Source organism: Moschus berezovskii, chromosome 3, assembly GCF_049115385.1.
Source record: "Moschus berezovskii isolate FMDL1 chromosome 3, NW_MosBer_1.0, whole genome shotgun sequence".
In the NCBI taxonomy this organism is placed as follows: Eukaryota; Metazoa; Chordata; class Mammalia; order Artiodactyla; family Moschidae; genus Moschus; species Moschus berezovskii.
This window is the reverse complement of record NC_142462.1, coordinates 21,704,948-22,225,641: the sequence shown is the minus strand read 5'-3', so window position 1 is coordinate 22,225,641 and position 520,694 is coordinate 21,704,948. Positions and strand designations below refer to the sequence as shown.

General features: G+C 39.6%; 3 protein-coding genes, 1 long non-coding RNA gene and 1 pseudogene across 7 annotated transcripts; 3 read left to right on the top strand and 2 right to left on the bottom strand.

The window, feature by feature from the left end:
- Positions 1-35,290: 35,290 nt before the first annotated feature.
- On the bottom strand, positions 35,291-146,998 carry GLCCI1 (glucocorticoid induced 1). 2 transcript variants are annotated; one of them, XM_055420476.2, is made up of 8 exons: positions 146,383-146,998; positions 116,461-116,612; positions 90,762-90,848; positions 66,776-66,892; positions 60,857-61,009; positions 54,540-54,750; positions 39,292-39,412; positions 35,291-38,147 (listed from the first exon to the last, which is right to left on the bottom strand). In XM_055420476.2, the coding sequence occupies exons 1-8, from the start codon at positions 146,849-146,851 to the stop codon at positions 37,802-37,804; spliced, it is 1,656 nt and encodes a 551-aa protein (XP_055276451.2). In that variant the 5' UTR covers positions 146,852-146,998; the 3' UTR covers positions 35,291-37,801. The 2 variants fall into 2 exon arrangements, with proteins under 2 accessions (XP_055276451.2, XP_055276452.2); XM_055420477.2 differs by having other exon boundaries at positions 66,776-66,889.
- On the top strand, positions 146,132-333,684 carry LOC129552253 (uncharacterized). Of its 3 annotated transcripts, none has more exons than XR_008685207.2 (4): positions 146,132-146,418; positions 259,128-259,306; positions 311,280-311,378; positions 333,554-333,684. It is a non-coding gene; the product is annotated as an uncharacterized LOC129552253 (long non-coding RNA). The 3 variants fall into 3 exon arrangements; XR_008685205.2 differs by lacking the exon at positions 333,554-333,684 and adding an exon at positions 325,969-326,694; XR_016036691.1 differs by lacking the exon at positions 333,554-333,684 and adding an exon at positions 312,643-312,745.
- UMAD1 (UBAP1-MVB12-associated (UMA) domain containing 1) lies at positions 255,115-514,746 on the bottom strand. The gene is made up of 4 exons (XM_055420478.2): positions 514,613-514,746; positions 476,795-476,894; positions 333,769-333,842; positions 255,115-258,165 (listed from the first exon to the last, which is right to left on the bottom strand). Exons 2-4 carry the CDS (start codon positions 476,874-476,876, stop codon positions 257,908-257,910), a joined length of 414 nt encoding a protein of 137 aa, XP_055276453.1. The 5' UTR covers positions 476,877-476,894; positions 514,613-514,746; the 3' UTR covers positions 255,115-257,907.
- Positions 483,089-486,068, top strand: LOC148778294 (high mobility group protein B2 pseudogene; annotated as a pseudogene).
- Positions 514,747-514,830: 84 nt separating the features above from the next.
- On the top strand, positions 514,831-518,156 carry RPA3 (replication protein A3). The gene is made up of 4 exons (XM_055420479.2): positions 514,831-515,088; positions 516,225-516,299; positions 517,083-517,191; positions 517,781-518,156. Exons 1-4 carry the CDS (start codon positions 514,990-514,992, stop codon positions 517,861-517,863), a joined length of 366 nt encoding a protein of 121 aa, XP_055276454.1. The 5' UTR covers positions 514,831-514,989; the 3' UTR covers positions 517,864-518,156.
- Positions 518,157-520,694: the final 2,538 nt, after the last annotated feature.

The following is a 520,694-nucleotide window of genomic DNA, read 5'->3' as shown; positions in this document are numbered from 1 at the left end:
ACCTCTTTGAAAACAGAATCTTTGCCCTTAATACAGAACATATGTTTATGTCTGTGTCCTGCTTTCTGATAATATTAATTGATAAGAGACTGACCTGAGGACTCTGCTGCTCTCAACAGGCCCAAATGCTGGCTCTTGATTTCTCAAGAGGAGCCACAGTTGTTGAGTGTGAAAAACATGATTGTTCTCAATGGAATTCTGGGACCCCCCCCCCCACCTCAGGCGCTCTCACGTCTCTTTCCCCTCTGATCCTATGGCCTGACCCTCTGGTGGCACGTCCCGTATATTCAAGGGCACTGAGATGCTCCTCCTTCCACTCCTCCTTCCCTGCCCACCCCCACCTTCCCACCCACTGGTGGGAACAATAATCTCAGTGTTATTAGGATATTAGGCATTAGGGTATCTTCCCTGGTAGCTCACTTGGTAAAGAATCTGCCTGCAATGCAGGAGACCTGGGTTGGGAAGGTCCCCTGAAGAAGGGAGCGGCTACCCACTCCAGTGTTCTGGCCTGGAGAATTCCATGGACAGAGGAGCCTGGCAGGCTACAGTCCATGGGGTTGCAAAGAGTCAGACACGACTGAGTGACTTTCACTCTTTACATTAGGGTGGTGATCACATGACTTGGCAGAGAACTAGCTGATCCGAAGTGCCCAGGAAAACCTCTAAAACCTGACAGAGGCCATCTCTGACAGCCAGGGATGCAGCAGTTGATTTTAGAAATGCCTCATGAGTGGAGGCTGGATTATATATCAGCTCTCTGGGGCTTCCTTCTCCAGCTGCTTTCCAGGGAGCTCTTCTATTGTTTTTGATCCAAGGTATCTCCTTACTATTTCTGGTCCTGCACTGTAGTGCCCAAGGGTCTGTCTCACATTTAGAGCACCCCCCACTGTGCCCCATCCCTGGTGCAGATGGAAGGATTCTCAAGATGAGGCTGGATAGATCAACACCATTGCTTCTACCCTTTTCCAGCAGCTTAATGCTATTTCCAACGGCTGGCTTCTAAATCCTTTCTGCTCTGCTATAGTGTCTGTTCTGGCCCAGGGAATTATGGCCCTCTTAGCATCAAGAGTTCTGTATATCCTCTGAGATTGTCTGTAATTTTGTGTGAAAATACACCTCTATGGATTTTTTTCCCCCCCGAGAAAATGGTCTAGAGCTCCCATAATTCCCTGAAGGGCTTGATGAACAATAAAAGAAACATTCATGCTCATCAAGGCTTTCACACTGTTGCAGAGGGCACCAAAGCGATCGGAACTTCCTGTGAGCCCCGAAATCCCGCCTCGTCCATGTGTCAGCAAGCAGGGAAGTCAGCGCCATTCTGCCCTGTTTCCTCTCTCCTGGCCTCTCATGGCTGAGTTGGCCAGCGTGGGCTCAGTAGTCAAACCGAGGGGTATTTTTATCCTGCCGGCAGGAGCTGCCCTCCTGGGTGAGCTGTGACTTTGGCTCCAGCGTGAAGGAAGAAACTAGCAGGAGAGAACAGATCCTGATGGCACACTCTCCTGAGCTCTTGCTCCCTGCAGTCTGCCACCCATCTGTTAGCCACCCCCAGAACCAGGCGGGGGTGGGGGGGGCACCCGAGCCTCACCATCTTGGGTTTCAGTGGTGAGCCCATGGTGAGAGCAACCCAGGGCCAAGCAGGCTTCTCCACCCTAGAAACCAGGCCTTTGGTCAAAGATGAAGCACCTGGAGAGGACAGAGGGGTGGGCTCACGCTGAAGCCGGAAGTGTCCTGGTCTCGCAGCTGGTTTTCCCGGGGCGAGGCCTGAGCAGGGAAGCCGAGGGGGTCTGCAGGAGGACGAGGCTGGGGGTGCTCCCCGGGCCTCCTGCCTGAGTAGACCCAGTGGGGCTAGCTGAGAGGCAGGAATACCAGGCGGTGGACTGCAGAGGAGAAGGGAGGACTCTGCGGTGAGTGTCCCTGCAGACAGCAGAGGCAGAGAGGTCAGGCCAATGTAACTGTGTTTATGGCTTTCCTCCCTTCACTCTTTCTGACCCTACATGGACTATGGAAAATAAAAACAGCTGTTTTCCGGAGGACTCTGTGCTGGACGCTGTGCCTTGTGCGCATAAGCCCAGTCATTTTCTTAACTGTCCTATGTGGTCGGATTTGTGTGTGTGTGTGCACATTGGACTTTAAAATTTTAGTTACAATTCACATACCACAAAATGCACCCTTTTAATGTGTATGATTCAGTGCTTTTTAGTATTTTCACAAGGTCATGCAACCGTCGCCATTATCTAATTCCGGAGCATTTTTTATTACCCCCCAAAGAAACTCTGTAGCCATTATCAGTGATTCCCTGTTCCATCCTACTAATGGCAACAGCTGGAAGGAAAGTTATGACCAACCTTGATAGTATATTAAAAAGCAGAGACATTACTTTGCCGACCAAGGTCCGTCTAGTCAAGGCAATGGTTTTTCCCGTGGTCATGTATGGATGTGAGAGTTGGACTGTGAAGAAAGCTGATCGCCGAAGAATCGATGCTTTTGAACTGTGGTGTTGGAGAAGACTCTTGAGAGTCCCTTATACTGCAAGGAGATCCAACCAGTCCATTCTAAAGGAGATCAATCCTGGATGTTCATTGGAGGGACTGATGCTAAAGCTGAAACTCCAATACTTTGGCCACCTCATGAGACGAGTTGACTCACTGGAAAAGACTCTGATGCTGGGAAAGGTTGGGGGCGGGAGGAGAAGGGGACGACGGAGAATGAGATGGCTGGATGGCATCACCGACTCTGTGGACATGAGTTTGAGTGTACTCCGGGAGTTGGTGATGGACAGGGAGGCCTGGCGTGCTGTGATTCATGGGGTCGCGGAGAGTCGGACACGACTGAGCGACTGAACTGAACTGAACTGAATCTGCTTTCTGTCTCCATGAAGTTGCCTACAGTGGACAGAATGGGATCTTATAATGCACGGTCTTTTGTAACTGACTTCTTTTGTTGTTCAGCCCAATGTGGGTCCACTCACCGGTGCAGCAAAGCCCATCTACTGACACTGGGTTGTCGTGAAAGAAAGTGCAGTGTTTATTGCAGGGCATCAGGCAAGGAGTACCAGAAGCTAACATCCAAAGGAAAAAGGCCTGAATTACCTGATGACTTCCAGGGAGGGGTTTTTAAAGACAGGGAGAGGCAGAGGGATCCGGGATCAGCTGGTGGACAGTCTCCTGTTTTTGGTTGGTGGTGAGGTAATCAGGAGTCAACATCAACCTTCTGGTTCTAATCAGTTTGGGGTCTACATGCTTGTGGTCAACGTTCAGTTAACTTCTTCCACCTGGGGGGATTTCAGTAGCTGCAAAACAGCTCAACGATATGGCTTAGAATATTATTAATATCTGTAGTCCTGGAGGAGGAGCTAAAGATCCTTGACTTTGCTTTATGGTTAAACTGCTATTATTTTGTCTTGCTTGACAGTTTTCCTTTGTTTCTGCAGTTCCTCGTGTCTTTGACTAAATTTGTTCTTTGAAACTTGGGGAAGGCCTGGGAGGCTAAAATTTTTCTATAGATGAGAGGTAGATGGAAAATATGGGGAATCTGTTCAGGTAGAGCCCCATAACGTTCTACTTGATTACAACCCCTTCTTTGATAGTCCTCAAACTTGACAGGGCACAGGTACAGGACAGGAAGAGGAATAGTTTTGGTTAGAGAAGTTAATTGTTAACTTGGCCGAGGAACTCACTTTTAGGAGGATTTGGTTTCAGCCTCCACTCTGTTTCAGCTTTCCCCAAATCTTAGCGGGAATGGGGCTCTGGATATTTCCTGCCGAAACGGGGTATAGACCTTCCTCAATCTGAGGAATGGATTCAGAACTGGTTATATGCCCAGTTTCAAGCCTAGCATCGATGTTTTGTATTATGAAAACATTACCTCTCTCTTCGATTGCTTTGTCACAGTACGTGTACAGAGCTTGGAAAATTAGCAGACATATCACAATGAAGATAATGATTAAAATTCACCTTCCTGTATTCCTCCAAATAGTCCTCCTGTTTTAGATGGCAAGCAGGAAAATATGTTTTGGAGTGGTTCTCTTTACAGACACCCAGTAAACGAGCAGTTTTTTAAATTGTTCTGTATCTGCATTTTAACTTCTCTAGGTTTTCTTTTTAATTGAAGTATAGTTGATTTACTGGTTAGTTTCAGTTTGTGTTAGTTTAGTTGTGTATAGCAGAGTGAGTCAGTTATCCATGTGTAATATATATGGGGTCGGTGTGCTGTGGTCAGCATTCAGTCAACTTCTTGCTCCTGGTAGGGGTTTCAGTAGCTGGATTAGTCTCTGGTGTGTAGCAAAGTGATTCAGTTATCCCTGTATAATATATATACATACATATATTCCTTGGAGGGGGGGCTTCCCTTGTGGGTCAGCTGGTAAAGAATCCACCTACAATGCAGGAGACCTGGGTTCGATCCCTGGGTTGGAAAGATTCCCTGAAGAAGGGAAAGGCTACCCACTCCAGTATTCTGGCCTGGAGAATTCCATGGGGTCACAAAGAGTCAGACATGACTGAGTGACTTTCTCTTTCACATATGGTTTTTCAAAATTCTTTTCCATTATAATTTATTACAAGGTATTGAATATAGTTCCCTGTACTACACAGTAGGACCTTGTTGTTTATTTGTTTAATGTATAGTAGTTTGTATTTGCTAATCCTGAACACCTAATTTGTCTCTGCCCCCTGTTTCCCCTTTGATGACCATAAGTTTGTTTTCTATGTCTTTGAGTCTGTTTCTGTTTTGTGAATACGTTGATTTGTATCTTTTTTTTTTTCGATTCCACATGTAAGTGATAGCGTATATTTGTCTTTGTTTGACTGAGTATGATAATTTCTGTGTCCATCCATGTTGCTTCAGATGACATTATTTCATTCTTCTTATGGCTGAGTAATATTCCATTGTATTTGTGTGTGTATACATATATGCAACATCTTTATCCATTCATCTCTTGATGGACACTTAGGTTGTCATCACGGTTCTTTGTCTAACTAACTAACTATAGTTAACTAATAGCTATCTATTATAAATTGTGCTGCTTTGAACATTGGGGTACACGTATCTTTTTGATTTAGAATTTTTGTCTTTTCTGAATGTATGTTCAGGAGTGGGATTGCTAGCTCTTATGGTAGCTCTATTTTTAGTTTTTTAAGCAGCTTCCATAGTGTTCTCCAGAGAGGTTGCACCAGTTTACAGTCCCACCAACAGTGCGCAAGGATTCTCTCTTCTCCACACCCTCTTTAGCATTTCTTGTTTGTAGACTTTTTGATGATGGCCATTCTGACTGGTGTGAGGTGATCCCTCATTATAGTTTTGATTTATATTTCTCTAATAATTAGCCACGTAGAGGATCTTTTCATGTGCCTGGTGGCCATCTGTATATATTCTAAGGTAAAATGTCTATTTAGATCTTCTGCTTATTTGTTGATTGGGTTGTTTTTTTGGTTTTCTTGTTATTGAAGCATATAAGTGTTTATATATTTTGGAAATTAAATCCTTGTTGATCACATCATTTGCAAATATTTTCTCCCATTCCATAAGTTGTCTTTTCATTTTGTTTTGTTTATTCTGCGCAAAGCTTCTAAGTTTAGGTTTCATTTGTTTATTTTTTACTTTATTTCTAATGCCTTGGGAGACTGACCTAAGAAAATATTGCTGTGTTATATGTTAGAGAATGTCTTGCTATGTTCTCTTACAAGAGTTTTATGGTGTCATGTCTTAGATTTAAGTCTTTTAGCCATTTTGAGTTTATTTTTGTGTATAGGGTGAGAGACCGTTTTTACTTCATTGATTGACATACAGCTCTCCAGGCCAGGGATACAAATTATACATAACAGTTGTTGGTCACTACAAGCATCTCCCTTTTTGCCAAAATATTATTTAAAGCAATTTTATTATCTAATAGTGTTCTGGTTAAAGAATCTAGTGCCTACCTGGGAGGCTGTGGCTTGAGCTACTTTGTTTGCCACTCCTATTCTTAAAGTAAGAGAAAGGTTTCCTAGCTCCAAGAGGAGACCTTGAGACCAGAAAGGTGCAGTTGGCAGCTAATCTTTTGAGAACATCTGGTTGTGTCCTTGAGTCAAATACTGTTTAGAAAACTCGAGTGCTCAGTACTATAGAACTGTGTCTGAAACCACAGCTACAGTGTCTACCTAGCTGTATTGTGGATGCCTGAACAACGAGGCCTGGTGTGCTGCAGTCCCTGGAGTCACAAAGAGACACGACTGAGCAACTGAACTGAACAACAGTTATTCTGTTTTTTTAAATGTATTTTTCAGTGGTTAAAACAGATGTACAGTGTATGTTTATAGGCCACAAATGGGCTGTTCTGGTTAGCCTAAAGTTCAATTTAAGTCATGTTATAAGCCAGAATGACTTTCCCAGACCTCAATATGTGAAAATTTCCAGCACATTTCCCACTTAGATAGAATGCATTAATAATCAAAGTAATTGTCCCTTGTTGTAGCTGCCTGCCCTGGGTCAGTGACATCCCTCAGTGCTAGGCCTACAGTTTGTGTGTATGCATGTGTGTGTGTAAGGATAATTTGCTGCTTATCCAAGTTGGGGGGAAATAATGAGAGAAAATAAATAAGCATAGAGGCATGCTGATGGGGAAACACTCTGGAGATTATACACATTATCAGTTACACTGAATTTTCATACAAACACCATACATGCACTTCAAGCCATAGACCTGGACCAAGGAGTGGTACGTGTCCTGAGTAATAATACCCTGTGACAATTTCATTAGTGAATTTCCTTTCCATCCTAAACACTGGTGGCAACAGTATGGTTAGAAATAAAACAATAACTTTCAATGTTGATAGGGAGACAAAGTTTTGGGAAGAAGTTCAGTTGAATTAGTGTGACAGAGCTTACTGACCTGGTCTGGATTCTTGGGTTAGCTGTCTGCCATGGCTGTCGTCCCTTTTTTGTCCTCTTTCAGATATCACTTGGGATCAACAGTCCTTTCTATAGACCAGTCCAATTCAGAGGTCTTTCTTAAGTGATAAATATGAGTTAAAGAATTAACTCCCTTCAGTTTCATTGTGCAGGAGATATTTAAGAACACCTGATAAGAGTTCTTTAAATGATGCCTTTTCCAATAAGTATAATCACCTGGTTGCAGGTCATGGGGCATTTTATCTTCATCCAAACTTAGAGTACTATGTTTGACTTCAGAAAAAAAGCTTAGAATGTCCTCTTAATGGCTCAGACTTTACAGTAATGTAACATAGGAACAAAGAGCTACTTGGGAAGTGAGTCTTAAGCAGTAAATACTTCAATCAAAAAAACTAGAATTTAATATCCATTGAAACATCTTTTTCTCCCTAAAATTGCCCTCATTTTTATCTTATTTTTTACCAAATATAGACAAATTAAAACTAATTTGTTGACAAAGTAAGTCTGATTATGGTTGATTGATCACATACACAGAAGAACTGTACAAAAAAGATCTTCACGACCAAGATAATCACGATGGCGTGATCACTCACCTAGAGCCAGACATCTTGGAATGTGAAGTCAAGTGGGATTTAGAAAGCATCACTATGAACAAAGCTAGTGGAGGTGATGGAATTCCAGTTGAGCCATTTCAAATCCTGAAAGATGATGCTGTGAAAGTGCTTCACTCAATATGCCAGCAAATTTGGAAAACTCAGCAGTGGCCACAGGACTGGAAAAGGTCAGTTTTCATTCCAGTCCCAAAGAAAGGCAATGCCAAGGAATGCTGAAACTACCACACAATTGCACTCATCTCACACGCTAGTAAAGTCATGTTCAAAATTCTCCAAGCCAGGTTTCAGCAATATGTGAACCGTGAACTTCCAGATGTTCAAGTAGGTTTTAGAAAAGGCAGAGGCACCAGAGATCAAATTGCCAACATCCGCTGGATCATGGAGAAAGCAAGAGAATTCCAGAAAAAACATCTATTTCTGCTTCATTGACTACACCAAAGCCTTTGACTATGTGGATCGCAATAAACTGTGGAACATTCTGAAAGTGATGGGAATACCAGATCACCTGACCTGCCTCTTGAGAAACCTGTATGCAGGTCAGGAAGCTACAGTTAGAACTGGACATGGAACAACAGACTGGTTCCAAATAGGAAAAGGAGTACGTCAAGGCTGTATATTGTCACCCTGCTTATTTAACTTATATGCAGAGTACATCATGAGGAACGCTGGGCTGGAAGAAGCACAAGCTGGAATCAAGGTTGCCGGGAGAAATATGAATAACCTCAGATTTGCAGATGACACCACCCTTATGGCAGAAAGTGAAGAGGAACTCAAAAGCCTCTTGATGAAAGTGAAAGAGGAGAGTGAAAATGTTGGCTTGAAGCTCAACATTCAGAAAATTAAGGTCATGGCATCTGGTCCCATCATTTCATGGTAAATAGATGGGGAAACAGTGGAAACAGTGTCAGACTTTGTTTTTTTGGCTCCAAAATCACTGCAGATGCTGATTACAGCCATGAGATTAAAAGACGCTTACTCCTTGGAAGGAAAGTTATGACCAACCTAGACAGCATATTAAAAAGCAGAGACATTACTTTGCCAACAAAGGTCCGTCTAGTCAAGGCTATGGTTTTTCCCGTGATCATGTGTGGATGTGAGAGTTGGACTTTAAAGAAAGCTGATCACTGAAGAATTGATGCTTTTGAACTGTGGTGCTAGAGAAGACTCTTGAGAGTCCCTTGGGCTGCAAGGAGATCCAACCAGTCCATTCTAAATGAAATCGATCCTGGGTGTTCACTGGAAGGACTGATGCTAAAGCTGAAACTCTAATATTTTGGCCACCTCATGAGATGAGTTGACTCACTGGAAAAGACTCTGATGCTGGGAAGGATTGGCGTGGGAGGAGAAGGGGACGACAGAGAATGAGATGGCTGGATGGCATCACCGACTCAATGGACATGAGTTTGAGTGAACTCCGGGAGTTGGTGATGGACAGGGAGGCCTGGCGTGCTGTGGTTCATAGGGTCGCAAAGAGTTGGACACGACTGAGCGACTGAACTGAACTGAAGCTCTTTTAAATTGGTTATGCTGGAACTCTTCATAAAGAACCTCATGAACTAAAGGTCAGGAAAGATATACCATTGACTTGTCATTAGATTGTTCCTGTAATCTATATATTTGGGTGATTTCTTCTCTTCTTGAAGTCCCCCAGATATCTTGATGTTCTTGTACCAGTCAGGAGGTGACCTTTCTTATTCATCTGATAAATCTACAGAAAACCTAAGAGTTTCCAGTTCCTGGAAGGATCAGGTAGAGGGAGAAGAGAAGTATTTGGATTTCACTTACAAAAGTGTAATTTCCCAAACTGTTATAATTAGGTAAAGGGGAAATATTTCCTTATATCTGGAAAACAGATTAAAAGTCAAGAACAGATTAGGAACAAGATGGCGGAGGAATAGGTTGACATAGAGTACATCTCTCTCCATGGATACATCACGGATACACCTTCAGACACAGAAGAGCATACAGAACACCAGCTGAGAGCAGAAAGGAGTACCTGACTAGTGCAAAAGAATATATAGAACCACACAAAACTCAGTAGGATGAAGGAACTAGTGGGATAAACAGGAGTGTTAGTAAGACTGGACCTGCCCTCAGTGGGTGGGGGAACTGAAGCAGGGGTCTGATCCCCACATCGGGGCAATTATCTGAATCAGAGGAGAAACATTTAAGGTTGAGAGTGAAACAGCTGATCTGTGGCAGCCTAAATGGAATGAGAAGCAGACAGTCCTTGCCACAGCCATACATACCCCGGACAGGGACGCAGGTCCCCTGGAAGGGGCAGCTGCTGGGAGCTGGAGTTTAGGGATTGTGGAGCAATCCCAGGTTGAGGGCTGCTGCTGACTGCGTAGAGACGGATTGAGGGAATGTGAGGGAGAAGATCATGGGGGGAAATGCCTGTGGAGGAAACCTGGGCAGACTTGGAAGCAAGGCGATAACTGCTGTCACGTGTAGGGGGTGGAATCATCATCATAGCCTCTGTCTCTCATTGGCAGCTGAACAATAGAGAGACTGACCCACCAAATGCCTGACTCACTGAACTACAGAGTAGGACCCCACCCCACCCTAGGTGCTCCCTTAAGTGGCTGTTGCACTGAACCCAGCCAGGGGGGCCCCTCTATGTGCCTGACGTGCCAAACAACAGAGAAGGACCCCAGGCAAGGGAGCCCTATAAGTGCCTGAACAGGCGAAGCTAGGGAGAAAGACTGCCAAAGAGGCCCTCTGATCGCCAGCTACAAGAGACTTGATAGAAGACTCTGATAGGACCATAAGTCCTGCAACGGAGGCAGTCCACGTCCCTGCAAACTTGGTGCTGCCAGGGACCCCGCAACACAAGCAGCTGCACCACCTTCATTCTCAACTCTCACTGGGGCAGAGCTGCCACAGGCAATAAAAATATCTTCCGTCTATGCGTACAGGGTCACTTCAGTCGTGTCCAACTCTTTGCAACCCTGTAGACTGTGGCCTGCCAGGCTTCTCTGTCAGGGGGGTTCTCCAGGCAAGAATACTGAAGTGTATTGGCCAATACTGGTTCCATGCCCTTCTAGAGCACTATATTTCCTGCTGCCCTAGCCGCCAACTCCCCTGAGTACCTGGTGCTGCCAGAACCCCTGTGACCCAAACAACTGTGCCACCTCCACACCTGGCCCTCACAGGGGCAAACCCAAGTCCTCCAGGGCAGCCTCAGGAGCAATCCCCAGTGGACAAACCATGTGCAGAGGTGGGAATATAGCCACAATTGAAACCTTGGGGAGTGTGGCTATGGAAGAAGACCCAAAACCTTCCCACCAAATATATAAGCTGGAGATTAAATACACACAATCAACTTGGCAGACTTTGTGTCCATGGAATATATAAAAGGGCACTGGTTCTGATAGCATGGACATTGGAGGCAAGAACACACAGGAGTAGGACCAGATAAGAATCTGAGCTGCCCCCACAGCAGGTCCAAAGATCACAGTGTTGGAGAGCATCCTAGGGAGGTGAGGTGGACTGTGACTCCCAAAGAGGGAAAGGACTCTGACAGCAGTGACTCAAGAACAACATTTATTATTCTATTTTTTTAATTTATTTATTTTAATTGGAGGCTAATTACTTTACAATATTTTAGTGGTTTTGCCATACATTGACATGAGTCCGCCCTGGGTGCACATGTGTTCCCCATCCTGAACCCCCCTCCCACCTCCCTCCCCATCCCATCCCTCTGGGTCATCCCAGTGCGCCAGCCCCGAGCACCCTGTCTCATGAATCAAACCTGGACTGGTGATCTGTTTCACATATGATAATATACATTCAATGCTATTCTCTCAAATCATCCCAACCTCCCCTTCTCCTACAGAATCCAAAAGATTGTTCTATACCTCTGTGTCTCTTTTGCTGTCTCACATATAGGGTCATCGTTACCATCTTTCTAAATCCCACATTAATGCGTTAGCATACTGTATTGGTGTTTTTCGTTCTTACTTCACTCTGTATAATAGGCTCCAGTTTCATCCACCTCATTAGAACTGATTCAAATGTATTCTTTTTAATGGCTGAGTAGAACTCCATTGTGTATATGTACCACAGCTTTCTTAACCATTCGTCTGCTGATGGACATCTAGGTTGCTTCCATGTCCTGGCTATTATAAACAGTGCTGTGATGAACATTGGGGTACATATGTCTCTTTCAGTTCTGGTTTCCTCAATGTGTATGCCCAGGAGTGGGATTGCTGGGTCATATGGCAGTTCTATTTCCAGTTTTTTAAGGAATCTCCACAATGTTCTCCATACTGGCTGTACTAGTTTGCATTCTCACCAACAGTGTAAGAGGGGTACCTTTTCTCCACACCCTCTCCAGCATTTATTGCCTGTAGACTTTTTGCTGGCAGCCACACTGACTGGCGTGAGATGGTACCTCATTGTGGTTTTGATTTACATTTCTCTGATAATGAGTGATGTTGAGCATCTTTTCATGTGTTTGTTAGCCATATGTATGTCTTCTTTGGAGAAATGTCTGTTTAGTTCTTTGGCCCATTTTTTGATTGGGTCGTTTATTTTTCTGGAATTGAACTGCAGGAGCTGCTTGTATATTTTTGAGATTAATTCTTTGTCAGTTGTTTCATTTGCTATTTTTTTCTCCCATTCTGAAGGCTGTATTTTCACCTTGCTTATAGTTTCCTTTGTTGTGCAAAAGCTTTTAATTAGGTCCCATTTGTTTATTTTTGCTTTTATTTCCATTACTGTGGGAGGTGGGTCATAGAGGATCCTGCTGTGATTTATGTCAGAGAGTGTTTTGCCTGTTTTCCTCTAGGAGTTTTATAGTTTCTGGTCTTATATTTAGATCTTTAATCCATTTTGAGTTTATTTTTGTGTATGGTGTTAGAAAGTGTTCTAGTTTCATTCTTTTACAAGTGGTTGGCCAGTTTTCCCAGCACCACTTGTTAAAGAGATTGTCTTTTATCCATTGTATATTCTTGCCTCCTTTGTCAAAGATAGGGTGTCCATAGGTGCGTGGATTTATCTCTGGGCTTTCATTTATTATGCTTATCTTTTGGCTTGTTCTGTAGATTCTTTTTTCTTTTTTTTTCTCCTTCCCCCCTGCCTCCCATTGTAGTTGTCAATTTTATTGGCACTATGAAATCTAATTAAGCTTTAGAGCTTTATTTTTTTTTCCTCAGTCACATTTTTTACTGTTGTTATAAACCTCTGCCTCTACATAGGGCTTTTCCAGTTCTCTGGAGTTTTCCTTTTCTTTTTCTTCTCTCTTTTTATAATTTTTAACTTTTTAAACCTATTATTATTTTTTCTACATTTATTCAATTTTTCCTATTGTTCTTTTCCCCTTACAGTTAACCTTTAATGTATATAAATCTTCTTCATCTACCTCTGTTTTACTGTGCATGTCTGTTTTTCTTTCTTTCCTTTCCTCTCAACGTATTTGTTTTATTTTCATTGCTTTATTCCCCAACTGGCATCTTGCTTTCGTTTGTTTTCCAGTTTGTTCTTTAGTTTGTTTTGTTTTTAACTGGTAGATATAATTTTGGTTTCCTTTATTTGCCAGTACTTTTATTGTACTTTGTATTTGCCAGGTACTTTTATTGTACTTTATTTTGTTGGACTGGTTTGACTTTGGTTATGGGTGTATATATGTATGTTCCATTATTTTAATTATTATTTGCCTGATTTTGTAACGGCCATTTGTCTGGGGTTCCTCTTTAGTTTCTCGGTTTTGGGCATTTGTTTTAATCTCACTTAATGCCATAACAAACCACTTGTGGAATCTTTGTTCCTGACCAGAGATCAAGCCCTGAGCATTTGGAGTGGAAGTACTGACTCTAAGACCCTAGACTACCAGAGAACTAACCCTGCTGCTGCTGCTGCTAAGTCGCTTCAGTTGTGTCTTGACTCTGTGCGACCCCATAGATGGAAGCCCACCAGGCTCCCCCGTCCCTGGGATTCTCCAGGCAAGAACACTGGAGTGGGTTGCCATTTCCTTCTCCAATGCGTGAAAGTGAAGTCACTCAGTCGTGTCCGACTCTTAGTGACCCCGTGGACTGCAGCCTACCAGGCTCCTCCATCCATGGGATTTTCCAGCCAAGAGTCCTGGAGTGAGGTGCCATTGCCTTCTCCGAACTAACCCTCACTTCAGTTCAGTTCAATCGCTCAGTCGTGTCCGACTCTTTGCGACCCCATGAATCACAGCACGCCAGGCCTCCCTGTCCATCACCAACTCCCGGAGTTCACTCAAATTCATGTCCATCAAGTCGGTGATGCCATCCAGCTATCTCATTCTCTGTCGTCCCCTTCTCCTCCCGCCCCCAATCCCTCCCAGCATCAGAGTCTTTTCCAGTGAGTCAACTCATCGCATGAGGTGGCCAAAGTATTGGAGTTTCAGCTTTAGCATCAGCCCTTCCAGTGAACACCCAGGATTGATCTCCTTTAGAATGGACTGGTTGGATCTCCTTGCAGCCCAAGGGACTCTCAAGAGTCTTCTCCAGCACCACAGTTCAAAAACATCAATTCTTCAGAGATCAGCTTTCTTCACAGTCCAACTCTCACATCTATACATGACCACAGGAAAAACCATAGCCTTGACTAGATGGACCTTGGTTGCAAAGTAATGTCTCTGCTTTTCAATATACTATCCAGGTTGGTCATAACTTTCCTTCCAAGGAGTAAGCGTCTTTTAATTTCATGGCTGCAATCAGCATCCATAGTGATTTTGGAGCCCAAAAAAACAAAGTCTGACACTGTTTCCCCATCTATTTCCCATGAAGTGATGGGACCAGATGCCATGATCTTTGTTTTCTGAATGTTGAGCTTCAAGCCAACCTTTTCACTCTCCTCTTTCAATCAAGAGGCTTTTTAGTTCCTCTTCACTTTCTGCCATAAGGGTGGTGTCATCTGCATGTCTGAGGTTATTCATATTTCTCCCGGCAATCTTGATTCCAGCTTGTGCTTCTTCCAGCCCAGCATTCCTCATGATGTCCTCTGCATATAAGTTAAATAAGCAGGGTGACAATATACAACCTTGACGTACTCCTTTTCCTATTTGGAACCAGTCTGTTGTTCCATGTCCAGTTCTGACTGTTGCTTCCTGACCTGCATACAGGTTTCTCAAGAGGCAGGTCAGGTGGTCTGGTATTCCCATCTCTTGAAGAATTTTTCACAGTTTATTGCGATCGACACAGTCAAAGGCTTTGGCATAGTCAATGAAGCAGAAATAGATGTTTTTCTGGAACTCTCTTGCTTGCAGAACTAACCCTAGGGGTTATCAAATAGTGAGAACTTGCACAAAGGAAACCACTTGTATACAAGACCTGGCATCACCCAACCACAGTGCCCTGTGCAGGACGCCTCATCTAAACAACAAGCAAAACAAAAATACAAACTCAGTCATCAGCAGACAGGATTACCACCTCACTCAGCCTTGCCCATCAGAGGAAAAACAAAGAAACAAACAACTCAGCACAAGTCCCAACCTATACAAAGCTTTCACAAACCACTGGACCAAATTTAGGAGGGCAGAAGCCAAAAGGAGAAAAGAATTCAACTCTGAAGCCTGGGAAAAAGAGACCTCAAACACAATAAGTTAAAAAAAAAAATGAAAAGGCAGAGAATACACAAATGAAGGGACAAACTAGAAACACAGAAGTCCAAATAAATGAAGAGGAAATAGGCAAATTACCTGAAAAAGAATTCAGAATAATGATAGTAAAGATGATCAAAAACCTTGAAAACAAAAATGGAGAAAATGCAAGAATCAATTAACAAAGACCTAGAAGAATTAAAGAATAAACATACAAACAACACAATTGCTGAAATTAAAAATATTCTGGAAGGAATCAATAGCAGAATATCTGAAGCAGAAGAGTGAATCAGTGAGCTGCAAGATAAAATAGTGGAAATAACTTATGAAGAGCAGAACAAAGTATAAATAATGAAAAGAACTGAGGATCATCTCAGAGACCTCTGGGGCAATATCAAATGCATGAATATTTGAATTATAGGGGTCCCAGAAGAAGAAGAGAGAAAGAGTATGAGAAAATTTTTGAAGAGATTATAGTTGAAAACTTCCCCAACATGAAAAAGGAAATAAATTAATCAAGTCCAAGAGGCACAAAGAGTCCCACACAGGATAAACCCAAAGAGAAACATGCCAAGACACATACTGATCAGACTAAGACTAAGCACAAAGAAAGAATATTAAAAGCAGCAAGGGAAAAGCAATAAGTAACATACAAGGGAAACCCCATATGCTTAACAGCTGATCTTTCAGCAGAAACTCTGCAGCCCCGAAGGGAATGGCAGGATATATTTAAAGTACTGAAAAGGAAAAATCTACAACCAAGATTAGTGTACTCAGCCAGGATCTCATTCTAAATTGATGGAGAAATGAAAAGCTTGCCTGAAAAAGACAAGCAAAAGTTAAGAGAGTTCATTACCACCAAACCAGTTTTACAACAAATGTTAAAGGGACTTAAATAGTCAAGAAATACAAGAGAAGAAAAAAGAGCTACAAAATAAACCTCAAACAATTAATAAAATGGCAATAGGAACACATATATCAATAATTACTTTAAATGTAAATTTAATTCAAAATGGGTTTATTAAATTGAGTTTATTCCAGGGATGCAAGGATTCTTCAATATACACAAATTAATCAATGTGATACACCATATTAACAAATTGAAAGATTAAAAACCATATGATAATCTCAGTAGATGTAGAAAAAGCTTTTGACAAAATTCGGCATCCATTTATGACTAAAACTCTTCAAAAAATATGCATAGAAGGAACCTACCTCAACATAGTAAAGGCCATATATGATAAGCCTATAGCAAACATTTTTCTCAGTGGAGAAAAAATGAAAGCATTCCCCCTAAGATCAGGAACATGACAAGGGTGTCCACTTTCACCACTGTTATTCAACATAGTTCTGGAAATTCTAGCTACAGCAATCAGAGAAGAAAAAGAAATAAAAGGAATCCAGATCAGAAAAGAAGAAAAGCTCTCACTGGTTGCAGATGACATGATACTGTACATAGAAAAGCCTAAAGATAGTATCAGAAAATTACTAAAGCTAATCAGTGAATTTAGCAAAGTTTCAGGATACAAAATCAATACACAGAAATCATTTGCATTTCTATATACTAACAATGAAAAATCAGTAGGAGAAATTAAGGAATCAATCTCATTCACCATTGAAACAAAAAGAATTAAATAGCAAGGAATAAACTTACCTAAGGAGACAAAAGAAGAGAGATATTCCATGTTACTGGATAGGGAAAATCAATATTGTGAAAATGACTGTATTACCAAATGCAATCTACAGATTCAGTGCAATCCCTATCAAATTACCAATGACATTTTTTCACAGAACTAGAACAGAAATTTCACAATTCATATGAAAACACAAAAGACCCCAAATAGTCAAAGCAGTCTTGAGAAAGAAGAATGGAGCTGGAGGAATCAACCTTCCTGACTTGAGATTATACTACAAAATTACAGTCATCAAGAAAATTTGGTATTGGCACAAAAACAGAAATACAGAACAACGGAAAGAGATAGAAAGCCCAGAAATAAACCCATGCACCTATGGGTACCATTTTTGACAAAGGAGGCAAGAATATACAATGGGGCAAAGACAGCCTCTTCAATAAATGGTGCTGGGAAAACTGGACAGCTACATGTAAAAGAATGAAATTAGAACACTTCCTAACACTATACACAGAAATAAACTCAAAATGGATAAAAGACCTAAATGTAAGATCAGAAACTATAAAACTCTTAGAGGAAAATATAGGCAGAACACTCGATGACATAAATCATAGTAAGATCCTTTATGACCCACCTCCTAGAGTAATGGAAATAAAACCAAAAGTAAATAAGTAGGACATGATTAAACTTAAAAGTCTTTGCATGGCAAAAGAAACTATAAGCCAGATGAAAAGACAACCCCCAGAATGGGGAAAAATAATAGCAAATGAAACAACTGACAAAGGATTAATTTCCAAAATATACAAGCTGCTCATACAACTCAATGCTAGAAAAACAAACAACCCAATCAGAAAGTGGGGAAAATACCTAAACAGACATTTCTCCAAAGAAGACATACAGATGGCTAACAAACACATGAAAAGATGCTCAACATCACTCATTATTAGAGAAATGCAAATCAAAACCACAATGAGCTATCACCTCACACCGGTCAGAATGGCCATCATCAAACAGTCTACAAACAATAAATGCTGGAGAGGGTATGGAGAAAAGGGAACACTCTTGCACTGTTGATGGAAATGTAAATTGATTCAGCCACTATGGAAGACGTAATGGAGATTCCTTAAAAAACTAGGAATAAAAGCACCATATGACCCAGCAATCCCACTCCTAGGCATGTACCCTGAGGAAACCAAAATTGAAAGACATGTATCCCATTGTTCATTGCAGCACTGTTTACCATAGCTAGAACATGGAAGCAACCTAGGTGTCCATCAAGAGATGAATGGATAAAGAAGTTGTGGTACGTATACACAATGGAATATTCAGTTCAGTTCAGTCGCTCAGTCATGTCCGACTCTCCGCGACCCCATGAATCACAGCACGCCAGGCCTCCCTGTCCATCACCAACTCCCGGAGTACACTCAAACTCATGTCCACAGAGTCGGTGATGCCATCCAGCCATCTCATTCTCCGTCGTCCCCTTCTCCTCCCGCCCCCAACCTTTCCCAGCATCAGAGTCTTTTCCAGTGAGTCAACTCGTCGCATGAGGTAGCCAAAGTATTGCAGTTTCAGCTTTAGCATCAGTCCCTCCAATGAACATCCAGGATTGATCTCCTTTAGAATGGACTGGTTGGATCTCCTTGCAGTATAAGGGACTCTCAAGAGTTTTCTCCAACACCACAGTTCAAAAGCATCGATTCTTCGGCGATCAGCTTTCTTCACAGTCCAACTCTCACATCCATACATGACCACGGGAAAAACCATTGCCTTGACTAGACGGACCTTAGTTGGCAAAGTAATGTCTCTGCTTTTTAATATACTATCTAGGTTGGTCATAACTTTCCTTCCAAGGAGCAAGCGTCTTTTAATTTCATGGCTACTCAGCCATTAAAAGGAATGCATTTGAGTCAGTTCTGTTGAGGTGGATGAACCTAGAGCCCATTATACAGAGTGAAGTGAGTCTGAAAGAGAAAGATAAATGTCATATTTAATGCATCTATACGGAATCAGAAAAATGGTTCTGAAGAATGTAATTACAGGGCAGCAGTGGAATTACAGGGCAGCAGTGAAGAAACAGACATAGAGGATAGACTTATGGACGTGGGGAGAGGGGAGGAGAGGGTGCGATGTATGGAAAGAGTGACATGGAAACTCACATTACCACATGTGAAATAGACAGCCAACGGGAATTAGCTGTATGGCTCACTCAGGGGCTCTGTGTCAACCTCGAGGGGTGGGGTGGGGAGGGAGATGGGAGGGAGGTTCAAAAGGGAGGGGATATATGTATACTTATGGCTGATTCATGTTGAGGTTTGACAGAAAACAACAAAATTCTATAAAGCAATTATCCTTCAGTAAAAAATAAATTTTTAAAAAATAACATTTCAGACAAAAATCATAAAATTTTGATCACATTTGTCAGGTCACTCAGTACTATATAACTAATCCTTTCTGTTAACAGTTTTATGAACCATCAAGGTTTCCATTAAAATTAATTTTTTACCCTGTTCAGCATTATGATCTTAGTTATCAGAAACCTATGCTTTTCAAAAAGTCCTTTCTATGAATCTTCTTGAGGATGAAGCATTTTTGCAAAAGCATCCAAGTGAACAACAACTTTCTATGAATGACAAAAGACTTCAGAAGTCATGGTTATGGCTCAGTGGTAAAGAATCAGTCTTCCAATACAGGACACACAGGTTCAATCCCTGGGTCGGGAAGGTCCCCTGGTGAAGGAAATGGCAACCCACTCCAGTATTCTGGCCCATGTGAAATCCCATGGGCAGAGGAGCCTGGCAGGCTACAGTCTGTGGGGTTGAGAAAGAGTGGAACATGACTTAGCGACTAAACAACAACAGCACCATTGATCATAAACACAACAAAATCAAGAACTGTTTGGAGTAACAAAAAGAAGAAAAGAATTCTGTCAGTTTGATTACATTCTGCTCTGCAGAAATTATAATCATTTTCATCATGTGGTTCTAAAACAAAATCCTCCCATGTTTATGGATATACAACGAAAGAGCATAATTTCCTCATGTTGTGGCTTGGTTGTGCTGGTATAGTCTTATGTCCAAGACTTTCTGCCATTTCACTGAAAAAGAACATTGACTGAATAATTGAAGGTATGCCAGCTCTTGAAACAGTTCTTGTTTTATTCTCTTTCATGGTGAGGCCAAGGAGTCTTTCTAAATGGAGATCAGGGAGCAGGAGCCAGACTCCCCAGGGAAGGACAGAGAAGCACCAAGTCTGTGTTCGCTGAGAACTTAGTAGGTGGGAAGCAGGGCAAAGAGCTGACACTCACAGACACAGGAGGCTGTAATGAGACTTGACATTTGCCCATTGCTTCTGGTCTTTGAAAGTATATACATACATCAGACATGCATGCAAAGCATATGCATACACTGTCTGTCTTGATCCCAACAGTAACCCCCAGAGGTAGGCAACGTATTCTTTCCATCTCAGAAATGAGAAAATGGAATAGGTTAGGGTTAGAGTCACAGGAATAACAAACAATGGAATCACAAGTAAATTAAGCAAAGAAAAAAATTGAAAACAAGGGATTTGGTAAGGAATTTGAAGTCAGAAGAGAGAGACCAGGTATGAGCAAAAGTTAGTCTCCATCCCTTGTTTGATGAAGAGGGAGGTAAACAGTGTGGCGGATGGAGAGGCTTTTGGCTGAGGAACATATAGGATTGGCCAACATATAGGATTGGGCAGAGAGGGAAGGATGAGACCAGGATGAGCATGGAGTTTGGACTTAATGTGACTCTGTAATTAAGTTACAGAATTATTTTTAAAACATACCCTCGGTACTGGCATAAAGACAGAAATATAGATCAATGGAACAAAATAGAAAGCCCAGAGATAAACCCACGCTCCTATGGACACCTTATCTTCGACAAAGGAGGCAAGAATATAAAATGGAGAAAAGACAGTCTCTTTAACAAGTGGTGCTGGGAAAACTGGTCAGCCACTTGTAAAAGAATGAAACTAGAACACTTCCTAACACCATACACCAAAATAAACTCAAAATGGATTAAAGATCTAAATGTAAGACCAGAAACTATAAAACTCCTAGAGGAGAACGTAGGCAAAACACTCTCCGACATAAATCACAGCAGGATCCTCCAAGACCCACCTCTCAGAATATTGGAAATAAAAGCAAAAATAAACAAATGGGACCTAATTAAAATCAAAAGCTTCTGCACAGCAAAGGAAACTCTAAGCAAGGTGAGAAGACAACCTTCAGAATGGGAGACAATAATAGCAAATGAAGCAACTGATAAAGGATTAATCTCCAAATTATACAAGCAGCTCCTGCAGCTTAATTCCAGAAAACTAAGTGACCCAATCAAAAAATGGGCCAAAGAACTAAACAGACATTTCTCCAAAGAAGACATAAAGATGGCTAATAAACACATGAAAAAATGCTCAACATCCCTCATCATCAGAGAAATGCAAATCAAAACCACAATGAGATACCATTTCACACCAGTCAGAATGGCTGCTATCCAAAAGTCTACATGCAATAAGTGCTGGAGAGGGTGTGGAGAGAAGGGAACCCTCTTACACTGTTGGTGGGAATGCAAACTAGTACAGCCACTATGGAGAACAGTGTGGAGATTCCTCAGAAAACTGGAAATAGAACTGCCATATGATCCAGCGATCGCACTCCTGGGCATACACACTGAGGAAACCAGAATTGAAAGAGACACATGTACTCCAATGTTCATTGCAGCACTGTTTATAATAGCCAGGACATGGAAGCAACCTAGATGTCCATCTGCAGATGAATGGATAAGAAAGCTTTGGTACATATACACAATGGAGTATTTCTCAGCCATCAAAAAGAATGCATTTGAATCAGTTTTAATGAGGTGGATGAAATTGGAGCCAATTATACAGAGTGAAGTAAGCCAGAAAGAAGAACATCAATACCGTATATTAACGCATATATATGGAATTTAGAAAAATGGTAACCTGAACCCTGTATAAGAGACTGCAAAAGAGACATAGGCATTTAGAACAGTCTTTGGGACTCTGTGGGAGAGGGTGAAGGTGGAATGATTGGAGAGAATGGAATTGTAGCATGTATATTATCATAAGTGACCAGTCCAGGTTCGACGCATAAATTTTCCTCTGTTCATTTCTTTGCATTTGTGCTTTTTTAATAAAATTCTTTTTTAGATATAAAAAAAATAAAAAAATAAAACATACCCTAAACTGCAGGCAAAATATAGTACAGACGGCATCTTTGTATTCTCTCCAATCTTCATGAAGCACTAGGAACTGTTCTTCCAACAACACTCGGTCCTGTTGTTACTATTCCCGTTTTACTGATGAGACAGGCACAGAGGGTCGGGAACCTGGCCGAGGCTGCTCAGAGAGGAAGGGCACGACTGGCATTTGAAGCAACGCAGGCTGCATTCAGCGCTCACAACTGCATGTTCCTCTGAGCACAAAGAAGGCTCTTCCAAAAATGTCGTCTGAAGGTTCTCCCGTGATTTCCATTGTATAGTACTGAAATAGCCAGTCTTATCAGCAAAAAGGGTTGAAACTGTGGATTATCCATCTTTACTTGACAATTTCGTGAAACCCAGAAAGAGCCAATATAAACAACGTTGTAAGCAGTAGAGGCAACATCAGAAATATTCAGGGGCTTCATAATATATGCATACAGTAAAACCTGTGAGAAAATTAAAAGGCATCTAAAAAAAGCGATGGTTAAAAATCTGACTGCAATGCAAAAGGACTTCAGGACTTAACCAAGTTGCTGTGACATACATTTTGAGGTAATAACTAGAATTATGACTAACAACACCATAGCAAAGCATGTTTAAATTTTTGGAATTCCATATAATTTCTAGAACACTTTTATTAATGACATCCATACAGTATAAGCTAAGAAGGTTTATCACTCCTTGATAGTGCCTCCCTTGCAATTCAACATACAAAACGATGCTAGTTAGTTTAATATTTCTCTCGCAGATGCTTTAGGGGCTCTCTGAAGTATTCCAAAGTTAGCTGGAGATCAAAAGAACTTTAATTAAAATTTGATATTTGGGGAGCTTGTCAAAAATATCAAAAACTTTTCAGAACATTTGGATGAATAAGATCATAGATCACTGTGAAATAATACTTTTCACTTTAACTAAAGTGACCAAAGATTTGAAGAGCAAATGCCCATCATTTAGCCTGTCCGAGGAAGTCCCCACAGGTTCCTGCTTGCTTATACTTTTACTTTGCATAACATTTTAAAAGTTCATCCATGTTGTATCATATACCAGTATCTCATTCCTTTTTATTGCTGAATTAGTAGTTGTATGGATGTGACACATTTTATTTACCTAGTCATCAACTGATGGATATTTGAATTGTTTTCACTTTATGTCTATTATGAATAATGCTGCTATGAACACTTCTGTGCAAGTTTTTGTGTAAACATGTATTTTTGGCTTGGGTGTATACCTAGCAGTGGAATTGCTGGGTCATATGGCAGCTCTATACTTAACCTTTTGAGGAACTGTTAGACTGTTTTCCAAAGTGGCTGCATCATTTTACGCTCCCACCCATAGTATATGAGAGTTCCAGTTTCTCCCCATCATCACCAACATTTGCAATTATTTGTCTTTGGGGGTATAGCCTTCCTAGCAGGTTTCAAATGGTATCTTATGGTTCTGATTTTCATTTTCCTAATGGCAGTAAGTGTTTGCTTGCTGTAAATTGTGTCTCCCCAAAGATTCATGTTTTAAAGTCCTAAAGCCCTAGTGTGACTATATTGCAGATATGACCTTGGAAAGTAATTAAGGTAAAATGGGATCATAAGGAAGGGTGGCGCTCTAACCTAATAGGATTAGCATCCTGAGAAGAGACACCTGTGCAGAGGAAAGGTTCGGTGAGGACAAAGTTCAGTTCAGTCGCTCAGTCGTGTCCAACTCTTTGCAACCCCATGAATCACAGCACGCCAGGCCTCCCTGTCCATCACCAACTCCCAGAGTTCACTCAAACTCACCTCCATAGAGTTGGTGATGCCATTCGGCCATCTCATTCTCTGTCGTCCCCTTCTCCTCCTGCCCCCAATCCCTCCCAGCATCAGAGTCTTTTCCAGTGAGTCAACTCTTCGCATGAGGTGGCCAAAGTATTGGAGTTTCAGCTTTAGCATCAGTCCTTCCAATGAACACCCAGGACTGATCTCCTCTAGAATGGACTGGTTGGATCTCCCTGCAGTCCAAGGGACTCTCAAGAGTCTTCTCCAGCACCACAGTTCAAAAGCATCAATTCTTCAGTGATCAGCTTTCTTCACAGTCCAACTCTCACATCCATACATGACCACTGGAAAAACCATAGCCTTGACTAGATGGACCTTTGTTGGCAAAGTAATGCCTCTGCTTTTTAATATGCTATTTAGGTTGGTCATAACTTTCCTTCCAAGGAGTAAGCGTCTTTTAATTTCATGGCTGCAATCAGCATCCGCAGTGATTTTGGAGCCAAAAAAAAACAAAGTCTGACACTGTTTCCATTGTTTCCCCATCTATTTCCCATGAAATGATGGGACCAGATGCTATGATCTTTGTTTTCTGAATGTTGAGTTTCAAGCCAACTTTTTCACTCTCCTCTTTCACTTTCATCAAGAGGCTTTTTAGTTCCTCTTCACTTTCTGCCATAAGGGTGGTGTCATCTGCATATCTGAGGTTATTGATGTTTCTCCTGGCAATCTTGATTCCAGCTTGTGCTTCTTCCAGCCCAGCGTTCCTCATGATGTACTCTGCATATAAGTTAAATAAGCAGGGTGACAATGTACAACCTTGACGGACTCCTTTTCCTATTTGGAACCAGTCTGTTGTTCCATGTCCAGTTCTAACTGTAGCTTCCTGACCTGCATACAGGTTTCTCAAGAGGCAGGTCAGGTGATCTGGTATTCCCATCTCTTTCAGAATGTTCCACAGTTTATTGTGATCCACACAGCCAAAGGCTTTGGCATAGTCAATGAAGCAGAAATAGATGTTTTTCTGGAACTCTCTTGCTTTCTCCATGATCCAGTGGATGTTGGCAATTTGATCTCTGGTTCCTCTACCTTTTCTAAATCCAGCTTGAACATCTGGAAGTTCACGGTTCACATATTGCCTGGCTTGGAGAATTTTGAGCATGACTTTACTAGCGTGTGAGATGAGTGCAATTGTGCGGTAGTTTGAGCATTCTTTGGCATTGCCTTTCTTTGGGATTGGAATGAAAACTGACCTTTTCCAGTCCTGTGGCCACTGCTGAGTTTTCCAAATTTGCTGGCATATTGAGTGAAGCACTTTCACAGCATCATCTTTCAAGATTTGAAATAGCTCAACTGGAATTCCGTCACCTCCACTAGCTTTGTTCATAGTTATGCTTTCTAAGGCCCACTTGACTTCACATTCCAAGATGTCTGGCTTTAGGTGAGTGATCACGTTATCGTGATTATCTTGGTCATGAAGATCTTTTTTGTACAGTTCTTCTGTGTGTATTCTTGCCACCTCTTCTTAATATCTTCTGCTTCTGTTAGGTCCATACCATTTCTGTCCTTTATCGAGCCCATCTTTGCTCGATGAAATGTTCCCTTGGTATCTCTAATTTTCTTGAAGAGATCTCTAGTCTTTCCCATTCTGTTGTTTTCCTCTAGTTCTTTGCATTGATCGCTGAGGAAGGCTTTCTTATCTCTCCTTGCTATTCTTTGGAACTCTGCATTCAGATGCTTATATCTTTCCTTTTCTCCTTTGCTTTTTGCTTCACTTCTTTTCACAGCTATTTGTAAGGCCTCCCCAGACAGCCATTTTGCTTTTTTGCATTTCTTTTCCATGGGGATGGTCTTGATCCCTGTCTCCTGTACAACATCACAAACCTCCGTCCATAGTTCATCAGGCACTCTAGAGGACAAAGTAGCAATCTGTAAGCCAGAAAGAGTCTTTACTAGAAACTGAGCCCTGCTGGACCTTGATCCAGGACTTCAGTGTCCTTGAACGTGAGAAATAAATGTCTGTTGTTCAATCCACCTATCCTGTGGTCTTTTGTTACAGCAGCCCAAGCATATTGAGAATTATTATCTCTGTTTTGCAAACCAAGACTCTCAGGGTCACAGGGTCATCACTCACTCTTGTCTGTTGCCAAACCTGGACCACATGCCCTTATGCCACTCTGCTTCTGGGTCCCAGAATGTGGGAGAGACATGATTTTCTACCATGTAGAGCCAGCCAGCTGACCAAAACCAGAAATGACGAAGTGTGAAGACTCAGTCTGGAGAATAAGGGGCAGAAACTGGCCAAAAAGTCGAAATAAGGAAACATCCCAAGTTACTGTCCACCCCATTGGCTTATGCCAGCTACAGATTCAAAGACTAACAGGAGGGACCAAGTCCTTCTACACTGGTGATTCTCAGGCCAAGGACTTCACTGCAACTTGTTTAGTGCTTTGATTCCCAATCTCCTCCAGTTCAAATCCTGGTTGGCATCCATCTCACATGTACCCACTTTGTGCAACCTCTATAAAGCTAGACTGAACAGTCCTCAATAAAGAGTGTACTAAGAAACAGGAATCATATTTGGGAACCATCTCTTGGCCACTTTCAGGTTTCTGTACTTTGCTTGGGGCAGGGAGTTCTTTTCAGTTTTTCTTGATGAGGTAGTTCAAGACATTTAAACAATGGAATGGACTGTGGAGCCCCTGGGTGCCCACATCACAAATCCATCTCAGCTGAGTGGACGGCAGTTAGTGTGTTACATACTCCAGGTGATGCTTTGTTCTCAGAACGTAAGATGCAGCCTCCTCCAAGTGAAATGCACCTCCAGTTCCAATCCAGGCTTAAATCATTTTTAAAATGTTTTGTTTTATATTGGAGTATAGTTGATTTACAGTGTTGTGTTTCAGGTATATAGGAAAGTGATTCAATTATCTATATACATATTATCTATTCTGATTCTTTTCCCATTTAGGTTATTGTGGAATACTGACTGTAGTTCCCTGTGCTATACAGTGGGTCCTTGTTGATTATCTACTTTGTATATGTGTGTATTTGTGTGTGCTTGCTAGGTTGCCTCAGGCATGTCCTAGGGACATGTCCTAACTCTTTGCGCCTAGGGACTGTGGTCTGTCAGGCTCCTCTGTCCATGGGATTCTCCAGGTGAGAATACTGGGGTGGGTTGCTGTGTCCTCCTCCAGGGGATCTTCCTGACCCAGGGATCCAACCCATGTCTCCTGCATTTTCAGGTGGGTTCTTTACCACCTGAGAAGTAGTGTGTAATGTCAATCCCAAGCTCCCAATTTATTCCCCCACCCCCACTTAAATAATTTAATCCTCTTTACCTGGTTATGAAGCTGTTGGGGGACATTTTTTTTTCCTCCCTAAGAGGAAAAGGCTTGAAACTCTGTCATATTTGGACTCTCCCACTGAGCCAAAATTTACTGAACCAAACCTTCTCTCAAGCCACCTTGATTTTAAGAGATCTGTGGCTCATTTCTGTTAAAACTGAATCTTTTCTACCATTTCCTTCCTCTACTCCATATTTTTTTCCCCTTCTCTTGATATTTAGAAATTAACACGCATTTTCTCCCAGGTTATAAGGTTAACAGTTGCTGCTAAAGAAAATATAGAAAAACAGAAACTCAGATGTTAAAGAGAGATTATCTACAACCCAGACACAACCACTGTTAATTTTTGTACCATCTTCATGTCTTTTTTAAAATTCACATATATATTTTTATAAAACTATGGGTCACACTGTTTTGTGTAAATCCTGCCATGCTCTTCTTCAGAAAGGTGGACCAATTTATTCTTCTAATGGTATATATGAAAATGACCATATCCCTGCTACCCCATTAAACACTGAATATTATTCTTCCTGTTTATCTTCCCAAGTTTAAAGGAAACAAATTGATTCCATTTGCATTGCTTTGATCATTAGTGAGGCTAAACTTTTATTTTCACATTGATCACTCCCTTGAACTCCACCGTCTTTATATCTGGAGTCACTTCATGGGAAATAGATGGGGAAACAGTGGAAGCAGTGTCAGACTTTATTTTTTTGGGCTCCAAAATCACTGCAGATGCTGATTGCAGCCACGAAATTAAAGACGCTTACTCCTTGGTAGGAAAGTTATGACCAACCTAAATAGCATATTAAAAAGCAGAGACATTACTTTGCCAACAAAGGTCCATCTAGTCAAGGCTATGGTTTTTCCCGTGGTCATGTATGGATGTGACAGTTGGACTGTGAAGAAAGCTGATCGCCAAAGAATTGATGCTTTTGAACTGTGGTGTTGGAGAAGACTCTTGAGAGTCCCTTGGACTGCAAGGAGATCCAACCAGTCCATTCTAGAGGAGATCAATCCTGGGTGTTCATTGGAAGGACTGATGCTAAAACTGAAACTCCAATACTTTGGCCACCTCATGCGACGAGTTGACTCACTGGAAAAGACTCTGATGCTGGGAGGGATTGGGGGTGGGAGGAGACGGGGACGACAGAGAATGAGATGGCTGGATGGCATCACTGACTTGATGGACATGAGTTTGAGTGAACTCTGGGAGTTGGTGATGGACAGGGAGGCCTGGCGTGCTGTGATTCATGGGATCGTAAAGAGTCGGACACGACTGAGCGACTGAACTGAACTGAACTGTGAAGCAGTTCAGTTCAGTCACACCCTGGTCAGCCCTGTGTGCTGCAGGTCTGATGAATGTATAATAAGAAGAGGGTTGCAGGCAGAAGGAAGAAGATTGCCAAAGATTCTGCAAAAATGAAGATCATGTTCCTTGTCCTCTTCTTTTAGAACACATTACTAAAGGAATACATGCTCATATTGTGAACGCTCAGCTCAGCCCTCTTCTTGCACCATCCGCAGATCCTGTTCCCCTGGTTTAACCATCTTTGGTCTCCTCCCCCCATCTCTTTGTTGTCTTCCTGCAGGACCTGAATTTAGCAGAGTGACCAGGAGAAAGGGTCAGGGATTTAAAACGAAATGGGTTCTTCATACAAAGCTCCCAGGGTGGTCAGTTGGGAAGGGAAGAAGGGCAGACCACCTCAGGGGTTTGTCTGAAATCAAATGGGCAGATGAATGGAGAGCAAGCTAAATTACCCTGCTTGCCTTGATTTCAGTCTGTATGAAAAATGGCAGGCTGTTGACTGTAACACATGAGCAGTGGCCTTTGTTAAGTTCTGTCCCTTGAGTGTAACCCCTTTCCTTTACAAAGCGGAATGGAAAACCTGAGAAATGGCTTGCCTTTTCCCTCATGAACCCTTTGCTTCATCTGGCAGGTCCTTATGAAGCCCTCCATCCACCTTTGATCCAGCATGCTTCCCCACAGTGGTTTGAAATAACATCCACTGCCTGCAGGCCCACACCCAGGTCTGGTTTAAGGGGTGTCATCAAAGTCGCACTTAAAATTTATGCCAAGATCTGAGTAGAATCTGCAGTGTGAAATGCGACCCATTTCTTATCATCGGAAAATCTTTTGGAGGGAAAATGATCTAATTATTCAAATTCTTAGTCATTTTTAAGACAATGACTCTTTTGAATGAGAGGGGTCATCACCCAACTGATCTGGAACCTCTGAAAACACTTTCCTCTCCTGAGCAATGCAGATGCCTCCAGAATGGAACAGGCCATTAGAATCAATGGATCACCAATCTCCTGTTCACTAAACGGAAAAAAGACACTTGAGATGGAAATATTTCCTGTTATTTTTAGAGATTCTGCTTTTCTTTTCCACTAATCATCTATCCTCCCCTTTTTTGCCTCCCTTCCCACAGGGAATCCTTTCCTGCAAGGATTTAATTTTTCCCTCCACTGGATTGTCTTAGGTATGATGGTTTAGTGTTAAGACAACTTTCCGTCACAATCTATTAATAGTAGACTTACTATCGTGTGAGTTGTTCAAATAACAAAATTATATATGAGAAAGCTTTGTCTTGAACTTAGTCCAAATGGCCTTCATTCAAGAAGTTTCCATTCTGAAAAGGCAAGCATCGTTTTCTGGACCCAGAGGATGGAATGATACAGTGAGACTCTAGGTGATATTGGCGGCAGTAATGGTGCTAGTAGTAGAATCTGCCTGCCGATACAGGAGACGCAGGTTCAATCCCTGGGTCAGGAAGATCCCCTGGAGGAGGGCATGGCAACCCACTCCAGTGTTCTTGCCTGGAGAATCCCATGAACTGAGGTGCCTGGGAGGTTACATTCCATGGGGCTGCAAGGGAGGCTGGAGGGCAGCTGCTCTATTGTATATTAGTTCTCTAACCCGATATGACAAATTACCTCCAAACTCAGTACCTTAAAACAACAAACATTCTCTCACACACTTTCTGAGGGTCAGGGGCTCTGGAGTGATTTAGCCGGCCTGGCTTGAGGTCTCTCATAGGAGTCAGCAGTTGAGCTGTGGCCTGGGGCTGCAAGCATCTCAAGCTTGACTGGGGCTGGAAGAGTTGTTTACAAGCTCACTCGCGTGGCTACGTGCAGGCCTCAGTTCCTCGCTAGCTGGCGGCCAGAGGACTCTGCTGCTCGCTGTGTGGGTCTCTCCAGACTCCCTCAGCATCCTCACAGTGCAGCTTTCCCCATAGCACGTGACCCAGGAGTGTGTGTGCAAGACAGCAGCCTGTCTTGCTATCTTGTTGTTCAGGCGCTAACTTGTGTCTGACTCTGTGACCCCATGGATTGCAGCATGTCCGGCTTCCCTGTCTTTCACCAACTCTCAGACTTTGCTCAAACTCATGTCCATTGACTCGGTGAAGCCATCCAACCATCTCATTTTCTGCTGCCCCCTTCTCCTTTTGCCCTCAATCTTTCCCAGCATCAGGGTCTTCTCTGATGAGTCGGCTGTTTGCATCAGGTGGTCAAAGTATTGGAGCTTCAGTCCTTCCACTGAATATTCAGGGCTGATTTCCTTTAGGATTGACTGGTTTGATCTCCCTGCTGTCCAAGGGACTCTCAAGAATCTTCTCCAGCACCATAGTTTAAAAGCATCAGTTCTTTGGTGCTCAATCTTCTTTATGGTCCAATTCTCGCATTCATTCTTGATTCTTGGAAAAACCACAGATTTGACTACACGGTTGTCTTTCTGTAACCTAAGCTTGAAAATGATAAACCTGTCACTTCTGCTGTTTTCTATTCTTAAGCAAGTGTCCAGCCCACACTTAAGGGGAGGAAAATTAAACTCTACTTCTGGAAGGGAGTAGTAGAAACAAATTTGATTTACACTGTTGTATAAATTTCTGGCATACAGCAAAGTGTGTGTATATATATATATCAAATTCTTTCCCATTATAGTTTATTAAAAGCTATTATAGTTCCCTGTACTATACAGTAAGACATTGCTTATCTGTTTTATACATAGTAGAGAAGGCACTGGCAACCCACTCCAGTACTCTCGCCTGGAGAATCCCATGGATGGAGGAGCCTGGTGGGCTGCAGTCCATGGGGTCGCTAAGAGTCGGACACGACTGAGCGACTTCACTTTCACTTTTCCTTTCATGCATTGGAGAAGGAAATGGCAACCCACTCCAAAGTTCTTGCCTGGAGAATCCCAGGGACTGGGGAGCCTGGTGGGCTGCCATCTATGGGGTCGCACAGAGTCGGACATGACTGAAGTGACTTAGCAGCAGCAGCAGCAACAGCAGTGTGTATCTATTAATCTCAAGGTCCTAATTTATCCCTTCTGCCTCTTTCCCATTTGGTAATCATAAGTTTGTTTTCTATGTCTGTGATTGTTTTGGTTTTTTTTTTAAGAAAATTATACCTTTTTTTTAGATTCCATATATAACATGAAATCATATTTTTTTGTTACTGACTTCATTTAGTATGATAATCTCTAGGTCCATTCTTGTTGCTGAACATTACATTATTTCATTCTTGATAATGGCTAATATTCCATTTGTGTGTGTGTGTGTGTGTGTGTATGTCACATCTTCTTTATCCATTCATCTGCTGATGGACACTTAGGTTGCTTCCATGTCTTGGCTGTTGTAATTAATGCTACTGTGAACATTAGGTGCATGTATCTTTTTGGATTAAGGGTTTTTGTCTTTACTGGATATGTGCCCCGGAGTGGGATTGCAGGCTCATGTGGTAGCTCTATTTTAGTTTCTTAAGCCACCTCTATACCATTCTCCACAGTGTTTGTACAAATTTACCTTCTCACCTACAGTGTAGGAGCATTCCCTTTTCTCCACACCCTCTCCAGCATTTATTATTTGTAGACTTTTTGATGATGGCCATTCTGATTGGTATGAGGTGATACCTCATTGTGGTTTTAAATTACATTTCTCTAATTATTAGCGTAGTTGAGCATCTTTTGTTATGCCCATTAGCCATCTGTTTGTCTTCTTTGGAGAAACATCTAGATCTTCTGCCCACTTTTTGATTGGGTTGTTTTGTTATTGAGCTGTTTTGAGTGTTTGTATATTTTGGAAATTAAGTCCTGTTGGTCTCATTGTTTGCAAATATTTTCTCCCATTCCATAGGTTGTCTTTTCTTTTTTTTCCTGTGCAAAAGCTTATATTCTGCACAAAATAAGTTTAAGTCCCATCTGTTTATTTTTGGTTTTATTTCTATTTCCTCAGGAGACTGATCCAAGAAAAGTTATGATTTATGTCAAGGGAATGTTTTGCCTACATTCTCTTGTAGGAGCTCATGGTGTCATGTCTTATATTTAAGTCTTTACACTATTGTATTTTTTGTGTATGATGTGAGGGAATATGCTGACTTCATTGATTTGCAAATGGCTGTCCAGCTTTACCAAAATTACTAGCTGAAGAGACTGTGGACATATTTTGAAACAACCACATTTATGACGCGAGTTACCTAATCTGGCTTATTCTGAGGTCTATAGCAGAGGTCAGTAAATGTTTTTTCTGTAAGGGCGGTTGTTGTTCAGTCGTGTCTGCCTCTTTGTGTCAGACCGCAGCACGCCAGGCTTCCCTGTCCTTCACCATCTCCTGGAGCTTGCCCAAACTCATGTCCACTGAGTCGGCGATGCCATCCAACCATCTCATCCTCTGTCTTCCCCTTCTCCTCCTGCCTTCAATCTTTCCCAGCATCAAGGTCTTTTCCATGAGTCAGTGCTTCACATCAGGTGGCCAAAGTATAGGAGCTTCAGCATCAGTCCCTCTGATGAATATTCAGGATTGACTGCCTTTAAGATTGACTGTTTGATCTCCTTGCAGTGGAAAGGACTTTCAAGAGTCTTCTCCAACACCATAGTTCAAAATCTATTCTTCGGTGCTCAGCCTTCTTTATGGTCCAACTCTCACATCCATACATGACTACTGGAAATATGATAGCTTTGACTATACAAACCTTTGTTGGCAAAGTGATGTCTCTGCTTTTTTATAAACTGTCTAGGTTTGTAATAGCCTTTCTTCCAAGGAACAAGCATCTTTTAATTTCATGACTGCAGTCACCATTTGCAGTGATTTTGGAGCCCAAGAAAATAAAGTCTGTCACTGTTTCCATTGTTTCCCCATCTATTTGCCATGAAGTGATGGGACCGGATACCATGATTTTCATTTTTTTGAATGCTGAGTTTTAAGCCAGCTTTTTCATTCTCCTCTTTCACCTTCATCAAAAGGCTCTTTAGTTCCGCTTTGCTTTCTGCCATAAGGGTGCTGTCATCTGCATATCTGAGGGACCAAATGGTAAATATTTTAGGCATTGTGAGCCACATTGTCTCTGTGGTAGCTACTTAATTCTGCCATTGTACAGCAAAGTAGCCAAAGGCAGTACATAAGGAACTAAGGGTGGCTTTGTTCCAGTATGTATGTATGTGTTAAGTCACTCAGTCAGGTCTGACTCTTTGCAACCCCATCGACTGTAGCTCACCAGGCTCTTCTATGGGGATTCTCCAGGCAAGAATACTGAAGTGGGTTGCCATTTCCTTCTCCAGGGGTTCTTCCCAACTTCCCATGATCAGACCTGGATCTCCTGCATTACAGGCAGATTCCTTACCATCTGAGCCACCAGACAGTATAAATGTAGACATTTGTAAAAATAGGCATTGGGGAAGATTTGGTCCATGGGCTATGGTTGGTTGACCCCTAGTCTACAGATGAAGAGATTTTTGGAAGTCCAGCAAACTTATTTTTCTTGTCATTTGAATCCTATTTCAAAAGAAAGTCATTCACATGGCATGGCTGTCTTATCTACCACCATCACAGCTCTAGCAGCTTGATATTTAGTGGTGAGATAGTAGGAAGACAGGCAATTCTGATTTAGGTGAAGAAAATGTCAGAAAATAGTATTCTAGTCCTTGTTTTCTGGGAGACAGAACGAACTTAAGTGTGAAGGAGAAGAGCTAACTTGGTGTGACAGGAACAAGAGTGTCTTCATTCTGTTTAATCACTTAAGTTGAAATGAGGCAAGAAGTCGGGAGATGCTTGTTAGACATCTGGAACTGTGGGGCTAGACTACGCATTCAGCTTTTGACTCAAGGCGTGAATTACGGAATCTACCTTCACAAAGTTCCTGTAGTTCTAAGGAACCCTAAGTTCACCAAAGTGCGTTTACCAGGGCAGACAGACTTGTGAGGTCCAAAGATGGGGTAGGAGACAGAAGCTGCTTATAGGGAGTAAGTCGGGGATAACCAGACTGCAGAGCTAGAACTCACCTCACACTGTGGGTGGTGGTAAACATTTATTTTGTGATATTCATAAATAACCTTTATTTCTAGTAACACAGGGTTAAACATAAAACAAAATTCTTAGAATTTCTTCTTCCTTGTTCCTTAGTTTTGATTTTGCAAATACTAACCCACTCCAGTGTTCTTGCTTGGAGAATCCCAGGGACGGGGGAGCCTGGTGGGCTTCCATCTATGGGGTCACACAGAGTCGGACATGACTGAAGTGACTTAGCAGCAGCAGCAGCTTGTCTCAGGGCCATTTAATATTAAGCTTGTATGATCAAGCAGAGATGGGGCTGAAATTCCACTTTTTCTTCACATTCATTTGCAGTGGAATTTTTAACTTGTATACAGTAATTTCCTGCCTAAATCATATATTGTCCTGAAGAAGACAGTTGATCAAACTCACTCTTGAAAAGTTATATTTATTTTTTTAAAGCCCCAAACATAGTCATTTTAGGTTCAACTAAAATCTGTTTAGTGAGAGGTGCTTTGGAAATTAAGACTATGCTGCTGGCAAGTTATTTTTCAAAGCAGTTAGTTTTTGCTTTCAAGACACCACGTGGCCCATGATAACTCTATTTAGGTAACTGGGGAAAACAACAACACTCTTTTGCTCTGTAAATAAAAAGAGTGACATTTTTAAAAATTTTGCTGCAACTTCCTTTGTGGCAATTTCATTAAACTTATTTTCGTAAATAATTCTTAGGCATAAAATGGTGACATCAGGAGTGTCTTCTCTTTTTAAGGTGCTCATAGCTGGGAACAGAACAAAGACTTGGAACTTCAGACATCACGTTTCTTAACTTGTGATGGAAAGTGTGTAAATTAAATGTCAAGAGGAAACCAGGCTGTGGAAATCTAATCCAGTAAGTGTACCTCCAACCCAAGAGCTAAATTCATCGTGTCAGGTAAGATGCTAAAAGCCCAGTCTTTCCAAAAACATAGTGAACTATTCCAGTTTTACTAATAACTTTATTTAAATAAGAAGACACAGGAACTTCTATACTGAAAAAATACAAAACGAAAGCCACACATTTCCTTGTGTAAAGCCATATTGTATGGTAACTCGAATACTGTTCAGCGCAGTGTAGAATTAAACAGTACAACTATATACAAAATTTAAACAATCTCTGACAAATTTCTACAGCTGGATGTAGGATACATTTGAGCTCAACAACTTCTGGGAAATTTACATGGCAAAGCATAAGCTTTAACACATTTGGTTCAAAACTTTAATATATGCTAAGAACAAATGTACAACACAATATTTAGTTTTCTTATGAGAAAATAAAAGCACGTCACTATAAATATCGTACATCAGATTTCATTACCAAAAAATGCATATTCAGTCCATCATTCAGAAATTGATATTGATACTATTGCATCTTATTTGGACAAAAGCAGAGTATAAGATCAACACATTATGTAATGCTAAACCAGATATCAGAAGTTAATGGAGCTCATATTTATCTTACAGAACTAATAATTTTCTCCCTTTAACCATAATCTACAAAATATAGTATTTTCATCAAGGCCTGAGATTATTAGGGTTAAAGGTGTCTTCTGCTGAATAGATTGTTTTAAAAGGTTCCCCTGTGAAAATGGTAAAAGTGAACTGAGTCCTTTCCCATGACAGTCTCCTACGATATAACACTGACTAAGTTAAAGGAGCCAGAATGCACCTTCAGGAGAGAATATTACTGCAAACTTTGGTGGAAAGAAGATAATTGGGCTCATGACAAAATAATACACTGAACACATACACAAACATATACACACACATATATATACTATTTCTTAAAAAAAAGAAAAATCAATGGTGTTGCTTTCTTCTTTATCACATCTTCCTTCTTCAACCTCCTTAGAAAATAAAGAAAAACCCAGGAATGACTGAAAGGAACTGAAACGTTCCTGTAACTGTAGGCACCTTGTTCCCCTACTTAAGAAAATTGTGCCATACACTTTAGGTGCAGATGAAACAACTGTTTTATTGAACTGAAAGAATAAAGACACAGAAACTTCTCTCCGCTTTTAAACATACTCTGTGCTGCAGAAAACAATGTCAGAAGTTGGTCTCTTTCGCTGACCAATCAGGAACATCTAGGGCTCTCTTCACACTTCAAGAAGTTAGGTCAAGTCTGCAGGTCAAGGCTCTTTACTTGGGTTTATAGTCTATGCTTCCAAAATATGAACAGAAGTATTCATGGTATTATTATGAGAGGCTTAAATGAAACAGCTCCACACTGCTTGCACTTGCAAGTCACCAAATAACCTGTTTTGAATTCTGAGACTCACATATGCTCTCTCTACATTAAAACAACTCATGCACCTGAACTGCTTGAGGAAAATAACCAAAGTGTGTCATTTCTTAACCTGCAGATTCAAGAATTTCCAAAAGAGAAATGAAACGTGACTATGCCTTTAGATAGATCAGTAGCATTTTATAACCCTGATGGCCAACATAAACAAAAAACCTCAGCCATCCTCTGGGAAAATGACACCTAGACATTCTTGTCTTTAACGTCCACACACACACTGGGGGAATGTTTTGTACAGCCGCGTACCTGATACTTTATTCGCAACATTGTATCAGTCATTAACTGAGCAACACCTGAACTTGTTAAAAAAAAAAAAAAAGCCACATTTACACATGTTGAAACAGTGAATGCAACAGTTGTTTTACTTGTAACCGTGTGACAAAAGTGATGTCAGACAGCAGGGATTTGCTGGTTCTCCTCGCGTTCACCCACGCCCGGGATTTCTGCTCTCCTAGGGTTGAATGCACTTCGTATTCTGAGAATGTGGAGTGTGATGAGGAGAGGGAAATGCATAAAAGAAGAAAAGGCAAAAGAGTGCTGTTCCCTCTTTAGCTTTTCAGCTGTGAGACAGTTAATATCCCAGTATGATATACATTCCAAGTTACCTGAGTTTAGACTTCAACTGAAGTACCTGAAGCTAGGCCATAGGGTGGGCCCTGTGCAACTGTTGTGGCCATTTATTTATTTTTTGCATTGTATGTATTACAGAAGTTAGAAACGAACACCTGGGTCAATTGTAAACATAACCCTGAAGTACAGTATTTTTCCATAGGACAAAACACAGCAAGACATTTTCTATTTAGACAGGCAACTTTCTGATATAGAGCTTATTTATACTGAAGATTTGGGGACAAAACACAGGACACAGTACTAATCTGTCAAACATACGATGAAATGCATAGTCTCCACTTAGAATGCTGAATGATACACACATTTTGCAAGCATTACTGCTTTCCACAAAAACTGCTGAATAGGAGTTCCGTCCCTGCCAAGATAAGTGTTGAGATACTTGATGATTCTGATTAAGTATTCTGTTGGTGGTGGTGGTGGTGCTGTCAGAAAGTTGGTCACTCCATGCAGATAGGTGTCTGAGATCTAGTTCCTAATGCGTGGAACACAGGGTGGAGGCCAGCTCCCCCTTCACTTTAGATGACCACGTAGTTGTGAGCGGAGATGTGGTCCTCACCCGGCAGTTCCTGCAGGAACTGCTGCTGCTGGGATGGCTGTTGGACAGAGGCCTCAGCGGAGCCTGCTATGCTGGTGTCGTCGGAAAGGGATGTAAAGGAAACCCGGGAGGAGAGCTGCTCGACGGTCAGGGTGGCCAGAGCTGAGCTCTGGCCTGAGTTAGGAGAGTTCTTGAGCATCAGGTCGGAGGCAGGGAGGAGAGGGCCTAGGAGTTTTACAGGACAGAAAGCTGATCCGGTTGGGATGAAATTAACCTTGTTTTTGTCAGGACATGAAAAGAGAGGGGCTGAGATAGGCTGACGAGACCTAAAACCATAAAACAAAATGAGGTTTTACAATCATTAAAAAGTCAAGCATTTTCCAAATTAACGGGAGTTCTCTAAAACGGCTAAAATGTGAATGGCAGGGAATGGATTCAGTGTACACAGAGGGATAAACATCTTCCATAGCACAAGTCAGCTGGCATACTACTGACGTACACAGCACCGAGGTGATATTGAAAACAAAGGATTTTCAAAAGGATTGGGCAGACAAAAATGTTTCTGAGATTAGGTTACTTTCATTTATTTAGAAACGTGGATTATGCAATGTCAAAATGACCCCTTCTGTTAAGTACATGGGAGAGGGATTACCCCATCGGATATATGGTTTTAAGTACTTCTTCCTTTTTCTCTATCTCTATACGTACTTCTGCTAATCCAGATCAGGAAAAATAAGAAAAAAGTTTCAGTAGTTTCTTGTAGAGCCAGTCGGCCCAACAAAGCAGCGTCCACAAGCCCTTCATCTCCCCCCATTCCGGGGAACTACGCCGGCACCTCCTCCAAGACCAGTGAGTGCAGCGGCCTCCATCGGGCAAGCCTGCACTGGGGCAGGGGGATGAGCAAATCCAAGAGCCGCACACTCTTTCATTTTGAGCTGTTCTGCCCAAGTATTTACAACATCAATCTCTTTTCCCTTGAATTTTTCTATTTTATACATACTGAACTTGCAAAAAGAATAAAAAAAACCTGTGGACAGGAAGTCTGAATTCAATGAATACACATGCTAGATATGTCTACAGGGAAGGAGACAGTCCCTCTGGCTGGTGGGGTCACTGTCGTGAAGGCTACGCACATGTGGGTATTTATTCACTGTGCTGCTACAGCTGTTTGTTTTCTTCAACCATCTACATCAACAGAGCTTATGAAAGGAAAATTCTTAAAGATTCAAAATTGATCTTGTAGGTAGTAGGGATGAATTTCCAAGTTTCTCTGTGTTAGTGTATTTCCAGCACACAGACTCTTAATTCTCCTTAAGTCAGATCTCTTTGGCCTATTGAATTCTCTTTTCATAATTTGCTTCTGAAACATTATCAGCTGGACGGAGTAGTTGATTCATCTGTAATCAACTGGTCTCAGTAAAAAGCTTTACAGCTTTGCAGATCCCAGCTGATAGAAAAGACATTACTTACGCCATTTCCTCAAAGACCTTCACTCGCTCACATCCCTCTGGGGGCTCCCGTTTGAACATGTAGCTGTTGTTTGGTTTGGGAGATGAAGCATACTTGGGTAGCGGTGAGCTACTCCCACTGTCTGTAAATTTAAAGCAGTTATATTAACTAGTGATTGAAAGTTCTTTTAAATTAAATGTGATTTCCAAACAAGCAGCCTTTTGCACAATTTATCCACTGTTGCCCCTTGGCTTCCACCACAGAGCTTCCTTTATTGCAAAGCTATTTCTAACATCCTTGTGTTGTACATTTCTTATAAATAAAAGCTTCAATGCAACAGAAGTCTGCCATACCACAAAACATAAAAAAAAGCTGATAGTTTGGTCCAGAAAACGGCATTTTGAGTAAAGCAGAGCTGTAATCCTGAAAATAAACACATCATTTCATTATGTATTTCAAAAAGGTAAACAGATGGGGTAATATGTATAAGCCATGCAGAAGAATTATAAGAGATTAGGATGCAGGGTTCTCTATATTTTCTAACTGTTCAACTGATTTAATTGAATATCTTAATTTGTGGTATAATCTTCATTACGAAAGTTGTTAGCAGAAATGTTACTAAGAACTATGACATGTATGCAGGGAAAAACAGGCTTATAACACAATATACTTTCCCTTGGCCCACAGTGAAAAAGGTAATGCTCAGAACTCTGCTTTTAAAATGTCTATATAAAAAACTTTTGGGGCACTATTTGTATTTTTGCTGCTGGAAGCATGAGAAATCTAAAAGCATCTTCGTATTTTTGACCAAAAAGAAACGGTCTATTCATGAAAAGCCATAAAACCTATATGCAATTTCTTCCTTTCCTACCTGGCAAAGGATTTTGGAAATTCAAGTCCACCAAAATGTGTCATTATCTTTTTAAGATGCCAAGTTGTAAAGTCAGTAACATACCTGTATAAATACAGTAGTCCTATTTAAACAAATTCTGACCTAAAGCAAAACCAGTCCTCAGTGCTAAAATACTAAGCACATGACCTACTGAGGATGTATTACTTTTCATACATATTTTGAAAGATGGCATTAGTACCATAATTACAGGTATCAAATTTTGATAAGTTGCTTCAATTTAAGATTCAGTGCACAATCCAACATTCATAATCTGAGTAAGAGGGTTTTTTTTTGAAATCATCATTTATGAAGTATAGTACATGCTTAGAAAGTAGACCCTTGAGGCACACTGATAGTGTATTTGGTGAATAATTCAAAGCGCATCTATGTAAGTCGTGGGAGTGCAGATGTGTGCTTCTAGTTGTATATGGCAGTGTCTCTGGCTGGGAAATCATTGCCTGCAAAATAGCAAGGCCACATTATTGGGAAACCAAGAGAACCACACAGTTTCTCCACCACTACTGTTGCACATGTCCATAAAGATTAGGTATAGTCTCTTGGAAGGAATGAAGTTTCGGAATTAAGCTGGATTTCTTCAGACTTGAGGATTTTCTTAGATTCAGCATTTTTTTTTTTTTCCTTTTAAACTGCTTGAACAAATGGGAAGGGAGGACAAGGAATATTTTTTCTCTTAGGGAGATGCAAAACATCACAAACCTGACTAGAATCTGGGCTTCCTGCTACTTGAGCTAGGCTAGACCAAACGACTGGTCTACCTCATGGTCTACCGTGAGACCTTGAATTCAGTGTGATACCAAAAATATAGGTTGACCTTGCTTTACTGTCCAAACCACCAGCCTTGCCAAGGACCTACATGAAAAAGTAGCTGTGGCATGTGATGCCCCTTGGAGAGGACTGGTGGCAGCATGCCCCACTGCCGCAGGACGGGCTCAAAACCATGGGCTCGATGCCGTTCACTAGCCTTTTCTGCCACCAGCAGAGGTGTGACCATGTCAGCAGTCAAGCATGTACCCTATTATCATGTAAGGAAAGTCATCCTGGCCACAGTCTTTTGTGTCCTATTTCTTCACACATCATCAGATCTACTATGTGATTTCTCTCATAACCTCATTGACGGTTTCAAGGGACCTTCCCAGAATGGAAAGCTAGCTGTTGAGCTGGAAGCTGGATAATCTGCAAAACTGTCTTCCTATTAACAATCTACAGTGAATTAGAGAGTAAATGGTTTTTCTTAAAATTTTTCTAGTATCAGAGGCTTATATATATTTCTACAGAGTTTTACCTACTTAAAAATTCTTTTTTGGGAGAGGGAGAGGGTGATTAATGTTTAAAGAAACACAGTATACTGCTGTCCCAGAAAGATGGTATTCAGTGCTATTATATTGCCTTGCCTTTTCAATAAAAACTATTTGTAGAAAATACAAATACACAAATGCAGACACACACACATATATGTGTGTGTGCTTGTGCATTACATCTAATGTCTGGTGCTGGAAAGACAAAGCTTTAAAGAAAAAATATTGGTGCCATAAACAGATTTCTTTAATCTGTTTTTTTTCTCCCTAAGGTAAATAGGCAATCTGATAGAGTATAAACAGGAAAAAGGAATAGAGATAACTTTCTGTGGTTGTAGCTCTGTGACTAGCTGCATAGTTCTATAACCTTCAACACAGCTGCCCCTCTAAGTTACTATATAACTACAGTAATTACCATTCCTAACTAAAATTCTGTGATTTGGGGGAGGGATAGTTAGGGAGTTTGGGACTGACATGTGCACACTGCTACATTTAAGAGGGATAACCAACAAAGAAGGGGGCTTCCCTGGTAGTTCAGACAGTAAATAATCCACCTGCAATGCAGGAGACCCAGGTTTGATCCCTGAGTGAGGAAGAACCCTTGGAGAAGGGAATGGCAACCCACTCCAGTAGTCTTGCCTGGAGAATTCCATGGACATAGAAATCTGGTGGGCTACAGTCCATAGAGGTCACAGAGTCGGACACGACTAAGCAACTAACACTTACAACCAACAAAGACCTACTGTATAGCACAGGGAACTATGCTCAGTATTCTGTAAGAATCTAAATGGGAAAGGAATTTGAAAAAGGACAGATACAGGTGTACACATAAGTGAATCACTCTGCTGTAAACCTGAACCTATCACAACGTTGTTAATCAACTATACTCCACTATAAAAATGTTCTTAAACACAGGTTCTAACATACAAAAGAGGGGCGGTGTACCAAAATATTTTTTTGCTTTATAAATGGCATGCTTTAAAAACAACTCCCATGAACAACTCATTATACCCATTCAGACCTGGTTGTCTAACTTCTGCATGTAGAAGCCTGTGTTGAGTTTGATAGCCACATTTCAGTAACTAAACGTGAGGTGAGCATGCCTGCTCAGGAGATTGAGGAGGAAGTTTCATGGAAATCTGCATTCAGTCCCTTTTGTTCACAAGCATGATACGTTTTCTCATTCTGTTATCCCATGTTAAGATAGTAACTAGACATGTTGTTGAGATTTAAGTTAAACGTTACCTTATGTTCTCATAACTTCGTAAGTCATATGAATTCTGAAATTAAGTGTGATGAATATGATTATTTCTATATCTGTCTGCATTCACAATAGTTTCATCTATATTTATAATAGAATCACCCAGATCTGGCAACATTTTATTGACTATTTTATTATAAAAGACTATACTTAAGCATGTACCATACTTACAATTAAAATATAAGTAGTATTTTTAAACACATGATAATGAACTAAAGCTTGGAAAGATTAAAGATATTATTGAAGTCTGAAATTCCATATGGAAACAAAACTCATTAAACTGTGTTTTTGTAGTTTTCTGAATTTCTGCTTATATACTGCCTCATTACTTCTGATGTGTTAAGTTGTATGGCCCACAATTTTAGTATTAAAGATTGTAGATATAAAGTTGCTTCATTTATGTAGGAAGGTATGTAAAATCTCTACTGTGGTTTTACTCTAGCCCTAAGTTTTTACATGTGTTTTATCTGTTACTATCAGATTACTTTATCAAATTAAGTAAAATTAATTCTAGTATAAACAGTATAATTAAAGGGCGGTGGTTCTCAACCCTGGTTTCACATTAGACTCATCAGAAGACGTTTTAAAAATACTAATAAATGCCAGTGTTGAAACCTCATCCCTATAGAGGTTCTGATTTAATTAGTCTGGGGCCCCTTTCCCAGGCATGTGCTGTCCCCACCCCCCATTTTTTCTGGTAAAGCTCCCAAATGCTTTTTTTTTTTTTTTCCCAAATGCTTTTGAAGTATAGCCAACTTCGAGGACCAGTTATGAAAAGGTTAAAACACTGGTTTGGAGTCAGGCCACCTGACTTCTATCTAGGCCTAACTGCATGGCCTAGGAACAGTGTCATCCTTTGTGCTTTGATATATAAAATAGGAATAACTACTGATATGATGGCTGTGAAAAAAAAACCTGTGTCCCTGAAACACAGCAAGCTCTCAACAAATACTGCTACAAGAGTAGAAAGAAGACATCGTTACCAGTTTACCAATTAAACAAAGGTGAACCATTCAGAAATTAAATGCCTATTCCACTCTGTTGGCAGAAGAGAGAAGCAGAAATGTCCTTTTAAATAGATCTGCACACTAACTTTATTATGATATATAGAAGATGGCATCTTTTAGCATACGGAGATTTATCATTCTGAAATTTAACAACTAAGGCCTAAAGTATACAGATTCTATAGATTCCTCTTCAAAGAAAATATTTATTATATGTGCAGCAAGAGCCAGTAGAATATAATTGTTATTTTAATTCTAGTATGAAAATGACTTCTTTTACAGAAGATGTGGTACATATATACAATGGAATATTACTCAGCCATAAAAATGAAATAATGCCATGTGCAGCAACATGGATGGACTTGACTTGGAGGACACCATGTTAAGTGAAATAAGTCAGAGAAAGATAAATTCTGTCGGACATCACTTATAAGTGGAATCTAAAAAATACAACAAACTAGGGACTATAACAACAAAGAAGCAGATTTATAGATATGGAGAACAACTAGTGGTTACCAGTGGAGAAAGGGAAACAGGGAGGGGTCACACAGGGGTAGGGAAATAAGAGGCACAAACTATTAGGTATAAAATAAGCTACAAGGATATACTGTACAGTGGGGATACAGTCAATATTTTACAATAACTGTAAACAGTTATAACCTGTAACAATTGTGAACATTATGTGCCTATAATATATAACAGTATACAGTAACTATGTTTCAATTTAAAAAATTACTTATTGTGCATTAGGAAATGAAATTATCAGTGGTAGTGTGATTTGATGGCCTGATGGAATCAATAGAAACAACTGTACAAGCATGTCTTGATGACAAACTTTTGGCACTATTTCGCATTACCTATTGTATTGAACACCTGTTTTCAGTGAACTCCAAGATCAAACTGTGAAAGAGCAAGGAGAACATTTGACCTTTACAAGTAGTTTCTAAGATTTCTCCATAATTTCAAAGTCAACCTTTTACATGAAGGTTTGTTGTTGTTTAGTTGCTAAGTTGTGTCCGACTCTGTTGCAACCCTATGGCTTCTCTGTCCACAGGATCTCCCAGGCAAGAATACTGGTGTGAGTTGCCACTTCCTTCTCCAGGGGATCTTCCCAACTCAGGGATTGAACCCACATCTCCTGCATTAGCAGGTGGATTCTTTACCACTGAGCCACCAGGGAAGCCCTTTTGAGAAGGTTACACAATTAAAAAAGAAAAAACAACACAACTATAGACAGCTAAGATCTTTCTTAGATCAGCATATAGCAAAAGGTAAGGAGGAAAAAATTAACATTTTAACCCTGGTCACTTGTATTTTTGAACTTTGTTTTCAAATAAGACTGTGTTTTGAATTAACTGGGACTTAACTTACATTCCAAATGTTAGGCCCATGTTTTACATTTTATTCTGCATTCATTGAACTAATAATTTACAAAGTAAGCAAACAAACTCTAGTTGCTCCTTTGTTCTTGGGTACTCACAATACACAAGAGCTTCTTTTGCAAACCTAATCCTGATAGGCAGCACAACACTGCTGAGTGTTGTCTTCAGATGTGACTTGGCGTCACCAACATACTAACTAGTCACTCAGACTTGTACACGAATGTGAACAAATCACTCTGAATCTGTCTGACATGGCAGTTAAAAATGAAAGCAAATCACCCTATTGAAGATAGTCTTCAAACCAATTTATAGACTAAAATCATGCCTCTTATTAATCACAATCGTAAAACTAAACTGAAAATAAATTTCAGATTACCCAGTATATTTGATATCTGGAAAAGTAATGTAATTAAGGATCTTAGGAGAATTATTCTGATAGAACCTTAGTTTTCAAATTCTTGTGGAAAATTCTGAAAGAGATGGGAATACCAGACCACCTGACCTGCCTCTTGAGAAACCTGTATGCAGGTCAGGAAGCAACAGTTAGAACTGGACATGGAACAACAGACTGGTTCCAAATAGGAAAAGGAGTACGTCAAGAATGTATATTGTCACCCTGCTTATTTAACTTCTATGCAGAGTACATCATGAGGAACGCTGGGCTGGAAGAAGCACAAGCTGGAATCAAGATCGCCGGGAGAAATCTCAATAACCTCAGATACGCAGATGACACCGCCCTTATGGCAGAAAGTGAAGAGGAACTCAAAAGCCTCTTGAGGAAAGTGAAAGAGGAGAGTGAAAAGCTTGGCTTGAAGCTCAACATTCAGAAAACAAAGATCATGGCATCTGGTCCCATCACTTCATGGGAAATAGATGGGGAAACAGTGTCAGACTTTATTTTTTTGGGCTCCAAAATCACTGCAGATGGTGATTGCAGCCATGAAATTAAAAGACGCTTACTCCTTGGAAGGAAAGTTATGACCAACCTAGATAGTATATTAAAAAGCAGACACATTACTTTGCCAACAAAGGTCCGTCTAGTCAAAGCTATGGTTTTTCCAGTGGTCATGTATGGATGTGAGAGTTGGACTGTGAAGAAAGCTGATCGCCGAAGAATTGATGCTTTTGAACTGTGGTGCTGGAGAAGACTCTTGAGAGTCCCTTGTACCGCAAGGAGATCCAACCAGTCCATTCTAAAGGAGATCGATCCTGGGTGTTCATTGGAAGGACTGATGCTAAAGCTGAAGCTCCAATACTTTGGCCACCTCATGCGACGAGTTGACTCACTGGAAAAGACTCTGATGCTGGGAAGGATTGGGGGCGGGAGGAGAAGGGGACGACAGAGAATGAGATGGCTGGATGGCATCACCAACTCGATGGACATGAGTTTGAGTGAACTCCGGGAGTTGGTGATGGACAGGGAGGCCTGACGTGCTGTGATTTATGGGGTCGCAAAGAGTCGGTCACGACTGAGCAACTGAACTGAACTGAGCTTTTTAGGTGAACAAATTTCTAGGGACATCAGTTTTCAAAAACCTGAAACACAGTGTTTCATATTAAAGTGCTTCTACAGTGTCCTACAGAGGGAAAAATGAAAACTTCTAATAAAAGTTTCAATATAATTTTAAATGTGCACTTATATATTTACAGAGTGAAACAGAAGGCAAAACAAAGTGCTGTGTATCAATATTAGGTAAAAATTCAGTATTTCTCCTCTCTCCTCATTGTTGCTACTGCTGCTGCTGCTGCTAAGTCGCTTCAGTCGTGTCCGACTCTGTGCGACCCCATAGACGGCAGCCCCCCAGGCTCCCCCGTCCCTGGGATTCTCCAGGCAAGAACACTGGAGTGGGTTGCCATTTCCTTCTCCAATGTGTGAAAGTGAAAAGTGAAAGTGAAGTCGATCAGTCGTGTCCGACTAGTAGTGACCCCATGGACTGCAGCCCACCAGGCTCCTCCGTCCATGGGATTTTCTAGGCAAGAGTACTGGAGTGGCTTGCCATTGCCTTCTCCGTCCTCATTGTTGCTTAAAAGGAAATGTTTAACATCTCTAAGCAGATAACCAAATGTAATGTTAAACTTATATAATAGTCACCTGAAAGTCTGTTCCTTCTCTGACATTCACTGCCTGATTCACAGTGGTAATTGTTTTCCCACGCTCCAAGCTAGAACTCTGTTAGAACTCTGTCTTTATCCTCATTTTTCTAACCCCTCACCTTGTACATCTAATCAGCCACCAAATGCTGCTGATTCTTCTTCAGTCAATTCCTTTGCCTGTGCTAACCCTCCTCATCTTTGCCCAACACTTGTGGTTTCCCAACTAGACTGCACTAAACAATCTGCTGACATGCAGGAAGAAAACTGGAGATCATTTATATGTATTTACTTTTTATCCCTAAAAATAAGAAAACTTCACCAATACATATCTTGTATATGGATTGAACTATGTACTTCGATAACTCGGAAATATATAAATTCACATTACAGGTACAGATTAAAACTGCTGAAAAAAGTGTGTAATAAGCCAAGTTGGGAGACTCAGGACTAGACTATTCAAATAGCATCTTCTCTCCTCCTCTTAAAGTCTCTCTCCACTTCTGTAGGTTTATCCTTAGAGGTCATGTCCTTTAGCTGACAAAAATTCTCCACTTAGTTGTTTGTTTATTTCAGCAAGGCTACAAGGCCCTTATGAAACAGTGGCCTTCGTACCTACGTCTCCACCCTCACTGCTTTCTCCTCCCTACCACTTATCCCTGTGCTCCAGCCATACGATTTTGTACTATTCTCCACACACCAGGCTCTTTCACAGCTGAATGACTGTGAAATGGCCATTCCTCTTGCAAAGGTGGCAACAAGTAGTGTGAAGTTCCTACAAAAGATCTCTGTTGGCCTCCAGACTCCATAGACTTTAGGAAAGTTAACTTCATTTCACTATGCCTTAGGCTCCCCATTCTTAAAATAATGACACTGCCCCTACTCACAGGATTGTGGTAATATTATAAGAGATAAAAAGGGTAAAGACACCGGAGCACATTTAATCATCATAACAATCCTATGAGGCAGTGCCATCATTTCCCTTAATTTACAGGTTAGAAAACCAAGAAACAGAGAACCTGAGTAACTTGCCAGAGATACACAACTATTAAGTGGAAGAGGAGAGATTCAATGGCTGCGGCAGAGTCAGAGTCCATGACCGTCATGCTATCTGCATCACTGTTTTGATCTATGTCAACTGTAGTGTCCTCATGAGACAAGATGATCAAGTTCTAATCTAACATTCTAGGCTTCTACTTCAGAGTCTTAGAGCTTAGGCAACAGCTTCACTGGGTCTGCCTTCTATTACAAAGGCACGGTGCAAAGAATGGCTTCAATGCTTCCTATTTCTTCTTAGAGGAACATAAAAGATAACAGAAAGAAAAAATTCAACAGATTCCCCTTTCCTCTAGTCTATTTGATACCCTATTTTTTCCCTAGTCATGATCAGAGTATAAGAAGTGATAGATTTTAGCAAAGTTACTTTCTTTTCTGTAATTTCAATAGGAAATCTGAACTTTATGGCTTCTTTCTCGCCAAAGACCTGTCATCACTGTTAGCATAACCTTAGAGTGGTTACTGTCTATTGTCTTTTTTTGGGTAGCAGGGAGGATTATCCTACTCTTCCCAAACATTCAAAAACCTAACATATATAATTAAATAACTTAAAGACAAGGATTCTATTGTTTTTAACAATATATTCTTTAAAAAATGGACATACCATGAAGAAAGAATACTCAAAAAATCTTACTAAGCATTACTCTATCCTAATAATAGGGAGCACTGTAGTTGTTGAGGATAAAGTGAAGGTGAAGTGAAGCCGCTCAGTCGTGTCCTCCTCTTAGCGACCCCACGGACTGCAGCCCGCCAGGCTCCTCCATCCCTGGGATTTTCCAGGCACGAGTAATGGAGTGGGGTGCCATTGCCTTAATGAGCAAATTAAAATTACCTGCTCTTGATGCAGCTTATATCATAGTAAATAGATAACTGGAGATTAAGTGAAATTATATATGCATCCATGCTCACTAGTGTCCGAGGCTTTTGCAACCCCATGGACTGTAGCCCGCCAGGCTCTTCTGTCCATGGGATTCTCCAGGCAAGAATACTGGAATGCATTGCTATTCCCTTCTCCAGGGGATCTTCCCAACCCAGGGATGGAAATTATATATATCAAAATTACATATGCAGGCATATAAATAAATTTCGGTTTGCTTTTGTTTTAGACTCTAGGTTGTAAATGCTAGAATTTAGTTGCATACTTACTAATAATTTTGAATTAAGAATAGTAACTCATCCACAGAAAGCACAGCACTTGTCATTAGTACAATTGTAAACATTCCAGAAAGAGTGGGGAAAGGCATTTACTGGATGCTATGCTTACACACATCAGATAATGTGAATATATATAATTTCAGATGCAATCTTGAAAAAGCAAAACAGGGAACATGCACTTAGGGACATAAGTCTCCAGAAGTTCAGTTTTTAACCTATGGAATAACTCCTTTGTGGGGGTAAGAGTTCTACACTCTCTGTAATTTTACGATGGAGGAGTTCTTCTAGGATAATAAGCACCTAGAATCATTGGGGATAACCTTTTGATCGGGAAACAGATCAAGGCTCAAATGAAGGGATTTTCAAGGTGTGGTGGCTAAAACAAGTCTATCTAACATATCTATTTTCACAATATAAGCCATAAAGAAAAACGCCACAAAATCTTGGCCGACGAAGCTGTCTAGAAGATGGAGGGTTAAAGTATGTTAAGGGCAAACGTCAAAGAGTGTTAAGAAACAGAGCCCTAAAGATGACTGCAAACAGAGTTTAAAACGTATATAGAAAGGAATAAGACATCAAAGAGAGGCTTTTTCAAAAGTCTGGCTAGGGTCAGCCCTAGACCCTGAAAAGATAAAACTGTTTCTTTCTTTCCTGCAACTATGGACTTCTCAGTCTTAATACCAACAGTTCAAAAATATTAATGAGTTGAATCATGGTACGAGTTAAACAGACGGATGTGCACTGGCCCTTGGAAACTCCATCCACATGATACACATTGTTGCTGCGGGAAACCCAGTTTAAGTTCCAAGCAGCCAATTTATGGAATCTTGGAATACAGCTCCTGGTGGTTGGCCTGAGTAGAATGGTTCAGTTGACTTCATGATTAGAATAATCAATGTTTCCACAATATTTTGCAAAACTGCAGAATTTTATAACAACTGCCTAAGTGAACTGTGCCAAAGATCAACTATAAGTGGCAGACTGAAGTCTAGATTTTGTGACTTGGTACCAATAAAGAAAGCTGGCAGAGCTGCTGAGAGAACTAATATTTGACACTGCCATTTACATTATATAAATGACTGTTTTTCTCCCTTGCATTTTGGGTGTGATAAGGTAGAATTTAGGCTAACTAATCACAGGGTAGGTATATTCTGCAGATGTGAAGATGAGAACTCTTATTCTGGATCCCTGAATTCTCCACACAAATCACTGTGTAGAACTGTGGTTGTTACTAGGCTAGTTAGCCAAGCAACTTCACACATGATAGCTGGCTGCCTTCAGCCTTTAAGTCACTGGAAAAATCTGTCCAAAAACCACCCAACTCAAAAAACTAAAACCTGAAAATAGTCTCCTAAAGGCTAGACTTTTCTTAATAGAGTGTTTTTGTCCTAGCATTGCAATTCAAAGAACCAAAGAAAGACCAACATGCTAATCGACTAAAATTATTTTATAGGTCTCAAAGTATACATGTGTCATGGAGAAAAACAGATGTGAGGAATAAGCAGAAATAAAGTCAGGAAAAGGATAGGTATATAGCAGATGAACACCAGAAAAATAATCACACCAGCCCATCTCTCATTAGAGCAATATATTCACACGCCTATCCCTCTCCCGTGTGTGCATGCCAGTTCTGGATGTCTAACCGAGCTATTCCACAACAGCAACTCAGAAGAGGTAGATACTCCAAATCAATCCAAACCTATTAGAAATCTATAGCTTCCCTTTTTTCTTTACAGGAAATAAATATAAAACAAAAGATCAATTTAAGCTTTACTGTGGAAAAGTGAAAATTATAAGCTAGAATTAGTATTGTAAAAAATTGGGCTGTTCATAGAGAAGCAATGAGTTAAGAGATTATTCTATAGTTTGAATGACTTAAATATGTAAGTTTCAGAAACTGCAAAACTGACAACTCCCTCTCCTTTGTACCTTTAGTATTATGAACATACTTGTGTAATAGTGCATTATTTTTTAACGTTACTATTAATCCTTATTAGAGTATAAAGCTCTTAAAAATAGGTATCACATCTTCCTCTTCTCTATTTTTCCACTGTCCAGTAGCGTGCTTGACATATAGTAGATGCCCAAGAAACGTATCTTGAATAAACCAGAAGCATAAACTCAGCTGAAATACATAAACCTCCACTTCTAATCCTAAAATACATGTATATGTATGATACAGATACATATACATACATATGTAAGAGAGACTTTCCTTCACAAAGAAGGTAGCTGATTTGAGACCTAGAAACTGAACATTGTAATAGGTCACACAGTTTTCCAGAAAACAGTAATAAAACTTGATCTTAATTACAAAGTAATGTCTCAAAGCTACATTGGTAAGTATATTAAGAAACTTATGTCATGAGGTCTTAATTTCCAAACTGAGACAGTTTTGTAGAAAATGGAAAAGTGTCTTAAGTGATTCTGCAATCTCCTTAGTTTCTAAAGAAATTAAAAAAAAAAAAATGACCATTAGTCACACCCAACACTGTTTATTCAATGTTTACTACATACCAGGAGTTGTGCTAAGCACTTTGTTCCAATATCTCATTTAACCCCAACAGCGGTATGAAATATGAAAACAAGTATTATCACCCTGTTTTACTAAGAAAACAATTTTTAAAAAAAACTGTTGGCCTTAGAGATGATCTGGACCAATGTTCTCATTTTACATTAAAAAAAAAAACACAAAAGGAACAGAACATTAACAGGCAGATATCTGGTAAAAAGAATAAAAGGGTATAGAAAAAGCGTATACAACCAAAGGCAAAGTCTTAGGAAAAAGTCTAACTTCCATAAAAAATCATCAGAATTCAGATTATTATACTATGTCAAAGAGATACATGTGTTCCTATGTTCACTGTGGTATTATTCACAATATCCAAAGCATGGAGATAACCTAAGTGTCCATGAATAGATAAATAAAGAGAATGTGGTTCTAAGTGGCTGTGAGACTGCCTCATCAAATATACTCCCATAGAGGCCGAGAAGGCAACCTCACAAACAGCTAACCAAAATGGAACTCATCTATCAATTTCCTAATACATCTCCCTTTTGGTTCAGCATCTCAATTATCCACAGTATTATACTTAGAAGAAAACAAACCTCCAGAATTTACTGCCTAGCCTTATATCAGTTATTTTTACTTTTTCTTTTAACCCAACTACAAGTGCTAATAAGTAGCAAAGGTGATTTGCACTTATCTTTTTTACTGGTATATCAAAAAATACAGGTTTTGGAATCAATCAGACAATATTTGCTTCACCATTTACCACCTATGCATTCTAAAACAAGTTATGATTATTAACCTTCAAAACAAACCCTCCTACTAGAAGCAAGGTGTCTTCTTGTTTGTTTTATTATGAAACATCCATATTAAAAATGTGAGGAACTGATTGAATTGTCTGCTGTGGTAGGACGCCTTAGTGTATTAGAAGTTCCCTAGTCTGACATTCTATGAAACAGGCATTCCACTTGAAGCAGAGAGATGCCTAACTAAGGTTCTGCTTTCAATACATTCTTAATGGAGGAGGAGAACTCCAAGGCTTCCAGTAAGGAAAGGGTGAAATGAAAAGGGAGAAGCAATATCCACCCACAGAAATAAAAGCAGACAATGAAGTCCAAGGTAGCTTCCCTCTAAAACCTCAGCAGAGAGTCAGGTATAATGATGACTGAAACAAGCCAGACCAAAAGAACGCAGACTGCATCATTTCATTTCTGCAAATTCCAGTAATGGGGAAAATTAGGCTACAGTGATGGAAGTGAGAAGAGTGGTTACTTCCAGGCAGAGAGGAGAAGGATTCTGTCTGGAAAGGGAGCTAGGGAGTCTTCTGGATGCAAAAAATGTTTTGTATCTTGATCCAAGAGGTGGTTGCATGAGTGCAAACATGTGTAAAACTTCAGGGGGCTTAGCACTTACTATTTGGGCACTTTAAATGTATTAATACCTCAAAACAAACTGAGGGGACTGAGGGTCAAGCCAAAATAAGGCCCATAAAATCCTATAAGATTTTGTAAACTTTATTTTTTTCATGTTTTAAAATTTTTGTTGCCTATGATCTGTTTCTCTGTGGTGAGAAGCAGTAAATGTGTTACAAAGGAAGCTCAGTATTCCTTTGTAAGTAGCTAGGAAGGTGGAAGCTGGGCAGTCTTTGGGACCTTCTGTGCCTGAGGGGCCAGAAACTGCAAGGAGAGAGTGAACACTGGTGGTCAAGTGCCTGACACAAGGACAGGGGGACACGGGCAGCGAGGGCCTGACAGGACAGGGGCAGGGAGGGCCTGACAGGACAGAACAGGGGCAGGGAGGGCCTGACACAGGACAGGACAGGGGCAGGGAGGGCGTGACACAGGACAGGACAGGGGCAGGGAGGGCCTGACAGGACAGGACAGGGGCAGCGAGGGCCTGACACAGGACAGGACAGGGGCAGGGAGGGCCTGACAGGACAGGACAGGGGCAGCGAGGGCCTGACAGGACAGGACAGGGGCAGCGAGGGCCTGACACAGGACAGGACAGGGGCAGGGAGGGCCTGACAGGACAGGGGAACATGGGCAGTGAGGGCCTGACAGGCAATAAGAAGACCCACAGGTTCTGCACTCTTATTGGTGTTAATAATTCATCTACATACCATAATATAATCCCTGCTGTGCTGCAGGTACCTGTTAAACTTTATCCTACTTGGTTAAAAATATACTCATTCTTCCAACAGAATTTTTAGAAATTATTTCCTTCCAAATTAATCTGATTATGAAATCTAACCTCAGGCAAGAGAAACCTAAAGTGTACCATAAAACATCCTTAACTCTGGACAACACCAAGGGAAAAACTGTGTGTTGTATTATGTGATGCTGTCCACACTCATTTTATAGCTTTCATTAACTGTTAGAACCACGCGCTGTGCTCCTCTGACACATTTATGGAAGATGTTTGCCAAAGTCACAAAGAAGGGGGTACGTGAAACCAATGAACAAACAAACCTAGATCAACCAATCCTTTACAGTCCCACCATTCAACAAAAGAAAAAAGGTGATGTAATGATCTAAGACAAAGGAAGTATAATGAGCAAGGCCCTGTAACATACCCGCTACCTAAGTGGATGATCCCATTCTCACCTTTATCACGGTCATAGAGTAAGTCTTCTGTTGAGCAAGGGCTGCCGTCCTGGGACTCCGGGGGGCAGCAGGGAGAGGCACAGGGTGAGTGGCTGCTGCAGCTGCTGCTGCGCTCCTGCACAGAGGGGGTCTGTGTGTCGATGCTCCGAGTGCTGCTGCTCCGGTAGTGAGCGGGGAGGGGGGCCCTCCGGCCATCAGGGATGTCCAAAGGCTGGAAGAGCAGAAACCATCACAGTCAGCGACAGTTCATACACTTCATCCATACAGAAAACACATGCTGTTTCTTTCAATTTCACTTTTCACTATTATTGCCAGCATAGCTGATTCTTCAGAGAATAAAGATACCAATCTTAGGTCATCATTTCTGCCAGTTACCTTTAGGTCAGTACTCTCAGGAATACTCCTCTAGGACAGGGGCTTCTTTTAACACTGGATCCTAATGCCTAGCACTATGCCTGGCAGACAGCAGACACTCAATAAACATTTGTCCAAAGAATTAGTCCAACTGCTCCAGAAATCACTTTGACTTGCTAATAAGAAAAGAGAAATCTCATATTCCCACGTATGGATTTCCATTTGTTCATTCTTTCTTTTTTTCCTTTTACAAGCCAGGAACAGGTTTTGCAGGTTACCCAAAGTGTCTAATAAACAGACTTATTCTAGTAGAACTTAATTAATTAACTATATTAATATAACTGAACAATTCTACTAATTTGGTATTGAGTAGGACTACTAATGAATTTTGCCTGGTTCTAATGCATTGTTCTGAGTGGCAAAAATAAACAGAAATGAAATTATAATTGTAGACTCATATATGAATCATATATTTGCAACCTAAGAAGACCCTAGACCTCATCAGTACCATGTTTTCGCCAATAAAGAATTTATACAGCTCCTGCTGATATGGTCATTTAAATGGCATCAGAGCTTCTGACTCTTTCTACTCTGCCTCTGCTGTAAAGATGTATCTTACTCATCAGCAAGCTAACAAAGTGAGGTCAACAAATACAATGTATATATTAACCATTTACAGTATGTTTGTTATTATACAGACAAGGATGAAACACTGGGAAAAAAGAACCAGTATATGCTTAGTTTATTTACAACTTATTTTCACTATTTACAGGCTATCACTCCTGAGGTTTGTCATTTCAGAGATTTTAGAAACACTGTCAGATGGAAAATGAATTACGGTAAAACATGAGACTCAAAGAGTACCAGTTTTTTCTGTAACAAGTAAAGGCCAAAACCTAAAATGAAAACTCCATTTATCTATGCAAAGTTGCTAAACCAAAACTATACCATCTTTACAACCTGACAGTGACCACGCTACTATGAAGAAAATAGTCACTTCAGTTCAGTCAGTCAGTTCAGTCGCTCAGTCGTGTCCGACTCTTCGCGACCCCATGAATCACAGCACGCCAGGCCTCCCTGTCCATCACCAACTCCCGGAGTTCACTCAAACTCATGTCCACAGAGTCGGTGATGCCATCCAGCCATCTCATTCTCTGTCGTCCCCTTCTCCTCCCGCCCCCAACCTTTCCCAGCATCAGAGTCTTTTCCAGTGAGTCAACTCGTCGCATGAGGTGGCCAAAGTATTGCAGTTTCAGCTTTAGCATCAGTCCCTCCAATGAACACCCAGGATTGATCTCCTCTAGAATGGACTGGTTGGATCTCCTTGCAGTCCAAGGGACTCTCAAGAGTCTTCTTCAGCACCACAGTTCAAAAGCATCAATTCTTCGGAGATCAGCCTTCTTCACAGTCCAACTCTCACATCCATACATGACCACGGGAAAAACCATAGCCTTGACTAGACGAACCTTGGTTGGCAAAGTAATGTCTCTGCTTTTCAATATACTATCCAGGTTGGTCATAACTTTCCTTCCAAGGAGTAAGCGTCTTTTAATTTCATGGCTGCAATCAGCATCTGCAGTGATTTTGGAGCCCAAAAAAACAAAGTCTGACACTGTTTCCACTGTTTTTCCATCTATTTCCCATGAAGTGATGGGACCAGATGCCATGATCTTCATTTTCTGAATGTTGAGCTTCAAGCCAACCTTTTCACTCTCCTCTTTCACTTTCATCAAGAGGCTTTTGAGTTCCTCTTCACTTTCTGCCATAAGGGTGGTGTGCATCTGCATATCTGAGGTTATTCATATTTCTCCCAGCAATCTTGATTTCAGCTTGTGCTTCTTCCAGCCCAGCGTTCCTCATGATCTACTCTGCATATAAGTTAAATAAGCAGGGTGACAATATACAGCCTTGACGCACTCCTTTTCCTATCTGGAACCAGTCTGTTGTTCCATGTACAGTTCTGACTGTTGCTTCCTGACCTGCATACAGGTTTCTCAAGAGGCAGGTCAGGTGGTCTCTTTCAGAATGTTCCACAGTTTATTGTGATCCACACAGTCAAAGGCTTTGGCATAGTCAATGAAGCAGAAATAGATGGTTTTCTGGAACTCTCTCGCTTTCTCCATGATCCAGTGGATGTTGGCAATTTGATCTCTGGTGCCTCTGCCTTTTCTAAAACCTGCTTGAACATCTGGGAGTTCACGGTTCACATATTGCTGAAGCCTGGCTTGGAGAATTTTGAGCATGACTTTACTAGCGTGTGAGATGAGTGCAACTGTGCGGTAGTTTGAGCATTCTTTAGCATTGCCTTTCTTTGGGATTGGAAAGAAGACTGGCCCTTTTCCAGTCCTGTGGCCACTGCTGAGTTTTCCAAATTTGCTGGCATATTGAGTGAAGCACTTTCACAGCATCATCTTTCAAGATTTGAAATAGCTCAACTGGAATTCCATCACCTCCACTAGCTTTGTTCATAGTGATGCTTTCTAAGACCCACTTGACTTCACATTCCAAGATGTCTGGCTCTAGGTCAGTGATCACGTTATCGTGACTATCTTGGTCATGAAGATCTTTTTTGTACAGTTCTTCTGTGTATTCTTGCCACCTCTTCTTAATATCTTCTGCTTCTGTTAGGTCCATACCATTTCTGTCCTTTATCGAGCCCATCTTTGCATGAAATGTTCCCTTGGAATCTCTAATTTTCTTGAAGAGGTCTCTTGTTTTTCCTATCCTGTTGTTTTCCTCTATTTCTTTGCATTGATCACTGAGGAGGGCTTTCTTATCTCTCCTTGCTATTCTTTGGAACTCTGCATTCAGATGCTTATATCTTTCCTTTTCTCCTTTGCTTTTCGCTTCTCTTCTTTTCACAGCTATTTGTAAGGCCTCCTCAGTCAGCCATTTTGCTTTTTTGCATTTCTTTTCCATGGGGATGGTCTTGGTCCCTGTCTCCTGTACAATGTCACGAACCTCCATCCAGAGTTCATCAGGCACTCTATCAGATCTAGTCCCTTAAATCTATTTCTCACTTCCACTGTATAATCATAAGGGATTTGATTTAGGTCATATCTGAATGGTCTAGTGGTTTTCCCTACTTTCTTCAATTTAAGTCTGAATTTGGCAATAAGGAGTTCATGATCTGAGCCACAGTCAGCTCTTGGTCTTGTTTTTGCTAACTGTATAGAGCTTCTCCATCTTTAGCTGCAAAGAATATAATCAATCTGATTTCGGTGTTGACCATCTGGTATAACAAAAGTAAAACTTTCCAACTCCGGAAAGAAATATTCCCAAAGATATATTAATTTACCTCGTCAAATGCTTACAAAATAATTATTTTATTACATTATTTTCTTGTACTTAACTAAATTTAGATTTTAATTGCAACTCTGCACTAAATTCTAAGAAATCATTAGTATAGGGTTTTTTTCTTTTTTGACAAAATTATATGATAGATGTGGGTGTTTTTCAGAACAACCCATCAAGAAAGATCATTTTGGAAAATACATAAGGCCTTTATGACAGAGGTTAAAACTTATGTATTCAAGTCGAGGAAAATCTTACTTTAATAAAATGTCAATATTGGTAATCAGTAAACTAATAATGTATCAATTTGTAATTTAAAAAGTTTAAGAACCTGAGTTATCTTTTACTCATGTCCTATTTGATAAACACAATTTTTCTGCAGTCCCACTTCTGAATCTATAACTGGATAATATATACCAATTTCCTTAACCAACTTCTGTTCTGTTGGGGAAAGGGTTCAGAGAATTAGAATAACAAGACAGATTTTAGAGGTTTACATATTTACACAAAATAATGATGGAATTATAAAGGCTTAGAACATTGATATACTTAGAAAGCTACTGGCAGGCTCACTTGCCAAAATGATAAGATTTTGATTTATTAAAACTTTGAGGCACACTTAATCATAAATGTAAAAATTCTTAAAATTAATATTCTAATTATAACTGTTTAGGTTACCCCAAAGTAATTCTGAAATGTCTACTGTGAAATTAGAATATGACTTATTTAAAACCAGAACTACATCAGTATTTCATTTTCTAATATAGTTTTGCTTAGCAGTTCTTGAAGAATTAGCAAATGTGACTGATTATCTCATCCTGAAAAAATTAGACCAATTTTACTTCCTTACATTACTGTTCTTAAATGTCACATATTGTATAAAGGAAACATTTTAATGCTATGCACAGCTAAGCTGAGAGCACAATTTCTAAAGGGTTCCTTTTTGGCCTAATGAATATAACATAAAAATTTAACTCTTAGGTAGAGTAAAATGGCACAACCTTTTGGGATGGTAATTTTAGCAATATTAATCAAAATTTAGAATGTGCAAATGCTCTGACCTAGCAATTTCACTGCCAGGAAGTTGTCTGCCAAGAGTACACCATGTTTTCTAAAGCACTGCTTATGACAATAAAAACTGACAACAGTCTAAATGTCCACCAGTAGGGGACTTTTAAATTATGGTACATTCATACAATGATTCAACATATATTAGCATACAGGCACATATTTGCAAGAATATACAATAAATTATGATTACTGCTCATATTGGCTAAAAAATATTGAAAGCTGGAAAAAGGGTTTTTTTTATCAATTTTATAAATATAAAATTATGTGAATTTTGAGATGAACTCTAAATCAGTTTTAAAACCTACACATTATTTGAAGGAATCAGATACACATTTGACATAAATCATATTTTAGTTCTAAAAAACCATCAGAGAGGTAATTAAGCCAAAAGCTACTTGATGTTTTCTTTTGTTGAATATCCTTTTAAAATGTGGTCAAATATAGGTTCATGTGTAGGAGTGTCCAGATTTCTATTCTGGGACAGAGATAGTTTATAAAGTATTTTTGATTAATTCAAATGAATCCAAGACTTAAATAGATGTGAAAACTAACACTATAAAACCCTAAGAGGAAAACACAAGACTAAATCATTGTGACCTTAGATTAAGCAGTATTTTCTTAGATCTGAACAGTGAAAAAGACAACCCACAGAATGGGAGGTATTTTCAAATCATCTAATAAGGACTTTTTATCTAGAAAGTAAGAACTTCAGACCTTTTACATTTCAAGAGGAAAAAGAGAACCTAATTTTGAAATGGGGCAAATAATCTAAATAGACAGTTTTCCAAAGAAGATATACAGCGGTCAACACCATAATGAGGTACCACTTCACACCCACCAGAATGGCTATAATAAAAAAGGTAATTACAAGTGTTGCTGAAGAGGGAGAAATTGGAACTTTCATACACTGCTAGTGGGGATGTAAAATGATACAGAGTGGCTACTTTGGAAAACAATCTGGCAGTTTCTCAAAAGGTTAATCAAAGAGTTCCATACTAGCAATTCCACTTCTAGGTATATACTCAAGAGAAATGAAATCACGTTCACCCAAAAACTTGTATATTAAGTTTTTTTCACAGCAGCATTATTTTTAACAGACAAAAAGTAGAAATAATATAAGTGTTCATCAATTAATGACTGGATAATAAAATCTGAGTGAATATTATTTGGCAATAAAAAGGAATAAAGTACAGATACATGCTACACTATAGCATGAACAGGCCAGTTTACAGACCTTAAAAACATTAGTCTGAGTGAAAAAGGCCTGATGCAAGGGCCATGTATTGCATGACTACATTTACATGAAATATCTAGAACGGGCCAGTTTACAGACCAAGTACATTAGTGATTGTCTCATTGGAGGAAAAGGAAGAGATGACTGCTGGAAAGTATGGCGTTTCTTTTGGGGGTGATGAAAAAGCTGTAAAGGTGACTGTGGTATTGACTGTGTAACTGTGAACATGCAAAAACCACTGTATACTTTTAATGGGTAAATTGTATGCTACGTGAATTATATCTAATAAAGCTGTAACAGAAAAGACTGAGACAGTTCACAGTATTAAAGAAAACAGGGATTCAAACACCCCATGGACCCTTACCTTGGACACGTCCTCCTTCCCGTTATTTTCTTTAATGAATACCTTCTCTAATTCAGGACTTATTCCTTCTACATTGCAGGGCACACGTGAAACAGATGATTTTGGCACAGATATATTTGACAGCGGCATAGGGACTGATCTTGATCCGGTAGCCTACAAAACACAAGGTAAGGTGGTATCGAATTATTTGTGGATGAAGAAATTGTGAAATAAAGAGCAAGGTAAATCTTAAAACAGAAACTCAGCTATTATTTTGACATTTCAAATACAATATAAATTCAGGTACACATACAGCAATTTACGTTCCAAAGTAAGAAATAAGGTAAAAATTACAGAGTCAAAATAATCATTTATGGAAGTGTAAAGCTATAATTGTAAACTGTATACATTTTTTTCAGCAGAATATCAGAATCCTCTGTACAGTTTTTTTATTCATTTTTCTGTTTTTACTGAAAAAGCACAGTTGAAATCATGTAAACTGAAGGTATCATGTGACTCTTCAGCTCTGCTCTATACTTACATGTGTGTGTGTTTAAATGATTTGTTCCCCACACTGTGACAAGCACCATCTAGTATTTTTCATTTCTACTTTATCCAAAATTTAAGAAAACCTTTTGGATTACTAAGTAGTATGGCAACAATATCATGGTAAGTTCTATAACACTCACTTAACAGCGTTAAGGCTATTTTCAAAAGTCCTTTGGAGGACTTGTCAAAAATTAATACACCTCATAGCTGTCCTGTGGGAGGTACCATAAAGTGGAAGTCAAGCCTGTTGATTCAAGGAACTTAAAGGACACAAAGGAAATTAAAAACATAAAGATGAACAAGGAAAAAAGAAGAATAATATGATCTGTACCTTAATCTGAACGGTTAAAGTTGATACATATGATTCACAATGAAGCAGACAGCTAGGCACTGATGAAATGACTATTTCCCACGCACATGCTATGCTCCTGCCATTTGTGAATTGTTGCCTGCGAATGTCCTTTGTCTCATATTAACGTATGAGCTTTTTTCATATTGAAGTTGTAACTCTTTGTCATCCACTTGCTGTTTACTTTAGCATGAAATATCATTCTTCCAGTACTTTTATGGTTTTTCATATTTAAATATTTAACCTATCATGATTTATTTTTCTGTATGTTATGAAGTAGTATTTTTTCCCACATGGTAATAAAACTGCCCCAACATTTCTCTTTGGATTCTATATTTGATTTCCTTAAAGTGTTATCTGACAATCTCTATTCAAAGATCCACTTTAACTGCTATAATTTTACAACAATTACATTTTACATTCTGGTATCCAGTAGGGAAAGCCTTTTCAAATTTTCTTTTTAACTGACATTACTTTTCCACATTACCATTGAAAATAACTTTTAAAGTAATAAAACAATTCCTTTTACATTTCCATTGGAACTCAATTCGTACATTAATTTTGGGCAAATGGCTATTTGAAAAATACTGAGTCTTCCCATGTGTGAATCACTTCCCATTTATCTCTATTTTATATTTCATATCCTCAATAAGGTCTTAAAGTTTGCATATTTCTTTTAAGTTTAATTCTAGGCATTTTATATTTTTCACCAGATATATACTAACATGCTATTGGTGCTGCTGCTGCTGCTAAGTCACTAGTTGTAACATAATAAGAAATATGTATTTGGTTTCCACCCCTGGTTCCTGACACAGAGTTCCTGAATTCTTATAAATTCCTGAGGGATGGGGGCATTGGGAGCATCTTTTGTTCAGATATTTGGTTTCTGACACCGATCCTGACAGATAGCTCCTGAACCCCTTGGAATTTCCTAGGTGATAGGACCAAGAGTCTTCCGTTCTAATGAGGTGACTCTTAGTGGGTTCCTGAATAGGTTCAGAATGGGGTGCTGGTCACTAAAAAGAACCCATGACTAGAAGCTTGGAACTTGCAGTCCCACCTCTGGTGAGAGGAGAGGGAGCATGCCTATGTGATGAAGCCTCCAAAAATCCCAGCACTGAGAGGTCAGAGAGTTTCCAGGTCGGTGAACATGTACCATGTACCACAAGGGCGGCGCACACCGCCTCCGTGCCAGCAGCAGCTCTTGCGTGTGAGTTACCTCCAGACTTTGCCCTGTGAACCTCCTCGTCCTGCTGTTCATTTTGTTGTTCAGTCACTCAGTCATATCTGACTCTTTGCAGCGCCATGGACTGCAGCACAGCAGGCTTCCCTGTCCTTCACCATCTCCTGGAGCTTGTTCAAACTCATGTCCATTGAGTCGGTGATGTCATCCAACAGTCCTGTCCTCTGTCCCCTTCTCCTCCTGCTTTCAATCTTTCCCAGCATCAGGGACTTTTCTAACGAGTCGGCTCTTCGCATTACAGGCCAAAGTATTGGAGCTTCAGCATCAATCCTTCCAATGAATATTGAGGATTGATTTCCTTTAGGATTGACTGGTTTGATCTCCTTGCAGTACAAGGGACTCTCAAGAGTCCTCTCCAACACCACTGTTCAAAAGCATCAATTCTTTGGTGCTCAGCCTTCTTTATGGTCCAACTCTCACATCCATACATGACTACTGGAAAAATCCTAGCTTTGACTAGATGGACCTTTGTTGGCAAAGTAATGCTTCTGCTCTTTAATACGCTGTCTAGGTATTTCATAGCTTTTCTTCCAAGGAGCAAGCATCTTTTAATTTCATGGCTGCAGTCCCCATCTGCAGTGATTTTGAAGCCCAAGAAAATAAACTTTGTTACTATTTCCATTTTTTCCCCTTCTATTTGCCATGAAGTGATGGGACCAGATGCCATGATCTTCCTTTTTTGAATGTAGATTTTTAAGCCAGCTTTTCCACTCTCCTCTTTCACTTTCATCAAGAGGTTCTTTAGTTCCTCTTCACTTTCTGCCATAAGGGTGGTGTTGTCTGCATATCTGAGGTTGTTGATATTTCCCCTTGCAATCTTGATTCCAGCTTGTGTTTCATCCAGCCTGGCATTTTGCATGATGTACTCTGCATATAAGTTAAATAAGCAGGTGACAATATACAGCCTTGTCATTCTCCTTTCCCAATGAAGAACCAGTCCATTGTTCCATGTCCAGTTCTAACTGCTGCTTCTTGACATGCATACAGGTTCTGCAGGAGGCAGGTCAGGTGACCACAGGCAGGTATCAGACCTGCCTCCTAAGGTCTGATATTCCCACTCTTGCAGAAGTTTCCACAGTTTGTTGTGATCCAGAGAGTCAAAGGCTTTAGCATAGTCAATGAAGCAGAAGTAGATGTTTTTCTGGAATTCTCTTGCTTTTTCTGTGATCCAATGCATGTTGGCAATTTGATCTCTGGTTCCTGCCTTTTCTAAATCCCACTTGAACATGTGGGAATTCTCGGTTCACATACTGTTGAAACCTAGTTTGGAGAATTTTGAGCATTACTTTGCTAGCATGCGAGATGAGTGCAAGCGTGTGGAAGTTTATTCTTTGGCATTGCCCTGTTCCAGTTCTGTGGCCACTGCTGAGTTTTCCAAATTTGTTCATCTGTATAGACCCATTATATCCTTTGTAACAAACAAGTAAATGTATTTCCCTGAGATTTTTGAGCCCTTACAGCAAGTTACTGAACCTGACAGGGTTGTCAGAATCCCTTCTTTATTACACTGGTAGGTCAAAAGTACAGATGATGACCTGGAACTTTCAACTGGCATCTGACGAGGGGCACTTTCGTGGGGTAGAGCTCTTAATCTGTGGAGTTGGTGCTAACTCCAGGTAGTCAGTGTTGTAACTGAATTGTAGGATGCCTGGTTGGTGTCTGGAGAGTCGGAGAATTCATTAGTTGGTGTAGAAAAAACCCCATGCGTTTGGTGTCAGGAATGTTCTAAGTAAAAGGAACAGTATTTTACCTTTACTAGTACAGGAGAAGAAAATAGATTTTTATGTGTTTATATCTTATCCATTTATTAAGTTCTCAATCTTTTTATTGTGAAAAATTATAATCATAATTAACAGAATAACTAACAGGTATACATAATCCAGCTCCAAAACTTATTAACATTTTCTAATCTTACTTCATCTAAACATCCACTTGCTTTTGTTCTTGGAGTATTAACACACATTCTAGACTTCATATTTCATCTATAAGTATTTCAGTACGTATAGCAAGATAATTATTTTTAGACATAACCACAATGCCAAAAAAATCAATGTAAATTGGGAACAAGTGTATAAATCTTTTCTTGTTAATCAGTAAGTCAATAGATATACAGGAAAGGTGCCTGAAATAAATAAATAGGAATGAATAGTATATTAATTCTACCAGATTAAGAAGAAAAAAAGGAAGGCATATGTGAATTTTCTCTTGAAATGTCTGCAATGTTGGTTTTACAGCTTTGATGAGGTATAACTGGCATACAATAAAATCCTCCTATTTTAAGTATGCAATTCTTTGAGCTTTGTAAATGTATACAGTCATCCAATTATCAGTATAATCACATTTTAGAAACGTCTATCATCCAAAAAAATGATTCTAGGGCTTTTCTACAGTCAGCTTTTCTAATCCTTTTTAAAAAGGCAACATTTTGCCTTTTTGAAGATGTAAGGTAATGTAGCCTTTTGCTTCTGACTTCTTTAACTGGTATGATGTTTTGAGATTCAGCCATGTTGTCATAAATACCATCAGTTCCTTCTTTTTACTGCTGAATAGTATTACACTGTATGGATGTATGAAGTGTTGTTTATCTAGTCACCAGCTCATGTATATTTGCTGCTTTCCATGTTTTGAGTTTTATAAACGCTGCTGCCATGAACATTGATATAGATGTCACTGAGTAGACATTATGTTTTATTTCTCATGAACAGATACCAAAGAGCAGAATTCCTGAACTGTATGGTCAGTGTATGTTAACTTCTTCAGAAAATGCCAAACTTCTTTCCAAAGTAGCTGTGACATTCTGTGTTCCCACCGGCAATGTGTAGTTGTTCTGATTGTTTCACGTCCTCATCAACACTTGGTATTGCCAGTATTTTCCATTCCAGCCATCCTATCATTAGTTTCAACAGTTTATCAAATTCACTTTAATTTTCTAAATATACAACAATATCACAAATAGTGATAACATTCCTTTTTCTTACTGCTCTGTCTAGAACCTCTGAATTACTAGTAAATAACATCAATAATTACAGACATCTATGACTTAACTTTTATTTTTAATAGAAATACTTTCAGCGTTTTACTGTTAGGATCTCACGACATTTGCAGGTAGTTACATTAGGAAGTATCCTATTTTAAAATAAGTTTTTATCACATATGGATACTGAATACAGTGTTATTCAGCATCTACTCTTTCTGATGCAATGAACTAACAATGCATTTCCTAATGCTGAATCATCCTTACATTTGTGAAAAACCCCTAATTAAAAATTTTTTTGATATGCAACTTGGGCTGCTTCTGCTATACTACTGTATTTGATTTACTAAAATTTACATTAATATTTGTAAGTAAATTTAGAATATCATTTCCTAAATTTTGTTCCATAGGATATATCAGTACAAGTTTGGCGGGGTGGGGGGACAAAAACACTAATTCTCAATTTCTTCATAAGTAAAGTGGGATAAAATATACAAAGTGACACAGAGATAGATGGGTTAAGGTACTATTAGAAGATTAAATAAGAAAATGCCCAGAGTTGCTTAGTCAGTGAATGAGCTAGGATTTCAGTCCAGGACAGTATCAATCATCCTTGAGATCATTGCACTCTGTTATGTCTGTTATTAAAAGATTATACATATGGCTAAAACAAAAACAAACTTTTTTTTTTATAAAAAACATGGTAATTTAATCAAGCTAGAGATGTACATTAATTTTTTTTTAATCCTAAAAAGATGGATTCTTCCCTACAATGAGCCCTGTGAAAGGCATTGTTCCAGGCTGGACAACGAGCTGCTAGCCCACCTGAGTGTGGCCGACGGCTACATGGTTGCCATGGAGAGGCGACTGGCGGTCTCTCTCCTTACTGTGCCGGCTGCTCTGCTTAGTGCGTTGCAGTTGCTGCCTCAGTTTGGCAATCTGCTTTGGGGAGAGGGAAAAAGAAGGAGGCGGAGAACAAAAGTGAATACCAAGCTATAAGCACTTATTTTTTTAAGTTTGGATATTGAAAAGTAAAAATTTTATCAAAGATTTCAAGAAGAGATATTTCATTACAATGATTTATTCTCCAATTTTTAATAGTTGAAACCATTGAAAATAAGAAATATGTGCTACAAAGGCTTCACTTATACAATTTAAATAGTGTTGTTGGTAAATACATAGACTAAATTTCCCCAGATTATTTCATATTTTACCTTTGTAACACCAGAGTTATCTTCCCTTCTAAGCACTTTTTCTGAGGTGTAAAACCAGTATTTCATATGCCTACTGATTAAAGTCAAACCCAATCTCTTAATATATAGGGATCACATTAGTTTTTAAGTTCCCATCTTATATAAACAAAATTGATCTGGTATACTAATTTATGAACATAAAAAAAAAAATCCCATGGTGTAAATCCTTATGGCATTTAGCATTAGTTACTTGTACTTAACATCTTACTATATATTACTTTTAGTCACAAAATTTTTATTTTCCAGCTTTATTGAGAGGTAAGTGACATATAACATTGTGTAAGTTAAGGTGTACAACATTTGATTTGATGCTGTTGTATATTGCAAAATGATTCTACTATAGCATAACAGCTCAACCCTATTGCATAATTTGAGATTTACTCTCTTACTTAGCAGCTTTGAAGTAATAACACTATTACTAGCTATAATCAAAATTCTATACTTTAGACCACCAGAACTCATCCATCTTGACACTGTGCACCCTGTGGCTACTCCCCATTTCCTTTGCCCTTCAGTCCCTAGCAACCACCACTCAACCCTCAGTTTCTTTGAGTTTGGCTTTCCTTCTCTGGTATCACAAAGAAGTGATACCATACAATATTTGTCTTTCTCTGACTGATTTACTTCACTTAGCATAATGTCCTCAAGGTTCATCTATATTGTTTACCAAAGGCAGGATTTTCTTCTTCCTCATTGCTGAATATATATGCCACATCTTCTTTATCCACTTATTCACTGACAGACACTTGGCTATAGTGACATACATTTAAAAGCAAATATAACTTAGAAGTATTTTCCTAAATGGAATAGTAATACTCCAAGGCTTAAAAGAAAAGTCATTTCTATAATATGGCTTGGAATTCATCAAACTATTAATGTATTTTAGGTGCTATATAATCATCTTAAACTGTGCCAGACCAGACGGAAAATATACCTGAGCATTTTCAAAGGGAATCATTAGCAATTTGGGGCAAGTTACTTAATATTTTCCTTGTAGATGATGACATGAATCAATTAGTAGGTACTCCTTGAACACCTACAATGAGCCCAATTTTATGTTACTTACAAGGCAAAGTGCCAATACAAAGTAAAGTCTGTAAAATAATATTGATTTTCTCAAGGAGATGTTAGCCAAATGCTTACCTTGAATAACCATGGCAATAAAAAGCAAAATAGACAGTTGCTATTAAAGACTTTAAATGTTCAAGGGGAAAAGCATATGGGTTGCTGGGAAAATTTATTTTTACCTGTGGCAAACAGAAGAGAAGCAGCATAGAAGAAAATAGAGAACCTAAACGAAAACCTATATTTTTCCTTTTAAGTAAGATCCTTAGTCTCCTCTAGTGTTTTGAAAGGACATCACAAACAATTTCCTTACAAAGATATACAAATGAGATTATCTATGTTAATATCTGTGTTCCTTGCTCTCTGTTGAAATGACATCACTTTCTTCTAGAGAATATTAATTTTCATGAGAAAAGGAATCAAAATTATTGGTAAATCAAGCCAGACAATGATAAAAGATAAATAGAATTTCAAATTGTACAAGTTATTTAATTAGGACAGGGGTATAAAATTGTTTTCTGGGTATTAATGATGTTTTAGTGGTGTTTCAAAACTGGCGTTTTAAAGAGCTTGTAGAGAAGAGCCCATAATGCTTATAGATTAATCAAAGCAGTGTGTATTTTTTCATTTTTAAAATAATCTTTAAAAAATAAATAAAAATAATCTGAAAACTGATCAATCCTAATCACTCTCTTTTTAAAGGGCTTTGAGATAGCATAATAAATCAGAAGTTTTTGTTCTTTAACATAATGATACACACCCTACTTTGCTTGGAATACCAACTTACACTATGCAGCCTTATAGTTTCCACATAATACTGTTTATCTCTGGATTATAATATAGTTATGCTTTTGTTTACAAATTAGAGATTAGAGTAAAAGGAAAGCCCATCTTACTAGATATATAATCAAAACATTACAACTCTTACTCAGGAACCATGTAGAATGAAAGCAGGGTATAATAAATCTTCCTTTGCTTCAGAATATAAGAGATTCCCATATTTACTTACACGACATTCAGAAGAGTGGCTTATCTATATAACAACCGCAAATATTCTTGCCTTCCATACTTTCACTTAGAATTCTCCTTCTCTTCTCCCTTGGATGCTCAAGAGCCCATGGTTATCCAAAGCCATCTCTTCTCCCTAACCTCAGTACTAGTAGACACAAAGGTATCTCTGGGAGGAAGGGGCTGATGTGTGTGTTAGTTACTCACTTGTGTCTGACTATTTGCGACCCTATAAACTGTAGCCCGCCAGGCTCTTCTGTTCATGGCCAGGCACAAATACTGTAGTGGGCTGCCATTCCCTTCTCCAGGGGATCATCCAACCCAGGGATCAAACCCAAGTCTCCTGCACTGCAGGCAGATTCTTTACCATCTGAGCTACCAGGGAAGCTCCAGGAAGGGGCTGAGGCAGTTGTAATTTTCAATCTAGTCATACACCCGCCTCCTGCCTAAGACACCCTCTCTAGTCAATCTCACGGTCCAATGTATCGCACAAAGCTCTTGGTTCTCACTTCAGTGAGTCTACTCACTCTGGTTACTACAGTGAAACTCTAATACAACCTTCCTTTATAAAGGGAACCTTGAGTTATACTAACTGGATTTCTTAAACTATAGGTGAAATTAAAAGACGCTTACTCCTTGGAAGGAAAGTTATGACCAACCTTTATAGTATATTAAAAAGAAGAGACATGACTTTGCCAACAAAGGTCCATCTAGTCAAGGCTATGGTTTTTCCCGTGGTCATGTATGGATGTGAGAGTTGGACTGTGAAGAAAGCTGATCGCCAAAGAATTGATGCTTTTGAACTGTGGTGCTGGAGAAGATTCTTGAGAGTCCCTTGGACTGCAAGGAGATCCAACCAGTCCATTCTAAAGGAGATCAATCCTGGGTGTTCATTGGAAGGACTGATGCTAAAGCTGAAACTGCAATACTTTGGCCACCTCATGCGATGAGTTGACTCACTGGAAAAGACTCTGATGCTAGGAAAGGTTGGGGGCGGGAGAAGGGGACGACCGAGAATGAGATGGCTGGATGGCATCGCCGACTCTGTGGACATGAGTTTGAGTGAACTCCGGGAGTTGGTGATGGACAGGGAGGCCTGGCGTGCTGTGGTTCATGGGGTCGTGGAGAGTCGGACACGACTGAGCGACTGAACTGAACTGAACTGAGATGAATCTTACTTGTGTTTCTAAATATTCATTAGCAATGCTTAAGAAAAAAATTAAAAATGGACCTTGAGGGATTATACTAAGTGAAATAAGTCAGACGAAGAAAGTTAAATACAGTGTGAGCTCACTCATATATGGAATCTGAAAATAAACAAACAAACAAACAAACAAAAACAACTCAAGAGAACAGCTTGCTGGTTGCCAGGGGCAGAAAATGGGTGAGAATGGTCGAAGTGTACAAGCATCCAGTTATAAGATGAGTAAATTTTGGGGTGTAATGGATAGCATAGTGACTATAGTTAATAACACTACTGTATATTTGACAGTTGCTACGAGAATAGATCTTAAAAGTTCCTATCCACACATACAAAAATTATAAAATTATGAGGTGATGGATGTGTTTACTAACCTTCTTGTGGTAATCACATTACAATATATACATATATCAAATTATTATGCTGCATATACCGTAAGCTTGTATGATGTTATATGTCAATTATACCTCAATAAAACTTAAACAAAAAAAATTAAGAGGGAAGGAGAGAGAAGCATTCTCTAAACATGAAAGGGATCTTAAGCACATGAGCTCTGACATTTTAAAAAGTTAGAGAATAAGTACCCTGAGGTTACAGAGAAGAAATAATAATTGCAGGGAGAGAATTATCATAAATATTCACTAAGAAATGACTAAAATATTTGTGGAATTAGATGAAAAATCAGAGACTGGTCCCACTTAAAATCTAAGAACTGGGAACACATTTTACTGTACATTTTTGGAAACCTGGTCATATCACCCTTGTTTATTTGTGATTTTTGTCCTGATAGTTTCTCCCATATTGTTAACACTTAAAAACAAAACGCTAAACTCTAAGCCTCAAAATACTAGTCGATTATTTTTGCCTCAGGTACTGAAAAGAAGGAAGGGACAGAGGGTAATATTTCTCCGAATGAATTCTATTCTATAGTAGGCAGGGAACTGAGAAAGCTTAACCAGAGTAAGTAGATGCAGTAGGAACGGAAGCAAGATCCTGGAGCTTTTGAAAAAGAAGAAAAAAATGAGATGAGAACTAGATTAACACCAGGAAAATGGCACTTTGCACTCAATATTATTATAAAATGAAATATTTTATATTTTGTTCTCATTCATTTCTCAATAAAAACATATGAGATAAATGTTACTATTATCCTCACTTTATAGGTGAGGAAACTGAGGGGCGGGAAGGTTAGTTTGTTGAAAGCCACACAGTTAAGTGGTGAAACAAGTATATGAACTTAAGGAAGTGGAATTTCAGAGTTTGCTCTCTTAATCACTATTCTATATTGCCTAAAGAATCAAATTAAAACTCACAAGGAGAGAAAGAATCTTACAAAAAGTAAGACAGACATATAAATAGGAAAACATACAAATGACAACAGCTGAGCTGTTAAAAGACCAAAAACAATTACTAAAGATATTGATCCAACAAATTTTCCTGAAAATATAGTTTGAGAAGTTATAAATTTCAAGCTGTTATTCCCTTTTAAATGAAAAAAGAAAATACGTGACAAACTTTAGTGCTTACAAAGATCAAAGTCTCAAAAGAAAGGCTCTGCAGTATAAAAACAAAGTTTACATACTGTATCCTTTGACAGTGTTCAAAGGAATTTAAAATGCAACAGTACCTACTGTAACACTAAAATAAAAATTAAAACTTTTTACTTAACATAAATATGAGCAAATCATGCTGTTTTCTTTTTTTCTTTCATTTTCCAAAAGACAAATGCTAATGAAATAACTGGGGCTTCCCTGGTGGCTCAGATGGTAAAGAATCTTTCTGCAGAAAGATACTCTGGAGGGAGAAAGGAATGGCAACCCACTCCAGTATTCCTGCCCAGAGAATTCCATGGACAGAGGAGCCTGGTGGACTATAGCTGGACAGGACTATTCATTCAGTCCTCTGATATCCAAATGCACACACACAGGCATATGTATGAACAAATTGCATATATAAAGAACACACAGATGTGTAAGCACACACATATGCATAGGGAGCTGTCATCTGCACACACATCACCGGTACACATGCATGCCCACGTGTAGACTCACAGAAACCCCCACCCCAGAACAAAGAAACAGATATTTCCATATACAGATTTATCTCCACAGATAAAGCTAGCTTTGGGACACTTTAGTTTTTGATACAGAAATTTATTTACCAATAAAGTATATTTGTCAATAGAGGAATGCTGGCAATAATACCAGACTAACATTGAAAAACATCTATTTCTGCTTCATTGACTATGCCAAAGCCTTTGACTGTGTGGATCACAATACACTGTGGAACATTCTTAAAGAGATGGGAATCCCAGACCACCTGACCTGCCTCTTGAGAAACCTGTATGCAGGTCAGGAAGCAACAGTCAGAATTGTACATGGAACAACAGACTGGTTCCAAATAGGAAAAGGAGTGCGTCAAGGCTGTATATTGTCACCTTGCTTATTTAACTTATATGCAGAGTACATCATGAGGAACGCTGGGCTGGAAGAAGCACAAGCTGGAATCAAATTGCTGGAAAAAATATCAATAATCTCAGATATGCAGATGACACTACCCTTATGGCAGAAAGTGAAGAGGAACTCAAAAGCCTCTTGTTGAAAGTGAAAGAGGAGAGTGAAAAGGTTGGCTTGAAGCTCAACATTCAGAAAACAAAGATCATGGCATCTGGTCCCATCACTTCATGGGAAATAGATGGCAAAACAGTGGAAACAGTGTCAGACTTTATTTTTTTGGGCTCCAAAATCACTGCAGATGCTGATTGCAGCCATGAAATTAAAAGACACTTACTCCTTGGAAGGAAAGTTATGACCAACCTTGATAATATATTGAAAAGCAGAGATATTACTTTGCCAACCAAGGTCCATCTAGTCAAGGCTATGGTTTTTCCCGTGGTCATGTATGGATGTGAGAGTTGGACTGTGAAGAAAGCTGATCTCCGAAGAACTGATGCTTTTGAACTGTGGTGTTGGAGAAGACTCTTGAGAGTCCCTTGTACCACCAGGAGATCCAACCAGTCCATTCTAAGGAAGATCAATGCTGGGTGTTCATTGGAAGGACTGATGCTAAAGCTGAAGCTGCAGTACTTTGGCCACCTCATGCGACGAGTTGACTCACTGGAAAAGACTATGATGCTGGGAAAGGTTGGGGGCGGGAGGAGAAGGGGACGACCGAGAGTGAGATGGCTGGATGGCATCACTGACTCTGTGGACATGAGTTTGAGTGAACTCCGGCATTTGGTGATAGACAGGGAGGCCTGGCGTGCTGTGATTCATGGGGTCGCGGAGAGTCGGACACGACTGAGCGACTGAACTGAACTGAACTGAACATTGAGAAAAAAGTTCATAAAACAACTAGATTGCACAGATATACTGTAACCGTTTTACAGATGAGGAAGCACTTTAAAAAGTAAAGTGTCTTTCCCAAGGTAACACAACTAATAAACGGCTGACCCAGTTCTTTAGCCTTCAGTTCATAACCTCTTTCTATTAGCTGCCAGTGCTGCTGAAAGTACTACATTAATGTTCACAAAGAACCACTAATACCTCACTATGTATTGGCTCATAATCTCAACCACTTCACAAAGTAACTTCCTTTCTTAATGTTGGAGATATTGCAGGATGTGAAATTGCAGTAAAGATGAACAAAAATTTGATGTAGCAATTAACTGACTGCATTCTAACTTACTGATATATTTCTTTTTCAATAAGCAGTTTGATGACCCTAAATACCACTCTTATTGGTCCGATTTTAAATAATGAAAATATGACATCTTTACAATTCAATGTGAACTCAGAATTTACTGGATGAGTATTTGTAGTTTTAAGGTTTTACCACATAATTAAATAAAAATTCTTCAGAATGTTGTCTTTTAGGTCCAGAGAAAATATTACTGCAATTATTTTCCTCTAGTATGGTATGATAAAACAGTTCTTTTTAAACAGCAAAAGTTAACAGAACATTAGGGTAGAAGTTATACTCTTAGTAATGATTATGAAGAAACTTTTATTTTTATTACTGAAAAAAGAAAGACCCCAACAATATCTGTTAATCACTATTTGATCAGAAGCAAGAAATGTCCCTAATCATTTCACTTAGAGAAAAACTATCCCAAGTAATAAGAGAGCTGATGAGATAAAGAAGCAACCTATGATTTTTTTCTTATATCCACTGAAGAACTTAAAAATACTCACTTTTTAAACTTATCTTTATCAAAATCAGAAACAATGTAAAAGAGTCAAAACAACAATATAGTAATATCATTTATATTCTGTCTGGGAACGTCGCCCTGTGGGATAAAGAGTAGGTTTACTTACTCCTTACTATTAATATAAAAACAGTGGATTCTCCAAGTTCTGTTTCTCTCCTGTATTGTGATCTATTATTTGTGCAGGCATCCACTTAGACCCTCTCCATCACCCCCACTGGGGTTTACAGGAACTAATGCAAACTCAATAGTCTTGTTACTTGCTCTGCTGTGAATAATAAAGTCCACTGTCTCTAAACCATGAGCCTCATGGCTTCTGCTAGCATCCATGAACTAGTAAAAGGCTAACTTATTAGGCTATCAATAGAAAAAATAAAATCCAAGATGTGAACCGGTGTATTTCCTCTTCTGCCTTAAATGAAGAGAAAGGAGTTTTAATGGAACATCTTGGAAAGAGTGATTGTTCCTCACAGATAAAAGGACAGGACAGACTGGAATCTGACTCCCACTCCTGATACCGATAATGCTGAGCTAGGATGAGGGAGATTGACTGTTGCATCAGAGTCAGCCTCAACTCCCAGATATTAACCAGATTTTTTAAATGTGCGAGTTTCTCAGTAACCATCTGGGAAATTTGAAAGTGAGAGTCCCAGTGGAGGACTGGCTTAGGTTCTACCTAGGAGGGAAAACAGAGCTCAACACCGGAGAAACTGAACATTATTTCTAGAATTCTAGAGTCTTCGGAGAAAGTAAGATAGAACCATAGGAAAGAGATATGCAGCAACAAGGGATGTCCAAAGAACCCAAGAAATTACAAAAGGCAGTTTCAAAAATCTGTCAAGACCAGGCAACAGTACCAGCAAGTAGGAACATTTCTATTCCCCTTATCTCCCTATAGGGCTTCCCTGGTGGTTCAGATGGTAAAGAATCTGCCTGCAGTGCAGGAGACATGGGTTTGATCCCTGGGTCAGGAAGAACCCCTGGAGGAGGGCATGGCTACCCACTCCAATATTCTTGCCTGGAAAATTCCCTGGACAGAGGAGGCTGGAGCCCTACAGCTCATGGTGTCACAGAGTCAGACGCGTCTGAGCAAATAACACAACACTACCTCTCCACCTCTCCCTTAAGCTCCAACTCCAGAGGCTCAGAGGCAGTAGCCATGGAGTTAGGACAATGGTAAGCAAAAAAGACAAAAGGAGCTTTCAGGTTCCCTTCCCCCAGGAAGCCATTCAGTGGTAGTATGCCTTAGCTAGAAGAGGAGCGACTACAACCATGAGATAAGGAGGAGGCTTTACGAGAGCGTGGAACGCATGCTCACTTGAAGGAATCACAGGAGTGAAAGAGCTTCTAGTTTTGCACTGAACTTCTCTCACCAAATAAAGGACAGTGAGAGTTAATATAAAGTACTTTTATTATCCCTTAAAGCCTTAGTTGCCTTTCCTAGTATGTAATTAAGCTCTTTTTTTGTAGATCTAACCTACTGTTTCTTTTGAAATTCTACATGTTTTTACACAATTTTGAGCATACAATCTTATTCATTTCATGCCAATCCATGAACAAATGCAGTGCCACTACAGGCTGATAATGTATGCTAAGAAATATCTTTAAAATTTACCTTTTTTCTCTTTTGCCTCTATTAAATGTATACAAATCAAGTACCATAAAAATAGAAATAGAGTCACAGATGTAGAAAACAAACACGATTACCAGGGGAGAGAGTGGGGTGAGGGGATAAACTGGAAGACTGGGATTGACATATACACACTACTGTGTAAAACAGATAACTAATAAGGACGTACCCAATAGCGCAGGGAACTCTTCTCAATATTCTGTAAAGAACGATATGGGAAAAGAATCTGGAAGTGAGTAGATATATGTATAACATTCACCTTGCTGTATGACAGAAACTAACACAACATTGTAAATCAACTATACAGGTTATGCGACACAACCCAGCACTACACTGTATACGGCTATCAATTACAGGTTCTGATAAATGAGCTGATAATCTGATTCCCAGTTTTTTCATAGGTAATCTGCTTTTCTCTAATTGCAAGAATGAGTATGTGTATGTGTGCTTGATCTACAACTCACTAGACCTAGAAGTGGAAATTTTTGTTGTTTATCCTCCAAGGAATTGGTGGGCTTTTTCGATCTAAACACCCGCGTCACTCTCCAAATCCAGCATATTGTCAAACTTTAAGAAATATCTCTTCCCTGATACCTACTATTCTTACCTTTGGAGACTCCTTACTCAGCCTGTCTTCCACGGTTCTTAACTTCTCTTTCATATTTTTAACGTCTATCTTTTTAAAATTATTTTTTATTGAAGTATGATTGATTTACAATGTTGTATTAGTTTCTGGTGTATGACAAGGTGTTAAGCTGTAGATCAATCTGCTCTTTTTCCTATGTTTTTCCATTATGGCCTACTACAGGATATTGAATGTAGCTACCTGTGCTACACAGCAGGTCCTTGCTGGTATCTATTTCATATATAATCACTTGTATCTGCTAATCCCAAACTCCTAATTTATCTCCGCCACCTCGTCTCTTTCTCCTCTGGTAACCATAAGTTTGTTTTCCATGTCTGTGAGTTTGTTTCCATTTTGTAAATAAGTTCATTTGTATCTTATTTTAGATTCCACATATGAGTGACATCATACGGTATTTCTGACTTACTTCACTTAGTATGATAATCTTTAGGTCCATCCATGTTGCTGTAAGTGGCATTAATTCATTCTTTTTTACGGCTCAGTAAATCTTTATCTAGTGCTGCTATGAACATCTGGGTGCATGTATCTTTTTAAATTAAGAGTTTTTGTTTTTTCTGGATATATGCCCAGGAGTGGGGTTGTTGAGTCATATGGTAGCTCTATTTTTAGTTTTTTAAGGAACCTCCATACTGTTTTCCACAGTGGCTGTACCAATTCACTTTCCCACCAATAGCACACACAGGAGCATTTCCTTCTCTCCATACCCTCTCCAGCATTTACTGTTCGTAGATTTTTTAATGACGGTCATTCAAACTTTCAATTTCTATCTTTTTATTTTATATTCCAGATGATTTGCTCATCCAGACTTTTTCATTTGAGACTTTTGATTCACTGATTCTCAATTCTGCTATGTCAACGTAATCCACTAAAGAGTTTACTTTCCGTTTCACCAACTTTTATTATATACAAGCCTTGGAAAGAACCCTTTATCATTCTGCCTATTCTTTCTTTCTTCTGTTCTCATTGCGAGTTACTGTTTCAGTTGAAATTCTTAAATATTCCAAGTTCTTTTTGGGGATTGTGTTCTTATTTTCCCAGACATACTCTATTTAATGTATCCACTGTCTCTTATAGCAGTATCTTTCCTTACATACCCTAAAACACTAACTTGCAAGTTCTCTGTATGTGGGAGTTTTATCCTTTGTAAACTCTTTACTGTCTGTCTCGCTTATAGTTCAACTGATAAAGAATCTGCTTTACTGCCATATTATTTCATGGCTGCTCAAGACTATGGTGTTTCAAAGGTGCGTAGCTTCAGAGCAAGACTTAAATCAGGAAGACTGGGGCTTTGCCCCCACATGAGTACAGCTCTATTCCAGACACCATATCCACACATAGCATATGGTTACTATTTCCATTTTTTTACAGATGCCTGTCTGGCCCACAAGAACACAGTGTCAGGTGAAGTTATTTCAGATCTAGTTTTACTGTTTAGACACATGGTCCCAGCTCCCTGCTTTAAGCATATAGCCCAGTTCCAATCTCCCACTGCAAGACATATTTTACCCTCTTAAAGAGTGTTGCTGTTGTTGCTGTTCAGTCACCCAGTTATGTCCGACTCTTTGTGACCACATGGACTGCAGCACGCCAGGCCTCCCTGTCCCTCGCAATCTCCTGAAGTTTGCCCAAATTCATGTTCATTGCATCGGTGATGCCATCCAGCCATTTCATCCTCTGATGCCCGCCCTCTTCTCCTTCTGCCATCGATCTTTTCCAGCATCAGGGACTTTTCCAATGAGTCAGCAGCTTGCATCAGATGACCCAAATACTAGAGTTTCAGCTTCAGCATCAGTCCTTCCACCGAGTACTCAGGGTTGATTTCCCTTAAGATTGACTGCTTTGATCTCCTTGCTGTCCAAGCAACGCTCAGGAGTCTTCTCCAGCACCATCATTTGAAGGCATCAATTCTTCGGTGCTCCTCTTTCTTTATGGTCCAGTTGTCACAACCGTATGTGACCACTGGGAAGACCACAGACCTTTGTCAGCAGAGTAATGTCTCTGCTTTTAAACACATTGTCTAGGTTTGTCATGCTTTCCTACCAGGAAGTAAATGTCTTCTGATTTCATGGCTACAGTCACCATCTGCAGTGATTTTTGAGCCCAAGAAGAGGAAGTCTGTCACTACTTCCACCTTTTCCCCCGCTATTTGCCATGAAGTAATAGGGTTGGAAGTCAGGATATTAGTTTTTTTAATATTTAGTTTCAAGCCAGCTCTTTCTTCCTTCACCCTTATCAAGAGGCTCTTTAGTTCTTCTTTTCTTGCTGCCATTAAAGTGGTGTCATCCATACATCTGAGGTTATTTATGTTTCTCCCACCTATCTTGATTGCAGCTTGTAAGTCATCCAGCTCGGCATTTTGTTCATGATGTGCTCAGCATGTAGATTAAATGAACAGGGTGACAGCAGACAGCCCTGTCGTACTCCTTTCTCAATCTTGAACCAATCAGTTGTTCCATACAGGGTTCTAACTGTTGCTTCCTGACCCGCATACAGGTTTCCCAGGAGACAGGTAAGATGGTCTGGTATTCCCATCTCCTTAAAAAGTGTAGTAATCTACAATTTCTTAAATTTGGTTCAACTCACAGAAACCTGGCCAACATGATCCAGATTTCTATGAGTCAGATAACATTAGCATCTACTCATCATTAAGGATTTCCCTTCTATTCATGGTCTGCAAAGAGTTCCCTTGTCTTAAATGTAGCTAACGTATATTTAGGTATTTCTTTGAACATTTTTCACATTGTAGTCCTATAAGCTTGGAGCAAAGCAGAAGTAGACTATACAGGTGCTTTCACTGACATTTAAGTCAGAAATCAGATGCAAATTATCTGAGGTGGGGAGCATATCTCTGACTCAGGAAGAATGAATGTGATACAGCTGAATTTGATGCTATAACAAGGAAGCAGGTCAAAGTTATTTTAAAAAAATTTAATAGCATATAATTTTTAAAATATTAATATTTCAATAACATTAATAGTTTTGGCTTTCATAATTTCCTCAGATTTCAATTTTGCCATCTTTTATAACTATTCTTAATATTTTATTTAGTCTTTACCCATATACTCATTTTCCAGGCTCAGTTATATAAAATCTACCATGAATATACCATGCAAAGCCTACTAGTCTTTCATGTCTATTCCTCTTTTTTTTTTTTCATCTTTACTGAAGTATAATTTACATTGCCTTAACTTCATCCATTGTAAGGGTAAAATTAAATAAGTTGTAATCACTTTGTAGAGTTGTACACAGTAATCACGAATCAATTTTTAGGACTTTTTCATCACCCCCATATTTGCTTTGAGTCTATTTATAGCCCATCACCACTGCCTCCACCCTAGTCCCAGCCACATGCAGCCACCAATGGGCTTTATTTCCTCTATAGATTTGCTCTTTCTGGCATTTCAATATAAATGAAACCATGTCATATGTAATCTTATTCATCTGGCTTCTTTCACTTAGCAGGGAGTGGCAAGCTACAGTCTGCAGGCCAAATCTAGTATGCCACATGTTTTTGTATATAAAATTTATTGGAACATAACCATACTGAACACAACCATACTCCATACTGTCTATGGCTGCTTTCACACTACAGCAGTGGAGCTGAGTAGCTGCAACAGAGGCTCTGTGACCCACACACCATAAAATATTTACTATCTGGCTTTTCATAGAAAAGCAGAATGTGCTGACTCTTGACTTAGTAAAATGTTTTTGAAGTTCATTCCCACTGTAGCATATATCAGGATTCATCACAGTGTTCCTTTTTATTGCTGAACAGTCTGGTATTGCATGAATATATGACATTTTCTTTATCCATTTACCAAACAGTGGCTATTTTTATTTTTATTTTGTTTTTAGTTTTTAGTTATAATAGTACAAGTAATTCTGCTATAACGTTTGTATAAATGTTTCAATATAGACAGGTATTTTCAGGACTCTTACAGAATCACAGAAATAGAATTGCTAGGCTATATGCTAAGTTTCTGATTAACTTTTTATTTATTCAGTTTTGGCTGCACTGATTCTTTGCTGCTGTGCAGGCTTTTCTCCAGTTGCAGCAAGTGGTGGCTACTGTTTGTTGCAGGACACAGGCTTCTCATTCGGAGGCATCTGTTGCTATTGAGCACAGTTCTAGGTGCATGAGCTTCTTTAGTAGCTGCAGCACACAGGCTCAGTAATTGTGGCTCATGGGCTCTAGAACACAGGCTCAACAGTGTGGCACACAGGCTTAGTTGCTGTGTATGAGATCTCTTTGGATCAGGGATTGAACCTGTGTCCCCTACACTGGCGGGCAGATTATTAACCACTGGACCACCAGGGAAATCTCTCTGATTATCTTTTAAGGAAACTGTCAAACTGTTTTCTAAAGTTGGCTGTAACATTTTATATTCCCAGCAATGTTTAGGGTCCCAGTTGCTCTTCATTCTTGCCAACACTTGGTGTTATCTGTCATTTAAATTACTGTCACTGTAGTAGTATGTAGTTGTATCCTGAGTTTTAAATCTACATTTGTCTAATGTCAGATGATGTTGAATACCTTTTCATGTGGTCATTTACCATCCATACATCTTTGATGAGAAATTTCTATCAAAGTATCTTACCCTTTTTTAATGGGCTGTCTTCTTATTGATTTTTAAGAGTTCTTTATATATTCTGGACATAAGTCCTGTATCAGATATTTCTGTCTGGTCTTGTCTTTTTATCCTTTTAGTCATGTAGTGTAAATGTTCATTTAAATGAAGTTCAATTTTTTTTCTTTTATGGCCTTACTACTGGTACTGTATCTAAGAATGTCTTACCTAATCGAAGGTCTTCTACAAGATCTAAAATTTTAGAGCTTATAGTCAGGACTATGATCCATTTTGAGTTCATTTTCCTCTATGGTGAGTGTCAAGGATCTAAGTTTCTTCTTTTTTAACTTTTAATTTTGTATTGTGTACAAACAATTTTGTGATAGTTTCAAGTGAACAGCAAAGGGACTCAGCAAATGGACTCATGGATCCATTCTCCCCCAGTCTCCCTTCCCATCCAGGCTGCCACATAACACTGAGCAGAGTTCCATGTGCTATACAGTAGGCCCGTGCTGGCTATCCATTTAAAATATAGCAGCGTGTACATGTCCATCCCAAACTCCCTAACTATCCCTTCCCTTATCCTTCACTCCTGCAGTCATAAGTTCATTCTTTAAGTCTGTGAATCTTTTTCTATTCTGCAAGTAAGTTCATCTGTATCATTTCTTTTTAGAGTCCATATATAGGCAATATCATAGAATATTTCTCTGAGTTTCTTCATTCAGTATGACAATCTCTAGGTCCATCCGTGTTGCTGCAAGTGGCACTATTTCATGCTTGTAATATTCCATTGTGTGTGTGTGAGTGTGTGTACACACGTACACCACATCTTTATCCATTCCTCTGTCAATGGACATTTAGGCTGATTCCATGTGGCTACTGCAAACAGTTCTGCAGTGAACGCTGGGGTACCTGTATCCTATCAGATCATGTTGTTCTCTGGAGATATGCCCAGAAGTGGGACTGCTATGGATATGTAATTATTCTAGTACCAGTTGTTAGAAACACTATCCTTTTCAACTGAGTTGTGTTGGCAGCTCTGCTAAAAACTGACCATAAAATATAAGGATTTATCCTGGAGAAGGCAATGGCAAGCCACTCCTGTACTCTTGCCTAGAAAATCCCATGGATGGAGGAGCCTGGTAGGCTGCAGTCCGTGGGGTCGCTAAGGGTCGGAGTGACTTCACTCTCACTTTTCACTTTCACACATTGGAGAAGGAAATGGCAACCCACTCCAGTGTTCTTGCCTGGAGAATCCCAGGGATGGGGGAGTCTGGTGGGCTTCCGTCTATGGGGTCACACAGAGTCGGACACGACTGAAGTGACTTAGCAGCAGCAGCATCCTTGGGTTCACCATTTTGAATCATATGTATTTTTTCTTTATGCTAGTATTTTGCCAAATTCATTAATATAGATTTATAAGAAGTACTGAAATTGTATCACGAAGTCCTCCAAAATTTTCCTTGTTTTCAAAATTACTTTTGCCATTCTAGGTAGGCCCTTTGCATTTCCACATACATTTTAGGATCATCTTGTCAATTTTTACCAAAAACAAAAACCCTAGGAAAAAACAGGGATTACACTGAATCAATTTGAGAATTACCATCTTAATAATACTGTTTTCCAATCCATGAACTGTCTTCCTAGTTATTTAAATTTTTAAAAACTTTGCCCAGCAGTTTTGTTTTCAGTGTACAAATTTTGAACTGCTTCTATTATATTTCTTCCTAAATATTTTAATATTTTTGATTCAACTATAGTAAATTATTTTCTGATTTGGGGATTGTTCACCTCTGATACCTAGACAAACACTTGATTTCTGTATGTTGATTTTTTTTTTCCTGCTGAACTTGTATTAGTTGTAGTAATTTATATATTTGTATGTTCCCTAGGAATTTCTATATATAGGATCATATATCCATGAATAAAGACAGTTTTGCCACTCCCAAATGTCTTTTATTCATTTCTTTTGCCTGACTAGAACTTCCTGTACCATACTGAAGAGAAGTGGTGACATGGTGACAGTGGACAACACTACCTTATCTTAGGAGGAAAGCATTCTGGCTTTCACCATTGAATATAATGTTATCTATAGGTTTTTCAGAAATGGTCTTTATCAGGCAGAGAAAATTCTCCTTTATTCCTGATTTAGAGATTGTTTTATCATGAATAGATACTGGAGCTTGGCAAATGCTTTCTCTGACTCTACTGAGATAATTATGTAGTCCTGTTCTTTAGTTTATTAATATAGTGTATTTACATTAATTGAATTTTGGATCTTAAAAGAACTTTGCATTTCTGGAACCAATCTCACTTGCTCTTTGTATATAATCCTTTTTATAAGTTGCTAGATTTGGTTTGTCAGTATTTTGTTAAGGATGTCTACATCTATGTTCAAGAGAGTAACTGATCTGAAACGCTATTTTCTTGAGGTATCTTTGCCTGCCAACATCAGATAACTCTAGACTGATAAAATACATTGCTAAGTGATCCCTTCTCTTTTATTTTCTGAAAGAGCTTTTGAAGGATTGTTTCTTTTTTGAATATTTGATAGAATTCACCATATCAAACCCTGGGGTTTTCTTTGCAGAATATTTTCATTCTTACTTAATTTCTTTATTGCTACAATTTCTACTCATATCTTTCTATTTGTTATTAAATCAGTTTTGGTAATTTCTTTCTAGTAATTCTTGTTTTGCTAGAATTTTATCCATTTCATCTTATGTTCTATTAATAAATTGATGACATACATTTGATTATAATATTCCTTTATAAAACCTTTAAGTTCTAAAAGGTTGGAAGTAATGGCACCCCTTTCACTATTCATTTTGGTAATTTGTGTCTTTTCTTTCTTGGTCAATCTAACTAATGGTTTGTCAACTTTGTTCATCTTTCCAAAAAACCAACTTTTAATTTCATTGACTCTTCTCTAGTATTTTTCTGTTTCATTAGTTTTTGCTATATTCTTTATCATTCCTTTTGCTTGCTTTCGGTATGATTTTCTCTTCTTTGTCTAGTTTCTTAAGATGGAAGCTTAGGTACTGATTTGAGAATTTTCTTTTTCTTATGTGCACTTACATGTAACTTTTCCTTGAAGTACTGCTTTATCTGTAAACATAAATTCTAAGCTGTCTTTTTTGCTTTCATTTGTTCAAATATTTAAAATTTCCTTTTTGGTATTAGGTAAATGTTCTTTGGGCTTCCCTGGTGGCTCAGAGGTTAAAGCGTCTGCCTCCAATGCGGGAGACCCGGGTTCGATCCCTGGGTTGGGAAGATCCCCTGGAGAAGGAAATGGTAACCCACTCCAGTATTCTTGCCTGGAGAATCCCATGGATGGAGAAGCCTGGTAGGCTACAGTCCACGGGGTCGCAAAGAGTCGGACACGACTGAGCGACTGAACGGAATGGAATGGAAATGTTCTTTAAATGACAAATATTTGGGTTTGTTACAAGATTTTGGGGAAAAGGCAATGGCAACCCACTCCAGTAGTCTTGCCTGGAAAATCCCATGGATGGAGGAGCCTGGTGGGCTGTCATCTATGGGGCTGCACAGAGTCGGACACGACTGAAGCGACTTAGCAGCAGCATCAACATTCTACTTTTGATATTTTCTATTCTTATATACAGTTATTTTGTCAGGAATTACTCTAGGGATTATAACATGAAATTTTAATTTTCAGGGAAGCCCACTTCAAAATAATATTTAATTCCAGTAAATGGGAAACTATATTCCAAAATATGTCTTTTCCCTTGTCCTCTTTTGTGCTACTACTGTTCAATTTAATGTATATGTTATACACCCAACATAACAGTATTATAATTATTGTTTCATATAAACTTGTGTTTTAAATAGGTAGAAAAATGTATCTACAGATTGTTTTATATTTACTCACATATTTGCATACCCAACACTCTTCAATTTTCCCTATTGATTTGAATTAAACTGGAGTCAGTACCTTCAGTATTTCTTGTAAGACAGCCTCAGTTCAGTTCAGTCGCTCAGTCGTGTCTGACTCTCCACGACCCCATGAATCACAGCACGCCAGGCCTCCCTGTCTATCACCGACTCCCCGAGTTCACTCAAACTCATGTCCACAGAGTCAGTGATGCCATCCAGCCATCTCATTCTCCATCATCCCCTTCTCCTCCCGCCCCCAACCTTTCCCAGCATCAGAGTCTTTTCCAGTGAGTCCACTTGTCGCTTGAGGGGGCCAAAGTATTGGAGTTTCAGCTTCAGCATCAGCCTACAGCCTAGTAGCAGGAAATTCTATCAATCTTTATCTTGGAATACTTTATTTCACCTTTATTTTAAAGGTTTCCTCACTACAGAATACTTGGTTGATATTTTTTCTTTTAGCACTTTGAATATGTCCTGCTTTATGGTTTCTAGTGTTCTGATAAAAAAAATCAACCATTATGGTATTATTGGTCCCCTACTGTAATGTGTCATTTTTTTCTTCCAGTTTCAAGATTTTCTCTTTTCCTTTGGCTTTCAGCAGTTTATGATGTGTCTAAGTGTAGTTTTTTGTTTTCATACTGGGGTTTGTTGAGCTTCTTGAATTCATAGATTGTTTTTCATCAAATCTGGAAAGTTTTCTGCCGTTATTTCTTCAAATTTATCTCCTCTCCTCAGTCTCCATTTTGTGTATACGCATGAACTTAATGTTTCCCTAGAGGCCTTTGAAGCTCTTCTGACTTTTCTTCCATCTTTTTCTCTGCTCTTTGAGAGTATTCTATTGACCTGTACTGAAATTCACTGATTCTTCTGCCATCTCAAATTTTCTACCAAGTTCATCTAGTGAATTTTTAATTTTAGTTACTATACATTTTAACTCTATAGAGTTTTGTATACTTTTTTCTAATAATTGCATCTTTGTGGATATTCTTTATTCATTGAGTCATAGATGTCCTACTTCCCTTTAATGCTTTAAACATGGTTTTCTTTAGTTCTTTGAACATACTTACAATAGCTGCTTTGATGTTTTAGTCTGCTAAATCAAACATATGGAGACACTTAGATACAGTTTCTACTCACTGTTTTTTATCCCTCAAGTATCAATTCAGTTCAGTCACTTAGTCATGTCTGACTCTTTGTGACTCCATGGACTTCAGCATGCCAGGCTTCCCTGTCTATGACCAACTCCCAGAGCTTGTGCAAACTCATGTCCATTGAGTAGGTGATGCCATCCAACCATATCACCCTCCATTGTCCCCTTTTCCTCCTGCCTTCAAACTCCCCCAGCATCAGGGGCTTTTCCAGTGAGGGGCTTTTCCACCTCTTCACATCAGGTGGCCAGAGTATTGGAGCTTCAGCTTCAGCATCAGTCCTTCCAATGAGTACTCAAAATTGATTTCCTTTAGGATTGACTGGTTTGATATCCTTGCAGTCCAAGGGACTCTCAAGAGTCTTCTCCAACACCACAGTTCAAATCATCAATTCTGTGGTGCTCAGCTTTCTCTATAGTCCAATTCTCACATCCATACATGACTCATGGAAAAATGATAGCTTTGACTATATGGACCTTTGATGGCAAAGTAATTTCTCTGTTTTTTAATATGATGTCTAGGTTTGTCATAGCTTTTCTTCCAAGGACCAAGCATCTTTTAATTTCATGGCTTCAGTCACCATCTTCCAGTGATTCTGTAACTCAAGAAAATAGTCTGCCACTGTTTCCATTGTTTCCCCATCTACTTGCCATGAAGTGATGGGACCAGATGCCATGATTGTCGTTTTTCGAACATTGAGTTTTAAGCCAGCTTTTTCCACTCTCCTCTTTCACTTTCATCAAGAGGCTCTTTAGTTCCTTTTTGCTTTCTGCCATGAGGGTGGTGTCATCTGCATATCTGAGGTTATTGGTATTTCTCCCTGCAGTCTTGATTCCAGCTTGTGTTTCACCCAGTCCAGCATTTTGCATGATATACTCTGCCATGTTAAACAGCAAGGTGACAATACACAGCCTTGATGTACTCCTTTCCCAATCTGGAGCCAGTCTATTGTTCCATGTCAGGTTCTAACTGTTGCTTCTTGACCTGCATACAGATTTCTCAGGAGGCAGGTCAGGTGATCTGGTATTCCCATCTCTTGAATAATTTTCCACAGTTTATTGTGATCCACACAGTCAAAGGCTTTAGCATAGTCAATGAAGCAGAAGTAGATGTTTTTCTGGAATTCTCTTGCTTTTTCAATGATCCAACAGATGTTGGCAATTTGATCTCTGGTTTCTCTGCCTTTTCTGAATACAGCTTGAAAATCTGGAAGTTCTTGGTTCATGTACTGTTGAAGCCCAGCATGGAGAATTTTGATCATTACTTTGCTAGTGTGTGAGATGAGTGCAATTGTGCAGTAGTTTGAGCATTCTTTGGCATTGCTTTTCTCTGGAATTGGAATGAAAACGGACCTTTTCCAGTTCTGTGGCCACTGCTGAGTTTTCCAAATTTGCTGGCATATTGAGTGCAGTACTTTCTCAGCATCATCTTTTAGGATTTGAAATAGCTCAGCTGGAATTCCATCACGTCCACTAGCTTTGTTTAGAGTGATGCTTCCTAAGGCCCACTTGACTTCACATTCCAGGATATCTGGCTCTAGGTGATTGATCACACCATTGTGGTTATCTGGGTTTAAGATTTTTTTTGTATAGTTCTTCTGCATATTCTTGCCACCTCTTCTTAATATCTTCTGCTTCTGTTAGGTCCATGCTGCTTCTGCCCTTGACTGTGTCCACCTTTCCCTTGGTATCTCTAATTTTCTTGGAGAGATCTCTAGTCTTTCCCATTCTATTGTTCTCCTCTATTGATCGCTGAGGAAGGCTTTCTTATCTCTCCTTGCTATTCTTTGGAACTCTGTATCTAGATGGATATATCTTACCTTTTCTCCTTTGCCTTTTGCTTCTCTTTTTTTCTCAGGTGTCTGTAAGGCCTTCTGAGACAAACATTTTGCCTTTTTGCATTTCTTCTTCACCACCTCCTGTATAATGTCACAAACCTCCGTCCATAGTTCTTCAGGCATAGTTCCTCAAGTATGGGTCATCTTTTTTTGTTTCTTTGCATATCTCTAAATTTTTTATTGAATGTTGGACATTTTAGATAATATATTGGAGCAACTAGATTCTGATTTTGTCTGAGAGCAGCTGACAGACTAAAAGTCTGTTTTCCCCACAATATGTGGCCACTGACATCTCTCCTCCATTTCCCCTGCCCCTTCATTTTTCTTTCTAAGACTGGCTTTTTCATACGTTTTTAACATGGTCTCCAGTGTCACCTTACTGTTTAGCAAAACACTCTTCAGACATTGTACTCAAACATCTCAGTCCAGTAAAGCTTCCACTCTCAGGATGTGTGTATATTTGAATGAGGTTTGTGTGTGGAATGAGGAGTGCATTCAAAACTTGGGCTTTTACAAGCTGGCCTCAGATTTTATTACCACTGGGCCTGTTTGGTCTCATTTCCGCTTATTCTTAGGCTGCACTACCCAGTAAGAAGTGGGTGACGGGCCCATTTGATATTCTGCTACACTATTTTACAGCCTCCAGTCAACCTGGGATATGGGGTGAACTTATCAAGCCTCCAAGCCTGTCTGACTTCCTAGAACTCTCTACAAAACCCTGCCGCTCCGTGAGTCTGGGCTCGCCACAAATCACCCCACAATCTCAGACCAGCAGAGCCAGAGGTCCTCCCTACTTCTCTGCAACTAAGAACGTTATTTTACTCTGGAACACTCCCTTATCAAGAGTCTCTCTCCAGCAGGGGCAGCAAAGCTTCTGGTTTTCAAGGTCTGCCCCGTCCTGGCTGAAATACCACACCTGCAAACTTGGAGACGAGGAACAGGGAAAGAAGTGCAGCACCAAGTAAGAACACCACACACTTGTGTTATTCTTACCCTGAGGAGCTCAATACTTCCCATGAATAAGGTTTCTCAATTTGATTGACTGCCAGAGTGCTGAATTTGTTTTGATTATTTTGTCCAGCTTTATGATTGTTTTGTGAGGACAGTGATTAAATCTCTCACTCTGTCATGTCAGCCATTCCTTTTTAATAGGGTATATCATATACTGCTGTAGTCCAAAGTTCAACTATACCAAATCCTGGCTATAACTCTAAGATTATATTTACCTGTGAGATAAAAGAGCAAATTTACTTTTTATTCACTATCACTCAATAGTCTTTGCATATATATGTGTATTCAATGCCTATCTTAAACTAGATATATTGGAGTCAGTTTCCTTTTTTTGTTGCTGTTGGGAAAACTTGATTTTATGCATGAATGTTTGCATGTAGCATGGATAGGAGCTGAGGATTTCTCTACATCAATAATGTAATGAAACAACAAAAAATGTAACACAATCATAGGCAATAACTATGCGAATAGACTACTATATCTGTTCAGTCCAGAACCACAGTACCTGAGAAATGCTGATACCTAAAGTATATGAAAATGATACTAAGAGGTATGGAAACTATCATATGAAATATACTTGAGAGAAATGTCAATGTTTATCCTGGAGGAAAATGACATACTGCAAGCCTTTCAAATATTTAAATTAGACTTTTTCAATATTGATACAGAGGGCAGAGTCAAAACTTAGGGGTATAATTTTAAGTTCAATATACAAAATAAACTAGTTAACAACTTAAGCTAAAACAACTGAACTGGTTTGGTTCCCTTGCAAAGTGATGAGCTTTTTCACTGAGAATGACTATAATAGACTAGATGAACATTTTCTAGGGAGTGCTTTGTTCTTTATATTTTTGATGGGAGGATAATTAATTTACAATGTTGTGTTGGTTTTTGGAGTACAACAGTGTAAATCAGACATAAGTATACAAAAGTATTTATATAGGAGATGGACTAGATGATCTTTCAACTTTTTCTCTAACTTTATCGTACCTTTGTAAAAAACTGTGATCTATGGTTCTAGTTGCTATAATTCAAAAACAAGAAAGCTGAAGTGGGAAAAAAAATAACTAAAATGAACAAGATAAAACTACATAAAATCAGATTTCATTCTGGAAAGGCCAAAAAAGCTCAGTGAGTACATAAGAAATATTCATAAAAATATGAAGGGCACAAATCATGTAAACTCAGAATTATTCACCAAAAGGTGGGAAGCAACCCTTAAAACTCTGAAAGAGGTAAAGTTTATCACAAATACAGGAAGTATCATTATGTTCAGCAAATAGTTAAGATAATTTGCTAGGACCAGAGCATGTTACAGGCTGGAAACAGAAGTAACTTACCTCTTTCAGTTGATCAGCGCTCCCCCATGATGCAGAACGCTGATGTGATCTCTTTTCTGCACCTTCTTCTGCCCAACAACTAGGTGTCTTTGAAAAAAGAAACAAAAGATGAGGAATTTTGTCTCTACTCCTTAATCTCATAGCAACTCAAACATATTAGCACATACCAATTACGGAGTTATACTAAATATTAAAAACCTTAAAAGCTAGGACTTTCATGACCCTGTGAATTTATTATTCTAACTTAGATACAGTCAATCTAAGATGTCTCTGAGTAATCTTACTCAAAACATTTGGTTTTTTATATCAACATTAATAACTTAAAGAGTTATCAGATTCAAAAAGAACCGTGAAATATGCATATTGGTATTTTTTTTAAGAGAAAAGGCAAGCTAATTATGAAATGGTATTTTTATTACATAAAATAGAAGTAAAATTAACAGAATGTGTTTAGAAGCAGTGGGCTTACAGATTACCTCTATGTCAAATATCTATTGATAGGTAGTACCGTTTTTTGAAAAACATCAAGTATGTTTATATAAACATCTGTTATTATAAAAATAGGAAAAGATTAGGCTAAACTGACTATAATATTTGTTGTTGTTTTTGCTAATAATAATTGCTTACAGAATTGTGTTATTTTCTGCCACATATCAACATGAATCAGCCATAGGTATACATATGTCCCCTCCCTACCTTCTCCCTCCCCATCCCACCCCTCTAGGTTGTTCCCAGCCCGTTTGAGTTCCCTGAGCCACACAGCAAATTCCCATTGGCTTATCTGTTTTACATATGGAAATGTAAGTTTCCATGTTGCTCTCTCCATACATTTCACCTTTTCCCTCCTCCCCACCCGCTGTGTCCACAAGTCTGTTCTCCATGTCTGCCTCTGTACTGCAGCCCTGTAAATAAATCCATTGGTACCATCTTTCTAGATTCCATATATATGCATTAGTATATGATATTTATCTTTCTCTTTCTGTCCGACTTCACTCTGTAAAATAGGCTCTAGGTTCATCCACCTCATTAGAACTGACTCAGATATGCTCCTTTTTATCACTGAGTAATATTCCATGTGTATATGTACCACAGCTCTTTATCCATTCATCTGCTGATGGACACCTAGGTTGCTTCCATGTTCCAGCTATTGTAAATAGTGCTGCAATGAACACTGGGGTATATGTGTCCTTTTCCATTTTGGTTTCCTCAGGGTATATGCCTAGGAGTGGGATTGCTGGGTCATATGGTGCTTTTATTCCTAGCTTTTTAAGCAATCTCCTAGTTTTTTAAGTCTTCCATAGTGGCTGTATCAATTTACATTCCCACCAACAGTGCAAGAGGGTTCCCTTTTCTCCACACCTTCTCCAACATTTATTGTTTGTAGACTTTTTGATGATAGCCATCCTGACTGGTGTGAGGTGATATCTCATTGTGGTTTTGATTTGCATTTCTCTAATAATGAGCGATGTTGAGCATCTTTTCATTTGTTTGTTAGCCACCTGTATGTCTTCTTTGGAAAAATGTCTGTTTAGGTCTTTTTCCCACTTTTTGATTGGGTTGTTTGTTTTTCTGGTATTGAGTTGTATGAGCTGCTTGTTTACTCTGGAAATTAATCCTTTGTAAACTGACTATAATTTAAAGCTGCTGCTGCATCTTAAAAAACAAAAAGAAACCGAGCTACATCTCAGCAAACAGAATTGCTTTTACCTAAAACATCATTTTGAGTGATTTAATCCATAATACACACTTCATTCAAATATACTATAAAACATTAATTGCCACACATTCAAATATACTATAAAACATTAATTGCCACACAGTAAGGTCATTTATTGGTTGTATTAAAAATGAAAAAATAGTAAAACTATCATCTTTAATATATGAAAAGATTTTTAGTGTAATGCAACTTAGGGAACATTAAAACCACTATTTTAAGACAGACAAAGGGCACTGATCATCACACATAAATATAAATATATATGGCTTTAAAATTATTTTTTATTATGTACCTAAAATCCATCATTTATATTGAGGCTACATCTGTGACTCTACATAATGCACAATTTCTTATGAGGGAGCCATCAGTTCTATACAATTCAAAATGCTTGTGGACAACTTTTTAAATAATTACCAGCTCTTAAAAGTAATGATACTCCAAAATAAAACCAGTAACAACTGAATGCTAGTTGAATAAAAATACATATACACTGCTTTAAGAGTTTAAATACTAAAGTGAAACTAGTCATAGTATTGAGTAAAATATTTTATTCAGTTGGCATGTGCAAAGAGGTATTATTAATATATTAAATAAAGTGAAGCCACTAAGTCATGTCCGACTCTTTATGACCCCATGGACTTCAGCCTACCAGGCTCCTCCATCCATGGGATTTTCCAGGCAAGAGTACTGGAGTGGGTTGCCATTTCCTTCTCCAATATATTAAAAAGCTGCTTGCAAATAACTGGTTATTAAAATTCCTAATCTCAGTGTTAGATGAGAAAAACTACTCTGAAATTAATCCCCAAGTAGTTATATCTTAGTCAAACTTTTCTTTTGAGAATCTATATGCCTTAATACTTTTGCCTTTCGACCAAGCATAGGCATTATTCTCACCCAAAATCAAATGATTAAGGATCATCTGATTTTGGATCAAATGACTAAAGATCAATGTTTAAAACTCAAAAGTATATTTGCAGAAAATGAGTCAAATTTCTGACATGTTCCATAATTATTTAACAATAACATTTATAACACTATTTTCATTTTGTAAGCTCTAATTTTTTTCAAAGGATATTTATATAAACTGTATCTCCAACTTAGAGATAAATCAATAACCAGAAAAATTCTGCAAATGCCTCAATTCTGGCAAGCACACCAATGGCAAATGAAACTAAATCTGAGGTCTCTCATCTGAGGGTATCTATCTTCTTTCTTCCTATTGTCATTCTTTTCTTAAAACTAAATGTGAGACCCTTTTGATCAAGGCTATGATTTTTCCAGTGGTCATGTATGGATGTGAGAGTTGGAATGTGAAGAAAGCTGACCACCGAAGAATTGATGCTTTTGAACTGTGGTGCTGGAGAAGACTCGACAGTCCCTTGGACTGCAAGGAGATCCAACCAGTCCATTCTAAAGGAGATCAGTCCTGGGTGTTCACTGGAAGGACTGATGCTGAAGCTGAAGCTCCAATACTTTGGCCACCTCATGTGAAGAGCTAACTCACTGGAAAAAGACTCTGATGCTGGAAGGGATTGGGGGCAGGAGGAGAAGGGGACGACAGAGAATGAGATGGCTGGATGGCATCACCGACTCGATGGACATGAGTGAGTGAACTCCGGGAGTTGGTGATGGACAGGGAGGCCTGGCGTGCTGTGATTCATGGGGTTACAAAGAGTCGGACACAACTGAGCGACTGAACTGAACTGATTATACAAAAGAAATACATAAAAACTAACTGTAAAAGAATATTTATGATCCTGAAATCTATCTAGTAAATTACATAGTTTTTTTTTTTTTTAAGTACAAAACCACTGGGAGAATTCTTTCAATCATGTGTCTGTAAAATGACATGAATATAAATTATTTAAGTATATTCATCAGTTTCAACTTTTCCAAAAAAGATTTGGATATTAAAAAGCAGAGACATTACTTTGCCAGCAAAGTTTCGACTAATCAAAGCTGTGGTTTTTCCAATAGTCAAGTATGGATATGAGTGTTGGACCATAAAGAAGTTGAGCACCAAAGAACTGATGTTTTTGAACTGTGGTTGGAGAAGATTCTTGAGAGTTCCTTGCACAACAAGCAGATCAAGCCAGTCAATACTATAGGAAATCCAGTCCTGAATATACATTGGAAGGACTGATGTTGAAGCTGAAACTCCAGTCCTTTGGTGAGGACTGACTCGTTGGAAAAGACCCTGAGGTTCAGAGAGATTGAAGGCCAAAGGACAAGGGGCTGACAGAGGATGAGATGGTTGGATGCATCACCCACTCGATGGACATGAGTGTGAGCAAGCTCTGGGAGTTGGTGAAGGACAGGGAAGCCTGTCATGCTGCAATCCATGCGCGTCCCAGAGAGTCGGACACGCCTGAGTGACTGAACTGAATGAAACATGTAGAAAGTAGTTATTTAATAAACACTAGGTACATTGGGTATTATTTTAAAAATTAAAATACTGGGGGCCACAAAGCCACTTTAAATTTTTGGTCACTTTATATTTCTTAGTTATATATTTCTAATTGTCAATAAAATACAGTTATATCTGTATTTTATAATCCATTTGTATTATATCAGCCTTGCAATGGTATCTGCCTTATATCAAGCCTGTATATCAGCCTTCTGATGATAGATGGGATATATTTTCAATATTAAAATGTTTGAATATCTGTGCATAATACAGTTCTAAAATGCAAAAAAAAAAAATGTACATATATACAAATATATTCTAAAGACTGCACTGTTCAAAACAGAAGCTACTAGCCACATGTAACAATTTAAATTAACAAAAATAAAACAAAAAATTCAGTTCCATGGCCTCACTAGCACATTTTACATGCTTAATAACCGCATTTAGCTACTGACTGCCACAAGAACAGCACAGATACAGCACATTTCTACCATTGCAGAAAGTTCTGTTGAGAGCAGTGTTTTAAAACTCATCAAATCAAACCAAAACCAAAGATGGCTACTTGGTCTTCAAATCTATTTATAATTATGCTGCTGAAGTCACAGAGGATGAGTTAATTTGTATCCAAATTGTAAATTCTGAGTTCATGAGAAGTATTTTACCATTTGAATTAGGAAAACAACACAAAGTAGCAAAAGTTATTTGCTTTCAAGCCAGCAAGAGATTCTTTTCCAACTGGCCTATTATTCCTTCCATTAATCTAGAGTAGAATTTTATCAATTGTCCTACTTATGTCCTGGATTTTAGTGAAAAAACGTATGATAGAAGAATCCTGTGGTCAAACAAATTTGGTAAATATTTTATACTATATCTGTCTATTCAGTGTAACAATGCAATTAGCATTTCAAAACTCAAATATACAAACACACATACACAAATAACTTTTTTTAAAACCTGCTTTATTCTCTCTTATGGGCTTCCCTTGTAGCTCAGCTGGTAAAGAATCTGCCTGAGATACAGGAGACCCCAGTTTGATTCCTGAGTCAGGAAGATCCACTGGAGAAGGGATAGGCTACCCACCGTAGTTGGGCTTCCCTGGTGGCTCAGCTGTAAAGATTCCGCCTACAATGTGGAAGACCTGGGTTCAATCCCTAGGTTGGGAAGATCCCTTGGAGAAGGCAATGGCTACCCACTCCAGTATTCTGGCCTGGAGAATTCCATGGACTGTATATCCGTGGGATTACAAAGGGTCAGACACAACTGAGTAACTCTCACTTTAACTTACTCTCTCTTAATTATATGATCCTAGAACACTTATTTACACTTACTAACATTTCCAGGCAACCTGGAAATAAATAAAAGAAATACAATCCTCAATGAGTGGTATTATATATAAAAGCTTGCTTTTCAGCCCGCATACTAGGGAAGAGAAAATGAACCTCTAGTACACTTGAGCAAGACTGTTGACAAAAAGGTGGCTGGCCAAAGGCCATTTTAAAATTTTGCCTCTCAGGATCACACAAAGTCCAGCCCATGAAGCTTTAAGGACCCCCTTAACCAGCCTACTATCTTGGTTTCCTGTGTGATGAATGCTGCTACTCTGAGTGAAATAAACAAAAAATAATCCTACTGCACAGGACTACACATTTGCATTTAAGACTATTTTTAAAGACCAGTTTTAGGCCAATAGACAGACTGAGAGACATTACAGAGATTTTCTATATACCCTTCACCTCTACAAATGCACAGCCATCCCTACAGAGTGGGACATTTGTTACAACTGATGAACCCACACTGACACATCATTATTATCCAGAGTCCGTAGTTTACATTTAGAGTTCACTCTTGGTGATGTGCATTCTATGGGTTTGAAAAAATGTACAATGACACATATCCATCATTATAGTACCATACTGCTGCTGCTGTTAAGTCGCATCAGTCATGTCCAACTCTGTGCGACCCCATAGACGGCAGCCCACCAGGCCCCTCTATCCTTGGGATTCTCAAGGCAAGAACACTGGAGTGGGTTGCCATTTCCTTCTCCAATGCATGAAAGTGAATAGGGAAAGTGAAGTCGCTCAGACTGTAGCCTACCAGGTTCTTCCATCCATGGGATTTTCCAGACAAGAGTACTGGAGTGGGTTGCCATTGCCTTCTCCATACATACAGAGTTATTTTCACTGCCCTAAAAATCCTCTGTGCTCTATTAATTCCTCCCCATTCCAAACCCCTGACAACCATTGATCCTTTTTACTCTTTTCACTGTTTTGCCTTTTCCAGAGGGTCAGGTAGTTAAAATCATACAGTAGGTTGCCTTTGCAGAGTTGCTCCTTTCACTTCGTAATATACATTAAAGGTTCCTCCATGTTTTTTCTTTTTTTAAAAAGTATTTATTTGGTTTTTTTTTTTTGGTAATTAATTTATTTTTTATTGGAGGCAAATTATTTTACAATATTATATTGGTTGGTTTTGCCCTACACTGACATGAATTTATGGCTGCGTCAGGTCTTAGTTCCAACACACAGGATCTTCAATCTTTGCTGCAGCATGTGGGGTATTTAATTGCGGCATGTGAACTCTTAGTTGTGGCATGTGGGATCTAGTCCGTTCATTCATTCACCTACAGAAGGATATTCTGGTTGCTTCCAAGTTCGACAATTATGAATAAAGCTGCTGTAAATATCTGTATGCAGGTTTTTGTAAGTTTTCAACTTCTTTGGGTAAATACCAAGGAACGTGAATGCTGGTCTGTAAGCTAAGAGTATACTTAGTTTTGTAAGATACTGCCAAACCGTCTTCCAGAGTGGCTGAGCCACTTCCTATTTCCACCAGCAGCATATGGCAGTTCCCGCGGCTCTGCATTCTGCTCGGCATCTGGTATCGTCGGTGTACTGGATTTTGACCATTCTCATAGGTGTGAAGAGTGTCTCATTTTAACTGGCGTTTCCCTAAATAACCTATAATGTGGAACACCTTTTCATATGCTTGTTCACAGTGCATACATCTTCCTTAGTGAGCTGTCTGTTAAGGTCTTTGGCCCATTTTTTAATCAGCTAGTTTGTTTTCTTCTTGCTGAGTTTTAAGAGGTGTTTGCATATTTTGGATAAGGGTCTTTTATTAGATATGAACAATGGGTACTTTTGCTATTCATATCTGTATTCACAGACTATCAAGGGTAGTCCTGCTTTATCAACTTCAAAATGGATCAAACTAACTCCTAGCAAAATATTCTTTTTCAATATGCAAGAGCCTAGAGTCAATTCCAAAAATCTCACCAAAAAAAAAAAAAAAGAAAAAGCTCATCACTTCAGAAAATTCTCTTAATCTTACTTAAAACTTACTTTAAGTCCTATGTAAAACTTTAAAATTTGTACTTTTTGTGTGGTTTAAATTTAGTATTAAAATTTTATTATAGTTTATAATGTATTACAGAATCATGATTACTGACTGCTAATTAATTTTACTTTACTTAAATAGATGATACTTAACATTATGGTACTAATAAACCTGAAAAGAAAAGAAATGGATTTGAAAAATCAATGATAATTAAATTAATAATTAAGATTATAATCTGATTTTACGGTACAGAAAAGTTTTTAAAATAGAAAATGACAAACCCCTCATTTTTCATAAATATGTCTTTGAGACATTTGGTTTTCTTTTGACTAACAAATATTTTTAACTTTTTAAAAACTTTGAAAAGATCATTTTGAAAAGACTATCCTGATGAAGCATTAAAAAATAGAGCACAAAAAGACTGTGACTATAATATTATGCTTTACTTTCCCGGTAACTGTATATAAGTTTATATAGTTTTATAACCAAATATAAACATAAATAGTCTCTTCACTAGTTAAGAATTGTACAAAAGGAAGAGTCTGGCTAAAAACAAGAGCTTTACGAATTCAGTGAGAGCAGTTACACACTCAAATTTTTTCATCATGTTCCAGCTATATACTAAGTTATGTGCTCATTCTCTTAGATTACAAAAATGTATAAAATCCATGTCTATTTAGGCTTAAAAGTGTTCCACACACAACTGAATAAAAGCCTGTGTAGTAATGGTTTGTGATTTTCTAGATTATTAGCCAGGGAACTTATTCAGAAGAGTTAAGAAGTTATATTTCTGTTTCCAGATCTTAAGGTGATAGAGGTGTTGGTGGTACATCTCTGGATTGCAATTTTTAAAAACAGGAAATACCACAGAAATCAACTATTACATCTATGTTATACATGATAAAAGTATTTGCCTGATCTGTAAGAAATGTTAATTTGAATAAAAGCAATCATAAATGTGCCCCAAATCTTAAGAATATTCATAGTAAATGTACTTCTAAAAATTAATCTGAAATGCACACCAAGAGAAGCAGTGGAAATAAATGTCTATCACAGAAAAAAGAAAAACTGTGGAACAGTCTCATAATACAAGAAAACACACTTTACAGACTGTAATCCCACTTTAGTAACCAAATACACACAAAGAGAAAAAGACTTTAAAGAGAAATTTCAAAATATAAATATGTAAGAATTCTAGATAATTATAAATTCTTTTTCTCTGCTGAGAAAAATCAAGATTTAAAAAAGAGACTTAATACTTAATGACATAAAATGTTATGATTTATTAAATAGGTTATAAAACACTACCTGCAATATCATCTGAACTCTTTATTTTTTTGAACTCCATTGTTTAAATGGTCTGTAATTTACATTTTTTAAATTTTGTAAATGTAAATAATCAAAATATAAGAGGGTACACATCTAAATGTTAGAAACAGCTATCTGAATGTTAGAATTATAAGTAGCTTATTTTGAGATTTCGGGTATTTTCCAAATCTTCTGCAGGGACTACTGTTTCAAAATTAGAAGTAGAATTTTAAAAAAATAAGAGAGCTGTGTTATAGAATTTGTAGGTGTGAATGTATATTCTGAGAAAGTCAAACACAGAATTTATAGAAGTTCTAACTTTAGATGCAAACCTCAAATCTATCTTGGAAGACACAGGACATGCTCAGTAAAGATGTTAGTGTACATCACCATAAAGTATTGTTCACTACACAGCAATCCCTCTGACTGACAGGTTGGGGTTCTCTCACACTACAGGTGTCAATCTGCAGTTTATCACTGGCTGTGGGAATGGAGTTGGAGACTTTGCTGCTAAGTCGTTTCAGTTGTGTCCAATTCTGTGCGACCCCACAGACAGCAGCCCACCAGGCTCCCCTGTCCCTGGGATTCTCCAGGCAAGAACCCTGGAGTGGGTTGCCATTTCCTCCTCCAGTGCATGAAATCGAAAAGTGAAAGTGAAGTCTCTCAGTCATGTCCAACTCTTAGTGACCCCATGGACTGCAGCCCTCCAGGCTCCTCTGTCCATGGGATTTTCCAGGCAAGAGTACTGACTGGAGTGGGGTGCTGTTGCCTTCTCCTGGAGACTTTAGAAAAGCCAAAATATTTAAGTGCTTAGAGTAAATGAAAACTGAAGATAACTGAAATGTCCAACACCCAGAAATATTAGTGGAAAATTATTGATGAGAATACTGACAGGAAATTATCATTCAGTTTGGATATGTCTTTCATGTTATACTTTAATTATATGGAGGAAAAAAAGATCTATAAAAATGTTTTCCTGAAAAAGTTAAACATAGAGCTTCCATATGCTCCAGCAATTCCTGGAGAAATGAAAACATATGTAAACACAAAATCTTGTATGCAAATGTTCAAAGCAGTTCACCAACTCAAGAATGTACAAATAAACTGCAGCATGTCCATTCTATGAATATTATCTGGCAATACAAAGGAATGAAGTACTGATACTGTACTACCGCATGGATGAAACTTAAAAATACTAGATGAAAAACGCCAGAAACCAAAGGCTACGGGTTGTATGAGGCTACTGACAGAGGCAACAGAGCATGCATGCATGCACTGATACGAAGCGTTCAGAATGTGCACATTCAGAGAAGGAGAAAGGAGACTCCTAGGTGCCAGGTGTGGCTAAGGGAAAGAAGACTGGGGCGAGACAGTGAATGACTGCTAATGGGCACAGTGGTTTTCTCACTGGATGGAAATGTTCTAAAATTGATCATGGCAATGTTTGCACAACTCTGAATATATTAAGAACCATGAACTGTACACTCTAAATAGATGAACTGTATGGTATATGTATTTCAATAAAATGGTTATTAAAAATAATTACGTAAAAGAGGAAATTATAAATCAATCTCATTTTTCAATTTTAAAAAAGCCCTGTATTGCTAAAGCTGAAAGTCCCAAGCATTGCTTGTATTTTCTCGAAAATAATTAGTATTTTCTATCATACTCTTCTTGCCAAGTTTCAAATCATACCTAGGCACTAGTAATGTCATAGAAAAGGGTAGGAGGAGTACATTAGTATTCTATCCAGTCAGGTTTCTCAAATCATTGCAAGAACATTTAACAAAGTAAATAATGTAACATAAAGTAAACTATATATCAGAAATGCTAATCTCTGACTTCTTACAGAAACAGTTACTAAATAGACTCTTGACAAACAACTGGTTTCTGCTTTAACCAAAAAGAGACAGTCATATGAGGAATTAAAATTATAAAGAATATTTTAACTTATTATTTGGTATTTATACTTAATAATACCCATTCTGACAAGTTTTGTTACTATTATTGTGGATAAATTTAAAGCCAAACTAGGAAGGTGGGAGGAGGGTTCAGGAAGGGGAACTCATGTACACCCGGGGGGGATTCATGTCAATGTATGGCAAAACCAACCAATATAATATTGTAAAATAATTAGCCTCCAATAAAAAAAAAATTAAAAAAATAAAGCCAAACTAATTTTCAGTTTTTAGAGAGTATTATTAAGACATTCATTCTTTAGTGTTGCAGTTTTTTCAGTTGCAATTTGCTTCAGTTGCTGAGTTTCAAAAAATTGATTCCACTTGTAAATAATGAGAGCAATTTTACTTTTTTAAAACTAGTATTTCCAAACACTTTAAAAAAATATATTTGGCAAACGTACTTGACTATAAGTGCCTCAGTATTTTCCAAGAGATAAATAACTTTTATTGCTTTTTAGTATCTTTTAATGTTTTTTAATCTCTTATACTTGACAAAAAATCAGCAACATAGGTGGTTGACAAGATATATCAGAAATACTAATACTGACTAGATACCTGCCAAAAATATTTCCATACCATTCTGAAGTCATAAAAACTAACAGTGCTCAACTGATGATGGCATGAATATCATCAATGGAATACATCAGTAATGAGAAAGGAAGCAGGAGTTTCTGTAGCAGTAAAAGCCTACTCTCCCCATACTTGGACCTATAAATCTGAAATACCATTTCTTACTTGTAAGACTGCACAGTGGAAAACAATAGCTACTTCTGACTGAATGACTCCTGAGCTACCAGGAACTGCTTACTGAGTTTGTGAGTCCGAGCAGGCCCTGGACTTAGTTGCATCATTTCTATGCCATTTCTTACCAATCCAGGCTTAATGTTCGTAACTGCACAATCAATTACTGACACTAGTAATACTGTCCACTCAATTCAGTATTATTATATTTAAAGAATAAAATACTATAGATTCCAGTACAAAGGCAGGCAACATGCATCAGCATCTACTATGTCCTGCTTCCTGTGCTCCATCATTGGGTACCAGTGTCACCCCCAGAAGCTTTCAGAATGTCAACAGCATAAACACTTTTCACTTGGTTTACACTAATATTTCCTACCAGTGTAGGAAACATGATGTATTTTATGCCAATCATTTACTCAAAAATTTATACCAAGTTTTTAACAACTTGAAAGGCATACTGCTTTCCCATACTACATATACCCTTAACCTTGACCCAGTTCTTAAATTCTTCACTCTTAATGTCTCTGATAAATGTCTTTCTAATATCAGACGACTTTTGATATGAAATTGATGGATTTTAGGATATAAAAAGTTGAGAAACAATGTACCAGATAACAAAGGACAAGAAGACAATCTAAGAAGGTTGTTTCAAATAAATACGACCTATTTCACAACTTTTCAAATAAATACGACCTATACTAGAGCTAGTTTAGGGGTAAAGGGAAAGGAAGAGATAAAGGGTAATAGGTTGATCTATTAACTGTTAAACATTTCTGGTAATGGGAAGAAACTGGTACATGGGCAAGAGGAGTATGGGGAAGGCTCTTTGCTATTTACCTTCTACTTTTGATTTAAATGGATACATTATTAAAAATTAATAAGGAGAACTTTGAGCTTATGTTAATTTTAGTGGTAGTATTTGAAATTGATGAGTAAAATAGTAAATACTGTTCAGTAAAATAGTAAATATTGTATTTTAGCTATGTATTTAAATTTTTTATCAGTACATCAGTACATTCCTTTGGCAACCGAAAATATTACTCCCTCAACTAGGAACATGACTCCTATCATGTGGACAGTTCAACTCTAGAATTAGAAAAATTGTCTTTTAATTACCTAATGGCTGAAAGAAAAAGTAATGGAGATCCTGAACAAGATAGAATCTTTCTAAACTTACTCAAGTGCCAGTTGGGGACCAGCTTCATAACTTAACAGTTTAGGTCCCTGGAATGCAATCTAAGAGGCCAAGATCTTTAGACTTGCTTCCATTTCAAGAAAAGCTTCCCCTGTCCAAAACTGCTCCAATAACTACCGCTTCTTAAACAAACTTCAACAGCAAGCTCTTCAACAAGGGCACAGGAAACCCAAAGAGCTGTACAAAGTATGACTTTTGGTCAGGAAATGAGCTTCTGATCAGAGTGGTAAAACTGAAAGTTCTCTTCTACATCTATTACTATTTGAGGTGTATCACCTACTCCTTTGATTAAAGTCCTCTCCACCCAAACTCCTTTCATGAAGGGAAGAAAAGGATAGAGTGTTTTAAATGTGTATTTTCAATAGCAAAGAATTAATATATTTTAGTTGAGTTGTTGACTTTATCGTATATTGGCTCAAGTCAACAGTAAGTACCTACTCCAGATCTGTTTCTTAAAAATAAGTACAAAAAAGATTTTTAGTGAAAGACACTGGCAAAGAGGTAAGACCATGAAACTCCATCCACTCAAACTTAATGAAATGAAGAAAAATAAAAGTTTATCTTATGTACCTTTTGGGCATGTTTAAATGTTTCACACTGTAGAATTTGAAAATTAATTAAAAACAATAAAATATCAAAGAAAAACATCAATCTGGAGAAAAGAAAGAAGTATGCAGAATTTCATTTAAAAATCTAACCATTCCATTTCTTACCCTTCAAAGAATACAAGAGATAAATGGGAAGTTCTGAAATCTTCCTCTGATACCAACTTTGCAGAGAAGATGAATAAGGGGGATAGAACAGCATTCAAAGAGAAAGGACTCAGAAGGAAAAGCTACTCTCACCTCAACTAGCCATCAGACATTTAAAAACCATTAGGCTAAAAAAAAAGTCAGGCTTACCATGTCATTTTTCCCTAACAAAGAGATAAATGGCAGATGACTCAAAAACTATATATAAATGGCTCAAAGCTAATTATTTCCAGCAAGAAGAAAGATTTATCAGAACAGAAAGACAAATGACAAATACACGGAAATCAAAACCATGGAAAACAGGTGGGAAGAAAGGAGGAAGAAATTGCTATTGGAAGTTCCCCTTTCCAGTTGTGAAATGAGTGCCATGGTCAATATCCAAACATCCACCTATTTTTTAGCCCTCTGCTAGTAAATGTAAGAAATGTGAAATGCAGGCTGGATGACTCACAAGCTGGGATCAAGACTGCTAGGAGAAATATCAACAACCTCAGATATGCAGATGATACCACTCTAATGGCAGAAAGCGAAGAGGAGAACTAAAGAGCCTTTTGTTGACGGTGAAAGAGGAGAGTGAAAGGTGGCTTAAAACTTAACATTCAAAAAACGAAAATCATGCTATCTGGTCCCATCACTTGATGGCAAATATGGTGAAAAGTAGAAACAGTGATAGAGTTTATTTTCTTGGGCTCCAAAATCAATGCAGACAATGACTGCAGCCACAAAATTAAAAGACACTTGCTTCTTGGAAGAAAAGCTATGACAAACCTAGACAGCATAGGAGAGACATCACTTTGCTGACAAGGGTGCATATAGTCAAAGCTATGGTTTTTCCAGTAGTCATGTATGGACATGAGAGTTGGACCATAAAGAAGGCTGAACACCAAAGAATTGATGCTTTCGAATTGTGGTGTTGGAGAAGACTCTTGAGAGTCCCCTGGACTGCAAGGAGATCAAACCAGTCAAATCCTAAAAAAATCAACCCCAAATACTCATGGAAAGGACTAAAGCTGAAGCTCCAATACTTTGGCACCTGACACCAAGAGCGGACTCACTGGAAAAGATCCTGATGCTGCGAAGGATTGAGGGCAAGAGGAGCAAAGGATAAGATGGTTGGATGGTATCACTGTCTCAGTGGACATGAGTCTGCGCGAACCCTGGGAGACAGTGAAGGACAGGGAAGCCTGATGTCCTGCAGTTCAGGGGGATGCAAAGAGTTGGATATGACTTAGCGACTGAACAATAACACTAGCTTATTGACACTTAATATACCAGTCATTATACTTAACATTTTAAATTCATTAACTCAAATTAACCCTTACAACAATCCTGTGAGGGAGAATACTCCATTAATAAACGAGGAAACAGGCAAAGTGGTGATCTGCCCAAAATCACACAGCTAAAATGCTAGAGCCAAGATTCAAAACCAAGCTATTTGGTCATAGTACTCTGTGACAACCTAGATGGGTGGGATGCGGTGGGGGGGAGGTTCAAGAGGGAGGAGACATATGTATACCTATGGCTGATTCATGTCTAACTCTTTATGACCCCATGAACTGCAGCATGCCAGGCCTCCCTCCTATCGCCATCTCCTGGAGATTGCCCAGGTTCACGTCCACTGAATCAGTGACGTCATCCAACCATCTCATCCTCTGTCACCCTCTTATCTTTCTTTTTTGTATTTTTTTAAATTTTATTATCAATTGTAAAGCAGTTATCCTCCAATTAAAAATAAAATTAAAAAATACACAAAAAAGACAATTCCAACCATCTGTTTTAACAACAACAACAATAACCCAAGCCATTTGGTTCCCAAACCACAGCTCCTGGCCAATGAAAATGAGTTTACAATGTTAATTTATATCATAAAAAGGTTATATTCAGGGAAAAATAATAATCAAGACATTGAATATTCAGTAACAATAAACAGTATCAACCATTAGAAAGACATAACAGATATACATCTTTAAAACATCTGTATTATCATCTAAATATAAGGCGATGACCACTGGAAACAGAAGTCAACAAAAATTTTAACGACATCCAACTCATGATAGAACAGACGGACATAAAGGGGGCTATATGGAAACTGAGTAATATCATTAATATGGTTGAATTAATGTGTAATGAGGGATTCCCAGGTGCCACTAGGTGCTAAAGAACTCTCCTGCCAATGCAGGAGGTGTAAGAGTCATGGGTCTAATCCCTGGGTCAGGAAGATCCCCTGGAGGAGGACATGGCAACCCACTTCAGTATTCTTGCCTGGACAATCCCATGGACAGAGGAGCCTAACAGGCTATGGTCCATAGGGCTGCAAAGAGTCAGACACAACTGAAGCAACTTAGTACACACGCCAATATGTCATGAATTCTTTATCTAAAAGTAAAGACTGTATCCTCATTTTCAAATACAGAGAAGTAAGAAAAAACAAATCATACATTAAGCTACAAGGAAAATCAATGAAGTTTCTAAAAACCTATTAGTCTATACTATAATGCAATAAAACTAGAAATTGAAATTTTATTAGGAAAAGAAACTTTAACCATTTGGAAGTTTAAAACAAAGCAAACAAAAACTCTCATATCTTAAATAGGATATCAAAACTGAAATAGTTTGCATAGTCTCTTGAAAATACAAATAATGGAAACATATATGAGCCAAAGTTGAGCTCAGAAGGTAAATCTTGGCATAAAATGCATGAAACACTTACATTACTAAACAGTAAGTATCATGAATAAAAATTAAGCATTAATCTCCAGAATCCAGAAAAAGAGCACTGCATATGCCAGGAAGGCAGAAGAAAGGCAAAAACAGAGCAAAGTCAGAGGGCAAGGAACTCAAAAAAAGAAAAACAGGAAAATAAATTCAGCACCTTAAAAAATTTAATATATAACCTAGTAAATTTAATTATTCAAACACAAATATACAATATTAAAAATGAAAACAGAAAAATAACTGCACATAAACCAAAAGTTGAAAATTACAGAAAAGTACTTTGTGAAACTCTATGAAAATCACTTGAAAATTTGGATGAACTAGATTATACTCTAGGAAAACAAATGAAAAAACTGAACAAAAGAGAAATCAAAAGAAACTAACAGCCATGGAATAAACTGAGATTTACTAAAGAGCTATAATCCAAACACATACTAGTCTGCTTCATAGGGAAATTTCTTTCAGATCCAAGTAACAGATAACAGAGATGAAATTTACACCACGCCAGAACAGAGAAAGGAAATCTCGCAAAATCTTTTTTATGAAGCAAATATAACGCAGAAATCTAAGGATTACACTATAGAAAGAAAAAATTTCAGACCTCATTTCTCAATATTGAAACAAATAGTTAAATATTAAACACTTCAGTTGCTACTGTATATTTTAAATGAAGAACTCCATAAATGAACAGTATTCATTTCAGAAGTATAACTATGATCAATTAAGTAATCTATTAAAAAACTCACCAAATTACAGGTTATAAGTTAAAACAAACTTCATTTCAAAGATGAAACGGCATTTCACACCTAATGAATCATTCTTGATTTAAAGAAAACAATTAGTAACTTATGCATGCATGTTTTGATGTTAGTCTTGTCAAAGTGAGTGCTCTAGCTTTTTTTTAAATTGAGGTATAACTGACATATGACATTATATTAGTTTTGGGTATACAACATAATTCAATATTTGTATATATTGCTGAATGATCACCGCAAGAGTCTAGTGAAATCTGCCACCATACACAGTTACAGAAAGCTTTTTCCGTGTGATGAGACCTTTTAAGATTTTCTTTCTTAGCAACTTTCAAATATACAATACAGTATTATCAAGTATACATACCATGCTGTGAATTATATCTCCATGACTCTAGTACTAGAAGTTTGTACTTTTTGACTCCCTTCACCCATTGTAACTACCCCTAACCCCCTCCACCCAGGCAACTACCAATCTGTTCTCTGTATCTAGGAGATGGGAGATTTTTGTTTTTGATTCCATGTATGAGTGATAAGGTATGGTATTTGTCTTTATCTGACTTATTTCACTTAGTATAATACCCTCAAGGTCCATCCATGGTGTCACAAATGGCAAAATTTCCTTCTTTTTTATGGCTGAATAATATAGTATTTTTTATCTATTCATTTTCTTGATCCATTCATCTATCAACGGACAGTTAGACTGCATCCCTATCTTGGTTAAGTAATTCCATAATGAACATGAGGGTGCCTATGCTTTTTTCAAGCTAATGTTTTCATTTCTTTTGGGTAAATGCCCAGAAATTGAACTGCTAAATCATATAGTAGTTCTTTTTTTAAATTTTTTGAGGAACCACTATGCTGTTTTCTGTAGTAACTGCACCAATTTACATTCCTACAAACAGGACAAGGATTCCCTTTTCTCCACATTCTCACCAACACTGTTATCTCTTGTGTTTTTGATAATAGATTTTATTCAAGTATGAGGTGTATTTGATTTGCATTTCCCTAATGATTAGTGATAATAAGTGTCTTTTCTTTGGTAGCCATCTGTATGTCTTTGAAAGAGTGTCTATTCAGGTCTTCTGCCTGTTTTTTTTAGATTGTTTTGCTACTGAGTTGTCTGAGTTCTTTATATATCTTGGATACAAACCCTTTATAGGATATATAATTTCCTAATATTTTTTTCCCCATTTAGTTGTTCAGTTGCTAAATTGTGTCCAGCTCCTTGTGACCAGGCTTCCCATTTAGTAGGTTGCCTTATATTTTGTCTATGGCCTCCTTTGATGTGCAGAAGCTTTTTAGTTTGATGTTGTTCTGCTTGTTTATTTTTTCTTTTATTGTCTTCATTTTAAGTTTTAAATCCAAAAAAATCATCACCAAGACTTATGTCAAGGAACTTACCCCCTACGTTTTCTTTTAGGATTTCAATGACTTCAGGTCTTATATTCAAGTCCTTAATCTTTTTAACTTTGTTGAATATCATCAATTATTGGGTCTTTTACTTTCTTGAACTAGTTGCTTGAATCTAATACACAGGGGAAAAAAACACCAAAAGATGCTTTTGAAAAGCAGGTCTCACATTTTTTTAATTGAAGTATAGTTTGATTTATAATATTGCATTAGCTTCACATGTGCAGCAAAGTGGTCCACACACACATGCATACACGTATGTTCTTTTTCCGATTCTTTTCTGTTATAGGTTACAGGACGTTGAATATAGTTCCCCGCGGTTTACAGTAAGACCGTGTTTGTCTATCTTGTCTATTTTATATAGCAGCTTGCATCTGTTAGTCCCAAGGTCCTAATTTATCTGTCTCCCCCTTTCCTCTCCTGTAATCACTAGTCTGTTTTCTATGTCTTTGAGTCAGTTTCTGTTTTGTAAGTTCATTCGTATCAGTTTTTTAGGTTCAACATAAGTGATATCATAATGTTTGTCTTTTATCAGACTCACTTTACGATGGTAATTTCTATGTATATCCATACTGCTACAAATGACAATATTTAATTCTTCTTTACGGCTAAGTAATATTCCATTATATAACATAAACCACATCTTCTTCATCTGTTGACGGCCACAGGTTGCTCCATGTTTTGGCTCTTGTAAATAGTGCTGCTATGAACACTGGGTGCATATATCTTTTTGGATTAAGAGTTTTTGTCTTTTCTGGATATATGCCCAGGATTAGGATTGCTGACTCATATGGTAGCTCTCTTTTTAGTTTTTTAAGGAAACTCCATACTGATTTTCATAGTGGCTGTACTAATTTACATTCCCATTAACAGTGTAAGAGGGTTTCCTTTTCTCCACACCCTCTCCAAGATTTATTATTTGTAGATTTTTTTGATGACAGCTTTTCTGACTGGTGTGAAGTGATAACTCATCATAATTTTCATTTTCAATTCTCTAATAATTAGCGATGATGAGCATCTTTTCATGTGCCTGTTGGCCATCTGTATGTCTTCTTTGGAGAAATGTCTCGTTAGCTGTCCTGCCCATTTTTTGACTGAGCTGGTTTTTGATATTAAGCTGTCAGAACTGTTTGTGTATTTTGGAAATTAAGCCCATCTGTGTCAATTGCATCATTTGCAAATATTTTATCCCATTCCGTAGGTTGTCTTTTCATTTTCTTTATATTTTCCTTTGCTGTGCAAAACTTGTAAGTTTGATTAGCTCCCATTTGTTTATTTCTTTTGCCTTGAGAGAGACTGACCTAAGAAAACATTGGTAGTATGATCTATGTCACAGAATACAGAACAATTTATGTCACAGAATGTTTGCCTATATTGTCTTCTGGGAGTTGTACTCTTTTTTTCTTTCTTCGGCCCTGCTGGGTCTTTGCTGTAGCACGTGGGCTTTCTCCAGTTGTGGTACACAGGCTGAGTTGCCCAGCGGTATGTGGGATCTTAGTTACCTCATTAGGGAGGGAGCCCCCCACATCCCCTGCATTGCAGGATGGATTCTTAGTCACTGGACCACCAGGGAAGTCCCTCTCCTAGGAGTTTTATGGCATCACATCTTTATTTAAGTCTTTAAGCCATTTTGAGTTCATTTTTGTGTATGTTGTGAAGGTGTGTTCCAACTTCATTGATTTATATGCAACTGGCCAGCTTTCCCACCACCACTTGCTGAAGAGACTGTCTTCTCTCCACTGCATATTCTTGCCTCTTGTGTCAAAGATTAACTGACTGTAGGTTTGTGGGTTTATTTCTGGGCTCTGTATTCTGTTCCATTGATACATATACCTATTTGGGGGCCAATACCGCACTTTTTTTTATTCCTACAGCATTGCAGTATTGCCTGAAATCTGGAAGGTTATGCATACAGCTTTATTCTTTTTCTTCAGGATTGCTTTGGCAATTCTAAAGTCCTTTGTGGTCTCATATAAATTTCACTATTATTCATTATACTTCTGTGAAAAATGTCATGGGTAATTTGACGTGGATCACATTAAATCTGTAGATTGCTTTGGGTAGTATGGCCATTTTAACAATATTAATTCTTCCAATCCAAGAACCTGGGATACCTAAACATCTTTTAGATTTCAGTATTTATATTCTATATTAAGTTGTATGTTAGAACGTACAAAGTGTATACTTGTATAAGTTCTAATAAATAAAATATATCCACCCTTGTAACCAAACCTCTGTCAAGATATACAACAATTCTACTATCCCGGAAAGTTCCCTCACTTTAGGCCTTGATTTGAACACAAGATCTGTCTCTAAAGTCCATAGTCTTTTTCACACTATGCAACTTCTTTTAAAAGGGCCCAATGTGTAAATATATTAAATAATGAGAATTCTATTTCTAACCATCAATTATTAAGGTAGCTGAAATATGGAAAAATGAAAGGTGGAAAATATCTGAGATTCCCTCCACTAAAGTCAGACAGCCTAGGTATTTAATAACTGTAGCAAACAGACTGTACCACTTTCTCTTTACTAATTTTCACGAAATAAATAAAACTCATCTTCTTCCTTCCCCAGGAGTTAAAGAATTAACCAAGGAAGGATGAATGTGACAATAATAACCATCTCCTATGTTCATCTCTTACATCTTCAACTAAACTAAAAATGCTTCAGGGCAAGACCATTTCTTACACATGTGAGGCAAGCACTATATACTTTAGTGATTACTATGGGAGGCAATGAGGAACTGGAGAAAACATAAAACCTTTGTAATCAGCCAAATCTGGATTCAAATATCTTCATATTTATTAGCTATATAATTGAGAGAAGTTCCTAAACTTCTCTAAGCCTCAGTACATCATATATAAAATGAGGCCTGTATTTTGCCTCCCTATCAATGTCTGGCTTCTCAAATAGACAATCTACATGAAGACCCAGGCAAGAGAAGGCCCTACATTGGACCTCAAGCTTTTGGGGAACTGCTGTGGCCCTCTTCCAGCCATGCCTCTTCCCAAAGGGTGAAGAGACCCTGGGGCCAGAAGGACATACACATCATGAGCCCACACCTCTGCCATCAACGTTGCTCTGGGTAACCTAGACTCATAAGTTCGTTGTTCAAACCGCACCAGATCTGATTTCCAGGGTCTACAAAGACCTACTCCTGGTCTCACTCCCTGAGAAAGTATACATGGAGTATGAAGGTGAAGACTAGGGGGTTGACACGTACGTATAAAACCATCCTTCAGAGTATAGAATGGTGTGAATGATAGGAAGAGTTATGGGTTCAGGCTCAGAGGGTAGAGTGGGCTCAGCATCATACAGACACATTCTGGCATTCAACTCTGAAGAATCCAGGACTTCATTCAAACCTGAACCTCAAGGTCTATAGGAAGGTTTATGTATCAAGAATGAATGGATAAAACAGATTTTATGTAACAGTTTGTTAATTTAACTTAGTATGTATATGGTATGTAGGTGGACATTTTGTATTTGCTCCAGACTGCAAGTGTTACAAATGGGCCTGTCTGTATCTACTGCTAATAACCGATGTATTGCCATATTCACTTTCAAGTAGTTAGTCACTCAGTCGTGTCTTACTCTTTGCGGGCCCGTGGACTGTAGCCTACCAGGCTCCTCTGTCCATGGAATGCTCCAGGCAAGAATACTGGAGTGGGTAGCCAGTCCCTTCTCTAGGGGATCCTCCTGACCCAGAAATCGAACCCAGGTCTCCTGCATTGCAGGAAGATTCTTTACCACTGAGCCACCAGGGAAGCCCATTCACTTTCAAATATTATCCTATTTAGTCATCCAGCATTATCACAAGTTCAGTTCAGTCGCTCAGTCGTGTCCGACTCTCCGCGACCCCATGAATCACAGCACGCCTGGCCTCCCTGTCCATCACCAACTCCCGGAGTTCACTCAAACTCATGTCCATCGAGTCGGTGATGCTATCCAGCCATCTCATTCTCTGTCGTCCCCTTCTCCTCCCGCCCCCAACCTTTCCCAGCATCAGACTCTTTTCCAGTGAGTCAACTCTTCACATGAGGTGGCCAAAGTATTGCAGTTTCAGCTTTAGCACAAGTTAGGTTTCATTAATCCCATGCACAGGTAAAGAAACAGATATGATGGTGTCGAGAGTGTGTCCTGATGGGTCTGAGGGACAGTAATGCACGTGGTGAGGTTGTCAGGAAGGTCTCACTGAAGTGATGATGCTGAAATAGACCTGGGTGACATGGAGGCAGTTAAGAGTTTAGAAGCACATGGGTCATTGTGAAGGCTTCCAAACAAGAGTGAGCTTTCGATACTCAGGGGACCCTCCTGCCTCTCAAAATGGAAGACTGGTGTTACTGGACATTGAGGAGAGCTTAGGAGATAGTGTCTGAGAGGCAGGCAGGAGCCAGATCACTTGGTGCCCTGCTGGCCGTGGTGGGGAGTAGGAATTTAATTCTCAGGGCAGTGGAAGCATTGGAGGGCTTTAAATCAACAAAGCTATTGAAGCAATTAGAGTAGGCTTTTGACAGAGGAGAACGGTGATTAGGTTTCATATGTGTTTTGAAAGCTGCAATGATAAGGTCTGCTAAAGGATTTGATGAGAGGGATATGGGAAGAAGTAGGAAAACTGTGGTCTAGATTTTTGTCTTCAGCAGCTTAGGTGGACAGTAGTGTCATTTAAAGCCACTCCAGTACTCTTGCCTAGAAAATCCCATGGACGGAGGAGCCTGGTGGGCTGCAGTCCACGGGGTCGCTACGGGTCTGACACGACTGAGCGACTTCACTTTCACTTTTCACTTTCATGCATTGGAGAAGGAAATGGCAACCCACTCCAGTGTTCCTGCCTGGAGAATCCCAGGGGCGGGGGAGCCTGGTGGGGTCGCACAGATTCGGACACGACTGAAGCGACTCAGCAGCAGCAGCATAATTTAAAGACACCTACCCAGCTCCTTTTTCTGTTATCTCCACGTCACTCTCTGCTTAACCCCCAAGTATCCGAGCTTCCTCCCCTCTGAGCATAGTATCAGTATTTCACTCTCCAAGACAGCACGTCCCAATCCCTACATTTAGTCTTTATGTTCTGTGACCAAGTGATAGTACCTAATACAGCTAATAATCTTTTCTTTTTTAAAACAACTTTCCCTTTGGTGTGTAAGGCTAGACTAGTTTTCTGTAAGCTTTGCTCTTTTTGTTTCCTCTTCTTTCTCAGAATTTTGGTGAAGAGTGAGTAAGATAATGTTTTTGGAGAATGTAAGCATAAAGCATATATATTCAATAAAAGATAGGGTTTCTTTTTAATATAAAAAGAACACCTACCATTTTTAAGTAAAGTGCCAATTACTCTACTAGGTGATACACACACACACACACACACACACACAATTCCATTTATTCTAAAACTCCTAGGAAACTGAAGTTTAGATTGGCTGACAAATTAACCTGTATTAGAAACCTGGCTCCAGCACTTTCTAGCTTTATGATACTGAGTAAGTCACTTAACTTCCCTGAATTTCTGCTTCTCCATTGTGTAATTTTATAATGTCCTTATAAATGAATTAAATGAGAATTAATGAAACACAGTTATAGAAACAAAAAGTACATGGTACATAGTCAGTCAATGTTAACTTTCTTCTCGTTGCTACCAGGTGAATACATTAATTTTTTATCCTTCCCTTGTGTGCATTTCTAAAAACTGAGTCTTTGATCTCTTGACCTTCTTTCTTTTTATAGTCTATACCTACACTCTATCACACTTCTGAGTCCAGCTCCTCCAGAAAAATAGTTTTGAATTATCCATAACCATGTCTCAGTGTCCAGGCCCACATCCCAGGGCCTACTATATCAAACTGCTCTTCTTCCTCATAAAGAGCAGAAAGCAAAAGACTTGGTATGGGAGACATAAAATATCACACAGACAAAACTGATAGGATGGATGATAAAAAAGCTAATTCCATGGTTTCAAGCTTGCCTGAGAAAATTACAAAACTGGAAAAGGTTTTCATAGATCATGTCCAAAATTTTCTCCCCTTTCCCTCATTCTTCAGACATGAAACTCTAATCCTTTTATTTCCTTCATCCACAAGGCCAAAAATGTCCCCAATCCTTTGAATTGCCTTACATTTAAGTGCTCCATTCATCTAATACCTAATTATACTCTGTCTTCTATTACCAATTTTCTTCCATTTACATCTTATCTTCCCAACTATGCTGTAAGTTCCAAAAGGCCAAGAGCCATCTCTCATATTCTTAGTAATTCTTCATAATGCTGATTGACTGATGCTATACAGATATGGTTAGGAATTCAGAAACCATATATTAGGATGTTTTCAGATATTTTCCTGCCACGGAAGGAAAACTTTTCAAATCAAATGCTTCGGAAATCTTCCACAAATAGGGAAAGTGTGACCAAAAATGGGCAAGTGTGACAAACAGAACATTTTCTAGTTCTTAAGGATTTCAGTTTTGGTTTTAAACAGGAAAAAAATCCTTTAACATAAACTTCCTTCAGTTCAGTCACTCAATCATGTCCGACTCTTTGCGACCCCATGAATCACAGCACGCCAGGCCTCCCTGTCCATCACCAGCTCCCGGAGTTCCTTAGTCATGTATTAATACTTTAATAGTTATTTCCAAGAACAGAACAAGGTTTTCTTCAAAAATTACTTAGACCAGCATACTTTGGAGATACTGCAGGTTGAGTTCCAGACCGCCACAATAAAGCAAGTCACACAAAATTTTTGGTTTTCAAGTGCATATAAAAATTACATTTATTCTATTACTATTATCTATTAAATGTTCAACAGGATTACATCTTAAAAAAACAATGTACATACTGTAATTAAAAACACTTCATTGCTAAAAAGTGCTAACCATCATCTGAACCTTCGGCAAGTTATAATCCTTTTACAACAGTATCAATAAAGATCATTGATGATGGATCACCATAACACATATAACAATAAAAAAAAGTTTGAAATATTGAAAGAATTGACAGAATCTGAGAGACATGAAGTGAGCAAATGCTGCTGGAAAGACTGATGCTGACAGACTTGCTCAATTGAAGATTGCTGAAAACACTGAATTTGTATAAAAAAAGGCAGTATCTGAGAAGCATAATAATATGAGATATGCCTTTATTTTCTAATACAGTTACTAGTCATTATATTAATTTCTGTAGTAAAATTAATTCTTAAAACTGCAAGCCTCAAAAATCACTAATACAGACTGATGTGCTACTTATTAAATACTAAATAACTAAAAAACCCAGGTGACAAAAGTTTTTAAAGTTTATTAAAGATATAGTTTTCTTTGACATATTTAATAATTGGGAAAATTTGATTAAATTACATTTTCTTTACTGTGATCAAAACAGAACTATAGGGTAATTAAACTGATTTGCTTATTTTACCTGAGTAGCTTTATCTTTCATGCATGAAGGGTAATGAACATGAGGATCCCGTGGCCACTGTCCTGTGAGATAAGGTCCTGTTATGGTATCCAGGGAAGAGGTTCGCCTTATTGTGCTAGAGGTTCGAACTTGCTGAGATTTGGGCCTGTCCACTATAAAAGTGAAGAAAAAAATACGTTAGTCATAAGAATAAAGTAAAACTTAAAATTATTTAAACTTCATAGTTTGTAAAATACCATCCTGCCAATTGTCCCTACAATGTATATTTACCCTAAAAGCCATCCTGTATGAACTGATGGAATTTATGGACCCTTTCCAAAATAAAATACATTCACGTATTAAATTTTGAATATACTATCACACCCTACGAAGCTCATTCATTTTAGAGACCTATTCTTAACCCTCTATATCATCTCCACTGCCATTATTTTAATTAAGACTTCATCATGTCTCAACTAAACTGCCAGTTTCCTAACTGCTGTCTCTGAATCCACACTAACTTTATCTTACAGGGCTACCTCCCTCCACTGCTAAAAAAAATTGCCATGGTTTATTCAGTCTTTCACTCAAAGTCCACTATTTTTCACAGTTCAGCTCCCATATACCTCAATACTTAATGTCTTGCTACCACCACTCCTTCATAAACCTGTGCTAACTACTAAGTACCATAACAACTACTAATAAACTCCAATATCCCAAATGTGAAGTACTCGCTTCTCTGCCTCTATGCTGCTGCTGCTGCTGCTAAGTCACTTCAGTCGCGTCCGACTCTGTGTGACCCCATTGACGGCAGCCCACCAGGCTCCCCCGTCCCTGGGATTCTCCAGGCAAGAACACTGGAGTGGGTTGCCATTTCCTTCTCCAATGTGTGAAAGTGAAAAGTGAAAGTGAAGTCGCTCAGTCCTGTCTGACTCGTAGTGACCCCATGGACTGCAGCCTACCAGGCTCCTCCGTCCATGGGATTTTCCAGGCAAGAGTACTGGAGTGGCTTGCCATTGCCTTCTCCGTCTCTGTCTCTATACTTTCTATCATCTCCTGAATCTAAAATATTCCCCTTCTCTGTACACTTGGCAAAAACTTATCTTCAAGACCAGCTCAGGTGTCACGCTGCCTCTGTGAAACCTTTCCCAATGCCCTTCTTTTCTTCTTCTCTGTCCTCCTTAAAGATATACACACTCTCCTCTGCTTGCATAAAGCCCTGAATTTGTCCTTCCTTCCTGACCAGAGGGTAAGTTTGGTCCCTACAGATTGAAAAAGAGTCGATACTCAATACTTACAAATGAATTTATTCACAGCTACACATACACAAAAAAACATGCATACAGAATCTTATTTTAATTCAGTTTCCTCCTTAATGGATGAAGAATTTGAAGCCCAGAGGGATAAAATTAAATTGTCCAATGAAACAGAACTGCTGATAAGTGACAGAGGTAAAAAGGAACCAAGATCTCCGGACATTCTACACAGTTCAATCAATCTACTATAATGATCTGTTTTACCTCTGCTGAAAACAAATGATCATACTGAACTCTATAGTTTCTTTACAACAAAAACATACATTTTTCATGTATGCATCTCAAATGTGCATACTATAATAAAATCCAGTGGATTAAAGTATCCAAGGCTTAGTCTTATTCAGTTATATTTCACATCAAAGAAAATGCCTTGCACATTACAGAGGGTCAAGAAACATTTGTTACTGAATATTGTCCTTTGTTCTTCTGAAAACAAAACACAAAACTGTTTTCCTTTTTTAAAAAATCAGAAGACAAAAGGAAATGCAGCATACTGTGAACTGTCACATTATTCACACAGTCATCCTCAGTTCTGTAGGGGACTGGCTCTTCATTCAGTCAGATCAGTCACTCAGGCATGTCCAACTCTTTGCTACGGCATGGACTGCAGCACGCTTCCCTATCCTTCACCTTCTCCTGGAGCTTACTCAAACTCACGTCCATTGAGTCTAGGACTCTCGTGAATATCAGAATCTGAGAAAGCTCAAGTCTTTTACAGTTGGCCTTCCACCTCCCTGGGGTCCACCTCGTTGGACACAGAGGACTGGAGAGCCAAAGTGTATCTTAAAACTGCAGTTCTGATTTCTTCTTTGACCCAAGAGTGTTAGAGAAGATCTGGAAGCTACCAGATTTCCTACCTATCTTTTTTACTTAGCTCTCATTTTATTTTATAATAAGCAAAGTCTAGCATAATCTATTTCTACTGTTTGGAATCACCTGAAATATTCGTGACCAAAAATCATAGTCAGTTTTTATAAATATTTCATCAGTCATGGAGAGCATATATTTTCTGTTTTCAGAATACAGTTCTTTTTCTTATATACTAACCTGAAGTAAAAATACAGAATATAGTAATAAAATAGAACCATGATCTGTCACATATTTAGAGAACTACTCCAAAATTTTTAAACTACTATTGAGATACGAAAATTCTCTTTATCTCTTATAATTTTTATCATTTAAATTTAGTTCTGGGGGCTTTCCTGGTGGTCCAATGGTTAGGACTCTTACACCTCCACTGTAGGGGACATGGGTTCAATCCTGGTGGTTGGGGAACTAAGATCCCACAAGCTGTGCTGAGTGGCCAGAAAAAAAAATATTTTATAGAAATTTAGTGCTGTATAATTTGGTTACATATTGATCCATGACATTATTATTAAGACTTATATGCTTTAGCATTGTAGTCTGTTCCATTTATTATTTTTTACTTTTAAACTCTATCAAATTTAATTTTATCACCCTTTATGCTTTCTTTCTATTATACTGTATCTGGTATGCCTATTCTTTCATTTTCCATTCTTTCAATTGTGCTATTTAGGTAATACTCTTGTATACTGTATATAATTAGGCTTTTGAAAAAACTTTATAGTAAGCCTTCTTCCTGAAAAATATATATTCATCCCACTTATATTTATTGTTATAACAAATCTGATTAAATCTGTAACTCTTTCATGGAATTTTTTCTTCCTCTTAGAATGCTTCCTTGCTATTTGTTTTCTATGACTTACTGTTTACTTCTTTTTCTCCTTATTATCTCGTCCCCTACCAAAAGCAATTCATAAGACATGCAGACTGTTTTTAGTTCTACTATCAGGAGCTATTTCTATTAATTCTTTCTTTAAATTTTGGTTATAAAAGCAATACGTACAAATTTTAGCAACCTTAGGAAGCAGAGAAAGTTAACATCTCTCATAATCTGATTTATAATAATTTATTTACAATGTTTTAAAGTTACGTTACATTCTCTCCACCAAGAAGAAACAAAGGACAAAACCAGATTATCCCTTGAAAAAGAACCATTTTTAGCGATAAAAAAGGCCTACATAAAGGTAGCTACAACCAGAAAATGGAAAGCCACCATAGATGAAAAACTTGTGTCCCAACTTTAAACCACATGCTAGCCTTCTATTCAACTGACTGTCCTGGTATCACAGTGTTTGTAAGTAACAACATTTAATAAAGACTCAAAGCACAAGAGTAGTGATGCTGGCAACCCACTGTGCCAAAGAGAAGCTGTAAAGCACTCCCTTGAAGTGAAAATGTGAAAGTTCTCAGATTAATAAAGGAAGGAAAAAAAAATTAAATGCTCAGGTTACTAAGATCTAATGAAGTGAAAGTTGCTCAGTCGTGTCCAACTCTTTGCCACCCCATGAACTATACAGCCCATGGAGTTCTCCAGGCCAGAATACTGGAGTGGGTAGCCTTTCCCTTCTCCAGGGGATCTTCCCAACCCAAGGATCAAACCCAGATCTCCCGCACTGTAAGCAGATTCTTTACCAGCTAAGCCATAAGAACAAATCTTTTATCTGTGAAATTGTGAAGAAGGAAAAAGAAATTTGGTTTCTTCTGCTGTTGCACCTCAAACTGCAAAAGAGCCACAGTGTGTGATAAATAGTTAAGATGGAAAAGGCATTATATTTGTATGTGGTATTTTGAGAGAGAGACCATGCTCACATAACTTTTATTACAATATATATTTAAAAAAATTTTTAATCTGGCTTCACTGGGTCTTAGCTGTGGCACGTGGGATGTTTGGGATTTGTTGCGGCATGGCAGGATATTTTTGGTTGCAGCATGTGGGATCTAGTTCCCTGACCAGGGATCGAACCCAGGCCCCTTGCATTGGCCCAATAGGGAAGTCCCTGTAACAGTATAATCTTACAACTTTTATTATTGTTGTTGTTAATCTCTTAACTGTGCCTAATTTATAAAATAAGCTTTCTCATAAGTGTGTTCATACAGGAAAAATACAGGATATATGGATATAATAGCATCTGCAGGTTCAGGCTCAACTGGAGGTCCTGATATGTGTCCCCTGTGGATAAGGGGGGGCTACTCCATTTATATAGGCAACATAATAAATTGTTTCTTATTTCATGATTACAGCTGTGACTAGAATATGTATTTACTTTTGAATTGGGTGATCACAACATTTCTCAACTAATTATTACAAAATTACCTGAACTCAAGTAAATCAAACAAGAGGACACTGTATCAAGTAGAAACATACATTAGTATACTTAATCTTTAAATTTACAAGCGCTTAAATAATAAAATTTGATTAAAATTAACAATTGCTAAAATAAATATTCTAAAGTATGAAGGAACATCAATTAAATACTTATTATCATTACTTAAGCTAAAATGCAGAGTAAGTAAATTCAGCAATAAAATATGATGGTTGGAAAAAAATCACATCTGTTTCCAGCACCATCATCATTATTAGGACCAGAAGATGACTACTCATGCAGCATTATGTAACAAGATGTCCTCATTATAATCCATCTACAGGTTCTATTAGGTTTCCCTGGTGACTCAGACAGTAAAGAATCTGCCTGCAGTGCGGGAGACCTGGGTTCAATCCTGGTTGGGAAGATCCCCTAGTGAAGGGAATGGCAACCCATTTCAGTACTCTTGCCTGGAGAATCCCATGGACAGAAGAGCCTGGTGGGTTGCAAAGAGTTGGACAGACTAAGACACACACACACAGTTGGACAGACTAAGTGACACACACACACACACGCACGCACACGCTGTACTATCCCCCTCCTCTGATCTTCCCTGAGGATGGAGCAGTGTAGTCCTGGGGTTCCTCTGGGATACCTGCTGAGGATTGTACAAAATAATTATTGCTTTCTACAGAGCCTGGTTGGCTGCCGTCTATGGGGTCGCACAGAGTCGGACACGACTGAAGCGACTTAGCAGCAGCAGCAGCAGCAACAGCCAACTGGAAATTTAACTTTAAGGTGATTTGATCGTAGTATAATAGGTTTAAAAGCAAGAAACTATATTAGAAACTCTGAATCCAAATAGCATATAAGGCATTGTTCTAAACAGGCAAAAGACACTTAAAGTCTAACTGCCAGAGGATTGTAAATGATGTTAGATTAATTAGTTAGTTCCCAACTGTGTTTTATTTAGAGGCAATAACTGAAGATTGACTGACTAGTGGGTTTGGAAATCTGGTGTATTAAGAAGCTAATCTGAAGTAGAAAATTAACAAAGTTAAGTGGAATTTCTACAAATTAAAAAAAATATATTGTTAGAAACTTTAAGAACTTTAGCTACAGAGTAACATGAAACAAGCCACCACACATTCTAAACCAACCTCACCAGGTGATAAAAAGGATGCAGTGTTTTTGAGTGCCATAATGTAGCCATACAGAATGTACACTAATACACATAATAAAAAATGCTCACATTCTTTTCTTAAAACTTTACCACACTCCAACGTTTTCACAGGTTCAGTCTGCATAAGTAAATAAAAAGTAAAAACTGTTGATTCTCTGTGTTTAGCTCTCAATAAAGATTATAAGCCAGGCTTTCTGTTAACACTGATGTTACAAGCAAAGCATATGTAAACTTAAAGAAAGCATTTCAGTGACCACTTATTTAAACCCTCTGAAAAAGAGCTATTGTTCCTTTAACTACTGTGTAAGGGCTGTAACTCCATGAAACTTAGCTATTGTAACACCACCCCCAAGGATGAACTTCTTCTTACTTTATTCAAAACCCAACATCGGTTACAACTGTAAGGAATCCTCAAGCCATACAATTCAGCAGAATGCTTGAGATAACTGAGTAACAAATACCAAGTTTTCCAGATCTTTCTACACAGAACTCATATTAAATAACAAGTTTTACACAAATATATCACATTAACAATGTTAGTCAATAGTATCAAAACACAAGTGTGTAAAACCATTTTATCCTTTAACAGTTATTTTCAAAAAGGAGCCATTAAATCCCATAGTGTGTGTGTGTGTGTGTGTGTGTCCAATTGTGTGTGTGTGTGTGCGTGCACATGCACCTTAAATCACCTAGTATTGAATAGAAAAATGTAAGGCAATCCTTTTAGTCATGCCCAATGCAACATCTGGGCATGTCTGAGAAGTAACAGCAAGAGCTTTCTAACATAGCATTTCACCTAGAAATTAGATCTTGGGCGATCCCTAGAACATAGAGGTACAAAGCCCTCAGGCACAGGTGAAACTAAGCAATAGATCTCAAAGATGGGAGCCTGAGGTGTGGCTTTCTGTCTCAACATCACCAGGCAGCTTGTTAAAAATGCAGGTCACTGGACCACAGTCCCAGACAGTCGGATGTAGTAATCAGGTAGACCAGGTATCAACATTTTTTAAACCAAACCAGATTGATTCAAAAGCATCATCAGGCTTGGGAACCACGGAGGTCCTGAAGCAGTGTTTCTCAAAGTGTTGGACACTTGTTAAATATGCTCATACCAGGCCCAATTTGTCGTCAACAATGTGAGTCTCTCTGCTAGCGAGACCAGAAAATTCTGAATTTTTAATAAGCATGTGAATCTAATGCTACTAAAAACTTAGGAACTTATGTCTAAAGGATTGGGACTAGATCCTTTAGAATTGCAGCCGCTCAAAAAAAAAATCATTTTGTTGACTATAAATCTACTCCATTTATAGGCACTGAAAGTCTGAATATAAATCCAAGAAAATATCCTGCTGCAATTCTCTGAAATCTGCACCTAGCAGCTCACCTTCTAGAATCTAGTAAATTTAAACTTCTAGTCATCTCCTTCAAAAGGTCACTTTCTAAACTGAATGCCAGTCATGAAAATAAGAACCTTTAAATCTAAACACACAGCACTCCAGGCAGAATGCTTAGGAACACTAGAAAGATGAGATAACTGATAAAAAGCAATACAGCTACTTTGGGAAGATTGCCTCCCACCCAAACAGGGCATTTTGCACGTAAAATAAAAGTTAACTACAATAAAATTCACTTCCTAAAACAATATAAGAACTTCTGAAAAAATAAACTAAGTAGGTTCCTTTATATAAAGTGAAAGTGCCAAAGAATAATTAAATAAAATATATAAGCCAAGTAAAATTTAGATTTTAATCATTAACCTGAATAAAGAATTTAAGCCTAACTCTCAAAATACTACAATATTTTATAGCTAGTTTATTTTAAACCTTTATCTTTTAACAGAAAAGCAGTTTTTATGATGTCTAAATTCGCTTCTTCATATTATAATTTCAGTCCTCATCACAGAAATCAAAATAACAAAATCACGAAGCAGAGCCTGAATATAAGACATTAAATTGCTTTTTCTTCAACTTCAAAATAATCTGAAATGATACAGTTCCTAGTGATCAAGAATAACCAAAAGTAGATGCAGGTAGGGAATATTCCTTCTATTGGTTCACTGAGCTTAAGCATGAACTGCTACAGGTCTATTCTGTTAACAGAGATTTGCTTCAGTATTTCTATAATGAGAGCACCTTCCTTGAAAGTGATAGTTTTAAATTTACTGACACTGTCAAAAGTGTCTCCTTGACCATACTTTAGTCCAGCTCCTCTGAACTCTTCCCAGTTAGGCCCTAATGCTTCTGTGTTCAGCTCTGAATTGTCCGATTTTAGCAAGAATCCTACCATGTCAGTTTAACCATAATCCCCTACCCTCAATATTGATCACCCTCAACACGTGATCAGTTCCTCATCTCCACCATCTCCCATGTAGTGTCTCACTGCCCTGGCCTGTCTTCTTCAATAATCCTTTTCAGGTCTGTTTAGCCAGGATCCCCCTTATTTGGATGTTTCTTTCCTTAGTAATTTTTCATCTATTCACCCCTATCCTTCTTCTTAGCTAGCCATACATCCTCACTTTTTCTACTTGTATTTTGAGTTTGAGCCCAATCTCTCTGTGTTTACTTCTGGCTATAGAGGAGATCAATCCTGGGTGTTCATTGGAAGGACTTATGCTAAAGCTGAAACTCCAATACTTTGGCCACCTCATGCGATGAGTTGACCCACTGGAAAAAACTCTGATGCTGGGAGGGATTGGGGGTAGGAGGAGACGGGGACGACAGAGAATGAGATGGCTGGATGGCATCACTGACTCGATGGACATGAGTTTGAGTGAACTCCGGGAGTTGGTGATGGACAGGGAGCCCTGGCGTGCTGTAATTCATGGGGTCGCGGAGAGTCGGACATGACTGAGCGACTGAACTGAACTGATTCTCTCTGCATTGCAGTGGTGCCTACACCTTTCCCAATAGTCTCCCTGAAAACAGTCTGCTTTACTATTCTTTAAAAAGTGTCATGAACAGTTTTTTCTTAAACATCACTACTAACATTGTGAGTAATTTTCTCCTTACCTCACAGTTATAGAGAGCAATTTCCAAAATAAATCCCATCCCCCCCCAAAAAAAGAGCAATTTAAAGAATTATATAAGAATAAAAAATGTAGAAAAGAGGAGATTGGTATACCTCTCTAGCCAATCTAATGCATATTAATACTGATCATCTAGGAGAAGGCAATGGCAAGCCACTCCAGTACTATTGCCTAGAAAATCCCATGGATGGAGGAGTCTGGTAGGCCGCAGTCCGTGGGGTCGCTAAGGGTCAGACATGACTGAGCGACTTCACTTTCACTTTTCACTTTCACACATTGGAGAAGGAAATGGCAACCCACTCCAGTGTTCTTGCCTGGAGAATCCTAGGGACGGGGGAGCCTGGTGGGCTTCCGTCTATGGGGTCACACAGAGTTGGACACGAATGAAATGACTTAGCAGCAGCAGCAGAATTATTGTTAGATTCAGCTTTCTAAAAACGGCACTGTCTAGGCACTTCACAAATGGCCTTCTCGGGTCTTTCTTGCTTAACATATAAGAAGATGGAAAGTAAGCCAAATACATGGGCCACATAAAATAAAATCATCAGAATCAAATGAACTTCCAATAACAGACAGGAAGGACACCAGATCTGAATGTGCTATCTGAACTAAAACTAAAGAGCAAAAACTAAAGCCCTCTCAGTGTGAGGAGTTTCTGAAACACTAATCAACCAGACCTGGAATCCTGCCACAGAAGCAATCTAGAAAATATGCTGAAATGACCATATGGCTGCCCTGCAGAAATCTGGAAAGGAACCAGTCAAGAAGCTGACAAGAGAAACAAACATGCATCTGACCCAATGAGGCCTGACACCTGTAACCTGAGGTCTGTCAAGAAAAACAAACAGGAAAATGGAGTCAAACAGCCATTTAGGAATGATTCTCCAGGTTACAGCTCACTCAAATTTGTGTCAAATGATGCATAAGTTGAGATAAGACATTTGGAGGAAGGCCTTCAGCCTATTTTCAAAGAAAATTCAAGAAAGTGTCTTTTTGTATCAAGGTTGTGAAGAAAAATTTCACCAAGATGGTCATGAAGGCGGGTGACAAGCACTGGAAGAAATACACAACAAATTACGATGGAGTTCTGACATTTAGAATACATCTACAAAGAATTATGGATATAGCAGCTGAGATGCTAAAGATTTTTAAGTTCATTTTTTTTCTGGTGGCAAAATGGTACTTCTTTAGGGAACCTCGGCAAAGTCATAATTAGCAGAAGAACATTCTATAAACTTTATGAACTTTCAATGAATTCAATTAATAGAGATTCCAAATATCCAAAATCTCATGTGACTAACGGGTTCAAATTTTAAAGAAATAATCACAAAGTATTAGCAACTATAAGACAATATAAGATGATCAAAGATGGAAATGAATATAGTGAGAGGACAGCAGATATTCCTTAACCAGAAGATGAAATGCTTCATAAAGTTTTGTTTCAAAGCACTTAACTTCCAGTTAAAGCAATGGTAGAGCTTAGAAAAATTTTAACCAAATAAGGCAGATCCATTATTATACCCCAATTTAAAGATAAAAAACAAACTAACAAAAAAACTACAGTACAATAAAGGCTACCAAACGGGCTGTATCTTTACCACAGTAAGACATCCAGTGTTAACTGATGAAACCCCCTTATTGAAAGGAGGGAAAACTGTGATCTCATAGTTCAAAACATGCTAAAAATCTTCTTTAAATGTGAGAAACAATGAAAAACCTCAAAATTAGAAACATTCAGAAATGATGTGTTTGCAGGCAAGAAAGATATGAAAAGAGGTGAACAAACTCAGGAAAGATTTAGAAATAAAAGAAAAACTTATTTTAGGAATGAAGACTTTAAGTTATAAGAAACAGAGTGGGTTAATGCATTGCCTAAGGTAGAAAATGGAACATAACACAAATTTTAGAATTTAAAAAAAATTTAAGAGACAACAGTTATTATTGTGTAACATAAGCAAGACTGTCCAACATGTTTAGGAGGAGTCCCTGAAGAAGACCAAGGCAACAAAACAAAACATGCTAGAAACTACAATTTAAGAAAACTCTCCTAGAATAAAAGATAACTTCAAACTATATACTGAAAGACCATACATGGATCTGAGAAAAATGATACAGCCAATACAGTCCATATCAAACACACTTTAATGATGCTAGTGACCTTCAAGTACAACAGGCCATAGATTAAAAAAAAAAAAAAAACTCTTTCAGGTTCTTGCTACATAATATATGTAGAACTCAAGGAATATTGTTCCCAAGAGTCTTTCATGAAGAATCTACCAGAGAATAAGCTTCATACAACCAACAGCTTGGAAAGGAATTAACATGAAGGCTGCTGGAATGTGTGAGCCATTCAATGCAGTAATTTTCAAAGGAGAAGACAGAAGAATGCTCAGTATCTCTAAGGCAAGTCTTCCATCAGTACATGAAAGAAATACCCAGAGAAGGATTGCAAATTCATACGGTTATTCTCTCAGCACATCTGAACTTAAGACTTAAGAATTTCCAGAACATCTGATAACCAAATTTAATTATTAAATGTGTATATAACCATATTTATATTAAAAATTTTAATATTCCTCCAATATTTTATTGTGTTGACTCAGAAAAATTAATACTAGTCCTAGAGAGGTATACTTTCTTCCTAGGTAACCTAGTAAAGAAATGAGCTCCTGCTCAGTCTACTGAAGAAATTAACTGAAATGGAGCATCCATAGTCACTGCATAATTAGAATTTTTGCCCATCCCCTTCCTCTAGAGCTGGCAGTTACAGAGTCAAGTTTGAAAATGCACCCTACGCCTGCAGCAAGAACCAGGAATGGATCAAGGAACAGGAATTCCTTTTATGGGGAAAAGTAGAATAATGGGCTGAGGTGCTTGGAGAGAGAGGCATTTGGAAAAAACAAGATGGAAAGTCTGAAGAGGACCTTCACCTTGCAAGGGGCTAAATCTAGAAGGACCTGCTTTTCAAAGGAACAAAAGCAAGCAGCCTTTTTCCACATCATCCCACTATCTATGGGACAAGTTAATAAAGAACAAAAAGTCCTAAAATAATTTTCAAGGCCAAGAAAGAATTGACTATTAACATTATGGAATCAGGATCTTACCACTATTACAAAAGAACAATCAAGTTATACCATGAAAAACAAGGTATTTAGAAATCTGTATGACGCCTATAGTTCCTGATTCTGAAAAAGAATCTGAGAATGATCATCTCTCTCATCTCTTATTTGAATAATTAACTAAATATGGCACAGAAAGCACAACAGTCTCCTAGGCAAGTAAATATCTCTTCTCAAATCTACACTGAAAATTTGTAGAATTCTAAATCCAAATATATTTTAACAACATACAATTTATAAATGAAAGTAAGATTCAAGCATTTAAGTCTTAAGTTTGAAACATTTTGTTTAGGTAATAAAAACAACAGATTAGCTCATAATAGCATGGTAATAGCTCATAATAGCATAATAAGAGGGTAAATAGTTAACTCCATGGTTAAACATAGAAAAGATTAAGGAGAAAGGCTTAGGAAAAGAAAACTGTTTAGTTTCATTAAGATATGACTGCTAGTCAACCTAATTTACTGATGGTAGGCAAATTATAAACAGAAGGCTGTACTGAAATACATCTGGATGCCACTGATTTGCTTCATGAAAAAGAATCTAATTAAATCTATCCTACTAGTTGTAGTTTTACCTTCACTGTGTCCCCAAATCCAGCAATGGTGAATACATTGTTGACTGGGAAATACAGAACTAACTACACTTCTGTAGATGAAACCCAGAATCAGTAGGCTCAACAGAATGAAGGCTTCAGAAATAAGGAAACACAGATGTTTATTCTAGCATTTACTTTCATAAATATTGACATCAAAGAACCAAATATGTACTATGAAGCAGTAGTTTATCCAAAATTGGATGCTTCATTAAAGCTGGAAATGGCCAAAAGCTGCAGGAAACATCCTGAAGGAAAAGGTCTTATATAAATGATACCTTTGTAGAAACCATGGAGTAAAACAGAACATGGTAAAAACTAGTTCTGTGTTTGCACACACAGAACACCTTCCACCTCAACAATTCTACAAATATTGTGCATAGAAGGTTGCCAGGAAACGTTGCCAAGGACTGGGAGCAACTTCAGAAAAAATAAAACTACTAGTGGCATGACTAAGTGTAGGGGAAAAGTGTCAAAAATATTTTAGAAGAGCATCATATTTTATTCCTCCAGAACAGACCCAAAACTGGTAATTATACTCTTAGTCAAAAATAGTCTATTGATATTATTGATTGAACTGTACTTAATTAAAAATGGCACTGCCGGGAGTTACAAATGGACTGAAGTCACAATGTTTCCAAGTCTGTTATTAGCATCTAAGTTAGTTTTTTCCCTTAAATGATAAAAAGAACATTGTTCAAACCAAGCGCCCAAGAAATGAGTGAACAAATATCAGACTATACTTTTTGGATATAGCTTAAGTCAATCATACCTAGTATAGCTAGGGCATTTGTAATAAAAACCTGAACAACACTTTCAGATGTACTAAAAAGATTCATCTCAACAAGGGAAAGAAAACAAAACCACATTTTTGCCAATTTTTTCTCCATTCTTTCCTTCTTCACCTCTGACCAGAATTTTTTAAATATCTCCTGTGTAGTGTTTGAGGCAGGACAAGTACTGAACAATATATGTTCAAACATTACAAATAAAACCATTAACTTCATTTTCATGAATATGTCAGATCAATCATTTATCCACCTCTCCTCCCCTATCATATTATATTTTAGGTATTTTACTTTCACTTAAGAATGAAATAAGAAAGCAAAACCTAACACAATTCACTAATCTGTTTAGTTTATACTTAAAGGATAAACCTACTTACCAGAGGGTGGGCTCCTTTCCTAAAAGTTAAGGCTGTCTATTTTTTCCTTTGTTTCTCTAACTGGCACAACTTGTCAAGTTTTGTGAAACCTGTGGATTTATTTCAGTTATACATTCTTTCCTTATTCTTAATGTAATAAATTACCCAAAAACTAAGAAATCACCTGGCATATACTATGGAACTCATTACCAAAGGAGACTTTTTGGAAGGGCCTCAACAGAATGGCTCTTATTTTTTTTAACATTCTGTATGTGAAGCTCATCTAAAACCATTGTGAGTAAGGCGCAAGATGGTGGCAAAAGTAACTTGAATTTAGATCCTATTATCATTCTGCTTTCAACGTGTCCATAAAAGGCTATGATTTCCAGGCTTAGGTATTTCACAAGCGGGTCATTAGGTTCATATAATAAAGAACTCTTCCATTTACTGCATGCCCAAGAAAAATAATAAAATAACAAGACCACTAAACTTAGTGCCCTGACAGGCACTCTGAGAGACCATGGAATTATTTCCACAAGGCTATCAATGCTTAAAACATCTCCAAACTTTTTCAAAAATCGTTACAAGATCTTCAGTTAATAAAAATAAAATAGCAAATTATATGAAAATGAATCCATTCCACCCAGATCAGACAGTGCTGGTGCGTGAAGCTCACGTGGGGTCTCCCGCAGCCTGACTGAGGCACTGGCCACCATGAACAGACGTGCCTGTGTGCTGCGCCACGGAGGGGACATGACACTCCCAAGGTGAGCTTCAAAGTGGCTCCAGGAGAAGCAGCTGGCAGACCACATTTCTTTAAACTGTGAAGTGCAGCAAAGTTGCTAATGCTGGCAGCTACCATTTTTTTTTTTTAATTTGTGGCTTATCACAATAAAAACTCAATGTATCTTCCTGGCTGACAGATGGCCTTCCATATAATCATTCATGGATTCTGACTTCCTTCATTTCATGGCTCCATCATTCCCCCAGGGCCTTGGTTGGACTCCTCTGCTAAATTCTCTGCATCCAGCTGGCAGATGAGGAAAGAGAAAGAATGAGGAGGATCAAACTAGTGCTTTTTTACTGAACACAGATGAAAGTGTTGTTGTGTATCACAAAGCTTTATCTAATTGCAAGGCGTAGGAAAAGTAGTCTAGATGTGGGCCAAGAGGGAGACAAAACAGGATTTGGTGAACACTTAGAGGTCTCTACGATAGAAAGGCAGTTTGTCTGAACTACCCTCAGAGATAGTTTGAGCCAAATTTTAGAGTGTGTCTCACTAAATTATTATAATCGTCACCACAAATAGAATAATTTTATTTACAGTAATCAATAGATTACCTTATCCTGACAAGGAATCCTTACCCTGACAAGGAAAGAAGTATGGAGCTACCTACTGAAAGATAACAGCATTTTCAATACAAAGTGAGTTGTTTACAAAGTACTCGAGGCACACAATTGTGAATGCTAACATGAGTCATTTATGTCAAGGTAACGATTTTGAACTTCAGAATTTTTTTTTTAAAGAAAGACTGTGTTTATAACAACGCCACTGGGTAAATTAGAGACGGGAGACTAATGACAGGGGAACCACTAGAGAGGTGGCAGTTCTAGCAAAGCAATAAGCAGTAATGAAGCCATGAGGTGATGGAAAGCAGCTACCAGATTCAGGACATAACTCTGTGGAGATGGGAGATGGGATAAGACATAGAATGGGACAAATGAGGGAGGAGGAAAACTTAATGACTGTGCTATAAGGAAGTTAAGAACCCAATCCAAGGATGCTCTGGGTCTCAAAGTCTTGACCAAGGCTGCTGTGTTTCATACTGCCAGTAAGCAAATACAAGAAACTATTTAGCTCTGTTTCTGTACCAAATCTCTGAGTTTAAATTGGTGGCTCAGACGGTAAAGAGTCTACCTGCAATGCAGGAGAGCCAGGTTCGATCCCTGTGTCAGGAAGATCCCCTGGAGAAGGAAATGGCTACCTACTCCAATGTTCTTGTCTGGAGAATTTCCATGGACAGAGGAGCCTGATGAGCTACAGTCCATGGGGTCACAGAGTCGGACACGATTGGGCAACTAACACAGTGGTAATGGTACTTCTAATACTATCTTGTTACGTGGGAATAATTAAAACACATTACCTAAATTTGAAATTACACATTACCTAAATTTGAAATTACAATTATGCTGCTTTTCTGTCAGCATAGAAAAATACACTAGGCCACCTTTTCAAAGCATGTTACATAAGGAAGTATGATATATTCTACTATGTGAAATACAGGTGGAGTGTACTTTAAGTGAAAACTTTATATACAGATGGTAACAAAGTCAGCAAGGAGGTAAAGAGCATGAGCAAAACATCCAACGACAATTATAATGACATTTTTAAATATCTGGATATGTAAACTTGCAGGATATAAGCATCATGTCTGTTTTAATTGGCTATATACAGTTACCACCTTTAAGAATACCCATTCCAATTAGCGGAAATGCAATAAATACACCTTTCAATGCTTGTTTCAACTTTGAATTTAAATACCAACATAATCTTCTGCTCAAAAATCACAAAGTCAATTCCAGCAAAGAAAATTATCATACACTTGTTAAGAAAGTTAAACTACAGATAACTGAACTGTCATTCCAAATTATGTTAGTTGACTCAGAAAGGGGAATTTATATTTAAACCTATCAACCTGTATCTAAAAACCCATCCAACAAACTCATTTTTACCAAAGAGTCCTGAAGTAAATACTACAAAGAATTCAGCTTTTAACACATGCCTCCAGAAAGAAATATAATTGTGTTAGAAATAGTAAATTTCTCTATAACCACAAAGGAAGATGCTCAGAATTCTCATCTAGTTAGATGTCCACTGGTTTTATCTTACAGCAGGCAAGTACCATAGAGCTCTAAGTAACTATCACTTAATACAAGTCACTGCTGCTGCTGCTGCTGCTAAGTCACTCCAGTCGTGTCCGACTCTGTGTGACCCCATAGACGGAAGCCCACCAGGCTCCCCCGTCCCTGGGATTCTCCAGGCAAGAATACAAGTCACTACCATTTAGTATATTAAAATTACTTACAGCATATGAGAAGATGACCATGAATTTCAACTCTACATGGCAAAGTGTCAGGAGCCAGTGATTATCCAGTGACTGTTGAGAAAGGAATGTGAACTTTGCAGCATTCTCTCTCTTATATACAGACACATACACCACACTAATGGATACTGTGCAGACTTCAGGTATAATCGGATTAGGTGACCAGTTAATTTCTTTTTTTAAAAAAAAATCTGTACACAAATTTTTGTAACATTTTATAAAACAGATTTTTATTTGTAATAGCCCCAAACTTAACCACAATGTACTCCAATAAATGATGGGTTAAAGAAACTGTGGTACACCCGTGGATCTTGGAATTCTGCTTGGCAATAAAGGGGAACAGACTATCGGTACTCTCAACAACTTTGCTATGTGTCAGTGGCATTATGTTGAGTGAAAAAGAGCCAAGCTCAAAAGGCCACATAGTGTATGATTCCTTTTATCTAACATTCTCAAAATGACAAAATTATACAGACTGAGGACAGACAGGTGACTGCCAGGAGTCAGGACGGTGGGGGAGGGGGGAGGAGGAGTGGTGTGACTACACGGGGCAGCGCAAGAGGGAGACCCATGTGGCGTCCGACATCTGTGACAGCACAGGTCTGTCTCCTGGTGACACTGGTGGCTGCACAGATACAGCGTCAGGCACATACAGCGTCAGGCACACCGATATAAAAGTCCCGGTGTGATGCCATACTTCAATTTTGTAACATGTATTCATTAAAGGAAAAGTTGATGAAGGATACATGGGACTTCTCTGTACTGTCTTCTCAACTTGCTATGAATGTTTGTTTATTTTTAAATTTCTATTGAGGTGAGGCTGACTTACAATGGTCTGTTAGCGTCAGGTGTACAGCAAAATGAATGTTATACATGAACACAGATCCACTCTTTTTTAGATTCTTTTCCCACATAGGCCATTATAGAGTATTGAGTAGTGTTCTCTTTGGTATACAGTAGGTGCTTGTTAGTTAATAGTGCATATATAGGTGAGCAATTAATTTCTTAATCCTTAAGTATATACAGACACTTTAAGTTAAAGTCAGACTATAGGAATATACAATTATAAAGATCATAATCCACAGTGTTAATCATATTTCTAGTCTAATTATGCTGACTTATTAAGGTTTGGTGAAAGTTTTTCATGAAGGAAGAAATATTTTCTCCATGAAACTGGTTAGGAAAGGTTTGGCAGGAAATTATAACTCAAATAATAACTTTTTTTATAAGGACAAAATAATCCAGTAAAAAACCCTGGAATATTTATTGAATTTAAAAGCATACCTTTCCACAGAAAAATGTGAGAAATAGAATCATCAGTGCAGATGAATTCTTTCCCTTTTAGGGGTTATCTGAATACAAAATTTCTTATAATTTTAATACTCACACTAGAAAGGGAATGGAAGAGATCTATTCATGTTCATTTATAACTTCTTAGGATATTAATTTTGCTAAATGTCAGTAGAACATTTTATGTAGCAATGAGAAATTACACTATTCAGTAATATATTTTTACAACCTCAGATGAACCTCAATCTTGTGTAACTGACTTCCTAAAAAGTTTGTGTAAATAACACTTTGGTAAATCGAATAATTTTATACTTGCACATAAATTGGATATTCTCTTAAGCAAATAATTACCCCAAAATCTGCTCTATACTTTAAAATTTTTACATTATAATAAAGCACAAACTAATATGTAATTCACATTCTCCTACTTGGAGCTTAGTATAATCATGATCTTTATGACAGATCTGAAAACATTTAAATTTTTAATTGAGTATGTCCACAGTTTTTGGCATGATGGTTTTTTAAATTTTTCCAAGTAGAACAGCTTCAGAAGCTGTTTTCATGTTAATTCCACAAGGCTGGGCCAAACTTTAGCAGAATATTTTAATATGTCTAGGCAGCAATACAGTTTAGACCTAGATATATTAGAGAAGCCACAAGATGATGCTCTCCTAAGCTTCATCTAGTAAGGGAAAAACACGTATTAAGTATTCAGTATTCAAAAAAGAATACCAAAAAGCTCAACCTATTCTTGAAAGAGAAGCACAGGAACATAGTAGTTCTTATATGAAGTTCAAAGCTCAGAGAAAACAGTGGGTCATATTCTTGGCAGATTTTAAATGACCTGAGTTTGTTAAGAAATATAAATGTGAACACCCCAACTGCACCTAGAATATGTATTCTTAAAGGGTTAAACAGCTCTTCAGACATAGTAGAGACTTAATAAATACTCATTGTGTGAAAGAGAGAGAAAATCCACTAGTTTCACCCATCAACATACTATCAACAGCTACTGCAATACCTGAAAATAAAAATTTCTTGAATGAACAGTTATCACTGAAATTAAAGCTGTACTCATCCTTTTTATATTTTAACCAAAAAGACAAAGAGTGAACAAATGCGATCAACTGACCAGGTGTTTTTCAATAATAGGTCACTTAGATAAGTAAAGAATGACCAGAATTTTAAAATAAGGGTTTTTTTTTAAGCTCTCTGATCAAAATATTGCTGCATATTTTAGCTTTTCTCCAAAACATTATTTCTGAACACAGTCTATCTCCCTAATTTTACAACACTAATGAAACTGCATTTAGCAGTATTTGCTAATCCCTGCTTAGTAAGTATTAGACACTTAAATGAAATAACCTGACTTTAAACAGGAAAAAGCACAGTTGATTCTTTTCAGAGTACCTTCAAAAACCCTTTAGTAGAAAGAAAATGACACTGTCAGAAAACTCAAAACTATCATAAATACAATGTTTATAGATTACCAGCTAATATAGAGAAAAATCTCTATTTTACTATGATCTTTTGTACACGTTTATGGAAAGATCATTTCACAGGTTACATGTGCACAGCAAACAGTTTTTAAAGGTAACTAAGCAACTGAGCTCTGTAAGTTATTTTATTATTTTCCAAGATACAAAGATTACTTCACTAATCCAACTTATAAACTGATGTATTTAACTAGGAAACTAATTACAAAAGAAATGTCATCAGAAACTTCTTCACATAGACTCTGTAAAACACTTTCAGTATCAGAACAATAAAAATGCCATGTCTCATGTTACTTATGAAGGGATCCATATTCCACACCATCAAAGAGAGCATACAGTAAGCACAAGTGACACTGAAAATGTCACATCCCGAAAGACGCTGTTAAAACGGAGACTGAAGAATCTTTCTACATCACGTCAGCAAACCTAGAAAAAGGAAAAGAGCCCAAGCAGGCATACACTGAGAAGACAGCACACCTTACTCTGCCATGAGAAAGAAATATTAAAAGATACTATTTTGAATGCTGCTGAGCTGTCAAAGAACGGTGAAAGTTAAAATCAGTGTTATGCTTGAATGGAACCTTATGATGCTTTATTACAAATGCAAAGGTTACATTATCAAATATGAAAATACAAAAGATTCCTTCTACCCAGATTTTGAGATTTCACATGAAATCTAAATTCTGTCTTAACAAAGTAATTTTACGGACCAAGGGAAAGGCCTACTAATGACATAATAAAGTTCTGAAGTGCTGTGGCATTCTTATATACATATCTGAGGCCTGAATCACTGGGAATACTTGCAGCTATTTTAAGTTCTGTGGACCCTAGAGTTTAGTCCCATTTAGCTTTCTCTTCACCCAACCCCCCTGCCAAAACTATTTTTGGCCTTTCTGTGTCTTAACTATATAAGCAATGGGATTACCCACTGTGCACCTTTTCCTGTCCCACAATTAACTGGGTTCCAAAAGCAACTTCCAGCTAACCTGAAGTTAGGACTTAGTTACATGGCCCTGTGGGCCTTCTGTGCATGCCACCTGACCCTGAGCAAATTACTTAACCTCTCAAGAGAGAAGTGAGATTATAAAAGTTATCTGTGAAGAGAGACTGTAGAAGTATTATAAAAGTATTCTACACTGAGTTCTGGTTAAGATGAGTTGCTCAATACATAACTAACTGTACGAAGAATCATCTCGCTTATACAATGCTATAGCAATGGAAACAGCATGGTACTGGCATAAAGACAGACGCAGAAACCGATGGAACAGAGGGCCCAGATAAGTCAATCAATGCATGTTTGTTGCTGTTCAGTCACTAAGTTGTGTTCGACTATGCAACCCCATGGACTGCAGCACGCCAGGCTTCCCTGTCCTTCACTATCGCCCAGAGTTTGCTCAAACTCATGTCCATTGGGTCAGTGATGCCCTCAAACCATCTCATTCTTTGTCACTCCCTTCTCCTTATGCCCTCAACCTTTCCCAGCAGCAGGGTCTTTTCCAATGAGCTGGCTCTTCACATCAGACCAATGGCACAGAGGGCCCAAATATAAAAATCCACAGATATATGGTCAACTGATCTTTGACAGAGGTACCAAGAATATACAATGAGTAAAGAATAGTCTCTCTATACATGGTGCTAGGAAAACTGGATATCTACGTGCAAAAGAGTGAAACTGAACCCTATCTTATACCATGCACAAAATTAACTTGAAATGGATTAAAGACTTAAATATAAGACCTGGAACTATCAAACTCCTAGAAGAAAACATAGGGAAAAAGCTCAGTCTTGGCAATGACATTTTGGATATGATACCAAAAGCACAAGCAACGAAAGCAAAAATAAACAAGCAACTAAAAAGCTTCTGCAGAGCAAAGGAAACAATTAACAAAATTAAAAGACAAGTTATGGCACAGAAGAAAATATCTACAAACCATACATCTGATAAGAGCCTAGTATTTTGGATATATACATTTGCTATATCCAAAATATATACATGGAATTCATGTAACGCAATAGCAGAAAACACAAATAAGCTTATTAAATAATAGACAAAGGAGCTAAGTAGACATTTTCCAAAGATGACATATAAATGGCCAATGAGGGTACATGAAAAGGCACTCAAACATCACCAACCAGAAAAATGCAAATTAAAACCACAGTGAGATACCACCTCACACTTGGGAGAATGCCTACTATCAAAAAGACAAGAAAATAGCACATGTCGGTGACGATGTGGAGAAAAGAGAACCCGTGTACACCACTGGTGAGAATGTAAATTGGTGGGAATGGGAAACAGTATGAAGGGTCCTCAAAAACTTAAAAACAGAACACATAATCTAGCAATCTCACTTCTGAGTATATACTTATAGGAAATAACATCAGTATCTTGAAAAGATACCTGCACTCCCATATTCAATGCAGCATTACCCACAATAAGATATGGAGAACCTATGTGTTCACTCATGGGGGAATGGATAAAGAAAATATATCCATATATGTATGTGTACACACACACAGTGGAATATTATATACAGCCTTTTAAAAAGGAAATCCTGCCATTGGCAACAACACAGATGAACTTGCAGGACATTTTTCTAAGAGAAATAAGCCAGACACCGAAAAACAAATGCACAGGGAAAAAAACAACTATGATCTCACTTATGTGCGTAATCTTAAAAAGTAACTCAGAGGAGAGAGTAGAATGATGGTTGCCATGGACTGGCAGGTGGGGAGAGTTGCTGGAAGGGTACAGGTAAGTTCTGGGAACCTAACAGACAGTTTGTGACTGTAGTCAGTAATACTGTATTTTATACTTGGAATTTGCTAAGAACATATCTTAAGTGTTCTCATCACACATCAAAAAAAAAGGTAGCTCTGTGAGGTGATGGATATGCGGTTATCTTGATTATGGTAATCACTTCACTTTGTAAATGTATACCAAATCATCACGCTGTATACCTTAATATACAACTTTGTCAGCTATACCTCAGTAAAACTAGTTTTAAAAATTCAAAAGAATCATCTAGTTTAATAAACTTACTTTTCCTTTCCATAGTAGACTCTCTTCCTTGCCCAACTGAACTCTTAAAAAGCCCACCCATCTCATTTTAAAGACAGAGAAAAGATGAAGATTTAGGGACTTACTATAAGTCAGATGTTAGAAGTGGATAAATAACCCAAGTCTCTTGACTTCAAATCTAGTTATTTTTCAGCATACCTTTTTGTTTCTAAGGTTCTTTTATGGGACCATTTGGAAAATAGTTTTTTGGTCTTTAACTTGATAAGAGAAAAAAGCCAGGTTATTCTACTAAAGAATAAATGTGGCCACACACTGTTTCATTCCACATTTATCAGGAAAAAAGACACTTCCCAAAGCAAATTTATAGGATCAGTAATAGGCCATGCTCATTCAATCGTATATTCAATAGTATCTATAGCAATCATTTTATTAGGTATATCATAAGTGTTAACAAAACTAATTAAGCCACAAAGAGTTCATTGAGGTTTTGTTTGTTCTGCTTAAGAAAACAATTATATAATGATTTTAGAAAGCATTTGTTTCACCAAATAGTTAATATTTTAGTAATCTAAAAGTCAGCTGTGTGAAGTTCTCCCTGTGGCCATACTGGCTAAACAAGGGGCTGTTACTGTCTGCAGGAGATAGACACTTGATCCTCAGTGATACTAGGCAGCAATCTGCAGCAGTTTTTGCATTCTTGTTATGAAACACATCCAGAAGTTTAGTGAGTTTCTTAATTCTAATATCTTGGAAGGCAATTTTGGACACCAGTCTTCCCACACAATAATGAGTCTCACAAGTTTAACTCATCCTTATTTTTGGTGAGCCATCATTAAAGTACACCATACAGGCATTTCATTAAGTTACAAACATCAGAGTTCAAACCCACAAATTGCAGGGATAACTATGAGCTTCTTAGGGGCGAGGGGCTGAATTAATCCAGCACCAGTTGCTGGGACTATCACTTGAGACCAGAATCTCTGCTTAGTGACTCCTGAAACATTTACCAGTTTATCACCACATATAACTAACTTTTAATCATCATGGGGGAAAGTACTTCTCACTATAACACAATTCAGAAACAGTATTCTAGAAGTACACAAGGCCAGATACAGCCAAGTTCATATCCTTGACCCTTCAGGAACCAGGATTTCTCACACACTGTCACTTATACCCGCCTTCTCTGTCTCTCTCTCACACACACACACTCGTACTCACACACACACATTCTCCGGCTTTTATGTGACAAAAAGATATGACCAATCCAACCATATTCTATTTCAGTTACATTCACTAACCTAGGTCTTACATTTTTAGACATTCTGAAAATGTCAAGACATACTCCAGCACAATGTAACAGTGCTGTGGAAGCAACAGAAAACCTATTCATTAGTAACTTTTACAGCTCAGAAATCACAATGATGACCAGTATCACAATCTTCTTTCAATTAGGAGCAACAGGATAATCCTGTAGAGTGAACACCGTATCTAGAATCAAAAGACAGATTTCAAATCCACTTTCTTGATGAATGAAAGTATATATTAACTTAAGCACTCACAAGTTTTCTTCCTTTCTACCTACATCTTTAGAGATACAACATAATATTGGAGAGATTATTGAGGTATCTGGGGCTTCCCAGATAGCTCAGTGGCAAAGAATCTGCCTGCAATGCAGGTGACGCCAGAGATGTGGTTCAATCTCTGGGTTGGGAAGATCCCCTGGAGGAGGAAATGGCAACCCACTCCAGTATTCTTGCCTGGGGAATCCCATGGACCGAGGAGCCTGGAGGGCCACAATCCATGGGGTCACGAAGAACTAGACACAACTGAGCAACTAAGCATGCAAGACAGAGGTATCCATGAACTTGCCTCGTCCCGCCCGCTGCCACAGTAACATTTACCTGCGGTAAACACCACTGCTTAAAGGTATCTGCCATGCTTGTTCCTACAGAAATGAAATACTAGAAAAATGTTTTTTCCACAATTTGTTCATAATTAAGAATAATCCTATTTTCTTCAGAATTACTATAAATCCATTATATTTACTTTGAAGAATAAGCACAAATCTTGTTCTTCTAGAATGAGCCGGATGAGTGATGAAGTCATAGTAGCTCCAGGGTCAGATGAGGAGTAGAAAGGGAAAGCAAGATGGCTTCTGGCTCTTCCATCAGTTTCTCAAGCTTTTTACATCATAGATGATAGTGTGCTTTCTGTCTTCTGCTTGCTTTAAGCAAACCCAGTCAGCGACAGTTATGAGATAAGCTCAACTTCTTGTTTAAAAAGAACACAGGACAGAAACAGCACAGTGATTTGGTCTCTTAGACATTTAATAAGAGAACAAAATTATATACTGAAGACAAAAAACAGCAGCAGCAGGCACAAACCCCGGACAGGTGCTACGGAAAATCCTATCAGGGTGATGTCTGGGGATTTAAACTCTGGAGAAAAGACTAAACTAAAATTAAGAATAACAAAGTCATCAGTAGATACGTCTTGGAAGATTATTAGCTACATGTGAAAGCTTTGATAAAATGGGCTTTTAGCAATGTTTTAAATTTCAGATTTAACAAAAATCCTCTCCTACTAGCCAATCGTTGAACACTGCCGTTTATTTCCATTGTTATTCATTGCTATGGAGCCCAATTACTCCTTTATTTTCTTCTTCACATTTAGTCTGCATTAGCACAAATAAAAATCACAAGGATACCATTACCCTTCAACATTTCCCCAATATATAAATTCTAATTTGCATTAAATCCTTGAGGAAACATACACTGTGGTGAATGAAATGTCCTTCTGTAAAAAGTAAATAATGAAGAAATTTTTAGCTAAATATATGTACACACATCTTTACATACAGTTAAACTGATCAAGGTGCTTTTATAACACTGCTGCTGCTGCTGCTAAGTCACTTCAGTCGTGTCCGACTCTGTGTGACCCCATAGACGGAAGCCAACCAGGCTCCCCCGTCCCTGGGATTCTCCAGGTAAGAACACTAGGTGTATACAATATTCAATATGCTCAGAATAATAGTTATTTGAGAGGAATGTAATCTTTGAGCATGAAAAAGTTTAAGAATAAAAAACTTCTATAAATTCACATAGATCCCTCTTGCTATTGACCCACTGATGTAGAAGTTTTATGTACCATAATTAATGGAAAAATTAATGAATGCTGCTGATGCTTAGTGTAGTTCTCAAAAGCTGAAAATCTTTCCCAAAAATCAGTATTTGAAAGCTATCTCTTCAGGGAAAAAAGTCAAAGCTTTAACTGTCAGTATATTTTTCAGTCTAGTATAAGAAAGCTTTGAAACAAGTAACTCCAAGCACTCTAGGAAAACTAATTTTAAAAGTGTGGGGCACAGGAGTGGGGGACCATAATTTTCTAGAATATTACCCTGAGAAGTAACTTTATAATAAGAAAATATCTGACTATCTTTAAAATGGGAGGAAAATGTAATTAAAAATGCTGGAATTCTACAAATTGAATACAGCACTAAAAATGACTCAAGAGGGGAAATTTAATGAAAAGATAAAAAACTGAAAGCAAACTGACTGATTAAAACACACACACACACACACACATACTTTGAAGGCAGTCATTCAGGATTATATGTTAGTTGGCTTTGTATTTTCTTTTAAATAGAATAACTTCTTAATGTATAAAACAATAAAGCTCTCAAGACACTCATGAAAAATTCTTATCAAATTTCACTCTAGAGTTAATAATCTGTTAGACTATTAGGCCTAAATTAATCTATTATGGTAAATCAGGAATTAACACATGCTGTTTTCCATAGCAGGAAATATATAAAATTATAAGTTCTTCCATGTTTTTGTTATTAGGTTTGGTACCTTTAAAAATAAGTGGTATTCTACATCCAGAGTCCTCTAACGCAATTGTCTTTATATCTTTTAGAATTTATAATTCACCTCAATGCTCAATCCTTACAGAAAACCACAAAAGGACGTGCAACTGCTACTTACTGTCTTGAACAGTAAAACTGTATCTGTTCTGTTTTTGAGCCCATAGGTTTTGCTATGACGTTTTCAGAATGAAGCAAATTTATTCTATTTTCTTTTCACTGTTACACATGATTTCTAAGATCATTAATTTTAACACTAACATCCTGTTATATTCTCATTTGAGTTGTTCTATTTATCTCAAAGATAGACTTACATATTACCATTACAAAAAATAACTATTTGCATAATACTTTATGATTTTACATCTATTACAAACACATCACAGGGAGCCTGAGGATGCATTCAGCAGCTTGTCATTCACCACTTCAAGACCCTTCAGAACTAAACAAGGGGGAGGGTGACGTTTTGCTAATGGCAGAAGTAAAGAAATGAATATAAATAACAAACTTTGAAGTTTTAAAAATGCAAACTGAAATTTTTTAAAATGCAAACAGAAATATGATCCATATGCATAAACAAGATAGTTTCAATTTATAAAACTTGGTGATCTCTGTAGAGAGCAAGGTGTCTGGAGATTTATGTGTCTTCTATTATGATAGCCATTCAAATTATCTAAAACTACGCTACAAAATAAAGAAAATTAACATCTTCTTGCTAAATTTTATAAATTATATCATATTAAAATTGTCCCTATTTACATAATTCAGCTTTTTCTCAGTCTTGTGAAATAATCTGATTATCATTTATTACTCTAGACTTAACCCTATAAATGCATATTAAGAATGTTTCAGAGGGAGATAATAATGATCTAACATGTTTAGAAATCATGTTGTTTCATAACTTCTTCTTGGTAAAACAACTACAAAGAAAACTGTTTACAGCTTCTGTATTTTCTTCCATAACTACCAGTCCAGATAAAAAAAATACCGTATGCTGTTATGTCACCTCTAGTCCAAATACTCATAGCACTTGAAGCTTTTTGTAAACAATATGCCTCTATACCAAATACCTATCCCTGAGCCACTAGCTACCTAATTTAACATTTTTAAATGTAGTTTTAAATGTAGCATAATACCATCTTAAACACACACACACACAGGAGTGTGCAGAAAAGGAAGGAGGTGGAAAGCAAGAAATGGAGCACGTCGTTGTTTTTCATTCATGCAGTATAGTGATGTCAGTGTCTGCAGCAGCAGCAGCAGCGGGAGGAGCCTTGACCTGTGGAGGCTAAAATCCACTGAAGTCAGAACCTTGCAGAATTCAAAAGAAACTGAGTAGATAATCGTTTGAAAAAAATTGTTCAACTGTTCATAGCATGAATTTTAAATAGCAAAGTAAACAAAAAAGATTAGCTCTGTAGTTTTAACTTGAGTAGAGAGGAGCAAGGCGGGATGTGGGGAAGTAACATAAAGGTAATATCATCAGGGAACTGGGGGCAGAAGAGCCTACATTCAAAATCACTTCAATGTAAGAAACTGACAAACCACTTGATGTTAAAAACAACAGAAAGGCCTCTTCTAGCCCCTGTACAAGCTCTCTGATGATGCAAATCTGTCTCCTGCACAACCAGATTCGGAGAAGTGTTTTCATCATGATTGTGTTAAAATTGCATTAAACTCAGATGTGCCATACTACAACAAAGAGGACAGTTTAAGTCTGGTCACAAATTTTATTAAAACTACTTGATGATGGACCTTGTAATTCCTCATCAATTAAGACTTTTGAAAGATGCAGAAAAAGCAAGTTGTACTACGATTTATTGTAAAATGTTAGTGGTTATCAGCAAAAGGGGAGCAGGTACTAGATGGCCATCATATTGTTGAAGCAATTGCTGAAACTACTCTTACTATGCCCACAAAACCCTTTGGACAGAATCTTTCTGCAGTGCTTATTTTATGGCTCTCATATTAGTCCTTAAAAAAGTCCCAAAACCCAGTGGAAGTACCGTTGAAGCTAAATCACTCAAAAATGTATCTAACTGCCGCTGTCTTTTCATTGTTACCTTTCATTTCCTACAGTTCTAGAAAATGAGCAAGGGAGTCGCATATGGCATTAATCTGTTAGAAAATGGTGGCCTTTTCTATAAAATACAGCCAAAGATGTGTGTTCAGTTGTGGTCATTATTAGGGCGATCACGTTGTTTTCATTCATTCATTCAGGATTTGCTGGAGGATGTCAGTTTCTGCAGCTGGCTTGACCTGGGGGAGGAGTAGGGGAGCAAATTCCTTCTGGTGCATACAGATTACAGGATGTGTTTCTTGGTGCTCCTGTACACATACCACTGCACTACATCTTACCCTGCCTTCACCATCAAGTGGTCTGAAAACAAGGGCCTTGGCAACATGCAAATTACAAGTCCGAAATATTAAAACAAAAACACCCAAACTGCGGTGTAACACAATCACTTTCTCCAAGTCTAAGACCCTCATCGAGAAAACTCCATTAAAAAAATGCCACATACCATATAAAACACCATACAGAGCTCCAGAATGTTTTCCTCCCGAGCAGAGATTTTTCCACTCTGTTACCAGTATGATAGGTTCTCTCCACAATGCAGAAGCAGCAGCAGCAGCATCTGTAGCCCTAACCCGGTATCTAATCACATGAGTTACTCCTCCTCTCTCCCTTATGAGCTTTACATCCCTGTTTTGGCTTATCTCCCTCTTTTCCCCCAGGACTCAACTAGATCATGCCACTGCGTCCCTAGAGATAAACCAAACCACACCAAAACACAAAACATTAAGGGAAGCCGACAGCATCCACCAGGTCTCCACCGCCTTTGACAACTAACAGAAAAGAAACTCGAGATCCTTTAACAGCTCAACTGAACTGTTAAGTGTACTTACAAATGGAAGGAAAAGAGTGAGCACACTCCACAAATAGGTCCTTAGAAATTTACCATGCAAGTCTTGAGTTGGGCATAAACTGTTTTCAGTGCAGTACCGCCCGGATGCATATGACTATATAAAGTAGAGAAAAGGAGACCAAAAAAAAAAAAAAAAACCCCAAACACTATACATTTCAATTGCACATCCAAAACTGTCCCCTCTACACACCCAACAGGATATCCTTACATCATAACTAGTGCCTCCACCCCTCCAAAAAAGAAAAAAATTACCCTGGTAGGCACAGACACATTATGGGAACTTTGTAGGAAAGCACAAAGAGGCTGTAGAGATTACAACCACCACCTTATCTGCTGCCCGAGTTGGTGTGCGTGTTTTTTTTTAATGTTTTGCCCAGCTCCTCCTTCCCCCACTACAAACAGCAAACACAGGAGTGAGCTAATCAGCTCTTAAACTGAAAAACCTTTCGATGCAGGCGTGTGATGGTATATAAAAGCTGAAGGGGCTGCAAGAAGGGTCAAATAAAAGTTGCTCTGCAGTCCGCTCCTCCGAGCCCCGCAGCGACCGCAGGAGGGTGAGGTTCCCAAAGCCACTTTTCACACCTTCGAGAATGCACTAGCAAAGAGAAGCCCGGAGAGGCTGAAGTTTCCACGGAGGGCACCGTCGGGGAAGGGAGACGCAGCCCGGGAGGACGGAAGGGTTGGGCTCGCTACCTCTGCAGACGGGCGAGCCGGGGCTCCGCCGCTCAGGTGAGCTGCTCCTCCGGTGGCTCTCGGGGGACCGTCTCGGGCGGCCCTTGGCCCGCGGCGCCTGCTCGGTCGGGGCCGCGGCGGGCGGCGGCGGCGGCGGCGGCGTCGGGCTGGGCGGGCTGGGGCCGCGGGCCGCGCCGGGCCCCGGGAGGCTGCCCAGCGCGGCGGCGGCGGCGGCGGCGGCGGGCGGGCGCGTGGGACTGTGCTGGCTGCCCCGCAGGAGTTGGTAGGGCACCGTGGCGCGGATGGGCTGCAGCAGCCGGCCGGCTCCCGCAGCCGGGGCGCAGCCCACACCGCCGCCGCCCGCACCGTTCCCGCCGCCGGGGGCGGGGGCGGGGGCGGCGGGCGGGGACCCCGCGGCGCTGCGCCGCATCCTCTGCGGCGGGGGGTGAGGGGTCTGGGAGGAACTGGACGAGGAGGCGGCGGTGGACATGGTGGCTCCGCGGGCCCGGGACGCCGCCGGCCGACCCCGCGGCGCGGAGCGGGAGGCGCGCGAGCGTGTGGGAGCCGGCGCGGCAGTGCGTGCGAGTGTGTGAGGCGGGGGGCGGGGGGATCGGGCAGGGGGAGGAGTCTCGCGGCGCCCCCTTCCCGACGCGCACCCCCGCCGCCGCGGCGAGGGGGAGGGGAAGCTGCGAAAGCGCACGTCCAACGGCCCCCGCCGCGCGCCCGGGCTCGCTGCGGCGGTCACGGCCGGGGCCGCGAGCAGCCCGAAGCCGCCGCCGCCGCCGCCCCGGGCATCGCGCTGACAGGCGAGAGGGGCAACCGGCCGGGTCACGCCGACTCGCGGGGCTGCACGCGCGGGAGAGGCCGGCAGCTGCAAAGAGGGCCTGGACCCCTGCTTCTGGGGACCGGGGTAGGGGGAAAAGGGCCTCGAGGTGCCCGGCTCTCCGCGGAGCCGCGCCGCCGCCGCCGCTTCTGCCCGCGCCTCACTCCAAATGGCAACTAACCCCCTAACCCGTGCCCCGCCCCCGGCACCGCCTCCCGGAGCTTGGGACCGGCAGCTGCCGCAACGAGCATTCCCATTGGCTCCGTCCTCCTCCCCCAGCGCTCTAGTGATTGGTTTCAGCCTAGGAGTGAGAGGAGCACCTGCCAATAAAAGTGGGTGTCTTACTCCGGAGGCGGGATTTGAAGGGCTGGAAGAGGGAGGAGGGGGCTGTGAGCGCAAGGAGGGGCGTGAGAGTTGACAGCCTTTGAGGTGAGAGGGGGGCTTTGATTGGGATACCTTGGGAGAGTGGGTCCGTGCGTGTGTCCTGCCCCAACACCCACAGACACGCGTACACCCGAGGAAGCAGGTTACGAGGACTCCACCCTCCGGGGCCGATTGTACAATATGAGACAGAGGATACATCAGGCAAACTTGACTTTGCAAGTCCACCTGTTCTGATAGTGGGATGTTTTGGAATCCATCCCTTTCTCTCTCACTTTAGTAGTCTGAGGTTTTATGGAGAGCAGACTATTCGAAAGAACTTCAGGCCATCAGAAGCAATGTGTGGGAGTTGGATTGAACGCTGAGTGGATACTTTTACAGTTAACCTATGGAGTGAAAAGTTAGTCAAATCTTATGTTCCAAGATAATAACTTGGAATTGCAAGAGTCAACAAGGAGTTGTACATCATTACACCATCAGTTAAATACATTAATGGAGGGTACCCTGTTGTCTTTCCCAGAAGCCGATGCCCTCTTGGGAGAAATAAGTACCAGACTTGATGTAACAATACACTGTGGTAAATTTCGTTTTTATTCTGCAGTGAAACTGAAGGGATACAGAGATTTTAGATGACTACCAGGAACCTAAGTTTACCCCTAAATTGTTCCTGCTTAATGCTAAAGCTGAAACTCCAATACTTTGGCCACCTCATGCGACGAGTTGACTCACTGGAAAAGAGTCTGATGCTAGGAGGGATTGGGGGAGGGAGGAGACGGGGACGACAGAGAATGAGATGGCTGGATGGCATCACCGACTCGATGGACATGAGTTTGAGTGAACTCCGGGAGTTGGTGATGGACAGGGAGGCCTGGCGTGCTGTGATTCATGGGGTCGCAGAGAGTCGGACACGACTGAGCGACTGCACTGAACTGAAACCTTAAGCAGGAACAATTGATTGGTCTCCATCAGATAACCTCCCTTAGTTTCCATGAGATAAGAAAAGCATAACTGGTGGGTCAGATTGCTCTGCTCTTAGTGTCTGCCCACAGTGACAAGCTTCCTCTGATTTTAGGCACTAAAAGCAGGGATCAGTGTCACTTAGAGGGGCCATCCTTTTCAGCATCCTTGTGTCCTCAGAGAAGAAAGCATACCCAGTTCTGTAAAAAGTGGATGAAAACCCACTTTTTCTGTAAAAATGCAAGATTGCACCCATTAAGACTAGTGACAATTCCTCACTTTATCACATACTAGAATAATGATGAACATTTATTGAACATTTCATGTGTCGGTCATTGTTCTAAGACTGTTGTATGTGTTAACTCCTTCAATCCTTCTATAACCCACAACATCGATACTATTATTATCCCCACTGTGTTCATACAGTTTTGCTTTCCGTAATAATATATTAATTATGAATACAGTAAAAATTTTACTCTTTCAAATTTGGTATAATTGACCTATTGCAGTATTTTTTTCCATCTAAAATAAAAGATTTCCACATTCATTAGGAAATTGCATTCCTTCTTGAGGAAAAAGAATGATAAATGGTTTCTTTCTGATGACTTTTTTGGAATATCAAAAACAAAAATTGACAGATTAAAGTTTTTAAAAAATTGCTGGTAAATATCCAAGTTGTTGATTTGATTACAGCATGGTTTCATTATAGAAATGTTATCTCTGGAAACAAACTCAACACTTTAGATTACAATTATTATAAATTTATACCAAGCCACAGTCATAATGATCAATACTTCAGTTCAGTTCAGTTGCTCAGTTGTGTCCAACTCTTTGCCTAACTCCAGACCCCATGGACTGCAGCACGCCAGGCTTCCCTGTCCATCACCAGCTACCGGAATTTACTCAAACTCATGTCCATAGAGTCGGTGATGCCATCCAACCATCTCATCCTCTGTTGTCCCCTTCTCCTCATGCCCTCAATCTTTCCCAGCATCAGGATCTTTTCCAATCATTACTGATTTGGATCTAAAACAACATACCTTTTAAAGGCTTTCTGTATTTGTTCAAAGCTGTCATACCAAGCCAGGCTTCAGCAATATGTAAACCGTGAACTCCCAGATGTTCAAGCAGGTTTTAGAAAAGGCAGAGGCACCAGAGATCAAATTGCCAACATCCGCTGGATCATGGAGAAAGCAAGAGAGTTTCAGAAAAACATCTATTTCTGCTTCATTGACTATGCCAAAGCCTTTGACTGTGTGGATCACAATAAACTGTGGAACATTCTGAAAGAGATGGGAATCCCAGACCACCTGACCTGCCTCTTGAGAAACCTGTATGCAGGTCAGGAAGCAACAGTCAGAACTGGACATGGAACAATAGACTGGTTCCAAATAGGAAAAGGTGTACGTCAAGGTTGTATATTGTCACCTTGCTTATTTAACTTATATGCAGAGTACATCATGAGGAATGCTGGGCTGGAAGAAGCACAAGCTGGAATCAAGATTGCTGGGAGAAATATCAATAACCTCAGATATGCAGATGACACCACCCTTATGGCAGAAAGTGAAGAGGAACTCAAAAGCCTCTTGATGAAAGTGAAAGAGGAGAGTGAAAAGGTTGGTTTGAAGCTCAACATTCAGAAAACAAAGATCATGGCATCTGGTCCCATCACTTCATGGGAAATAGATGGAAAAACAGTGGAAACAGTGTCAGACTTTGTTTTTTTGGGCTCCAAAATCACTGCAGATGCTGACTGCAGCCATGAAATTAAAAGACGCTTGCTCCTTGGAAGGAAAGTTATGACCAACCTTGATAGTATATTAAAAAGCAGAGACATTACTTTGCCAACCAAGGTCCGTCTAGTCAAGGCTATGGTTTTTCCCGTGGTCATGTATGGATGTGAGAGTTGGACTGTGAAGAAGGCTGATCGCCGAAGAATCGATGCTTTTGAACTGTGGTGTTGGAGAAGACTCTTGAGAGTCCCTTATACTGCAAGGAGATCCAACCAGTCCATTCTAAAGGAGATCAATCCTGGATGTTCATTGGAGGGACTGATGCTAAAGCTGAAACTCCAATACTTTGGCCACCTCATGCGACGAGTTGACTCACTGGAAAAGACTCTGATGCTGGGAAAGGTTGGGGGCGGGAGGAGAAGGGGACGACGGAGAATGAGATGGCTGGATGGCATCACTGACTCTGTGGACATGAGTTTGAGTGTACTCCGGGAGTTGGTGATGGACAGGGAGGCCTGGCGTGCTGTGATTCATGGGGTCGCGGAGAGTCGGACACGACTGAGCGACTGAAATGAACTGAACTGAACTGTCATACCATCTTAAATATCCAAAACAAATCTAAATGACACACAAAGAGAACTAGTATGATCTTAAAATACTATTTGTAGTTGCTGATAAATCATCAAGTCATCATGACATATTTGGATGTTCAGTCACCTCTTTACTAAAGATACCTTGGTCATCTCTTCAACCTTTTTCTCATGAAATAAAATATTGATCTTTATGTGTAAGGAATCGAGTCTCTAAACAAATGAAAGGTGGGCTAAAATAAACTAAACCCAGTATCTGCTTTCAAATGTCCACTTGTAGAGGTCTTTATAGTATTTTCTGCTTAGTGAGGATGGGAGTGGGCTCCAAGGATATAAATTTAGTTTTAGGAAAGAAAACATGCTCCCCAGTAAATTGGAAACCCCTTAGAAGGAAGTGTGAATTTCTAGGCTAGAAGAGCATGGTTGTTATCAGACTGTGCTAGGTATGGAATGCATACACCCAGTATGGATTATCTCTGTTTGTTGAATATAAGTGTAACAATCCGTGTAAATTCTGTAAATGTTAATATTGATAATAACCTCGTTTTTTGTGTTGTCCTACCTGGAAGAAGACACCACTGAAAGCACAATCAGGTGGCAGGGGAAACACGTTTGTCCTCAGTAACCTGTGTCTTAGTTATTTGTGGAACGAGATCTCACCATTAGCTTATCTGAGGCAGAACTCTGTTATACTTACTTCTTGATTTACAGTAATGGGCTGTATTATCCATTCAATCAGTTCAGTCGCTCAGTCATGTCTGACTCTTTGCGACCCCATGAATCACAGCACGTCAGGCCTCCCTGTCCATCACCAACTCCCCGAGTTCACTCAAACTCATGTCCATCGAGTCAGTGATGCCATCCAGCCATCTCATTAGGTTACTTTAAAACGTGGAATCATTGGCTATATCTGATGAATATGCAGTCCTGTGTGAAAAGAGAATGAGATAACCATTGGGCCTACAGAGCTACCAAAACCCCCCTCTTCTAGTTTCATCCACATTTGCTAGGCTGTGCATCCAAGGCCCAACCAAATGTAAGAGGCAGTCCAGGCTGTCAGCGTTAGAAATGAGGTCATGGCTGAGAGAAAACACTAAACAGATCTGCACTGATGTTCAGCTTAAGCTGATTAAACTCTCTTGTAGGTGGATTCTTTATAGCAACAACAAAAAGAACCTTGCCTGAATTTTTGTCCCTGGCAGATGCTTACAGTAAAACTCCTTACAGCTTGTGACAGCCTACGTGTGCCTTTGCACTAGGTGTTCCCTCTGCCTGAGGAGTTCTTGCCCCAGTTACCCACATGGTTTGCTCCCTCAGTTCCCCCAGGTCTCTAGTCAGATGTCATCCCCTTCACAATGAAAGCTTTTCTGAAAACTCTTTTGAAAAGCGCAAGCACCCCCTAGATGGTCCCCACTCTCTCTCATACTTTTCTTTCCCAGAGCACCTATCACCATCCACACATTGTATATTGTAATTATTTTTTATTCTGTCCATGTAGAATACAGGTGCCATGAAGATAAGACTTTTTATCAGTTTTATTATTGCTGAATCTCCATAGTAGTGCTTGGTACCGGGTAGACAATATTTGCTCAATGTTTTTAAGAGAGGAGCAAATTTTAATCAGTGCTTGTTCCAAAGACTAAATTGCACCTTTCATCAGAAAACAAAATTGACAATAACAATTGTATGTGTATCACTATTGTAGAGGCATAGCCACAGGGTGAAAAATGTTCCATGTGGCTTCTGTAAACTATACAGATACTCAAGTTGGGGCCAGCATTCAAAAGGAAAGTGTGTCTTGTATTATGATCATTACAAAGACTCTGATGCTGGGAGGGATTAGGGGCAGAAGGAGAAGGGGACGACAGAGGATGAGATGGCTGGATGGCATCACCGACTCGATGGACATGAGTCTGAGTGAACTCCGGGAGTTGGTGATGGACAGGGAGGCCTGGCATGCTGTGATTCATGGGGTCGCAAAGAGTCGGTCACGACTGAGTGACTGAACTGAACTGAAAAACAAAGTAAAAGATACTAGTCCTCATGGCTCTTGTAGGCTCATATGATGTTGAAAATGGAGAATGAAATTGGTAATGGAGAAAAGGCAGTTGAAATCTGCAGAAAAAAATAACCAACTGAAATTGACAGAGGACAGTTGAGGATCAGTTAGAGAATGACATCTGCTGATATGTAATTAGTTCTGTCTCTCTATTGGGAGTAGTTATTCTCAAGAGGCCTGAGTGAGGGAACTGAAAAATACATATATTTAATTAAGCAGAAAGGAACATTTCATGAAAATAATAATCATCTTACTTTGTTTCTTTTCCCCCCAGCTTTATTGAGATGTAATTGACATAAAAGATTGTGTAAGTTTAAGGTGTGTAATGATTTGCTACAGATTCTTAGTGAAAAATAACGTCATAAAGTTAGTTAACACATCCATCACCTCACATAGTTACAAACATTTTTATGATGAGAACTTTAAAAATGTATTCTCTTAGCAACTTTTAAATATTCAAGTTAGTGTTGTTAAAAATAACCACTGTACCTCACATTATATTCCCAGAATGTATTCACCTTATACCTGGAAGTGTGTACCTTTGACCATCTTCACCATCGCCCCCACTCTCCAGCCCCTGCCCCTGCCCCTGTTCTCTATACGAGTTTGGAGATTCCATGTATAAGTGAGATCAAATAGTACTTGTCTTTCTCCGTCTGACTTACTTCACTTATAATGCCTTCAGGGTTCATCTGTGTGGTCACAAATGGCAGAATTTCATTCTTTTTATGACTGAATAATACTCCTTTGTGTATATATATCACATTTATCATCCATTGATTCATTGATGGACACTTAGGTTGTTTTCATATCTTGGCTGCTGTAAATAGTGCAAATGTGGAAGTACACATATCTCTTGGAGAGACTGATTTCATTTCCTTCCGCTATATACCTGGAAGTGGGATTGCTGGATCATATGGTAGTTCTATTTTTAAGTTTTTTAGTAACTTGTAATGTTTTAAGTAGTGACTGCATCAATTTACAGTCCGATCAACAGTGCATAAGGGTTCCTATGTCTTTATATCCTCATTAGTACTTACTATTGCTTGTCTTTTTGATAATACCCATTTTAACAGCGAGGTTATAGCTCAGTGTGGTTGTAATTTGCATTTCTCTGATTAGTGATGTTGAACACCTTTTCATGTACCTGTTGACCATTTGAATATCTTCTTCAGAAAAATTCTCTATTCAGATCCTTTGCCCATTTTTTTTAAGTGGATCATTCATTGTGTTTTTCTTTCTTTTTTTGCTTTCATATGAGTTGCTTATATATTTGCAGTATTAACCCCCATTGAAATATGTTATTTTCAAATATTTCTCCCGTGATATAGGTTGACTTTTCATTTTGTTGATTGTTTCTTGTTCTGTGTGGAACGCCTTCTAGTTTGATGTAGTTTCACTTGTTTATTTTCTTTTTGTTGTGGTGCTGTGGGTGTCATATCCATAAAATCCTTGCTAAGACTAATGTCAAGAGATTTTCCCTTATGCTTTGGTTTTAAAAAGTTGAGAAGAAGCAATAAAAAATCAGGGATATTTTCTTTTTTAACTGGTAAATATCAAAAGAGTAAAGGATGCAACTATTATTACCTGGATAGAAAATAGTGATGAGGACCACCAGTTTTTCAGCTTTCATCTTCACAGCAATTCCTGTTGCCTACTATTATGCGAGGGGCACTTCCCCTAAGCTGGTATATGTAAGTAGTATTTTATCATTTAACTAAGAGATTATATTCTACAAACCCAGCACATTCAGAGGCTAAATAGACTTTTGGACCAGGAAACTGGAAATATTCTCTCCTTGCTGTGACATTTCATTTGTTTTAGTTCCAAACACAGTGTCAGCAATATATGAGAGCAGTTGTGATCCTATGAACAGACTGTACTTGATTATCACAAAAATATCACAGTACTGTCTTTTTAATGAGAGTTTAGAGTAATTAAAATTTGTCATTGATTAATTTCCTCCTATGTGACTGACGTTTACTTTTTACCACAAAAGTGTGTTGAATGACTGTTGTTAAAGTGCCATCAATTCATCAGCAGTGCTTGACTAGAGAAATTTTTTAAATTATTTAAAAATTTTTTGCAACACACAATTTCCAGTGGGCTCCCCAGTATCCTGTTGAAAAGGTTCATATTAATATGTTTAAGAAGCCTATATGAGTATTTAATAGCAATAATACTAGCATCAGGCCTTAGTAACTCCTCATCAAGTTACTTATTAAATACCTTCAAAGTAAGACACTGTTGTGTACTCTGTAAGGGCTGTACCTGTTCTCACACTTTGGTAAATTGAAATCCATCAGAGGCAAAAAGATATCTCTACAGATAAAGGAGAAACCATGTCTAAACTAGCATGGCTTCCATAGGAGATATGCAGGGAAAGCAAATAGAAGTTATGGGAGGGAAAGATCACTTTTGAGGAAAGCCTTCAGGAAAGACTGTGAAGAAGTCCTGTCACTAGGAAAACAGGGGATGTGTTAGGAGATGATCGAGCAGCCTGCCTTGACTGCTGGAAGATAAGGCTTGGTCTGTTGATGTCATGTCATGACATGTCATGGAAGCTGCACTTTATTGAGTTTGCAGTGGGGAGCTGTTGAAGATTCTTGAGTTGAGGGGGGGCAGACATCAACAGAGCTGGGCTTTATGAAGATTAATGCAAGAAGAGTCTACAACTTGGATGGAGACTGCAAACTGGCAGATGATAATAGACTTTGAGGAGAGTCCATGGAAGTTTAGGTAACAAGACTTAGGGAAGTGAGAGGGGACATGCAGGGCGGGGGGAAGGTGCAAGTGATACTCCTTCTCAGCTGATGGACCTTGAAAGTAGGAGGTCAGATAGCTCTGAAGTTTCAGGCTTGTATGCCTAAGAGGATAGTTGTGGCTTTAATAGAACAGGGAGCCAAGAGAAGGAGTAGGCTTGCGAAGATAATGAGTTCAGTTATAAATAAGGGAACCAGAGGATATTCAAGGGGAGACAGTTTTTTCCTTTGATTTATTGAGATATAATTGACATACAGCTCTGTATAAGTTTAAGGGGTACAGCATCAAGACTTGATTTGCCTATGTTATGAAATGATTACAGTAATAGTTTAGCTAACATTCATCATCTCATATCGATACAGTGCGGGGGGGGTGGATATTTTAGAGTTCTTCCGTTCAGTTCAGTTTAGTCGCTCAGTCGTGTCCAACTCTTTACGACCCCATGAATCACAGCACTCCAGGCCTCCCTGTCCATCACCAACTCCTGTAGTTCACTCAAAGTCATGTCCATCGAGTTGGTGACGCCATCCAGCCATCTCATTCTCTGTTGTCCCCTTCTTCTCCTGCCCCCAATAGCAACAGCATCAGAGTCTTTTCCAGTGAGTCAACTCTTCGCATGAGGTGGCCAAAGTATTGCAGTTTCAGCTTCAGCATCAGTCCTTCCAATGAACACCCAGGACTGATCTCCTTTAGAATGGACTGGTTGGATCTCCTTGCAGTCCAAGGGACTTGCAAGAGTGTTCTCTAACACCACAGTTCAAAAGCATCAATTCTTCGGCACTCAGCTTTGTTCACAGTCCAACTCTCACATCCATACATGACCACTGGAAAAGCCATAGCCTTAACTAGATGGACCTTTGTTGGCAAACTAATGTCTCTGCTTTCTAATATGCTATCTAGGTTGGTCATAACTTTCCTTCCAAGGAGTAACCATCTTAATTTCATGGCTGCAATCAGCATCCGCAGTGATTTTGGAGCCCAAAAAATAAAGTCTGACACTGTTTCCACTGTTTCTCCATCTATTTCCAAGTGATGGGACCAGATGCCATGATCTTAGTTTTCTGAATGTTGAGTTATAAGCCAACTTTTTCACTCTCCTCTTTCACTTTCATCAAGACGCTTTTTAGTTCCTCTTTATGTTCTTAAAGACAGTTTTTAAATGATAGTTGAGAAGAGCAGAGGTTTGGTTTGGGATCGGGGAGAGGTTATCCATTCTCATTTTGTAGTTGAAGCCATGGACACAAATGAAGTTGGCAAGGGAAAAAAGTATAGCAGTTAAAAAAAAAAAGAGGATTAAGGACAAACTTTGGGGAAATTATGCATCAGTAGAGGAGGATATGTAAACAAATAAACCAAAGAAAACAAAACTAGGAAGCACTTCTTAATTAGAGTTTGGGGTCTCAGAGGATGTTTGGTCGATGCCTCTGGGGATCTGGGAGCTCACAGCCCTTTCTCTAAGATCTAGTCCTACCCAACACAGAGCAGGCTTAGGCCTGACAGCTGTGTTTGTACACAGTGACCTTGTTCTTCTGACCATGGTTGGCTTGACCTGAGTTCGGTAACTGACCAAAGCTGGACCAATCAAATTTTCTCCCCTGGAAATTTGGAATTAAGAAATACAATGTTATTCTATTAAGGGCATGAACTGGGTGATCCTATTAAGGGCATGAACTGGGTGATCACAGAAACTTGCGCATGGGGTGGCCATCTTCTTTCACAGAAACGGAGAAGTGGAGAGAACCTGCCTTCTGAAAGAACAGAAAGAAGTGACTTGCAGAAAATAGAAATGAGAACAGGTGACCTGAGAGAGACTGAGAGTATGTTTATTTTCCCATGATGACTTGTTCAATCTTCTCAAACCATCCCCACACCTGCCTACCCCTAACACAACTCCAGTATATTCCTACCATCAATTCTACAAATCTTGGCATTTGAACCAGGCCCATCTCTCCTTCGTGTCTGTTACAAGTGATATTTTCTCCTCTCCTATCAAAACCCATTCCTCTACTGTGATTTAAATCCCTTCCCCTCTTTCCTTCTTAGGGGCTTTGTTTCTTCAGTAATTCCCTTCCTCTTGTAAATCATCAGATTCTTGATTGTCCTGAACATGTATGCATGTGTGCTCAGTCGTGTCCAGCTCTTTGCAACCCCATGACTGCAGCCCGCCAGGCTGCTCTGTCCATGAAATTTTCCAGGCAAGAATATTGCGGTGGGTTGCCATTTCACTCCATCCGCTATGTATGAATATGCTCTATCCCAACATTAAAAAAAAAAAAAAAGATTCTTATGCTGTCCCTCTCCATCTATGGTACTAATTCTTTGATTCCTTCACAATAACCGTTCTTGAGAAAGATGTCGGCAAGTTAACTCGGATTTGCTCTTCAATCTACTCAACTCAGACTTCCACTCCCACCATGCCAGTGGAAACTGCTAATCAGTGTTGTCAGCAGCCTCCAAAATGCCAGGCCCAATGATTGTTCCTTGAACCTTAGCCTCCTACTCCAACTTTTAGCAGTTAACACTGTTGGTCAGGTTCAACTTCATTTTTAAATAATTGCTTCTGTTGACTGATCTGTCTCCTCCTTCTCTAACCACTGCGGTTCAGTGACCTTCAGGGATTTTTCCCCCTCTAGTGGCCTCTAAAAACTGGGCTCCATTCTCTGCTTTCTTCTCTATGAACTCACCTTCTTGGTCATCTGTGTCCTTCCCATAGCTTTAAATACTATGAAATGGTAACAAACTCCAAAATTTATGTAGACATTTCCTCCAAATTCTGTTTTCAGGTACTCGTTTGCCTGTATGACATGTCAAGTCTCCATGAATATATGAAATTAACGTATCTGAAATAGAACTAAAACTCTAAATTTCTGTATCCCTTTCCTCCCCTCCCTATCTTCATTTTTCCCCACTTCAGTACATGGTATCACCATCCACTCTAAGCAAGACTACCCAGGCAACATTCTTGATTTTTTTTTTTTTCCACTCTCCTTCCTTCCCCAACTCTAACCCATCAGCTGGTCCTTTTATTTGCTCCTCACGGATAGACATTAAATCCATCCAGGTCTATGCATCTCCTCTGCTACCACCTTAATCCAAACTGCCATCATCTCTTACCTGAGTTGTTGTAGCTGCCAACTGGTCTACCTTCTACCCTTGCCACCTTTAATCTGTTTTCTGCTTATTAGGGTAAACCTGGAAATACATTGGACCCTCTTATTTCCTACTTAAATCTGTTTTATGTCTTCCAATTACTTTGCACTGAGATCCAAATTCCTTTAAATAGCTTTAAAAGTCTGCCTCCTTCTCCAACCTCACCTTGCTCTATTCTCCCCCCTACCCTTCAGGTTCCAGACACAGCAGCCTTCGTTCATTTCCCCTGAAACACCCCTGCAGGACCTTCACCTCAGCCTAAAACATGCCTTCCATAATCCCGCTTCTCAGCTTCTCCAACCTCACCTTGCTCTATTCTCACCCCCTCACCCTTCAGGTTCCAGCCACAGTGGCCTTCATTCATTTCCCCTGAAACACCCCTGCAGGACCTTCACACGTGTATCCTCAGCCTAAAACACTCCTTCCATAATCCCGCTTCTCAGATTCCCTGACTGGCTCCCTCAGAGTCTTCAGATCTGCTTAACTGCCATGTCTTTAGAGTGTCCTTTCTGAGTTCCCACCTACCAGTAATAACCTATAATAATGTATCACGAGGTCAGTTTGTTTCATCTGTAGAGCTCATTACACGGTGTAAATACATATTTGTTTACCTGTTGATATAAGCCTTCCCCATTAGAATGTAAAATGTCTAAAGGCAGAGACCTTGTATCTTCTGTTCACTACTTCATCACTTGACACCTAGCAGTCCCTAGAATATAGCAGGTGCCCAAGAATTCTTTGTTAAAACTTTATTGCTTACTGATAGGTTCCCTGGAGGAGGGCATGGCAGTCCACTCCAGTGTTCCTGCCTGGAGAATCCCATGGACAGAGGAGCCTATAGTCCATGGGTCTACAGTCCATATAGACTGTAGGAGGGCTGTAGTCCATGGGGTCACAAAGAGTCAGACACTATTGGAGCGACTTAACATGCACGATAGGTTTCTGGTTCCTAATTCTAAGCTTGGTGCAGTGATATTACACTTTCTGTGAGAGTTTCTGTGGTCTTAAATTACCCTGCCCCTTATTGTTTCAATTATTTGAATAGGATTCTGTTCTTACAACTCAATGATCATTAATTGATTAGTGTTTTTTTAAAGGATGTGGTGATCAGCAATGTCAAAAGCTATTAGATGGAGAAGAATGTTAGGGGCTAAGGAAAAATCCTTGGATCTCATCACTGGTAATCTTCACACCAGCAGTGTCCATAAAATGTGGCTCTGCAGAAGCCAGGGTACAGCTGGGTTGACAAGAATAGTGAGATGAATGCAACTAATATAGAGTTCTCTTTCTGAGAAATTTGACAATAAACATAAGGCATGAAGTAAAATGAGATCTTGGGGTTCACTGGAGTCCAAACAAGTATAAAAAGCTTTAGTTTAAAAAGAATAGGGAAGAAACGTCTATTGATGGGCTAATGGAAGCTAAAAGAGAAAAAGTTTGAATGAGGAAGATTAAGAGATTTAGTTTCTATGAGGCAGTAGAGGATTTGATCAACAGCACAAGTCTGACAATAGAATAGTGTTTTCCCTTCCATTACAGGATGAAGGGAAGTTAAGAGAGTGAAGGGAAAGAAAATTTTTATTTAGCACAAAGGGAGATTGAACATGGCCATTCGAGGAGGTAGCAATGTCTTCTATGACTGGTTGTCAAGGGGAATCTCTGGGAAAACTTTTCCAGACCACACCTCTACCCCTTTGCTCCATCACCTCCCTACCCAAGATGGTTGATGCTGTCCACCACCACAGCAGCGGGGACTCACTGCCGAGGGCCACAGTGGTTGGTGGGAATGTGCCTTATCTCAGGTGGGGTAGAATAGAAAAAAGCCTGCAGTCACTGAGGAGGGGGGTAGGCAAAAGGGAATATTGGGGTCTGAAGAGTGCTAACATCATCAGGAATATAACAAGGGCACAGCTATTTTCCAAACATATAGCTCATGAGGCATTCTTGGGACCTTCCTAAAAAACAGATTTCAGCCTTGTTCCCTGTAGCGTCTAATTTGGCAGGTCTGGGAACAGGAGGGGTAGGGGTGTATAGTTTTTTATAAGTTCCCTGAGTGAGGTATATGATAAGGCAAATTTGGGGGACTGTTGATTAGAAATGAATAAAAGTTCCCCAAATTTAATCACAGGCCCTAAATATTAGTGTTTCAGTTCAGTTCAGTTCCTCAGTCATGTCCAACTCTTTGCGACCCCATGAATTACAGCACACCAGGCCTCCCTGTCCATCACCAACTCCTGGAGCTCACTCAAACTCATGTCCATCGAGTCGGTGATGCCATCCAGCCATCTCATTCTCTGTCGTCCCCTTCTCCTCCCTCCCCCAATCCCTCCCAGCATCAGAGTCTTTTCCAGTGAGTCAACTCGTCACATGAGGTGGCCAAAGTATTGCAGTTTCAGCTTTAGCATCAGTCCTTCCAATGAACACCCAGGATTGATCTCCTTTAGAATGGACTGGTGGGATCTCCTTGCAGTCCAAGGGACTCTCAAGAGTCTTCTCCAACACCACAGTTCAAAAGCATCAATTCTTCAGTGATCAGCTTTCTTCACAGTCCAACTCTCACATCCATACATGACCACGGGAAAAACCATAGCCTTGACTAGATGGACCTTGGTTGACAAAGTAATTTCTCCGCTTTTTAATATGCTATCTAGGTTGGTCATAACTTTCCTTCCAAGGAGTAAGTGTCTTTTAATTTCATGGCTGCAGTCAGCATCCGAGTGATTTTGGAGCCCCAAAAAATAAAGTCTGACACTGTTTCCACTGTTTCCCCATCTATTTCCCATGAAGTGATGGGACCAGATGCCATGATCTTCGTTTTCTGAATGTTGAGCTTCAAGTGTTTAGCAAAATATAATTCAAGGAAATGTTGATAACTGACATTAATTTATGGAAATTACCCAAATAAAACAGTTTTCAAAGGATAGGTTATGTAATTCTATGGTTCTGAGTAATCTACAGCTACACCAGTATTTAAATATGAGTAGTTTATGGGTATTTATTATAGAGAATTTCACTGAGGAAAAGGTAAATGGAATAAACCAGCTAACAGTGATTACTCATAATACAGTAACAAGTCAGGTATTTTAAAGCCTGTTCTGCTTCTAGTTTGCTTACCTCCCAAATTAATAAGCTAAACATAATAAAAATCTAAGAATGTAACTTGATCTTACCCATTCCTAGCATTCTTAAAGGAGATCTTTAGCCCAACAGCAGTAGAGCCATTAAGAGCAGATTCAGATCTGCTTAAAATATTTTTTCCATTCCCTCCCAGAAAGGGTGATTTGTATTGATATACAACATTCGAGCCCCAGACCACTTTCAGGGACCACAGGGCCTCACTAATTTGTACCAGTTTTCCTCTCTCCTAGTTGACTCTGACCATCAGGTATAAATTAGTGCTAAATCAATATTAGCTGATACTTCCCCAGATGTGGGAAGTGTGGAAACTGGATCACATGAGCAAACACAGCCCTTCTTGGCTACATTTAAAATAAGATGGTTATTATTACACTGCATGGGGAAAAGGCTTTTTAAAAAGCAAATCTCATGCCACCTTAATTTGCATTAACTCGATAGACTGACATCAGTAGTCAGAATCAATTTTCAGTTGTTCGTCTCCCTGCCACCCTTCACACTTCCTTCATTCATTCAGAGAGACTTCTGCCTTTGTGGTCCCACCTTCAACCATTCCACATGGCCCACACTGTCCTTCCTTCCTAGTACTACTTACTCATAGGGCTGAATGGAGAAGCCGACGGGGACTTAGATTACATACCTGCTCTAATCGCTCACCTTGGGTGGAGCAGTGTCCTACATAAACTGTAGTTTTGCCACAGCACCATTACTCAATAAAGTATTTATACAAGTGTCACTTAATCACATGAAAATAAACAAGGCACTTAAAATCTGTTACTGAGAGAGAAGCTTTAGGCTTTAGCTGCCCACTTTCCTTACTCAAGGGCCAATCTCACCTCACTTATTCTTGCAAAACTTTTAAGGAGTTTTCCTTAAAGAAAATCTTAGAAAAACCAGTCTGAGTAGAGAAATGTGAGTCAGGTCAAAGCTACCCTTACCTTTGAAAGAATTAGTTCCTTTGTTTTAATTATCAATAACAAGACATCTTATAATTTCTCTCAATATTTCCCAGTCATAGCTATTCATAGCGGAGCTGGGCATTCAACAAACTAATAAATATCAAAAACATATATGTTCAGTATTCAACTAGAGATCAAAACCAAAACAAATATTCAGCGTTCCAAAGAAATGGTGTGATTTTCCATGATTTTTTCTTTTCTATAAATTTCATAGTATTTTTTAAGCCCTTCATAAGTAGGACCTTTTTATATGCAATACTTGTGTGAAGTAGTTATATGACTTCCATTTTACAGATGGGAAAATTGAGGCTTGAAGCCTTGGCTGGGGTCATAGCTCATGAGAGATTCAGAACTGGAAATCAGCTCTCCTGACTGCAGGCCCAGTGTTCTTTCCTCTGAATAAAAATTGCCTGTTTAGGAAGAGAGTCAGGGAAATGTTGAGTAAATAATAGAGAAGCATGGATCTTCTCCACCCCTGGTCTTTGAAGGGCCTATCAGCTGGTCGTGTATGTGAGAGTGGGCACTTCCTGACTGAGAGATTGATTACCTACTTGCCGAGAAACCTGATGGTGCACCCTGATAGGAGAAGGGCTGTCTACAAGGTCCTAATTTGCTTTAAACACCCCGAGTTCCTGATAGGAAGACAGGGTGTGGTAATTATATATCTTGCTTTTGGCTTATCTTCTGCATATCCTCACCCTCATAGATGTCTTTCAAACATTGGTAATTGCAGCTTTCACAGCCAAAGCCTACAGACTCCTAATCCACACAGATGACATACCAAAATCTACTCAAACATGTAAGGCTAGAGAAACTCTCAGCTACTGGACTCACATTAAAAAGAAAACTGCTTCCAAAAGAGGCAGGCTTTATTTCTGTGTCCCTACTCCACTGCATAGATGGATAAATGGCTTCTTATTGAACTGTGAGGGTGGAGATTAACTCATTCGCTGTAAATGCAGTCAGCAACTTAAGAATAGATTATAGTACATGTGCAGATGACAGGACCATAGGATTAAAACCATATAGTCTGACCTTGGAAAACAGACCCAAACGAATGAAACTAACTTGAAACAAGGAACTGCTCCTAAGCAAGAGGAAGAATCAGTATCAAGAAATAAGTACAACACAGGAAAGCAGTTATCCTTGTCATGCTGGCCTCTAAATGGAACCCGAGTGAATGACATCAGAATCTCTTAAGAATTCAGTGAGTTCCTGCTATAATGGCAACGAGACAATATATAAAGAATGGTGAAATTTCCCACCATCAGTGTCACTGGCCAGACCAATGGCAATATATCCTGTATAACTTGGTGTCTTGCAATTTAGGAAGGTCTGAATGGTTAAGAATTATGAAAGTAGACTCTAGAAAACGTCAAACCAGTTTCCAGGACTTAGTAATGATCTTCAGAAATATTGGTATGTGTTTACTTGAATTGTAGAAAAATGCAAGGACATCTTACAGATTTGAGAAATGCAGGGTAAATAAAATGATCTAGCATCTGTTCAGTGTGTATACTGTGCAGGACACTTTATGTACATTATCTCCTGGAATCTTTCAAAAACCCTGCGATGGAATCCTCATAGAAACTGAGAGTAACTGAGAGTGATAAAGTCCAGGTGGAAGGCCAGAGTGCTTTATCTCGTGTTTAGTCCAGGGTCAAAACCTGTGCTCCGGACACCAGGTCTCCATAATATTATACTTCCCTCATTAAATTCAAGATAGTTTCTAGAAAGATATATCTGAGACAGTGATATGTTCCTATGTAGAAATAGGAAAATTGACTAAATTCCTCTGAAGCTGCCTTTAACTCTGTTGTAGTTTTAGATTAAGATCTATAGAAATTTGGTTCAATGCTTTTATAATCATGAAAGATCTAAGACCTGTAACATGGGGAAGACTTTAGCAATTTATATTTAAAGTTTTTCCACCTATACTTACATGTTCAACATAAGGACTTGGTCTAGTTCTTAAAGTGTAACCATGAGATGGGATTCTGTGTTTAAAATTATGTAGAGGAAAGTTTCGGAGAAGGCAATGGCACCCCACTCTAGTACTCTTGCCTGGAAAATCCCATGGATGGAGGAGCCTGGTAGACTGCAGTCCCTGGGTTCACTAAGAGTCGGACACGACTGAGTGACTTCACTTTCACTTTTCACTTTCATGCATTGGAGAAGGAAATGGCAACCCACTCCTGTGTTCTTGCCTGGAAAATCCCAGGGATGGGGGAGCCTGTTGGGCTAAGGTCTATGGGGTAGCACAGAGTCGGACATGACTGAAGCGACTTAGCAGCAGCAGCAGAGGGAAGTTTAATGATTGTAAGGAAACATTTTGATATACAATTATCAAATGAATTTTTAAAAATCAGTAAAATCAAACCAGGCTATAAAGTATGTTTCCAATTGAATTTGAATATATTTTTATACACACGTGGATAAAAGCACCTGGGAGAATATGTACCAAAATGTTAACAGTGGTTCCCTGTGGGCACTGGTATAACTGATGGCTTTTATTTTCATATCTGGGTGGCTTGACATTTTCTACATGTAGAAAAAAATAGGATTTACACATATTACTAGAAAGAATGCTTTACCACCACACATGTGCCTGTGCATACCACCCCCCCCAAACTGACTTTCTGCAAACATCTTAAAATTTAGAAATAAAACAATATATCAGGAATTATGCATATGATAAGGATATTTATTACATAGCATCAAGCCCATTGGTGGCAGCAAACTGTGTTCTCATCACTGCAAATAAAATTGATCCTTCAAGTAATTTCTTATTATGCTAAAATTATTACATGGAACTTCCAGAGTTTACTTCCCTGCCTAAAACTCACAAGGCACAGAGAAAGCATACAATGAAGTTTATGGTACCATGTGTGTAAAATGTAGATAATAGTCACACCTCGCTCACAGAGTTCTCAAAAAGTTCAATAAGATGATACTTCTAAAGCTCCTAGCACAGTACCTGGCACATAGCAAGCACTCAGTAAAAGCTGGCTATCATGGTTGTTGTGTTCAGCTGATAAGCTAAGGAACTGAGGAATTCACAGAGGAAGATGATTGTTGATCTTAGAAGTCCGTATCCATTACCTGGCACACATATTTCATTTAAAAACACCTTACCATTAATGTAGGTTGTGTCCAAAGGAATCTCTGGCACACTGTAATTATGTAGTACATTTTATTCACCACACTTATCAAAGTTTTAATGAGTAATGAAAACAGGAAATGAAGCCATGAGATAATTTCATTTTTCTTTAATCATGCTGTTTATGTTTATATTTCCAGAAATGGTTGAAATGCAAAGAAAACACCAGCACATGATAGCTACACTATTATTTGAACCTGCATTTACAGTTTTTATTTGTGATTAAAACCAGTTTTGAATTTAGATCAGCCCTTTATTATATAATACAAACAAAAAGACATCTAAGATTCTTTTTTGAAGATATCATCATCCCATTTGGAAGCTATCTTCGTTCAGACTGCTGTAACAAGAATACCATAGGCTGGGTGGCTCAAACAACAAACATTTATTTCTCACAGTTCTGGAGGCAGGGACATTCAGAATCTAGGTGCTAGCAGATGAGGCATCTTGGTGAGGCTCTGCTTCCTAGTTTATAGAGAGTCATCTTCCACTGTGTCCTCACAGTGTGAAAGGGCTCAGAAAGCTCTCTGGGGTCCCTTTTGTAAGAGCCCTAGGGCCATTCCTGAGAGCTGCACCCTAAGGACCTAACCACACCCCTCCCGCAAAAAACTTATCCCCTAATACAATCACACACTGGGGGTTAAGATTTCAACATACGAGTTTTGCCAGGACACAAACATTCAGTCTGCAGCAGACACACACACACTTGCTTAAATGTATTTTAATCATCTGTGTTAGATAAAATTGGAATGGTTAAACGTCCCACAATTTTTGAGGGAAACCGTTTTAGGAGTTACATTTCTAAATGAAGGAACATTAACCCAGTGATCTCAAGGAATATGGCTTGGGTCTGGCATCACATTTCAAGATCAACAATTAGAACCTCAGTTACTTACTGAGGTTATAAGTGAAAGATACAATTATAATCAATAAGAAAGCAGCTCAGCAATATGAGTGGGATTTTTAAACAACTAGATTTGTTTGTCTCCCACTCTGATTGGATCCAGAAGTATTTATTTAGGGGAGCAAAGAATCCAGATGACCTGGAGAAAACTGTTTCTGTTCATTGAAGAATAAGGATGTCTTTTGCCCAGTTCAGCCAGTTCCAAAAAGCAATTAAGGCCAGTGCCTCACATATCAGTCCTGCCCCTTCCTGTCTCAGCCTTTAGTCTCTATCTTCTCTGAATTCCCTTGGAAGTTCCCCTTCAGGACCGTTGCTAATTAATGCCTTCTGGAGTCCACCTTCCTCACAGTTATTGGGGATTTTTCTGCCTTTTCAGGAAAAAGTTTGCCGTAGGTGATATAAATCTTTGCTCAGCCTCCTCCAGCTTGTTTTCTAGCTAACGGGTTTATTTGTGGCCCCAGGGAGCAGCCTAATGGGAGAGAGGGGGCTCAAATAGACCATTACCCTGCAGTCCACAGCTGGTAAACTTATTGCACCAAAGATCACCGGTATATAAAATATGCCTTTTTAAAACTCCATCAAAAATTTCACATTTTAAATATTTTTAATGTTTCTGTTGCTATCTTGTGCTTTAAATTTAATCATTTTAAAGTAAGAAAAGGAGAAAAGGTAAAACTCAAAGAGGAAAGGCTGGGAGCAATACAAAGTGGTTCCCTTACTGTCTCAGTAGATTTGCATTTGACGGGCTAGTGGCTCAGTGTTTATATCCCAGGTAGCAAATTACTCTTCTGTATAAATAGGGAATGCCTCTTTCTCTCCCTAAGGGGAAACCACACGATTCTAGATTTGGATACTAGAAAGCAGCTGCCAACATGGGGCAGAATGATTTAAAATAAGATGGGAATATGGACTTTGGTTATAGATGGTTTGGTGGCGGTGGTTTAGTCACTCAGTCGTGTCCGATTCTTGCGACCCCATGGACTGTAGCCTGCCAGTCTCCTCTGAGCATGGGGTTTCCCAGGCAAGAATACTGGAATAGGTTGCCATTTCCTTCTCTAGGGGATCTTCTAGGAATCAAATCCAGGTCTCCTACATTGCAGGAGATTTCTTTACCAACTGACCCACTAGGGACGCTCAAGAGAAGAGATGTCTTAGGCAACTGAAAGAACATATTTGGGTCTGTAAGATTAAAAGAGCCTGAACAAGACTGTACTTTGTGTTGGACAGACTTACCTAGACATAAAAGAACTTCCCTGAATGCTGAGGGACAAATCAGTTAAGTGGCCTGAGTTTCACTCTCTTTAAGTAATAAATCTGGTAATTAAACTGGCCAAGCAGGAGATATGATAAATATAGATTGGAATAAATCTGCATTTTCCAAACCTGATGAATTTTTAAAAAACAGGATTAAGTGACTGGCTGGAATCTTGAAGCTGAAAGAACCCAGACATGCTTCTTGAACTGAAAAGAGGTCTAACTTAAAGTTTTGTTGTCTCTGAGGATACATTACAAAGAGATAAAGAGACTCAAGACCATATGGATGGCCTCTGCTCCCACTCTGAGACCATAATGTTAGGTCTGGAAAAATGAGTATTCTCTATGGAAACATAAACGTTAAAATATGAACATTTTGCTTTGATTTCGATCCAAAAAAATAAATGAATTGTCAAAGATATCTATTCTAATTTTAAATTTTCTGTACATAACCTACTACGCAGTAGGCACTAAACGTCTGTTCATGGTATGTGACTGAACATTCTTCATGTAGTGTGTGTTATTGTTGTTCAGCTACTAAGCCATGCCCGATTCCTTGCGACCCCACGGACTATAGCACTCCAGGCTTCCCTGTCCTCCACTGTCTCCTGGAGTTTTCTTAGATTCATGTCCATTGAGTCAGTGATGTTGTCTAACCATCTCATCCTCTGCCACCCTCTTCTCCTTTTGCCTTCCATCTTTCCCAGGATCAGAGTCTTTTCCAATGAACTGGCTTTTCCTATTATGTGGTCAAAGTATCGGAGCTTCAGCATCAGTTCTTCCAATGAATATTCAGGGTTGAGTTCCTTTAGGATTGACTGATTTGATCTCCTTGCAGTCCAAGGGACTCTCAAGAGTCTTCTCCAGCACTTCAATTTGAAAGCATCAATTCTTTGGTACTCTGCCTTCTTTATGGACCAATTCTCATATCTGTACATGACTACTGGTAAAAATATAGCTTTGACTATACTCTTTTTAATATGCTGTCTAGGTTTATCAGAGCTTTCCTTCCAAGCAACGTCTCTGAAATTGCATCAGATGTGAAATTAATGGCATGTCATAATGTAATTGGCAGCATCTTTTTTCTTAGCATCACTTTAAAATAATGGTACAACTTAATAGTGTCTTAGATCTGGTGGAATCCAATATTCAATACAGTGTAAAAAATCAAAACTCTGTCTAGGGTTCCAAGGACTTCATAGATGTTTCAGTATTTGAGACTTATCTTAAGAATAAGCTGCTGCTGCTGCTGCTGCTAAGTCACTTCAGTCGTGTCCGACTCTGTGCGACCCCATGGACGGCAGCCCACCAGGCTCCGCCATCCCTGGGATTCTCCAGGCAAGAACACTGGAGTGGGTTGCCATTTCCTTCTCCAACGTGTGAAAGTGAAAAGTGAAAGTGAAGTTGCTCAGTCTTGTCCGACTAGTAGCGACCCCATGGACTGTAGCCCACCAGGCTCCTCTGTCCATGGGATTTTCTAGGCAAGAGTACTGGAGTGGCTTGCCATTGCCTTCAGGAGATGTTTTTAAAAAATACTCCTGAGAAGCTCTGTTCTTGGGAGCAAAGATGATGTGCATGGTCAGGGGAGGTAGGTGGGCAAAGAAAGGAGCCTGATATTGACATCAGTCCTTTAGGTCTGATATCAAACTCCTGCCCCCTTCCCTTAGTTCCCAAAGCTGGGTTTAGACAATGCCAGTCTCTTTGCATTGTGTTGCAGGTCACTGATACACACTGAAATCCGTGGAAAGGTTCATATAGACTCATACTGAGCGGAATAATAGGCGTGATGTATTTTCTATGTATTTATCCAAAGTTTGGCTGTAGAAGGTGTCTTGTACTTTTAAAAGATTTCAAATCTCATGAGAGTCCTATAAGGTAGATATATTACTAAAACTTAATTAAAGCATTTTTCACCCTCTTTAGATCAGTTCAAAACAGCATCAGTTTTCCCGTAAGAGTTTCCGAGATCTTAAGTTAAAGGAACAAAGAAGTATTATTGAAGGTTAAAACCAGCAACTCACTGTTTTAAAAAAGATGAATATATACACATATTATATATAGCTATGTAGATAAGGCAGTAGGAGGGTGTGTCAGAATTGGTTACTTCTAAATAAAAACAATCAGGTTTTTTTTCCTCATTGTATTTTTAAACTTCATCATAGTAAACATGTATTGCATTTGTAGTACTTTTTTTTTTTTTTAAGCAATAAGGGTTTTATTTTTTACCATTAAGTACTGGGTATCGGAGAAGGCAATGGCAAGCCACTCCAGTACTCTTGACTAGAAAATCCCATGGATGGAGGAGCCTGGTAGGCTGCAGTCCGTGGGGTCGCTAGGGGTCGGACACGACTGAGCGACTTTACTTTCACTTTTCACTTTCACACATTGGAGAAGGAAATGGCAACCCACTCCAGTGTTCTTGCCTGGAGAATCCCAGGGACTGGGGAGCCTGGTGGGCTGCCGTCTATGGGGTCACACAGAGTCGGACATGACTGAAGTGACTTAGCAGCAGCAGCAGCAGCATGATGAAACACAGCTGGAACCATCATGGGTGCATCTTCAAGGATGCCTTGACTTCGTAATTTCTTGCAACAAAGTTACAGACCCTCCAGTCTAGCCACAAAGTAAAATTTGGAGTTAGTTACAAATGAGACAGGGAGGGCCCAGGAGCTGATGCAGAAGGAATAAACCTGCCTTCTATCTTAACACTGATAGAGAAGGGATCATTTTGCCTTCCATTTGGATAGAGACAAAGATTTTTGCATGTTGCTGTGTGTTGACAGTTTATATGTGCACATGCAATTTGCTTTCTCTGGCCAGGCTACAGAAAGAAGCAGTTTACTTAACAGCATACATTTCTTGATGTGGATTTTGTTCAAATTTCTGGCAGTTTGGATGTTGCTTCAATCCCTTATGGCATAAAACCCTTTCAGTATGGGTCTTTCTCCTACTGTAATCCCATTTTTGCCAAATTAAAAATATTGATAAGCACTATCTGAAAATTAATGATTCAATCAATACCCTCTTTTGCCTAGCTGTTAGCACAGTTTTCGGATACTGTGCCTCCTTTACCATCTGTTTGGTAGAAAATTATATTTCTGCTTTCTAAATTACTCAAAAAAGTATTATTCAGGTCCTTTGTTTTTTCAAATCATGCAATAAACATGTATTGACATATATAGTTCTTTCTTCTTTTATCTTAGGTGTATATAATTTTATCAACTTTGCAGGAAAAACAGATCCCCTCAGGGTCTGAAATGGTATTTGAAGAGATAAGCTCACTTTTAGCTCATTCCTAATAACATTACATTGTTGTTTAGAAGGAGATAGCAGGCTCTGTGTTATAAATTTTAATATACTCTGTCATCAAATAACAACTGAATTATACTGTGGATAAACCACAGGACTCCTATTGAACTGTCAATGACGTCTAGTCACTCTGTTTTTGCCAACTGAGAGCACAGAGAAATATTATGCAATGACCAGAGCCCCAGTGACTTTAGGAACCTGTATGCAATTAGTGCCTTTTCACATGTTGCTCGTGGAGCATATCTTCCAATGATTTCAGGAGAAGAACAAGAGGGAATGGAAAGGAGAATTAGCTGAGTATTTGTGAAATCGGGCACCGGAACTTCTCTAAGCCTCAGTTTCCTCCCTGGTAAAATACAGAAGATTCTTTCTTTCTTACAAGGTGGTTGTGACTGTTAAGTGTGTGCACGCTCGCTCATTCATGTCCAGCTCTCTTTGACCCCATGGGCTTTAACCCACCAGGCTCCTCTGTTCATGGGATGCTCCAGGCAAGAATAATGGAGGGTGGCGCCATTTCCTCCTCCAGTGACTGTTAAGTAGTAGTACTTGGATGAAAACAGATCATAAAGCATTGAGCTAGTTATTATTGTGGCAGAAATATGAACATTGAGCACATTAGGAAAGACTATTAAATGTGGTGCTTTAGCACTCAGGGGAATTAGGGGACAGGTTGGAACACTGTTGACCCTAGCACTGCAAAATCCACTCCCCAAATTTCCTGGTTGGCAGTGACATTCAGTTTGTTCAAGGTCTGTCCGTCTCATAGCAGGGGAACTCCCCCTCTGGCAAAGGTGTCCAGTGTGGCTATGTCATCCTCTTCAATAATCAGGAAACGTGGGAGTATTAATGGAAAGGAGGAGGTTGGCTTTCCCTTGAGGGAGTTCAAGGAAGCTTTTCCAACTGAGGACTGAGATGGGCAGCAAACTATGATTTAAACAGTTAATGGGCATTAACTAAATATACCACAAGGAAAGCTGCTGCTGCTGCTGCTAAGTCACTTCAGTCGTGTCCGACTCTGTGTGACCCCATAGACGGCAGCCCACCAGGCTCCCCCGTCCCTGGGATTCTCCAGGCAAGAACACTGGAGTGGGTTGCCATTTCCTTCTCCAATGTGTGAAAGTGAAAGTGAAGTCGCTCAGTCGTGTCCGACCCTTAGCGACCCCACGGACTGCAGCCTACCAGGCTCCTCCGTCCATGGGATTTTCTAGGCAAGAGTACTGGAGTGGCTTGCCATTGCCTTCTCCACAAGGAAAGCTGCTTGGATGAAATACAGATTACGTCTTCCTGTCTCTACTAACACACTGAAGTGCTAGTAACACAGTAGCTCCACACCCAAGTAAGAGAGTGAAAGATAAGGGACTGGGTGAGGCCAGTGTCCTGGGGGCAGGAGGATGCCTGGTGGCTGAAGAGGTCCGCTCTGTTTGCTGTAAGCAGAGATTCTACTGCCATCCTCTTGTTTTGCAACAAGAGACAAACAAAGGGGATTTTCCTGAGCAGCCAGAGTGACAAAGAAATGAGGCAAATGATTGAGAAACCGATTGGCGTTCATCGAAGAGCAACAAACTTGATTGATCAGCCTGAGGGACTGCCTTCAGAGGGAAGATGACCACTGGCTCTCACTAAGAGGGACTGGCTCATTGGCCACAAGAACTTGAAGGGTGTAAATACCAGGGACGGAGAGGAGTTATTTAGTGTGGTCCAAGGGGACGGCAGGAGGAGGGGTGGAAATGAAAGTCAAAACAAAGATGATTTACGTGGCTGAGCAGGTCTCATGCCCTAATGGAGAGATCTATTATAGACTGAGCTGCGCTGTCCCCCAGGAAGGCACGGAAGCCCCCGTCTCTTGTGCCATTTACAATTGGAAAAGGCACTAAAAAGTAGATCAGCATATTGGAGAGGGAAAAAACCACCACAGGCCCTCAGAGAATCAGTGGGATGACTTAATAGGTCTTTCCCATCTCCAATTACAGTGATGTGGCTCGTGTGCATGGGGACCTGAGTTGCTGGAATAATTTTCCATCATCTGGGCTTCTTTCCTGTTCCTACAGGGCCCCGAGAATAGGTAATGGAGAGCCGTTTCTGCATTATAAATAGAAGCCTAAGTGCACTGATGCTTTAGTGTGACGGCAGAACTGAGGAGCTTAAGTTTCTCATTGTGATGTCAGTGTCAATAAATACACACACACATCCTGACCGAGACTCAAAACAACATCCATATTGAAAGAGTCCCAAGACAAAGGAAAGGGGCTTTGCCATGTTTGCATGGTGACTGCCTCAGTGCAAATTCAAGCAGCTTATTCTCTAACCTGGGGAAACAAATGTCCAAACACTTGCATGCTATCTTGAAATTATCTGGTCTTCAAAAACTATTAAACATTTACTGTGTAGGAAGTTGAAGACCTACGTTTTGAACATGCTTCTGTATTTCTGTCTACAGCTGCAGTGGTATTAGCAACTGACACATTCTGAAACTCTCGATGGCCCAGAAGGGCACATGTAGGCATGAGGCCATGCCAACCTGGGTAACAACTGCCAGGGGTGGGAACACTTGGTCGCATGGAAACTGGGGCAGGCAGAAAAGGGCCCGTGTGCCCGTGATTGCTAGAAGCAGCACAGCTGTGACCATCAAAACCTCTCCCCGCCAGAGGATGACACAGATGCAGGGGGACAAAAGTGGTCACAGGGCAACAGGAGGGAGAGAGGCAGTGAGAAAGAAAGCCAAAGAATCAAGCTGGAGGGGGGAACCCCCAGATGTTAAGTTCCCCACAGGTGGAGGATACCACGGTTCCTGATAAAAATATTGTATGTGGTCAAGCACAAGGGAAACTTGGCGTTCTGGAACACTGAAGTTTGTTACAAACAAATTCAGGGTTTGACTTCCACCCTACAGATATAGGTCAAGCCTCATCCTGCTGTTCGTAGCAGCTGTGGCCAATGGGAGACGGAGCTGCCCAGCTCGCCAGTTTAAGCCGCTGCTAATAGATGGAAATCAACCTAACCCCATTTCCTGCCTCTCTGTTGTCCTTCCTTGTGCGTTCAGGCCCATGTAGGCACAGGCTGAGCTGCTGGATGGCTGTCCCTGCTGGGAGACTGATGGGATAGTATCTGATGCTGGCAAATACTGCCTTCTTATCTAGCTGAAAGGTCTGTTTGTAAGCTCTTCAAACAAGGACGGTGTAAAAATACAGTAGTATTAGCCTGAAGTCTATGCTAAATTTGTAGATTTTCCTGATCTTTCATTTCAAGGAAACCTTGGAGATGTTTAGATAGAGGGAAGTCCATGACAGAGCCTCTTTTTGAAAGGCTACAGCAGAGGTTAAATGACTTGTCTAAGGTTACTCAGAAAGGTGGAGAATCAAAGGGGTGGTCTGAGAAAAATGGGGAAAATGATCAAATTAAATCTGGAGAAAGAACGTTGTCATTGATCCTCCTGGTTAAAGATCTGTTGGAAGTCCCAGTTCAGTAACACACATTCCTTAATCCCAGGTGTTCGGACTCTTTACTTAAAAGTGAGTTCAGATGTTTTCCTGTGCTCATGTTTTTAAAACTGTCCTACCTGTTCTTCTCAGCAAAAGTGACAGTAGATCAAGCTCAGTCTGGTCATGTGACTTTAACTGTTTACTCACTGAGGCCTATAGCCAAGCGCCTATGGAGCTGAATTAGAGAATGAATTAGAATAAACCGTGTGCTAAATGTTGTGTAGATAGCTACATATCTTTCTGCAGGATTTTATGACTTGTTTCTTTTTCTTCCACCCTGGATTCTGTAACCTGGAATCTTTGATTCAGATAGACTGTTGTTTTCTTTTCATCCCCTGAAGAGAACAATGAAACCTTGCCTCTGCTTTTCCCACTGCTTAAGCTTTCAGAGGATATTTCTTACTAAAAGTGGTCCATGTTCTGAAATAACAGGTTCCTTCATGTTCTTTGTGTTTGAATAAACAAAATTAGGCTTGTTAAAGAATATTTGGAAAATATTTAAAAGAAAATAAAAATTACCCATAAACTTGCCAGCCAGTAACAACCACAAGAGCATTTTTGTGTGTTTCTGTCTTTCTACACACATGCATGCGTTCCAAAATCTGTCATAAGTGTTTTCAAGGTTTTTCATATATTGCCAAGTTGCCCTCCAGAAAGATTAAATCAATGTATAAGCTGTTTTAAATGAATGATAATTTTTTTAAAGTTCAAGCAGACTTTAAGTTTGCAAGTTGGACAGTGATACCTCACTGCTGTCCTTGTTTTCTTGTATCTGCTTCACTCCTAAGGTTGACTGTTTCCCCCCATGGTTGTGGCCAATATCAGTGAACTTTGTATTGGATTCCTCAGCAACATTGTGGTTTCTGGAATTGACCCCAGTGCCAGGAATGGGTCTCAATTAACATAAACCAAACGTGGAAATCCAGTCTCTCTTGCTAGCGAATGGTTCAAAATCAGAATATGGCATTCCTCTGATAGCAGAATTGATCGAGCTTGGTCCTAAACTGACTCAGTGAAGCTAAGGAGATGGGCTTATATTGTATTGTTAGCAAAGAGACTCCATTTCTCTTCTGATGAATGTGAACAAGAGAACATGTTGCCTGCCCCCGCCCCCGCCCCCGCCCCCCCCAGTGATTGTTGGATACCATCTTATGATCCTGAAAGAAGCCCTCCTCTCCTTTTGGTTCCACGAGATAGTATTTCCTTATTTTGTAGGTCAGTTTTATTTGGAGTTTCAATTTCTTCAGTGAAAGTTTATCATAAACCTTTTTGTTCTATGGGTTTTTGTTATTGTTGTTGTTTATTTCATTTTTGTCAATTCTTGTTGGGTATTCTTAGCCTCTGTATTGCTGATGCGGCAAGGACTCTACTGAGAATATAGTCTTCTTGTCTTTCTTTACATTGTGAATATATCTCCAAGTTTATCACTTATAATTTATTCTTTACTTCTGTTAAATATAGGTTAGAATATAATTTATTAAATCTATTAAATTATAATTTAATAGATTTAAATTTAATTAACTCTATATATTTAATAAATTCTATAATTCTATAATAAATTTAATTATTAAATCTATAAATTATAATTTATTAAATCTAGTAAATCCATCAGTGTTTTCTTATGATATATTCCATTGCTTTTACTTTTATTCATTCATTCATTAAAGAGTGTGTATATGTGTCTGTGTGTGTGAACTACAAGGTGTCAGGCATTATTAGAGACAATAAGACTATCGTGAGTCAAGAAAGGCACAGTACATCCCCTGTCCTCCTGGAGTTCATATCCTGGTGGGGGATTGGTGTATATTAGAAATTAACTGAAAAGCCACATAAATGCATGTATTAATGGATAGGTCCTATGAAGGGAAGGACACAGTATAGGAGTGCTTTCAAAAGAGGACTAGAGGTAGGAAAGTCAGGGAACCTTTCCTGGGGAAGTGGTGACTGAGCTCAGAATGATAAAGAGGAATTAGGTAGTTGGGTAAGAGAATTACAGGCAGTGCAAAGAGCAGGTGCAAAGGTCCAGCTCAGGGGCAAGCACAGGAAACCGGAAGGACTGAAAGAATGTAAAAAGAGTCCACATCCTGAGAAGGGCCTGGTGCAAGATGAAGATGGAAGGCTAAAGGGTGGGGGTGGCGGATGCTGACCACGCAGGGCCAATAGTCCTCATCAAGGAGATGTGTCTCCTTCATAAGATCCATGGGATGTCACCGAAGGTGTCATCTTTGAGAACCACATTACTTTTACCTCCAACATCCATTCTAATAACAAGTCCTAACAATTTTGCTTTCTAAACATCTCTTCAATCTGTCTACTTCAAGCTACCCACTTGTGTTCATCATTTCCAAAAGTTCCCTGGTTCATTCTAGCATCACTTCTGCCTGGACTAATGGAACGGCCTCCTCAGTGATCTATTTGCACCTACTCTTACCCCAGTCCAACCCATTCCTACACTGACCTTGATACCCTTTGATGACACAGAAAGCTCTGAAAGAGGGTCAGTGTGTTTTTTATGAGTTTTCTTCTTGAGAGCTTGTGGAGTGGGCAGTTCATCAGTTTAATCTTGGACATGTTGAATTTTAAACACCCCTGTATGTCCTAGAGAAGAAGCCAAGTAGGAGGTGAATATTAGATAGAGCTCTTCTGCCTCCCTATCTTGAGCCAGTCTCCACCCATCTCTACTCTGATGCACGTCCAGAGACTCTGACCTGAGTGGGAGGAGTCAAGATTCCATGTATCCCCAGCACGTGGCTCCCATGTGCTCTGGCTTCTAGTTGCATTCAGTCAACGGGAGGTCTAGGCAGATTAGGAAGAAGAGTGAAGGCTGAGTGTATCGTCTACATCCTGCATCATCTCTTCCCCTTTCCCATCTCCTTCTCTTTCCACCTTGACTCCTTCAAACCCTCCTCCTTTGCTTCCTGCTTCTCCTGCTCTTCTTCCTCCCATCTCTTCCTGGTTTTTTTCTCTTTATAATCCATTACTCACTTCCATCTCCTACTTAAAGTCTAGACAAAAAAGTTCCCTGAGATGCTGGAGCATAGATTCTCTATTGTTTTCCCTAAGCCCCCTACAAATGATCTTGTGACTACAGTCTCCTTAATTATGGTACATTTTGTTGTGCCACCTGTCTCTTTCAGCGATCTTGACCTATACTAATAGGAAAGAAAATGGCTGGGCTAGAGTTAAATTTGAGTCTCTTGAGTAGAGGTGGTAATTGGAGCTGTATAGATGTGAATTGGGTATAGATGTGAATACCTTGGGAGACAGTGTAGAGAAAGAATGGGCTCTGAGGAACTCATGTATAATGGCTTTTGGAGGAGGATAATCTTACAAAGGAATTGGAGAAGTAGCAACCAAAGTGGGGTGAAAAATCAGGGCATTGTATGTCATACAAGTCAAAGGAAGCAAAGGGAAGAAAAAGAAGGTTGGTAGTCAAGACTAACAGTTGGTCCTGCAAAGTTATTAGATTTAGTGATATATTAATACCATTGTGAATGTGTTGCATATTTTCTGTTTCTTCAGTATAATGATTTAAATTTTTTACATTAATTTATCTATAATTTAGATAAATACAATCAAATTTGTTTTAGAATATATTTTAAAATTAAAAATTAACTATCCTTCCTTAGCCATTCAGTTCAGTTCAGACACTCAGTTGTGTCTGACTCTTTGCAACCCCATGGACTGCAGCACACCTGGCTTCCCTGTCCATCACCAACTCCTGGATCTTGCTCAAACTCATGTCCATCAAGTCAGCGATGCCATCCAACCATCTCATCCTCTGTCGTCCCCTTCTCCTCCTGCCTTCAATCTTTCCCAGCATCAGGGTAGTTTCTAATGAGTCAGTTCTTTGTAACATGTGGCCAAAGTATTGTAGTTTCAGCTTCAGCATCAGTCCTTCCAATAAATATTCAGGATTGATTTCCTTTAGGATGGACTGGTTGGATCTCCTTGCAGTCCAAGGGACTCTCAAGAGTCTTCTCCAACACCACAGTTCAAAAGCACCAATTTTTCACCGTTTAGCTTTCTTTATAGTCCAACTCTCACATCCATACATGACGACTGTAAAAACCATAGTTTTGACTGAATGGACCTTTGTTGGCAAAGTAATGTCTCTGCTTTTTACTATGCTGTCTAGGTTGGTCGTAGCTTTTCTTCCAAGGAGCAAGCGTCTTTTAATTTCATGGTGCAGTCACCATCTGCAGTGATTTTGGAGTCATTATTCCAACATTATTTATCTTATGCTTTCTCTATTACCATTGTTTCCTCCCACATTCACTGTTTCTAAAAATACAAAATGATGTTTGAGCACTTTGTACTAGCTATTAAAGAGCTTTCTGTTTGTATCATAGTGGTTAGTAGTTGTTGCTTTATCCTTAATTTTACCTATTTCTTAAATAGTTGTTAAAGTATTTATGTATTTATTTGGCTGTGCTGAGTCTCAGCTGCAGCATGCTAGACCTTTTAGTCATGGCATGAGATTTCTTGTGGCATGGGGGGTCTAGTTCCCTGACCAATAATTGAACCAGGGCCCCCTGCACTGGGAGCACAGAGTCTTAGCCTCTGGACCACCAGGCAAGTTCCTATCATTCATTTTAAAATGTATCCATTAGAACAAATCTAACCTCTTAATTTTTAATTTTCAGAATTCTGTTGTCAATATTTCTTTCTTTCTTTCATTATTCTGTTGTCTCATTTATTCTTCCAGATAACTTTAGAACTGTTTTACCAATTAGAGAAATACTTCACTGGGATTTTGTTTGGGATTATTTTAATCCTGTAAATTAAACTGAAAAGTTAAATCTTCATGATATTGCCTTTTAGCCAGAAACTTGATGGATGATAGACAGATGGATCCATTTACCTTCAAATCTCATTTTTTTTTACCTCTAAGAATAGTGTTGTAATTTTCTTCAAATAACATGCATATTTTGTGAAGGTCATTTCCACATATTTTATGTTTACATTCTTCTTTCTGATCTTTCTCAGATATTCTTTCTCTGACTTCTTTTGGTATAAGAGTAATAATGTTTCTGGTAGAGAAAAATAAGAGGAAATCAAAAGGAAAAGCACTAAACATAATTCTAATAGTCAACATCCAGATCCCAACACGGTTAACTTTTTGGTGTACTAACTAAACACTTTATGGTCTTATGTATGTGTATTTTTATGCTTCTTATGCAAATGAGATACCATTTTATTCTGTAACTTCTTTTACCTACTATACAGCTCTTCATGTCACTATATGCACTTCTGACTCATAATCCTTCATGACTAGATTCTGTTCTGTGGTATATATGTACCTTAATTTATTTAACCAGACCTTTAATGGGGAGCTTAGTTGTTTCTAACTTTCCAGCATGAAATCATTCTGTGATAAACCTCTTTTCACCTCCTCAATTCCAAAAAGCCTTGACATTTTATTAAGTATTGACTATGTAGAAAAGAATATTTATAAAATGTTTAATGATTTAAAAATTAACACTATAGTGATCACTTATGTATCCACTGTCCTGTTTAAGACATAGAACAGTTAAGCCCCTTTGTGTCCCTCTCCAATCCCATCCTTCCTTCCTAATCATTCCATATACATATGTGTGTATGTGTGTGTGTGTGTGTGTGTGTGTGTATGAATTTGCATGCTCTGAACTTCATGTAATTGGAATGTTACCATATGGGTCTTTCTAGGACATGCTTTTTCTACTTAATAACATATTCCTGAGATTCATCCATGTCATTGCAAATAACTACAGTTTATTCATGTTTATTGCTCTATGGTATTCAATTATATGAATGTACCATACTTTTTAATCCATTCTATTGTTGGTGGATATTTTGGTTATTTCTAGTTTTCACTCTTACAACTATGCTACTATGAACATCTTGTACTTATCACCCACACTGTATGTATATGACCAAACATCAGAGAATAGAACTGCTAGGTCAAAAGGCATGCAGTACCTTCAACCTAATAGATAATGCAAATTGTTTTCCAAAATGGTTGAAATAAATTTACTCTCCCACCAAGCAGTGAAAGAATTCAGTGACTCCACATTTGTAATTCTTGGTATTTCACAATTATACATTTTTGTCAATCTGATCAGATTGAAATAATATGCCACCGTGGTTTTAATTTGCATTTCTCTTATTACAAATGAAGTTAAATATGTTTTCATATGTTAATTTACCATTTGTGTTCTCCCTTCAGTGATGTGCCCATTCAAATTGTTTTCCCATTTAAAATAAATTAGGTTGTCCTTTTTCGTTAATGGTTATAGTTTTTGTATGGTCTGGACACTGACCCTTTGTCACATGCAGTGCCCTCTCAGTGTGTAGCTCATCTTTTCACTCCTGTTACGGTTTCTATGGATGAACAGAAAAAAGTTTATAATATAGAAGTTAAAGAAGTTTTAATGTGGTTGACTTTAATAATAATTTCCTCTACTGTCTGTGCTTTTCTCTCTGGTAGTTAGGTTTAGTTGCTTAGTGGTGTCTGACTCTTTGTGACCCCATGGACTGTAGCCCGCCAGGCTCCTGTGTCCATGGGATTTCCCAGGCAAGAATGCTGGAATGGGTTGCCATTTTCTTCTCCAGGGGTTCTTCCTTCTCCAAGGGATCTTCCCAACCCAGAGATTGAACCTGGGTTTCCTGCATTGTAGGCAGACTCTTCTACCAACTGGGCCACCATGAAAGACATAGAGAATCTTATGTTCCTTTAACTGAAATGATCATTTTCTTCTATTACTTTCAAAAATGTTTAAAGCTATACCAAAGTTTGAGTATTTTATACACATAGAATTGATTTTTGGCATGTGGTGTTAGTAGGAGTTCAGATTAATTTTTTTCTATATGAATAACCAGTTTCTCAGCGTCACTTTAAAGCTTATACTTTCTCAACTGATTTTCAGTGTCAGCTGTGACATACTTGAGAATCAACTTACCAAAATCCACTATCCATCCCTCAATGCCCACCAGTCAAAATAAATACTTTGTTGAGATTTTAAATAAAATAAATCTGTGGATCAATCTGAAAAGCAATGACAACTTTATAATATTGAATCTTCCTATCCATGAACATAGTATCTCTTTCCATTTATTTAAGTTTCCTTTAATTTCACCCAATCTTTTTATGATTTTATGTATACAGGCCTTACTTGGATTTTGTTAAGTCTCTTCCTAGGTAATTAATATTTTTGATACTACTTTAAGCAGCATCTTTTAATTACATGTTCTAATTATTTGTTGCTGGTATACAGAAATGCATTTTTAAAATATTGACCTTATAAGCATCAATTTTACTTTAAAAATCTTAATTCTATTTGATATATAGATTCTATTATACTTTCTATGTAAAAATCGTATCTCCTGCAAATGACGACTCCCTACTGTCTGCCTCTCCAATCATTATAAATTGTACATAAATTTTACACTATTTGATATTTCCAATACCTAACGTTTGCATGGGTGATGTGAGTTTCTTGTTGTTTTGTTGGGGCTCACTCATCATGCCTTTCTTTTTTTAATTGGAAAATTAAAAGCACATATTTATATGGGAATTATTTGAAGTCAAGATTAAAGGGAGTTCATTTAAAAAGGATTTGTGTGTGTTTCTGGCAGATGCCCATGGCTACTGCTGAAAGAGGGCCACTTTAAACTGAATTCTCAGCTTGAAGTTTTGAAGACTACTGAGGCAGAGCTAGTCCAGTATGAAAACTCACACATGAGGGCTAGCTTGTACTTAGAAACTTTCAGGAAAGTTTTTTTTTCCCCTTTACCAGTGCCAAATTTTAAGATAAGTAGATGTTCTTGTTGTTTGCTATGGGAACAGTTTTATTTCTAGTATACCCTTTTGAGCTTTATGTAGGATTGTCTTTGAGATTGCCCTCTTTTGCTGGACCTGGGCTTTGTCAAATATCATCCATATCTCTCAAGGCTGTGAACACTGGAACTCAAGATCCTCTGATTTGTCAAAAGTCCTCAGCACAAAGGTCAGTATCAGAGCCTGGGTCATCTCACTAGGACCTCACTTTGAGTTCATTTTGGCCTTACTTTATTACCAGGTCATTGATGCATTTAAAAATATATTTATATATTTTATTCATTGTTTTTAGTTATTCTTAATGGGAAGTTTGTTAAGGGCATCTAGGTTGTTAAGCATCCTCCACCTCATTTCAGCTATAACCTCTCATATTCTAGATCTTTTCATTTCTGATACCTGTTCACCTCCTAAATCTCAATTTCTGATATCTTCTCTGTGGCCATCACCTCCTGTCTTTGGATGCCTCTCATTTACCAGTCCCACCTTTACAATTCTTTAACTCTATTAGGACTCCCAATTCATTCACCCTCCCAAATATTTACTGTCCATTTACCTAGGTTCTCCCTCATCCAGAGTCTATGCAGGGTCCCTGTATTGCAGAATACAATATACACAGTACCTTCTAGAGCTGTGCCATGCTGTGGTATTGATTTTGTGTTCCATCATAATAATCACTCCCTTAGACACACTCTCCATGTCCTTTTGTTTTTTCCCCTCCTATCATCTGACCTTGCACAGTTATTGATTAAATCCCTACTTATCTGCCTACTTTGTACCTGGTTCTGGAGGAAAGCAAGCAGCTATGCCGACTAGTTTCCTTCAAAGTTCATGTAATTTCAGGATGCTTAGCAATCCTTCTGTATTTCTCTAATCAGTCCTCTTTACCATCTTTGGAAGCAGCTTCTCTCTGCAAACCACAAGGCTTCCCTTTCTCAGTTGGTGCCTTCCCTTATTCCACTGAGACAATGGAGTCTAACACTGAAGCGCATCCTCATCCACCCACGACCAACCTCCCTGCATTTGTAACAGATTCTCAGCTTTCCCTCTTGTGACTTCAGATGAGCTATCCATTTTCATATCTAAGGCCAACCTGTCCACCTGTGCACAGGATCCTGCCCTTTCTTTTCCCTCCTCCCATCACTACCAGTGAGTGATTCTCTTGTCATCTGACTCTTTTCCTGCCCTGAGAATGGACACATCCTGTCAGATTATTTTTTTCTTGAAATAAGAGACAACTTCTTCTGGGAAGATGAAGTTGATATACTTTTCCATATTCTTCCAGCTGAGTAAAACTAAAAACCCTTGGACATGACATATAAAAGAAGCATAAGAAGGCTGAGAGGTAGAGAGAAGAAGGCAGATCAGCTAGGGGCTTTGAGACCTGAAGAATGACATATGGTTAGTTCCTATGTTGGTTGGTTGGTTGGTTGCCTCAAAAATCCCAGACTTGGAGCTGAGGAAGCTGGCAACCCACAAATACCAACAGGAACAGACAAAACCCTTAACCAAAGCCTGCTCTGCCTAGACAGAAAACCAGGAATGGGTCATCCTAGTGAAACAGAAAACTTTTAGAATTATCTAAACAGTTCTGGGCCTTCCAAGTGGCTCAGTGGTAAAGAATCCGCCTGCCGATGCCGGAGATACAGGAGATGTGGGTTCGATCCCTGGGTCATGAAAGATCCCCTGGAGGAGGGCATGGCAACCCACTCCAGTATTCTTGCCTGGAGAAGCCCATGGAACAGAGGAGCCTGGTGGGCTACAGTTCATGGGATGGCAAAGAGTTGGACATGGCTGAGTATGCATACACAAACAGCTCTCCTCTAGCCAAAACCACAGAAAACCACTGACCCGTTCCCACCCATGCCAGCAAAGTCTTAGGGGGAAGCCTAGACTTCAGCCTCCACTAGGCTGTACCAAGGCACCCCCACACACCTGCCAAGGTGGTGACAGAGAGGGATACATAGGGAGCTGGGATTTTCCTCCCCACCAGGCACGGATGACACTTGCTGCCCTCCCTTCCCTCCCCACAGTACCAGTAAAGACCACACAGGGAGCCCGGACTTCCAGCCCCTCCTGGCAGCATAAGGCCTCCCTCCCTATCCCAGATGGGGTGCTGTTAGAGAAGTCCTAGGGTAGCTTCCGGAGAAGGCAATAGCAAGCCACTCCAGTACTCTTGCCTAGAAAATCCCATGGATGGAGGAGCCTGGTAGGCTGCAGTCCGTGGGGTCGCTAAGGGTCGGACACGACTGAGCGACTTCACTTTCACTTTTCCCTTTCACACACTGGAGAAGGAAATGGCAACCCACTCCAGTGTTCTTGCCTGGAGAATCCCAGGGACGGGGGAGCCTGGTGAGCTGCCGTCTATAGGGTCACACAGAGTCGGACACGACTGAAGCGACTTAGCAGCAGCAGCAGGGGAGCTTCATGGTTTTTGCCACCACCCAGCAGCAAAGAGGCACTTCTGCTCCTCCCAGCCGGGAAGGCATTGGTACAGTCCTCGTGAGGAGCTCACAACTTTCGGACAGCGTGGCCTTTACCTGCTAGGTCACTGTGTAACCCCAGTGCCTGGAAAAATAGGGGCTAGTCCTGTGTCTCAATTTGTTCCTCGGTAAAACGAGAATGAAAATAACAGTGCCTGCCTGTCGGCCGTTGTGTTGGCTCATTTAACCCTCACACGTAAAGCTCCTAGGACAGAAAGTGGCAGCCTTTGCTGGTGCTGCTTGCCTTGTCGCTACTCATTCCTCGCTGATTTGCGTGCCCCTCAAATATAGCTTTAGTCATATTTCATGAGCTTTGACTTGCGTGTTTTCATTATTTTTATTTTCCAAATATTCTATGATTGCAATCATATCTCCTCCTTTATGCCCAAGAGATATATAGAAGGGTACGTTTGAATTTCCAAGTGGGTGGGAAATTTCTGCTTAAATGTTCCTAATTTATAGTTTTATTGTTCTGTGGCCAGAGCATGTCTGTGCACTTTGTGCTTTAGGAGATTTATTGATGTTTTCTTTTCAGTCTAGCCCATGATCTATTTTTAAAAAATAATTTCTTCAATTAAAATTGTTTTTCCCTTTTTCCTCATTGTGAAGGCTTTTATGGTAGGGATATATCCTATAAACATACTTTCCAACACACCAAACTAGACAGTTAAATGAAATATTCAATAAAAGCTTCAATCATGTTGAGTTAAAATGCTTTATTCCTGTTCAATCTGCAGTAAGCACAGATTGCAGATTCCCCAGAGGGAGAGAAATGGGAGCAGGCATACTCAGCCTTCAGGTATGATTTGTTAGTTGTTTCGGCTGCTTCTTTTCTCCCTCTTTTTTTTTCCCCCTTGTAAAGAAGGTCTTTAATTCTAGTTGCAGAAGATGATAATTTCCAAAAGTGGCCACAGCAATATTTCTGGCCCCACATTGCTGTTCCAGGACCTTGCCACATCCCATCAAGGGGTGAAGATCCATCTCCTTCCCCTTGAACCAGGGTAGAAGTTGATGACTGCCTCAACAAAAAGAGGAGAGGTGGATGTCATGTTGGGTGTTATGTTGTGGACTTTCCCAGCTGGGTCATAAATGGCAGTATAACCTCTGCCTGACTCTCTTGTGGTGCTCACCCTTGAAAGCCAGGCACCATGTTGTGAAGAACCTCAGGCTACTCCTGTAGCTCAGGAGCGGCTGCTCTTAGGCATTGAGGTCCCAGCAATAGCCACCATCAGTCAGCAGACATGTGAGGGAATGACTTCAGGAGATCTCAGCCCCTACTCATCCCCAGGGTCCCTGCCTGAATTGTGACCCACAGATCCAATAAGCCCTATAAATGATTGTTTTACCATTGGTGGTTTACGAATAGTATTTTATCATTGAATTGTAGGATAATTTGTTCCTCTGCTGTAGTAACCAGCTCTCTAAGGATGAAGTGATCCCAGCTAATCAGAAAATTCCAGTAAGAAGTAGGGTGCTATAGTAACAAAAACATTAGGACCTGGGAGACTTAGGTCATAGACTATATTAACTCATCGTTGACTTTGGGACCTTGAACATAGCATGTAACCTTTCTGAGTCTTAGTATTTGACCCTTTTCAGCCCCTCCAAGTTCTACTATTGATTAATGTCTTGATATAGAACATTGTGTATTATAAAAGGTTTCATATCAGAAGTACTCTGTCTCTTGAGAGATGGCGTATCTATATTTAATCAATGACATTCTTGATTTTGCAGTTAACTCTTACAGGGAAATCTTATTTTCCTTGTTTCCAAACTATTGGAAAGAATTTTCCAAAGTACTGACAGCAGAGAATAGAATCATTTTTTATTAACCTAATATTAGCATAAAATAGAAAGCTGACTAGGCATTTGCTGCAAAAGGTGGGCTCCCCAGTTCGTGGAAACATATTAACCACTGCTTTGATTACCGACTTTTATATTGTCCAGTGATCTTTGCCTGCTCTTTTGGGTATTCTTTATTAGTTACCAGGAGACTTGCTGCCAGAATATGCTTACTGAGATAGTATTGTCTCTGTCTAGATTCAGCAGTTTGAGAATGTTAACTATGCCTTGCAAAGCTAAATCGGCTAGGTGATATATAAGGCTGGTTTCTTGGCAGTTGTGATTCTCTAGTAGTTTCATTGTGAAGAGGAGTCAGTTGTTATTCCACATACTACATTTTAGAAGAAGCTAAAGCAAGTGTACACAGCATGGTTTCCAGTGCACAATACTGCACAGTCCCTAGGGTGTGATGACTGGGAACAACTGCCCCAAGTCAATATTCAGGGGACCCAGCCAGGCTGGCAGCTTGTCAGTGACTCAGGAAGCACCAGCTGGGGCCCCATTACAGGCTTCTACTTCCCTCACAGAGAAACAGTCTTCACTTAACTCCCTTTTCTGGCTTCTCCAGAATCAACTGCCCACTCCCTCTATCCCCCAGCATTCCCACACACAGAACAAAGTAGGTTAGCCTCTCATATGAACTGTATGCTCCCTGAGAAGCAGTTGTTTCCCACATCTGTTTATGACAGTTGCATTTTGTTAATGATGTGGTTTCATTAAGTATTACATAAATAGATGGAATACAAAGACAAAAAGAGTTGTTTCTATGAATAAGTCAAAAGCTTCATAAAGTGTGAGTGATATAGCTGCAATAGATTGTGGGGAAAACTCCAGAAGAATTCTACACTCAGGTCCATTCCCCTTTCTTTGCAAGTTTTCACTGTCTTTGAAAGACACCCATATTTTAAATTCCAGTTAATATGTTATATGCTGTGCTGTGCTTAGTCGCTCAGTCGTATCCAACTCTTTGCTACCCACTGTAGCCCACCAGGCTCCTTTGTCCATGACGATTCTCCAGGTGAGAATACTGGAGTGGGTTACCGTGCCCTCCTCCACGGGATCTTCCCAACCCAGGGATCGAACCCAGGTCTCCCGCATTGCAGGCAGATTCTTTACCGTCTGAGTCACCAGGGAAGCCCAAAAACTGGAGTGGGTAGCCTATCCCTTCTCCAGGGGATCTTCTTGACCCAGGAATCAAACTGGGGTCTCCTGCAATGCAGGCAGATTCTTTACCAGCTGAGCTACCAGGGAAGCCTTAATATGTTATGGGTGTGCTTTATTCAAGAGTAATGCTCTGTGCTCAAAGAACTTGCCCCTATGTCAAAAGATTGGTCAACTGATACACACTTGTTTTCAGTTAAACAAAATATTTGTGGAAATTTTCATTTTTTGACTTGTTGCTTTAACCTACTTATGAACAGAGCAACACAAGCTCCTAAGGAATAAGTTGGCTTGAACTGTACATAAATCCAGCTCATCTCTGCTCCCGGTTTCATCACAACAAAGAGCTCTGCAGACTGCCCTTTCCTGCTGCCAAACTCCAAACTGCCACTCTGTGACCTTGTTTTCACATCAAGGATCCTCTTCAGCTTTAGCCAGAAGCCCACAAGCCATTTTTCCCTCACTCCCTGGACTCATTCTAGAAGAATGTACTCTATGCTAGCCTCCACAAACCTCACGGGGATGGTTCCCAGTAAGTTCATCTACCCTGGCAATCCTCCGCTATTGACCCAAGTCTAAAAAGACCTCTTGCTGCAGGCAGCTCCCTAGTGCAGCACCCTGGTACACCACCTTCTCTTCTGTGTTTCAGCAGAAACACATGGGTGTTTATTGGGCATCAGAGTTTACTGGGCACCTATCACGTGTCAGGCTTAGCACCAGGTTCTAGTTTTGCCATAGTGAATAAACTGTGGCTATATCATGAACAACAGACATATAGTATGAGCAGAAGAGCAGTGACTAAGTCTTTTTTTTTTTAATTGATAAATTGGTAAACGAGTGAGGGAGTTTCCATAGTACTTTTGACTTGGGAAATTGTTAGTTTGTCATTATGTATGCCTTTATATATAGTACGTACTTACGTGTTTCTGGGGAAATTAAATGGGCATGTAATACTTTAGTTTAACCCAAGGGCTAACAAATTTTTCTCTAAGGGGGTCAGAGAGTAGATATTTTTGGCTTTGTGTCATAGGGGCTCTGTTAACAACTACTAAGCTAAGTATGCTCTTGTAGTTTAAAAACAGTTATAGATAATACATAAGTGGATAGCAGTGGCTGGGTTCCAATACAATTTTATTTACAAAAACAGGCAGGAGCTCTAGTTTTCTGACCCCTAGAATCTATCAAAATACCTTACTGCTTCTCCTCAGTTCAGTTCAGTTCAGTTCAGTCGCTCAGTCGTGTCCGACTCTCCGCGACCCCATGAATCACAGCACGCCAGGCCTCCCTGTCCATCACCAACTCCCGGAGTACACTCAAACTCATGTCCACAGAGTCGGTGATGCCATCCAGCCATCTCATTCTCCGTCGTCCCCTTCTCCTCCCGCCCCCAACCTTTCCCAGCATCAGAGTCTTTTCCAGTGAGTCAACTCGCCTCATGAGGTGGCCAAAGTATTGGAGTTTCAGCTTTAGCATCAGTCCCTCCAATGAACATCCAGGATTGATCTCCTTTAGAATGGACTGGTTGGATCTCCTTGCAGTATAAGGGACTCTCAAGAGTCTTCTCCAACACCACAGTTCAAAAGCATCGATTCTTCGGCGATCAGCTTTCTTCACAGTCCAACTCTCACATCCATACATGACCACGGGAAAAACCATTGCCTTGACTAGACGGACCTTGGTCGGCAAAGTAATGTCTCTGCTTTTTAATATACTATCAAGGTTGGTCATAACTTTCCTTCCAAGGAGCAAGCGTCTTTTAATTTCATGGCTGCAATCAGCATCTGCAGTGATTTTGGAGCCCAAAAAAACAAAGTCTGACACTGTTTCCACTGTTTTTTCATCTATTTCCCATGAAGTGATGGGACCAGATGCCATGATCTTTGTTTTCTGAATGTTGAGCTTCAAGCCAACCTTTTCACTCTCCTCTTTCACTTTCATCAAGAGGCTTTTGAGTTCCTCTTCACTTTCTGCCATAAGGGTAGTGTCATCTGCATATCTGAGGTTATTGATATTTCTCCCAGCAATCTTGATTCCAGCTTGTGCTTCTTCCAGCCCAGCGTTCCTCATGATGTACTCTGCATATAAGTTAAATAAGCAAGGTGACAATATACAACCTTGACGCACTCCTTTTCCTATTTGGAACCAGTCTGTTGTTCCATGACCGGTTCTAACTGTTGCTTCCTGACCTGCATACAGGTTTCTCAAGAGGCAGGTCAGGTGGTCTGGGATTCCCATCTCTTTCAGAATGTTCCACAGTTTATTGTGATCCACACAGTCAAAGGCTTTGGCATAGTCAATGAAGCAGAAATAGATGTTTTTCTGAAACTCTCTTGCTTTCTCCATGATCCAGCGGATGTTGGCAATTTGATCTCTGGTGCCTCTGCCTTTTCTAAAACCTGCTTGAACATCTGGGAGTTCACGGTTTACATACTGCTGAAGCCTGGCTTGGAGAATTTTGAGCATGACTTTACTAGCGTGTGAGATGAGTGCAATTGTGCGGTAGTTTGAGCATTCTTTGGCATTGCCTTTCTTTGGGATTGGAATGAAGACTGACCTCTTCCAGTCCTGTGGCCACTGCTGAGTTTTCCAAATCTGCTGGCATATTGAGTGCAGCACTTTCACAGCATCATCTTTCAAGACTTGAAATAGCTCAACTGGAATTCCATCACCACCACTAGCTTTGTTCGTAGTGATGCTTTCTAAGGCCCACTTGACCTAGTAGCAATTAATCTTCATCAAGCCTCTTCCCTTAAAAATAATAATCAAAATCCCATATCACTGCAAGAAATTGTCTTGTACTTACCATCTCCACATCCCTACCTCTCATTTACCTCCAGTGCCAGACAATCTGACCTCTGTGCTCAGCGCCCTCTGAAATCGCTCTTATCAGAGTCACCAGCAATCTCCTTGTTGCTAAATACCTCAGAGACTCCAGTCCGCTCTTTCTCACTCACTCTGGCCACAACTTACAACACAGCCAGCCACTCCCTGCTCCTGGAAACACTCTGCACTCTTAGCTGCTGAAGCCTTATGGGATGGGTTTTCCTTGTATGGCAGGAGCCACTCTTTCTGCCATCAGTCTTCTCTGGACAGTCTCTACGTGGTGAAGTTACTCAGGGTTCCATCTTCTGGGGACCTCATCCACTCTTTAGCTTGAAATGACTTGCTGAAAACTCCCACCTTTATTTCTTCGGCCCAGATCTTTCCCCCACCTACTCTTTTCCTGCCTCACATATCTAGTTGCCCACTTGACATTTGAAGACTCTCAGGTGTCTGAAACATAAAGTACTGAATAAATAAATGAATATTTACCTGGTTGCCCAACAGAAACCAGAGCCTCATCAGTAACCCTTCCCTTTTGCTCACCTCATGCATTACCCAAATGTAAGCCTTCTCTTTCCTAACCATCTCCTGGATCTTTCTTTCCTGGCTCACCATACCTAATTCCCAGGCAAGTACGGCTGCATCTGTTGCTGAAATATTGAAATATCAGTTCTTGCATACTGGCTGCAAAGAGCTGCTAGTCTAAGCTCCAATTGTGTTGGCCTTACCTCTGGGTGCCAGCTGTCTATCCAGCTTGGCCTGGCAGAGAGGTGTCTGCAGACCCTTGTTTTCAATTAGTTGCTCAGTCATGTCCAACTCTTTGTGACCCCGTGAACTGCAGCATGCCAGTCTTCCCTGTCCTTCATTACCTCCCATGATTTTCTCAAACTCATGTCCATTGAGTTGGTGATGCCATCCAACCATCTCATCCTCTGTCGTCCCCTTCTCCTCCTGCCTTAAATCTTTCCCAGCATCAGGGTCTTTTCCAAGGAGTCGGCTCTTCCCATCAGGTGGCCAAAGTACTGGAGTTTCAGCATCACTCCTTCCAAAGATTATTCAGTATTGATTTCCTTAGGATTTACTGGTTTGATTTCCTTGCTGACCAAAGGACTCTCAAGAGTCTTCTCCAGCACCACAGCTCAAAAACATCAATTCCATAGACACTGCTCAAGGCTAAAGCTACCATCCATCCTGATGAATTAATGCTCATGCAAAACTGATTATTAAAGATTTTAATATTACCCTTACCTAATACACTGTCAGTAAAATATTCTGGCACTAGGAAGTCATCTCTCACCCAGTTCATTGGAAAAGCCATCTAACTGAACTCCCTACCTTCTCCTGCCTCCTCAAGACTCTGCACAGCAGCCAGAATGATTTGTCTAAAATGCAAGTCTATTACATCTCTCCTCTACTTAAAACCTTTAAACATGGATTGCTTTTGCTCTGTTACTTAGTCATGTCCGACTCTTTGCAACCCCATTGACAGCCGCACGCCAGGCTTCCCTGTCCTTCCCTATCTCCTGGAGTTTACTCAAACTCATGGATAACCATCAAGATAAAACCCCAGCTCCCTAATAAAGTTCACCAGGCCCTTCATGATCTGACCCTTTTTCATCCTTCAAATCTCACCTCCTCGGAGACGTCCCCTCTGAAACCATGTTAAGTGGCTCTTTCTCTTACTGTTGCACCTGTTTGTTTTCTTCATTGCATCAGTCACAATTTGACATTATGGTGATTTTTAAAAGTCTGTTTCCCCTACTAAAGTATCGGCTCCCGAGGGCAGATGCCATGTGTGTCTTATGCTCTGGTAGACCCCTTGCCCTTGTATAATTGTGAAGCTGATAAACCTGGTCCCCTGAATCTCTTCGAGCTTTGTCTCTTGCCCCTTTCTCCCTTGTAATCTGTGGTTTAGCTGCATGCAGCCAGCAAGCATTCAAGTATAATTGGATCACAAGCTATTCTCAGTTCCTTAAATATTCCAGGCTACCCTTTGCTTGGAAGACTTTGCACCCTGGTGTCCTTTCCCCTGAACTCTTGCTTGACTTCCAGGAATCAACAGTCATTACACCCTCCCCTTAGGACATTTTGCCTGTTAATCCCTCCAGATCAGAACCCTTAATGCTGCTGCTGCTGCTAAGTCGCTTCAGTCGTGTCCGACTCTGTGTGACCCCATAGACGGAAGCCCACCAGGCTCCCCGTCCCTGGGATTCTCCAGGCAAGAACACTGGAGTGGGTTGCCATTTCCTTCTCCAATGTGTGAAAGTGAAAAGTGAAGTCGCCCAGTCGTGTCCAACCCTTAGTGACCCCACGGACTGCAGCCTACCAGGCTCCTCCATCCATGGGATTTTCTAGGCAATAGTACTGGAGTGGCTTGCCATTGCCTCAATACTATCATTTAAATGCCTGTTTCCCTTTCTGCTTTCCTCACTAGATGGTAAGCTTGTAGAAGGCAAGAACCATTTGTCATTTTTCATAGTTGCATCTAAGACAACCTGCTTAGTGCCGGGCAAACATTTAGCAGGCCAATTCAGCCCTAAAGCAGACACTCAAAGTCCTGAGAGGGAATCAGTTGATATACTATTTGTAAGTGTCCCAGTAGTATCTGCTTTGTTTGTTTTTCCTAAGAATGAATTTTCCCTTAGTGAAAATTTTCCTTAGTGTTTCTGTGATAGGCAGTGACTTCACCTGGAACTCACTGTTTAGCTTTATGGGAAGAAAGTGGTTCTTAGTGGGAAGTACAAAATATAGGTTACTAAAAAGATCTTTAGTGAGACTGGATTTTGTAATGCCTTAGAGGACACCAGAAGACAGCAGTTACCCTTCTTTGAAATAATTTTTTTTTGTGTTCATCCTGAATTCATGTAATTCGTTTAAAAAAAGAATCTCTTTCCTCTGCTTGTTAATGGTGGTTTTATGGTTTCATTTTGCTGGGCACATAAATATGTTATAATATAAACAAGCCAATGGTGTAATGAATCTTTGCAGTCTTATTGTGTGTATGTTTTTACTACAAATCTTGGGGGGAAAAGCTACTCATGCTTTGCATTTTTAAATTATGCTAATGTGATTAGTCATTATGATCCGACTTACTCTTCATGATGGATGAATGATGTCTAAGAATCTGATGTACTTGTGAGGGACCTGATTAGTGCTTGAAACCCAATCAAGAAGCTGATGATGGATTCACATAACACATTAAAAAGTTACTTAGGACAGATGAGTTGATCATTGCTTATATAAGATTGTATAGAGGAATAAAATAAGTGTAAATTGTCCTAACATACATTTTTTTAATTAAAAAAAAATTTATGAAGTATATTTGATTTTCAATGTTCAGGTATACAGCAAAGTGCTTCAGATACACACACAAACACATATTCTTTTTAAGATTTTTCTACTCTAGTTTATTACAAGATATTGAATTTAGTTCCTAGTTCTATACACTAGGTCCCTGTTGCTTATCTTTTTTATATATAGTAATGTATATATGTTAATCTGAAACTAATTTATCCCCCGTCTTTGCCTTTTGGTAGCTATAAGTTCTAATGTACATTTTTATTCTTCCATGAAAATATCAGCTGCTGCCATAACCTTTGAATATATTTTGCCAGGATATGTCCAGGCCACCTATTTTTTTTTTTTTGCAATCAAAGTGTGAAAATGACAGAGTGAGCTACTGTTATTGTTTAGTAGGAAAATTCACACTGTAAACAGGTGTTTGCAAAGCCCAGACTTCAAAATAATTCACCCATTCTTGCATTTTGATGTTGCAATCAAGCAAAATGAAAAACAGAAGAGACACATTTTGGTTGATTATTATCCTGCCAAATCAGATAGTTTCTGTTATTGTCTTACACAAATACGAAGCTCAGAGAGCAAAGCAGGGAGCAGGGAGAAAAATATGGATGTGTGTGAGGAGAGAGAAAGGGTGGGGTTAGAATTTTAAATGAGTCCAGTAAATTGAAGACTTGCTTAACGCTCTCAGAAATAAAAGTCAGTAGAAAAAGAAGTAGTTTAGAAAAGTAGAAAAGAAGTACTTTACATTCAGTTTTTTAAAAGACTATTAGAAGTAGAACCCTCTTTTCAGAAGAAACTTACGAAGAGTCACACAAATATATAAAATAGATAGGAAGAATATTTTTAGTAAACATTGTATTAGCTCAAATTTATCACATTTTTTCAAATTCACTGAAAAAACAAGACTTTTGATAATACCTAAAATTAAAATTAGGGGATTAGTAAAAATTATCATTTTACATGAGCTTCATCAACAAACTTATTTCTGTGATTTCTTCTTGTGTATTATCAAGATTCTTCTTGATCACAATGCTAAACTGTGGGAAATAGAGTTCTTAAACAAGTTACCTGGTGATCTCAGGTCATCATTCCATTTCTGTAACAAGAAGGAGCTTCATTTGTCCTGAGGGCTGCACCAAGAGATTTAACCTGAGGAGGCCATGAGGCATGTTGCTGGCCTCTATCGGGTTACCATTTTGTATGTGACACTTGAATGTGCCTATTTTTCAAAATATTGTTTTACAGAGATTAAAAATTAAGTAAAATTCCAGTGGAATGTTCGTTGACCCCTTGAGTCTCCTCAGGGCTTCCCTGGTGGCTCAGACAGTGAAGAATCTGCCTGCAATACAGGAGACATGGGTTTGATCCCTGAGTTGGGAAGATCCCCTGGAGGAGGGCATGGTAACCCACTCCAGTATTCTTGCCTGGAGAATTCCATGGGTCGCAAAGAGTTGGACATGACTGAGAGTCTCCTCAATGACATAGAAGGGTGGGGCAGTGTAAGGACACTTCTGGCTGACCCTCTGTAAGGTGGGGACATCTCCACTCTACAAGGAGGATTTTAACAACAGATTTGCTGGCCTCACCGCACACCCCGCCCCACCACCATGTCACCCTGCTACAGGCATAAATGCTGTATTTTTTTTCCAGTATTTTCTATCTCAGTCAATGGCATCACCATTTTAGGAGCTGAGGCCCCTTCAACTTTCCCTCTTCCTCATCCCTAACATTTAATACCTCCTGAAAGTCTATTCATACCATCTCCAAAGTGTCTATGAAATCCATCCTCTCATTTCCTCACTCTTCTACTGCAATGACCTCAAAACCTGAGCTTTACCCTACCTCTCACAGCCAGAGCTTCTGTTCTAAGACACAATTAGATCCGGTCATCCACCTGGTTCAAAGCTAGTAATGCTATCTTTCTCTTACCTGGTTGAGACCAAACCCCTCAGCATACTACAGAAGTATGTAGTTAGAAGAACCCCTTCACTGTCTGACCCCACCATTCTCCAACCTCACAGGCCCTGAACTCATCACACTGCTGCTGCTGCTGCTGCTAAGTCACTTCAGTCGTGTCCGACTCTGTGTGACCCCATAGACGGCAGCCCACCAGGCTCCCCCGTCCCTGGGATTCTCCAGGCAAGAACACTGGAGTGAGTTGCCATTTCCTTCTCCAGTGTGTGAAAGGGAAAAGTGAAAGTGAAGTCGCTCAGTCGTGTCTGACCCTTAGCAACCCCACAGACTGCAGCCCACCAGGCTCCTCCATCCATGGGATTTTCTAGGCAAGAGCACTGGAGTGGCTTGCCCTTGCCTTCTCCGGAACTCATCACACTGCTGCTGCTGCTGCTGCTGCGTCACTTCAGTCGTGTCCGACTCTGTGTGACCCCATAGACAGAAGCCCACCAGGGTCCCCCGTCCCCGGGATTCTCCAGGCAAGAACACTGGAGTGGGTTGCCATTTCCTTCTCCAATGTGTGAAAGTGAAAAGAGAAAGTGAAGTCGCTCAGTCGTGTCCGACCCCTAGCGACCCCACGGACTGCAGCCTACCAGGCTCCTCCATCCATGGGATTTTCTAGGCAAGAGCACTGGAGTGGCTCGCCATTGCCTTCTCCCACTCATCACACTAGATGCACCTTATTCTTTGCATCTGTTTTCTTTGTCCCCAGAGAACTCTTAATGATCCTTCAGGTTCCAATCCAAACATTACCCCTTTCAAAAGCATTTCTTGAGGCTTCCCAAGTGGCTCAGTGGTAAAGAATCTGCCTGCAAATGCAGGAGTTTCAGGAGATGTGGGTTTGATCCCTGGGTCAGGAAGATCCCCTGGAGTAGGAACGGCAACCCACTCTAGTATTCTTGCCTGGAAAATTCCAATGGCAGAGGATCCTGGTAGGCTACAGTGCATGGGGTCACAAAGAGTCAGACATGACTAGCAACTGAGCACACACAAAACATTTCTTGATTTCTTCAGGCAAAGCAAATTGTCCCTCTTCAGCTTCTTTTACGCTACTCATGCTTGTAGCATTTGCTCCATTTTCTTTTACTGGGATTATCTGTTTATGTCTCTCGTTTCTCTAATATATGGTGAACTCTTCATGATTAGACTGTCTCTCATCCATTTTTTTATCCCAAACACCTACCATCACACTTGACATGTGCCTGAGATATGGGAAACTCTCAGTGTGTGTTTTGAACTTTTCATTACAGCACTTCATGTGGAGTTTGTTCCTGATCTGTACCGTGATAAACTAACAGAAACCACAGTGCATCCTGTAGACTCCCTCTGGTCTAAATTGTCAGTTTCTTTTCCTCTTCAAGCTCTCCATGCCTTTGGACACCTAAATCTTTATCTTCCTCCAAATGTATTAGCCTATTTCCAACTTGAATTTCAGTTCAATTGAACTAAATTTCAAAACATCTTTTCTCTATGGTGTTTGCTTTCCCAAATTTATTTATCCTACTCTCTCCCACCTGATGTGATACTTCCCTGGTGTTTGGAATTTCAAAAAAGAACTGATTTATCCTGGTTTTAGCAGGTGAGACTTTTGGGGAAGGATTACTTATTCTGCTCCAGGTAACTGTGGTGTAGAGACTCTTTCATTTTGTTTCCCCACTACATTTTATAATCCTTCGCAAGAGAGCTCACATGCAAGCTATTGCTGATTGGCAAATATTAGGTCCCCTGCCCTCATACTTCTTAGGCCGTGAAGATGCTGAAATGAGGTTGCGATCTGAATCAGTTTTGTATCTTCATGTGAATATGCATCTGTTAGATTCTTTTCCTTGTCTGTCTTTACAATTCAATAAAAATTCATCCCATGATATCGTTACTGCTTACAAACTCAATTGTTATTCCTGGTCATTTGGATATTTTATAGGTTTTTTTTTTTAATCATCTTTTATTTGCTTCATGATTTTACTTGAAGAGAATTCAATAACACCTACTAGGATGGGTATTCTTTCTCAAACACTCAGTGGTATCCACCCCTTTTCAAGGCATAACATTTCCTATTTCTAATCCTCTCTGGGTTTGGAAAAAAATAGCCTGGCAATGGTTCACTAAGAATTGTAATTTAATTCTTTGGAATAACAGCCTTTTCATCTGTGCTCCCTGCAATGATCCGAGATCTGCCACACAATCAGTTCCTTAGAAAAGAACAATGCTGCTCAGAAGAAAAAAAAAAGTACTGGCAACATGGAAAAAAAAATACATAAATCTATAGCTGGTAAAAATATATATATATTTAAATATATACATATATATATTTAGTTCAAATTTATCACATTTTTTCAGATTCACTGAAAAAACAAGACTGTTTTGATAATACCTAAAATTAAAATTAGGGGATTAGTAAAAATTATCATTTTATATGAGCTTCATCAACAAACTTATTTCTGTGATTTCTTCTTGTGTATTATCAAGATTCTTCTTGATCACAATGCTAAACTGTGGGAAATAGAGTTCTTAAACAAGTTACCTGGTGATCTCAGGTCATATATATATATACTTTTTTAAATATATTTAAATATATATATTTTTTACCAGCTATATATTTATGTATTTTTTTATAATATATATCAGGCCATTTATAAAATTTATAAATTTAAATTAACCTTGAGAGTGAATGGCATCAAATTTTGAATTATCACTACTTTTCAGAAGAGGAAGCAGAACATTTCTGACAGCAAATGAACTCGAATGAATGTCTATGCTTTTGATCCGGACTGTGTAAACACAGGCTCATAACTAGGTAGTTTTGTGTTTATGTTGGTGGAGTCTCCAAAGTTATGCTTACAGTTCCAGGAACAATGTAATATTTAAGACAAGACAAACACAGACCTAATTCTTACCTCTCATGGTCCTCGACCTCAAGAGTGTTTGTCCAGGTTGTTTGGTGTCCCTGTGTTTTATGGAGCAGGTTACTATTTAAAAAAAAAAAAAAAAACCTGCACAGGTACAACCCTGTATGTCTCTAACGTTACATGTGTATTCGTTTAAATGGGATAGGGCTGATGCCCTCCTTTTAAGACAACCATAGGTAATCAGCAATCTGCATAGTAATTTATCACCTCGTTTTCAGTCATTATCACTGTTAGTCAACCATGTGTTCTACAGCCTTCACATCCCAGATAGTTCACTGGAATTAGATGTTTTAAGATTCATTAGCTTCACCGTTATTACTACAAATCACACCATTTATTTAGCACCAACAATGTGCTGAAGAAAGCAAGTCGGCACAATCTAAAGTGGATAAGAAACAATCCCAAGTGTAAAAGGAGCCTGGGACTTGAGCTCTGGGCAAGGATGAGTGAGGGCAGATGACTGGCAGACTCTCAGGAAAAAGGCTATTGGGGTGACACATTTTCATACCCAGAATGCAGCCTCCTGGAAGGACAAATACTTTGCAAAAATCCTTTTCTTTCTCCCAGTGCCCTGATAATCTATAGAAAGTAAGACAGCTGACCAGAAGGCATATTTAAGATGAATTTGGGCAAACTGCTCAGGTTGGGCTTCCGTCTAAGGGGTCACACAGAGTTGGACACGACTGAAGTGACTCAGCAGCAGCAGCAGCAGCTCATATTTATGGCACATTATTTTTTTTTTTTTTCTGCAAAGCCTATTGGAACTAGAACTCTCTTGAATCTTTCTGAGCTGAAGTTGGTGTCCCAATTCATGTGTCTCAGGCTCCCTCCTCTATCAACACAGGCTACCTGTGTGATGTCCAGAGAAGAGATCCACTCAGTTGAGGTGGGGTGTGAGAGGCTGAGTCTGAGTTTAGCCCCAGAATACCGTATAATACAAAAAGAGGCATTTCCTTCTGATCTAATTATTATTGTAATCAACTTAAAGATCTGCTATGCCTTATTTGGCATATAAAGGACAAGTCTAATACTCCTTTTCCTTTCTATAAAATCTAAGCATTCAGAGTTCAATGACCCTAAATGTGATTATAAAATTTGGCTTGGAAACTAAGTTAAAGAAAAAGCAGAGAAAGAATTTTTTTTTTTCCTTGTCTTTCATGGTATCAGCCCAAGCTTTGAACAATGCTTAAGAATGAAAGAGGGCTTTCCTGGTGGCTCAGACGGTAAAGCGTCTGCCTACAACGCAGGAGACCCGGGTTCGATCCCTGGGTCGGGAAGATTCCCTGGAAAAGGAAATGGCAACCCACTCTTGCCTGGAAAATCCCATGAATGGAGGAGCCTGGTGGGCTACAGTCCATGGGGTTGCAAAGAGTCAGACACGACTGAGTGGCTTCACTAAGAATGAAAGAAGTCATTTAGAGAGAATGTTAGTGTTCCTCTTTTATACATTTATTTAATACTTTTATAAATTTCGAAAGTGAAACTGTTAGTCGCTCAGTCGAGTCTGACTCTTGGGGCCCCCATGAATTGTAGCCCACCAAGCTCCTCGATCCTTGGGATTTCCCAGGCAAGAATATGGAGTGGGTGGCCATTCCCTTCTCCAGGATATCTTCCCAACCCAGGCATCGCAACCAGGGCTCCTGCATTGCAGGCAGATTCTTTCCCATCTGAGCCACCAGGGAAGCCCCTAGTAAAATAATAATTCATATCAAGAAAAATTCACTTTATTTTTATGGAGAATCAGTACATTTAAAGCCATCTTATATTAGATGAATAAATCTGAATTATTAATGAAATTTTCAGTTTGCATGAAAAATCATACGCTTTTCTTTATAAGAGATGTGACATAATTTTTAACATTTTATAGAAAGTTATAGGATAGACTGTTATTTCTGGGGACTGATTTGTAATAAGATAATTATTTGATCTTTCATATATCCTTTTGGCTTCTGGTTATAAAATTAAGGCTAAAGACACTCCATGTTTTAATAGACCCAGGTTTTCTATAATGTCTAAATGTTCATAATCCCTTTACTGTACTCCAGTTAGCATCTGTGCACATAATTGTAACTGAGAAAGAAGAAAAAATACCCTTTTCCACCTGAGTATTTCAGTTTGGTATTCTCGGTATGAGATGAGTACACTTTTATAGAAAATGGCTGTAGAAGAAAAAAGTAATATTTGAGAAGATAGAGTCCAAGAAGTCTTAAGTACCTGGGAAGACTTTTTTAAGTAAATAAAAAAGAAAAAAAAAAATGGTGGGCTTTTTCAGAAAACAAAGTGAACCAATATATTTCACCACTTATTTATTGTTTTGGAAAAAAAGATCTACAAACCTATACCAGCTAAAACACCCTTCCCACAATGACTGATGCCATTGGCAAGGTTGCTATGTGCAGAAAGAAGACTGAAAAAGATGAAGTAGAAATATGGTGGGTTTTCATTGCCATTATGAGAAACTGATGTTTTTAGACCTTGCATCTGAGAGGTAATTTACATGGCCCATTATGGGAGCTCTCGTGGAATGACTGTGCACCTGCATTTGGTCAAACAGAAAGAAAACTCCCTCACTGAGTAATGCACCATATGCAAATTGAGGGATCAAAGGATCCCAACAGCTGGCATGCAAAGAATATTTTACAGATTCTTAGGGAGCACTAGTCTGGAGGCACTGAGACCTTCCACCAAGCTGGCAAAAGTGTAGCTTCAGTTCAGTTCTGTTCAGTTCAGTCGCTCAGTCGTGTCCGACTCTTTGCGACCCCATGAATCACAGCACGCCAGGCCTCCTTGTCCATCACCAACTCCCGGAGTTCACTCAGACTCATGTCCATTGAGTCAGTGATGCCATCCAGCCATCTCATTCTCTGTCGTCTCCATCTCCTCCCGCCCCCAAACCCTCCCAGCATCAGAGTCTTTTCCAGTGAGTCAACTCATCGCATAAGGTGGCCAAAGTATTGGAGTTTCAGCTTTAGCATCAGTGTAGCTTAGGTAACCTTAACTGGAGTCTGAATGAAAATGGCTTTTGGAGAAAGGGAGAAATGTTACGGCCAAAGTCCAGAACTCACTAGCATTGATAACAGCATCCAGAAAAGTGAGACGAGCCATTAACAAAGTCATTAATTAGAATGTTTTTTACATTCCTTCCATCAACTGAAAGCATGTTTAATATGCACTTTCCTTAATTTTTTTTAGTCTTTTCTTTCCTATTTTTTAAAATTTATTTTAGTTGATTTACTGGGTTGTGTTAATTGCTGCTGTATAGCAAAGTGATTCAGTTATATGCATATATACATTCTTGTCAAATTATTCTTTTCCATTATGGTGTATTACAGGATACTGAATACAATTCCCTGTGCTATACAGACCTTGTTTTTATCCATTCTGTATATAATAGCTTTATCTGCTAGTCTCAAACGTCCCATCCCTCTCCTATACACTCTCCCCCATGGCAACCAGAAGTCTGTTTTCTACGTGAGTATGTGTCTGTTTTATAGGTAAGTTCATTTTCGTCATATTTAAATTCCACATATAAATGATATTATATGGTTTTTGTCTTTCTCTTTCTGACTTACTTCACTTAGTATAATAATTTTTAGGTCTGTCCATGTTGCTGCAAATAGCATTATTTCATTCTTTTTTGTGGTTGAGTAGTATTCTGCTGTATATGTGTATATCACATCTTCGTTATCCATTCATCTGCAATTGGACATTTAGGTTGTTTCCATGTCCTGGCTCTTGTCAATATTGCTGCTATATTTCAATATTTATTGCTAGAAAAAGATAACCTGCCTGAATTTCATAAAGACACATTGGTGAATTTCATAAAGACGTATTGGTGAATTCCTTAAAGACATATCAGCACACTACTTATGTTTCCAGGGCAGAATGGGCACATCTTTGGTCAACACATTGATTAAATGACAGTAGCGCTTGAAGGCTCAGCTGTTACTTGAGCAAAGAAGTTATTATTCATCAGAAACAGACTGCTAACAGGACTTGAGAGACGGTGTGGTCTATGGAAAGAGTTCTGAACCATCTGCAGCTTCAACTTGCTCATCTGTTAAATGGGGATAATAACACTTGCCCTGCCCAGGTCATATTTGTTGTGAACATCAAACAAAGTCTTAAGAGGTGAATGCACTCTGTAATGTATAATATGTAATGTACATAATGCAAGGGATTATTCTTAATGAATGAATTCACTAATAGCTATGCTTTTATAGGGATTAGAGAAGTCCTAAATCCCCAAAGAGATTGATGCAATTATATCAATAATTATTTGACCCTTGTATTTATTTTAGTTGATAATCACATGCATCTCTTATTTAGGGAAGAAAGCTGAATTTCCTGTGTGAGCCACCCTTCTGCCTATATTCAAGTCTGCTTTCTTTGTGTTTGCATAACTCAGTGAACTCAGCCAAGATGTCAACAGGGAAGTCCTCTTTTTGATTAAAATGGGTTATTTTGGCACGTATGTCCTAACTCTAATCACTAAGACAAGACCAAAAAAAAACCAATGTCCCATTCCCTGTGATTTAAGAACCTTGGGCTTCCCTCATTCTTGGTCCACTGACCAAAAAAAGCTACAATTTTAGCAAAATTTACACACACCACTGCTCTTCTATGTACGTTTTAGAATAGCACATTCATAATGCTATACCAAGAAGCATCAACAGAAATAACCAAGGTTCAATTGTGCTCACAGAGCAGCCCTTTATTTTTCTCTTTCTAGAAAATTCACAACTTGGCATCTGGTCACAAAATTTTAGAAGCCCTTGGCCATGCCAGTAAGCTTTGAAGTGTAGAGGTGGATAAGCCCTGGGATAGAACTTTCTTGACCTAAATTTTGCATGCTTATCATTTGGTAACTAATTTTTCTTGCTTTTTTTTTTTTTTTTTTGCTGTTGTTGTTACCTTTGAAAGAGGAGAAGGCCTTGTAACTGAATATATATTTTGCAAAGGATTGATAGCCTTGTTAATAATAAGCCTGAGTTATAATAGGGACCATGTGTAACATTCTTTCTCTTCCTCTCTGGAAGTGCCTCTAGACTTGCAGTTCTGGGAGGGCCCTCTTTGTTGTTGTTTAGTCACTAAGTTGTATCTGACTTTGCGACCCCAGGGACTGCAGCACATCAGGTTTCCCTGTCCTTCATTATCTACCGGAGTTTGCTCAGACTCCTGTCCACTGAGTCAACGAAGCCATCCAGCCATCTCATCCTCTGTCACCCCCTTTTCTTCCTGCCCTCAATCATTCCCAGCATCAGGGTCTTTTCCAATGTATCAGCACTCCTTATCAGGTGGCCAAAGTATTGGGAGCTTCAGCATCAGTCCTTCCAGTGAATATTCAGGGTTAATTTCCTTTAGGATGGACTGGTTTCCTTGTTGCCTTCAGGTAACTGGGCTGTCTTACTTTGTAACCTTAAGGCTCAAGGCCAACTCTGGGACATATTTTTTCATTTGTAAAAAGCATTCTTGAGTTGAAGATCACAAAGCCCCTTTCAGCTCTGAGCTACACCTTCAAAGATGATCCAGTTTAGTCAGTGCATAAGCCTGAAAGTCCAATACTTTGGCCACCTCATGCGAAGAGTTGACTCACTGGAAAAGACTCTTATGCTGGAGGGATTGGGGGCAGGAGGAGAGGGGGATGACAGAGAATGAGATGGCTGGATGGCATCACCGACTCAATGGACATGAGTTTGAGTGAACTCCAGAAGTTGGTGATGGACAGGGACGCCTGGCATGCTATGATTCATGGGGTCGCAAGAGTTGGACACAACTGAGCGACTGAACTGAACTGAACTGACCCTCAACATCTCTCATGAAAACAATTCTTACCTCCTATATTAACTTGAGTTTTCATTCAGACTTCTACAACTGAAAACCATCTGTCAACAACAAAACCCCACAATTAAAATAATGTTGTTTTTTGTTTTTACAAAATACCATTCAATTTCAACTTATTGGATTCATTTGTCTACTCTATGGGGGACAATATATGGAATATTTCACTGTGAACAATTACACTTTGAGTAACAAACATTTACTGTGATGATCACTGGAAAAGCAATGCTAATTATTGATTAACCACCTTAGCTGGCTAATATCTAATCTAAGCTCTGTCATTAACAGGCCAAGTGGCCTAGAATAAACTTCAGTTTCCTTATCTGCAAAGTGGGAACTGAGCCAGTGACCCAGCTCTTGAAAAGTACTTGTAATCACTCTTGAGTCTCAGAGGGCAAATGGCCATGGGCACCATCTGACACTCTTTAGAGGGTGCATTTACTCTTCGAGGCCATTAAGGGAACCATTTAGTACTGTAGCAGTGACTTACTGATGTTGCCCCAGTGGTCCCAAAGACATAATGCCCTGTCCGTATACCTCTTGCCTTCTTTGTGTGTATCAACTAATCTATCAGATAGTACCTTTGATAGATCAATTTGCTAGACACAAGTGGGTGGGCATTTTACTCCCAGACAGTCCTTGCCTCTTCCCTGCTATTAAAAGAATCAGAGACAAACCCAAACAGGCATCTACACAGCACTCCTACAGAGAACTTTGGGGCTATTTATGAAACAGAGTTGCTAACTGCTGTAACCTCCCTGTGGCACTATTGTATTCTCTGGTGTTAAGAAGAACTACACTGAGTGGAAGTGCTAGAGGTACTTTATTGATTTTAACATTATTAATAATAGCTCTAGGGTATGAATGTCTCTCCACCTACTTGTCCTCTTCTCTTTCCATCTGGATTCAGGGGGACTTTGAAGAAGGTAAATCTACCTGATTTCCAGATCCCTTCCTATCTGCTGTCTCCTCAAGTAGCATTTTGATCAAATATTCATAGTCGCTTCTGTGTCATTAATCTTTCTTTGGCTACTCTTTTCTTTCAAACTCTGTAAAAATCTCTAATTTAAAAAATCTTTTTATTGGAGTATAGTTGATTTATAATATTGTGTTAGTTTCAGATGTACAACAAAGTGGCTCAGTTGTACAACAAAGTGGCTCAGTTATACATATATTCATTCTCTCTCAGATTCTTTACTCACATAGGTTATTACAGAATATAGAATAAAGGTCCTTGTGCTACACAGTAGGCCATTGTTGGTTATCCATTATATATACAGCAGTGTGTGTATATTAATCCCAAACTCCTGATTTATCCCTCCCCTCAATGTTTCCCCTCTGGTAGCCAGAAATTTGTGTTTTCAAAACCTGTGAGCCTCTTCCTGTTTTGTAAATAAGATCATTTATATCATTTTAAAAGTTAGATCCCACATCTAAGTGATATCATTTGACAAGTTTGTCTTCCTTTTTCAGACTTACTTCACTTAGCATGATAATCTCTAGGTCCATCCATGTTGCTGCAAATGGCACTATTTTGTTCTTTTTTTATGGCTGAGTGATACTTGATTGTATATATGTATCATATCTTCTTTATGCATTCTTCTGCCGATGGACATTGAGTTTGCTGCCATCATTTGACTATTGTAAACGATGCTACAATGAACATTGCGGTGCATGTATCCTTTCAAACTATGGTTTCTCTGGAAATATGCTCAGGAGTGGTATTACTAGATCAAATGGTAGCTCTATTTTTAGTTTTTCAAGGACCCTCCATACTGTTCTCCATAGTGGTTGCACTAATTTACATTTCCACCAACAGTGTAGGATGGTTCCTTTTCTTCCACATCAATTTCCAGCATTTACTCTTTGTAGACTTTTTGATGATGCTTTTCTGATTGGTGTGATGTGACACCTTCTTGTAGTCTTGATGTGCATTTCTCTGATAATAAGTGATGTTGAGCAGGAAAGCCCTAGTCTTCAAAAAACCATACTCTCCCTGGACTTTGTACCGTTGTTTGCCTCTCGCCTGCTCTTCTTTTCTTTCGTGTTATGCCCGTGAAAAGGAAACCCATTCACAGCGTCCTCACTTCGTCACTTGCTCACTCCATCAGCCGCCATAGCCTGCGAACGTGTCCACTGATGATGGTCAAGGTCCTCTGGGTTTTCAAGAACCTGTGAAATGTCTGTGATCTACAGACAAGTTGATTGGCTTAAATCCAAAAAAAATTAACTAGTACTAACTTCAAAGGGAAAATTTTTGTGAGATGAATTTAATGTGGAATTTGGCATGTGATGGTGGCTCAAATGGTAAAGAATCTGCCCGCAACACGGAGACCTGGCCTTGATGCCTGGGCCAGGAAGATCTCCTGGAGAAGGAAATGGCAACCCACTCCAGTATTCTTGCCTGCAGAATTCCTTGGACAGAGGAGTTCATGGGGTTGCAAAGAGTCAGACACAACTGAGTAACACACTTTCACTTTCACACCAGAAATGAGTGTGTTTAGGATCTAGGAGAATTTTAAATGATGAGTCTGCTTTTTCTTTCATGTCCCTAGCTAAGTAAAGAGTACAAATCCCTTCAGCAGCTCAATCCAGAAATCTGGGAGATGCGTTATACCTTTTCCCCCTCACACCTGATATCCAGTCAGTCAGCAATTCATTCAATTCCTTTACTTTCTTGAGTATGTCCACTTCTCTACATCTTTTAAAAACACAGTTCTGGTTTTGCTACTCTCATGCTTCATCCTTTTAGTGATTCCCATCAACTTGGGATGAAGCCCCAAATGCTACTATGACTCCTAAAACCCACCACGAGCTGGCCTCTGCCTGCTTCTCCAGCTCAATTCCAGTCTCGCCCCGCTTCCCTCTCAGTCCATTAGCTGTAGCCAGAACGGTGTGCATCCGAAACCACTCTGGCAAGAATCCTCCCCCTTGCACAAGGTGTTTCGTATCTTAGAACATCTCTCTACCCACTCTTCCCCTAGACAGGCCTCCCTTGAACCTCCAGATTGTGTCAGCTGCTCCTGTACCTGTCACCGTCCACCACAATCACATTCTCATTGCAGTCTGGGCCTCACCTTCTGTAGCTCTCCAACACACTTTATTTTTTTCAATTTTACTGGTGTATAGTTGATTTATAGTACTGTGTTAGTTTCAGGTGTACAGCATAGTAATTCAGTTATACATACATTCATTCTTTTTCAGATTTGTTTCCCAATAGGCTACTATAGAATACTGAGTTGAGTTCCCTGTGCTATACAGTAGGTCCTTGTTGGTTATCTATTTTATATATATGGCGTGTGTGTATGTTAATCCCAAGCTCTTAATTTATCCCCTGCCCATGTTTCCCCTTTGGTAGCCATAAGTTTGTTTTTGAAATCTGTGAGTCTGTTTTAGGTTTTGTAAATAAGATCACTTATATCATTTTTTAAAAAGTAGTTTCCACATATGAGTGCTACCATATGACATATCTTTGTCTGACTGACTTCACTTGGTATGATAATCTCTAAGTTCATCCATGTTGCTGCAAATGACATGGCTAATATTCCTTCATATATATGCACTGCATCTTCTTTATCCATGCATCTATTGATGGACATTTAGGTTGCTTTCATGTCCTGGCTATTGTAAATAGTGCTTCAGTGAACACGGGTGTGGGTATTTGTATCTTTTTGAATTACGGTTCCAATAGACTCTAAATTCTTTGTTCAATGTGCTCAATGTGTTTTTTTCCCCAGTACAAGTGCCTCGTATTTATTAAGTACTTCCTATGTGTGAGGCATTTTTATATACACTATCTCATTTTAATCATTACAGCAACTGTGTGTAAGTGTTAGTCGCTCAGTTGAGTCTTGATTCTTTGTGACCCCGTGGTCTGTCCATGGAATTCTCCAGGCAAGAATACTGGAGTGGGTAGACATTCCCTTCACTTCTGGGATGGGATCTTTCCGACCAAGGGATCAAACCTGGGTCTCCTGCACTGCAGACAGTTTCTTTACCATCTGAGCCTATTCCCTTGTATATATGTACCCCATTGTCTTTATCCATTCATCTGTTGATGGACACGTAGGTTGCTTCCATGTCCTGGCTATTGTAAACAGTGCTGAAATGAACATTGGGGTACATGTGTCTATTTTAATTATGGTTTCAACACACTTTAAATTCTTTGTTCAATGTCTGTTTTCCCAATAAGAGTGCCTAATATTTTTTAAGGACTTCCTATGTGTGAGGCATCTTCATATATACTATTTCATTTTAATCGTTACAACAACTATGAGGTAGGTTCTATTGTTACTCTAGTTTTATAAGTAAAGAAACTGAAGTTCTAAGAAGCTGAAGGCCACATAGCTAGTGAAGGATAAATTAAAACTGGAACCTAGGCAGTCTGTATCCAGGGCCCATGTGTAACCGTGATTAATGTTTCAGTGAAGCAGTAACCTCTATCAGGGCAGAGGCCAGATCTTATACTCCCAGAGCCTAACACAGGATTAGCAGATAGCAGGGGCCGACAAGGACTTGCTGATATACTTAATGCAGTGCCAGCTCCTAGAGTGGTCTATGGTCCACCGCATTCTTCCCTCATCTACCTCTCTAGACTTCTCCCAGTGGGCCTGTCCCCTTTTCCCCATGCCCTATCTCCCAGCCATATAAGCAGTTCCCTGTACAGGCCGCAGTGGTTCACACTTCCGCCCTTAGTTTGTTCATTATGTTATTTCCCTCATTTGCTCATCCGTTCAGTCACTCACTCACCATGCCTCTGTTTACTGAATACCTACTGAAGGCTCTGTGTGTGTGTGTGTATTCAGTCACTTCAGTCCTGTCAGACTCTTTGCAACCCTATGGACTATAGCCCGCCAGGCTCCTCTCTCCATGGGGATTCTCCAGGCAAGAATACTGGAATGGGTTGCCATGCCCTCCTCCAGGGGATCTTCCTGACCCAGAGATCAAACCTGAGTTTCTTATGTCTCCTGCACTGGCACGTGGGTTCTTTGCCACTAGCACCACCTGGGAAGCCCTAAGCAGTGAGAAAATTCCTGTGATAGGCTATGGAACACTAACAAGGATGTCTAAATAAGCTGGGTAGTCAAGAAGGGCTCCCAAGAGAGGTAACAGTGAAGTTGTGTCAAAGACTGCATGGCAGCGCTGCACGGCAAGCCCCATCCACCTTTCAGCACTCTGCTCCGTCTCTTCCATCGCCCTCTCCATGGCCGGGCATTCAGGGATGCTGTACCGTATGTCTTTAGAGGACTGCTTCTCCTATCAGTGAGGTCCTCTTACTCTCTCTGTGCATCATCTCAGCACATGAGTTCCTGACACAGAAGAAACACCCAGTAAAGCACTGATGAATGACTGGTTCTTTTAGTGAAAATATTCCTCTTAACTTCATTGTGCAACTCTGTGAGTTTACCTGAAACCATAGAATTTGGGTTCATTTACAGAATAGAAATAGTCGAAGTTATTATTTTTCCGGTAGTCATGTATGGATTTGAGAGTTGGACCATAAAGAAGGCTGAGAGCTTTTGATGCTCTCAAAGCTGATGCTTTTGAACTGTGGTGTTGGAGAAGATTGTTGAGGGTCCCTTGGACAGCAAGGAGATCAACCCAGTCCATCCTAAAAGAAATCAACCCTGAATATTCACTGGAAGGACTGATGCTGAAACTGAAGCTCCAGTACTCTGGCCACCTGTTGCAAAGAGCCGATTCATTGGAAAAAACCCTGATGCTGGGAAAGATTGAGGGCAGGAGGAGAAGCGGGCAACAGAGGACGAGATGGTTAGAAGGCACCGTCGATTCAGTGGGCCTGGGTTTGACCAAGCTCTGGGAGACAGTGAAGGACAGGGAAGCCTGGTGTGCTGCAGTCCACGGGTTGGCAAAGAGTTGGACACGACTGAGCGACTGAACGACAGCAACAACAGAACAGACATTTTCTTAACATACAAATAAAAGGGATCTGGGGACCACTGACATCTAGCAGCATGGTGTCATTTGAGACACAGGTATATGAACTCCATAAAGACACTTCTGTAAATTCACATATACACAGAGCCATATGGTTTTGTCAAATTTGTGAGTCTAATACCTCAAGGAGAGAACTCACACCGTCAGGCACATTCTCCTGAAAGCTCTGGATACTCAGAATATTACATGGCAGAATGTTAGTACATTTTATGGAAGGCAAGATGATCCTCACGATTCTCCCATCAACAAGAAGGACTTTCTCATTATCGAAATGGGACCTAAATGTTAGGCAGTTAATGTGTTTTGTGCACACGTGGAAAAAAAAACGATGCTGTTATACATTCTGGACTAACATCAAAGCACACGTCTGTCACACTGTTCTTTTTGGGTTTGTCATATACAGGGCTCTTTAAAAATTGTAATGAGATGCAAACTTACTCCAATGTCCCCTTCTCTCCTTAATATATGAAGGACTGCTATGACTCTCTGGGGACAAAGCTCTTATAGGAACTGTTGAGGATGCTGCCTGGCACTCTGCAGTCCTGTGTCTCTTTGAATGTATTACATTGAGCTACCACTTTCTCTCTCAGGATGAGTAATCTCACCTGCCAAATCAGTAGGCTGGACTAGAGCAGGGGTCAGCAAACCTTTTTGGTAAAGGGTGAAATAGTAAATATTTTAGCCCTTGAATCACATAGTCTGTGTTGCAACCACTTAACTCCATCACTGTAGAGTGGAAGCAGTCATCCAAATATGTAAACAAACAGGCATGCCTACTCTCCAATAAAATTTTATTTACAAAAATGGTGGGCCAGATTTGGCCAGCGGGTCAGAGTCACAGATGCCTGGACTAGTTGAATTCTAGCATCCCTTTTAAGCTTTTTTTCTGCCATGGTGTTTGGTTTCAGCCATCCCAGGAGAGATCAGAATTCAGGGACAGCTGGGAAAAAAAGAGAAGCACACTTTAAGAAATCATTGGCTGGATGAGATGACTATATTTGACTTTTCTTTTCACTTGAAATCTTTTAACTTTGTAGCATAATGCCCCTATTATATTTAGCAATTAGAGTGCCATCACAAAGTAAAATGTAAAACCATTATTCCTTGAAAAGAGAAAAGGCTTGTGGTATGAAATGATGCATGCAAGGAGTGTGGGTGATAATTTACTCATATAATCATTTCTATTTCAGTTCTATGGCAAGTATTTCTGGAGATGGCTCACACAGCAAGGAGATCTTTAAAGATGTGCACACCATAATTAACCTTTTTATATACGCTGATAGAAATATCAATAGTCTTTTCTCTGGTAGCAGTTTTAACTTTACTTATGGTCTACGGAATGGTTTGAATTAAAGAATGACGATTATGAGAGGAAAAAAACCTTTATATACTTTGAGCTTAAAACAAAACATGCATATTCTTCCCACTACTTTTATTTCATAGTTAAGTTCTAGACAATGAAAACTCTGTTTCTTTTTTCTCCCTGGCAGAGGAGATTAGACAGCTAACTGGCTGGCACTTCTGCAGCACATAGCTCAGTGATTCCCTAAGCATGGTCTCTGGCCCGGAAGCAGCCTCACTAGGGACTTAGGAATGCAGATCCTCCAGCCCTCCCCCAGACCTACTGAGTGAGAAACTCTGAGGTTGGGGCCCAGGAGTCTGTATTTTAACAGACCCTCTAAGTGATTCTGATGCCCAATCAAGTTTAAGAACCACCGGCATAGGTGATCACTTTCTAGAAACAAAAGTGAAAGGGAAGACTTGACCTCATGCAAACAGCAGAATGACCCTAGAGTAGGCACACTCAAAACGTGCAGAATAAGGACAATAAGGCTAGTATGTATTACAGGCTTCCCCCATGGCTCAGTGGGTAAAGAATCTGCCTGCAATGCAGGAGACACAAGAGACGCAGGTTTGATTCCGGATCAGGAAGATCCCCTGGAGAAGGAAATGGCAACCCACTCCAGTATTCTTGCGTGGAGAATCCAATGGACAGAGGAGCCTGGCGGGCTACAGTCCATGGAGTCACAAAGAGTTGGATATGACTGAGTGAATAAGCACACATACAAATAAATTACGGGAAGAAAGAGGCTGGGAAAGAAAAACAATAGGTGAGAAGAGAGAGAGAACTTGAGTGAGTAAGAACTAGAAAATCCCAGAGGGTCCATTTGCAGCTGAGGCTGAGCTCTAGACATCACCGTCCCTTCCAGTCTCAAAGTCACCCATTCAACAACACAACCCATGATTGATGGGTGAGGACTATGCTAGGTGATGGGGACATGGGAATGAAGAAGATAACTATTCCTGTCTGTGAAGAGGTCATGGTCTTAGAGTGAAAATGAAAAGAAGCAGCTCCCCTGAGAATTTACAGGTACCTAATAGTCAAAGTCAAAGGAGAAGCAGGATGGCAGGAGAGTAGAGACAAGGTGAAGAGAACAAAGATGAAAGAGGATAAATAGGAGGATGACACGCATGAGCATCAAACAGTTTTCTTTGTGTTAGGACATTGAGGAATCCGTCCTTCTAATTCCTCCCAAGACTCAATGGCAAGTTCTGCTCTGACTTGGAGATATGGATCTCAAACAATTCTTGATGCCTCAGTTCAGTTCAGTTCAGTTCAGTTGCTCAGTCGTGTCCGACTCTCCGCGACCCCATGAATCACAGCACGCCAGGCCTCCCTGTCCATCACCAACTCCCGGAGTTCACTCAAACTCATGTCCACAGAGTTGGCGATGCCATCCAGCCATCTCATTCTCGGTCGTCCCCTTCTCCTCCCGCCCCCAACGTTTCCCAGCATCAGAGTCTTTTCCAGTGAGTCAACTCGTCGCATGAGGTGGCCAAAATATTGGAGTTTCAGCTTTAGCATCAGTCCTTCCAATGAACACCCAGGATTGATCTCCCTTAGAATGGACTGGTTGGATCTCCTTGCGGTACAAGGGACTCTCAAGAGTCTTCTCCAGCACCACAGTTCAAAAGCATCAATTCTTCGGCGATCAGCTTTCTTCACAGTCCAACTCTCACATCCATACATGACCAAGGGAAAAACCATAGCCTTGACTAGACGGACCTTGGTTGGCAAAGTAATGTCTCTGCTTTTTAATGTATTATCAAGGTTGGTCATAACTTTCCTTCCAAGGAGTATGCATCTTTTAATTTCATGGCTGCAGTCAGCATCTGCAGTGATTTTGGAGCCCAAAAAATAAAGTCTGACACTATCTCCACTGTTTTTCCATCTATTTCCCATGAGTGATGGGACCAGATGCCATGATCTTCATTTTCTGAATGTTGAGCTTCAAGCCAACCTTTTCACTCTCCTCTTTCACTTTCATCAAGAGGCTTTTGAGTTCCTCTTCACTTTCTGCCATAAGGGTGGTGTCATCTGCATGTCTGAGATTATTGATATTTCTCCCAGCAATCTTGATTCCAGCTTGTTCCAGCGTTCCTCATGATGTACTTTGCATATAAGTTAAATAAGCAAGGTGACAATATACAACCTTGATGTACTCCTTTTCCTATTTGGAACCAGTCTGTTGTTCCATGTCCAGTTCTGACTGTTGCTTCCTGACCTGCATACAGGTTTCTCAAGAGGCAGGTCAGGTGGTCTGGTATTCCCATCTCTTTCAGAATGTTCCACAGTTTATTGTGATCCACACAGCAAAGGCTTTGGCATAGTCAATGAAGCAGAAATAGATGTTTTTCTGAAACTCTCTTGCTTTCTCCATGATCCAGCGGATGTTGGCAATTTGATCTCTGGTGCCTCTGCCTTTTCTAAAACCTGCTTGAACATCTGGGAGTTCACGGTTCACATATTGCTGAAGCCTGGCTTGGAGAATTTTGAGCATGACTTTACTAGCGTGTGAGATGAGTGCAATTGTGCGGTAGTTTGAGCATTCTTTGGCATTCCCTTTCTTTGGGATTGGAATGAAGACTGACCTTTTCCAGTCCTGTGGCCATTGCTGAGTTTTCCAAATTTGCTGGCATATTGAGTGCAGCACTTTCACAGCATCATCTTTCAAGATTTGAAATAGCTCAACTGGAATTCCATCACCTCCACTAGCTTTGTTCATAGTGATGCTTTCTAAGGCCCACTTGACTTCACATTCCAAGATGTCTGGCTGAAGGTCAGTGATCATGTTATCGTGACTATCTTGGTCGTGAAGATCTTTTTTGTACAGTTCTTCTGTGTATCCTTGCCACCTCTTCTTAATATCTTCTGCTTCTGTTAGGTCCATACCATTTCTGTCCTTTATCGAGCCCATCTTTGCACGAAATGTTCCCTTGGAATCTCTAATTTTCTTGAAGAGATCTCTTGTTTTTCCTATTCTGTTGTTTTCCTCTATTTCTTTGCATTGATCACTGAGGAAGGCTTTCTTATCTCTCCTTGCTATTCTTTGGAATTCTGCATTCAGATGCTTATATCTTTCCTTTTCTCCTTTGCTTTTCCCTTCTCTTCTTTCACAGCTGTTTGTAAGGCCTCCTCAGACAGCCATTTTGCTTTTTTGCATTTCTTTTCCATGGGGATGGTCTTGGTTCCTGTCTCCTTTACAATGTCACGAACCTCTGTCCAGAGTTCATCAGGCACTCTATCTATCAGATCTAGTCCCTTAAATCTATTCCTCACTTCCACTGTATAATCATAAGGGATTTGATTTAGGTCATATCTGAATGGCCTAGTGGTTTTCCCTACTTTCTTCAAGTCTGAATTTGGCAATAAGGAGTTCATGATCTGAGCCACACAGCTCCTGGTGTTGTTTTTGCTAACTGTATAGAGCTTCTCCATCTTTGGCTGCAAAAAATATAATCAATCTGCTTTCGGTGTTGACCATCTGGTGATGTCCATGTGTAGAGTCTTCTCTTGTGTTGTTGGAAGAGGGTGTTTGCTATGACCAGTGCGTTCTCTTGATAAAACTCCATTAGCCTTTGCCCTGCTTCATTCCGTGCTCCAAGGCCCAATTTGCCTGTTACTCCAGGTGTTTCTTGACTTCCTACTTTTGCATTCCAGTCCCCTAGAATGAAAAGGACATCTTTTTTGGGTGTTAGTTCCAAAAGGTCTTGTAGGTCTTCATAGAACCATTCAACTTCGGCTTCTTCGGCGTTACTGGTTGGGGCATAGGCCTGGATTTCTGTAATATTGAATGGTTTGCCTTGGAAACGAACAGAAATCATTCTGTCGTTTTTAAGATTGCATCCAAGTACTGCATTTCGGACTCTTTTGTTGACCATGATGGCTACTCCATTTCTGCTAAGGGATTCCTGCCCACAGTAGTAGATACAATGGTCATCTGAGTTAAATTCACCCATTCCAGTCCATTTTAATTCACTGATTCCTAGAATGTCTATGTTCACTCTTGCCATCTCCTGTTTGACCACTTCCAATTTGCCTTGATTCATGGACCTAACATTCCAGGTTCCTATGCAATATTGCTCTTTACAGCACCGGACCTTGCTTCTATCACCGGTCACATCCACAACTGGGTATCGGTTTTGCTTTTGCTCCATCCCTTTATTCCTTCTAGAGTTGTTTCTCCACTGATCTCCAGTAGCATACTGGGCACCTACCGACCTGGGGAATTCCTCTTTCAGTATCCTATCATTTTGCCCTTTGATACTGTTCATGGGGTTCTCAAGGCAAGCATACTGAAGTGGTTTGCCATTCCCTTCTCCAGTGGACCACAGTCGACTAGTTTCCTGTGATTATGATTTCAGTGCAGACACACTGAAATCTTGATGCCTCACTGGTCCACTCATCAGAACTGCAAAACTGCAACCAAGAGCCTTCCCTCTCTTCCTTTATGATGCTTACAGCTGGCAGAAAGCAAAAGCAACACAGACATGTGGAACATTATGTTATGTATGTCAAAAACAATATGGTCTTATTCCAACATTACCTGGGCATTCTTCTAGTTCTGTGGCATAGTGTTAATAAACTTAGAGCCTCATCTTAAAGTCACCTTTAGTTTCACAAGGAGAGTGTTACAGATGAAAGCATGTTATTAGAAACTAACACCAAATCAAACATCATAGTGCTTTTAGATTTGGGTAATTTCTAAACGTCCCTTTGTCAAACAGACTCAGATGTTCTAAAGAATGACTTTATTCTTTTATAGAATAATGTCTACTATTGTTTTAAAAAATTCAATAAATACAGAAAGGTACAAAGGAAGAGGTAAATAATTTCCCAAAGTAAAGATCACTAAATTTGGTGAACAAATATAAATACAAATAGAATGACAGGTAATTAGATATGGTTTGAGAAAGAGGTATGACACAAAAATGTTATCATTTGAAACCAAGTTTTTATTTTGGTATAATTTTAGATTTACAGAAACATTACAAGAATACTACAAAGTATCACCAGCTTCCTCTCCTTTTAACATATTACATTACCGTGTTACATTTAACACATTTAAAAATCAACATTGATACAGTATGATTACCGAAATCCAAGACTTTGTTTGAATTTTTCCAGTTTTTCCACTAATCCCTTCTTTCTGTTCCAAGTTTCACATTGCGTTTACTTCTCAGGTATTCTATTAGCTGAGATTCTCCAGAGAAGCAGAACCAATAGGATGTTTGCATATATTGTATAAGAAATAAATAATAATATTAATTATTTATTTAAGGATTTGGCTTGCTTGATTTTTTATTAATTTTTATTGGCGTATAGCTGCTTTACAGTGTTGTGTTAGTTTTGGCTGTAAAACAAAGTCAATCAGCTATATGTTTACATATATCCCCTCATTTTGTGGATTTCCTTCCCATTTAGGTCACCACTGAGCATCGAGTAGAGTTCCTTGTGCGATACAGTAGGTTCTCATCAGTTATCTGTTTTATGCATATTAACAATATCAGTAGGGTATATACGTCAATCCCAATCTCCAAACTCGTCCCATAGCCCCCTTCCTCCTCTGTTCTCTACGTCTGTCTCCATTTCTGCTTTATAAATAAGATCATCTATACCATTTTCCTAGATTCCACAAATACTCATTAATATGCAATATTTGTGTTTCTCTGTGACTTACTTCACTTTGTATGACAGTCTCAAGGTCCATCCACATCTCTGCAGATGGCACAATTTCATTCCTTCTTATGGCTGAGTAATATCCCATTCCAGTGTGTATGTACCACATCTTCTTTATCCATTCATCTGTCGATGGATACTTAGATTGTTTCCAGATCATGGTTATTGTAAATAATGCTACAGTGAACACTGGGGTGCATGTATCTTTTTGAATTATGGTTTCCTCTGGATATATGCCCAGGAGTGGATGGTTAGGTCATATAAATAGTTCTATTTTTAGTTTTTTACAGAACTTCCTTACTATTCTCCATAGGGACTTTATCAATGTACATTCCCACCAACAGTGTCAGCGGGTTCTTTTTTTCTCCACACTGTCTCCAGTATTTATTGTTTGTTCATTTTTTGATAATGGTCATTCTGCCTGGTGTGACGTAATACATCATGTAGTTTTGGTTTGCAGTTTCCTAACAATTAGTGATATCGAGCATCTTTTCATGTGTTTGTTGGCTACCTGTATGTCTTCTTTGAAAAAATGTCTATTTAGGTCTTCTGCCCATTTTTTGATTGGATTGTTTGTTTTCTTGATATTGAGCTTCATGAGCTATTTATATATTTTGGAGATTAATCCCTTGTCAATTGCTTTTCTTTGCAAATATTATCTCCCATTCTGAGGGCTGTCCTTTCATCTTGTTTATGGTTTCCTTTGTTGTGAAAAAGCTTTTAAACATAAGTAGTTCAATTTGTTTGTTTTATTTTCATTTCTCCAGGAATTGGGTTAAAAAATATCTTGCCGTTATTTATATCAAAGAGTTTTCTGCCTGTGAACTTTCCTCTATGAATTTTATAATGTCTGGCCTTACAGTGAGGTCTTTAATCCATTTTGAGTTTATTTATCTGTATAATGTTAGGCAGTGTTCTAATTTCATTCTTTTACATGTCCAGTTTTCCCAGTACCACTTATTGAATCTCTTGAATTTTTTATTCTGTGAAAGACGCCATTGGTAATTTGATAGGGATTGCATTGAATCTGTAGATTGCTTTGGGTTAGTATAGTTATTTTTACAATATTGATTCTTCCAATCCAAGAACATGGTACTGATATGAACATGGTACTGATATATCTCTTTATCTATTTGTGTCATCCTTGATTTCTTCCATCAGTATCTCATAGTTTTCTGAATACAGATTTTTTTGCTCCTTCCCAGTTCAGTTCAGTCACTCAGTCATGTCCGACTCTGTGACCCCATGGACTGCAGCACGCCAGGCTTCCCTGTCCATCACCAACTCTCGGAGCCTGCTCAAACTCATGTCCACTGAGTCAGTGATGCCATCCAACCATCTCATCCTCTGTCATCCCCTTCTCCTCCTGCCTTCAACCTTTCCCAGCATCAGGATCTTTTCCAAAGGGTCAGTTCTTCACATCAGGTGGCCAAAGTATTGGAGTTTCAGCTTCAGCATCAGACATTCCAATGAATATTCAGGACTAATTTCCTTTGGGATGGACTGGTTGGATCTGCTTGCAGTCCAAGGGACTCTCAAGAGTCTTCTCCAACACCACAGTTCAAAAGCATCAGTTCTTCGGCGATCAGCCTTCTTTATGATCCACCTCTCACAACTATACAAAGTGACTGGATAAGCCATACCCTTGACTAGACGGACCTTTGTTGGCAAAGTTATGTCCCTGATTTTTAATATGCTGTCTAGGTTGGTCATAGCTTTTCTTCCAAGGAGCAAGTATCTTTTAATTACATGGCTGCAGTCACCATCTGCAGTGAATTTGGAGCCTGAAAAAACAAAGTCTCTCACTGTTTCCACTGTTTCCCCATCTATTTCCCATGAAGTGATGGGACCAGATGCCATGATCTTAGTTTTCTGTATGTTGAGCTTTAAGCTAACTTTTCACCCTCCTCTTTCACTTTCATCAAGAGGCTCTTTAGTTCTTCTTCACTTTCTGCCATAAGTGTGGTGTCATTTGCCTATCTGAGGTTATTGATATTTCTCCCGGCAATTTTGATTCCAGCTTGTTCTTCTTCCAGCCCAGCATTTCTCATGATGTACTCTGCATATAAGTTAAATAAGCAGGGTGACAATATACAGCCTTGACATACTCCTTTTCCAGTTTGGAACCAGTCTGTTGTTCCATGTCCGATTCTAACTGTTGCTTCTTGGTCTGCATATAGGTTTCTCAGGAGGCAGGTAAGGTGGTCTGGTATTCCCATCTCTTTCAGAATTTTTCACAGTTTGTTGTGATCCACACAGTCAAAGGCTTTGGCATAGTCCTCCTTAGGTAGGCTTATTCCTAGGTATTTTATTACTTTTGTTATAAACAATCCCAATGGTAAATGGGATTGTTTCCTTAATATCTCTTTCTGATCTTCTGTTGTTAGTGTATAGGAATGCAAGAGATTTCAGATTATTAATTTTGTATCCTACAACTTTACTAAATTCATTTTTTAGCTCTAGGAGTTTTCTCGTGGCCTCTTTAGGATTTTCTATGTGTAATATCATGTCACCTGAAAACAGTGACAGTTTTACTTCTTTTCCAACTTGGATTCCTTTTATTTCTTTTTCTTCTCTGATCACCATGGCCAGCACTTCCAAAACCATGTTGAAAATAGAGGTGAGAGTAGATACACCCTTGTCTTGTTCCTGATCTTAGAGGAAATGCTTTCAGTTTTTCACCATTGAGAGTGATGTTTGCTATGGGTTTGTCATGTTGCAGTAGTTTCCCTCTGTGGTCACTTTATGGAGAATTTTTATCATGAATGGGTGCTGAATTTTTCAAAAGCATTTTTGCATCTATTGAAACTGTTGTATGGTTTTTATTCTTCAATTTGTTAATATGGGGTATCACATTGATTTGCATATATTGAAGAATCCTTGCATCACTGAGATAAATCCCACTTGATCATGGTGTATTTAATGTGTCGTTGGATTCAGTTTGATAGTATTTTGTTGAGAATTTCTGCATCTATGTTCATCAGTGATGCTGGTCTATAATTTTATTTTTTTGTGATATCTTTGTCTGATTTTGGTATCAGGGTGATGGCGGCCTTGTAGAATGAGTATCCCTTTGCAATTTCCTGAAAAAATTTGAGAAGGATAGGTGTTATATCTTCTCTAAATGTTTGATAGAATTTGCCTGGTCATTTGATAGAATGGTCAGAAGTCATCTGGTTCTGGACTTTTGTTTGTTGGAAGATTTTTAATCACAGTTTCAATTTTATTGCTTGTGATTTATCTGTTCAGATTTTCTATTTCTTCCTGGTTCAGTATTGGAACGTTTTATTTTTCTAAGAGTTTATCCATTTCTTACAATTTGTCCATGTTATTGGCATACAGTGGCTTGTAGTAGTATCTTAGGATCTTTTGTATTACTGTATTAACTTCTTTTTCATTTCTAATTTTATTGATCTGAGTTCTCTCCTTTTTTTCTTGATGAGTCTAGGTAAATGTTTAATCACTTTGTTTATCTTCTCAAAGAACCAGCTTTTAGTTTCATTGATCTTTGGTATTTTTCTCTTGTTTCTATTTCATTTATTTCTGCCCTGGTCTTTATTTCTTTCCTTCTAGTAACTTTGGGTTTGTTTACTCTTCTTTGTCGAGTTACTGTCTATGTAAGGTTAGGTTGTTCATTTGATAATTTTCTTGTTTCTTGAAGTAGGATCTTATTGCTCTGAACTTACCTCTCAGAACTGCTTTTGTTGCATCCCATAGGTTTTGTTTTCATTATCATTTATTTCTAAGTATTTTTTAAAATTTCCTTTTTGATTTCTTTAGTGACTCTTCGTTATTTAGTAGCAATATTGTTTAGCCTCCATGTGTTTGGTTTTTTTTTTTTACAGTTTTTTCCTGTAATTGATTTCTAATCTCATAGCATTTTGGTCAGAAAAGATGCTTGATATGATTTCAGCTTCCTTAAATTTAGATGTTATCTATCCTGGAGAATGTTTTGTGGACACTTGAAGAAAGTATATTCTGTTTTTTGCTTTTATTTTTTTGGATGGAATGTCCTATAAATAGCCACTAAGTCTATCTGGTATAATGTGTAATTTAAAGTTTGTGTTTCCTTATTAATTTTCTGTCTGGATGATCAATGCGTTGGATCATCTGTAAGTGTGTAAGTAGTGTTCAAGTACCTCACTATTATCATGTTACTGTCAATTTACCCTTTTATGGCTATTAGCATTTGTGTTATATATTGAGGTGCTCTTACGTTGGGTGCATAAATATTTACAATTTTTATATATTTTTGGATCGAATCCTTGATCATTACGTAGTGTCCTTCTCTGTCTCTCATAATAGTCTTTACTTTAAAGTTTGGTTTGTCTATGGCTCACTTGATTTTGGAGGCTAAGAAGTCCTAAGATTTGCATTTAGCCAGCTAGAGACTTAGGGTAACCAATGTGTAGTCTCACTCCAAAAGCAATAAGCTGAAGCCCCAGGAGAACCTGATGTTTTAGTTCAAGTCCAAAGACTGGAGAAAACAAAATGTTCCAGAGCTCAAATCAGTGAGGCAAAAGGGGTTCCTTCTTATTCAACCTTTTCCTGCTGTTCATGTTTTCAATTTATTGGATGAGGCCCACCCACATTAGGAAGGGCAAGCTGCTTTACTCAGTCTTACCATTGAAATGTTAATTACATTCAGTAATACCTTCACAGACATACCCAGAATAAGGTTTGATCAAAAGTCCGGGCATCCTGTGGCCCAGTCAAGTTGACACACATTAACCATCACAGGTATACATACTATTTGAAATATATTAATTTTTATTCTTAAACTTGTTTAAATTTACTGTTAGATCACTTCTTAAAATGCTAATGGTAAGCAGACAGCTCTCTAGCTTCCCCTACTCATTAGTTCACCTGGATACTTTCCAAGAGTCAACTGTATTTGAACCCAAACCTTTAAAATCATATAACTTCATTGAATTTTATGAAAAAAATGATAAAAATACCAATGCAAAAAGAATAAATCATTGTTTCATAAAGACTAGACTGAGCATTAGGAAGACTAGGTAAATGTAAGGTTATTCAAAACTTGCTTTAAATTTAGCTTGGTAAACTATTGGGAGGTAGAAGACCATCTCAGAGGGGAGGATGCAGCACTCACATTCTCTCCCAATGTTTTTCGGTTCTTGTTTCATGTTAAAGAAATCGAAACTGAAAATCCTGGAGAGTTTGTTATTAGTGTAGTTCATGCAAAAAAGATGGCCAAGGGGAATTCCGATCAGGCAACTGCACCCAAAGAAAAGATCTTGGCCCCAAATCAAAAGATTGGCAAATGGCTATATATATGTTTTATATATATGTGTGTGTGTGTGTGTGTGTGTGTGTGTTAAAATATGCATTTAGGGAAGATAAAATAGTTCCAAAGATGAAGAGTGTGATAGTTGTACAACAATGTGAATATATTTGTGTAATAGAATTGTACACTTAAAAATGCCTAATACATTAAATTTTATGTTATGCATATTTTATCACACACAGAAAAATTAAATATGAAAAGTAGGTTTATTTTTTCATATTCTGTGTTTCAAGTTTTTTTTAAAACTTACAAATGATTATATTTGATAAGAGGGCTTATTCTGTATTAACGACTTTTATTTTAATTCAGTAGAAGAAAGGGATAACAATATGAAATTGAATGATTTGATGTAAAGGATCCCTTCTGTGATTTTTCAGTAAAGAGAACTTAAATCTCCAACACTGCTCTAAATTTGAAAAAAAAAAAGTGCTATAAAAAAATCTATAAGAGGTGAGAGTAGTGTTTCTAAATCTAATGCAGTGCCAAGTTCTTAGGATACTTTTAGAAATGCAAGGACATATTTTTTGTGGTCACAATAACTGGCGTTTAGTGACTGGCTGCAGAGATGCCAAACATCTTACAGTGCACAGAACCTTCATAATGTCAAAGACACGCCCCTCCCAAAAGTCACTGGTTACTCAGCGATCAATACTGAGGTAGAGTCAATATAGTTTTAAAATTATGCTTCAATTTTGCATCGTATCTGTTGACTTTCTCATGAAATTTGAAGAAAGAGACACTAGTTTACTTTCTCTCACCTCGCTCCTTCTAACCTTACTTTTGATTAGTTTTACTATTCTGTACAGTGCTTGGGTTTATAACACTCATCTCCTGTTCTGAAACCATCATTCAAACAGTTGTTTACTCTTGTTCCTCTTTTAAATAATTTAGTGCTCACCACCAGATCTTTTCATGCCCTGGCTTTTCTATTTATGCACTCTTTACTCTGATTCATCTACTTGGTTGCCTTGTGTTTGTCATACAATATATATTTTCTTCAATTGGAGTATCATTGATTTTCAATGTTGTGTTTCAGGTTACATGTCATACAATAGTTTTCAATTTTTATTCCAAGAAAAACTCATGGATTTTTATTTCTTCATGTTCTTTCATCTTATTATCTGTTGCATTTATTTTAGGAGGTAACTTGATTGGGTTTAAAGCTTTCAAGTCATGCATTCATTTCCATTCAAAGACACTGCTGTACTGTCTTTGGTTTTGAGAGTGGGATGGGAAAGTAACATTTGAAATTTAGTCACTCAGTCACGTCTGACTCTTTGCGACCATGGGCACTGTAGCCCTTCAGGCTCCTCTGTTCACGGAATTCACCAGGCAAGAACACTGGAGTTGGTTGCCGTTTCCTTCTCCAATACCTGTATTATCATTTTAAAGATTTTAAAGTTTTATTATAAATATAACATTAAATTCAAAGATTAAATATAAAATATGTAAATTATAAATAATCAAAATTAAAAACTTTAAAATAATCAGTCAAGAACCAAAAGAATCACCAATATGCATCTGCCTATGGATTCCTCCTCTGTTCCATTTCCTTCTCTTCCCCCTGAGGGAGCAACTTTCCTGTATGTTTATCCTGCCTTTGCAATATTCCAAATCATTTTATCATATATGTGCATATTCATAAATAATAAGGGCTTCCCAGGTGGCCCTGGTGAGTGGTAAAGAACCTGCTTGCCAATGCAGGAAATGTGAGAGACTCGAGTTTGATCCCTGAGATCCCCTAGAGGAGGAAATGGCAATCCACTTCAGTATTCTTGCCTGGAGAATCCCATGGACAGAGGAGCCTGGCAGGCTACAGTCCCTAGGGTCACAAAGAGTTGGAAGCAACTTAGCATGCATGCATAAATAATATATGATTTCACTATGCCCTTTAAAATTTCACTTAATATTTCTAAAGATTCATCTCTGTCACTTTGTGTTACTATAGAGCACTCTTTAATAGCATTATTGACAATTAATTTACACACCATAAAGTTCACCCATTTGAAGTTTATAGTTCAACAGCTGGCAGTGTATATACAGACTTGTACAACCATCATGATTTTCTAATTTTAGAGTCATCTCATCACTTCCCCAAAAAACTTTATGCCCATTAGCAATCATTCCCAGTCTCTTCCTTCCTTTTTTTTCCATGCCCTGTCTCACCACCACTTATCTGTTATACCATGTGTATTATACATAAAGTTTCCATGTATCTCTGTTTCCCTCTGTCACTCTCCATTTGTTCGACTTTTCTAACTCTCTGCCAAAATCACACTGTCTTAATTACTACAGCTTTATAGAAGATCTTCATACCTCGTACAAATTGTTACACTCACATTTTTTAGGAGATTCAGTTTTTCTTAGCTTTCTGTCTTTTCATATACATTTTAGAATTAGCTTGCCCATTGCTTGAAAAATTCTCCTGAGATTTTAAAAACTATAGGCCAATTTGAGAGAACATCCATCTTTAAAATATTAAGTATTGCTATCCATAATGTGGTACATCTTTTCTTTTATTTAGGTCCCTAATGACTTTCAAGTTTTATTCTTTTCTCTAGGTAAACCTTGTATGCCTTTTGTTAGATTTATTCCCAGATACATTATGTTTTTGTTAGAATTATAAATTGTACCTTTTAATTATTACATTTTAAAATGTTGATGGCCATTGTTTGGAAAGGCAATTAATTTTTGCATGTTGGTCTTAGAGCTGTATACAATAGGAGAGTAACGTTGCTGAACTCTTCTGTTATTGCTAATATGCTGTTTTTAGACTGTTTGTGGTTTTCTGTATATGTAATCATAGTTACTGCAACTAATGTTGGGTTTGTTCCTTTCTAGTTTTTGAAGTCTTTATTTGCTCTTCTTACCTTATTGTCTGGCTAGTGCCACCAGCTTTTGTGATGATCAAAACATGATAGCAAGCAAATGTCCTTTTTCTGATATCAAATGGGGTGCTTCTAACTTATCATCATTAAGAGTGATATTTACTGAAGCTTTAGTAGATACCTTCATTCAAGTAAAGCAAATAAAATTCTCTTCCATTCAAAGTCTGCAAAGACTTTTTATGCTGAATCAAAGCTAAACTTTATCCAATTTTTGAGGGGGGGGTTTCTAGTGAGATTATATATTGTTTTTTCTTTTTAATCTATTACGGTGGGTCACAATTCTAGATTTTCCAATGTTAAACTACTCTAGCATTTCTGGGTTAAATCCAACTAAGTCATGATAAATAAACCATAAAAAAAAAAAGCCACAAACAATACAGTGGATTTGATATTTTGTTTAGCTTATTGAATGGGATTGGTCTATAATTTCTATTCTCAGATTGTACTTGTCTATTTTGGGTACCCAGATTATGCAGAATGATTTACAAAGTAGTTCTTATTTTTCTATTTGCTGAGTAAATCCATAAAAGATAGAAATTAGCTGTTGAATATTTAGTGATTTCCTAAATCCTATAAAATTTCCTGGAGCTGGTCTTTCCTTGTAGGAATATTTTAAATTATTGATTCAATTGCTTTAATAGTTTTAGGACTATTCAAGTTTTGTAATTCTTAAGTCAGTCTTTAAGTTATGTTTTTCTAAGAATTGTTTTATCTAGGTTTTTTAATTATTGGCATAAAATCGCTCATGGTATTTTCTTTCTGCACTCCCTTTTTTCTTAATTGGTCTTGCAAAAGGATTGTCTCTTTCATTAGTCTTTTCAGAAAGTTAAATTTTAACTTTATTGATGTTTCTATTGTACTTTTGTTTTCAATTTCATGGAATTCTCTTATTTTCATTGTTTCTTTTGTTCTCTTTGTTTATTCCTTGTTCCTTTCTAAATACTTAAGATGGATGCTTGGTTCATTTTTCAGACATTCCTATTGAAAGCATTATGGCTGACAGATATCACTCAAAAATAGTAGTCTTGACATGTTAATTTTCATTATAACTTAGCTGTACTTAAAAACTTCGTTATGATTTCTTTTTCAAAAATTTTGTCAGAGTATAGTTGATTTACAAAGTTGTGCTAGTTTCTGCAGTACAGCAAAGTGAATCAGTTATATATGTACATATACCCACTCTTTTTTAGATTCTTTTCCCATATAGTCCACTATAGAGTACTGAGTAGAGCTCCCTGTGCTTTATAGCAGGTCTTTATTAGTTATCTATTGTATATAGTAGTATGTATATGTCAATCCCAGTCTTCCAAATTATCCCTCCTCCACCTTCATCTTTCTCTACTGCTAATCATAAGATTGTTTTCTACATCTCTGACCCTAAATAAGTTCATTTGTACCATTTTAAAAGATTCCACATATAAGCGATATCATGTATTTGTCTCTCTCTGTCTGACTTCACTCAGTATGGCAATCTCTAGATCCATCCACGTTGGTGCAAATGGCATTATTTCATTCTTTTGTAATGGCTGAGTAATATTCCACTGTATATACGTGCTACATCTTCTCTACTCATTCTTCTGTCGGTGGATATTTTGGTTGCTTCTGTTTCCTGGCTGTTGTAAACAATGCTGCAATGCACGCTGGGTGCATGTATCTTTTTGAATTATAGTTCTCTCTGGTGTGCTGAGGTTCATGGGGTTGCAAAGAGTTGGACATGACTGAGTAACTGAACTGAACTGGATATATGCCCAAGAGTGAGATTGCTGGATCACATGGTAACTCTTTTTTTCTTTTTTAAGGAAACTTTTTACTGTTCTCCATAGTTGCTGTACCAATTTACATTCCCACCAACAGTGTAAGAGGGTTCCCTTTTCTTCACACCCTGTCCAGCATTTATTGTTTGTAGATTTTTTGATGATGGCCATTCTGACTAGTGTGAGGTGATACCTCATTGTAGTTGCAATCTGCAGTTCTCTAATGATGTTGAGCATCTTTTCATGTGCTTTCTGGCTATCTAAAAAATGTGTTTGTTTCACTCTAAGATTTGATAATACCTGTTTCCTCTAAACACTGACTATATATATATATACGATTCCATTGCCTTCTGTTTCCTGTTATTATAGTGGAACAGTCTGCTGTCTATAAAATAATCATTTCTTTGTGATATCTTTTTGCTTTGGCCACTTTGTCTTTTTTGCTCTACAGAGTCACTAAGAGGTAACATCTAGGCATTGATTTTCTTGTCATTTCTCCTGCTTGTGAAACTATGCTTTCCAAAAATGCAGATTAATAGCTTTCAGCATTTCTGGAAACTTCTTAGCTATTATCACTCCTTGATGAGCTTTATTCTCTCTTTTCGTGAATCTTACTTGACATATGTTTGACTCATTTTATCCTCAGTATTTTAAATTATTCTCTTATTTTCCAGTCCTTTTTGTTTCTGAAGTATATTTTGATTAAATTATTAACTTCTTCCTTCAAGTTGATTGATTCTTTCAAATGTGACTATTCTGCTCTTTAAAGCATTTTGTTTGTTCTTTCACCCTTTACATAGTTTTGTTTAAATACTCCAGTTATTTTTCAGAACTGCCTCATCATTCCTAATAGTTTTCTGCTGCATGTTCATTCTTCTGATTCTCTGCCTTATTTCTTGAAGTACTTCATAAGCAGCTATTCTGTATCTGACAGCTGTAACATAGATGGCTTCCTTCCTCGAGCTCTTGGTAGCCTTAGCTGTGAACCAGTATTTGCCCACTGTGGGAATCTGATGGGTTATTCTGTAGGATGTATTCCTAAGGAACTTTGGTTTGTTTCTGCTAGGACTGGGAAGACTACCAATCTGGGGCCATTTAAGCTCTCCTGGAGAGTCCTGGACTAATGCAGAATCTCAGGTTCAGTGCCCCTTCTTTGCTGTTAACTCTAGATTTAGTGTCAACACTGCAATATAAATGTCTGGCATTTTCTCTCAGAATAACCCAGTTTTTCTCCTTTGCTTTTTGTTCAGCATATTTATCTGTTCACTGCTCCAAGCTCCACTGTTCACTCAGCTTTGTTCATTTGGGATGTGGGAGAGAGGAGGATTGGCCTTGGAGATTATTTTACCTACTTCTAGGGAGTACAGCAATGAACCGAAATGTTTTATCTAGGATCTAGTTGGTTTCCACCAGACAGTAGCTTGTCTGCCATTACTGCTGGAAAAGGAAGTTCTATTCTAAATCTAAGTTCAATAAATAAAACTCGTGTACAGATCATTCTGTCTTAATTTTCCCAGCACAAGGTACCCTATTATGATTTAAAGGGTGGTATATCTATAATTCGGAGAAGGCAATGGCAACCAACTCCAGTACTCTTGCCTGGAGAATCCCATGGATGGAGGAGCCTGGTAGGCTGCAGTCCATGGGGTCACTGAGGGTTGACTGCACTTTCACTTTTCACTTTCATGAATTGGAGAAGGAAATGGCAACGCACTCTAGTGTTCTTGCCTGGAGAATCCCAGGGACGGGGGAGCCTGGTGGGCTGCCGTCTATGGGGTTGCACAGAGTCGGACACGACTGAAGCAACTTAACAGCAGCAGCATATCTATAATTATTTTTTAATTTTCAATTTACAAATAAGGGAACTGGGGTTCTAAAAGGCTAAGTGACTTACCCAATTCATGATAAAGGGGGACTAGAAACTATTTTATGTCCAATCCAGTAGACTTTTCAATAACTCCTACTATTCTTTAGACCTGATTTTAGAAGACATATTTCATTAAATTCCACCTCTAAGTGTTTATATTATAACCAGGTCTGTGCATAACCAAGTCTAGATACACATGTCCATGTTTAATCACATAAATATATCAACCAAACCTAAATAGAAACTATTATAAATACAATTTAATCTATATAGAGGCATGACTATGAGGAAAATACCTTGGAGACCCAAAAGGAAACTACAGAATCCCAATCTTGTCTCTCTGTAATAAGCATGGCCTTTAAGATAAAAATAATTGTACACACAGAACATTTGTTTTTACTTATACACAAAAGCAAGCAATTGCTGGTGAAGATGAGAATGACTTGGATTAACTATGTTAATCTACATTATGCTATGCCTCAAGTAGTTTTTTGAAATAATCTTTCCACTAATTCACAGAGTGAAATTATAAATTATATGAATACACCAATGAAGAAAAATATGTGGGATTCCTTGTGGACTCATTGCCTGTCCCCAGGAAGTCTGTCAACATAAACAGTTGCTAGCATAGCACAAAATTAATAATGATTAATAATCCCTCTCCCAGCCCAGGGAGAGCAAGGGTAAAACCTGGAGGCAATCAGTGAAGGAGTCCTTTCAATTTAGGGCAGTCTGCTATCAGACAACCTGGGAGGATTAGAAATACGCCTTCTAATCTGCCTGCATTCCAGCAAAGTTATGAATAGCTGCCACAAGTGACCTTGGGAGTTTTTAAATTCCATCTGATAGTTTCTATTTTACTAATTTTGTTTAGAAGTATTTTTAAAGTTAAAATAATAATGAGTTAATATCCTAAACTTCATCTTAGACATTTTGAGCATTAAGGGTGGAGAGATAATAATTTTTTAAAGTACTTTTCAGGTGACTTGGCCATATTACTTATCCCTTTTCAAAAGTTTTCAGAGACTCCCCCCGCCCCCCTGCCCCAGAGGTATTTAATTGAATTATTTTTTATGTCCTTGTTGATAATGTACCTACAAGACCCCCTGCCTTTGGACTTTCCCATTCAAGTTTTAATTCTCCATCTCCCGCCCCCCCCCCCCACCAAAAAAAACAAAACAAAAACCAACATCAGCCTCTGGCATGTAGCTCTACTTGTCAAAACCAGGTATTGTTTTAGTCAAATGAGACACTTGTTTGAATATAGTTAGGCCGAGGCATTTTCTTTGGGGGTGGGACTGTAAGCCTTTTAAAATCTGTGTTGCTAAGATTGTTCACAGCACAGTGCACATCTGTTATTACTCTTGAAAAACACTAACAGATGAAGATGTTTATTAATTCAGTGGGTGAAATTTGAGGGATGGAGCTTAGAGTGGCAGAGCCTGTATCACCCCTTGAATGGGAGACAGTAAGAGAAGTCAATTTGCAGGGAAGGGGACACAGAAGAAGGTGGTTGCAACAAACCAAGTCTGTAACTGGCATCTCCAGAGTCAACTTCTAGGTTTTTTTTTCTTCCAGTTTGAGATTTAATTGACCAACAGCACTGAATAATGTGTAGCACATGAGAATCGACTTACGTGTACGTCATGAAATGACCACAGTAAGTGCAGGGAACAGTCATCATCTCATATAGATACACAATTTTGTATGTATATACAAAATATAAAAAATATTTTCCTTGTGATGATAATGCACAGGATTTACTTTGTTAACAACGCTATTGCTGCTGCTGCTGCTGCTGCTAAGTCACTTCAGTCGTGTCCGACTCTGTGTGACCCCACAGACGGCAGCCCACCAAATTGATTAATAATCTGTAAATGATTATTTAGTGAATTTTTCAGGGCTTCTGTTTCTTCTTTTCAACTTCTACCTTATATAATAGCATGGAACTTCGTAGGAGATACGTTTTTTTCCTACACGTGGGGATCTTCCCCACTCAGGGCTCAAACCTGTGTCTCTTTGTCTCTTGGATTGGCAGGTGTGTTCTTTACCACTAGCGCCACCTGGGAAGTCCATTTATATTACACATACTTTCAAATACACGTTTCCATGGTGGCTCAGTGGTAGAGAATGCCTACAATGCAGGAGACCCTGGGTCAGGAAGATCCCCTGGAGAAGGAAATGGCAACCCACTCCAGTATTCTTGGCTGGGAAATCCCATGGACAGAGGAGCCTAGTGGGCTGCTGTCCATGGGCTCACAAAACAGTGGATCAGGACTTAGCGACTAAATAACAATACCTTTCAAATCTGCTCTGAAGTTTAAGCGTGAAAATTACTGATTTATTTTTACCTGAAATATCTAATCTCAAGAGAAGACTCTTGAGAGTCCTTTGGACTGCAAGGAGATCCAACCAGTCCATTCTAAAGGAGATCAGTCCTGTGTGTTCATTTGAAGGACTGATGCTAAAGTTGAAACTCCAATACTTTGGCCACCTCATGCGAAGAGTTGACTCACTGGAAAAGACTCTGATGCTGGGAGGGATTGGGGGCAGGAGGAGAAGGGGACGACAGAGAATGAGGTGGCTGGATGGCATTACCGACTCGATGGACATGAGTCTGAGTGAACTCCTGGAGTTGGTGATGGACAGGGAGGCCTGGTGTGCTGTGATTCATGGGGTCACAAAGAGTTGGACACGATTGATAGACTGAACTGAACTGAAGTGAAATATCTAACAAAGCCCTCCCCCCTCCCAGGGGAGTGGTCCTTGTATGTGGGTGTGAATGAGTACTCCAACCAGTGCGCTGTGCCTGGAGGGTTTTAAAATGACATACCATCAACTTAAACATCCTGTGCATTCTAAGTTGCCTTGTATCACTATTATTTTTAATAGCAATGATAGTTTCACTTGTTAAGGAAATCAGCCAATTCTGACTTAACAATGCGAGTAGTTGGTATCTCATAACACAAGTTGGAGAAGGAAATGGCAACCCACTCCTGTTCTTGCCTGGAGAATCCCAGGGATGGAGGAGCCTGGTGGGCTGCCCTTTATGGGTCACACAGAGTCAGACACGACTGAAGCGACTTAGCAGCAGCAGCAGTAGCAGCAGCATAACACCATCATTTCTGATTGCCTGGGGAGATGTTAAGGCTCTGGAGTCAGAAGTTAGGGCAGTGAGAGAAGCTGGTTACCCCTGGAGCCCAGTGGGAAGCAGGCAACAGTTGGCATTTTCTCAGGAGAGCCAGTTTACTCATTATTTTAGTGTTTGTGTGCGTGAACACCTTCAAAGCAAAATTAATTTCCCTTTTGGATTACTTAGGATATTATTTTTAATGCTGAAGTTTTCCATATCATTCTGAGCCACCTTTTTTTCCCCTCAGAATGATTAAGTAAAAAAAAAAGTCACATGATTGTGTTTAGCAGCACAGAAAAAGTAAGATTTTGAGACATTTTGTTATTTCCTGTCATTTTGTGTAGATATTCTCTGATGAGTGTTCTCCAAGGAGGAAAAAAAAATGAAACAAAAACATTTAGTGTTATGTATTAAAATGAAATTTGTTTTATTGGAATGAGGGGGTGAAGCTCTGCTCAAAATATCCAAAAATGAAATTCCACCTACTTCTGTCTATAGCCGAGGTCTCCAGCCTCCAGGTGGCCGACCCATAAGTCCTGTCCAGTCAACATTGGCATTAGATCAGAAATAAAGCGTGCGATAAATGGAATGTCCTTGAATCATTCCAAAACCATTCCCCGCCCCCACTCCTGGTCCATGGAAAAACTGTCTCCCAAGAAATCAGTTCGTGGTGCCCAAAAGGTTGGGGACCGGTGGTCTAAAAAATCCCAAACAACTAAAACCTAAATCTTGCTAATCAAGAATAAGCTCAGAATATCAAGGTCACTCTGGACCTGCCTGAAGTCCTCTCTATTTTACATCTGTCACCCCAGCTCTGGTCTGTGAGGGAATGGAGGGACAAAAGGCCTTTCTTTGTCTATCCAGCTGCTCCCACTCCTGCCAGAGCATCTCTGGGCTGTGCCTAGGGGACAAGAGGCAAGTCAGCGGAGCATGAAATCAGCCCCAGTTTCCGCTTCCTCTTCTTACCACCCCCCACCCATCTCATCAAGACCTCTAATTCCCAGTGGTTGGAGGAGCTTCATACCTGTCTAGTTCCCCTCGGCCAACTGTACATGGGCAGCCTCTCGAGAAGAACACATCCCGAGCTGCCAGACATTTAGTGTCACTTCCTCAGCACTAAAGTTTCAGATGATTTTCCAAGCAGGCACGTTTGGGGAGAATTTTGCTGTCACTTCCTTAGGGAGGGCTTACTAGAAATGGGCTTTTAATATCCTTACAAGCAGCTGTGTTTAAGATCAGTTTAATAAGTTATTATTCATACATAATTATTAAGTAATTAAATAAATTATTCAATAACTCTAGATAAGGTCACTATGACAGGAAAATAATATTTCAACTTTATTTTTTTTTCCATATTGGAGTATACTTAACAATGTTGTGTTTCAGGCATACAGCAAAGTGACTTAGTCATGCATGTACATGTAGTTATTCTTTTTCAAGTTATTTTCCCATTTATGTTATTACAGAGTGTTGAGCAGAGTTCCCTGTGCTATACAGTAGGTCCTTGTTGGTCATCTATTTTAAACATAGCAGAGTGTACATGTCAGTCCCAACCTCCCAGTCTATCCCTGACCCCAACCTTTCCCACCTGGTAACTATAAGTTTGTTCTCAAAGTCCGTGAGCCTGTTTCTGTTTTGTAAATAAGTTCGATTGTATATTTTTTTATGTTCCACATATAAGCGGTATTATATGATACGTCTTTCTCTGTCTTACTTCACTCAGTATGACACTCTGCAGGTGTGTTGCTGCAGATGGCATTATTTCGTTCTTTCTAATGGCTGAGTAATACCCCATTGTATATAGGAACCACATCTTCTTTACCCCTTCAGCTGCTGATGGACATTTAGGTTGCTGTCATGTCTCGGCTATTGTAAGCAGCACTGCTACAAACATGCCTGTGTCCTTTTTAACCATGTTTTTCTCTGGATATATGCCCAGGAGTGGGATTGTGGATCATATTGCTGTATTTTTAGTTTCTGAAGGAGCCTCCATACTAATATTTCAACTTTAATACTATGTAAGGTTGTGTATGAGTGAATTCAAGAGAAAGGTTCTGATGAAACAGACTAATCTTAAAAATAAGGCATGTGATTCATGGGATCGCAGAGTCGGACACGACTGAGCGACTGAACTGAACTGAAGGGTCTAAGTACATAGGGGAAGTTGCACGGATTTGAGAAGTAGCAGTGAAATCCCTTTTGATGAGGTTTGGTGGTATTAGCTTCTTTTGGACTGTCTATATGTTTTTAGGTTAGATGAGAAAGTAGCGACCTAGGAAAGCATATGGATCTTTGCTGTTCAGTTCAGTCGCCCAGTCGTATTCGACTCTTTGTGACCCCATGGACTGCAGCACGCCAGGCTTCCCTGTCCATCACCAGCTCCCGGAGCTCTTAGAATGGCAAATAAGCTTCTCCCCTCCTTTAAACTCAGAACCAGCAGGCAAAGATCACTGTTACTAGAGAGAAATATAAGGTTTTATAGTAACTTCCTCAAAAAGCTTCGATGGACAAGTCCTGGAAAGCTCTGTATTTACACCGGGACCTACATAAGTCCAGTGTGTGTATGTGCTGAGTCACTTCAGTGGTGTCCTACTCTTTGCGACCCTATGGACGGTAGCCCTCCAGGATCCTCTGTCCATGGTATTCTCCAGGCAAGAGTACTAGACTGGGTTGCCATGCCCTCCTCTGGGGGATCTTCCCGGCGGGGAGAGAACCCACACCTTTTACATCGCCTGCACTGGCAGGTGGATTCTTTACTGCTGAGCCACCGGGAACTGAGAACAGCTAAATGTTAGTGAGGTACTTGTCTATACTGGATACGTGTATTTCCTTAGTCCTAGCTTTATAAAAAGTATACCTAAAATGTAGTGTATGTTTTATTATATGGCTTTTAATTAAAGAGTACTCCTTTATGTTTGTATTTATATGATACAATAAGGTTTTATTTTGTAGGAGAAAATAATAATTGTTCTTTGGCTAGGTTGATACATGCCATAAGAAGTCCTAACCAGAATCATACCACCCCGCATGGGCATCCACCAGGCAGAACTCAAACTTCATGGTGTGTCAAATGATACAAGACATGGGAATAAAGTGAACAGTTTAAGGAGCATTTATTATTACATTTACTTAGGAAATATTTCCTGAGCATCGCTATTCATTCTGCTCCATCTCAAAGGCCAAGATTCCTTACCACATCCCAGAAACCAAAGGGGATGAATAAATCTAGACAAAGCATTTCATCTAGGTCTAAAGAAATCCACCTCAAATTTTATGAAATTTTTCTGTGGGGCCCTATATTTTTCTTCTTCAATATAAATCATTCCCAACCCCACTGAGACTTAGAATAAAGGAGATAAGGTAGAAAGAAAAAAAAAATGAATCAGAAATTCCAAAGTAAAAGAATTGCTTGAACACAATAAGGCAAAAACTGGGGAGCCAAAAATTAATGTTTTCCTATAAAGGATGTAGGATGACTAGTTGGGCTATTAAATGGATACTGGAGGATGCAGGAAGGGCCAAAAGAAGGATTTATTGTTGTTGGGAGAGTTTTCACCTAGCATTTCCTGACTTTTGTGCTTTCAACTTTATAGTCAGATATTCTACTCTGGCAGTTAAAAAAAAAAGCTTTGTGATAAAAAGTTATGTGATAAAATTAATACTATGAGGAAATGAGTTGTTCAGTCGCTAAGTCATGTCCAACTCTTTGAAGCCCCATGAACTGCAGCATACTAGGCTTCCCTGTCCTTCTCTATCTCCCAGAGTTTGCTGAAACTCATGTTCATTGAGTTGATAATGCCATCCAACCATCTCATCCTTTGTCGTCCCCTTCTCCTCTTGTCCTTAAGATTTACCAGCATCAGGGTCTTTTCCAGTGAGTTGGCTCTTTGCATCAGGTGGCCAAAGTACTGGAGTTTCAGCTTCACCATCAGATCGAACTTCTAATGAATAGTCAGTGTTGATTTCCTTTAGGATTGACTTGTTTGATCTCCTTGGTGCCCAAGGCCTCTCAAGAGTCTTCTCCAACACCACACTTCAAAAGCATCAATTCTTCAGCACTCAGCCTTCTTAGTGGTCCAACTCTCACATCTGCACGTGACAACTGGAAAAACCATAGCTTTGACTATGTGGACCTTTGTCAGCAAAGTGATGTCTCTGCTTTTTAATATACTGTCTAGGTTTGCCATGGCGATTATTCCAAGGAGCAAGTATCTATTTTAATTTTGTGGCTGCAGTCACCATCTACACTTATTTTGGAGCCCATGAAAATAAAATGTCACTGTTTCCACTCCCCGCCCCCCATTTATTTGCCATGAAGTGACGGGACCAGATGCCATGATCTTTGTTTTTGAAATATTGAGTTTTAAGCCAGCTTTTTCATTTTCCTCTTTAACTTTCATCAAGAGGCTCTTTAGTTCCTCTTCGCTTTCTGCCATAAGGGTAGAAAGATCCGCATATCTGAGGTTGTTGATATTTCTCCCAGCAATCCTGATTCAAGCTTGTAAGTCTTCCAGCCCAGCATATCACATGATGTACTCTGCATATAAATTAAATAAGCACAGTGATAATATACAGCCTTGATGTACCCCTTTCCTGATTTTGAACCAGTCTGTTGTTCCATGTCCAGATCTAACTGTTGCTTCTTGTCCTGCTTACAGGTTTCTCAGAAGACAGGTAAGGTTGTCTGGTATTCCCATCTCTTTAAGAATTTTCCACAGTTTGTTGTGATCCACAAAGACTTAGCATAGTTAATAATGCAGAAATAGATGTTTTTTGGAATTCCCTTGGTTTTTTATGATCCAGCAGATGTTGGCAATTTGATCTCTGGTTCCTTTGCCTTTTCTAAATGTTGCTTGTACATCTGAAAGTTCTTGGTTCACGTGCTCTTGAAGCCTAGCTTGAAGGTTTTTGAGCATAGCCTTTCTTTTTTTTTTTTCTTTTTCAGTCGCTCAGTCGTGTCCGACTTTCCGCGACCCCATGAATTACAGCACGCCAGGCCTCCCTGTCCATCACCAACTCCCGGAGTACACTCAAACTCATGTCCACAGAGTCGGTGATGCCATCCAGCCATCTCATCCTCTGTCGTCCCTGTCTCCTCCCGCCCCCAACCTTTCCCAGCATCAGAGTCTTTTCCAGTGAGTCAATTCTTCGCATGAGGTGGCCAAAGTATTGCAGTTTCAGCTTCAGCATCAGTCCCTCCAATGCCTTACTAGCATGTAAAAGTGAAAGTGAGGTTGCTCAGTCATGTCTGACTCTTTGTGACCCCATGGACTATAGCCTACCAGGTTCCTCTGTCCCTGGGATTTTCCAGGCAAGTATACTGGAGTGGGTTGCCATTTCCTTCTCCAACTAGCATGTGAAATGAGTGCAACTGCATGGTAGTTTGAGCATTCTTGGGCATTGCCTTTCTTTGGGATTGGAATGAAAACTGACCTTTTCCAGTCCTGTGGCCACTGCTGAGTTTTCCAAATTTGCTGGCATATTGAGTTCAGCACTTTCACAGCACCATCTTTTAGGATCTGAAATAGCTCAACTGGAATTCCATCACCTCCACTAGCTTTGTTCATAGTAATGCTTTCTAAGGCCCACTTAACTTCACACTCTAGGATGTCTGGCATGAGGAAATGAGAGAAGAGGTGAATTAGGAAATGTTTCAGAAGAGAGGAATACATACATTCAGTTATGTTTTTGAGATGATGGCTAAAAGGCAGTAAGACTTCCAAGCCCAACAGTTGGGACCAGCAATGATTTCAAGTCAGATGCTGGGACGATTTATAATAGTAATCTCTAGGCAAGAGAATTTCTTGAAGCAATCTAGTACAGTGTCAAAGAAGATAAATCCAGTGCTTAGCTATGAACATTTTATAAGATTATCCTATGATTCATGTGATGGAATTCATAGCAGTTCCCTAAGCCAAAATTTAGTCTAGAATATGTGCCTTTCTAGCAAATAGAGTGGTTAGTAATTGTTATAGTGATTCTAAACTAGTATGGTCAGTATAAAAAGTGACTGCTATAATCTGTGAGCCATTTGCTTTATAGCCAGATGAAGTCACAAACATAAAATAAAGCTATGGATTATTTCTTGTATCTCCTTCACATTAATATCTCATATATATTTTAACAACTTGAAAAAAGTGTCAAAAATATAGGATTTTGCACAGACTCTCTCTCCCAACCCCATCTACAGCTTTAGTAACCCTAAGAAGAAATCCTGACTAAATAGTGAACTTATTTTCAGATAAGAAATTTAAAGCAATAGCTACTTTCCCAAGTCACCCTGTTTCCACCTCTACCTGCCCCATTATAAGAAGCGTCTGTCCTCTGAACATTTTATTATGCACAGTCAACAGACAGCTGAATTATGAACCCAGGAGCATTAGCGAGCTCTTCACCTATTTCAGACACGCAGGTAACAATGAGCACCCATTTCCTTCAGGCCATCAGTCAGTATAATACTGTAAGGTGCATTTTAAATTGATGATGTTTTAGAGAATAACAAAACAAGAAATAAATGATTGTTACTTTTTTTAATGTTTTCCTGTGTGTTAAACATTAAGTAAAGGGTTTATTTTTATTTTATTTGAAGGATAATAAGGATATTTATTTTATTTGAAGGCTTTACACTGTTATGCTGGTTTCTGCCATACAATACCCTGGATGAGTCATACCTGGATGAGTCATACATATATCCCCTCCCTCTTGGTTGAGATATCTATTTATATCTATATCTATCTATAGATATCTATCTATAGATAGATATAAACACTATCTACCCCCCCATCCTGCCCCTAGGTTGTCACAGAGCACCAGGCTGGGCTCCCTGTGTTATACAGCAGCCTCCTACTAGCTAGCTGTTTTGCACATGGCAGTGTATATATGTCAATGCTCAATTTGCCCCACTCTCCTCTTCTCCCGCTGTATCTACAAGTCCATTCTCTGCATCTGTTTCCATTCATTCCCTGAAAATAGATCCATCAGTCCACTTTTCTAGGTTCCATATATATGCTTTAATATATGATATTTGTTTTTCTCTTTCGACTTACTTCACTCTGTGTAACAGGCTCTAGGCTCATCCACCTCACTAGAACTGACTCAAATGTGTTCCTTTTTATGGCTGCTGCTGCTGCTGCTAAGTCACTTCAGTCGTGTCCGACTCTGTGTGACCCCATAGACGGAAGCCCACCAGGCTCCCCCGTCCCTGGGATTCTCCAGGCAAGAACACTGGAGTGGGTTGCCATTTCCTTCTCCAATGTGTGAAAGTGGAAAGTGAAAAGTGAAAGTGAAGTCGCTCAGTCGTGTCCGACCCCTAGCGACCCCACGGACTGCAGCCCACCAGGCTCCTCCATCCATGGGATTTTCTAGGCAAGAGTACTGGAGTGGCTTGCCATTGCTTTCTCCGTTTTATGGCTAGAATTCCTTTGTATACACATATCACAACTTCTTTATCCATTCATCTGTTGATGGACATCTAGGTTGCTTTCATGTCCTGCCTATTTTAAATATAAGCAGAGGGGTTTTAAAGAAATAAGACAACAAATGTAAACTCTGTGAACAGGGACGGTGCCTTATGCTATCCTACAGGGAATAGATATGCATGAATGAGTTCATTTACTCTCCACCATCTTATGAGGAAAGAAGGACAGTTACCTTCCTCCTAATCGTTAAAGGAGGATGCTGATAAACAGATGTTAAGTGACTTGCTGAGAGTGGTGGACAGCATCAGCTCCAGGGAGGTGTACCAGGGAGACAGAGTCCAATGCGGCCCTTTTCCTGTGTGAACGTTAGGCAGCTTGTCTTTATGCTTAGCAGGAACCATGATTAAGTTCAGAACAGGTAGAATCGATCCTGGCTGACTCTCCCGAGCCAAGCACTGAGTGATGAGGAATCTCTTAGGTCACTTGGATCTGAATCAGTCCATTCCCACACTGCCGTCTATATTTTCTATCAGAAAAAAAACTGCTTTACTCAATATTATTTACAGATACTATTGCCAGTAGTTGCCACATATTTGCCATTCATGACTGGCTAGGCTCTCTGCTAAGCAGTTGACATATAATGGCTCCTTTAATTCTTATCTCAACACTATCTCAAATATCATGCCCATTTCAAAGGTAAGAAAATGGAGGTTCAATGAGGTCATGTAACTTGTCCAACATCACGGAATTAAAGCTAGATCTACTAAATTTCATGGTTCGTAAACGTGTCTTCCTCACTATTATTTACTAGTTATTCTATGATGTGAGTAATCAGCTGATGATGCAGACACGTTTTAATACTGTGAGTGTATTTTTAGACACTTTTATTTCTTAAAGAAAACAGATGCCTCTTTGAATAATGGAGACTGAAGAAAAGGGAGGAGATTCACTTGTTGGGAGGCATGTTCCATCGAAACTAATGTGATAAAAAAGGGGAGAAAGATAAAAATGTATCACATTCATGAATAGAGAGACATGAAACTGAATTAACTGGGATAACTACTGACTGAACCAACAAAGGGACGCCTCTAATGAAAACACCCAGCAGGACTCCTACAATTCACTCACCGTTCACATTCTAGAGAGCCTAGGTTACCTCATTTTAGGTAATGATGTTTCTCACCTTTTCAGAAAAAAACTGCTTGCCCCACCTAGTTCCTTAGGCTGCAGCAATGTTTCTCAACCTTATTATTATTTTTTTTCATTATTACTCCCTCAAAGAGAAGAAAATAATTTAAATACTCCTTTATAGAGAAATTAAATACTGGGATAAGATCTGTTGGGTAGGGCTGAGTTTTAATATCTAAGACATTTCTGCCCTGCTGAAAATGTTTGGGTTATAAAGCTACTTGAACCTTTCTCCATCATAAATACATGCTATGACTTCTAAACTGCAAGGGATTATATCTAAATAACGAGCACTCAGGAAATGCATGTGGATGGTTGGCAAAGCATCTCATGGGTGTCTCATTAACTCAGCGTACAGCAAGTTAGTCCACTTGATCTATAGCTTCTGTTAACTACAAGGCCATTTGTTCAGTGGCACAGGCTGCGCAGATGGTGGCCAAGAGGAATGTAAATTCAGGTGTCTGGATTCAAATCTCAGCTCCACTGCGTCTCAGCAACAAGACTTCACATATATATATATTTTATTATTTATTTATTTATTTGGCTGTTCTGGACCTTAGTTGTGGCATGTGGGATCTAGTTCCCTGATCAAGGAGCAAATTCAGGCCTCTTACATTAGAAGGGCAGAGTCTTAGCCACTGGACCACCAGGGAAGTCCCAGCAATGAGATTCTGGCCAATCATCTATCCCAGTGGTCCTCAATTAGGGACAATGTCTGGAGACATTTTTGATGATCACAACTGGGGGTGGGGTGCAGCCTGGAAGACTACCGTTATCTGATAGAGGTGGAGGCAAGGGATGGGGCTAAACTTCCCATAAAGTACATACCAGCCCCTCACAAGGGAGAACTATCCAGTCCAAAATGTCAGCTGGAAGGTTTGCTTCCCACAGAGGAAACTCTGCTCTAACCTCTCTGGCTCATTTTTGTTGTTGTGCCAGATGGTGTTCATTCCTTTACAGACATTTCTGATCCATCTCCTTGTTGCCTCCTGGAAGAGGCTTGTGAGCTCTGTTGTGTCTGACTCTTTGTGACCTCCAAGTACTAGAGAACCCTTGGGGCTCCTCTGTTCATGGGATTGCCCAGGGCAAGAATACTGGCCTGGGTTGCCATTTCCTCCTCCAGGGGATCTTTCTGACCCAGGGATCGAACCCACCTCTCTTGCATTGGCAGGCCAATTCTTTACCACTGAGCCATCTGGGAAAGCCCAGCAGAAGAGGCTGGAAACACTAATCACTTATTTAGCCAGGCTTCCTTGCCTTGCATCTATGGACAGCCTGGAGGCACAGTTCTACCCAGGCAGATACAAGTGGAAATGTATTAGAGGCATAAGAAAAGCTTCTGTTTTTTCCTGATACAAGAAAAAGATTAGACAGGTGTCAGTCCCTTCTTATCCACTCCCTACCTCAAACACGGAAGCAATATATAGAGTTGTAGCCATTTTCTTGCTATCATCAGGAAAAGGCAAGAGACTCAAAGAGGGGATGGCTTCGATATCATTGAGGCCTTGAACCAATGCTGCATCACCTCCTGTACTTCTTGTTTTGTCAGAATATATAACTCATATTTGTTTAAACATTCCTGTTATATTCAAATTTAAAATTAGGCTAATAATAGGATTTTTTCCACTAATTTTTATTGAGAGGCTTTCCTCATGGCTCAGACAGTACAGAATTTGCCTGCAATGCAGGAGACCCGGGTATGATCCCTGGGTTGGAAAGATCCCCTGGAGAAGGGAATGGCACCCCACTCCAGTATTCTTGACTGGAGAATCCCATGGAAAGAGGAGCCTGGCGGGCTACAGTCCATGGGGTCACAAAGAGTCGGACATGACTGAGCAACAAACTTTAATAACAAGGTTTTTTTCCACTAACTTTTATTGAGGTAAAATATATGATAAAATATGTTGTTTTAACCATTTTAAGTGTACAGTGGAGTGGTGTCAGTTACATTCACAACGTTGCACAACTGTCACTACATCTATTTACAGTTTTTATCAATACCCCAGACAAAAATTCTGCTCACTAAGCAAGAACTGCCAGCCACCTTCTCCCCAGCCTCAAATCACTGCTAACCTCTAAGCCACTTACTGTTTTTATGAATCTATTCTAGACAGTTCATGTAAGTGTAATAGTGCAATATTGTTCCACAAGACTCATCTCACCTCAGATAAGGTTTACAAGGTTCATTCATGTTGTAGCATATATCAGCACTTCATTCCTTTTCATGGCTGAATGATATTCCAATGTTTTCATCATTTTGTTCATCCATTCATCTGTTGATAGGAGCCTGAGTTGTTTCCCATCTTTTGGCAATGATAAGGTTTTAAAAGGTTCAATAAAATAATTTACCTAAAGCACTTAGAACAGTGCTTGATACCTAAGAACTTAGCAAATGTAAGCTAAAATTATATCTGCTATTACCATATACAATCAGGTTACATCCACTCTGTCAAATGTCTCTTTTCCAAGGGGGAATGGACAAGTATGTATGTGCACTGGCATAAAACGATGGTCAGTGCCTACTATACAGTTCAAAGCAACCGATACTCCCACAGATCTGTGCATATGAGGTGGATGGACAACAACCCACTTTGATTGATCCATTCATCCTTCCATTGTTGTTGTCGTTATTCAGTTGATCAGTCGTGTCCAACTCTTTGCAACCCCATGGACTGCAGCACACCAGGCTTCCCTGTCCGTCACCGTCTCCTGGAGGTTGCTCAAACTCATGTGCATTGAGTCAGTGATGCCATCCAACCATCTCATCCTCTGTTGTCCCCTTTTCCTCTGGTCTTCAATCTTTCCCAGCATCAGGGTCTTTTCTAATGAGTCAGCTCTTTGCATCAGGTGGCCAAAGTATTGGAGTTTCAGCATCAATCCTTCCAATGAATATTCAGGATTGATTTCCTTTAGGATTGACTGGTTTGATCTCCTTGCAGTCCAAGGGACTCTCAAGAGTCTTCTCCAACACCACAATTCAAAAGCATTGGTTCTTTGGTGTTCAACTTTACTTATAGTCCAACTCTCACATCCATCTAGCAGTAACTGGAAAAAACACAGCTTTGACTATACAGACCTTTTTTGGCAAAGTAATGTCTCTGCTTTTTAATATGCTGGCTAGGTTTGTCATAGCTTTTCTTTCAAGGAGCAAGCTTCTTTTAATTTCATGGCTGCAGTCATGCATCTATCCATTCAGAATTTACTGAGCATCTCTTATGGGAGAAATTCTATGCTTCAAATCTAAGCTGAAGTGACGCATAATTGATTTATTTAAAAAGACAAGGAAAAGAGGTGGTTAATAAACATTTCTGGTAATGATAGAATAGTTGTACACTCAATCATGAGCTTCAAAAACGTCTCTAGGACTGGAATGTGTTATTTCTCTGGAGTTATCAAAGAAATAGATACCTGCCTTATGAAGTCCTCATCCTGCTAAATACATTTTTTAATGGATTTTATATTGTTGACTTTCATCCTTTGCACCTAATGTCTCATTTGCCGCTGCTGCTGAGTCACTTCAGTCGTGTCCGACTCTGTGTGACCCCATAGACGGAAGCCCACCAGGCTCCCCTGTCCCTGGGATTCTCCAGGCAAGAACACTGGAGTGGGTTGCCATTTCCTTCTCCAATGTGTGAAAGTGAAAAGTGAAAGTGAAGTCGCTCAGTCGTGTCCGACCCTTAGCGACCCCACGGACTGCAGCCTACCAGGCTCCTCCATCCATGGGATTTTCTAGGCAAGAGTACTGGAGTGGCTTGCCATTGCCTTTTCCAATGTTTCATTTGAGAAGGTACAAAACAAAAATTCCATGTAGTTACTGTCATGGGTGGTACCAGGGAGAGTGCTATTTCTTAAGTGAGAAAAACAAATTTCTATCTCCAAGTAACAGGGATGGGTAGGGAGTAGAGATGTGTGCAGAGCAGGCCAATGTTTAGCTGGTGGGAGATACAGTTTTGGAAGAGGATCTGGGATAGGGAGGGGGCTTATACTGAAGAGTATGTGAAAACAAGGAGGAGGAAAAAGTGCGGAGTAAGAAATGACAATAAATCTGATGACAGTGGTGACGGCAGATCTTTCTTGGGCATAGCAGACCTTTTGGATGTGTGTGGATGGTTGACACAAGATGAACTACTGGAATGTTTGGAAGTGAGGCATTCAAGGAGCTCCTGCCGTGTGTAATGTGTCCTATAAAGTGATTATCAGCCCTGGTGTAACTTCCAATGTATTCAAGAGAGTCAAGATTCACCCCCACAATATCATCAGAAAGCAAGTGGAAGAAATAGAAAATCAGAATGCCATTGAGGTTCTGACAAGTACGTGAACTCCATGCATAGAGAACTTTCAGGAGGGGCCTAGAAACTGAGCTGCACTGAGTAGTTGTGTTTTTTTTTTAATTTTTTATTTTATATTGGCATATAGCCGAATAACAATGTTGTGCTAGTTTCAGGTCAACAGCAAAGGGAATCGGCCATTACACAGATGCATTCTCCCCTCCCATTCAGGCTGCCATATAATGCTGAGCAGAGATCCCTGTGCTATACAATAGGTCCTTATTGGTTGCCCATTTTAAAGGTAGCAGGACATCCCAAACTCCCTATTTCTTCCTTTCATCTTCCCCAACTGGGAACCATGAGTTTGTTCTCTAAGTCTGTGAGTCTGTTTCTGGTTTGTAAATAAGTTCATTTGTATCATTCCCTTTTAGATTCTGAATATAAGGGATGTCATATGCTATTCCTCCGCTGTCTAGCCTTACTTCACTCACCATGGTACGCTCTAGGTCCACCCACGCTGCTGCAAATGGCATTATTAGTGGGTGGCATGCTTACAGGCAGAAGATGGAAATGGAATAGCATCGATAGAGGACCGACAGGGCACTGGAAAGGCAGTGTCGGGGGCTGAATAGGCAGCGAAGAGGGAAGTTGGCCTGGTTGGACCCCCACAGGAAATAAGGCTCAGTGGGAGAGTGGTGCCCAGAGAGAGAGAAGAAGTAAGAAACTGGTTATTATTGGGTCCCTCGCGAGAGAACCAGGGGCCTCCCCAGTGGCTCAGACAGTAAAGAATCTGCCTGCAATGCCGAAGACACAGGAGACGTGGGTTTGGTCCCTGAGTTGGGAAGATCCCCTGGAGGAGGGCATGGCAACCCACTCTGGCACTCTTGCCTGGAGAATCCCATGTACAGAGGAGCCTGATGGGCTAGTCCATAGCATCGCAGAGTCACAACTGAGCGACTAAACACGAGAGAACACAGCTTCATTTCCACACGCTGGGCACTCTCATTCCGTCCCACGCCTCCCTCCCCTGCCTACTTCTCTCCGATCTTGTCGAGTTTCATCTTACACTCTCTAGGCAAGGGGAAAAAAAAAAAAAAATAGCTCCCACCAAATTTTCCTGGGTTCCTCTGAATAACTCCCACACACCCTCCCAGTCACATCTTTCCAGGAGTTTCATTTAAATTGGCTTACTCACCCGGCATTTGCTGATGACCTAACCTGTCACTGGCTCTTGAGGAGATACAGAGATGGCCGTCAGCTATGTCACATTCTGGAATGAAAAGTGGTGGCCTTCCAGCCTCTTCTGTCTTACGTTCTGTCAAGTGCTGGGTACATTTCTTGCACTTGGTACCTAACAAGTGTGACAAAGCAGGCCTGGGCTGAGGGATCCAGCATCTGATCCACAACAAAGCCCAGTGGTCTCTGACCTGTGGGGTAGAGACAGATTGCCCTGGGAAATGAGGCTCCTATCACAATCTACGTGAAAAAAGAAACAGTGAGTCCAGTGTATCTCCATGAACACTCGAAAACCCAAATGGAAATAACCTACACCCAGGAGACTAGTGTTTTGCTTAATCAGGGTTTTATTCCTACAATCACTCTCCAGTAGGTGTACATTGCTAAGCACAGACACTTAAAGTCACGTAAAATTACTAGGGTGGTAAACCTGAGATGAGCAGAGAGCTTCGGGAGAGTCTTTCAATTAGAGAGAAAAAAGAAACTGTTAACCCTTGATACTCATTTAACACAATGTTTTAGTCAAGAATAGGAAGGTAATATAGATTAAGGACTTTGTTTCAAATTGAATTTGGGAGACTATTTTTGCCAAAAAGCTTGTCTAATGGAAGATTTTATTACTTCTTGATGTTATAAAGTATTTGCAAGTTGTTATTTAGACAATATAAACATAGAATTGTGTTAACCAACATAACAGGGATTTTTGCATTTTGCTTTTTATAAACTAAATGTAAGTTTTAAGAGATTGCTACTATTATTTTCTCCATCTGTTGAAAATGAGGTATGTCTTCATCCAGGGAGAAGGGCGTATCCATAAAAATGAGGAACTTTAGAGACTGTAATAATTAATGTGGTGACAAAACTGGTTAGAAATGTAATTGATTAATAATGTACAGTCATTATAATCCATAATAGAAATTAAGGTGAATTTGTGCAGTAAACTGGCTACCAAGTGAATGGACCAGTTAAAGAATATTTTAGAATCTGCTTTTATTACACGAAAAATCAATATGATGGTCTTCCCTCAGATAATTATTTGTTTTTCTTCAAAAGTAAAATGAGCTTGTCCTTCCAGAATGTGGAAGGGTTAATATTTCCAAAGTCTTCAGTGAGATTGGATTGCATAAAAACAAAATGCCACAATCCATTAAAAAAGCAGGCATTCAATTTTTATGGTGTATGTTTAAATCTACACAGATCTATGATTTAAGAAGAGCCATGTAATTTAATTAGCAGTAATCAATGTTGATTTAATATTAGAAGAAAGTTCCAGCTCTGTGTATATTAAGGGAAACTGAAATATAAAACCCAAGTTATGACAGATGGATTCACAGTCACTTAAACTCCCCAATTTTAATCTAAAGACTTAATCAACACTATCTGAAAGGTGATAATAAACACAAAAAATTCTTTTGGTATTTATTACATTTTGTATCCAATACTAAGAAGTATTAATACTGCTGATACAGCTAACCAAACCAAATGTAGATTTCTACTTTCAAAAAATTTAAGAGCTAAATTATGTAGGATACAAGAGAAGTTTAGGACCATTAAGAAATTTAGCATATTCTAGTGCAAACATCTAGAAGGATGCTTAAAGGCTTCCAAAAGACACTCAAAGGCAAATTCTACTGTAGATGAAAAATAACATCATCCACTTCCTTGGATCTATGGCGATTCCATCATGTGTCCATTCAACCAACTTGCACTGGGCACACACACTGTGTCAGCGTCATGTCATCCATGGTGGTACATATGCATTAGGGTCCACTCACAGAGCTATGCAGCAGACGAGAGAGGAAACAATTATAATCCTGTGGGCCAAGAGCCTTGAGAGAAGAGCACCTGGGAGAGTATACTGTGTGTACGATCCATGGCGGCACCGTGGCAGGAAATCCAGTCCCGCTCAGGAAGAATAAGGCAAGGCTCCCAGAGGAGGCGCGACCTGATTGAAACCTTGTGAAAACATTTATCACACGTTGGGTCACTTGAGATCATGGGATGCATACTTTCTGTAGGGCGCATAATACTTTAAAAAAACGTCTTCTTGCCCTCCACTACAGTGTGCTTTTCAAGGATAAGTTCTTTTTTAACCCATTTTTATGAGCCCTCTTGTGCTTTTTTCTGGTGTTATATGAAGCTGACTACTAGTGACTAATGAAAACAGTATGAATGCATTGTTGCAGCATAAGTGTAATGTGATGTGGTTTGGCACTTAACAGATACTCTTGTGAATGTTCACAAAAAAGCCTCCTCTGTGACGAAGTGCTTTTAGTGAGTCTCACCAGTGGTTTTACATCTGCAGAGCATTGAGGGCTGGGCTGATTTCTGAGAGGATTGAAATTGCTTCATCTTGTGATCTTAAATTTTGTATTCTCTATATTCCGTAAAGCATCTGCTAAGAAATGTTTTTGACTGGAAAACAAACAACAACAAAACAAGAAGAAGAAGAAGGAAGGTCAGGGTGGTACAAGCAAAAAAGAAGGAAATGCAAGGATGGTGAGAGAAGGTAGGGCACGCCTGGGGACAGGGCTTCGCTTCCCAGGGCAAGAACGCAGAGGACCTGAGTGAGAATAGCATCAGGTGAGGCTGGTGAGGCAGGGTTGGTTTCAGGAACATGGAATTAATCAACAGCGATAATTGCCTCTAGGGAACTGAGATAAGGCCTTTGGCAGGTGGCTTTTGTATGAATCAGCTCTGTGGAGGTTCTAAACAGGGCTGGGAAATCAGATTAATCAGAAGGTCAATGAAAGACTAGAAAGGAAGTGGAGGCACATACTGCTTTCTCAAGAAGCTGGACACTAAAGGGAAGGAAAAGGAGTTTATAGCTGGAGGTGGAGGAGAGAGATCTGAACATGTTTACATGAAGAGGCAAGAGCTGGCTGAGTAGGAAATGTGAGACAGATACTGACAAGTACGAAAAGAAGGTGCACTGCTGCTTCTAGAAAACTGTTTTCCCCTAAGACTTGGTCGTTTAAAATATCCAAGTGTGCTCAAAGGAAAACATATGAAAAAGGAAACCATTTTGAAGAACAGGTCAGACAGGATTAATAAACTCTGTGACATGAACACACACAAACATAACCAAAAACACACAAGGGCAAGTAGGCTGCCAGACAAAACCTCCAATGAGCATCCACAGCCCCAAAATACACTGTGTTGTCTAGAATCAGTCCTCACTCATCGAGAGGACACACAGTTATTATGGGCAGAGGAAAACATGACCTGGAAAACATGGAGAGTACCCAAAACAGACAAAAGGCACAATTTGTAGAGGCTTGGTAAACTAAGCATTACTTTCAGCTGTGTAAACACAGCATGATAATTTGGGGAACTTACTGGGGCCTGAAAAATGACAAAAGTTTTGAAATTCTATTCCTTTGCTTTTGGGAAGTCTCCCGTATAGATAATGTGGTGATTTATTATACTGGTTGACTCAACCATCCAACAAAGTCTGATAGAGGATGCATTTATGTGCTAAGCATAGACTGATAGAACATCAACAAGAAAGCATAGGTTCTTAAGGAAAATGGGGTGGTGGCTGTGCTTGGAAAAAGCATATTCAACTGACCTGCTGTTTTTGGAATAGAAAATACACAATAAAACCTGTTAAAAATTTTCGTGGCTGGTGAAATACTTAGAAGGCACTATGGAAAACACTGAAGGGCACATTGGTTTTAAAAGATGGAGAACCCCTGGCCTAAGGATACAAGCATTTCTCTTCAGAAAAGACTCAGTAAGATGAATTCTGAAGTTTCATTCCTCCTCTATTAAATTCAGTGTCCAAATACAAGCTCCGAAGCAGGCAAACCAAGGGGAAAGTGTATGTTTAATTATGGAAATACAGATGTAAATGCTATTGACTGTTAGCTCGTCATGGTTCTTACCAGTTTAGTTCCCTTCTCTTAATCATCTGTTTCTGCCACTGCCCGTATCTTTAGGGTTGCTGCTGCTACTGCTAAGTCACTTCAGTCGTGTCCGACTCTGTGCGACCCCATGAACTGCAGCCCACCAGGCTCCTCCATCCCTGGGATTCTCCAGGCAAGAATAGTGGAGTGGGTTGCCATTTCCTTCTCCAATCTTTAGGGTTAGGAACCTCAAATACCTAAGACAGAAACTTCTAGATTTGCCTCAGAAACAGGAGCAAGGGGAAGAGAGCTTAGTTTTACAGCTTTAAGTGTGTTAAGTGATGGGTATAGCTCATGCAGTGTGAAATTAAACCTAGATACAGTGTGTCCCAGACTCAAAAACACATTGATGAGTACGAATTCTCATGAAGGTCCAGAACAAGGATGGCAAGGGGATATAGGGTGAAAATAAGTATTTAGGTTCTGTGTTTGCCTGTTGGCTTTTCTGCATCCATTTCTGTCTTTTTGCTCCTGAGAAGACCTATGCAAAAGACTAAGCCAGCAATGCCACATACAGCCTGTGTGTGTACAGCCTACCTGTAGGTGTAAACTCAGCTTTGTTTTGCCCTTGTTCTTGAACAAAAGCTTCTTCTTTGTTAGTTTCCCAACTGTTCCTTGCTATAATACAGAAATACATTAATTTTGAAACAACAACAAAAAAAATCATGTGCCTTTTGGAAAGCAAAATGAACACACACACACTTACAAACATACATATGCATAGTGAAACTGACATTACTCTGTTCCTTCTTCCATGTGTCTGAGAGCTATAGCCAACACCTGTGGCCACACAAGGGCAGGCTTGGCAGCTGCAGAACCCAGATGTCAGACACTGGATTGTAGGTCCCTGGCAGCAGTCCTAAGTGGGAGGCCGTCTCCTTAACTGACCTCTGAAATGGTCTATTGTCTGTCTCCCTCTCTGGCCTGGGTGGTAACTAACAAGCTGTCTGTGGGCCTGGGTCAGAGTTAACGTACTGATGGGTTGTTCTGGATGCAATTATCCTTGGCCTTACCTTTGATTATAAGGAATTTATTTCCTTTGTGGGGGTGAAAATTGGGACTGAGCAAATTCTTGACAAGGAACTATATCCAGCTTTCTTCCAAGGACAAATAAGACGCTTTTTTGCTTTGATTGATATTTTTCCTCGCAGAAATTGGATGAGATTAACCTTGTTTTAGCACACAGTGTTTTGATTAAGCAGAAGTAAAAATAAGTTTCTTGGGCACCTCCTCCCTCTGATAAAAGACTGAGTTTCCTTATATTGTTTCTTAAAATTACTTCCCAAAGGTTGAAAATGAACCATTTCTTTCTTTAGAAACTTAAGGAGCTATAACTTTGTCTTTGCTGTGACTAAAACAGACAGACAAAAAAATAGTATCTACGATAGAGAAGAGATCATGAATTCTCTTGGTTCTATAAAGAGGAAAATGGTTACACTATAAACTTGCCTCCACATCACTTGCTGAAGAAGGTCATTATGTGTAAGATGCAATCGTCATGGGAATGAGGTGGGAAAGACAAGTATCTTGGAGGGCTCCACTCACAAGGCAACACTTACAGCCTTCAGGGAATGTCCAGGGTGAACACGGAGTCATGGCAAGTTAAGGAGAAATATATCTGATATTTACAGGAAGATGAAGTCCGGGGAAATTACAGAAAATATCATACCCAATGTCAAATAGTATTCATCGGCACTGTGAAAAATGTTCCAACTTATCTTTATTAACTTTTATGAAAATGTAAACACGTCTCCTGGTCACCACTGATTTGTATTTGGGGGGGAAAAGGACTGGATACTCATGAGTTCCAACAAAAAAAAGTGATGGAGAAATAAATAGGAGAGAAGAGGCATTTCTCTCCTAAGGAAGAACTCCAAGTAAGTTATGTGGTTACTCACCCCGCAAGGAGGTGAAGCTTGCTTCCCTGTCCCGTGAGTGTGGGCTGTGCTTTGCGATTTAACTCCAAAGAGCAGAGTATGAAAAGCATAGGCAGGGAGTCACTTTACAGTGGAGGAAACTGGCAAACACAGCCGTGGCCAGATGACAATGGTTAACATCAGGTTGTCGTGTGGATAGTGTGTATCCTTGATATGACATGATCTCATCAAAGGGCACTTCACCTTTGCAGTCTTCCTCCCAAAGCCCATAACCACAGTCTCACCATTTGAAAATATGAGGTTAAATCCCAACTGAGGCACATTCCACAAAACATTTGAAAATATGAGGTTAAATCCCAACTGAGGCACATTCCACAAAACACCTGACCAGGACTCCACAAAATGTCACGGCCACTGTAAACAAGAAATGTCTGAGAAGCTGTCACAGCCTAAAGGAGGCTAAGGAGACATGATAACTAAATGTAATGGGTTACACTGGATAGAATGCTGGAAGGGCAAAAAAACATTAGAAGAAAACAAGTCTGAGTAGAGTGTAGACTTTAGTTAATAGTAATATCTCCATAATTTAGTTATAGCAAATGTATCATACTAACATAAGATGTTCAAACTAGTGAAACCTGGGTAAGAGGGATATAAGAATTCGGCACTATTTGTGTAGCTTTTTAATGAATCTGTATATAAAACATTTCCTTAAAAATGATGAATAACATATGACTACATTGACTGTAGCAGAGTTCCAATGCACCAGTCATTACATCTTTCTTTTTGTCTTTTTCACCCCATCCATCCACTGAGCTATATGGCACAGAGTCATTTTCCTGACACATAAGGATTTTCTGTGTTTCGGACCAATGTATAAATGGCGTCAAACCTATTTCAGTAATATTTAGGTTGTGCCCTTAGTAACATGACACAAATGCTCAAAAGATAAAATCCACAAACCCATATTTCTCAGCAGCTTTAAAGGTGTAACGTCTTTCAACCATGTACCCAATACCCTGCATGTGAATGCTATTAATGACATTATTAAGACAGTGTATTAACCTCTGAAGGTAATATAGTTAATTACGGTGTTCAGTTGTTATCATGAGAGGCAAGAGGGCAGGCTCCTTATGCCAGTTTTAAAACATGGATGAGATTATTTCTTTGCTACTCCATTCTGTACTTTAGAATGAAAATAAATCAGGTCTCTAGGAGTTTAGAAGGCATTTCTTTCATTCTGTTTTCTTTCTAGTCTTTTCTCCTGACTTTGCAAGACTAAAATTGCACCAGTCAAACAGTTACTATTATAAGATGTTATAAGGGAGTGTTTTTTGTTTTTTTGGATGGTTAGCATTTTTTTTTTAGCAATGTAGTACCTTTAATTATTATTTTTAAATTTTCACTTTCTATTGGAGAACAGTTGATTAACAATGTTGTATTAGTTTCAGGTATATAGCAAAGTGATTCAGTTACACATGTATCTATTCATTTTCAAATTCTTTTCCCATTTAGATTACAGAATATTGAGTAGAGTTCCCTGTGCTACACAGTAGGTCCTCATTATCTGTTTTATACATAGTAGTGTATGCATGCGGATCCCAGTTTCCCATTTATCCCTCTCTCCTTCCCTCCTGGTAACTGTGAATTTGTTGTCTTCATCTGTAACTCTATTTCTGTTTTGCAGGTAAGTTGATGTGTACCATTTTTCTTTAGATTCTACATATAAGTGATATCACATATTTGTCTTTCTCTGTCTTCACTTAATATGATAATCTCTAGGTCCATCCATAGTATTGCAAATGGCATTATTTCATTCTTTTTGAAAGAGCTGAGTAATATTCCATCACACTCACACGCCCAGACCCACACCCACACACCCAGACCCCCTCCCCCAACAGCTTCCTTATCTATTCCTCTGTTGATGGACGTTTAGCTTGCCTCCATGTTTTGGCTGTTGCAAACAGTGCTGCTATGAACACTGGGGTACATGTATCTTTTTGAATTAGTTTTCCATTTATACTGTGCTCAATTTAACATTTTACTTTGATAAAGAGAAAAACAGTAGTATCCATGAATGTTTACTTAAAAAACTATTTGTGTTTCTAGAAATGTTAACAAAAAATGCTCTCTTGTGAATATTTAATGGTACAATTTTAAAAGTTCAATCACAATTTAATTAACCACATTAATAAATTGGTCAGAATCACCTCTCTAAAGAATGCAAATGTCAGTAAAGAAGCTGAAAAAGAATATTCAACTTCCTGAATATATTTTAGGGTTAAAATTGAGTAAAATTGCTTGTACAGTCTGTATCAACAGTATTTTAAAATGACTACTTATATTGAGGAAAGGGACTATGACGCTTGATAAAGAGAGGGAAAAAAAATGTTCCCTGCGGAAAAGTCTTAACTAATGAATTACAGAAGAGTCAACCAACCTATTTTAGCAATGTTTTCCTTAGTGAGGTATTTAATAGAAAAAAATAATGGGGAAGGGAAGGCTCTACAATAAATGTAGGTAGCTATTTTTATATTACACTTTAAGCAGGTCAGTTAGTATGTATTTTGCATTTTATCAGACTGCTGTGTGTGTGTGGTTAGTAATAAGAATTATAAGAGCTCTGTTTCCAGAACACCTATGTCGTGTTCAAGCTTTCTGTTGTTAGGCATTTAACACACTATCTAAAACCCTAACACAACCCTGTAAAGTGCATACAATTATTATTTAACAGGACAAGGAACTAAGGACTCTAGAAATTAGGGGACTAACTCCAAATCTCACAGCTTTTTTAAATGTAAATCATTATAACCTCTGGCTGCCTCAAATATACCAGAGCATACAAACTTTTTTATAATTCATATCAAAATTATTAACACTATTCAAGTAAATATTTATCACCAATGAGGTGACTCAAATCTCTTCACCTTTCTAGGCGTCAAGTTTCTCTTGGGTAAAATGAAGTTGGATAGTTGATTTCTAATGTTTTTTCAGTTTTAGAAGAGTAATAATTGATTTATATAGAGAGTAAGAAAATTAAAATGGCCATTTTTACAATGTTTTGTTAAAAACAGAACAGTAACACTGGTCTTTACTGAATTTTGTGATGATGGAGATCTACCTTGAGCTGTTCATGTGATTTCTCCCAAATCTCTGTAGGACCTAGGACTAGTCATTTTACCTATGTATCAGAGGAAATTTCATTTTTCTCTGCACTACAAAAACTATGTACTTAAATCTTGGCCTCTCAAAGAATCAGTAACTTGCACTCAGATATGAATAACACAAAGGAAACCATTATTTCTGGATCTGAAAATAGTAAAAAATATAAGTTTTTTAAAATTCATGTTTATTTATATTTTATAGACAAATTAAAATACTTATAAGCATAATTAAACATGGTAGACATACATATAAATGAAATGTATAAGTACTTCAGACAAAATTTAACACATATTAGACAAACTGATGACATGCTTACATTTGGTGATAAGGTATCTTTATATGAATATTGAAAAAAATGTTTTCACAAAAACTGCTATAAAATGTTCACATTTGTCTTAGTAATAAATTAGATTTCCTAGACTGGTGTTTTATGAAAACTGTGTAAAGATCTGATTTAATCATTCACCTCATATGGTACCATTATTTGTAAAATAAAGCATATTTTTGTCAATATAAATGTACATTTTACTCTTAAATAATGTAACAGTTTATCAAGACCATGCCACATTTATTAAACAAACATGCATGCCACATTAAAACTTAATTCATGTATTATTATGCACAGTGTTTAGTTTTGCTATGGCACTCTATCTTCATGAAAAATATAAGATTTGGCACAGAATCAATAAACTGTATTGCCACTAATCAGAACAAATGTGATTTAAATTTTCCATGGCATAGAAAATACTCGATCGCATCTCTTCCCTTTATACTTTATGGACCAATGGCAGTTTTCTGTTTTAGTCAGAAGACACAATGGATATTCACAAACTAAAAGCCAGATCGAGGTGTTCTGCCTGCACTCTAGCTGGAAATGAATCAGCTGTAGTTTTTCTGGCAGTAAAACATTTCAATCTGAATTGTGGCCAACAAATGTCTAAATAAGGGCTTTATCTGCAATAATACATATCATCACAAGCTTCTTTTCTCTGGGAGGCAGAGAGGTTGGAAAGAAATGCAGGAAATACAGGAGGTAAGGAGAGAAAATGCCAACTGAGGCAGAAGCAGGGGACGTTCTTGTAAAGCTGGTGAGAGAGCAAACCATGAAGTAGCAAAAAATAAAGACAGGAACCTGGGTCTCCATCAAGGTGGAGAGACTGCCATGGGCTTAAGGAAAATCTGTCATTCAAAAGAAACAGTATCCAGAGCATTCCTCATACAGCATTCTTGTCTCAGCAAACGACTATTGCTTTCTAGGAAAAGTTGTAAATTTCCACATCAATGTCTAAATTAAGACTGAAGAAATTAAGCTAACTAGCAACTTTTTTTTTTTTGTCTGAATTCATTCATAAACACAGTGGAAGGAGAAAGGGGATAAGATAAAGTTTTCCTCCAAACCAGAGAAGTCACACTCTAAGTAGAGATTTCAGAGTTGTGCTAAAAAAAAATGCCTCAGTTCTTTTTCACAGTTTTTCTAAGATACATGTGAGGTGCTATATTTTGAGAGACTGACTGGTTGACAAAATCTTTCAAAAAAACCTTGATAAATTAATCTTTGTATTTATTACTAGGGGAAAAGGAAGTAGATCTTAGGTTTAATTTTTATACAAATATGCTTTATTCTAAAAAAATAGAGCAATGAATATATTATTATCCGCTTCATGATCCTTGCTTTCTAAGGACCTTTAAGGGCCTTTACAAAAAACGTCAGACAAGTTAAATAAAATCTGCAAACTTTTGTTTCTGAGTTTGTTAAGGTGAACACAGACATAAAGCTTATGAACCAAACAGTACTGAGTTTTCAAGAGTGAAATCATACCAAAACCTTGACAAGTTTTCGCTGACATCGTAGGAGAGTAAGTGGTCGGGAAGGTCGCTGATGGTGCCCTGCACGGCCAGCACGTGCGGGGCCAAGGTGAAGGGCACGTCGCTCAGGAGCTCGGCCATCAGTGAGCTGTTCTCCAGGGTCTGGCCCGCCTTAGTTTCCGTCTCAGGCCCCGCCACAGTCACACTGGAGGAGTTTCCTTTGCCAGTCTAAAAATACATATATATGTAAGTCATTTCGAGCTTATGGACTTTGAGGTTATATGGCATTAATATAGCAAAACATGGCATTAACACGTCATGGTGATTGAGAAATGTGGAGTATATAAGTAGTCCCGGGTTGGCATTGTTTAGTTGCTCAGTCGTGTCTACCTGTTTGCGACCCTACGGACTACAGCCCGTCAGGCTCCTCTGCCCATGGGATTCTCCAGGCAAGAATACTGCAGTGGGTTGCCATTTCCTTCTCGCGGGGATCTTCCCAACCCAGGGATCGAAGCCCCGTCTCCTGTAGCTCTCCTACATTGGCAGGCAGGTTACCAGGGAAGCCCATTCTCAGATTAGAACTCAGCTATTTACTTACTTGAGAAACACATCCATCTATATATCGACTAGGTGTTAAAATGAATCCGAAGCCCTACCCTTACTCACATGAACCACCCACAGGCCCCTCTGATACAGACGGGCACTCTTGCCGTTTCCCTAGCCCAGATCATGGCCACAAAGTCTCTCTCTCTCTGCTTTTCCAACTCTGACGTCAGCTTCCAGGCTCCACAGAATCCCCAGCTTCTTTCTGAAATCTTCTATCAACACAGCCAAAGTGACCTTGCCCACTTCAGCACGGTTACAGGGCAGCTTGCCCAGGATAGTATTTGGCATTTCCTTTATGTGTCTTTGCTGGTTGTAGTTTCATGTGCTTATGTCTTAACCCCAGAGAGAATCCAGGGTCCTTGGGGGCACACAATCCATTGTACCCATCTCTGTATTCTCTGCCTTTCACACGTTCCTGCTTTACCCTCATATGTACTTGGGAACTGACTTCTAACGTGCACGATACTAGTGACTGATCAGCTGCCTCTGATGGAACTAAAATGCTATGTTATTATGTAAGTTATTCAAATAAGAAGTGATACATTTTGTTGGATTTATTTAAAATTGGTGTCTCTTACCTACAGAAGTTTACCAAACGACAGGCAGCACGAGTTCGCAGCAGCACTCGATGCAAGCCCTGAGCTGGTGCAGTGAGCTGGCATCCATGCATCAACAGCAGCATGGATAACAGACAGAAGTGTATTTCCAGCAATGAGAATGAAGAGCCTCCCACTACAAGCAGCGGACGCCTAACCCAAGCCAGGTCAGGCAAAACTTTACTCCCCATTTCGCAAGGTCTCATGCAGAATCAAACTCCTGAGCCTTTACAAGGCCCATGGTGATCTGGCCACAGGCATCTCCCTGACACTAGCCTGGCTGGTCTGTCCACGTTCGGACTCCTCTAGTCCCTCTAGTCTTGCCAAGGCTCTTGCACAGTCAGCCCATTTCTGCCTCAGGCTGGACCCTGCAGACCCTTCTCCCGGATACACACGGGGCTCCTTCCCTCCAATCCTTCCCAGTGCTGGCCCAAATGTCAGCTTCTCAATGAGGCCTTTCCTGGTTGTCCCATTAGACTGCGCCCTGAGCCCTCACCCCGTCCCCTCCAGCGTTCTCCACCCGCCTCTCTGCTTCTGCCCTCTCTTGGCACCTGGTGATATGTTCTGTACTTTATTGTGATTATCATCCCTCAGAAGCTTAAGCAGTTTTACGTCTTTAATGTTCACCGCTGTATCCCAAATGCCAGTTTCAGGGTCTAGTGCTCAGTAAATATTTGGTGAATAAAAGAGAGTGGACAGGACTTTTGCCTGAGGAGGCCTTCTACTATAATGGCTGTAAATGCTGATAAACTCCTCTCTCTTAAGTCTAGAAACGAATGATTTTCTACGTAAGAAATAACAATTTTGTAAAACTTTTTATGGAAGTGCAAACTATAGAAAGGGGCACATCGCAAGTACACAGCTGGTACACTTTAACCAGCCAAACACTAGAACCCTGATAAACAGAAATGGCCCTCGTGGCGTTCTCTTTCATTCACAGTCAACCGCCTGCCCCTCGGTCACCACCCCGACTGCTTACTGTATAGACTGTTCACCTATTTTTTATGTTTTAAATGAAAGTAACCGTATAGTATAAACTCTCGCTGTGGCTTTTTTCATCCAGTGTTGTATTATGAGATTCATTTATATTGTTGTATGTGGGATTATAGTATTTTTTTAAGGATGTATTCTGCAGAGGAGATGCTCTGACTGGCGTCTTAAAAGAACTGTTTTGTTGCCGCGTTGATAGCAGGCAGTGAGGGGTGTAGGGGCCGGGGAAGGACATAGGAAGACCCGCTGGGAAAGAGATGATGTTTTAGGGCTGTGATGGTGAAAGTGACAGAAAGCGGTTGGGTTTTGGAGAGACCTAAAGGCTAAAGTCAGTAGGATGTGCTGATGGAATAGATGGTGGACTCTGAGAGCAAAAGTCGAGTCAAGGGTGAAGCCAAAGTGGACAGACATCTAAGTGGAGCGGTTAGAAAGTAGGGGGATGTGATTCAAGCCTGGAGCTGGTGAAGAAAGTCAGCTTGGTGTGTATTTAGAAGACAGTAGGAGGAGAGAAAGTGAAGACAAATACAAGAAGAGGCTATTTTCTACATATTATGCTGAAAATGGGAAAAGAGACATGGCCAGTAGCTGGAAAGGAAAGTAGGGTCAAGATAACTTTCTCTTGATTTTTCTTTTTGTTCTGGAAGTTGGGAGCAATAATGGTAGTTTATATGCTGAAGAGAAGAGTCTCCTAAGAAAGGAAAACTCCGTGGAGATTCTGTAGAGAAGGAACTGCTCTCTTCACTGGCATCCCCCCCACATCTAGAACAGAGGCTCTCAAGAAGCACTCGGGCAGTGAATGAACGAATGCAGGCACCAAACACATCCCATCAGGGTTGTCTCACAGCTTCACGGGAAAATAAACCACCAGAGTGCTTTCTTAGGATGGCAACCAGAACAAATGTAACGTCACCCAGTGATGAATCCATGCATGCACTGACTGGGCAGAGACTGCCTCCTGAAACCTAACTGGGACTTAAATATTAAGTGTCCCTGGGTCAGCCAGGAGTGCAGGCATTGGCGGGTAACAATGCCAGGATTCTAGCCTCTTTAAAGGGCATCACTCTACACTGGTTTCCTCAATATTATGCAAACACCAGGGCTCTGGTTACCATGGAGCGGCATGGCAGAGTGTTTAAGAACACAGATTCTAGAGTCAGACTATTTGGGTTGGGTACAAATCCTGCTTAAAAATAAACAAATGGCCCGGGACAAGTTATTTAACTTCTCTGTGTCTTTTTCCTTAGCTATCAGGAAATCAATATTAGTGCCTATTTCATAGAGTTGTTATGAAAATTGTATGAATAATCGTAAGTAAGTAGAATAATCCTGAGCACAGGCTAAAGTCAGTGATAAATAAAAACTTGGGAAATGTCAGATCCCTTTTGGCTTTAGGTAAAGTATAGGATCCATCCATTTCTTTTGTTTTTGACATTCACCGACGGTTCAAACAATCTTGCCTTCCCCTTTCCTCTCAGAGCTTGTCTTCTCTCTTAATCTCACAGGCAAATGTTCCCTAGCTCTGCTGATCACATCCCATACTTGAGCCTTCCTCTCCTTCTCCCCGAGTACCAAACATGTTCTTCAGTTTCATTAGCCAAGTCATCTCCTTTCTTAAACAAAAGCATTCCTAAAATCTCACCTTCCCACTAAAAAAGGACGCATGTTACCCAGAGCACTCTGCTTTCTAAACATACAAGCTTCTAAGGTTTACCTCTCTGGCAGCGATATTTATTCCTTTGTTCATGCTATTATTAATCCTCGTCCCTTTCCTTTACAAATCATTCTTGCTGTCAGAGCATAATTCCTTGAGGACAAGAGCGTATCTGGTATAATAAAGGAGCTGAGACACATGGCTTCTTGTTCAAATTCTTCTGATAAAACTGCCATCTGACCTGAAGGAGGCTGCTTCATCCACCTGGGCCTCAGTTCTCTGTTCTGTAAAATGAATGGTGAGGGGCAAAAAGTGGTGGTGGTGGTGACGGTGATAGCAACTAGCACGGATCAAACACTTGAGTATATTAACTCTTTTAAGTCTTACAACAGCTCTGTAGCGTGTGTCCTGTTACTACCCGTATAATGTGCCCAATCTCATCTGATCTTGGAAGCTAAGCAGGGTCAGGCCTGGTTAATACTTGGATGGGAGACGAGTTTCAAATTCAGTTACCTTGAAAAAACTCTACATTCTAAGCACACTTCAGCCATGTTTTGGTAGACTGGCTAACTGAATGAACAAAGCCTCAAAATTTTAGGGGAAAACATGATAGTCATTTGGCTTAATAGCATCTCGGCTTAATTTAGAAGGAAAAAAAAAAAGAGACTCTAATATCCCTTACCTTTAGGAAGAAAGGATTGAGAAAATCACTGAGGGACAGATCTTAAAGAAGGATGGAAAAGAAAGCATAATTTAAGAAAGATTTATCCCTGGAAACAAATCTCCCAGTAGCCTGGATAAACCACGGGGAAAACAGCATGGTCAGTGAGACAAGATGGTCTGAGTGTTGATGATGGGTGGAGAGGAGAGACAGAAAGGTATGTGGGCATGTGTTACAGTATTCTTTCTTCCTCTGTGTATGTCTGAAGGCTTTGCATAATAAAAAGTTTCCAAAATTTAAACTGAAAAATATACCATGCACACAGTATTCCATTAAATGCCCCCTAGAAGGATTTGAGTATCAGCGGTCTGTATGTCTTGACTCCAGCATCCCGCTCTTAACAGTTGGCTAGAATGCACGGTACAGTCTCCAAGGAGGCTGCCTGCCCTCTTGGCAGCGGGGCAAGTGCCACGATGCAGCTGCTGCTGGCATGCTGAGAGTTGGAAGGGGAGAAATTAGACAGCGAAATAAGAGTAAGTCACAAAGGGAATGGGAGTCAAAATCCAAGGACCCCACACCTACTAACCCTGATCACCAAGTCCCGGACTTGGCAGCCAATGGCAGCAGGGGTGGGGGCTGAGGACTGAAACAGGTGCATGAGCCCTCCTGCAAAAAGCAGCCTTCTCTCTCCGACACAGAGTCTTTCAGTTTTTTTCCATTTGCATAATAAAATGGGTCTTTAAAGGGAAGAATGAGTATGTCAACCACAATAGCGTGGGAAGAAAAGAATCAATTAACCTTGCGGTCTATAGCCAAATTTTTAAAAAATCACTTCAAATATTATGCTCATAAAGCATAGTCATTTTTGTGACTAACCTTGCTCACAGAATTACTGATATGATGATACTCCTTCGTATAATGTAGCTTTCATATTGCTTTTTCAAATTAAGTTTGCCCTTACAAGGGTAAGTGAGTGTATACCATGTCAGAATCATTTTTTAATCTCAGGGAGAAAATAAATTTTCTTATCTACATCATTTACAAATAACCAGGTGTTTTCATGTCTGTATAAAAATTACTTCTTGCTCATTGATTAACCTGTTAAATACGGGCTAGCCAAGTGTATCTTGGGTTCCTTACGTTCTCTTATCTTTGTTTCGAATGATTCAGAGTAGTTTATAGGCTCTATTCCTCCCTGTCTTGCAGAAGGGCTGTAAAAATTCATGAGGCTCAATCTGTAAAATCTTCCCAGAGCTTAAGGAAAAACACACTCTGAGAATATAAGGCACATAACACTTTTTAGTCAAGGCTCAGAAAAATGAAGTCACCTCTCCAGAGCATCAGAAGGTTAGTGGCGATCTTCTGAACTTCATTCTTGGGTGTGTGGAAGCAGGAAAACGCAGGTTTAAGAGCAGACTACTACTGTATTTTTCCTGGCACAAAGGCCCCACTAACCACCAGGAAATCTATTAAGGGTTGCCGACTTTGTAAACCCACTGACAATTTGGAGACTTCATCTGCTTAGCCATACCCGACTTAAGTATAAATAAATTTATTAATATGAATAGCACCTATATTTGGCATCTTTTAAAACCTCCCGTCTTTTCCAGTAGCCTGTGCCTCAGATGAGTACAGATAAAATAGTGCCCTATAAAAGCAAAATACTGAAGCATTAAAATTTAGAAAGCAGCCTTAACCCCAACAGTAATAGAACCTATTAAAAGAACATGAAACCAGGTATAAAACGCTCATCTAACACACTCAATTTACATACAAAGAAGGTAGCTATATCAAGTGTATTTCTAGGAAACGAGTTAGAGGAAGAAGAGGTAATATCAAGCTTTGGCTGTCTATGCCTTTAAATTTCATGTCTATAAATTAAAAAGACACATTCCTTTGAACAATAGCCTTCCATTCTATTTTGGCTTTAACTGGTATCTACTTGCATCACATCAGTGTCTTGATTGTGGGGGGGTGGTGGCGCAAATCTGAGTCAGGAGTATCAGGGGACGAGAGGTTAGAAAAAGGTGATACAAGCAGGGCACACTGCAGGCAGGACCCAAACTTCTTATTTCTTCTAAGGGATTCTCCAGGCAAGATTACTGCAGTGGGTTGCCATTTCCTTTTCCAGGGGATCTTCCCAACCCAGGAATCGAACCCAGGTCTCCTGCACTGCAGGCAAAGTCTTTACCAACTGAGCTATAAGGGAAGCCTTCTAAGAGGCTACTTGCCAGTAGCTGTCTGGCTAGCTGATAAAAGCCAGAGGATTGGGCTCTTCTACCTACCTGAGTCCTAAGCAGTGGTCTCCTTTCAACTGGGAGAAATTATACTGCAAGTGTAGAGACTAATTCCTATTTTCCTGCAAATCCCCACTACCCAGAACAGTTGTACCTGCACGTACCAATCACCCATTAAATATTGTGAATGGTGTGGAATCTGGCCCCCTTGTTTCTCTGATTCCCTCAACTTGATTTTTAAATTAAGGGGTTGGTCCAAAGAAACAAACAAAAGCCCAGACTACTTCATTGCTGATGCAAATAAATGAGGCAGAAGAGAGCTGAAGGCACGGGAAGTGGCTGTGTTCCATGTGACGTGGGCTCCCGGATCAAGGGTACTACATATTTTAGTAGCAAACAAGACGCTGGGTCAGAAGGCAGGTATTCTCCTTGCCCCCGCTGCTCTCTGGCCTAGGGCACCACTTCAGTTTACGTTTCGGTGTCTGCTCCCCTTTCTTTCTTTTTTTCCCTCAGTGTTCCCACCTGCCTGTGCCTCCTGCTTCTCCCATCTTTCTTTTTAAAAAAGAAAGACGTTCTCTTGACTTCCTCTTTTCAGAACTCCCGCTGAACGTATACAAGCGAAGAAGGGGAAGCAAGCTGGCTGGTGCTTGCCTCTGTAATCTGTTCCATGTATTCCTGGAAAAGTGGCTTGACTAAAGCCGGAAAATCTTTAGTACCAGCCAACTGGAGTGGGGGAGAGGTGGACGGAGGGAAGAGGAGCACTTTAGGAAATGAACCAGCAAGAAACAGTGTGTGCGGTGGGCGATCCGGTTTTATACTGGTTTTGAAAATATAAAGGGCTGTTTCAGTGATTCTTTTAACGAAGACATTTAAACAGTTCATAAAAAAAAAAAACAACCGTGATCTTTAATCTTAAGCTGTCCAGAGATCTATTTTCCCAGGACGTCTTCCCCACCCCTTGACAGCGTGGATTTCACCCCTTCTCTCCTCTGGTCCAACATCATCACCTTCCTCCCTGCTGTCAGCAGGTGGCTAGCCTCCTTATCAGAGAGAAAACAGGAACATCCGCTGAGGATCTCCCCTCCCTGCTCCGTTCACAAGCCTCACCCGCCTTCGTACCCACCGGGCCTCCCTCCTGCCACAGTGGGCAAGCTGCCCCCCTCCCGCCAAAGCGAACCCCTCCCTGGTGCCGCACAGCCATTGTGCCCCACGCGTCCTCCATCAGAAGGTGGCCTCCAACTGCTCATCTTGCATGCAGTCAGCTCTCCATTTACAGAAAACTCCCCCGCGTCTCTACGCCCCGGCGCCTCACCCGCCGACCTCCTCCGCGCCCCCTGCAACCCCACTCTCTCTCGAGTTTCTTTCCCAGCCCGGCTGACACCACTGCTGAGACTCCGTCTGCTTCATTCCTCGCCCACTGCCGCCTGCCTCTCTCTGCCCCTCCACTGCCTCTGATTTCTCCAAGGCTACTCATAGATGACTTGACGTGCTAAAACTTCCAGAACCTCTTTGTTGCACTTAAGGCTGGTGACTCTGAGTTTTTATTTCTTGGCTTCTGTAACACTCATCAGGTTTGCCTTCTGTCTGGTTTTTTTGCCTGTTTCTGAAGTGGTATTTTCCAGGGCCTCATTTCTGTTCCTTTTTTCTTAGCCTCAACACACTTCCCTGGAGGAACTTATCCATACCTAAGGTGCCTACCGCCCTACTCCTCCACCCAAAGTAAATATGTAGCCGCATGCATGTGTACACACACACCCCGATCTCAAACCCAGATTTCTATGGAGACTTCCTTACCCGTATGTGCAAACCCTATTATGCATCATTCTTTCGGACACTCAACAGGGATCTTAACTCAGTGTGTTCTAAACCTGGCTTTCAGCTTTCTTCCAAGTCTACCCCAAACCTAATGGTCTCGGGATATGTTCCTTATCAGTGATGGGTGCCAACACGGTTGCCTGACTCAGAAACCTGAATTATCTTCGACTTCTCTCTCCCTCTCACTCCTCCATCCAGTAAATGACTGAGTCCTACTGACTTTGATGTCTTTAATGCCTCCCCGAGTCCATCCATGGCTCTTCAGGTCCACTGCCGTTCTCTCAGTGCAGGCCACCAAGTCTCCTGGCGTGAATGTCACCAGGGTTTTCTGGGCTGGCTTTATTCCCCCTATACTGTTACACATTCTCCCCATCGCTGGTGATGTCTAAGACACATGCTCGTCCTCGCTTACAGCGCCTCCATGTCTTTGGAAAAAAGCACAAACGCCTTGTCATAGCACATTCGGCAGGAGCTGGCTGTGATCATCCCTCACTTTCTTTTATTACCATCCTCTAAACTCTTGACTCCATCTAAACCACTGTTATTATCCGAACACGCCAGGCTCTTTTTAGCTCTGAGCCTTGTCTTCTTTTCAGTGATTTTTGCCTACATCAGGACACCTTGCTCTCTTTTTCCGCTCCCTTCACCTTGACTATCTCGGCTTGCCCTCCATGCTGCACTTCAGGACTCTTTCAGGAAGATTTCCCCACCTAACTCCTCAAACCTCAGCCACGTCCCTGTCCATGCTTTACCTTAATAGTCTGTGCATACCCTTGTAAAACCGTGGGAAGCTCCAAGTCAGGGACAATAGATTCCTCTCCATTTCCTTAAATGAGAGCAATGTCTGGCTCATGAGAGGTGATCAATACATGTTTGTTTCTGTGCAGTCGCTCAGTCGTGTCTGACTTTTTGCAGCCTCATGGCCTGTAGTCCGCCAGGCTCCTCTGTCCACAGGATTCTCCAGGCAAGAATACTAGAGTGGGTTGCCATTTCCTTCTCCAGGAGATCTTCCTGACCCAGGGATCAAACGCAGATGTCCTGCATTGGTAGGTGGATTCTTTACCAATGGGCCACCAAGAAGTCCAAGCGAGTGACTAGATAATTTAAATTTCTTCATATTATGTTGATTGTGGGTTTTTGCATTTGTTTGCTTTTTCCTAACAAGACTTTACCCACTCTTTTCCACATTATCACTGACATGTATCACATATCAGGTAGAACTTTAAATTCACTTGAGACCCCAGCTACATCTATTTCCTGAAGAGACGGGTTGTTCTTGACTTGCCAAGTGAACAACTTCACAGATACGTCTCCCAAAGGATGTTCAATGAGGTGCTGCCGCAAACTTTAGAGAGGAAACCGTTTGGGAAATGTTTTTACCAGAGACCTACCTACCTTTCTTTCACTGACAGAGCGACAGAAGCTAACCTCAGCTACTCCAAACTCCCCTAATCAACTGTCTTAGTCTGTTCAGGCTGCTTAGACAAGGTAGCTTATAAACAACAGAAGTTTACCTCACATGGTTCTGGAGGCTGAGAAGTCCAAGATCAAGGTGCTGGCAGAATCAGTGTGTGGTAAGGTCTGCTTTCCAGCTCACAGACTGCCCTCTTTTCACTGTAACATCACATGGCAGAAGGGCCAGGGAGCTCCCTGGGGCCTCCTTTGTAAGGGCCCTAATCTCGTCCATGAAGTCTTTACCCTCAGGGCCTAATCACCTCCCCAAAGGCCCTACCTCCAAATACTCCCACACTGGAGATCAGTTTCAACATGAGGAGCTGGGGCGGGGTGAGGGGTGGGGGGACACAGTCAGTCTGCAGCATCAGCCTGCCTTGCCTGGGAGTCAGGATTTGTCCACAGCTATGCAGTCCAGTCTACGCTACTGCAGGGGAATCTGTGCTTGGGGGCAGGGGAACGGGGTACAGGACCAGCAACAGGGTGGCAGGACTAGGGAATCACTTAGAGGAGAGCCTAAGAGGCGAGAGCTGAAGGAGTGGGTAGGAGAGGGGATGGATAGGTAGGAGAGAGGACAGATAGGTATAAATGCCATTTATTTAGTTTCTGTTCACCTCTGTTCAAGAGAAAAGCCCCTTTCTTCTTTGACTTCCATCAAGAGGGATTCTTCTTTAAGCACCCTGGTCTTCTGCCCACCCACTACTCCTCCCAAAGGAGGGAGAATGAGTTACCTAGCTGGCGAAAGATAGCCAAGGGTCCATGTTTCTAGATGTGGGCAACTGAACTGCCCAAGATCCTGAGGCCTGGGGAGTCTTTCTCCTCTGACTCTACTGGACTAGAAGAGACAAGGAACCAGGTAGGAGTGTGTCCTGTGCTGACTTAACCCACGTCCAGAGCAGTGGGGAAAGTTTATTGGAACGTGGAAGTCCATTTGAGCTGCTACTCTGAGCCACCTCCAACCGAGGCTCTGTCAGTCTAAAGGGTGAGCGCCGTTTTGTTGCTCTGTTTGTGGGCTCTTCGGTCTTACTTCTCCATTGGCTCAAGATGCAGGTGAGGAAAAGGAGTGCCCTTTGTTAAGACATTAGAACCCCACCAATTTCTACTTTCCAAAGCAACTCCATTTACCGTAAAAAAAAAGAAAAAAATGGAGAAGCATCTTAAACACACCAAAAAATCAAAACAAATATAGCAAAATCATGTAGACACCACATGATCGGGAAATCTAAAACGTAACAAAGTAATGGCTTTTAAAACCTATGCGTCCTATAGCGCTTTCTGAAACAACTTACTGGTTTGGTTTGATCAGTTTCACAATTCAGTGAAATCTAGGAGATCTGAAAAGTTCTGATCAGAATTTTAGAAAAATGGCCACTACTATTTGTTTCGTGCTTTACAGGGCTTTTGAAGTTGTCTCACATACGTTACTGCATTTGAACCTCACAACCCACAAAATCTCATAGGGAAGCTGTTATTCCTATTCTCATCTTCTGAGGCTCAAAGGGAAGTGATTCTCTAAAGTCACATACTACGTTCTGGCAAAGACTTGTACCCGGGATCTCCTGACTTAGAACCCCATACTCCCTCTCTAACATAAAGGCCATCATCAAGAGAAACAATTTTAAAGCTTACCTGTCTGGGTATTTTATTTCTTAAAAGAACTTAAATTTAACAGTTTCTCTACAGACAAGTGTTATCTGGGGTAGAGGACAAACTTCCTAAAATACAGACCGACTGACTAAAGAAACAGAGTTTAAACTAATGGTTCAACTAAGCATCTTATTACCAGGTTAAACCTACCAAGCTGGATGAAATATGTAATAGCTTAGAAAACTACAGCGTCTGATCACCACCTAGGTTACACAATAGCTCAGGCTTTTGTGTATGGATTCTTCAAGCTTGTTATGTACACCACAGTTCTGAAGAATCTGATATCCCTTGTTAGTCACTCTGGAGTCCACTTCCCATTTACATAGCTTTATTTATTTTAAATATCTATTCAACTTCTTGAATAGAATGCAGTGCAACAAGATCATATTTTTTCTAGTCACTTTCAAAGGAACACAGTGAAAACTGATCTTGCACATTTCCTCAGCACACTGAATATTAATTTCGTCCTAATGATTTTTTTTCATTTTGTAAAACAATAAAGTACTTCAACCGTCTGCATATATAATCAGAAAGCAAATGAAATACTCTTCTATTTTTAAAGCTGATAAGAGAATATAAATATATGTTTTTATATGACTAAATGTTTAAATTATATCATTAGATGTTTATAATTATGTATAATAAATGTATTATGCGATACTGATTGAATGGAAATAATACCATAAGATATTAGTAGAAAATACCAAAAAAAGTAAATCTAAGAATATTAAATGATAACTATATGCTGGCTTTTTTAGAATGTGCTTTGATGAAATGAACATTTAGTAAATTCATAAACCTAAGATAATATACATTTTTAAGAACAGACATTTAGATTTTAATCAATTCATGTTAAAGTTGTTTGAAGACAGCTAATCTGTTTTACAGCTCTTTTAACTGCAAAATTTGTATTTTGTCATTGTTTTACCATTATTATGTAAAAATATAAATACATGTAATTTTTAAGATGCATGTCAAATTGTTATCTCCATAGCCAGAATTCAAAAACAATTATCAGTAGGAGCTCATGTTCATACTGCATATAAACATCTTTCTAATCTCAGGAAACAAACAATTTTTTGAAAAATAGGAAACTACTAGTTAAGAAAAGCCTTAGTTTCTTTGTAAATTGATGTGTGGAATGGTCCACACACTTGAAAATACTATAGCTGGTGAATACACAACTGTATGATTTCACATAAAGATGCAAGTGAAACAGAAACACATCGTACCAGGTTGAGCACAGAAATCATGAAAGTACGCTAGTTCAATTCCGACAGAGGGCATCTGAGTGACAGGGAGTGCTGTGCCTAACCAGAACTCCACTAGAACAACAGCAAACAGCGTTTGGAAAGCTGAAAGGGAAGCAGAAAGCTGTGTCACTTGACTTTGGCTCTCATTTGCGAAAAGGTTGTATTTCAAAACAGAAGATGGGGTTGGAAAAGTAAACACAGCTGCGTTTTCTCTGCCCCGGTGTGAGAATGAAGGGGCTCTGAGGGGTGGCAGGAGGCAGAGTCCCTTCTCGGTGCACACGCAGAGCCCCAAATAGAGTGCTGTTGTTTCACTTCATGGCAAACTCAGGATAATATTTTTTATTGTGGTAAAATATGCACAAAGTAATGTTTATGACCCTAATCATTTATAAGTGTATAATTCAGTGGCATTAAATATAGTCACGCCATGCAATTAACACCATTATCCATCTCTGGAACTTTTCTTGTCATCACAAATAGAAACTCTGTACCCATTAAGGAACTCTCCATTCCTCGCTTCTCCAGCCCCTGGTAACTTCTATCATATCATATTCCATCAACGTGCCTGTTCTAAGGATCTCATATAAACGCAATCATATAGTGCTTGTCCTTCAGCGTTTGGCTTATTTCACTCAGGGTAATGTTTTCAGAGGCCAAATACATGTATGCTGCGTCATGTATCAGAATTTTTTACGGCTGACTAATACTCTGTTGTATGAATATACCATATTTTGTTTATCCATTCATCTACTGATACACATCTGGGTTGTTTCTACCTATTGCAGTGTATTGCAGCACAATATTTTAAGCTACAGTAAAATCAACTAGTGGAAAATCTACAAATTAATGCTAAAAGAATTGTCAGGAGTCAATGAATATAGGAATACAGAATATTTAGGTATGTAGAATTAGAAAGAACTTGAAGTAAGGGAAACAAACTATGTTTCCTGCTTATTTTGAATTATAAATCTGTTTAGGTATAATAAATTTGTATCAGTGCAGTTCAGTCGCTCAGTCGTGTCTGACTCTTTGCGACCCCATGAATCACAGCACGCCAGGCTTCCCTGTCCATCACCAAATCCCGGAGTTCACGCAAACTCATGTCCATCAAGTCGGTGATGGTTTACTATTATACACTTTGCTTGGTTTTACAAATTATAATCAAAAGGAGACTTGTCAATTTAATATTTTATGAATTAACATCTGAGTATAACCGATGTTATTTCAATCCTGTTTGCAACAGCTCCATAATTTCTCAAAGACCTTTCACCCACACTGAAATTCTACACTGTAATTCTTTTGTGTATTTTTGTAAGGGTGCAAGATGTCATTACCTGCTCTTGGGAAAAGTTTGCTCAACAAACTTAAGAGTGAGTAATGCTAAGAAATGATTAAAAATGAAAAGCCACAATTGTATCCAAAAAATCATCAGAGGAAAATCTGAAATTCACATAGCTTAATAAATTTAAATACAGTTTAAATGCCTCAACAGAGCAACAAACTTTATCCAAGTCATCTTGGAATTTCTCAAAACAAACACACTGTGTGGCTGAAAGATGCTTTCAAGATTGACATAAAAGTTGATTAATGTATAATCTATTCTTTGAGCCATCCTTTTTAGGATTCCTAAGTTTTGAAGGGAAAAGAAGGTACTTGTCAGAATATACACTGTTTCGGGTACATTAAGGTGAAAATTAATCTGCAAGACTTAGTAGCAACAGCACTAGATCAAGTCCCAGTGACGCCTGCCTCTACATAAACCATGTGACCTTATACAAATCATTTACCGCTCTGCGTTTCAGTCAGCTCCTCTGAAATAAGAGGCAACTGGATCAGATGATCCAGCTCTGGAGTGTCATGATTCCAAGTAGACTTAGACCCTAACTCTTCTGTATTAGTAAACGTTCTTAGGGAAATACCACTTAAATCAATATAAATAATAACTGTAGAAAGTACTGGCAGACGGGTACATATCTTGAGAAGAAACTCGGAACTCCAGTGGTTAGGAAAAGGATTCCTACCATGGAAGAATACTTAATTTCATCCTGCTCTTGATAATGAGAAACATTTAGGAGTCAAGTAAGAAAAATACAGGCAAGTACTAATCTTCTCATAATTCACCATTATATTAGGAAAGCAGACTGTATTTTCTCAGGCCAGTGAGTCCATATTAGAGAGGAAATCTTATATATGTGAAATAAATATATGTAGGAAAATTATTATAGTATTAGTATTATCATTAGAATAATAATAAATTATTAATAGATAAAAGGCTTCCCAGGTGGCTGCATGGTAAAGAATATACCTACTAATGCAGGAGACATGGGTCTGATCCCTGGCTTGGGAAGATCCCCTGGAGAAAGAAATGGCAAGCCACTCAAGTGTTCTTGCCTGGGAAATCCCATGGACAGAGGAGCCTGGCAAGCTATGGTCCATGGGATCACAAAGAGTCAGACATGACTGAGTGACTAAACAAATTAGATAAAATATATGAAAGTTATCTTAAATGTTAGTACTTGAAAAAGGCAAATTAAGTTGTATGAACTGAACTTTGATAGGAATCTGGAAGGTACTTCACAGCACTCTCAAGATTGCTAGCCTAGATTTGTAGTGGAGTATTTTAATTAGAAATATCTCTAGGAAATTTGCAGCGCTATGGTCATTAAGATTTTTTGTTTTACTCTCCTAAATAGTAAGGGGATGAGGTAGAGTTCTCCTGAAGTTAAGTGGCAAAATCTGATAGAAGAGGGATAAGAAAGTTGTATGCATACGAAAGAAGGTAATTCACTGGGAGTGAGAATGACTGGTCATCAGAGGTGAGAGTCCACTTTCAGAACACAAGACAAATTTTTCCTTCAGCCTTCTAGAAATAAGTGCTATGGCGTCAGTGCCAAACTGGCCTGGAAATGAACACCTGTAATTTCCAAAGGTGTTCTTAAATGTACAGATTCTACACTCAGAGTTCACCAGAGCTCTGTGTTTCCCTCCTGTGCTTTCTTTGCAGGTGGGTTGATGGGAAGTCTCTGAAGAAACTAGATAATTTATGGCCTACCGATGAGGATGGAAACAAGGGGTTAGATTATGAGTTCTGATAAATACTGAAAAGTAAATTATACTAGTTGCTAGTGATTCTAATTGTATTAACTTCATTTTGGTTCGGTCCTAATGTTCTGAGAGTGTACCTAGGTCCACTCTCAGAGATCGTTCACATTTCATAAGCATTTATTTGCGAGTCACTATTCTAAGATTTTTTTAACCTGTGTTATCGCAATGTTTCTATTTAAGAGGTGGAATACACTGAAACACAGAGAACTTGATCTAACTCTAGAAGTAGACTTTTAGCAGCTAGACTATTCTGCCTCGCAAATACAACTCAATCTAAGGAAACTTCACTTCATGCCTTTTTAAATGTGGCATGATTGCTTCTAATGACCAAAAGAGCATCTTCTCCTTGAGAAAGGGACATAGGATACTTTTCTAATAATCATACTTTCTTTTTTCCTCAAAACCAAAGCACAAGGAATGGTAAGATAGCAACCAAAAAAAAAAAAAAAAGGAAAAAACATTGGATGTTGTATTATGACTCATTTTTGTATCCTGCTGGATACTGCTAATTCTATGTGAATTAGAAACCCTAAAATTATAGACTCTTTAGACTATTTTAATCTGTAAAAGCACTGTTGTGAAGCCTCAGTGATATATTTTGAAAATAACCTTTCTACCTTAACGAAATATATTCCAGTTAAATTTAAGAACTTAAAGTAACCACGTACTGTCCTTTGTTCAACGAAGAGGACTCTTCCTGAAACACACCCTCTGTGGTCAATTTTCCAGTGACACGAACAACTGACTGCATTCAGTTGCTCACATTTCCCAGCTCATGGCACCTGGTGAGCAATGGCAAAAAGGTGCCAAGTGGCTGGAACCTGGGTTGCAGTTTATTCTTAGGAAACAAAGAAGATACGGTGCCTTTAACAGGCCCAAACCACACGATCTGGGTCTACTTAACATTATTCCTGAACCAACTATGCTAAGAGGATTATATCACTGGCAAGACAAGAGAATGAGCACATTTCCGGGACTCAATATAGCTGCAAGCTTCTGGGTAGACTCTTACAAGTAGAAAAAAAAGGGAAATACATCATCACTATTTATGCCAAAGTAGCACAAATAAAAGTGGTGCCTTCATGCTCAAAGTGTATAGCTGATCTTAAAAAGGCTCACAAGTGCATTTTTACTTCCTATTTATTTAACGGCTTTGAACTAAAACCTAAACAAAAATTCATTAAAAGGACACTATGCTTCAAAGGATACAATCATGAAAGTAAAAAGGCAACCTGCAGAATGGGAGAAAATATTTGCAAATCATATCTGATAAGGGCTATGAATCTAGAATATATACACTCTTACAACTCAGTAATAAAAAAGATAACCTATATGAAAAACAGGAGAAGGATTTGAATAGACATTTCTTCAAAGAAGAAAAATGGCCAATACGCACTGAAAAGATGCTTGACATCATTAGCTGTGAAGGAAATGCAAAAAGAAAAAAAAAAAAAACACCCTTAAGATACCCACAGTGAGATACCACACACCCATTGCTGCTGCTGCTGCTGCTAAGTCACTTCAGTCGTGTCCGACTCTGTGTGACCCCATAGACGGAAGCCCACCAGGCTCCCCCGTCCCTGGGATTCTCCAGGCAAGAACACTGGAGTGGGTTGCCATTTTCTTCTCCAATGTGTGAAAGTGAAAAGTGAAACTGAAATCGCTCAGTCGTGTCCGACCCTTAGCGACCCCACGGACTGCAGCCTACCAGGCTCCCATCCATGGGATTTTCCAGGCAAGAGTACTGGAGTGGCTTGCCATTGCCTTCTCCAACGCACCCATTAGGATGGCTATAATCAAAAAGTCAGATAACAACTGCTGGCTAAGATGCAGAGAGCCTGAAACCATCACACGTGGCTGGTGGGAATATAAAATGGTGCAAATACTCTGGAAAACAGCTTGGCAGTCTCTCAGACATTTAAACAGAGAATTATCATAGTGCCAGCAATTCCACCTCTAGATACATACTTAAGAAAATTAAAAACAGGTATTCAAAAAAACACTTCTGTATTTGTATAGTAGGGTTATTCACAATAGCCAAAAGGTAGAAACAACCCAACTGATGAATGGATAAACAAAATGTGGTATATCCACATAATGGAATATTATTCAACAATTAAAACCATAGAAAGAAATGCACTGTTACATGTTTCAAATGGATGATGCTTGAAAACATTATGCTAAGTGAAAAAAGTACATCACAAAGTGAAGTGAAAGTCGCTCAACTGTGTCCGACTCTTTGTGATCCCATGGACTCTATAGTCCATGGAATTATCCAGGCCAGAATGTGGATAGCCTTTCCCTTCTTCAGGGGATCTTCCCAACCCAGGAATTGAACCCAGGTCTTCCACACTGTAGGCAGATTCTTTACCAGCTGAGCCACAAGGGAAGCCCAAGAATACTGGAGTAGGTGGCCTATCTCTTCCGCAGCAGATCTTCCCGACCCGGGAACCAAACCCAGGTCTCCTGCATTGCAGGCAGATTCTTTACCAACTGGAGCTATCAGGGAAGCCTGCATGTAATTCTACTTTTATGAAATATTCAGGAGAAGCAAATCTATTGAGACAGAAAGTAGATTAATAGTGAAAAGTTCACCTTTACTTCCAATAGGTCAAAGCTATGTCTTCAAGTAAAAGGACGATGTATTGATCATAGTGAGTGTTTTTTATTTTCTTAAACACTCAATCAGACTCTTAGAAGAAACATTTTCATCCCTTTGCCAACATATTTTTGAAAATCATAAATATATACTGACTTTAAAATTTCATCTACACAGTGTATAATATTTAGATAAACTTCGGAGGAACATTGTAGATTCTACTATACCTAATGCACTTAAAAAACACATACCTTTATAAGCTCTTCCCCTCCATTCTAATTACCATGGCCCAATTCCTTCTCATTTTACTGTTAGCTTTATTGTAATAATCATCATCCTCAGACACATGAATTTATTGTAGGAAAAAATTAAGCTCTTCTACTAAGAAATACCCTTCTACAAAAATTTTTAAGTAATTATAAAAATGTGTAATATATTTATATTGTTTTAGTTGATTATCTACTACAAGTAAATAATTCAGAAGAAACCTCTAACACTTGGCCTATGGTCACAGTATATATCTATACACATATATATATTTAATTTATACTAATATTTTTTTGTTGCCAAGAAATATGGTACAGTGATCAATAAAAGATCTTCATGGACAGAAATCTGAGTTCAAGTAGAAAAAGGAATGATGCAAAATTTCTGATTGGTAAAGAGCTCGTTCATGTATTTTTTTAGACAGATGATGTCATGTGTCAAACTGCTATGGGATTTCAATTTCATTGGATAAATATGAAAGAATGATGTCATAGTTTTATGTTTAAATGCCAATATTTACAATATGTAGGAAACTCCACCCTTTGAAACTGTTCAAGTTGTGATAAAAAATTTCCTATGACATCTTAGTATAAGAAGATACATTATTGGAGGATATATACAAAACTGTCTTCACATTTGAGAGAGAATGACGAATTGCTCTCTGGAGTACTTGTCTCTCCTTACACTGGCTCTGAGGGTTTTCTTTTTCTCACATCACCACCACAACTTGGTGATCTTCGGGTTTTTTAATCTTTCCCAATCCGAATGTGAAAAGGCATCACGTTTTAACTTCCTTTGCTTCTCAGTTCTAACACTCTTTGCTTCAATTCAGTGACTCATCTTAAATACTATTTCCTCAGAGAGACCTGTTCTGTTCACCCCATCTTAAAAGATATCCTCCCAAGTAAATCTACTTCTTCTCTATCTCATTCATGGGTTATTTCAACTTCACTAAACTGACCGCAACTTGATATAATTTTATGTGTTTGTCTGTTTTTATTTTAGATTTAGTTTTCAGTCTTTCTCTCCTACTAAAATTCAGACTCTGCGAGGCAGGGTCCCCGTGAAGTAAACTGCACATGTAGGATGTGGCAGACACCCAATGGACACAAGAAACACGCTGGGCTGAGCAATCAAGTAGTCTTCACTTTTAGTTTTTTCTTAAGTTTGATGACTGGATAATAAAAGAGCCAGTAGTAATTTTTTATAATTATTTCCTTGCTTCCAAACTCAAGTGGTCTGGATCAAGGCAGCATTCCAGTCAAGATTTCACCGATCTCCCCCCTTCCTTTCCTGTAACAATGCTCAGGGAAATAACTTCTAGCATTTCAGTAATAGTAACTTGTATTCAGCATATTCTCTAATGTCATTATTGAGACCACCAGAAGTGTCACTTGACTCTGCCTTTCTTGGTGAGAGTAATGCATTTGGTACTGAGTATAATTTTAACAAAACTGTGAACATTTCAGACACCAGACCAACTGCTGATGTTAGGATTAGAGACTTCCCGGAGTGAATGCACACGTTCAACCCAATTACCAAATTCACTGGGATGCATTAAAAATTGCCAAAATGCATTCTCTTTTTGAAAACATTAATTACTTGTCACTCTATCTTGAGATGACAAACTGAAACACAGATTGACCATGAGGTCTATTTTGATACATTTAGTAGCATAACAGATTCTGTTAAATTCAGTTAAAATCACTGTGGAGAAATAAATGACACCGAGGCTTGTCAGGTCGAAGAGGCATCAATTTATAATAATATTAAAAAATGTTAAAAATAATCATTAAAAGTTATATGCCAGATTGTATATCATTGATTCCAAACAGCTCTGAATGGTGCCTGAAATGTTTCAGAATTCTTTTCCTCATTTAGTAATACGTTAAAAAAAATTTCTAATTGGCTTAATTCATATTGGCTTGAACAGTCAAAGCGTCAAAAGATGATTACCAATTAAAAACAGTTTAAGAATTTTGTAACTACATGTAAAGAAACCAAATGGCTTTAAGGAACTTGGCCAAAAGAGCATAAATAATGACCTGCACTTTTCCCGTTAAAAATGCACATCCTAATTATAAAAGTGCTGTGATTCATGGAGAGTCAGACACAACTGAGCGACTGAACTGAACTGAATTATAAAAGTGACAAAGGTAATATAATAGAGAAGAAAGAAATGAATTAGGAATCAGAAAATCAATTGCATTCGTCTATTTAAAAAAGTATTTGGGTCCCTACAGTGTGTCTGGCACAAGACTGGGCAACAGATAGACTGAGGGGTAAACAGCGGCGGCGCTCCTCTGGTGAGGCTTCCAGTGCAGAGGGGAGACGGCAACACGCACGACAGGCGCCTGTGGGGGCACTGGGTGCAAGGAAGGGACAGCCGGCAATGAAGGAAACGGCATGGGTAGCGGGCACGAGCAAGAGTAAGATGACAAGTGCTGACTACACATACGGTGAGATAACTTTAAGTGAAAACCCTTTAAACGCGTATGATTCAACTGCCAAACTTCAATGTTAAAATATTTGAAATTTGGGAACAATTATTATTGAATAGTATTTGTTCCAATATTCTAACTCAATACATATCAAATTTTAAAATCTACTTCAACGCTATGATAGTGTCTGTTGTGGTTACTAAAACATAAACAAAGATTATAAAAATTCCACCATGATTTTGAAAAGCCAGTTTTCAAAAACCCCTACTGTTTGGATGAGTGTTTTTTTGGGGAATAGGTCAGTAGACAAATAAGTAGTGACCAGTAAGAGAAGGATATTGTCATGTCAAGTGCCTTTTTAAAAACTGAGATATAATTGACATGTAATATTGTATTAGTTTCAAGTATATAAGAAGTATTTGTATGTACTGCGAAATGATCACCACAATAAGTCTAGTTAACATCCATGACCACAGAGTTTCAAAAATAACTTTTTTCTTATGATCAGATCTACTCTCTTAACAACTTTCATATATACAAATAGAGTATTATTAACTATATTCTCCATCCTGTACATCACCTCCCCAGGACTGACTTGTTTTATAACGTAAAGTTTGTGTCTTTTGACCACCTTCACTCACTTCTCCTACTTGCAGCAACCCCCGATCTGTTTTTGTTTTAGACTCCACATGTAAGTGAAATCATATGGTATTTGTCTTTCTCTGCCTGACTTGTTCCCCTTAGCATAGCACCCTCAAGGTCCATGCATGTTGTTGCAAATAACATTGTACATATACACGAATACACACATATTACACACACACATATATATATAGATGCATGTATGTCTCCCTTTGGTTCTCTCCAGTCATTCACTGGTGGACACTTAGTTGCTTCCATTTCTTGGTTGGTAAAAATAATCCCACAGTAAACATGGGGGGACATAAAACCTTCTGAGCTAGTGTCTTCATTTCCTTTAGATAAATAACCAAAAGTAGAATTGCTGGGTCACATGGTAGTTCTATTTTTAGTTTTTTGAGAAACCTCTAGACTGTTTTCCATAGTGGCTGCACCAACTTACATTCCCACCAGTAGGGCACAAGGATTTCCTTTTCTCCATATTCTTACCGACACTTATTATCTCTTGTCTTTTTGATAAAAGCCATCCTTCGGGTTTTAGGTGATATCTCAATTGTGATTTTGGCATTTCCCTGATGATAAATAATGTTGAGCAGATTTTCATATATCTGTTGGCCATCTGTATGTCTTCTCTGGAAGAATGTCTATTCAGGTTTCTGCCCATCTTATAATGAGATTGTTTTTGTGCAATTTAGTTGCATACGTTCCTCATATATTTTGGATATTAGCCCTTTATCAGATAAAAGGTTTGCAAACATTTTCTCCTACCCTGTAGGTTGTTTTTTAATTTTGTTGCAGATTTTGTTTGCTGTTCAGGAGCATTTTAGTTTGGTCCCATGTATTTATTTTTGCTTCTGCTGCCTTTGCTTTTTGGTGTTGAGTCCTAAAATCATCACCATGACCCATGTCCATGACCTTATCATCTATGTCTTCTTCTAGAGTTTTATGGTTTTTGGTTTGAGGTTCAAGTCTTTAATACATTTTGGGTTAATTTTTATGGATTGTGTAAGATGGTGGTCCGGTTTCATTCTTTTGCATGTGGCTGTCTAGTTTCCCCAATACCATTTATTGAAATGAATGTCCTTACCCTATAGTATATTTTTGGCTCCTTGTTGAAAGTTAACTGACGAAAGTGTATGGGTTCATTTCTGAGCTCTCTATTCTATTCCTTTGGTCTACATGTCTGTTTGTATGCCAATATCATACTCTTTTGATTACTACAGATTTGGAAATTAGTTTGAAATCAGGGGGCATGATGCCTCCAGCTTTGTTCTTCTTTCTCAAGGTTGCCTTAATTATTCAGGGTCTTGTGATTCCATACACATTTTAGGATTTTTTTTTTTCTGTGTCTGTGGAAAATGCCATTGGAATTTTGGCAGGGGCTGTACTGAATTTATAGACTGCTTTGGAAAAAGTTAATTCTTCCAATCCACGAACAGAGAATACCTTTCCATTTGTTTGTGTCTTCACCATCTTATACTTTTCCGCGTACAAGTCTTTCACCTCCTGGTTAAATTTATTCCTAGGTATTTTATTATTTTGGTGCAGTTGGAAAAATATCACTATTTTTTTTAAAAATGGGAATTTCCCTGGTGGTCTAGGGGCTAAGACTCTGCACTCCCAATGCAGGACACCCGGGTTCGATCCCTGGTCAGCAAACTAGATCCTGGATCCTACAGACTAAGACCCAGGCACAGTCAAATAATTGTGTGTGTGTGTGTGTGTGTGTGTGAGAGAGAGAGAGAGAGAAAGAGTGTGTGTGTGAGAGTGTGTGTGTGTATTACTATTTAGATAAGCTTTTTAATAAGGCTCATCTGGTTATATCTTACATTCTAACTGTTGATATTCTATGCCTATTGTATTTTCAACGGGAGTATCTCTAGCTGTAAGTGTTGTATGGAGTGTGGTATCTGTCAGAAATAACAATTAAAAATCTTTCTGTGAAAAAGAAGATGTCCTTGATAAGCAGGTTTCACCAAGAACGCTTGCTTCAATGGTGAAAAACTTCTGGGAAAGAGGAGGAAGAAGCTAAAAATATTTTAAAGATAAGAACGAACACTTGCTCTTTTATCATCTCTCTGCGCTAAAGGAAACTGATAGTATGAGACATTATGGAACTGTGCCATGCGCATGTGTCCCTCAAACCTTACAGCCACTCTGCAGATGAGTAGTAGTATTCCTAACTGAGAGCAAGGAAAGGGAGGCACAGAGTCATTGAATAATGGCTCCAAGGTCACAGCTCACACACCACAGAGCACCTCTCTACACTGCTCTTCAAAACTGAACTCTGGATGACTTTTCTACACACGAGCAATTCTTCAGCTCAAATAAAGGCTGTTCTCACAACACTAACACAGAGAGTACTAAAGCTTAGCAAGAGAAAATAACTAGTTGCCTAGCGATTTGCCAATGAAATAGATAGCCTGGAGGCCTCACTCTTACCAGCATCACTTCCCAGTAACATGCTTACATGATAGTGTGACTAGAGCACACCCAATGAAAATGTGAAAAGTATGACATATCTATATTACAAAGTGCAATGAGATTGAAAATTCGACTATGGTATTTACTGGCTCTTTTAAAATAACATTTCCAATGCCTAAAGTGTTCTGTTTGCAAGATTTTCAAAGGGAAAACTACCTCCATCTTAAGAAAAGCTAATAACTGAAATTTCAAATTCATAAAAAAAACTAAAAGAATTTTTTACTTGCGTTATAGGAAAAAATGAAAAATCTTTGCTCTAACTAAAGGGTTCAGTGAAAAATTCTGAAGGGTAGACACTCCCTCCTATATAAAAAGTATCAGAGTCTCAAAACACTGACATCACTGAAAAGGACACTGGCCTTAAGATTGGAGAGGAATCTCTGGTCACAAGCTTACTACTATACTAAGATGCCTTGTGACTTAAACAAAGTGAGTCATTTAACTTCTCTGAATTCTACTTGGCTTTCTTACCTCTAAAATGAAGGGACTGGATTACAGGATCTTTACAGACCAGTCCTATTAAATAAAAATCAATAAGAACCACCTATGTAATTTAAAATTTTCCATTTGCCACACACACACACAAAAGGAAACGGTATAAATAATTTTGTTGTTGTTGCTGTTCAGTCGCTAAATTGTGTCCAACTCTTGGGAACTCCATGGATTGCAAGCACACCAGGCCTCCCTGTACCTCACTATCTCCCAGAGGTTATCCAAGGTCATGTCCATTGAATCAGTGATTCTATCCAACCATCTCATCCAAATAAGTAATTTTAACAATATATTTTTATTTAACCCATTATATCTAAAACATCAGTTCAAAGAACAATATAATAAATTAATAAGATAATTTAGATTCTTCTTTGCAGACTAAGTCTAGTATGTGTTTTACTAAATCCGGTATGTGTTATACTCTTACAGCACACAATTCAGATTCAGTACAATGCACATTTAACGTGCCCAAAAGCTACATGTGTGTGTTACACAAGTTCATTCTCCAATAATTAATATAAAATGTTTCAGGACTATTCTATTATTAAAAGTAAGGCACACCAGCAGAAATTAGGCTTAATGAAACTAGCTGTCCACACAGTGTGTTCAACAGCAGCACTGTGAAGGTCCTCAACTACAGAGGCTCGAAAACCTACCTCAGGGGCACTGCTTTGGAGTAAACAGAAATCATCTGTGCTTTTCAGCGTTTTAAAATATAAATCACAGAAGGACAACAAATTGACAAATTAAGTTTTTATGTAGTGCAATTGAAAAATCTTTTTAGAAGCAGATAGGCTGTGAACAGCACATTAAAGGGTCCTTAATACTTGATGTGAATGTGAGCTTTTCCTATCAGTTGGATCATTAGCATCTAAACAGGACTTTGGGGGAGTAAGAATCAGAAACCTGCGGAGGGTAGATACCTAAGAAAAATTTTACCTACTTACAATTGAGCGTTGTACTCTTATAGTCTAACTTTAATGGGAAATTACAGTTTGAACTAAAATAGGATAAAGACCAAAAGAAAATCCAGATAGAATCACGCCCAGAGAAAGGCTGTCATTTTAGCCTGCACATCAGTTAATGACAGCTGTGACAGAGTGACATCGGTGAAGAATTAACACCAGCAGTCAGTACTGTAAAATGTCCCCAGGCTCTGCTAAGAAGATATGTTAACAAGACACATTAAAAGTTATTGATAGAAGCCACTTTAAAACAAGTGGGTGCTAAATGACAGATGAAATTTAAACCTCGAGTTGTACCTTGAGAGGAGAAATGGGAAGACGGTGGCACAGAGCTTGCTGAAGGCAAAAATCTGGACTATGTATAACCTGTGTCCTCTCATCAACCGGTTCCCTCTGAGATTCCCATGGAGATGCTACAGAAATCACATCTGCAGATGACCACACAACACACACGTGAGAAGGCCGTGCCAGCCTCCTGCGAAGAGGAACCAGGGTGGTTGCCAACGCAACTTCAGCCATACATGTTTATTCAGTCAAGGGCACGAAAGCTATGAATTTAGGATAAGGATTCATGCATTACAGGAACACGTTTACCCCCTCTCACTAGCAAGGAGGAAAGTGTGGCTTGATCATAAACCAAAAATTAGTATCTCAGTTTATTCTTGAAAGCAAACCTCAATGCTGAATTTGTGTGAGGGAGGAAGAGTCTGCCTGTTAATTCTTGAGACTGGAGACACGAACAGTTTGGGGGGATTACGTCAGTGGGATGGTAACCTAGGTCAGTCTGGCTCCAAACCGAGAACTTCTTTCCTAGATAGAAAAGATTTTTATCTGAGAATCACAGGTGGTAAGAAATCCCCACTGCAGAAAATATAGCAAACAAGATGTATTAAGGCTTCCTTCCATAGGCGCTTAAGGCGATCTCCAGCCAACTAGTGTCATGTTTATGAACAGGTTTAAACTCAACTCAAATATACGGCACAATAAAAAGTTGGATAATATTAAACACCACAACTATAGGCAGTTTGCTTGATTCTCTTTTCATTTATTCTCTGAGAATAAGAGAAGGACTCTTCATTGCCAATCCATGCAGAGCCTGGCTAAATGAAACTGGGGTGTACACAAAGTTCTAGAAGCAATCAGAAGAAAAGTCCTCTACGTTTTGAGAATGTTTCATTTTAAAATAAGGTTTACCATTCCTCACAGAAGACCCTGCCAGTTTTTAAGCAAACATTTTAGTTAGTTCTAGAAGCACCCAAGGAATAATTGACTGGGCCCAGAAAGAGGTTCATCTTGGCAGTGATCTCAAGAACAGACCAACTGTGAGCTCCGACAGGGACACCTCCATGCCAAAGCCATTGACCTTTGACAGACTCTGCAGTCAAGTGCTCAGAGCTTTAAAAGCAGGGGGCTTAATACAGCATCTTGTGCTTTTCTTTCTTAAAGTGGAAAGGAGACTTTAATTTCTGCAAAGTAGATTCACTAAAGAGAGTTTTAAATCTGTGCAACCGGACTGCTGTTTGGAAGGCTGGCAGTATGGGATGGGCCATCTTAAACAGAATCATATTTAAGAAATGGTGAGATTCTCCAGTTGGCAGAGATGGCTCATGGCATGCACCCACCCCCACCCCCACCCTGCCTTCACTGTCATAGAACAGACTGCAGAGTTTTTTGTAATTGCCTTCATAGCCTAGGCTCCGGGAGGAAATGGACCATGTCTATCTGTTCATAACGGTACTCTATCTCCAACCCTGAGAAGCATGCCTGGCATGGGACAGGTGTTTAGAAAATATTTGTTGAATGGGGAAAACAAAAATTTTCTCAAAGAGGCTAAAAGAAACGACAGTGAAACTCCAGTGACCAAGATTTCTGAAGAATGTGTATCAAGTCAGAGATGTACTCTTTATTTTCCCCCTAGGGTAATATTATTTTCTTCAGATAGTGAACTTCATTCTCAAGAAAATATTCATGCAATAGTAGTCCAAAATATCAAAAGGCAGTTTGATTTGCTGTGCTATAATTTACTCAGCACCGTCAGGAAAATGTCTACAGGTCATCAGAAAACATAAAACTATTTTTCTTTCAGACCTTAGGAAAGCATTCTAAATTTCTGATGGCTTACAATAAAAACTTTCAAATGCTCTACATTCTTATGCTCACAATGGTGATGCCAAGTCAGGTTTGAAACCTGTTCAGGTGTTGGTCATGCTTATCAAAGTAACTTAAGGTCCATCTTTTAGATCAGAAATACAGCAACGAAAACAACAAAAACTGAAGGACAATGATGCCAAAACCATTATATGCAGCAATTTCTAATGTACGAAGTATTCCACATTCATACCCTCGTTGCTTTTAACAGCCCCCCTGTGAAGAAGCCAGAAGGAGAGTTACCCTTGCTTTTTCAGAGGAAGAGCTGGCGCTCACAGAGCTAAGTCAGTGTCACACAGGCAGTGAATGAATAGTTGGGAATTTCAGGTGCGAAAGCCAGGCGGAAACACAGCTGAAATATTTAAAAGATGACTATATTTAGAAGATGACTGATTTATAAAACAAACATTAGTTTACTGTCTTTTTTTTAAAATGTGGACCATTTTTAAAGTTTTTCTTGAATTTGCTACAGCATCGCGTCTTCGGATTTTTGGCGGTGAGGCATGTGGGATCTTGGCCCCCGACCAGGGATTGGACCCACACCCCTGCACTGGAAGGTGAAGTCTTAACCACTGGACTGCCAAGGAAGTACCTAGTGTTAACTATTTTTACCTACCTAACACACCCAATAGAGACACTGTACAGAAAAGACATTCTTTACTGGAAAGTATCATTATCCAGCCATGTCATCATTACTTTTGCTTTATACAGGACCAGAGAGAAAAGCGAATGTCTTCCTGTATCAGGTGATGGGTTTTAAATTAGCTCTTTTATTCATTTATAACACAAGCTGATCAGAGCTATCATGGAGGACAGAGAGGATTGGGAATAAAACATAAGAGGTTATGTCTCTTTATAGCAAACTAAAATCTGGTTGGATATAAAGGGACAGATGTATCTTATTCTTCCTCCAACTAGAATAGAACGAATCTGGAATGTTCCAGTTGGGAGTATTTCCCAATCCTTTCTCTGACATTATCTTTTCTAACGTGTTTGCGCGCCAGCTTTCCCGATGAGCCAGTGAATCTACATGAAAACATGCTTTCATGTGCAAAACCACAAAAATAAGATTATTTCTGTCACATTGTTCGTTTGTACCTAGTTGAATTCTTTGCATTCTTTACCGAGACTACGTCTTGAAGAGGCACTAAAATACCTGCAAGTACACACGAGGTTTAAACAGTACTGCTCACACTGACTGGTAACACTCTTTCTTTGTGGGGAAAGGGACAAGATTGCAAAAGATGCCCAGAAAGCAATCTGAAAATATAAAATATTAGTGTTAGATGTTTACCGTCTGTCTCCTCTCCCCACCCCGCACTCTGCGATAGGAGCGCTGGAACACAACTAAGGCTTATAGGTCCCTGTCAGTAATCAGCTGTCTCAGCCTTTAGGTCCGACAAGAGAAAAGAAGGTCTACTAGGCAACTGTTTGGCTCCCAGGGCAGGAAGTTGCATCCAACTCCTGACCAGCTGGCTTTGGATGCCTGTGGACTGCCAAGTCAGCATTGATGGGATGGAGTGCCTTCTTGCTTTAGTATTACTCTGGAAGGTCAATTAACAACACTGCCAGCCTCCAAGGTTATTTTTCCAAACTCTGTTAGGAATGCTCCTTGATGATCATCTAAAAGTAAGTGGGCTTTAACCTCTGGAAGGACCCTTTGAGACTTCTAAGATCTGGACTCTTTCCCCTGGATAATACTATTGCTGTTGCCACTGTCAATAATGATGAGGATTGTGGTAATAATAACAACAAAAATACCAGCAGATCCCATTTATTGAATGCACACACTACAAGAAACGACTTGAGCTCAATGCCTTTCAAGGAGATTCTTACCCTTGGAATCATCCTTCGTCCCTTCCCCAGCTCACAATACTTTCCCCTACCACTTCTCTTATGATCATTCTTGGCCAACATTCATACTTGTGGTTCTCAACCCTGAATGCCCATTATAATCATATGAGGAGCTCTTAGGAAACGGCAGTTCAGTTCCCAAGAAACTACACATAGAGATGCTGATTTAATTCATTTGGGGAAGGGTCTGGGCATTGACTGATATTCTTTGAAAGCTCCTCAGATTATATGCAGCCAGGACCGAACACCATGAGTCCACAACCCATCCAATACTCCATCCTTTCCGTTCCATGACCTCCAAAATCCTTTCTGTTCAACCACAACAGCCAGGTACATGTCCACGGTCATCTCAGACCTTGAGGTTAATAATGAAAATACTAATTCCAGAACTTTATTTCATGAATCACACACATTCACGCCCACCTCCTGACAATCTGCTTCACACACTCTAGAAGCCGTACTCTGGCAATTGAGTGAGCCACGAAGATGGCCAAGCCACTTTCTCATTGTCCATGATACCACTGTATCTTTTCCGTCTCTCTCCAGCTTGGATTCGGTGTTTCTTCACTGTACTGACTTCACTGCGCACACCTTCAGTTCCAGCACCTTGTTTGGTCTATGTGGTTTTCATTCAGCAAACCCTCAAGCCCAGTTAAACCCAATTCTATGCCAACCGCAAACCTGCATGCAGTTGAGTTGTTACCTGGATGCGGGTTGAAGGAAAAGCACAGAATCACGCTGACGAGTTTCATTTTAAATTTGTGACCAAAAATTTCTAGAGATCATCTGTGTTTCCCACCAACAAATTTACCAACCTACCTTTAAGTGCACCGTATAATTTCCCCCACTCCCCATTAAGCGGGATAAACTGTCCCGAAGACCAAACCATCTGTATACTGCGTCATTTCTCAAGGACTTTGTTCTTGAATTTACCCCCTTCTTCCTTATTATGATATTTCACCTCTTGTCCAGATCACTCCTATTAGCCTCCAACATGGTACGACCTCTGCTGCTTTTTGTTCATTTCTCTCCTCCTATTGTTCCACTGCTCTGTTCTCCCGAGTGGTAGAATGCCTGGAAGAGATCTCCATCCTCGTAGTTTGCACACTTCCTTACCCCATATTCCTCTGTGTATTTTATTTCATTTCTTAAACAATGAGGACATGATACGTTAAAAGTATGTGTGAGGCACAGAGGATTTGTATTCTACCACTTCGTTTAAGGAACAGAACATTACTAGAAACTCCGAAACCCACGCTGTGTCTCTCCTGCCCACCCCCATTCTTTCCCCTTCCTCACCAGGGAGTAAATGCCATTCCTATTTTTCCAGCTTTATTAAAATATAATTGACATATATGTAAGTTTAAGGTATACAATGTGATCATTTGAAATATACTGTGAAATGATTATCAGAATGAGGTTCAGTTCAGTCGCTCAGTCGTGTCACTCTTTGCGACACATGAACCGCAGCACGCCAGGCCTCCCTGTCCATCACCAACTCCCAAACTCATGTCCATTGATTTGGTGATGCCATCCAACCACCTCATCCTCCGTTGTCCCCTTCTCCTCCTGCCCTCAATCCTTCCCAGCATCAAGGTCTTTTCCAATGAGTCAGCTCTTCGCATCAGGTGGTCAAAGTATTGGAGTTTCAGCTTCAACATCAGTCCTTCCAATGAACACCCAGGACTGATCTCCTTTAGGATGGACTGGTTGGATCTCCTTGCAGTCCAAGGGAATCGAAAGAGTCTTCTCCACACCACAGTTCAAAAGCATCAATTCTTCGGCGCTCAGCTTTCTTTATAGTCCAACTCTCACATCCACACATGACCACTGGAAAAACCACAGCCTTGACTAGATGTATCTTTGTTGGCAAAGTAATGTCTCTGCTTTTTAATATGTTGTCTAGGTTGGTCATAACTTTCCTTCCAAGGAGTAAGCGTCTTTTAATTTCATGGCTGTAGTCACCATCTGCAGTGATTTTGGAGTCCCCCAAAAATAAAGTCAGCCACTGCTTCCACTGTTTCCCCATCTATTTGCCATGAGTGAGGTTGCTGCTGCTGCTGCTAAGTCACTTCAGTCATGTCCGACTCTGTGTGACCCCATAGACAGAAGCCCACCAGGCTCCCCCGTCCCTGGGATTCTCCAGGCAAGAACACTGGAGTGGGTTGCCATTTCCTTCTCCAATGTGTGAAAGTGAAAAGTGATAGTGAAGTCGCTCAGTCGTGTCCAACCCATAGCGACCCCACGGACTGCAGCCTACCAGGCTCCTCTGTCCATGGGATTTTCCAGGCAAGAGTACTGGAGTGGCTTGCCATTGCCTTCTCCGATGAGTGAGGTTACTTCCACCTTAATCACTTCACATGATCACTATGTGTGTGTATAGGTGTGTGTGTGTGCTGAGAAAATTTAAGATCTACTCTCCAGGTAATGTTCAGGTATGTAACATAGTACTGTTACTTTTAGTCACCACACTACAGTTGACAGCTCCCAAACTTATTCAACTTCTAACTAGAAGACTGTACCTCTGCCTAACATCTCCCCACCTCCCCTCCTCCCTTGGCAACCACCAATCTACTCTATTTCAGTTCATTTTTTAAACAGAGTTTTTTAGATTCCACATATATGAGAGATCATAGCATGTTTTTCTCTGACCTACTTTACTTACTATAAATGTCCTCAGGTTTCAGCCATGTTGTTGCTGGTGGCAGGTCTGCCTTCTTTTTTATGGTCGAGTAATCATACATCACATACACTGTTGACCCTTGAACAATATGGGTTGGAACCGCATGCGTCCACTAATAGATTTTTTCCAACAGTAAATACTATAGTACTACAAGATCCAAGGTTGGCTGAATCACGCACACTGAGGGCCCACTGGAGGTTACAAGCAGATTTTTGACTTTGCAGTGGATCAGTTGTTCAAGGCTCAACTGTATGTGTGTATTTATATTTATAAAAGTCGTATTTTCTTTAGCCATTCCTCCATCAGTAGACAGTTGGGTTGTTTCCATACCTTGGCTGTTGTAAACAATGCCACAATAATCACAGGGGTGCAAACATGTCTTCAAGACATTGATTTCATTTCTTTCAGGTATATACCTAGAAGTGGGATTGCTGGATCATATAGTAGTTCTATTTTTAATTAAAAAAAAAAAAAAAAAAAAACTCCATAAAGTTTTCCATAATGGCCATACCAATTTCTAACAGCAAGATTTTGTTAACTTACACATGTTTAATGACTTATCTGCATTTATTCTACTGTCTTATCTGTGTTCTTTCTCCTCTTTTACTTTCTCTTGGGCTGACTGAATGTTGTTATTCCTTTTAAAATCTCCACTATATTTAGAAGTTATACTGTATCTTTTCAGTGGTTACCCTAGAAATGTTAACATGCACTGAACAGAGTGTCAGTGATTTCACCGTCCTCCTATATAAATTGAGGACCTTAGAATACTTTAATTTCAGCTACTTCCTTCCTAAGTTATTTGCTATAAGCCATTACTATTTTGGTTGTTATAAATCAATTTTAGCTTAGATTTATTCTCATGTGAACTTTCTTAGTTTATCATTCCTTTCTGTAGCTAATGATCCCATCTGGGATCATTTTCTTTTTGCCTAAAGTACATCAATTAGAATTTCTTTTGGAGATGGTCTCCTGGTACATATTCTCCCAGGTTCTATCTGGCAAGAACTTTATCTACACTTATTCTTAAAATTTTGCTGAATATGGAATTCTAGGTTGGCAATTATATTGTCTCCCCACTTTGAAGATATTATTTCACAGCCTTCTGGCTCCATGGTTGTTACTAGCAAGTCAGCTTTAAGTCTACTTTCCTTTGAAGCGATCTTTTAAGATATCTTATTTGTCTTTGGTGTTGTGTAGGTTCACTATGATATGTCTAATATGTATTTATTTCTATTCATTCTTTTTGGAATTTTGGGAGGCTTGCTAAATCTGAAGATTGATGTCTTTCACCCTTTTGGAGAGTTATTAGTTCCTATCTTTTCAAATACTGACTCTGCCCCATTCTCTGATTTTGACTCCTCTGCTTCTGTAATTCCAGTTAAGATGCATGTTAGACCTTGTCACTTCATTATATTGTAACATTATGTATTATATACTAACATAGTATATGTTATAATATTACTTGTAATTATTATAATATTTATATTACTGTTTTATATATATAAAGCTGAAACTCCAATACTTTGGCCACCTCATGCGAAGAGTTAACTCACTGGAGAAGACTCTGATGCTGGGAGGGATTGGGGGCAGGAGGAGAAGGGAACGACAGAGAATGAGATAGCTGGATGGCATCACCAACTCGATGGACATGAGTTTGATTGAACTCTGGGAGTTGATGATGGACAGGGAGGCCTGGCGTGCTGCGATTCATGGGGTCGCAAAGAGTCGGACATGACTGAGCGACTGAGCTGAACTGAACTGACACTATATATTAGTATATATTATGTTTTAGTATTTAATTATAGCCGTATATATGGGCTTCCCAGGTGACTCAGATGGTAAAGAATCTGCCTGCAATGCAGGAGACACAGGTTCAAACACTGAGTTAGGAAGATCCCCTGGAGAAAGGTATGGCAATCCATTCCAGTATTCTTGCCTGGGAAATCCCATGGACAGAGGAGCCTGGAGGGCTACAGTCCATGGGGCCACAAAGAGTTGGACAGGACTGAGCGATGAACACCTTCACTTTCTGCCTAATATATGCACCTTCCATGCAACAGGTTTATATTTCTGTATCTCTCTGTGTTGCATTATGAGTAACTCCTCTGGATGTCTTTTAACCCATGAGATCTCTCTTCATTTATGTATAACATGCTAAATGTCAACCTGTACATTGCACGACTATTTTTAATTTCTAATGACTCACTGTATTCTTTTCCAAATATGCTTGATCTTTTTAAAACGTCTCTTGATCCTTATATTTTCAAGCCTGTCCCTTACTCTTTAAATACATAAACCTAATTAGTTTACATGATGAGATATACCAGTTTCTGAGATCTCTAGATATCTGATTCTTCTATTTTTTGTTAACTCTCACCTATTCAGCCTTGTTTCCTTATGTATTTTATGATTTCTGACTGAAGAACTAATATTCCTTGGAACTCTATCTGTGAGAATCTTTTTGGCTTTATGAAAGGGGATTCTTTCAGAAAGGATTTATGTTTGTTTCTGCTTGAGCCTGAGGACAGTAATAACTTCGCTTAAATTGCCCTAAGTTCTTGACTTTGGGTTTCTTTGAACCTTTTAAATGTATTACCAAGTAACTGAAAAATGTAATGACAAAATTTAAAAAGAGACCAAATGACAAAGAGTAAAAAGGGAAGAGAACTGAGATCTAAACTACTATACTAAAGGATATTTTTGAAAAAGAAATGCTTGGGACCCAGATATTATGCTGCTGCTGCTGCTAAGTTGCTTCAGTCATGTCCGACTCTGTGTGCGACTCCATAGATGGTGGCCCATCAGGCTCCCCTGTCCCTGGGATTCTCCAGTCAAGAACACTGCAGTGGGTTGCCATTTCCTTCTCCAATGCATGCATGCATGCTAAGTCTCTTCAGTCGTTTCCAACTCTGAAACGAATACTGGAGTAAGTACTAAGTAATACTGCAAGAATACTGGAGTGGGTTGCCATTTCCTTCTCCAGATATTATACTATATATGATAAATGTTTAAATTTCAGAGATAAGGAAAATAAAGGATGAAACAGAAAAAAAAATTACCTATGCAGAAGACAGTGGAGTGATATACAAATCTTGATCAAATCAAAGATACATAAGAATTTTATAGTCAGTAAAAGTACTGATCATGTATAAAAACAGAAAAACAGTATTAAATATGCAACAGCTTAAACCTATATTCAAACCATTCTTAAAGCAATTTTCTAAAGGTGTTTAACATCATAATCAAGAAATTTAGGAAGATAAAATTTTGTATAAAGTTTGATGGTAAGCATGAAAAACCATTAAATATGGAGATGTCACTGTAATTGCCATAGATATGAAACCAGATAAAGAATAGTTATTTAATACAATTAATAAAATCTAACCCTTAAGATTAAGGGGACGACAGAGGATGAGGTTGGATGGTATCCCTGACTCAATGGACATGAGTTTGAGCAGGCTCCAGGAGTTGGTGACGGACAGAGAAGCCTGGCGTGCTGCAGTCCATGGGGTCTCAACAAGTTGAACACAACTGAGTGACTGAACTGAACCCTTAAGATTATGTTAATAAAGATTATTAAGTAAGACAGAGTGTGAAAGATTACATTTTACATGTTGCAGAGAGGAAAAGGGACAATTCTTAGAATTGACAGGCAACATTTAGAGAATGTTTTAAGGGCCTATGAAAATAACCACTTACATAAATAAGAACAATAACATCTTCTATATCATTAGAGAAAAAAACAAAGCCAAGATATTATCCACAGGAATGAAAAGAATATAAACTAAAAGAAGGCAAGAAACTCCAGGAAGCCTAAAATAAAACCTAATGTAATTTAAGATCGGACATATCAGCTATTTTGATAAATGAGTTTTACTTCCCTTTATTGAAGGACAAATATTCCCCTCCATTGACCAGAATATAAGACTTGTACTTTGTCATGCTGACTATCATGCTAGCACAAAATTCTATTTTCTTTACAGCACTTACTACTATTAGAATTATTTTACTTGTTTATTGCCCAATTCTTTGCACTAGAATATAACCTGCATAAGAAAGGACCATGGCTGTCATGTTCACACCTGTATTGTTAGGGGGCTCCATAAATATGCGTTGAATCAATCAGTGAATGAGCGAATGACTAGACATCACAAAGAAAGGTAAATATAAAAAGGCAAAGAAAAAGAAAATAGAAGTTACAATTAAAATGTCATGTAAAAAGTAACAGCAAAATACTTTTAAAATATGTAAAAGAAATATACTGTAGGGAGAAAAGGATTATTATGGGATTATACAATATATGTGTAAAACTTTTGAGAATTGTAAAGCACTGTAGAATTCAAAGAACCTTTCATTCAACTGTAAATATATTGTTGAATGAAAAATAAGATTCTCATATATATAGAAGGAGAGAGAAAGAGAGAGAGAGAATATATTTTTGTTGTTGCTGCTGCTAAGTCACTTCAGTCGTGTGCAACTCTGTGCGACCCCATAGACAGCAGCCCACCAGGCTCCCCCGTCCCTGGGATTCTCCAGGCAAGAACACTGGAGTGGGTTGCCATTTCCTTCTCCAATGCATGAAAGTGAAAAGTGAAAGTGAAGTCGCTCAGTCGTGTCCGACTCTTCGCGACCCCATGGACTGCAGCCTACCAGGCTCCACCATCCACAGGATTTTCCAGGCAAGAGTACTGGAGTGGGGTGCCATTGCCTTCTCCGATTTTTGTTGTTAATGAAAGACAAAATCAATCATGGAATTTAAAAGTCCCCAAATCTTGATATATCAAATTCTAGGAGTTACATACATACAAAGCAAAATAAAAACAGAGATTCAGACAGAAAATGATAGAATTATAATGATGATGAGTGACTAACAGTCACAAATATACTTCTAATAGTCTAATAGTCTTTGATAGATTAGGTAGATAAACATAAAAATATAGTCTATCTGAATAATTTACCCCCATGAATGTATACATGTTTGTGTATTTTATATGCACATAAATAGTGTTTTCCAAGTATACATATGGACTTCCCTGATAATGCAGTGGTAAAGAATCTACTTGCCAATGCAGGAGACATGGGTTCAACCCCTGGGTCGGGAAGATCCCCTAGAGGAGCAACTAGCAACCCACTTCAGAATCCTTGCCTGGAAAATCTCATGGACAGAGGAACCTAGTGGGTTATATATAGTACATGGGGTTGCAAAAGAGTTGGATACGACTTAGTGACAAAAGAACAACAAGGATACATGTACTATTTAAATTAGAAAATAATCACTACTAAAGTACTTGCTAGATTCCATCCAGAAAGTTTTTGACAGGCTTTTCTTACCCAAAAGCTGTCGGGAAAATAATTCATGGGATTGAAATAAAAATTTGTAATAAATGTAAATTTTGCTAGATGGAAAAAAATTTAAGTCTAAGTGTATGGAAACCATTACTACACCTGGTCTATGATTTCTGTAAATGTCGTATTAACTAATAATTTCTAAGTAATACAATCTCAAACAGATAAGTGCAGGAAGATCCCACTCAGTAGCCTGAATGGGTGGAGAAAAAAACTGAAGAATGCTTTATAAAGATACAAGTGCAGTACAGTTCTATAGTCACAAGTAATGACTTTTCTGCATAAAAACTATGTTAAATTTGATTTCAGAATGCTGTGTGCAATTCCATATACTATGCCTTGAGAAATGAAAGGGAAAGAGTGAAGGTAACATTTACTGAGCAAATATGTGTTGTTCTGAGGTATAACTGCATATAATAATCGGTGCCTACAAGTGTGGCTGTTTTCATCCATTCAACAAGTACCTCCATGGAGAAGGAAATGGTGATCCATTCCAGTATTCTTGCCTACGGAATCCCATGGACAGAGGAGCCTGGCAGGCTACAGTCCATGGGGTTGCAAGAGTCAGACACGACTTAGCGACTAAACCACCACCAGTGTGGTAAGAAGCCTGCACACCATGATGAAGAGTAGCCCCTGCTCACTGCAACTAGAGAAAACCCACATGCAGCAATAAAGACCTAGCACAGCTAAGAATAAAAATTAACTTTTAGAAATCCTGAAAAAAAAAATAGTACCTCCTGAGTCCCTCCACTACACCAGGCATTAATAAGCACTGGGAGGGACATAGAATACAATCATGTGAAATAGATAATCTAATAGTAGATGGTGATAGCTAATAAGAGAAAAATAAAGCAGAAAGGAGGGATAGAGAGATTTGGGGAGTTATAATTTTAAACAGTCAGGAAAGGCTTTCCTGAGAAGATGTTAACTGAATAAACACAGGAGACGAGGGAAGTGTGTTCCAGGCCAGAACAGCCAATGCAAAAGCAGGGAGACACAAGGCAGTGAGGCTGGAGTAGCCTGAAAAAGGACTCTGGGAGTGGGAGAGCAGAAACTGGGAGACCAGACTGTGTGGGGCCTTAAGTTTATGGTCAAAGACTTTGGCTTGTAATTGAAAGTGATCTGCATCATGCTTGAAAAGAATCACTATGTCCTTTGGATAGCTGAGAACAGAGCGCCAAGGACGGAAGAGAGAACGAAGAAGCTACAGCAGTAATCTAGACAGGAGATGGTGGTCGCTTGGCCAGAGGTGGCAGTGAAGGGACAAGAAGTATAGATTCTGGATGTAACTGAAGGTAAACTCAGCAGAATTTGCTGGTGGGTTAGATGTAGGCACGAGCGATAACAGGAGTCAACATAACTCCAAAGATTTAGTCTGAACAGATGGAAGGATAAAGTTTCATCATTCGCACTAGTTATGGAAAAGGTGACTAGTGTTACTCCAAAGCTCACAGTCTTTCCACAATGCCTCAGTACTAGAGAAAAAAGGCAACCAAAAGTATATGCACAGAGCATCTACCATATGGATTATAGACTTTTTCATTTTACAAGTGAAGGTTGAGAAGACTTTTTCTCAAAATAATTGGTATTTCTCATAATAATTAGTTTCCTGAATTATGAGATTTCTTGTTCAATGACATGGTGAAACCTGAAAATGTTAAAAGACTGAAAAAGAATAGGAAATTTATGGATGACAGAATCATATCAGGTTATCCAGGGATGTTAGGGGTATTTGGGTAAATCTCCATATTCTTTAGGCTGATAGTAAGATAAATGATCCACAGGACCTCCTTAAAAACAGTGTTTGACAGAATAAGATGGAGCACAGACTTTTCACAGATTAGATATGAGAATACTATTTTGCTCTGGCTTCTTCATTCCAAGTGTTTCAAATAGAAACTTGAAAAACTAACCACCAATGTCCTAGCTGCTTTTCAGTGACTAAAGATATTCTTTGAGCATACACACAGAGCTATGTTTTGGACATTTATCATGTATGTATAGCTTTCCAATTCGTTTTTCGTAGGATAAAGGTTAATAGGCTCCAAGAAATGTACTTGTTTAATTTCTTCAAGCTTTCTGTTTATATTCTCTCATTGGCCATGTTCATCGGTTGCCTCAGCAATACAAGTTGATTCTGTTGTTGAGATAAAATATAATTATTTTCCACTAGTCTTAGTGGAAACATTACACTGGATATCTAGAATTAATCTTCTTCTGTCCCGCTATCTTTGTCTGTTTGTATAAACATGCCATCCTGTGATAATTCCCAAGAGTGAGTTCTCTTCAATCTCCCCCGCTCCTGACATCACTATTTCAATGAAAGCTACTTCCTTCTTTCTTCCCAGTCATCTTGACCTAGCTCCTCCCTGTGTTTCAACTCTGTGTCAGGACAGCTGCCAAGATCAAGAAATACTACCTCATGCCTCATGTATATAATAACTCTTTTTCAGTCCCAGTGCTAACCCCCCAGAGATGACTCTGGTCTTAATTTTGGCGACACCTCTGAATGCATCTCCTCTCCTCCAGTCTGTCCGGGCTGTACTTCGTCTAGCATGCTGGGACTGGCTTAATTTTAAACCATGGCTCTAGTAATTTCACTGGCAAAACCATGCAATGGCTTTATATTGACAGCTGAATTATATGTAACTTTTTGTACCTACCTTTCAGGGCCCTCCACAATATGGCTCCAGCTGTCTTTCCAGTTTCATATCATACTATTTCCCTTACGAGATCACTACAGCTCTAGCAAAATCAACCACTCTTCCCTGAACCTGGCTCCATTTTAGCAGCTTGGTGCTGGGCTTCCCAGGTGGCTCAGTGGTAAAAAAACAAACAAACAAACAAACAAAAAACCTGCCTGCTAATGCAGGAGATGTGGGTTTGATCCCTGGGTCGGGAAGATCCTCTATGGAGGAAATGGCAACCCACTCTAGTATTCTTGCCTGGAAAATCCTATGGACAGAGGAGGCAGGCAGGCTACAGTCCATGGGGTCGCAAGAGAGCCACTGCTGCTGCTGCTGCTAAGTCACTTCAGTCGTGTCCGACTCTGTGTGACCCCATAGACGGAAGCCCACCAGGTTCCCCCCTCCCTGGGATTCTCCAGGCAAGAACACTGGAGTGGGTTGCCATTTCCTTCTCCAATGTGTGAAAGTGAAAAGTGAAAGTGAAGTCGCTCAGTTGTGTCCGACCCCTAGCGACCCCACGGACTGCAGCCCACCAGGCTCCTCCATCCATGGGATTCTCCAGGCAAGAGTACTGGAGTGGCTTGCCATTGCCTTCTCCGAAGAGAGCCACTAAACAACAATAAATCTCTGTTTATACAAAAACTTCCCCTCTTGTCTATCAAAAGTTGACCTGTCCTTCAAGTCCCAGCCCAAATATGGCTCCTAAGAAGCACGTGCCGATGCCCCTGGCCTGATCAGTGTGATCACCACCTCCCCTGCAACTCCATCCCCAAACCCTGTACAGTGCTGACTGCAGTCTGCAGACCTGAGCACCTTTCGTGTATCTTCAACACTTAATTCTAAGCTCCTAGAAGATAGCAAGTGTCTTGCTTATCTCTGAATCTCCTATGGTGGTAGGATCCTGCCTTACATAAAGTCGAGTTCAAGGATTATCAGTGACAAGAAGTGTTAAAGAGTAGATATCTTTTTAAAGGCTGTTTTTAAACTTACCATTAAAAGCTGTGAACACTCCCCTCTCACTTAATAACAGGGGATCAGTGGAGACAAACAGATATAAGAGTATCTCCCTGGTCTCTTGAGTAGTCTTTCTACTCTCCTGTATAAATAGAATTTACATTATAGTGATTAAAAGTCCCCTGTAAAATGCTGTCATGAGGCCATATCTGGGAAGAGAGGATGAGTGCTAATCTGTTCCTGTCTCACTCTTTAGTGAGTAAGGACTATATGAGATGATCTGTCTGGATTGAAGACAGAAAGGAAATGGAGTTTTTAAGGCAGAAAAAAAATTACCCCCCTCCACCCAAAAAAAAACGCTGTGTCACAAAATGCAGTCTGTGGAAAATCTTTCAGCTGAATGAATGTCAAGATTAAGAAAAATCAATAAAACCTTTGAAACCCAAACTACATGAAAGGCTTTTTAGGCTTGATGGCAAAAGACAAAGGTATGGCTTCAAGAACATAAAATCTTTCTCTAGCAACCGCAAAAGCAATTCTTCAATATTCAGGAGCCTTCATGGCCCCAAAATATGCTTAGCACAAATTGCTTATTACACAGATAGGGACAGTCGAGATTCAAAGGGCCTGCGTTTCCAAAAGGACTTTTACCAAGGCTGTAATTAGTTGTTCTGGCAAAAACTGCATACAAGTCTAATTGCACACACAATTTGCTAATTGTATCTTCAAAATAAAGGGTGAAGGGTTAATTGTATCCACATCTGGCCACAAAGAAAGAGATCCTCCTTTGAAAATATGACCCTACACTCAGATGAAAATTTGCATTAAACAACCATCCCCATTACTACTAATAATTATAATAATATCACATGCTTACAAATTGATACCTTTCATCCTGATCCTGAAAACACTTTACAAACATTAATTAATCTCACAATACTCTTATGAGGTACGAAAGGCAATTATCCCAACGGTGTCAAGGAGGAAATACAAGAAAGTTAGGTAATTGTCAAACAGACACAAAGGGAATTGGAATTCTCAGTCTCTGGCTCTGAAACTGACCCTGGTCACCAGGGAGGTTCCATGGTTCACATAAATTAGCAAAAATGAGCCTGAAACCAAAGGCAAAACTAAGTAACCACATTTCAGAATAGTGAAACAGGTCTTTGATTTAGACTCTACTTTGACTTCTTTTTTATTCAAAGGAAAATAGAAAGCATCTAGAATGGAGCCAACAAGGAGATCTTTTTGGTTTTATAATCATATATTTCAGATAATCAAAACAGAGCCCAGATAATCATATGATGTGTCCCTAATGAATGATACATTCAAAGCTATGTAAGGGGAATAAGCTCCTGCAAGGGATGGGTACTTAGAATGTTCTGGCTGTAGTAGCTGTGAGATGAGGACATGCTGGACGTAATAAATACATGGGGTGATGGACTAAAACAGAGTAAAATTCACGTTACCTTAATTCTAACTGTTGTTAATTTACATCAAATTACTAGTTAGGAGCATTCAATTTATACCAGCCCGAAGTATCTGAGTACAAATACATTTCCTTAAAAATGTGTAACATTAGTACTTGTGTATCATTAATAATATCTTCTTTAAGAATTAGAGAGATATGAGGATTCATTTTTAACAGCCACAAAACATATATTTTAAGGACTGATTTATAATTATTTTTATAAATAATATAGCAGGAGGGATGAGAACACAAGTTTTTTTTTTCTCTTCTTTTTTTTTAAATATAAAGCTCTGACACCGTGTAAGGAACAGACCAGGAAGGTGAAAGTCAGGAGGCAGAAAGATCTGTCAGGAGGCTTTGTAATACATCGGATGAGGGATGATGAGGGTCTGATGTCTGATCTTGGCATGGGAGAGGTAAAAGAGAGGACAAACAAGAGTGTCTCTGACAGCACCCAGTGAATAATTAAATGTGAGGAAACGGATGCACTGCACGTGACTCAAACCCCTAAATCCTACCCGACCAAGGGCAACCAGAAGGCTCATACTGCATGTTTTCTCTAATGTCATATTAGGACAAGTATCAACAGAATTAACGTATCATAAATATTCTTCGTAAATGTCAATCGTGTGCTGCATGTGTGCACGCTTAGTTGCTCAGTCGTGTCCGACTCTTTGCGACCCCATGGAGGGGTCGCATAATGACAACAATGCGCCCGCAAGGCTCCTCTGTCCCTGGGATGTCCCAGGCAAGAATACTAGAGTGGGCTGCCATTTCTTCCTCAGGGGATCTTCCCACACCAGGGTTCGAACCCTCACTCCTTGCATGTCCTGCACTGGCAGGTGGGTTCTTTACCACGGCCTAAATATTTTTCATCAGTAAATATTGCATCACAAATATTTTTCATCAATGAAAGGCATACAACATTGTTTTTTAAAGTAATATCATAACATGAAATGTATCTTCTTTTAAATAAAAATGAAACGTATTATTTTTCAGCCAGACTCCGGATATGAGAGGTAAAGTTAAGATTATGTCTCTAGTACAGGTTTCTGCATTCTCTTTGCTCTGTTCATTCATGTTTATAAAAAGGAAAATAAGCTTTAGTTTTTTTTCTTTCCCAGATATTCAAAGGATCTGTACCCACTAAGGTCCTTATAATCTCCTTCCCACATTGCCAAAGATAATGTAAAACTCTGATAAAAATAGACGCTTAAAAATTACTGATTAAATGAATAAATTTAAAAATTAAACAAAAATTTAAGTCAAATAGAAATCCCCCAAACATGGAGAGAGTTATTGCTGTTAGTATTAGACTGCCTGTTAAATGCAGGTATGTTAGTGATGGCTGCTATTTACTAAATGACAACTTAAACACTTCACCAGGAAAAATCCATTTCCCAAATAATTTACACTGATCACGACACTTGTTATGAAAAATTGCTAGCCACTATATCCAAAGACAAATCCTCATTAGCACTAGCGCTGAGAACTGCTATTGACAGAAAAAAAACAAGAAAATGTTTGGGAGACATTACAGTGCACTTAAAATGTTTCCTTAGGAAATGACATGACTATATAGTCAATGTTATATAATTAGACATTTCTCCCCTTGTAACAATGTTCCATCTTTGTGTTCTGAAGAGAAACCCCCTGACTTTTATCTACCCTAATTTAAAGATAACATTATTGTCAGTGACATCCTAGTCACATACAAAATCGAGGTCAAGGTTTCCGATTTGACATCCAAAGGCCTGGATGATATGGACCAATGGACTTCTAGTCATAATTCCCTCTGAGATGGTCAGTGATTCCTGAGGAATGAGGACTTGTACCACTGGCTGCGCAATGCTAAGGAGGAGGGTGCCTAGGAGGCTGGGCTTCGGGCTCAGGGGGGCGTCACGGGCAGGAAGACAGGCAGGTAGAGGGCAAGCCAGTCAAGGGCGGTCTCCGTTCCTTTCTGGATCTAAGCCTTCAGGGGCAGCCCCGCAGCTCCCGCCTGTGCGCGCATGCGTGCACACACAGGCCAGCATGAGCGGAGTCCCTGGGGAGTGGCCTGGCTGCCGTGGGCTCAGAACCAGGGGCTCTGGGACGGCTAAGGCAGAGCTGCAGCCCCGACTGTGACTTAGTGACACTGACTTGTCACCTAAGTGAACTGAGTCAATCTGAGTTCAAGTTGGAGCCACATATCACCTAAGTGACCTGCACAAGACACTTCACTTTCCTAAGTGTCAGTTTTCTCAACTGTAAAAACAGGGAGAATTAAATGATATGTACATACACTGAGCTCAGCACAGTACCTAAGCATAGGAGAAGAGCAATAAATACAAGCTTTTATCGTTAGGACTGAATGTGAATCCAGAACACCAGAGCTCTAGGGAGCAGTCTTCCAATCTCATCCATCCATTTAATCAAACAGCAACTATCAAAAACCCCAATGCTTCTTAAAACACTAGGTTGAAAATTCGAATGTAGAATTCAGTGAAAATATTTTGAATTTAATAAAGGGGGTTTTCAAAAGTACTTTTCCAAAAAGATGGCAGTGGTGGATGGCTAAGAAACACTTTTATTCCACCATTTTCACAACATTATTCAATAATCTGACACATTCAAAAGAAGAGGACAACATCAGAAATGGTCATACAACTTCTTGAAAGAAATGCTTGTCAGAAAAGTCATCTATACCATTTTGCTTAAAAACTAGTTTTATATATTTTATATACTTATTTAAATATTTTTAGTATTTTAAAATATTTTAGTTTAAAAATTGACCTATGTTTTTAACTCAATACATATATTTGGAAGAGAAAATTTCACACTACTATCATAAATGTAAAACCAACTTTCCTTGCCAGCTAAAAGATAACTTAAGAAAATGGTGATATTAATGTTCTGTGATCAGTGAGTAGCGAAGGGATAGCTGGCTCAATGGATTTGGTGTTTCAGACAGACTGGAGGTTCTACATCCAGTAAGATCATTGGCTTTTAGTTGCTAAATCTGGTTTTTAAGTGTTACTGTGAGCAAGCAGGAAAAATTTCAATCCACACGTACATCAAGTTCTGATCACAGAACATTGCATTTTCCCTCAGAAAAACTTAATCTGATTTGGACTTTTCTACTTCATTATGGATTTTAAAATTTTAGTATCACCATTTCCTTAAGTTATCTTTTAGTTGGCAAGGAAAGCTGGTTTGACATTTATGATACTAGCATGAAATTTTCTCTTTAAATACATATATATATATCGAGTTAAAACTGGCATCGATTTAAAAAACTAAAAATATTTTAATAAGTATATAAAATGTATTAATGTAAGTGCCCTAAAAACAACAGGTGGCACAGGTTGGGGATGGGCAGGTACTGTCTCCACCATTCTTGTGGGCCTATCCCATTCTGTTCATCTCCCACTTTTTGCAGAAGGTCCTCCTTGGACCCTGCAGCCAAGGTCATGACTCTCTGAAATGTGAACTATATTAGTTCACTATATGTGAACTATATTTCGTCTATATGATTTCATCTTTACCATATGATTAGCACATAATCATATGCTCTAATACACCATTATTTAAATTTTCACATGTCTGTGTCCTGGATTATTAGACTGATGAACGACTTGTGGGCAAAAAGAATTCATTCATCTCTGTGGCACTGAGCAAACAGGGGGCATGCTGATAAATATCTCCTGAATAGTCTTATAATTCCTTATGTTTATATTTAAGTAACTGTACTTCAAAGACAATTCTAATATTAACTACAATAAACCAATTTTTAGTTCTAAGTACCTATTTGAATGATCCCATAAAGGCAAGAACTAACAGGTTATTTGTCCTAATCTGGACCGGTGTAAGATTACTAGTTACATACCTTTCCTTCCTCAGTTATAGATAATATATCATGGCAGTGTGCCTAGCATCCAACATTTTCCCACCAGTCCTGCTGGTAGAGACAGTCAATGAGATGTTGTTGGATGGGGCTTTTGGAAAAGCCATTTAAAAGTAGCTTGATCTCTGTTCGTTTCCAAGGCAAATCATTCAATATTACAGTAATCCAAGCCTATGCCCCAACCAGTAACGCTGAAGAAGCTGAAGTTGAACGGTTCTATGAAGACCAACAAGACCCTTTAGAACTAACACCCAAAAAAGATGTCCTTTTCATTATAGTGGACTGGAATGCAAAAGTAGGCAGTCAAGAAACACCTGGAGTAACAGGCAAATTTGGCCCTGGAGCACGGAATGAAGCAGGGCAAAGGCTAATAGAGTTTTGCACTGGTCATAGTAAACATCCTCTTCCAACAACACAAGAGAAGACTGTACACATGGACATCACCAGATGGTAAACACCGAAACAAGATTGATTATATTCTTTGCAGCCAAAGATGGAGAAGCTCTATACAGTCAGCAAAAACAAGACCAGGAGCTGACTGTGGCTCAGATCATGAACTCCTTATTGCGAAGTTCAGACTTAAATTGAAGAAAGCAGGGAAAACCACTAGACCTTTCAGATATGACCTAAATCAAATCCCTTATGATTATACAGTGGAAGTGAGAAATAGATTTAATGGACTAGATCTGATAGATAGAGTGCCTGATGAACTCTGGATGGAGGTTCGTGACATTGTACAGGAGACAGGGACCGAGACCATCCCCATGAAAAAGAAATGCAAAAAAGCAAAATGGCTGTCTGAGGAGGGCTTACAAATAGCTGTGAAAAGAAGAGAAGCGAAAAGCAAAGGAGAAAAGGAAAGATATAAGCATTTGAATGCAGAGTTCCAAAGAATAGCAAGGAGAGATAAGAAAGCCTTCCTCAGCGATCAATTGCAAAGAAATAGAGGAAAACAACAGACGAGGAAAAACAAGAGATTTCTTCAAGAAAATTAGAGATTCCAAGGGAACATTTCATGCAAAGATGGGCTCGATAAAGGACAGAAATGGTATGGACCTAACAGAAGCAGAAGATATTAAGAAGAGGTGGCAAGAATACACAGAAGAGCTGTACAAAAAAGATCTTCATGACCAAGATAGTCACGATAACGTGATCACTGACCTAGAGCCAGACATCTTGGAATGTGAAGCCAAGTGGGCCTTAGAAAGCATCACTACGAACAAAGCTAGTGGAGGTGATGAATTCCAGTTGAGCTATTTTAAATCCTGAAAAATGATGCTGTGAGGGCACTGCACTCAATATGCCAGCAAATCTGGAAAACTCAGCAGTGGCCACAGGACTGGAAAAGGTCAGTCTTCATTCCAATCCCAAAGAAAGGCAATGCCAAAGAATGCTCAAACTACCACACAATTGCACTCATCTCACATGCTAGTAAAGTCATGCTCAAAATTCTCCAAGCCAGGCTTCAGCAGTATGTGAACTGTGAACTCCCAGATGTTCAAGCAGGTTTCAGAAAAGGCAGAGGCACCAAAGATCAAATCATCCAACATCCACTGGATCATGGAGAAAGCAAGAGAGTTCCAGAAAAACATCTATTTCTGCTTCATTGACTATGCCAAAGCCTTTGACTGTGTGGATCACAAAAAACTGTGGTAAATTCTGAAAGACATGGGAATCCCAGACCACCTGACCTGCCTCCTGAGAAACCTGTATGCAGGTCAGGAAGTAACAGTTAGAACTGGACATGGAACAACAGACTGGTTCCAAATAGGAAAAGGAGGACGTCAAGGCTGTATTTTGTCAGCCTGCTTATTTAACTTGTATGCAGAGTACATCATGAGGAACACTGGGCTGGAAGAAGCACAAGCTGGAATCAAAATTGCCAGGAGAAATCTCAGTAACCCCAGATATGCAGATGACACCACCCTTATGGCAGAAAGTGAAGAGGAACTCAAAAGCCTCTTGATGAAAGTGAAAGAGGAGAGTGAAAAGGTTGGCTTGAAGCTCATAATTCAGAAAACAAAGATCATGGCATCTGGTCCCATCACTTCATGGGAAATAGATGGGGAAACAGTGGAAACAGTGTCAGACTTTATTTTTTGGGGCTCCAAAATCACTGTGGATGCTGACTGCAGCCATGAAATTAAAAGACGCTTACTCCTTGGAAGGAAAGTTATGACCAACCTAGATAGTATATTAAAAAGCAGAGACATTACTTTGCCAACAAAGGTCCATCTAGTCAAGGCTATGGTTTTTCCAGTGGTCATGTATGGATGTGAGAGTTGGACTTTGAAGAAAGCTGATCACCGAAGAATTGATGCTTTCGAACTGTGATGCTGGAGAAGACTCTTGAGAGTCCCTTGGACTGCAAGGAGATCCCACCAGTCCATTCTAAAGGAGATCAATCCTGGGTGTTCATTGGAAGGACTGATGCTAAAGCTGAAACTGCAATACTTTGGTCACCTCATGCGACGAGTTGACTCACTGGAAAAGACTCTGATGCTGGGAAGGATTTGGGGCGGGAGGAGAAGGGGACGACAGAGAATGAGATGGGCTAGATGGCATCACCGACTCGATGGACATGATTTTGAGTGAACTCCGGGAGTTGGTGATGGTCAGGGAGGCCTGGCGTGCTGTGATTCACGGGGTCGCAAAGAGTCGGACACAACTGAGCGACTAAACCGCTTTTGCTTCAATCCCCTCCTTCTGTGGTTGGAGATGCATGGCCAGACTACAATCAAGAGGCAACCTGGGTTATGGAAGCCACATACTAAAGGTGATAGGGTAGAAAGAGAGACTCTAGGATATCGACAGTGTCATGTAGTCATTATACTGGCTTTCCATTGCCTAACTTAGGACATTCTCAGTTGAAGAAAAATATACACCTCATTTGTTAAAGCCACAGTTTGAGTCTCCATTGCTGCCAATCAAATGCAATTCCTGATTCATGCATATGCAGACTCATTACAGACAGCCCTAGGTAATAGGATCTGGTGGTGGGTGGGTGGTTTAGTCACTAAACTGTGTCCAACTCTTTTGACCCCACTGTTTGTAGCCTGCCAGGCTCCTCTCCTCTGTTCATGGGATTTTCCAGACGAGAATACTGGAGTGGGATGGCATGTCCTTCTCCAAGGGTTCTTCCCAATCCAGGGATTGAACCTGTGTCTCCTGCACTGCAGGCAGATTCTTTTACCACTGAGTCACCAGGGAAGTCCCTATACTATCTGAGGGGGGATTAAAAGTTTTCCTGCTTTCTCAAAAACACCTTTTCTTTGGTACTATAAAGTACAGACTTCCAATAAAGTATATCATGTCAGTGTTATTTATTCTTTGGTGTTAGGAGTTGAAAGCATCTGTTAAAATGAAAATATTGTCAGAAAAGAGTTACACTTTAGGTTATCAGTATAACAGAATATCTCATTGTTAATTAATTTATCAATTAATTTCCATGATTTGTTAGGCCCTGAGGGGTTGGAACACAAGATAGGTGAGTTTTCCTATAGGAAGACCAGTCAAGAAAGGAGCAACATCCGGCTACTACACTAAGAATCTCTTCTTCCCTCTCCTGCGCCCTGGAGCCATCCTCATCCTCTGACTGCAGTCACATCCCAAAGGCATGGACAGGCATTGGGGGGGAGGTACAAAAAGTGAGAGACACAGGACCTAAATGGGAAAGGGTCCCAAGGGCAAACTCATGTTTACTACACAAGGCTGCTGATAACCTCCCCCTTCTATGGGAGTACTTTATTTATAAGAAAATTCCATAGCTAGTAAATAGCATTGGTAGATTAGCTATTCATTTGAAAATTAAGAATCACTCTTCTTTTCACCAACTGACGTGAAAGAAAGGACAAAATTGTGGTAGTGAGCAGCTAAAGCACAGGACCAGCTCAGTGGGACTGGCTCTACCTATAGCTTTTACCAAGCAGGCAGCAGATCCATTCAGGCGTGCAAACACCTGTCAGTTACCTGCTATTTTCCAGGCACTGTGCGAGAAACTGGAGATTCAGAGATGATGATGATGAATTATCTTCAAAAAAACTTGTAAACTTCCATAGGAGACAGACAAGTAAATAAACCGTTACAACACACTGCTGTATGTGACACCACACACATCAGCGTATACAAGAGATGAAGCAGAAGAGAATTCACTGTAAGGATAGTGAGGGTGGTGAGGGAGAGTCTCACAGAGCAAATGACGTCTGTTCAGGGCTTTCAAGTACGAATGGGGTTTTGCCGGGGAGATAAGACGGGCTGTGCATTCTAGTCAGAGGAAGAGTGCATGCAAAGCTGGAATGAATTAGCATGGTACGTTCGAGGACCACAAATACTTGTTACTGCTGTGGCATCAAGTGCTGAGATAGAAGTAAAAGAAGCGGAAGGAGGAGAGAGCCCAGTTCAGGAAGGGCACCGAGTGCCACGCTCGCCAGGGCGGACTTCATATGATGTTAGGCACTGGAGTTAAGCCAGCAGCATGGCAAGGTTCATAGTTTAGAAAAATCACTGCCAGTTGCCGATTTAGAAAAGAGCAAGGCTGGAGGGAGGAATATCACCTAGGAAACTTTCATAATCATGCAGATGACAAGGGATGAGGTTGTGCGTGGTAAGGGTTCGTCTCTGGTTCTCTGGTGTGGAAGGTGACGGCGGGGGAAGAGAAGGAAAGGGAACATCTTTCACCCGGACCGCAGTGTCCATTCTGGAAGAGTCGCTTTTCACCCACCTGCCCACGCTCTTTACAAAGCACAAAGGAAATTATGTTCTCTCTGAATTCACTCTTTTGAAGTTTTTTTCTTTATCTGCAATTATACTGCTAGAGATTTCACACTAAATGAACCAAAAATAGAGGCAGGTTAGAAGGAGAATCAAATTCTGCTTGAGGTGTCCTCTTAGCTTTCAGAATTGTATTACCACTTTTGAAGAGAACATTTTCTTCTTTTTTTAAAATTAAAAGGAGGAGAGATGAGAACAGAGCATACCCCTTACTTTCTTCCCCAAAATATATGAATGAATGAGAAAACAAACTTGAAATACTTTGAGTCTCAAGGAGCCACAGCTTATCCTGATATTGCGAAGGGCCGGGGGGAGCAGGATGACCAGCAAACAGCAAAAGGGCCAAGCACAGACTGACCTCACCCAGCTCAGAAGGTCTCTGAGTTAATAAGAGAGTTGAGTTATGGTTATGGTTGCCAGAGTAAATACAGGTGATTTTTTAAAATGTCTAAGGATGATACAAATATTACATAAGCACAATCCCCTTCTCCAGAGGATCTTCCCGACCCAGAGACTGAACCCGGGTCTTCTGCACTGCACGTGGATTCTTTACACTGTCTGAGCCCCCAGGGAAATACACAGGACAAACTTATACTGAAAATTTGGTTGTTTATCTGAAATTCAAATTTATCTCAGCATTCAGTATTGTTATTTGCTAAATCTGGCCGTTCTAGTTATGGTAGTACTTTAAGGGGAGGAAGATGGCTCAGTTACGGTCTATGCATCTTATTTGTGGCATTCTGGTTCCTTTTATGCAATAGCAATAGCTACATGTAAGGGAATTCTGAAACACAACGATATAAAAACGTGAGCATGAATGGCCAACAACTTACAAACACCTTACGAACAATATTGGAAATCTCATCTTGGTTGTTTAAAACCGCAAAGGCGGAGGACTTCTAACTAATGAAACAGTACATTACCATTTTTAAAGAGAGAATAAGTAATGTTCACTGACATAAATATTACAAATTCAAAGACAAGTATTTCTAAAAAGCAGATCCACAAGAATAGAGAGGCATAAAAGAGATAACACTGAGGGGGAAGAAAAGTATGTTAACAAAGCATACTTCCATGATAAATGACAGAAAAGAGATCCACCCCCGAAAACGTTTTTCATGTTCAGGGAAGTCTTACTAATCTGTCCTCAATTGACTGCCAGGAAAAGAGAGTGACAGGGCCATCTTCGGAATCCAGGCAAGGTGGAGAAGCCCTAAATGTCCAAACTGGGAATCGTGGGGCACTGCACCAAGGCATTGTGGTTTTTTTTTTTTTCAATGCACTCTAAGCTCACTTTTATTACTTCCAGACCTCCTTCCTCATTAAGGCACAGATATAAAAACTGGGAGCTACTTATAGATACCAAATAGTCTGTCTGCTGGTGAGATACAGGCCGCCACCTTGCATGCAGAACAGCTGGAGGAAAAAAGAGCCCTTATTCATCAAATTTAAAAAGCACTCTCTCATTTCATGCTAATTGTATGGCCTTTTGCATGATATACAAAAGATTGCCTAAGATGAAAGGAATTGAAAAGAAAACTACCAGTCTCAGAGGTTTTTTTGGGGAACAAGATTAACTTATTACTTTTTGAGAGAAAGTAAATGACTGAGTAATTTAAGTATTACATTTATTTTCACAGAATGACCTTTACAGGTTTTATTATTATCAACATCCATCCAACTGCCGCTTCCTGCCTAACATAATGTGACTTCACTCTACTAATCTCAAAACCCTTCAGGTTAGTATCAAACAGTTCATAAATTAGAGAATTTAAAATAAAATGCATACAGATTTTTTACGATCTTTTTTTTTTTTCACAAAGGAAAAAGGCTGATTATTCATAAATGTTTGCTTCCCAGATCCTGCAACATGTAGGTTCTGATTCAACTGGTTTCTTACAAAAGAGTGATCGTAAAAACTAATTTGTTGTTATCAATATTTCTTATCAATAATAACATGATAATAAGTGACAATATTATTCAAAGGCTGTAAATAAGATGATGAGGTGTGATGATTTATGACATATCGTAAGTTATGGTATAAGGTGATATACGAACTGGGTCTTTGAAAACCTGAATGAATTTAGATCTATGTTACTATAAATATCAGTCCGTTATGAAAAGCAATGTAAAAGCCATCAGGGGAAAAGGTGTAAAGGAGAGAAACAGTAGGTGCAGTTCATTCATTTGGACACAAAGCAGCACTTATTCCTTCTAGAACTATCTACCAATTGGTATCAGTCAACTGAATCAGGGTTGGCAACTGCAAAGAACTGCGGCTTCAATGTGCAGCCCTTGAAAAAAGCAAAAGAAATGATCGGGTTTCCCAGACTTCCAAAAGCATTGACTATTCAAGAGGTTAAAAACTGAACTAAAAGCATGTTAATAATTAATAGTTACTACACAAACTAAGACTTTTTTAGTCTATTAGACTGGCACTATCCAGTAAAACTATAAGGCAAACCACATTTGTATTCTAAACTTTTCTAGTAGCCACAGTAAGAAAGTTAAAAGAAACAGGTGAAATTCATTTTAATACTTTTTTTCCCCAATGCAATATACCCAGAATGTTATCATGGCAACATGAAATCCACATAAAATATCATTGAAATAGTTAACAATCTTTCTTTCATACCACGTTTCTGAAACCCAGTCTGTATTTTACACTTACAGCACATCTCAGACTACTAGTCACATTTCAACTGCTCAACAGCTACATGTGGCAAGTAGAGACCACGTACGGCAGTGCAGTTAAAATTTCACAGCTTTGGGGGATAAAAGGCCGTGTTCTTAATTACTACCTAATGTTTTCCTGCGAGTTAAATCTCTAGCCACTAGTGAGCTTACTTATCCTTTGCGTTAATGAACACAGTAAAAACACAAAAAAGCTATACCACTAGAAACAGGGATTGTATTCTAAGAGGCTATGCTTAATTTTCACTAAAAACAAGTATTTCTTAAACTACTTGCTTTCTCTGGCCACATTTCTATTCCTGCCACAAGTTTTAGGAGTCTGGTTTTCCTCTGAGGATCAGCCACATCAACAAAGATGAAGTGAAATTTTGCCATCTTTACATTTGCCACTTGAACAGTGTTCCAGAAAGGTAAATTATATAATTCCTAACTGGTTTATGACTGATTGTTAAGAACTATGGAGTTTCCTCATGAAAAGAGTTCCAAAAAATCAAGAAAAGGAAAACTGAAAACAAATAAGTACTAAAATACACTAAATTCCAGACTAACAAGCATTTCAGCTCTTGTGAAACTGCAAAGGACCGCTTAAGGGCTTGCATGCAAAACTGAAACTCAACAAGCCATTTTCAAGAGCTGAGGCAGGGATGATCGTTAGTAGAAAAACAAGCAACAGAGAGGTATGAGTATTTAGTCCTCAAAAATGAATATTCAAGATGTAAAATAATACCTTTTTTTAAACAATGAATGTCAGTTTATACTTCACATTTTTTAAACTAATTTACTTTTTATTGAAGGATAATTGCTTTACAGAATTTTGCTGATTTCTGTCAAACCTCAACATAAACCAGCCATAGGTATACATACATATATCCCCTCCCTTTTGAAACTCTCTCCCATCTCCCTCTAGCTAGATACAGAGCTCCTGAGCCATACAACCCTCTCGGTTGATACAGAGCCCCTCAGTTTCCTGAGCCATACAACAAATTCCCGTTGGCTATCTATTTTACACATTACTCTTTCCACATATCTTACCTCTCCTCCCTCTCCCCATGTCCATAAGTCTATTCTGTTTCTCCACTGTTGCTCTATAAATAAATTCTTCAGTGCCATTTTTCTAGATTCCATATATATGTGTTAGAATACAGTATTTATCTTTCTCTTTCTGACTTACTGCCGTCTGTATAATACTCTCTAGGTTCATCCACCTCATCAGAACTGACTCAAATGCATTTCTTTTTATGGGTGAGTAATATTCCATTGTGTATATGGACCACAACTTCTCTATCCTTTCATCTGTTCATGGACATCTAGGTTGCTTCCATGTTCTAACTACTGTAAATAGTGCTGCAGTGAACAATGGGATACATGTGTCTTTTTCAATTTTGGTTTCCTCAGGGTATAGGCCTAGGAGTGGGATTGCTGGGTCACATGGTGGTTTTATTCCTAGGTTTTTAAGGAATCTCCATACCATTCTCCATAGTGGCTGCATCAATTTACATTCGCACTAACAGGGCAAAAGTGTTCCCTTTTCTCCATACGCTCTCCGGCATTTACTGTTTGTAGACTTTTTGGTGATGGCCATTCTGACTGGTGTGAGGTGATATCTCATTGTGGTTTTAATTTGCATTTCTCTAATAATGAGCAATGTTGAGCATCTTTTCATGTGTTTGTTAGCAATCTGTATGTCTTCTTTGGAGAAATGTTTGTCTAGGTCTTTTGCCCACTTTTTGATCGGGTTGTTTGTTTTTCTGGTATTGAATTGTATGAGCTGCTTGTATATTTTGGAAATTAATCCTTTGTCAGTTGTTTCATTTGCTATTATTTTCTCCCATTCTGAGGGTTGTCTTATCACCATACTTATAGTTTCCTTTGCTGTGCAGAAGCTTTTAAGTTGAATCAGGTACACTTCTTTACTTTTGGTTTTATTTCCATTACTCTAGGAGGTGGGTCATAGGGGATCTTGCTTTGATTTATGTCATCAAGTGTTCTGCCTATGTTTTCCTCTAAGAATTTTATAGTTTCTGGTCTTACATTTAGGTCTTTAATCCATTTTGAGTTTATCTTTTTGTATGGTGTTAGGAAGTGTTCTAATTTCATTCCTTTACAGGGAAGTATCCAGTTTTCCCAGCACCATTTATTGAAGAGGCTGTCTTTGCCCCATTGTATATTCTCGCCTCCTTTGTCAAAAATAAAGTATCCATAGGTGCATGGGTTTATTTCTGGGCTTGCTATCTTGTTCCATTGTTCTGTGTTTCTGTTTTTGTGCCAGTACCATACTGTCTTGACGACCGTAGCTTTGTAGTATAACCTGAACTCAGAAAGCATGATTCCTCCAAGTCCATTCTTCTTTCTCAAGACTGCTTTGGCTATTTGGGGTCTTTTGTATTTCCACATGAATTGTGAAATTTCTTATTCTAGCTCTGTGAAAAATGTCATTGGTAATGTGATAGGGATCACACTGAATCTGTAGATGGCGTTTGGTAGTATACTCATTTTCACAATGTTGATTCTTCCTACCCAGGAACATGGAATATCTCTCCATCTCTGTATGTCATCTTTGATTTCTTTCATTAGTGTCTTATAACTTTCTGTGTACAGTTCTTTTGTCTCCTTCAGTTCAGTTCAGTCGCTCAGTCCTGTCCGACTCTTTGCAACCCCATGAATCACAGCACGCCAGGTCTCCCTGTCCATCACCAACTCCTGGAGTTCACTCAAACTCATGTCCATTGAGTCGGTGATGCCATCCAGCCATCTCATTCTCTGTCGTCCCCTACTCCTCCTGCCCCAATCCCTCCCAGCATCAGAGTCTTTTCCAGTGAGTCAACTCTTCACATGAGGTGGCCAAAGTATTAGAGTTTCAGCTTTAGCATCAGTAGGCAAGTGTATTCCTAGATATTTAATTCTTTTTGTTGCAATGGTGAATGGGATTGATTCCTTACTTTCTCCTTAATTTTTCATTGTTAGTATATAGAAAAGCAAGTGATTTCTCTATATTGATTTTGTATCCTACAACTTTGTTAAATTCGTTGATTAGCTCTACTTTCTGATACTATCTTTAGGGTTTTCTATGTACAATATCATGTTATCTGCAAACAGTGAGAGCTTCACTTCTTTTCTAATCTGGATTCCTTTTCTTTCTTTTTCTTCTCTGGCTGTTGTAGATAGGACTTCCAGAACTATGTTTAATAATTGTGGTGAAAGTGGGCACCCTTGTCTTTTTCCTGATCTTAGGGGGAATGTTTTCAGATTTTCACCATTGAGAAAAATGTTTGATGTAGGCTTATCATATATGGCCTTTTCTATGTTGAGGTAGGTTCCTTCTATGCCCATTTCTTGAAGAGTTTTAATCATAAATAGGTGCTGAATTTTGTCAAAGGCTTTTTCTGCATCTACTGAGATGATCATATGGTTTTTATCTTTCAATTTGTTAATGTGTATCACAGTGATTGATTTCCATATACTGAAGAATCCTTGTATCCCTGTAATAAACCCAACTTGATCATGGTGTCTGAGCTTTTTGATGTGTTGCTGAATTCTGTCTTCTTTCACATTTACTGTTAGGAAATTTTAAGATTGGGTTTTGACTTGACTAATAGTTATAGGCAATGTATTATAAGCCAGAAAGTTATTGGAGTTATACATTTTATAACCAACTCCAAATGTTCTGGAGATGGAAACAAAATATTCCTCTTATTCACTTATAATGAGATTAGGTAAGATATGTCAGAAAAACTAAGCATTCTCATATGTTTCTCTTATCCATAGCTCATCCATAATTTAGCCTATATTTCTCATATCTTCTTCAGATTTCACATTCTCCTGTAGCTCTTTATTAATAAAACTCCTTAATACTTACTTGATTAAGGAAAGTCATACGTAGTATGGCTAACTGATTCATTTGGCTAATTGATAGTTAGCTTTATGATGCCCTGAAATTTGCTTGAGGGAAGACTGCCTCTGAGACAGAATTATAGCTTCTAATCCTGGAGTTCAACTATGGCCAACCATCTTGCATGATCTTGCAATGATGAGCTTTTAGGTGTGTAACACAAATTTTTTTAACCACAAATCTTCCAGAGAATAATATCTCCAACATTTTTAGACATGGAGAACAATGTTTAACAGAGTAGTGCTCCAAATAAATGTTTAAGAAATATTTAAACAAATAAATAGTTCAAAATGAACTTGGATAAGAAACTAGGGAATTATCTATTAACCAGGCTAACCAGGTTTTAGTTAGACAATGATAAAAATGAAAAGTTACTCACAGGATCTTTTGAGGACTAAAGAATGTTATGGACTCAAAAACTGAGTCCATTTTTCTTTCAGAGCAAAACTACAACTATTAAAGTTGAAAGCACAGAATCTGATTTTGTTTCTCAATGTCAATAGGCATGAAGCAGAAGTTTAAAACAATAAGTAACACCCTTGGAGATTTATCCAGTTACCAATGGTGCACCTCCTTCTGATTGATTCAATGACCCTTTGCACAAGTGTGATTTTCGTTGGTCTGGTGTACAAATGTGGAAATTCTCTTTCACTGACTTTGGACTTGGACATTCACCCTAGTGCAGGCTTCCTAGGCACTGGTTAACTGAAATGCTACTGCCACTGCTTCCTTCCTTCCTTCCACAACTATTTATTTGACACTTATTATTTGTAAGTATTGTTTTTAGGCATTAGAAAACAACGGACTGGGTTCAAAATTGGGAAAGGAGTATGTCAAGGCTGTCTATTGTCACCCTGCTTATTTAACTCACATACATCATGTGAAATGATGTATATCACGTACATCATGTGAAATGCCGGGCTGGATGACTCACAAGCTAGAGTCAAGATTGCCTGGAGAAATAACAACCTCAGATATGCATGTGATATTACTCTAATAATAAAAGGTGAAGAGGAACTAGAGCCTCTGGATGAGGGTTAAAGAGAAGAGTGAAAAGCTGGTTCAAAATTCATCATTCAAAAAACTAAGATCATGGCATCTGATCCCATCACTTCATGGCAAATAGATGGGAAAGAAGTGCAAACAGTGACAGATTTTCTTCTTTTGGGCTCCAAAATCACTGAGAATGGTGACTGCAGTCATGTAATTAAAAGACACTTGCTCCTCGGAAGAAAAGCTATGACAAAAATAGACAGCATATTAAAAAGCAGACATCACTTTGCCGACAAACGTCTGTCTAGTCAAAGCTATGGTTTTTCCAGTAGTCCCACATATGGATATGAAAGCTGGACCATAAAGAAGACTGAGTGCCAAAGAGTTGATGCTTTCAAACTGTGGTGCTGGAGAAGACTCTTGAGAGTCCCTTGGACTGCAACGAAATCAAACCAGTCAATCCTAAAGGAAATCAACCCTGAATATGCACTGAAAGGACTGATGCTGAAGGCGAAGCTCCAATTCTCTGGCCACCTGATGCAAAGAGCCAACTCACTGGAAAAGACCCTAATGCTGGGAAAGATTACGGACATGAGGAATAGGGGACGACAGAGGACGAGATGGTTGGATGGCATCACTGACTCGATGGACATAGGTTTGAGCAAGCTCTAGGACAGTGAAGGACAGGAAAGTCTGGCGTGCTGCAGTCCACAGGGTTGCAAAGAGTTGGACACGACTGAGCAACTGAACAACAACAATAATAAATAAGACAAAGAAGCTTGCGGCTTTTAACAATCTCAGATTCTTTCAGTGACTATTTGCAGCTTGTCAGATATAGCACAATGTATGGAATTTTTGAATGTTAACAGTATTTGATATATAATATTACAAACTGGGAATAAAAGTTTTAAGGAGTAGCAATAATACCCATGGTTTGAAGAAAAATTTCAGATGCTTATCATTTACTCATTTTGCCAACTTCTTAATTCTTGTGCAAGGTCCTATCAGGGTCGATGCGTGTTATAGGATACTCAGGGCTGGCATGTGGGGATGACCCAGAGGGAGGATAAGGGGAGGAGGGAAGTGGGAGGGGGGTTCAGGAGGGGGAACTTACGTAACCCGGGGCGAATTCATGTCAAGGTATGGCAAAACCAACCAATATAATATTGTAAAATAATTTGCCTCCAATAAAAAATAAATTAATTACCAAAAAATAAGAAGGCAAAATACATACCAAAAACCACTTAGGAGTCACTATTTTAAAATTTTTAAAAATCATTTCTAAAATAACATTTAAAATGTTTCTTCAGTCAGGAATGGATACTGAAACAGCCAATACAAAGGAGAAAGATCCGAAACACAACTGAGTTTTGAGGAAAGACATAAAACATAACAGATCTAAGATCCTCTTCAGGATCTGGGAATCAGAAGCACTGCTGAGCTGGCCTAATGGGATTCATTAAGACAACCTGAAAAACTAACAGAAAGTATGGCAGAACCTGAAGTAAACGATACAATTTGGAGAGATGGAATACTTTCATACATATACTCCCATTATCAGGCATTAAAAAAATAAGGAATTTGTCCAAAGTTAGGTCACCTAGAGCCAGACATATTGGAATGTGAAGTCAAGTGGGCCTTAGAAAGCATCACTACGAACAAAGCTAGTGGAGGTGATAGAATTCCAGTTGCGCTATTTCAAATCCTGAAAGATGATGCTGTGAAAGTGCTGCACTCAATATGCCAGCAAATTTGGAAAACTCAGCAGTGGCCACAGGACTGGAAAAGGTCAGTCTTCATTCCAATCCCAAAGAAAGGCAATGCCAAAGAATGCTCAAACTACCGCACAATTGCACTCATCTCACACGCTAGTAAAGTCATGCTCAAAATTCTCCAAGCCAGGCTTCAGCAATATGTAAACCGTGAACTTCCAGATGTTCAAGCTGGTTTTAGAAAAGGCAGAGGAACCAGAGATCAAATCGCCAACATCCACTGGATCATGGAGAAAGCAAGAGAGTTCCAGAAAAACATCTATTTCTGCTTCATTGACTATGCCAAAGCCTTTGACTGTATGGATCACAATAAACTGTGGAAAATTCTGAAAGACATGGGAATCCCAGACCACCTGACCTGCCTCTTGAGAAACCTGTATGCAGGTCAGGAAGCAACAGTCAGAACTGGACATGGAACAACAGACTGGTTCCAAAAAGGAAAAGGAGGACGTCAAGGTTGTATCTTGTCACCCTGCTTATTTAACTTATATGCAGAGTACATCATGAGGAACGCTGGGCTGGAAGAAGCACAAGCTGGAATCAAGATTGCTGGGAGAAATCTCAATAACCTCAGATATGCAGATGACACCACCCTTATGGCAGAAAGTGAAGAGGAATTCAAAAGCCTCTTGATGAAAGTGAAAGAGGAGAGTGAAAAGGTTGGCTTGAAGCTCAACATTCAAAAAACAAAGATCATGGCATCTGGTCCCATCACTTCATGGGAAATAGATGGGGAAACAGTGGAAATAGTGTCAGACTTTATTTTTGGGGGCTCCAAAATCACTGTGGATGCTGACTGCAGCAGTGAAATTAAAAGACGCTTACTCCTTGGAAGGAAAGTTATGACCAACCTAGATAGTATATTAAAAAGCAGAGACATTACTTTGCCAACAAAGGTCCGTCTAGTCAAGGCTGTGGTTTTTCCCGTTGTCATGTATGGATGTGAGAGTTGGACTGTGAAGAAAGCTGATCACCAAAGAATTGATGCTTTTGAACTGTGGTGCTGAAGAAGACTCTTGAGAGTCCCTTGTACTGCAAGAAGACAACCAGTCCATTCTAAAGGAGATCAATCCTGGGTGTTCATTGGAAGGACTGATGCTAAAGCTGAAACTGCAGTACTTTGGCCACCTCATGTGACGAGTTGACTCACTGGAAAAGACTCTGATGCTGGGAGGGATTGGGTGCAGGAGGAGAAGGGGACGACAGAGAATGAGATGGCTGGATGGCATCACCGACTCTGTGGACATGAGTCTGAGTGAACTCCGGGAACTGGTGATGGACAGGGAGGCCTGGCATGCTGTGATTCATGGGGTCGCAAAGAGTTGGACACGACTGAGCGACTGAACTGAACTGATGCTGTTCTAGTCCTTAGGTAATAAGGTGAACAAGTTATTCTGCCTTTGGTCTAATCCAAGCACTCACTCCTGCAAGCAACTAACATTATACATTTATTGAGTGCCTGACACATGCCATGCACGACGCGAGGCACAGAGAACACAATGCAGAATCAGCCAGGACCCCCAGTCATGATGCTTCTGGCCATGATACAGGGAGCCAGGACACAGGCAGGGAAAGGTGCTGAGGGAGCAGAAGAGAGGTCTTCATGCTGTCTAAGAAGAAGAGGGTGACAGAGGGTGAGATGGCTGGATGGCATCACCAATGCAATGGACATGAACTTGGGCAAACTCTGGGAGATGGCGAGGGACAGGGAGGCTTGGCATGCTGCAGTCTATGGGGCTGTGAAGAATCAGACACGAGTTGGTGACTGATCAACAGCAACAACAGGGAGACAAAGATGGCGCCCAAGAGGCCAAATGTTTGAGCAGGAGTTTGAAGGGTGAATGGCAACACTCAAAGTGTTCAAAGCGGGAAGGAAAAAAGAAAGCGTTTCAGAGTCCCACTGCTGTCCACCCAAAACCGTCACAGCATTGTGAATCAGCTATACTCCAAAATAAAAAGTTGAAATGATTTTTAAAAAAAGGAAAGAAAGCACTCCAGGAAAAAAAGAGAATTGCACATATAAACTCCGGGAGAAAGGAAGATGTTCACAGCATGGTCAGAAACTCTGTGTAGTGACACAGGACAGACCCGGAGGTTTATACATGTGGCAGGCCCAGATCATGAAGAGACACGCACACCAGAAAAGTTACTGGATTTTATCCTGCAAGAAGCGAAGAGCCCCAGATGTGATCAAATAAGGCAAGTACACGCTCAGATCTGTGGCAAACGGGCTTAATGAAAATAAGACTAGGGCGCAGACGGCTCTTTCAGAAACTCTGCAATAGTCCACGTGAGTGAACTGCTCACGGAACCACTGCAGGTGGAGTGGGGAGAGAGAGGACAGGACAGATAAGTCAGGCAAAGACACAGTGACTTGGTGATCAGCTCGGTTGAACGTGGGTAAGAGGGAAGAAAGCAAAGACGATGCCCTGGCTTCTGACTTGAGAAGATACCCGTCTTCAAGCCAAGCCTTCTGTCATCTTTTAATTTTGGATTCTGACCTCTTGATATTGGTCACTGCTGCTCTGCCTCATTCTCTGTCCTGAAGAATGTGCTACTGACCCCAGAGGCAGAAATCCAGAGGTGGCCGCCAGCCCCTCTGAGAGGGAAGCACCGCTGCCTGTTCCTCCCGGCCTGGCCTGGACAACCTTCAGCAGCCACAGCAGAGATCCTCTTTATGGTGCTCATTTTAATTCTGTTCACAGATGATCAGGGCAAAATATAGTCATTATGGGCACTACAGAAAACAAGAGCAGTGTGCAATAACAGGTTTCTTCCAAGTTATATTTGCGCCGCAATACAGTGCAAAGCGAAGGTTTTGTGGTCACTCGGGGGCAAGTCTGAATTCCAGCTCCACTGCTGTTACTGGAGATACGACTTTGGGAAATTGATGTTCTTGAGCCTTGCTTGCTTGATCTATAAAATCTAGATAGTACGGCCCATCTCACTGGTTAATGAGGTGATATATGTAAATTTCCTACCAGTACCATGCCTAACTTACTATAGGTTCAAAAAATAATAGGTAAATCCTTCTTATTTTTCCACCCTCCTTTGACTACCCAAAGTCTTTCTGCCTCCAAACAGATCCTGTTATCTCTAATGGGTGTTTCCCTCTACTTCTCCACGTCTATTGTTGGAAAAATGAAGCTTCTAAAAACGAAGCAGGATGGTGTCTGTATCAAAGACTGCCTGCAGCCTATCCAATATTCATCTTCCCTTCCTGATTTTGCTGAGGGTACTAAACAAAAAACATTTCCCACAGTCCCCTGCCACCAGGGATAGCCTAGTGTATGACACGACAGAGCCAGTAAAACTCTGTTAGAGACAATTTGGAAAGTTTCTGGACATAGGTATTTTTATTCTCCCGCAGCTGTCTTCCTTTTTCCAACTTCCTGGAAGTGAGGTTTGATAGCTGGAGTTGCAATAGCCATGTTGCAACCATGAGGAAAAGACCAAGACTCATAAAACATCAGCCTGGCCATACTTGAGCTCCTGAAACAATGCTCCCACCACCTTCCACCAGTCTTCTCATCACATGGGAAAAATAAAGTCCTAAATTTAAGCTATTACCTTCCATGTCTCTGTGACTCTTTTCTGAGCCCAATTCCTAACCGAGTCAATCCCTTCAATCCTACTTGGGTATGAGTGGGAATCATCAACCATGATTTCCTTCCAATTTAAAAAGGAACTCTTACTGAGTATCTGGTATGTCAGATACTGTGTATACAGACACACTGCAAAGTAAATAGTGTCATCATATTACAGCAAAGGCACTTAAAGTTCTGAAAGCCTAAGTACTTTATCAGAGGTACCATAGTTATACATGGAGAGTCCAGATCGGAGCTCCATGTCTGTCTGAGGATGAAGTTCACACTCCGGCAGCTACCGATGCTACTGCAGGGCTTCTGTGAGCCATGACTCCCAGGACAGTATCTCTCGAGGTCCTCCTCCTATTACCTCAGATTCAATAGGGAAACCACCTGAAGCGTATCTAGAACATGAAAAAGCAGTGTGTGAAGCAGGAGACCTCGGAGCGGTAAATGTGCAAGGCCGAGGGTAGCATGTGGCTAAGGCACACGGCCTGACTGCAGCTGGACAGAGCTAGTCATCTGCAAAGGAGGCTCCTTTTACCTGGGGTCTCCAGTCAATAAGGACCTGAAGAAACCATGTTAAACTGGAAATCAGCATATGAGCCTGAGGCATGGCAGAGAGAAAGTACGGTGCCCAGTGTCACACACATTCTCATAGTTAAAAAAGCTCATGCTTTCGTCACATGTAATTTTTTAAAAGAAGAGGGAGAGAATCAAAATTGGGAATTGTGTACATATCTTGCGCTTCCCTGGTGGTTCAGATGGTAAAGAATCTGCCTGCAATATGTGAGACCCAGGTTCAATCCCTGAGCCTGGAAGATCCCCTGGAGAAGGGAATGGCTACCCTCTCCAGTATTCTTGCCTGTAGAATTGCATGGACAGAGGAGGCTGGCAGGCTACAGTCCATGGGGGGTCACATATATCTTATATATATATACACACACACACACATATATACACATACATATATATCGTAACTTGTATCTCATAACCTATTAAGAAGCATAATTTAAATATATACTTGTTCATATAACTAATACATAAATATACAGATAAATGCATATGTTATGTTAACTTTTTCCTCTTTACAATGAATTTGAAGCAGTCAATAGAAGATTCACAATAAATTTAAAAATCTTATCCAGGAAAAATATAGGAGCATGAGATAAGAAAATAAAGAAAGCCAATATATATTCTATATGGTTCTAAATAATTACTAAAACTGAGCCACAAATTTAGGTCTGAGCTACCTCGTGCCAAAGCACAATGGAAAAAAAAAGTGACCAGGTACCAAATTCACAGTGGCCATGAGAAAGAGTATTACCACCTCAGGAGAAACAAAATATTTTCTGTTAGCATAAAAGCAGTAAGAAATCAGAAGACCTAAGTGGGACTTCACACAGGGGCAACTGTAGAAGGGAGCAGACAATGTCTCGGTAATTCCTCCATAGTAAATGTCACAGTGTATTCCACACAGCAGTTTCTCACAGACTCATTCAATCAAGCTGAAAAACAGCGCAGGGAAGGCAATCTGCACTGCACTGCAGCAATGAGATAGGAATACACAGCTCCCCAATGGGCCAGCTTGATCTAGTAATAAATCCCGGATATCTACGTGAACAAAGAGACAGCATGTTCTTCAAATTATTCTCCGACCAAAACCAACTTAAGAAGTAGGATTATGCAACAGTTTACTGATTCTTTTCAGATCAGAAGTTCTGAGAAAGTTTTCAGGGGCGTTTTATTATTATGTAAATTGTACTCAGTCCACTGGCACTGGGCTCTTAGGTATAGTACTTATATGCCAATCTTTTCTCCTTCTCCAAGGACAAAAAGGCATAAAAAAGCAGAGAAAATTTGAGTTGCATTTGCTTTTCCATTAGGGGGCTCTAGTCCACACACTTTCTATTACATAACTAGTATTAGAGAAAATTTAGGAATTCAAAACCATATGATTTAACTAATTTAAAAGGTAATGTGTGAAAGGCATGTACCTAACAATATGACATTCCAAAAGTGGATATTAAACAGTCCTTGAACAGGTGATGGCTGGATGGCATCACCGACTTGATGGACATGAGTTTGAGTGTACTCCGGGAGTTGGTGATGGACAGGGAGGCCTGGCGTGCTGTGATTCATGGGGTCACAAAGAGTTGGACACGACTGAGCGACTGAACTGACTGAACAGGTAGAAATTAATACCAATTATTTAACAAGACAGGATGAACAAGGGAGGTCATTTTTTAAAAAACCTGATATACAGTAAGAAATGGGGCCTGTTAGGTCTGGAAAAAAAATGTAAAATCTATGTAAACTTAGCTGAGCTTAGCTAAGGTGTGATTTTTTTTCCCCTATGTATTCATGTTGGTGCACTCTCGTAAGCATATTCACAAGAATCCTCAGTAAGGTACAAAGTGGAATATTCAGAAAATGCCAATTAGGCCAAGTACATACCTGCAGGCCAGTTTTTCCACTGCATAAAGAGTCAGATGAAATTTATCCTTCTGAAAAAGAATCTCTAGTTGTGTGTGAAGACAACATAAATAGGGTTGTGCTTTAATTTGAACTCCCTATAGAGTGACAAGGTACGACTGTAACCTGAGCCAAGGAGGAAAAAATAAGGACCATTTGTTACTAATTAAAAAAACAGGGGATTAGAAAAAAAAGATGGCTTTGGGAAATAGGGAACAGTTGTTCTCCCAACATGGACCTCCCACCCTGCTGATTCTGTGGTTTTTAAAACTACAAAAGTGAAAACTGGGAAAATGACAACCAAATGACTACCGACAGATACACAGAATAGCCTCTCTGGTTTTGAAAATAATTCCTAAACTGGAGATAGCAAATCTGGTTTTCTCAGCAAAAAGCCAGCATTTCCACATTTCAGTTGCTCCTTCTAAACATACTCAATAAAGATACATATTGGATCTGATGTAGCTCTGTGCAATGCAATTACAGGTTCTGGTTCTTTGATTCTAATTGCAATCAATTGTGAAGAATCAACAGAGGAGGCACGCGGTTACAGTTACATAACGTTTAACAAACTAAGACTGCTCAAGTTGAATAAATAGCATTGTGGTCACTTTAAGCTTACCTTAGCTTCATCAAGTGGAGCTACAAAAGCAGCAGGTTAGCAGGTTTCTGGCAAGGAGTAACTGGTGCTGAGCAACAGACTGTGGACATGAGCTGAGACACTGCGTAAAGCTCCCACGGCCGGCTCACCCACACCATATGTGCCTTTTGGATGGAAGCGGGGCACCTCTCATACACCTCCCAGAGTTTGGCCTTTTCTGGCTACGATGAATGAACATGATGTTTCAGCGTGCTTGTTAACCCCAACGGAAGCCAGAAAGTACCAGAATCATGACCTCTCCATTCTAATTTTTTCCAGCAAAACTGAAACTAGGACTGAGACGCAGTGGTAACAAAAACAAACAAGTCTGAAGTGATGGAAAAGATCTTCACAAACTCCGAGAAGCACGCCTCAAGCTAATTCATCTTGCCAGCGTTTCGAGCAATCAACAACCCATGCTAATCTGGCAAATATAAAAGTACAAAGTTTATAGTTTTAAAGACATAATCATGAGATATTTTAATTGTTCTTTACCAGTGGCCAAATTTATCATTTTCCCAAACACACTCTGCAAGCAAGAGCAAGGATCTTGGAAATGGTTTTAGCAGTCTGACAATTTACCTGCAAGGACTTTTGGACAATTCCTTCCTAGCCAGCACAAAAGCCTGATTAATCAATACCTAAAATCTTCATTATGCAGCAGGTTCCCCCCCCATTCCCCTTCCTCCACCCTCCAATCAAAGAAGCAGTATAAAGGTTGGCATTTGGTGGCAAAATTCCAGTTCACTTTCCAAAGAGGTAAAGAGCCAGGACTTCTGGGGAGGAAAAGATCTCAGACACTGCATCTAATCCCTCGACTTCATTGACTAAGAATTGAAGTTGAAGAGAAGCTTAGCAACTTGTCCAAGATCAAACACTTGGTAAGCAGAGGAATCCAGTAAAAAATGTACTTTCTACTGTATTATATGGCCCACAGATTCAAGTGAACACAAAGATTGGAGAGATACCGCTACAAAATCTTTTCCCAAAAGGTATCTTGCAAAGGAGGATAAACACATCAAAGAATTAAATTTACCATTTAAATGACATAAGCACTGCAGTAATCCAACTGTGCTTCATTTCCCAGTAAATCAAAAATTTGAAATAGTTCTATATAAGGAAAACAAAACACAAAGATCCAGTCACTCATCCTGGATAAAATTATATTCCCAGAAACTGTTATAAAAGGAGAAATTAATATCTTTAAACTAAGAGTCTCAGATTCACAGATACAGAGGAAAAAACAAGGTCTGTAGGTAAATATATGTTCAGACCAGTAACCCACAATCTCTAAGAGGGGGGAATATGACTTTATAACTGATACAATGAAATAGACAGTCAAGCAGATCAGTGAGAAAAGTTTGGGCCATGTGATTACCAATGATAGGTGAAAAATAACCTTTCAGTCACTCACTCTTCTCCCTTCTGGGAAGACCCCTAGGTGAGAGGACAGATGTTTTGACAAACTGTGATCAGATGTAATGCTCTGTGATCAATTAAGAGATCGTAAATAAGCCAAGGTAGGAAAGTACCCACATATCTCCCAAAGACCATCCTCAGTAGACTGCTCCGTAGCCTCAGTTGCCATCCAAAAAGTTCCTCTGTTAGGCAAAATCCTCACCATCAAACTTACTGTCATTTAAAATTAAGATATATTCACAGACAAACAGGAAAATGTGAACACCGGAGAGTGTGCTTTAACCCATTTATCTAACATTCCCAAGGCAATTACTCTTCATGTTTTTATGTATTACATCATCTTTTTCTGCACAGTTTTAAATATAATTTTTTACCTCAAATTTTCTAACTGAAATTATGAAACCAAGAGTCTTTATATTTTATTGAAAACTAAAAAATATTCCATTAAGTGGACTGCCATCTTTCTGCACATACAACCTCTTGTGGATTTAAGAGTATTTTCTTAGAATCCTAAAAGTGGAATTACTGTCAAAGTATGTTAATGTCTTTATGGTTCTTGATATTATTGCCAAAATGCTTTCAAAAATAGTTGTACCAATTTAAACTGCCTTCAATAGCAATTCCCATTGTACCTGTATTTGGATTATATCTTGTGAGAATAGTTTCATAATCATCATTATAACCCCCATAATGTAAATTTATGAACTTATTAACATGTATCATGTTATACTTAAAAAAAAAACCAACATCGTGATAACCAGGGGATGAATATTTGCTATTCCTGAGAATCACTCAAGTTTCCTTTTTTCTGTAGTTCAGTTCAGTTCAGTTGCTCAGTCGTGTCCGACTCTCCGCGACCCCATGAATCACAGCACGCCAGGCCTCCCTGTCCATCACCAACTCCCGGAGTTCACTCAAACTCATGTCCACAGAGTCGGTGATGCCATCCAGCCATCTCATTCTCCGTCGTCCCCTTCTCCTCCCGCCCCCAACCCTTCCCAGCATCAGAGTCTTTTCCAGTGAGTCAACTCGTCGAATGAGGTGGCCAAAGTATTGCAGTTTCAGCTTTAGCATCAGTCCCTCCAATGAACACCCAGGATCGATCTCCCTTAGAATAGACTGGTTGGATCTCCTTGCGGTACAAGGGACTCTCAAGAGTCTTCTCCAACACCACAGTTCAAAAGCATCAATTCTTTGGCGATCAGCTTTCTTCACAGTCCAACTCTCACATCCATACATGACCACGGGAAAAATCATAGCCTTGACTAGACGGACCTTTGTTGGCAAAGTAATGTCTCTGCTTTTTAATATATTATCAAGGTTGATCATAACTTTCCTTCCAAGGAGTAAGCGTCTTTTAATCAGTCTTAATTTTTTTCTACAGAGTTCAGTCTTTAATAAGATAATCTTATACCCCTTTTTAAGGAGTGGTAACCAAAGTCTACATAATATGGAATTTACAAACTTCAAGGATATTTTCATTCGTTTTAATGACTGTCTTAAAAAAAAAAAAAAAGAACAAGAAAATTCATCCCAACAGAATCTGAAGGCCTATAAGCTTTGTCAAAAGACATAAAGCAAAATATAAAAACACATTAAAAAAGAGTGAACATTTCATTAATACATGTTCATTCCATGCCTTTTTCAAAAGATCCATTTTTGTTCCCTAAATTACTGAACTATGAATTTCACATGTAACTCAACAATCTATAAAAATGCAAGTAAGAAAATACAAAAACTGTGCATACTGCACTAGACTGAGATGTGTGCTTCAAACGACGTGAACAGAGAGTCCCCCAGACCCTCACCTGACTGCCCAGGGATTCTTCTATTATGCACTTAATGATCTCAGCAAAGGTTTTGTTGTTGTCACTAATCTTACTGTTTTTACCACTGCTGTCCATTAAACTCCCTAGTACAAACTGGCTGTACGATTATTTTAGGTCTTCATTAAAAAATTTATATTAAATATGCGGTAAGCTACTTTGGTTAGCAGAAGTTGGGGGGATATTAGTGTCACAGTTTATTATTATAAGCAATTTTTGTGTCTTCTGTCAGTATAACCACAGTAGTATCTCAGTACCACCAGCTGATAATAATCTTTATAAATCCTACTTTGCAGCTATACCATCTGTTAGTTATTATTTTATATGTGTCTCCATATGCATATGTGAATTAGTTGTCACTCAAGACAAACACACAAATGGAACGGTGGTTTTGTGGGGACTTTTTCATTGGCTTGTTTTTGTGTTTTGTTATCTTTAGGTTAGTGAACTAAATAAATAAACATATTCCTCAGTCTTGGAGACCAAAACGAAATGCAAACTGCAGTTATAGAAATACAGACTTTCAGTTATAAGTCATGAGGATGTAATGTATAGCATGGGGAGTACAGTCAATAATATTGTGTTAACTTTGCATAGTGGCAGATGGTGACTAGATTTACTGAGCTGATCATTTTGCAATGCATACAAATGTTGAAGCACTATGTCGTTCACATGAAACTAATATACTATTGTATGTCAAATGTACTTCAATAAAATAAAGAGGATAAAAAAGGCAAACTAAAAAATAATTTTTGTAGTACAAATAAATTTAAGTTCAACAAATGCAAACTAAAAGTATCTGCTAAAACTGATTAAAATTAATAGTCACCAAAATTGATGCAATTCTACTTAAAAAACTGATATTTCTATATTCGCAGCTCTCAGAATATACCTACAGACCAAAAAACAATCAGTAGTAAATCAGTAACTAATATCTTTCTAGTTTTCACAATATGAAACGCTTTCCACAACCGAATATTAGAAAAGAATGACTAATTACTTACTTATATAGTTAACTCCTTGCAGAGATGAGTCATGATAAAAATTCGAAACCAGTTCCCCCATTAATCTGTGGGTTTATCCCCCTGAGCTGTAAATAACCTGGCTGCTACAGTCGCAGACAACAGTAAGTTGTTGTCATGTCATTACAACTCACCACCAAAATTTACCCAGAGAGGCAACTATTAAAAAAAAAAGGAACAGAAGGAGGCAGATAAACTTCCAACTGGATAATTAGTTCCAAATTATCACTTTGTCCTCAAGTACTACAGTCTAATGACTTGATTTTAATAAGCTCAAATACGGGTTTACAGGAGCTTATATGCTACACACCAAAAACATGCGAATTCTGTAAAGAGTTACTAACGGGAATTAAGACACAGACCAAAGCACGACCTGGGAGAAACCACATTTGATAACCAGATAGTTCACTGTCTCCTTAAGTCACCCTATTTTAGGGAATGATACTTTAGGATTACATGCAGGGAACGCTAAAGTACAAACAGTAGGAAATAAAGTCATAATTAAGGGAAACCTAAAATATTTACAGAAGGGGAGTAAAGAAGAGACAGATGTACTTGAGAAAGTATGATTTCCTGGAACGAATGCTACATTATTTTCAGTTTCATGAAGTAAAAAAATCCCACTAATTATTTAATACAAATAAACATGCTGCTTTTCATAGAATCTTCTGTGCATTAAAATAAGTCCTACTCTCAACTTTGTAAAATGCAGCTTATTTGATGCCCAAACCAGATCTCCTTTTTTCAAATATATTTCATCTAGAATTTCCATGATGTCTGTGGGAAAGCTGTACTTGGACAGGCAACACAGGTTTTGAAGTATACTTGGGCTATAAAGTGTAAGGGAAAATAACACAGACTACTTAACAAAATATTGTAACTGCCATTAAAACTACAGTATAGCATAGGCCAAGTTCCATTCGTTTTTAATACTTTATTATCTGTCATTGAGATCCATGTGTGGAAAGTAGTTTCATACCATGATTTGCTTCTGTATGTCTAAAATGTTAATGAAGAATTTCATTTCACAGGAATTTGTATTAATATGTAAAATTGCATAAATTGTAAAAAAAAAATTTTTTTCATAATTCAAAGCTCACCTAATACATGAAGCCTTTCTTGATTCTCACTAATGATATTTCTTCCTCCACTGAAATCTCAGTTATCTTTGTAGTTATTGAGTTTAAGAAATGTGTTTATTCTACCTTATATTATAATGATTTGTGGAGCTGTCTGATATTCATTACTAGATTGAGAATGTAAGTAACAACCATGAAGTCTTACATACCTTTACATCCTCTTTGCCCCATGTCCAACCAAATTCCTTGAAAATAGTTGCTTATTTGAATTCACTGAAAAACTCATTTGGAGATACTAAAATCCACCTTCTCCAAAGGGTTCTTAGAAAAACAACGTATATTTTGGTAACTAAGAGTGTTATTTTTAAGCTCTAGGGAACCTAAATGAACTGATCAAATACGTTTTCATTATAAATAATTTTTCAACATTTGTTGTATGGCCATTAAAAAGGAAAATAATGAGAATCTTATTTACATATTTACAATATTTACATTTTAGTCAGATGTATATCTTTCAAAAACCCAACTGAAATCATAACACTTCATCCTGCTAATGTATGGAATGTCAAAAATAATCTAAATTAATAGATTTAGGATATCTCCTAGGGTTTCCCAGGTGGCGCCAGTGGTAAAGAATCCACCTGCCAATTCAGGAGATGCAAGAGATGTGGGTTTGATCCCTGGGTTGGGAAAATCCTCTGGAGTAGGAAAGGGCAACCCACTCCAGTATTCTTGCCTGGAGAATCCCATGGACAGAGGTACCTGTGGGCTACAGTCCATGGGGTCGCAAAGTGCTGGATACACCTGAGCAACTGAGCTCACGGAGTCGGTAGTCCATGGACTTGAAGTCAAGGGGTGATGTGATCTGATTCAATTTCTGTCTGCTGTGAAGAGAACAGACTTAAGGGGGAAGAATGGAGGCAGAGAGTGCAGGTGAAACTGGTGGCTTAGGATTCTAGCAGTGCCCATGTTGAGAAGTGGCTAGAGTCTGGATGTTCGGGGAAGGCGAGGAAACAGGGCTTACCTGGTGGAAATGCATGGAGAGTGTGAGGGAAACAAAGGAGCCAGGGGTACCTGAGGGGTGTGATTCTAAACCACTCTTCAGAGCGTGATGCTATTTAACACTGATGGTGAAAATTTGGGCAGAGAGAAGCCTCGGGGTGGTAGGGCCAGGGATCCATGGTTCTTTGCTCAAGTAAAGGTTGAACTGTTTAGAAACTTGTAAGTGAAGTAGCTCCAATAATGAGCTAGTTTCAAATCTCAAGAGGATCTATTCTCAAAAGCTTCTTTCCTTCAAAATTAATCTTGGAATTCTTCCTATCAATAAATCAACTCTTAAAAATAATTGAGTTCGGCAGACATTTCCACTGAATCACATACATACCTAAGCAGTAAAACTGAAGTAATCATGGATGATTTCTAAACCATTTTGGTGGTCCTTTCCTAAAGCTCAAATACATCAACCTTTATTTCCTATCAAAGATGCTACTACCTAAGGTTGAAGGGAGATCTGAAAGGGAGGGGATATATGTATACATATGTATATGTACGTATATGTATAACTGATTCACTTCACTGGACAACAGAAACTAACTCGATTAACCCCCAATTAAAAAAACAAAAATGTTCACTATTCACTAAATATCTGAGTAAATAAAAGAGATCAAGATGCTTCAACACATATAGTGCAGATTTTTCTTTGTTCTTGTGTCTTTTTTTTTTACCACTATATACTCAGCCCCTTGCACAGTGCATTGAACACAGTCACTGCTTAATGAATACCAGTTGCATGCATTAATATAAAAAAACAAATGCACAGTTTTATTGGAAATATGGCTCTCTTCTTTTTCTACATCAATTTTACTTCCCAAGCAACTGCTTTTAAGTTTCTCTCTTGATTGTAAAATATTTACTCATGGTGGAAAAATCTAAGCCCCAAAAGCTCTGCTCTTAAGATGAATATTACTCTCTACTTATAACTCATTTAACAAATACTTCTGACTTCCTTTTCTGTGCTAGGCTTTGTGGATACAGTGATGAATCAAACAGGCCAGGTGCCCTGACCTCACTCCAGTTGTATGCAATACCCTCACTTTCTACAAAAAGTAGAGGTGTGTCACCATGCAGAAAGTTTCAAAGTCCATGCATATCTCTTCCACTCGAAGAGTTACCATTCTCCCAGTCTTAAAAATGATTCTTTCAGTGATTCCATCAGGTCAGCATGTTTCCACACAGACTATAAAAGGAAGTGAACTACACTCTCAAGTACTCCCGAGGAGCAAATAATTTTCTCACGTGGAAAAAGAAAAAAAACTCTAGTCTTTTTACTGAACAGTGTCAAGGCGTGTACTATGGCGGTGGAAATGCTAATGTAAGACATTTCTGAAGAAGTTATTTTCAAACCTTTTTCTATAGGTTCATATATTACCTATTTATTCAAACGTATTAGAAAATAATCACTCAACAAAAATAATTCGAATGTTTTAACTTCGGTGTAATATGCCTCTGTTTCCAACAGGAAGTTTCTACTTCCGGCACTAGGAAAAGCTCAATACTTGGGAAGTCGCTCCCGCCCACCATACCTCGATTTCTGGCAGCTCACCTGTTCTCCTGGTACCTCAGCACCTGTCTGCACATGGCCAGAATGGAAGTGCCTTTTTATCCTCAGAGGACTATAGTATCACAGTGACTTGTCTGGATTTACCCCAAAAGGAATCACTGAGCTTCACTTACCTCCAAAGGCTGGTTGTCTTCTACATCTGAAGTTTTGCCTCTCGCTGCCACTCTTTGCTCATGTGCTGTATCTCCTATTAGACAAAGAAAACAAAAGTTTATCATGCCATTGAGGCCAAACTGTCTACTACTTATCTGAAATATCTTCTGTTACTAAACAATGAACGCTGGAGAGGGTGTGGAGAAAAAGGAACCCTCTTGCACTGTGGTGGGAATGTAAATTGGTGCAGCTGCTGTGGAGAAGATAATGGAGGCTCCTTAAAAAACACTAGGAACAAAACTACCACACGACCCAGCAACGCCACTACTGGGCACACACCCTGAGAAAACCATAACTCAAAAAACACATGCACCCCAACGTTCACTGCAGCACTGTTTCCAACAGCAACCTAGCTGTCCATCAGCAGAGGAAAGGATAAAGAGCTGTGGTACATACACACAGGGAATATTACTCATCCACAGAGGCCTGTTATACAGAGTGAAGTAAGTCAGAAAGAGAAAAGCAAACACTGCATATTAACACACATGTATGGAATCCAGAAAAATGGCACTGATGAACCTATTCGCAGGGCAGCAACAGAGACACGGAGAGTGGGCTTGTGGCCACAGCGGGAGGAGGAGATGGGGGGATGAACTGAGGGAGCAGTGCTGAAACATACACAGTACCACGTGCAAAACAGGTAGCTAGTGGGAAGCTGCAGTATAACCCAGGCAGCTCAACCTGATGCTCTGTGATGACCTAGAGGGGTGGGACGGGGTGGGAGGGAGGCTTGAGAGGGAGGGGGTGTATGTATACTTAATGGCTGATTCGTCTTGTTGTACAGCAGAAACCAACACTATATTGTAAAGCAAGTATCCTCCAATTAAAAACAAATTTAAAATAAAGAATTTATAGGTAAACAGGTATTTTTACCTATAAGTTTTCACTGAAAATTTTCACTGAAAAATTCAGGATTTTCACAGAAGGACTAATTTTAATAGAAGAATATGGGACATTTTTATTATAATTAAATACAGAATGAAAGTTTTGCAAATAACCCAGAAAATGAGATTTAAATAAAATTTTGTTTGAAGTCCCCCCCAAAAAGAAATATCTTTGGTTATTGTGTGTTCACATGTGGAGTAAACAAGTTAATATTTAAGAACAGTAATTTTATAGAGGTCACAAAAATCATAAATACAGAGACATACAATCTAAACCAGAAATGTATCCTGCTTTATACAGGTTTACTCTGGAAAAATCAAGTGAATTTATCTTTTGTAAATCAAATCATATTTCAAATAAACTAGGGAAGCTTATAACAAAGAGATAAAGCAAATTACTTTCAAACATTATACATCTTTCTAACATGAATAACTGTCCTCTAAATGTGTCTTTTAAGAAGTTTTACTCTTTATAAGTGTTTATTTCTGTCTCTGTAGATCTGCCTCAGAGTATGTATGTTTGTATTTAATAATTAACCATATGTCAAACCATTATTACAACAGGAAAGAACAATGAACAAATACATAAATTAGCATTCAGTTAATAGCCTAATTCCTAAAGGTGCTGCCTGGGTGGGTTATATTACTAAACCAAGCTGGTGACTAGGCTGCCTCTAAGGACACAGGACAGACAGAAATATAGTTAGGTCAGTACAAGCATAATTTAATGTATTAATCAGTTCAGTTCAGTTCAGTCGCTCAGTCGTGTCCGACTCTTTGCAACCCCATGAATCACAGCACGCCAGGCCTCCCTGTCCATCACCAACTCCCGGAGTTCACTCAAAATCATGTCCATCGAGTCGGTGATGCCATCCAGCCATCTCATCCTCTGTCGTCCCCTTCTCCTCCCACCCCCAATCCCTCCCAGCATCAGTCTTTTCCAGTGAGTCAACTCGTCATATGAGGTGACCAAAGTATTGGAGTTTCAGCTTTAGCATAAGTCCTTCCAATGAACACCCAGGATTGATCTCCCCCAGAATGGACTGGTTGGATCTCCTTGCAGTCCAAGGGACTCTCAAGAGTCTTCTCCAGCACCACAGTTCAAAAGCATCAATTCTTCGGCGATCAGCTTTCTTCACAGTCCAACTCTCACATCCATACATGACCACTGGAAAAACCACAACCTTGACTAGATGGACCTTTGTTGGCAAAGTAATATCTCTGCTTTTTAATATGGTGTCTAGGTTGGTCATAATTTTCCTTCCAAGGAGTAAGCGTCTTTTAATTTCATGGCTGCAGTCAGCATCCGCAGTGATTTTGGAGCCCCCCAAAATAAAGTCTGACACTGTTTCCACTGTTTCCCCATTTATTTCCCATTAAGTAATGGGACCAGATGCCATGATCTTAGTTTTCTGAATTATAAGCTTAAGTCAACTTTTCCACTCTCCTCTTTCACTTTCATCAAGAGGCTTTTGAGTTCCTCTTCACTTTCTGCCATAAGGGTGGTGTCATCTGCATATCTGGGGTTACTGAGATTTCTCCTGGCAATCTTGATTCCAGCTTGTGCTTCTTCCGGCCCAGAGTTCCTCATGATGTACTCTGCATATAAGTTAAATAAGCAAGGTGACAATATACAACCTTGACGTACTCCTTTTCCTATTTGGAACCAGTCTGTTGTTCCATGTCCAGTTCTGACTGTTACTTCCTGACCTGCATACAGGTTTCTCAAGAGGCAGGTCAGGTGGTCTGGTATTCCCATCTCTTTCAGAATTTTCCACAGTTTATTGTGATCCACACAAAGGCTTTGGCATAGTCAATGAAGCAGAAATAGATGTTTTTCTGGAACTCTCTTGCTTTCTCCATGATCCGGCGGATGTTGGCAATTTGATCTTTGGTGACTCTGCTTTTTCTAAAACCTGCTTGAACATCTGGAAGTTCACGGTTCACATATTGCTGAAGCCTGGCTTAGAGAATTTTGAGCATGACTTTACTAGTGTGTGAGATGAGTGCAATTGTGCGGTAGTTTGAACATTCTTTGGCATTGCCTTTCTTTGGGATTTGAATGAAAACTGACCTCTTCCAGTCCTGTGGCCACTGCTGAGTTTTCCAAATCTGCTGGCATATTGAGTGCAGCACTTTCACAGCATCATCTTTCAGGATTTTGAATAGCTCAACTGGAATTCCATCACCTCCACCACCTTTGTTCATAGAGATGCTTTCTAAGGTGTACTTGACTTCACATTCCAAGATGTCTGGCTCTAGGTCAGTGATCACGACATCATGATTATCTTGGTTGTGAAGATCTTTTTTGTACAGTTCTTCTGTGTATTCTTGACACCTCTTAATATCTTCTGCTTCTGTTAGGTCCATACCATTTCTGTCGTTTATCGAGCCCATCTTTGCATGAAATGTTCCCTTCCCTTCAGTTCAGTTCAGTTCAGTCGCTCAGTCGTGTCCAACTCTCCGCGACCCCATGAATCACAGCATGCCAGGCCTCCCTGTCCATCACCAACTCCCGGAGTTCACCCAAACTCATGTCCACAGAGTCGGTGATGCCATCCAACCATCTCATTCTCCGTCGTTCCCTTCTCCTCCCGCCCCCACCCCTTTCCCAGCATCAGAGTCTTTTCCAGTGAGTCAACTCGTCGCATGAGGTGGCCAAAGTATTTCAGTTTCAGTTTTAGCATCAGTCCTTCCAATGAACACCCAGGATTGATCTCCTTTAGAATGGACTGGTTGGATCTCCTTGCAGTACAAGGAACTTGGTATCTCTAATTTTCTTGAAGAGATCGCTTGTCTTTCCTATTCTGTTGTTTTCCTCTGTTTCTTTGCATTGATCGCTGAGGAAGGCTTTCTTATATCTCCTTGCTATTCTTTGGAACTCTGCTTCAGATGCTTATATCTTTCCTTTTTCCTTTGCTTTTTGCTTCTCTTCTTTTCACAGCTATTTGTAAGGCCCCCTCAGACAGCCATTTTGCATTTCTTTTCCATGGGGATGGTCTTGGTCCCTGTCTCCTGTACAATGTCATGAACCTCCATCCAGAGTTCATCAGGCACTCTATCAATCAGATCTATTCCTTAAATCTATTTCTCACTTCCACTGTATAATCATAAGGGATTTGATTTAGGTCATATCTGAATGGCCTAGTGGTGTTCCCTACTTTCTTCAATATACGTCTGAATTTGGCAATAAGGAGTTCATGATCTGAGCCACAGTCAGCTCCTGGTCTTGATTTTGCTGACTGTATAGAGCTTCTCCATCTTTGGCTGCAAAGAATATAATTAATCTGATTTCAGTGTTGACCATCTGGTGATGTCCAGGTGTAGAGTCTTCTCTTGTGTTGTTGAAAGAGGGTGTTTCTAAATTTATTGACTAACACTAATCATCTGTGATTTACACATGGTAGGTAAAGAAACAATCAATCTATTTGTTAAAAGCATGAGAAGTTAATCTAGTAATCTGCTCTTCCCATAAAGTTAGCCCAGCCCAGGAATGTGAAGAGTGAAGATTACAGAATCCACACAGGATGACTTGGCTGACACTAAAGGTTAGGAATTTGTTAACATAGGGAAGGTCACAGTATTCACTGGAGGTAACAAAGTATAGAGGGGCTTCCCTGGTGGCTCAGAGGTTAACGCGTCTGCCTCCAATGCGGGAGACCCGGGTTCGATCCCTGGGTCAGGAAGATCCCCTGGAGAAAGAAATGGTAACCCACTCCAGTATTCTTGCCTGGAGAATCCCATGGACGGAGAAGCCTGGTAGGCTACAGTCCACAGGGTCGCAAAGAGTCGGACACGACTAAGCGACGGAACAGAACAGAACAAAGTATGGAAGTCTGGGTTGGGTTTAATTTTTCCATAGTGAAACACAAAAGTTTACCAGTGGCTATAATCAAGAAAGAGCCCTGTAAAATTTTAAAGAATTAAATAAAATTCTGTTAAATCCTAAAACTATTAAGCAGGAATTAAGTTGGTAGTTTATTAACATAAGATAAAGTAAACCACTAAATGTTTAAAATCCAAGCACGTCATGCATATTCCAGCCTACAAGCTGTGTTCTCAGCTAAGAATGGCATTCATACTGTTGGTCAGAACCCAGCATATGGTAGGCGTTTCATAAACACTAGCTGAGGAAATTAGTGAACTTCTATCTATAGTTTATAGTCTGTAAAACTGTGATAATACTCTGCATGCGTGCTTAGTCACACAGTCGGGTCCAACTCTGCAACCCCGTGGACTATATAGCCCGCCAGGCTCCTCTGTTCGTGAATGGGTTTCCATTTCCTCCTCCAGGGAATTCTCCTGACTCAGGGATCAAACCCACATCTCCTTCATCGACAGGCAGACTTTTTACCACTTAAGCCACCTGGGAAGCCCATGACAATACTAACTAGTATGTAATAAAAGCTTTATTTGAGCATATAACTAGTCTTTTTCCCCTAAAACATATGTGTGAAACTTAAAAAGCATTCTGATATATTGTTACCAGTGGTTGGTAATTGGGACATAACTTGTTAGATTTTAAAAAGTTAATGATTTTTAAAAAATCATGCTGAAACAAAAGCGTTAGGAACTTAAATTACATCTATGGGATAATAAAGTTAATAGTCATTAAGTGAAAAACTATGTCAACTTACTTTTATTACTAACTTTGACTGACTTTTTAAAAGTTATTATCTAAACTGACCATTTATTTGCACATCGGGAAGAGTCTTATTCTCAGAAATCTACCTTCTCTCTGAAAGTTAGGGATAAGCAAATCAAACCCCAGTTCATGGATGGCAAAACCAACCCACAAGTTGCTTAGTTTGCTTGGGTAAAGGGAATGAGACCACTGAGACCCCAGCAGCATAAGCAGCCAAGGTAATGCAAGTCCCTGTACACTGAGTCAGGTGTGTTTAATAACTCACACACCTGAGGTTTAGAAGAAAGTATGTGTCATCCGATACGAAAGGTCGTTTACTCAAAGTTTTTTTTTTTAACCTTTTAAAATGATTATAGGGCCATCCCCTAGCCATACAAACACTGTATCTGGGTGAAAGCATTCAAGTCTATGCTTCCTTTGCCAATTTCTCATTTCAAGGCAAGTATCTGTGCCGAACTTTTCATTTATTCACATATTTAATTTTGGCTGCTCTGGGTCTTCATCGCTGTGTGGGGGCTCTTCTCCAGTTGTGGCGGGCAGGGGCTCCTCCAACTGTGACGCGTGGAATTCTCACTGCAGTGCCTTCTCTTCTTGCAGAGTACAGGCTCCGCAGTTGCAGGGGTTGGGCTTAGCTGCCCTGGGGTATGTGGGATCTTAGTTCCCGGAGTCCAGGACTGAACCCACGTTCCCGGCACTGTCAGGCGGATTCTTAACCACCGGGCCAGCAGGGACGTCCCAGACTTTCTCAATACCTCCCTACTGCTCGAATAACCAGAAAGGCTGTCAAGCCAGTGTTCTTGTCACCACACAGCACATCTGCCTGGAAGCAACTGTACAATCACTGTTCACTGAAATGCCATATTTGGCGATGACTCAAGACAATAACTGATCACCAGGAAAAATGCAATCTGCAAGGTTATTCTCTTTAAACAAAGGCACAAAATGAAAACTATACAAACAGCAAAGAATAAGTCACTGAAATAGAACTATTTTCCTCTCACTGAAGAATTATTTTATCATGGTAAAAACTCAATTAGTTTCTCTAATGTGTCCTAACCCATATGAAAGTAAGACACTTCAACAATAAAAATAAAGATGCATGTGATGACTGTAAAATGATGCTTCAGTTTTCAGACATGAGTTTGTTCTAATTTATGGGCTATATAGATTCAACAGGGCTTCCCAGGTGGCTCAGTGGTAACGAATCTATGTGCCAATGCAGGAGATGCAGGTTTGATCCCTGGATCAGGAAGCTCCCCTGGAAAAGGAAACAGCAACCCACTCCAGTATTTTTGCCTGGAAAATACCATGGACAGAGAAAGGAGCCTAGCGGGTTCATAGGATCGCAGAGAAACAGACATGACTGACTGACTGAATATGCACCCATAGATTCAAAACTTTTTGCAACTCAGCTATTTAAAGGGAAAAAGACAACAAAAACAGACTCAAACTATTACATGTAGAATGGATAAACGCCAAGGTCCTACTGCATAGCACAGGGAACTATATGCAATCTCCTGGGATAAACCATCATGGAAAAGAATATTGAAACAGAATGTGTATATGTATATAACCGAATCACTTTTCTGTACAGCAGAGACTGGCACAGTACTGTAAAGCAACCATACTTCAATTAAAAAAAAGAAAGAAATTCATAGCATTAACATTTCATAAAGTCTTATTTATAACACCACAATTGATTCTCATCCCCATTTCCCTCCTCCCTGACTTTACTGTGTGGGCTTCCCTGATGGCTCAAACGTTTAAGAATCCAACTACAATGCAAGAGACCCAGGTTCAATCCCTGAGTCAGGAAGATTCCCCTGGAGAAGGGAATGGCTACCCACTCCAGTATTGTTGTCTGGGTAATTCCATGGACAGAGGAGCCTGGCAATTTAAACGAGAAAGGCTTCATGCATATTAATGAAGCTCTTTCAGAACTTAAAGGACTGAAGTGAAATTTCATGTGTATTTCAGACTAGTGAGGCTAGACAGGAAACATTTTAGGCTTCTCTGTCAGAACTTCTGGAGTCTACCATTGTAGCTGGGAACAGCCGGAGATACAGAAAACTTGACTGGAGGTGTGCTTCGTTGAAATTTTACTTACAAAAGTGGGTTGAGTCAGGCTGTAGTTTCCAGATCTCTATTTTAGAGCCTACCTCTTCTAGGATAAAAGGCTGAAGTATGCTATATAAGGAGATGAGAAAGGGCTGGTGGTGAGCATGTCTTCATGATCTCATTCTACTGGGAGACCCGGGTGGAGGGAGAGGAGAGGAGGGATGAACGATGAGCACGAGGCACAGGGAAAAGGAGAGAGGAGGCACTCCCAGTGACACTGGGGACCTGAACGCCTCCCTGGATCACCCAGAGGAGATTCTTCGGGGAGGGGGTGGTGGGTGAGTCAGGGAGGACTCTCAGTCTTTAGCCGCCTTCAATGTGGAGGAAACCCTAGTTACTAACCCTCTCCCTCCATTCTTGTCCCTGGGTTGGTGATGTGGGAGGGCAAAGCGAGCGGGGTTCTTCCTTGTCCTACTCCCCTCCCCTCTCTCCTGCTCACTCCCCTCTGCTCTGACCCTGCACAGAGCCCTCCCACTGGAGCAAGCCTGCCCCAGCCCAGCACACACTCTATAACAGGGTGGAGTTCAACCTAACAGGGTTCAGAACAGGAAACCCATTTGCTTCTTGACAGAAGCCATGTTCTTCAACACCAGCTTTACAGGCAATAAAGATGAGAATCTGTTCTTCATCTGTCTTTATTTTTTTAAACTAAATTGTCCAGATCTTATCTGGGTAAGGAGGGTGTTATTACTGGAACACCCTAGAACCCAACAGGACAGGGAATGGCCTGGTGTGGACAGCACTGGAGCCTGCCTACAGACGAGAAACTGTGAACATAGAAACCTGTTTTCTTTTTTTCCTTTTATTAGAGAGGAATTATCTAGAGCTTCCTATCTGAGAGCGCAGTCTTCAAAACACTAGTTTCAAGGGGTTCCCATGGAAAAAATAGCTGATCAAAAGTATGAGGAAAAACCTACAGAGTGCATTCCCTTCTGACTGATTGTCAACGTACTTTGACATAGTAAAGGCTCTGAAAAATTCAGTAAAGAAACTAAAAAGGAATTTTCATCATGTTTTTGACTAGAAAGCCACTTTATTCACTCTATTAAAATCTTGCCGAGTGTCACACTACAGGAAATGCTACCATAACATGTCTGAAGTTAAAATTGAATGTGAAATATTTTTACTGACTTTTAAGACCCTCCACATTGTCAAATTTGTTATTTAGTTCCTGAGCGTTCATTTTATACAATGTTAACTCACACTTCTTTTCCTTTAGGTGATTCTTTTTACAACTCCCTGTTAATTCATTCAGTTGCATTTGGGGCAGACTAGCAGATTGTGACTGCATTCTACTGCATGATTCTGATTCCAGAATAGCTGATAATCCACAGAGGAGAAAAGGATAGCCAGACACCTTGAAGACACAGGAGAAAGCCCCAGTGCTCAGAAACGCCCCCGCCCCCAACAATTCTACCAATTAGAGATTCATTAGGGTTAATGAGCTCCTCTTTTAAAATGCAAATACCCTGTGGGAGTGTTTGCTTATTAGTCATTCAGAGAGTGAAGTAGTGGAAAGAACAGTGGAATGGCCTCTCCATTAACTCCTTTTCATTCCTCAGTCCTCACTCATTACCCAAGGAGGCCTGGCACGGTGGCAACAGAATGGCTTTGGAACTGACAGAACTCAACCCAATGCCTTTGCCAAGTCCATGACCTTGGGCACATTACTGAATTGCTCAGAGCCTCAATTTCCTCATCTGAAAAATGGGAATCATGACATATAATAGGGCTATTATGGTGGCATTAGAGGTAAAGAATCCGTCTGCCAATTCAGGAGATGCAAGACACACAGGTTTCCATCTCTGGGTGGGGAAGGTCTCCTGGAGGAGGGCACGGTAACCCAGTCCAGTATTACTGCCTGCAGAATTTCATAGACAAGAGAGCCTGGCGGGCTACAGTCCATGGGGCTGCAAAGAGTCAGACACAACTGAGTGATTGCATGTGCGCACACAGATTAAATGGGAAAACACGCGAAACACCGATGGCAGAGAGGGAGAAGGGAGAGGAGCTGGGCCAAAGAGAAACGCTGTGGATGGCTGCTGCCGTGACCTCTGCCAGGCAGAGGCGACAGAACCGCTCTCCTGTACGCTCACTCAGTGCCCCGCGCAGTGTGGGGAGGCCCGCTTTGTGAGGCCCACCTAAGGCCGGCAGACCTGGTGGCGGAATCCAAGTCTGCTGACAGCGCCACGTCATCACGCGCCACCGCGCAGCTCCTCATTGCTCAAGACAACTCATCCAACTCGGGTTCATACACATTCTATTTAAGTCTCCTCCAGTTCCGTTCTGTTTCCTTTTCCCCTTTTGAGAATACTGTCCACATGCTCCCTGTTTTCCACTATAATGAAGAAAGGACGGACAGAGAGAAAGCAGAAGGACTAACGGCCAAAGCTGGGCCTTGCCAGGGGCCTGCCGCCGTCAGGCCAGGACTCTTGATGACAACAGTGACCCCACAAGAGGCCGAGAGTAAGAACACCTAAGCCATGGAAAGAGGACGGCAGTCGGCAAACACACAGAGGGAAAGGTTCAAGCCAGCGAGGAATTAAGGTAAAGCAAATTAAAATGGTACCAAAAATATATTAAGTGAGCATACCAAGATTATTACACCCAAATTAGCTAAGGATGCGTACAACTAACACACTGGCATCATTCTGATAAATGAAGTTAACACTGCTGATTCAACTGTATGTGAGAGGGGGACAGTTCAAAGATAATTCTACACACACACGAAGAGCTCCTGAAAAGAATTATAAATGACTGTTAAAATATGGAGAAAAACTAAAACTAAGGGCTCAGTACATTGGAGAAGGAAATGGCAACCCACTCCAGTGTTCTTGCCTGGAGAATCCCAGGGACGGGGGAGCCTGGTGGGCTTCCGTCTATGGGGTCACACAGAGTCGGACGCGACTGAAGTGACTTAGCAGCAGCAGCAGCAGGACATGCAATGCATTTTATACGATATTAATGTGAATCTCAGTGGTAAAGAATCCACCTGCTAATACAGGAGACTCGGGTATGATCCCTGGGTTAGGAAGACCCCCTAGAGAAAGACCCCCCAATTCCAGTATTATTGTCTGGCAAATTCCATGGACAGAGGAACCAGGCAGGCTACAGTCCATGGGGTCACAAAGAGTCAGACACAACTGAGCAATGGAGCATGCATGCACACACACAGTGTAAATCTTAATTTTAACACATATTTATATACAACTTTTAGGCAATATAACAGATTTTAATTTATTACTGCTATTAAAATCATACAGCTAAAATGTTGCTTACCGCACTGCAAGCTGAGGGTCACACTGGACACTTAAGGACATCTATTCAAGGAAGTAAGAACACCCGAAAATCCAACAGAAGCCAGACTCAATGATCAGTCCTCCTGGCCTGCTCTTAATTAATTCATCCTGCAATTCCAGATTTCTTTAGTTCTGAGTCTTCTTACTATGTAGCTATGGGTAAAAATTTTTCTGGAAGATTTCAAGCAATCCAAAACATCAATTAAGTATTTAACACTACATTAAACACATAAGCCCAGGCATTTTTTTGGACTGGAAGATTAGAAACTCAAAAGGCCAAAGTAATTTTATACTTGTACATTTGTAGAATATTGTATCATGCTGTACAAACACACCTTCAAAGGTGGTTTGTTTTTTCTTGATAGCTTTCCTAAATCAGAGTAAATTTATACCCTGCAAGAGTATGTTGGGCAGCTCATCATTCCTGACCCTGGATCCCAAAATGCTGCTGGAAGAACCCGCTACACAAAGGTTAGCTCTGAGCAGACCGCTGCCAACACATCTATAGGCCCTGCTGCAAACAAACAGGACTGATAAAAGAAGGATTTTCAATGTGCAGGGCTTGAAACATAAATCTATAAACAGAAGAAGAAAAAAAAAAAAACAGGCTCACTCTACCAGTTTATCTGGTATCCTGAAACAAAGACTCAAATGTGCTGCCTCTTGTAGGGGAAAAATGATGGCATTGATCTATCACCAATAATGCAACCAAGGCAGAGATCACTGGTACCAAGTCACTCACGCTCAAGAGTGTCTGGTCTCCTTTCCAACCAACAGAATAAACTTGTAGAGCTACTGGCTGGGGTCAGAAGTTCTGCTCAGTCAGTTTTCCACATAGAAATAAGGTATACCATGGGATCAAATGTGTGTTTCCACCTACAGTATTCATTGGTCCAATCAGAGATATTAGGTAGGTAAGCTGTCAGTGTCTTGAAACTGAGTTCTGATAGGGATCAAAGAATAGTAGTGTGAGAAGTAAAGTTGCTCAGTTGTGTGAGACTCTTTGCAATTTGATGGACTGAAGCCTACCAGAGTCCTCTGTTCATGGAATTTTCCAGGCAGGATTACTGGAGTGGGTTGCCATTACCTCCTCCAGGAGATCTTCCCAACCCAGGGATCTAACCCAGGTCTCCTTGTAAGTAGTATAGGAGAACACTGCAAAGAAAATTTCCAGCCGAAACAATAAAAGCAGTACATGAAACATACTACAATCAGCTTCATGTTGTTTCATTCATTCAACAAATATTTGCTGAATACCTATTATGTTAGATATAGCATCACTGACTCAGTGGATATGAATCTGAGCAAACTCCAGCAGAGTGGAGGACAGAGGAGTCTGGCGGGCTACAGTCCATGGCAAAGAGCCGGACATGACTCAGTGACTGAACACAACAACAATCTATTATGTGCCACATATCATGCTGGGCACCATGTGAACTACAGCGATACCATCCCTGCCCTCAGAGCATTTACATCCTCAGTTCAGTCACTCAGTCACGTCCGACTCTTTGCGACCCCATGGACTGCAGCAGGCCAGGCTTCCCTGTCCATCACCAGCTCCCAGAGCTTACTCAAACTCATGTCCATTGAGTCGGTGATACCATCCAACCATCTCATCCTCTGTCGTCCCTTTCTCCTCCCACCTTCAATCAATTTGCATCCTAGAGGGGATTTTTCACCAACAAAATGTAATCAGAAAAACTGGTTGTAGAAATTAGCCCCAAACTGAAAATTATGGGAGTATCAAATCAATTAAGGAATAGAAATTTCATTCAAAGCACACTGTGGGAAAAGTGGCCAGTCTAACAAGAACAAGTTTCATATTAGAACAAGCCTGTTCGTATAAGAAGAAGCTTTCTTTCCCCCTCAACTCCTTTCACGAAAAAGAAAGTATATATTTTGTCAGCATCATTACTTTTAAAGGAAGAGAGTATTTCTGAAAATATACCAACATTATTTGAAGAAAAATTGATATTAAAAATGAATCACTTGCAAACCACAGATCACAACTTAGAAGCAAAGCCACGTGTGACGAATGTGATGAGGTGCTGTGACGTTATTCCCAGATGAACGGGAGTTTGATTTCAAAATGCAAAAGAAGCTGGCCTGCTTTATTGGAGATGTCACACTTCTCATTTTATTACACAATATGAGCATGTGACACCACTGTCCTGAGGATCACCGCATGTCATATTTAAAATGTTCGTATGGGGGCTCCCCTGGTAGCTTAGTGGTAAAGTATCGGCCTACCACTGCAGGAGAGATGGGTTTGATCCCTGGTCAGGGAAGATCCCCCGTAACATGGAGCAACTAAGCCCATGTGCCCCAACTACTTAGCCTGTGCTCCAGAGTCCAAGAGCTGCAACTACGGAAGCCTATGTGCCTAGAGCCCAAGCTCAGCAACAGGAAAAGCCACTGTAACGAGAAACCCACAACTAGAGAGTAGGCCCCGCTCACCACTAGAGAAAAGCTTGCACAGCAATGAAGATTCAGCACAACCAAGAAATTAAAAATAATTTTAATGCTCATATAAAGCGGGAGGGGACATATGTATACGCATGGCTGATTCATCCTAATGTATGCCAGAAACCAACAACGTACTGTAAAGCAATTATCCTTCAATTAAAAATAAATACATTAAAAAAAAATGCTCATATAAGACAAGTGGTTTGGCCCCTTTAGGAACTCAGGAAAAACTCGTCACCACAAGGTCTGAGGGAGAAAGTCCTAACCTGCACAGCCGTCTACTAACTAGAAGCAGGTAAAGAGCCACAGTGACTCACCAATTAGCCTCCTGAGGAAGGGGGAGGCTGACTGGGAGGCAATCAAAGTTTAGGACTGTAAACTCGGGCCTGGCCATCCTCTTACATTTATGGAACTTCTAGCTGGGCTATAATATACAGACAGGACGGAAAAGAAAGTGTATCATGGCCGAGCCTGAGACAAACGTGCCCTAAGGGAAAGCCGGGGCGAAGAGCAGCAGAGAGCAGGACCTTCAAATGCATCAACATCTCCTACATGCCCCGGTGGGGCACTGCATCTCACATCAGAGTGTGTGAAAATCACCAGGGGTACAAATTCCCGAGTCTCATGGGAGATGCAGACTTGCTCAGTTCAGTGAACAGCCAAAGAATCTAAATTTTTAGCTAGCATTCTGCTGCTGCTAAGTCACTTCAGTCGTGTCCGACTCTGTGCGACCCCTTAGACGGAAGGCCACCAGGCTCCCCCGTCCTTGGGATTCTCCAGGCAAGAACACTGGAGTGGGTTGCCATTTAGGAGACTCTAATAGAGCTGACCCACAAACAATACTCTGAGACACAATGAAGCTGAGATAACCTTCCATGGCTGACAGAGTATCATCTGCCTAATTCTGGGAGTGACTGTCCCCTCCTTCATTTCTCCTTCCCTCCCATATTGTTTAAATGTTTAGAGAGTACGTACATAGCTCTGTGCATAGCTCTAAGTCACGGCCCAAAACATTCCCAAAAGAACTGAAAGCAGGGAGGGTCTTGAAGAAATATTTGCACATTCATATTCATAGCAGCATGATTCACAAGAGTCAAAAAGCTGAAGAAACCTAATTATCCATCAACAGATGAATGGATAAACAAAGTATGGTATATACTTACAAGGGAGTATTATTCAGCCTTTCAAGGAAGAAAATTCTGACATATGCTATGAAATGGATAAATCCTGAAGACATCGTGCCAAGTAAAACGTCAGTCATGAAAAGATACATACTGTATGATTACTTTTATATGCAATGCCTAGAATAGTCAAATTCATAGAGACAGAAAGTAGAATGGTGGTTGCCAGGGGCTGGAGGAAGGAGGAAACAGAAAGCTGTTGTTTAATTGGTAGGTAGAGAGTTTGAGTTTTGCAATATTAGAGTTCTAGAGACTGATTTACAACTTTGTGAATGTACTTAAGGGAACTGTACGTTTAAAACTGGTTAGGATGGCAAAACTTACAGGTACTTTATTACAATTAAATATAAAAATTTAAGATGTGTTATTGTCTATTTAGAATAATAACATGGTAAAAGTGAAAGGTAAATCTACCACTGAAAATACTGTACTTTACAACTTATTTTAGCTTTGTCCTAGTAAGTGTTTCCCTGGTGGCTCAGATGGTAAAGAATCCAGCTGCGATACAGGAGACCCAGATTCGATCCCTGGGTTGGGAAGATCCCCTGGAGAAGGGCAGGGTAACCCACTCCAGTATTCTTGCCTGGAGAATCCCCATGGACGAAGGAGCTTGGCAGGCTACAGTCCATGGGGTCGCAAAGACTCAGACAAGACTAAGCGACTAAGCATAGCACAATGAGTGTTTACATACAAATGGTATAATTGGTATTTACTCTATGTTCCTGTTGTTATTTAAATATATATAAATATAAAGGAAAAAAGGAAAAATCAAGTGAAGCAAAATGTGTTACAGGATTGTTTATGACTCAATTAAAGGGTCCAGCTATAAGAAATAGTTTGCCCAATCAGAGAAGAAAAAGAAATAAAAGGAATCCAGATGAGAAAAGAAGAAGTAAAACTCTTACTATTTGCATCCAACATGATGCTATACATAGAAAACCTTAAAGATACTATCAGAAATTTGCTAGAGCTAATCAGTGAATTTAGCAAAATTGCAGGATACAAAATCAATACACAGAAATCACTTGCACTCCTATACACTAACAATGAAATATCAGAAAGAGAAACTAAGGAATCAATCCCATTTACCATTGCAGCAAAAGAATAAAATACCCAGGAATAAACCTACCTAAGGAGACAAAAGAACTGTACACAGAAAACTATAAGACCCTGATGAAAGAAATCAAAGACAACAGAACAGATGGAGCGATAGTCCATGTTCCTGGGTTGGAAGAATCAATACTGTGAAAACGGCAATACTACCAAATGTAATCTACAGATTCAACGTGACCCCTACCAAATTACCAATGGCATTTTTCACAGAATTAGAACGAAAAAAACTCACAATTCATATGGAAACCCAAAAGATCCCGAACAGCCAAAGCAATCTTGAGGAAGAAGGGTGAAACTGGAGGAATCAGTCTTTCTGACTTCAGACTACACTGCAAAGCTACAGTCATCAAGACAGCACTGGCACAAAAACAGAAATACAGATCAATGGAACAAGATAGAAAGTCCAGAGATATACCCATGCACCTATCGGGACCTTATATTTGACAAAGGAGGCAAGAATATACAATGGTATAGTGCAGTCTCTTTAATAAAAGTGCTGCTGAGAAAACTGGACAGCTATGTGTAAAAGAAAGAAATTATTAGAACACTTCCCAACTTCCCACACAAAGATAAACTCAAAATGGATTAAAGACCTAAATGTAAGACCTGAAACTATAAAACTCTATGAGGAAAACATAAGCAGAACACTCTATGACATAAATCACAGCAAGATCCTCTATAACCCACCTCCTACAGTAATGGCAATAAAAACAAAAATAAACAAGTGGGACCTAATTAAAAAGCTTTTGCACAGCAAAGGAAACTATAAACAAGGTGACAAGACAACCCTCAGAATGGAAGAAAATAACAGCAAAAGAAACAACTGGCAAAGAATTAACTTCAAACATATATAAGCAAATCATACAAATCAACACCAGAAAAACAAACAATCCAGTCAAAAAGTGGGCAAAAGACCTAAACAGACATTTCTGCAAAGAAGACATGCAGGTGTAATAAACACATGAAAAGATATTCAACATCATTCATTATTAGAGAAATGCAAATCAAAAGTACAATGAGATATCACCTCACACCAGTCAGAATGGCCATCATCAAAAAATCTACAAACAATAAATGCTGGAGAGGGTGTGGATAAAAGGGAACCCTCTTGCATTGTTGGTGGGAATGTAAATTGATACAGCCACTATGGAGATTCCCTAAAATACTAGGAATAAAAACATCATATGACCCAGCAAGCCCAGTCCTAGGCACATATGTTGAGGAAACCAAAACTGAAAAAGACACATGTACCCCAATGTTCACTGCAGAACTATTTACAATAGCTAGGACATGGAAGCAACTGAGATGTCCATCAACAGATGAACGGATAAAGAAATTGTGGTACACGCACACAATGGAATAATACTCAGCCATAAAAAGGAATGCATGTGAGTCAGTACTAATGAGGTGGATGAAGCTAGAGCCTATTATACAGAGTGAAGTGAGTCAGAAAGAGTCATGTACTAACGTACACATCTGGAATGCAGAAAGACAGTACCGAGGAACTATTTGCAGGGCAGCAGTGCAGACATAGAGAACAGACCAATGGACATGGGGGGCGGAAGGAGAGGGTGGGAAATATGGAGAAAGTAACATGGAAACATACATTATCATATGTAAAACTGACAGCCAATAGGAATCTGCTGTATAACTCAGGGAACTCAAACGGGGCTCAGTAACAATGCAGAGGCCTGGGATGGGGAGGGGGGTTCTAGAGGGAGGGGACATAAGAATATGACTGATTCATGTTGATGTTTGGCAGAAACCAACACAATACTGTAAAGCAATTATCCTTCAGTTAAAAAGAAATAAATTTAACTAAAAAATTAAATAGATAACCAACAAGGACCTACTGTCCAGCACAGTTGCTCAGTACTGTTGCTCAGTTTATATGGCAGCCTGGATGGGTGAGGAGTTTGGAGGAGAATGGACGTATGTATATGTATGATTGGGTCCCTTTACTTTCCACCTGAAACTGTCACAAAATTGTTAACTTAGCCATACTATAATACAAAATAAAAAGTTTAATAAAAAAAAAAAGAAATAATTTGCCCAACTGCACAGTTACAATGCATTGCATTCATTAATAACAACATCAGAACACAATTTGGCCACTCCGTACTAGTACAGTAATGTTACAATGTTTTTGTAGATGTACGTCTACATACTTGTTTGCATATACATTACCAGGTAACAAGGTAACAACACGGTGTTAATAATATTGAGTATCAACATGCTATACTTTAAAAACAGCTCGATTGCTGGTCATAAAAATTGAAATTTTCTAATAACTTGAACCAAGAAATCTACAATATAAAGTAGTAGATAGATAAAGCACAATTATAGATCATGTAAAATTTCAGAGCTAATATTCCTATCTATTAATTATCTAATGCAAAACACCTAAACGTCCTCTTAGGAAGAGAGTTTTCAAGCCCCTAAGCCTTAATGTCACTAGGATGGGGAGAGGAGGTGGCTGACAATGAAATCCAGGTTTGTTGGAAGAGATCAATATCAATAAATTAATTGTGAAGTCCCCAACTAGTGGCTTGAATTTCTTTCCCACAGAAATTCCTCCAAATATGAGAGATTAGAGGAAGAAAAAGATGAGACTAAGAGGGTAGGAATCAGTGGACAAATCAGACTTGGGGAGCCCACGACTGGTAGGTCCTCAACTAACAATGAGGGGACACTGACCTCCGGAGCTCCAAAATGGACTGAGCACACACAAATCAGAAAGGTGAAAAGGCAGAAACTCATTAAGGAAGAAGTCCCCTGGTTAGAAGGAGTAAGTCACATGGCTGAAGTATGAGAATTTACTTGATGGCAAGGTGAAAAGTGATGACAGACGGAGGACCACTCTTGGCCCGCAGTGCTCCTCAACCTAGACCTCCACCAGCTGACACGTACCCCCTCCTCACATCTCAGCCCTCCGGACCCAGGGGAACCCATGCCCCCACCACATGCTCCCATCTATGCCCATCCTCCAAAGTGCTCTCCACATTCACAATCACTTAGGGATTTGCACACGCTCGTTAAATAGCTTTGGTTTCCACTAGTCTGTCAGCTCCACCAGGACAAGGGTGCGTTTCTTCAGCACAGTATCTCCAGCATCTACTACAGGAGACGGCACCCAGTATGCACCGGGTAGACCCTGATGAAATAACTACTGTTTGATACATTACAGCAAAAGTGGCCTTGTCATGAGGAGGGTCACATACAGTCTCAGAAACAAAAGTTCCTGATGAAACAATGGGATAAACAAAGAAAGCTAAAGAGGAGGCACTAGGATTGGTAAAAGGAAATACGTTTATTAAGGGCACTTAGAAGTGAGTAGAGGGCAGAGTCTGGACAAAAAGGCTTTGGGAGATCTCAATAATCACAGCTCTGTCATCAAGTTTGGACAGGATTTCAGCAATGAGGAAGGTCAGGGTAGAGCAGCTGTAAGATACTTAGAAACACTTCCCAGAAGGTTGAAAACGGCAAAGAGGCAACAGTGACTCTGAAATCAGAGAAGAGATCTCACTGGGTTCTCTGTCGTTACAGTGAGTTTGAGGTAATTGCATGAAACAGAAGACATGGCTAAGATTCCAAAAGAATTCTGACAAGGTATTTTTATTTATTTTATTGAATTTAATGCTGCATTTTTAAGTTTACTACTAACATGTATTTGGCAAATTTTAAATGCATTCTTTAAAAAACATAGAAACATTAGAAATATGTACTAACATTTGTGACTTTTTCAAAAATTCCTCTCTTGTCACTTAAAGTTATGAAAACTGTATAATGCTTATGTACTTAAAATCCCTAATTTATTACCACTGAATTTCACAGTACTGCTCAGCCTCATGAATTTGATATTTTTGAAATTAGAATTTGTTGCTTAAATCCCTATTATATACTTCATGACCCAGCAATTTCAAATAAATTCAGTAGTCTCCTAGGGGCTGGCTCAGTGAAATTAGAATTCATCTAGACATGTGCCTAATTACAACATCTTAAAAAAAAAGAATTCCAATCTTCAGTAACATTTTTCCTAAGGCTTAAAGGATGAGGATAGAAAAGCTGCACATATTAAAAAAACAGTTCTGTTATGTTTTCTAAGAATAGTTGCTTCATTCAAATCAACCTGTCTCAATCAAATTTATCCTCTTTTCCACTTATCACTTTAACCACCTCCAGACTTCATGAAGCAAACCTTCTTCCTGCGGCTATCAGATTTCTCCTCTTCACTCTGAAAGAAAGCACATCAACCTACTGAGGGCAAGGCCCCTGCAACGGAGCCGAGAGGCAACAGACAGAGCGCCTCCATCTAAGGAAAGAACAGGTGGCTCTCCCCACGCAGCTTCCTAAGGGAAAAATGATCAACGCTGACTTCTCTGTATAGTGCTGACTGTTCTGTAGACCATGCATCTACCAACTCATCTCTTTGCAAAAGAAGCTGGGAAGAAGAGCATAAAGAATATTTCGTTGTTTTTGTTGTTGTCGTTAAGACTGAGTCTAAGATGACAGCAAATAGTGTGCTTAAGAAGTTGTTTCTCAGACTGGGAGACAGTATGTAGGAGTGGGATAAAGAGCTGGAGCACTTAGGTTTAGGCCATGCGTTCTCAAAACCATAAACAGACTCACTCATATGCAAATATCAGAAGAGAAAAACAGTGTGGCTCAGTTGGTAAAGAATCTGCCTGCAATGCAGGACACCCCAGTAATTCCTGGGTCGGGAAGAGGCAACCCAGTATTCTCCAGTATTCTTGCCTGGAGAATCCCATGGACAGAGGAGCCTGGCGGGCTACAGTCCACGGGGTCACCAAGAGTCAGACACGACTGAAGTGTCTTAGCATGCATGCACGCACATTCATTAGCTACTGAGTCTCTGATAATTTGTCATAGCAGGTGCAACGGACTAAGACACATTCTAAAATCAAAATAAACACATTATTTGGGGCTTAGCCATCACTTCTGGTTATCCAAATATCTGTTTCCTTACAAGATGGGTGAGCTTGTCTTTTTATTCCCAAATTTCTACGGGCAGATTTTTAAGTCAGTCATCTAGCTAACGAGCTGAGTCTTTCTTTTTCTCTCTCTTCCGAAGTAACTGAGTCCCAGAAAGGAAAGCGGTGGCAAGAAGATCCAGAGCAAGTGAGGAAAGGAGGACGTAGGGAGGCTGTGGCAGCACGGCCTCATTCAGGCTGCTGAAGACAGGCCTCGATCGTCTCACTGTGACATAAACCACTCAAAGAGCGAGGAAGGCAATTGACAGGGGCTCCCACGGGCCAAAACCAGGACAGTTCAAGCAGCAAAATAAATGACAGTAACAGATTATAATCCATTAAAATATCCGTAAATAACAGAATCATTTAAAAAATCCATGAACTCACATTAATAAAAAAAAAGAATGAAGACATAAAGAGAGGAGGATGCTTTGCTTTGCAGTGCAATGCCAACTGATGAACAGAGGGGGAGTGAAGGAATTAGAAAAATCACCATTTGGCAACTACTATCATCAAAATTCAGCCAAAAGACACAGATACATGCTAAAGCTATCTAAGTCTGGGTGGCTGATAAGGAAAAGGATATTACATAATCTCAAAATGCTGCGCTGTGCTTAGTCGTGTCTGACTCTTTGTGACTCCATGGACTGGAGTCCGCCAGACTCCTCTGTTCATGGAGATTCTCCAGGCAAGAATACTGGAGTGGGGTGCCATGACCTCCTCCAGGGGATCTTCCCAACCCAGGGATCAAACCCAGTCTTTCATATCGCAGGTGGATTCTTTACCAACTGAGCCACCAGGCCCCAAATACTGATTTTTAATATAAATGTATTTATTTTAAATGGAAGCTAATTACTTTACAATATTGTATCGGTTTTGCATACATTGACATGAATCCGCCCTGGGTGTACATATGTTCCCCATCTTGAACCCCCCTCCCACCTCCCTCCCTATCCCATCCCTCTGGGTCATCCCTGTGCACCAGCCCCGAGCACCCTGTATCATGCATCAAACCTGGACTGGTGATTCGTTTCACATATGATAATATACATGTTTCAATGCCATTCTCACAAATCATCCCACTCTCGCCCTCTCCCACAGAGTCCAAAGGACTGTTCTATACATCTGTGTCTCTTTTGCTGTCTTGCATACAGGGTTATCGTTACCATCTTTCTAAATTCCATATATATGCGTTAGTATACAGTATTGGTGTTTTTCTTTCTGGCTTACTTCACTCTGTTTAATAGGCTCCAGTTTCATCCACCTCATTAGAACCGATTCAAATGTATTCTTTTTAATGGCTGAATAATATTCCATTGTGTATATGTACCACAGCTTTCTTATCCATTCGTCTGCTGATGGACATCTAGGTTGCTTCCATGTCCTTGGCTATTATAAACAGTGCAGAGATGAACATTGGGGTACACGTGTCTCTTTCAATTCTGGTTTCCTCAGTGTGTATGCCCAGCAGTGGGATTGCTGGGTCATATGGCAGTTCTACTTCCAGTTTTTTAAGCGATCTCCACACTATACTGATTTTTAAGGTAGAATGAGCAGTTTATGGCAGAGAAATCTGATACAGCCTTAAGAAATGATGATTAATGGCCCCAGGGCTTCCCTGGTGGCTCAGTGGCAAAAAAAAACAAAACGAAAACCGAGATGTGGGTTCCCTGGAGAAGGAAATGGCAACTCCAGCATTCTTGCCTGGGAAATCCCATGGAGAGAGGAGTCTGGCAGGCTGCAGTCCATACAGTCACAAAGAGTTTGACACAGCTGAGTGACTGAACAACAACAATGTAACAAAGGAGAACCGTGACCCACCTGATACCACGTGGCAAGAATACATGATTTCTGTGATATTCCTGAGAAAAATGCATAAGCCAAACCTAATTTTGAGGACATGTCACCCAAACCCAAGTGTTAGTGGCCCACTTATGTCTGACACTTTCAGACGCCACGGACTGTAGCCCACCAGGCTCCTCTGTCCATGGAATTCCTCAGGCAAGAATACTGCAGTAGGTTGATATGCCCTCCTCCAAGGGAATCTTCCTGACCTAGGGATCAAACTCAGGTCTTCTGCATGGCAGGCGAATTCTTTACTGCCTGGGCCACCAGGGAAGCCCTATCACACAAACAGGAATCTTTCTAAGGAGGAGCAGAAACAAATTTAAAAATACACTCAGAGAATACAATAACGTGTCACCAGGCTAATCTCATTTCTTATACAGAACTTTTCCTCAAAAGATTTTAAGCAAATATGATTTTCCTACTTTTCAATAAAGCTGTGATAGTTTCATGAATGGAGAGGCAAACTTCTTTGTAACAGCTTTAAGAAGAAGGAATAATTTTGCTTATTTAACAAGTGATAAAAATAATGAAAAAGATATTTCAAAGCTCTGAGCATCAAAAAATGCCTAAGTGGTAGGACCAGTATTCAAACTAAACTCTGGGTTCAAGACCCACAGCCCTACTCCAGACCCATATTCCTACTCAAAACCCATGCCCCTTCACATAGAATTATAAAAAGAAAGAGTTAATACTGAATTCTCTCCATGAACAATACCCACCTTTAGAATGGCATACTCTCGCAAGCAAATAAGATCCTTTTGTCATCTTAAATTTCTTCTTTATTTAGCTCCCTTTTTGTGAATGTATTGAATGAGAACAGACAGAGTACAATGTCCCTTTCTGGCTTCATTTTGCTCAACCAGAAGTCCTGACCATGTTATAACACTGTGCAAAACAAAGGGAGTACCACAGGGCGTCTGCTTGTTGAAGCAGTTGTGTTATTGGTTTTTAAGCAGATGTTTGGTGTAATTGTTTCTGGTTCTGATGTTTCACTTCTATTTTCTCCTTCTGGACTGAGAACCAGTTTTACATCTTTCTAATGAAAGCACATCACTTTACTTCTACAATTTACAAGAGTTCATCTTTCAAACTAAGATCTGGTAGTTAAGTCGTGAAAGCAACTTTTGAGACTGTCTTGGCTACTGCCCTCCATCTCTGCCTTCAATTCCATTTTATAAGTGAGACCAGGAACATGGTGTCCTTATCGTCCACTCTATTCTCACCTCCCAGCCCCAAAGCTTAAAAAAACCCCACAGAAACACCCCCAACAGAATTTTGCCTTTTTAAAAAGATCATTTCTTTTTACAAAAGGTTGAGATTCTTAATGTTCCAATTCTCCTGTCATACAGAGAGGGTGAATTTTTTTTTTTGGCAAAGGAAGTATGTCTTTCAATAATAGCACCAGCCTTGGCTTACAGGTCACTTAGAGCGCATTATAACTATCTGTAACCGACCCGACCTAGTTTCATCTTATAAATAAGCGAAGATACTACAACCAGCTTCTCTCTTACAAGGGTGAAATGAAACTCTAACATAGTCTGTTCCTACATATCAGCAAAACTACAATCTCAAAAGAGAATAGTTCATTTCTAGATTAGGCTTTGCCCGTGAGTCTGTGTCCACACAAGAGATTATATGCCAGACATTCTGCTATTGTTGCTGATACAGGCACAGAAGGACAATAATGTGGATTAACTAGGATTAATGTGTTATTTTCTGATTACACTGTGGCTCAAGTTTCAACTATTCTTAAGAGTAAACAAAAACCCTACAGTTCAAACTAATAAAAAAGAAAATAAAACAAATAAAAAGGTTTAAAAAATTCAAAGAAAACTATTCAACTGAGAAATTTTTATTTTCATTGTATGTGCAATAGCTTCTATATACATGACCTAGACATACTGTCTCACCTCTGAGGAGGAAGATCCAGTCTTCAGGGAATCTTCCTGACCTAGCGATCAAACCCAGGTCCCTTACATTGCAAGCAGATTCTTTACTACCTGAGCTACAATGGAAGCCCAGACATACTGTCTTACCTCTGAGAAGGAAGTGATATAAAGACAGCCTGGGACATAAATATGTCTATCACACACGGACACGTGTTAAAGATTTCAGATAGATATATGGTATAAGGAGACAGAGGATCATGAGAATCATCCAGAAGAACAGAAAGGTACTGAGAAAAACACATAGGAAAAATACACGAGAAAGGTACAAAGGGAAAAATGTGAAAGCAAAACTGAAATTTTTCCTTTTTCCCTTGTTTACGCCCTAGTTTATTTTCCATTAGTGTTAAAAAAGATTTCTTCCCCAACTATATCTAAAAAGAAACAGAGAAGCAAAACAGAGAACGGATAAGGGGAAATTTTTAAAATGAAAGAATAGAAATAAATAAATTCAGAGTAACACAAATGGTAAATGATGTGGTTTTCATCATACAAGTAATGTGCCTAAATGAGAGATTTTCATGTTTAAAAATCATTAATTTTATGTTTAACTTTGTAATCTGCTTCTTCATTCAAAAATGTAAGCTTGAGATAATGGTTTGAATTTGACAAAGACAATACCTCAATGCATGAAAAAAAAATGGGAGTTTTCCAAATGACCAGAGATCTACAATTCTATTTTAAAAATAGTTTTCCAGATTACTGTTTTTATTTCTTTATTCCAGGTATCAACTTCTTTTCTGAATTTAGAAATCAAATGGCCCCAATCCCAAAAGCATTTATGGTCCTAAACTCAAACAAAAACTGTTAGTAGTAATAAGAGCTCAGTAAGGAGCAAGTAGATAAAATGAATATATAAACTGAATAACTTTCAAATAACTAGTTATAAGATGTAAAGAAACTATTTAATTCCGGAAAGTCACAAGATATAAAATATTTGAAAGTAACTTAAGAAAAGGGGTCCTGTAAGAATAAACCTGTAAATTTTACTGAGTGACATTTAATAAAAATACTTGAATAAATAATCATTCCTAGGTAGGACTATATACACATAAATGTATCGGTTCTTCCCAGATAAGTGTATAGAAATACCTATGAGGTAATTCCATGAAATATCTACTGGATTTGGCAATGTATTTTAAAGTTCTACCAGTAAACACTAAAGAAGAAAAATCAGATAATCTCTGGAAAAAAAAAAATAAGAAGGGGAGGAGGATTTGTGCCCTATACACTGTTAAATTGTTAAAATCTAAATTAGTTAAAACAACACTGAAGTGTAAAGACCAATCAGTGACAAAGAAAACTCAGAAATAGATCCTGGGATATAAAAGAATTTAGTGAATTTAGTTCAGGTCAACAAAATTTTATTGAATACCTATGTGTCAATACTGTGTTAGTACAAAAGGAAACCAGTAAAATTTTTCTTGAAAGCTATTTGGCAATATGTATCAAGAACATTTAAAGAGTTTACATTCTTTTAGGCAGCAAATACACTTGTAGAATTTATTCTAAGGAATAGTAATTTATACAAAAATATTTTGTATAAATAGCTATTTGTTATTTATACATAAGTTATTTATATAAAAATATTCATTATAGACATTTCTAATAGTGGAAATCTAGCCAAAATAATAGAATTAATAAATAATATTCATACAATGGAATAATATATAACTCCAAACATTGTTTTAAAACTTATTAATGTATATTCACACAATAGAAAATTTCATAACAAGAAAAATGAACTACAACTGCATGTAATATGGATGAATTCACAAACATAATAATTTTTAGTGAAGGAGCAAGACACAAAATGTACACACCACATGATTCATTGACACACATTTCATACACACGAAACAATCTGTGTTGTTACATGTCAGGATAATTTGGGGGAGTGAGGTGAAGTGACTGAAAGGAGTTAGTTGGGAGGGGGGAGAGTCCAGGATTTTATCATTTCTATTTCTTGATGTGGATGCTAACAACATTTTATGAAGTCACTGACCTAATCATTTGTATATGTTTCTGTAAGTTATTCATCAATAAGAAACTCTTCAAAATTAATGACATGAGAAAAGTCTATTAAAGAGGAAAAATCAGGGTACAATACTGTATATAAAATAAGAGTCTCAGTCTGGGGAATAAAAGAATAGCAAGAACAACTGTTAGAAGCAAAACAGGTTGGTGTAAGTTGGGGGGCTGGGGAGGATTTGAGGAGCTACTAAGAGACAGGAAAAGACATCTCCCTATGGTGTCTTATAAGAGTCATGTGTGAGGAAAGCTTGGTGTTGAAGGTATTGGGGTGGGCTGGGTGTATGTGGAGTGAAGGGGAAGGGTCTCAAGACAGGAAAAGCCTAAACCTGTTTAATCTTTGATGGAAAAAGAGTCAGTAGAGGGAAAGGTACAGAAAACAAGCAGTAATGTCCCTCAGAAGACTCATAAGTGTACACTAAAGAGGCAAACCCAGAAAAGGAGTGGAAAGGTTTTGATTACTAATATGTACACAAAGCTCTTCTTTTTCATAGAGCTTTGCAAATTACTGTGTCAAGAAGGTGGTCAATTTCCCTCTCCATGTTTACCCATTTGTAGTCTTTCATGAGGCCTTCAGGTTATCATGCTATCTGGATCAGTCAGCTGTAAGAGTTTCAGCCAGAGGACAACGTATCTCTCACTTCAAAATACTTCAGGCCAAAATAAAGAGCGACTGGGTCAAGTGAGGTCCAGGTCAAGTATAATGATGGCTGGTCTGGTTGCAAGGAGCGTTTCTATCACAGGCTAGCTGTGTGACCGGAGGCAAGTGATTTAATCGTACAGGCCCTGAGTGGCCTGATATGAAAAATGAAGAAGATAATAACAGATTGATAAGAGGCTTACACGCGCTTGTCCACATAAAATGCCGAGCCCAACATGTGACACACAGGAAACCCTCAATAACTATGAAGTGCTAACATCACTATTTTTTAAGTCTAGGGGTGGAGTTTCTAAGACGTCTTCAGATCTAGAAACAGCAAAATAAAAACAGAATGTAATAGGCAATGAAGCAGTCTCTCCTGACTCACAGTAAACGGTCTCAGCAAAGAATATGCTTGCTCCCAACTTTTCTATTTTGAAAAATATTAAATCTACAGAAATTCTTAAAGAACAGTACAATGAACACCTTTGATTATTCACCTTCATCTGTTTTCACCAGTTGCTAAATTCTGCCATGTTACTATCTCCTGCTCCCGGGCTCCCCTGGTGGACCAGTCAGTAAAGAATCAGCCTGCCAATGCAGGAGATGTGGGTCAGGAAGATCCCCTGGAGAAGGGAATGGCAACCCACTCCAGAATTCTTGCCTGGGGAATTCCATGGACAGAGAAGCCTGGAGGGCTACATGACTCAGCGACTAAACCACCACTATCACTGCTCACGCACAAAAACTCACAATCAGTGTTAAGAGAATCCAAGTGGCTGACTCACTGTGTAGAAGGACATCCTTGCCATGTGTACAAAGAAAACCATCTTTTTTCAGAGAGTGAGTGGTCACTCAGTCGTGCCTGACTCTTTGCAACCCCATGAACTGTAGCCTACCAGGATCCTCCGTCCATGGGATTTTCCAGGCAAGAGTACTGGAGTGGGTTGCCATTTCCTTCTCCAGGGGATCTTCCCAACCCAGGGATCGAACCCAGGTCTCCCACATTGTAGGCAGACACTTTGCCGTCTGAGCCACTAACGTCATGATAGTAACGCTGTAATAATTGAAAAGAACAGAGGAGGCTAACACTGATAGTGGATGAAAAGGTAAGAAAAAGGGTTTCAGAGCTCTGTTCTCAGGCCACTAATAAGGAGAGAGCAAAGGCTTTCATTTAGAGGCAAAGAAGCCTGGCACAGCTTGATCAGGGTTAGACATGTTACTTAATGAAGTTACTACAAAGGGCTTAGAGAAGTTTTCCCCTTCGGTATACTGAATGACATTTAAGTGAAGGTTCTCCACTCCCTCTTTTAAACATCCAATAATCATGCATATCTGGCAGTGGATCCAAAAATCAAAAGGACACTAGACACTTCATCTCAAATAATTACACACCTAAGAGTGTATTTGGCAGATTTTAGGTTAAACCGCATAAGTTTTTTTTTTTCCAGGTTAAGAAGTCAATACTGGAAATTTCATATATTTGCATATATTTGTTCAAGAGGGAAATGACACACATATAAGGATATTCATTATAGTATTGTTTACAAAAGTGGAAGTCTGGGAATAATCTAAATGTCAACATGTCAGCAGGTAGAGGATCAGTACATAAAGCATAGCATGGCCATGTAATGGAATATTATGCAGCTGTCAAAAGAAGAAGAATTAAGAGGATACGGACCAAATGGAAACTTTCCAAAGACATGACTGCTAAGCAAAAAATGTATGATGCAAAACACTGAGTAAACTACCTTCTGTGTCAAAGCAGGGAGAAAGATATACTTACATTTACTTACATAGACAAAGGGAAATTCTGAAAGAATATGCAAGAAATTAATAGTATACAGTTGTTTAATTTGGGGGGAGCATGAGCTGTGTGGATGGGAGACAGATGTTGGAGAAGACTTCTCAGTGTATCCCTTTTCATGTATGTGTGAACCATCTGTATCTATTATCTAGTCAGAGAAATATAAATAAGAATCTCTAAGAAAGAAAATTAAGGCATTGAATATTTAGATAGGGAACCAGAAATTGAAAGTGATTCTTGCTGTCTTCTATCTGCAATGATGCAACGTTAAGCTGCCATCATTTCCATGAAAGCATAGCTCCTAGTGTTTGCACGGTAACCATTATTAAAATCTAAAAAGCCGATCACTTTTGGCATGTTATTTTTGTTTCATGTTAGGGAACACAATAATATCCAAAAGAGTTTTTAAAAGAAACTCTTTAATTTTCTGATAATTATAGATTCGTTAATTACGAATTATGTATTATGTAGTAGCAGAAATAGCACTGAAAATTCCTGTGCAACTTCCACCTATCTTCCCCCATGGTTTCCAACCCTAAACCCTGGGAAGCACTAATTTGTCTTCCATCTCTGTAACTTTGTCATTTAAGGATATTATCTACATGGAATCATACAGTATGCAACCTTTCAATATTAGCTTTTAAAAGTATTTTGCAGCTTTAATCCCCATATTTCATTCTCCCATTTTTTTTTCTTTTTTAAGTTAGGGAAACTGAGGGATAATTTACATGCTATAATATTCATCCTTTTTAGTATGAGGTTCTATTAAATGTTTTATTATTTTATTAAGATATAAGTAATGCATTACAAACTCACATTTTCAAGGGTCAGATCTGATGCGTTCTGACACGTATATACATTTGTTAAAGCAGCATCACATTCGGCACCGTGAACACATCCACCACCCCACATTTCCTCGTGCTCCTCTGTAATCCATTCCTCCTCCACCACACTCCCATCCCCAGTTCCATCACCACAGGTTTCAGTTTCTAGGTCTTTATACAAATGGAAACAAACAACATTTTCTTTCCTTTCTCTTGGGTAAAATACCTAGCCCAATGACTGGCTCATGTATTAGGTGCATGATTAACTTTTTCAGGAACTGACAAAACGGCTGTACCATCCTCACTACCAATACAAGCAATTGCATTCTTCCACATCCTTGCCACCTCCGGCATCATAATTTTAGCCATTCTAATGGGTATAGTAGTAGCTCATTGTGGTTTTATTTTCCATTTCCCTACTAACTAATGATACTGAGCATCTTTTCATGTGCTTGTCATCCATATATCCCCTTTAAAGAAGTGTCTATTCAAATATTTTGCCCGCCGCTTAAAATGAGGCTGTTTCTTACTATTAAACTTGGAGTTCTTTATATTTCAGATACAAGTTCTTTATAAGTTGTGTAAATATTTCCTCCTAATCTGAGGCTTTTCTAATCTTAACAATAGCTTTCTAAAAATAGAATATATAACTTTTATGAAATATAATTTATCATTTTTTTCTTTCATGAAGCATGCTTTTTATATCTAAGAAATCTTCATCCAAGGTCACAAAGACTTTCCCCCTATCTTTTAATTAATCTGCTTTATAGATCTGGATTTTATATTTAGGTCTATCACCCAACTTGAATTAATTTTTGTACACTGTGAGCCTAGTATGGAACCCTAGGGAACATCCATTCTCAGGGGTGGAAGCAAAGAGGAAAGCAGTCAGAGGCCGTTGGAAGAGAACGAGCAAGGTGCCGACACACAAGGCCAAAGAGGAAGAGGGCTGCAATTAAGGGAGAGTGAAGGCTGCCAGCATCTACGTGGAACTCTGCACAGAAGCCAGTAAATGCAAACAGCAATGGTCACTGGATTTGACAGTGACCTCAGCGGTGGCCTTCAAGACAGGAGTTTCAATACAATGAAATGGAAGTCATATTGAAATGGATCAAAAAAAGGTATGGATGGGGAAGAGGGAAAGGGCTCAAATCGCTTAAAAATTTTAGGAATGAAAATGAAAACAAAAAACACACCACAGGACCCTGAACTCAGAGAGTTTCCTGGCCATGGAGAAAGACCAGGTAGTTACTCAGTCGCCTCCTACTCTTCGCGATCCCATGGACTTTGCCCACCTGGCTCCTCTGTCCATGGAATTCTCCAGGCAAGAGTTACTGCAATGGGTCCCATTCCCTTTTCCAGGGGATCTTCCCGACCCAGGGACTGAACCTGGGTCTCCTGCATTGCAGGCAGATTCTTTACCAGTTTGAGCCACCAGGGAAGCCCTTCTGGCAAAGTAGCGGAGGAGTTTATCTACTGAGACTGAGAAAGGAGGGGCAGAGGCTGGGGTTTGAGAAGGTGAAAGGGTTTGGAACTGGTGTTGCAGGGGGTACTGATCGGTCAAGAATCAAATAGAGAGAAGTAATGGGATCATCCAGGAGCTCTGAGAACACTCACAGAGAAAGGATCCATGTTTGTAGTAAGATTTAATCCTTGCTGCCTTCCCATTTCTTGGCTGCCAAGATCTCCAAAAAAAAAAAAAAAAGACACAAAAGGGTCTGGGTCAAGTGATTCCACAACTGCACCCAGGAAACACAATTCTCACTGTTTTTTGTTTTTTTTTCTTCTAAGATTCACAACCTGTTGGGTACATGGAACAGGTGTCCCAGTTCCACTTTACACATGAAGAAATAGAAGCTGGGAGAACAACTTTCCCAAAATACTTGGCTAGCCAGGACTTGAATTCAGACCTTTTAATTCCAGTAATTAAAAGAGATTAGAAAAGATTAGAATTTCCAGTAATTCCCTCTCTGCACCATGCTGCTCTCTTTTCTCCAATGCTCTTCATCATCATTCTTGTCTTAAAACCTAGCCCCAGACATTCCTTGATAGCTACTCTACCATTCCAGCCCACCCTTCGCCCCTTTGCATTCACTTTCCCCAACTCGGCTTCTCATTAGAGAAGGAGCCGCCAGAAGAGTTTGGTGCACACGAGGGTTCAGGGTGCAAACAGAACCACCAACTCCCAGCTGCAGTCATGGTTTGCCAATATTTAGAATGAACTCACGCCTGGTTCTCAGTATTTTCTTAGGGCCTCTGGGGAGGCAAGACACAAGGAATCAGGAGCGAGCAGTCACCAGAGAGTGGGGGGAATGACAGTGGGGTTTCTTCTTGAAAACACCCAGTGTAGAGTCTTCCTCCCAAATTAATCCCCAAGATGACAGCTGTAAAACTGGAAACAGGCTTTAGGGTAGTAACTCTTTGCCAATCTTCACCCTTCAACCAGCTTTCAAAGACTGCCCTAGTGGAAATAAAGCCCCAGTCTCCACTAGAAAATCATCAATACAGGATGAACTCTTAGAGCAAAACCTGATCCTGGCACCCTTGTTTTGTTTAGGGTGAAAATTTTGTTTTAGTTTGTTGGGCAATTAGCATAAAAACTTAGAAATGGATGAGTGTCTAGTACAATCTCGGTTATTTGTGAACACAATTGCCTCTGTTGTTTTTTTTTTAAAATTCATCTCCCTCTGACCTTGTGACAGTTATTTTGCTACTGTAGACTGTGACACAAATTAAGGCATTTGTATTCTTATTTCAGAGTCTGCTGTATAAAATAAGTGTATGCTTTTCAAAGCTAACTGACAGTCTAATGTTCCACATTTAACTATAACAAGTCAACAAGTTGCCATATTATTTTATCACTATAATGACTAATTCATTAAAAAATTTATCAGGAAAAATGTAATTTTCACCTCTCGTAGTTTCTGGTCTTAAAAAAGAGATTATCCTCCTTATGGTGCAACTTGTATATAAAATGAGTTTTGAAAATGGCCTTAACTTTTTCCCACAAAAGTAAATTACTAACTCTTTCAATGCATTAGAGTTGACATAAATAAAACTGCAATCTCTTATTAAACATTATTTGAAAAGAAAATCTTTGATGAGCTAAATCATCCTAAAACCCATACCTTTTAGTTTGTATCTGCTACAAAAACAACTACCTTATAGTAGAATGTCTTATATTTCCAAGAGCGAAATGATATTGTGAAACAGCAAAATCTTACAGAGCAGTACAGGGACATTTCAGCTTTCAAGCATTGAAGAAAAAAAATGAATAAATTTAAGGTGAAACCCCCCTTTTAAAAAAAAAGGCTTCTTCTGTTATATTTAATCCACTTTCACACAGTTTTTCTTAATTACGCTACAGCTGTCTGGTACGGCACAACTGACCACTTCCATCATGAAAATAAACTGTACCCCACCATCCAAAGTTCTTGATTAAAAAGCAAATGTTTCTGTGAGCCTGCAGAAAACGGGTGCAGCTGCTGCGTTTCACGAGACAGGCACCTCTCCTCCATTCAGCTGTGAAGAATGGCGATGACTGTAAATTGTTCTTCCTGATCGGTTCCACAATAAAAACAAACCACCCTACTTTCAATTTTTCAAAGCCAATTTTTGTAAGCCTCTACTACGCTGGAAACAAGAGTTGTGTTCTTCTGATTCATGGCCTTTGATTTCTTCAGAAACGTCCCTGTATGCATGTAAAAACAGGTCCCTGCAGGATACTCACGGAGACTGTATAGATTAACTTACCAGATGTACCAGAAGATAGAAACGCCATCAGCCTACCTTTTAAAGCGAGATACTATTTAACAGATTCAACTGCCTGTGACTAAAGGGGGACTGTAAAGAACACACTGTATGTGGAAAGGCACTGAGCAGCTCCTGAGAAAGCAGCAATGTGTTCACACAACGTGCAACCAACGGTTTTGAGCTTGCGTTTTCATGCGCTCAGTTAAAATCCAAACAGTGGAAGGGAGGTCGAGTCACACATCTGCATTTGTGACGCAAACGCTGGGACTCTAGATCACAGCTAGAGTCCTTAACATATTGTGATAAGAAACCTCTAAATGTTCCTAGTTTACTCATGACACCCAAACAGTTATCTATGCTTTCAACTTGAGGTCTCCAAAGTATATTCTCAAACAAGCACTTAATCAATTAAAAAATGTTTGCACATGCCTCCCCTGCCTATAAAAATATAATTTACTTACAAACATGGAGCACTGTACTAATACCTAATGCACATTTGAAAATATACACAAAAATAGACAGCTGTTTGTTAAGGATGGGAATAAATATAGTTCATAAATATAAGTTTTAAAACTGTCTTTGCACACCTCCAAAGGCCCCTGTTGGACTGCTCTCGGGGGAATGTCCACCTCCTCCCCCACCCCCATGGAGACCCTAAGGCGGCCAGGGCTAGTGTGAGGCCAAGTTAACTTGTTAGTAACTGTGGACAAATTAATTGCTGTAAATTTCTACTCCTGTTCCCATGAAGATTTTCCATGGAAACAAAAGTATATACTCTATAGTTTCCATGTGCAGGCTCAGTAGCTCAGTCGTGTCCACCTCTTTGGGACCCCATGGACTGTAGCTACCTCTGTCCATGCAGGCTCCTCTGTGCATGAGATTCTCCAGGCAAGAATACTGGAATGGGTTGTCATGCCCTCTTCCAGGGGATCTTCCCGACCCAGGGACTGAACCCACATCGCCTGCATTACAAGCAAATTCTTTACTGCTGAGTCACCGGGGAAGCCCGTGAACTAGTTTAGACAGCTTTAAATTCTGAGTCATGACCAGAGTGCTGCAATGGAACTTAAATGTGAACAAACATTACAGAGATAAAACAAGAAAACGCTTAGATTCCTGACCTTCCACTTTGGTGGCAAAGCTGCTGGCATGATGTTATCAGTGATTCCTAACACAAGACAGCAATCAATACCATCTACACTGACAAATGGTTTCTACTGAAAGTAACGCCCTGGGCTGCGGCAATGACTGGATCTCCTAAAAATGCTAGTCACCCAACCTTTCCACGGTCCTCCTATCAACGCTTTGCCTTTCCAAACTGTCTGCTTTACAAACCTGTTCCTTCCAAATCTCTAGCAATATGTGATTTCAGGCAAAGGAAGTTCCACCAAGAGATGATTGTTTTCAATGAGCCTTGTCAATAACAGCATGTCTTAGACTTGACAGTCTACACACTTCTGCCAGGTTTTTCTGGAACCTGGTAACATAAATATCCTTGTCTTCTTGGAGGTTAAAAAAAAAAAAAGTAGCAAAAATTGCATGCACACCTCCCCCCATACATGCTTTTTTACTCTCTGACCATTTGTTCTATTTCCTTCAAAGGTTCCTCTGTTCTACCTCTTCTGTTATTCCCTAAGGTACTTCTCTTCCCATTCCATTCCTGGGGATCTTATTCCCAGGATACATCAATAATATAACGTGAAGCACACCAACGTGTCTCTGACTAACAACATTATTTCTAAAGAAGGTTTTTCTTGAGCTAGAGCCCATACTTCCAACTACTTACTTGACTTCTCCCAGCTGAATGCCCCAAGAGCAGTTCAGGCCAACACTTCCAATAGGGAGCTCGTCACTTTCTCCCTGACACCTGCTCCTCCTCCTGTATTTGCTCCCTCATTTCATGGGAATCATTACGGATTTTCCCCTCTCCCTCAAATCTCATATCCATTCAATTTCAAGTCTGGTCAATTCTACCTCCTCTATGCCTCTCACACTTGTCTGCTCTTCTCCGCGGCCACCACTTCAGCTCAGCACACTCCTAGCTGATCCTTCCTTCAAACTCCTGTCCTCCTTGACGTCCTCTTTCTGCCTCCACACCACAGCCAGTGTAGTCTTTCTAAAAATACTCTGAGCATCCTCCTTGCTTAAATAAGGAGAAATGAGGGACATCTTAAGGGGAAAAAAAAGAAAGCAAAGAATGAAGCTTTTAGCATACAAGAGATCTGAGGATGCATATTACCTAAAAAGTAAGAGCCTCTATTAAGGAAGAAATGAAAAAGTACATGATAAATAGAGCAAGGTCCCAGAGTACAAGGAAAGCTCGAGAACCCTGGAGGAGATACACAGGAAGAAAGATTATAAGGATGGCTGGGATGGAGGTAAGTCTGGGTGTGGAGGGGAGGCAAGCTGAGGGGGTAGATGCCAGGTATTTACTTCTTTGGGAACATGACAAGGGAGGAAGACCTTTACTTCAAAATGAGACAGCCGTGAGAGGTGAGTTCCTGAGAAAAGCTGTTCCAGTTTAGAACAGTCACTATGGATAATGGAAAATGCAGTTGATTAGGAATAGGTTGGAAAAAAACTAGAAAAGAGTGTGCTGATCTAAGACTGGCGATCGTAAATCTGAACCGGTGAAAGGAAACCGATAAGAAGAATGCCTGGTGCAAAGGTGATGGGCAGGGGAGGGGGAAGAGTGGGGTTGTGGCACTGAGAGGTTTTAAATCACCACCGGCTCTCAGCATCTACTCTCATCCACTTAGCTCAGTTCCCCCTGGGCTGATGCCATCTCACTCGCCTTCCTCTCCTGGAACCTACGTTCCAGTCATCATGAACAAACCCTACCACTTCTAGAACATGCCCTGTTGTCAGAACTCTGTCTTACGACCTGTGCTTCCTCTGTGTAGATGTGCTTCCCTCTACCCTTCTTCACCTCCCGCTGCTCTTTATGGAACAAGAAAGGAACACTCCAAAATAAATCTGAATGGTCAAGGGTAGCAGGCCATCACGCGAGTCCGCTCGGCACTCAGTGAGACCTCTCCGAGCACCCGGTGGGCTGAAGGCACCGTACCATGGGGGGTGAGGCAGGTTTTCTAGGCATGTAAACAGAAGGGGAACATGGGTTCCTGATCATTAGCGACCCCACCCCAAAGGTGTAATAAACTTAGACGTTATTCCTGAGGTCCATGTTTCTATAACTCATTGAATTTTAAACTTAGGGCTTAAATATAATACATAATAAATACAATAAACAATTTTAGTATTGTTTAAATACAATAAATAAATAATAACTAAAGTTCTCAATGTCTTAAAAAAAAATTGACAGTGGAGGGCACGTGTTTTTTTTTGAGATTTCTGTGGAAGGTAATGCCACTGAAGGCCCCCTAGCTGACAGAGTAGATTTATGGAGTTTTCATTCCTATCTCTAGAACTATTTTCCTTATCATTTTACCCTGAAAGACAAATGAGTATTTGGGATTCATTTTGACTGATATGTCCAAATATGCAAACGACACAGACATGAGGAAACTGAACTTCTGGACAGAAGAATAAAAGGAGTCATCTGTTCTTGGTGTTTCTGCGCCTCCTGTCTTAATTCAGAGTCAAAAATTTCTTAATGCACCAGTCCTTTCGGTCAGTACCCATCCTTGCTCCTCTTTAATCATCTCCACCCAGTACCACAGAGCTGTAAAGATATTAGACTTCATTCATTCATTCATTTGATAAACATTTACTGACTACCTATTTTGCAATATAAACAGGGAGGAAAATACAAATACAAAATGTGAAGCTTACAGTCAGTTGAAGGAGAAAAATGTATAAAGCAATCAAATACAAAACAATGAGTGCTATAACAGAGGTGTGCATCCATTCAATTCATGAAGTGCAGTGAGTGAAAGTCACACAGCCGGGTCGGACTCTCTGCGACCCCGCTGACGACACAGTCCATGGAGTTCTCCAGGCCAGAATACCGGGGTGGGTAGTCTTTCCCTTCTCTAGGGGATCTTCCCAACCCAGGGATGGAACCCAGGTCCTCCCGTATTGCAGACGGATTCTTTACCAGCTGAGTCACCAGGGAAGCCCATTCAACGCATATCAAACACCTAATATACACCTGGCACGATGGCGCTGAGAAGTCAGCAGTGAAAGAGAGAAAGAACAAACCAAAAAAAAAACCCTGTTGTCCTCAAGGAGATTAATTAATAAACAAATGAGCAAAGAAAATGAAGGCAACACGCTGAAGAAGACAACTCCTCCAGATCAAGAGGAGAGCACAGCCTTGTCAGAGAGGCTGCAGCCAGCGGACATACGAGGATGAGCAGGAGAGGCTGGTTAAGAAAGCAAACATCGCAGGTGTGGAAGAGAACAGGGTGTGCAGTTAGAATGGCAGGGACACCCGCTCCAGCCGAAACCCACCGGGGGCAAAGCAACGCAAAATACTGCGGTAAGAGAAGAGGAGATTTCTCTCCAAACTCGGGCTCTTTCTCTTCAAGGGAAAACCCAACCTGCTTTTCTGTTTCCATCGTTTTCCAGAGGTGCAAAAAATTTTGTATGCAATGAATTTGACTAAATTTTCATTTTAAATTTGATAAATCTGTCAGGGAACTGGGCTTCCCAGGTGGTGCTAGAGGAAGTGAACCTCCTTGCCAATGCAGGAAACATAAGAGATGTGCGTTCGACCCCTGGGTAGGGAAGATCCTCTGGAATGGGGCAGGGGAACCCACTCCAGTATTCCTGCCTGGAGAATCCCATGGACAGAAAAGCCTGGTGGGCTACAGTCCATGGGGTTGCAAAGAGTCAGACACAACGGAAGCGACCTAGCACACAGCATAGTCAGGGTACTAGGCATCATCAGGAAAATATATATATGAATTAATCAACAGATCAGCAAGCAAATGCAATTAAACACAAAAACAAATGAACTTCCAGGTTACTATCTGCTGAACTCACAATAAATGAAAATGATTTCAAGATAGGATGGTGATAAGTATGAGGAAAAAATAATACAGAATGCTCACTTTCATACTGAGTACACTGTGTGTGCTACACAAATTCATATTTACTTATTTCAGAGAAAGGAGATCACTAGAACACAAAAACAGGCAAGAAGGGTCATAAGAAAGCATATATTTAAGTACGAGCTGCAGCAGAGCAGAGAGGCTGAGCGCCAGACTGCCTGGGATTCCATCTTGGCCTTGCTTCTAGCTAGCTTTGTAACCTTGGCCAAGTTACTCCACTCTGAGCTTCTGCAGATGCCATACAGAGATTACAGTAATGGTACCTACCTCAAAGAATTATTTGGAGGGTTAGACTAGCAAATTTATTTAAAATTCTTAAAATGGCACTTGGTACCTAAATATCAACCGTTATTATCGGGCGGTGTGTGTGGGTGTGTATGAGTGTGTATGTCGGGGGGTGGGTGGGGGGGAGGGTATTTTTATTATGATGACCTGGAGCTGAGTATTTTACTGTAGGATTCATATTAGCCTAACACTGATGAACTCCTGGAAAAATGTTTATCGTCTTACTAAACTGTGTGAAATTATTGCTTCATTAATGAAATAATTCCAGTCACTAATATTCTGGACTTGAAACTTGAATAAACATGCTTAGCAACGGAAACTGTTTAGTCTTAATTTTGGCTGAGAGCTTAATTTCTTGAAATGTTCACTATTCACCATGAACAGTTAACAGCTATCTAAAGCAACGTGTTCATGCCATCTTTTTAAGGTGAAAGGGTTTTAAAAAGACAGAACTTGAAACAATTGCCTAGTTCCCACTGGACCAGAGGTGTGAATAAATGGATATGGTTAAACATGAACTGTTCAAGAATGGCTATCATTACAAACTCTGAATAAAAGCTGGAGAGGATGTGGAGAAAACAGAACCCTCCTACACTGTTGGTGGGAATGTAAGTTGGTACAGTCCCTATGAAAAACTGTACGGAGATTCCTCAGATAATCAAAAATAGAATTACCAAATGACCCAGCAATTCTACTCCTCGGCGTGTATGCAGATAAAACTAATTAAAGAAGAGACATGCACGCACCATCACAACAGCCAAGACATGGAAACAATCTAAATGTCCCTCAAAAGATGAAAGGATAAAGAAAACGTGGTATATATATACAATCTTGCCTTGGGAACCCCATGATGGGTATGAAAAGGCAATGGAATACTACTAAACCATAAAAAGAATGAAATAATACCATTTACAGCAACATGGAGTCATCTAGAGAATATCATACTAAGTGAAAGAAATCAGAGAGAGACAAACACCACGTGATATCACTTACATGTGGAATCTGAAACACGACACAAATGAACCTATCTATGAATCAGAAACAGACATATGGGCATTGAGAGCAGACTCATGTTTGTCATGCGGGAGGGAGTTAGGATTGAGCTAGGTTGGGGCTAGCAGATGCAAGCTCTTATTTACAGAACGGATAAACAGCAAGGTCCTACTGTACAGCACAGAGAACTAAATTCAATATCCTATGATAAACCATAATAGAAAAGAATATAAAAAAATGTATATATATATATATATAACCGAATTACTCCGCTATACAGCAGAAATTAACAACACTGTAAATCAACAACAATTAAAAGAATCCAAATAAAAATGAACTGTCCAAATCTTAAGTAAATGACCAATTATACATCTGTAGGAAATTTCATCCATATTTAATCATGAAAAAAGGGAGTATTAGGTAAGCCTTAAAACAATCACACCTTTGAGCTTTAAATGAATTGCTGAGCTTATCCTCACCACTAACCAGTTCACAATATAAGGGAAGAAATTAAGCACCTCAGAGTACCTGTAGTTTGCCTAAAGAGGTTTGTATGTTTTAAACCAAAGCAGCACCTGCACCATTCAGAAGAATAAATTCAACAAGAAATGGTTATGAATCTATAAATTTTAAGGCTTTGGTGGTTCTTTTACTATGTGATCAGCAGCAAGTGTTTTCTGGACTTGCAGCTGGTACACTGTTTTTAAATTGCATGAGATCCTATTTTATTCAGGACAGAGTTTGAGACCTGAGGCAATATCAGTTTATTAATCAGATTAATGTTAAACAGTAAAAGTTTTACTTCCGAGCATAAATTGTTGGCCTGCAGATATAAGTAACAAGTAGTATGTCATTGGGTTTGCCTGCAATAAGTTATAACTTGTAGCAAAAAAAAAAAAAATTAAATTGTATTTAACTACATATGTATTCTGGAAGAATAAATAGAGAAGTAAATTTTGCTGCTTATGGGCAAGAATGCACTATTATAACCTGATGAGTTGGTGTAATCAAAGTTTTATTACAATGAGAAAATTACCACATTTGGGTTCTTGCACATCTGGATTGTAACATAAGATTCTATGGTGATCAGAGAGCTAATTCTGATTAAAATTATTATTCCATTATTGAAGTAACTTGTAACTGAGGAGAACTGTTCTACCACTTAAACACACACACACACACAACACATACTATCCCGGCTAGGCATTCAACATAGAAAGAAGATAATTATTTCTGACATCTTGGATAGGCCATCTTATTTCTACACCTTCGGCTGGATTTGTATGTTTATTAGATAAGCCTGTAAGAGTCTCCGGTGTTCCTCTAGCTGCTGGCCCTCTTCTCTCTAACAGTCAGGCTCGCCGGTTCCCAGCTCCATCTATGGTAAATTCATAGCACCGCTCTTCCAATTCTACAAGCCCCTTGAGCTCTGCAATATTCTTCCCCAGAGTCACCCCCGACTATCCTTCTAGTCCTCCTCAAACACCTGCTATGTTGAGCATGCCTGCGTACACAGCGCCTCTCAACCTCCCACTGTATTTAACTCTTTGATGGTCTGCCTCCCCAGCTGACCGAAACCCATGCAGGCAGGGATCTTATGCATCCTGCTTCCCATATTGTATCCTCAGACCCTAGCGGAGGGTCAGAGCTCCATAAATATGTATTAAACATATGAATTAAACCAACCAACTGAGGTTGGTTCCTCAACCAACCAAAATTACTGCCCATAACAAGAGTGTGAATCTTTTAAGACCAAAGAGCACAGACCAGTCATCATCCCCTGTGCACTCCTAGCTCAATCCTGACACAGACGGAACTCAAGACATAACTGATGGTTTGATGAAAGTTAACAGATTCAATGACTGAACAACTTGCCATTTTGAAAGGCAACTTTTAGGGCTTTAGTACTAAGCTACAAAAAATTTTAAGTTGACTAAATATGATTGTTTCCTTTTTCATAAGATGTTAAGTAAGAAAATATAGAAACTTTAAAGGTTTTTTATAACTCACCAATAGTTTTTGAGACAATGGTGTAATTTTATTAAATATCATTTATTAAGTATCATATCTATATTATCATTATTATTAAGCATTGGTATATTGTGCTACAAACCAAAGGAGTCTTTTTAGAGAAAGATCTCAAAGCCAGAGTAAGAATTTGGTTATTGGAGGAAAAGGAACAGATCCATAAAAAGTGGGGAGAGACAGGATATGAGTGAGGGTTAGAAAGAGTTTGAGTGTTCTGATCACTGAGATGCTGTCCTCACCAGCCATCATGGAAAGCAGTGCAGCTGCAGGATTTGGGAAGGGAAGACTAGGAACAGAGCTCCAATAATTTAAGTGTGACAAGCCAAGACAACATCTGATGTGATGTGTCCTTATTAATGATAGGAAGAATGAGAGCAGAGAGGTGCTATCAGTGGCAGACAGTGTGGCTGAAACACACATATGATCAGTGCTAAGTGATTCATGGGGTCGCAAAGAGTCGGACATGACTGAGCGACTGAACTGAACTGAAGACAGGATAGCAGGTATACTGAGGGAAGGAAGTGCTTTCAAAATGGCAGAGATAAAGGTACCCAATCAAAGAAATTCAAAACCAGGATAAAAAGGGAGCTAAGAGAAAGGACAGGGTACCCTGGCAAAAACGTCTGAATGGTCCTACAGCATAAACACTGAATCACAGATTGTAAACAGTGAGGCAGAATTATCTGACCAGTAGAGACAACTGAGAAATATGATCTCACTGTTAAAACACACTGCTTCCAGTCGGCGCTGGCACTGCTCCTTAATGGAGTGCTTCGTGAACTCCAAACTCACCTCAAGTGATCCAGCTCCCACTACTGTCTTAAGGTGCATCTTTTAAGATGCTGAGAAGTGCCTATAAAAGTGTTCACGTTATTTCCAGATGTCTGTGGGCTCAGTCTAATCCAAACACATCTGTCTTCCAGCAAGGTGCTTATCTCCATTCTCTCACTTCATATTATTACCTGACCAAAGAGAAGGCATTTTATTTTAAAAAGTCATATTTACTAAGCAGATTCTTCCCTATCCTAAGCACTACAGTTTTTATTTTCCAAATTATTTGAAATACCGGGAGCTACTGGCTTGGCTGTTCTTGGGGTGGGCTGTAGGTTGGTGGGAGCTTTCCACTTCCTTGTAATGAGTCTGCAAAGTGATTCCAAATGGCAATGGTTCTCTGTGCCTGCCACAGCCCAGTGCAACCTCACAGCCACTGTGTCATCTGTCACCGAGGCTGCTTCTCAGCATTACTAAGCATTTCCCCCCACTGAATATCTACTGCAGATGATCTGCTCTTGGCTGTGTCAGCGTGCGTCTTCTTAGGCCGAATCTCACGATCTCCTGTGCGATTTCCAAACCTCTTCAGGTATCTTCGTGCTACTTATTTCGCTCTTTGACATGCTTCCCAATTTACTATCATATGTGCATTTGGTTGACATATTATTCACTTATGAGTCTGTATTTTTAATGAAAATGCACAGGAAAATTAGGCAATATGCCTCCATGAGAAAGCTGCATTTCATCTTTGTAAAAAGAATGAATTTAAGTAAAAGTTGCAAGTCATCATGTTATTAAGGAGAAGGCAATGGCACCCCACTCCAGTACTCTTGTCTGAAAAATCCCATGGACGGAGCCCGTGGGCTGCAGTCCATGGGGTCGCTAAGAGTCGGACACAACTGAGCGCCTTCACTTTCAATTTTCACTTTCATGCATTGGAGAAGGCAATGGCAACCCACTCCAGTGTTCTTGCCTGGAGAATCCCAGGGGCAGGGGAGCCTGGTGGGCTGCCCTCTATGGGGTCACACAAAGTCGGACACGACTGAAGCGACTTAGCGGCAGCAGCAGCAGCATGTTATTAAATCAGTAAATCTGAATTGTTTACTTTTACACAAGGCACATACTTAATTTTATGACCAATTAAACAAAAGTTAAAATGATTTTTAGTAGCATTTACTTTTGTATATTATGTATATGTGGTTCAATTTCACCCAAACATTTTTTTTGAGATTGAAGCAACAATTATTTAAGAGGAACATTTGTTTAAATTTCAAATCTTAAATGTATTTACATTTAAAAAATCCACATGTCTTTGGTTCCCTAATAATTATTAAAATCCCGTTTTAATAAAAGACACCCTAATTAAATACTAATGATCCATTCAATATTTGAAATACTACCTCATTATATTTATGAGCGTTCTATTTATTCTCTCCTACTATGCTGTTTTATAACTTCTTCCTTGGGTTCAAAACATATTTTAAAATATACCTTGGTTAGTGAATTTCAGGATATCTATTTCCTAAACGCTAGGCTTACATAAACATAGAACTCCTGTTTTATATCCTTGTTTACTTAGGATTTCTCTAGTTTTCTCTAGTTTCTTTTGACAGTGCCGACAAATGCATTTAAAAAGTCTTCTAAAATTAATGTTACTCAAATGCATTTTCAGTTCGCCTAATTATCATAGTGCAGTTTTGACTCCAGAATCTTCCAAGAAAACACATTCCAATCCAACCCAAGAAAGCTAAGAGTTAAATGTGCAGTTTAGAAAAGAAATATGGCAAGTCCGTGTATGTGGCCCAGTCTTAGAGCGATGTTTACACAGGGAATCCTGGCTCTGTCTGCACTACGTTATGACCCTTGTCATCACCTGCCCTAGAGCAGTTACACATGCGTCTCCTTCGCCCATTAAGCCAGGCTCTCCCGAAGGGCAGAAGCAATCTGAAACCTCTGTATCTTCCGTGAGGTCGCCCACAAAACTTTGCACAAAGCAGCTCCACAATAAACGTGTGTGAGGTTGTACCAGAAAAGAGCAAAGTTCTTGGGTTTTCCTTGATACACACGCCCCGTGAAAAATGAAGGCAAAAGAAACCCAGGTGAATGGGTGGGGAAGGGGGATGGCGGTGGTGGTAAGAATGTTAGCAAGTAACTGCAAATGAAAATATTTAAATGTGATCTTACTTAGTGCTTCACTTCTGTACTTAAAAAAAAATCTCAATTCATGTTTAAGTAACTTCTCATCCTTCCCAAGCTAAAAGCTGGGAAAGCTTATTTTATTTGAAAGCATAGTTTGAGTTAGACACACCCTTATGAGACAGCCAGTGTAAATAATTTGTTCTCCTGGTATTCCACTGCTAAACAATGATGAACAGATCAACAGTACAGGAATTCCCCAGTAAAGAGTGACCCATTGTGTAGAAAATGGATCCTAAAACAAGGAAGTATATTTAGGATAGGTTTCTACATTCCAAATGCTGGCACACCCTTAGTCCCTGGTGCCTATGACTCAGTCCTCTGGTCAACCTGAAACTGATCTTCCAAAGACCATGTAATTCAAGAGTGTGCACCCACTGTACACAAAGGTGTAAGAATGCAAACCCGAGAAAAGAGGGCGTGCAAAGGAGATTAAGGGCTTCCAAGGTGGCACTAGCGATAAAGAACCTTCCTGCCAATGCAGAAGATGCAAGAGACTCGGGTTCGATTCCTGGGTCAGGAAGAATCCCTGGAGGAAGGCATGGCAACCCACTCCAGTATTCTTGCCTGGAGAATCCCATGGACAGAGGAGCTTGGTGGACCACAGTTCATAGAATTGCAAAGAGTCAGGCACAACTGAAGCGACTTGGCACAAAGAACAAAAGGAATCTGAGAAAGATCATTGATCAGGGAAGAAGGGAAAGATATAGGAGAGAGGGACTTACGGAATCCAAAAGAGAGATTGGAACCCAAAAAGAAAGAGGAATTTGTCAACATTCTCAGATGCCACAAAAGGTTGGAAAGCTTAGACTCTAGAAGATAATAAAATTTTTACTGAATAAACGCATAGCACTGGGATCAATGAACAAAATTATTAACATCTTGAATTATTTATATTTAGAATAATTTTGCTTTGTGAACATATTTGCTAAGTTTCGGTTCTATTAATTGTATTACCAACTTCCCTACCATCCAGAGTTGATTTTTTTCCTTTTCCTTCTAAAAAATAATATATTAATTTACCAAGTCCGACTGCTCTTGATTGTGGTCACAGGCATGGTTGTACAGGTTGCGTACTGCACAAGAGTGTCACAGCTGGGGGAGAAGCATTCACACTGTGGATGTGCAGACTTCAGTTCCCAGTGGGTGGCAGTCAAGTGTCTTATTCCAGCTAAATAAATATATTACAACAATTTTCTAAGATGGAAATAAAAGGTCTTAAAGAAGGACCACCTTTTTAATTCCCAGAATGCACTCAGTGGGTTAATGAAAGCCCAAAATGTCTTTCATCTACTTTCCAGTCTTCACAAACCAGACTCACATAACATCTTGCTACAATAGCTTCCAAACAGATCCCCTAATTTCTCCACATTTGAGTCCAGAAGTAGACTCCTACTGATACGACTTCTCTTTCCAAAAATTCTTCAGGGGCTCTATGTCATACACTCTTTTCAACTTCACATTCAAAGCCCTTCGTGACCACACCCTAACCTTCCTTTCTGCTCCTCCCCTAATCCACAAGAGGTCCTCCACTCCCAGTGCTGTGCTTTACATATATCCTGTCCTTCCTTCCCTTCCCTGCTATCTTAGCTCATTTCGTCTGCCTGGAATTCTCTTCAAGGATCCCTGGGTTGGGAAGATGCCCTGAAGGGAAAGGCTACCCACTCCAGTACTCTGGCCTGGGGAATTCCATGAACTGTATAGTCCATGGGGTCCCAAGAGCTGGACATGATTGAGTGACTTTTACTTTTCACACCTCATGCAGTTGAGGGGCCAGAAATCTGGGCAGAGCTGAGTGGTTCTTCTGTTCTGTGTGGTCACGTTAGAGGCTTCGGTGTTGGTAGTCGGCGATGACTAACTGGGCTAATCCAGAGGGTTCTCGTTTCTCCTCCGTGTCACAGACCTTTAAGGTCTTCACCCTTTAAGGCCCAGCTTGAATCCCCCTTCCTTCTAAGAATCCATTCCAGGTCTTTCAGTCATGTTTAATCTCTCACCGCTTCAGATTCTCTGGTACTTTTTTCTTCATTACAGTACTTTTCGTACTAATTAAAGTAAGATGCAAAACAGAGAGAAAGCCAAAGGGAGCAAGAAAATGCTGTGACCCTATAAATTTCAACCAAACTTAAACAACAGACACAAAAGGCTCAATGTGACTGGAACTCTTTGTAGAATAAGTGGAGAAACAGAGTTTTATATCCAGACTGAGGCCAGAAGAGGCTGATCGAGCAGAAGTAGACAGCCTACTTCACACAGGTATAGAACTATGCTTATTCTAAGTATGGGCTTCTCAGGTGGCTCAGCTGCTGAAGAATTGGCCTGCTAATGCAGGAGATATGGGTTTGGTCCCTGGGTTGGGAAGATCCCCTGGAGGAGGAAATGGCAACCCACTCCAGTAGTCTTGCCTGGAGAATCTCATGGACAGAGGAGCCTGGCAGGCTACAGTCCATGGGGTGACAGAGTCAGACAGGACTGAGAGACTGAGCAAGTGCATGCAGTTACTATAAATTCTAGGAAAGACAAGCAAAATCGGGGAGTGGGGGCAAGTTTAGTGTTTTCTGCCATTATACTTAATGAACATTTCTCATATAGCATGTATTTTTGTCCTCAAAAATGTTCAAAATGGGAAAGTAAAATCCACATCTCACAGAATGACTTGAAGAGATATACTTCTGGAACTGTGACATTATGCTAAGAACAAAACCCAATAATTCATACTACCCAGTTCACATAACCCATATAAAAATGAAATTTTGAGCTAGAAAGGATATAAAAGATAAGTCTTCCTTGACTTACAATGGGGTTAATTAGAAACTATCCTAAGTCATAAATGCATTTCATACGCTTAACCTACTGAACATCATAGCTCAGCCTCAGTTCAGTTCAGTCGCTCTGCCGTGTAGCCCAACTTAAATGTGCTTAGAACACTTATTTTGACTACAGTTGGGAAAAATTCTCTAACACAAATTCTATTTGATAATAAAGTATTGCATATCTTATGTCATTTACTGAAGAGTGTACTGAAAGTTAAAAACAGAATGGTTACATGGGTACAGAATGGTTCTCAGTGCATCAGTTTACCCTAACGATCATATTGCATATTGCTAGCCCGGGAAAAGATCAAAACTCAATATTCAAAGTACTGTTCCCTTGAATGCATATTGCACCGTTGTAAAGTTGAAAAATTGTAAGTCGAATCATCATAAGTTAGTAGTTAGTCTCGGTAGTTCAATCTTACTATCTTTATGATGAAAAAAGCTGAGACCCAAAAATGTGGCTAAAAAGAATTCATCTCTTGTATAAAAATAAACAAAACTAAACTAAAGGTACAAAGTTCTATGAAGCAAAACCTGTACAGAAATGTTGACGGCGGCACTGTCTGTGAGAGAGGCTGTAAATGCCTGCTGTGAGGGGAAGGAGTAAATAAATTACAGTATATTCAAGCAAAGAAATACTATACAGTGGTTAAAAGGGATGGATCAAATAAATATCAACAAAGATGAATCTGACAATACAACACTGACTAGAAAAAGCAAATTGCAGCAGAATACAAATAAAATGACAGTACTTCTATAAACTTTTAAAACAAGCAAAGCAATACGACATATAATTTGGAATTACATAGCATATGGGTAGAAGTATAAGACAGGGGACTGAGTGGTGACTTCTACGGGGGTTGCAGGGTACACAGGCAGCTTCCACAGTAGCCAACCATTATGTTTTGCTTCTAAAAGCTGGTGGCAGACCCATGGACGCTCATATTATGCTTCATAATTTTTGTGAAGCCTCAGTTCAGTTGCTCAGTCGTGTCTGACTCTTTGCGACCCCAGGGACTACAGCACGCCAGGCTCCCCTGTCCATCATCAACTCCTGAAGCTTACTTAAACTCATGTCCATTGAGTCGGTGATGCCATCCAACCATCTCGTCCTCTGTCATCCCCTTCCCCTCCTGCCTTCAATTCTTCCCAGCATCAGGGTCTTTTCCAATGAGTCAGTTCTTCACATCGGGTGGCCAAAGTATTGGAGTTTCAGCTTCAGCATCAGTCCTTCCAATGAATACTCAGGACTGATCTCCTTTAGGATGGACTGGTTGGATCTCCTTGCAGTCCAAGGGACTCTCAAGAGTCTTCTCCAACACCACAGTTCAAAAGCATCAATTCTTAAGCACTCAGCTTTCTTCACAGTCCAACTCTCACATCCATACATGACCACGGGAAAAACCATGGTCTTGACTAGACGGACCTTGGCTGGCAAAGTAATGTCTCCGCTTTTTAATATGCTATCTAGGTTGGTCATAACTTTCCTTCCAAGGAGTAAGCGTCTTTTAATTTCATGGCTGCAATCAGCATCCGCAGTGATTTTGGAGCCCAAAAAAATAAAGTCTGACACTGTTTCCACTGTTTCCCCATCTATTAGGATGGAGATAACGGTGACCAAAACACATGTCAGAGAACAGGCGTCAGACTGCTGGGGACATCCTGTCACTAGAGGAGGGACAGCCAGCCGAAGGCCAGGCCCTGGGTCGGGAAGATCCCCTGGAGAAGGAAATGGCTACCCACTCCAGTATTCTTGTCTGAGAATTCCATGGACAGAGGAGCCTGGCGGGCTATAGTCCATGGGGTTGCAGCGTTGGACATGACTGAGCGACTCACACTTTCACACACAAGGGGGACATGCAAAGACAAAGGTCCTGGGCCCTCTTTAGAACCTGAATCAGGGCATGCCTAAGGTCAGCCTAACTCATCACCATCTGCACAGAAGAGCCGATAAATGTCCCTTTTCATGTAAGCCAGGAAAAGTCAGATCTTCTGTCACTTTCTTCATCAACAGTCTCAAATAATACTCAGCTCAGAACCATTTTCACTGTAATTCTCAACTTCTCTGAGAAGCTCACTCTTGGGCCATCCACCACAGAGAATTCCAACAACACCAAACTGGGGTGGTCACTTCCTTAGTCTCGGGCACAAAAGGCCATTGTTCCATTTCTCAGTAATCATCTTCACTCTTTTGCGACTTACTTCAGGGCATCCTCGGTTTTAGAATTTACTAAAGCTTCTCAGCCAGCTCTTCAGATTCTTTTCTTTTTGCTTATTTTGCCCCTGATTTCTTCATTCCATGGCCCAGACACAAAGCTCTAACAAACACCACTTACTGAGAGCAACACGGCCCTCCTGTTGACTCACTGTGCCCATCCAACACATTTATCAGTGATAAATGTGCGCCAGTCCATGGATTTACAGCCATCACCATACCATGCCTTCTAATCTCTTCAGCTGTCAATATTCACAAATCCTCCAAAATTTTGCACTCTTCAATGTAAAGTTTAAACCAATCACAGAAGCCTGTCTTATACTAAGGGCACTAGAAGACTAACATTATATACACAGAACCAACAAGTTTTCACATTTCTTTGTTTATAAAACAAAAAAAAGTTTCACACGGTACCACTCCACCTTAAAAAAAAAAGTCTTACATTTTACTGCAAAACTCTTCGTTTACTTTTCATAAGCTTGGAAACCATTTCGGTGCATCCTTGCCAAGGCAAAAGGCTTTTCCTTAAAGCCTGGCAAAGCTGGACTGTAGTGACAGGCACGGAGACAAGGCAGACAGCTTTTACTCTTTTTGCACACTGATTAAAAGAAAGTGCCACCAGATGTGAAAGGGAAAATTTAGACTCAAAATTCTGAAATTTAATCTAGCAATAAAGAAGCACCCAACTCTGAAGACACAGTGTACGTCAGCTATCTTCCACTGCACCACTTCCTCTTTCAAACTCCTTAAAATGTGCTCTTGATTACAGCGACCCTGCAATAATTTTTATTTGGTCTAACAAGGTTTCTTTTACTTTAGCGAGCACTACTGGTACAGCAACACAAGATTTCTTTGCTTTAAAAGGAGATGGTGGCGCTCAGATAAGTGAAAAACTCCGATTTGTAAATCTAGAGTGTTTACTTTACTAGTGATAATTCTATGGAAATTTTTTAAAATTTCTTTTTGTATTGAAGGATAATTGCTTCACAGAATTTTGTTGTTTTCTGTCAAAGCTCAACATGAATCAGCCACAGGTACACACATATCCCCTCCCTTTTGAACTTCTCTCCCATCTCCCTCCCCATCCCACCACTCTAGGTTGATACAGGGCCCCTGTTTGAGTTTCTTAGCCATACAGTAAGTTCCCGCTGGCTCTCTGCTTTTCACATGGTGATGTGAGTTTCTATGTCACTCTCTCCATACACCGCACCCTCTCCTCCCCTCTTCCCACGTGCGTAAGTCTGTCCTCTACGTCTGTTTCTCCACAGCTGCCCTGAAAGTAAATTCTTCAGTACTACCTTTCTAGATTCTGTATTTATGCATTAGAATATGGTATTTATCTTTCTCTTTCTGACTTATGTCATTCTGTATAATAGGCTCTAGGTTCATCCACCTCATTAGAACTGACTCAAAGGTGATCCTTTTTATGCCTGAGTAATATTCCATTGTGTATATGTACCATAACTTCTTTATCCTTTCATCTGTTGATGGACATCTAGGTTGCTTCCATGTTCTAGCTCTTGTAAATAGTGCTGCAGTGAACAACGGGATACATGTGTCTTTTTAAATTTTGGTTTCCTCAGGGTATATGCCTAGAAGTGGGATTGCTGAGTCATACGGTGGTTTTATTTCTTGCTTTTTAAGGAATCTCCATACCATCTTCCATAGTGGCTGCATCAATTACATTCCCACCAACAGTGCAAGAGTGTTCCCTTTCTCCACACCCTCTCCAGCAATTACTGTTTGTAGACTTTTTGATGATGGCCATTCTGACTGGTGTGAGGTGATATGTCATTGTAGTTTTGGTTGCATTTCTCTAATAACGAGTGATGTTGAGAATCTTTTCATGTGTTTGTTAGTCATCTGTAAGTCTTCTTTGCAGAAATGTCTGTTTAGGTCTCTTTCCCCCTTTTTGATATGGCTGTTTGTTTTTCTGGCCTTGAGTTGTTTGAGCTGCTTGTATATTTTGGAAATTAATCCTTTGTCAGTTGTTTCATTTGCTATTATTTTCTCCCATTCTGAGGGTTGCCTTTTCACTTTGCTTATAGCTTCCTTTGCTGTACAAAAGCTTTTAGGTTTAATCAGGTCCTACTTGTTTACTGTTGGTTTTATTTCCATTACTCTAGGAGATGGGTCATAGAGGATCTTGCTTTGATTTATGTCATTGAGTGTTCTACCTATGTTTTCCTCTAAGAGTTTTATAGTTTCTAGACTTACATTTAGGTCTTTAATCCATTTTGAGTTTATCTTTGTGTATGGTGTTAGGAAGTGTTCTAATTTCATTCTTTTACATGTAGGTATCCAGTTTCCCCAGCACCATTTATTGAAGAGGCTGTCTTTGCCCCATTGTATATTCTTGCCTCATTTGTCAAATATAAGGTATCCATAGGTGCATGAGTTTATTTCTTTCGATCTTTATTTCTAACAAGACTTTCTATCTTGTTCCATTGTTTTTATTTCTGTTTTTGTCCCAGCACCATACTGTCTTGATGACTGTAGCTTTGTACTATAATCTGAAGTCAGGAAGCTTGATTCCTCCAGCTCCATTCTTCTTTCTGAACACTGCTTTGGCTATTCGGGGTCTTTTGTGTTTCCATATCAATTGTGAAATTTTTTGTTCTAATTCTGTGAAAAATGTCATTGGTAATTTGATAGGGATCACACTGAATCTGTACATGGCATTTGATAATATAGTCATTTTCACAATATTGATTCTTCCTACCCAGGAACATGGAATATCTCTCCATCTGTTTGTCATCTTTGATTTCTTTCATGAGTGTCTTATAATTTTCTGTGTACAGTTCTGTTATCTCCTTAGGTAAGTGTATTCCTAGATATTTAATTCTTTTTGTTGCAAAGGTGAATGGGATTGATTCCTTATATAGAAATGCAAGTGATTTCTGTGTATTGACTTTGTATTCTTCAACTTTGCTAAATTCATTGACTAGCTCTAGTAACTTTCTGATACTATCTTTAGGGTTTTCTATGTACAGTATCATGTCATCTGCAAACAGTGAGAGCTTTACTTATTTTCCAATCTGGATTCCTTTAATTTTTTCTTCTTATCTGATTGCTGTAGCTAGAACTTCCAGAACTATGTTAATAACAGTGGGGAAAGTGGGTACCCTTGTTTTGCTCCTGATCTTAGAGGGAATGTTTTCAGGTTTTCACCATTAAGAATAATGTTTGCTGTAGGCTTATCATATGTGGCCTTTACTATGTGAGGTAGGTTCCTTCTATGCCCATTTTTTGAAGAGTTTTAATCATAAGTGGGTGCTGAATTTTGTCAAAGGCTTTTTCTGCATCTATTTAGATTATCATATTGTTTTTATCTTCTAATTTGTTAATATGGTGTATCACATTGATTGATTTGCATATATTGAAGAATCCTTGCATTCCTGGAATAAACCCAACTTGATCATGGTGTATGAGCTTTTTGCTGTGTTGCTGAATTCTGTTTGCTGAAATTTTGTTGAGGATTTTGCATCTGTGTTCATCAGTGCCATTGGCCTGTAGTTTTCTTTTTTATGCTGTTTTTGTCTGGTTTTGGTATCAGGGTCATGGTGGCCTCACAGAATGAGTTTGGAAGTGTTCCTTCCTCTGCAATTTTTTTGAAAGAGTTTTAGAAGAATAAGCATTAGCTCTTCTCTAAATGTTTGACAGAATTCTCCTGTGAAGCCATCTGGTCCTGGGCTTTTGTTTTTGGGAGATTTTTGATCACAGCTTCCATTTCAGTGCTTGTAATTGGGTTGTTCATAATTTCTACTTCTTCCTGGTTCAGTCTTGGAAGAGTGAACTTTTCTAAGAATCTGACCATTTCTTCCAGGTTATCCATTTTATTGCCATATAGTTGTTTATAACAGTCTCTTATAATCCTTTGTATTTCTGCATTGTCTGTTGTAACCTCTCTTTTTTAATTTCTAATTTTGTTGATTTGATGCTTCTCTCTTTTTTCCTTGATGAGTCTGGCCAAAGGTTTGTCAATTTTGTTGATCTTCTCAAAGAAATAGCTTTTTGTTTTATTAATTTTTTTACTCTGCTTCTTTTCTATAATTTTATTTCTTAATTTTTTAAAACCTATTATATTTTTCCTACATTTGTTTGCCTTCCCTACTGTTCTTTTCCCCTTGAAGTTAACCTTTAATGTATATAAATCTTCTTTTCCTACCTGTATTTAACTTGCATATCTATCCTTTTTTTCCTTTCCTCTCAACATATTTGTTAGTTTTGTTTTCACTGCTTTATTCCCCACTTGGCACCCTGCGTTAGTTTTGTTTTCCAGTTTGTACTTTAGTTAGTTTTGTTCTTAACTGGTAAATTTTATTTTTTATTTCCTTTGTTTGTCAGGTCAATCTACTGTACTTTATTTTAGCTGGACTGTTTAGACTTTGCTTATGGGTGTACATGTATATGTGTATATTCCATTATTTTAATTTTTATTTGCCTGATTTAGTAACACCAATTGTCTAGGGTTTATTGTTGGTTTTTCGTTTTGGGGTATTCGTTTTAATCTCACTTAATGCCGTAACAAACCATTTGTGGAATCTTTGTTCCTGACCAGAGATCAAGCCCTGAGCCTTTGGAATGGGAGCACTGACTCCAAGACACTCGACTACCAGAGAACTAACCCTAGGGAGTATCAAATAGTGAGAACTCACACAAAGGAAACCACTTGAATACAAGACCCAGCATCACCCAACCACCAGTAACACCCTGTGCAGTACGCCTCATCTAAACAACAAACAAAACAAAAATACAGACCCAATCGTCAGCAGACAGGATTAGCACCTTACTCAACCTTGCCCATCAGAGGAAAAACAGCGAAAAAAACCCTCAGCACAAACTTTGCCTTTTACAAAACATACACAAACCACTGGACCAGTCTTAGTAGGGGAGAAACCAAAAGAAAGAATTCAACCCTGAAGCCTGGGAAAAGGAGGCCTCAAACACAGTAACTTAAAAAAGAAAAAAAAAACCCATATAGATAATGAAAAGGCACAGAAATACTACACAAATGAAGGAACAAATTAGAAACACAGAAGTCCAAATAAATGAAGAGGAAATAGACAAACTACCTGAGAAGAATTCAGAATAATGACAGTAAAGATGATGAAAACCTTGAAAACAAAATGGAGAAAATGCAAGAATCAATTAACAAAGACCTAGAAGTATTAAAGAATAAACATGCAGAGACAAACAACACAATTACTGAAATTAAAAATACTCTGGAAGGAATCAATAGCAGAATATCTGAAGCAGAAGAACGAATCAGTGAGCTGGAAGATAAAATGGTGGAAATAACTTCTGAAGAGCAGAATAAAATAAAAAGAATGAAAAGAACTGAGGACAGTTTCAGAGACCTCTGGGACAATATCAGATGCACCAATATTCAAATTATAGGGGTCCCAGTTAAGAACAAAACTAACTTAAGCACAAACTGGAAAACAAAACTAAAGCAAGGTGCTGACTGGGGAATAAAACAATGAAAATAAAACTAAGAAATATGTTGACAGGAAAGGAAAGAAAGAATAGATACACAAAGTTTAACAGAGGTAGAAAAAGAAGATTTATATACATTAAAGGTTAACTGCAAGGGGAAAAGAACAGTAGGAAAAGCAAACAAGGGAATAAATGTAGAAAAAATAATAATAGATTTAAAAAATTAAAAATAAAAAAAGAGAGGGGAAAAAAAAAGAAAACTCCACAGAACTGCAAAAGCCCAACATAGAGGCAGAGGTTTATAACAATAAAAAATGTGACTGAGGAAAAAAAAAAAGCTAAAAAGCTTAATTAGATTTCATAGTGCCAACAAAATGACAACTACAATAGAGGGGGTAAAAAAAAGGAAAAAAAAAGAAAAAAAATCCAAAAGAATCAATAGAATAAGTCAAAACATAATAATAATAAATGTTTTTCTTGAGTCACTGCTGTTCAAGTCCTTTCCCTTGCTGGGAGTCACAGTCCACCTCACCTCCCTAGGATGCCCTTCAACCCTCGGCTATCTCTGGACCTGCTGTGGCGGCAGCTCAGATTCTAATCTGTTCCTACTCCTGTGTGTTCTTGCCTCCAATGTCCACAGCTATCAGAACCAGTGCGCTGTTTTTGTTTGTTTGTTTTTTGCGGGAGCTCTCAGTGTCCTTTTATAAATTCCACAGACACAGAGTCCACCTAGGTGATCATGTGGATTTAATCTGCAGCTTGTACAGCTAGTGGGAAGGTTTTGAGTCTTCTTCCTCAGCCACACTGCCCCTGAGTTTCAAATATGGCTTCATGTCCACCTCTGCATCCCCAGTTCCTCCACTGGGGTTTGCTCCTGAGGCTGCCCTGGAGGACTTGGGTTTGCCCCTGTGAGGGCCAGGTGTGGAGGTGATGCAGCTGCTTGGATCACAGGGGTTCTGGCAGCACCAGGTACTCAGGGGAGCTGGCGGCTAGGGCAGCAGGAAATATAGTGCTCTAGAAGGGTATGGTAAGCAGTATTGGACAATACGCTCCAGTATTCTTGCCTGGAGAACCCCTGTGATAGAGAAACCTGGCAGGCCACAGTCTACAGGGTCACAAAGAGTTGGACATGACCGAAGTGACCCTGCATGCATAGACGCAAGATTTTTTTGCCTGTGGCAGCTCTGCCCCCATGAGAGTTGAGTGTGAAGGTGGCGCAGCTGCTTGGCTTGCAGAGACCCTGGCAGCACCAAATGTGCAGGGATATGGACTGCTTCTGCCACAGGAATTATGACCCTATCAGAGTCTTTTCTCAAGCCTCTTGTAGCTGGCGATCAGAAGGCCTCTTTGGCCAGTCTTTCTCCATAGCTCCGCCCCTTCAGGCACTTAGAGGCTCCCTTGCCTGGGGTTCTTCTCTGTTGTTCAGTGCATCAGGCACATAGAGGAGCCCCCCTAGCTGGGGTCCTACTCTGTAAATCAGTGCGTCGAGTACTTAAAGGGGCACCCTAGATGGGTGTTCTTGCCTCCAATGTCCACAGCTATCAGAACTAGTGATAGCTAGTTTTTTTTTTTGCGGGAGCTCTCAGTGTCCTTTTATATATTCCACAGACACAGAGTCTGCCTAGTTGATCAGGTGGATTTAATCTGTAGCTCCCAGCTGCTGCACCTTCCAGGGGACCTGCGTCCCTGTCTGGGGTATCTATGGCTGCGGCAAGGACTGTCTGATTCTCATCCCATTTAGGCTGCCACAGATCAGCTGTTTCCCTCTCAGCCTTACATGTTTCTCCTCTGACTCAGCAAGTTGCCCCAGTGAGGGGATCGGACCCCTGCTTCAGTTCCCCCACCCCTGAGGGCAGCTCCAGTCCTACTAGCACTCCTGTTTTCCCCCTAGTTCCTTCGTCCTACCGAGTTTTGCGTGGGTCTATATATTCTTTTCTGCTGGTCAGGTACTCCTGTCTGCTCTCAGCTGGTGTTCTGCATGCACTTCTGTGTCTGAAGGTGTTTCCTGATGTACCGTGGAGAGGGATGTACTTCAACCTACAACTCCACCATCTTCACTTTTTCTGACAGAAATTTTTAAAAGAAAGAAGTACCTGTGTTTAATCCTCACAGTACAGATGCAGATCCTACCTGGGAATGAAGGGAAGAGCAGTGAGGGAACAGGTCAAATCAGGCCGCTTCAATGTAGACTAAAGATTTCGTATTTTGAGATAGATTTCAAGCAACTGGGGGTTCTGAACACAGGAGTGATATGATCTCATTTACCCTTAAAAAAAGAATCACTTCAGCAACTGTGTGAAAAAAGATTTGCAAATAAAACACTAAGCTGCTTAATAAATAAATAAGTCTATAAGTTGCTAGGGAAAGATGTGAAAAGCATATAGTTCATTTAAAAGTTAAGATGCAGAACAGTATATGCATAGTATGATCCTCTTTATGGAAACGTGTGCATGTATACACACACACACACACACACAAAGAAGCATGCATACATGCACCAGATTTCCCCAGATTTAAGCTGAAGTAAATTTTCATACTCAAGTTGTTCTGAACATATTAAAAATTTTTTCTAATAAATGAATATTTGTTTTAAATTTAGGTTCATTGAAATCACGTTTTAAAGGAATTAAACAAAATTTAAATGCAGTTAAAAAATTCAGTTCAGTCGCTCAGTCATGTCCGACTCTTTGTGACCCCATGAACTGCAGCACGCCAGGCTTCCCTGTCCATGACCAACTCCTGGAGCTTGCTCAAACTCATGTCCATCGAGTCGGTGATGCCATCCAACCATCTCAACCTCTGTCGTCCCCTTCTCCTCCTTCATTCAATCTTTCCCGGCATCAGGGTCTTTTCCAATGAGTCAGTCCTTCGCATGAGGTGGGCAAAGTATTGCAGTTTCAGCTTCAAGCATCAGTCCTTCCAAATGAATATTCAGGACTAAGGTCCTTTAGGATGGACTCGTTGGATCTCCTTGCAGTCCAAGGGACTCTCAAGAGTCTTCTCCAACACCACAGTTCAAAAGCATCCATTCTTTGGGGCTCAGCTTTCTTTATAGTCCTACTCTCACATCCATACATGACTACTGGAAAAACCATAGCCTTGACTAGACGGACCTTTGTTGGCAAAGTTATGTCTCTGCTTTTTAATATGTTGTCTAGGTTTGTCATAGCTTTCCTTCCATGGAGCAAGTGTCTTTTAATTTCATGGCTGCAGTCACCATCCACAGTGATCTTGGAGCCCAAGAAAATAAAGTCTGTCACTGTTTCCACTGTTTCCCCATCTACTTGCCAAGAAGCGATGGGACCAGATGCCATGATCTTTGTTTTTTGAATGCTGAGTTTTAAACCAGCTTTTTCACCTCCCCTTTCATGCTCTTTGGTTCCTCTTCACTTTCTGCCATAAGGGTAGTGTCATCTGCATATCTGAGGTTATTGATATTTCTCCCAACAATCTGGATTCCAGCTTGTGCTTCTTCCAGCCCAGCGTTCCTCATGATGTACTCTGCATATAAGTTAAATAGGCAGGGTGACAATATACACCTTGACGTACTCCTTTACCAATTTGGAACCAGTTTGTTGTTCCATGTTTGGTTCTAACTGTTGCTCCTTGACCTCCATATAGATTTCTCAAGAGGAAGGTAAGGTGCTCTGGTATTCCCATCTCTTGAGGAATTTTCCAGTTTGTCATGATCCACATAGTCAAAAGTTTTCATGTAGTCAATAAAGCAGAAGTAAAAATTCAGTACTTGTCACATTTCAAGGACTCCATAGCTCCATGTGGCTAGCAAGTACCTTATCGGACAAAGCTGATCTAAACAACTGTAGAAAACACACAGGAAAGTTCTGGAACTTAGAACTGAGGGCAAGGGAAGGGCTTTCTACCTCTCATGAGATGCCTTCTGGAATATATATGCCAAATAATACACTTTTTTTTTTTTTCCAAATTAAGAAGTATTAACTACGGACAGGGGCAGATCTAACCTGTACGGGATCTGAAGCTTATACAACTTTTAAAGCCCTTTTAAAGACGTTGAATACAACACTATGAAATACAAAATCATATAAAAAAAAGTGAAAATGCATTTAGAAGTGACCAAATTCACAACTTTTATAAACACCTGAAAATACCACCAACATGATAGAATCCAGAATATCATCCTATCTTTATTAATTAATCACCTAGCAAAATTCTATAATTCTTTCCCTAAAATTTTTGACCACCATATTGTGACAAATGACAATTTTATAATTTTCCATATATATATATATATATAATTACAGAATAAGCTAATGTTTCTTCTAATTATGGTATAGCAACATAGTTGTTTAGAAATATATGTCTAGGAAAGGTTCATTTAACTTCACAACTCATGTTGAGTCAATTTTTAGGATCCTTGCTGAGTTTGGGAAAACTTCTATAGACTTTCTTTCATATGTAAGCTGCAAAATGTCAAGGCGTTCCAGTTTCTTATGTGATGACTAACCCCAAATACCTTTCAAACTGCAGGCATTTTTAACTATAAAGCTCACTGCAGCATCCTATTAAGAAGTTTTTTTGTTCTTTCTCCATATTACTATACTGTGGTCAAACCAGCAAGAAACATAACTCTTTTCCCAACATATCTCTATCATTCATCGCTTTTCATTAACTGGATTTTCAAACAATCATCATGCCTATTTATTATATTTGAAATTTTGCTCTTCTCAAATGAATTACAGCTTTGAGGATAATCTGAAATTTCTTTTACAATATACTTTGTGTGATCAGAATAGTTCTTCATCATTTGTTTCTATTTCTTTAGTTTTAGGCTCCATTATCTGAATTCACTCAGTTCTTTAATTAAAAAAAGCTACTAGCGGTGAAAAAAGAAGTAACCCTCCATATACGTTTACTTTGGGAATCTAATTTCTCAGTTGTCTTACTAAAAGGCTCTTGAAACATCTTTTAAACTGTACTTAAAGCTCTATATTCCCAGCTGAATTTTCCTCTAAGCCAGGTCCTCAAAAAAATGCCTGTCATTAGTCCAGAGCAATCTAACATGTGAGGCAATGTGATGGACGTAGGGTCAGGGCAGAAAAGAGACAGCAGTCTTAACTAACTGTGGTTTAAATATCTCAAAATTCTTCAAATCTTGCAAAACCATGTGGCCCTGTGAACACAAAGCTCGGGATCTTCCCAGGGGCTTGGAGGGGGTTCTGTGCAAGGAAGGAGTCCTGAAACCTAAACCCCCCGTCAATTTAGCTCCTGGTAAACTTGCCTCTGATTACAGGTAAACAGAGGAGTCAGAAGACCCAGCTTAAGCCAAAGGTCCTTAGCTTAAGCAGTTAGGTGTTTCTCCCCACCTGTCCCTCCACCTTCAGAGCGAATATTCTATTTCAGGATGAAGTACACTTCCAGGAGGTCAGACAGCAAATTCTAACCTTCTTCCCCACTTGACACAGCTACAATCACTTCATCTGACTTTTTGCAAAAGTTGAGGTACATAAAAGCTGAAATCTTAAATGACCAAAACTTTCTATTTTTCAGAACCTTCCTCAGTTTCCGTTTCCCCAATCCATTGTCTGGACAGAGGCATTCAGCCTCTCTTTCTGGAAAGCTCTGGAAAAGCTCTCTCAAGGGCTCTCTAACGTCCTATTTTAACGTAACAACTCTGCAAGTCTCATTTGCCCCATAGGTCAATGAAATATAAACAAAAACACTCCATTATATGGGCTAAAGCCATGACACATTACAGTTAGGGTGGGCAAGAGTCATCACAGAGATCAATACTTCATTACTGGAAGTAATGAAATTAGTGGTACAATGTTGGACAGAGTAATGATGATGTTACAGTCACACTGCTCAGCGACATGCACAGGGCGAAGCCTGCACAACACTGTGTGTGGACGTGTGCGTTCAGTCGTGTCTGACTCTTCATGAGCCCACAGGCTGTAGCTCGCCAGGCTCCCCTGTCCATGTGATTCTCCAGGCAAGAACACTGGAATGGGTGCCTTCCCTTTCTCCAGGGGATCTTTCCAACCTAGGGGTTGAATCCATGTCTCTTCTGTCTCCTGCACCGGCAGGTAGATCCTTTACCACTGCACTTCCCAGGAAGTCCCTTGAGCATATCTGTAAAGCAGGAATCACAGCTGGCTTTTAACACAAAAGAAACTGCTTTCAGTTTCTCTTTATGACTCATCTTTTATTTTTAATAAAGAGTCCCAAGGTCTTATTATGTTATGTCAGTCACTCAGTCATGTCCGACTCTGTGACCCTGTGGACTATAGCCCGACAGGCTCCTCTGTCCATGGAGATTCTCTAGGCAAGAATACTGGAGTGGGTTGCTATTTCCTTCTCCAGGGAATCTTCCCAACTCAAGGATGGAACCCAGGTCTCCCACATTGCAGGCAGATTCTTTACTGTCTGAGCCACCAGGGAACCCCAAGATCTTATCGGGGGTCATTATTTCTTAAATACCTTATTGACACTATTTATTATCTAAATTTACTCTCTCACTCTTGGAAGTCCAGCAACAGGTTTCAGCTACTGCTTTCATCTAATTCTGTCAAATCTGAAAAATATAAATACTTAAAAGAGCACAAACTCATAGCCAAACTGAATGTGTTCAAAACCCAGCTTACCCACTTTCTACCCATAGTTTTGAGCAAGTCATTTAACTTCCCTGTGCCTCAATTATCTTATCTCTAAAAAAAGGGACAAAATGAGATAGAGATGCTGTGAACGTTAAATGGAAATTTGTGTTTATAAATACTGAGAGCAGCACGTGATACACACTAGGGCTGTATACATGTTTTTGTTAAATATAAGAAAAATATAAACCCATGTGTAATATGAAATGGGAGTGATCAGAGAAGCTAAAACCAAGATATTCATACTAGTCTGAGTGGAGTTTTACTATCTTCCATCATGTTGTAAATTTCAAATTGCCAAAGACAGTTAATTCAAAAGAAAACAAACACAATTCTGAGGCAAATAAACAACTTATACACTATCAGTCCTTTATCTATCCCTGATCACAAGGTAATTGGACACTGATAAGCAGCTTGGGGTAACAGAGTCTGAGGTATATGAAATGGCCTCTAGCTGGGAAGGTGGAAAGTAAAGTGTTAGTCACTCAGTTATGTCTGAACCCCATGGACTGTAGCCCACTAGGTTCCTCTGTCTATGGAGATTCTCCAGGCAAGAATACTGGAGTGAGTAGTCATTTCCTTCTCCAGGGGATCTTCCCAATCCAGGGATCGAACCTGGGTCTCCTGCATTACAGGCAGATTTTTTACCATCTCAATCACCAGGGAAGCTGTAGGTACATCATTTAATTTTTTAGAATTTCGTTTTCTGTATTTGGGCAATGGGTATAATGCTAACTTAAGATATATGCTAAAATCACATTATATAAAACATACATAAAGAGCTATTATGTAGTCCAGCCATCTAGCAGATGCTCAATAAATAGGTTATTATTACTATTGCAATCAACCATTATGCTGTTCCATTAACATACCTCTTTCTATATTATGGTACTTCCCTGGTGTATTAAAGATCATTGCCCCTCACCATTCTAGCAATATAATTAAGAAAATCTATCTTCCCTATTCACTTTTGTTAAAACTGTCAAACATAATCAATGTCTGACCTTGTCCTGGACTAAGATTGAATAACATTGGTGAAAGAGATCCTTCATGGGTATTTATGAATGCAAATGTGACACACAAGGTCCTTTCATTAGTACTTAACGTTATTAAAGTTTTTACAGAACTTAGATAAACTATCACAGAAAAGAATAATTGTATCTTAGATTTCTTCATAATAGCAGTTTCAGTTTATGCCACCTTTTGTGAGAACTTTCAAAATCTTAATATATGCCACTCTGAGTCTTTTCATTATATCTGCATATTAGATCAGAGCAAATATCAATGCCTGGTTTTATTTTAGAAAAATACGAGGCTAAAGATTTATGACTTGCCCTCCTAAACATACCAAGAAGGGAGTTCACATAATTTCTCACTATTTCTGGAGGAAGTCTTTGCCGCCAGTCCTGAGAATGTTATAAAATTAAATATTAAAGGCTCGGATTGCTAAATATTCTGTAAGTTATGAAAAAAAAAGACTTAACCCACTCCCATTTCTGGAAAATGAATTAACTAATGTTCCTCAAATATTTTCCCTTGCATTAGATGGAAACAGTTCAAACCCAAAGAAGACACATAGCTTTAACTTGGAATGTTGGCTGTTAGTGTGTGCAACGCTGGAAACTTTAAATTGCCTTATATGCTCATTTAAGTGAGATTATAAAAACTCAGAAAAGAGTCCTTCAAGGAAAAAAGAATGTCAGAATAATTTAAATTAACACATTAAATCTCACTACATGTATTGCAGAATTGTTAGAGCATGCATGTTAACTTCAGAAAAAGTAACTGATAAATATTTTCCTTGGACTCCCACAAAATTCTGCTTCAAATCTGTTACGAAACACCAACATCAAGTGTGGAGAGGCAATAGGCTAGAACTTTCAGAAGCGCTGGTAAGGGCAATTTTCGAAAAACAAAAGAAAAAAGTAAACGCAAAATGAATGCAATCACAATGACTTAAGGGAAGAGGAGCCGGGGGAGAGGAAAATCTTGCATGATGGGGCTTCTTCAGCACAGCAATAGAACGGGGTGCAGGGGCTTGCTTGGTGGCCCAGTGTCTACGAATCCGCCTGCCAAGGCAGAGGGTGTGGGTTCCATCCCTGGTCCTGGGACATCCCACGTGCTGTGGGGCAACTAAGCCCTGTGCCACAACTGCTGCACCAATGGGTCCTAGAGTCCGAGCTCTACGACAAGAGAAGCCACAGCAGTGAGAAGTCTGTGCACTGCAATGAAGAGCAGCCTCTGCTCGCTGCAACTAGAGGAAACCCGTGTGCAGCAGCGAAGACCCGGCATCACCAAAAATAACGAAATAAACTTCAAAGATTTTTTTAAAAAATGGAATGCAAAGGGGTATCTGGAGTGTATGGAAGCTGGGTGTTAGACTCATTGATGACCACGCCTGGTTCTAGGTTGACAGAGTTTAATTCCAAAGTATTACTGTACTAAGTGTTACATTCTTTCCCCTACATTTTTCATTTTGAAAATAACAGGAAAAAAAAACCTTAAAACTTATATATTAAAATGTACTACTGTTTTCAGAAGAGCAACATGATATACAGCATTGAAACCGTTTTGAAAAGGTTAAAATATATTTCACAAACTTTGGTAAACAGGTGCATCAGCACGATGGCTGCATTATTAACATACACCACAGCGCAATGCTGACTGTGTGTGCGTGCTGAGTTGCTTTAGTCGTGCCCGACTCTTTGAGACCCCATGGACTGCAAGCCACCTGGCTCTTCTGTCCATGGGATTTTCCAGACAAGAATACTGGAGTGGGTTGCCATGCCCTCCTCCAGGGGATCTTCCCGATTCAGGGATCAAACCAGAGTCTCTTATGTCTCCTGCATTGGCAGATGGATTCTAGTGCCACCTGGGAAGCTGTAATCAATTCTGATTACTTTGCTGTAAATGTAAATCCAAGGCAAAGATAAGTCCTATCTCATTTGCTTCTTAAAAAAAAAATTATAGCCTCTCTAACAAGAAGATTGAGTGATTAATTCATATTCTAATTCTGGGATTGGTCATCTAGTTCTGTAGCACCAGTAATTTCAAAATCCCACCATTAGCTCCATAATATTTCTATAAATCTTTATTTTATGAATAGATACTAAATTTACATTATGCCTTAATCCATGGAACAGAGTTTGGTTTCACCTCATGACAATTTCATATTAAAAGATAAACATTAATAATAAATAAAATATTTAATTTTATATATAAAACAATGCATACAAGAAAACATACAACACCCCAGAAAAGGGATTATACTTTGTTCCCCTATTTTTTGACCCAGAAACAGCACATTTTCTAATAATTTAATGGTTCAGATTTAATTTCTGAACTTTCTACCAGGAATTCAGGAAAACTATCCTTTTCCTTCAAGGGAAACTACTGGTTAAACTGAAAATAATGACAGCCAAATTTTCAGTTATAGAGAAAAATAGTTACAAAGAGAAACTCAGCAAACAACAATGAAGATTTTCCCATTTCTCAAAACCTTGACCAAGTGGGGCTCTGTGTTTCAGATGAAAGGACCAAACCCTTCCATCTCTGCTCTGTTTTGAGTTAACTACTCTCGCAGACTTTCTGGCAGTTTCAACTGGTTAAAGGATTTTTTTTTTTAATTTCTGGGCAAAAATTTATTTCATAGTTGTTAACTATCACAATAACCCAAAGTTTGAAGATCTCTGAGTAGCACAGCAAAGCAGTGGAAAAACAAAAGAAAACATTCTCCATTACCTGGTGACCTTCCAACTCACTGGATATTCTTGAGCCTCAGCTTTCCTCATCTACAAACCGGGATAAAAGCATCTGCTCTGCCTTGTTCTAGAGATTTCTGAAAGGACTAAGTAAAGGAGCAGGCATGAATGCTCTCTAAGACAACGTGTTCAACAGATGCAGCAGTATTAATAATAGTAGCAAAAATAAAAGTGATTATTAATGAAGTGAAACATTTAACTGTAATTGGGCTTTCTAGGACTAGGACGTTTTCAAAGAATTTTAAAAATTATAAAGGAGAAAGGGTGAGTGACTTTTCTAAAAGGTAACTTCAAAAAAAAAAATAATAATAACCACCAACAATTCTGAGCAAAACAAGGCTAGATTTGTCCTCTACCCAGGGACAGACATCAAAACATCACTACGTAATATCCTCCCACGGCAGTACCAAAACAATAGTAGAATTTATCAACCTCTTGCATCTCTATTATTTAGGGAGAAAGTCCTCATGGCCTAGGGGCTAATGAAGGTATCTCATTACTAATCCTCACCGGGCACTTGAAGGCCACTTTGCCTATTGAGTAATCAACAAAGTCATTTCTAATTAGAAATATGAAGTATAAAAAACATGGTAATAACTTCCAGTAACAATTTATACACACACAACACACATAAACAGAATCCATTTTTTTTAAAAGGAATATAAACATCTTAAAGCATTCTTTTAAATCTACAGGACCTTAATCCCTGAAGATAGCAATAAAAAGGGGGCTTGTTTGTGTAAATTGTACCAAAATAATGAGAGATTAAAACTCGATGGACATGAGTTTGAGTGAAATCCGGGAATTGGTGATGGACAGGGAGGCCTGGCGTGCTATGATTCATGGGGTCGCAAAGAGTCGGACACGACTGAGCGACCGAACTGAACTGAACTGAATGAGAGATTTCCAAGTTTGTGTTTGAAGTTCTTTAAACAAGGTGGTCTTTTTAGGGAGTCGAGATAAAGGCTTACAACATTTTTGGGGACAGCGTTTGGTTGGCATTCTGCCACTTTCTACACCAGACAATTTCAGTTGCTGCTGTTAGTCTCATATGGTTTTTATTCTCCCTCTAGGGAAGTCAAGGCCTTTTCACTTGCAGGCAAATTTCACTGTAGCTCTGCTAACTATTTTACAAGGTGATAAGCATTCACAAGAGGCTTTTATTAGACCAGTAGCAAAAGCAAAAACTATGTGCACATATTTAGACAACATGTGTGAAATGGAAAACTTTAAATGTATGAGAGCTCCATGTAAACCCACTAAAACTGCATATCCCATGAAAAACATGGGGTAGAAAAAAGAAACATGCTGAATAGCCTCAAATATAAACTGACTGTGTATTTTCCTTGCCTTCAACTCAACGTAAGAGCTTGTTTAATTAACCATGTCAACTCTTGCATCTGCTAACCCACCGCCATCTGATTTTGCCCAGAGTATGTTCCATGCCCCCCCATATCACTTTTCCAAATGAGTTTACAAAACTAGAACAGAAACCCTTACTTTTATCCTGTTTCTTTCATTCGGTTCCACAAGTAGTGTCCCAAAGAAATAAATGGCCTGAACTCTATGGTACACTCAAGCTATAAGGGCAACTAAGCATTCAAATATGAGACCATTAGTTAAGATACAACTAAAGTTCAAAAGTATTACAGCTTATCCCTTCTCCAGCAGATTTTCCCGACCCAGGAATCAAACTGGGGTCTCCTGCATTGCAGGCAGATTCTTTACCAACTGAGCTATGAAATGCCCTAATCTAAGAATGAAAAGAACATTACTTATCATAAAGGTACAAGTCATGAAGGTACCAGTCATGAAGGCTTTGAGGTAGGCTCTGGATTCCAGATAAGACTTGAATAAGAGGAGAAAAGAAATGGTCTGGGAAATGACAATACTGATCCAACGTGATCAGCTTCCAGGGCTGAACAAGAGCTCTCTGATGAGGGGCGATGGAAAGTGCAGGGACACAGACTATTTGTTAGAAATCACTGCACCAGACTAGCTTTTACACATCATTAGGTCAAACAGACTCAGAGCTGTTCAAGTGTCCTTCCTTTACTTGCAAGTTTATATCATAAACCTAATAAAATAAACTCTGCTTGCTTTGTGAAGATACAGTGCTTTTCCTGACAATGTAACTTTTCCCGACCTGTCCACTAGACTGTATGCTTACTGAGAATGAGTTCCACCTTATACCCCCAGAGGTTGGTTCCAGTATCCAGGACAACAGCAGGATCCAAAATAAACACTTCCTGAATGCTATGGCACAGAGTGTAGGACTAGGAAATGGGCTTTGTTGGCACAGAGTGATGAAAGTATAACCTTTCTCGGCTTGTCACTGACATGGACATCCTATAAGGAGACCAGAATTTCTCAAAATAACATCACAATGTAATCAGAAATCAGAAAGAAGCAACAGACATGAGTTTGAGCAAGCTCCAGGAGTTGGTGATGGACAGGGAAGCCTGGCGTGCTGCAGTCCATGGGGTCACAAAGAGTCGGACACAACTGAGGAACTGAACTGAACTGAAGAAGCAACAGAACCTCAAAAAGAAAGACTTATGAAAGGCAAGCTACAGAATGGGAAAAAATAACTGCAAATCATATATCTGATAGACTTGTATCTAGAATATATAAATAACTCATAACTCAATAATAAAAAGATAAATACTTACGTCATAAACAAGGAAAATATCTGAATAATCATTGGTCCAATGAAAAGAATAAACAAATGGTCAATAAGCACATGAAAAAAATGCTCAACATCATTAGGCATCAGGTAAGTGCAAATCAAGCCATAATGAGCTATGACTTCCTATCCACTAGGATGAGTACAATCAAAAGGATAGATATGAACAATTAATACTGCCCAGGCTAACTGAGCAATTGGAACTTGCACACTGCAGTTAGAATTGTAAAATGAGCCAGTCCCTTTGCAAAACATTCTGAGTGAGTGAGTGAAGTTGCTCAGTCATATCTGACTCTGCAAACCCTATGGACTGTAGCCTACCAGGCTCCTCCAGCCATGAGATTTTACAGGCAAGAATACTGGAGTGGGTTTCCATTTCCTTCTCCAGGAGATCAACCTAGGGATTGAACCCGGGTCTCTGGCATTGTAGGCACACGCCTGAGTCACCAGGGAAGTCCGAAAACAGTGAGAAAAAAATGTCTGGAGTTTTTTCAAATGGTTAAACACAGAGTTAAAACATGACCCAGCAAATCCACTGCTGGGTGTATACCCAAGAGAAATGAAGACATATCTACTCAAAAACCTGTACACAAATATTCACAGCAGCAGTATTAATATTAGCCAACAAGTAAAATAACTCAAACGTCTATCAACTGATGAATGAATAAACAAAGTGTGGTATAGTCATAAGACAGAATATTATTCAGTAATAAAAAAGAATGAAATAACAATACATGTCCCAAAGTGGATGAATCTTGAAAAGTAAAAGCAAAGGAACCAACCATGGTAAAAGAAGCCAGTCAGAAGAGATCAAATAGACTGCATGACGTCATTTATATGAAACGTCCACAAAATAGAAATCTACAAGGACAGACAGTATGGGGGAAATGAAAAGTACCTGCTACTGGGTATAGAGTTTCTTTTTAGAGTGATGAAAAATTTCTAGAATTGATTGTATAACTACACAGCTCAGTTCAGTTGCTCAGTCATGTCCAACTCTTTGCGACCCCATGAATCACAGCACGCCAGGCCTCCCTGTCCATCACCAACTCCCGGAGTTCACTCAAACTGATGTGCATCAAGTCGGTGATGCCATCCAGCCATCTCATCCTATGTCGTCCCCTTCTCCTCCTTCCCCCAATCCCTCCCAACATCAGAGTCTTTTCCAGTGAGTCAACTCGTCGCATGAGGTGGCCAAAGTATTGGAGTTTCAGCCTCAGCATCAGTCCTTCCAATGAACACCCAGGACTGCTCTCCTTTAGAATGGACTGGTTGGATCTCCTTGCAGTCCAAGGGACTCTCAAGAGTCTTCTCCAACACCACAGTTCAAAAGCATCAATTCTTCAACACTCAGCTTTCTTCACAGTCCAACTCTCACATCCATACATGGCCACTGGAAAAACCACAGACTTGACTAGACAGACCTTTGTTGGCAAAGTAGTATCTCTGCTTTTTAATATGCTATCTAGGTTGGTCATAACTTTCCTTCCAAACTACACAACTGCTCAACTCTGTGACTATATTAAAATCCATTGAACTGGACACTTTAAGTAAGTTAATATTATAGTATGTGAATTATATCTCAATAAAGATTTTATTCAAAAAATATAGATTCTATTTCAGGTGATGAAAGAGTTTTGGAAATAGTGGTATTGTTTTCACATTATAAATGTGATTAATGACACTAAGTTGTACATTTTAAATAGCTAAAATGGAAATTTTTCTGTCATATATATTTTACCACAATAATTTTAAGAAAACACTGCAAAATGGAAAAAAATAACTTTGTTTCTCCAGTTTTAATTATGAGTAGATTCTTTCTTCAGTATAATCACTTTGTACAAAGTAGGAAAATCCCACACCTAAAATATTTTATCAGCCCATATATAGAGAGGGAAACTACTAACATGATTTTGGTGATTTTATTGAAATAATCAATTAGTGTAACATTAAAAAATTATAAAATATATAAAAATCAAATGTATTTTTTTCAATTTTATAATTTATAAACTTTTTATTTGTGGTTCTAAAACGTTTAACACTTTTTGACAGATGATGCTTGCTAACTGCCTTACTATTTTCTGTTCTGGGGAAATAACTATTACACTTCAGATTTTAAAAAACAAGCATTTCTACCAACTATCCTTTGCTAATTATGTTGTGCTGGATTTTGTGTATCATTTCACACTACATTTATCCTCCTACTTGGATCTTAGAGCAACTTATTTGTAAGTAAGTGAACTTGTATCTATTTCATTTTGACTCACCAGAGAAATCTGATGAAGTTGCTCCTAATCTATTCTATTATAGATAGATAAACAGAAATGCCACATTGATGTGAATAAACTAAAGATAATACTTAAGCACCTCTTTCAGATCTCAACAGATATGTATCAACACATACATACAGACAGACCAAGCAAAAATAGCCTAATGCATCCACCGTAAAAGTCATGTGAAAGTGAAGTCAAAGTCATGTCCGACTCTTTGCGACCCCATGGACTATACAGTTCATGGAATTCTCCAGGACAGAATACTGGAGTGGGTAGCCTTTCCCTTCTCCAGGGATCAAACCAAGGTCTTCTGCACTGCAGGTGGATTCTTCATCAGCTGAACCACCAAGGAAGCCCAAGAATACTGGAGTGAGTAGCTTATCCCTTCTCCAGGAGATCTTCCTGACCCAGGAACCAAACCAGGGTCACCTGCATTACAACCAGATTCTTTACCAACTGAGCCATCACGGAAGCCCTTTACAATAAATATTTCTCTGCAAGTCTTTTCCAATACACTCAGAATTATTGTTTTAACATGATTGAATCTGAATGTAGAGTACTTTGATGGGTTTAGTTTAAAACAAGCCTGTGATGACAGAAAGAAGAGTAAATATTCTACCACTGTACCATTTTAAACAAAATAAAGCCTCAATATCAGAGCTGGAAAAAATAAAGCACCAAACAACAGTAACTTTGTCACCAATCAAGCTTATTTTGGATAAATGAATACAGAACTTCAAATTTGTGATCACTCATATCTATATTCTTTTCACCTGACAATCCTGAAAACCACTTTACCTAAAAATTTGGGTCCCTAATTTTAAGTTCATTTATTAAAAGAATTAAGCAATTAATCCTTCTAAGAAGTTGTAACTTACAAAAAGCACCTTGAGAAACAGAGTAAAAATACTGATATAAATTATGCCTTGATTCAAAAAAATTTTTCTTATTTATGAACATTTAAAGAATATTATATATGGTAAAAAAAATTTCATTTTCTGTGATGAAAAAGAAATGCTAGTCTTTTTCAGATGAGAAAAAAAATAAAGACTGATAAACAGTGGATGTAAGGGCCAGGAGACTATAAATAACATTTTCAGTAAACTTCTAAGAAATACATGCATTAAGTGCACACTCTATAAAAGACATTTTCTTAATCATTTTACATACCATTTTACATCATTTCATTTAATCCTAACAAAAAATTTGTGCAGCAGGTATTCATTATGTACAGCCATTTCAAACATGGGAAATCTAAGGAAGAAGAGATTAAGGAGCCTGAACAATTGTGCAGGAGTAAGAAGTAGAACTGGGACTGAATCCAAGTCCATGTTCTTTCCATTACACCACTCTTTCTTCCACTGGTAAACACTCTATCATTTACTAAGAAAATTCAGCATCATTAGCTATTACAGCTGCAAACAGGCTCAGGGAATACCACACATTTTCCGGAAGTCTAATGGGCTCAGCTATATTTACCCAGCTAGGAAGGGGAAATCACACTTAGGCACAGCAATCCTACTGTTTCAAGTTTGACGCATCAGAACAAAGAAGTAAACAAAACTAAATTAAACTCAACCTTTTTTAAATTAAATATTTTAATTGGAGGATAATTACAATATTGTGGTGGTTTTTGCCATATATCAACCAACATGAATCAGTCACAGGTATACATAAACTCAACCTTAATATTCATATTTCTTAACGTCCTACTAATGCAATCAGCAGAGGCAACTTAATAATAACACATGGAAAACAGGATGCCAATTTTATAAAAATAATTTCTACTTGGATTCTGCATGCTGTATATTTCCCATTCTGTGTGTATTCTGTACACATGTTTGAACAGGTCTTTTATTAGGTGTTTGTTTGAAAAATTGACTCCAGAAGATCATCTCATTGGTTAATTTAAGTTATAGTGAGATTTATTTTTTGGATACAATATATGAAGAAGGCATTTCCAAGGGAAAAATATATATGTATATTCATATATAATGGGGCTTCCCAGGTGGCTCTAGTGGTAAAGAACCCACCTGTCAATGCAGAAGATGCACGAGACATGGATTCAATCCCTGGGTCAGGAAGATGCCCTGGAGAAGGAAATGGCAAAACACTCCAGTATTCTTGCCTGGAGAATCCCATGGACAGAGGAGCCTGGTGGACTACAGTCCATTGGGTCACAAAGGGTCAGACATGACTGAAGCAAATTAGCAGGCACACATGCACAAGTGTATATCCCAACTATACAAGAATGGGCCTAATTCTTAACTGAAACATTTTTTGCTTTCACAACACCCATTCTCCTCAATATCTTCTCTAGACTCTGGCTGTTCTTTCTTGGTCCCTTCTGTGAGTGTCTCTTATTATAGTAAAGTGGGAATTATTAGAGCTCACTCGAGTCAGGTCCTGGGTTCTGTTTCTCAACATTTCCTCTGGAGGTGATCACATTCATTCACAAAGATGTAAATACCATCCAAACCCTGATAATTCCCAGATTTATACTATAAACCCAAACCTCCACCACTATATAAAAGCTGCTTTGTCCAAAAGCTGATTTCTTGATCTTTACCCCAAACCTGCTCCTTTCTCTAGACTTCTGTATGCTCTACCCTGAGGCTCATGTCATCAGACACAGGTTTAATTCTAGGAACCTCCTGGTCCCCATATATAATTCATCTCCATTTTCCCAGTTCAGTCACTCAGTCGTGTCTGAGTCTACGCGACCCCAGGGACCGCAGCTTGCTAGACCTCCCTGTGCAACTCCCGGAAAACTTGCCTTTTCCCAAATACACTCTAAATGTGTCCCTCCTCTCCGTTTCTACTGTCACTACCCCAGTCCAAGTCACCCTGTCTCTCACCTGGGCTCTTTATTACTGATCTAGGTTCAGGTAGCTCAGAAGCAAAGAATCCGCCTGCCAATGAGAGACGCAAGAGACATGGGTTCAATCCCTGGGTCGGGAAGATCCCTTAGAGGAGGAAACGGCAACCCACTCCAGTATTCTTGCCTGGGAATCCCACGGACAGAGGAGCCTCAAGGGCCACAGTCCACGGGGTCACAAAGAGTCAGACCTGACTTAGTGACAGCATGTATGAGCACACACATATCCAAAGGTTCTCCTCTCCAACGACTAGTGAGGTCTTTAAGTTAAAGCAAACAAAAACTCAGATACTATCATTCCTCTAATTAAAAATCCTTCAGTAATTTCCCCTTGCACTTTAGAATAAAATTCAAATGGCCAGGTCGTGTATATTCTGACCTGCCTGGTCCTCTCCATCTTCAGTCCAGTTCTTTGTTCCTATCTGTACTCCAGGGATACACTGCTCTTCTTTCAGTTCTTCCAGTAAGCCAAAATCCTTCTTGCCTCAGGGCTTTTGCACACACTGGTTCCTCTACCTGGAACCCTTTCCTCCACTTCTTGCCCAGCTAACTGATTTATCTTTCAAATTTCAGCAAAAATATCACTCTCCCTGAACTGCCTTCCATCCAAATTAAATTAGTTCTCCCTAGTGAATTCTCTTCCATAGCATCCTTTTCTTCTGTATATCATTCATTACAATTTTTAGGTAATAAATCTGAATGTATATGAAAGTGAAAGTGAAAATGTTCAGTCGTGTCTGACTCTTTGCGACCCCAGGGACTGTAGCCTACCACGTTCCTCCGTCCATGGGATTTTCCAGGCAAGACTACTGGAGTGGGTTGCCATTTCCTTCTCCAGAGGATCTTTCCAACCCAGGGATCGAACCCAGGTCTCCAGCATTGTAGGCAGACGCTTTACTGTCTGAGCCACCAGGAAAGTATGTGTATGAACATACGTGTAAGAACGCATGTATATGTGTGTGCATATTAAATGCCTGCCTCTTCCACTAGGTTTTAAAATTCATGAAAACAGGGACTCTATCTTGGTCACCTCTGCATAGCCAACACTTTGCATGGTATCTGGCATATAATGGGTGCTTTGTAAATACTTGCTGAATTAATTAATTAGTAAGTCTCCTTCTTCACCAACACTGTTCCTGAAAGCAACTACTGTTAAGAGTTTCTTTTTTATCTTTCCAGATATGAAAAAGTGAAAGTTACTCAGTCATCCCCAACTCTTTGTGATCCTATGGACTGTACAGTCCATGGAATTCTCCAGACCAGAATACTGGAGTGGGTAGCCATTCCCTTTTCCAGGAGATCTTCCCAACCCAGTAACTGAAACCAGATCTCCTGCATTACAGGCAGATTCTTTACTAGCTGAGCCACCAGGGAAGCCCCCAGATATGAAAACACATGATTAAAGGGCAGAGAGTTCAAACATGAACGCATTTTACTATGTTTTCCTAGTACGAATGTTTACACTTGAATTCAGTTCAGTTCAGTCGCTCAGTCATGTCCGACTCTTTGCGACCCCATGAAGTGCAGCACACCAGGCCTCCCTGTCCATCACCAACTCCCAGAGTTCACCCAAACCCATGTCCATTGAGTCACTGATGCCATCCAACCATCTCATCCTCTGTTGTCCCCTTCTCCTCCTGCCCTCGATCTTTCCCAGCATCAGGATCGTTTCAAATGAGTCAGCTCTTATCAGGTGGCCAAAGTAATGGAGTTTCAGCTTCAATATCACTCCTTTCAATGAACACCCAGGACTGATCTCCTTTAGGATGGATTGGTTAGATCTCCTTGAAGTCCAAAGAACTCTCAAGAGTCTTCTCCATCACCACAGTTCAAAAGCATCAATTTTTCGGGATGCTCAGCTTTCTTTATAGTCCAACTCTCACATCCATATGTGACTACTGAAAAAACCATAGCTTTGACTAGACACACCTTTGTGGCAAAGTAATGTCTTTGCTTTTTAATATGCTGTCTAGGTTGGTCATAACTTTCTTTCCAAGGAGTAAGCGTCCTTTAATTTCATGGCTGCAATCACCATCTGCAGTGATTTTGGAGCCCCGAAAACTCTTGAATTAAATCTAATAAAAATAGTTCTTGAAAGATAATTAAAGAGAAGGAGGGATTGGGGGTGGGAGGAGACGGGGACGGCAGAGAATGAGATGGCTGGATGGCATCACCGACTTGATGGACATGAGTTTGAGTGAACTCCGGGAGTTGGTGATGGACAGGGAGGCCTGGCGTGCTGTGATTCATGGGGTCGCAAAGAGTCGGACACAACTGAGCGACTGAACTGAACTGAACTGAAGGGCCTATATAATAATTAAAAGATAGTAAAAAAAAAAAAAAAAAAAAAAAAAGCTGAGATTTGAGTACAAAAAAGTACATGTTACACAGAAAGAAGCCATTACCATGTAGATGCTCAACACAGCAATAAAATTTTGCTGATCATCTATTATTATGTACCAGGTCATGTGGCTCATGTCCATAATGGTTTACCAGCAGCATTTTATCACTAAGTTTTGTTTTTTAAATTTTAAATTTATTTACTTCTTTAATTGAAGGATAACTGCTTTACAGATATCACTAAAAGTTTTAAAAGGAAGACGGTAAGAAAGATTTCTTCAATAAAACTGTATTATTAAGTGGTTAACTGTATTACAGTAAAAAGAAAATATTTTATTTAGGAGTAGAAAAAAATAATTTTGCCATTTCACAAAGGTGTTGAATTTTTAACAAGCTAATTTTAATGCGTTATACTTAGTAGTCCCATTTTCAGAAGAAGAGATGCATGTTTTACTCAGTCCTTATATCAGAGATAATTAACTGAAAAATCCAAAATTGTTTTTTAGCAAGCCAATAGTTTCACATTTATTCAAGTTAGCACTGTCTCCACAGGCACAGAGAATCTGAACTGTCATTCTAATGTGTTTTGTTTAACTGAAGTATATTCTAATTGTTTTAATTCACTGCATTAAAAAATCTTAAAAAAAGGAAAACCTCCCACTTTATTTGTCCTTGCACTTAAAAGGAATTCAAAGTTCTCCTACCAAGTTCAACACCTGCAGAAACTTCATTAAGCGCTTTTCCCTGAAATTACCACTTCATGGTGCAAAATAGAGGCTGTATAACCTGAAGAAGTTAATGTAATGTGCACTGTTGCTCAGGGACTCACAGTGGCACTGGGAAACGTTGCTGTGCCATTAGGTTAATTAATGTTTCCATCAAATGAATGGAGTGCAAAAAAAAAATCCTGCCCAAAAGTCAGTGTTTAAACGATTTGGAAAAACAATGAATTATTGATTTCGATACTAACTGAGGAAGACTTTTGATTTCTACTCTCAAACTGTCTTTAATTCTGACAGCTACATGTCAAAACACAAATGGACACTGGATAAGATCCAAAGATACTAAAATGATTAAGAAATCTGTTGGCTGCTATATACCGTCAACTGTAAAAACTGTTATGACACTTGAGGATGGAAAGGGAAATGCAAAAGGCAGGCTATAAGAGTATATGATGTTACGAGCTGTTATGAAAGGTATGTCCTACTTGAACTTGGTCACCAAATTTCAAAATTCTAGAATTTAAGACCTTTACAACAAGGAAAACACTAACTTAAATTTTGAAATAATTTAAGACAAAGTATTATTCTAAGCTGTGGGGAGAAATCATCAATCTTGTAAGAAGTGGTATAAAGCTAAATTTATAATAGTTTGAAGGAGAATTTGGGTGATTTTTATACATTTTGTAGACTTAAAAGTAATCTTCAACTGTTAAAGGTTGTTATTACAAACAACAGTCATAAATTCACACAAAACATCCTTTGAGGTGAATGCAGAAACATATAGGTTTGGACCAAACACCAGAATTCTTTGTTTCTTGTTAAGAAGGTGCTGCTGACCAGTTTTCAAATGAAAGTTTTAGCCTTCTGCTCAGAACTTCAAACCTGCCTTCGGCCTTGAAAGTAGGAGCAATTCTAGGTTTCAAGAATTTTTGGCAATCAAGGGCTTTCTTTTTTAAGCAAAAAAGGGGGTTCACTGTATAATAATGAGATGCTGAATAGTCTCGACTTATTTAAGCTGCCGGCCTATTTTTCCCATTGACACGGGAACTATGAAGTTTACTCAGATTTCTCTTGGGGCAAGTCATGGCTAACCTTCTCTGCCTCCCTTCATCTTTACTAAGTTTCTCCAATCAATCAATGGCAAGCCGGATCATTTCTTCTACTCTTCATGAATTCATCATCAATCCAGAGTAGCAATTTTAAAAGTCCTATAATTTCTCTGAATATATAGACATAGACATATCTTGATTCATATAGAATGACAATTTTCCTTTGTTACGCATAAATTTTTTTAAAAAACTAAGTGTTTTTTAATCCTACTGTAAATATCCAGGTTTCCTAAAGGTACTGCTGGACTCGCTATGTCATTAGGAATATCAATCTGCTTCTTTGACAAAACTGATCTTGAAGAATCTAAGTTTTGACAATATTTCTGATTGTTTTTAGACAGCAAAGGTGCCAAGGTCAAACCATACAGCCAAGAGTAAATAATCAGTTACTTCAAAGAAGTATTTGTTGAGCTACTGAGGCTTGCTACAAAGAACTGCCTCATTTTTTCGAGCACAATATGAAAGGGCAGGTGTTGCGAATGAGGACAAATACCAAATCTCACTTGAGGTCACAGCAGCTTACTGACTATGGTGAGTGTCACAGGGACCAGGCAAAGCAACGATCGTGAGATACAAACTGACCATATGATGTAAACCTTAAATGCCTGCTAAAACAGCAATTCACTACTAAGGATTTATAGGGTCTCACCTGTGGTCTGTAAAATTAGAAGTTTGATATTTTAACAAAACTTTATACTTTAAAAACATGTTAATCTAAGCTATTACTATAAGTTATTACATAGGTATTCCTATTAACTGTGTAATAACTTTCCATTCCGTTCCGTTCAGTTGCTCAGTCGTGTCCGACTCTGTGACCCCATGGACTGTAGCCTACCAGGCTTCTCCGTCCATGGGATTCTCCAGGCAAGAATACTGGAGTGGGTTACCATTTCCTTCTCCAGGGGATCTTCCCGACCCAGGGATCGAACCCGGGTCTCCCGCATTGGAGGCAGACGCTTTAACCTCTGAGCCACCAGGGAAGCCCTGTAATAACTTTAGGTTTTCCTTAATACCTATGTAATAAACAATATTTTATTTATTTTAAAAGTTTATGATTTGCTCAGATATTGTGCCTGAATAATGATGCTTAGAAGTAAAAATAATTTCTTACCCTTTTCACTAAAGGTTCTGCCAGCTATTTTAGGAATCCAAACAACAAGATTTTATTTTCTGTACCCTGTCTCCTCCTTTTTAATTGTTTTCTCTGTCCTCTATCTCACCTGGGAATGTCGACCCTGAAGCCAACAGGTTGACCTTTAGCAGCTACCATCTAAATCCAAATGTGTCATATCAGGGCAACTGCCCACAGCAGGCATGAGAGAAACACCAGCACTTTACACCAAAGGTAAAGACAGTGTCAGTGTTAAGCATTAGCACCATCCCAGAGCAGATTAAGAGCCAGTGGTTCTGGCCTGCAGAAAATAGGAAAGCAGGAAAAACACATAAAGAAATGCCTATGTGCTTTGTTGCTAAGCAGCTGCAGCTCTAAGAGTCACTCAGAAAAAGGGCGATTTATTGCTAAAGCTAAAGCAAGGAAATTTTCTTGATGCAAAGCATTTGGTTACATAACCATAAACCATAGCATATTTGGTTACAAGGACAAACAGAGTTCATTTATATTCAATGCTTAATGGAAGTTTTTATATAGCCATATCATTGTGTAATACTTTAATATTGATGCAACAACCCAGTGTTGATTGACCTTGAACAACAGTCCATTAAATATCACCAGGTCCTGCTTGAATCAGTGGTTAGCGTCAAATACTACCCTGGGGTGTCCAACTCAAACAGAGATGATCTAAACTTTACAGCTTGATGAATACAGCAGTGGTTTATTTTTTGGCACTAAGGGCACAAGGAGAACAAGCTTCTGTTTTGTTTGTTTCAAATTCAGCAAGTCAGATCCCATACTGGGAAAGTTTCAAAAAGTGTATTAAACTCTTCCAATGCTTATACTTGGCCTTGGTCAGATGTTAAACATCTTCAAAAAACCAGATTGATCATTTCAATAGCTAACTAACATTCTACAGATCCTTTTACCAATTCAGACAACTGTAATCTTTTATGTTTCAAACACATTTTTTCTATTAGTTTGGCTTTCAGTTCAGTTCAGTCACTCAGTCGTGTCCGACTCTTTGCGACCGCATGAATCACAGCACGCCAGGCCTCCCTGTCCATCACCAACTCCCAGAGTTCACTCAAACTCATGTCCATCGAGTCGGTGATGCCATCCAGCCATCTCATTCTCGGTCGTCCCCGTCTCCTCCCACTCCCAATCCCTCCCAGCATCAGACTCTTTTCCAGTGAGTCAACTCGTCGCATGAGGTGGCCAAAGTATTGGAGTTTCAGCTTTAGCATCAGTGTCGATTATCTCAATTGATAACAAGAAAAACTGGGTAACACTGTCACTGTGTCTTAAAGTGACAAATTAAGACAAACTTTTATTAACACTGGATTTTCCATCATATAAGTTCCTTAAAGACTCAGTATATGCAAGTGCTAGTCTGTTTTTGACGTATATTATCTCATTCAATCTTTACGACAATCTGATGAAGTACACATTACTATTTCACTTGACAGATAGGAAAACTGAGGTGTAATGATAATAAGTGACTTGCTGAAACTAACAACTAATTAATGTTATGTGAACTAGATCTGGACTCAGGTCTAATGAGCTCCAGAGGTCAAGATCCTGGTCATTAGGGTAGACTGTTTTCACTTGGCTCTCCCAACCACAATTCACCACAGATAACTGCAGGAAATTATTCAATTAGCCAAAAGGATTACTCAGGTTAGGTCTCTACCGAGCATGAAGGACCATTCAGTAAGGAAAGCCTGGATTGAACCCCAAGATGAGTTCTGTAAGTCAAACTCATAGATGTTTACTGAGCGTGTGCAAAAGAGGCAGAGCCAAAGAAACAGATCTCATTTCAAGACAAAGGAAATATTCAGGAATAGTTTTTAAAAAGCAAATGTACTAATCTTATTAGCATGTTTCTACATTTTATCTTAAAATATGGCTACTGTAAAATGATGCTTCCTGTCCACATTCCTCATTCTAAAGTTACTATATAGAAAAAGACAATGACCAGCTTTAGAGAGACCAATTCAGCAAAAACTTACAAGTCAACAAAGCAAAAGCAATTATATTCTGACAGATGAAAATTTAGGCTAATGAAAACTTAACAGATCTGAGTGTATACATTCAAAGGTACAAACATTGGTGTGTCATCAAAAAAAAATAAGTAAAACTATCACAGGAGAAATAATACTGAGTATTTCCTACCGATTTTGTTTTTCATCTATACTGGGGTGGTGGTTGCTGGCTCCAGGCTTTTGAGCCCACAGCATGACTTGAACATTATTTGCTTTGGAGATGAAGTCATGGACAAAACAAAGGCCAGGTTCAAGAACTGGTGGTGGGCTTGGGCAGAAACCCTGGCCTTCAGCTGGAGAGAAGCAGAAATTGTGACTGAGTGAGCACCCATTCTGTGCCCAGTGCTAGGCTGAGTACTTTGCATTAAGTCATTGGATCTAAATATCTCAGCAGCCCTTCTGAGACCACGTCATCATCCTCCTTTCATAGCCAAGGAAACTGAAGCCCAGAGAGGTTCATTATCTCACCACTGTCCCAGTGGGCAAACAGCTGAGATGCGACTTCAGATGTTTGACTCGCTAAAGAACGGGCGTCCTCCCAGGTGAACATATAAAAATTATATATATATATATATATTTCAATAGAGTCCCTTGGACAGCATCAAACCAGTCAATTCTAAAGGACATCAACCCTGAATATTCATTGGAAGGACTGATGCTGAAGCTCCAATACTTTGGCCACCTGATGCAAAGAGCCAACTCATTAGAAAAGACCCTGATACTGGGAAAGATTGAAGGCAAGAGGAGAAGGGAGTGACAGAAGATGAGACGGTTGGATGGCATCAATGACTCAATGGACATGAGTTTGAGCAAACTTAGGGAGACAGTGAAGGACAGGGAAGCCCAGCGTGCTAAAGTCCATGGGGTCACAGAGAGTCAGACACGACTTAGTGACTGAACAACAACAGTGTATATATATATATATATATATATACATTTTGTAAACTTAACTCCTTTTTCCCCAAAAATGAGAGGATTCTGCTTCATAGAAGCTAGAGGGCAGGGGCAGGACCCAGCCCATGGAAAGGAACGCCCTCGTGGAACGAGGCAGCTACCATGGCTGGATGAGCAGTGGGTCTGCCAGGAAACTAGAGACCTGATCATTTCCAGCCACCCTAGTTGATTTCAGTTAGTTTCCTACCACCAGGGAATGGAAAGTTACCAGTTCTGTGGGAGGCCACTGGAAGCCAGGGTCCAACGGTCCTGGGCGCACTGGTGGAGGATGACTTTTGCCTTCTGAATTGGGGGAAAGCTCAGAGATGCAGTGACTCCCACCTTAACACAATGAGGGAAGAGTCTACTGCTTCCTGTTTTGCCCTGTCACTCTACATGAAGACATTAAGAATTTTAGATTCTGAGGAAGAACTCTTCAAAAAAAAAAGAATAATATTTGGAAGAGACATTGACAGGAACCAGATCAGATGTAGAAAAACATGTTCTATGAAATGAAAACAAGTAAACGAGAGCTATCATGCACATCGATAAGACAATTTGAGAAGCACAATGGAATAAAATAAAGACAACTGGATGTTTGGAAGTACTGAGTGAACGTATGCCATGTAAATAAGCAGAACTCCTCCATCCAAGGATATTTAGAAACTCAGCAAGTGAAGAACCATTTAAATCCACCTCCATCAAACTGGGAGGTGGGAAAACTGGAGCTATAAGCTAGAGACCCACGGTTTAGCACAATAGTTGTAACTTATGAGGAAGAAATGTAGCAATACTAATTGAACTACAAAATTCCAAAGCCATCGGTCTCAGAAAGAAGACGGACCAGAAGACATCTTCAAAGACCAAGATTTTCACCTCATAGTGAGAAGGATTCACCTGGGAACTAAGGAGAGATGACTAACTGATATCAGGACTTAAGTGCAGCCTGAACTACTAACAACACTGAAAACCCCAACTGCAATCAGGAGAACCTTTAGCCCAAGGGAAGGCACTGAAGTCGTTGAGACGCAATGCTCAAGAGACAATCCTCTGTCACGAAGGGACAAAGCACTTGATAATAAGGATCATAGCTTCGCCTTTCCCAGGAGATACAAAGATTTTATCTGAGAAAGCAATTCTCCAATCATGGACAGATAATGAGAGAGTTACCCCTAATGACCAGCACAAATTTTCAGGAACACGACTCCTAGGGCAAAAATTCTATGGGAGCTAATTCATGGGCATTACCACGTCCTTCTAAACCAAGTGAGACAAGGCTTCAGGGAGACGGGGAGCAAGACTTCTGGGGTCAACAAAACCAAAACTGACTTTATAAGAATTAATTCTGAAGAGATTCATATGTGATTCATATCAGGTTCAATTCTGGAGATTCATATCTGCAAGATCGTCCCTACTTGTTCTCTAAGAAATGTGTATAACAAAATGGACTTAGACTAAAAATTTGCTGAAATCTTTAGCCTTCAGCACAGATTATATATTTTCATAATTTAAGGTACAATAGGTACAAATATACTGTCCCTTGATTAACTACCTTTACCTTATACTATTCTTTCCTTCCAATCTGATGCCTTGATAGCTTATTTCCAGCTATAACATCTGTGCCCAAGAGTGGTATGCTATCAACCACCCAATATCAACTTTCCTCTTTGACTAACCTTGCAATAAAATCCATTTAAGGTACAATCATTCTTCACAGACAAATCACTGCCTATCAAACTGTACTTTATTTGATGTGTTCCTGGAAATTTTTTTACATCATTGGTCTTATGAAACCCAAGTGTTCTATAAAAGAAACTACAAAAATAATACCACCCTATTCACAACATACACAATAAGCATACTTTTATGAATATAAGTACAACATTTCATAATCTTATATTTACTATGTAACACAATTCAAACCAAATTCAAATACTTTTTGATATCAGAGTCTTCGGTCTGGGGGGACAACTTGGGGTAGAACACTTGACAGCAGATTCTTAGGTCTTAGCGATCTCCTAAACACTGTGGGAGATTGCAAAGCATTTTCAGTTAATGCACTTGGGATTCAAACTATTGCTTTTTGGATGAAAAAATAAACTGCCCTATTTTGCTTTAATAACCAAAAGATTTATCATAAGGTGTGTATGTGTGTGTGCGTGCATGCACAGTTGCTCACATCGTGTCTGACTCTTTGTGACCTCATGGACTGTAGCCCACCAGGCTCCTCTGTCCCTGGGATTCTCCAGGCAAGAATACTGCAGTGGGTTGCCATTTCCTTCTCCAATGCATGCATGCATGCTAAGTCGCTTCAGTCGTGTCCAACTCTGTGTGACCCCATGGACAGCAGCCCACCAGGTTCCTCTGTCCACAGGATTCTCTAGGCAAGAATATTGGAGTGGGTTGCCATTTCCTTCTCCGACTTGGAAACCCCATATCATAAGGATTAATGGAAGAATTAAAAAGCCTGAAATTGATGGAAGTAATAGGTTAACTCTTGCATTTTTAATGAGGGAGAATGGAAAAATAACGATCATGAAAGCCTTTAAGGCTAGGCATTTGGTTTCAGTATGCCATGGTGCCTGCCAAAATGCTTCAGTCTTGTCTGAGTCTGTGCGACCCCATGAATGTAGCTCGCCAGGTTCCGCTGTCCATGGGATTCTCCAGGCAAGAACACTGGAATGGGTTGCCATTTCCTCCTCCAGAGGATCTTCCTGACCCAAGGATCGAACCTGTGTCTCTCACGTCTCCTGTACTGGGAGGCAGGTTTTTTTTTTTTACCATGAGTGACACCTGGAAGCCCCAATGCTGTGGTGAAAAGTTTCAATTTAACGATATTCCTCATGCTTTTGAGTATCTATGCTGAAACTTCAAATATACGGTAATGTTTATACATGTTTACATATAATGAAGAACAACAAATCTTTTGAATTTACTTAGATGAAAGCCAATTAGGTGAGAGATTTAACTCTGGAAAGTAAAAGCACCAAAATGTAGCTTAGTTGAATAGGGAAGGTAATTTTCAAAGCATAATCTTCCTACTCTCACGAACTTCTTAAAGGTTCACCTCTAAAGGCCTTAAGTTAAAATTAAAAAAAAAAAAAATCTTAATGATAATTAAGGCTACCTACAACTCCAAGCTACAGGAACCAGAGAATTTCTGGGAACTGAGAGGATATTCACATCCACACTAGGGTAAATGTAATGGTTCAATTTAAGCCCACCTTCCCCAGATCTCACAAACACAGACTCGGCTCAGAGACTTCACGAGCTGACAACTGAGGTTCCCCAGGATTACAGAGCAAGGTACAGTATCTCAAAAGGGATGCTGTGCTCTGCTCAGTCATGTCCAACTCTTTGCAACCCCATGGACTATAGCCCACCAGGCTACTGTGTCCATGAGATGTTTTAGGCAACACTGGAGTGGTTTGCCATGCCCTCCTCCAGGGGATCTTTCCTGACCAGGGACTGAACTCATGTCTCCTGCACTGGCAGGCGGATTCTTTACCACTGCGCCACCTGGGAAGACCCTGAAAAAGAATGCTGTAAGTTAAGTCAACAGTTGTACAGTAACTTTATAATAATATTGATAATAACAACGTGGATCAAAAGTTTTTTTTTTTTAAGGTAGAGAAGAACAACCCTATCCTTTGGAATTAAAGCATAAACTGCAAAATTTTAACTATTAACACAGCAAAAAAGAGAGAAAGAAAAAGGCAACTGAAACTCTTAGAAAATGCAAGGAAATGAAAAGTTCAGAATTATCTAAAAGAACCAGAAATTACACTCATATTTTCTTCTCTAAAGAGAGATATTCATATTATGAATGATGGAAATTTCTATTTTTATCATAAAGTGGGAAATCTGCCTTGGTCTGTTATATCTGAATTCAAGATAGTTTCAAGCTACTCACACAAATGAAATATATTAAGCGCATAAAATACATCAGTATAAACCATTCACATGTTTTTATAAAGATTTTTAAGAAAGGTTCAGAGACAGAGTTGAAAATTATCAAGGTGTTAAGCAGAATATCTAACTTCAACTGACAAGAATGGCTAGTAGTAAAACCTGCACTGGGATTCACTCTGCACCAGTGGGTGGTGACTTACCAGCCTATGTACGCACAATTACCACACATTGCTATGTTTTCTGTGTAGCATCTATTTCATGTGACCACCTTAACCTCAAAACATGAGCAATGTCTATTACTAACCACAACTCTAACTGAGGAATATGAAGTTTATACTGGTATGCTCTGTTTACCAGAATAGCAATTGTCACGACTGGGGGAAAGATGGCCTCACTAAACCAATAAATAAAATCAGCCAAGAAAATGCATCAGTGAAGCAACCAAAATGTCAGCCCACATATAGCTTAGTAATGTCTTCAAAACTCAACACCAAGACCAATGACGTTCTCTCTGAGGTGTAACTTGGCACTGGGCTGATTACCCGGGGACTGGAGCTTCCTGCCAGAGGAAGGACAAACATACCAACTGGGCATGGTGTGCTACTTGCTGCTGTTTGTTAAAAAACAATGCCAGACTGCAACATTCTTTGTCTCCCCCCACCAAATGCCTGACATTTCTGGCTTAAGACCTTTTGGGTCTAATAAATAACTCCATTTCTAACAACAGAGGTTTCTTTCATTGATGGATTTATTAAACAAATAAGCGGTTCATCGGTTTACAGAATGTGTTATTTCACACAATTTAATTTGAAAGAACTGGCAGGTGGTACTATAGGAACCATCGGTAGTAGGAACTGTTTCATAGATGACCAACTTAATCCACATCTGGAACACCGCCGTCCTTTATGAGGTTTCTCCATATAACACATTCAGAGTTTTAGTGACCGTCTACTCAGGGTGTTTATGAAATCCTTGTGCAACTCTCGGCATGACCTATCCCACTGAACTATATTTTATGGGACTGTGTTAAAACTGCTGTGTATTCATCCGGACCACATTCTTTAAAGGAACTTCAAGCCGGGATCATGAGTGCAATTTATGAAATCACTCAGCAGCAGCTGGAGAATGTTTTCAATGAGGTGGAAAATCAGACTGAAGGTTGATCACCAAAAAATGGTGGCTATGTTGAAGTCTATAAATTTAAATGGCAGAGTTAAAGTCTTATTCGCACTGATTTAAGTCATTTTTATTTCTTTTTCTGCCACAAATACAACAAAGATAAAGGTTTAATGTTAACATGGAAATTTTTTTAAAATACCCAATATGCCTATGATGTTATACATTTCTATTAGAAATTATTTTTCTCATGTCAGAAGACTAATAGAAACTCATTAGAAAATGTTTTACAGCATCCTAAAGAGCTAAAGTATATTTTAGAGATCATTGGTTCTCCAATTGACCTAAACCATATCTGTAAAAGTGTACTATTTATAAAGATGCAGTTTTATAAGCAAACCATTTCCTAATGGGTTGCGAAAGGAGAAAAATCAATGCAAGAGAGAGACTGGTTAACATGTTAGAATATGGCTGGATGCAATGTAGGAACCTGAATTTGATCCTGGAACAGAAAAAGGACATTAGGGGACAAACTGGTAAAATCCAGATAAAGTCTGTGGTTTAGTTAATAGTTTTATACCAATGTTAATTTGGGGCTTCCCTGGTGGCTCGGTCGGTAAGGAGACTGCCTGCAGTACAGGAGACCTGGGTTCCATCCCTGGGTTGGGAACGTCCATTGGAGAAGGAAATGGCAACCCGCTCTAGTATTCTTGCCTGAAGAATCCCATGGACAGAGGAGCCTGGCGGGCTACAGTCATGGGGTTGAAGAGTCAGACAAATCCAATTTGTATCCACAGTTCAAATTCTTCTACCACACTTCTCCTGATTATGATATTTTTATCCCTAAGGCTTCTTTCATACATTGTAACAGACTGTTAAGAAATATTCTGAATCACTAATCAAATAGCATACTTTAAATTTGGTCTAACATGCCATTCCATAGAAGATAAATATTCTTTAAAAAATTTTCTTCCTGAGAAGCCTTTTTCACATCGGGCCAGTTGCTATAAGCCACGCGGGGTGATGGTAATTTTGTTGTAGTGTTAGCATGGACTAAGACAAGTAGCTTATGAACAGGCAATTTAGCAGAATTCTCGGTTCAATTACTATGACCAAATTAAACACAGTACCTATGTGTCTTGACATAAGACTCTAAAATGTAAAATGACATGATCCTCTTGGTTCCACCTCTACCAGTATCTCTAGAAGCAGTTTCTTCCCCTTTCACCTTTGCTGTTCCTAGGCTCATCCCAAATCATCACTGCCTGACTAGATTGTTGCAAATGGCTCCCAAAAATCCTTTGTGTCTCGAAGCTATTTCCTCTACAGACCGTGTCCCATACTGCAACCATAATGCTGTCCTTAAAACATATTTGGGACTTCCCTGGTAGTCCAGTGGCTAAGACTCCACACTTCCAGTGCAGGGGGCCAGGGTTTGATCCCTGGTCAGAGAACTAGATCCCACATGTTACAACTATGACCTGCGGCATCCAAATAAATTAAAAACAAACACAAACATGTATTTGATGATTTCACTCTGTGCACACAGGAAGAAAAGACTTTCTAAGTATTTGAAGATCAAAGTTTAACAACTTTAGTAGAATATTCAGAGACCCAACGCCCCTCCCACTGCTGCCCCTCCCAACCACCTTCCAGGTATCACTTCTCAGTATATTTCATCATTTGCTCTGAAAAGCATCATCTTCACTTTTCTGCTTAATATTTCTTAAGCTTGGAACTGATTGCTTTCTCACCCAGTTTTGTTTTCAACAGGAAATTCATGCTTGATAGGATGATAATGGTCCCATAACTTCATGGCAAACAGATAGCCAAACAAGGGAAACAGTGACATACTTTATTTTCTTGGGCTCCAAAATCACTGCGAATTTCATGACTGCAGCCATGAAATTAAGAGATGCTTGCCCCTTGGAAGAAAAGCTATGGACAACCTAAACAACATATTAAAAAGCAAAGACATTACATTGCCAACAAAGGTCCGTCTAGTCAAAGCTATGGTTTTTTTAGTAGTCATGTATGGATATGCGAATTGGACCATAAGGAAGGCTGAGAGCTGAAGAACTGATGCTTTTGAATTGTGATGCTGGAGAAAACGTTTGAGAGCCCCTTGAAATGCAAGGAGATCAAACCATTCAATTATAAAGGAAATCAGTCCTGAATATTCACTGGAAGGACTGATGCTGAAGCTGAAGCTCCAATACTTTGGTCACCTGATGTGAAGAACTGACTCATGGGAAAAGACCCTGATGCTGGGAAAGACTGAAGGCAGGAGAAGGGGACAACAGAGGATGAGATGGTTGGATGGCATCACTGACTTGATGGACATGAGTTTGGGCAAGCTCCGGGAGTTAGTGATGGACAGGGAGGCCTGGTGTGCTGCAGTCCACAGGTCACAAAGACTCGGACATGACTGAGAGACCGAACTGAACTGAACTGAGGATGATAGCACATGTTTACTTTTTAAGCCCAACCATTCAGAACAAGTCACTCAGCTCTGATCAGGAATGGAGAAGGAGGAGGAGAGAGACTGACACCCAGTGCACCTCTGAAGAGGTAAATATGACAATGTACGCAATTTTTTTCTCTATAACAGGAACAAACTAGCTGAGTATGGATGCCATTAAAAATTAGTAGGTCTACTAATGCAAACTAGTACAGCCACTATGGAGAACAGTGTGGAGATTCCTCAGAAAACTGGAAATAGAACTGCCATATGATCCAGCGATCGCACTCCTGGGCATACACACCGAGGAAACCAGAATTGAAAGAGACACATGTACTCCATGTTCATTGCAGCACTGTTTATAATAGCCAGGACATGGAAGCAACCTAGATGTCCATCTGCAGATGAATGGATAAGAAAGCTTTGGTACATATACACAATGGAGTATTTCTCAGCCATCAAAAAGAATGCATTTGAATCAGTTTTAATGAGGTGGATGAAATTGGAGCCAATTATACAGAGTGAAGTAACCCAGAAAGAAGAACATCAATACCGTATATTAACGCATATATATGGAATTTAGAAAAATGGTAACCTAAACCCTGTATAAGAGACTGCAAAAGAGACATAGGCATTTAGAACAGTCTTTGGGACTCTGTGGGAGACGGTGAAGGTGGAATGATTGGAGAGAATGGAATTGTAGCATGTATATTATCATAAGTGACCAGTCCAGGTTCGACGCATAAATTTTCCTCTGTTCATTTCTTTGCATTTGTGCTTTTTTAATAAAATTCTTTTTTAGAAATAAAAAAAAAAAATTAGTAGGTCTAAACACCATACACCAAAATAAACTCAAAATGGATTAGAGAGCTAAATGTAAGACCAGATTCTATAAAATTCCTAGAGGAGAACGTAGGCAAAACACTCTCCGACATAAATCACAGCAGGATCCTCCAAGACCCACCTTCCAGAATATTGGAAATAAAAGCAAAAATAAACAAATGGGACCTAATTAAAATCAAAAGCTTCTGCACAGCAAAGGAAACTATAAGCAAGGTGAAAAGACAGCCTTCAGAATGGGAGAAAATAATAGCAAATGAAGCAACTGATAAAGGATTAATCTCCAAAATATACAAGCAGCTCCAGCAGCTCAATTCCAGAAAAATAAACGACCCAATCAAAAAATGGGCCAAAGAATGGACATTTCTCCAAAGAAGACATAAACATGGCTAACAAACACATGAAAAAATGCTCAACATCCCTCATAATCAGAGAGATGCACATCAAAACCACAATGAGATACCATTTCACACCAGTCAGAATGGCTGCTATCCAAACGTCTACATGCAATAAATGCTGGAGAGGGTGTGGAGAGAAGGGAACCCTCTTATACTGTTGGTGGGAATGCAAACTAGTACAGCCACTATGGAGAACAGTGCGGAGATTCCTCAAAAAACTGGAAATAGAACTGCCATATGATCCAGCAATCGCACTCCTGGGCATACACACCAAGGAAACCAGAATTGAAAGAGACACATGTACTCCAATGTTCATTGCAGCACTGTTTATAATAGCGAGGACATGGAAGCAACCTAGATGTCCATCTGCAGATGAATGGATAAGAAAGCTTTGGTACATATACACAATGGAGTATTTTTCAGCCATCAAAAAAAATGCATTTGAATTAGTTCTAATGAGGTGGATGAAACTGGAGCCTATTATACAGAGTGAAGTCAGCCTGAAAGAAAAACATCAATACAGTATACTAACGCATGTATATGGAATTTAGAAAGATGGTAACCTTAACCCTGTATACGAGACAGCAAAAGAGACATAGGTGTATAGAACAGTCTTTGGGACTCTGTGGGAGAGGGTGAAGGTGGGATGATTGGGGAGAACGGCATTGTAGCATGTATATTATCATATGTGAAATGAATCACCAGTCCAGGTTTGACGCATGATACAGGATGCTTGGGGCTGGTGCACGGGGATGACCTGGAGGGAGGATATGGGGAAAAGGGAGGTGGGGGGGGGGGTTCAAGAAAGGGAACATGTGTACACCCGGGGAAGATTCGTGTCAATGTATGGCAAAACCAACAAATATATTAATGTAAGGTAATTTGCCTCCAATAAAATAAATTAAAAAATTAAAAAATAAATTAGTAGGTCTAAAGGTAGAGAAAGGAAAAGAAGTTGGGATGAGACAAGATAGTCTGCCTAGCATGAGGGCTAGGAGAAAGCTCAAGAAGATGTGAATGAGTCCGTCAACCTCTGTGGGCACATTAGCTCAGTGGTTCTAACCTTGGCTGAACAATGGAATCACCTGGGAAGTGTCTCACCAAGTGAAATGTACTCTAAGACAATTACATCAGAACCATTAGAGGTGGAATGAGGGTGGGAGTGTTCCTCTGCAATTTTTTAGAAGAGTTTCAGAAGGATAGGTGTTAACGCTTCTCTAAATATTTGATTCAATTCACAGTGAAATCATCTGGTCCTAGACTTTTGATGCTGGAGACCATATGGCCAAGTAATCCCAATCCTGGGCATATATCCAGAGAAAACTAACATGCATGCCAATGTCCACTGCAGCATTCTTTACAATAGCCAAGACATGGAGGCAACCTAAACGTCCACTGACAGAGGAATGGATAAAGAAGCTGAGGTACATCTGTATGCAATGGAGTATTACTCAGCCATAAAAGAATGCCATTTGCAGCAACATGGATGGACCTAGAGATGATCATACTAAGAGAAGTAGGTCAAAGACGAATACTATATGATAGCACTTATACGCAGAATCTAATTAAAAATGATACAAACAAACTTACTTACAAAACAGAAACAGAGTCACAAATGTAGAAAATAAACTTATAGTTACGGGAGGAAAATGGAGGAGGGAGAAACTGGGATACTGAGACTGACGTATACACACCACTATATATAAAACAGATGGCGAGTAAGGACCTACTGTATAACACAGGGAACGCTACTCAACACTCCGTAATGAGCTACATGGGAAAAGAATATAAAAGAGTGGATATATATGTATGTATAACTGATTCACTTTGCTGCACATCTGAAATTAACACTGTAAATCAACTACATTCCAATAAAAAAGAACATTTATCTTCAAAAAACCCCACTCTTTATGGGTGGAACCGAGGCAGTGGTATGTTTAAGAACACCTTCAGGTAACTCCAGCACAGGGTCAAGGCTGACATACACTCTGTCAACACAAAGCTGATGAGAAAGGACCAAAAACGAGAGATGACATTTCAGATGATTAGAAAGCAACAATGCATTATCGTTCCCATACACATAGCTAGAATTTTCTTCCAGTACTCTTAGTAGCCTGAAAGTGGGGGCAGATAAAGGGAAGGGTTGACTTTATCCAGAGCTGAAAACAGACAGAGATCAAAATAATTGGAAGACTTAATCTCAGAAGACTGAAGTGATTGACCACAGGGTTCAAGCTAGATAAGAAGTCAGGAAGTCACTGAAACAAAGCTTTCAACCAGTCAGATGAGCTAGCAGGAACAATGGCATGAAACAGGGACAACATGACATCAAAGAAGAGAATTCCTGGGTTTAAGATTTAAGATTTCTGAGGATGCATCATTCTGAGTGATTGTATAATTGAGAGCAAGGCCACAACAGAGAACTGCTGGAGTAGAAAAGGAAGGTCATCAGCATAAAAAGTCTTTGGAGAACAAGGGACTGAGGCGAGGGTGTTAGCTGGGAATTGACCATTAGAGTTACCTAGGCTGACTACAGAGCTGGGAAGGGAGAAAAGCCAAGTCCAAGGGCCCTGTCAATCTGGAGTGAGTGGAGGATGGCGCCTTTACTGATGAGGTAGAAGAGAAATGGACTGAATGGCAGCCGCAGAACGACAACTCTGACCACAGAAACCAAGTCCTAAGTACACGCACCAAGTACAATCAGGTTCCATCTGACAGGGCTGAATCACTCCAGTGAAAGGAAGAAAACAGAGGAGCATCTTTTCATATCCTTATTTGTTCACGTCATCCACAGCTTACTGTTCATCGATGGCTCCCTCTGCCTCTGAGATAAAGACATCACCAGGGACCACAAAGTCCAGCATGGTCTGCGTCTGCCTAACTCTCCATCCTCGTCAAGTTTCCCGCTCCCTCCTGGCTCTCTGCACATCAGCCTAAGGGTGTCTTCTGAGTCACCAAAAGTGTTACATGTCTTCCCACCAAAGGGATATTTTTATTTGCTGTTCCCTCGGTCTAGAACCATCCCACAGAAAAAGAAATTCAACACGGCAAAATGGTTGTCTGAGGAGGCCTTACAAATAGCTGAGAAAAGAAGAGAAGCTAAGGAAAAGGAGAAAAGGAGAGATATACCCATCTGAATGCAGAGTTCCAAAGAATACCAAGGAGAGAAAAGAAAGCCTTCCTAAGTGAACAATGCAAAGAAATAGAGGAGAACAGTAGAATGGGAAAGACTAGAGATCTTTTCAAGAAAATCAGAGATACCAAGGGAACATTTCATGCAAAGATGGGCTCGATAAAGGACAGAAACTGTATGGACCTAACAGAAGCAGAAGATATTAAGAAGTAGCAAGAAAACACAGAGGAACTATTCAAAAAAGATCTAATGACCAAGATAACCATGATGGTGTGATCACTCACCTAGAACCAGACATCCTGGACTGTGAAGTCAAGCGGGCCTTAGGAAGCTTCACTACGAACAAAGCTAGTGGAGGTGATGGAATTCCAGCTAAGCTATTTCAAATCCTAAAAGATGATGCTGTGAAAGTGCTGCACTCAATATGCCAGCAAATTTGGAAAACTCAGCAGTGGCCACAGGACTGGAAAAGGTCAGTTTTCATTCCAATCCCACAAAAGGGCAATGTCAAAGAATGTTCAAACTACTGCACAATTGCACTCATTTCACATGCTAGCAAGATCATGCTCAAAATCCTCCAAGCTAAGCTTCAACAGTACGTGAACCAAGAACTTTCAGATGTACAAGCTGGATTTAGAAAAGGCAGAGGAAACAGAGATCAAATTGCCAACATCTGTTAGATTATAGAAAAAGCAAGGGAATTCCAGAAAAACATCTACTCCTGCTCCATTGATTATGCTGAAACCTTTGACTGTGTGGATCACAACAAACTATGGAAAATTCTTAAAGAGACAGGAATACCAGACCACCTTATCTGCCTCTTGACAAAACTGTACACAGGTCAAGAAGCAACAATTAGAATTGAACATGGAACAACCAACTACTTCAAAACTGGGAAAAGAGTACATCAAGTCTGTATATTGTCACCCTATTTATTTAACTTATATGCAGAGTACATCATGCAAAATGCTGGGCTGGATGAAGCACAAGCTGGAATTAAGGTTACTGGGAGAAATATCAATAACCTCAGATATTCAAATGATACCACCCTTATGGAAGAAAGCCAAGAGGAACTAAAGAGCCTCTTAAAGAGCAGAGTGAAAAAGCTGGCTTAAAACTCAGCATTCAAAAGACAAAAATCATGGCATCCAGTCCCATCACTTAATGGCATATAGATGGGAAAACAACAGAAACAGTAAAAGACTTTATTTTCTTGGGCTCCAGAAATCACTGCAGATGGTGACTGCAGCCATGAAATTAAAAGACATTTGCCCCTTGAAGAAAAGCTATGACCAATCTAGACAGCATATTAAAAAGCAAAAACACTACTTTGCAACAAAGGTCCATATAGTCAAAGCTATGGTTTTTCTAGTAGTCATCTACGGATGTAAGAGTTGGACCATAACAAAGGCTGAGCGCCGAAGAATTGATGCTTTTGAATTGATGTGGTGTTGGAGAAGACTCTTGAGAGTCCCTTGGACAGCAAGGAGATCCAACCAGTCCATCCTAAAGAAAATCAACTGTGAATATTCATTGGAAGGACTGATGCTGAAACTCTAATACTTTGGCCAAAACTGATGCAATGAGCCAACTCACTGGGAAAGACCCTGATGCTGGGAAAGATTGAAGGCAGGAGGAGAAGGGGACAAAAGAGGACGAGATGGTTGAATGGCATCACCAACTTGATGGACATGACTTTGAGCAAACTCCAGGAGTCAGTAAAGGACAAGGAAGCCTGGTGTGCTGCGTCCATGGGGCTGCAAAGAGTCGGACACAGCTGAGTGACTGAACAACAACACAATCTAGAACCCTCCCCAATCAGTTGACCTGTACACATGTTTTCACCTTCTTTGAGGAAGACTTCCTCAAACTTCCTCACTTGGTCACCTGTTCTCACAGCACTTATTGATGCTATAGCTTTACACTTAATCAGCTGATCATACAATTAACGTTTATCTCTCCAACTGGACTGTCCCTTCTGTGAGGGCACAGACTGTTTTCTATCATAATCACCGTTTATTCCTAAATGCCTAGCAAACTGCCTGGCATGTAGTAAGCCCACTGTGGGTGCTGCCTGTAGAATTAGTATGTGAATAAATATATGAATGAATACCTAAATGAACACAGTGAAAAGGCGATGGGATTTTGATACTATTCTTACACAACCAGAAATAACATTTTCCAAGGGCTTCCTCCATGCCATATATGACTACTCATTTCATCCATGCGTCAACCTCAAAGATAGGTTTTATCACCTCAGTTTTATAAATAAGGAGATCAGCCCTCAAAGAGATTAAATGACTTACCTCCTGTCCCCACCAGAGAAGTACCAGAGCCAAAATATCCTTAGGCAGAGGTACTCCATCTGCAAGTAGAGCTGACCTTAGGGGTGGATACCTTCAGTTCAGGCCAAATTATTCTTCAAAAAAAGCAACTTCAGATGTGCACACATATCTGACTATGTATCAGTTTGACTGGCTTCGAGCTGGTGCTCTTCCCCCTGACATTTTACAATAGAATAAAGGCCCTGAGAGGTGGACACTGGGTCAACAGAAGAGAACAGATTTTGATGGAGCTTGATAAAAATCACAGTAAGGACAGTAGCCAAAATTCTGGTGGGCAGTCACAGAAGATCAGAGACAGGAGGAAGCAGCAGCACCAAAGGCTGATTCACTCACTCTGCAGAGATCTTCCCTGAAGTGGAAGGGGATTTTCATTCCAGGGGAGACCAGTTCTTGCTAGTGATAAAAGTCTTCCTTATCCTCTGGGAAAAAATTCCTACATCGACATTTAGTACTTATATTCAAATACATGGCTTCCCGGGTGGCGCGAGTGGTAAAGAACCTGTCTGCCAATGCAGGAGTCGTAAGAGACGCAACTTCGACCCCTCTGTCAGGAAGATCCCCTGGAAGATGTCATGGCAACCCACTCCAGTATTCTTGTCTGGAGAATCCCATGGACAGAGGAGCCTGGAGGGCTACGGTCACAAAGAGTCGACAACTAAAGCGACTTAGCGCGCACGCACGCATGCACACACACACATTCAAATACAGGAGCATCTTTTTAAGGAAAAGTTGGGTTCTAACGACAGGAACCCCTATGGCTCACAGTTCTGCACAAGCAGAGTGGTTGTTATCTGGTAACACTACTAGACTGTCTCGTGACCTTGCAAACAGAATCCCAACTTGCCACGATGGCAGGTTCAAAGCACATGAACCTTTATATACACACAGAATACAAGAGAAAAGAACTTTCACAGTTTTCTTCTATCTACTTTTGATCAAAAATCTAAACGAGAGAAGAGCTATCCATGTGCTAGCTTAGTTTCCTAGGGCTGCCATTAAAAAAGTGCCACAAACTTAGTGGGTTAAAATAATGGAAATTTATTCTCTAACAAGAATCCGCCTGCCAGTGCAGGAGATATGGGTTTGATCCCTGGGGCGGGAAGATCCCCTGGAGAAGGATGTGGCAACCCACTCCAGTATTCTTGCCTGGAGACTTCCATGGACAGAGGAGCCTAATGGGCTAAGTCCATTGGGTTGCAAAGAGTTGGCCATGACTGAGGGCACACACACACACACGTCTCTGACAATTCTAGAAGTTCGAAGTCTGAAATCAAGTGTCAGCAGGGCCCTGTTCTCTCTGGAGTCTCTAGGGAATGACCCTGTCTTTCTTCTTCCCAGCTTAGAGTGGTTGCTGGCAATCCCTTGGGGTTCCTGCATTGCTCCAATCTCTGCCTTCATCATCACATGACGTTTTTCCCTCTGTATGTGTCTCTGTGTTCAGATTTCCCCCCGCCTTTTTTTTTTAAAGGATACCGGTCACTGGAGGAAGGCTCACTCTAATGAGTATGAGCTCATCTTAACTTGATAGCTTGATTACATCTGCAAAGACTCTATTTTCAAATCAGATCACATTCAGAGATACCAGACGTTAGGTTGTATCTTTTGGGGGACACTAGTCAAGCCACAACATATGCTAACCATTAGTTCTTTCAAAGTTTAAATGCTACTTTTCCGCAAATGGAGATTACTAGAAGGCAGCATGCTGCTGCTGCTAAGTCTCTTCAATTGTGTCCGACTCCGTGCGACCCCATAGACGGCAGCCCACCAGGCTCCCCCGTCCCTGGGATTCTCCAGGCAAGAACACTGGAGTGGGTTGCCATTTCCTTCTCCAATGCATGAAAGTGAAAGTGAAGTCGCTCAGTCGTGTCCGACTCTTTGCGACCCCATGGACTGCAGCCTACCAGGCTACTCCACCCATGGGATTTTCCAGGCAAGAGTCCTGGAATGGCTTGCCACTGCCTTCTCCAGAAGGCAGCATACCTGCACCCAATCCACTCAATTTACTTTAGTGAAGGCTTTTAGTCCTTTGGTAAAATTTCCTTTATTTATATTAAAGGTTTAAATAAATACATGAAAAATATAAGCAGCTTCTACAAAATCACAACTGAACACAACAAACATTATATTTTTTCAAAAAACCTTTTAACAATTACCGTGAGAACAGTCTATTTCTCCTGATGACAATGAAGAGTTTTCTTTTGTTCTCAAGTTAGGAAGCTTAGTAGTCTGCACTATAGAGGGCTGCTTATAATCAGTGTGTGTGTGTGCTTAGTCGCTCAGTCATGTCAGAATACTACTATAGTCTGGGGCAGTATTTCTCAAATGTTGCTGTGTGTCAAAAACCACTGGATGAGAGGGTTAGGGAGGGAGATGAATAAAACCCCAGGTGCCTGGACCCCACTCCTAACCAACAAAATAAGAACTGGTAGGGATGAGACTCAGGCATATGTGCTGGTGACAAGCGTCCAAAGCGAATCTGATGAACACTAAGCTTGAGTACTACCAGGTAGGGCTTTCACACTCCCTTTACCCTTTATTCTCAGGGGCGAGTTCCTGTCCTTTATTGCAAGCTATTATATATCCTATGTTTACATTTAAATTTAAGATTAACAAGCAATTTCTAAGCATTCTGCTTTTGCACGACTCATCTGAAATGGTACGTGTGACTGTATTTTGGGCCCTGCAGCATTTTTTCCCCAAAGATGACATATATTCTCGAACAGATGGCTCTATCTATTTCATCCTCGCCATGTGCCTCCATGGTACACTGGAGGAAGAAACTGTTTCTCCATTCAAAGATGAAAAATAAAGGCTCAGGTCCAAGTCAAACTGCGTATTTATTAAACACCTTTAGTATGCAAGATACTGTTAAATGTCACCTCATCAGGACACACTAGGAAGCTTGGGCGGCGGATCCCTGAATCCGGAGAGGTTAGTGCAGCTCTAGAGCACTTGCTAACCCACTGATTCACCATCTCCTGTTTGCACAGAATTAAACAGTCTAGACAGCTTAAATATTTTAATTGATCAGTATAAGTCGCCATGAACAATTCTGAAACAGAGCTCCAAGTTCAATTACTTTCTTCTTTCCACATTATTTTTCTCATTTTCATTGCATATGTAAAAATTAACTAAAACCTCTCAACTTGAAGATAATAAGGCATTATAATGCACTACAGTCACTAAAGGAAAAAAAGTTTTATATATATATATTAGTTCCTACGGCCTCCTATAGTTGGAACTATCTGAAAAAACCCTAGAGCTGGTTTGAAGTCTTCTGTGAAATCCCTTGTGAGACTCAACTGTTGACTGGGGTTAGAATACATTCACAAGTATAATCAGATTGCATCACCGCCATCACCTGCTGGAGGCGCGTGAAGGCACATGTGCTTGGGAGGCTAAAGCTGGCTCATTGTACTACACTCTCATGTGGGCTTGCCAGAGAGATTACTCACCATTTTGCAGCTGGTTTCAAATTCAGTTGCTGCGATACAAGTGCAGATGCAATGGCTTACCCTAATTATGTTGCTCCAGTTTAATCTTTCCATTTGTAGTATACATACTATCTACTGGATCAAATTCAAGACTCTGAAAATTGGTTTCAAACAGAAGAGACTTCAAAATCACACATTTGTGGCCCTCCACTCCAGCTTGCTAATCACACTGCATCACCATATCTTTTGGATCCTCTGAATCCATCCCAAAGGTGTTTTTAGCTAAGCCATTTCTGAATTTTGCTAGCAAAAAGGCAGAAAAAACTCTTCTTAAAAAACATTTGTTTTAATAAAAGTCATGTTATCTCCAAAGACACTCTTTGTCGTTAAAAAGTTCTTTCCACTTTCTCTCTGCTTGGAACTAACATACTAGCAAATCCTAAGGAAGTTCATCTTAATCAGTGGTTTGTAAACTTGACTGATAATCAAAGACACCATACAAGGTTTAGGGGAAAAACAGAGACTTCTCAGCTTCATCGACCTACTGAGTCATGATTTAAAGAGAGTTAAAATTATCTGTAAGCTAAATAAAGCTTATGCTGGTACTGCTTCTGAGAATCATATTTAAAGAAAGAGATGAACAAGCTTCTGCCTATTTCAGGCAGGTCTTTTTGCTGCTTGTTATTACCCATAACTAATAAATGCCTTGTGTCAAGAACAATATCCAGATGCAATATAAATAAATTAGAAATTTTGGAGTAACATTTACACACTGCTACATATATAAAACAGATAAACAAGGACCTACTCTACAGAGCAGAGAACTGTACTCAGTATTTTCTACTGAATATAATAATCTAAATGGAACAAAGAACCTGAAAAAGTATACACACACACACACACACACATATATAAATGCATGTATAACTGAATCACTTTGCTGTACACCTGAAACTGACAGGCTGTAAATCAACTATACTTCATTAAAAAAATTAAAGAATAAAGAATAGCTATACAAAGAAATGAGATCAATTGGAACCTTCAAAACAAAATATTAATAAAATACTAGAATCATTAGCTCCACAGAAGATATTCAGACAAGAGGCACCAAGAGGATGTTTTTGGAAAGTGAACAATAATGATGAGGAATAAAACACCTATTCCCAAATAGTCTTAATTTCCTAGACATCTATTTCACTTTGCTGGATGCATAGAGTTTTTTATCAAGGTAACTTAAAAGTGTGACTGAAGGTATACATTTTAAATTTTAGACTATTCATTTCTGCTCTCCTGTTTCTTAGTAATTCATTCATTTCACACTAGCACTGTGGAGGAAGTGCTAAACAAGAATAAACAAATTACGTGCACACCATGTGTACCATACCACATGTGACATTATAAAAAAATTAAAATAGTTTTATGATTAAAAAAAAGTGTAAGAAATTCGTATCCATGTATTTCAAAAACCATCAGGGGGCTTTCCAGGTGGCTGAGTAGTAAAGAACCCGCCTGCCAAAGCAGGAGACCTTGGTTCAATCCCTGGGTCAGGAAGATTCCCCTGGAGAAGGAAATGGCAACTCACTCTAATATTCTTGCCTGGAGGATCCATGGACAGAGGAGCCTGGTGGGCTACAGTCCATGGGATGGCAAGAGAGTCAGACAAGACCCAGCAACTAAAACAACAAAATACTATTAGGGATAAAGATAATACACTCAAGTTAGAATGGACACATTATTTGGAAAAATCACTCAAGTTCCACAGTATTTCTCTTCCCCAAATGAATGATGCCAGTTTTACTTCATTATTTGATCTAAAATTTATAATTATGCAAAAATATGAAGTTATTAATAAATGTTCTGCTACAACAGGTTAGTCAACGCACTGCTTAACTAATGAAACTAATGTTAATTCTTAAAACTGGATTTCCCCAAAGACTAAAAGCTATACAACTGCTAAATAGAACCTACAGTATTTTTAGTTCCTTCACTTAATTTTCTAAAATTAAACCACTAAACAAGTTTAATTAATATAGTTTTCCTAAACAGACTTTCATATGAATGACAAAATGTTAATCTGATAATTATTTATGACCCGTTATAAATTTATGTATATACAGAAGTGGTGGAATTTAAAGAAAATCCTGAAGTCAAAATTTTAATTCACCCTCTCATCTAGATCACAGTTCCTGACCCATACAATTACAAATTAATATACAGATGTTATTTAACATTTTATTTGCTCGAAATACAAGTTATTTTACAAACATGTCATATTGTCTATATCCTAGAGTGGGAAAAATAAATGAATTTAATACAGCAGAGGCCATCTTATCCCGTGATTGGAACTAGTACATTTAATAAAAATCTAGATAAATAGGAAATCATTTTAAAAAAGGAACACTTTAGATATTACATTTTACTTTAAAATAAATAAATTATGTCCATTTAATAAGGTGGATAATTTTAATTTCTTTAGAAGAAATACAATTTTCCTGGCACTGATCCTTCCTATATATTAATATTCAATGCTGTTGTTCAATACAACATAGAGCTATGTCTAGGGTCTCTCTATGATATGAGTAATTTTTGGTTCTGGATTGCTCTTATATCCTCCTCCTCATCATATTGAATCCATCCTTTTCTGTCACAACCTATATGGTTTCTGCATCAGCCACAATTTTATCTAAAAAAACTCTGAATTGGACAGTGTCTTACCAATTGACAAAAGTCTTCAATTTGAGATAATTAAAAACACACACAACAACAACAAACTGTGTCCTTCAGAATCGCCTTGTAATTCAGGATATTATTAGGTTACAGTTTTCACCAAGGTTCTGGAAATGCTTAAATCGAAATGTTGCCCTCTATCACTATACTATTTCTCAAATGTTTGATGTTACCTATTTTATGACTGCTTATTCTGTCTTATACTTTTTTCAAAATTGTTTTTACCATATATACTCTTTAAAAAATCCAAAAATCTGATTCAAAGGTCAGAGCGAGGACATTACATTCGATGGCAAAACTATGGCTTTTAGGTCACTTTCTCTAAGGTCCTCCCAGGACAGGGATGAGAAGTAACTTAATGTATCATTTCAGGTAAGTTTATTTACAAGTGTTTCTATGCCAACAGTACATATTAATGGGGAAAATTCCATAACTAATTTAGAATCCATCTGGCTGAAAAACTAAAAAAAAAAGCATAATGTGTATTTTTCTAAAGTTTTAGCATTTGCGAATTTGCCTATAAAAAGAAGCTTTAGCTTGCTAACTCTAGTTGTACTGCTCCCTACAGCAACTGTAATTCCCTATTTTTTTTCACTCTACTGCCGCACGCTCCGCTTTTTTATATCATTTTAGAGAACGGTTACAACTATCTGGTACAATGAGCCTGCAACGAAACTGTCCTTATCAATAAGAAGGAAAATCATGTGTAAGGTTTCGATGCAAATGCCCAACACCCCAACAACTGACTTTTCCCCAACTTTCACCCATCTGGTAGTTGACTTAACCTTCCCACAGGTGGAAGATTGGAAGCCAAGCCCTTCATTTGCACAAGAGCCACATATTTGAGTTCTGAGACTTCCTTAGTAAGTCCACCATATAATTTATTACACACATTATCCAACTGTTTTTAAGCAGATGAGAACTTAAGAGACATTTGCAAATCAGTCTGATGTAGATTCCTAGACTTTTCTAACTCGGCCACACCTAAGTTGACAGTTTCTCTTTTTTATTTTACCAATTAAACTATAATGATTATTTTCAAAATATTTAGCTGTGTTTTTGTAGAAACAATTACTCCTTTTTTATATTCATATATTTTTAATTCAGTTGTGCAACTGTAGTAACGCACACACATATTTAGGAGCAAAGAGGGTGACGTTTGGACAGGACACCACTCTGAAGGAGTGATGAAGGAGAAATGAAAAATCATTTCTGAGTTTACAAATCTTTGTCAAGGACCAATCCTATATTTCTAATTCTTATTTCAAAGATATACTTGTATCACAATTTTTTAAAATAAAGGTTTCCAAAGAAATCTGGCAAGTACTGATCTTTCTTGACTTATGATGGGGTTATGGCCCAACAAACCCCTTGCAAATTGAGAATATCATTAAGTCAGAAACACATTTAGAATAAATGAATATCACATTATTTATAATAATGAATATCACTACTGAATATCACAGCTTAGCCCAGCCTACCTTAAATGTACTCAGTACACATTTAGCCTATAGTTGGGCAAAACCACCTAACACAAAGTGTGCTTTACAATAAAGTACTGAATTTCTCATATAATTTATTGAATACTATACCGAAAGTGAAAAGCAGACTGGCTGTATGAACAGGATGGTTGTACGTGGTTGTTCACCCTCATGATCACATTGCTGACTGGAAGCTGAACTGCTCACAGTTGCCCGGGATCAAGGAAGAGTATCATGTTGCAGTTCTTAGTCCAAGAAAAGGCAAAAATTCAAAATCTGAAGTTCTGTTTCTACTGACTGCCTATCACTTCCACACCATTATAAAGTTGAAAAATTCTAAGTTAGGGACTGAATCTGTGTATGATAAGAAAAGTCAACAACGGAATTTTTAAATATAATTGTTGCATAGTGAAACAAGACTCATTTTTCAAATAAGTTATGAATGCAAATTTTTCCATCTGGATACAGATAGTATTGTTTCATTAATAATTAAAACTGACAATCTGAACTCTACCAGTTTAAACTAAAATAACTAATGCTGACCACCCACAAAACTGTAAGCAGAGGAGGAGAACCTGGAAATGCTAACACAAACAGGTAAAAAAAAAAAAAAATTCCAGTTTAATTGGATTACTGCTTTTCCTTTAACAACAACAGGTTTCATCTAATGTGTTACTTAGAATCAACAATGAAGATGGAAAGAATTTAAACAATAAAGTTAAGAATCCCCGAATGGAGTTTCTAGCAGCATTTATAGAACAGGCATATTTAACTCAAGGCTTCACTGATCCACAAGGACTCACTCAAGTAGCCAACCCACAACTGTACAAGGCTGTTCTGAAGACAGAACAATACCAAATAGGTCATTCTGTGCTCTGAAATCCTTAAAGCACCAAACATATTAGGCATTCTTACTAATACATATTAATTCTAATGTAAATATTTTTCATTAAAGATCTCATAATTTCTATTCCCAGGATTCTCCCAAATTCTTAATAACCAGTGATAACTTTCTGAAAAGTATTCTAAGTAGTATTTCAATAAATGTGGGTTCAGTAAAATATTTACTTTTGTAAACTCCTCCATAAAAAAAGGAGTTTTAAGCCAATCTAGAAAACGTTAAATACTAGGAACCTAAATTAGATATTTTCTAGACACAGTAATATATTAAAGACTAAAACACTCTTATGAAATGTTCTCAATCATTTTAAGCCAAGCATTTCCCATACTCAATTTAAACATGATTCTCCTTTATTACCAACTATTAACATCTAAAAAAATTAGTAAATGTTAATGTTTCCAATTTAACTTAAATACTAAGTTGTCTCTTATTCTGTCCTAACATGAAAATTTTACATCAATTTTACATTTTGTGACCCTTTGTCTTCCACGTTATATATAACATGCTCTCACTGCTAATTCTGGGTAAATCTATATTAAGCTACATGGTGAACACCAGTAATGGAGTCATCTAAAAACCAATTAAATAAACACAAGAAGGTAACGCTCAAGTGTCGGAAAGAAATGAAAACCAAACACGTCAAAATTAATAGTATTCATATCAATAAAAGTTTTCATACAAAATATTTGAGAAAGGTCACATATATGTTAACAGAGGATTATGAAACTAAAACAACACAAAACAATTACTGTGTCCTTGTGTTAAAAACTAATAATTTTGATCTTGAAATAGAAGTATGCAAGACAACAAATGTGGCCAGGACTTACAAAGCTTGAGATGCTGAAAACATAGCTTTTGTAACATAAATATGGGTTCAGTAAAATATTCACTTTTGTAATAGTGAATACAATAGTGAATCTGTTGTGAATTGAATAGCGAATACAATAGTGAATCTGAAAACAGCAGATTTTCCTAACAACTGCCCATTTTCTAAAGTACAATGAATGTAAGTGGCGTGTAGGCCCTGATGCTGGGAAAAATTGAAGGCGGGAGGAGAAGGGGATGACAGAGGATGAGGTGGTTGGATGGCATCACCGACTCAATGGACATGAGTTTGAGTAAACTCCAGGAGTTGGTGATGGACAGGGAGGCCTGGTGTGCTGCGGTTCATGGGGTCGCAAAGAGTCAGACATGACTGAACTGAACTGAGGCTGTGAATCACATCTCAACAAATGTAAAAATCATTTGAGCCATACTCTCTGACCACACTGTATTAAATTAAAAATCTTCACCAAAAAGATAACCAAATCAAAACATTTCCTATACTTGGAAATCTTAAGATATTTTTAAATAACTCAGCAAACGATTACAAATTGAAAAATTTTAAAGCACAAGCTAATGGAAATAACACCAACTAAAAATTGGAAACTGACAATTAGCAGCAAATAGAAAATACAGAAACTTTAATAAATAGAATATTAAGAAGTTTAAAAATTCATGAGCCTAAAGTCAGCAACCAACTTAAGAATCTAAAGGTGAATGATCAGCAATAAAAACTCTGTAAAGATGGCTGCTACAAAAATCAATTACATGTTTTTATACTAGCAACAAAATAGAAAATTCAGTCTTTGAAAACATTTTCAGGATGACTATGCAGTGAACACCTCTGTTCTCACCACTCAATCTAAGAAACAGAATTTATGGTTAACCTTGAAGTCCCTTGATCTCACACTTCCTTACTCCCTCCTCAAAGATGAATTCCACTCCCTAAATTCCATGCTTCCCATCTCTTTTAAATGTGTTATCATAATCATTTTAGCTTAATACATTTTAGAATCATATATATGCGGAATGACAATCACAACATACATACAAATATTCTACGACAATTTGACTTTTTCATTCAACACTGTGTATCTGGGATATTGCTGCACACACCTTTAGTTCTTCGTTTTTACTTGGCATTCCATTTTGTAAATATACCACAGTTCACATGACGATGAATATCTGGAGCTGTTTTTATGTTTTATTTTATCACTAGAAGCAATACTGTTATTGGACACTTAAAGGCAGAAAAAGAAACAATAATAACCTTGACCTAACACTTTGCACAAAACTTACCCAAAATGGGGCTTCCCTGGTAGCTCCGTGGTAAAGAATCCACCTGCCAATGCAGAAGATATGGTCCAGAAATATCCCACCTGCCTGGGAGCAACTAAGCCTGTGTGCCACAACTATTGAACCCGGGCTCCAGGAGCTGCAACTACGGAAGCCTGTGAGCCTAGAGACTGTGCTCAGCAACAAGAGAAGCCACAGCAACGCGAAGGCCATGCACAACTAGAGAGTAGCCCCTGCGTGCCGCTCCTGGACAAAAGCCCGCGCAGCAGCGAAGACCCGGCAGAGACAGAAATAAATAATTTTTTAAGAAATTACTCAAAATGGACCACCTAATTTATGGTATTTTTGTTACAGCAGCCCAAAGGGGCTAACACAGCAGCACAGGAAGGGCAAAAACAACATTCGGTAAGACACGCCACTTTTATGACCTAAGCCCCCAGGCTGGTCACAAAACATTACAAAATGTAGTATCAGGACACATCAAACAGACCCGTGTTAGGAACAGATGGCTTCTGAGCAAATCCTACTCATCCCACAAGCCTCGCTTATCCCCAGAGGGTCAAAGCCTGACTTTCCTTTCAATTGCAAGGCTCCCAGTGGCTCACTTTCTCTAGTTTGTTCTGCTTTGTTTTACAGTATTCTGTCCTCCGAGTTGGCACTCCCTGAAATGATCACCAACATCTGACCTGTGCAGTTTATCCTCCGGACTCATCCTCACAAAACATAGTGAGCTAGGAGAGCGTGAGTCTTCTCGACTCTCACTAGTGAAGATCCACAACTGAGCAAGTGTCTAATGTTCCCATGTACCAAAACTGATCTAGCATCTCACTTAAATCTATATTGGACATAACCGTGCACATTATATAACTGTTCACACACACACACGTGTGTGTGTGTATATATGTATGTAATTCAGATAATTTGAGAATACAGATAGAAAAAGAGATGAAAGTTCATTTCAGACGAAGAGGAAATAAAATTCCTTAATGGTGACAAGAAATTTGAAAATATGTAAGAAATTACTATGCAAGGCACCAAAAGACTAGGTATTGAATAATTAGCATTTCTGATAGTTAGGACTCCTCCTCCCTTCCCTACCCTCCTCTCCCTTTTCACTACACACACACACACACACACACACACACACACTCTTTGCTGATAAGCAATTCTTGAAATAGATACACACACACACACACACACTCTTTGCTAATAAGCAATTCTTAAAATAGATCCATACAACATAGCTGCTTGTATTTATACAGACACAATACACACATGTATATTTGCTATTTTGTACTGTTTTTCCTTTGACTTACAAATGATTGGCAAAAAAAGTTCTAATATTTATGCCCACTCTATCTGTTCAAACACTTTGTCTCTAGAAACCACAGTGGCTCATTTCAGTCAAATCAGCTTAGTTAATACCGATTATAAAATGTAATTTTAAGGTGGCCAAAACAGGGTAGTTAGCAAAGTACATTAGTGTTTAATTAACAGAATGTGCTTCAATTTTGAATTCTATTCTAACAAAGGACAAATATACTGACTCATTTTAAAAGGTTTCCTTTAAATGTTTCAAGTGACAAAGCACTACTGCTTTTGTAAAAGATGCTATTAATTTCTTAATAAAGTGTTAAACCTGATCCCAAAATGGTAAATGCTGTCTAACAAGTATACGGGTGATTAAATCAGGGTCACTGTCACCTGGTCAACTATTTAATACATAAACAACTCATGATACATATACCTCTACAAAACTAAAGCTGAGCAATCAATAATTTTGTCTTCCTTCGTCTACAACTAGCTTATCCAACATTAACTAGTAAATCAAGAATGAAAGGGAGGGTTTCAAACCACTAAGAAAAGATTCATTTTATTCTTCATTCCCACTTGAATCTATGTAAAATGTTAAGTTACAGACAGCTAAGGAGACGCTGTTGTTTTGGGATATGTAATTGCTATTTAGATGATAATGGCATGGATGTCGCAGTAGAACCATGATCCAAATTTGAATAAGGTCTTAATGAAGGGGGCTAAAGAAAAGAATGAGGAATGAAATACAACAGTGTCAGCAACAGACCTTAATGAAGCAAATTACTTTCAGCACCTCTGTAATTCAGGAGGAGCTGCATTTTTTTAAAAAAGTGACAACTAAAGGATGAAAAGCAGGACCTTTGCAAACTAAACATGCTTACAACATGACATCACTGTCTGGGCAACAAGGCATTGTGGAAGGCAGCCTCAGTGTTTGGGTTTTACAGTTCACATCACAAAATAACTACATTATAAGATCTGGCTGGGCAACCTAGTCTCCTTAGAAAACATCTTTATATTTCAAGTTAATGACATTTCGGAACAGAAAAAGAATTTAAATGTCCAAAGATACACTGACTGGGTTTTATAAAGCACTAAATATTAACACTAAGAATAGTTAGAAGGTAAAATTAAGCTAGATTATGGATCATGCAAAACTAAAGAGGTCTTTTTCAAAAAAAAAATTCTAAAATATCATCCATTTTTAAATTGTTGTACATTTATGAAGCATACAATGCATAGTACTTAATAAGTGATGGAATCACTTTACATATTCATATTTTAAAATCAATTTCACTTTTGCAAAATTTCACTGAGGCAATATGAGAGCATATGGCATTCTCACTGCCAAATGGAACATACGTTTAGCATGTTCAAATGATTTACTGAAGGTAACATTGATGATGGTGCTAGAAATGGAACACAAGGCTTCCAGCTTCCTAGGAAGCCATTCAAGGCAAGTAAAAGTGCCATAGTTACAAATTTAATTTGATACCCATAAGGACATTACCTTAAGTCTTCGAAGTTACAATAAAGTAACGGTAAAACTCATTCCTCAATATTTTAGACATGTCAGCAAGCTTACTAGCTTGATGGATACAATTTTTGCTGCACATACCAGTCAGTACTCACAACCACAGAAACTGACTCTTGCCTATCTATCAACATATAAGTAATTCTATTATCCAAATAATGCTAGTACAATCATTATGTGTTTATAATGAGAAAATAACTCCTCAACATTAATTAGTGAGGGCCCTGACACACTCATGTATTGCTTCCAGGGACTGACTTCAGATGCTTTTTTGATAAGAATGGGACAGGATGTTAACCTGGTGTTAAGAAAGATTCATGGGTGGTGGTAAGGAATAGTTAGGGAGTTTGAGACCGACATGTACACACTGCTATATTTAAAATGGATAACTAACAAGGACCTACTGTATAGCACATGGAACTTTGCTCAATGTCATGTGGCAGCCTGGATGGGAGGGGAGTCTTGGGGTAGAATGGATACATGTTTATGTATGGCTGAGTCCCTTCATTGTTCATCTGAAATTATCACAACATTGTTAATCAGTTATACTCCAATATAAAATAAAAAGTTAAAGAAAAAAATGTGCCATTACCTTTCCAGGCCACTATTAGGATCTAGGCATCACTGCAAATGTTTTCCTATATTGGATTATTTTTAAAATCTAAGTGAATATGGTCTATCCAAAAATAACAGAAATAACCGATAGAATGTATAACATACTGGTTAAGAGCACAGACTCCATTCGAGTTTAAAATCCCAGCTCTGGCACTTATTAACTGTGCGATCTTGGACAAGTTATCCAACTTCCTCTCACAATTAGCCTCCCCATCTGTGAGCTGGGGATAACAGTGCTAAGTTCTTGGAGCTGCTGTGAGGATTAAATAAGTTAATATTAGCTTTCAACACTAATATTTTTCCTACTTACTGGGGTTCATCTTTGAATGGATTACTTAAGTAACAGTGTACTTCATTTTCCCCAGCTCTAAAAAGATAACAGTATCTGAAGTTTTTAGGCATAATATAAATGAAGCTTCATGCTCAGTCATGCCTGACTCTTTGAGACTCTGTGGATCGTAGTCCACCAGGTTCCTCTGCCCTTGGGTTTTTTCAGGCAAGAATACTGGAGTGGGTTGCCATTTCCTACTCCAGGGGATCTTCCTGACCTAGGGATCAAACCAGTGTCTCCTGTGTCTCCTGCACCACAGGTGTAGTCTTTACCTGATGAGCCATCGGGGATAATTCAAATGAAGCTTTGGAAAGAGCCAAAAAAAGACCAAAAATATCATATATGCTGTTAGCACTGTTGTATCAGTTTCCATTTTTCTTATTAGAATCATTGTGGTTGTTTCCTGACCTTGCCCTGCCCTCCTCCAATCACACAGCTTCACAGACCAGCAAACACAGACTCGCGTGGTAACACCCGCTGTCTACTCCTCTTCTAGACTTTTTTCAACCCTACACCAAGAATTAATTTTTTTAGGCTTTCTAAAATTTTTTTCTTCTCAAAAGATGATTATCCATTTTGTTCTGCTTGAACATGGATTTCACATATTTTCACTAACCTCTACTCTTTTTCTTCGCCAAATAACCCAACAAACACAAATACTACTGAGCATCACCTTGTGTCTTGTCAACAACCAGACTCCACGATAACTTTGAGGACTTTCACAGCTTCTTCCAGGAAACAGTGATTCCATCCACATTTTCCTCCATGCAAAAATATAAACCATGATTTCTGATAAAGATTTCTAATACAAGGCTGTAAGATGACATACACTTTTCTGTTTTTAAATAACTGCAAAATTTCAGCCTGAATTATAATTCATTACCTTATAACAGAAATATTCAATTATCAAAATAAAGGATTAAGTAAATTAGCACTTAGAGCCAGATGATTAAACAAGATATGTATTATGTACTTTGTGACAACACAATGAATAGGAAGGCTGGGTGTAGGCTACACAGAGCATGTGACCCAATTCCATTATATTTACTTAATCCTACCTAATTTTATTATGCATACATCATGACTTGAGTGAGTACTTTCCAAGACCATTTAAAATTACTTCTGACTCATTTCATTCATTGGGATATATGTACTTCAAAACACTCTAAGAATGTAAGTGGTTATTATGATTAAAAACTGAAAATTCTAGTTTTTATAAGCCAGTTATAACCCCAAACACAATCTCAATAATGACAAAAACTAAACTGCTGTGCATCAGTTATCCAAACTTCATTACAATCATCTCAGAAGTTTATAAGCTCATTTCCAATTCTACGTAGTTAGGTAAGAGTTGATTTAAGCTGAGATCTCTTCTACCACCATTGCATAAAAGGTTTTAAAAAACAAAAACTGGTTTACAACATGTGAGAATAGAAGCTTTGTTCAATGCAGAAGAATAGACACGTACGAAGGAATGTCATCCATCCTCTATTTTATGGATGTTAAGCAGCACCTCGGTTCTTGGGGTGTCATTCCTCTCTGGGACAGGCACACATGTGCCAAGTTCACTCAGAAGCGCTTTCCATTTGGTAAAGAGTACTGTTTAGGATCTTCCCATCTTCCCTGCTTTTTTCACTTCTACCCCCAAAACTCTTTTTTTAATTCATGACTCTTATGATTAAGAACTCTAAGTTAAACAATATTTTGGTACAGAAGCAAGTCTCTAAAGCAGCAAGTCTTAAACTCGGTGACCCCAAGACCTCTTTACACTCTTAAAAATTGAAGACCTCAAAGGATTTCTATTTATGTCACTTATGTCTCCAGAGGAGCTTCCTGAGTGGCTACTGGTGTAGAATCTGCCTGCCAATGCAGGAGATGCAGAAAATGTGAGTTAGATCCCTGGGATGGGAAGATCCCCTGGAGGAGGAAACTGTAACCACTCCAGCATTTTTGCCTGGGAAATCCCATGGACAGAGGAGCCTGGCGGGCTACAGTCCATGGGGTCACCGAGAGTTGGAAACAACTGAATAACAGCATGGCAGCACATATCTCTTGAGGTTTTGGCATAAATTGAGAAATTTTTCATTTATTAATTCATGGAAAATTATATTTTACATGTTAACCTAAATAACATGCTTTAATGAAAAATAGCTATATGAAAAACACAAAAGTGTAGTAAAAAGAGAGGCACTGTCTTGTATTTTTACAAATATCCTTCAGTTTTTGGCTTAAGAATGGGCATCTGGGTTCACCTATCTGCTTCTCCCTTTAGGCTGCTGTGATATGTTGCTTCACTGAAGAATAATAATAATAAAAAAAAAGCAAGATCACATATATATAGTTGGAAAAGGGAACACTTCATGGATCCTGTGAAAGTATCTCTTTGAGGCCTGCCACTCAAAAGTATGTCTGTTTCATAATTAAAACACCTTATTGGCCAAAGAAACAACTAGAAGTGAAAACACTTCCTAGGGCTTCAAGCTCAGCCTCTGAACTGGCTGGACAGTTGACAAATTGATAACAGCCCTTGGGGTGGTATGTATCTGTCTCCTGAGGTAGTTTAAATCTGAATCAGGACCTCTGGGATTCAATACAGGTTAGGAAAGATGTTTTTTAAATTAATGTTTCTGCCATGTGTGTTTTATATCCATATAATGGACAAAGTTTATTTTTCTTTTTATTTATTAAAAGAAAAATTAGAGTACTAATACAATGATATTCACATTAAAAAGTTAAAAATTCTAAAGGTAAAATAAATTGGAGTGCTGACTTACTATTCTAAATTTTGATAAAGGATCACTTAAACAGCAACCTGAAAACAGACAAATTCAATTAATTTGAGGCACTGATGTAAGTCTTATTTCAGAAGCCTCAATTTAAGCATATTTTCAAAATCTTAGCAAAAAGGGTTACAAACATCAGGGAGAGTTTCATCGCCATTTTAGTAGCAAAAGGAATCATTTTTGGCAAACAAAATAAATTACAGCTGTACTCAATTATACGAAGAGTCATTCAGTGAACGTCTGGCAAGCAAGAATTTTAAAAGCAGGCAGTAAATTCAGTGCGGTGCTACTAGAAGACTGGCCGATGGCATCCTCCTGAAATTCTGCTGTGGCCGGTCTCATGGCTTCAGAGAACACATAATAAATTTATATTGCAACAGGACTGAAGAATGATGTAAGTAAAAATCTAGTGCTCTTCCCCTGCAGCTAGGACAGTGAAGTTGAACAGGTGGACATAGCAACTGTTCAGCAATACACAAACTAGTTGGCTTGTATCTCAGCATTTTTTAGAAAAGAGCAAAGAAGGTACTCACAGTCGGGTCAGAGGAATAGTCTAGTAGCTTTACTATGGATCAAATTTTACTCATGGGAGCGCATTTCAGAGATTACAATAGATATGAGTGGAAAAATAAGATTCAGTGTCTTAAAAGTCACTTAACATAATTTACGTGCCCAGTCGTGTCTGACTCCTTGCAGCCCCGTGGACTGCAGACTGCCAGGCTCCTCTGCCTATGAAATTTTCCAGGCAAGAATACTGCAGTGAGGTGTCATTCCCTCCCCGCAGCGGATCTTCCCTACCCAAGGGTTGAACCCGCATCTCTTACGTCTCCTGCAATGGCAGGAGGATTCTTTACCTAGAAACTAGAAAGTATTTGTTTAATACATTAAGAAACATTTGCATCTTCATCCTTGAGGGTTGTTTTATATATACATATATATATACATACTCACACATATATATTAAAAAGCCTCAGGAAAAATATAGGGACTAGGAATTAAAATGGGAATAGCTGTTTCAAGTATAATATTAGAGAGGAATACTCGAGTTTTAGATAAAAGCCATTTGAGTGTGGCTGAAACTCAGACCAGAATTCTACCTTACTTCATAAATAAAATACCACATTTTAAAAATAAACTCTAATAAAATATATATAACATTAAAGCTGTCTGAACTATTTTCTACCTTTCTTTAAAAGTCAGTTTTGGAAGCATAGGAACACCAGGCCCTGAAGAAGAATCTAAATTATATTACAAAGTTGTGAAAGAGCTAGTTAATACAAATTTAGACCTGTAAAATGTGAAACAGCCTACTACTATACTTACATTATCAAATGCCATATTTTTAAAGCCAAACTATGAAATAATTTACCCTATAAAATTAATCCCTGGTGGGAAAGATCCCCTGGAGGAAGAAATAGGCAACCCACTGCAGTATTCTTGCCCAGAGAATCCCATGGACAGAGGAGCCTGGAGGGCTATAGTCCATGGTGTTGCAAAGAGTTGGACATGACTGAAGCGACTTAGTACTCACATAAAACCTAGCTTTTAATCACAAAAATAATGGAAGGAGATGACTAGACATCTCTATATTAATTACTTCTTTCATTTGAGATCCATTCCATAAAACCCAACTGTGTGTAAATCTACTTCTTGTACACCTTTTCTGCCTGAACTTCAGTGTGAATTTCGGTACTCTGTTTTACAAATCATGACCTTCTCTTGTTGGAGAAATTCATAAAAGAAGAGAGATCAGAAATAGAAAAGGGAAGCAGAGTGGAGGGCAAAGAAATAGCAGACATGGTTACAGTGATAATCTGAGAGAAGATAAAGGGAGATGGCAGACAGGAAGTACATCCAGGCATCTTCAGAGAGTGTGGGAGCAGACACATGGGTAAAAGGGTCTGTGGTGAAGTAATCCTGGGGAGATCAACAGCTGTACCCTAGATACAACCAAGGGGGGCTGATAGGCAGACAGGGAGGTAAGTACAGGTAAACACAGGCACGGTCCATTAATCACCCCAATCGGCCTCTGAATCACACTTCTCTAAGGCAGGAACCGGAAGGCAGGACACAAAGGCCAACCGTGAATTGGAAAAGCAGGCAGACGAGAACATTTCAATGGGGAGGCTCAGAAAAATGCTTCTGTTATAAATATTTGATCTTCAGCAAAGCAACACAAACTCACAATCACGGGACACAGCAAGAGATCGAGGGAAGTCCTTGGCAAACGAGGGGTGGTACACGGAATCGAGCAGTAAAATGTCTACAAAATCCAGCAGTATCCCTAATTCAAGGTGTAGATTGCTGTTAGCATGCTTTACTCTTTTCGTTTGGAAAATGCAAAAACTGACACAGATACACCTTCAACTTAAGTTCCCCAACCTCAGTTCCTCTGAAGGTTTTAAGTTGCTGGCCACAACTTCATTTTCACAGGTTTGGGGATCCCTGAGTCCTATGGGGAGGAAACTCTATAGTTCCTTTAAAGCTGTTTGTGTGTTTTTAAAAGGTACAATAGGTTCCATTTGACCTCACACATTTTTCTCTATAAGAATACAGAACATGTTTATTAAATGCCTGATACACAAGTGATGCTTTTGAACTGTGGTGCTGAAGAAGACTCTTGAGAGTCCCACGCACTGTAATGAGATCAAATCAGTCAATCCTAAAGGAAATCAACTCTGAATATTCACTGGAAGGATTGATGCTGAAGCTCCAATACTTTGGCCACCTGAAGTGAAGAGCCAACTCAATGGAAAAGACCTTGATGCTGGGAAAGACTGAGGCCAGAAGGAGAAGGGGATGACAGAGGATGAGACGGTTGAATGGCATCTCTGATTCAATGGACATGAGTTTGAGCAAACTCCAGGAGATAGTGATGGACAGGGAAGCCTGGCTTGCTGCAGTTCATGGGGTTGAATCGGACACGACTCAGAGACTGAACACCAACAACACAAATTTTAACCAAATCTCTGTAGAGATCCAAGTGTGAATTATATGATTTTTTTCCTTAGTATAAACTTTTGGATTTGGGGGTCTGCCTTCCACAAAAGAATGAGTTAGTTAACTGAGTGAGCACCTTCCAAATATATAAATGACTTATTAAGTGGGTAAAAACATCACTTTGAGAAAAAAATACTAATATTTAGAACTTTTCCTATCTTTAAATATACTTTTCTAGATGTAATCTGACTAGAAGCAAACAAAAGACTGATTTCCACTTATGTAAATCATTTTATTTATAACCCAAAGCTCAGTCTAGAGGCTTTGCCATGCAAATTCATGCACTCCCCTTCACTCAACTCAAAATATTTATTGAACAACTAATAATACTTGTAAGGTGTTTCATGAGCTCTGGCTTCCCAAGTGGCTCGGTGCTAAAGAATCCACCTGCCAATGTAGGAGATGCAGGAGACACGGGTTCGAACCCTGGTTAGGGAAGATACCCTGGAGGAGGAAATGGCAACCCACTCCAGTGTTCTTTTCTTCCCCTTCTTTCTAATTGAAGGATAATTGCTTTACAATATTGTGTTACCTTCTGCCATTACATCAACATGAACCAGCCTTATGGAGAGAGGAGCCTCGCAGGCTACAGCCCATGGCTTTGCAAACAGTAGGACACAACTGAGCACACACACATATAAACACGAAGGCCATAGTGACTCACAAGCTGTGGTTCCCAAGAAGTGGTGGAGCTGAAAAATAGATCTGCCCTCATTCAATACATCTTCTGGGCGAAATGCGAAGAGCCTAGAGGAAGGAAGTAGTCTTTCTGGTCCTAAACTTAGAATTGAATCTATTTCCAAGATGACCTTACAGATGGGAACATCACACCCACTGACCACCCTAGGGATTCACAGAGTTTCTAAAGTGAAACTTTCCAGTGCTCCTGTTGAGTTCAGCCTGGTGCCACTATTTTTAAACAGTTTAATGATTTCCCTACTTTTATGGAAGTAAAAATAAAACAGATCTGTCCTTCTAATTCATAAATTCCCGTAAAATTCTAAGGAAACCAACATTTTGACTTGAGGCCCAACTTTACAAATGGGTAAAGCATAAACAGCTTTGACTTTTAAATCATCACTTGGAAAAAGAATCTAAAGAGACCTAAAAACTCATTCTATTACCTTTAAAAAAAAAATCAGTCTAATAAGAAGGAAAAACACAAAACCATTCTAAGAAAGGTTGATGCTCTTGTAAATTGATGGAGCCAGTGCCCCTTAGGGTGGGGGGAACCAGTATGCACAGAAGCCAGCATTACTTTGCTATAGGAAAAACCAAAGGCTACTTTTCAGCTCCAAATCACTTTGAGATGAGCTGATTTTAAGACAAGATTCCCACTCCCCTTACCATTGAATAACCACAAAGGAAGAGCGGAGGTCATAAAACAGAGGGCTGGAGAAGGAGGGTGAAAGAGGTCACTGCAGAAAAGAACCTGGAATGCTAACGCTGCAGCGCTCACCCAGAAAACTAGGCTATTTGATAGTCAAAAGAGTGGACTGAACTGCCCAGACAGGATCTCTGGTTATATGATACACCACGAAACAGGAAAAATATTTGGACAGAATGAAATCTGCAATGGTTCCATCTCAAACACTTTGTAAGTCAGATGGGTCTGGTTCAAGAAGTGATTTCAAAGGAAAAGGCTAAATTCTAAACACATTCCAAGTAGATTTACAGCCATTTCTCTCTAAAACTTGTACAAATTGGGTTGAAATTGATAGCAGAGATGGAGGGGGAAATGCACTCACATAATACTTCTAAAAATACACTGAAGAAGTAAGTCTTTGTAGTTGCTTAAAAAATGAAAACTGTTGTATTTTTCAACCTTTTCACAGAAATAGATCTGACCGATTCTTTAATTAATTTCACCAAAAGACCTGATAAAGTGTACATAACTCATAATAAATAAAATCTCTTCAGAAATAGAAGAGATTTCATGCCCACCAGCATGGTGTCTAGCCCTTGGGCATAAGTATTTGAGTAGGCACTCAGTGTTTACTGAATTTATTGAATAAATGAGTAACTTACTAGAAATCCATGAACGGTTTATCAGGATTCTATGACTCTCCTGAAACTACGTGAAATATTGGGCCCATGGGTACATGGGCATTTTTCATCAGATTCTCACACAGTTCATATCCAAAAAAGGGTAGGACTTATTTTGAGTAATGGAAGAATTATTTCTCTTTCGGGCAATCCACTATTAAGACTGCTTGTTATTGAAGTTTGATAAGAACTTGACAACAAAGAAGATCCAGATAACACACTTCCTGGCTAGAATCTGTAGTGCAGAAATTCTCTACTTCTAATTAAAAGAAGAATTATACGTTCTGACAGTCAAATGAACAGAGGGCCAGACTGATTAGGAATCCACTCCAAGTGACTCCCCAAAGCAAAGGCCATTTTACAACCTCTTATGACATGGCCTGGAGAAAGAGAAAAATTTTCCTCCCAAACACTTCTGGTCTCTTTAAACTGAGTCACTCAAGCAACTGAGGAACTCTGATTTATACTTCTCAAAGTGGGAGATGAGTGTCCCCAGGAAGACACATGATGACAAAGGAGAAACACAGCAAATCCCCTAGCACCTAAGTCACTGCTCGATGCTACACAGTTCTGAAGCATTTTATGTTAAACTAACCATCGCTATATTTTGCACTGAGGGCAATATTCACATGAGTTTGAGATAACACTAGCTCGGAAGGAAAAAAATGCCTTAAAGTCACGTGCCCACCCCCAGAGGCTTTAGGGGGCACACATTCATGCCCCTTTGTCACTGGGGTACTTCAGGGGAAAAAAAGTATGAGTAGAACTGCCATGGAGAAAGGCCACAATAAATTTTCAAATTGAATTTTCCATTATTTGTTCAAAAAATTTTTTTTAATCTCTAAAAGTTACCCATAAAATATCTGTTTTAAGCAGATAACTTTAAACTCCTCAAGATTAAATGGATAAGTTATTTGCTTCTTAAGTCTTTCAGAGATAAGCAAGTTAAATATTGTAAACTGCCTGGAAAACTTGATGACTCTGATGTTAAAGCAATACATATTAAGCAGTTCTACTGGACAAAAATTAGACAGCAGAAGTACTATACAGTGAGAGAACTGTCCAAAAAAAAAAAATATATATATATATATATATATAAAACCCTATACCATCAGCATTGTTGTAGAAGATGTTAATCTCTCTATAGTCCAGCAAAGGGTCAAGTACATATTTCATGGAGAAGAGGAATGTGTTCATCAAGATTTCAATGGATGAAAAAAATAATTTTTAAAAATAAGAAGAAAAGCAAAACAATCTAATTCACCCTTGCTGAACATTATTTGATCTACCACCGACCATTCCTACTGACTCCGCCTGGAACACATACCAAGACTGAAGTTCTACAGAACTCGGGATAGAGGGAGGGTGTTTACTAAGCTTGCAAAGCTTAGGTCATAGATGATTCTGCTTCCCATAGTCCAATGCCCAGGAAAAATCAATAAATCTGTGACGAGTCTTATGTTGTTCTTAACAGATTTCAGATGGAATGTCTGAAAAGGACAGTCTTCAAAAAAGAAAAAAATAAATGGGAGTGTCTACATCTGAGTCTGGGCTGACAGGGCCCTAGCCATGGAGTTATTAAAGGTAAGCCAGTTGGCAAGGATCACTGCCCACTATTCAAAGGCAACTTTGAGTGGTTTGAGAGGGAGAAAATCTTTACAGTGTCTCATTTAGCTTGAGCTTGTGAGTCACTTGTTCTGTATGAGGGAGAGTTACTGGCAACAAATGAGGAAGAGCCTTGAGATTGATAAATTTCAAGCGGTTGACACTGGTTAATGGCTGGGGAAAATATGCTTCCCCACGATCAACTGAGATCTGAATTTCCATAATTTAACTTCCAAATTCATACCACAAGTTATTCTATTTCCAAATCAGACCTCGTGGCCATTTCTAGTGGCTAAACTCATGTCTTCTAATAAGTTTTTCTTTCCTGGAAAATTAAAATTTTATACTAAGACACATCTAAGATTCCACACTGTTTTCCCAAATTATCTTTATCGTATGTAACTCACAAATCAAACCATGTTTGTTTAATGTACCCAACTGTACCCAATGTACCCAACTTTAACGTACTCAATTCTTTTCATCAATGTTGACTTGAACAGAGTGAGTCTCATAAGAGCTCAAGCAGAAAACAGATCATAGTGGTAACAGTGTTGTCAGAAAGCCATGGAGATAACTTGTGTTTAAAAGAGCCTGGTATTGATAAAGATTGACAATCTACCTCACTCCTTCACACTCTTGCCTTACTAAACCCAACTGTGAGTGCATAAAATGAAATGTGAATAATGCCGCTTAATTTATAGTATCATTTATGATCATGTGAGAAGACAGATGTGGAAAAAAATAAAGAACCTAGAGGATACCTGAATGGTAATCCCAATATACACAGATATAAAAGATGCAAGGTCTACTCAGAAGGAGAGGGGAAGGTCCTTGCTTAGGGACACATGCCCAGAAGCAAGGCTTCTTTATTCAGGGCCATGAAGCAAGGGGTCAGATTCTGTCTATAAAAATTCCACTGCCAGAAATTCAATGGGACAGCCGCTAATGCCAAAGAACATGAAAAGCATGAGTGTTCTTGCTCTGAGACTAAATATTTAGGAAGTTCTATGCCTAAAAGTAACAAGGAAGGGACATGCTTGAGAAGCATGTAACCAAAATCAAGTGGGCAAAGTCAGAGTAAAAATCCATTTACTATGTCTAGAAAAAGATGAAGGGACAAAAGTTAGCACATTTTTTTCTCTTTTCACATCCTTTCTCATCTAATAGAACATAACCATTCTTTGTTACAAATAAAATCCTAAATTGGTGAGGTTTGAAAATTCTGCCTGAGATAAATTGTGGTGAAGAAAATGTTGAAGACTAGTAAATAAGCTATTGTATGATTACCAGGTGAGAGGCAAGGGGGATTTCTCTACTTGGAAAATATGCTTAAATCCTACTTCAGGATGTTGAAATATGACTCAGAAGTAAACCTCCAACTACTTAACAGTGCTCCTCTATAGGTATGGGAAAAAGATAAGATTTTTTAAAATGAAAGGTTCTTATATATTTGTTCCAAGTGCCTAATGACTCAATTGAAATTTTTAAAACCCAGTTGCTTTCAGTCAGTGAATCATTAACAAGACATTCCAAATCACCTGAAAATAATGACAACTAAAAAAAGAAAGATCTTATTCTTCAGAGAGAAAAACGTTTTTAACATCAGTCATGCAATTATTAACTAAACAATCAATACAACAACCCACTGTAAAGGAAAATTATTATATATATATTCATGGTATGGTTAGAGTTTAAAAGTTTAAACTTCAAATTTCAGAGATATATTATGCAAAATAACATATGAAGATAAATATAAAACTTCACATTAATATTATTAAGATTTCCAAGAACAGAAAAACAAAAATAGAATTAAAATTATGAATTAGAATTATGATCTGGCAATCCTACTCCTGGGCATACAACCAGACAAAATCCTAATTCAAAAAAAGACACATGCACCTCTGTAGTCATAGCAAAACTATTCACAACAGTTAAGACATGAAAACAATCTAAAAGTCCATCAATAGATGAATGGATAAAGAAGATGTGGTACATATATACAAAGGAATACTACTCAGCCAAAAAAAAAAAACAGAACGAAATAATGCCATCTGCAGCAACATGGATAAGTCAGAGAGAAAGACAAATACCATATGACATTGCTTATATGTGGAATCTAAAATGTGGTACAAATGAACCCATCTGCAAAATAGAAAACAGACTCACAGAACAGACTTGTGGTTGCCAAGGCGGAGGAGGCCGGGAGAAGGATGGCGTGGGGCTGTGGTCAGCAGATGAAAGCTTTTATATATGGAATGGATAAACAGCAAGGTCCTACTGTATAACACAGAGAACTATATTCAATATCCGATGATATGCCATAATGGAAAAGAATATTTTTTAAAAAGAATATATATGTGTATAACTGAATCAGTATATTATACAGTAGAAATTAACACAACACTGTAAATCAACTATACTTCAATTTTTTTTAACTGTCAAGAAGCAGACTATATAAAATTAAACAGGGTCCAAGTTTGTGAAATCCACTAAAAATTACATAGTTTACATAAGTTATTTATAAAATACAGTGAAATTTCACCTTAAAATTGACTTCAAAGTTTAAAGGATGTCTCTTGATACATTGCAAGTTCTGGTTGCATAAAGGTATTTAGGGAATAAAAGGATTATCTACATCCAGGAACAGAGGTGAAATTCAAATAACAAGTGGGTGACTATCTTTTCCCTATATGTTGTTTCCGCTAAGAAATGCAATAAACTATTAAGTTATTGAAAAATAAAAATAAGATGATATTATACTCTGGCCTAAAGTATGTTAAAATAATATTTATAATTATTTATTTAAATATGTTAACAGAAACTAGTAGTATTTATATTTACTTGACTGATGTTTGATGAACTGGAAACAAGAGGCACAAGAAATTACAGTAGTAAGAGGAAAAGGCACTTCTGCTTTCTGGAGAACGTCAGTATTCATGAAAGAATCCAGGATTCAGGGACATCCATCTCTGTGGTTCTCTTTGACTCTGGGGGTTATACAAGTAATGTTTGTTGCAATAAATGTAAGTAACCAAAATATGCAAAGATAAACAGTCAAAAGGAAGAAAAAATCACCTGTAATCATAAGGTCCATAGATAAACGTTTTCTTCTCAAAGAATTTTTAATCATACAAAATATGTAATTATATAACAAAAAGGTTTATGCTAAACATACCACTGTATAAACTGCATTTATTTACTTTTTGATGACAAATTGGAAAAGAAAATGGTGATCCACTCCAGTATTCTTGCCTGGAGAATCCCCACGGATGGAGAATCCTGGCAGGCTGCAGTCCATGGGGTCACAGGGAGTCGGACACTACTGAAGCGACTTAGTATAACATAGCATAAAGCAAAGAGAATCTACTTCTTTAAAGCTTCTGATACGGCCACTGCTGCTGTTCGATTGCTAAGTCATGTTCGACTCTTTGCAACTTCATTGACTGTAGCCTGCCAGGCTCCTCTGCTCATGGGATTTTCCAGGTGAGAATACTGGAGTGGGTTGCCATTTCCTTCTCCAGGGGATCTTCCTAACCCGGGGATTGAACCCAGGTCTCCTGCATTAGCAGGGGGATTCTTTACCACTGAACCACCTGGGAAGCGTCTGACACACATTGCCAATCTGTCTTCCATAAAGATTGTTCAAAGATAAATTCCCACCAGCTGGAGGCAGGCCAGTACACACAATCTACTTGCATCTTTTCCCTAGGCTTTCTCTCAGTGTAACTCTTCTCTCTTGGAATGTCTTTTTCCCCCTATTGCTACCTCTTGGTCCTTATAAGGACATCAAAAGAATAAAAAGAAAATTTCAACATCACTTCTGCCAGCACTGGTTTTATCTCTGTTCTTGCCTCCACTGTTTTACTGGTGCAAACTCTACCCCCTGGGAGCTCTCCTATCGTCACAGAGGCTCTTCTGCTTGCTGACAGCTGTTTTCTGGAATGAAGCAAGAAGTGACGTGTGGGAGGGGCGTGCAGAAAAGGAACAAAGTCCTTGCTTCCTTCACAGAACAGAATCCCAGGGATCGAGTAGGATGACTGCCAAGCTCGATGTACTTCAGATGTAGGACTCAACATACCGTGCCATGTATAGGAGACTAGCTAGCTTTTTCTCAGTCTAACTGCACCCCAGATTCTGGCATTAAGCTGTCTGTCACCTTTGCATCTTGGTATGGTTATAAGACGTTCCTTCTGTTTTCAGGACTATTTTAATAAAAGATGAGTCAGGCTAAATTGGGGCTATTAGCTACATAAAACTTCAACTAAAAAAACTTCACACTGACTTTTCTGGTGGACTGATTTCTTGCCCTCCCAAGAGAGAACTCCAAGTATCAGAAAACACTTCAGTACCGACAATTTACTCCAACAGAGATGAGAAGAACTTAAGGGATCTGTCAGGCGCCTTAAATACAGAGAACCCAGAAGGTATCACTAAACTGTTAAGCTATGAAAAACAAACACAACTTCAGAGATAAAAATCTAGCTGACCTGCTCATTCACCACAGGAAGAATCCGTGCCCCAGTAAAGTGATCTGAATTGCATATGAGGAGGAAGAAAATCAACAGCAGAGTTACATTCTCCTTCGAAATCTTTTCCCACAGTGAATGCCATGAAATGCCTGGAAGTCTTCATACTCTTTGCACAACATGATGAAATATTGGTATTTCAAATTCTACCACATAAACTATAATTTTAGACAAAATTTTATGCTTAATTAGTCTAAGTTTAAATTGCTATTAGGTGACGCTAGTGGTAAAGTACCTGCCTGCAAATGCAGGAAATACAAGGGTACGATCCCTGGGTCTGGAAGATCCCCTGGAAGAGGGCACGGCAACCCCCTCCAATATTCTCGCCTGGAGAATCCCATGGACAAAGCAGCTTGGAGAGCTACAGTCCATAGGGTTGCAGAGTTGGATGTGACTGAAGTGACTTAGCACACAACATTCAATTTATTTTAGGCTATAAAATAAAATATAAAACCATGGCTATGACTACAAATGTTCAAAGAATAAAACAGCTACAGAAGTAAATATGATTTGCTGTTGGCAAGTTATTCCTTTAATAACCCTCTGCGTCTTCTTCATATGTGTTACCTGCCCACCTTAATGTTGGCTATCTCTTGAATTTAAGAAAAATTTCAGAATGAAAAAACGGAAATTCCATCAGCTTCTTTTTTCCCACTAACTGTGAAGAGAACACTCTTATCCAGTTTTGGGGGGGTATACCACCTCTGCCAGTTCTAGGAAGGTGCACGGGAACATAATTTGAGAAGTAACAACATGCTTGTGCCACATGCCTCAAGGTCCTGTAATTTTGGAGACATAAAAGGAGCTGAAAGAAACTGCTCTCCCTTAGGGAATGGAAACGTTTATCTGAACTGAGAACATTAAAATATATTTGGATGCATTCGCTTATTTTCCCAGGAGGTAGAAATCATAACTGAATTTTTGTGGTGGTAAATTTAACCCAACTTTAGCAATAAAAAGATGCCCAGAGGCTAGAAAGGCATTTATATCTCACCATGAAGAGAACGCTTTTAGTATAATTGGTTCATATCATAATCTGGTATTTTCTATAAGGGAGCTTCTATATACTATTTACCTTTCTATCTCCCCCCCACCAAAAAAAAAGAATGTACATATCTCAAAGTATTCTGAATATACAACTTTTACTCATAAATACTTACATATGAGGCTACATAAAATTATCTTTAAGATCTCCTTCCAACACTAAAAATTATATGCTGCCTCACTCCCATTCTTTAATAGCAGAATGTTATAAATTATAAATCACAGCTCAATTTAAAATTTCAAAGTGTAAACATTCAAAAATAAGGTTAATGAAAGTTTTACCACTGCCTTTAAAAACTCTCTTTAAAATCTGATATACTGAACGTAATTAATGTTCAATTCAAGTAAAAATATAATAGATATTGGTTTTTAAGCTTTAAAAAATGACTTTAGAATTATTGGGGATGATCAAAGGAAACTTACACATTTCAATTTTTCTCCCAATTTTCCAAGTTTAAAAAAAGAATTATAACTTCACTTAATGCCTTCAGCATTTTTGAAAATGGTACATTTCTAAATCTGTAACACACAAAGCTATATGAGTCATAGAGGTGAGTTGCTTTAATTTATATTAAGACCTTATTATCATTAGCAGCACTGCTGACTTAATAAAATAGCTAGTTCATATTAGAAAGGAATTGCCTAAGTAATGTCAAAAATCCATTCCTGAAAACTGGACACATAGGAAAATGCACCAGGGAGCCTATTTCTCATTACTTTAGATGGGACAAATTACAGTGTGTTGCAAACCAATCTGGAGAAGGAAATGGCACCCCACTCCAGTACCCTTGCCTGGAAAATCCCATGGACGGAGGAGTCTAGTAGGCTACAGTCCATGGGGTGGCTAGGAGTCGGACATGACTGAGCGACTTCACTTTCACTTTTCACTTTCATGCACTGGAGAAAGAAATGGCAACCCACTCCAGTGTTCTTGCCTGGAGAATCCCAGGGACAGCGGAGCCTGGTGGGCTGCCGTCTATGGGGTCGCACAGAGTCGGACACGACTGAAGCGACTCAGCAGCAGCAGCACACCAATCTAGACCTACCAATCAATTTCTTAAAATATAACTAAGACACAGTAGATTGCCTACGTATATTAGCAAGTGATGATGTTAGTATGTTGAACTCCTTTCCTGATCTCCCAACAATTAACATGATTGTTCACAGGTTGCTGTGTAGCAGAGGCCTGGCCTCCCTTGTCACCAGCAAAACCAAGATACAGATCCTTCTGATGCAGACCTTTTGAAATATTTACATGTGACTCCAGCATCCAGTCCCATCACTTCATGGCAAACAGACGGGGAAACAAACAGACTCTTGAGAGTCCCTTGGACTGCAAGGAGATCCAACCAGTCCATTCTAAAGGAGATCAGTCCTGGGTGTTCATCGGAAGGACAGATGTTGAAGCTGAAACTCCAATACTTTGGCCACCTGATGCAAAGAGCTGACTCATTTGAAAAGACCTTGATCCTGGGAAAGATTGAGGGCAGGAGGAGAAGGGGATGGCAGAGGATGAGATGGTTGGATATCATCACTGACTCAATGAACACGGGTTTGGGTAGACTCCTGCAGTTGGTAATGAACAGGAAGGCCTGGCGTGCTGTGGTTCACGGGGTCACAAAGAGTCGAACATAACTGAGCGACTGAAGTGAACTGAACTGAACTGAACTGGGAGTCTAGTCCTTTCATTTGAAATGTAGCTCAAGATTATTTTCACACACTGGTCTGTTAACAACTGAGTCCTGCAGGACATAGATATAAACTTTGCCTATATATAAATCAACTGAATGCCTTGACTGAAACATACATGTATTCCACAAAGTCTGGACAACAAACACTAACAGGCGCTCTGCCAACAAAGATTGACCCAGGAGGATGCATCATTGCAAGCACATCTGTCAAACATCAGTCCAGACATTTTCAGCTGCAAGTAGCAGACGTCAATCTCAAAGTGGCTTAAACTTTAACCAAGGAACTTATCTCACCTAACAAGAAACCCAGAGGTTGACAACTCCCAAGCTAGTAACCAGCAGTGTCATCTTGGACCAGGTGAAAGTGTGAAAGTGTTAGTCGCTCAGTCATGTCCGACTCTTTGCAACTCCATGAACTGTAGCCCACCAGGCTCCTCTGCCCACGGGATTCTCCAGGCAAGAATACTGGAGTGGGTTGCCATTCCCTTCTCCAGGGGATCTTCCCAACCCAGGGATTGAATCTAGGTCTCCTGCATTTCCAGCAGATTCTTTACCATCTGAGCCACAGGAAAGCTCATCAGTAAGTAGATTAGTTGAGCAGTGTCATCACGGACCAGGTGGCTTCCACATTCTATTCTGCCATCTTCAACACATTCCTCTGTCTCAGGCTACTTCTCCTCAGCAAAGACAGCAACCATGGATAGAAACGTATCAGGTGTTTCATTGAGATGGAACAGCTGCCAGGGGAGGGATGGCTGTCTCTGCAGGGGCTGCCTATGAGCCTTTCAGGTCCAACTAGTGAGAACTGTCACAGGTGCTCAGGCTGGCAAGGCGGAATGGACCACCCTGAGGGGCAGAGATAAATTGGAACTGCCCTTCCACGGCTGGAAGGAAGGCCAGTCTCTCTTGAAACACATGGCCACACAGAGGAAGGAGCATCCTTTGAGGTGTGGAAGAAGGGGGCATGGATTTGGGGCAGGCGAAACTGCTCTGAATACTTACTTTCTTTTGCATTAATAACTAAAATTTGTAAAATTTTAAGTCCAGGAGATGGGTGACATAAGCCAAACAAAGGTATATTTTCACTGGAAAAACACCTTAATAGAAGTCATTACCAAGTTTTCTAACCAAATACTATGTAATTTAGAAGTTATTCCAAAACATGTTTTGGGGTTTCCTTGGCGGCTCAGACAGTAAAGAATCCACCTGCAATGCAGAAGACCCGGGTGTGATCCCTGGGTTGGGGAGATTCCCTGAAGAAGGGAACGGCAACCCACTCCAGTACTCTTGCCTGAAAAATCCCATGGACAGAGGAGCTGGTGGGTTACAGTCCATGGGGTCCCAAAGAGTCAGACACGACTGAGTGACTAACACTTTCAAAACCTGTTAACAATTTATGGATGGAGGATATACTTTATGGAAATCCTCATGCTGACTATCATGTAAGATACACAGCAGATAATGGATCTGTATGGCTACCATCCAAGTGGCAAAACATTAAAAAGTTTAAATAACATTACAAAATAACGATATAGGAGCTGCTATGTGATTAAGAAGCAAATAAATTATGGGAGAAAATGTACACCATGAGATCAAAGACAGAGCTCTCTAGAGAAAGCAAGATTTCATGTGGGATCTGACTGTAACAGGATACGGACAAAGTGGACGAGGCCGGGATCTCTGCACAAAGGGAACACTGGGCCCTGAACCTGGGAGCAGAGAAACATCTTGGTTCAAATAGTGAGAAGTCCATGTAGAGGTAAACCAAGAGCAAACTGTCATTACTAGTTACTAAGTATATGTTTAAGATAACAAGTAAAAACATTCCCCAACCATGGTTTGGGATCTATACATATCCATTATCATTTGCCTATTTTTTTAGTTCCTTAAATGAGAAAAACCTAATTACAGCACCATGTCCTGAAGGTATCCCTAGGAAAGTAAATATACTCACACTGAGTATAAGTGACAGCATAAGACAGAGAAACAATGTCAAATTAATGAACTGTCTGAGACCACCATGGTATCAGTCATTCTATCAAATAGTTTTTTAAGTGTTTGATGTTACTGTTTTGTAATGTTACTTGACTTTCATTTTTACACTCTTGTGATACAGACTGTCTCCTAGACATCTCTCATCTGCTATATATCTTACTAGTAGTAATTATTCCCTAATTTTTATTTAGCTGCCCCAAAATCATTCTATTTTCTAAACCCAAATTGGTAAAAGTGACCAACAGGATATAACCTGTCTCTGACGTAAAAAAAATCCCTAACATACCACATCCCAAGTGGCTAGTAAACACTGGTATACCTAGCCATAGCTAGAAAAGTCCCTATTTAACCTTTTTAGGGTCACAGATCTTTGAGAATCTGATAAAATTCAGAGACCCTTCTCACCCAAAAATGCAAACACAGTATTTTGCTTCTAATTTCAGGAGGCTTCCTGAGCACTCCACTCAGGCCTTCAAACTCATCATGGCTAAGAGCCCCTAACACAGTGATGGCAACAAGGACAATCACTGGTTATCACAGTTATCAATTCCTTTAAGCAATCCATCAAACTATTTTAAAGGTTACAGTTTTCCTCCGGCGCTGCCAAGCATATTTTCAGCTTGTGCATCAGGAAATAATAGATGCCAGAAATAAAAATAAGTCATTTCATAAGTTTAGGGCTGAGCTATTTGACTTTCAATACTGAAAAAATCTCAGAACAATGATGCCTTTAAGTCATTAATATTACCATATAAAGCTTTAGTAGAGTATACTTAATACTTCTCATTAAAAATAACATACACACACATATATGCATGGCCATAAAAGTATATGTCATTTTTGATGGAAATACTGATGGCAGGGAATGAATCAGTTTCTAACTTACTGATAACCAGAGTGTAGCAACATTTCTCAATTCTTTCATAACGTTCCCCTAGTTACCGCACACTTTAAACATTTCAGCATTTAGTGGATATGAATGGACTATCTGCTGGACTCATTGCACAAGCATGCAGTGGCCTTCCAGGGTGAGTGGAAGAAAGACCTATGGGTCATAGGGTGCGTACCATTCCCTTGCCTACAATCTACAGTAGTAATGATCACTGCATTCTCTCCAGCTGAGCCCTGAGAGGCTGGCTCAGAATCATTCTCCTGAGCATGTCGCTGAGCTCATCAGGATCAGCAAGTGAACTTCTTATTCTCACTTCTGTAAGTGAAGAAATCGGTGTGAAGTCTCCTCTCATTCCTCTTCTCTAACAACATTGTGAGGAAGCCATCATGCTATTAACTTTTTATATGGAAGGAAAATGAAGCTGAAAGGCTAAGGAGCCTTGCTTGATCCACAGAAAGAAAATGATGGAAGTTGGAATCTGAATATTATTGTTTCCAGTTCAGTACCTGGGTTTGGTCATCTGCAGATAATAAAATAAAATAGTGGCTCACATAGAAGTTTATCCCTGTCTTGCATAAAAGCAGTTCAAAAGGAAAGCATTATGGGGCTGTTGCGGCAACTCCACAGCCTTTTTAAGGACCCAGGCTCCTCCCCACTTTTTCTTCATTTATCCTCACAATGCACTCTAGTTTTCATGATCCAAGATGGCAGTTTGTCCACCATCAAACCATCATATCCGTGCTCCAGGGTGAGAAAAGTTAGGGGCAGGGGAGAGATGGAAGGTACACACCAGCTGTGCTTTTAAAAGGTTCCATAAAACCTGCAGTACAACGTTCCTTCTTATATCACGTGGGCCAGAAATTTCATCAAAATTCCACAGCCAACCACAAAACGGCCACGTGGCCAGATAAAATGCCACTAGCAAAGAAATGAAGAGAAACAGATATAGAAGGAAAACCAGTGGCTTCTCTTCCTATCTATTCCTACACTACGTTGAAACTAACAGACGTGGAGAAGGTGAGATTGGAAGCGCCTGAGAGAATGACTTGCAGCATGGTGGCCCCACACAGTTCACTGGCTTATTGTCTCCTTGTCATATCCCGTCCCTGGCATGAGCATGAGTGCCCACGTTCTCAGCGATACAGGCAAGAGATGATCATTCTTTTCATTAAAAAATAATTCTCAATTGGATGAAATTATTAAATTAGCTCCATTTTTAAAATTAACAAATTTCCAATAAAATACAACCCAAACAATACTTCACTGTTTTAAAATGGTCAGATATCTGATAGTTCATTACTGACAACAGGAGAGAATTCTAATGTCCCAGAATGGCACACAGGCCCATTGCCAATCCCAGTTCTAGACTCGTTCCTCACCAGTGGCCCTGACATACCCTCTCTCCTGAAGAATTGCTGACTGGCCCTGAATATGTTCCAGATTCTTCTGAATGCACATACTTTACAGCCTTTCCCACCACCTGAAAATGTTTTGCTCTCCTACCACACCTTATAAAAGAATCATTCCAGTGATTCTCAATATTAGCCTGCATAAAAATCAACTGCAAGGCTTTTTTAAAAAATGCTGATTCTTAGGCTATAGTTACAAAGATTCTGTTTTACTAGCTATGGGTCAGGCCCATAAATCTGCATTCTTTTTCAAACAAGGAGCAGAGTGTCCAGGACAGAAAAGTGCTCAAGAATGTTCACCTGATGACTACCACAACAAGAAAAGACCATCTTACACTAATTTAAGATGTGTTTCTTGTAGTATGAGTTTCAGTAACTTTATCAGATCTCCCAGGCTCCTGGGAGAATCAAAGTGAAGTATATTCTTGAAAGAACTCAATTCAGTGACTGAATAATAACATACAAGGTAATGTAGTGTTATTAACCCAATGGATAAGCTCTAAATTTATGTACTAAATATGAAAAACAAAAACAACAGTTTAAAAATCTCTTCTTCTGGCTTAGTTTACTAGAGAATGCTATTTTGAGGAACCACCATAATTCTATCATGATATAATGAAAGAAGACACATTCTCAGAAATTCACATTTGGAAAGATTAATGTGTGACCTCAATAAGAACTCTTCCTTTCATAATATGCTTTGGCTGCATACAAGGGGAAAAAACAGATTACTGAATAAGACAACCACTTAAATATAAAACAATATCGCAGCATTATTATAACTACTAGCAAGACAAAATTTAGGTCTTCCAACCCTATCTAAATTATTAGTACAAATTACCATGCTCATAAGTGCTCAATACATTCTACTTAGATTCTCATCCCCATTATTTCCTTAACAGAACGAAATAAGAATAAACTTTAAGTGAAACTATCAAAGCTATTCATCATACTTTTTCAGTTAAAGCGGTCTCAGATGTGGAAGATATAACATTATGAAAGCCTCTGAGTAAATGCTAGAGGAAACCCATTTGTGGACTATGGTGAGTGCACATGAATTTTTTTGCCTACTGAAGTTGTGCTGAAAAAGTGTCCTCCAGGAAACAGTACCATAGTAAACCAGTAACTACCCCAAAGAGTAGACTAAAAATCTGACTGCGTGATGGCCTCAGTTCAAAGAAAAAATACATCAGAGTGGCTTTGAAGAGTTCACAGATGTTAATTTGTCAAATATATTTACCTAAAGTTACTCTAGATTAGATAACCTATGGCCAAAGACAAAAAGAGTTACAAGCCACTTGGAATTCATATTTGTATAATTAAGTTAACAAAATGCTTCTCAACTGCTTTACTGATTTAAAAAAATGTTTTAGGTTTCTAAATATATTTAAGAAACCAATTTCATTCCTTAGAAATCTGAATCTTTCTGCTCTTTATTTAATGTTTGAAAGGATATTCTACCTAGAAATTTTGTTGTTTTATATTTTTTGTTTGTTTATGGCTCAACTGCAGTGGAACAGAAACTGTAACTTTTGTATTTTTATGAGGTCTTTTTCAAAGGGTTTTAACACATGATTTGATGGTGTCCGTGACTAAATTATAAAGAGTGAACTGCAGCAGTTCTCAGCCTTGCATGCACACAAGAACTATCTGGGGAAACACTGGAAAAAAATGTCAGCGTCTGGGTCAAACCCCACGTGTGTCTAATCAGAATGGAGGGACGGGGATGAAGCCCCAGCACCCGCACTTCTGCAAAGTGCCCCCTAATTCACAAGAAGGTTAGACTCACTGAGTTAGGGAGACAGATCCCTAACTCGCATTTGAGTCGACTGAGTCTTCCGAGCCCCAGTAAAGAACGAGTGACTTTCTCACAACTCACAACTGATGGTGTGCCACAGAGGGCCCTGTGCTGCCTCTCAGCTCGGTGGACATCTCTGCCCTGACCCATGAAGCCGCCTCTTATCCTGCACCCTTCAGGAGACAAGGGAGGGTGGCACATCCCACACGGGGTCAGCCTGGCCTCAACAGTTCCACCTCTGAGTGCCACTAGAGGAACCAGAATCAGGGACCAACAATGTGCAAATTCTGTTAATTCTTATCCTTTATACACACGATTCACCATTTCTCAATGGGAAAATAAGCAACTGTGTTATGAGTTCAGTTGAAAATCCTGGCATACTTCCTTTAGAATTGAAAGGTCAAGAGAAAAAAAAAGAAAAGACTGCCAAGTAAATTCATTGCAATTTGACTTTTTCTGAATAGCACAATACATGGGTAAACAGATATTAATAGGGTCAGCTGCTTTTTTAACCCATAAACACTTTTTTTTTAAGATGCTATACTTCTCTTGTAAGGATGGGGAAACACACGGTGAAAATCTGCTTAGTTTCTGTCACTGTTGTTTGCATTAAAGCCTTCAGTCCTACACAGAATCAAAGGGACTTACTGTCCCTCATTCTCTGGAATGTAAATTTCCACTAGATTTCCACTTTTAAATAAAGGCAACGATACAGAGATGAAGACACTATCTAAAAAGCTCCACATAAAAACGTGACAGCTTAACTTCAGTGTGTATACATGGGTTCAATGATTCCCACCATGGGGAATTCAGGAGGAGACAAACTTAAAACTAACGCACTATTTCCCAAAACCTGACTTACCATTTAAACTGGCAAACAGAGGTGAGACTAAAGTACATACTTCAGTGTCAGTATTTAAAAGATGAAATCCAAGCTGTGGTGAATTATTAAACTGATTCTAAATTCAATCAGTTTTACAAAATAATTAGCTTAATGGAAGCTAGAAGTTCTTAGGCCATAGTTTTAAGAAGCACCTGGATATTCTGAAAAACACGATGAACTTTAGTTTTACTGAAACCCAATTCCTTTAATCTCTTTAATGGTGTTTGCCCAATTTCATTTTGCCTGTTCCAAAGTTACATTCACTGTTTGGTCACCAATGTTGGTGAACACACAATAATCCTTTCCACTTTATTTTCTGTGACTTTGCTTGGTTGCTGTTATTGTTCTTTTTTTCTATAATATAATAAGCTAATTCATGCCTTTGTCTTAGTTTTGGAAGGATTTTATGCCATCTAGCCAACAGATACTCTTTTTCTTAATTTAAAATAACTAAGAGGTTGCACACTACAGTAGTAAATTTGTAATCAATCTAAAGATAATGTCATAAAAGCACAATTAAACATATCATAACAGAAGAAAACCCTGGTAATTACAAATAGTACCAGGCTTGCTGGGGTTTTAAACATTAGTGTAAGACTAAGAAAAACCGCCACCCAGTGACACAAAAGAGAACTGCAATTTATTTTTGTGTAAAATGAGTTACTTCGATTTCATTACTGAATGAACGAATAGTTATTACCTACTATGAGAATAGGAACTAGTTAAAGCGAAAGGATGTTCTTCCACCAGGCCTTTTTGTTTTTAGTTTCCTTACATTATTTAGCACACTTGACATTTTACAAAGGCTAAAAGCTCTGGAAACCCTAACGGAAAAAGCTTTCTGTCCAAAAGTGAGCTAATTCTGTACAAGCAGACCATATATCCCTATTATCAATAAAACAGCCTAGGCTCTGCTTGGACCCTAGTTTCAAGTCATGGGTTGTTGACTTCAGCAACACCATCTGATAATTGTGACCTCAAACCTATTTGTATTAAGTTGGAAGGCATGTCTAGGGAAAAAGGTATTGTCAAGGGGGGAAATACAGATAACTTATACCCTTAACAACATAATTTAACCTCTAACCTTTTTAGAAATACGTTATAAAGGCCAAGTAAGACGACAGTCTAACAAATTCTACAGAATCCATTGTGATAAGAAGTTGTTGAGAAACCTGTATTCAGATCAAGAAGCAAGAGTTAGAACCAGACATGGAACAACAGACTGATTCCAAACTGGGAAACGAGTATGTCAAGGCTGTAATTGTCACCCTGCTTATTTAACATATATGCAGAGTACATCATGTGAAATGCTGGGCTGGATGAAGCACAAGCTGGGATCAAGATTGCCGGGAGAAATATCAATAACCTCAGATATGCAGATGATACTACCCTGAAAGCGAAGAAAAACTGAAGAGCCTCCTGATAAAAGTGAAAGAGGAGAGTGAAAAAGCTGGCTTAAAAATCAACATTCAAAAAACTAAGATCATGGCATCTGGTCCCATCACTTCATGGCAAATAGATGGGGAAACAGTGGAAACAGTGACAGACTTTATTTTCTTGGGTTCCAAAATCACTGCAGACAGTGACTGCAGCCATGAAATTAAAATGTACTTGCTCCTTTGAAGAAAAATTGTGACTAATCTAGAAAGCATATTAAAAAGCAGAGACATTAGTTTGCCGACAAAGATGTGTCTAGTCAAGGCTATGGTTTTTCCCGTGGTCATGTATGGATGTGAGAGTTGGACTGTGAAGAAAGCTGATTGCCGAAGAATTGATGCTTTTTGAACTGTGGTGCTGGAGAAGACTCTTGAGAGTCCTTTGGGCTGCAAGGAGATCCAACCAGTCCATTCTAGAGGAGATCCGTCCTGGGTGTTCACTGGAAGGACTGATGTTGAAGTTGAAACTCCAATACTTTGGCCACCTGATGCGAAGAACTGAATCATTGGAAAAGACCCTGATGCTGGGAAAGATTGAGGGCAGGATGAGAAGGGGACGACAGAGGATGAGATGGCTGGATGGCATCACCGACTCGATGGACATGAGTGTAAGTAAACTCCGGGAGTTGGTGATGGACAGGGAGGCCTGGCGTGCTGCAGTTCATGCGGTCACAAAGAGTCGGACATGACTGAGCGACTGAACTGAACTGAAGAAATTGTTGGTATAGATATAATCTAAGTCTTTACTTAGTTGTATCATTTATAAATTAATAATAAACACACAAAAAATTGTACACAAAATTATTTTCCTGCAATGTATCTACTGCACAAAAGGACCAAGCAAGATGTGTGGACACATGATAACCAAAACACATATGCTGAACGATGGAGTCATGCTGATAAACATAGTTCGTAGCTATCATTTGACCTATGTGATATTTTTCAAAATTTTTTACACATACATAGAGCATGCTCTGAGAGTAAAAGTAGATATTAGATAAGTTAATGTAGAACCATATAAGAAAAAGAACAACTCAGGACAGACCAGTTTCTAAAAACATATTACCATCCTATTTTTTAAGATAATTAACTATATTCCAAATAATCTATCCTGACTTGTATTGGTCAATTCTCAGTTAAGGCTTTAACTGCGGAAGGATATTTCACTAACTCAACAGTGTATAGCTGTCCCTAGGTTTCTGCAGTACCCTTACTAAAATCAGCTGCAGCTCACCAAGTTCCTTAAATAAAACAGTGCAATATTTGCATATAACCTATGCATGCTGCTGCTGCTGCTGTTCAGTCGTGTCCGACTCTGTGTGACCCCATAGACGGCAGCCCACCAGGCTCCCCCATCCCTGGGATTCTCCAGGCAAGAACACAGGAGTGGGTTGCCACTTCCTTCTCCAATGTGTGAAAGTGAAAAGTGAAAGTGAAGTCGCTTAGTCATGTCTGACTCATAGCGACCCCATGGACTGCAGCCTACCAGGCTCCTCCGTCCATGGGATTCTCCAGGCAAGAGCACTGGAGTGGCTTGCCATTGCCTTCTCTGCATACCTTCCTGTATACTTTAAATTACTTATCACACCTAATACAATATAAATGCATTGTAAACAGTTGCTAGACACGTGGCAAATTTAAGTTTTGCTTTTGTTGGACCACTCTGGATTTTTTTTCTTTCAATATTTTCAATCTGCAGTTGGTTGAATTCAGAGATGCGGAATTTTGTGGAAATAGAGGGCTGAATATATCTTCCAATCTCAACTTCATTAAGGAGATTATAGTTTACTGTAATATTTTTAAGTATTTAAAATATTAAATTTTAAATACTTTTAATTTTGAGGCAGCCAAAATTAAAGCCAAATTTATGTATAACACAACCATCCCTCTTTTATTAAAAACAAAAAAAAGCAAGAAAGCATAGCACTTTGTCTTTTAAAAATTAATTGTCTAGGGAACTCAGGGAAAGTTAAACTGGACATGATATATTTACACTTCTCTGGCATTTAATCCTGTTCTCCTTTGCACTATATTTTAATCCCATTCAATAATAAAGTTACTTAAGGAATATCTGAAAATTATTGAACACAATTTAAATTTTTAAAAAGAGCTTAAAATGTCACTACTGTCTCAAAATTTAAAATGATAATGACTTAAAAAAAAAAAAGATGGATAGCTTAGTGGTTAAGAGGACAGGCTCTGAAGTTAGAATGCCTGGGCTAACTCCAGATCTGGCTCATGTAAGCTGGCGAACTTTTTCAAGTCCTCTTCTGCATATGGGGGCTTCCCAGGTGGCGTTAGTGGTAAAGAACCAGCCTGCCAATGCAGGAGACATAAGAGATATGGGTTTGATCCCTGGGTTTGATCCACCGGAGAAGTAAGAGCAACCCACTCCAATATTCTTGCCTGGGAAATCTCATGGACAGAGAGCCTGGCAGGCCACAGTCCATGGGGTCACAAAGAGCTGGACACGACTGAAGCAACTTAGCATGCACTGTATATGGAGATAACATGACCACCTCACTCAAAGTGTCCTCCTAAGCATATTACACACATTAAGTCATTTAATCCCCTCAGTAACCCTATTGTTATCATGCTCATTTTCTAAATAAGCTAAATGATACCTGGGAGGTTTTGTAACTTCCCCAAATGGTGAAGGGTGGCAGATATACCAACCCAAAATATGCCACTTTGGCATAAAGATATTCTGAGCTAAACCTGAAAAAACACCAGGTGCAAGAAGGTACTCTGTCCTCTCCTTTTCTTCTTGAAAGCAGGAGATAAAAACAAACTAAACAAACAAACAAACAAAACTTTCTGGAAGATTCTAGGAGGAAAAAAATCACAGAATAGTAGTAACCCAAGAATTTTTCATGGAAAATGGTGGAGGGGTTGGAGCTTTACATCTGAGGGAAAAAATGGCACTAAACCGAGATAAGCATCAGTAGACATGGCAGCTGAAGGAGCAGGAGGCCTCAGTCAACATGTGGGGGTCTGCTCTTGCTTGGATCATCTGAACAAGGGTGTGGGACCAGCTGCACCTGAAATTAAATTGCAGTCCTGAGCCTGGGGCAGGATGCTGCCTCACTGTGACTGCTCAACTGCAGGACACGTGGTGCAGGAGCTAACACCAATCCCACTCAGTCCAAGATGGCCCTGCAAAAACTCCCTCAACAGGCAGCGTGTCAGCTTGTGGGAAAAGGCACCATGAGAGCTGAGATGTATCAGATGGAGCAGCTGGTCTGTGAAACCATACTAGAGGAAGTAATGGTTGGAGAGTCCCTCAAGAATTAGCAAATCTGGGCATTTCTGTCTTCTGAGCCTCAGTTAAAGACCACTACTTAAGCTACTCTTTCTTAGAAAGGCAGGGTCCACAACAGAAGCTTCACCAGTTGGGGCAGAAATCCCTGGTGGGCTAGTTATAAGACAGGCAGTGAAATAGCTTCAAGCTACAAGCTATCAGACACTGAAGGAGATTTTAGAAACAGCAGCCCCAGTAGCTTTTCCAGCTGTGGTTAAAACTTGTCTCTGCAATGCTGCAAGTGGCAGGCCACAGAAGAAAGGAAGACAAATCAAGAGTTCTCCAAGTACAGCTGCAGAAGCTGTGTGTGCTCGCAGAGACGTCAGTGCACTAATTCTAATCATGAGACAACAGGAAAACACAGCTCTCTGCACGTGCATTAAAGCTGTGTGCCAAGTCACTTCAGTTGTGTCACTCCATGGGACCCCACGGACTGTAGCCCACCAGGCTCCCCTGTCCATGGGGGTTCTCCAGGCAAGACTACTGGAGTGGGTTGCAAGCCTTTCTCCAGGCTACAGAGGTGTTCTAAAACAAGAAATACAGAGCAGAGTTTGGAGAACCAGGCTTTGCTAGAGCAAATTTCTGAAAGAAGAATTTATTGTGAAACTCCTGAAGAGGCAGAAACATCACAGGAGACCAGAGGCACCCCTGAAGTTTTTTCTGTTAGTTGGGCTAATTCGGCAGGTAAGAGGGAAGCAATGCTGGCAGCATTAGAAACAGAAGTGGGGGATAACAGAGCCAGTTCTGTCTTGGAAGCCAAAGAACAATTTCCTGACACTGAAAGAAGGGCCAGAGAGGCAGCTGGGTTAGTGGCACCCCACTTTATTCCAGTCAGGAGGCTCCCCAGAAAAACCACCAACCCTGGTCAGACTATGCCCCACTACTTTGCCTCAGATGCAGCGGATCTGGTCAGAGAGAAAACAGTTCTCACCCCTCTTAGCTATGGCCCCTGTTCCAGGCCCCAGGAAGCAGATTCAGGAAACCCACAGGCCTACCAGAACATGACTGTGGAAAAGACCAGGTATTTTATGGTAGCATTTAACTACAACGAAAACTCTCCTCTGGTCTCCCAGAGATTAAGGCCAAGAAGTGGAAGAGGGTCAGGGGTAAAACCCCCGTGTCCTTACTGCAAGAGACCAGGTCCTGAAGAGATGTGCTGAAGAGGCAGAGAGCCATCCACCCATTCTGAACGTGTGTGGCCAGCAGCGTGGGGTGAGCCTGGCTCTTAGGAGGCCTAACCTAAAAGTTCAACATAACCTGCAGACCCAAAAAGCCGTCTTCCACTTGTCAAGATGCACAGAGCCTCTGCAAATGCCAGGGGACCTCGGACGGACTAGGCCAAGATATAAAGAGAAGAGGTAGGGAACCAGAATCTACAAAGGGAGACCCTGAGAAATTCTGTCAAGAGCAAACACGCTCTGAGTTCATGCAAACCCTCTCAGATAAGGAGCTGAATCTGGCAGAAAGAAATCCAGGTAGACGAGGATGGCTGTCCCAAGGGGACCCTGGGTTTTAGCTCCTCAACGCCCTATGAGAAGACAACTGCTGGGAAGAACCAGCCAAAGACTGCCAACCTCTTCTTTGGGATTGGCAAATGACATGAAGAAATGTCACTTTTCAGAATTCCCCTTGGGAAGAGCATAATATCTGGTTGAAAGGAATATTTTTTTAAGCCACTAAAATCTTAACAACTAGCAGGTATTAATTTTATAACAGAAAATAAACTAGTCTTAAGATTCAGGAGGCACTATTTAACATATTTAGATTTTAAAGTGTACTTCAAAACTCTTGATGGGAATGTAAACTGGTATAGCCACTATGCAAAACAGTATGGAGGTTTCTTAAAACACTAAAAATGAGCTGCCATATGATCCAGCAATCCCACTCCTCGGTATACAGCTGGAGAAACTGAAAACACTAATTCAAAAAGATGCATGTATCCTAAAGCTCACAGGAGTACCATCTATAATAGCCAACACAAGAGAAAACCCAAGTACTTACCAACACACGACTGGACTAAGAAGATGCAATGCAAGCGCACACACACGCAGAAAAAAGAATAAAAAGCCATAAAAAAAAAGAAATTCTGTTATTTGCAACAACATGGATGGACCCAGAGAGCACCATGTTTAGTGAAATAAATCACAGAAAGACAAATACTGTACATCACTTAGATGTGGAATCACAAAAATAAAACAAATGAAGCATATGCAAAATAGGAGCAAACTCACAGATATAGAAAACAAACTAGTGGTTACCAAAAGGGAGAGGGAAGGGCAAATTAGGGGTATGGGATTAAGAGATATAGGCTGCTATACATTAAAAAAAAAAAGATAAGCAACAAGGATACACTGTGCAGCACAATTACAGCCATTACACTATAATAGTTATTATCTTATAATAATTTTTATTGGCACTTAATCTGTGAAAATATTCAATCACTATGTTGTACCCCCGAAAGTTAATATAATATTGTAAATCAACTCTACTTAAACAAAAAAATAAATGTACCTCACTCAGCAACCATTTACTGGATGCCTAATTTAATTTCAGAAGCTGATTTATAAGCATCTCTAAGCCCTGATTCTTCAAACAGAATTTGAATTCATCAAGAATTCTTCAAGACTTCTGGCTTTTCATAACTAAAAAGGTTGACTCGCTTACTGGATAGAAAAAATGGGGTGATTTTATAAACTGAACCTGAAGGACACATCCAAACTGATATACAAAAAAAGTCTGACTTGATGACAATATTTCAAGTGATTAATGATCCATATTTTTATAGATTTCATATACATCAAGTAATTCTGGAATTAGCAGAAAAACATTTAAAATCAATCATATTAGCCATCTGTATGTCTTCTTTGGAGAAATGTCTGTTTAGTTCTTTGGCCCATTTTTTGATTGGGTCATTTATTTTTCTGGAATTGAGCTGCAGGAGCTGCTTGTATATTTTTGAGATTAATCCTTTGTCAGTTGCTTCATTTCCTATTATTTTCTCCCATTCTGAAGGCTGTCTTTTCACCTTGTTTATAGTTTCCTTTGCTGTGCAGAAGCTTTTAATTTTAATTAGGTCCCATTTATTTATTTTTGCTTTTATTTCCAATATCCTCGGAGGTGGGTCATGGAGGATCCTGCTGTGATTTATTCAGAGAGTGTTTTGCCTGTGTTCTCCTCTAGGAGTTTCATAGTTTCTGGTCTTACATTTAGATCTTTAATCCATTTTGAGTTTGTTTTTGTGTATGGTGTTAGGGAGTGTTCTAGTTTCATTCTTTTACAAGTGGTTGAACAGTTTTCCCAGCACCACTTGTTAAAGAGATTGTCTTTTCTCCATTGAATATTCTTGCCTCCTTTGTCAAAGATAAGGTACATATACACAATGGAGTATTACTCAGCAATTAAAAAGGATACATTTGAATCAGTTTTAATGAGGTGGATGAAACTGGAGCCTATTATACAGAGTGAAGTAAGCCAGAAAGAAAAATACCAATACAGTATACTAACGCATATATATATGGAATTTAGAAAGATGGTAACGATAACCCTGTATACAAGACAGCAAAAGAGACACAGATGTATGGAACAGTCTTTTGGACTCTGTGGGAGAGGGTGAGGGTGGGATGATTTGGGAGAATGGCACTGAAACATGTATATTATCATATGTGAAACGAATCACCAGTTCAGGTTTGATGCATGATACAGGATGCTCGGGGCTGGTGCACTGGAATGAACCAGAGGGATGGGATGGGGAGGGATGTGGGAGGGGGGTTCAAGATGGGGAACACATGTACACCCAGGGCAGATTCATGTCAATGTATGGCAAAACCAATACAATATTGTAAAGTAAAAAAAAGAAAAAAGAAAAAAAAGAGATCAATAAAGATAAAAAAAATCAATCATATAACTTTTCAAGCAATCTTTTAAAGCAAAAATCATTCATCTAATAATGTGGCTTCAATCCCTGGGTCGGGAAGATCCCCTGGAGAAGGGGATGGCAACCCACTCCAGTATTCTTGCTTGAAGAATCCCATGGACAGAGAAGACTGGTGGGCTACAGTCCACGGGGTCGCAAGGAGTCAGACATGACTTAGCCACTAAACAACAACGATAAAGTCTTAAAAACACTCACCTAAAAGGACAAAGCCATCTGCTTCTGTCTCTGGTACTGATGGTTTTTTAGATTCTGGAGGCTTTCTGAAGAAGTGAAACATTGCTGCTTCTGCTGTTACCTGAAATAGAAGCAAACATCCTATTATGTCAAATTCAGATGAAACTCTCACCCTTCTTAGTAAAAAGCCAAATGTAAAGAGATCACAAGAAGTACTTTGAGGAATTCTATCCCCAAACTTAAGAACATGAGCCCTCTTTAGGTAACAGAAGTATCAGAAGACAAAACCAGACTATCAGGAGCATGGACGTCCAGTCTGAAATCCTGTGTGACTTGAATCCTGCAACATCTCTCAACTTCTGAACGTGCAGGAAATAATCCAAGAAATCACTACAAGTAAAACTAAAATCAACAGATCACACCGACTCTGAAAGGATCCCAGTAACCATTCACTGAGGAAAGGAGAAAAAAAACAAAACACCTCTCCAGATTTCTTATCATGCCGCATGAAACTGAGGCCGCCTGAGAAAAGAAAAGAAGGCACTACACACACCCTCCAGAGTTGGTTATCTGATTCAGACTCTCAGGGGCTGTATTCACTGTAAAATTGCAGCCAAATTTAAATCCCTATCAGTGCAAATATCTGTGTTGGTGAGAATATTGTGCACTGCCCCCAACACACACACACACACGCCATCTACTCTCTTTGTCCTTCCATCTTTGTACATTCCAACCCCCAAGAAAGGCAGTGCCAAAGAATGCTCAAGCTACTGCACAACTGCACTCATCTCACACGCTAGTAAAGTCATGCTTAAAATTCTCCAAGCCAGGCTTCAGCAATACGTGAACCGTGAACTCCCAGATGTTCAAGCTGCTTTTAGAAAAGGCAGAGAAATCAGCGATCAAATTGCCAACATCCACTGGATCATGGAAAAAGCAAAAGAGTTCCAGAAAAACATCTATTTCTGTTTCATTGACTATGCCAAAGCCTTTGACTGTGTGGATCACAATAAACTGTGGAACATTCTGAAAGAGATGGGAATACCAGACCACCTGACCTGCCTCTTGAGAAACCTGTATGCAGGTCAGGAAACAACAGTTAGAACTGGACATGGAACAACGGACTGGTTCCAAATAGGAAAAGGAGTACATCAAGGCTCTATATGGTCACCCTGCTTATTTAACTTATATGCAGAGTACATCATGAGAAATGCTGGGCTGGAGGAAGCACAAGCTGGAATCAAGATTGCCGGGAGAAATACCAATAACCTCAGATATGCAGATGACACCACCCTTATGACAGAAAGTGAAGAAGAACTAAAGAGCCTCTTGATGAAAGTAAAAGAGGAGAGTGAAAAAGTTGGCTTAAAATTCAGAAAACTAAGATCATGGCATCCGGTCCCATCACTTCATGGCAGATAGCTGGGGAAACAGTGGAAACAATGGCTGACTTTATTTTTCTGGGCTCCAAAATCACTGCACATGCTGATTGCAGCCATGAAATTAAAAGACATTACTGCTTGGAAGGAAAGTTATGACCAACCTAGACAGCATATTAAAAAGCAGAGACATTACTTTGCCAACAAAGGTCCGACTAGTCAAGGCTATGGTTTTTCCAGTGGTCATGTATGGATGTGAGAGTTGGACTATAAAGAAAGCTGAGCGTCAAAGAATTGATGATTTTGAACTGTGGTGATGAAGAAGACTCTTGTGAGTTCCTTGCAGTCCAACCAGTCCATCCTAAAGGAGATCAGTCCTAGGTGTTCATTGGAAGGACTGATGTTGAAGCTGAAACTCCAACACTATGGCCACCTGATGCGAAGAGTTGACTCATTTGAAAAGACCCTGATGCTGGGAAAGATTGAAGGCAGGAGGAGAAGGGGACGACAGAGGATGAGATGGTTGGACGGCATCACCGACTCAATGGACATGGGTTTGGGTGGACTCTGGGAGCTGGGGATGGACTCTGGGAGCTGGGGATGGACAGGGAAGCCTGGTGTGCTTTGGTTCATGGGGTCACAAAGAGTCGGACACTACTGAGCGACTGAACTGAACTTTGTACATTCAGTTTTATATATCTGGGCAGGACAACAACACCTAGAAAACAACTGGAAAGGAAGCTAAAGGGTATTTGGGAGAACACGTACCATTCTGAGCACAGTCCCTATTAGCAAAGCGATACAAGAGACAGCAAAGCAGAATTCCTGGTGGCATCAAGTGCCCCACATTTCAGTTTCATATATTCTGCCCATATCAGAATATGGTGTAACAGGTGCCTGGTGTAACAGGCAAGTTTAGCCTTGGAATACAAAATAAAGCAGGGCAAAGGCTAACAGAGTTTTGCCAAGAGAATGAACTGGTCATAGCAAGCACTCTCTTCCAATAATACTCCACACATGAACATCACCGATGGTCAATACTGAAATCATACTGATTATATTCTTCGCAGCCGAAGATGGAGAAGCTCTATACAGTCAGCAAAAACAAGACCAGGAGCTGACTGTGGCTCAGATCATGAACTCCTTATTGCCAAAGTCAGACCTAAATTGAAGAAAGTAGGGAAAACCACTAGGCCATTCAGGTATGACCTAAATCAAATCCCTTACGATTATACAGTGGAAGTGAGAAATAGATTTAAGGGACCAGATCTGATAGATAGAGTGGCTGATGAACTCTGGACAGAGGTTTGTGACATTGTACAGGAGACAGTGATCAAAACCTCCCCAAAAATGCAAAAAGTAAAATGGCTGTCTGAGGAGGCCTTACAAATAGCTGTGAAAAGAAGAGAGATGAAAGGCAAAGGAGAAAAAGGAAAAATATACCCATTGAATGCAGAGTTCCAAAGAACAGCAAGAAGAGATAAGAAAGCCTTCCTAAGTGAACAGTGCAAAGAAATAGAGGAAAACTATATAATGAAAACAATAGAGGAAAACAATGGGAAAGAATAGAGAGCTTTTCAAGAAAGAGATACCAAGGGAACATTTCATCCAAAGACGGGCACAATAAAGGACAGAACGGACCTAACAGAAGCAGAGGACATTAAGAAGTGGCAAGAATACACAGAAGAACTGTACAAAAAAGATCTTAATGTCCTGGCTAACCATGACGGTGTGCTCACTCACCTAGAGCCAGGCATCAAAGAGTGCAAAGTCAAGTGGGCCTTAGGAAGCATCACTACGAACAAAGCTAGTGGAGGTGATGGAATTCCAGTGGAGCTATTTCAAATCCTGAAAGATGATGCTGTGAAAGTGCTGCACTCAATATGCCAGCAAATTTGGAAAACTCAGCAGTGGCCACAGGACTGGAAGAGGTCAGTTTGCATTCCAATCCCAAAGAAGGGCAATGCCAAGGAATGTTCAAACTGCTGCACAAATGCACTCACTTCACATGCTAGCAAGACCATGCTCAAAATACTGAAAGTTAGGCTTCAACAGTACATGAACTGAGACCCTCCAGATGTGTAAGATGGATTTAGAAAAGGCAGAGGAACCGGTGATTAAATTGCCAATATCCTCTGGATTATAGAAAAAGCAAAGGAATTCCAGAGAAACATCTACTTCTGCTTCATTGATTACGCTAAAACCTTTGACTGTTTGGATCACAACAAAATGGAAAATTCTTCAAGAGATGGGAATACCAGATCACCTGACCTGCCTCCTAAGAAACCTGTATGCAGGACAAGAGGCAACATTAGAACCTGACATGGAACAATGGACAGGTTCAAAACTGTGAAAAGATTACATCGAGGCTGTATATTGTTACTCTGCTATTAACTTATATGCAGAGTACATCATGAGAAATGCCAGGCTGGATGAAGCACAAGCTAGAATCAAGATTGTCAGAAGAAATATCAATAACTTCAGATATGCAGATGACATCACCCTTATGGCAGAAAGTGAAGAACTAAAGAGCCTCTCAATGAACGTGAAAGAGGAGAGTGAAAAAGCTGGCTTAAAATTCAACATTCAAAAAATGAAGATCATGGCATCTGATCTCATCACTTCATGGGAAATAGATGGGGAAACAGTGACAGACTTCATTTTCTTGGGCTCCAAAATCACTGCAGATGGTGACTACAGCCATGAAATTAAAAGACACTTGCTCCTTGGAAGAAAAGCTATGACTAATCTAGACAATGTATTAAAAAGCAGAGACATTACTGTCTGGTCAAAGCTATGGTTTTTCCAGTAGTCATGTATGGATGTGAGCGTTGGAACATCAAGAAGGATGAGTGCCAAAGAATAGATGCTTTTGAACTGTGGTGTTGGAGAAGACTCTTGAGAGCCCCTTGGACCGCAAGGAGATCATACCAGTCAATTCTAAACTAAATCAGTCCTGAGTATTCATTGAAAGGACTGATGCTGAAGCTCCAATACGTGGGCCACCTGATGCAAAAAGCTGATTCACTGGAAAAAACCCTGACGCTGGGAAAGACTGAAGGCAGGAGGAGAAGGGGACGACAGAGGATGAGATGGTTGGACAATATCATCGAATCAAAGGACATGAGCTTGAGCAAACTCAGGGAGACAGTGAAGGACGGGGAAGCCTGGCATGCTGCAGTCATGGGGTCACAAAGACTGAGCAACTGAACAACAACAAAACCAGAACATCAAGCAGGGAGGGTAAGTCAAGATTTCATCTGATCAGAAGCCTTCTAGAAACTGAGGTTTGTGTGTAGGTCAACTGGCCCTGAGTTGCAGATCAGAGTAGATGGTAAAGGAGTCTGTTTGTTGGAAACATATCTGGCAGGTTTCACTTTCTAAAATAAAATATATATATATATATGGAGAAGAAACACAAGCTGTGTGAAAAAGAAAATATTTCAGTAAAGGAAAAGGAAGAGCCTGTAAAATCTGCAAAGACAGAGCTTACTGGATAAAATGATGGAGCTATAAGAGAAGTCTGGAAAAAGTTTGGCATCCTCAAAACAGTATAAGGAGACATGGCCTTTATATCTGGTAAAAAGAAAAAACAAGATTAAATGGAAAAGCAACAGGAAAAGATGAAAAGACAAGGAATGAGATTTAAAAAAACTGAATAAGATAAAAAATAAACTGATTCAAGAAAGAAATGCTATCAGAAAAGAACTGGTTGGCTTACAGGCAAGAATGTAAAAAAATAAAGTTCATTCAAAGACTTAAAAGGTTGGGAGAAGCAACTAAGTTCTCAAACCTAAAAGCTAAAACTAAAACAGAAAACACCTCTGAAGGAACAGCAGATGACTAAAACTCAGTCTTGGTAAGGGACAAGTCAAGGATATAATCATCAATCTGATACTAAAGCCTCAGCTGGCATGAATATGTGTGTGTGTGTATTAGTCGCTCAGTTGTGTCTGACTCTTTGAGACTCCATGGACTATAGCCCACCAGGCTCCTCTGTCCATGGGATTCTCCCAGGCAGGAATACTGGAGTGGGTTGCCATGCCCTTCTCCAAGAGATCTTCCTGACGCATGGATCAAACCCGAGTCTCCTGAATTGGTGGGCTGATTCTTACCACTGAGCCACCAGGGAAGACCTTTACTTAGGACACAAAGGGCGCAGATAAAGAGACGAAGCAGGCTAGTGTCCAACTGGAGCCTCACAGAGAAGAGATACCTTTGAATAAATAAAGGGGGGCACATTTAAGGGTCAAAGATGAGAAATGCAGCAGATCTAAGAGTTACACTTACAGTTATATAACTATAGTTATACTTATATATATTAACTATATAGTTACAGTTAGACAAAACTGTAGATCTGGCTACAGATACATGAAGCTGACTACAGTCAAATAAGTAAGCAATAAAATTTTGGAGAGCTGTGCTGCCAAAGTGACTACCAGTCTGGATTAAAGGAGAACTATGGCCACTGGATACTTACAACAACCCTGCAGACAGAAAGCTGCCAGAGCAAACTGCTAATCCACCAAGGAGGGTCTACTCTCCAGCACTTAAGTTAGTCGTAGCCAAAGAAGTTACTGGAAAAGGAAGGAACTCCAAGAGGGTGGAGCCAATGGGGCTGGAGACTGATGGGGAGGTGGGGAGGCCTCCTGGGAAGCAGGATCTGGGCATAATTAATTAACGCGCTCCAACCCGAGGCGGGGGGTTCCCCTAAAATACCTGCTCAGTGGGATTTCAGAACTGCCCTCACTCTGTGCCTGCTGTCAATCTCCCATTCCCCCTCTTTCCGGATGAGAGTGGTTTGGGCCGTTACCTTTCCCAGTTATAGGACGGGACAGAAGGACAGACTGCGGGTCTTTTTAGTCCATGAAGTCTCCACACCAAGAGTGCCACATCTGACCCTGATGAAGACATACTGACCTTAGAGCATGTTGCTATGAATGAATGGGACAAAAGGTTAACTCACCTCCTCAGGAAGGGGTGAGTTATTTTGCCTAAAGTAGGGGAGAGACCTGAGTACACAGTGACCACAAATGGGGACTGTGGAACCATCAGGCTCTCAACCTCCTATCAGGAGACATCTAAGGACTGCAGCTTTCTACCCGTCTGGGAGATCAATGCGGCAATGTGCCTTGTTCAGTTCACTGTCACATGTTATTCGAGTTCTAGAACAAGGAGCTTTGTGGACACAGAGAGAGGAGCTTTAAAAAGTGGTTCCTGATTTTAGCAAACAGAATTCAGCAACACGTCAAAAAGCTCATACACCATGATCAAGTTGGGTTTATTCCAGGGGTACAAGGATTCTTCAAAATATGCAAATCAATGTGACACACCATATTAACAAATTGAAAGATAAAAACCATATGATAATCTCAATAGATGTGGAAAAAGCCTTTGACAAAATTCAGCACCCATTTATGATTAAAACTCTTCAAAAAATGGGCATAGAAGGAACCTACCTCACCATGGTACAGGCCATACATGATAAGCTTACAGCAAACATTATTCTCAATGGTGAAAAACTGAAAGCATTCCCCCTAAGATCAGGAACAAGACAAGGGTGTCCACTTTCACCACTATTATTCAACATAGGTCTAGAAGTCCTAGCTACAGCAATCAGAGAAGAAAAAGAAAGAAAAGGAATCCAGATCAAAAAAGAAGTAAAGCTCTCACTGTTTGCAGATGACATGATACTGTACATAGAAAACCCTAAAGACAGTATCAGAAAATTACTAGAACTAATTACTGAATTTAGCAAAGTTTCAGGATATGTATCAATACACAGAAATCACTTGCATTTCTATATACTAACAATGAAAAATCAAAAACAGAAATTAAGGACTCAATCCCATTCACCATTCCAACAAAAGGAATTAAATATCTAGTAATAAACTTACCTAAAGAGACAAAAGAACTGTATACAGAAAATTATAAGACACTAATGAAAGAAATCAAAGATGACATAAACAGATGGAGAGATATTCCATGTTCCTGGGTAGGAAGAATCAATATTGTGAAAATGACTATACAACCAAATGCCATCTATAGATTCAATGCAATCCCTATCAAATTACCAATGGCATTTTTCACAGAACTAGAACAAAAAATTTCACAATTCATATGGAAACACAAAAGACCCCTAATAGCCGAAGCAGTCTTGAGAAAGAATGGAGCTGGAGGAATCAACCTTCCTGACTTCAGATAATACTTCAAAGCTATAGTCATCAAGACAGTATGGTACTGCCAAAAACAGAAACACAGACCAATGGAACGAGATAGAAAGCCCAGAAATAAACCCATGCACCTATGGGTACCTTATTTTTGACAAAGGAGGCAAGAATATACAATGGGGCAATGACAGCTTCTTCAATAAATAGTGTTTGGAAAACTGGACAGCTATATGTAAAAGAATGAAATGAGAACACTTCCTAACATCATACACAAAGATAAACTCAAAATGGATTAAAGACCTAAATGTAAGACCAGAAACTATAAAATTCTTAGAGGAAAACATAGGCAGAACACTTGATGACATCAATCAAAGCAAGATCCTCTATGACCCACCTCCTAGAGTAATGGAAATAAAACCAAAAGTAAACAAGTGGGACCTGATTAAACTTAAAAGCTTTTGCAAGCAAAGGAAACTATAAGCAAGGTGACAAGATAACCCTCAGAATGGGAGAAAATAATAGCAAATGAAACAACTGACAAAGGATTAATTTCCAAAATATACAAACAGCTCAAACTCAATACCAGAAAAACAAACAGCCCAATCAAAAGATGGGAAAAAGATCAAAACAGACATTTCTCGAAAGACGTACAGATGGATAACAAACACATGAAAAGATGGTCAACATCGCTCATTATTAGAGAAATGCAAATCAAAACTACAATCCTCACACCGGTCAGAATGGCCATCATCAAAAGTCTACAAACAGTAAATGCTGGAGAGAGTGTGGAGAAACTTGCACTGTTGGTGGGAATGTAACTGATGCAGCCACTATGGAGAATGGTATGGAGATTCCTCAAAAACCTAGGAATAAAACCACCATATGACCCAGCAATCCCACTCCTAGGCCTATACCCTGAGGAAATCAAAATTTAGAAAGACACGGACGAACCAGCTCACGCCGGAGCCGGGGCAGCGGCGTCGCGGTCAGACGCGGCCGCGGCGCGGAACTCCGGGGACAGCCTTTCGCCGGTGGACACGCCGCCTCCGCCGCCGCCGCAGCAGCATCACCAGGAGGGGCGACCCCAACAAGCCGCGGGGCAGGATGTCGTCCCACGCCTTCTTCGTGCAGGCCTGCCGCGAGGAGCACAAGAAGCACCCCGACTCCTCAATTTCGCAGAGTTTTGCAAGAAATATTCCGAGAGATGGAAGACTGTCGGCCAAGGAAAAGTCCAAGTTCGAAGACATGGCAAAAAGTGACAAAGCTCCCTACGACAGGGAGATGAAAAATTACGTCCCTCCTAAAGGTGACAAGAGGGAAAGAAAAAAGATCCCAACGCTCCGAAAAGGCCTCCATCTGCCTTCTTCCTGTTTTGCTCTGAGCATTGCCCAAAGACCAAAAGCAAACACCCTGGCTTATCCATTGGGGATACTGCAAAAAAAATTGGGTGAAATGTGGTCTGAGCAGTCAGCCAAAAATAAACAGCCGTATGAACAGAAGCAGCTAAGCTAAAGGAGAAATACGAAAAGGATATTGCTGCATACCCTGCCAAGGGCAAGAGTGAAGCGGGGAAAAAAGGGCCCTGGCAGGCCGACAGGCTCCAAGAAGAAGAATGAACCAGAAGATGAGGAGGAAGAAGATGAAGATGAGGAGGAGGAGGAAGAAGATGAGGATAAATGGCTATCTTGTAATGATGTGTGTGGAGTGTGCGTGTGTGCTCAGGCAATTGTTTTGCTAAGAATGTGAATTCAATTGCAGCTCAATATTAGCTTCGGTATAAAAACTGTACAGATTTTTGTATAGCTGATAAGATTCTTTGTAGAGAAAATACTTTTTTTAAAATGTAAGTTGTGGCTTTTTGAGGGGCTACTACATACAGTTAGATTTTCAAGCTTCTGATGTCAAATGTTTCTAAATATTTAATGGTTTCTTTAATTTCTTGACTTGTGTATGGTAGCACAGCAAACTCACAGAAATTAGCATCAATAGCAAAATTTGGGTTTTCTAGAACGAGAATGCTGCATTATGTTTTTTTAGAAAAATTTTGTAATAAAATTATATATATTAAAAAAAAAAGACACATGTATCCCATTGTTCACTGCAGCACTGTTTACAACAGCTAGAATAAGGAAGCAACCTAGGTGTCCATCAAAAGATGAATGAATAAAGAAATTGTGGTCCATATACACATGGAATATTACTCAGGCATAAAAAGGAACACATTTGAGTCAGTTCTAATGAGGTGGATGAACCTGGCACCTATTATACACAGTGAAGTGAGTCAGAAAGAGAAAGATAAATACCATATTCTAATGAATATATACAGAATCTAGAAAAATGGTACTGGAGAATTTACTTACAGGGCAGCAATGGAGAAACAGACAGAGAATAGACTTATGGACGTGGGGAGAGGGGAAGAGAGGGTGCGATGTATGGACAGAGTGACATGGAAACTTACATTACCAATAGATAGTCAACGGGAATTTGCTGTATGGCTCAGGAAACTCAAACAGGGGCTCTGAATCAACCTAGAGGGGTGGGATGGGAGGGAGATGGGAGGGAGGTTCAAAAGGGAGGGGATATGTGTATACCTATGGCTGATTCACGCTGAGGTTTGACAGAAAAACAAAAATTCTATAAAGCAATTATCATTCAATTTAAAAATTAATTTTTTTAAAAAAAGAAGGTAGGGTACAAAATAAGTAAACTTTAGAGCTAGAAAAGGAAAGTGGTTCCTGTTCTAACAAAGGAAGAGCCTTTAAGAGAAGGACTCAAACTTCAATACATTTTCATGTCTGGCCATAAGAGCGAACTGGAACAAAGGTAAAAATCAGAAAAGCAGTTCTCATGAGTCATCCTCAAGCCCCCAAAGTTTAGATACATTGTTATAAAACTCAGAGCAAACTCAGCAGGAGTGCAAGAATCTTTTTAAATTCAAGTATTTTGTACAGAACTTATAATTCAAATAATTAAGTGAAGCATTTAAACTCTCCATAACCTATAAAAAAAAAAGTTAAAACAATACACAGGCTTAAACAGGCTGCAGCAGGTTGTCAACAGTACGACTTCTGTGGCAATGGATAGTATTACAGTTTGTCACTCTAGAACATTAGAAAATCCCAAACATTTCAGAGAACTTAGGTTCCAAGAAGTCAACAACTATCCAGGCATGGAAGAAATAGGTCAGGAATAGGAAAAGGGTAGCAGAGACACTATAAAAGAACTCAGAATGGAGGCAAAGACAGTTTGCAAAAATATCCACTGGAAATTGCTCTAAAATTGCTACAAAAGTATCCATCACCCTCACCCCTGTTATTCTGACTACCTGACCACTGTCTTAACTCCTTCAAGATGTTTTTCCAGGAACATGGTGCCAATTTCACAATCCAACTCTTGGGATTCCCTTGTACCATCAACAACGCAGCTGGCGTTAGTGATTCATTCATTCCACTAGGTACTGAATTCAGTCTAACTATATACCTTTACAGTAATCACTCTGTGCATGAAAAGGCCATGTCCTAAGACACTAAAATCTACAACAGTTTATCTTTATCCCATGGTATTTTTTGTATCATTAAAAACACAAAGTGGTATGAAAATTTATCCTAGCAGAGCTGGCAGTACCATTCTACCATCTTCCCTCTACGACCTAGTCCCACAGCAAGAAAGTACACGGCGAGGTCACCACTCCAGCAGCCAGATTTCCTGACCCCACCTAAGACTAGAAACTGGGCAAGAAAAAAGGGAGTAACTAAAACCCAAGGAACACCTGCCAGGCTTCCACAATGTGTCAAGCACAGTACCAAAACGCCTTACAGACTCTTTCTCCTATAATCTCACCATCACCCCACCAGGTAAACGTAATTATTCACAACATGTAAATGAAAGAATTGAAGTTGGAAGGAGTGTGTCAAGGCTGTATATCGTCACCTTGCTTATTTAACTTATATGCAGAGTACATCATGAGGAATGCTGGGCTGGAAGAAGCGCAGGCTGGAATCAAGATTGCTGGGAGAAATATCAATAATCTCAGATATGCAGATGACACTACCCTTATGGCAGAAAGTGAAGAGGAACTCAAAAGCCTCTTGATGAAAGTGAAAGAGGAGAGTGAAAAAGTTGGCTTGAAGCTCAATATTCAGAAAACAAAGATCATGGCATCTGGTCCCATCACTTCTTGGGAAATAGATGGAAGAACAGTGGAAACAGTGTCAGATTTTGTTTTTTTGGGCTCCAAAATCACTGCAGATGCTGATTGCAGCCATGAAATTAAAAGACGCTTACTCCTTGGAAAGAAAGTTATGATCAACCTTGATAATATATTAAAAAGCAGAGACATTACTTTGCCAACCAAGGTCCGTCTAGTCAAGGCTATGGTTTTTCCTGTGGTCATGTATGGATGTGAGAGTTGGACTGTGAAGAAAGCTGATCGACGAAGAATTGATGCCTTTGAACTGTGGTGTTGGAGAAGACTCTTGAGAGTCCCTTGTACTGCAAGGAGATCCAACCAGTCCATTCTAAGGGAGATCGATCCTGGGTATTCATTGGAAGCACTGATGCTAAAGCTGAAACTCCAATACTTTGGCCACCTCATGCGATGAGTTGACTCACTGGAAAAGACTCTGATGCTGGGAAGGGTTGGGGGCGGGAGGAGAAGGGGACGACAGAGAATGAGATGGCTGGATGGCATCACCGACTCTGTAGACATGAGTTTGAGTGAACTCCGGGAGTTGGTGATGGACAGGGAGGCCTGGCGTGCTGTGATTCATGGGGTCGCAGAGAGTCGGACACGACTGAGCGACTGAACTGAACTGAACTGAACGTACGGATGCAAATGTATATGGTTAGTAAATAGCAGAGCCAGAATTTTAAACCAAGTCTCTTGGGCACCACACTGAATGTTTTTCATTAACAAAGCACCAAAAACAAGGAGCCCGTAACAAAGCATTTGTGTTGGACCTCAATAGAATATTTCCTAGTATTAGTCAAAATACATTCGATCAGTTTCATGCTCATCTTTCTAAATCCCTACTTTTTCAAACCGTGCTCAGCTCTGTGTTCTGAAGACACTTGCTAATTCCACAACATCCATGTTCGAGACTTTCACTTAAGAAATAGTCATAAAATATAAAGTAAGTGCTTAGGCCAGATACTAACCGGGCACTAAAAATGCAGCTGCTGCTGCTGCTGCTAAAGTCACTTCAGTCGTGTCCGACTCTGTGCGACCCCATAGATAGCAGCCCACCAGGCTCCGCCATCTGTGGGATTCTCTAGGCAACAACACTGGAATGGGTTGTCATTTCTTTCTCCAATGCATGAAAGTGAAAAGTGAAAGTGAAGTAGATCAGTCATGTCTGACTCTTAGTGACCCTATGGACTGCAGCCCACCAGGCTCCTGCACCCATGGGATTTTCCAGGCAAGAGTACTGGAGTGGGGTGCCATTGCCTTCCCTGAAAAATGCAGCACTCAACTTATATTTAAGTGAACAAACAGCAACCTGAACCTACCTGATTTCGAAGGCAATCCTGAGCAAAACTAAGAGGGATTTAGGAGCCCCACCCCCAAAGTGCAGAAGGCCTGTAGCAGTCCTGGAGCCCCCAGCCAAGCAGACGGGAAGCCCCAACCATGCATGCTTCTGATATACATGGCTTTGACGGTGGCCGTCTTCTGCTTGTTCCAGCATGTTCTAGCCTCATTTCCTTAGATACGATTTCGGCATTGTAAAAACTATCAACAGTGAGTAAATTTTAGACTTACAGATGGGAGAAATATCAAAACTTATTCTTAGAAAGCCATTATCCCCGGCAGCAACACGACGGCCAGCCCAGAAGGCCTCCTAATCCCCAGATGCTGGGATCCTGGAGTTGCTTCCACACAAGGCAGGGGATGAAGTGTTCACTGCCCAAGACACAGGTTGGGAGAAAATCCCTGCAAATCACAAATCTGAAATAGGACGCATGTTTAGAACATATAAAGAATTCTTAAAATTCAATCATGAGAAAAAATTCAATAAAAACTGGGCAAAAGCTGCAAACAGACATTTTCCCAAAGATGATATGTGATGGCAAAGAACCACATTAAAGGATACTCAACATCATTAGTCAACAGGCAATTGCAAATTAAAATCTCAATGGGTTAACCTATATATCCTTTATTTTTTTATATATCCTTTAAAATAGTAACACTGTAAAAGGCGTGCCATGCCAACTGTTGACAAAAATGTGGAGCAACTGGAATTCTTGGACGTTGTGGTACAACCACTCTGGAAAACAGTGTGGCAGTTTCCTAAAAAAAAGTAAACATACACCTACCATATGACCCAGACCTTCTCCTTTAAGTATTTACCTAAGAAAAACAACAGCGTATGTCCATATTTATACGCAAACTTTATACAGCTTTTTAGGTAACAGCTCCAAACTGGAAACAACCCACATGTTCAACAATAAATAAAAAGAATAAACAAACTGTAGCATACCCATCGGAGAAGGCAACGGCACACCACTCCAGTGTTCTTGCCTGGAAAATCCCATGGACGGAGGGAGGAGCCTGGTGGGCTGCCATCTATGGGGTCGCACAGAGTCGGACACGACTGAAGCGACTTAGCAGCAGCAGCAACATACCCATAATACTATTCAGCAATAAAAAGACATGAAGGCCTAAGATATGCTACAACATGTGTGAATCTTGGGAGGGAAGAAAAAAAAAACAGGCTGAGTGAAAGAAGCCAGACCACAAAAAACTTCTAGAAAATGCAAACTAACGTAAAGTGACAGAAAGCAGATGAGGGCCTGCCTAGGGAATGGGAGGTACGGGGAGGGAGAGTGGGAGGGAGGAATTACCAAGGATCACAAGGTAATTTTGAGGGTGACAAATATATTCATTATCTCAATTGGAGTGATGGTCTCAGGAGAAATAAACATGTCAAAACTCATCAAATTGTACACTTTCAACATGTGCACTTCATCTTATGTTGATAATACCCCTATAAAGCTATTTTTTAAATTCATTATTAGCACGATACTCTCTGTGTTATAAAAATGCAGTGTGCTGTGCTTAGTCTCTCAGTCATGTCCAAGTCTTTGCGACCCCACGGACTATAGTCCACCAGGCCCCTCTGTCCATGGGATTCTCCAGGCAAGAATACTGGAGTGGGTTGCCAAGTCCTCCTCCAGGGGATCTTCCGAACCCAGGGATCAAACCCAGGTCTCCCGCATTGCAGTCAGGATCTTTACCGTCTGAGCCACCAAGGAAGTCCATAAATGCTGTAGTTCACAGTTATTCATTGTCTCAAATCTCTTAAAACACTTTGTGTTGTTACAGGTGCAGCCTTGATATACAAAGCAAGATGCTCCTTTCTCTATGCATTCACATAAAACTGAAAAATGAAAGGACGGTGTCTTCACTTTTAATGATACACAGACTGCATATAGAAGGCTACTCTGGTCACTATGCAGGGCAGATTTTACTGCTCTGAAGGGAAAGTGGGTAGCACAAGTAATGTATTTATTTTTTCTATTATTCTAAGATTTACCTTTTAAATAATATTACCCATGACAAAAGGACTAAAGGTAACCTGATTTTCACAATCTGATCATCTTGCTTCAATAGACTACTTGATAATATAAATATATTAAGATGATGTAAATATACTAAGATGTCTATGTAGGATTGACATAAATCAATCCAGGAAATTTTATACTGCTGAAAAACTAAAACCCTGAACCATGTGTAATCTTCCTTCTCTGTATGATGAGTTCTGAATTGCATGGTTACACAAAAGTAATAAAATCTAAAGAACAAGTTTCCTAATTCATTCCAAGAGAGACAAAAAAGACAAAAGTCCATGCTTTGGACAGTTTAATCATAAAAGATTATATTACCCCCAACAGTACAAAGTATTCCAGAAGGCTCAATGAGAAGAGCCCTGTTACATCTGACCGACAGTGAGTTTACCTTCACTTGATGGGCACAGAGGTAAGCCAGGAGGAAAAGGGAGGACTCTCCCATAAGAAGGGTCAGCAGGAACAAAGCACAGAGTGCTGAGGGACAGCAGAGGGGCCCCCCTCATGGAAGCACAGAGGCAAACAGCAGAGGACCACAGGGGGAAAGGAGAGGGGCTTCTCTGGGTCAAGTGGGGAAGAACTCAGCTCCAACACTGGCAGTGGGGGCCAGTCCTGTTCAGGGAGCTAAGGCCCCACACGCCATGTAGCCAAAGTACCAAAACATGAGACAGAAGCAACACTGTAACACATTCAATAAAGTCCTTAAAAATGGTCCACACTGAGGAAAAAACCTTAAAAACCAAGTACTGAAAGGGCTACACAAGCAAGAAAATGTTAGAATATCCAGAGCGGCTTACTATTGGCGTGCTGCAGTGCATGGGGTCGCAAAGAGTCGGACACGACTGAGCGACTGAACTGCACTGAACTGTGTAGCCTAGGCTCTTGCAGAAAGCAGTGTTTCAGGAAAATTAAATTTAAAATAATAGTCTGGACCTACAGAGATTACATACTAAGTGAAGCCAGAGAAACACAAATATTAATATCATATTACTTACATGTAGAATCTAAAAAAATGATAAAAATTAACTTATATACAAAACAGAAATAAACCCACACAGAGAAAACAAACTTATGGTTACCAAATGGGAAAGCAGGAAGGGAAAAATTAGGAGTTTGAGATTAACATACATACATTACTATAAATAAAATAGATAACTAACAAGGACTGACTTATAACACAGGGAACCCAATATCCTATAATAACCTATAATGGAAAAGAATCTGGGAAAGCATATATATATAAAATATGTGTATATATTAGTACATAAAACTGAATCACTGTGCTGTATACCTGAAACGAGCATGACATTGTAAAGAGCTATACGTCAATAAAAATACAATAGGCTGGAGAGACTGATTGAGAAAGTGGAGCCAAGAAGTTAGAATGTTGTAGTGAAAGGGGCTAGACTGAGGTGGGAGGAGTTTAAATAAACAAGCAGGGATGCACAGCACTGTGAAATAGGATTCAGGGACTCAACTCTACAAATACTGATGGAAAGGAATCAATAAAGGATGATGGAAGTTTCAAGCCTGAGGGAGCAAAGAAAGTGACATTAAGAATAAGAAAAAGAAAGTAGGAAAAGGACGGTTAAGAAAAAAATGATGAGCTCCATTTCAGACAAGTTTAGATACAGGGAAACAATGACCGGTCCACATGGAAATATGTAAAGTGCAGCTGAAAAATAGGACCCAGTGCTCCAATGAAAGGGGTAAGTTGGAATTTGGGAGTTGTTGGCATGTAGCTGAAATCACAAACATCAGTGGAATTTCAAATGGAAAACAAAAGTTCAGGGATTGAGATCTTGATTTCTAAGATCTCAAACTATACTATAAAATGCATCCCTTTAATTAATTATCAGCAAATGGATGTGGATACTACCATTTCTTCATCATTTTCCAACACATAATACCTGGTTGCCATACCAGGACTAAAATATTAACTTGACTTTATTATTACACATTTCAAAACTGCAGAAACAACTGGCCTCTTCCGTACAATCCAGGGGGGACGTTCAAATGCCAGGCAGATAACCAAGGATGAAACCAGCCCAGTCTGAGATAGGAGGGAAGGAAAGTGCAGGCCTGGTCTAAAGATAGCACCTCCAGGGAGCGGGAGATGCCCAGGGAGCCACAAGGAGGAGCCCTTCACCAACACAAGGCTTGAAGGATCTCTATTCAGGGAAGAGCTCTGGAAGGTTTTGAGCTGGGAAAGCCTGGAATCAGATCTGCATCTGCTGTTACAGCCAAGGCAAAAAGTAAAATAACCACCATCAAAAAAATTAGGAACAGGATGAAGTTACAGTTACACCATCTCCCCACTGACTTCTTGAGCTCATCCCATGAAATGATCCCAATGCATCTAGGAACCTCTGGGGAATAGAAACTGAATGTGTATGGTTGCATGGATGTGAGAGCTGGACTATAAAGAAGACTGAGCGACAGATTGGGAAACAGTGGAAACAATGGCTGACTATTTTTCTGGGCCCCAGAATCACTGCAGATGGTGACTGCAGCCATGAAATTTAAAGACGCTTACTCCTTGGAGGGAAAGTTATGACCAACCTAGACAGCATATTAAAAAGCAGAGACATTACTTTACCAACCAAGGTCCGTCTAGCCAAGGCTATGGTTTTTCCAGTGGTCATGTATGGTTGTGAGAGTTGGACTGTGAAGAAAGCTGAGCGCGAAAGAATTGATGCTTCTGAACTGCGGTGTTGGAGAAGACTCTTGAGAGTCCCTTGGACTGCAAGGAGATCCAACCAGTCCATTCTGAAAGAGATCCGTCCTGGGTGTTCATTGGAAGGACTGATGTTGAAGTGGAAACTGCAATACTTTGGCCACCTGATAGGAAGAGCTGACTCATTTGAAAAGACCCTGATGCTGGGAAAGATTGAGGGCAGGAGAATGGGATGACAGAGGATGAGATGGCTGGATGGCACCACCGACTCAATGGACACGAGTTTGGGTAAACTCCGGGAGTTGGTGACAGACAGGGAGGCATCTTGTGCTGCAGTCCATGAGGTTGCAAAGAGTCAGACATGACTGAGCAACTGAACTGAACTGAAGGGTGCCTCTGTCTGAAGGTCCCTCCCTTTGGGACCATGGGCCTTGAACTCAGAACTGCTGCTCTGTCACCCAGGCCTCTTAGAGAGACAAACTTTTAGCTGAAAGTATCTGTTTTATACTATTTCATCCTTTCTAGTAATTTTTCTAATTTGGCTTTTCAAATTGAAACTAGCAGGCTTTTATTATAAAACTACTTTCTATTTTATATGTGCAGGAAAGTTTTGTACATTCTTAGAAAAGAAATACAGAAAAATATACACCAAACCTGTCGTTATCAGGAAGCACGACCAATTTATACTTATGTTATGACTCTTTTATAGTATTTGCTTTTTTCCTAAGCCAAATATCATATGAAATCAAAAACCTTTTTCAATTTTTAATTGAAGTATACTTGATTTATGTTAAGAATTTTTCAGAATCTTTTCCACTACAAGACAGTAAATATAGCTCCCTGTGCTATATATACCAGGGCTTCCCTAGTAGCTCAGTCAGTAAAGAATCTGCCTGCAGTGCAGGAGATCCAGGTTCAATCCCTGGGTTGGGAAGATCCCCTGGAGAAGGACATGGTAAACCACTCCAGTATCCTTGCCTGGAAAATCCCATGGACAGAGGAGCCTGATGGGCTACAGTCCCTGGATTGCAAAGAGTCGGCACGACTATAGCAAGTAACACACTGTGCTATATATTGGTCCTTGTTATTTATTTTACATACAGCAGTGTGTATATTCAGAGAGGGCAATGGCACTGAGCGTCTTCACTTTCACTTTCATGCACTGGAGAAGGAAATGGCAACCCACTCCCGTGTTCTTGCCTGGAGAATCCCAGGGACAGGGCAGCCTGGTGGGCGGCCGTCTATGGGGTCGCACAGAGTCAGACACGACTGAAGCGACTCAGCAGCAGCAGTGTGTATATTAATTTCATACTCCTAATTTATCCCTCATCTTCCCTCTTTTAACTTTTAATACTTATTAAACACTTAAAAATATTAAATAATTAAATAATATTAATTTAATAATGTTTGGTATTATTATTTGATATTAAATTAATAATATTAAATAATTAACATTTTAATTAAAACTTATTACTTTCAATTTAAAAGTATTTTTAACAAATACTTCTCATTGCAGCGGCTTCTCTGCAATGAGAACTCGGGCTCTAGGCACACGGGCCTGAGGTGCACCAACTCAGTAGCTGTGTCATACAGGCTTTGTTGTTCCATGGCATGTGAAATCTTCAAACCCAGGGACTGAAACCATGTCCCCTGCACTGACAGGTGGATTCTTATCCACTGGCCCACCAGGGAAGTCCTTCCCTTCCCCTGTGGTAACCATGATTCTTTCCTATGTCTGTGAGTCCTTCTGTTTTGTAAATAAGTTCACTTGTATCATTTTCTTAGATTTCACAAATAAGTGATGTCATACTATATTTGTCTTTCTCTCGTTTATTTCATGTAAGGTGTGACAATGTTTAGGTCCATCCATGCTGCTGCAAGCGGCATTATTTTACCTTTTTTATGGCTGAATACTCCACTGTACACACATACCAATTTCCTTCATGCATTCATCTCAGTTGCTTCGATGTCTCAACTACTATAAGTAGTGCTCCTATGACACTGGAATCCGCCTGCAATGCAGGAGACCCCGGTTCGATTCCTGGGTCAGGAAGATCCCCTGGAGGAGGTCATAACCCACACTCCAGTGTTCCTGCCTGGAGAATCCCATGGACAGAGGGGCCTGGCGGGCTACAGTCCACGCGGTCGCAAAGAGTCAGATACGACTGAGCGACTAAGCACAGCACAGCACTGCTCTGTAAACATCACCCACCAAAGTCTCTATCAGAATTGGAGACGTTTTGTCTAGTTTTGCTGCTGCCATTGAATTTGGGGGCATGAGGGTTTTGTTTTCCTTTCAATTAATTACTCTATTATTTTCAGAATCAAGAATGGTAGCCTTGTCAACTACAAATGGGCACTTGCCATCTACCTCCACAAGGGTTAAATCATGTGCGGCTGTAGTTGCTGACCTTTAACATTCCCTGTAAGGAGTTCAGGGTGGGGAGCAGAAATGAGGCACTCTGTGCTCTGGAAACACTGGCAGAACAAGTCTTCTGAGAGTTAAATATTCTCAGGAGCTGATTTTACAAGCCCAATTCTTGCATCTCCTCACACCTAGAAAAGCACGAAATTCCTCCATGGTGACCACTGCCCCCTCATGACTCAGAGAAACCTGCAAAAATATATGCCTGATTGCTTGTACTCCCATTCCACCAAGATCACACATACACTGATCCTCCCTCTACCTCTTTGGAGCAGTTTCTCAGAGTATCTGAAATGCTATCTCCTGGGTTCTAGTCCTCATTTTGTCGCAAACAAAACAACTCGCAAATCACATTGTGCATTTTTTTTTAAGTCAGCAACCTGACAAAGATAAACACTGACTGCTTTTTTCCTCTGCTGTCTCTTACTGATAAAAGGAAAAATAGGATAGCATTAAAAAAAAAGCCGTCACTGATTCTACTAATTTAGGGGGGAGGAAATCATCCATTACATTAGATTACATTAGACCACAATTTCTCCATCTCTTCACTCTTAGTATTTTAGACCAGACAATTCTTTATTGTAACATACTCTGTGGATGGGTGTGATCACTTAGCATGTGATACATTTTAGCCATAAGATATCCTAATTTCAAGAGGTGTTATTAAAACAAACAAAAACTTTCCTCTTTTTAATGTAGGACATGTAAAAACCGTATCTTTCTTTTCCTAAGGAAGGATGCTAAATAGTGTTAAGAGACACATAAATTTAGAAGATAAACTTGCTGCCTTTGAGAGGCTTATAACAAACTGCACTCATAATTTGTATCATTTTGGTCTCAGTCATTGACCAAGAATGTAATTGAAGCTTTGGTGTTATCTTGATTCTTGTAAGTTAATTATACAATGATGTATTTTTATGTTTTATAAAAGTTACAAGCATAATTCTGCTGCTGCTGCTGCTAAGTCACCCCAGTCGTGTCCGACTCTGTGTGACCCCATAGACGGAAGCCCACCAGGCTCCCCCGTCCCTGGGATTCTCCAGGGAAAAACACTGGAGTGGTTTGCCATTTCCTTCTCCAATGTGTGAAAGCAAAAAGTGAAAGTGAAGTCACTCAGTCGCGTCCGACCCCCAGCGACCCCACGGACTGCAGCCTACCAGGCTCCTCCATCCATGAGATTCTCTAGGCAAGAGTACTGGAGTGGCTTGCCATTGCCTTCTCCGAGCATAATTCTACATAACTAATATAAAAATTTCTGATTTTAGATTAAATAACACTGATACCTACTAAGAAAACACGAATTTCTAACCACGGCATTTGATGGTACAACTTAAAAATAAAGGCACAACCTGGAAAAGACCCCACAGCAACTCTAAAAAAAGCATCTCTTCACATGAAACAAGGATTTTGGTGACTGATTTAAATAGGTAATTTATTTAATAATGTCCTAAGGGAGAATGAAGTATACCAATGTGAGGTCACCCCTCTTTACAACTCTATAGCATAGAGAATGAAGGAAATAAATAAAACATCATTCAGTGTGTGTCTTTAAATGTTTCTATTTGCTTACATCTACCACACAACATCGAAAAAGCAAGAGAGTGCCAGAAAAACATCTACTTCTGCTTCACTGCCTATGCCAAAGCCTTTGACTGTGTGGATCACAATAAACTGTGGAACATTCTGAAAGAGATGGGAATCCCAGACCACCTGACCTGCCTCTTGAGAAACCTGTATGCAGGTCAGGAAGCAACAGTCAGAACTGTACATGGAACAACAGACTGGTTCCAAATAGGAAAAGGAGTACGTCAAGGCTGTATTTTGTCACCCTGCTTATTTAACTTACTTGCAGAGTACATCATGAGGAACGCTGGGCTGGAAGAAGCACAAGCTGGAATCAAGACTGCCAGGAGAAATATCAATAACCTCAGATATGCAGATGACACCACCCTTATGGCAGAAAGTGAAGAGGAACTAAAAAGCCTCTTGATGAAAGTGAAAGAGGAGAGTGAAAAGGTTGGCTTGAAGCTCAACATTCAGAAAACAAAGATCATGGCATCTGGTCCCATCACTTCATGGGAAATAGATGGAAAAACAGTGGAAACAGTGTCAGACTTTATTTTTTGGGGCTCCAAGATCACTGCAGCTGCTGATTGCAGCCATGAAATTAAAAGACGCTTACTCCTTGGGAGGAAAGTTATGACCAACCTCGAAAACATATTAAAAAGCAGAGACATTACTTTGCCAACCAAGGCTATGGTTTTACCAGTGGTCATGTATGGATGTGAGAGTTGGACTGTGAAGAAAGCTGACTGCCGAAGAATTGATGCTTTTGCACTGTGGTGTTGGAGAAGACTCTTGAGAGTCCCTTGGACTGCAAGGAGATCCAACCAGTCCATCCTAGAGGAGATCAGTCCTGGGTGTTCATTGGAAGGGCTGATGCTAAAGCTGAAACTCCAATACTTTGGCCACCTCATGCAAAGAGTTGACTCACTGGAAAAGACTCTGATGCTGGGAGGGATTGGGGGCGGGAGGAGAAGGGGACGGCAGAGAATGAGATGGCTGGATGGCATCACTGACTCGATGGACATGAGTTTGAGTGAACTCCAGGAGTTGGTGATGGATATAGAGGACTGCCGTGCTGTGATTCATGGGGTCGCAAAGAGTCAGACACGACTGAGCGACTGAATTGAACTGAACTGAACCACACAACAGGAATCATTATATACAACTTCCAAAAACTCAATTGCCTATTACAATATCTACATCATTTGACTTCCAATACAATCTAACTGCATCATCAAAAGTATTTCCTCCCTAAACAAAAGCAAACTTCTAAACTTCAGTCATTTGTTCATTTGCTCATTTTTCATTCAACTAACAAGTACTGAAGGCCAAATACTGGCCAGGCACACTGCTGTGAAAGCGCCGTCACTCAATGATGTCTGACTCTTTGCGACCCCATGGACTGTAGCCCACCAGGCTCCTCTGTCCATGAGATCATCTCAGCAAGAATACTGGACTGGGTTGCCATTTCCTTCTCCAGGGGATCTTCCCAACCCAGGGATCAAACCCAGGTCTCCTACATTGCAGGCGAATTCCTTACCATCTGAGCCACCAGGGAAGCCCACTGGTGGGCCCTAGAAAATCAAACCAAACAAGGCACTTTCTCCAAATTCAAAGAACTACCCAATATATATGCTGCCTCTGGGCTGCCTCTCTACCACCTCTCACAAGACCAGAGGGCACAAAGCATGGTGCCAAGTCCTGTTAAAACCAGCACCAGCCAAGCAATTGGCTGACAGGTTGCTAACAGTCTAGTCAAACACTGCTATTTGTCTGAAGGCTTGCTTCACACTCCTGAGCACATAAGAAAGCTGACTGTTTTACCTCCTCCCAATGTTTCATCAAAATGCACAGAAAGAAACACAAGACAAAATCTGGCAGTAACTCTATCAACCATATGCCATAGTCTGAGTCAAAGGTCCATGAACTGCACAATCAAGAAGCTCAACTGACCCAAGAGTTCGTTACCATACTCACTCTCTTGTGCTACATCTTCCGAAACGTTATCCAAGGATGAATGAGTGAAGAGACAAGCAAATGACAAGAGGACAGTGAGCCACAAAACGGGGAGAACACGTCAACCTTCCCTGTCACCTGAACTTAGCTCTGAAACACAGCAGCTCTACCCACCAGAAAAAGACAGGCTGCCGGACAGGCCACTGCATGGGAGCTCCTTCCAAAGTCTGGCAAAGTTGGATTTCCTCTCTTAAGCCTCCCCCTCTCCTGGGAGATCTACCTCCATTCCAAGATGGTAATTACTGGCCTGGGCAAGCAATAGGGAAAATCAAGGAGGGCAATGGTTTATAACTGCCCAAGGAAGACTCTGTGAAACAGGGTCCCAGAGAGAAAAAGCTCCATGAGCAGAACACAGGAAAGTAACAGATACTACTTTCACGGCTGAAGAATTATGTGTGTGCCTGCTAAGTCGCTTCAGTCACGCATGACTCTCTGGAACCCTATGGGCTGTAGCACACCGGGCTCCTCTGTCCACGGGATTCTCCAGGCAAACTGCTCCTAATTCTCTAATTCACTTGGAGACCTGGACAGTCTGCGCCATGGAAATTTCCATCTCAGCCTGGCAAAGTGACACGATGATGAGTGCCTGTTACCTCCTGGGAACAGAACAAGCCAAGGAACACATGCAACCATGTATCTTTGAGGACCACATACAGAAACAAGACGCTGCCTGCAATAGAAAGTTCAGTGAGGGAGACGGAAGAAGCCGCACTCAGCCACTTCAATGAAATCAACAGAAGGAAGGGAAAATACAGACCCAAGGATCAAGAGGAAGAGTATCTCTCTGATGAAAATTCTCTTGAAGCTCTTGAACAGTACAAACAGTATCTTGGCAACCTTCAAAATGTTCTAGGAGGATCCAGTCTCCTCCATCCAGGCTGCCGAGTGGAGCTGGGCAAGACATACCATCACCCAGATGGTTCACGATCTCAACTCTCAGATAAGCCCACATACCTCCCTCCTTTGGGGAAGCACCCTGGAGTTTTCATCCCCCTTCATTATCTTACTTTTCATCATCATTAAGATGTCCAACAGATACTTTAGGACAATTTGGTCATGCTATTAACACTTAAGTCACAATTCATTATTTAAATACTTGGTGTAACAAGACACTGTGCTCAGGGCTTTACATATGCAAATCTTACTTAATGCTTAAAAAAAAACACATGAAGCTTTTTTATCTCCCAGGTTTATGTCCATTTTATCTCCCATGTTTATAGAAATTGCAGCTCTGGAACGGATGAATAATTTTTTCAAAGTCATTTAGGTATCAACATTTAATTCAGGTCTGTATCATTCACTCTGTACTGTACTGCTTCAGTGTTCAAGCCTGAGTCATCCTCCCAGCACACACACCTCAGCTAGGAAAGAATCCACCTGCAGGGCAGGAGACCCCGGGAGCATAACAGTCAGCCACAACTTGGCCACTAAACAACAGCCTGCCAAAGTTACTATGTGCCAATGAAGTATCCTACTTCATCAGATGTTTGCTGAGCACCTGTATGAGTCAAGTGCCATCTTGGGGTAGATGGGAAATAAACCCGCTTTGAGATGTTTAGAGTCTTAAAAGTATACAACAGATGTTACTTAGCCTTACTATGATACCACCTCCAAAAGCGTGTAAGATTTGTAAGTGGGTGGGGGGGTTGCTTATTTTTGTTTATTCCACAAATTAATAGCATTCATGGACCACTGTTGACTATTTTAAAAGTTTGTAAGATGTGTACTCCTTAAATGTAGTTTCTAGTTTAAAATTAGCAAGAAACAATCTATACCAGCAACTGAGAGGTAATATGTTCATGGCCTTAAAATAATTCACATTAAACATTTATTCTTATGTATGAGTGTATTTACCAATTCAGATAATTGTACACCAAAAATAAGACATGTGAAGTGCACAATCTTTAAGTATAAAGCTTGATAAATTTTTGCAAAATGATCATATATGTGTATCAGTCAGGGTCCAGTCAGGAAATAGAAATCACACCAGTTGTTTGAGCAGGGAAAATGTAATACAATGAATTGTTAACTGGTAGGAAGTAAATACTCAAAGGAATAAAAGAAGATTTCAAAGAAAAATAGCAGTGCAAACTCTGCCCCCCGCCAAAATAAGTTAGCCACTATCTCTATGCTGAAGACGAGTGGATAGTAAGGTAGTTACGCACCCCACCCCACAAGATGAAGATTCAGACCTCCTTGGAGGGACAGAAACTGTATCAGGAGCAGTGGAGGAACTCGCCAGAGAGCAGACTGGAGCTGGGCTGTGGGCAGGGCGAGGCCTCAGGGTCACAACCTGACCTCTGAATAGGCAGCTGGGCTCCCGCTGAAAGGTCGTAACTGGAGCTGGAACCTGGGATGGAGGGGTCTTCCCAAAGAAACAGCCTCGCAGTGTTCCTTCAGGGCCCTCTGCTGGGAATGCCTAATTTTCCAAAGGAAAATGGTTTACAGAATCCAGCTTCGTGTTACACAGTTGGGCAAGCAAGACTCAGTGTGGAATTGAGAGATAATCAGTTGGCGCTGGACTTCCCTGGTTGTCCAGTGGTTAAGAATCAACCTGCTAGTGCAGGCCACGTGGGTTCAATCCCTGATCCAGGGGGATCCCACATGGCACAGGGCAACTGAGCCCTCATGCCACAACCACTGAAGCCTGTGAGCCCTAGAGCCCCTGCTCCACGCCATCCCAATGAGCGGCCAGTGCCCTGCAAGTAGAGAGCAGCACCAGCTCATCGGAACTAGAGAAAGTCTGTGCGCAGCAAAGAAGACCTAGCACAGCCATAAGTCGATAAATTAACTGATTTTTTTAAAAAAGAGAAAGAAGACAGCCTGGATTCTGAAAGCTTTCCTATTCATGGTTCCGGTCCTTTGTGAGGCTAATAATTTTAAGCCAGTCAAGCTAACCCAAAAAAGTCTACTCAGTTTCCTTTTGACAAATGTACCCCAAATGAAGAAAGGGTAAACAAAATGTAGTATTCACTACATACAATGGACTATAATTCAGCATTAAAAGGAATGAAACTCTGATACCTACTACAATATAGAAGAACCTTGAAGACATCAAATGAAATAAGCCAGACAGGAAAGGACAAGTACTGTGTCATTCTACTTACAGGACGTACCTATAGTAGTCAAATTCATCAACAGTAAAATGGGCACGTAATTTCAGTCTGCGATGATGACAAAGGTCAGGATCTGGATGACAGCAACGGTTGCACACGATGTGAATATACCGAATGCCACTGAGCCATCCAATTAAAAATGGTTAAAATGTAAAATTTTGTTACGTACATTTTACCACAATTAATCAAAAAAAAGAGTTTAAGCTGATTTAAAGAGGTCATACTACTTGTACCAAAAGCACCTTGATTACTATATTTCAAGCCATTCATCATCATGAACCCAGAATACTCAACCTAAAATGTCAAACTTCACTCCCTTGATCCGCCAGCCTCACTACTAAGCTAAACTCCTCCGCATGGCATATAAGGAAGACATTCCAAGTTCTTGTCTCTACTTACCTTTGTTAGGCAGTTAAGAGTAGGGAAAGAGGAATCCAAAATGGTGGTTAAAGAAAAACAGTGACTAGAAAAAGCCCCCTAAAGGGTCAGAGGAAGGGAAAAGCCCACAGAAAGGGGAAGCCTCACACTGGAACAAGAAACTCTGGTGAGAAAACACCCAAACACAGCCCCTTCCCTGACTGGCCTTCAACGTTCGCCCTATTTGGTTGCGGGTAAAAGCCCTAATTTGCACCGGCAAAACCAATCAGGCTCCAGGGACTATAAAGGGTCAAAGACAAAAGACATACAAAGGGAAGCCAAAAGGAGCCGAGAACACTCCTACGGGAGTTGGGCCCCTCTCATCTAGAGACATAAGAGCTCTCCCTGAGCTGCAGGTAGTCTGTCCTTACAAGTCTCTGTTACAACAAGACAAAAACCTCAAGAAAATACTGCTGCCACCTGCTTAATAAGCCATGCCTGTTTGAGCTGTAAGTAGTCTGCCGTTTCAATTCTCTACAACGATGAGACAAGACTTAGAGAGAAAAGCCAACCCCAGACATTCGTCCTGAATTCTTGCCACTCCCTGGTGCATTGCTATACTTTCACTAACACTTTCTTATCCTTGACAACTATCAGAATCCCCAAAGCGGCTCTCTAAAAGGGGACTTGTGGTAATGTTTAAATATAAATATCTATTTTTAATGGTATGGCTAACCCAAAAAAAGAATAAAGAAAATCTATAGAAGCCAGAAAAGACAAGGCTCTATAAATCCACAAGGTTATATGCAAGGACTATAGTTAACATTTTCCTTGCAGCCATTACTGATAGCTAATGGCTAAAAGCCTGGGTTTTAGTTATCCAGGCCCCACAGGGAGAATCCCGTGGACAGAGGAGCCCAGCGGGCTACAGTGCATGGAGTCGCACAAGCTGGACACGACTTAGCGACCAAACCACCACTGCCACCACAGGGAACAAGGACAAAGTCCGGGACCCAACAACTCGGGAGCAGGAAACAGATCTTCTCTGGAGAACAACACCTTCAAACTAAACCTCAAAAGAGTCAACAAAAAAGTTCCAAGAAACATGAATTCATAATAAAAAAAAATACTGTACAAATAAAGATACAAGCCACAGTAAGGAAGAGTCAAACAGAATCAAAAACCTCTACAGAAGCAGACCCATAAAGACTGTGGGTATCAAAACTAGATTCTAAACAGACTCACCTTACACTCTGTGAAATATGAAGAAATAAAGGGAGACCTGAAACTATGACAAAAGAGTATCAAATGACGACTAAGATGTGTATAAAGAACCAAACAGAACTTGTAGAAAAAAAACTAGTATTGAAATTATAGCAGATGAATCACAACTGCATAAAGAATTAGTAAACATTTCAGATCCTGAAAGATGATGCTGTGAAAGTGCTGCACTCAATATGACCAGCAAATTTGGAAAACTCAGCAGAGGCCACAGGACTGGAAAAGGTCAGTCTTCATTCCAATCCCAAAGAAAGACAATGACAAAGAATGCTCAAACTACCGCACAATTGCACTCATCTCACATGTTAGTAAAGTAATGCTCAAAATTCTCCAAGTCAGGCTTCAGTAATACGTGAACCATGAACTTCCAGATATTCAAGCTGGTTTTAGAAAAGGCAGAGGAACCAGAGATCAAATTGCCAACATCCGCTGGAACATGGAGAAAGCAAGAGAGCTCCAGAAAAACATCTATTTCTGCTTCATTGACTATGCCAAAGCCTTTGCCTGTGTGGATCACAATAAACTGTGGAAAATTCTGAAAGAGATGGGAATACCAGACTACCTGACCTGCCTCTTGAGAAACCTGCATGCAGGTCAGGAAGCAACAGTTAGAACTGGACATGGAACAACAGACTGGTTCCAAACAGGAAAAGGAGTACGTCAAGGCTATATATTGTCACCCTGCTTACTTAACTTATATGTAGAGTACATCATGAGGAACGCTGGGCTGGAAGAAGCACAAGCTGGAATCAAGATTGCCGGGAGAAATATCAATAACCTCAGATATACAGATGACACCACCCTTATGGCAGAAAGTGAAGAGGAACTCAAAAGCCTCTTGATGGAAGTAAAAGAGGAGAGTGAAAAAGTTGGCTTGAAGGTCAACATTCAGAAAACTAAAATCATGGCATCTGGTCCCATCACTTCATGGGAAATAGATGGAGAAACAGTGGAAACAGTGTCAGACTTTATTTTTTAGGGCTGCAAAATCACTGCAGATGCTGATTGCAGCCATGAAATTAAAAGACGCTTACTCTTTGGAAGGAAAGGTATGACCAACCTAGATAGTATATTAAAAAGCAGAGACATTACTTTGCCAACAAAGGTCCGTCTAGTCAAGGCTATGGTTTTCCAGTGGTCATGTATGGATGTGAGAGCTGAACTGTGAGGAAAGCTGATCGCCGAAGAATTGATGCTTTTGAACTGTGGTGCTAGAGAAGACTCTTGAGAGTCCCTTGGACTGCAAGGAGATCCACCCAGTCCAATCTGAAGGAGATTAGTCCTGGGTGTTCATTGCAAGGACTGATGCTAGAGCTGAAACTCCAATACTTTGGCTACCTCATGCGAAGAGCTGACTCACTGGAAAAGACTCTGATGCTGGGAGGGATTGGGGGCAGGAGGAGAAGGGGACGACAGAGAATGAGATGGCTGGATGGCATCACTGACTCGATCTGGCATGAGTTTGAGTGAACTCTGGGAGTTGGTGATGGACAGGGAGGCCTTGCGTGCTGTGATTCACGGGGTCACAAACAGTCGGACACGACTGAGCGACTGAACTGAACTGAAACTGGAAGATCTTAAAAAATTATCCATAATTCAAAGAATCAAAACCACTGAATCATAAAACGAAGTCAAGAGCACACCGTTACTTCTTACTTGTAACTGGAATTCGAGAAGGAGTTAGAGAATAGGAGAGAAACAATATTCAAAAATATAATGGTTGAGAATGTCCTAGTGCTGATCAAGACAAGATAATCAGATTCACAAATCACAACATATTCACCACAAAACTAAAAGAACTCTTCATTAGTACACATTACAAACAAACTGAAGATCAATCAGATACAGACATGAAAGCTTATAACAAAATCACGATTTCAATGAAAACCAAATTAAGAGTAAAATAGTACCAGAGTAGCCTTAAGAGAAATCAATTGTCCACTTAGATTTCTGTAGGGATAATAAACCTGCCTTTTGAAAACAAAGATGAAATCAGCATATTCAGAGAAACACAAACTGATGTACACACTACCAATGATTCTCACTGAAGGAACTTCCAAAGAAGGTACCTCAAAAAAAGACAGGGGAAACAAGAGGAAAAGAGGTGAGATGTAAAAATAAAAAGTAAAGACGGATTCTTCGTCTTAAAAATAAAAAGAATATGATACATATGAACAGTTCCAAACAAATATTAACTGCATAAGATAATATGTTCATGCTTAGTTGCTCAGTCCTGTCTGACTCTTTGTGACCCCATGGACTGTAGCCCACCAGGCTCCTCTGTCCATGGGATTTTCTAGGCAAGAATACTGGAGTGGGTTGCCATTTCCTTCTCCAGGGGATCTTTTCAACCCAGGGACTGAACCTGCATCTCTTGCATTGCAGGCAGATTCTTTACCACTGAGCACCAATGTAATACCGCCTCATCTGTGGAGCTAAAAAGAAATCAAAGCAGAATTGAAACTGTAGACAACAGCATACAATTGAAAAAGGGCCGTGGAGTTACAGGTTCTCATCCTGACACAGAGAAAAGGAACTGTAGGCTCTAATGTGCTTGTTAAAGGGTGACCACAAACAAAGTGTTTTTAAAGAACATATAACATTCAAACTAATACAGAGGAATAAAACAATTACAGAAAAAATTTAAAAGTCAAATCTAAAGAGAAGAGAAAACAACAACAAAAAGCAGAACACACAAGAAGCACAAAATGACTGCAAAAATGAACCCAAAAATATCAGCAATGACAATCAACGTAAATGGACAAAAGATATAAAAACTAAACCTTGAGCTATATGCACTGTTAACAAAACATACATGTAAAACATAAAGACCCGGAAAAGTTGAAAGTTATCAGGCCAATAGCAACACAAATACCACAAAATCACAGCGCATAAATTTGTCAAACAAGGTATATTGGAAAAACCATAACAAGCAAAGTGGCAAAGAATTTGTAATCCACCAAACACTAATGTTTCCAGAAAAACAGAATCCAGCTTCCACATAACCGTTCTGCTGCTGCTGCTAAGTCGCTTCAGTCTTGTCTGACTCTGTGTGACCCCACAGATGGCAGCCCACCAGGCTCCGCCGTCCCTAGGATTCTCCAGGCAAGAACACTGGAGTGGGTTGCCATTTCCTTCTCCAGTGCATGAAAGTGAATAGTGAAAGTGAAGTCACTTAGTCATGTTCGACTCTTCACAACCCCATGGACTGCAGCCCACCAGGCTCCTCTATCCATGGGATTTTCCAGGCAAGAGTTCTGGAGTCGGTTTCCATTGCCTTCTCTGACATAAACTTTCTAGACTTTGCATTATACTACAAAGCTAAAGTAATCAAAACAGTATGGTACTGGTACAAAAACAGACATGTAGATTACTGGGAAAGAATAGAGCGCCCAGAAATAAACCCACACCTACAGTCAATTCATCTTCAATAAAGGAGGCAAGAATATACCATGAAGAAAAGAAATCCTCTTCAACAAATGGTGCTGGGAAAGTTATATACAAGTCAATGAAATCAGAATACTCCCTCACACCATATACAAAAATAAACTCAAAATGGTTCAAAGACCTCAATATAAGACATGACACCATAAAACTCCTAGAAGAGAACATAGGTGAAACATTCTCTTATATAAACTGTACCAATATTTTCTTAGATCGGTTTTCCAAGGCATAAGAAACAAAAGCAAAAATAAACAAATGGGGCCTAATCAAACTTAAGAACTTTTGCACAGCAAAGGAAACCATAAACAGAAATACAACATATGGAATGGGAGAAGATATTCGCAAACAATCTGATAAAAAAGGAGTCAATATCCAAAATATACAAACAGGTCATACAACTCATATTGAAAAGACAGATATGCCAATCAATAAATGGACAGAAGACCTAAATATATATTTTTCTAAAGAAGACATACAGATGGCCTAAAGACACATGAAAAGATGCTCAACATGGCTAATGTTTAGAGAAATGCAATTCAAAACCATAGGAGGTATCACCTCACACCAGTCAGAATGGCCATCATCAAAAAATCTACAAAAAAATAAAATGCTGGGGAGGGTATGGAGAACACGGTTGGTGGGAATATAAATCGAAGCAGCCACTATGAAAAACAGTACAGAGGGTCCTTAAAAAAACAAATTCAAATTATCATATGATCCAGCAACCCCACTCCTGAGCACATACCCAGAAAAGATGAAAACTTTAATTTGAAAAGATACATGCACACCAATGTTCATAGCACCACTATTTATAATAGTAAAGACATGGAAACAACCCAAGGGCCCATCAACAGATGACTGGCTTAAAAAGAGGTAGTGTGTGTATGCACATATACACACAGTCGACTATTACTCAGTCATAAGAAAAAAAATGAAATATTGCCACTAGAAGCAACACAGATAGATCTAAAGAATATCACACTCAGTGAAGTCAGACAGAGAAAGACAAATACTATGTGACAGCACTCATGTGCAATCTAAAAACTAATCTAAGATTATACATACAAAACAGAAACAGACTCACAGGCATAGAAAACGAACTTATGGTTAACAAAGGGGAGAAGGGAGTGAGTCGGGATAAATTAGAAACATGGGATTAACAGATGCAACAGAGATTTACTGTATAGCACAGGGAACTATGGGCTTCTCTGGTGGCTCAGACAGTAAAGAATTCGCCTGCGATGCAGGAGACCTGGGTTCGATCCCTGGGTTGGGAAGATCCCCTGGAGGAGGGAATGGCAACCCACTCCAGTATTCTTGCCTGGAGAATCCCATGGACAGAGGAGCCTGGTGGGCTACTATCCATGGGGTTGCAAAGAGTTGGACATGACTGAGTGACTAAGCACACACACAAAGAGGGAACTATATTTAATATCTTGCAGTAACTTACAATGGAAAAGATTCCAAAAAGAATATAAAACCGAGTCACTTTGTACACCTGAAACTAACAATACTGTAAATCAAGTATACAACTACAATTAAAAGAAAATAAAAAGAATCCAACCTCCAGACATTTGGGAAATTCTGTCCGAATGGAAGCCTAATGGTTAATGAAGCACACTGTTGGGGAGGAACTGCTGGAGCTCACAGGCTGGCATCAACTTATTGACCAGAGACATTAATATGTCTTTTGTTCAGTTCATTTCAGTCGCTCAGTCGTGTCCGACTCTTTGCAATACCATGAATCGCAGCACGCCAGGCCTCCCTGTCCATCACCAACTCCAGGAGTTCACTCAAACTCATGTCCATCGAGTCGGTGATGCCATCCAGCCATCTCATCCTCTGTCGTCCCCTTCTCCTCCTGCCCCCAATCCCTCCCAGCATCAGAGTCTTTTCCAGTGAGTCAGCTCTTCGCATCAGGTGGCCAAAGTATTGGAGTTTCAGCCTCAGCATCAATCCTCCCAATGAACACCCAGGACTGGTCTCCTTAAGGATGTCTTTGTTACCTGAATATTATTGACTGGAGATGTTTCAATATTTACTTATATCAATTGCCAGTCACAGACATTAGTTTCTACAAAAATCCCCTTGTCAGTAATGTGCTATCAACCTGCTCCCTCTTTGAGCTAAGACTTACCAGGTCAGCACTCCAATAAGCCACCAAAGAGATGAGGAAATGAACACTAAAGCTCAAAAGTCTTGCCTCCCTTAGGTGAAGCATAGGACAGAAAAAGAGACAACAAAGAAAATGTAACCAAAAGAAAGCCGGTGTATCAACAGTATTAGCAACTAAATTAACTTTAAGGCAAAAAGCATGATTGGAAATAGTCACTACTTCACTGCACCATTTTCCTTCATAATCTTCATCTGTGTGTACTGAAAAACACATCTTCAAAAATATATAACACAAGTTGTCAGAAGCTCAAGCAGAAATTGCCAATGCTACCATCTGCAATTATCTCTATAATTGAGATATTAATCAAACAAAAGTAGAAACAGCTGAACACTGCAATTAACAAGCTTGATTCAGTAACTGGAAAACACAAATTTTTCCCAAGAATACATGAATCATTTGCAAAAAGCTGTCCATATATTTCATAAGTCGTAAAGTAAGTCTCATACTTTCACAGTATCAGACAAACCATACCATTTGAGGATAATGTAATTTACGCTATAATTTAACAACAAAACGACTTTAATAAGTAAAACCTTTATGTGTGTGTTCAGCTGTTCAGTTGTGTTGAACTCTTTGAGACCCTATAGCCTGTAGCCCACCAGGCTCCTCTGTCTGTGGGATTCTTCAGGCAAGAATACTGGAGTGGGTTGCCATTTCCTCCTTCAAGGAATCTTCCCCACCTAGGGATGGAATCCAAGTCTCCCTCATTGGAGGCAGATTCTTTACCACTGAGCCACCAAGGAAGCCCAAAATCTATACATTTGGAAACAAAAACAACCCGTGAATCAGAGAGTATATAAGACACTAGAAAATACTTAGAACTTACTGAAATCTACTTAGGAACATTTGTGGGATATGCCCAAGGCAGCAGGTACAGTTAATTATGGGCTTCCCTGGTGACTCAATGATAAAGAATCCACCTGCCAATGTTAAGATCCCTGGGTTAGATCCCTGGGTCAGAAGATTCCCTGGAGGGGAAATGGCAACCTACTCCAGGATTCTTGCCTGGAAAACCCCATAGATAGAGAAGCCTGGTGGGCTACAGCCCATGGGGTCACAAAAGAGTCAGACATAAGAACTAAACAACAACAGAAGATAACAATACCAAACCCAGAATGTTTTACAGGTGAGTTCTGACTAACAACAGGTGTCTCCAGTGTTACATAAAACCCTAGAGAATACAGAAAACATTCCACAACTTATTTCATGAGACTACTGTAATGCTAACATTAAATAATACCAAAATCTCTCAAAGACTACAAGAGAAGAAAAACTACAGGCCAATCTCATTCATGAACATGAATGCAGAAATCATTTTAAACAAAACAATAGCAAATCAAACCCAAGAATACAGAATAAAAGATAATGTATCATAACCAAGTTGTATTACTTCCAGGAATGCAAATGTTATTCAACATTGAAAATATATTCAATCATCTCAATGCAAAAAAAATTCATTTGTTCAAATTCCATAACCACTCAATTAAAACTTTTATCAAACTAGGAATAGAAGGAAAAGTCCCTAACCTAGTAAGTAGGAAGTCAGTTGTTAAGGACTCCCAGGAAGGTTCTTCAAAGGGAGCTGAGTCCATAAAGATAGACCCTTTGTGTGTCCACTCCTTTGTATCTGGAATGAGGACTACATGGCTGATTTCCCAACACCTACTCTGGCCTATGAGGTGATGTGGATCAATTGGAATTCTCCTACACTCCTGACAGGAGGATAAATTGGTACCACACCGTTTAGAAACAGCTATATACATGATAAAATTATATAGAAAAAAAGGGCGACGAGCTGACTCACTGGAAAAGAGTCTGATGCTGGGAAGGATTAGGGGCAGGAGGAGAAGGGGACGACAGGGAATGAGATGGCCGGATGGCATCACCGACTCAATGGACATGAGTTTGAGTGAACTCCGGGATTTGGTGATGGACAGGGAGGCCTGGCGTGCTGTGATTCATGGGGTCGCGAAGAGTCGGACACGACTGAGCGACTGAACTGAACTGAACACAAATTTCAAGATAGTGTTTATTTCCAGCTGGGTGAGAGAAGGACTTCAACTGAGGAAGTGACAACCCCCAACTGGTAAAGTTCCATTTCTTCAGCTAAATGAGAGGTCCAATTGGGTTCATTTCATTTCTCTGGAAACTATACATATCAGTTGGACATACTCTTCTCTCTGCATGAGATATTACACAATAAATTTTAAGTGAATGAAAAAATATCCAAGAAGCTATTTGAAAATATCTTCTTGCTCATCTTCCTATTTAAAAAAAAAAAATGCTCTTGGTAGGTAAAAGTGGTTTTTTCGTTGCTATAAAAGTGCTATTGAGATCTGGCACTTTAGGGACTGCTCTTTAAAAAAAAAAATTGCTATTAAAGACATTCATGTGTACTCCTCCCTGTATAACGCAATCAACTTGGTTTCCAAACATCACTGAAGTGCAAAAGATGTGAAGGCTTTGCACAGACTCTACTGACTTGCAACCACTTTCTTACATACCAACTGACATGCACCCTATTTCTTCTAATGAAATCCTTTAAACCTGTCTTAGTAACAGCAACATTAAAAGGTAAGAATATGTACATAGATACTAAGTTGTTAAATAAACAGAGAGGCAAACTATCCTTTAAGACATCAGATTTCCATCTTAAAGTGTTGTGTGGCATCTCAAACAGGATGTTCTTAGCTTAAGGCAACTGTGGGACTAAACCCGAGACCCTAGATAGGTACCCGAAGGTTTTAGGCTAATTTATGGATTCGGTTTCCTGAAAAATAATAATATCCCAATTAAAAAAAAAAAAACTTCTGGAGTATCCTTGGCAGTTATTTTTATAAGCACTCATTCTGGAATATCCCTGGCAAGGCAGGTACCAAATCCCATAGGATAAAGGCCTGAAAATCAACAGCGACAGAAGCCAACAACAGATTCAAGAATTAACCCCCTGCCAAATTTCCTGGAAACAGGTTGTCTTTCACACGTGATCTCCCCTCCAGAATCCTGAGGTGTGAAAAGCAATAGGGAAAATTACTGGGAATTCAGAAACGAGTCCGTGAATCATATGGACAAAACTTAAATCAGCTGGGACCTTGCAATTAGTTACCTAACCTCATTCTGCGGAGACGGAAATCGTGTCTCGGGAAGAAGCGCACCTGCTAAGGATCTAAGAGTCATTTGAATCCATCTCCTCTCAGTCCAGTGACCGTTCCCTCACCCACTCCCAAACGCTTCACTTCGGTCCTGACACGGAGGTGAGGTGAGAAAACCCGCACCTCCAGTGTGGCCAGAATGTCGGGACCAGAAAGGGTCGCGGCCCCTGCTCTCACAGGTGGTGAAACTGACGTCGGAAAGCGACGCAGCTAGGGCAGAAAAGCAACGACCCTCGGCCCCCGAACTGCAGGCGCTTCCCGAAGGCGATGAAAATCACTGGGGACCCCACTTCCCAGCTCCAGGAGAGAGAGGGTCAAAAATGAGACCGGCTCCCTAGATTTCAGCATGAACCCCGCGTTTCCCTTGCAGGAGAACCGGGGAAACACAGACAGCTAGTGGCGCAGCTCCGAAACGCCACGCAGGGACAGGCACCGATCCCCGCCTCTCTCTTCCGCACACGTACGCGGGGAGAAATGGCAACCGTGAGGATGCGGCGACTCCCGCGAGAAGAGGTACCTGGTGCTCGCGCCGCAGTCCCCCGTCGTACCGGCACCGGAGCCCGCCACCTTGCTTCCGGGGTTCAGCCGCAGCGAGGACCGAGGGCTCAGAAGGAGGGCGCCTCAGCCCCGCCCCGTCCAAGCCCCGCCCCTACGCGCGCCTCGCCGAGGACCGGGTAACTTCCGGGACGCCACGCGTCGCTAAGCAGCCGATCCCCACTTCCGGGCGCATCCTTGCCTTCCTCGCAGTCCCAGACTGCGCGAGTGCTATCGCGATATCGGCACGTTTGATTGGCGGAGCGAGAACGCTGGTCTCCGCCGATTGGATCCGGGGGAGTCCGCCCAGTTTCAGTGGTCTGCTTGTTTCCCGCCGGCTGCCCGCCTTGCGTTGCAATCATGGTGGACGTGATGGAGTCTCCCAAGGCGCGCATCAACGCCAGCATGCTAGCTCAGTTCATCGACCAGCCGGTCTGCTTCGTAGGGAGGCTGGAGAAGGTGCGCGCGCTCACCGCCCGGGGCTTTTTGGCGGGAGGGGCCCGGTGGCCGGCGGTCTGGCGGCCCCAGGGTAGGTAACGGAGGGTGGAAGAGAAAGCCTTATAGCGTCGCTGCGCCCCGGGTTGCTTTATTTCTCGCCAGGTAACTGTTTGCACACTTCTGACCATTGCGGCCCTGTTTCTGGCTCTCAGCGTGCGGAATCGCGAAGTTTTCGAAGGCGTTCGGGTCTAGTGTCCCGCCCTCGTTTTTTACTTGAAATTATAGACAAAACTCCATCTGTTCTCTGTTAGCCGGCCTTGACAGTTAGTCCAGTTTTCTTTTCTGCTGTTTCATCTTTTCTCAAACCTCGTTTTATCGTTGAAGTCTCTTTTCTGTAAAACATTGCTTGATTGTATTTTACTGATCCAGGTGCCAGTTTGTTATCTTAGCCAAGTATTAAGAGCGCAGCCTTTCATCCTGCTGGCGAAAAACAGGCCCAAAGGGAACCGAGAAAACTTTTGTATGAAAGCTTACTTATTAGTATATTTCAGTCACATTATCTTCTTGGAATAGGTGTATTTGGACTTCACAGTTATGGAAATTGGGTAGTAGTGGCATCTGGTTAAAAAGTGCTTAAGGCCACAGCAAGTAGCAAAGCTGGCATTCAAACCAGATCTGACTGCACTCTTTGCAGCTGTCTCGCGGGAGTAGAACCCAGATGTTCCAGCAACCAGTTTCTCTTTATTTCCTCATGTCTAATTTTTTAAAACATACCCTCTGTGGGATATATACTGTTTAAATCATGGATGCCAGTAGATCTCACTTTTAGATAATATGAACCCTCCTTAATTTGTTCTTATTTCTAATTCGTTCTTAGATCTTAATTTGTTCTTATATCTAAATCTGGGTTGCCAGATTTAGCACATAACGGGACACATTTGCACTAAAAAGATAATTGCTGTTTATCAAAATTCGAATTTGGGCATCATTCGATCAGGTATAGTAACACAAGACAATGTGAACTAGGTAAACTTCAAAAAAATTGCTTTGTGTGCATTGTGGGTCAATCTGCTCATCTTTTTGTCAAACTTCTAGTCTGAGAGGATTTTAAACAGTTTATATGGACTTTAAAAAAAAATTATGTGTTTCTTTTTCAGATTCATCCCACTGGGAAAATGTTCATTCTTTCAGATGGTGAAGGAAAAAATGGAACTATTGAGTTGATGGAGCCTGTATGTTTAAGTATTAATTCTGTGTATATTATAATTAATTCTTCATCTTATTTGGTTTGCTGCTGATGTTTTTTATTCTTGGAGTGGACGTATAAAGGACCAGCTCATCAAACTTCTCTCAAAACTTGTGTCCTGCTTTTACATTTCCCTTTTTCTAACCAATGATTTTTTGGGCTTTGTCATTTTTAAATAAATGCTGACAACTCTCATTCCTTATGAAAGACCAGAAAATCACTTAAGAAAAAAATTATTTTTAATTCACTTTTCCCTTCCTCAGTAGTTTCACATTTTTTAAATTCAGTTTTCTATTTTTGTTTACATTTATTTTCAGTTGTCACTTGCTTTTACGTTTTATGTTTATGGTACACTTTCTTGGTTTTATAAAGACAGATATCTGTGCTGTTTGGTTAATGCATACAGAACTCACTGTACAAATATAGATAATAGAAAGTTCCTTTCAATGAGTCCTTTTAAACAAATTACTCCGTGTGGAAATACTGAACAGTCTCAGTATCTTTAAGTGATTTTTGTCTTCATCTTAAACATTTAACTGTAGCTTTAGACCTGAAGCCACTACTGAAGGTTACTGCACTGGCGACATGCTGACAGCAATAAGTACTCAAACATTTTTAGCAAGTTACAATTCCATTTTTGCATTGATAAATCTTAAAATTATTTTGCTACATGAAATGAAAGATTAGTAAAATCTAGAACAATTTTCCAAGTTAATTTATCAGCTGAAAATGTGATAACACCAAGTTGGCATTTTGTTCTTTGTGTTAGCTTGATGAAGAAATCTCTGGAATCGTGGAAGTAGTTGGAAGAGTAACGGCCAAGGCAACCATTGTGTGTGCATCTTATGTCCAGTTTAAAGAAGATAATCACCCTTTTGGTAAATAAAACATCCTGTAGTTCATGTAATTAGGAGGAAAACAACTTTATTTTTAACTTGCTATGTCTTGGTCTTGAGTTTCAGTCCTGCTACACTGTTGATTTCTGTATCACTTTCTGATCCCAAAGGAAAATGCTAGGACATTTTGGCCTACTTCTAATTAATACTTCTGTATGTAAGAAACACAATGAAGATTAATATTTATGGAAAGAGAATTTTTTAAAACAAAGTAAACAAAACAAAAATACTGTTAATAGTATTTTTATTTGATTTTAATATATAAAGGCATCAAATAATGCACAACACCTAAATCACAACCAAGCAAGAATGGTGCCTGTACGATGGAAGTCAAAATGGAAGTTCTACTCCATGAATTCTGGAAATCATGGAAGTTCTGCTCCATGACTTTTATTTTTTGGAACCATACTTAAATAAATATGACCCATATCACAGTTTTAGCAAATGGATTGTGCAAATAAGTTAACCTCTAAAAGGGAGAGAAAAGAGAAACAGGTAGAACTCTTTAAATAATAATTGATGTTACAACTTTCCACTGTAGATTAAATGTTTGCTAACCTATTTCTTTCAGATCTTGGACTTTACAATGAGGCTGTGAAGATTACCCATGAGTTCCCTCAGTTTTTTCCTTTGGGAGTTGTGCAGTATGGTTGAACTATTTTGATGATTGCCCATGAGCTACACTGAAGACTATTAAAGGAGGTCCCTGATATTTAAAGGAGCAATGCCTGTGATTTTTAATATTTAATTTGTTCTCTTCTTAATTTCATTTACCTAACTTTATTAGATATTCCAGTGTGCCATTTTTGACAGAACTGGCGTATTGTCAGTTCTCACCTAAGTTCTCATAATTTCTCTGGCATATGGTCAGATTAAATGCAAGGAAAAAAAAGAACAGTTGGTTGAACTTAGTTTTTTGCTTTACTAATAAAAGCTTATGTGCTATTGGTCATATTGTTCTTCTTTCAGTCACCTATTCAAGCACAAACTTGGAATTGAATAGCTGTCAAGTCAGGACTTAAGATTTCCGAAATGAAACCCTGTGCAGAAGGTACTGCTCCCTCATGAACTATACCATGTTACTCACTTCCTTGACACTGTGAAAAAAATGATGCTATTAAAAGAGCAAACAGAATCCAACATCTTCTGTAATTTGTGAATACTTGTATTAGGGCATTCTACAGAATCAGAAGCAACAGTATATATATGGATATGTATATGTAAATGAATTGTTACACAAGTTGGCTTACATGGTTATGGAGGTAGAGAAGTCACCCGATCTGCAATCTAGAGAACCAAGATCTGCAAAACTGGAGAACCAAGAAAGTCAGTGGTGTACAGTGCGAGTCCAAAAGCCTGAGAATAAGGGACGCTGATGGTGTCACTTGCAACCCAGGTTCGAAGATCTGAGAATAGGGAGGACGCTGCTGTAAGTCCAAGAGTTTAAAGGCCATCTTTACTCAATCTAGTGATTTAGATGCTAATCTATTTAGAAGCACCCTCACAGATATACCCAGAAATATTGTTTTATCAGCTATCTGGGTATCCCTTAGCCCAGTCATAACTGACACAAAAAGTAACCATCATAGCGCCTCTTGAAATTTCTGTGTTCTTGTACTTCATACCACCAACACTGGTGACAGATGTTGCAAGTGTGCAACTAACAGTAACTGGTGACCTGTATGGCCACAAGTTTTATGGCTTGACCCATTTTCTTCAGTGAGGAAATAAATTCTAAATCCATTCAGGTTGTAGATCATGCCAAGAATATTTAAATTGGTAACATCTTCAATTTCATCCCCAAATAATTCTACAAATTACTTAAGCAACAGAGCTACTCGTAGTAAAGCATTTTATTACAGTAAGTAAAGACAATTTTGGTCTTCCCAGGTGGCGCCAGTGGTAAAGAATCTGCCTGCCAATGCGAGAGAGGCAGGTTTGATTCCTGGGTCAGGAAGATCCTTTGAGATCCCTTGGATGCACTTCAGTATTCTTACCGGGAAAATCCCATGGACAAGTGGAGCCTGGCAGGCTACAGTCCATGGCGTTGCAAAGAATCGGACACGACTGAGCACACACATACATAAAGACAACTGTAATTGAAGTTCAGGTGTAGGAGGGACGTCAGCCAATCTCAATAACACAGTGTTGTCTTCAATTCCAGAAAAGAGGTCAAGCCCACAATTGTGTTAACCTTGGAAAACATTAAATGTTAAAGGTGTCCTGTTTGAAACCCCTGAACAACTATCTTTAGGAAACTGGACTAAATGACTAGGGTACTTGTGACAAGTGAATCCTTTATACTAATGATTTATGGTGGCATTTCTCTAGCCCCAGTGTTACCCATGAACTTTGGCTTCAAAGAGTGTAGTTTGAACCGATGCAGCTCCCCTGCCACATGTTGCCTGACAGTAATAATTTTTTAAATATAATTCACCTATATGATTCACCTGTTTCAAGTGTACAGTTCAGGGGCTTTTAGTACAGAGTTATACATCCATGACTACAATCAATTTTAGAACATTTTCATCATGACTTACCTGTCATGGCCCAATTCCTACACCACCACCTTGCCCTTAAGAAGGAACCAGTCGACTTTTCTCTGTAGATTTACCTATCTGGGATATTTCATATAAATGAAATCATATATGATCTTTTGTCACTGACTTATCTACCATAATGTTTTCAAGGTTCATCTGTGCTATCGGTGCTTCATCCCTTTTTATGGCCAAAAAATACTCCACTGGATGGATATACCACAGTTTTTCCATCCATTCATCAGCTGCTCTATATTTGGATGTTTTCCACCATTTAGCTATAATGAACTATGAATATTCAGGTATGAAGATTACTAACCCCATTCATGAACTATGAACATTAATTTTTGTGTATACCTGTGTTTTTATTTCTCTTTATATACTTAGGAGAGGAACTGCTGTATCAAATGGTAAATCTGTTTAACTTTCTGAGGAACTGCCAGACTATTCCAAAGTGGCTATCCCATATTACATTCCCAGAAGCAGTGTTTGAGGATTCCAATTTCTCCACATCCTCAACACTTAATATCTAACCTTTTGTTCATAGTTATCCTAATGGGTGTGAAGTGATCTTGTTTCTTTTAAAGGTACCATAAGCCACTCTGTTGACCAGAAAAGCTTGAATACCTCTAATCCTTTTCACTGTCACTGCTACTGTAAGTTCAGATAGTTGTCATTTCTCACTTTGAGCTATTCCAACAGCCCTAAATACATTACTGTCCTTACTGCTTCCAGCCTCTTCCTATCACCCAGCCAACAGAGTTGCATTATACATCAATTATAATCAAAACACTACAAAGTTTAAAAACCAGAGAGGTGTGAAATGGGAAGCTTACAGAGGAGAAACCTGACCAATGTGACCTGAATGAAGTGAAAAGGTTAACTTCACCAGTGATAACGTGGATAATCACGTGCCCACAAATAATGGGATAAGAAAGGCACTTCAGC

Excerpts from the sequence above, each read along its gene's own strand:
- UMAD1 (XM_055420478.2), bottom strand. The coding sequence starts at position 476,876 with ATGTTTCACTTCTTCAGAAAGCCTCCAGAATCTAAAAAACCATCAGTA. Across the intron at positions 333,843-476,794 it reads AGATGGCTTTGTCCTTTTAG|GAGATACAGCACATGAGCAA; the intron begins GTGAGTGTTTTT and ends TTTGTCTAATAG. Across the intron at positions 258,166-333,768 it reads AAGACAACCAGCCTTTGGAG|ACTGGCAAAGGAAACTCCTC; the intron begins GTAAGTGAAGCT and ends ATGTATTTTTAG.
- GLCCI1 (XM_055420476.2), bottom strand. The coding sequence starts at position 146,851 with ATGTCCACCGCCGCCTCCTCGTCCAGTTCCTCCCAGACCCCTCACCCC. Across the intron at positions 90,849-116,460 it reads TGAAAGATAAAGCTACTCAG|ACACCTAGTTGTTGGGCAGA; the intron begins GTAAAATAAGCA and ends CTTTTTTCAAAG. Across the intron at positions 39,413-54,539 it reads ACTCTATGACCGTGATAAAG|ACAGTGGGAGTAGCTCACCG; the intron begins GTGAGAATGGGA and ends TTAAATTTACAG.
- RPA3 (XM_055420479.2), top strand. The coding sequence starts at position 514,990 with ATGGTGGACGTGATGGAGTCTCCCAAGGCGCGCATCAACGCCAGCATG. Across the intron at positions 515,089-516,224 it reads TCGTAGGGAGGCTGGAGAAG|ATTCATCCCACTGGGAAAAT; the intron begins GTGCGCGCGCTC and ends TTTCTTTTTCAG. Across the intron at positions 517,192-517,780 it reads AGAAGATAATCACCCTTTTG|ATCTTGGACTTTACAATGAG; the intron begins GTAAATAAAACA and ends TATTTCTTTCAG.